General features: G+C 41.8%; 5 protein-coding genes, 1 long non-coding RNA gene and 1 pseudogene across 13 annotated transcripts in view; 5 read left to right on the top strand and 2 right to left on the bottom strand.

The window, feature by feature from the left end:
- Nucleotides 1-17,513: 17,513 nt before the first annotated feature.
- Nucleotides 17,514-21,792, top strand: LOC137152032 (probable G-protein coupled receptor 174; annotated as a pseudogene).
- Nucleotides 21,793-60,825: 39,033 nt separating this feature from the next.
- Nucleotides 60,826-80,609, top strand: SLC22A16 (solute carrier family 22 member 16). 2 transcript variants are annotated; one of them, XM_067546594.1, is made up of 7 exons: nucleotides 60,826-61,279; nucleotides 63,783-63,900; nucleotides 65,313-65,862; nucleotides 68,395-68,522; nucleotides 68,917-69,026; nucleotides 69,505-69,604; nucleotides 72,089-72,207. In XM_067546594.1, exons 1-7 carry the CDS (start codon nucleotides 60,879-60,881, stop codon nucleotides 72,110-72,112), a joined length of 1,431 nt encoding a protein of 476 aa, XP_067402695.1. In that variant the 5' UTR covers nucleotides 60,826-60,878; the 3' UTR covers nucleotides 72,113-72,207. The 2 variants fall into 2 exon arrangements, with proteins under 2 accessions (XP_067402695.1, XP_067402694.1); XM_067546593.1 differs by lacking the exon at nucleotides 72,089-72,207 and adding an exon at nucleotides 75,029-80,609 and having other exon boundaries at nucleotides 60,832-61,279.
- An 11,810-nt stretch (nucleotides 80,610-92,419) lies between these two features.
- On the top strand, nucleotides 92,420-105,142 carry DDO (D-aspartate oxidase). 2 transcript variants are annotated; one of them, XM_067546772.1, is made up of 5 exons: nucleotides 92,420-92,640; nucleotides 96,365-96,539; nucleotides 98,815-98,923; nucleotides 100,261-100,437; nucleotides 103,929-105,142. In XM_067546772.1, the coding sequence occupies exons 2-5, from the start codon at nucleotides 96,368-96,370 to the stop codon at nucleotides 104,494-104,496; spliced, it is 1,026 nt and encodes a 341-aa protein (XP_067402873.1). In that variant the 5' UTR covers nucleotides 92,420-92,640; nucleotides 96,365-96,367; the 3' UTR covers nucleotides 104,497-105,142. The 2 variants fall into 2 exon arrangements, with proteins under 2 accessions (XP_067402873.1, XP_067402872.1); XM_067546771.1 differs by lacking the exon at nucleotides 92,420-92,640 and adding an exon at nucleotides 92,736-92,787.
- A 23,551-nt stretch (nucleotides 105,143-128,693) lies between these two features.
- Nucleotides 128,694-203,097, top strand: METTL24 (methyltransferase like 24). 4 transcript variants are annotated; one of them, XM_067546590.1, is made up of 6 exons: nucleotides 128,694-129,528; nucleotides 159,977-160,075; nucleotides 163,088-163,227; nucleotides 168,497-168,725; nucleotides 196,726-196,854; nucleotides 202,887-203,097. In XM_067546590.1, the coding sequence occupies exons 1-6, from the start codon at nucleotides 129,175-129,177 to the stop codon at nucleotides 202,911-202,913; spliced, it is 978 nt and encodes a 325-aa protein (XP_067402691.1). In that variant the 5' UTR covers nucleotides 128,694-129,174; the 3' UTR covers nucleotides 202,914-203,097. The 4 variants fall into 4 exon arrangements, with proteins under 4 accessions (XP_067402691.1, XP_067402690.1, XP_067402692.1 ...); XM_067546589.1 differs by lacking the exon at nucleotides 202,887-203,097 and having other exon boundaries at nucleotides 196,726-198,330; XM_067546591.1 differs by lacking the exons at nucleotides 128,694-129,528; nucleotides 163,088-163,227; nucleotides 202,887-203,097 and having other exon boundaries at nucleotides 159,975-160,075; nucleotides 196,726-198,330.
- A 3,114-nt stretch (nucleotides 203,098-206,211) lies between these two features.
- On the bottom strand, nucleotides 206,212-262,539 carry CDC40 (cell division cycle 40). Its single transcript, XM_067546585.1, has 16 exons — nucleotides 262,446-262,539; nucleotides 260,525-260,772; nucleotides 247,347-247,433; nucleotides 243,274-243,403; nucleotides 237,005-237,088; nucleotides 231,279-231,418; nucleotides 228,693-228,789; nucleotides 226,119-226,258; nucleotides 221,411-221,485; nucleotides 220,361-220,406; nucleotides 218,081-218,182; nucleotides 214,274-214,389; nucleotides 213,943-214,076; nucleotides 209,763-209,839; nucleotides 208,093-208,237; nucleotides 206,212-206,703 (listed from the first exon to the last, which is right to left on the bottom strand). Exons 2-16 carry the CDS (start codon nucleotides 260,714-260,716, stop codon nucleotides 206,526-206,528), a joined length of 1,743 nt encoding a protein of 580 aa, XP_067402686.1. The 5' UTR covers nucleotides 260,717-260,772; nucleotides 262,446-262,539; the 3' UTR covers nucleotides 206,212-206,525.
- On the top strand, nucleotides 262,376-465,762 carry WASF1 (WASP family member 1). Of its 3 annotated transcripts, none has more exons than XM_067546587.1 (11): nucleotides 262,376-262,822; nucleotides 273,589-273,633; nucleotides 376,804-376,854; nucleotides 393,259-393,417; nucleotides 425,481-425,615; nucleotides 455,774-455,927; nucleotides 457,420-457,537; nucleotides 458,332-458,501; nucleotides 459,782-459,961; nucleotides 461,152-461,762; nucleotides 464,891-465,762. In XM_067546587.1, the coding sequence occupies exons 4-11, from the start codon at nucleotides 393,285-393,287 to the stop codon at nucleotides 465,046-465,048; spliced, it is 1,659 nt and encodes a 552-aa protein (XP_067402688.1). In that variant the 5' UTR covers nucleotides 262,376-262,822; nucleotides 273,589-273,633; nucleotides 376,804-376,854; nucleotides 393,259-393,284; the 3' UTR covers nucleotides 465,049-465,762. The 3 variants fall into 3 exon arrangements, 2 of the variants coding, with proteins under 2 accessions (XP_067402688.1, XP_067402687.1); XM_067546586.1 differs by having other exon boundaries at nucleotides 458,329-458,501; XR_010919425.1 differs by lacking the exons at nucleotides 376,804-376,854; nucleotides 393,259-393,417; nucleotides 425,481-425,615; ... (4 more) ...; nucleotides 461,152-461,762; nucleotides 464,891-465,762 and adding exons at nucleotides 274,018-274,083; nucleotides 275,991-276,512.
- A 53,205-nt stretch (nucleotides 465,763-518,967) lies between these two features.
- Nucleotides 518,968-524,852, bottom strand: part of LOC137152078 (uncharacterized) — a 12,966-nt gene continuing 7,081 nt past the window's right edge. The window contains exons 3-4 of the long non-coding RNA XR_010919424.1: nucleotides 522,180-522,603; nucleotides 518,968-519,380 (exon numbers count right to left, since the gene is read on the bottom strand). This is a non-coding gene — a long non-coding RNA (uncharacterized lncRNA). The remainder of the gene's footprint in view (nucleotides 519,381-522,179; nucleotides 522,604-524,852) is intronic.

The raw sequence follows: 524,852 nt of genomic DNA, 5'->3' as shown, positions 1-524,852 counted from the left end.
AGATGATTTACAATGGAAGCAAACAAGTCCTTCTGTGAGCCACGATACCTCAGAGAGCAGCCGCTGTTTTCCCAGTGACTCAACCTGTAGCCCAGTGCTCCTGAATGCTAAAAATTCCTGTTGGGTGAACATCCCTGTGCCGTGAGCACCACATGAAGCAGGAAGTGGCAAGTCAGCGAGCCAGGTCAGCACCCACTGATCCCTCTGGAACCAGCACATGGTGCCCATTCTCCCTGTGGATAACAGTTTCTATTGCCAGATAATGTAGGTAGGCCTACTTCAGTGCTGAAGATTCCAGGCCCAAACTAGAGTAGGGCGGAGAAAGATATATCCATTTTGTGGAAGACTTTGATGTTTTGGTTTCATTCTGTTTCACATAAAACCAAAAATTGTGAAATTCTCCATGAAAACTAATAGAGCCCTAGCTCTGGGGCAGTCCACCTGGCAGGATGCCTCTGAGCTTCAGACCCTGGAAACTCTGACCCAAACTATGAGGTAGCCTCCTGGTGGGATGCCCCAGATCTGTGGATCCTGGAAACTCTAGGGTCCCTGACTTCAAGGCAGTCCATGTGGTGGACTGCCATGGACCTTGGAAACCCTGGTAGCCTGAAACCCCAGTCTGCTGAGGAGTCTGATAGGTAAGCTGGCAAAAAACCTGCCTGGGTTCCAGAGGAACTTTTTGGAGAGATGGTTCAATTTCAACAATGTTTTGATTTCAACCAATCGGTAAATTCAGAAGAAAAAATGTTTTTCCATCCAGCGGTAGTTCAAGATGATGCATAATGTGGAGTAGTTACAGCTGCAAATAACATGATTTGTTTTTATCTTTTTACTTAAAAAAAACCTAGGGAATTACATACAAAAATGTCTGTGCATGATAGTCTTTAATTACAAGATTACATATTCTTTTTTCCGTGGGATCCCTGCCCCTACCTGCATAGGAATAGTTTTTTTGGGACTGCTGAGAGGGATCTGATTCTGGTAGCTGACAGGATATGGAATTCTTTATAAAGTTGGAAATATTTTTCCTTTAGAAGATGGAATCCTAGTTTCAAGCGTGTGGCAAAGCATTTCCTAGCTCACTTTAAGCATGGCAACCATTATCAGCCTATCACTGAAGTAAGGGAGGACTATGTTTTTATTTTCCTCAGTGACTGCTGCTGTAACCATTAGTATCTTTGTGACAGCATATTTAAAGGAAGGAAGTAGCAGTGGAACTCTTCCTGGATTATTTTGCACCTGTTTATCTTCATAAGAATAAACTGAAAGAGATCAGTTCCATCACTGAGTAGCCCATGAATGTGACCTCATGATTTGATCTAAATACTGTATCTTTACTGTTTCCCCATCCCCCATTCTACTGTAAATTATAAAGGATACTAAGGATCCAAACCTGCAACCCAGTAAAATATCCTTCAGTGGGTTCATATAGTAGTAGTGTAGCATTATCTTGTACTATCTTCCGTGGGATTACTTGTGTGAGTATGAATCACAGAATTACTTTGTGGACTCATCCTAGCATTTTCATTTTTGATTTTTAGCCATCATTTTTAAAAAGTCTTTAAAGATTAAAAGCTGATCAGATAGGTATTTGCATATTTTGTTTATCCTGGGCTCCTTTGAAGGATTCTGTAAAATAAAAAAAATATACTTCCAAGAAGGGCATCCATGAAATAATTCACAATTTAATAAGACATGTTGAATAAAAGCATGCTTTTGCCATTCTCTGTTGTTGTGCTGGCAACTGCTGACATTAAATCACAGGAGCTAATATGTTCCAAAACTTATTTTGCAACAATAGCTTTGGATTCAGTTGTTTATTTTTTATGTAGCAAACAGATCAACATACAAAGTACTTTTAATAACTTAATTTATTCCATTGGTTTAGATAAAAACACAAAACATTTTTATGCAGAGAACAATTTAAGAAATGTTTCATGACACAAAATAATGCCATATGCGTCCTTTTCCAAACCCTATTTTAAGTTCATTCACTTGTATCTTTCATATTGACAATGCTTCTTTTCCTTAATATAATTTTAAAAGGATTTCCAAGGCTGCTTAAAATTGGGAGTTTTGGGGTCTAATAAAACCTTTGGCATCATAGTTTTCATAGCTTTCAACCATGTGAAACCTGTCAGTTCTTGATCCTGTTTTCCACTCAAAGAAACTCTGGGCTTGGCAATTCATGTTAAGGTGCTGTTTTAACATTATTTTGTATTTATTTAATAAACAGAATATATATTCCAATGATAATTCTTTTTAGTCAGTACAGACACAGACCACATATGCACAATCTGACCACAGAATGTCTGATTTTTTTTTTTTTTTACATTTCCATATCATGGGACAAAATCGTCCTTGGGACAAAATCGTTCTTTGATTTCAGTGGAATTAGATTAGGGTAAATTTGGCCACAAGTGTCTTCACAATGACTGTTCCATCTCACATTAAGATAGAGATACATTGTGCAGTGAGAGTCATACCAATGCACTGGCAGCTCGGACTTGCAGCCTCTTTTCATATGAACAGTATCATGAAATGCAATGAGGCCAAGCTGCATGATCAAGCCCTAGGTATCTTTATTTGAATGTTCTTACATGTTTTTAAGATGACCGATTAAAAGTGCATTTATTTCAATTTATAAACACTTAAACCCAGAGACTTTTATATTAGATGTGTGGAGCCATATACATTTGCTTACATCTAGAGCTCCACATCCTGGAGTTTTATTTTAAAGCATTAGTAGAAAGTCACAAGGGGTGAAATTCATCCCTCAGCAGAAGGTCAGCCGAAGATTTATACACCATTTATTTCCTCAAAATAGGTTTAAATGAGATTTAAGGGGTGCCTATCTGTGTACACACTCTCTCAAGAGGGGTACATTTGATCCATCTTGTACATGCACAGACAGCAGTTCTTAAACACTTAGCTCTGAAAAAAATTGAGCATGAGGACTATGGAAAATTTGACATTTAAAAACAATTATTTGAACTCTGACTGAGATAAAAGCATCTATAAATCTAATGTATAAACAATATCATTTGGTCATGTTTGGATAACTCAGAAATGATCAAATGAAATGTTACCACACTTCTCTGAAAATGTCACTTTTAAGACATTTAAAGAAGGACAAATAAAAGGAATTTTTATAGAAAGGTAAAGGTAATTTTTATAGAAAATTATAAATACCTGAATATAGGCTTATAATAAAAGTGCTATTTGTACCATACTGTCATTATTATAATTATATAAGAGAGTAAGTTTCTGGGATGTATGTAGTTGTGTATCCAAAACATATACTAGTTTGGAACAATGACTTATCTGCAGTTTCTTTTGAAAATCTGGCCAATTATTTTTAGTCAAAGCTTGACATAAACGAATGGTTGGAAGAATCTTAAAATACAGAGTTTGCTTCCTTTCAAGATGTTTTTCTTTATTTTCTTTTATATGTGTATTTTTCCCTCTGTTTTCCAAGAGATGGATTTTAATAAAACTCTCAAGGGGATTCATTCCATGATATTTTAAAATATCCGATCTGACCACCCTGATGTTAAAGTTGACATTTCTGAGAGTTTTCTTTATGGGACAAATTAATCCATTAGATATGGCCTTGTGTCATCATGAATCATCATGTTCCATCAGAACGTTATCATTGCAATGTTCCCAAGCTGAGAATATTTTTGCAAGCTCTGGAAGTGTTTTCAAATCTTGGGGAAATGGAATCACCCTGTTAAATATGAGAAACAAACCTAGCCCTGCAAGGAATATCTGAAAAGCTCCAAAGTGACTTAGGCTCCAAATTGCCAATGTTGCTTTGGAAAATGGGACTTAGGATTCTAAGTCTTATTAAATATCAGTGGGACTCAAGCACCTAAGTCACTCAGTTGGTTCTGAAAAATTTTTCCTGGTCTAATTTGGAAAAAGTTTCTTCTGGATCACAGGGAATAGTAAAGCCAAGACTCAGATAACCTTTCGGGGGAAAAAGAGCTTCAGAATTTAAGTATTTGATCTTATACTTAAAACAATATAAATTTGTGCCCACATGTAAAAATGTCTATGGATGCTTTATGATTCAAACAATTAAAAGCAGCCTCAAATAAGTATCAATTTTGATATGAAAGGTAAAACAGTTGTAGCATTTTGAGTATAACTAGAAACATTTGCACTTGAAAGGGCAAGTCATGTCTGACCAACCTGATTGCCTTCTATGAAGAAGTGACTGGCTCTGTGAATGTGGGGAAAGCGGTGGACGTGATATACCTTGACTTCAGCAAAGCTTTTGATAAGGTCTCCCACAATATTCTTATCAGAAAGTTAAAAAAGTATAGGTTGGATGTATGAACTATAAGGTGGATAAAAAGCTGGCTAGGTCATCGGGCTCAACGGGTAGTGATCTACGGCTCTATGTCTAGTTGGCAGCCAATAACAAGCAGAGCGCCCCAAGGGTCGGTGCTGGGGCCCATTTTGTTCAACATCTTCATCAATGATCTGGAGGATGGGGTAGATTGCACTCTCAGCAAGTTTGCAGATGCCACTAAACTGAGGGGAGTGGTAGATATGCTGGAGGTCACGGAAAGGCTACAGTGTGACCTAGACAAATTAGAGGATTGGGCCAAAAGAAATCTGATGAGGTTCAACACGGACAACTGCAGAGTCCTTAATGCACTTAGGATGGGAAAATCCCATGCACTGCTGCAGACTTGGAACCAAATGGCTAGGCAGCAGTTTGGCAGAAAAGGACCTGGGGCTTATAGTGGAGAAGAAGCTGGATATGAGTCAATTGTGTGACCTTGTTTCCAAGAAGGCTAATGGCATAGTGGCCTGCAGTAGTAGGAGTATTGCCAGGAGATCAAGGGAAGTGATTATTCCCCCTATTTGGCACTCATGAGGCCACATTTGGAGTACTGTGTCCAGTTTTGCCGCCCCCCTCCTCCCTCCCTGCTACAGAAAGGATGTGGACAAATTGGAAATTGTCCAGCGGAGGGCAACAAAAATGATTATGGGGCAGGAGCACATGACTTATGAGGAGAGGCTGAGGGAACTAGGCTTATTTAGGCTGCAGAAGAGAAGAATGATGGAGGATTGGATAGCAGCCTTCAACTACCAGAAGGGGAGTTCCAAAGAGGATGGAGCTAGGCTGTTCTCAGTGTTGGCAGATGTGACAGAACTAGGAGCAATGGTCTCAAGTTGCAGTGGGGGAAGTCTAGGTTGGATATTAGGAAAAACTTTTTTACTAAGAGGGTGGTGAAGCACTGGAGTAGATTACATAGGGAGTTGGTGGAATCTCCATCCTTAAAAGTTTTTAAGGTGCAGTTTGACACAGTCCTGGCTGGGATGGTTTAGTTGGGCTTGCTCCTGCTTTGAGCAGGGAGTTGGACTAGATAACCTCCTGAGGTCCCTTCCAAACCTAATCTTCTATGATTCTATGAAATCTTATTCAGCACTATTCCAAACCAATTAACAACAGCAATGAAGTAAAGTAGTAAATGAACAACCCAGTTTAGCAATGGTTGCTCTAGATATGAATAAGCTCAGTAAACTTTGGGGACCAGATTTTGATCTTGGTTGCACCAGTGTAAATCCATGTAATTCCACTGACTTCAATGCAATGACTCCAATTTAAAATAAAAATAAAAATGGAGGCACTCAGATACTATGTTAATGGGGGTCTACGATGGGGTGTGCACTCCACACAGGCTCTGAAGGGCTTAATGTGGCCTGATAGGCCAATTATGTTATGGTATCTGGGTACACCTGGAGGGGGAACAAGATTTAACAGAACATGAAGCCCAGTTGGGCAGGAGCAGGCTGGTTAATATAAAGCCAGGAAGTTGCGAGTGCAAGGAGGCTCCAGGGAGAGAGGCTGTAGTCAGTCTGCGAGGGTAGAGAGGTGGGGAAACTGAAAACCCAAGAGAGAGAATAGGCTTTGGGATCCTAGCCTGGGAAGATGGGTCAACTCCAGAGGAACTGTGGAGAAAGAAAGCCTCAGAGGGCTGAGCAGGAAGAAGCCCAGGGAAACAGCAATGAGGAGTAGTACTGTGCAGACTGTGGCTGCTTATTATAGGGTCCCTGGGTTGGAACCCAGTGTAAAGGGCTGGCCTGGGCTCCCCTTCCAACCACTGGGACGTGGTACAGGATTGTGAGAAACTGGTCCGGCAAGACTTTGATACCCCAGAAGGAGGGGGGGAGACTACATATTTACCTGGCCAGAGGGCTGAGTCATGAAGAAGGACCACCCTGAGTTGAGGGGCTGGGGTGAGCAAATAACGGAAGGGGTGCCAGACCAGAAGAGAGCTGATTCCCCAAACACAGCTTTGAGGAGGTGCCCAACAGTCAGTGAAGCCTGTGACAGGACTATCTAAGGTACTTAGATGGATAGCATTACATTGGATAACTGAGATTAGAATTGGCCTTTGATACTTAATATTTCATAGTGTGGTTGATTTTTACAAGTGTGCATGTTCCTTAAATGTCAGGACAATCTCTATTTTAATTTCACTGCACATCTGAGCATCACAGGCTACAGGCTACACAGCATGTTTCTGAAGTTCTGGTCTCATTCCAAACCCTGTAATTTAGAAGGGTAAAAAGATCCTGCTTTTTCACTTGTCTTAGACTGTGTTTCACTGTAGGTTTTTTTTTAAGATACTTATTAAAAATAGATTTCTCTTTATCTATTGCCATTTGCTCAAGAAGTCTGGGGGAAAGGGTAAGAAGTCTTTTATTTTGGGAGAAGGAAATTGTGTTATACAGGTTTAGTGAAGAAGTGGAATACTTAATAAACATTTCAATACTTTGTGCTGAAAGCCTCTGTATTTACTTTTTCTAATCTCCAGTGTAACCAGGCAAACAGTTTTAATTCTGCATTTCCTATGAGATGGACCAAGATCTTCCTATGAAAATATTACGTTGTTAAGAAATGGGTATAACTGACAAAGGATGCACAGAGCTGCATTAACTCTTTATCCTAAACAAAGTTGCCATGTATGCGGTCATTTTGTTATTAAAATCAACTACTGCATGTACTGTTTTTAAATAGGTTCTTCAAATGTGGAAACAAACTTTCATTTAAGCAATTTACAGGAATGTTGTCTTTTGATAGCAAAACACTGCTTATTTATGGCACGACATGAATCATACACCATAATAATACGATATTGATTGCAGTTTTCAATACTTGCTTTCCATAGATGTAAAAATAGCTTATTGTCAGCTCTTTTTCTGCTTTTAGTCATGCTACAAAATGAATTCCCCACATTGCATTATGTGATTCAGAAGTTAGAGAGAAGTCACTTCGCTGCTGTATTAAGTGGAAACACTTTAACAACTTCACCTGATCTGATCAGAGAAAGTCAAAGTGAAGTACCTCTGACTATTGTGCAGTTTAAACATTGCTTAGACAGCTTGCTTCAACATCAAAAGGGCACTTCTAAGTTGTTTCCTTGAATACTCGTCTCCATTTGGAGTGAAGTATCTGTCCTGTCTCTGATCCTATTTTTAAGTCTGAAGACGGTTTCATTGAGTGTGTCAGTTAAATTACATCATTCACCTATGTCCTAGCATAAGAAACTTAGTCCTTATAGAGTATTATAACAGGAATTGCTCACTGCTCTTTCAAATATAAAGGAGAAGTATTTCTTACATGTAAGGAGCAAAAGAATACTTAATTTAACACATAGGGTCCCTAACAAAGGGAGTTTTGAGAGAAAAGTAGATGAAGAATCTTTTTGCTCCGTAATAAGGGAGGAAAATTAAATTCCCTCAGCCAGGGACTTTTGGCTCTGTGGGGAGGGAAGATTGGCACTGGAATGCTTTTATTCTACTTAACTAATCTCAAACATTCCCAGTTAATTCAGGCAGGCTTATTGATTTTATTTTGTTGTTTGGATTGAAACCTTCACAAAAAAGCTCCTTTTATGAAACTTTTTTTAGATCAGGCACATTTTTATCCTTATGAGTTTTCTTTGGAATGTTCCCCAAGGAGTTAAAATGCCTAAAGTACCAAACCAAAGGCTTCTTGGATTGCAGAGAGGGAAAGGAAAATGCCTGGAGCTAGTTAAAGTCTTTCTCTTGAGCGGTTATTAAAGTAGACAGACAGGAAGAGAAGCTTTCACTGCATCAGTGGAACTGGAAGAAGAGCTGTGGGGGTGTTTTCTTCTACTTTTACCAGAGGAGCAGGAGTAGCTCTCCAATCCATTTTCTCTTCTTTTTGCCCTTGTTCCTGAATTAGATGGAGAACAGTCAATGAAGTTGATTTAATGCAGCTATGCTTGGGAGAGAATAAAGGGGAAGTGGTTTGAAGGCACCCCGATGGATAGGAAGAGTGTCTCTGAAGTTGGTGGTCCAGCACCTGAAGGATAGCTCTACTCTTTCCATTAACCAATTAATAATCTTCTGTGCTGCTAAGTTTGAAATTGTTTCAAGGGCTGGTCAACTATCCTGAACATTTAGCAGATTAGACCACTGTGGTCTTGGAAATGGGGACAGCAGATAGCTGTCCCCCACATAGTTACACAGTTAAATTATTTGGTCACCCTCAGGACTTTTTGGCCAACACGCCTTGGTCTCCTCCCTCTTCTGGAATTTCCAAGGGATGACAATGCAACTAATTTATGAGTATATTTTGTTGTATGTTTTGTTACTGCTTTGATTTGTTGGATTCTTTCCTTTTGCTTTGTGTTTTGAATAATTAGTAAAATATATGAATACACAAAAGGGAAGATGTAGGGAGTGACTCTGGGAGAGGGCATAGCTGGCTGTACTACACCAGAATAATTACTTTGGAAGGATGTCCATAGCCATAATTTTCTGTCTTGCTTTTTTGCCTGAAACATAATCTGATATATGTCAAATAGATGGAAGTAAACCACATAGCTCAATTGTTTTGCTTCCTTCAATACACAATACCTCTTCCATTCTCTCTACGTAGACTGAAGTTGCTTAGCTTGTCTATGAGGGACCGAAAAAAATGCATTAAAAAGGGTGTGATTTGTAAAGCACTCTAACTGCACATAAAAACCCTGCTGGCGCACTCTAAAAGTTACCTTGTTCATGTTAACATATTTCTGTTTTGTTAATGTAAACTAGCTACCTTATTTAGATCATGCCAGCAGGGTCTACATGGTGCAGTTAGAGCATATAGACAAGATGCTCTGGATCTGATTCTACTCTCATGTCAGAATATATTAGGAATAACTCTGCTGAAGTCCAGAGGGATGATAATATTTTAGATGTGCAGTTGAGAAATCTCCAGGAAAAGTTAGGCATACATGTGAATGCGCTAAATCCCTCTTCACTTGCAATAGGTGCTTAAATCACATTTGTCAAAATACTGTTTTTTATAAATTGATTCCTTAATTTCCCCTTGTTTGTGCACTTTAAATACCCTTTGAAAATTTAGCCTTCAGTTTGGTATCCTCCCTGCTCTGTTACAAATTGAAGCAATGTGCAGAGTACCTAAAAGGTACTCAAAACAGATAATCTACAATCTCTACAAAGTTAGTTTTGAATTCTTTTGGCTAACAGCAACATCTGCCCAAGTAATTACCATTTTCCACTCCGAATGTCAAGTGCGATGGAATGTAAAAAGAATGCTAAATAAACTGCTAATCCTAAAAACTTGGCAAGAACATTCTGAAACTACCTGCCTTACTGTTGTCTTTTAGCACATAGCAGACATTAATTATCACATCCAGTAGCAGATAAATTAAGCCAAGTGAAACCCAAAACAGCGCAATCCCCCCCCCCCCCCCCAACTAAAACCTTGTATAAGCAAGGTCATTTTCTCATTACAACATCACAGACCCAAGTGTACCAGAGGGAATGCAAAATAAACCTTTATTGTCATGATGTTGGCAACAGAATTCTGAGGATACTGACTTTGCTAATTTTTGGTGAATAATAATACTTTGCACTTTCTTAGCTACTTTCATCTGAGAATCTTCCAGCACTTCACAAACATTAAGGGATAAATTATGCCATCTCTGTATGGTAGCAAAAGCAACCAGAGGAGTAGTTCTAAATGACATTGAGCTAAAACATTGGTGGTAGCCATTGAAAAGTAGCTATAAAGAGTGGAACGAAGGAAGCCATTGGCAATGAACAACAAGTTTTTTGGTCCTACAAAAGCCAGAATCTAGGCTATATTCTTGAGTGCCATCTACTCTGAACTTATCTATCACTATTTTCATGTATAGAGCGCTCTTGTAACATCTTTCTTCCAATAAAAGAAATCAAGTAATTAAAATTAACTATATAGTCTTTGAAATAGCTAGATAACTTTATACTGTTCTTCCACTATATGTGGTTTTATTTTGATTCTCTTCCTAGTCTCCTGAGGGCAAATGGCAAGACTTCTGTGCTGCAGAGTTCTCTGGCAACCACTGCCAGCTCCTGAGGGTCATAGTCTCCCCTGCACTGAATCCAGGTGGAGGAATCCACTTGAGTCATTCCTTGAGGGCAACTATTCCGTGGTTTTTAGGGAATAATGGTTGTGGCAATACAACTGACCTTGTATAGACATGTCAGTGCACATTGTCCCAGAAGGTGCTATTGTAGAATTTTAGCCCAGAGTTGTTTTCCAGTAGTTTAGGGAGTAAGCATTAAATGTTATGTTGCAAGTAGACCCACTGTCAGAAGAATATTTGAATATCTGAACTGGTGATGTTTGAAATTTTAGCTGTACAAAACACTTTTTTCCTTTGTTCTTCACAGCCTTAATGTGATAGGTAGAGGTGAAATATAATAATCTGAGGACATATAATTGTTAGTCCCCATTTAGACTATATTGTAGAACTGTTTCTGTCATTGTTTGCAGACTTCTGCAAAATTATTTATTTTTTTGCAGTAAGCATAATATAGCACCATATGATGGACATTGATTTCTTTCATGTTCTCTCACAACATATACATTGAATTTAACATCTTTGTAGGGGGGAAATACCAAAGAAACCCACCACAGTAGCATTTAACTTCAAAAAGTTGAACAACACAAAAATGAGGAGGCTAGTTAAACAGAAACAGTCACAAGAGTGTAATAGCTGCAAGGTGCATGGAAACTTTTTAAAAACACCACAATAGAGGCTATGTATACCCCAAATTAAAAAAAATAAAAAAGTAAGAGAACCAAAAAAAGTTACTGTGGCTAAAAAACAGAGTACAAAAGACAGTTGGAGACAAAACTTTTAAAAATTGGAAGCCAAATCCTGCTGAAGAAAATAAAAAGGAGCATAAACTCTGGCAAGTCAAGAATAAAAGTATAATTAGGTAGGCCAAAAAAATGTGAAGAGTGACTAGCAAAAGATACACAAACTAACAGCAAAAAACTTTAAGTATGTCAAAAGCAGGAAGCCTGCCAAGCAATTGGTGAGGCCACAGGATGATGGAGGTGCTAAAGGAGCACTCACGGAAGAAAAGGCCATTAGCGAGAAGCTAAATGAATTCTTGGGTCTTCATTGGTCTTTGGAAATGCATTGGTTTCATTTTTGCAGAGGATGTGAGGGAGATTCCCACACCTGAGCCATTCTTGCTAGGTGACAAATCTGAGGAACTGTCCCAGATTGAGGTGTCAATTAGGGATGTAAAAGTTAGTTTAATTATAAATCTGTTTAAACATTGTAAAAATAGAACATTTAAATGGTTGAATGCTGGTGATGGGGGAGCTGTGCTGGGCTCGGCTCCTCATTGCCGAGTGAGAGCTGCCTAGCTGTGGCCCTCTCCCACTCCCGCCATGGTAGCTAGGCAGCTCTCACTTGGGGCTGCAGCCCTGAGCCGGGCTCTGCGCTTCCCTACCAGCAAGAGCTACCCAACTGTGGCTCCCCTCCCCCTCCCCCCCCCCCCATTTAAACAGCTGATTGCCATTTAAACGGTTAACCTTTTACATCCCTAGTGTCAATAGAGGATGTTTTGGAACACACTGATAAAATTAAATAGTAATAAGTCACCAGGGCCAGATCATATTCACCCAAGAGTTCTGAACAGACTCAGATATGAAACTGCAGAGCTACTAACTGCGGTATGTTACATATTGCTTAAATCAGCCTCTGTACCACATGACTGGTAGATAGCTAATGTAATACTGATTTTTAAAAAGGCTCTAGAGGCGCTCCTGGCAATTACTGGCCAGTAAGCCTAACTTCAGTAAAAGGCACATTGACTGAAACTATAGTAAAGAACAAAATTATCAGACAAATGCATTAATATGATGTAAGGGAATAGTCACAAAATGGCTTTTGTAAAAAGAAATCATGTCTCACTAATCTATTAGAATCCTTTTATGGGGGTCAATAAATATGTGGACAGTGGTGACCCAGTTGATATAGTGTACCTGGACTTTCAGAAAGTCTTTAAGAAGGTCCAACACCAAAGGCTTTTAAGCAAAGCAGGCAGTCATGAGATAAGAAAGAAGGTCCTCTCCTGAATCAGTAACTGGTTAAAAGACAGGAAACAAAGGGTAGGAATAAATGGTCAGTTTTCACAGTGGAGAGAGGTAAAGAGTGGTGTCCCCCAGGGATCTGTACTGGGATCAATGCTTTTCAACATATTCATAAAAGTTTGGGGAGAAAGGTGTAAAGAGTTAAGTGGCAAAGTTTGCAGACAATACAAACTTATTCAAGGTAGTTAATTCCAAAGCTGACTGCAAAGAGTTACAAAACGACCTCACAAAACTGGGTGACTGGGCAACAGAATGGCAGATGAAATTCAATGTTGATAAATGCAAAGTAATGCACCTTGAAAAACATAATCTCAATGGTATGTACAAAATGATGGGGTCTAAATTTGCTGTTACCACTAAAGAAAGAAATCTTGGAGTCGTGAATAGTTTTCTAAAAACATATGTTCAATGTATAGTGGCAGTCAAAAAAGCTAAGAGAATGTTAGGAACCATAATGTCACTATATAAATCCAAGGTATGACCACACCTTAAATACTGCGTGCAGTTCTGGTCGCCCCATCTCAAAAAAGGCATATTAGAATTGGAAAAAATACAGAGAAGGGCAACAAAAATGATTAGGGGTAGGGAACAACTTCCATATAAAGAGAGATTAAAAAGACTGGGACTGTTAGAAAAGAGATGACTAAGGGGGGGGGGGATATGACAGAGGTCTATAAAATCATGAATGTGTGGAGAAAGTGAATAGGTGAATAAATAAGTAAATAACACTTAACATAAGAACCAGGAGTCATCCAATGAAATTAACAGACAGCAGGTTTAAAACAAACAAAGGAAGTACTTCTTCACACAATGCACAGTCAACTTGTGGCATTTGTTGCCATTGGATGTTGTGAAGGCCAAAAGTATAACTGGGTTCAAAAAAGAATTAGGCTTGGTCTACACTTACCTTGGCGATTCGGCGGCAGTCAACGGGAGTCACGCAAAGAACTTGTGTAACTCCCATTGACTTCTGTGCTTCTCTTCTGCACGCCGTCTTCACTGTACTGCGCTGACAGGAACCGAATTCCCGTTGACACAGCACTACGCCACTTGAGGAGGTGGTTTTAGTACGTTGACTTCTGGATCGATTGAGCAGGTCTTCACTGATTGCTCAGTCGATAAGTCAATCTGACGACAGCGACTTTGCCGCCCTCAGTGTAGACATAGCCATTGATGGACCTACCTTCTCTGAATTTATCTGAGGCTATCAGTTAAGATAGTCAGGGACACAACCCCATGCTCTGGGTGTCCCTAAACCTCTGACTGCCAGAAAATGGGACTGGACAACAGGCGGTGGATCACTCGATCAGTTGCCCTGTTTTGTTCATTCCCTGTGAAGCACCTGGCACTGGACACTGTCAGAAGACAGGATATTAGGTTAGGTGGACCATTGGCCTGACCCAGTATGGCCATTCTTACGTTATGTATTGCTTGCCATTCTTTGCAGATGGCTATTCTGTTTCTTGCTTTACTTGATATGTTTGGTGCATATCTTCCATTATTTCTAATAGTTTCAGTTTTTGTAGCTGTTTCTTTGCTTGTTTTGTTGCTGCAGCAAATAGCAGCATCACAACTAAGTTCCAACTCTGACTGTCACAGTATGGACACTCTGTCTTTATCATCTGTGATGTCTAAAACTATATGTTCTCTAATACGTTTGTCTGTAGTGTGCCAAATTTGCATGATATGTCTAATTGGCATGACCTTGTTACATATTAGTCTACTACTTCTATTTCACTTTCATTATATACATTGAAAATATACGTCTAATATTGCATTTCTTTTAAGCACAAAGAATTTTTCTAAAGCATTTCAGATTAGTTACACTTTTGCCTTTCTTCATCTACTAGCTGTAAATGCTGACAAACTAGGAAGCAATCCTTACCCATTGCTTTATTCAGTGCATTATTCTTACAACTACTTCCTAGTTTATCCATGAGTCCCTGAAGTTCCAGTTTTCAGATATCTCCATGCATTTGCATCATAGCAGGAGTGGGATGTTAGTCACAGTCATTCCCAACATGACTCATTGCTACAACAGAGAATAAAAGGAATAAAATTAATAGATGTTAAGGCCAGAAGGGACCGTTACATTATCTAGTCTGACTTTCTATATAACAGAATTTCTATATATAGAATTTAATTCAGTTACTCCTTTATTGAGCTCAATAACTTGTGTGTGAATACAGCACATGTGACCAGGAACCTCTTGATGGCCACTGGCAGAGGGCATAGAGGGTGTGAAGAGTTGATCCAGGAATCCCCTGGATCAGTTATATTTGTAATAATTCACTAAAGTGTGGCATGGGAGGTCTCCACTGAAAACCAGTAACACACCGGTCATCAAAACCATTGCAAAATGTAGGTAAGGATAATATTTAAGGAGTTGTGCTTATAATGGAAATTATGTTCTTAAGGTCTGTGACAAACATGCTTCTTTCAGACAGGCAGGATACACTTATCTATCTGTCCAGTTATATGAAAATTGAGTATCATAAACTTCACAATGGATACCGATTTGCATGCTACGCACCTTCAGCTAATCAAGATTAAGAAATTAACAAAAGATCATAAAATCTACAGGAAGGAATACACACCAGGAGAGTTTCTGGTTTATGAATAAAGATCAAGATACCTATGGGATTGCAAAAGGACATCCTACTATCTCTCACCTAACAAGTAAGGTGTCCGTGGGCTTGCTTCACGAACAGAAGATCATAGCTAAGCCTGGCTGTAATACACTGCAAGTATTTGGGATGAATGTTTGCTTTTATGAGATTATTATGTCCTATTAGTTAAATTTAGCCTCTAGTATGTTGTGTTATGATTTTATTTTATATGTAACCCTTTGTTTCCAATATTTCTGCTTACTAGCATTTGAATCTCTATTCTTTGTTAAATCAACTTGTACTTGTTTTCTCTCTAAACAAATCTAAGTGCTGTGTGTTAAGTGGAACTGTGTTCTGTGGGATAACTGTGAAGCTGAGGGGTGTACTTTTCCTTTGGAACAGTGGATCTGGGAATGCTGTGGGGGTCCAGTGGATCAGGGAGTGGGGACTATGCCTGGAGGACTCAGGAGTTGGAGTGTGCTTGTCGATAACCTGTAAAAAGAGAGTGGGGCCTGCAGAGGCCTGGAAGGCAACGCTTGCATTGCCAGAGGCTGAAAGTGCTGGGCAGCAGACCCACAGCAGGCACAGACAATGCTTCCTCACACTAAGGGCAGATGGTAGTGAGGCACCTCACACCCCTGGGTACCACTAGGAAGCATCACACCATATTTTCTGGAAGGGTGTCCAGTCTTGATTTGAAGACTTCAAGAAATGAAGAATCCATCACTTCCCTCGGTAGGTTGTTCCAATGGTTAATCATTCACTGTTAAAAATGTATGTCTTGTTTCTAATTTGAATTTGTCTGACTTTAACCTTTCTTTGCTAGATTAAAGAGCATTTTAGTACACAGAATGTTCCTCCGCAAAGATACTTATATACCATAATTAAGTCACCTCTCGCTTTTCCTTTTGATAAGATCATCAGTTAAGCTCCAAGTCTCGCTATCAATTTTTTTTTACAAATACCTTTCTTCTGACACCAAGTTAAGGGTTTATGTAAAAATGCACAGAGAAAACCATTTGTAGGGCACAACAAGAAGTTTTATTGGTCCTACAAAACCGAGAGACTATGCTACATATTCTTGAAGACCATCTACTGACACTGCAGCTATTAACCAACTATATATGTTGAGACAGAAAACACTTTTGTAACAGTAGCAATTGCTTTATTTACACTAGAGCTTTCACTACTAGTTGTAGGAATGGTGGGGAATCTATGTTGAAAAACCCTAGAGTAGACAAGATTTAAGAGAATACTGCACATAAATGCTTCCACTGATCCCTGCTTCTCCTGACAAAGGTTTCTGATATTGTTCTGTCATCAGAGATTGTTGGGTGATATGAAAGCCTGTCGGAGGCAGGGAATAAACATATTAAAAGAACAACACTAGAGATAAACATAAAAGTTTTAGGGTTTTAATATGCCATGTTTGATATTTGCTGTATTTTGGGGCAATTTTTGGTTCTTCTTCGAGTGCTTGCTCATGTCCATTCCACTATAGATGTGTGCATGCCTCCGTGCATGGCTACCGGAACATTTTTCCCCTTAGCAGATCCTGTAGGGCGAGCTCTGGCACCCCCTGGAGTCCCACGCGCATGCCGCGGTATATGAGGCGCTGCTGGCCTTATGCCCCCTCAGTTCCTTCTTTCTGCCCGTTACGGTTACTGGAACTGCCTGCGCTTGCATTGTAAGCGCTTAATTCCCTGTGTTTTAAACTTTAAACAGGATTTTTTGTGTTAATTAGTTAGTTAGATTAATAACTGTTGTAGTGGTAGTTAGAGACTTTGAGATAGTCTAGTTCAGACTTTACCGGGAGCGGGTATGCTCTGGTGTTATGGCTTCAAGCCACGTGCTTTTGGCGGGAACGCTTTCCCGCTAACTGACCCCCACTGCCTGAAGCGTGGGGGGAAGCCCTTCGTGAGAAGAGAGAGGCTTTCAGACCCCCAGAAAATCCACCTGAAAGCCTGGCTCATGGATCCCCCGAGCCGGCTCTGAGTCATCCCGCTTCGCTGCGATATCCAGCGTGCAGAGGGCATCGTCAGCACTGACCTGACTTGGCACCGCAAAGATGGAGCGTGGATACTCCCCGCACTATCGGAGCAGGCAGGGTGGAGCACCTACTGGCACCGTCGACTTCGGTGGCCGAAGGGCGGCAAGAGCCTTGTTGGCCTTTCATACGCCACCACCGCCCATGCCTTTATGAGAGAGAAGGGGCTGGCATTAAGGGGAAGCCTGCGTTGGGACCCCCGGAATGGCTCAGGAGATCCCTGGTATGGGGAGGAAGATCTCCTGCAGACCAGTTTCCTAGGGTAGAGCAGGAACACTCCCCTAGAAGTCATCTGAGGCCAGGCAGAGTGGGTGGCTGGAGCTTGACTCAGCACTGAGACGCACAGAGCGCAAAAAGTCCTCAATGCAGGGATGATGTTCGGGTCAGCCCAGTTTGCCGGAGCGTTGTCTGTATGCCTGCTATGGCAAAAGCACCCACGACAAACCTGGTAGTCAAGGTCATCATCGCCGAGGGGTCGCTCTCTGGAGTGACGGTACCGCACAGTAGGTTTTTGGGCACCCCAGCAGTGGTCTGTCAACGGTGCCTCAGTGTCCCCTTGGGGATGAAGTACCTGGGGTAGCAACCATAAATGAAAGGTGCCAAAGCCCCAGCAGATGGCCTCAGAGGCAATGGTCACCCCAACGCCCTAGCCTATACCCTCCTTCAGGCTTGGGTGAGCCAGAAGGCCTTCGGACCACTGGATCCTTGAGATAGTTCGGTGAGCTAGGGCCCCTGGTTGTCTCCTTCCCCTGGCCCCTCAATGCCTCCCCTTTCCTCTCCCTCCCTCTCAGTGGCAATTCCACATCCAAAAGGTTGAGGCCACCTCATCCAGGAGCAGCGGAAGAGGTCCCGCAGGTGATGGCGGAAGAGGTCCTACTCGAAGTACTTCCTTGTCCCCGGGGGAGGGGGGAAAGAAAGGTCTGTCACCATCCTCAAACACCCTATGTCATCTCACAAATACCGAACAAGGGGCTCAAATCTCGCATGGTGCCCACAGCTCCAGTAGTGGAAAGAGGAACCCGGTATGCCACCCTGGATGTCAGGGACGCACATCCTCAAAGGTTCTTTCCCTTCATAGGGGTTGACTCCCTCTAATGCTTACGGCTTACTCCATGATCTGCTACTTGGCCGACAGTGTTTACTGAAGGCCTGGCTTGGTAGCTGTGGGCTTGATGGTTCATGATCTGCCCAGGCAGATCCAGATCCCAAGCCCAGAGCAGGGTGAGCCAGTCAGGCGTTTCTTGCGGCTGGTGGGTCCTACTGGTAAATGCACAGAGTTCATGTTAACTCAGGTCCAGCCTATGGAATGCATCAGCATGACTGGTTGCTTCCTGGACCAGACCTTCTTGCCCCAGCTGTGCTGTGGGACAGAGTCCCTCAGGATGGACCACATGCATACAGTCCAAACAGGCAGCTCCTGCACTGGGAGGATACAATCCCCTCTCCTCCACCCTTTCCCCCCCAAAAAACCCAAAAACACACCCAATAGCAGCAAGCCCTAGCCTTCCGAGACTGGTGAATGACTCCTCGGGATGTGCGAAGGGACGTTCCGTTCATGGAACACGCTCCTTCAGTTACTTTGATAGTGGCCGCTCGAGCAGAGGGTAATGGGCTATATCAGGGCTCCTCGGCTCACAAGGCATCTGGCCAAGGGAGGAGAGGTGTCGGGGCACTGCTGCGAAGACACATGAAATGCTCGCAGCGCTTGCAGAATGTCCTTCCGCTTTATCGAGGGCAGGGAGGTACAGGTGCTGAGAGACAGTATAGTGACCATGTACTACGTCGACAGGCGGCAGGAGCCCATTTGTCAGCTTTATGAAGGGAACCTATCGGTCCTTAGAACCTGGCGGTGATAACCTCCCAGGGGTGAGGAACGGCGAGGCGGATTGCATCAAAGGGTCGCTCTTCCTCACCATGAGGGGTCGCGGCACCCATTAATGGCATCTATGACCATCTGGAGGGGGGTTTTCCCCAAAGGGAATCCGTCTGTATTGGACTGCAGCACAAGGTGTCCGCAGTGCTGCTCTGTCCATGGTCAAGGGACAGGGGCGCTCGCCAACGCCATTTGTCTGTAGCGATCAAAGCCCTTCATATTCACTTTCCCGCCTTCCCTCTCCTGCATACAGTCCTGCTCAAAACAAGGAGGGGCTAAACAGATGCCATCTCGATTGTTCCGACTTGGCCACGCCAGCACGGGTTCAGCATGCTGCTGGATTTCTCAATTGCCTGCCTTGGGAGCCTCCGAGCCAGCGTGATCCCAGCTACAAGGATCACGGTCACCTGTGGTACCCAGAGCTGGACCCTCGACACCTCAGGGAGTGATGGATCGGTGGCTGAGAGGTGATGAGTGAGTCGCTCAAAACAAGCCCAGTGAGTACCGATGGATAGCAGGAAGCCCTCCATGCAGGTCATGTACCGGATTAAATGGAAATGCCTGTTGCCTGCCGGGAGCAGTCCCGAGATACTCTGCCTGGCCTCTCGCCAGAGTAGTACAAAGGGCCTACCTTCAATCAAATGTCCACGTTACCGTAAGCCCCGCCCTATCTGCCTCTATCACCGGAAGTCCCACACCATCCAGTCACCTGACATCCGGTCCCTTCTTGGGTTATGACTTCCTGGTCAAGATGGGGCACCTGACCGGAAGCGGATGATGCAACCGCCCTCCAAGAACACCCCCCTGACCACTCCGCACCAATGGGAGAGGGTTTCGCTGCAGGGGACCACCCCGAGAGCGGGATTGGACCCCAGATGGTCACATGACCAGAAGCGGTCGGTGTGACCCCTCCGCCAATTGGCGGGTGTTTCACGCCAAAAGCTGGGATTGGCCCAGCAAGGGTTAGGGTATGGGGAGGAGCGGGGCACCCCCACCCCCAAGCAGAGCAGGCTTAGGCCATCCCAGAAGGGAAAGGTGCACCAATGGGGATGTTCGGGCGGCGCAGCCCCCCGGAAGTTTTGGGGCCTTTTAAAGCATCTCGTTTTCGAGACCGAGTGGTTCACAGCTCGTGGAAAAATGCCAAGAGGGGAACATGGACACCTTCACCACCCCCATGAGGCCTTTGAAATTTGTTTTGGCTCCTAAGTTCTTGGTGCAGAAAGCGTTACATTAGCGACAGTTCCAAGGAGGGACACTCCTTTGGCCCAGCCTTTGTTCAACACACCAGAGCCCGAAACCCAAGCACCCGACGAGCCTGACGGCTTTGTGCTGTCCGTGCCCATGGAGGAGGGCGGGTCGCGGGAGTCGCCAGTGGGACAGGCCAAAGGAAGAAACAGGTCGCAGGTAAAGGAACGAGTACGATTCCAAAATCAGAATAAAAGACATAGAAACTGAAACCTCAACGTAAAAGTTAAGGCTGAAGGAAATGTCATATGCAGTTTGTACCTCGGGACAACCTGGTCAGCAAGAAGATTCAGAGGAATAATCTTTTCAAGCCTTGTAAGCAACAATCTTACATAGTTAAATTAACACAACGTAGACAAAAAAAGACATCCTGTGAAGACCAAAATAATGCTGGACAGGAAAGCAAGGGGATGCAAAGGAACAAGACAAATAAATGTTAAATTTGCATCTTTTCCAATATTTTTTAATTATTATCTTTCTAAGAAATGTGAAGGTAGCTGGAAATTCCATTGATAACCTAAACGTCTAATTAGAGTTTGCATCTGTGCTAAATGAAAATACACAACAACTGACAACTCAATCTGTTACAACAATATTGACGTTAAGTGTAATTGCATAGTAACATTCATTTTGATTCTGGTCCCTGGATTAATAGGGAATGTTTTAGCTCTGTGGGTCTTTTATGGCTACATGAAAGAAACTAAAAGGGCTGTGATATTTATGATCAATCTAGCCACTGCTGATTTAGCACAAGTTTTATCTGTACCTCTAAGGATTTTCTATTACATGTCTAGAACATGGCCCTTTGGAGGAGGCGTCTGCATATTTTCTCTCTATCTTAAGTATGTAAATATGTATGCAAGCATCTACTTCTTGGTTTGCATCAGCGTAAGACGATTTTTGTTTCTTATGTACCCCTTCAAGTTCAGTGATTGCAAATGCATATATGATGTGTACATCAGTATCGCTGGGTGGATTGTAGTCTGCATTGGCTGTTTGCCTTTTCCTTTTCTAAGATTTAACTATAGTGAGATGAATATCAGTAATAAGTGCTTTGCAGACCTCCCCATAAATGATATTAAACTTTCCAACTCCATTGTGATGATGACCATAGGTGAGCTGATTGGGTTTGTAACCCCTCTGCTGATAATTCTGTATTGCTCTTGGAAGACTATCCTATCATTAAAAGAAAAGAATTCCATTTCCCATGACTTTGGAGAGAAAAAAAGGCTTTAAAGATGATCCTCACCTGTGCTGTGGTATTTCTGATTTGCTTTGCACTTTATCATATCAGTTTTCCTTTAGATTTCCTTGTTAAATCATATCAGATAAAAAACCCACATGCCCAAAATGTGATTTCAATATTTCATGCAGTGGCTTTGTGTCTTGCCAGTTTGAATTCCTGTGTAGACCCGGTCATATACTACTTTACTACAGATGAATTCAGAAGACAACTTTCAAGACAAGATTTGCAAGACAGTATTCAGTTACACAACAGAAGTTATGCGAAAAAGCATTCCAGAACTGTGTAATAAGGTAAAGTGGTAGGATATTATTTAGCTGAGGTTAGTCCTGCTTTGAGCAAGGGGTTGGACTAGATGACCTCCTGAGGGCCTTTCCAACTCTATGATTCTATGATATTAACATTGCACTTTCTGAAATGATTGAAAGAACGTAAATGTTCAACATCATATTCATGTGGCCCAGCTTATTGGGGAAAATTCTGAGGTCCTTATCAGGCAAACTTCTGTTGATTTCAATGATCATTTGACTGATTAAAAAACTGACAAAGGACTTGAGGCTTTCATCTTTTTCTTGCAAAATTGTTGTGAATATTGAATTTAAACAACGTATTATGTGTATTATAAAAATAATTGATATGGTGTCCAATCCTGAACTGGCCAAGCCAGAATAAAATAGCTTTGTTTATGTGAAACTGATGAGTTTAAGGTTGGGATTTCACTTGTTGACTAGAGGTCAGGCCAGAGTACTAATTCTGCATCCAGCTATTGCTGTGTGTAGGACAGGGAGTGTAAAGGATGTGACCTACCACTACCCTCTTGTATCAGCTTTCAGCCACGTGATGTGCAATGTATCAGATGAAATGTGTGTAGTAAAAACCTGTGGGGAAAAAAAAAGTGTTTTTAAAAAAAAAAAACAGGAATGTTTGAGGCAAGGGTCTGACTTACCAACACCCACCCCACAGAATTCCAAGAAGCCAGCCAAGGGCTAGAGTTATCGGGTAATAGGTCTGGGGGGGTCTCACTTACAGTAAGGATCAGGCTTGTTAGCTGTAAATAAAAGTATTGAAAAGGGGCTTTGTGACTATCTGTGTTTCTGTAAGACGCCTGTGTGGGCCTAATATATATATATATATATATATATATATATATATATGATAAATGTTTCAAGGTGGCTGCAGGTCTTTTAAATAAAAAACGTTTTTGTGAGAACCCAGCTACTGTGTCTTTGTGTATTTACAGCAAAAAGCTGAAGTGTGTTAGTAGAAGAAAAACAAACAAACAAACAAACAAACCCAGGAATGCTTGAGACATGGGCCTGACTCAGCAAACCTTTGTTTACACCAGGGGTTAGAATTATCAGGTTACAGGTTTGCAGGGCCTTACTTACAGTAAACAGGGGTGGGGGAGGGATGGGGGTAACTGAATGCTATTGGACAGTTTTAAAATAAAGCCTCAGGAATTGGTGGGTCATGACAGTTTTAAAATAGTATATTAACAACAACCAAAATAAAAATCACACACCTTTCATATTTTTAAAAAGCATTTGTTGTAATAACAACCAATGTTGTTTGTAGAGTGTGTGCTGTGGTTGTGGTAAATTTTTATTTTAAGCATTAAAAAAACCCCAAACCATTCATTGATATTTGCAAAGGGATATTATCTATTTTCCCATCACTGGCAGGCCTTTATTTTAAACAATGTTAGTGAAAAATGTATAGGTGTTAGGGTGACTGGTAATCCTTTAAGCAACAAACATTGGAAAGGTATAACTGTATGCATTATGTAGTTATTAATATTCATTTTATAGGTGTTATGTAACCAAATAAGGGTCTATGGGGTGCTGTTGGAAATGTATACATTTACATACTGTTATGGATAAAAGAATTATAAAGTAACCCCATGTGGAAACATGAAGTTTGTCACAAAGACAGTTTGAGCATGCAGCTGAAGGCTAAAAGGCAGTTAGAATGTGCTAACTGATAAGCATGGTCAGCTAGGCGTGGACAAAAAGTTTTCTCTGAAGCTAAAATCAAGATAGCAAACTAACCCTACTGTCTCTTTTCTTTTGACTGAAGTTGTATTTTTCCATTTTAATAATGAGCTAGTCTGTATTTTCTTCTGCACCCACCACTCTCCTTGCATACTCCCGGTGTGGAGGTGGAAAGAGCAGGCAATCCACCACAGGGGTAGCATGTTTGATTATTTTTAACATATATTATATAATGTTACTTTTTTTGTTCATGTTATTCTTATTAAGAATGATAAGTGTTTTTATTGCAGTGTGATTTATTGATTATGGAATCCAACCCTTCAAGCAGCCTTTCATCAGGGCAAGGTAAAGCCCCCTATTTAACTATATAGTTGGGGTTTAATAGTTTGCAGGGTGTCATACTAACTCAAATTATGCTTGTCTTTCAAACGCATATATGATGTGTACATCAGTATTGCTGGATGGATATGATATATGATAAATGATAAATGTTTGAAGGTGGCTGCAGGTCTTTTAAATTAAAAAAAAGCTAAAGCTCCAGGGACTGACCGTGGCTTCCCTGAAGGCCCACCTAGCAGCCATATCAGCCTTCTATCAATCGCTGGAAGGGGAATTGCGGTCCTCCCGTCAGATGGCAGTGCGATCCCTGAAGGGGGTGGGAGGCTCTATCTGTAGGCCCGCAACCCAGTGCCTCCCTGGGATCTTGACCTGGTCCTTCCAGCCCACGGGCCCCCTTTCCCCCCCCTCTGTCCACCCTTCTTCCCCCCCGAAACCCACAGCATCATGCCCTCTACTCTGGCCTTCCGGGAAGGTGGCCTTCCTGGGGATATTTACGTTGGCAAAGAAGGTCTCCAGGATCAGAGCTCTGACCTCAGAGCTCCTTCCTCATACTGTAATCTATAAGATAAGGTTCAGTTGAGACCGCACCGGGCCCTCCGGCCCAAGGTGGTTGCCCAGTCTCATTGGACCAATCATATATTCTCCCCAGGTTTCCCCGAACCACAGGGAGGAGAAAGCAGCACTTGCTAAAACACGAATGGGGCCCTGGCTTCTACATCAGATGTACGAGGCCATTCAGAGAGTGATGCAGCTCTTCCTCGCAGCATCTGGCCAGATGAAAGGTTCTGGTCTCCGCCCAGCGCAATTTCCTTGGGAATAATTTCCTGTATTGCGTTCGGCCACAAGCAGGTGAAGGACGCCACAGCTCACCCAACAGAGCTCAAGCTCCATCTACAGCCACCCTAGTGGAAGTGCTAGGGCAGGGCATCTGCAAAGCAGCTGCCGGCTGGCGGTGCATACATTCACATCCCACCACGCCTCTGTCTAAGGCACGGGAAGGAGTGGGCTTCAGCAGGCCTGGGCTGCAGGCAGCTCACCGCTAACTCCGGCCCACCTCCAAGGTACTGCTTGTTAGTCACCTATAGTGGAATGGACATGAGCAAGCACTCAAAGAAGAAAACAAGGTTACTTACCAGTAACATTCCACAACCCACCCCCCGTCCTCGCCACCAGAGTTGGAGGAAAGAAGGGACTGAGAGGGTGTAGGGCTGGCAGCGCCTCATATACCACAGCATGTACACAGGACTCCAGGGGGCACCAGAACCGGCGCTATGGGATCTGCTAAGGGGAAAAAAGTGCACGGAGGCGTGCACACACCTATAGTGGAATGGACATGAGCAACATATCTCAAAGAACATCAGTTATTGGTAAGTAACCTTGTTTTTTTCTTTGGATTAGATCTCTGAGAATGCCAAAAATAACTTATTACTTACATAAAGCAATCCTGGAGACATCACAGGAGCAAACCATCCCGATGTGCAGAAAGCATAGCAAATATGGTAGGCGCCCAGCTTGGCTTAACAAAGAAGTCTTTGGCGAACTTAAACATAAAAAAGAAGCTTACAAGAAGTGGAAGCTTGGTCAGATGACTAGGGAGGATTATAAAAATACTGCTCGAACATGCAGGAATGAAATCAGGAAGGCCAAAGCACAATTGGAGTTGCAGCTAGCAAGGGACGTGAAGGGAACAAGAAGGGTTTCTACAGGTATGTTGCCAACAAGAGGAAGATTAGGGAAAGTGTGGGCCCCTTAGAGAATGAGGGAGGCAACCTAGTGACAGAGGATGTGGAGAAAGCTGAGATACTCAATGCCTTTTTTGCTTCTGTCTTCACAGACAAGATCAGCTTCCAGACTGCTTCACTGGGTGGCACAGAATGGGAAGGAAGCAAACATCCCGCAGTGCTAAAGGGACAGGTCCAAGACTATTTAGAAGGATTGGACATATACAAGTCCATGGGGCCAGATGCAATACACCCGAGGGTGCTGAGGGAGTTGGCTGAGGTGATTTCAGAGCCATTGGCTATTATCTTTGAAAGTTCGTGGCAACAGGGGGAGGTCCCTGATGACTGGAAAAAAGCAAATATAGTGCCCGTCTTCAAAAAAGGGAGGAAAGAGGATCCAGGGAACTACAGACCGGTCAGCCTCATTTCAATCCCTGGAAAAATCATGGAACAGGTCCTTAAGGAATCCATTTTAAGACACTTGGAAGAGAGGAAGGTGATCAGGAACAGTCAACATGGATTCATCAAGGGAAAGTCATGCATGACCAACCTGATTGCTTTCTATGATGAGGTGACTGGCTCTGTGCATGTAGGAAGGCGGTAGATGTGATATACCTTGACTTTAGCAAAGCTTTTGATACTGTCTCTCACAGTATTCTTATCAGCAAGTTAAAGAAGTATGGGTTGGATGAATGGACTATAAAATGGACAGAGAACTGGCTAGAGCATAGGGCTCAACGAGTAGTGATCAATGGCCCCATGTCTAGCTGGCAACCAGTCACAAGCGGAGTGCCCCATGTGTCGGTCCTGGGGCCGGTTTTGTTCAACATCTTCATTAATGATCTGGAAGATGGGGTAGATTGCACCCTCAGCAAGTTTGCAGATGACACTAAGCTGGGGGAGTGGTAGATACCCTGGAAGGTAGGGATAGGATACAGAAGGACCTAAACAAACTGGAGGATTGGGCCAAAAGAAATCTAATGAGGTTCAACAAAGAAAAGTGCAGAGTCCTCCACTTGGGAAGGAAGAATCCCATGCACAGCTATAGACTGGGGACCGAAGAGCTGGGCAGCAGCTCTGCAGAAAATGACCTGGGGGTAACAGTGGATAAAAAGCTGGATATGAGTCAGCAGTGTGCCCTGGTTGTCAAGAAGGCTAATAGCATATTGGGCTGCATTAGGAGGAGCATTGCCAGCAGGTCACGGGAAGTGATTATTCCTCTCTATTCAGTATTGGTAAGGCCGCATTTAGAGTATTGTGTCCAGTTTTGGGACCCCCCCCCCCACTACAAAAAGGATGTAGACAAGTTGGAGAGAGTCCAGCAGAGGGCAACAAAAAAAGATTAGGGGGCTGGAGCACAGGACTTATGAGGAGAGGTTAAGGAAACTAGGCTTGTTTAGTTTGCAAAAGAGAAGAATGAGGGGAGATTTGATAGCAGCCTTTAACTACCTGAAAGGGGGTTCCAGGGAGGATGGGGCTAGGCTGTTCTCGGTGGTGGCAGATGACAGAACAAGGAGCAACGATCTCAAGTTGCAGTTGGGGAGGTCTAGGTTGGACATTAGGAAAAAGTTTTTCACTAGAAGGGTGGTGAAGCACTGGAATGGGTTACCTAGGGAGGTGATGGAATCTCCATCTTTAGAGGTTTTTAAGCTGAGGCTTGACAAAGCCCTGGCTGGGATGATATAGCTGAGGTTAGTCCTGCTTTGAGCAAGGGGTTGGACTAGATGACCTCTGAGGGCCCTTCCAACTCTAATATTCTATGATTCTATGATTAAAGTATCCAGTCTCCACTGCAGATAATCCTTTCCTAGAGTGCAGTCTCAAATGAGCACAGTAACAACACCAAAGTCAGTATTTGACAAAAAGTATTATCCAGATAAGGATTGTTACACATTGTGTCCTATGTTAATGAGATCTCCAAAGGCACTGAGCATTCAGTAGTGATATGCGTAACTCTTGTTTTTTTTCTTCACACACATTTTACATCAGAATGGTTTTTATTTTATATCAAGGAACCAACAACAACAGAACAAATGACACTCGATGAGAGAGTACCACTTGTATGTATCCTCTTTACAAATGGAAGCTAAACCTTACCCTTTAGGAGATCTTGAAAAGTTAAAGGTGAAATACTCAAATAAAAGGCATTAATTCATAACCATTACCAAGTAGTAGTAAAGTCCATTTATTCATCTCTGACGTCTGGTGATATCAGCAAATTTTTTTGGAAACCTTCTCAATCTATCACGAACTTTGCACACTCAACAGCTGACCTCCCAGTGATCTGCCACACACCATCTCTTCATCTCCTTGGTGGTCATCCCCTACTACAATGACCCACCACCATTCTTTCCATGACAACTTCCTTGAGGATATTTCCATCTCTACACCTGATGTGACCAAAGTACATAAGCTTGTGCTTGTTGATTTTTAAAAACAAAAGTTTGCTTCTCTCCAATAATATTTTTAACATAAGCATTTATCTTTTCCATCCAGGAAACAGGGAAGAGTCTTTGCCACTATCACCTCTCAAAGGCTTCAGTTTTCCCTTTGTTAGCAGCATTAGTTTTCTGGGATTCAGACTTTCATAAGAAACATCATGGCTGAGTGAGCCATCCCTAGTCTTCTTCCAATTTCTTTGGAGCTGCCTCCTTAGCTGGATATATATGATCCCAGATAATTAAATTAATCTACTTCCTCTACAACGTGACTGCTAATTGTGTTCTGACACTGGCAGATTAGGTGCTGGGACTCACTGAACACTGACAAACGCATAGCTGGAAACCAGTCTGGCTAACCTTTGTGTTAGTACTGTTCAAATAAATAATAGTTATAAGAATGTGTTTAGATTTTATGGCATTCTTGTAGGATGCTGCATGTATTAATCCTACTTGTATCACATGTTATAAGGAAATATTTAAATGTTTGCTCTATAACTATAAAAATGTTTGCTAAGACAGTAAATCCCCCACAGTCGGGGAGAAGCATTACCAAGTGTGAAATACTAGTTCACCACAAGAAGTTTTATCACCTCCCCAACAAAAGAAGATGGACAGACATCAGACAAGCAATTATGGACAGCAGACTTTGTTGATTGCTTCCCGCACATCCCTGAAGGAGGGTATGGTAAGTGCTCAAGGTTTCATCCCATCACAGCTTGAATGCTGGGGGAAGGGAATAAAAATGCCCATTGAAGAGAAATTGTTATTCCTGTGCTGCTTGAACTCTGAGGGGTGAGGATTTCTATGCATAAGCAAGGAGTCCTCAGCTGTTTAGCTTGGATTAGCCCTAAGGGACTTATAAAGTGTGTATACTATAGCAGCTAGTATCATCTTTTGGAACCTAAGACTGTACCTTATTGGTGTGTATATCTTTACCTGCTTTAACCTTGTAAATAACTCTCATATTTCTTTTTCCTAGTTAATAAACCTTTAGTTAGTTTATTACAGGATTGGCGACAAGTATGGTCCTTGGTTTGAGATCTGAAGTACAGTTGACCTGGGGTAAGTGACTGGTCCTTTGGGACTGGGAGTAATCTGAACATTGATGCGATTTTTGGAGTAAGCGACCACTTACCACAAAGTTCAGCTTGCCTGACTGGCAAGATAGGCTGGAATGACTAAAGGCACTATCTGTGACTCCATGGTAAGACTATATTAGTGCTTTAGGTCTTCACACCTGTTACTGGGGTGGTGAAATCTAATTATAGAACAGTTTGGAGTTTTTGCCCTGCTTCTTGACAGTCTGCCCTGAGGTTGGCACTCACAGTCGTGAGCCACTCCAGAGAGCGTGATAGTGGTATTGGCTAGCATCCTGTTGTTATTGTACAATGTACATGCATTTAGTTTTCACCACGTTCAGGGATAGTCCATATTCCTCACTGACTGTTTTTACAGACTCCTACATTCATTGCATTGCATTGATGGTTGCAACAAAGAGCATCATATCATAAGCATATCTAAGTCAGTTAAAAAGTGTTCACCAATGGAAATCCCAACTCCTTCCACTTTATCCAACTGCCCAGGCTTGTCTCTTAATAAATTCTGCATACACATTGAAAAGACTTGGGGACAGAATGCACCATTGTCTCACACTCTGCCCAATGGAAAACCATTTGCTGTCTCCTGCTGCTCTTTGGACCATGGACTCCTATTGATATTATAGAGTTGCAATGAGTTCTATGAAATGCTCTGGAATCCTCTCATCTGCCAGTATCCTCCAGATTGGCTTTGGTTCATCTCCAAGTGGTTCAGTGTGACCCACTCCAAGGGCATAGTCTCCATCGGCTGCAGGGGGGGCCCAGTCTTCCATCCTGAAGTTCCTTCTGCTGGTGCAGACTGGGCAGTTGTCGCACCACTCCTGCACGGCTCAGGCCATCCTCACCTAATAAAACCTCATTCATCTCAGTCTTCTTGAGGCCAAAGTGGCCCAAAGCATCATGGTAGGCTTGGAGTACCATATTGGCTGCTCTCTGGGTAATATCTTCGTTTGTCCTGGAGTTTGCTTTCTCCCTCTGTGTCTCAGGGGATGATTTGCTGACTGGGAAGCTTCGGTACACTTCCAGCCAGGCCCCAAATGCCAGATGTGGGTAACCCAATCCCAGCATGGGGAGGGCTATCTTGCCCTGGCTTTCAGGTGTTTGAAACCCCACTGACTCCACAACCTTCTCCTTAAAGTTCTCAAAGTCTATACTGGAGCACTGGACCGGTAGGGAGTGCAAAGGCTGCTGAGCAACAGCGTTATGGGTGCCTTCTGCCAATCATCACGCTAGGTCGTATTCTAGGTCCTGGGCCAAGGAGGGCCTCATCTTTTTGATGGAATGAAGGATCACTTGGAAGTTATTGTTGAAGTCCATGAGCGGCTCAGTTTTTGAGCCTGAGCCCAGACCTCTTTTGGATTCTAGCCCTGCCTGGAAAGCTGTGAAGTTGGTCTGGCCATCCCCTGTAAACCGAGGTAACCATAGGATCTCCATGAGGTATGTCATAGTCATTGGGGCAGGGCAGCTCCCAGGAGGAGGGCAGGTTTGCTGGAGATTCGTTGATTGCCTGTACTATTTAAAATGTCCCTGACCCTCCAGCTACCTGTGCCTCAGACACTGTACCTAGGGATCCCAGTCTAAACTCCCTGAATCCTGTTTCTGTGATGCCATTTGTCAGGTGGGGGTGTGATGCTGTATAAAAATGACTAGTTACAGTAATAGTCACCATTGTTACAAAGTTGCAATAAATCTTGTACTAAGTATGTCATGTAAGGTGTCAATGGAAACATGATTTGCTCAGTACGATTATCCTGTTTATATGCATGTATCATCTTCGTGTCTGAAGTTATGAATATTGGGTATGTACTTGTATCTCAAACATGTGTTGTATTCCTGGGTGACTCCCCCAGGTAGAGTTACATGGAGGCTAGACACGTATGCACAGGCTAGCAAAGCTGTCCGGGCACTCGGATTTAACTGATGGCACCTTCCCATGTTTGCAGGGAGTTCTAGGAGGCAGGGCCGTTTTAAGACCTTTGTAGGCCCAAGGCACACTTGCCTTTGTAGGCCCCCGGACCGAAATAACTCATTTGATTTTAAGCTATTAATAAATAGCTTTTTAAATAAAATAAATTATATATGAAAATTTTTTTCATAGGCCCTGAAAGTTTCACAGGCCCTAGGCACTGTGCCTATTGCGCCTAATGGATAATACAGGCCTGCTAGGAGGAAAACTCTGTTACTCTTTGAGGCAGAATTCCTCTTGGAGCTCCCCCAGAGAAATGGGCAGCTTCATGCATCCCTGAATGCGGGGGAGGGGAGGGTCATCATGGCTAATGACAAATAACTGTAAGCCCTCCCAATTCAGTAGAAGCAGAGAGAAGGAACACGGAAGGTCCTGCCCTTGGTTGCAGGCAAAGAGGTCTGATACTGATGTTAGGTCTTGCTTGCCCTTGGATTAGAACTGTAGACAGGAGTGTTATCCCTGTTGGAAAAAGATTTAACTAATATTTACCTTACTTGTAGAAAAACATCTAATTCAAGATAGGGACTGTTAGAGTCCTTGTTGCGAAAACTCTCTCAACAAGTCTGTCAGTACATCTTTCCATGGTAGACGAGACAGTGGGTGCATCCAAAGGGGGTACTGAACTTTATGATCAAGAAATTTCTTGACATAAATGGTAGAGCATATATTTGGGACAATGTTTTATTTTTTTTCTTTGGTTTCTTTGGTTTAATGGAAAATTTCTGAAATTATTATATAACCTTTTTCTACCCATGTTTTCCGAGAACAATAAAATGGTGAAGGGGGGTGGGGTTGAATTGTGATTTGACTTTTTCTTTTTCTGGTACTTTCCAAATCCATAGCTGCTGGAACTAAGGGTGCTGCAGCACCCTCTGGCTTGAAGTGGTCTCTTCCTATACAGGATTTACAGTTTGGTTCAATGGCTCTCAGCACCCCCCTATAAAAATTGTTCCAGCACCACTGTCCAGATTCTACATCCTTGGACAACAGGGCTGCTAGAGATATCACACTGAGAACAAACATTGGATTATAAAGATCTCCATGAATGCAGTTTTGCTAGTTATCAGGTCATTCAAAATTGATTATTTTGGCCTATGCTGGATTAAAATATAGACTAAATTCAACTGAAGTCGAAGCAATGCTATAATGACAGTACTGACAATACTCATGCAGATATGGAAAGTATTAGAGCTCTTTCTGATTGTTTAAGCATAATGCTTTAGTAGTATACTGCCAAGATGAAAGACAACAGAGGTAAATTTAGAGTATTAGATTTAAGAAATGGAGCAGATTATGAGACTCCTACTGAAAATAATCCTATTAACACTGGAAAATATCCAGGACAAAACACTGTTTTATCTTCCTTTAAATGAAAATAGAATATTTAGTATCTTTATGAAATATATTAATACCAAGAATATTTTAGGATATTTTTTCATTCCATGGGAATCTTATTAAGCATTATAAATAGTTCCTTTAATTCAGTTTAGCAAAAAGAATGGGTTATTGGCATTTGTTTTTGAATGCATCAATCTTCTTTCAGAAGAAACTGTTCTTTATATTCTGAGCTATTGAACAGGTGACTCAAGTTTAGAGATGTAAACTATTCACTCTTTAAAAAAAATTCTATATTAGTAGTACAGAAATTATAACTTCTTTTTAAATTGTGGATTGTTTTGAAATGACAAGAGAATATCTAGTTTGACTCTGATGACATCAAAGAGTCCTTGGCTGCTCAACTACCAATAAAGTAAATAAACAAAGACTATTTTGTTGAAAGTTCTTCATGTTCAGAAAGAGATATCACTGCCAACTTAATGTAATGTAAATAGTTTTCTGCTATATAATCAGTATGGGTTTCCACTAGGGAACTCTCCCCACCCTTGGTTTTGGCATGTTTATTTTCCTTTTTTTGTGAAAGCATTGTACATTACAAACATTACAAACAACTGTGATTTTGGGTTTGTTATTTAATGGTCGTTTTACATTTTCTAATTACTTTAAAAGCTGTCATGCTTTTCTTTGTTTTTAAGCTCTCACCTCCTTGTCTCTCTAGTACCTTTTGTATTTTAACTTTCTTACTAACCTGAGAAAGTGATAGCATAGAAGATGAAGTTTCTTTTTGTCCTGTAAGAAATTTTTAATTGTTGTTCCATCTTCTGGCAGCTATAATATTATTTCAGAAAATAAACTTTTTTGTGAAAAAAATTCAAAATGTCCTGATTTTTTCCATTACAAAAATCATGCCTTTCCCCTCCTCCTCCATCCCCCCTTCTTTTCCAGTGACAAAATGGAAAAAGGGAAAGGAAAGGAGGGAAAAATGAAGAAAAAAATTAAAACCATTTTTGGTTTTTGAATTTTTAATTTTCGGATGGAAAAATAAAAAACTCTGAAATTTTGTTTCTGAAAAAGGCCATTTTTCACTGAAAAAGAATGAAAAATTTCAATCATCTTGAATTAAAATGTACAAAGTAAGTCAGTCAATTAATGATAATGTAATGATAATTGTAAAAAGTAACCTATTTGTGGCCAAGATGGCCTCTTTTTAATTTTTTAGCTCTTTTTTCTGTGAGTGATTTAGATTAAACCTTTAAGATCAAGGTCTGTCCCTCTACAGCATAATTTCTCAGCCTGTAGTATGTGTACCCTCGGGGTACATGAGACACAGGCAGTGGGTACCTGGAGAAAAACAGAGTGAAGGGGAGGCAGGCGGAAGCCACCAGCTCTTGGGGGAAGCGGGCAGCAGCGCCCCGCTTCCCGCCGGGTCCCAGCTCCCACGTGGGAGCCCAGCGGCAGCCTCCTGAGTCTCGCGAGCTGGTTCCACAGCTCAGTGGCAGACACCTGCGCCTCAGCTCCGAGCCAAGGGACAGCCTCCAGCACCAACTTGAAGACGGGAAGCAGCTGCCTGCCCACATCCCTGGGTCCCAGCTGGCGCAGAAGCCTCCTCTGCTCCAGCCTGGATTGGGTGGCAGTCACCCTCCTCCCGGGCTGGCAGCCAGGCGGCCGTCTGCAACTTGCCCAGGTGGCAGCCCCCCTCCCTGGCTCAAAGCCCAGTACCCAGAAAACTTGTCAATTTCACTGGTCTAGCTGAACAGTGAAATTGACAACTATGACAGTCCCAGATTTTACCAGTTACCCTCTTTTCCTCTCACTCTCTCTCTCGCCCTCCTTCCCTGTCTCTCTCTCACCCCTTCCTCCTCTCAAAACTATGGCAAAAAATCTGGTGCAGCGCTTTATATTCCCCAGCATTGGCATGCCGCTCAAAGCCTCCTAGCTTTGGCCAACATCACCTCTAGCCCAGGTACATACTTGTGTTGTGCACCCTTGGTGTAAAAGTGGCAACCCTACCCACACTAGATCTAACATCTGTCATATCACAGCCTTATATACTCAGCCCTTCTTCCAACATATGGCTCACGTTAGTCTGTAAATATAAAATCCCGTGGAAAATTGAGTGTTGCGGTTCTTAAATTTTCAGAAGTTAGAGGGTACTTGCTACTTAAAAGGTTGAGAAACACTGCTCTACAGGGATGTAACTTTTTGTAAGAGGGAGGATTTTCTCCAATACCTTTGGTTCAAGACCATGGTGATGGATTGCAAATTCCTTCCTCTCTCCCACTACTTGCCATTTTCCCTGCATCTTAGTTTACACAAGTAGGTTAATTTAGCAGGTGGTTGCTGTCTCTCTATCATAACAGTTATTGGCCACTGCTGCATTCAGGATGCCAGACTAGATAGGGGACAGAAAAAAAATCGCATGCCTCTGAGGCTGTGTCTTCAAATAGTGCATCATATGTGCCTGAACTGTATCATGTGTGTCAAATTTAGGTTGTAAGCTCCTTGGAGACAAGGATGTCCTTCCTCCTTCTTGTGTCTTGTGCAGTGCCTAGAGCATCGTTGGTGCTTACTAATGAGAACAGTCTGTACAGGGCCAAGCACACCTGATGTGGCTCAGTAAATACAAATTAATGTCTTGTGGCAAGGCAGCAGATAGATCCTGGGTTATTCTGGGGAAGAGGGGAAGCAGCTATGGGGATAGACAAAGGCACTGAGCAAAAGCAGGAATTAATTATGTATTATGTCAAGGCCTATGCACAAGTTTATAGGATGGGAATGTCCCTGCTCCCACTGTAGCAGGGGATCCAAGGGAGCCCTTCATGGAGGGGAGGTGTGGACTGTGGGGTGCCCATCCCCGTGCTATCTGCTCAGGACAACGGGGCCAGCTTGAGACTGAAGGAAGCTGGAAGGCAGCGACGGCCCCGGTGTGGGCGGCGGGGCGCAGAGGGGGTGTCGCGGTGGGCTGGCCGGCTCAGAGTGCGGCGGGGCGGGGGCCAGGGGAGGAGGGGTTAGCGGCGGCCAGGCTCGGGTGGGCGGAGGAGCAGCTGGGCTGGGGCCGGGAGGATAATTAGCGACGCTCTGAGTCTCCCCGCGCCCCGCCATGGCTCCGCGCTGGGAGCGTCTCTTCGACTCCGTGGGACACTTCGGCAGGTAGCGGGGCGCCGGGCACTGCAGCGCGGGGCGGGCTTTTCCCAAGGGAAACGGAGCCTTCCTGCGGGCGGGCGGGCGGGGGCTCTGGGTGCCCGACCCGCGGCCACGGAGCGGAGCCTCCAGCTGGTCCAGCGGGCCCCCATGGGGGACCGTCCCACTTCAGCCTACCAAGTCCCACCCACCCACCGGCCCTACCTCTGCAGCAGGTCAGGTGCTGCCTCCTAAGCCCGCCAGCCCGGCTGGCTCGGGGCCGGTGCTGCGCGAGTGGCGGGAGACCCCAAGGAGCAGGCACGTGCCGGCGGCCCGGCCAAGGGGCGACTTGTCTGGCAGCGCCCGTGCGTGGCGTCGCAGGCAGGGGCTACCCTGGTGCCCAGGACGCTGGGGGAGGAATAGTTGGTTCTGTGTTGAATTCCCCCCTCAAAAAACGCACATGACACGCACCGTACGGCCCCCAGCCGCGGCCACAGGACAGCAGCAGTGTCCTCTCCGTGTGCGCGCGAGCTAAGAAGCCGGGCCTCACTCCCCAAGTATTTGCTGATGTTGCCGCTGCTGCTGCTCTGTTTGGGACAGTTGCTAGCGGGAGCCAGCAGCCCGGCGCCCTCCCAAGTCCTGGCATGTGTCTAGTCAGCGCGCGGAGCCGGGTCCACCCCGCAGCACCTCCCCTTTAAAGCAGTTCCCGGCTCGTTAGAGACAGTTTGCAAAACTATTCACTTTACAGCGCTTGCAGATAATGGGATAAGAATTTAGTAATGAGGCAGCCTGCAAACTCAGGCCGGATCTTGGACTCATGTCACTGGTTTCTAGTTCCTTTAGCAGTTGACAGGAGTTACATTAGCTCAGGACCTCACAGGTTAAGCCCCAAATTACAAAAACTTAATCCTATGTGTTCAGTTTGAGCTATACAAGTTTTCAAAGGGTTACAGCTGGAGAAACAAAGTCGTGGCTTATTATGTGAGCATTTAAAAATAATCCCATATATCTAAGTAACCTTTTCAAGTGGTTTCTCTTATTGTTTTTAGGATTGACATCATTACCTAACAAGATTTTTTTTCTTTATCAAAAATGATCTCTAGCTATTATAAAATGGCTGCTTCAATGGTGTGTGTTTAATTAGTTTTGATTAGGCATAAGAATACAGTTGGCAATCCTTGTTAGCAAATCAAATTCTTTCCTAGGGCAACCTATTTTTATTAAGTGATATAAATCATGTTGTGCTATATATGGTTTAAATAGTTCTTGCACAGTTAGATTCTGAGCAATCCAAACATGGCTCAGTATTTTGGAACTGGTTTGATTATTTTAAGATCCAGCTCATACAGGAAAGAATGGCCAGCTGTTATATTTAAAAAAAAAAATCCCTTTTAGTTAAAAACATTCAATTTGCATTGTTAATACTAATCACTTCTTTAATTTGGATCCCTTTCAAAATCTACTTTGGTGTCTATCGCCATTCAAATTTTGGTTCTGTCATATACATACAAAATTTTGATATAAAAATAAACAGTAATTTCAAGCTGTGATGTTTAGCATTTCATTTAAAATATTTCAGCAGTTTCTCAATATTTCATATCTTTTATTTATTCCCCTGTTTGGTGAAGTCACCCCAGTTTTTATAAATGTACATTAATTCACAGCTTTGCGTCCCTGTAAAGTCAGATCATGGCCTTGTCTAAAGCCATTTCAAAACAAAATATGTCATTAAGGTTGCAAAAAGATAATTTGTAATAACAATATTAGTAAATTGTAGTAGTTAGAATTTTAAAAAAGTTTGAAAGGAAATACAGAGCTAATGTTAAAGAAAAAATTACATCTTCCCTGCTGCATGTATGAATTATAGCAGCATGGTCTGTTGTTATCAGAAGGACTGTGTCCATCTGTGTTTGATTTGTGCTTAGCACAACGGTGCTGTGATCCTGACTGGGGCCTTCTGGTACTAACTGCAATAAAAATAAATAATAACTTGCATTCTCCCCTTCTGGTGTGTATCAGTAATAGGAGAATCTGAGACCTGTACTGTGAATGTGAGTATATTATGGCCAGGGACAGGCAAAGGGAAGGTTGTCTGGCTGATAAATCCAGGGAGGTTGGTTAAAAAGCTGCTCTCTGACCTGTATTTTGAGTGTGAATTCTCTGATGTTATTGGGAAGATAAAGGGAGAAGAGCATGGTATGTAGCCCATCACATAATGCTAAATTGGGCCGTAGTTTAGTCTGGAATAAATAATAGAGAGTAATATTTGAGATACCCTATACCAAGAGGATGGATGTGGGTCAGGATTCCAGGCCCTAACTTGAGCCACTAGTGGAGGTGGGTTGCAGTTTACAAGTAGGTGTGTGGAGCTTTCCGGAGGGTGTTAGGAGTGGATGGGTGGGTCTTGATTTCTACTTTAATTAAAGTAGACGAGGAAAAATGCCAGGGGAAAGGGGTCAGGATTTACCTATGTCAATTTCTTGGTGAAATATTGTTACGCTTTCTGATGTATAGGGTTTTTTTGAACTGTAATGATCTAAATTTCTGTCTTTCAAATACTTGATTTTAAACCTGACTCCAAATTTTCTAGTTTACATTTTTGTGTTTAATAAGTGAAATGCTCTAATAGTATTCTTATCAATTAATAGTATAGTTGCTACCTTAACTTTGTTTTAACAAAATTTTTGGTTGGTTTATTTGCTTCACTTTAAAAAAATCTTTTTACACAGCTGGTGTGTGAAAACTTATGGTATGGTAAGTGGAGTTGCTACAATTTGTAGCAAAGAAACAGCCAATTCAAGGACTCCAGTATTTATAAGTTCAGCAGGAGACTGCTCAGCTTTTAAAAACTGCTTTGGATTCCTTTGCTTCCAGAGATTCCTGCTTTGGAGCTTTTACCATATCCAGACCCCCAGCTCCATCCTAGTCCATCTAAGTTTTATATGTGCTCATTGTCCTAGGAGGAGTATTTGAGTACCATATGCCAGGCCTTCCCTCTCTTTTCTACTTATTAAGGCCTTATCTGTGTCCAGCCCATCCATTCGGAGCCAGATTTTCCCTCTCCTTTTCACTCAGAGCTCTTTCAGACTCCTCTTCTCATATATAGCTTTATATTCCCTCTCCTATGTCTTAGCACACATCTCTTGTTGTGGCCACACCCTGCATAACTTACTATATGTTCATGGGATCTCATGGAATTCCCTAGGTGCACAAAAGATGTATCAAATAACAAAAAAAAAACAACCAAAAAATCCAACTCTCTCAAAAGCACTCAGACACTATTTCTTACTAGGGAAAAAATGTACTGAATGTATCTTTGGTTTTCCAACCTCTCCTATCTCAAAAATTCTCTGAAAGATTACTTCCAAACCTCCTCAAAATGCACAATTCTGGCAGAGATATATACACATGTATAAGAAATTTAAGAAATTACTGTGGAGGGACAGATCGTCCTAAGCCACTTTCTAACAGAGAGTTAGGCATAACCATAACAATGCAGAGACTACAGTCTTTCCCTAGTCTGTATAATAAGATTCCAGGATTGTCACTTCATGTGTATCACTCTGAAGCCTAGAATGTCCATTGAGTCAGTTTGAATCAATGGAAGCAGCTATAAGCATTATTCAGAGCTCTTTTTATTTAGAATATCATTAGGTTGGATCATCACTGGGTTCACAGCTTTTATGTTCTCAGCCATTTTGATGTTATGAATTACACCCGCACAACAGCACCGGCTTTCAGCCATGCCAAAAGTCCTAGACCATTGAGACAACAGAGGTAACTCAACCAATCACCCCCTTTACTGTACATCTAATATGCATGCATACATTTAATTGGTTGTATAAGGGAGAGTGCACAGATGGTGGATTACTTGGCCCAACTATCACAGTTCTTCAAAACCATCTATACAACAAGCAAACACAATAACCCTAAACACACACAGCTTCTTCTCATGATGCGCTTCCTCTCATTCACTACCTGCACAAATCAACACAGATTTCCCAGCATAACCTCCCAAGAAATAAATCAATGCAATCACCCACTCAACACAACCAGCATACACAACTATCCCAAACATATGCAGTCCCTCTCAGCAGCATACACCCCTCATTCACCACCCGTATAAATCAACACAGCTCTCCCAGCACATCACCCATTCTCCTGCCCTCACTCATATTTACCATAAAACCATAACCATGGGCCATCACTAGTTCAATTATTACTGGGATTTGCGGTCTGTTACCATCCATTTTTTAAGTTCTCAGCCATTTTTGGCTTTTTTTTTTTTTTACCAACGTGACTTTACAAATTACACCTGTGCACAGGCTTTCAGCTTCTAGTATTCTAAAATCACTAAACACAGTTTGTACTTGCAAACACAGTAGACCAATAGGTTTTTGTCTAACCTTTGATTACAGTTACCTGAACAGTAGCAAAGTACTTTGCACTTGAGATTGGTCTTGAAGTGTCAGTACTCGAGACTTTAAGGCCAGAAGGGGCACATTATGATCATCTAGTCCAGTGTTTCTCAAATGTGGCCACCAGAGGCTTTTCTTGCAGCCACAGCCTCCTGGGTGGTGATTGGGGGTGTGTGCCTCTGTCTGGTATATAAGAGATCATTTATAATATTTAATATCATTACTGCCAAATTACAATGGGTTTGGATAAAAAGGAAAAGAAAAGGAGAGCAATTTAATTGATGATCCAGTGATCAGAGAGCTGGTACAGTGACTGTTGGCCAGCACTCTATCACAATTGCTGAAGTTATTGAACCCACAAATTAAATAAGCAGCATGATAGCCATTGAGAAGTCATGCAAGCTTTGCATTTGCATAGATCCAAGCAATTGAAATGGAGCACTAAAAAGAGCTCACTACAAATGCCTACAATTGAACAAATATTATCTGACTTGGCAACAGCAAAAATATTCTCAGTTCTTGATGCCAAAGATGATGAATGTTGGCAAATGCTACTGGGAAAGGAAAGCAGTTACCTTACCACATTCCAGACACCAGCAGGTAGTTAGAGATAGTTGAGAATGCCATTTGAGATCAAACTTGCAGTGGAATCTTATCAACACTACCAGTAAGACATACCAACAAGAGTTGCAGGAATTACCTTCATAACTGATGACATTTTGGTATATGAACATGGAGACAGCATGATGGAAGCTGTTGCAAATCATGAGTGCAATCTTATATGTCTTCCAGAAAGAGCCAGGGAAGTAAATCTAAAACTGAATAAAAACAAGATGAAATTGTGATTGACTGCTGTATCATACTGAAAAACTTGCTGACCTCCCCAGGGCTCCAGCCTGACCCCAAAAATATAAAAGCCGTAAGGCAAGTGCACACACCTAAAGATATTAAATTAGTTGAAAGACTATTGTGCTTTGTAAACTACTTGGCAAAATTTCTTTCAAGCTTCTCAGATGTGTTTGAACCTCTGAACTAAACATAGTTGTAGCCTGGACATGATTACTTCAGCATGATGCAGCCATTGCATGTATCAAAGAGCTGGTGACCAGCTATCCCATCCTGAAATAGTAGTGTGAATGAAGAGGCAACCATACAATGTAACAACAGAGATGTGGGGCTTCAGGTATCACTCATGCCAAAGGGACAGCCAGTAGCTTTCGCATTGAGATCACTATCACAAATAGAGCCAAAGACATGCCCAAATTGAAAAGGAATGCTTTGTATTATTGTTCTCATGTGAAACGCTGGTCCATTATGCTCAAGGATGGGACATTATTTAAATAGAAATTAACCATAAACCACTAGAGAGCATTTTTAAAGAGCTACTGTTAGCAGCCCCCAAATGCCTTCAGTGCATGCTACTGAAACTGCAATGCTACAACTTAGACGTACACTTCAAGAAAGGGGCTGATTTCTACATAGCTGACTTCTTATCTTGACCAGCCTTACAAGTATGAAAATACAACTGAACAAGTATATGAGATCCTCAACTGCAGCATAACCTGGCTATGCTCTACCTTCACCAGCACATGGGATTGGTGCTCCGCGAGCCAGAGTTGTGGATGGTGCTGTCAGCGTACGTCGATGACGTGCTCCTTGTGGTCCAGGACCACCAGGCAACCTGGTGCGGGTGGAGGCCTGCCAAGCTCTCTACTCAGCAGTTTCCTCCACCTGGGTCAACTGGGTCAGGAGCTCTGGCCTGATGGTCAGGGCTGAGTGGCAGGCGAGCTCCTTCCCACCTGCGCTTCAAGCCATCCGGTGGAGTGTGGGTTCGCTGCTCTACCTGAGTGTGTACCTTTCCTCCACCCATCCTTTCCCCCGGAGAACTGGCAGGATTTGGAGGGCAGGGTGTTTGAGCGGCTGCAGAGGTGGACAGGACTGCTCTGCTGACTCTCCCTGCGCGGGAGGGCACCAGTGCTTAACCAGCTGCTCCTGTCCATGCTCTGGCACCGGCTCAACACCCTGGTCCTGACCCCGAGTTTCCTGGTCTACCTCCAGAAGCTAATTATGGCCAGGACTGCACTAGGTCTCTGCGAGGGTCCTGACCCTTCCCCTGGAGGAAGGGGCAGGGCCAATGTTGCATCCGCAGCCAGGTCCATGCCTTCCACCTCCAGGCCCTGCAGAGACTCCTTTATAGTGCAGGTAGTCTGGCGTGGCATGCACTGGTGCATACCTTCCTCCGCCACCTCTTAGGGCTCCGATTATGACTGGCAACTCTTTTTTATCTCCACCCGGGAGGTCTTCCACAAGATCTCTCCAAGCTGCTGGTCTTCTATCAGGACCTCCTCTGGACCTTGAGGCTGGTCTCAGCAACCGGGTCTATGGCGGCCACCAAGAGGGCCGATCTCCTGGTGGAGCCCCTGCTACACAATCCCCAACTTGGTGTGAAGGTGGCAGAGACCCCCCCGGTGCGCCAGAGGCTGGTCCTGGCAGGAGTCACCAAGATCAGAGACCTCCTGGACTACGACAGGGAGGATTGGGTGGATCCTCCAAGCGCTGGGTTGGCACATGGGTCTCTCTACCCTTTGAATCCCCCAGCGTGTACTTCAGTAGGTGAGGGCAGCCTTATTGCCCGCCACTTGGGACTACCTCGAGCAGGTCTTGCAGGAGGATGCTCCCCGCCCATCCCTCACTCTGGGCCCTCCGGATCCTTTCATCAGGCTCCTTGCTCTGCAAGCACCCCCAGCTGCCCTATCCATACACCCTGAGCCGGCTGCTTAGTTCGCTTCTGAATTGCACCATAGGCGCATTTGTACACGCTCATGCTCTACGCTCTCCATTTCCTCACCCTTATGTCTTGCCCTAATACCAAGTGGCAGGACCTTTTGCCATCTGTCTAGGGTGAAGCACCCTGGTGGGCCAGTCTGTATTCCACCTTAATTCCACAGCCTCCCGGGGATCTTAGCTGGTAGCTCCTTCGTGGAGCTGTGAGCACAGGTGTGTACCTGGCACAGTTTGCCCCTCGTCCCGATATCTGTCCCTTTTGCGGTGTGAGGGAGACCCTGGCGCAAGTATATCTGGAGTGCACGAGGTTGCAGCAGCCCCTATTCCGCCTTCTCTAGAACCTTCTTCTGAGGTTCTGGCTGCACTTCTCCCCACACCTTCTGATCTATGCACACCCCATCCATGGCCCCACAAAGTTGCTGGACCTCCTCGTCAACCTCCTCCTCGCTTTGGCCAAGGTGGCCATCTACAACACCAGGGAGAGGATGTTGACTGAGGAGGTGCTCTGCGAATGTGGGACCTATTTCTGTTCCTCCTCTGATCACATATCTGGGCAGAGTTCCTCTGGGCCATGTCCGCTGACTCCTTAGCTAGTTTTGAGGAGCAGTGGGTGTTGTCTGGGTTCTCTGCTCAGTGTCCCTTTCAGGTTCCCTCCATTTAGCCCTTTGATCTTCACGCCTGTTCCTGTTTTCTCATTTGTTGTCCCCTGAAATTAGTTGAGTCCTGGGCCCAATAGTTCCTCCCCTTAGGCTGGGGGAGGGGCTTTTTTGCACCCGCCCATGTCCCGGAACCCAAATAATACCAACACACATCTTTTCCCTTTCTTCCACTTCTTATGGGAGTAAGGAAAGACAGTTGGCACAAGAGCTGGCTCAGCCAGAGGAATTGTCAGCTGCTTAGTTATAACCAGAATAAAGGATTTTTTTTGTGCCACCAGGTAGATAAGCTGATCCCATAAGTTGTTTTAGTAAATATTTATATAAGCTGTATGGTGGGATAAACAATAGTATTATTTCAGATCATGCCCCTATGGGGGGGGGGGGGAGCACTGTACAATCCACTTACAAAAGAAAAAAAACAAGGAAAGAACTCGCTATTAAATGATACCTTAGTGCAGAAAACAAAGGTAGTGTCATTGATTAAAAGAGGTATTCTGGAATATGTAAAATGAGATGATACAGTACAATCTTGAAATGGAAAACAGGCTATAATTTAAAGGGGATATATTTGAATATCTAGAAATTTAAAGAAAAAATTGTGAATTGGTTTCCTTGAAAGAGAAGAAACCAAAAGAATATCTGCTCTACATATGAGCACAAAAAGCCAAGAGCCATACTGAATATTAATAAACGTACGAGGAAAACTCAGTTTTCTGATGACTGAAGAGCCAAAGTTACAATAAAGCTAATCAAAAGATTCTGCTTTGGAAAGGTCAATAAACCTGATAAGATTTTGTCTTATCCTATTAGGCGAGTTCATGGGAAAGCTGTCTGTCTAATTAAAAACCAAAGAAGGTATAACAAAAAAAATCCAACAGCTATTATATCAGCTTTCAGGATTTGAATACTAATTTATATACATCACAATGTGTAAATCCCTCAGAACAACTAGAAAAAATAAAAATACCTTTCTTATCAGAAGAAGATACAGTTAGTTTAGACAAACCAATGTCTACAGTTGAAACGAAAAGTTCAGAATGAGATTGCTAATCAAAACAACAAACAAACTTCGTAGTCTTCATAATTTCTTTTGTGCCTTTTGTGCCTATATTTCCAGATATATAGCTTTTCAATAGAAAAAAATAAGTAACTCAAGACATGTATTAAAGATTACATAGCTTGAAAAAAGTTAATAAAATAAGCCATAAAGATAAATAGAAAAGAGCATTTCACTAACCAAATGGAAAAGGAAGAATGAAATTAAATAATATTGTACACAAAAAGGCGGGCCTAATGCCTGTAATTTGATGGACACTCTCTTATATTCTGTTAGACTCCTTTCAATTTATGGGTCATGAAATTACTGCCTCATATGCTGTGCAGTAGAAACTACACTGTAAAGTGAGGAATTGGAATCTGTTCCAAAATTCAAACATATTGATAGACAGTAGTGTTGTTAAAAATATTATTAGTATTGAGTTTTTCCTACAAGAAATAATTTTAGGAATAGATAATACAAAAGTAGCAAATGCTGAAACGTCATGAAACGGTCATGAAAATGTTGTTTTAGTGTGTAGTGGATGTTGGAAATGGAGCATTGGTCCTATTCATTTAAAAACAAATGGAAGAATTTAAAGTTGTACCGTTTCCTTTATTAAATTACATGATAAATATCCTCAAGACATGTTATCTAGAAGAGAGAGAGAAGTGCACAAACTAACAATTTAAGATTAAAAGAGTCAGATTCCAGCTGTTCTTTTGTGAAATATTAGACTCTTTTGTGGTTGCCTGTATATTAGTGGTGTAAGATATAAAATTATTTCAAGTTTATCAAGTGCATGTCAACTACTAATGTGTGCCATTGAATATTTGGCTTTTGGTTTTATGTTTGATATTTTTCCCTTTTTTTATTTTGTTTTTAGCTCTAACAACTACAGAGCAGATATGTTGTAAATAGCCTTGGCAGGATTCGATTTATATCCTTAGTCATCTGTAAATGTCACTTTCACCTGACACACAGAAATTGACAAAAAATCCATTGATAACAGTGGGCAAGTGCAGCCTCCCCTCGTATAGCACCCCCAGGGATTTAATATCCCTGGCTGCACAGGGAGCCCTCTGCAGCAGGGCCCCCACATTGGGGGGGGGAAAGGGTACCCTTTACTGGGGCCCAGAGGCCCTGGGGGGCCCGGCCCAGCCTGCAACCCCCATTACCATAAGGAAAAAATTTTTCATGGCTCATGAGATTGTACGTATGGGATGAGGATTGTGGTATGTGTGTGGGAAGGGACCCATGTTACAAGTTGGTACTGGGCCCGAAAAAATTATGATTGGACCCTGCTCTGCAGTCCGGCTGTCCCAGCCCTCATTCACTCACTGGCCAGGAGTGTAAGGCCTGTCTCTGGGCATAAGCTATTCAGCAGTGGTGTGGCCAGTAGTATGGCTTGCAGCCGGGCCCAGGGATCTCTGCACCACCAGGCCAGTACTTCAGCCTACCCTACACCTTCCCACCCCATGGCCACTTTGAGAGCCCCCTCTTGTCCCACTGTCAGCACTTCCCTTAGCCTAAGCCTATTTCCCCCCCCCCCACACCCTTATTTTCCCATAACTTTGAAAATTCAAATAGATAAAATTAAGAAAAGATCCTTAAACCCATAATTCTGCACACCTGAGAAAATTAAAATAGAAAAATGCCTAACAATAAAAATTGGTTTCTGTTAAAACAACAAAATAAAATTATAACCAAGTTATAAAGCAATAAAAGGTGAAGTTCACAGTCATTATACATTGAGAGAGAACATATTTAAGATGATTTTAAATATGCTTTTAACAGTATGTTTATATGATATATTGAGAAGACTTCATTAAAAAGCTACCTTAATAAATCATATTAATCTGTTCATGTGCCTTACCAAGGGGTATGGCAGAGAAGTTATGTCTTGTGTGCAACTAGGGCTCTGTAACAGAACAGCTGAAAGACATAAACATGCTTATCAGTTAGATTATCATGTTGCAGGACAGCACTGAGAGCAAAGGCATATTCAGACTTGAGTCTGTTCTGGTGACATGTAACAGCTCAGCATAAGCAGTGTTGCTCATTTTTAAGAAATTGCAGAGTAATCCTGGTTAGTGTTGTGTATGTGTAAGAGAGACAGAGAGTAATCATGTTTATGGGGAAAACAGAAGATGCAAGTAATTTACAGAGCTGAAAAAGACCCATTTGAATTAGCACAAAACTTGTACTGCTGGGGTGGGGAATGGATAGGAAAACGAGAAGCCAATACATATGCATTAAAAAAAATAACAAAATGTATAAATAGTTGTAATAGGCAGGGCCTTTCTTGGGGGTTGCACTCAGGCAGCTTCAGAGCCCTTTCCCTCTTTCAAAGGCCTTTTTGGGTTTTGGTAAGTCTTTGTGGGTGGTGGAGGCTTGTCAGCTCTCCCTCTCAGGTCCTCTGTAATAAGAGCCATCTCCTTCCAAGGCTCAGCAGCTGTCCTCCTGGTTGCTGTCCCTTCCTGTGACCAGATCTCCTTTTCAAGCTTTCTTCATCCAGCTGGAGCCTGCTCTGCAGGTGTTTATTTGGTAGGGACTGAGCCCAGAGGAGCTCATTAGCCTTCTCCTGATTGGAAGGGAGGTATGCCCCATCACAGTCAGCCTGCCAAAGGGAAGCTAAAGCTGTGTACTGGCTGGTCATGGAAGTGTGTGTGGTGGTGTTTCAACAAGTTTCCTATGTGTAAGCTTGCTGATAATTGCTTGCTGGTGTTTTTCCTTAATAAAGATTTGTTACCTAGATCTGATAGAAAAGGTGATTTTCAGTCCTACAGACAGAAAAGCAATCTGCATAATTTGGGTGGTCTAGTACAAAGAACTGTGTCATCAGTTCTAAAACTGAATTGATATATGTGTACAAGGTAAAGATTGCTTCATGCAGTTTATGCACAAACTGGAAAATGTATAACATAATTAAAGGCAAGGTTATCCATTAACTTTAATAAAGGAAAGGTTGTCCAGTAACAAAACTGAGGATTACTGTGTAACTCTCATGAGACACCAATCAGTGACCACAAGTGCAGGTTCATCATTCTCTGTAGCATCTGGATAATTGGCATGAATCTGCTGAAGAATGTGCAAACTAGCATTGACAGTAAATATGTATGATTGTTCAAATAAGAGGAGGTGTCTGAAGGAAGGAATCTATTGTGCCTGTTGCTGTGTCATCTTAAAATATGGTGCTGTGCAGCCACTACCTTCTAGTCAACCACCAATAGTCTTGAATGCTGCCATATCTTAATGCAGGCCATCAAACAGAATCCCAAGGGTCTTGGCATGCCCAAATACTGAAATCCTCTCTCAGGCAAAGCTCCTGTTTGACTTCACTGACCAGTGAATCATAGAAGTATAGGACTGGAAGGGACCTCAATAGGTCATCTAGCCCAGTCCCCTGCACTCAAGGCAGGACTAAGTAATAACTAGACCATAACTGACAGGTGTTTGTCTAATCTGTTCTTAAAAACCTTCAAAGATGGAGATTTCACACCCTCCCTAGGCAGTTTGTTCCAGTGTTTAGCTACCCTGACAGTTAGGAAGTTTTAGCGAATGTCCAACCTAAACCGCCCTTGCTGCAATTTAAGTCTATTGCTTCTTGTCCTATCCTCAGAGGTTAAAGAGAACAATTTTTCACCCTCCTCCTTGTAACAACCTTTTATGTACTTGAAAACTCTTTTCATGTCCCCCCTCAGTCTTCTCTTCTCCAGACTAAACAAACCCAGTTTTTTCAATCTTTCCTGCTCGGTCATGTTTTGTACATCTTTAATCATGTTGCTCTCTTCTGGATTTTCTCCAGTTTGTGCACATCTTTCCTGAAATTTGGCACCCAGAATTGGACACAGTAATCCAGTTGAGGCCTTATCAGTGCTAATTAACTTTTCTGTTTCAAAGGCTGGCTAGTCCATTGTGAGGACTGAAAGCTGACTTGGTGTCAGGTGCTGCCTAGCGCATTGACAACATGGTGTCACAGTTCAGAGCAACTGCACCTGTATTTCCACTTTGTGGTCTAGCAAAGGCACCCACTTTAGGCTCCCAGCTCCTCATCCGTCACCTCTCTTGGATGGAGACCTGCATCTTTCTCCCTCGTGACAGGGTTTTTCCAGGATGCACAGTTCCCTGTCTATGTTGTGAGTTCCCCAGCAGGTCAGACTGCCTAAGCAAGCCTGCCTTGCTTTCTCCTCAGAGGCTATAAACAGTGTGATTGCCCATAGTTACAAGTTTCCACACACCTCTTTCTAAGCAAGCATGTTTGTTCTTAAGGTGAAAGCATTACAGAGCAAATATTTTAAAAACAATAAAAGAACCTACATGAATACTACTAAACTTAACCATGATCACTCCCAGCTCCAGAAGAGGCTCTGGTAGGGGATTAGTCCTTCAAAATCTTTCCAGGAAGGATTGGGTCCCCCTTGGACAGAATGTTCTGTCTGTTTTCTTGATCAGAAGGAAGGCCCTGAGTCAGGTCAAAGTCAGGCTGTTTATCAAAAGTCCTTTCTTTGTCTGTTGATCTCTGGAGAATCCAGTTTGAACTAGTATATGTGAGCCACTGTGGAGGTGTTACAACCTGAATAAATTTGTCTAATCATGCTCCATTGTTTTTAAGTCCTAGAGGGCTTTGGTCATCCTTTCCCCATGGAATTACATAGCATACCTGGCCCACAATGATACATAAACTTAATACAATATAATCGCCTAATGGTGATACAGGAAATTGCCATATCTGTGACACATATTATGGTGGATCATTGTGAGTGAGAACTTCAGTTATTTTTAATGAATTCTGTTAGCAAGTTAATGATCACAGGTTGACTGACTTCTTGTTTGCTTTTTATTATGGCAATATATATGCCAGGTTGTTTCATGAGCTGTGAGTACAGCTTCAGTATCTGACCCTTCACCCAGTCTTGATCAGTTTATATTTATTAAGTTTATCTGCAACCCACTTCATCAAAACACAAGATTTTCAACCAAGGACATACCCAGCATTAACTTTCTTGGTGTTACACAGTGTCCCAAATGAACTGTGTCTTAAATCACCTTTTGACAGAACACTCTAATCAGTAGGACTATTGACACAGAGACAAGTACATAGTGTATAAGGTTAGACAACTAGCACTTCAATTTACCAATACAAAGCAAAGATCTTCATTAATATAGACCTGTATAGAAGGCCCTTTTAAGGGTTTCTGGTGAGCTCTAACTAATTTTCAGCTTTCTCAGGTTAAAAAAAAGTAGTAGTCAGTAGTTCTGGAGCGAGGCTGTTTTGTTTGTGCCAGGACATTTCCTGATTAAATATTTTAAAATCTAATGTTAATTATTACTAGTATTAAACAAATGTTTATGTAAAACATTAATTTTTGGTTTAAGTGTTCATGGTCCTATTAGCTTAAAATTTCACCTCTCTTGTAGAAAGAGTCAGAACTTTTTTACAGGAATTCAATTTTTTTCAGTGGATTTCACCTTGCAGGGCAGAAAGCCCCCATTAGGTTGAATTTTAAGACTACAGGATTGCACACAACAACTTGTGTTAATAATATTAAAAGGGAAAATGGCAGGTCAGTGGCCTTACCTTTATAATAGAAATAGGATTGGTCATGTCTGGTCATTAGCTAGCATGAGAGACCAGTTATGAAAACTATACTGTGCATTCCTTTTAGAGTAGTATTGGCTTCTAACAGTATTTTTATGGGTGGGCAGTAGAAAGATATGAAGATGGGTAAAAAATCAGAATGGATAGATGCATTAACCGAGTAAGTTTCATGCTTTTCACTAACAGGGAATTCTCAAGTTCCAGAGGGGTAGCCATGTTAGTCTGTTTTCAGCAAAACAACGAGAGTTCTTAAAGACTAACACATTTATTTAGGCATAAGCTTTCATGGGCAGAAACCCACTTCGTCAGATGCAATCAGTTGAATTCTCAACCATTCCATTGAATTTTTCCAGGTGCATGGCACTAGATGGCAAATACATCCAGCTTTTTGAAGAAATATTAAAATAAATTCAATTAAATACTTTGTGGTGCCAAAAGCAAAGGGGGTACCACCAAGAATAAATTATTTATGTGTATTACGGTCCAACCCAGAGAGTCTAACAGCACCAGGGCCTCATTGTGCTAGATGCTCTACAAACATATAGTCAAAGATACCCTCTACCCGTTTACCATCTGATTTAAGAGACTCTACCAGCAATCCTTTAACAAACAGGCCAAGGAGATGAGGATTGAGGATGAGGGAAGCGGTGATAGAAACAGGCTAGCTTCTGTCTGGCCAAGTTGCACATGGTTGCAGAACCTGAATGGAGTGAATTTACTTTTTGTGGTGCTCCGTCGATACTGATGCTATATCCTCCAATTTCTTCCAGTTTTTCCTGAAAATTTATTACACGAAAGACCCATAATATGATGATCTTCCTTGAGTTTAAGAACGTTTCACAGATATGCTTGTGACTCTGGCAGACCAGGTGCCAGCTCATGTCAAGGCACTTAGACCTCACTGAACACTGACAAATGCATAACGGAAACCAGTTTGGCTCACCTGTGTGTTCTTAAAGCAGATGTTAAGTTTATAAGAATGTGTTTAGACTTGATGAAATGCTTGTAGGATGCTGCTTGTATTGATCTCAGTTATAATGTCTGTAGCCCATGGTATAACATTACATTGAATGTTTGCATTGTAAACCTCTGTAACTCACTAAACAGGAAAGAAGCATTAATTAATGTAAAGTGCTGGACCTGCACTCAGAAAGGCCCATTGAAAACAAATGAGCCATTGTGAAACATCAAAGGACAAAGACTTTGTTTGCACACATGAAGAGGAGACATGTGCAAACTCTCGTCTCATCAGTTTGAACTCTGGGGGAAACAGAATAAAAATCCCTGACCAACGGGAACTGTATCACTGTGTTACTTAGACTTTGGAGAAGTCAATATTTATAAGCATAAGCAAGGGATCCCCAAGTTGCTTGGCTTGGGTTAGCTCTAGAGGACATAAAAAGCTTGCATATTGCAGCAATTTATATTACCTTTTGGAACCTAAGACTAACTCATTTGTATGTGTATGTTTATCTGCTTTAATCTTATAAATAATTCTCTCATCTTTTTTCTTAGTTAATAAATCTTTAGCTAGCTTATTGTAGCATTGGTTACAAGCATTGTCTGTGGTGTGAGGTCTAAGGTGCAATTGACCGGTCCTTTGGCACTGGGAGTAACCTGAATATTGTTGTGATATTTGTTGTAAGGGACCATCTATCACAAAGGCACATTTGCTTGGATGGCAAGATAGATTGGAATACCCAAAGGAACTGCCTGTGTCTCCATGGTTAGGCTGCTATAGAGTTTGAGGAGTTCATACTTGTTACTTGGTTGGTGAAATCTAGGTATAGAACTCACAACCAATTTGGGGTTTGTGCCCTACTTCTTGATAATTTGCCCTGAAGTTGGTGTTCATGCTCTGGAGCTACTTTGGATAGTTTGGCAGTGCTCATAATTCTGTGGGTTTAATTCTGCTCTTAGATTTTATGCTGGTGTGACACAATTGATTTAAATTGAGTTATCCCAACTATACATTAGTGTTCTGAGTGTAGAACTGAGGTCTTTCCCTTCATAATGGCTGTGGATGAACAACCCAATTTTAACGTGGGGTGTGCACATAGGACTCCTGTTGACCTCAATGGAATCTGTACATGTGCATCAATGGACAGAATTTGGATCACAACTCTTCTTCTCCACCTGGAGAGTGGAGTTATAAACTGTAAAAATAATTAAATAAGTGATCTACTCTTAGGCCAATGCAATTCTGTGCACAGATTGTCATTGTTTTTCCTCTCACCGGACCTCGGAATGTCATTTTTAGGACTTTCCTGATCACTATAGGCTTTGAGTCAGGCTACACCTGCGCTAGAGGAGTTAGCATGTTTAAATTGGTTGTCAAACAAAGCAGCACTCTTCCACAGCAAACCAGTGTTGAAAATAATTGTTCTACTGATGGAGTGAACCAAGTTCACCTTGACGTGTAGCATAGTTTGCTACTGTTTTAAAACCAGACTGAGGAGGGAAGGAAGTCTGCCATTTATGACACTCAGTGTCAAATAAAGGAGTGTCTATTTGTAGGTTTGAGGCAACTCCCAAATCTATATTTCTGTACCATAATAAATAGGCTGCTGCTAAGTTTCTCATTCAAACTCTTTTCGTCACCAAAACAAGAAACTTAGAAAGTTTAGTATTTACAATTTTTTGGTTTATAGTTGGCAGAATGTACATTTTTCACTACCTTAAAAAAGGGGGTTAACAACAGTCACTGGAAACTAGTTATTACAAGAGTAGTAAAGAACTGTTGTACTCTTTCTTTTCCCTTTGAAGCTACTCAGTCAAATGTTCACTGCACTGTGTTTTCAAAAAATGAGCAATGGAGTGATGGAAAAGACAAGCAGTAAAAGTAACTTTAGTTCTCATAAAACCTGTGGCGTACTATGAGCCTCTTGCTAATGACCAGGCAGCCTTGCAGCTCTCTGCCATGGAGCTGCAGAGACGAGGTTGGTGAGGTAATATCTTTTATTGGACCCCTTTCTGTTAGTGAAGGAGACAAGCTTTCAATTTACACAGAACTTGAAGAAGAGCTGTGTAACTTGAAAGCTTGTGTCTCTCACCAACAGAAGTTGGTCCAAGAAAAGATATTGCCTAACCCATCTTGTCTCTCTAATATCCTGGGACCAACATGGCTACAGTGGAGCTTGTAAATAATAACTTTGACTAAAAGGGTTTAATAAAGAACATCGGATACAGGTAAAGAGTAACAAAAAAAACTACGTTTTATTTTTTAACAGGTTTGCAAAGCTGGGCACAACTCCAGAACAAAAATCTATTCTGTAAGGAGCGCACCCCCCTTTCTTTGTTTAACAGTTTATATTCCCTATCCCGGCCGAGAAAATCCCTCCCTTTGTTCCCCATTGGCTGGGTAATAAAAGGTTTACAACTTTCGCGACCGCCTATTACATACATTTTCTTCCACATACAACATATATAGATCCATGTTCATGCTAATAAGCGAATTTTCTATGCAAGGCGTGTGCTAATATTCTATTACCTTATTACGCATGCGCCTTTTAAAGTTACCTCTTGCCTTCTGTCTAATGGTTTTCTTCAAGCTGACATTCTTCCACTTATCAGATAAGAAAACTTTCCCTCCCTTTCACCCCTGTCTGATGAAATTCCTGAAGCCAGAATTTATGACTAGATAAGTGCTTCTTCCTTCAGCAGAGGGTGAGAGAAAAACTCCCTTTCCTTATCAGAGGGCGAAAGAAAGACAGACTCCCTTTCTTTAGCAGAGGGTTTACCCATTGTTTTCCTAAACTAATTTCCTAATATTGGAACCATGAATTCCTTTTCTATTACTACAACTATTTTATTTCTTTTAGACTCTTATCTCTTTCAAGCTGGAGAGATTTTTTTTTTATTTATAGCCTTTTGGTGGTGAGCAGCAGATTTAATCCTGGAGGGAAAAAAGCCATTAAAAAAAAAATTCACAAAATATGCGATATTATCATACCATTAGTATCTGACAATATGTTTTGTCTAAGCCATAGATTGCTGTAGCTCCCTGGACTTCAGTGGAAATACACATAGTTACAGTAGCTGAGGCTCTGGCCCCTTACCTTTACATCTAACATGTTTGTTCTTTCCAGATACTGAAATTACAAGGTTGAGAGTGGCTTTTATTGCAAATGTGGACATAAAACACAAGTACAGTGAGGGACTCTGAAAAGGTTACAAAAAGCAAAACTCCTTTTTTCTCTAAACTGAAGAAGGATATTTAAGAGAAATTTAACAGAAATATTTTAGAAAAGGTAGACCAAGGATATTTTCATGCAGTATCTTGATCAAGGATTTATGATGACATTTTATGCTGATTTTACTTTGGGCATTCATTAAAGACCTGCATTTTGTATCTTTATAACATAATGTAAGCAAGCTGCCCCAACCTTTTACATTTGACATGTACAACAAGACTGATAGAGCCTACTTCCCAAATAATTGTCCCCCACTGCAAATCATTGAGGTAAAAAGAAATACTGCAAATAGCCAGAGAATGTAATACCTTCTGGGACTGTATCACATCCCTGCATTTATCTTTGCTTGCCAGCCCTAAAATAATATGTAAACACTTCATGAAAGGATTCAAAGTAGCTAAAAGTATGGATGCAATTAATTAAGTTAATTCCTTCCTACTTTTTTCCTCCTATAATTGTAGTTAATGTATATTTAAAACTGAAGGTCATTAATAAAAAGAAATTAAAATGTGCAAAATTCCTACTATAAGGTTAGATATCCAGATTTAAAACAAGTGCTAAATTAAAGTTTTTTTTATCGGACATATCTATTTTTCCTAGCTTTTAGAGAGAGAGAGAGAGAGAGTTTGTGTGTGTAAGTAGTACAGTAAATGTTATATTCCAGGGCAAATAAAAAAAGTTAAAGTTTAAAAATATTGAAAACCCAAACCAAAGGAACATAAAGTGTTTTGGAAATTCATGGTTAAGTTCATCTGTGAAAAATTATTTCAAATTAATTTTTAATTTTTTGAAAGTTAATAATTGAAACAATGAGTGTGCCTAATAAAATGTGTGTATGTGTTTTACTAAGTAATCTATCCTGTCTTTGTATATAAATCACTTAGCCAAAAAAATATAATTTATTCTGAAGGAAGAGGATCAATTATGAATAACTAAGTGGCAGACTTTGGCTGGAGTAGCCTTCTTTGATCTGTGAAAATCATGTTTTTAATGCTATGTTAGTGTCATTTTTAAGTTGTAATACATATGATAGTATATATAACGAGTACACTTATAAAGTTTGTGGACAACACCAAGCTGGGAGGGGTTGCAAGCTCTTTGGAAGACAGTATTAGAATTCAAAATTAACTTGATAAACTGGAGAAGTGGTGTGAATTAAATAGGATGCAATTCAATAAGAATAAATGCAAAGTACTACACTTAGGAAGGAATAATCACCAGCTACCTACCAAAGATGACTGCGGAAGATAATGTGGAGGCATACCTTCTGACTTTTGAGAGGACTGCACTCCATGAGGCCTGGCTCCAGGACCAGTGGGCCAGCATTCTCACCACTTTTCTGTGTGGGGAAGCCCAGAAGGCCTACCATGACATGTCCAATGAGGCTGCAGCCAACTACGCACAGCTGAAAGCACAGATCCTGGCCCGATCAGGAGTAACAGTGGCCATGCGAGCCCAGAGATATCATGAGTGGAGGTACCAAGAAAGCAAGACCCCAAGGTCCCAGTTGTTCGACCTTGCCCGCCTTGCATGGAAGTGTCTGCAGCCTGAGGTCCATAGTCCAGAAGAGATCCTGGAAACCCTGGTCATCGACCGATACATGAAGGGACTACCACCATACCTCTGCATGGGTAGGCCAGAATGACTCCTCCTCCTACGATGAGGTAGTCACACTGGTAGAAAGACGGCTGGCAGCCAGGGGGCTTTCCCAACTACCCAGGGAAGACTCACTCCGAGTCAAGCCACCAGCCTTGGTCCCTGGAGTTTGAGCAACTGAGGTCCTGGAAGGATTAGGGGAAAGAAGCCGAGGGCCAGCCAGAGGCCACGAAGGGATGCGGTGACCTAGGCAAAACGAACTACAGGGTCAAACCCCCTATCCCAAAGAATAGAGAGCTGCCTAGGGCCGCGTACTGGTGTTAAGCATGCAGGGAGTTGGGGCATATAGCAGTCCAGTGCCCTAACACCGAGGAGCCCATGCAATGTAATGGAGCAAGAGGCAAGGGTCTGTGAGAACCAGAGACTGGACAAGGAACCAGCAGGGCGTGGCCATCTTAGAGAGGCTGTATTACCCTCCCCCACCACTAGAGGGTGGAAGAACACTAAAAGGTGAAGCAGTTCCCTGACTAACTGCTAGAAGGAAGTGCTGCATCCGCTGAGGTAGAAGAAGAGCTTTGTCACAATTATATATACTTCCATATAGTCTGACCTCTTTGCTAAGACTGCCAAAAAAGTTGGGAAAATGTTGGTATTATATTCTGGGCACTTGTCCATCAGGAAATAGAGTGGGGCCACCAATTCTTACAATAAAGGCCTCTAAACTGGTGGCTCTCAACCCTTCCAGACTACTGTATCCCTTTCAGGAGTCTGATTTATCTTATGTACCCCCAAGTTTCACCTCACTTAAAAACTACGTGCTTACAAAATCAAACATAAAAATATAAAAGTGTCACAGCACATTATTACTGAAAAATTGCTTACCTTCTCATTTTTACCATATAATTATAAAATAAATCATTTAGAATATAAATATTGTACTTACATTTCAGTGTATACTGTGTAGAGCGGATAAAGTAATTGTCTATATGAAATTTTAGTTTGTACTGACTTTGCTAGTGCTTTTTATGTAGCCTGTTGTAAAATTAGGCAAATATCTAGATGAGTTGATGATGTACCTCCTGGAAGACCCCTGCATACTCCAGGTGTATGTGTACCCCTGGTTGAGAACCAATGGTCTTAAACAACCATCGGATTATAAAAATGTAGATTCACTACCCAAATGTTAAAGTCTCTGTATGCCAACTTTACCAATCACCTGATCCATTCATATCCTGACAATACAGACTTCACATTTGGGTTCTGCAAAATAGATGATGATAATAATAATAATAAAAGGATATGATAGCAGAGTTGTGTTTATTAAAACTGAAGTGGCTTGGCTAATATGTTGTAAGTAGAAAGGGAGTTTTTACAAGAACAAGTTGTACTAATTTAAACTCTTGAAAGATTGAGGGAATGAAACACGACACAAATTTCTATTTAAAGTAAATTCTTTATTGCTTTTTACAGAGATAGATACTGGTCTACAGCATAAAAAGAATTATGTGGGAAAGGTTAAGGGACTCAAATTTATACAGCTTAAAGAAATAAGCAGAGGGGGAGACATGATAGTGCCATACACAAAAATCGTAAAAGAGAGGGAAGATTTATTGAAGGTTGCCCAAGGATGTATTACAAGAAGTTAATGGCCTTGGACTAAAAAAGGGGACATCTAGATTAGATATAATGAAAAACTTTCTAACAGAGCAAGTTGACGTTGGAACAGTTTGTCAAGAAAGGTCATTGAAGCACCATCACTGGAAATATTCAGAAAGAGTTTAGATAACACTCTCAAAGGAATAGTTAGGGCAGAGATGAGTTATTGCTGGGATGATGTGGTGATGGGGGTTTTACAAAAATCAGTGCATGCATTGGGTCACCCTCTTCTGTTTTGCTAAGTGGAAGGGTAGAGCAGCCAACACTCCTATAAAGTGTCATTTTCTTTCAAGTCTCACCTCACCTTTCCAATGAGAAAGAGAGGGAGTATCTTTTTCTTGCTCACTCACATTGGGCAGGGGAGAAACTTTGAACCTAGTATTTCCTACACAGGAAAATCCATTTAGCTGAACCCAAACTGAGGGTACTCCTCTGATCAGTTCACTCTGCCTGAGCTGAGGAAGAACAACTGGAGCACCTTACATCATGGTTCCTCACAGACTTGGCACACGCTGGCAGAAACAGGGTATTCTGGAAAAACATATTCCTGCAGCCTGCTCCCAGACCTGCCATTGTTGCATAGCTGGTATATGTCTAACCTTCACCAGACACAGGAGTTTTGATTTGTTGACTTATAAGATGCCTTCTAGTAGTAACTTCTGTAATTTTATATGCCTCAATATTAATCCAAGCATAACAATGTTATCTTCTCCTGTTGTTTGTAAAGTTAGAGTTGCCATGTCACATGGCCACAACCGCAATAAAATAAAAAAGAAGGAATTCAAACTAATGTTACTACCTATGTTTGTCTTTAATTCTTTGAGGTGCCAATTGGGGATAGAGAGACTTAGAAAGAGAATGCCAGAATGGAGAAGATAGCTTTAAGCAGCCTTTACTCATGCCTAAGCCTGAGGCAAGCTAAAAGTTGATGTGGCTTACCAGCATGAGCTAGAACAGATTTAAGATTGCTTTAAATTATTGCTAGCAACCCATGTCCACAAGGTGTCATTATAGCAGCTGTGGATTGCTGGGTTTAGGGGAGCTGTAACCATGTTCCTTTTCTCCTGGTCATGCCACCTATATGGGAGCCAGGAGGGATGCTGTGTAGAGCCAGCATTTGAGCTGCTTTGCATTGTTAGAATGGACCAGAGAATTTAACCCTCTGACTGCTTAGGGGATGTTAAAAGGAGTCAGTTTGTACGGCGTAGAACTGTCTTAAGGGGAGGAGAGACAAAAATACTATACAGAGCTGAATGGCAATACTATAAATGCAAGGTGCAATAACACACATTTTACTAGTGGACAAATAAAGAGTGACAGGATAAAAGAAAAAATTGATCTAAGTTATTAGGAAACCCCTTTTTATTTGAAAGGATAATTGGACAGTAGAGCAGTTTGTCTAGCAAACTGGCACTTAGATCCTTTGGTGAAGGATACTTTAGAAATAGCTTATGGTGATACCTTAGAAAAGCTTAAGATAGATACTGTAATGACAATGTAATTGGCACTTATTACAGGAATTCAAGACAAGGCTAGATAAATTTATGCAAGGAGTACAATAAGCATCCCATTTCAAACAGGGATTGGTCTATCTACAGTTTTTTACACAAGACATTTAGGAGCAATTATTGCAATTATTGGGCAAAGTCACTTGGTTTTCAGGTTTCATTTCCTGTAACAACAGCTGAGGCATATTGCAATAATATATAGAAGCATTGTTTCTCATTTCTTACTGTCAAGGCCCTGAATACTGTGTGGTAAGGTGGATTTGTAATCTATGCCAAAGCCGGTGCAGCTGGCTGGAAATTCTGTGGCAGCCTTGGGTAAATAAAAAATGAAGGCCAAACCAAAGCTATTTGTCTTCCTGAGTCTGCAGATAGTCTGAAACAATAGCTCTGAGAGAAGTGTCCCCTTTTTTCTCAGTGTGTTCTAAACCCTGAAACCTAAAATGCACATTTAAAATGTCAACATCATTAACTATTTCATTGCTGGTCTTTTTAGCAAAATCATCCTGCTAATAATATGCATATCCCACAATCACAAACTGACCTAGGCCAAGTACTAAAAATTTTTGTTGGTGTAGTGCTAGTGGTTGGGGGGGTGGGGTGATATTTTGCAACCTTTGTACACCATCAAAAGTCCTTGTGCAGATGCAGTTATACCAGCATAAAAGTGCTTTTGCTGGTATAGCTTTTTTTTTTTTTTTTTTTTTTTTGTTGTGGAACTGATATGCTATCCTGGGAAAGCACCTTTTTTGCTGATATAAGATGCATCTACCCTAAGAGGGTTTTGTTTTTGTAGGTATAGTGTAGTGTAGAATAAGCCTTAGTGGATGCCTGTGAAAACCTCCAGCTTCTCCCCCCAACAACTTCTACAGTGCAGATATGGATTTATTGTCAAATCAAATGATTATGGTGCACTGAAATATGAAACTGTAGGGTTGAGTAAAATTAAATGTGTTTAATATCATAATAAATAACAAAGAATCTGAATACTGTAATGACCCTATGATTCATTTTTACATTTTATTCAAGAAAAGCCTCCTTGTAATACCTGAAACTGTCAGAATTTCAGAATTTCCAGTCAAGCTACACTTAGTGTGGAAGAAACCAGTGGTCTTACTTAGGAATATGCAGTCTCCAAGTTAAGCTTTCAAAAGTTAGGAAATGCTGGAATATAGGTTACCTGTTCAACCTTAATTCACCATCCCATTTGTGTGCATGCATTATGATATAGTCCTTAATTACGTGATCACATACTTTTAAAAAACAAACTTAAAACCTGACCCAGTTCAAAATTTGGTATAGAAAATACTACATTATCGCTAAATTCTCTCTTTAGTTACACACATGCAACCCTGTGGAAGTCAATACAGTTACACGGGAGTGGATGACAACAAAATGTGACCCATTGTGTTTTGAGGTGTGTGTCTCTGTCCTGCAGATCCTGGCATTGCAACATGGATTTCTCCTTGGCTTCTTTTTCAGGCCAGTTTACTTAACCTAAGGATTTGTTGTTTGTCATCTAATCTACTGCCTCTGCGCCGCAATTTTTCTTTTAAAATCGCCTTCTATGTGTCCATCCAGGCACACAGCCATCAGTATGTAGTTATTTTTTGACAGAAGAGAGTGTACTCTAATGTTTCCGGGGAACTGAGAACACAATTGTGTGTCACTCTGTGATGATTGCTCTCTTGCAGTATTTAATTAATTTAGAAGAACCACTATAGAAAAACCCACTAGATAGCTAATTATGACTTCTTTTACAACTTTAAAAAATTACTAGATTGATATTAGCACTTAGCAAGTAAATAATTTTGGTGGTCCTTTTCTTTTGCTTATGGAAATCTCTTAGGTATTTTTTCCCCATAAACTTTTTTTTTCTCATTACAGATTTCAAGCATGTGTCTATTTTGCATCTGTCTTTCAAGCTATCTCATGTGGCATCCATTACTTGGCTTCCGTATTCATGGCTGTTACTCCTAAATTTGTATGCAGTGCCCCTGGAAATGTGACCAGTGTTCTGTTCAGCAATTCCTCTAGTTCAAGAATAGAGACTGCTTGGACACTGTGGATGTTAACAGAAAATTACATTGTGGTCCAGCTGGAAAACGGAGAAATTTGGGAACTTGATCAGTGCAGCAGGTCCAAGCGGGAAGGCAGTTTGTATCTTGCATATGAATATAGTGGCAATAAGTCTGTTTTTTCTTGTTCTGATGGCTACATCTATGATCACACAAAATGGAAGAGCACCATTGTTACAGAATGGGATTTGGTCTGTCACCGGGAATGGCTTGCAAAATTAACTCAGCCCACATTCATGCTTGGAGTCCTGCTTGGAGCAGTGATTTTTGGTGATATGGCTGACAGGTATAGTGCCATCCTCTTACTACTTAGCTTCAGAGTGCAATAACTCTGTATGTGCCTAATTGGCTTTGCTCTTCTATTAGGTATTAATTTAAAAGAGGTTTCATCTCATGCAGTTTTATTAATAAATGTGTTCTTCAACAGAACTTATATTTATTTTTCTCTGGTACAGACTGTGTTTTTTCTATCAAAAAACTTTAAAAATTGTTGATAGAAAATTTATTTAAAATTTTTTGCCTTCTTTATATCAAATGTAGGCCCTGATCCTGCAAGGTCCTCCATGTGGGTGGAACCTTGTGTCAAAGCAGAGCTTTTTGCAGGATCAGGGACATAGTGGGGTTTCCCTGGTAATAATTTCCTTTCCCTCTCCCCGTTCTCCTCATCTTATAATAAAAAAGAGAAATGTTTATGATGGATATGATGAATAGTTAAAGCTATGCTATAAGGTTAAAAATAATGTATTTTAAAAAATCAAATTATCTGACTTCTGTCACTGCTACTTTATGGGACTGATGCAAAGACTTTGGGATTAGAATCAGGTCCTGTAGTACTAAAACTAAAAATCTTCTGCACTTTTCACCATTATTGGTTTGCTTATTTCAGTTGTAAACACATCATGTGAATGCATAAAGAAGAGCTTATTTTTTCAGTTGGATTTTATAAAAGTATGGAATTGGTTCTGTTAATTTAAGGCTTTGTAAAACTTTCTTTAATGCAAACCTGAATTTAGAGCCTAAATTGACCTGACAATGTCTCTCTAAATCAGTCATAATATTTTTAGTTAATATACAGACACAGATAATGACACTATAGTCACATAATTCTCAGTTGGATTAGTTCAAGATCTAGACATCCATTTAAGAGAATAAACATATTGTATTCTATGGAGTTACAATGAAAAATTTTACAGCTGAAAGTTATTACTATCTGACAGCTTTTGACTGGTGGGAAATAAATTAGTAGTTTCAGTCCAGTTTCCAGTGAACAGTTGTTCCCCACACAAGAATGACCACATCTGGCACTAATTAGCATCTCTGCTAGGAATCTTGGCAGAGATTAAGGATTGAACGGGCATAAAGAAAACTACCTCCTCCGTTCTTTTAGGTGAGGGTTGAAGGACATTGGCATGGCATTGTACGGAAATTTGCAGCACGGCTGTCTGGGCTATATTTGTTCTGTAAGACTTCACGTTCCAGTATTGTTTTAATGTGATATTAAATTCATGTATAAAGAACAAAAATCAACCCCAAACCCAAATCTTCAAAAGCTGCTGCTGTTGAAGATGGAACTAATACATCTCTAAGTTTACATTATAAGAGAATAAAAATGAAACGGCCTGTTCTTTGTCTAGTCAACACCTGAAACATACTTTGTATTAATGAACATTGTTAAACAAAATAGAACGGAGATAATCCATAAATAGATTATCTTTCTGTTAGTTTGTTTTCTCTTCAGTTGAATTTATTGGTATTAACTTCTTTTGATTTTTTGTTTATATACAGCATGTTGTTGTAGAGAGTATATGCAAACCAGACAAACAAATTTAGGATTCACAGCTTTGTTTTAAATCCTCTTGTTTCAGAATGAGGAATGACACATAATTTAAGACCTGGCTTGTGATACTTTTAATGAGAAGCTAAAGTTTTACCTAATTTCCCTGCTAATAATGTACTTGCTGTATGTGTGAATTTGTGTGTGCACTTGTGAAATCAGAGAACTCTGAGGAAGTATCTGATTGTCATTTATTAGATGATATAACTTAATTTAATTGGGAGGAAATAAGGTACAGAAAGCATTCACTGGAACCCAAGTTCTATTTTGAGATGGCAAGAGATAGCATGTGTTATTGCATGCTAATCTGTGCTGAAACTTGTTAAGTAGCTGTTACTTAAAATAAGAAGTCTAAGAAAGAGAGAAATAGGGTGGAGTGAATCTGTGTAAAATGGCAGATTACAGATACAGAAGTTAAATTTAAAGCTCAATATGAACATACATAGTGCCCTTTTCTATGGAGACCTTCCTTCCAGCCAAGTAGAGTTGGGTGGGACTCCGTTTCAACAATACTATTAAATTGGTCACAGTGATAGGTACAGAAAAATAAAAGCGTTTCCCTCACCTAGAGAGCAATATATCAGAGCTAAGAATCAAACCAGGGGTACTGTGATAGTGCTGAGCACTAAATACAGCTCTAGTGTACTTTTCAGATTTATTTTAATTCTTATTCATAAGATTTTCCAAGTTGCACTTGCTTTTTGGTACAATATTTAGAGTATTTATCATATGCCACCCCCATTGTTCACTCTGTGTGTTTTTTCTACCCCTTCCCTCACCTCAGGTCTATCTTATCTATTTCCATTATAAGTTTTTTGGGCAGGGATTCTCTACATCTCTGTTTGTGTAGTGCCTGTCACAATGGGGCCGTGTTCTTGGTTGGCTCTCAGGCACTCTCGTAATAAACATGTTTAATAATAGGAAATAATTATGATGTTTTTGTTGTAATATGCAGAGTGGGAAGACGGTATATAATGTGGTTCACAAGCACTGGTCAGTTTTTATTTGGCATTGCAGTGGCATTCACATTTGACTACTACAGCTTTATGGTCATACGATTTCTCCTTGCTATGGTAAGTATAGATGCTTATCCTAGTTCTTCCTAAATGCAATTTCCTAATCCTCCTCATGAAAGCCCTCTATAATTCTTCTCTATTCCTTCCCTTCTCCAGTTTTTAAAAGCCCCATTTGTTGAAAAATGAAATAAGTGGTTTAAAATAGTTTAGAAGTCAGAAAGAAACATTCTCCCAAGTGTAAAGCACCAAAGATTATTCTCTGTACTTGCTGCTGACAGAGCATAAAACAAGAGGGGTCCTTGACTCTGGCATTCACTTCTCTCCTTCACCTGCCAGAGCACAGATTTATTCACGACCAGCAATGCTGCAAAGCCTATCTTTTCTCATGGGCATTAAGGGCTTGTTCCAGTGTCCAGGGGGTCAACAGGAGTCTTTCTAGTGACTTCACTGGGCATTGGATGAGGTTTGAGGGAGGATGAGGGAGTTCATAGGTGGAAGTGCTAGAGATGAAGGCTCTGATCAAACAAGCAGACCCAGTGCAGGCACTGAGCCCCACTGGAGTCAGTGAAACTGCAGAGGCCTAAGTATCTGGCCACAGGGATCCTCTTCCAGGACTGGGTCTTAAAAACCCTAATCTTACACCACTGAAATCAATGGGTGCATTCCCATCAAAGTCACTGTGTGCAGGATCAGATCCTAAAGGATGATTTAGATGGTGAAGTATAATGTATATATATATTTTTAATTTTGAATGACAATTTATTAATTGGAGTCTTTATAACTGGAGATTTGATTAATCAAAATATTATATTGGAGCATCTTTAGATTTTTTTAAATTGTGTGTTTTGAGGTGTCTAGAGCACTAGATACATGCCAGAGAAATAGTACATTCAATAAAGAAATACTTTAAATGCAGAACATGCCAGTAATTACAGCTTGTTAGTATGGTTAGATAACTTATGGGAGCCTATAAAAGTGTAAGGAAGATTCTCTTTCAACTTTGTAAAATATGATTAAACAGGATAATATACCGGGGGTGGAAAATCATTATTTTGAAATACCCATTTCTGTAGTATACACATTTTATTAATAACATGCTTAAAAATGAGGCCAAGATTTTCAGAATAGTAATTGGTTTTGGGTAGTTCCATTTTTCAGGTCTCCAACTTGTGACACCTTTCAGGGGCCTGATTTTTAAAGGCTTTTTAAAAAGGTATTTCTAGTTAGGCACCCACAAACGGAGATATCCAAAATCACTAGCCGCTGAAAATCACGACCTGATACAACTGACTTCAGACCTGTAAAGTATGTGCTTACTCTGAGTGCATTGCATTCCAATACAGGGCAAGTTAGTGGGTTCTCAAAACTTCCAACATACACAAACCTGGAACTATTGGCCATCTGTTTTTGGTGGTGTTGTCACACAAAAGGAATAGACTTAAGCCTTTCTCTGTTTTTTTTCCCCTCAGGTTTCAAGTGGCTATCTGGTTGTGGTTTTTGTTTATGTGACAGAATATGTTGGCATTAAAGCTCGAACATGGGCATCCATGCATGTCCATGCTTTTTTTGCTGTGGGAGTTATGGCTGTGGCACTGGTGGGATTTTTGGTGAGAACCTGGTGGATCTATCAGATATTTCTTTCCGTAACAACTCTTCCCTTTGTCTTGTGCTGCTGGATGCTCCCAGAGACGCCTTTCTGGCTTCTGTCAGAAGGAAGATATGAAGAAGCACAAAAAGTAATTAATTTAATGGCGAGATGGAATAAAGTAAGCACTCCTTGTAAAATTTCTGAACTGTGTTCAGTCCAACAAGATGATCTAGTCAGTAGCAGAACGCGTGATAATGACATTTCTACAACGAAGAAGCACAGCATCTTAGATCTATTTTATAATTGGCACATTGCAAGAAGAACCATTACAGTCTGGCTGATTTGGTTCACTGGGAGTTTAGGATATTATGTATTCTCCCTGAGTTCCGTCAATCTAGGAGGCAATGAATATTTAAATCTATTTCTCATAGGTAAATATCTTATGTATTTTATTCTGCTTATGACAGAACTAGAACTTATAAATCATAAATGCCTAGAGATCTGACAGTCAATTTTCTGACCCCCCAATTGCCCCTACCATCACCAACCCCATTAAAAAATGCAGATTTTATTCTTGTCAACTTGAAATCGTTATTTACAAAAAAACCAAAAACCAAGCTTTGAGCATATTAAGGTATTATACCATCCTTGACTTTTCCTTCCAATTATTGTGTTTGTAAAACCACATTTTTCTATCTTTAAAATTGTTTCTCTCTGCTCTGTTCTGTGAAAAACCCACACAAACAACAGAGAAAATTGACTTAGCAGTACAGGGGAAACTGAAGTTGATGAAATACTGTCAAAATAAACGAACTGAGAAAAATAGAGATTTTTTTCTAATTTCTTAGTCAGAGAAATATTAGATTATACTGGTAACACTATTAATTTTAAAACAATGAGAGTTCTGTGGCACCTCAAAGACTAAAATTTATTTGGGAATAAGCTTTCATGGGCAAAAAACCACAAAAGCTTATGCTCAAATAAATTTGTTAGTCTTTAAGGTGCCACAGAACTCTCATTAGTTTGCTGAAACAGACTAACAAGGCTACCCCTCTGGAACTATTAATTCAATAATTTTTAAATTTGTTAGAAGTATTTTTTTAAATCTAAGGGGATATGTTTCTTTAATTTAGCCTCTAATCTAATGTGATTGCAAATTTTCTCTTGGCATACACATCATTTATACAAGATAAAATTGGTCAGCTCATACAGGGCCTGATCTAAAGTCTATTTAAGGTCATTGAGAAGATTCCCATTTAGTTCAGTGGCCTTTGGATCAGGCACGTAGGCTCCAGTCCAGCAAAGAACTTAAGCACGTGCCTACCTTTAAGCACCTGAATTGTCCCAATAAAGTCAATGTGACTATTTATGTGCACATAAGCACTTTGCAGGATTGGAGCACTAGTGAATTAATTTTAAAATGCCATGTATTATAGCATGTTAGTAACTTGACTATTGTGTTGAGAACAGTATGGTAATGTTGCTAATAGAACTAAGTTGTTATGATACAATACTGTAAAATCATGGTATTAGCAAATTTCAAAACTATTTTCTTTGTCTTCTGTGACTTAGCAATCACTAATGTAGACTATAGAGTCTAGTCCCCCTACACACAGTGCAGACTCAAGAAATTCCTTCCCTCCATCAACTTCAGATTCAGTCTCCCCTATGTGTTTAATCAAGGAATGCAATTTGTGCTCTTGCACTTTGAGGACTCGCTTCTGCGCTAGTCATTGTTTTTGTTCTGAGCATATTAGCCAGCACTCTTTGCAAACCAAGGGTTTAAACATGTTCAATATAGCTGAGATTCAATACAGTTTGGCTGGATCCAAATCATGTTTAAACTGTGTGGAAACTGTGTTCTAAACAAGCATTCTAGACTTAAAAGGAATAATTAGTTCCTTTTTAGCTCAAGAAGTGCTCCTCTGGAGGGAGGCAGTAGAAGGAAAAAGGGTGGGAAAATGTAGAGTACAAAAAGCTGTGATTGTAAATGGACTGCTATCTTTCTAATTAGCAAAGAGGGACAGAGTAAACCCTGCTGTCTACACCTGTGAGCTAGGTGAGTGACAGAAAACAATTCACTGGAAAGGCCATTGTTTTCCTTTTGTAATTAAGTTTGTTTTGGTGCTATGGTCTACAATTGTAAGAAGCATTTGTGGCTTTAACTCTTTAGCACATGGGCAGTTGGCAAATCCAGATCACAGGTGTCCATATGAAATACATTATTGTTTACAGTGGAGACTCTTAAATTATTGATGCAGAAAGACTAAAAAAATTGGAACATTTTCAATGATAAATGTCAACCTGGTGAAAGCAGAGCCTTGGCCTTCTGCTTTCTATAATCTTACTGACTGCTTAGGGTATGTCTCCACTGTAATTAGACACCCGGGGCTGGCCTATGCCAGCTGACTGACTTGCAGGGCTCCAACTAAAGGGCTGTTTAATTACAGTGTAGACATTTGGGCTTGGATTACAGCCCAATCTCTGGGACCCTCCCACAGCTCAGGGTCCCAGACCCCAGCCCAAGTCCAAACATCTATACCACAGTTAAACAGCCCCTTAGCCTGAGCCCTGTGAGCCCAAGTCAGCTGGCATAGGCCAGCCTCAGATTTTTTTTTGCAGTGCAGGCATACCCATACAGGCCTATCGCCCCATCATAAGTGGAGGTGCAGTTGCCTTGTGCCTTATAGTCTGGTTTCCTGGTGCGTTTCTTATTCACCACCACCACATCTATGCCAGTGTAAGCCCTCCACTGACATTTTTGCCACCAGTGGCTTTAGCCCAAAATGTTGGTGAAATACCTTTCATATAACACCTATATCTCTGTGAGATGACTACTTTAAAAAAAAACAATTTGATCTTTAGATTAAATAAATGCTCATAGAAAGCAAATTAGAATTATTTATAAGGATATTTGCAGTCATATTATCATGACTTAACACCAGATGAATTCATAATGACAGGTGCTGTAGAGCTTCCTGCATATGTCGTTGCTTGCATTGGGATGGACAAACTGGGAAGAAGAAACACATTGACTCCATTTCTTATATCAAGTGCATTGATCTGTGCTTTGATTATGCTGATCCCTCAGGTTAGTCACTTATGATTTAAAATGTATCTCTATTAGTACTTTACTGTGTGGAATGTGAGATATATTAATGCAACATCTCTTTCTTAGGTTTGAGATTAATTAAATATACTTCAGAAATTAAGATGAGTTCTTTAGAATAGATTTTCCATATTTCTGTTAAGAGTTCCACACTACCATTTCTGTCTCTTAATTAAACAAAGGTTTGGAAATAAACTGCTTAGTAAACAAAATCAAATATAGCCATTACTTATTGGTGGAACGAATCAGGAAAGTATGGAATTAGTATTGCTCACTGTTTACAGAAGGATCACAGTTTATGATCCAAGTTTTGCAAAATAAAGGACTGGAATTAAATTTGAAATGGTGAAGTTTATATCTGTACTTTCTTTTATAGGATTTCAGTATATTAACTATCTTAGCAAATATGGCTGGAAAGTTTGCAATAGGTGTTGCATTTGGCCTCATTTATCTTTACACAGCAGAACTGTATCCAACAGTTGTACGGTAAGAATTTTAAAATAGTTTGCCATATGTTTTTAATTATTTTTCTATTCTTCCTTTCATTTGTTATGCTTTTGGGGCCAAATCCTGCACCCATTGAAGTCCATGGCAATGCTCCAAGTGACTTTACTAGAGTAGGATCAATCCCTTTTTTGTTTGTTTTTTTGGCTCTGCAGTAAACGTATTGCATTTATTTTCTGTTCCCTTATACACAGACTAGTCCCCTGAGGTACTGGAAAAATGCTCAGTGCTATCTTAACATTCAGTTCCCTCTTTCTGAATATTCATGGTCATTAAAACTATGATTTATACTGAATGCTCAGTATACTTTTTATTCTATATAGAGAAGCAACCAAAGTTCACTACAAGATAAATTTAGCTTAGCATACCAATATTTTTATAAGCATCTGTGCATTTCTAATTAATTGCTTTATCTGCTTTCACTCTCACTGGGCTGTGTGTCCTTTTGTCTTATGTCTAGGTCACTTGCTGTAGGAAGTGGGAGCATGATGTGCCGTATAGGGAGTATAGTTGCTCCTTTTTGTGTTTACCTGACAAGTGTTTGGATCTTCATGCCACAGGTAGATGTTTATTTTGATAGTCAAACATTTGTTATCCATCTTACTGAGATTTAAAGTTGAAGTGCAGATATGTTTAAAAGGAAAATGAATTAAATATTCTCATTCTTAATTTAAATTTTCATAGTTTAACTATATATTGTTAAGAATATGAATCTGAACTCAAGTGAGCCTCTGAAATCTTCTGAACAGTTGATATTACAGACACTTTAAAGAAGACAGACATATCTTGTATGCATTGAATACGGGTATAAAATTGTAAAATCTTTTGTACAAAGATGCACTGTATCATTCATGTAATTTGGAAGAAGTGTCTCATTCCTAAATTGAAAAAGTGTTGTGTTTAGTTAAGATCTTGACTAAGTAAACTTCTTTTCTAGTTGCCATCAATCTCCTTTTGGAGAAGCAGAATAGCCTAACACAGATGATGGGGAAGGGAGCAAAAGTTAAATTCTGCTGATGAAGACAGGGTCCTCCATCTCTATCAGTCGGTTGAAGAATAGATACCGTTTTAGATCACATGAGATGAACTGGAGCCCCTCTCTATGGAGGACAAACCTATCATATCTAAGGTCTCATGGACCACCAGCCTAACTATGATCAAAGCATCCTGCTGATATGGAGTGATAAAAAGAATGACAGAAGCCGCCAAATAGTGGGGCAGTGGGATGTTGTGATGGTGGCATAGAAGGTTATGCTCTTACTATCCTGGTGTAGAACAGCTCAAGAGGTGACTACAGAAGAAAATGATGCTCTGATGATGCTCACTAGAACTCAGGCTTGGTCTACACTTACCTCGGCGATTCGGCAGCAGTCGACAGGAGTTACTCAAAGTACGCAAAGAACTTGTGTCATTCCTGTCAACTTCTGTGCTTCTCTTCTGCGCGCCGTCTTCACTGCACTGTGCCGACGGGAATCGCGTTCCCGTCAGTGCAGCACTACGCCCCTTGAGGAGGTGGTTTTAGTATGTTGACTTCTGGATCGATTTAGCAGGTCTTCACTGACCGCTCAGTCAATCCAGATAAGTCAATCTGATGGCGGCAAGCCTCAGTCAACAAAATCTTGGATTTCAGAGACATATTCTTTTTGTATGTGGCTTCAACTTAATTCCACTGTGTGATCCAACAGTCATCTGGAACTTCAACTGTCCCATGAAAATAGAGATGGGGCAGTTTCTTTGTAGAAAAAATTGGGCACTTCCTCAGCATTACATGGATTTTTTAGTTCATTTTGTCCAAACTATTTTAAACTTTATAGTTATATTCAGTGCACACAAGTTATCCCCTATTCTTTATGAAGTCTGTTATGTGTTCTGTTCAGAAATTCTAAAATTGCTTAATCTTGTTTTTTCAGAAGGGTAAATTTAGGTTAATATACATAAATGGTTACAAAACTTATATTGAGGAGTTAAACTGTTAGTGAGCTTATTTTACCTATTTTATTTTTTTAAATTACTTTTACTTTGAAAAAACTTTAAAATTCACCTTTAATGTCACAGGTTGTATGTGAATTACAGATGTTAAGAAGGTGAACATATATTGGGCTGAATTTTCAACCCAGCTGCTCTTTCTGTGTTTTTGTTTTTAACACACAGTTGGGTTTTCCTACAAAGGTAGAATTGTATCCATTTGATTTTTACAAATATAAAATATTCATATGTGAATGCTAGAGACTGGTTTGAGAGACTGTCTGAAAACTCAGCCCATTATGTAAGAAACCTAGCTCCAGTTTTTTTTTAATGCATTTGTGATGATGGGGAAGCAGAGTGTAGGAATAAATAAACAAAGTTCCTAGAAAGCACTGTTATCACACCAAATAAATGAATCTAGAGAAAACATGAAAAACTAGATGTGAAGAGCACAGTAATCCTAGGAGAACAGTCTCCTTTGACTCTTCGTCACTTTTGAGTTTTGCTTTTCACTAGCAGTGATAAGGTTTATCTGTTCAAAACTCCTGCAGTTAAAACACAGCTGGGGGAAAGTTTAAACATCTGAGGACAGTGTAAGTGGCACTGCAAATATTTCAAATATGGACAGCTTTCAGTACATTAAAAACACTTGTATACAGTATGTGAAACTTTGTAATAGTAGTGACTGTAAATGAGTCTTTTCCTAATGAGCTCTGACCTTGGGCATTTGTAAGTTTATTAAAAACTGCCTTGGGCTGAAGCTTATCATGCAAGATCTCAGATAACATACACATTTTTGGGTAAAATTTGAACAAAGCAGATTGATTGTTTTAAAATAAACTGACATACATAATGTTGATATACTGTTTATGCCACGCATCCTATATTCCATTCCAAATTATTTTGAACAAATAAGTTACTTAAATAATAAGCAGGTCTACAGCTTGGTACTTAGCAAATATAATATTCAAATATAAATTAATCCAATATTAATTAATTAATGTAATTAATTAACTCGTTTAATATTAATTTATTAATCCAATATCATCCAATTTACTTTTCTATTTTATCCTTTCTAGGAAATACTTCAAATTACTTTGTAGAGAGAGGTAGAGGAAGAGAATCCTTTACAGCTCTGGGTAAAGCAGCTGTCATATCAATAGGGGAAACTGACACATGAGGATGAAATAGAGTAAACAGTTGAAGGTAAAAGATAGTAAAGATGAAGTGAGTATGCTTGTAGAGTAGTTACAGTTAGGAAGAGATTAAATAGATGTGCTTAATGGGGGAAGGTGGTGAGTATGATTCAGAATGAATTGGATGATATCTGGAACAGGAACGGTGGGATTTCCAAAAGCACTCAGCACTGGCCTATTCCTATTCTTACTGGAATCACCTGGGGCCTGATTCGCATTTACACGAAGGCTCTTTTACATCACATTGGTAGCGTAAAGATACTTTAAAGTGGGAGTAAGTTTTATACTTACTTTCAACCTCTTTGCACTGTGTAAAGAAGCCTTAGTATAGATGAGAATCAGGAATTTTACCATTGACATCAATATGATCAGGAAAAGGCCAAACCTGAGCACTTTTGGAAATTCCACCTAAGAGTTTTAAAGCAAGATCTGAACAGAGGCAGTGTGTGGAGATTTCTAGACAATCAGTGTGGCGGCACAGGTTAGAGTGACTCTTAACTGTGGAGAGTTGACTACAGGATAAATGAATAATTTCCAGCTGCAAAAGCATCCATTGGATGCTTTTACAGATTAAGTGTTATTTTCCTCACAACTGCAGTACAATGCTAACATGATGATGGCAGAAAAATGAAGGAGCTGACAGGGGTTTTCAAGGAAAATACCGACAAATATTAAAGATGGGATCCAGTAGTTAGTGTATACTATTAATCCTCCCCTTGAAATAATCACTTCACTGATATTTCTCCTATAACTGTATACTTGCCTACAGAGACCTCCACCAGTCCGGCATTCATTCCTACTGTAGTAGTAATATGAACCCTCTTTTGTAACTCTTCATGGTAGGAATGTAACTTTTATTTTCATTATAGTTTGTAGCATTCAACAGTATTTTGCTTAATTTTTTACTCTTTTAGCTTCGGCATTCAATTTGAGTGTAAGAGGAAGAGTGTTTGAAACAGATGTGATTCTGCTTCTCACAGAGGATGGCTTGAGACAATTGGTGGTTCTGGACCTGCGGGTTCATAGACAGCTTAGTGTTTCTAATTGAAAATAACTCCGGTCATACAGCTGAGTTCAAATTTGAAAGCTCCTTTCTGACTTCCAAAAAGCTATTCTCATTTAGAATAGGTGATGGTTGGCAAATGCCAGTATGCCCAGGCTGTGTTATGACAGATGTAGGCACAGTGATTTCAAATGTTCTCTCACTCATGTTCAGAGGGAAAGTATTAAACAAAATGGATCAGAGGTTGGGATCAGCACAGGGTAAGTTGAGGATATCACAGTATCAAAATGCACAGAATAACAGTTGTAAAACAGAAAAAGTAACTTACCAGAAATGGTTTATTAAAGACATGTATTTACAGAGAAGTAGAGTAGGAGCATATGGGACATAATGGGATAAGATTGAAGATTAATGTGTTAATGCCTGTACGATGTTTTGAAGATGTTAAGTGCTAAGTATTATTGTTGTTATTGAACAAAGACATAAAAATGAAAGAAAAGAGGAAATGAGGAAGAATAAAAAAAAGTATTGATTGTCCAGAGCAGGGGTTTTCAACATTTGGTCCATGGACCAGTGGGGGTCCGCAGACTATATCTTAAGGGATCTGTGAAAGGTGACCATGAAAATTAAATTTCAGATCCCAGAAAAGGCATTTTGTTTTTCTGATCAGTCAAAAGTATGCGAATATCCCACCTACAGGTCAAAACCTGGAAGTGTTATTGTTACTTTAGAAGCCCATAGTTCAGCGCCCTTTCTCATACTGCATCAAATGCTGTGCCTAGCACATGCAACATTTTTAGTTGAATTCTGTTCAGTGAGTTTTCAATCTGACTTCTATGGTAGGGGTCTGTGGACCACAGATTGAATTTCCAAAGGTGCTTGCATCTCCTTTCAAAATTTCATAGGAGTTTGCAAATGAAAAAAGGTTGAAAATTACTGGTCCAGAACAACAAATGTGAAGGGAAATCATCTATTGTTCTTTGGGATGGTGTCTTCCTATGTGTGTGCACCTAGCACAGTGGATCCCAATCCTGATTGGGGTCTTTGGCCACCACCGTAATAAAATAAAATGATAATGATAATAATAATTAATAATGCATACTGAAATCACAGTGAGCATATCCAGAACATAGACACAATGCATGGGTCAGTTAGAAGCTGGGCCCCTGTCAGCTTTCTCTCTCTGATTCAGGATATCATTTCTATTCAGAACAGTTCTTAAGTATGAACTTAAGCATCTAGGGATGGATTAAAACATGTGTTTAAGTGCATTCTTTAATCAGGACCTCTGTGATCACAGTTGAGAGATCCTGACCTGCAGCTTGCATTGGAGAAAGAGGTGCTCAAATACTATGATGATGGGTATAGTTGGTAGACAAAGAACAAAGTCTACAGCTTCCTTTTCCGCCACTATGTGACATATGGAAGTTGTAGTCCAGTAAAAGTAAATGTAAAAATGAATTTAAGCAATCTTACAGTAACTTTTAAAATACATACCTGCTAAAGAGTTCAATTAATTTGTATGCATTCTATTCACTTGTGCAAAGTAGTTCCTGCTTACACTGGAGCTATATTTAGCTCATTGTGTAAAACATTTTACTTGGACTATGTTAACTTTGCTGAACAATCTGTTACTAATTTTTGTATTTTTGTTTTATTTTAGCAATTACAGCAAGGAACATTTAAGACTTTTGATCTTTGATTTTTATTGAAGTTCACAGTGCTCCCAAATTTTAAAAGTATCTTCTCAAACAAGATCAATGTTTTCCATGAACCCAAAGACATGTTTATCCCTTACATTAATTGTTTATTTCTTCTAGTTGGTTGTTGGAATCATGGCCTTTCTGAGTGGAATGTTAACGTTAATGCTCCCAGAAACTCTTGGAAAACCATTGACTAATACTTTGGCGGAAGCTGCAGAACTGGGAACAAACAAGGACAGCTGTTCGGAAAAATCACCCCCAGCACAGAGTGGTGCAGTGTTAGAAAAGATAGAGATGCTTAGCCAAGAGTCACACAGCACTGCTGAATAAAGCAACATCAAGATTGCTGTCACCAGTTTTAATCCGCATTAATTCTATAAAACCATTTTATTAGAGCATCCTGACTATATTTTAATGCACACATTTGTATACAATTTTACCTTTTCAATAGGACGACTATAAAAAGATCTGGTAGAAAATTTGAAAGATTTTTAGAGCCACTCTCAAACTTAATCATACTTTAAACATTTTTTTCATTTGCTTTGACTGTGTGGAGTGATTATAGTTCATTTGGAAGCTATATGGTTTTCCCAGATTCACAGAATATTTCTATTCACTGCTTTAGATTTTCTGCAGCTGTTCTTGTAATCTCATCATGAAATCCCCTGCCAATAACTGTCATATTACAATGGACAGGCACAAGCTTGTGACTTGTTAACATGGTAAGCTCAAGCACATGGTATTAATTCATCAGAAAAGGCTCCTAATTACTCACAGTTGCATCAAATCTTAGCAATAATGTGAAAGGTTAAACAGAAATAAAGATTTATGTTTTCCAAACTTTCTTCTGGAGAGACTGCCATTGCTAAAAATGAAAATATTCTATGCAACAGCTTCTGACAAAAAAAAATTCTCAATTTGCCAGACTGTCCAAATACTATTCATTTTGTTTAATGTCAATTGTATGTTTTGTTATTGATTTAGAACAGGGGTGGCCAAATCTACTGACCCTCCCGAGATCCCTGTCTCCACTGGGCAGAATCCTCTAGCCCCACCACCCTGCTGTAGGGCAGAAGTTCCATGTTCCCAACCCCAGTCTGGCAGGCGGAGAATGGAGGTGGCAGAGGGGCCTCCGCGAGCTGCACTTTAACTGTAAAAGAGCCGCATGCAGCTCACGAGCCACAGTTTGGCCATCCCTGATTTTGAGAGAAAACTGCTTTGGGACTTGGTTACAATCTCAGTAAAGTGTATGTATACAGATAAAACCTGGTATTTCTGAAAACCTTATTCATTCCAGATTGTTATGTTAAATTGTCTTTTCCCGTTCATTCCAGTTCAGACCTATCATCAGTTTCTTTATATCCTCCAAGGGTCAAACCAACCCCTCTGCAAAGGCCTTTTGCAGACTCACTATACAGGGCTTAGGCCCTTAGCCTCAGATCCTCAGAAGTATTTAGGAGCCTGATTTCAATAGGAGTTAGGCACCTAAATACTTTTAAGCTGGTCCTTAGTGAATAACTAATATATAGCTGCTAGCATCAAACCATTTTTCTCATGGACCAGCTATCTGTAGCTCCATTTTTTTTAACATTATACAGAACCAACTGCCAAAAAATTGGAGTTTTGTTAGAAGAAACTTATCAACCATTAGAAATGGATGGAACAGTCACTAATTCCTGCAGATGCCTGTAAAACATCTAGAGCTGGTGCTAGCCTATTGGGGGCCTTAAGTAGAAATATTCCCCCTCCCCCATACTAAAACAGGCAAGTTCTTATAATAAAAAGCAAATAGGGGGCCCCCTTGAGCTGCTCTGGGATCTAAGCAATTGCTTAGTTTGCTCATGCCTAGCACCAGCTCTGAAAACATCCCTTTTGTTGTATCACTCATGCTGATCCACATGAGTGATGGGGACTGAGAAAACACTAACATCCTTTCACTCTCTCTGCTATTTTTATAATTTTCTGTCCCAGCCCTCCCTTTTTAGTCTACCTGTAGAGCTAGCAGTTTGTTCCATACCATAATGACATCTTACATATCTGTGCGGCCTTCTGTATTGTGCATACAGATTCTACGTGCTGTACAGGTAATGGTTTAGACTCTGCTGTCAGTCACATCTGTACAGCTCCTTTGTCTTCGGTGAATTCTGAAAGCGTATGATTCAATACTTCCATGCCTCTCTAACAGGAAACAAAGCATCTCTCGTCGGTAACAGCACTATCCTGGAGTTCAAAGTAATATTTTGCATTCAAACTAAGGACCAAATCATGTCGTGTATGGGGAAAAACATGCCTAGAAGTCTGGAAAAATCAGCAAGTCAAAACTTAGGGAGTTTCTATGAGATAATCCTGTATGAAATAGAAAGGGGCCTTTGTGCTCCTCCCATCACACAGATGTCCTGATATACACAGGGAAATCCCACAGAATTCAGGGCATGCAGCTAGGACTGGTGCTTTTGTTAAGAGACCTAGGCACTAGTTCAGCAAAACACACACAGGTTTCCTCGTAACCACGAGAGTAATCCTATCCCCACTCTGCAGAACACTTAATTACATGCTTTCCTGAACAGGAATGAGATTATTCACACGCTCACAGTAATACGTTTTCCTGAATTGGGGCTCTAGTGCTTTTGTACTGCTCCCTGGCCATACAGCTTCCTCAGCAGCTGTGCTCAACACCAGCAGCTCTCTCCAAGCTCCCTTTTACCTGGTGTTTTATAGTGCAGGAGGGAAACAGCATAAAATAATGCTAACAAGGAAGTCATATTTTCTGATATTACAAATGCCAGGGCCACTGTTAATTAAATAGTTTGGGCTGTTACACATTTCCAGATGCTGTCTTGGGACATATGGTCCATTGTATAATAACATCTTGAGGACTAAGGGTATGCCTATACTGATTCCGCTGCTTTGGGCTCCACTGATCGATGCAGCGGGATTGATTGAGCGGCCAGTGGAGACCTGCTCAGTTGATCCCGGAAGTGCTCTCTGTTCAAAGCAGTAACTCCACCCCCCAGAAAAGAGTAACGCTGCGTCGACCGGAGGGCATTTCCCATCAGCACAGCACAGTGAAGATGCCATGGTAAGGGAGCATAAGTAAGTCAACGGGAGATACACATTCTACAGTACGTAGCTTGCATATCTCCCGTCGACCCAGTGTGGCAGTGTAGACCACACCTAAGAGTACTAAAGTTACTCCTTAACATTTACCATATATGGAGCATTGCGATGTACTTCTAACAAGCTACTAGAGGAAAACTAAAATGAATTCCGGTACTGACATAGGTGACTACAAGAAAAATCAATGTAGGTCTGCTCTGATCAGTCAGTGAATGTCATAAGTTCCATTGACTTCGGTAATTCAGGACCAGACCCTTGTTCAGGATGTGTAAAATAAAGAAGGAAATAAAACTCAGTACTTAATACCTGAAAATGTTTAAACATTTCCCTTTATATTAACTGGAAAGCTGGATAAATACTTAGGAGCTGCAATTTTAATGCTAATTCCAACAGAAAATGCATCCGGGCGTCAAGGTACTGGTACCATTTTCAAGACAGGAAGGTTAGAACTTCAGTAAAGAGCTCAGACAATAGAATGATATTTCTATATGTCTTTTTAGGTAAGAAATTTAAGCATTTCATGGATGTAAATAAACCAGAACAACCTTGGAAAAATACAAGGACTCAGTAGGAGAAATCAATAGGAGTTGTGCATGGACATCTCCTGGGATGACAGGACCCCAGAAATTGTCTTAAAAGAACTATAGAAATCTCTGCCTGCAACTGTGATCTTTCTATCTTGACAGTCTGACAGTGTGGTTGCTTTCTGCTTCATTATTTCATATATATATATATATATAAAGTCCAATACACCTTAACAACATAATCAATTATTAGTGAGTTAGAGCCAACTCCTGATCCTATTGAAGCAAATGGGAGTTTCATCTTTGATTCAAAAGGAACCAGGCTTTTGTCCCAAAGTAATGTGGTCACATTTTTACTGGGGGGAAAAAACTGGTTACCTAGCCAAAGGTCCCAGGCATCATGTTGGATTATGGAGAAGAGTTGGCTTTCTAAGCTAAATTATACAGCTTGAGACTTGTGAATGCAATTGGGCACCCTTTTCTTTCAACTGAAGAAACACGTCAATTGTTTAGTAAAATATTAACATTTTTTTAAATAGGGAAACCACAGTGTTTATGTATCTTCCTGTTTGTAGAATTTCAGAAAGTGTTTGCTTTTAGGAAGGATTGTACTATTGACAAAAGTATGTTTGACACTAGTATTACATTATAAATATTACACAGCATAAATGCAGAGGGAGAAAGTTTCTCTCAAAGATTTTTTCAAATGATCTGGACCTTTAAAGAGATCTTTGATTCTGAAAATAATTATTTCTAATCTTTTGGGGCATAGTTTCCTCTCAATGCTCATAAAAAAATCCTATTAACAGTGTCTCTTATTTTCTCCTTAACCTCTATAGTGCATACATTTGGCTCAATTATATCTTATTGCAAATTTATTCTACTAATTATTGGTTCCAACTGTTCCTGATGTTTTATAAGCTATTTTCTTTTAATTGTGGTTTTCATGAGTGCTGGTCATTTTGCCTGTAAAATGTTTACATCCTAAAATTGACACCATGTTGTATAAGACAACATTGAGTTATCAGACTACTAGTACTTGCTAAACAGTACTAAATAGATGAATGGTTGCAATGATTAATGTTTGTTATTTCTAACTGAAGAAAAATAATAAGATAATATGCTTGCTATTTTAAATCAAATGCATTTTTCTAAACAGAGCTTTAATATGTATTTTCTAATTTAATGTCTGACTTTAATGTCTTTTAATACATTTGGGTAGTTTAAATCAACTATGGGGAAAAATAGCTATGCAAGCTATGGGCCAAATCCAGTGGGCTGTGCATTGAATGTGGCAACAGTGGAAGGAATCTTCCCTCTAGGAGGTTGTGTAGCTGGTTCATGAATGCTGAAGAAGGCCCACATTCCCAATTCTGGGGCGCAAGGGATTGGAAGATTCTCCGGCCTCCTCTTGCTGTTCCCGCCATTTATGTCCACGCATCCCCTGTATTCTGTCATGCAGGGACCCTCCACAGGGTTTGGCTCTGCACCACGTATGGGCTATTCACCCATTTTTATAGCCTTCCAAAATCCAGCCTCACCTTGTACAGCAGTTCCATACCATTAGAGAGTCCTTTGTGGATACTGGATTTGTCCTGTGTGAATGTGTCAAATGTACTTCTAATATAGTTGCCTAGATCTCATAACAAATATAAAGGATAGAAAAGATTAAAAGACTAGTTATGAATTTAAACAATAACAAGGTTATCTGTGATATCAAGAGAAATTTCTGTTGTACACGATAAAACAACATCCATATTGTTGAATCGCTTATGAAACAAGGTTAGGGGAAATCCATATATGGTAGTTATTCTAGTAGTTGGTTTGTAATACCAGATTCTATATATCGGGCAATTTATCTGTTTTGGTAATATGTGTGGAATGTATGTACCATTCTAACTGACCCTGTCTACTGTGTTGAATACAGCATACATGAATTTAATATAATGTGTTATCAGGGCAATGGAACTTTGTTTTTCCAAATATGTATTTATCATCTCAAAATATGTATAACAATAAAGTGGAATATACATTTAATTTTTATCACCATGGCTTCAGAGGGAGTCCTGCATTTTTATTTTTCCCTTATATATTCATTCATATGCATTGGTGTTATAAACTCACTCGAGGCACTATACTAACAACTAGAAGTTCACAGAATTATTTCCTTCAGGGAACTGTACTGTATTAAGATGTTTGTGTGCTTTGGGTTGACAGTTACCACTTGTGTCTCTCTGTCATTTGTGTTTGCAGTTCCTTCTGTCTGCTGGGGGTTATAGAATATAATAAGATTCCAGGATTGCCACTCTGAAGCCTATTATATCTGTAGAGTTCTAGACCATTGTGATATCAGAGGTAACTCAACAAATCACCACCCTTACTCTTCAGCTAATTTGCATGCAATAGTTTCATTGATTTTATGAGGGAGACTGCACAGATGGTGGATTATTTGGTCCAACTGCCACACCCATGTGCCCAACTGTCATGCACACAAATCCACACAACTCTTCTAGCACAGCCCCCCTTACACACAAATCAACCATCTACACAACATCACAACCAGCACAGACAATAACCCCAAACACACACAGCCAGCACACACCCCTCTTTCACTACCTGCACAAATCAACACCAATCTCCCAGCACAAGCCCTTGACACATATCAACACAACCACTTACACAACAACATAACCAGTACACAAATGGGATTCACAGTCTTACTGTCACATTTTTAAGCTTGTTGGCCATTTTTAGCTTTTTTACAAAAAACTTTATGAATTACACCCATATGACCATGTGGGCTTTCAGCTACTAATAGAATGTGATCCTTTGTGCCCAGACTTGATATACACTTGCCATTGTAGAAGTCTCTGAGCCAAATTCAGTAGTGACAAAAACGGCTGTATTTGTAGTATGATGGGTTTGAGTTGGCCAGAAAGCATCAGTTTGGCATTCAGTGGGTGTGGAAAATGTGTCACTTACACACACAGGGGGGTATATGGTAGCAGGAAAACAGGAGGGTGTAAGGTAAAGCAACCTGTAGACCTACCTTTCTTGCTGTCCCTCTTTAGTCCCGCACTATTTGTTACATTTATTTTCCACTGAATGCCAAATTGGTGTATGTTATTCTACTTTCCACTGACATATACTTTGTCCTTACTGTTTTATCTTTACTTGCCAGATGCCAGGTAGGGGTGGTTAGGTTCAACACTGAAGTAAAATGAAAGGTACTGGTAGGAAAAATGTATGTAGAAAACAAAAACTATTTAGTGGAGCAAATATCCGCAAGCTTGTTCAGAGACCTGTTTGTTAAAGATTAGGGGCTAGATTCTCCTCTCACACCAGTTTTACACACACAATTCCATTGAGCTCAGTGACATAACTGCTGAATTACATCAGTGTAAATAAGAGGGGAATCAAGTCTAAGGAATGTACCTCAGTTAGAAAAGTGCCCATTGAAAGACACCTGGGACATTGGCAAATCCAGAGTAACAGAAAGTGACCTGGACTGCCAGTGCTTAAAGCATGTCGTGTTGCAGACCTGAGTAATAAAATTTCAAAAAAGCTAGCCAAGTGTCTGAAGGAGATGCATTTTTAGTATTGCCTGGGGGAAAACTCCCTCTGATTGGCTGCTTTCCCCTTTTGCCCATCTCCTGGCAAAAAGCAGCCAATTAGGGCTTCTGCAGGAAACAGGCAGAGCTCTCCCTCCCCAGTCAGGAGTTGACAACGTTCTCACAGGCGGGGAAATTGGACGAGTGAGCAGAAAGAGCCCACCAGCTCAGAGCCACTCCACTCCCTCTTCTCCCTGCCCCTCCTGTGAGCAGGGGAGACAGGATGGCTTGCTGCTCCTCCCCACTCACTGCAACACAGCCTGGGAAGAGGGGACCCTGCTGCATCCCCACCAGGCCTGGCACAAGAGATGAAGAACCTCAGATGTGACCAGCCAAGGCATGAAGGGTCAGATCAGGGTTGGAGCAGTGGTAATTGGGTCTAGTGGTCAGTGTGGTGACAGCTAGGGTGAAGAACAAGAGCCAGAGTCAGGAGGCGGTTCAGAACAAAACAAAAGTGGGGCTGGGAGATAGGCTGGAGCAAGAGCAGGGCTGGAGCAGGATTGGAAACAAGGCTAGAGCAAGGGCAGGGCTTGAGCAGGCCAAGGCCTATGACGTCTGTCACCACTATGAGTTCTAAGCCATGTAATGACATTGGGCAGACTGAGCTGCTGTTGCTCATGTGAGGTTTTTATATACCTGCCCTGAAAGTCACCAGACCAGATCCTGGCTTGTGGATTGGCTGGAGCCTAGCAGAGGAATGACTCATCACTGCATGTGGCTTAATCAAACTCTAATTTAGGGATGACTCATTACTTCACATCAAAAGTTGCATGAGGAGCAGAGGTGAGGCTGTGGGTTGGGATAGAATTTATGAGGGATTGGAGGGGGCAGAATAGATGTGGAGACAGAATTGATGTCGAGCTAGAGGGGACTCTGGGGAGCGGACTGATTGGGCTTTGGGGGCAGAATTAATTACTGGACAAGGGATGGGGATAATGATAATCCCCATGCACCTTTTTCAGGCCACTTTATGCATGCATACTGCATCATAGAACAGACATGATCAACAGTGGAAGACACAGGATCTGTGGAACTGGTATGTGTAGCTAATTCTTGACAAATAGTGCAGAAGTCTTTTATGAATGACTGGCATTAGAAGAACCTTTATGTTCAAGAAAACATGTTACACTTCTATTCATTAGTATAGTTTAGTCTAATCACAAAGGTTTCTGAATATAAATGACCCTTTCAAAGAAATTCTACATATACTTTAAAGTGCATAGATTGTATGATTGTCGGAAATAATGTGGAAGGATTAATTTATCCCCAAACAACATATTGTTTAGCTGCATTACCTTCTTCTATACAGTCTTTAATGCTCAGATGTTTGTTGCAGATAAATAGGATCCACCCATAGGAGTCTGGTTGTTAGTGCTACCCTCTGATATGTTTTGTGGCAGATGAACTGACTGTCATGGTTGTTTGCAGTGTTGTTGTAGCCATGTTGGTCCCAGGATATCGGAGAGACAAGGTGGGTGAGGTAAAATCTTTTATTTAGAAGTTGGTCCAGTAATAGATATTACCTCACCCATCTTGTGTCTCTAACTGTAAGAGGACAGAACTGACTACCATAGCTTTAGGGAAATTTTATGACATTCTATCACTACTGTTGATTAGAAAGAAAAGTAGTTTCAGTTATACTGACCGTTATGTTTAAGAAGCTAAGAATCACCAGAGCTCTGTGTTAAATACAATCATAAGTCATCTTAACATATAAGGCAATATTCCTAATATCTCACCCTGTGTTGAGGGTAGTCTCCCAAAACTGAATAAATGCCATCTGCAAGTGAACAGTAAAATGAGCAGCATGGGAATCTTATGTTCTAAAAATAACTTGCCACTGATGTTGACTTTCTTGATCTTGGAGCTTGACTCCATTCTCTTCCTGGGGATTAGGAACAAGTTAGCAGACGTTCATATATTCAGTGGTAACAAAAGAACACAGGGAAGAGGAGGATCACAAAGTTGAACAGCACCTGTCTGAAGCACTGTCCCAGTTGAGTTAAAGGTCACTGTGGTGCTCAAACATCAACACTCAAATATTGTTCAGAAACATAATCTCAGCCACAAACGCTATCAGTACTGCCATTGAGTCATTTTCCCACCTAATGCCTGGCTATTTACCCTAAATGATCCAAAAATGACTTGCATTTAGTCAATGAAGCAAGAGCCACTATTAATGATCCTGGCAGGAAGTTTTAAGCATTCATAGATTCTAGTGCCAGAAGGGACAATTGTGATAATTTAGTCTGAGTTCCTGTATAGTACTGTCTATAGAACTTCCCAAAAATAATCCTACAATAGATCTTTTCGAAAAAAAATCCAATCTTGTTTTAAAAGTGGTCAGCGATGGATAATCCTCCACAACCTTGGTCAATTGTTCCAATGGTTAATTGCTCTCATGGTTAAAAATTTAGAGTAGTGCTGGCATCTGGCTGCTCATAATTGGTGGCCAGTCTTTCTGCCTCCACAGCCCAACCCTGGGGGAACCTCTCACCCTTCGCTTCACACACATTATGAAGAATACAGCATGCAGATATCACTGATGGGATATTCTTTTTACTCATGTCCAGCCTAGTAAGGAGACTTCTCCATCTGGCCTTTAAACGCCCAAATGTACATTCCACAACCATTCTGCAAGTGCTTAGCCTGTTATTAAAACACTCCTTGTTGCTGTCAAGGTGCCCAGTGTACGGCTTCATTAGCCAAGGGAGCAAGGGGTAAGCAGAATCCCCCAGGATCACTATGGGCATTTCCACACCCCCCACGTGAATTTTTTGCTCGGGGAAAAAAGTGCCCTCCTGCATATTAGAGAACAGCCCCGAATTACGAAATACACGCACATCATGCACCTTCTCAGACCACCCCACATAGATGTCGGTGAAATGACCCCTGTGATCCACAAGGCCCTGCAGGACTATGGAAAAGTACCCCTTGTGGTTTATGTACTCAGTTGCTAGGTGGGCAGGCACTTAAGATAGGGATGTGTGTCCCATCAATGACACCCCCCCTCCCCCCGCAGTCTGGGAACTCCATTGTGGCAAACCCCTCCACTATGTCCTGCACATTTCCCAAAGTCACTATCCTTCATAGCAGAAGTCTATTTGATGGCCCTGCACACTTGAATCACAGCGGTGCCCACTGTAGATTTACCGACTCTGAATTGATTCCCAACTGAACGGTAACAGTCGGGGGTTGCCAGCTTCCACAGAGTGATGGCGACTCTCCTCTCCACCATCACAGCTTGTCTCAAGCAAGTATTCATGTGCTTCAGGGACGGGGCCAGTTCCAAGCACAGTTTGAGGAAAGTTGCCTTTCACATTCGAAAGTTTTGCAGCCACTGGTCATCATCCGACAGCTGCATAACGATGTGGTCCCACCAGTCTGTGCTTGTTTCCCGGGACCAGAACCAGCACTCCATGGAGTGCAGATGATGTGTTAGAGCTTGCAGCAATCATGAATTGTTCTTGGCTTGTAGCAGTGCAGCCTCGGTGGCATCGCTGTTGCCTGTGCTTCAGCTTCTTGCTCTACTTTGAAAATACTCGGTGATAAGCCACAATGTATTTGTGACGCTCACAATAATAGTGCAGAGTTGAGCTGGCTCCATGTGTCCACAGCAATGGCGAGCGCGCAGAGTAAAAAAAAACGGTGCGAAAATTGGTTTCCTGTTTGTTTGGGGGAAGAAGGGAGGGGAAGCAGCGTTGCATCATGGGACAATGACACTCGTCCCAACAAATAACGTGGCTAACGTGGCTAGTTGCACAGTGCACTGCTCTGAAAGTCGAAATAAGCATGGTGAGTGTGGACGCACGAGATCTGCGCAAACAGCGTAGTGTGTACACGCTGCTACGACTTCTAAAAATTGGCTGCTGAAAAGCGACTTTAAGTAAGTCGACTTCACTCGGCAGTGTAGACATATCTCAAGAGGGTCATTAAACTTAGAGGGATAATCTGTCTGTTTAAATGATTCTATCACCTATCCCCATAGCATCTGACACTATTTCCTGGGAAAAAACATGCTCTATGTCAGATGGTCAGTGTTGCTGGTATTAGTGAGTTTTATATGAATCTTGAGATATTCGGTGTTTTTCTTATAGCCTCAGCTTCTGGAGTTATGTTACTGTGTCAGAAGCTCAGCTTTAATTTTTTTTAAATAAGTTTCTAGCCCTCACATTTGCAGAGGAAAGCTAGAAAATATGAACGCTAAAGGCTCAAAAACGAGAAGTCAAATATAAAGACTTTTAAATGGTAGGATTTTAAAGTAAAATTCCATGATTTGGGGGTACCTGGCTCCTGATTTTTTTAATGCTGTGGTTGACAATGCTAGTGGGCTCAAGTTTTTTAAATGATCTACTTTAAACTTTCTTGTTTGTAGTGTCATTGTAACCGCGTTGGTCCTAGAATATGAGAGAGACAACGTGGGTGAGGTAATATCTTTTATTGGACCTGCTTCTCTTAGTGAAAGGTACAAGCTTTTGAACTATACAGATCCCCTCTTCAGATCTGGAGAAGGAAACTGAGTGTCTGAGCTCAATACAAATTGGGACAGATTGTTAAGCAAATAGAATAACGCATGTTGGAGGCAGTCACTTGAAATGATGAGGGCAATTGGGAATTAGATTGTTAGGCATTAAGGCTTTGAAGTGAGCAATTAAGGGTAGCAGGTAATGTGGTATGTTGCAAATTGTAATGAGCCATAAAACCAGTGTCCCTGTTAAATCCCTGGCTTTTGTTGGGTAGCAGAATTATAAATTTAAGTTTGGTGATGTATTTTGGGTGGATTTCCGAGAATTGTGCATTATCTTGTATGTATCTGAGGCAGGCATCTAGGCATTGGTTGTGGAGTTGTTGAAGCTAGTTCCACTTTTTGTTTTACGTTGGATGGCCATCATCAGCTTTTTCTGATAGTTGTTTTGGGTTTCTTGCATGATTTGAATATAGATTTCCTGATTTTTTTCTTTGATGGATGAGTGGTGGAGGTTGAAGTTATGGTGGAAATCTATAAGACAGTTTAGGTAGTCTCTCCAGATGATGAAAATATCATTAATATAAATCAGGTATATAGTTGATTTTGTGGTGCATTTTTCCAGAAATTCAGTTTTTCTGAGGTCCTCCTGCATCTTCTTATATACCAATATCTCACACCACAATGGCATTGCTGCCTGTCTCAAATACATGCAAGATAACACTCAACACTCAGAATCTACCCAAAACACATTGTCAAACTCATCTATTTCATCCTCACCCACAAAAACTTTACATTTAATAACAAACACTTTCTCCAAACAATGGGAACAGCCATGGGCCCTGGGATGGCTTGCCAATATGCCAATCTCTTCATGGCCATCTCGAGGAAGAATTTCTGGAAAAATGTACCACAAAATCAACTATATACCTGATTTATATTAATGATATTTTCACCATCTGGAGAGACGACCTAAACTGTCATAGATTTCCACCATAACTTCAACCTCCACCACTCATCCATCAAAGTCTCTCTAGAACACTCCCACAAGAGCATCAACTTCCTGGACACCATGATCTGCTTAAATGGAACCCTACAAACAACTCATAGACGGAGTTTGAATATTTAATTTGGGAGGGGCAAGCGGTAGGGAGGTTAGGGCATCCCATGGGGGAAGCATCCACGGGCGGACAGGTCTGCGAGCTCGTTTCCCGCTCTCCCTCACTCTCCCGTGGGCCGGTGGGTGTGGCAGCAGTGGCGTACCAAAGAGGCCATCTGCCCTTGGGTGCTGGCTTTGGGGGGGGGCTCCAGCTAGGCCCTCATTGGAGTAACCGCCCCCCCCCAACAATCCCGGCAGCCGCGCTGACCTGGCCTGCAGCTCTTGTCCCTAATCAAGCCCAATGCGGGGCTGGAGAGGCAGAGGGGCCAGGTTGGTGCAGTGGGGAGGTCAGTGGGGGAAGGGTGGTTCCTCCGAGCAGGATCCAGACGGCATCCCCCCGAGGCCAGCGCTGGGGGCATCGCCCCTCAATCGGTATGCCACTGCGCCTTGGGCTGGGGAGTGCACGCTTGCATCTGGGCAAGGGGCTCTGCCAGCTGGGGGAGCAATGGCATACCGAGGGAGGGGACCATGCCCCTGGGCACTGTCTGGGTGGGGCACTGGCTGGGCCCTCCCCAGAGGAACTGCCTCCCAGCGGCTGCTCCGACCTGGCCCCTTCGCCTTCAGCCCCGCATTGGGCTCAGCTAGGGAGCTGTGGACCAGGTCGGTGTGCGGGGATGTCAGTGGGAGGCAGCTCCTCAGAGGACAGCCTGGCCAACACCCCCCCTCAGGCCAGCACCCAGAGGTATGGCCCCTTCCCTCGGTATGCCACTGTGGCTGAGATGCCGGGGGGGAGGGGGAGTAGCACCAGGTGGCATGGAGGACGGGTTTAAAAAATCATCAAATTTGGGCATTGCCCCCCTATGCCCTCCCAAACTTTGCCCATGCAAACAACTATATACAAGACAATCATCACACTTACTCCATAGATCCAGCAACTATCCCAGACACACAAATAAACCTGTTATTTATAGCCAGGTACTCAGATACCACAGACTCCACAGATATGCTCTGAGGAGAAAGTCTGGGATATGCACCTTAAGACGCTCAAAATTGTCTTCACCAAATAAGGACACTCCACCAGAGAAATAGATCACATCATGGAAAGGGTCACCCAAATACCCCAAGAAAACCTGCTTCAATACAGAAATAAAGCCCCCTCTGACCACAAACCCCTAGTTGTCACCTACGACCCCACACTAGAGCCCATAAACAATTACAACCCCTATTTTATGGGGACTACGCACACAAAGAAATCTTTCCTGAACCCATTCTTCTGGCCTTCAAACAACCCTCCAAACTCTCCAAGCTCATCATCAGAAGCAAGCTTCCCACTGTTACCAGATTTGCCCATTACTTTGGGGTGTGCTCATTTATTAAGGTTACTTTCCTGGGGAGGAGGAGTTGTAATCCTATCAATCTACTGCTTGTGTCACTTGTGTTTTCATATGGAGCTTTATTTCTCCCTTCTGCACGTCCCCTCCCAATGGAGCTACCCTGCAGGACCTAAGTATCCCAGGGCTGGGTTCCTCCAGCCCCAGACCATATAAGTACCCATATATACACACACACATTCACAGATTAACAGAGTGCGTCTGAGTGGACCGGGTCAATCAGCATTCTCAAGCTGACCCCTTATATGTCCCTGGACTCAGCAGGTTGGGTCAAACAGCACTTCCAAGTGCCACCCTTATATGCCACAGGTTCAGCATGTCTCTATTCGCACTTTCACATTACAATTATTCTGGTAGTAACCCCCTTGATGAGAAAACCGCACAGGATTGTTGGGCGCTAAAGGGATCTTTAGCTTAGGTAAGAGGAGTGTTGCTGCAGAGCAAATGGGAAAGCCAAGAACACGCAAGAGTAAACAAAGTTCAGAGAGAGTCTGGCAACCAGCTAGAAGTTATTTGATTGCCAGCTATATAAAACTTATGATATTCATAGTAATAGCCATACAAAGAGAGAAAAATTACAAGTACAGTTACAATATTACAAGGTTTCAATTGGGGTATTGGGAAGGTGGGAGGTCTAGGCCAAGTTTGGTTACAAAAGTCAGGTTTAGAAAGTTATACCTGGAGCAAAAGAGAGAGAGATCAAATTAGGTCTGAGGGGGAAAAGTGGGCTTACCCAGAAAGAAAGAGAGAGAGAGTGAGTTGGGGTCTCACCACTCACAGTGTGAACCAATTGAAGGTTCCCAGCAGACAGGCTGTTCGGCTTAGGGTCTGGAGTGCTTGAGGCAGGCAAAGCCCCCAACACGATCAGTCAGGAAAAGGAGAAGTCCCAGTGGAGCTGATGCAGCTTTTGGATCCAGGCATTAGAACAGAGTTTAGAACTTGGGTAGGGGTTTTTGTAGGGAAAAAACTATGGTGCAAGGGAACACACTAGGTTTGTTTATGGATAAATGATGGCTATGTCTTCATTGACGGCAGCAAATTCGCCACCATCAGAGCGACTTCTTTGGATCGACTGAGCGATCAGTGAAGACCCACTCAGTTGATCCAGAAATCGACATATTAAGACCACCTCCTCAAGTAACATGGCGCTGCGTCAATGGGAATGCTGTTCCCATCAGCGCAGTGCAGTAAAGATGGCGCGCAGAAGAGAAGAAGAGAAGTCAATGGAAGTTATGCAAGTTTTTTGCGTAGCTTGCAAAACTCCAGTCAATTGCCACCGAATCTCGGAGGTAAGTGAAGACAAGCTCTAATACTCAAGGGAGTCTATCAGAGTTGCTTTGTTTAGGATGAACAATAGGAACTGATCATTCCTGGCTATGGGCAGTGTTCCTTTGAGGGAGCTCACAATGCAATAAGGCAGATTCAGTATTTGGATGCCAGTAGAGGGTTCATTACTAGAATTGGTCTGATAACTGCTGAGCTGGGGGTGTGCAGGCGTGGGTTCATTAACATTGGGAGCAGAGATCCCCCATCATGCAGTGCTTCCTTGCTTCTCTGGTCCCAGAGTTCAGTGCGGTCTGTGCCTTGGACTCTCTGTTCTCCATTCTGTATGCTAATGGAGATGCCTCTTCATCACATCTTCGATGCAAATGAGGCTAGAGAATTGCCTTAATCCTGTCACCTTTGTCTGGAGGGTTTTAGGTGTGTCTCCCACTGACTTTTCATTGCTTTTGTAAGTCTTTCTTCTGATCAGACCTGTTTCAAGTAGAGGGTGGGGGAGAGGGAGTCCTTCGTGAGTCAGATAGGCTGGGTTACTGCGCCCCGGTTCCCCAAGAACACAGAGCTGACAAGTAACACCACAGACATACCAACTTAAAGTGACACCAGACCCTGCCAAAGCAACAGATTCAAAACCTGCAGACAAATCTCCACTGCCATGATGGTCAATACCCCACACAATACAACTTTCAAGATCCATGGATACTACACATGCTTGTCACAACAAATGACAAACGTCCCAATAACTACTATCTGGGTGAGACCAGACAGTCACTAGACTCTGTAATGAACACACACAGAAAAATTATAAAAGACAAAAATACCATATCATCCCTGGGCAAACACTTTTCATAAAGCAATATCTTTATAAAGCATAGCTGATATTCCACTACTTGTCCTCAAAGGAACCTGCACAACACTTTCAAAAGGCAAGCCCGGGAACTTAAATTCATAACTCTGCTAGATACCAAAAGCCTTGGACTTAACAGGGACATTGGTTTTATGGCTCATTACAATTTGCAGCATACCACCCTGCCTGCTGCCCTTAATTGCCCACTGCAAACCCTTTATGAATAATGATCTAACCCCCCAATTGCCCATTTCATTTCAAGTTACTGCTTCCGATATGCTTCACCCCTTCTGCTTAGCAATCTGTCCCAATCTGTGACTAGCCCAGACACTCTGCTTCCTTCCTCAGACCTGAGAAGAGCTCTGTGTAGCTGGAAAGCTTGTACCTTTCACCAACAGAAATTGGTCCAATAAAAGATATTACCGCACCTATCTTGTCTCTCTTAAACTTCTTTTTCCAGTGAATATGCAAGAAAAAATACATGGATAACATAAGTAAGATTTTCTATTTACAGATATATAAATGACTACAGCAAGACTAAATTTTTTAAATATTATGTATGCCCGTGAACACAAACATCTCATAGTATAAAAGATGGCATAGGTTTTTCCTTTAAAACAAGAAGAGATCATTCCAATCACTACCACAAGAGGGTAGAAGGCGATTTAGGATTTTATATAGTTTTGTTTTTTCATTTGTGGTGGTGTTTATGGCAGTAAAGCTTTCAGTTTGTCCCTTCTGTTTTTACTTAATATCATTTCCCATTTATCTCTGATAATAAAACCAATGCATTGTATAAAACGTTTACTAAATCAGTAGCAAAGAACAGCATTCCAAATTGGAACCTCAAGATATTGTTACATAGTTTGAAATTATTTTAATTGTCTTGCTAATATCTCCATTTTATATTGTGCTAGCAGGTTTTAGCAAATCAAGCTCATTGTCAAAAGAAATTGTTGATTTAATAACGGGTTAACTGCAATTTAATGAGGACCTGTTCCTGATCTGTACTATAAAACTGAGTTTAAAAGGCTGACAGATAATCTTGTATTATTTGGTTAATGATTAGCATTGTTGCCTAAGTACTGTGGCAGCCATGATGGATACGCTAAGGCTGTAATGAATTGCTCATGTCTAGGGAGAAGGCAAGTTAATTCTAGGGGAGCTACACTGGGTGCCTAAAGAGTATCTCCCCTTAAATGCATTGAGGAATTCAGCTGCAGGAAAAATGAACATGGAACAAAAAATGACAAAGCTCGCTCAGTGCTAATGAATAGGCTGTAGGACTTTCCTCTCACTGTGTCAGCTCTGGGGACAGCTTTTGAAAAGGCACAAACAATTGTTTAATTTGTGAAGTGAAGCAGCGAGCATACAGGAGAAAAGGCCAATAAGGGGTGAGTTTCATGTGGTGTCATAACTGCTCCTCCCATTGAGTTAATGTTTTCCTTTCTATCTTATTAATGCTTCTGTGCACTTCTAAGCAATCCCTGCCCTGGGAGAGCAACTCTTGCCAGAGAGAATCTGGATTCTTTACACATAAGGTATTTCCCTCCCCTTCCCCACTTTTTTAAAAAAAGATCATAGATATATTTAGCTATATATATAAAGAAGCTGTTCGCTCACAGAGACCATTCCTTTGGAATAGCAGGATGTGGTCCCTTGTAGGCAACATATCGGATGTTAAACTGATGCAATACTAGATTTCATTCCACAAGATACTTACAGATGCTTAAAGCAACAGCTACACTAATTCATATGGGGGCTGTGTTTAGATCTGGGCTAGAGGCTGCCCCGCTGTGAGCTGAGCTGTCCTGTCACATCTGTTTACAGCAAGTGCCATTAGCCACAGTGCTTAATGCAGAAAGTAAAACCATAGGACTTGTGCTCAGAGGTATGGGAAACTTAAACTCTTTAAAATGATTATCTCAACCGTATGAAGAGAGAATATGTCTGGCAATGTCTAAGTCTTGGTCAATGGGAAGTTCAGACGTTTGCTTTTTCTTACTAGTATTACTGCAAGCTGTTTAGTGCTGCTAGCTGCTTGGGCAGCATGTGCTGCAGAACTCAGAATTCTCCTGCATGTTAAAGTGTGTATGTTTCATTCTTGTTCATGTTTTATTTTAGAGGAGCCTGAGCTTTTCTCACTGAAGTAATTAAGTTGTGTGGATTTTAGCCCTAACTTTGTACCAAGTTTGTTTTGTACGCGTTGGCAGATTGACTCCTGACTTTCATAAACTGCAGTGGCAAGTGCTACAGAAATGCTTGTTAATGAATACATTAAATTAATCAATCAACCCTCTGAGCTTGCTTCACCTGCACTGGTGGAGGAGCATGGGTGTGTGGGTGCATATACAAATCTTCATTAGCAGGGACAGCTGCAATCTCAAGGGGCATTCCTTACCAGGCAGGGCAGATAGAGTTTGCACTATTGCCCTCCCTTCAGTTTCTATCAGTGGAGGGCAGCTTTAAAGCACAATTCATGGGAGCTCTGCTAGTGGAGACTGCCCTGCAAGGGGCTGAAAGCTTTTGCAAGCTGGCATAGGTGCTGGAACTAGGGGTTCTGAGAGTGCTGCCACATCTCCTAGCTTGAAGTAGTAATAACAACCCAAATACATGGTTTCCCCCTTCAACATCCCCACTATAAAAATTGTTCCAGCACCACTGCAAGCTAGGGTCTATTTAGGTAAAACAAGCTTCTGAGAGATAAAACCCTGTCTGGAGAGAATGATTTATGGTCAAACCTGAGCCTTTCCTGACATGGCTCTCTCATCGTTCTGTCTTGGCTACGAGGAGGTAAATTCAAAAATTTAGTCTCTGCTATGGCTCATTAGTATCAATGAGTGTCAGACAGGACAATAGAGGAGGAATCAGGGTTAGTTCTCTGGCTGGTGGATGATGGGTGCATACAATGGAAAAGCAGGATCCTGTAAGATCACATGTTTTGCTGAGACCCAAGATGCTCTTTGAATCTGCTGATAGCAGGACAAGGTTTTCACTAGAGTTGGAATTTCTTTTCATTAAAAGTTTAATTTAAAAAATGGCTTCCCAATATTAAAAAGGCCTTTTTTCCCAGAACCAATTCCTTCTTGCAAAATTTTTTTTTAACATTAGCAAAATCTTCTGGGTTTTGCAGGTAGTTTTTTTAACCAACATTTTTAAATGAAATAATTTTTTAAGTAGTTATTGAAATGCTTCATTTGACAACGCCCGTGTTCTTACTGAAAACTGGGATTTTAGTCAATGGAAACTCAGAAAATTACTTTGATAACATTTCAGTAAAAAATGTCGCAGAAAGTGGGTTCCTTTCAAACCCCAGAAAATGACAACAAATATGAAATTTTGTAATTTTTCACTAAATCGTTTCCCTCTTTTGCAAACTTTTCTCATTCCTACAGATCCAGGGACCTAGCAGCTTCTATGTGAAGATGGGCCTGAGCTGCAAAGCTTATGTCCATCTCAGAATTTTTCCAAATTTAGGATTGGAGTGATTATTCAGATCTAGGCTTCTGGTTTGGTTCCATCTACTGCTAGAACTGGAGTCTTTAAGCGTACTCTTCACCACCTTATCTCTGGCTGACTTGTAAAAGTAGGGTGGGGAATTAAAACCAACAAAAGGAAGTATTTTTTCACACAACACACAGTCAACCTGTGGAACTCTTTGCCAGAGGATGTTGTGAAGGCCAAGATTATAACAGAGTTTAAAAAAGAACTAGATAAGTTCATGAAGGATAGGTCCATCAATGGCTATTAGTCAAGATAGGTAGGGATTGCTGTTTGCCAGGGGCTGGGAATGGCTAACAAGATGGATCATTTGATGATTAGCTATTCTATTCATTCCCTCTAAAGCACCTGGCACTGGCCACTGTTGGAAGACAGGTTACTGGGCTAGATGGGCCATTGGTCTGACCCAATATGTTTCTTCTTATGTTCTTATAAAATAAAGAAAGTAGCCAAAGCAAGTCCCAGAGAAGGGCTGCAAGGATTACAACTGTTACTCAGAGAGGATGCAATGAAGGGGTAAATGTTTCTTCTCTTGCAAACCTGCACAGCAGCCAGGCATAGTCTAGAGGGGAGCAGGGAAGAGATGTGCCAGAGCCGGCCTCCTGCCCCAGCAGGCCAAGCAGAGCAAGCCCTGCAGGGCAGCTTGACATGTGCAGAAATTGGGGGGGTGGCACATAACCATGTGTGACACCCCCATATGCTGCACCTCAGTTTGGGGGGGCAATGGCTTCTGCATGCACCCACCCAAACTATTCCAGTGGCACCAGGTCCTCTTGGCTTGATGGATTTACTATTCTTTGGTTTATGCCGAGTCGTGAACACCTGCAATTCTTATTGAGGTCAGTTGGGAGCAATGGGTGCTCAGGATTGTACCCTCATGCACAGAGGAGGACCCATTAATCTGTGAACTAGAGCACAGAATTTTCATGCATACCCTAGTTGAAGGGAGACACTGGACTGGAGCCATTGTTGTCACTCTAACCCTAGGGACAGAAATGTATTCTTATAGATTTCAAAGCACAAAAGGCCTTCTCTCTCTACCCTTCAAGGCATAATTAAGACAACAGGGACCATCTATCTGCAAACAATTTTTAGACATAAGTATAGAAGCAGTTACTCTATACCCTGCAAAACTATGCATTGCAGTTAATGTAAAGTATTTATTTTCTGGGACAAAAATCAGCAGGTAAACTAGTCTCTGAGACAAAGAATTAACTAGAACAAATCCTAGACAAAGACATTTTCCAGCTTATATCTGAACCCCTACTCTAAGTAACTGCTTATCTATATGGCATTTTGTTTTCATTGTTCAGTCCTTAAGTTGCTTTATCTCTATAAGATGCTGATGACTGAAAATATTTTGATTCCATTTTCCATAATCCTGCAAAGGCCTATGCACAGGAATAAGCTTTATTTGCCCACATAATCAATCCTGTGGTCTTTAGTGGAACTACTCACATATATAAAGGTTTACGGGATCCAGCCCTATTGTATTTTCTGTCTCTTGTTTACAGTAGACCGCAGAACTAACAAGAAAGGATTTTTTTAAAATTTACATTGGATGTGGCGCCTTAAATAACCTGTTGGAAATCCTTTCTCCCCTCCTCCTCTTCATAGCATATGGATAAGCGAAGGATCGCAGTTGTTGGTGCTGGGCTGATTGGCCTCTCCACAGCAGTGTACATTTCAGAATCCATCCCCAAATGCTCTGTGACTGTAATTTCAGACAAATTTACTCCCAACACAACGAGTGATGTAGCAGCTGGAATGCTTATTCCACATACTTATCAAGGTAAGTGAAATTTCTGCTCTGCTCATAACTCAAACGTCAGAACAATGTGGATTAAAGTTTCTGCTATATGACTTTTTTCAGGTTTAAATTTTGTTCTTCATAGATGATACCAAAGATAAATTATTCCACCTAATGATACTATTACAATCTGATTAATTTAGAATATATGTCTGCAGTCTTTATTTTCTGAACAGTCATAAATTATGTTGAGTAGAAACCCCCAGTGTTTTGATGCTTAGTGACCTGCTCTTGTTCCATTTTCAGTCCTAAGGTGTTTGGAGACATTGTGTGTGTGTGTGTGTGTGTGTGTGTGTGTGTTAACCAAAAAGTGACGTGTGAGGTCTGTACCAAGAGTCTGTAGGCTACGGGTTGTCATAAGCATTGCGAAATGTATATATGGATAATATTTAAGCAGTTATGTATTTATACTAAAAATTATATTCTCAAGGTCTTTGAGTTAAGGCAGTTCACCAGGAAGTGACATGCCCTAGAAATGTTCCTTTCAGGCAGGAGACACCTTTCTCCCTTTCCAGTCATTTGTGTAGTGTATGCCTCACCATGTAACCCTATTTGCATACTGAGAAACACATAAAAGAGACTGCAAAATCTACAAGAGAGGAAATTCACAGGAGGGAACAAACAGCAAAGGTGTCCTGTTTATGACTAATGACAAAGGATTGTTAGGGTATATCTGCGGGTACAAGGAAACTCACAAGATCCTTCATCTAGGAGACAAGCAGACAGCTTTCCTGTCTCATGAGAGGAGGGTCAAGGCCAAGCCTGGCTGTAAAATGCTATAGGGATTTTGGGTGAGCGGTATTCTGCAAGACATGAGAGTATCTTGTTACTTGTTACATGCATTCTTGAGTCTAGGCTCGAGAATGCATGTTATGATTTTGTTTTATATATAATCCTTTGTTTCCAATACTTCTACCTGCTACTACTTTAATCTCTGTGCTTTGTTAAATAAACTGATACTTGATTTCACTATAATCATATCTGTGCTATGTGTTAAATGCTGTGAGTTAAATGGAATGGTGATCTGATGTGGAATTTGTAAGCGGAGGTGTACCGTTTCTTTGGAAGCAGCGAATCTCTGAATAGTGGGAGTGTCCAGGGGAGCAGGGGCTGGGCCTTCCCGGGATGGTCAGAGAGCTTTAGGATTGGAGTGTGCCTATCACTAACCTGTAGGTCTGGCATGCATGGTAGGCCTAGAAGGGAGGACTTGTGTTGCCTGTGGCTGGTGGAGTTGTGGAGCTGACCCCCGGGAGGCACAAGGTTTCCTCACGCTAAGGGCAGGTGATAGCGAGGTGCCTCACGACCCTGGGTACAGCCGGGAAGTGTCACAGTGTGCAGACATTATTGTTAATGAAAGGATCCCTGTTTCAATCATTACTATGGTATGATGTTTGCTTGAAAGAATAGATACTCCATAGAATACACAGGCCTGCATTGGGAAAGGGTTATAAGGGAATTTAGGAGAGATTGTGTCTTGGGGGAGAGAGGAGGGGAGGAAGAAAAAGAAAAAAGGCAGGAAACACTAAATTAAAAGCTCCTCCAGCAATTTTAACCTGACTGCTTGGCACATCTTGTATATTTCATGATATACATTTTGTGACATGACCAGTACTGTATTGACCTACACGTTTAACCAGAAAAGCAGCAATAGAAGATACTGCCTGTGGAAGGGGGACTGAATTCATGTTCTAGGAAATACAACTTTTGCATGTCCTTACTTTTAAAATTTAATCTTAAACTGTCCATCTTTAGGCCCTGATGACTTCAGTAGGGCAGGAGTATGTGCTAGTGCATCCCAGTGCAGGACTGGGGCCTTGATATTGCAGTAGGATATATTATCTATGAATTTATAATTCAATCAACAGGGTATGCATTGATTTTTGAACCGTGGTTCAGTCTCGTAGTGTGTAACAAGGATTATGAAGGGCCCAATACTGCAAGCTGCTGGGCGCTGTCATCTCCCTTTGAAAATGCATGCAGTTCTTGGGAGTTGACGGTAACTAGCACCTTATAGGAAGTATGCATTACCTTATAACACTGGACCTTATGAATACCAAAATACAGTTTAATCCCCATGTATGTTGTGTGTTCAGTACAGTGTAGATTTACCTGGTCATGTACAAAGTTTTACCAATGTAGAAAATGTACTATTCCTATTTTCTCTGATGCCTGTCTTTCTTGGCTGATGCTGGTTTGGGAGTTATTTCCTGTATCTTCTCCGTCCATTTAAGTTTTTTGCTTTATTTCATATGTACAGGCACACCAATTCACCAGCAAAAGCAGTGGTTTAGGGAGACCTTCGACTATCTTTTTGCAATCAATAATTCATCGGAGGCTTCAGATGCTGGCATCCATTTGGTGTCTGGGTAAGAAAGGAGCTCAAAATAGGTGTTTAGAATTGTTATGCTATATACTGTAATAGGCAGGGTGACAATCCATCTGGTACTCAAGGGACATTCTTTCTCTGGAGTTTCTCTTGAGACCCCTATTCAAAAGGAGCTACAGTGTTAAGCATTTGATCAGATGAAGTGAGTTTTCAAGCAAAAATAATTCAAAATCTCACACAAAGAAAACATTCAGGGCTGGTGTCACTTAAATATAAGTTGTAGCCCATATTTTCCCTACATTCATCCTTCTTTAGTTGCTTGAAATGTAGGTGATCACCCTAGTAATGGGAGATGGAACGTTGTAGGATCTTTCAGGTATGATAACTAAATATAAAACACAATATGTTTGCTGCCACCATACACATTAAGATCTGCCTACTCAGTGAGTGAAGGTGAGGCTGCAGTTTGTGGCTTTGTTGGCTTGGCACCTGGAAGAAAGTGTGATCAGGATTACACGTGACACTGCCAGAAGCTGCAGACAGAAAGCTTTGTAACCTTTAGAAAGCCTGAGTTAATAGCTAATCAGCAGAAGAGGTGGAGTTAGTACTTTCCTAGCTAGGATAAGTGTGTTGTGTAGAGAGCTGGTAAAAGTTTGGATTTTAAAGGTGAGGGGAGAAAAAGTGTTAGCTGTAGCTGTTCAATGGTGCAGGAATCCCAGGGTTTAAACTCTTAAAGGGAGTAAGGTTTGTACCTTACCTGGAGATGGGCTCAAACAGTGGAGTTGTGATGCAGATCTGGATTTGAGCCAATCTCTAAATTTAACTTGGTGTTGAATTTAGTTTGTGGATTCCTGGGGATTAACCTAGAATCTCTGCAACAAGATTCAAGGCTGGAGAGTAAATGGAGTGCAGAAAGGATATGGTTTTAATGGCCCAGGCTCTCATTCTTCAGCACAAATTTAGTTCTAAATGAAAACAGTGAAAATAAGAGGACACAGAACACATTGAACTGTTATTTCCCCCATCCTTCCACTCACTGCATGTAATGTATTTAACTCTGTGTTATCCCATTATTCCCTGCATCCCCCACATTTAGTGATTTTTAATCTGGCTCCATTACCACAAGCCTCACTCTGCTTTATCTGCCCTCACTCGTAGGTCCAAGTCCTACCAAGACTCCTCTAAATCTTATGGCCAATTAAATAGTCATCATCTATGAGGTCTTTTACTTTGTTACTTTCTATCTATCTAAACTCTAGAGATCCTGCTGACCAATGGAAGATGATTCATAATATTTTTAAACTAAGGTCAAAATAAATTGTGTCATATCAGCATGAGCGTGTCTAAGTCTAGGCTCTTCTCTTCCATATCCTTTAGCTGGCAGATCTTTAAAACCATTCGTGATGAAGTGTTACCATTCTGGTCTGATGTTGTCCTGGGATTTCGTTCAATGACTAACGAGGAGCTGAAGAAATTTCCACAGCACAAATCTGGTCAGGCTTTTACTACGCTGAAATGTGACTGCCCGTCCTATCTGCTGTGGTTGGAGAAAAGGTTTGTTTTGATGGGGGTGGCTGCTATTTCCTGAAAGCAATGAATTGGGATTTTTTCCCCTTGATTGAATGGATTTAAAAATCTTTCCTTCCTTCCTGGGACAAACAGAGCCTGCCTGGTCTGTCTCCTGTGACTGAGTTACCCCTGGGTTACACATATCCTCTTTTCCAAGGTCACATGAGCAAGTCACATGTCAGTGCATATTTTGTTGAGTCATGGGAGCAACCATTACCCATATTCTGGTTTATATGTCCACAGGAAGGCCCATTGGGTGGGGACAGGCTTCTTCTATGGCCTATTGTGCAAACTAAGTGTCCTTTAATGGGCCATTAACTTGCATAGTCCATTCACAATGTGCTGTTTGGCTTCAATGTAGATTTTACTTGGTGAGTGTTACTCAGGAATACAGCATATACGTAGAATGCCATTATATAGTCAATATCTATAACTTCAGATATAAAAATGATATGATATATGCATATAAACAGGATAATCATACTCAGCAAATCATAACTTACCTTACATGACATACTTTATACGAGATTCATTGCACTTATATAACAGTGGTAGCAACAATGATATGAATGGTCATTTTAATCATACAACATCACAATGTTAAATAACGTAGGGCCAAGAACCGATCCCTGCAGGACCCCACCGATCCGTTCAATGACGATTCCCCATTTACAATTAGATTTTGACACCTATCAGTTAGCCAGATTTTAATCCATTTAATATGTGCCATGTTAATTTTGTATAATTCTAGTTTTTTAATCAAAATGTCATGTAACACCAGGACAAACACCTTATAGAAGTCTAAGTATATTAAGTCAGCACTATTACCTTTACCAACCAAACTTGTAATCTCATCAAAAAAGATATCAAGTTAGTCTGACAGGATCTGTTTTCTATAAACCCATGCTGATTTGCATTAATTACGTTACCCTTCTTTAGTTCATTATTAATTGGGTCTGGTAACAGCCATTCTGTTATCTTGTCCAGGATCAATGTCAGGTTTACAACCTATAAGTACCCAGATCATCCCATTTGCCCTTTTTAAAAATTGCACAACATTAGCTTTCTTCCAGTCTTCTGGAACTGCTCCAGTGTGCCAAGACTTATTGAAAATCAGCGTTAATGGTCTGGCAAGCTCCTCACGCAGTTCTTTAAAACTCTTAGATGCAAGCCATCAGGGACTGCTGATTTTAAAATATCTAACTTCAGTAACTTCTATTTAACATCTTCCAAAGATATTAGTGGAGTGGAAATAGTGTTATCATCATATGATGAGACTACATCCTCAAATATAGAACAAAAATATTTATTGAATATTTCTGCCTTTTCTGCATTATTATTGATAAGTCTGCCACATGTCAAAGAGTATTTGGATGTTCCTCATTTGTCAGTGTGTAACTTTCAAAATACATCCCATCAGCTCTTAAAAATGGTAAAAGATGCTAGTCCTCTGTGAGTCATTCACCACAAATCAAAGGTGATGTTTCAAAGCCTCTAGGTCTCACTGGTTTTGAGCTATGAAAAGACAAAAACTGTCAGAAGAATTTGAAAATCTGGGAAAATGTCTCATGTTCTGAACCTTTGTATTTCGGAATTGGCTGTGCCAATTCATCTCTAATTTGGTCAAAAATCTCTCTTCTGGCCAACTTATCTCACAAACCAGCCTGGAAAGGGGTAAAAAGAAATCCGGGTATGACCTTTCTGTATTATCATCTTGTAGAAAACCTTACAGAAATACTAGTATGTGGAAAATGCTTGTACAAATGAAGGCTTTAAAATCCATGCATGTGCCGAAAAAAGTCCTACATTTGATTATATTTTTTTCTTTTTGAAGACCAGCTCTCCTCAAGCCACATCAATTTCAAAGAATTTTAGCAGAGTCAGAAAGCAGATCCTATCATGTGTATGTATAATCCATTTAAATGCATTTAAAAAGAGCAAATAATGTTTGTCATTTCACAGACATAGTGATTAGATACAAGGTGATTTGATGTTAGGTAGTAAAATGTGTATCTACATCTTGGAACAAATTTCCAAATAATCTGATTGGTTGATTATGTCCCATGCCATTATACTATGTGAAATAACACTTCTTGTTTTTAGCAGCAAGCATAAGTGGGAGTATACTCTTGTGCTGCCGGTGCCATCTGACTTCTGTACAATCTCACAGGAACACACGCCTTGTTGTGTTTCATTGCTTAACTGATACTGAAAATTGTACTGAGGAACAACTGAATTGCTGAATCTATTTAGTACCTGTTAGGCTGCTTTGCCACAAAGGCTTCTGCTGCTTCCTTATTCCTATATCAGACTCTTCTCATTTCCGAAAGGATACAGTCTAACAAGATGATCAAGATTTTTTCTCCTCTGTGGGTACCAGGAAAGAGAGCATAGTAAATAAGTAACTATTTTGCAAAGTTATCTGAACAATATTTATGGTACCTTGCCTTGGCAGCACAAAAGCATGTTTCATACCCTCTTTCTAGGTTAGCTTTAATGTCACAGTTCAAGAACGTTCTTCCACTACCTTGTCTGAAGTCAGTAGAATTTTTAGTAATTTTGTACTAACATGTTTTTGAAAAAAGATGAAGAATCTCAACTGTTACAGGTGAACTCCTACTTCCGAGAGTTAATCTGTACCTATGAGAGAGATTAGGAGCTGGTCCTGCAGGGAGAACCCTAAATTTAAGCCATGCTCAAAATGAAGTTTAGGTTGAGATTTAAGTTAACAATAAATGCAAACTCCAGGAAGAGGATGAGTTTTTGTTGAGAGAATGATGTGTGTGCATAACATGCAGTCTAAGAGATCTGTTTATATATATATATTAAGCCATGTCATCCCATTCTACATTAAATAGCTACTTTAAAGGAGCCAGAGTGAATTGATGCTAACACCTGCTGTATCTCACTCTCTATAAATGAGGCTGATTCCTTTCTTCCTTATGAATTTATAAAATAGTGTCATATTTGATAGCATCCCTGATATACAGAGTGACATCAGGGATGAATTTGGATTTAAGTAGCAGGCACCTTAGAAATGTATGTACTAAAGTCCTATTAATATAAAAAATACGTGTATGATGTAAAAGTGACATTTTGCCCATCCTTAGGTGGTAGAAACTGCCCAGTTTTGGAGTCGTCATAAGAGTGAATTCATGAGATCTCTCTGGTTTTTTGGTTTGTTTTTTTTTTGCCATACCATGTCTGTAATATTTATACACCTGATATATTTTGCCCTGTCCAATCTTACAAACAAATAAATAGCCTTTTGTTTGCAATGTCTTAATTCCAACAGCTTAATCAGACAAGTCATAAACAGAAGCCCTGTGCTACCTAACTTTAACTTTTCTTCAACCTGTAATTTTCTATTCTTCTGTGTGTTAAAGATTCTCTTATTTACTTGACTTGCATAAAAAATATCAAGACAATTTATTAATAGTTAATTGTCATGATTTACCTCCAGTGTTTCTTTTTAGGTTGAAAGAAAATGGCAGCCAGGTGTATGTTAGACGAATAGAAGATCTATGGGAACTGCATAGCAAATATGATATTGTTGTCAACTGTTCAGGCATTGGATCCAGAGAACTCGTGAGTGACTTGGAGATATACCCTGTCAGAGGTCAAGTACTCAAGGTTCATGCTTCTTGGGTGAATCATTTCATCCGGGATGGGGACGGATTAACCTACATCTATCCAGGAATACACAATGTAACATTAGGTGGGACAAGGCAGAAGGACAACTGGAGCTTGTCCCCAGATCCTAACAGTAGCAAAGACATATATGACAGATGTTGTGCTCTTGAACCCTCACTTCAAAGAGCCCAGGACATAAAGGTGAGGGTGGGTCTGAGGCCATCCAGGTTAGCTGTGAGATTGCAGAAAGAGATACTGGTCCATGATGGGAAACAACTACCCGTGGTCCACAATTATGGACATGGTTCAGGTGGCTTTTCAGTGCACAGGGGTACTGCCAAAGAAGCTGCTCGACTAGTGGGAGAATGCATTGCTGCTCTGGAAGGCTCCTCTTCAAAGGCAAAGTTATAATCAAAGGTTCCTCCTTTCCAGTTAGTGGTAGGTTATAATAAAGCTACTAGTAATACCTTTGGAATGTTATTCTATAAGCAATGGAAGAAACTGTGTGCCACATTCTGCACTATAACCAAGTGATTGTTTTTGTTTTGTTTTCCCACAGGGGATAGGTTTTTTTGATCTTTTATCTTTCTCTAGTGAGAGTTCATTCAGGAGCATAGTGATTGTCTGGTTTCACCCACATAGCTGTTGATAGGGCATTTTATGCACTGGATGAGATACAGGATATGTAGTGCTAGATTTGTGTAAGACCCAAGGATCTTGAAAGGTGAGCTGTGTGGGGTATTGACTCAGCAGAGACACTGGTATGACCACAATTGTCTGTTTACAACAATCTGTAACCCATCAAACGTCCTTTGTCCTATGTGTTTATGAGCCATTTCATGTTGAATGGTCCCTAGCAATATGCGTTAACTCCTGTGCTTAACAATCCACCTTGTATTTACATGTGACATTCTGATTACCTTTCACAGACCTGAAGAAAAACTCTGTAGCTTGAAAGTTCTCTTACACCAACAGATGTTGGTCCAATAAAAGATATTATCTCACCCACTTTGTCTCTCTCATATCCTGGGACCAAAATGGCTGCAGCAACACTGCAAACAACAATGGATAATTTCATATGGTCAGTTGACAGATACTTTCTCTGATGGGGTGTATAGATCCTATCCAGAAATTGGCCAAAGCACAACAACCCTTCACCGTGCAATATACATATAGTAAACCCTTGCTATAATGAACCTCTGAAGATCCAAGCCATTTGTTTGGTATAGCCAAGTGTTCATTATAGCGAGGCCTGGAGGGGGGTGGGGAGAAGACAGCTCCTCCAGCCCTGGGGCCATGACTGGGGCAGGGTGCTTCTCTGGCCCCGATGCCACAGCAGGAGCTGACAGTGTTCCTCCGGCCCTGGGACCATGGCCAGGACAGAGAGCTCCTCTGGCTCTGGGGCCATGACAGGAGCTGATAGCACTTCTCTGATAGCAGGGAAAGACCCCTCTTCTGGCCCCACTCTGCCCCCCACCAGAGGAGATCACTCTTCCAGCCGCAGCTGCAGAGCTGGAGGAGCACTCTGCACCGGTCCCGACCCAGGGTCAGAGGAGATCTTGGCCACAACCTTGGGGCCGAAGGAGCTTTCAGCCTCCCATACAGTGAGTGGGGCCAGAGGTGGGACCCAGGGACTATATACTCTTTGGATGCAACTGAAAAATGATATTAAATTTGTCTTTTATAGATTTATAGCTATGATATATAGCTGCAATAGCTTTGATTCTCGTTATAGGAAGGACACTTATGTACCTACTGTCTTTCTCAATGCAAGCTATGACAAATCATCATAGCAACAATAATACCAACTGTAGAAAATGAACAGCTACATAAACTCTTGGATCAACCTATTGGTCTGGAGTGTCTATTCTGTTCCAGTTATTTTACCTTGCTCTCATAGGGCAAAACAGCTATACAGCTGGCAGATCTAGCCTCAAGAATTGCCCTATTATAGGGGAATTCATAAGTGTCATATAGCTGCCATAGTGGTTCCTACACCACTCCACCTACTGGTCCCTGGCATAAGAGTGTGCCCAGTGAAAAAGTGGATGTGGCTAGGGCACCTGTATGCCCCAATGTTGCCCAGCTGACACTCTATGGCTCTTCGGTCCATAGGCAGACAAGCACAAGTGAAAGCAGCTTTGAGGCTCACCTCATCAATGGCCATTAGGTACCTAAAATACCTTTGAGGATCTGGGCCATAGTTTCATTGATTTTAAGGCTAAAAGGGACCATTAGATTATGTAGTCTGACCTCCTTTATATCACAGGCCATTACATTTCAGCCAGCTACCCCTGTATTGAGCCCATTGACTTTAGTCAGACTCAAGCATTTCGGTCCTCAGGAGGCTAACCTGTTGTGTGCCACAGACAAACAACATGAGCGACCAAGGCACCACCAGTGCCCAAGGACCCAGCAATGGCAAGAAATTGATTAGATGAGATATGCCCAGTTTGAATGTGTCAAGTTTGCAGATCATTTCTAACTCAGCAGTTTCTCTTTGAAGTTTGTTTTTGGAGGGTTTTTTTGGAGAAGTACTGCGACTTTCAGGTCAGTGACAGTGTGCCCTGGGAGATTAAAGTGTTCTCCCACTGGTTTATGGATGTTGTTATTTTTTAAGTCTGATTTGTGTCCATTTATCCTTTTGCATAGTGATAGTCCAGTCTGGCCAATGTATATTACAGAGGGGCATTGCTGGCACATGATGGCATATATAACATTAGTGGATGTACAGGTGAATGAGCCCCTTATGGTGTGATTGATGTGGTTAGGACCAGTGATGTTGTCACTAGAGTCGATGTGTGGGCAGAGCTGACAACAGGGTTTGTTGCAGGGATAGGTTTCTGGGTTGGACTTTTTGTAGGGTGTATGGTTGTTGGTGAGTATTTGCTTCAGGTTGGGGGGCTGTCTGTAAGCTAGGATGGGTCTGTCACCCACTGCCTGAGCGAGAGGCGGATCATCTGCTAGGATAGGTTGTAGATCTTTAATGATGTGTTGGAGAGATTTTAGTTGGGGACTGTAAGTGATGACCAGTGGGGTTCTGTTGTTTTCTTTGTTGGGTCTGTCCTGTAGTAGATGACTTCTGGGTACCCATCTGGCTCTGTCAATTTGTTTCTTTACTTCTCCAGGTGGGTATTGTAGTTTTAGGAATGTTTCATAGAGATCCTGTAGGTGTTTGTCTCTGTCTGAGGGATCGGAGCAAATCCGGTTGTATATTAAGGCTTGGCTGTAGACAATGGATCGTGTAATGTGTCTAGGGTGAAAGCTGGAGGCATGATGATACGTATTGCGGTCAGTTGGTTTTCGGTATAGGGTAGTATTAATGTGACCATCCTTTATTTTTATTGTAGTGTCCAGGAAGTGGATTTCTTGTGTGGACTGGTCCAGGCTGAGGTTGATGGTGGGATGGAAATTATTAAAATTTGTTAGTATTTAAAGTGCCACAGAACTCTCGTTGTTTTTGCTGTATACAGACTAACACGGCTACCCCTCTGGAACTGTTACACATGGACCAGTGCATGGATTCAAGCACAGCAGCCTCATGAGCATCCAGGAGAGGGAGGATGATTGGGGATGTCATCATTTTTATAGACACAATTCATCTCCAGCTTTCCTGTTTTAGGAAGTGGAGTCATTTCTGTGTCATTTCTATGACCTAGATAGCCAGTGAATGTTTCCAGTTTCATTCACTGTTGTATATGATGTTGTGTCCCTGAGGAAGGAGATTCATGTTCACTTCCTATCCGCTCTTCTGCAGAATAGCTTTGCACCCTGCTGTTTGCTCTCCTGTTTGATCTTGCCTATACCTGTTTCAGAATACTGTTCATTTGTTAGCTTTTCTAGTCTCTACCTAAAATAGCAACCTTTCGCCAATATCATTCTCTTGCTTGTTTGAAATCCTTGTGAATGCTAATTAGGCTTCAGCAGAGACCTGTCTTCAGCATATGATCCGAGGCAATTTATCATTATGTCTCTCTGGACAGAAGTTAAAAGGGCCATAGAAATGTAGGACAGGAAGGGACCTCGGCAGGTCATCTAGCGCAGTGTTTCTCAACCTTTTTGATACCAGGGACCGGCTTCCTATATTGTGTCAGGGAGATCTCAGGCTCCTATACTGTGTCAGGGAGATATCAAGGACCGGTGCCGGTCCATGGATCAGTCACTGAGGAACACTGATCTAGCACAGTTTCCTGCCGTGAGGCAGGACTAAGTATTATCCTTGAATGTGTCCATTTTATCCGTACTTTCTAATCTATGTCAAATATAAATTCCTGGCAGATGGTGCCCAATCTGTCACACTCATAATGTGCTTCAAAGGCATAAATGTGGAATGGAAAAGAAATAATTATATTTCAGACATTTTTATCAATCCGTATAATTACAGGAAGCAGATGGCCTGTATGTTTGATTTTATAACCTGAGCAAAAAGTAACCATTTTATATAACTGGGTTTTTTTATTTACAACCAAAAGCAATAAAGATATATTGTCTCACTGTAATCTGCTGCCTGCAGTTTAGTAAATTTGTCAAATTTCTGACAAGTATGTGGAAATTAGCATTCCACCATCCAATATATTTTTTTCAGTTGAACACTACTGAATATGGAATAAACAGATGTCTAAGGAATTGGTTATAGAATAAGTATAATAATGAAAGAGAATACCCTGGCCTGAATGTTTTGGATCATCTGACACAGCATATAACATTTTTCTACAGTGATATCTCAGGGAAACACTGTGAAAGGCTGATTATTTCTTTTGCTCTGGCACATTTCTCATTTTCCACCAGAGGGAGCTGTTGGATCAATCAGGTACTGAAAACCAAGAACTTAGCACAAGGAATAAAATATGTGGAACTGAGTGGTGAGCATAGATGGAAATGCGGGCTGTTTTCCATGCTGTAGGGCTCCAATATATCTAAAAAACACAGATGGATTGTAGGGTTTGGGTGCTGTAGTTAAGTTTAAGAAATTACAACATTCAGCTACTGCTGTACCAAGTTTCTGGAAACATCATTAAAACCATCTGATAAAATGGGGCTTGCGAGAGGAGACATATACAAAAATAGGATGTTAATAATACATTTTAAACTAAGGGCTAGACTGTGACATTGCTACTAGTCCTGATTAAAGGATTACTCATAGGTGCATTATCCTAGGAGGAGCCTGGGAAGAAATTGTGTCTTGGAGAGACATATTCCTCCCTTGCTTGCCCACTTGCTTCTGTTGTGGGAAGAGTACACAGCTACAGCTCTTTACAGGGTACAGCAGAGGTCAGCAACCTTTTGGAAGGGGGGTGCCAACTCTTCCCCCCACTCCTCTCCCATGGGCCCTGTGCCCTGGCCAGGGTGTTAGGTGGCGGTGGTGGGGGAGGAGCGGGCTGTGGGATAGTTTCTTGCCCCCCTCCTGCTGTGGCAGTGGTGTACCGGGGGGGGGGGGGTGAGGAAGAGGGGACACCAGCCTGGCTCTCCTCTGAGGAGCTGGCCCCCGCTGACATCTCTGGTGGCCGCCCCTCTCCCACGTGGGCCCAGCAGTGCCCTGGCCAGGTGCGGGGGGAGTGGCCACCGCATGGCTCCTGGCCAGGGCCAGTGGTGCACTGACCCAGCCCCTCAGTCTTCTGTCCTCCTGGCCCCCGCCTGCCACGTGGGAGAGGGGTGGGGCTAGAAGGGAGGAGCGGCCGCTTTGTGGCCCTGCTTTGAGGCCAGGAGCAGTGCAGCATGCCACTCAAAATGGTCACATGTGCCACAGGTTGCTGACCCCTGGGATACAGCATACCCTGCCCTCCCACTGGTACCTATTAACTCTTCTGACTAAAGGACTCCACATCTACCCTACCCATTTATTCACAGCCAGGTGTAACGACCCCACAGACCCTATTATCTCCCCCATGCAGCCTGCAGATAGTGTGGGGATTTATGATTCTAATTCCCCTGACTGGTTGCGAAGTGACTTATTCAGCTGACCTAGCTACTGCCTCTTAAAGAGGTGCATTAACTATAGCAATGGAAAGACCTCTTCCATCACTGTAGGAATTGTCTGCGCTAGGGTGCTGCACTTGCGTGCTGCAGTGTCATAGCTGTGCCACTGTAGCATCTATAATGTAGACAAGTCCTCAGAGGCTTATTTAAACACTATCAGTATTTTTAGGGCTGGCTAAAAAGGGTCTTTCTTTTTTGTTTTAACCCCTTCTTTGGTGAGAAATTTCCAAAAATGTTTGTTTTTTCATCAGAAAACAAAACCAAAAACTTTTGGTCTAAATTTTGCTACTGAAAAAAGAGAGAGAAAGTCAGAAAAACCTAATATTTTTTAATTAAACAAATGTTGCCATGAAAATGAAAATTTTGTTTGAAAAGGTATTTTCCATTAAACAATAAGTGTTAACAGAAAATTTTTGACCAGCTTTTGTATTTTCCAGTATCACTTCATTCTTAGGCCTTGATCCTGCACCATTAAAGTCAATGAGAGCTTTGTCATTGGCTTCAATGAGCATAGGATCAAGCCTTTAACACACATTAATTTGTATCTATGTTGTTGTCCATTAACTGTTTGTTAGTTGGAGAATATGCCTCCGATACCTATAACATCCATCACATTCCATGCTTCTGTCACTATCACATTTTGCTATTCTGTTTTTAACTACTGCTAAGGGGGGCATGGATCAGCATTCATGTTGCACTCCCTGGCAGTACCCGGCATGGGCCAAGGAAACTAACGCTCCAACTAGGGGACTAAATTTGGTTATGAATCCTGGTCATGTGTCAGCTGTGGCACATTGCGCATAAGCTAAGAAGTCTACAGCAAAATATTGATTAATTGGCAGAAATACAAGTCTTTAATTTAAAACTTCCTTAAGTTTATATGAGTTAGAGGGGGATACATAGTTAAAAGTCTTCTCTTCCACAGAGAAATTGAACAATGAAATAGCCTCTCCCACTTTCTGAAGGACCCTCACCTTTTTGTGGTCTGCTACTGTACAGGTATACTAGGAAGCTCAAGATAAGTAACGCACTCTTTTCACATAGTTGTATTGCCAGATGTTGATGTTCCTGGAGCACAAAAAAAGGAATACATCAGTGATAATGAGATACAACAAACAGAGTTTGACTCACATCATTATATATCCTTCTGTGATGAGAGGTGACTCTTTGAATTAGATCGTTTCAGTTTAAGCAAATGAGATTCAGCCCCCTCGGTTCAAAACTCGCAGGGAAGACTTCCATCTAGATAGAAAGAGGAGAAAGGATCTTTTGCTTCACTCAAACAATGTGGTACGCACAGTATTTCCAATAACCTCAATAGCATTTCTATACTGACTGCTATAAGCGCACCTGCAGATTTCAGATTTCCTCTACACTGTAAAGACAGAATTTTCAGAAGTGCTTATGTGACTTAGGAGCACACGTCAATATGAAATTCAAAGGGACTTGTGCCCCTACATCACTTATCAGTGCTTTTGAAAGTCCTTCCCATCTTGCTCCATGTTCTGCACGTGTCCGAGCATTGTTGGCATTCCAGTAACAATCACATGGAGATTTGGAATACAGTAATTGCCTCAAACAGAAGGATATAGCTTTTTCTAGCATTTAATGGACTTCTCAAGTGAAAGGCAATAAAAAGTATGTGAAGAGATATTTTCACTCCCTTTTTTTTCCATTCTCTTGCATCTATTACATAATTATACACTAAAGTGTTTCAGTCTGTTTTAAGAACTTATTGCAGGGTGTATTATGTGAAGTAAAAGACAGAGAGAGCACTTTAGCACAAAGAATGAGCTAAATCCTCACTTTTTAAGGGCCTTTGGCATTTAGCAGTTATTTTTTTTTCCTTTTCACCCATATTAAGTCTGAGGGAAAAAATGAAAAATTATATATAGCAAATGTTGCCTCTTCCAGAAAACACCTTGCTCTAAAAGGATCTCCAGTCAGCCCCTCATCCACCTAGATTAGCACCTGGCAATCTGGCCTCCGTGAAGGATAGTGTGAATATGTGCTACCCTGGGTACAAAAGAAGAACCAAACTGTGATTCTAAGGGTCACTGCTTCCCCATTGCTCTATGGGAGAAGTAAGCTACACCAGCCCTTTCCCTGGTGCAGCTTACTCCACCTTCTGCGCCAGCTCAGTTGCACTGGCTGGCATGTTGTGAGGAGGAAAGCAAAGACTCTGCTCACTTCCTACCCCTGCCCACCTATACAGGAAGGGTAGCAGCATTCTGGCAGTGACACCTTTCCCCAAGGTCTGTCAATGTTGGTAGCCTGTGCAGGAATATAAGGGGCTCTTTTCTCCCCCTTTCTCCTCTATATGGGTATACAGCTGGGTTTATGTCTGAGCCCCTGATTACTTTGCTTCCCAAAGGATTTCTCCATTAGACAATTTTATTTATAACTCAGATCTTTCTTTGCCATCTTTCCACAGCAGGAAAACAACATATTTCTGATTAGACTTGAAGAATTCTAGAATAATAATCAACCACTAAAGAAGCAGCTTGCAAAACAGGAAGAAATTTTACAAGCAGTAACAAATAGTAGCACATATGGTTCTTATTTATATATTTTGCTAACTATTGTCAATATCTGTCAGCATTATTTTCCACAGAAAAACCCCTGATCTTCATCAAATGTAATTCAATCGCAGCAGCATTCTTACTAGAACTTTTTAAAGGAATTAATTTGGCAGGCCTCTGCTTGTGGGATCCATGACTGATGGTGAGTAGAAGCCAGCCTGTGGGGAAACTGGGCTTTCTATGGAAGGTAATGTAAAGAAGTGTCACCTGCAGTATGAACTTAGGCATTTGTAAGTAGGGTCTGAATGAGGGCTCCCCAGATTTCTAGTGGTGAACTAAGGGAAAAGCCTTCAGGAGCAGACTGTATTTGCATAGACACACCTACTCTGCCTGGTGTTCAGCAAACAGCTGCTTTGCCAAAGTGATCAATTTTGGCTGGTTTTGGGTTACAAGTCACTTTAATATACTGAATGCAGGAGTAATTAAATGTCTTTATCCTTATTGTCTGAGTAAAGGCCAGCAGAACTGTACTTAGCTTGTCCTGATTGGGGGGGGGGGGGGAGGGAGGGGTCACTCTAAACTGAACTTCACTTGCTAAGCGGGGCCATAGAGCTGCCAAATCTCTGTGAAAGTCAGAGTGGGGGTTCCTTGTGCTTACCTAATGGTGTAAATTCTGCTTCAAGAGTCCTAAACACAATTTGATTTTTCAATCTCCTAGGTTTAAAGCCAGAACTGACTAGACTCCATCAATAAGAGCAGGGTTAAGTGGTGGAACCTCAGAATGTAGCATGACAGAAGTGGCAGCTGCAGTGATAACAGCAGGAGAGGTAGCAGTGCTAGCTGAGTGGTAGCAGTGAGTGGTAGATAGCAGCCAGTGGTGGCAGAGACAACAGTGGCAGTGGTAGAGAGCAGAGGCAGCAGCAAACAGTAACGGAGATAACAGCAGCAGTAAGCCAGCTGCAGCAGTGACAGTGGCAACAGCAGCAGCAGCAAAAGCTTTGCTTGGCTGCCCCCATTTTTCAGGAGTGGCAGGCGAACCCACATGAACTCACCTCTGAACTCTGGGTCTTCGCTGACCCAGAACAACCAAGTGTGAGTGGGGTGCAGCAGAGGGAAAGGAGAGTGGCATGTTAAAGGAACATTTGTTAGACTTTCACACTGCTAGGTGAAAAACTGAGGCAAAGGATACTCCCCATGACCTGCGGGGTGGATGTTTGCTTATGGTTACTTGCTTTTGAATTGTGGTTGTGATGTTTTCCCAAATTAGTGCTGGTTCCCTTTCCTTTTTAATAAACATTTTATTTTGTTAAACATAGACTCAGTGTTTGAGAGTGGGAAAATATTGCCTCTGAGAAGTGCTCAGGGTGGTGTTTAATTGTCCCAGTTTAGTGGGTAGGGACTTGAAATGGTTCTGGTTTGTATTGTTAAGAGGAATCCCTAGCTATTGAACCTGGATCTTGCAGATGCTCACACCACCGAAGGGTTACACATTGCAATGCTGAGCATCATGACACCTAACTTTTAGGTAGCTAGAAAATCATGAGACAACCCTGCGATCTACAAAGCCTGAGTTAGGTGTCCCTATCCATTGAACGGGGAGAGGTAGGCCCCTTAGACTGCAATCCACAAAGCCAGCCCATTAGGCTTAGGTGAGCCACCTAAGCTACACGGCTAGATGCTGACCAGAGGGATGCATGCTATCTCTCAGACATACGCAACTAAGTCTGGGCTGCATGGAGATGCCTAGCTCTCCTAGTGATCCACAAACTGGGGAAGATAGGCATTTTGGCACCCAAGTTGCATGTGAGATCGGTGGAGTAGGACCTGTCTTGTAATCTTAGGCAGGAGACCCCCTAGAATGAGGCAGCAATGGACATGCTCAGAGGCAGAAATTTAGGCACATATAGGGTTAGGCAGCAGCTAGGTGGGGGTTTTAAAAGTGCTGGTGGAGGAGCTCACTGGAACATTAATGTTGATTTTCAATAAGTCTTGGAACATGGGGGAAGTTCTGGAAAACTGGAAGAAAGTTAATATTGTGCCAATATTTACAAAGGGTAAATGGGATGATCCAGATAATTATAAGCCTGTCAATTTGACATTTATCCCAGGCAAGATAATGGAGAGGCTCTTACAGAACTCGATTAATGAAGAATTAAAAGAATATATAAATTTATAAAGGTAATAGTGGTGATGTAATATACTTAGACTTCTGTAAGGCATTTGACTTGGTACCGTAAGATATTTTGCTTAGAAAACTAGACCAATACAAAATTAACATTACATGGATTAAAAACTGCTAACTCATGGGTCTTGAAATGTAATCATAAAAGGGAAATCATCATCGAGCTAGTGTATTTTTAGTGGAATCCTGCAGGCATCAGTTCTTGACTCTGTGCTAATTAACATTTTGATCAGTGACATGGAAGAAAACATAAAATCACTGATAAAGTTTGCAGATGATACAAAGATTGAGGGAGTGGTAAATAATGAAGAGGGCAGGTCACTATAGCATGAACTGGATTGCTTGATAAACTAGGCACAAGCAAACAATGTTCACTTTAATATGGTCAGGAACAAAGAACGTGGGGCTGTATTTACAAGATGGAGGACTCTAGCGTAGGAAGCAGTGACCCTGAAAAAGGTTTAGAGCTGATGGTGGACAATCAACTGAACATGAATACTTACATGGGGAACAAATATTTGATAATGGGCTCTTCAATCTAGCAGAGAAAGGTATAACATGATATAATGGCTGGAAATTGAAGCTAGACAAATTCAGACTAGAAACAAGACATAAATTTTTAACAGTGAGGGCAATTAGTCACTGGAACAATTTATCAAAGGGTGCGATGGATGCTCCACCACTGGCAACTTTTAAATCAATATTGGATTTTTAAGATATGCTCTAGTTTAAAAGGAATTATCTTAGGGAACTGCTATGGCCTGTGCTATAAAGGAGGTTAGACTAGATGATCACAATGGTCCCTTCTGGCAGTGGAATATATGGGTTTTGTGGATCACAGTGGTGCCTAAAAATGGGATATAGATGCCTAAATTCCTTTGTGAATCAAAACCTACCTGGTTCCTTTTTATCTTTAGGATTTAAGCTGTGGAGATTGTCACTTCAGTCCACAAAACCAAAAAGTTCTGTAGCCTGAGGCTGCTATACATTGCACCAAGGGCCAAACTAGCCTCTAACTGACTCCAGGATAGGGGAGCCAAAGAAGTGGCAGAAAGCCAGTTTTGCATGCACTTCTTCTGGTCCTGTGCTGACCACAATTTAGCCAGACCAGAGAATTTGGGCCTGTACCTCTGAGGGCAAAGCAATTTCTCTCCAACTTTGTTTGTGGGACCAGGATTTGTCGAGAAGATCTTTGAAAGCAAAAAATGTAAACAATATTTATTCTGGGATATGTGGCTGAGTATGTAGCCGTATTTAAATGAAATGGCCTTTTTTGTCACAGACACATTTAATGACACTTTATTTAGTATCTTATAAATATGGAATAAATTACATCTCCAAAGAAACTTGTGGAAGACTTTTATGAGATATGGATTCATATTTTTAAATTGGTCCATGTTCTATTATATTTTACTTCACCTTTAGACACCCCTCTCTCCACAGAGTCCCTTCATTAATGTTACTTGCCAAATGGTCAGACATGAAGGATAGAACCAGCTGCACCCAGCTCTCACTTTATCCCATTCAGTGTAATGAGGCATAAATTGTACAGACACAAGCCAGTATATCACATCATATTGCAAGGCATGCTGTGATCTCCTTTAGAAAAAGTACACTGAGCATCAGTTACTCGTCTGATCTTGTTTTTGAAACTGCTTATCCCAGCATGCCTTATTACACTTCTCATTAAGGTTCTGCTCTCCTATGGTCTGGCCTACACTACAGAGTTTGGTCAACGCAAGGCAGCTTATGTCTCCCTAACTATGGAAGTGTATATGCTTAAATTTCACTCCTGCTGATGTAATTGCCCCCTACATGACTTAATAACTCCAAGTCCTCAAGCGGCGTACAGTAAAGGTTCATGCAGTGTCAGCGTAGACACTGGGTTGCTTATGTCAACTGTTACTGGCTTTCAGGAGCTGTCCCACAATGCCCCACACTGACAGTACAATCGATACAAGCACTCCTGATGAGGATGCGCTCTGCTGACATAAGGAGCAAAGTGTAGACATGCACAAGTGGTGTAATTCTGTGGCGATTGTATGCCAATGTATGTTTGGTCAACTTAATTTTGTAGTATAAACATGGCCTATGACTCCATATCCCATCTCCCCTTGGACTGATTTTCCTCTAAGAACATCCAGATGAAGGCAGCAGTCTAGACTCAAGTTGTTACATCTGTTAGATTACTCCGGAGTGATTATCATCCATTGTAGAAATACTTTGGCACATGTACTGTACTATGTAAACACATTAAATATGTGTAATAAAAAGTATGAAGTACCTTGTTAGAAAAAACAGTTACAACTTAGACAGTAGCTTCTTTGCAAAGTTCAGTGTTTTGACCATTTTAAGCATTATAGACTAAGCAGTTGCCAAATTTCATTTTAAAATTAGATATTTGTTTTTAGTTTTAAAAGTGCAAAAATGCTTGTGAAATCAGCCATAACAATTTTTTTTCATTAACTGTACTCTGTATGAGAAACTGTTTCCAGCCTGAGGCTATATATATTAAGTTAATATTTAAGTTACTGAAAATAGGAGTTTGTTTTGGGAACTTAGGAAAATTCAACCATTGCAGTATTGCCATCTAGTTCTGTAATACAGACATAAAAGGAAATACTTGTTAATAATATAATTTATTGTGAAATATTTGTATGATTGTAAGTTTGTGTGTGACTTACATGTGAAACTTCATAACTTAATTTTTGTACTGTAAATTGGAATCATATTTAGAAAAATAGTCACTGTCTTATTTAGAATCTTATGCCCCACAACTAGAACTTTTTTCCTTAATATGATCAGATATATGTCTGTTTTTCTAAAGAAGATGCTACCTGTGTTGGGTAATGAGATGCTTTAGAGGAAGGCAGGTGATAAAATTATTTCTGTTCATTGCCAGGAGTGAAATAAAGGAGTTGGAGGCAATACTTTTATTGTGGATGCTAAAATGATGATGAGTTACATTTATTTATTTAACACGCAAGGATAGTGAGAAGCCATGGGTCACGAAGTGTATTGTTTCCCTTTCTGTTATTATGCCAGTTAACACTTTTTGTGTATGTGCATTAATTCAGATGTAAATCTTGGTCTAGAATCCACTTTTCAGATTGTTAATTACCAAAATCTTTTCTCTTCCATGAATTTCAGAATGAACAATTTAGCTTGTGATAAATCATAAATAAGTTTTTGATATTCTATATTGAGAGGGGTATGAAAACTTCTGTCTGTATCTCTCATATGAAGCTACTGAACATCAGGATCAATCTGATGTTAAGCTCCTGAAATATCGTACTAGAGCAAGAAGTGCTAATGGGAGACTGCATAAAAAAATCTTAGTCATTATCTTCAAATTTACCAGTGACTGAACTGAGAAGTGATTTTAATGATCCATGCAGCTAAGCTTTAGCCTTACCAGCCCCAAAGCCTCATATTTCTCAACACTGGTGTATGAATAATAGACTGAAGTAGACACTTTACCTCAAGGTTGCTAGAATCTTAAAGATCATGGAAATTTATTCTCTTTGTGTTTTAAATGGGATTTAAATCATAATATAGGGTAGTGGTTACACTTCATTTGCAGGTCCAGGGTCATGTTCAGAGCTCAATAGGATCTGTCACTTCCTGCATAGATGAGTACACATTTACAATAAAGACAGAGGTCTTCACCTTATTTTGCATCTTTTGAACTGTAATTTTTGGGCTGCCCTGTTCTGCAGTGGCCTAGTACACTAAATATGGGAGGTGGGGAGGTGAAAGTCAGGAGACCTGGATTCTATTCCCAGCTCTCCCACTGACTTTCTGCATGATCCAGGGCAAGTCACTTAGGCCAATACTTATATGATTAAAATAAGGCACCTCATGTAGATTTAGATACATACATAAGTGGCCTGATTTTTTATAGCAATAACAAGTAGCCAGAACTCCCATTGAGATTAGGAGGGAGTTTGAAGTGAGGCTTAAGACTGAGCTGAGTTTTTCAAAGTGTTAATGAATGACCTTGGAGAGTTGGTGCAATTAACCTCATTACATCTATGAACACCACTACACTTGAAGTATAGAACATAGAGATACGGATACATACTGTTAAAAATTCAGGAGGACTGGAAAAGTTTGGAGCGCTGGTTGTATAAGTGTGAGTTGATGTCTGACTACAAGATCATTAATGAGGGAAAATCCTAAATAAACCTCCAAGGCTTCTGAACCAGCCCTATGCTTTATAAGAGACCAGCCTTTCTTTCTCTTTCCCAAGAGGCCTTAATTTCCTACCTGATACCACCGGGCCTCTAACCCGCTTCTTCAGCAGCACGCACCCTACAAAAATACTCTTTGTTCTCAGTTCCCACCTTACTTATGCCTTTGTACTTTAGACTTGAGTATCCACTATGTTAACAAATCTGGCTATTTCTCTGCTTGCAGTTCATATCAAATTATCCATTATTCTGAAGCTTTCCTCTTAGTTGTACCTCACTGTGAATACTATGAGTGCTCAATGGGATATATATAATCATATCAGCTATTCAAGGTGATAGGAACCTGCAGTTAGACTCTGGGTGGGAAAGATTACTGGGAATTGGTGAAGTAGGATCTTGTAGTGGCAGCAGGGAAGGTACTGGGAACTGGATCAAAGTTCATGGGGGAGGAGCAAGGAAGGAAGAATAGGGGGATAAAGTAAGAGGGAGCACCACTCCAACTTCTCTGCTAACAGTAGAGGGAAAGTGCCTCCTTGTCCCCCTGATTTGAGTAAGCAGTACTTCCCCCCAGACTCTCCCTGGCTGGTGCAGTGAAAGCTCTTTATCCTGTTTCCATCTACTTGAACCATTAGATAAAGGAGAGGTGGAAGTGAAGGGGAGATTTGCCCAAACTGATCAAATCCCTATAAAAAGTTTTAGTTTGGACAAAAGAGGACAGTCGATAGATGTTATTTTGTCCCAACCAGTTGTCCCATTGCTAAAGACAGTGCATCCTGGGGAAGGCTGGTGGTGTTATAAAAAAAAACAAACCACTGTCTTCAAATGCAATCCAGCACCCTTCCATACACAATCCCATCCTGCAAGCACAGCAACTTTCTGTGTACATCTACGTTACACTTTCTACACAGGGTTGTCCCCCTCCTTGCTGAGGGGCCTGCCCCAGGTGGTGCTGCAAGGCCGCTGATGGCAAGTATGGGTTTATTCTATTTCCTGTGCCACACTCCAATGTGCAGAAAGGTTTCCATGTCCAAGAGAAGTAATGTCACAAGTTCAATTCTCACAGGGTAGGCTGGGAAATCAACAGTGTCATGGAGCTGTGGCAATATTCTGCTGCCTAGGAATCCTTGGAGCAGCCACGAGGGATAGATCCTGCTCCTAGGAGGTGTTGCTCTTGCCCAATCTACATGGGCTTCTTTGGCCCTGTAAAGGGAGGGGGATGTGGGACTGAGGAACTGGGCACCCCATCGTGATACTGCTCAAGCTTCTTTCTACAGCCAGTGAATCCTTGAAGAAATATGAAAATGGAATCTCCTATTTTACCCAGGATTAGCAATAGTGTTTCTATTTTACCAGCTTTTGTGCTAAAACATCAAGAAAAATAAACCCTTTGTAATATGCCAAGACGTTTGATTAACAAATGCACAGCTCAATAATTAATCCTCAATAATAATTAATGTTGTTATAAAAAGGACAGTGATCAATTGTTCTCCATGTCCATGTGAAGGTAGGACAAGAAGTAATCAGATTAATATGCAGCAGGAAAGATTTAGGTCAGATATTAGGAAAACTTTTTAATTATTAGGAGAGTTAACCACTAGAATAGGCTTCCAATGGAGGATGTGGAATTCCTGTAATTGGAGATTTTTAAGAACAGGTTAGAAAAACACCTGTCAGGGATGGTTTAGGTATACTCGGTGCTGCCTCAGCACAGGAGGACTGGACTAAATGACTTTTCAAGATCCCTTCCAGCCCTACCTTTCTATGATTCTATGCTCACTCAATAATTTTAAAACATGTCTAGAAAATACTAGTAAAACTCTGTAAGAAATTAAGGTGTACAGATGAATGGTTTACCTTGTTTGCAAGCAGTTACAGCAAGCGATCAGATCCACCTCCTCTGGACTCTATCTGCCCTTTGCTAAAACATATTACAGCCATCAGTGTGTCATAGCTACTCTGCTCCATGAAAAGAGAACTTGACATACAAAACTGAGGGGATTTAGTGCAAATAAGGTTAATGTATTTTGATAGCTGAAAAATAAACTGGATAAACAAGTGTTAAGAAAGATCTACAGATTTTCTAGCTAGTCTTTAACCTCTGTATCTATCTCGTCCTTCTTTCTATCCAACTTTGCTACTAAATGGAGCAGAATGAAAACTATAGTACATATGTTAAAATGAGGAATACTCAAAAGAAGAACACCCTGAAAAACTGTGAATCAACAATGGGCCTCTTCTCCATTTTACATCAGTGGGTGGCATTACTTCTCTTATATACCAGTGTTAGTGAAATTATATTTAGGTTCTTTTCCTGTCCATCTTCTTAATAGGATGAATTGTATTTATATTGAGTTGCACAACATTTCTGGGGTTTCCTTTTTTCATTCTGGTCTTTATGCTGTTTTGTCTGAAGACAACTTCACTTGACAAAAGAGGTATAACAACTTGAGGGAACTACTTTAGCAGAAGATAAATGGAAGCAAATAAGGTAGCAGCTAGCAAAATGTTTTTCATTTGGTACATCTTACAAGCTTCTCCGTAAAAGCTATTTAGTTCTCTATCTGTTTAATCAAATTACTTTTGTTTGCGCCAATTTGATTTTTCAAAGGGTTGCACAACTTGAAGAGATCTGCACCTCCCTGACTGACTGTAGGAAAGGCAGGAAGAAGATGAACCACTCCACACATCCTTCAAAGAAACAACAGCTGGGGGAGAAAGTGATAGTGCTGGAATCCATTGATACTCCAAGAAGGAAAGAGCCTTTGAGAGCACTGCTGACATTCAGCAGTTAGGTCAAAAGCCTCCCTCCAACTCTAACACCAGGTTATCTTAAAGAGTCTGGATGAGATCCAGTCTTGGGTTTATGGCTATCAGAGCCCAGTAGGCTTCATAGCCATATTGGCTGGGAGCTCATTTGTAGGGACTTTCCTTTGTCCTATTTTCCCCTTAGTAATCTTCAAAAATCCCCAGCACAAGAGTTTGCTTGTTTTTGACGTATTAGTTTTCCACACAAGACCAAACTTTCTCCTGATCAGGTTAGTTATCCCCAGAGCAGTGTCTATTCTGCCTCAGCCTGCCTGGCTTGAGAAGCCATAGATACCTTAGATTGGATAGAGCTCTCTGCCTTTTCATTTTGATTGGCATTAGCCCAATGGGAAACAAAAGATAAATTGGTATCAATGTTACTGTTGTCAGTATGGTTTAAGATTGCATCAGATTGGCTCTCCCAGACTATTCCTTGAATTAGGATGTGGTTTGTTAAAATTTGGCATGTTTATAATGGAAAATCTCACTAGTTTGAGGAGAGATTCTGTTACATAACACAGTACTGTGTGGTATCCAATTTATATGTTACATAGAATATTTTGAAGCAGTGAACTCCTTCTCAAGATTAACCTTATTCATTATTAGAGGATGGATTTAGAATTTAGCTGAGCATATAACCACAGATAGTTTACAAATATTTGCAGATATGAATGGGGTTTACTTTTTTAAAAATCTTCTAGGAGATTTATATAGTTGCAGAAAATTATTCCTGGTACATGGGCTCATTGGTGCCAGTGGAGGTCTCTAACACATTCAAGGGTAGCATTTAGCTCCTGTTAGCATTATGAGCTAGATTCTCTGCTGCATCCAGTTTCTTTTAAGATCAGCAGAAAAGGGGAAGCCTTATTCTCTGCCAGTCATGAGCAAAAGTCACAGCATCCTGGAGATCCTCCAGCTTGCACCTTCTGGCAATGGTCTCCACAGGACCATCCACCAGCTGAGGACAGCCCGAGTGCACTGTGCTCTGGTCATTCCTCCTTCCTGCTTTGACACATTGCCTTAGAAGTTTTAGACTCTAGTTTCTTTTTAACCATCACTTCTCACACATATAATTCCTTTGCAATACTTAATTTGTAACGAAAGAGGTGCTGGGGCTCAAGCTAGGCAGCCAGAGAGTGGCAGCTGCTGGCTGGGAGCCCAGCAGTGCTGGGGCTTTGAACTGCCAAGCCTAGAGGTGCCGAGGTTGGGAGCCCAGCGGTGCTGGGGCTTTGAACTGGCAAGCCTGGAGATGCCAGGGCTCAGCCCCAGCAAGACCCAGCACAAATGAAGCACTGTTTCCTTGTTAAAGTGGAGAGAGGGCCAACAAGGAAGAGAAGTGAGAGAGAAGAGAGTGTTTAAGGGCTGTGTATGAATTCCCATTATATTCCACCTTAGTCCAGGTAGGTTTTCTGCTTGTCCCTGTTTGATATATCTATCCTTATTTTGAATCCCCCTTTGTGAGGGAAGGAGATTATACCCAAGGAAAATGGGAGAGGTGAATTTTAGTGTATGAGAAATACAATTATTTTACTGGAAAAAACATCAGCCCAGTGTTAGTTTTTCACTTTTTTCTTTTCTGCCTCACACTTAATCTACTTTCAAAATGAAGTTAATTGAAGATGAGCTGCCTGGTATTGTTATTGTAGTACAAAGTCAATGTTTATGTTTTATGGCTGAGTGATGATAGAAAGAATAGCTGGATATGAGAAATTAAGCTTTCTATTTAACTTGTGTGCTGATAAAGAAATAACAAATCTGCACTGATAAAGTCAGGAGCTACATTGTTTTGAAATAACATCCACTCAGTCAAACCTCCCTTACCTATTTTAATATCCATATTTTGGTATTTTAGGGAACCTTCCATTTCTAATGACTAAAACATTACAAGATTATAAAAATAGATTTGTGGGTTTTATTTGCTGTCTGTTTTTTGCACTTTAGGGCTCATGTTTTCAAGACTTTTCTCCACAACAAGGGCTACAAACTTTTTATTTGAATGAAAGCAGATTCTCACATTTACAAAACCACCTGATCCAGGAACTGGGACTTTAAGAAAAATATCAACAGTGTAAGACTGTGATAAAACCCTGAGAATCAGCAACACTGCAGGACCAGTTATCCACTCACATTTCATATTGTATTCAGTCCAGTTTTTTAAACCTAGTTTCTGCATGCAGATGCCTTATTTATACACTCAACATGAGAGAGGAATATCTAGCAAACAGCTGTGATCCTTAAAGCAAGTGTCTCTGTCCTCGTGAATGTGATCAGTATTTTCAAGATCTGGGCCCCTCTAACAAGAATCCTATCAGATGCAGGTAGCCAGTGATTTAAAACGAACATCTGACTAAAAAAAAAAAGTTGGCAATTGTAAATTGGTAGAATGACCCTATATGGCCATTAAATGTTCCTCCCTCAGGTTTTATTCTTGAGACAGAGGCCCATATGGAAATTTTCACCAGAAATAGTTTTCCAAATAAGACAGGCTGCTCTCTCTCTTCTTCTAACTTATCTTCTTTCATCCAGCTGCTTCCACTCCCCTCCTGCTCCTGACAGGGGTTGAACTCTTTGCCTCCTACACACTCCTCTTCTTGAGGCAGCTCCCTCCCAACCGCCTCCCTCAGCAGAGGCCAGCTCCAATTCTTCTCTTTGCTGTGAACAGAAGAGATGCAGCTGAAGAGGCCAAAGCTTGAGGCAGTTGCTGCTGCTGAGAGACGCAAAGCAGCCTGGGAAGAGCAGCAGGGAGAGAAATAGCTCAGTTTAGGAAAGCTACCTCCTGTCACAATACAATCCACAATTGTTGGAAGACTGCAGCTATGATCCAGTCACATGAAAAAAGAGAAAACAGAACCAGAAACTTCCCAGTTTAGGGCACAGCATAGTCCTATGATCATGTGACACTCTAGCCCAGAGATAGTCAATTTTTTTTCTTGTCAAGGTCAAAATTTCTTAGTCAAGGTATAGTCAAGGTCCAGAATCCAGAGAAACATTTTTCACACCGCAAGGGCCCTTGTTCAACAAACACATACAATGCTGTGTGTTAGTAATATATTCCATTGCTTATATTTTTAGCGCATTAAATGAAAAATCAAATCAAATCACTGTATAACCTAAAAACAACCTCCAAGAAAGATGTAATAAATTACCTCTGAGACTTTGAGAAAGTACATAGACAAAATGTCAAATAGATGCAAATATTAGCATTAAAACACTTTCAGGCAACTGTTTCAAGTTTTGAATTTGTTTTGAGTTAAGAGTATTAATTTTGATTTTGTCAAATAAAATTATTGTAGGCATAGATTAGATAGACAGACATATATAAAACCTACAAGCTTTTGTGACTTAATATTTGTATCAGAGTTTGAAAGAAAATACTTTGTACACATGAACTCTCTCTTAGCTTTATGATTCAAGCCTTTCCAATAACAAACATATACCCACACACACGTGTATTAAGCAAAAGAATCATGAATAATTACTGTGAAATACCTGTTAAAACTGTAGCATCACTGCTGAAAATTTAATTTTATAGAGCAATACAAATTTAAAATAAAATATCCTGAATAATGTATAATTATAATACTGTTGGAAAAGTGACAGGTCCTCCCTGGACAAGTGTCTTGAAGTTTGGAATGAGTTCAGTCAAGGCAAGATGGAGGCAATTGCTCAGATGATTATCAATCAAAATGGAGCGATTACACAATTTAATGTTATTCATTACTGAGAATGTTGACTCACACACATATATCGAGTCAGACATAGTCAAGATGTTAAATGCTACCTTTCTCAAGTGTGGATACTTAGGCTTACACTAGTACTTATGCTGGCAAAACGTTTGTCGCTCAGGGGTGAAAAAAACACCCCCAAGTGACTAAGCTTTGCCGGCATAAGTGCTAGTGTGGACAGGGCTATGTAGGCAGGACACTCTCCTGTCAACATAACATGGCTACATGCTCTTACAGCAGCACAGTAAGTAAGCTGTGCTGCTGTAAGTTTTAAGTGTAGACTAGCCCTTAGAGTCCAGCACAAGGGTTGTCCAGAAAGTTTCAGATGTAATTTCAGTGTGACACACCTTAAGCACTTCATCCACTTGAAAATCAGTAAGCTTCAGATGTACTTTTTTGCTTCAACATCTGGAGAGGATGCTTTTGCTTGATCGCACCAAGTGCCATTTGCTTGTGCCACAAATGGGTTCCTAACAAACAGGAAAATGTCTTCACCACTTTTAAATTTTTGGAACCGCTGCTGGAAGTTTTGAAGAAGCCTGTCCAGAGATGCCATTTGATTCATGTCTGCAGTGCCTTAGCAGTGTCAGGAAATGCAGCATCTCACGAGTTTCCAAATCACTTTTGAAGACTGTTTCTTTTGAAATGAAGCAACACTACTGTGGAGATTCACTACATTGCAATTTCCCCCCTGTAGCTTTAAATTAAAATCATTTCAGTGGCCTGCCAAATCAACAAGGAAGGCCAGGATGTTTATGCTTGCAGCATCCCTCAAAAAGGTATGTAGCTCTTCTGTCTTTTTCCCTGGAATTTTATGTAAATATTCTTCCACATGAACTCAAATTTCCAACATCCTTCTTAGTACTTGCCCTCTGCTCAGTCAGTGGATATCATTATGAACCTACAGGTCACCATAATTGGCAGATACTTCTGAAAGAAAGTTTTTGAACTGTCTGTGTTGAGTGCTGATTTGGACGGAAAGATGTTGACAAGTTTAATCACCAATGACATTACATTAGCATACTCATTGCTAAACTTTGCACAAAGTGTGGTTTGGTGGATTACACAGTGATAGGAAATCAAATTGGGGTTCAGGTCTTACAAGCTCTTGGTGAGTACTGATCATGGCAGGAACATCATCTGTTGTAATTGACACAATCTGAGTCACGGCAAAACCTTCATCAGACAAAAGTTTGAACAGAATTAACAATCTCGCAACAAGTGAGGATTTGTTTATGTGGTATAAAGGACAAGTTCTCCACAAATTTCTCTCCATCAAAAAATATGGACATACAGTGCTAACTGAGCTATGTCCCTGATATCACAGGATTTGTTCACTGCCACAGAAAATGTTTCCATTTTCAGTTTCTCACACAACTGCTTGAAAACATCTTGTGCCATCATCTCAGCCTGCCTAACAGCTGTGTGTCTGAGTACGGCTCTTGTTTGAAAGTGTCAATGTCTTTCTTCTCTGCAAAAAGGATTTCAGCTGTAATAACCATACACTGCTTAATGTCTGCATCGGTATGTAAAAAGTTTCCTGTGTTTTACCTTTACCCACACATACCTCATGAAGCTTCAGATGCCTTTTCCTGAGTGGAAGTAGCCTTTGAAATAATATTTGTGCTCTGAAAATATCCATCTTTTAATGAATTGATCCTGTCTGATCTTAAACCAGAGCCCAGTGAATACTTGTTGTCAAAATCCATGTGCTTCGTTTTGTAGTGCTGTTCCTACTTTCAACAACAGCCACGGTCTCTGAACAAATTAAACATACTGGTCAAGACTTTGGATGTTGTGGCAAAATAAAACAGTAAGCATTGGTCCACTCTTCTTTAAACAAACAGTTTTTGGTGCCAACTTTCCTTTTTTTTTGCTGCCATGTTTAAAGAGTGCTATTAATTGTCGAAAGCTCCGGAGGCAAGACTACAGCTTTCAACAGTGTAAATGAGCCTATGAGCGTACAGTGGAAAATGTAATTTTTCAAAAAACAAACACATACTCTCGGTTTTTTTTATTGGTGGAAACTGTGATAGCTCAAATTAAGCAAATAAGGAATTAAGGAGAACCAGTCAATTATTAATTTGCAATACAATGTATTGGAGAGTGCATTGTGAGAGAATGAGAGGGTAAAAATAATTTTAAAAAAGATAATCAGTAAATAAAAAGATTTTGCAGTCAAAAGTGTTCAAAAGCATCTGGCATTGGCCTGTGGTCCGCCTATTGACCACCCCTTTAAAAAAACACCTGTGGGGGCAGTGGGTCTCAAAGAGCCCAAGCCTGACTGTCTACACTGCTGTTTTTAGACCTGCAGTCTGAGCCCTGGGAGCCCAAGTGAATTGACCAGAGCTCTGAGACCTAGTGCTGTGGCTTTTTTTTATTTCAGTGTAGATGTTTAGTTTCCTGTGTTCCCTTTAAGATCCCGATGGGCCATAAGTCCCCAGCCTTGCCTTATAAACCCTGTTCATGTGAGTAATCTCTTCCCATCTAGCAAGGACACCTCTCCCATTAAACAATATGGTTAGCAAGCAACCTGAATCTGCTGCCAGGTGTTTGGGGCTCTCCCTAAGTTGAAAACCCCTGCTATATCTCAACCACAGGTGTAAACAACAACCAAGCTATTCACAAATGTATGTAAAATGGAATACAATTGAGGCAATTAAAAAAATCTTCCTCAGAATTTACTTTCTGAGACAGACTTAATACAAAATGTACATCTTTTTCATTTGTTCTTCATACTTGGTTTACACAATACCATTCTTTTCCATCTGGATTGGCTTTGCCCTTTCCGCAAGACAAAAGGGGTTTGTTTAATTTCACTAGCAACAGTTTTGCTCAGATAGCTTTGCTGGTAATAAGTGTAAATTAATACCCATGGTAAGCGCACTTTCATTTCAGCAGTTAACCCCTTTGCATGACTGATGCTGGATCGTGCATCTTTGAATTTTAAATTTGAAAAATCAATCATAACACGCTAGTTTTGAAAACTTTCTTTCCATCCGACTGTCTTCTTGGCTGAGTACAAGGCTCCAACGGAACAATCACGCTTCCTCAAGCCCTTGACAATACACATTTTACTTTCACTTTAAACAGTATTGCGACTAAATATTAAGTACAATTACTCTTGGTTGACAAGATAACCAAAGTGAGGGTCTAATGATAAAATAATGGGGGGGGGGGGGGCAGAACCTTGTCACACTGTTCCTTTGCCCCGTGAGCCGCTTCTTGGCGAGCTCAGCGTGAGGCTTGCTACCGCCACAAGGCAACACCGAACTATTTGGGTGTTGACTGAAGTGTATTGTCCGGGCTACCCAAGGAGGGGCGCGCGCTAAGCGCAGCAAACCCGGCCCGCGGGCAGGCTGCTGGAACCTGCTCTTCAGCCAGGTCATACCCGCCCCCAGCAACCGAGTGTCAGGCTGGGTGTGGGTGGGTTGTGCCCGGCCCGGCCCCACCCCATTGCACAGCCCGTGCTGGCGGGAGGGGGCGGCTCTGCTTCGGGGGAGCGTCCCACTCCCAGCCTTGTCAGTGAGCGCCCCGGCTCTCGCACTGGCCCTTCGGGCAGACGCCCGGCCGGTGGACATCCAGCCCTCGGGCTGTGCCGGCTGCAGCAGGCTCCCGCTGCCAGGGGCCGGCCCGCCCAGTGAGCAGGGGATGAGCCCCGACGCCACGGCGGCTGCAGCGGGGCGATGCTGCCCAAGGAGAAGCCGCTGTGGAAGGGCTTCGCGTTCCGCCTCTGCCTGCTCTCGGCCGCGCTCTTCCTCTGCCTGCAGCTGGGGCTGAGGCGCTCCTGGGCCCCCGAGGAGAAGGCGGGAGCAGCTGCGGCCGGGGCGCTGCCCGCCCGGGACACCGCGCGGCGGCTGGGGCCGGCCCGCGGCAGCCGCAAGAGCGGGGCGGAGGCGTCCCTGGGGCCGGCGGGGACCGGGCGGCCGGAGGCGGCGCCCGCCAGCAGGAGGCGGGTGACCTACCTGAGGAGCAGCCGCAGGGGGAGCTCGGAGCCCGCCTGCTGCCCCCTGCAGCCCCCGGGCAGCAGCCGCAGGAAGGTAGGGCCCCGTGGGGGGTGCCTGGGCAGCCGGGCACCATGTCGTGACGGGAAACCCTCCCTCCCCCTTGATGAAGCGCTATAAACTCCAAGTAGTTTAGGCCCGCGCCTACAAAGGCTGGCGTCGGGGGGGCGGGACTCGTGTCGGACTGGGTACCTCGTAGGTGCGATGCGGGGGTGCTCTCCGCCTCCCCCGTCTCTCGTGGTGCTGAGCCCAGCGGCGCCCCTACAGGAGGAACAGCCCCCTCGGGCAGAGCCGTGCCCTGGATCGGGCCCTGAGCTGGCGGGGGATGTTTGTGTGACAGTCCCGCCAAAATGATCCCCACGTGTGGATCTGCTTGTAGCCAGCAGCCAGGGTGTGGGATGGGCTGGGCCTGCCCAAGCTGGGCCTGGAGGCCAGGTCCAGCCAGGACAGCGGTATGGATCTTCAAGCCCCCACCGTTCAGGGCTTTAGCGATACAACCTGCAAGCCCTAGGCCCCTAAGAACCAGAACTGGAGAACCAAATCCAAACCCTCCTGGGCTTTGGAGGGAAAGTTTGGATCCAGATCTCACCTCTGGTTATGTTGCTAAAATAGCCTCGCAGACATTCTGGCTGGGGCTCTCAAGTCTGGAGAGCGGGGTGGGTTTCAGAGGGGCCTCCTGAACGCATCTACACAGCACTCTTGTCCACCACATCCAGGAAGGAAGAAAGTGAAAAAGGCATGTTTTCTTGCAACATAGTGACTGTGTGACATTCTGATATGTTGTGATGGTTGGCATCATGTTTCAGCATCAGTATGCAATGTTGCTAGCTCTTGCAATTTTATTGTCAAGTGTTGTAATATTTGGTGTGTTTTCTTAAATCCCCAGCTCCTGGAGTCATCTCATTAGGGGAGATCCGGAGATTCATAGCTTGCTTTTTTTTTTTTTTTTTTTTTTTATTAAAGATATTATATTTTTGCTTAGTGTTTGTAGGTAAAAACTTGAAAACATGACACAGGTGCAGCTTAAAGGCTCAAAAGTCAGTAGACAAATAAAAAAAGCCTTACACTTATAATTTTTAAGCCAGCCTCATTATTTTTGGGGGGCCTGACTCATGACTTTTGAATATGTGGGGTTGGCACTGTATCAGTGCCAGTGTTGAGTCGCAATGACAGTTCATCCCACAAGCACTTTAGGATACAGTCCTATTATTTTGTGTTGCTCTAAGTCCATTTAAAACTGAAGTGACTGCAGTTCACGGTCCATGTCTGCACTAAGGAGCTGAACTGTTCCCAGATGAATTGATGCAATAGAATTGATTTAAGCATAAATAGTTTTGGATGTCCACGCTAGGCATACAGATACATATTCTAAAATCTTGTGGTTTCCACATGCATCAGCACAAGCGCTGTTCTAAACCATTACAGTTGCACTGCTCTTCCGGTACCTACCTAACAATTTCTGGTATGTTTCCCAGACATAGTCGATTCTGGAAGATTCTGAAAGACCCCTCGTGCATTGTGACACAGTAAAGGGAGGCCTATTAGAACTGTTTGTGCTGTTACGTTAGTGGTATTTTTCCACACTGTCACCGAGCCACTAAAATGACCTCATGAGCATTCACCTAAAGTACAGTATGCTTCATTTATTGGGATGCTCTTCATCATGCTGCTCCCTCAACTGGGACTGCTCCCAGGAAATCAAGTTAACTAATGAGAGAGAATGGTAAAGACAGGCTCAGTCAGGAAAATAGTAACAAAAAATCACATAGGTCTCGTCACACTCGCAAGTTGTACTGCTTTAGCTATGCTGGCAAAATTAAGATGGTATCACCTCCATAGCGTCAACACAAATATACCAGTATAAACATTTTTGTACGGGCATATTTTGCAGTGGTGTTGTAGCTATGTTGGTCCTATATTGGCAGCCTAAGGAAGGGCTCTGTTAATCTCAAAAACTTGTCCCTTCCACCAAGTGCAGCTGATCCAGTAAAAGATATTACCTCACCCACCTTGTTTCTCATATACTATCATAGATTATTTCTATATGTGAAGGGAAATAAGCACTATTGGGATAAGGCATCTTTGTACTGGTATAACACACAAGCTGTGTCTTCACTAGGAAGAAAGGTGTGTTTTTAACTCAGGCAGTTTGTCGTCTTTACTTGATTTAATAGGTTGAGTTAAAGACTATAGGGGAGCTTAGTCTTTAACCTGACCTGCTAACACATGTGAATACAATGCAGTTTGTAATTTCCACTAGAATTTTACATCGAGATAGTAAACTTGAGGTAGCTAGTTCGAATTAAGAACACAACTTTAGTCCCTAGTGAAGGCAAGGCCTAGGGACTTGCATCAGTATAACTATTTTGGTTAAAAAAATCACAACCCTAACTGAACTAGTTATACCTATTATATTTATATGTACAAAATTTGTAGGTAGACACGGTCTTAAAGGGGACACATAGTCACTGCCTATTGAATAAGTAGTACTTAAGCAGATATTAAATAGCTCTGAAACTCTAGGTGCTGGTCATTTTTAATATAGAAGTTGCTAAATAACGATTTTAAAGAAAAAATAAAGTAGAAATGGAGTGACTATCATTTTTATTTTTCACCATGTTACATTTTATTTCATTTAAAGTCTTTTCAGACTGTTTTAAGATAAAACAAGGCCTCTTACCTTAATCAAAACAGACTCTTCATTCATACCCCCTGGCTTCTATCTGCTCTCTTGGACGGGAAGGGCAAGGAAACAATGCAGAGGAACTAGCTCTCTATACAGATCTTCCAGGATCCACCAGGATGGAACTGGATTTCATTGTGGATCTTACAAGCCCACATGCCTTGTGTTCTCTGTATGTCTACAACCCCTTTCTTATCCTTAGCAAGGTTAAGATCTTTTACAATATAGTGTACTGTACAGAGGTATTGGGTAACTTTTCCCCTACTTGCAGATATTTATTTTGGCAGGGATTACAATATATGACCTGCAAACAATGCAGTAAAAGATTACTGAATAGAATTTTTCCATAGGTATAGGGTAATAGCCTACTCTGCTAGCTATTAAACAATTTACATAGGCAGAAACACTACAGAATAGATGATCAGTTCTTTTAAAGGTCATGTTCACAAACAGTTGCCTTTTTTTTGTGCTTGATAATAATGCAATCTTGTTTGTGAACAAACTCAGAGGGCACTTGTCTAGGATTTTAACTAGAAACAAACAAAACAAAAATCCCCAAAGAAGATGAGAAGGTCCAAGATGCATCCATCCACATGTCTCCTACCCTTTCAATTCCAGGAATTTGATTGCATATGTTTTGTGATTAGTGGCACACAACAGTAAGATTGACGAGAGTGACACTAAAGACAGTGTGAAAAGTTTATATCATAAATACATTGGGATTAGATTTTTATCAGTAAATGTTGATTTCACTGTACATATACATACCAATGAAAAAATATTTCCATTGATGATAATTGAAATTTACAGACAGGCAAAATAAGAAAAATTCTGCTTGAGAACTTATTAAAGTTTGAGTAAAGAATATTTACTTTGTATATTTTGATATGTGATGTTGATAGTTTGTGATAGTTGATAGTTTCAATTATTATAAAGCTTTAACTTTTTGAATCTCAGTGTCTACTGTCATTAACTAATTATTGTCTGACCTCCCCCAATATCCTGCAAATGTAGAAATTTAAATGGATGAAAATTTAGAAAAGCTTAACATTGATTTTTATCCATCAAAATTATACAATAATTAAAACTAAATTCTTCCAAGCCTAACCACAAAAGAGTACATGTGTATGTCCATTCCTCAGAGTGTAAGGTGCATGTAAAATTGGTAAAATACCAACTGAAAGGAAGATTGCCCTACCGTGTGACATATCTGGTCAACTCCAGAGCTACCGATGCAATTGCTCATGGTGTCTGCCAAGGAGCCAGATGTTGCTGCAATGTGTTCCCCAGCTTGGCATTTAGAGACTGTAATTGTCATCCAAAGAATAGGAGGAGTGGTATGATGTGCTATGATGTAACAAACAGAAGTTGGGGACCCCATCAGTGCATTTTTCCACATAAAACTATTTGTTTTGATTAAAATAATATAAATAAAGTTCCCAAATATGTTTTAAAATGTTGCCAAACAATGACAAATTAACGTGGTACAGATTAAAGAAAAAACATATTTTATTTTCATACATATACACCTTTGCTCTTCAGTGAGTGTTGGCAAGACATACACACCCACACATTACTCACCCTCTTAACTCCAGCTTTGGGAGGCAAGATTTTAAATCCAATAAATCATTAAAAATTACCCTCACTATGTTAATAAGGCAAAGGAGATCAATATAATAGAAACTAAAAATTAGATTTTGTTGGATGGGTCCATCTGTATTTTGGCTAGGATTAAAGATGTCTGTAGATAATGTTCTGAGCTGTACAGTATCCTTATATAAAACAAAGCACAATTTTTGTAAAATCGGTTTATTTTTAGAAGGGCATTAAATTTAAGTTAATTTAAGTTGTGCTTTTTTTTGGTAGGAGAAAGTTGGTTTTCATGATTGTTGTCTATTGGATTACTTAGTTTTCTTTATGGAGCTACTAGTAGAAAGTCATTAGTTTCTATAAATTAATAAGGGAGATGATCTAATTTAAAAAAAATCTAAACTCAAATGTGCATGCTTGATTACAACATTAGATGGTGAAATGGTCTCTTCAAAATGATAGGAAACAGCTAATTCATAGGTTAACAGTTCATCAATTAAAAGCAATGATGTGCCAGGCTAAGCTTAAAATGACTTTCCTCATTCTTTTTAATTATATGACACTACTAACAAGTTTCTGTTTAAAAAAGATGCTTCTAGCCTTGGATTTTTTTTTTCTTTTTAGAATATATGTCAAGAGTGTTTAGAGTATATGGCTAGGCATCCTTTTTAGCATTTTTATACATCTGCTATGCACACATTTTTGATGTTAGAATTTTTCATTGTTGATTTATGTGTATATTGTTTTTAAATTGTTTTCAGTTTTTTTAAACTTATGATATTAGTTGTACAAGTCACTTCTCTCTGTGCCTCAATTTCCCCATCTCTAAAATGGGGATAATGATACTGACCTCCTTTGTAAAACACTTTGAGATCTACTGATGAAAAGTACTATACAAGAGCTGGGTGGTATTATTATTTATTACATATTATTGGGCTGCTCCTGCTTCTGCTCAAGCCAGTGCTAAAACTCTTATAGGAATTTTGATCCTCCTGAAGTCAGTTAATCTGTTGGTCTAGCCATTTATAATACACTCAATACTGTAATGTAAAGCACTTTAAGATCGGGCTGTCACTTTCTATACTGATTTATTAGTAATTGTTTTTTCCCAGTCTATACATTGTAATGTGAAAGCTATTGAGATTTGAGAGTTGCAAAGGATGATCATAATAGTTTACATTTATATAGTTTTTTTTTTTTAAATATGGAAAGATCCCAAAAGACTATAAACTGATACACAAGTCATACGCAGAATTTATTCCAACTACTTATGGGTATCTGATGTCAAAAGTTCAATAATGCACAGATTCTTACACAACTGTTTGTATGTCTGTACTAGAAACTCTGCAGTGGCACAGCTGCTGTGCTTCAGTGTAGCCACTGTCTGCAGTGATGGGAGGAATTCTCCTTTAGTCAGCCTTGTGCTGGCAACCCCAGGGATTAGGTCAGTTTAACTATGTCACTCAGAGGTGCAGATTTGTCACATCCTGAGTAACAGCTGGATAGACCTAACTTTTTAGTGTAGACTTGGCCTAAGAGTGAAGAATATACTGTAACCATTTAAAAGTAGAGGCACAGTCTAGGTAGTCAGAATATAATTACCCAAATTGAAATTTTGTTAGGACACTGAGCAAAAATCCATACTGTTGTAAAAAGTGCTATGATGTCTTCAATGACCACAAATGGTCATGACTTCAGTTTAACACCTCAGTGGGAAGAACATCACTGACACCATTTCCTTCAGCTCTTGGGGTCTGTTGTGTTAAATTCAAGGGTCAAAAGAGTTAAAGGTGTTAGACTCTTTTATTGACTAAAATAACAGTGATACAAAGAGGGCTGTTTTTTCTCTGTAGTTTTTTTTTTGTTTTTGTTTTTGTTTTTTTACAAAGACCATAGTTTACTTGATTTTTTTGGCAAACACTCCTAAGTGTTGATTTTAAAGTTGAAAGCTTATAAATGCAAGAAAGAACAAGAAATTAAACAAGTATTTATATTGAAACTGAAATTGAGTGATTATGGTAAACAAATAATTAAAACTTTTGAAGTCTCTCTCTTCCTGGAGAAAAATATTAGTGTCTCTCTCTTATTTGCAGAATAACCTTTCTTTGATCAAAAGGAAAGGATTAATTTTACTTTCAATCTTGATGTGTAAAGGGTATTCACATCTCCCGTTGCTAACAACAGAGGAAAGAGGTTAGACAAGGTGGGGGAAATAAGGCTTTTGTTCACGTCTTTGGAACAATGGTTGACTGATTAGCCACAAATGGATTCTTTGGCTGGCTGGTCAACTGTTGCTTGGATCCTGGTTCACTTTCTGGACAGGGATATCATGTGGTTGGGTCATTGCTCCTTAGACAGGGCAGGGTTATGGACATCTCATCTCTCTGTGCTAATGTAGCGTGTTTGATTACAGGGTTTGATGAAAAGCCAAGAAAGAGAGAGAGAGATGATAGGAGAAAACAAATAGTGGGGCAGAAAGTAACACAACAGGGAAGGGGAGGCAAAACTGGATCTTATGTGTCTCTGTGGTGCTGACAATTAGTTTTCTCCACTGATGGGCTGAGGACAGGATGTCATGATGATTTTCAGAACTTAAAATTGGAAAACAAAGCTCTTTGAACAGGAGCAAGGCTAGTTGGTTTTCTCCAGGTAGAAAGTCTTTCAGTCTGGTCTGTTCCTTCTATCTTGCGATCAGGAAGGAGTTTCCCCCCGAGTCAGAATGGAATAGACCTTGGGGTTTTTTTGCCTTCTTCTGCAGCATGGGGCACTTGCAGTAAACTTGTGTAATTGGTGGAGTCTCTGTAACTTGAAGTCTTTAAACCATGAATTGAGGACTTCAGTAACTCAGCCAAAGGTTAGGGGTCTATTACAGGAGTGGGTGGGTGAGTTTCTGTGGCCTGCAATGTCAGGGGATCAGACAAGATGAGCCTTAATGAGCTGGGATGCAAAGTGGGATGGAGATGAGACAGAGTGAGAGCAAGATGAATTTATTTTTAAAATATCTCTTTAAGAAACCCCAAAAGGGGAAAAGTGGGTGACATAGTTTATCCCCCTCCTTATTTTGTCTACCAATTAGGTCTGATATTTGTCACACCAATTTTGGTTAATTAAATTCTGGTTCCACATCTTCTGTTTGCATGATTTCAGCAGTCTTTGAGTCCTATTAGCAGGTCCTGTTTGTTTGGACTAATCCAGCTTCTTTGTATGGTTCTTTTGCACTTATTTATAATATTGATTTATTGAAAACAACTCAATTTATTTTTGGGTTACTTTTTAAGTAGTCAGAAATACGGGTTATTGTAACATTTTATGAACTTTCACTTGCTATTCACATTTTAAGTTAAAATTAGGTTAAAATTTATAGGCTTAATATACATGTCTTCAGTCCAAGTACTGATCTAACTCAAACTTGCTTAGCATGTAAGATGTGCATAAGGATTACATAACAAAGTAGTATGGCTTCAGGGCATTGGTATCAGGCAGAAAAGAATCAAGGTTACTGTGAGATCATTTACCTTGTAACTTAGCAAGTGACATCACTGTCAGAAACAATGTTACATGCACACTTTATAGTCTATTAAACAAATGTTAGTTGCAGTTAAAATATAATGAAAGGACAGTATTTTTCTTGCATAGTTACTCTGAAAAGAATTCATATGCTTCTGTATTTTTTACTGACACAGCTGCATCAATTTGGTGGTACATTTGGCTGGTGCTCCTGGGAATTGATTGTTTGCTGTTGAAAACAACTATTAATAAAAGTACATTCTAGCATGTTTTTATTAGCTGGAAAAGATTCTTCTTCATACATTTTTGGGAAGCAGCTGGGGAATGTTATCTTTCAGAAAATCATTAAGGCTTTATGTGATTTAATTATATCCAATAATATAGTATATAGATTTATTCCAAATATGTACTCCAGATTTCTTTTCAACATGCACAAGTTGGGGAATAAACTGAACTAGATAGCCATGGTATGATGAAAATCATATATCAAGGTATATCCCTTTTATAAGGGATATAAACCATCATGCTTCAAGGCAGAAGCCAAACAGTGAATGATGGAGTTGCAGCACACAACCCAAGAAACTGTGCTGGGGCAGATTTGTGGGGGTGGGGAGAGGGAACAATGCTCCCTTTCTCCCATCTGCAGAATGGTTTTGCAGCCCGTGGTTGAACTAACCCTGTGTGCCCTTCAGGCATTCGCACTGTAGGGGAGGACCAGAGGATTCCGTCTGAAGTGGATTCTTTGCTCCCACCTCTTCTTTGCCTTTACAAAAGCCCCTGCAGAGTAGGTCTATGGAAAGCAGGGTTCTACATGTGGATTCCCTGCACAGCAGATCTGCACCACTTCTGCAGCCAGGGGACCCTCAGAGGCAGGATTTTCCTCATATGAATAGTTACCTATATTAGTTTTCAGTTGCCACCAATCTATTGTGTAATAAAAGTGACACACACAAGTGTGATAAAAGACTGGTCTTTTTTTCTGGCCCCAGTACTGGGTCCATATTTACATTTATTTACTTCTGACAGATGGTACAAGTCAGCATCCACTATCTCCAGTGACCGCACACCACCAGCAGGTCGCATTAACAGCTTGCAAACAGCTTCACTGAAATCAGAATCCCTCCTCTCCTGAATTTTACACTCCTACTCACAAACTGTCTTTGCATACCTTGTTAGGAGGGAGTAGGAGGGAAAGAGAGGATTTTGGCCATGTTGACACTAGGCTTCTGCCAGCATAGCTCTGTTGATTAGAGATGTGATCCCTGGTTGACAGAACTATGCCAATAAAAGCCCCAAATGTAAAGGCAAAGATACAGACAAAAGCAGAGTTTTGCAGGTATAGCTTATTTCACTCAAAGGAGCTGGAATTACCTTCATCAGCAAAAGCCCAGTTTTGCCAATATAAACTGCATCCATAATAGAAATGATTTGCTGGTGTAGCGTACCAACATAGCTGTACTGGCAAAGCATCTTAGTGTAGACATAGCCTGTATGACACCCCAGATCTCACAGAGTCTTTAGTCTTATCCTTTATCTCTGCAGTGCTCCTAAGCACTTTCTCTTTCTTAATATCTTGTCACGTGCAGAGCAGGATTTAACTTTCAAGCTGCAGCTAAGGCTTTTTCATTGAAGCTTGATCTGTTTTTTACCATCAACATTTACTCACCCAACCATTCACTTGTCAGCATTTATGTATGTATTTAAAATAACATGAAAACCATGGTAGTCGATGGAGTTTGTGAAAAATGTCCAGATTTATGTTCAAATCTTGAAATCTGGAGAGCCAGATTAAATGACCTGTGCACGTGAGTGCTCTGCTGGAATCTGGTGGTGGTGGAGGTGGACAGACTCTTCTCAAAGGCAGCTCCACAGCATTACTGCAGCTTCAAGATTGCGTAGCCTCAGCAGGAAATAGTTCCCTTAACTAGAGCAGGGTCTGGCTAATGGATCCGTGTAGTTACTAATCCACCAACTATACCGCATATCCAAATGCCCTTTTGTGCTAGATTGCAGAGCCCCATGGAGCTGTGTGCTGTGGCCCGTGTGGTCTCCTTGCATTCTAACCTCCCTCCACAGTGGAACCCCACTGGTTCTGTTCCATGGACATTGTGTACCTACAGACAGTGGAGAGGAGCAAGTGGAGAGGAGCAAGAAGTGATTATTCCCCTCTATTCGGCATTGGTGAGGTCGCATTTAGAATATTGTGTCCAGTTTTGGGCCCCCCACTACAAAAAGGATGTGGACAAGTTGGAGAGAGTGCAGCGGAGGGCAACCAAAATGATTAGGGGGCTGGAGCACAGGACTTATGAGGAGAGGCTGAGGGAACTGGGCTTGTTTAGTCTGCAAAAGAGAAGAGTGCAGCCTTTAACTACCTGAAAGGGGGTTCCAGGGAGGATGGGGCTAGGCTGTTCTCGGTGGTGGCAGATGACAGTACAAGGAGAAACGGTCTCAAGTTGCAGGGTGGGAGGTCTAGGTTGGACATTAGGAAAAAGTTTTTTACTAGGAGGGTGGTGAAGCACTGGAATGGGTTACTAGGGAGGTGGTGGAATCTCCATCCTTAGAGGTTTTTAAGCTGAGGCTTGACAAAGCCCTGGTTGGGATGATATAGCTGAGGTTAGTCCTGCTTTGAGCAGGGGGTTGGACTAGATGACCTCCTGAGGTCCCTTCCAACTCTAATATTCTATGATTCTAAGATTTGTCCTGAAGAAATAATGAACCTTTAACATAAAATGAATGCAGAGTTTGAGAGGTAAGATATTTCCTTTATCCACAAAATGGGTATTGCTTTGGCAATGGCAGGCCAAGCTTCCCTACGCAACTTCACCTCAACCTTGCTTAGAGAGCGATCATGTTTGTGAGTGAGGGGACAGTTCAGCCCTCAAGCTTATTCAGGGCACACTCCAACTCCCACTGAAGTCAAACATCCTCATTGGAAGTTGGATCAACCTCCAGATCCTTGACCTTTTTCTGTTGAGTCTGCCACAAAAAGCTGAAGTTGTGATGTGGACGTGGGGCAACAACTCCTTTTCACAAACACTATCCAACAACCATTGCATGGTAATGACTACCTGTCACTAATGGCCTTGTTTGGATTTCAAGTGTTGAGATATGGGTGAGATAGTATCTCTGTCCCATTACTAATTTTTCAGACCTTGTACAGTCCCTTGCTTATAACTTATTCTGCAAGTTGCTTGGAATTCCATTCATACTGGATAGCCATTCAGCTTTCCACACCAGTATATGGTGAGAGTGAGTCATTTAATCAGCTATCAGTAAAACACTTGAGTAGATACGCTCGATTTTGCATCCACTTATTATAAATACATCATCAAGAATCCTCCCAGTGAGTTGAAATCTAAAGCAAAACCAATGATAAAGTGTAGTAGAACAATTTAAAAAGAAGAAAGTTTGATTTATAATTTCAAGACAGTGTTATAGGTTGTCCTAGAATCTGTAAATCATTCACTCTGACATTATTTATGGTGGTCTCTTTATATAGAATATGATAGGATGACTTGCTGATCTTTTTCTGAGTAAGAGAATTTATTAGAATAATAGAAGCCATGTGTACAAATGAGCTGAAGGCCCTGGGTAACAGATGAATAAAATTTGTAATTTTGAATCCACCCTTATGGCCGTGATTCAATCGTATTTATACTAGAAACAGTTGAAAGGTTTCCAGCTGCATTCAAAGTACCTTATAGCATAATCAGTTGTAGGCTGCATTATCATGCATTCTTAGGCAATAAACCTACTACAGCATACATTGTACTAACAAGAAGCATTTGGATCTTTCACCATACATATGTGCCCCAGGCATATTGTTTTCCCATATTGAGGAATCTCCCTTTAAGAGAGCAGCTGCTCCCCAGGAGCCAGGTAGCATGGTTCCACTGGCAGGAAATGGAGAGGGGAATAGGGACCCTTAGAGCCAATGCAGTAGTACAAGGTCTGTGTATGGATGACTCTCTGTCTCAGGTGGATCCCCTTAGCTGTTTATTACTTTTGATTTCTAGACTCATGCCATAATAAAGGAGTGTCTATCCTGTGTCCTATGTGTTCCTTGATACATTTTATAAAATAGACTACTCCTATCGTCTCCCACGTCAAATAATTAGCACATAACCCAGCAGCTGTTAACCTGCATACAAACTTAGTCTGTCCCACCAGAGTCCCCCCAATTGTTTTTTGAGTGCATTCCAAAGTAGGTGTGTGCATGGCACAGTTGCCAGAATTTTTTCCGCTAGTGCTATCCATCGGATCAGCTCTAGCGCCCTCTGATGCTGTGCACTTGTAGCACTGGTATCAAGGGTCCTGTCGACCCCATTCCCTTTCAGTTCCTTCTTACCACCCATGGCTCCTCTTTGCTCAGGCAGTCCTTCTAGTTGTTTTTCTCTAGTTCTTAGTGTAAATTAGTTATTGTAGTTTGGTAGCTAGGAATTAGTTTTAGTAATTTTAGAAGTTTTTAGCACTTAGGTAGTTTCAGACACCTCTGCCTTCACTTCCCCGGTGTCAGGACATGCATCAGTCACCGGGTTTCAAGCCCTGTGCCTCCTGTGGTAAATCTGTGCCGTTGAGTGATCCACACTCAAGCTGTCTCCAGTGCTTGGGGGAATCTCATAGGAAGAACCGCTGCCAAATTTGCAGGGACTTCAGACCCAGAACCAAAAAGGACTGAACAGCAAGACTGAAGGTTTTCCTCATGGAGGCAGCCTTAAAATCTTCCTAAGACTCAGCACCAAGCACCTCAGCCTCGGTGCAAAGCGCTCCTCCCATGATTCGGGATTCTTGGCACTGATTGTCTTCCTCGGTGCCTAAGTAGAAGCACTTAAACATCAAGAGAAGAGCCGGTCCCCGGTGCCAAAGGTGAAAGGAGACCGAGGAGAGTGAGACACATGTTGGGCTGCTCTTCTCCCCTGTCAACGCAGCATCAGATGCTTGCAGCTCTGGTGCCGCCGCATGCTCCACTGACACAAACACAGCAGCTGCCTCCTAAGGGCAGACAGCATACCAGCCATTTTGTGCTACCGTCGATCTCTGAGGCATTCACAGTGGCTAGGGACCTTCTCACCCTACCAGTACCAGCTTCCCCAGAAGGTCAAGACTCAGCACCACCAGTGCCACAGAGTGGCAGGGAGTTGTCGTCAGGACTTCATTTGGTGCCACTGTCTAGGAGAAAACCCCCGTTGACAGCCTCAAGATCTCCACCTCGGCACTGATTTCCAGTACTGAGGGGTATGGCATCACTCTGGTCTCCTTACCGTAGCTCGTTCTCCTTGTCGGACTCGGAGGTGGGATCTTACTCCTCTTGTCACCATATCCAACTGTGCTGCTCCCTGGGCCATTCCTATTCCACCATGGCCCCAAGTACGGCGGTACTTCTGAATGTTTGGCCACCAGGTCCCTGGGGACCAGCAGTGGCTGTTTTCAAACCCTTGGGGGTTTCTCCCACCACAGGGCATCCCCTTGAGGCGCTTATACTCCATTGTCTTGGAGGCTAAGGCACCTCTGGTGCCACGTCAAGAGACCCCAGATCCAGACTCTGGTATTGAGCATGGCATTGAGACTCAGGAGGAAGCCCTGCAGGCTCCTGTGGACATTGAAGAACTAACTGAGGCTCCTCAGCCCATTATAACCTCCTCATCCTCCTCTCTGGACGAGGCGGTAATGGTACCAAGGGTCTCCCTGCCACAAGATGACCACAAGGCATACCAGAACTTGTTAAGGTGGGTAGCTTTGAACTTGGGGGGTCCAAGCAGAAGTGGTTAAAGAGACAACACACAGTCTTAGACATTTTGTCATTGGTGGGCCCCTCTAGAGTGGCTCTGCCACTTAACAAAGCCATTATGGATCTGGTCAATGTCCTGTGGCAAACCACTGCCTCCCTCACTCCTACAGCAAAGTGTACAGAGTGCAAGTACTTTGTACCATCTAAAGGGTACAAATTTCTTCTCTTGCACACCCCCCCAGAATCCCTGGTTATAGTGGCTGCCAATGAGAGGGGTCACCAGGGACAGGTGGGTGCTGAAATTGGACCTGTTCAGCCAGAAAGCATATTCCAGGGGGGGGCCTACAGCTCCACATAGCGAACTAGCAAGCCTTGCTGGGTTGCTATGACAGCTTAACCTTGTTGTCCCTAGTATCTGATGCATCAGCTTTCGGCTGGGTAGCCTGCTTAGAGTCCCTCAGAATTCAGGGCCTTTGGTCCCAAGAAAAGCTCTTCCTCCACTTTAGTGTCAGGGAGCTCAGAGCGGTTTGTCTAGCCAGCCAGGCATTTTTACCCCACATTATGGGCAAGGCTGTTTCAATTTTCATGGACAATATGACAGCCACTTTCTACATAAACAGACAAGGCAGTACACATTCTTCTCCCCTGTGTCAGGAAGCAATCTGTCTATTGGAGTTCTGAATTGTTCATTCCATCAATGTAGAGGCATCCTACCTCCCAGGAACCAGAGCCAGCTGGCAGATCACCTCAGCAGGCCTTTCTCATCTCCCCACGAGTGGTCTCTCTGACCAGACATCATAAGGGTCATCTTCCAATGGTGGAGGACTCCCCTTATAGACCTATTTGCCACCTGCAATAACAAGAAATGCCATCAGTTCTGCTTCCTGCGAGGTCACAGCCTGGTGTCCCTCACCAACGTGTTCCTGTTGCCATGGACAAAGCACCTGTATTACACATTTTCTCCTATCCTACTGATTCACAAGGTTCTGATGAAAATCAAGCAAGCCCAAGTGCAGGTCATTCTCAGCTGCAGTGTGGCCCAGGCTGTAATGGTTCACCATCCTTTTAGGCGTGTCAGTGGAGGCACCCATGGCTTCTGCTGCACCCAGACCTCAGCGCTTTTCATCTGATGGCTTGGAAGCTCCATGGCTGAATCTGGAGGAGCAAGCTTGCTTAGATCAGGTCTGGGAGATCCTCCTGTGCAGTAGAAAGCCCTCCACCAGGGCCACCTATCTTGCAAAATAGAAGCGGATCTGATGTTCCCGACGGCAAATTCCACCTTTGCAGCCCTCTTTGCAGCTCATTTTGGAGTACCTCCTGCTGCTGAAACAACAGGGTCTAGCCCTCTTTGGTCAAGGTTCACCTAGTGACCATCTCTGTCTTCCATCCCAAGGTTGACAACCGATCTGTTTTTTCACATGAGATGATGATCACTTTTCTCAAAGGTCTGGAGAGGGTGTATCCCCACGTTAGAGATCACATCACCCCCTGAGACCTGAACCTTGTCCTATCAGGACTTAGGGGCCCCTGTTTGAATCATAGAATCATAGAGTTGGAAGGGACCTCAGGAGTCATCTAGTCCAACCCCCTGCTCAAAGCAGGACTAACCTCAGCTAAATAATCCCAGCCAGGGTTTTGTCAAGCCGCAGCTTAAAAACCTCTAAAGATGGAGACTCCACCACCTTCCCAGGTAACCCATTCCAGTGCTTCACCACGCTCCTAGTGAAAAACTTTTTCCTACTATCCAACCTAGACCTCCCTCACTGCAACTTGAGATCGCTGCTCCTTGTTCTGTCATCTGCCACCACTGAGAACAGCCTAGCTCCATCCTCCCTGGAACCCCCTTTCACGTAGTTAAAGGCTGCTATCAAATCCCCCCTCATTCTTCTCTTCTGCAGACTAAACAAGCTTAGTTCCCTCAGCCTCTCCTCATAAGTCTTGTGCTCCAGCCCCCTAATTATTTGTGTTGCCCTCCGCTAGACTCTCTCCAACTTGTCCACATCCTTTTTGTAGTGGGGGGCCCGAACGTGGACACAATACTCTAAATGCAGCCTTACCAATGCCGAAAAGAGGGGAATAATCACTTCCTGTGACCTGCTGGCAATGCTCCTCCTAATGCAGCCCAATATGCTATTACCCTTCTTGACAACCAGGGCACACTGCTGATTCATATCCAGCTTCTTATCCACTGTTACCCCCAAGTCCTTTTCTTCAAAACTGCTGCCTAACTCGTCGGTCCCCAGTCTGTAGCTGTGTATGGGATTCTTCCGTCCTAAGTGCAGGACTCTGCACTTGTTCTTGTTGAACCTCATCAGATTTCTTTTGGCCCAATCCTCCAGTTTGTTTAGGTCCTTCTGTATCCTGTCCCTACCTTCCAGGGTATCTACCACTCCCCCCAGCTTAGTGTCATCCGCAAACCTGCTGAGGGTGCAATCTACCCCATCCTCCAGATCATTAATGAAGATGTTGAACAAAACCGGCCCCAGGACCGACCCCTGGGGCACTCCGCTTGTGACCGGCTGCCAGCTAGACATGGAGCCATTGATCACTACTTGTTGAGCCCTATGCTCTAGCCAGTTCTCTATCCATTTTATAGTCCATTCATCCAACCCATACTTCTTTAACTTGCTGATAAGAATACTGTGAGAGACTGTATCAAAAGCTTTGCTAAACTCAAGGTATATCACGTCCACCGCTTTCCCCACATCCACAGAGCCCGTCACCTCTTCATAGAAAGCAATCAGGTTGGTCAGGCATGACTTTCCCTTGGTTAATTCATGTTGACTGTTCCTGATCACCTTCCTCTCCTCCAAGTGCCTTAAAATGGATTCCTTGAGGACCTGCTCCATGGTTTTTCCAGGGATTGAGGTGAGGTTGCCCAGTCTGTAGTTCCCTGGATCCTCTTTCCTCCCTTTCTTGAAGATGGGCACTATATTTGCTTTTTTCCAGTCATCAGGGACCTCCCCCAATTGCCACGAGCTTCCAAAGATAATAGCCAATGGCTCTGAAATCACATCAGCCAACTCCCTCAGTACCCTCGGGTGCATTGCATCTGGCCCCATGGACTTGTGTATGTCCAATCTTTCTAAATAGTCTTGGACCCGTTCCTTCAGCACTGCAGGATGTTCACCTTCTTCCCATTCTGTGCCGCCCAGTGCAGTAGTCTGGGAGCTGACCTTGTCTGTGAAGACAGAGGCAAAAAAGGCATTGAGTACCTCAGCTTTCTCCACATCCTCTGTCACTAGGTTGCCTCCCCCATTCTGTAAAGGGCCCACACTTTCCCTAATCTTCCTCTTGTTGGTAACATACCTGTTTGAGCCACTAACAATGTGCTTGTTGTTGCATCTTTCCTGGAAAGTGGCCTTCCCAGTGGCCATCACTTCAGCCAGAAGAGTCTTAGAGATTTGGGCCCTCACATTGGAGTCCCCATATATGGTCTTCTTCAAGGACAAAGTCCAGTTATGACCACACCTGTTGCTCCTCCCAAAGGTGGTCTCACAATTCCATTGCAGACAAGCAATTCTTCTGCTGATATTATACCCTAAATCACATGTAACTAGAGAGGAACAGCACCTTCAATCTTTGGATGTTAGGCAGGTCCCATCTTTCTACATACAAAGGACCAGACCATTCTGCAGATCTACTCAGCTGTTCAGAGTGATAGCAGAAAGAATGAAGGGTCTCCCCATCTCTGCACAGAGAATCATAGAATCATAGAATCATAGAATATTAGAGTTGGAAGGGACCTCAGGAGGTCATCTAGTCCAACCCCCTGCTCAAAGCAGGACTAACCTCAGCTATATCATCCCAACCAGGGCTTTGTCAAGCCTCAGCTTAAAAACCTGTAAGGATGGAGATTCCACCACCTCCCTAGGTAACCCATTCCAATGCTTCACCACCCTCCTAGTAAAAAACTTTTTCCTAATGTCCAACCTAGACCTCCCCCCTGCAACTTGAGACCGTTGCTCCTTGTTCTGTCATCTGCCACCACCGAGAACAGCCTAGCCCCATCCTCCCTAGAACCCCCTTTCAGGTAGTTAAAAGCCGCTATCAAATCCCCCCTCACTCTTCTCTTTTGCAGACTAAACAAGCCCAGTTCCCTCAGCCTCTCCTCATAAGTCCTGTGCTCCAGCCCCTAATCATTTTGGTTGCCCTCCGCTGCACTCTCTCCAAATTGTCCACATCTTTTTTGTAGTGGGGGGCCCAAAACTGGACACAGTATTCTAAATGCGGCCTCACCAATGCCGAATAGAGGGGAATAATCACTTCCCGTGACCTGCTGGCAATGCCCCTCCTAATGCAGCCCAATATTCCATTAGCCTTCTTGACAACCAGGGCACACTGCTGACTCATATCCAGCTTTTTATCCACCGTTACCCCCAGGTCCTTTTCTGCAGAATCTCATCTTGAATTACTTCTTGCATCTGGATGTGTTACGAAGTTGTGGGCATCTCACCCCAGCTACTCTGATAGCTCATTCCACAAGGTCTCAAGCATCCTCTGCCGCTTTCCTAAAGCAATTCCCAATTCAGAACATCTGTAGGGCAGCAACTTGGTCATTGATGCACATGTTCGCAATGCACTATGCCATTACCCAGCAGGCTAGAGACGATGCTGGCTTTGGCCATGCAGTCCTGCAGTCAGCCTGACTTTGAATTCCAAAACCACCTCCTGTACAACTGCTTGTGAGTCACCTATGTTAGAATGAATGCATGCAAGCATTCAAAGAAGAGAAAATGGTTACTAACCTTCCTGTAACTGGTGTTCCTCGAGATGTGTTTCCCATGTCCATTCCAAAACCCCACTCAGTCCCTTCTTACTGGAGGTGGTTGGTAAGAAGAAACTGAAAGGGAACAGGGCCAGCAGGGACCTTTATACTGGTGCTATGAGTGTGTGGAACTAGAGGGTGCTGGAGCTGACCTGACGGATACTACTAAGGAAAAAAATTTCGACAACTGTGCTCGGGGCACACGCATGCCTACATTGGAATGGACATGTGCAACACTAACAACAAGTTTAGTAACCATTTTTAACCAGAGGAAACAAATGCTGTCAGGTCATTGCTGCCAGGTCCAGCTCTAGGCTGAGTGAGCAGGGTTGTTGCCTTGGGTGTTGATAGCCAGGTGGTGCTGGACCACTATGCCACTTACCCTTTTTTTTTTTTTCCTTCTCTGCTCTGATTGACAGACTGTCCATTTCTGCTCCTCTGATGAATGGTTGGCCAGCCCTCTTCTCCCCCCTTTTGCATGGCTGCTGGGGGGTAGGGGAGGTGGGTGTAGCACGAAAAACATTTTCTGCTCTGGCAAAATGGCTAGTGCTTCTCCTTCTTACAGCATACTTTGAAGGTTGATAGACAAGAACTGTTTTGGACTGGGGTGCAATGAGTTCCAAATCTGAGGGGCCCTCACTGAGAATACCCTGCTAGGTGGGCCCTTTCTCTTAAATGAGTGACTAGGTCTCGAGCCGTTTAGGGCTTTTAGGTCAAATCCAACATCTTAAATTTTAGCTTGTACTTCCGATCCAAAAGGACTGGTGTCATGTACTCCTGGAAAGATTTGCCCCATAATAAATTAAATGCACCTGTTTCCATTTATTGATAGATTTAAGATGTAGCCCCATGTAGAGGAAATTGCTGTAGTTATTCTGGAGGTGACAAAGGCATGGATGACCTTTAGATCTGGGTTGATCTTGGAGGAATTACAGCTTCAAGGAAATGAAATCCCCTGCCCACTGTGTGGAGAGGTGGGAGGGGAAACCTTAACTGCCCTATGGAGCAGTTCAGGAAAAGCTCTGCAAGGAGTCACTCTTCAGATTTAGGCTCCTTCTAAAAGTTATTTCTACAGTAGCAGATGCTCTCTACTCCTGTTGTCAGTTTTGGAAAGATTCTCTGTTATTCTTATGACAGAGGTCAACAAGGGGAAAATCATGATTCCTTTTGCTGCAAAAACCTCCACAACAAAGTGGGTAGGAGTGGGAAGAAAAAGATTGACTAAACAGAAAGGGATAAAATTCTTAGGGAAATACGTGCTATTTAGAAAAATCTCTGGTGTTAGAACCAATGGAGATTAAAACTATTCAAGATACATAGCAGTACCATAACCTTCCTTTTCCTAAGTTACTAGCCTTTGTGGCTATGGAGAAAAGCTTGAAAATGTGACCAAAATACACTCTAAAGTTTCTCAACCTGGGGGTTTAGAGGGGTCGCAAGTGCAGAGCTGGTATTGGGGGTGGCAAGAAAGGCAATTGCCTGGAGCCACAGGGGCGCCATGACACTAAGTTACATGCCTCAGCCCCGTGGGGGTGGGACTCAGGCTTCAGGGGTACAGTAGTTTGGAAAGGTTAAGAACCACTGCTCTAAACTAAAGGTTCAAAAACAGAAGGCAAATTAAAAACACACAAAATGTTTTTTGTTTAAAACATCCCATGATTTTAAACCCAAACCTCAGGATTTGGGGAAAGGGGAGGATGAGTCGAGAGCAGTTACATTTTTTGTGGGGGAGGAAGGCAAGACTGCAGGGAGTCTGCAGAGGGCCTGCGTTTTCTGTATGCCAGAGGGCACAACTCCAAGGGTGTTCCTTCCATATTGCCAGCAAGAAATTGAGGGTGGGAGCTCATGGATCCACAATTCCATGTATCTACTAACCATTCCACCACTGCGAAGAGACCTATGGGTAGTAGCTGCATGGGCTAAAACAGCTCTATGAACTGAGTGGGCAGGTTCTGTCCTGACTCTTGGGGGCTTCCATTGCATACCATCCAGATAGTCAGGGTGTTCTGAGGAGAGGATTTCCCCTTAATATTTGTACACTGCTTGCAGATCTAAAGCCCCATACAGGTGTTCAATACCATTATTCATGCACAATTATTATTTTAAGACTTGTTTTCAAGTATCCTTAACTTGCTGCATACTATAAGTCTGATCCAAAGCCCTTAGAGGTCAGTGGACAGATTCCCACTGACTTCAGTGGGCTTTGGATCCAGCTCTATATTTGTTGTTCATTAGTAGAGTTCCTGATTTTATGCAAAATTCAATTTACCTGGTTACTTAACTATTTGTTCATTTACCAGTATTTGGTGTGCAGTATGGTTTGAATAGCATGAAATCCACCTAAGGAAATCTCAAATGTTTTTCTGTCAGATGTTGGTTAGACAGTTTAGTATAACATCACAAATTCCCTACCAAAGAATTTCATTTAAAAAACCAAACAAATCAACAGTTAAGGTTTCAGCTTGACATCAATGGCTTTGTTTCTGCTCAGATTTAGCCAGGAGTTTGAAAACGGTGGCCATCCATCAGTGTACCTGCTTTTGTGCTGAGCCCTAAGTGTAGACAAAGACATGAAGGGGTGTGGAATAACTGATCTAATGGTGTTTTGAACTTCAGTTATTTTCTAAGAAAAGGTGCATTCTCATTGATTGATATAACCATTGTTTCCATGCTGGGTAGAGTCATAAATATTCATAATTTGAGAACTGAGCCAATCAGAGCTCAGATACGGTGAAAACTGTAAAATAGAATGAGACAACTTAGGTGGGCTCAGGGGATGATCTTGATAGGATACATGATGGTGCCTCCTGGAGTCAGAGGTCGAGCCCCTACACATTCAGTAGCATAGCTACGGAGTCCCCACAGGATCAAACCCTTAATATAGTACATGACCCACCATATTTATAAAGCTTGACCTCAAAAGTTAGATGTTTCCCCCCTTATTCTTTCTTTATATAGACAAGCAGCCTTTAACTCAAAGTTTTTGATAGAGGCTCATGGATTCAGCATATTTATTTTTTATTTAAATCTTTTAAGAGATCATAATAAGCTTAGGCCTTAACTTATTTTTATTAAATTCAAATTTCATTTTAAACAGGTGTATTTTTAGAACAAAAAACTTACTGTAATTTAAATAACACAATTAGAACTGATTTTATGTCGTTATTTAGTTATTTTGTTTGTTTGTAATATCATTGATTTTTATCCACCCTGTTTTCCAAAGACAGCTGGATATACTTATTTGAAGTCTCAATTTCAAAAGTCTGCGGAAGTTTCCTTACTGCCAAATTCTAGCTTTTTTAGCATCCAAATGGTTTTCAGTGTTTTTAATTGCAGTGGTTTTATTTTCAAGCTCTTCATATTCAGTGTAGTATATTTGTGGCTCTGTATAAGTAATAATAAATTAGCTGCAGTGCTCTACAAACTCATCAAAGACTACAAAATAAAATTAAAAAACTGGCAACTGTACAGGGAACACATGCTTTCTGACCCAGAGGCATAAACACAAACCCTGGATTTTTATTCATTAGCAGCTGTCTTCTTCATTTTTGGAAGGTTTTCTAGATGGCTGTCAAAAATCTTTTGTTTTAAGTTTGTCTTTGAAATATAGACTTTTATTTTAAGCATCTTTGACTTCTAGCATGCTCATTATGTAAAATGCTTGACGGGTTAAAAAACGAAAAATTGAAAGTAATAGTTAGAGACACTGGACTTGAATTTAAATGTTTGTGTGATACACCAGCTTAGTGTATTTGATCATATCTCATCCTAGGGATTAGTTTCAGTGATTATGGATGAAATTCTGGGGTCATTAAATTAGTGGAGTTTACTTTTTGTTAACACACTACTTTCTTGCTTATGGCAGAGGCTTTGGGTGTGGAAAGTCCCAGCTTTGATGAGTGCATCAGTCTGTATGTATGCAGCTGGATTTCATTAAACATTGTCTTTTGGACACTCACTGCTGAGAAGTCAGAAGTGAAGGAAGGGTAGAAAATAAGCACAGACATTAACAAAAAGAAAGTGGAAGTAGACCTCTCATAGTTTGTAATCTTTCAGCAATTATTATGCATGTACAGACCCGCTGTTTTGCTGTGTATTGACCAAGATACGATCTCTTTCAGTTTTAATTTCCATATTGTAGCCTGCAGCTCATCTGATTAGAATTAAACCACTAATTATTTTTTTCAGTTTGATTTATGCCTCCATTTTCAGGAAGTGTTACTTATGTTTTAACAAAATCAATTCACTTACAGTGCAAGACTGCCTGGGGAAGCAAGTGCTTCTTAACTGTTCTTGTGGGTGATGCTCTGAGCTGTATTAATTGGCTCTGGAAGCAGTCATATCCTGCCCTTTCCAAGCAGAAGGAGGTTTGCGGCAATGCAGAACCTTGGAGGTGGTGGCTGCATGGAGAACAAGGAGTAATAGGAGGGAGTTAGATGAATCTTAGAAGTTCTCTCTCAAACAAATCAAGACATATATCTACATAAATCACCTTTGGTTATTAAAATTCTTCTCTTAGACAACACATGTTCAAAACTTCTATTGAAATATACAACAAACTCTTATTGCCAGGGGAATTTTAATCCCTGCATCTCTTTCTGTATGCAAGTTTGAGTATTGCAAATAGACATATTACATAAGAGAACTTGATTGTGTACATATTTTATCACTGGCTGATTTTGGCACAAGGCTTTGTTTTTCAGCCTGAAGTTTCATGATCAAGTTTTATGCTAACACACTATGTTTTTATAACAGTGTAGTCTTCCTGTGGGATGGATTCCGTATGCGGTCTTTTCATTTTACTGCATGAAACTAATACCTCTAAAGAATGAAGCTATTATTCAGGGTTTTGATACAAAGAAGACAGTATGTGTGTGCATACTGCCATCAAAGATTTTAGAAACATCCTGTCTCAGATTATCTCTTAAAAGGCTAGAAATGGGCAAACAGAATTTTCAGTGTTAGGTAAAAATAATTAATTATGGGCCTGACCCAGCAAGCAGAACTCCCTCTTTAATCAATAGGAATGCTATGCTCAGGGTTTGTAGAATTAGGCTGAGGGTTTGTAGAATTGGGCCCCAAGTGTGTTATCCTGGGTTTGACAGTGACCAATGCCTGATGTTTCAGAACACGGCAACACTTTCGCTCTCCCTACTATCCTTCCCACCTTCTGATGATGCACCTAACCAGTTGTGTAATGCTGTACATGGGTAAAAAAAATTGTATGTAAAAAAGCCAAGCCTTGAAAGCAAACAGTTCAGCCATATAAAGATGTGCTACCTATAAAACCAGGCACATTAGAAAGTCTTAGCTATTTAAGTAGTTCACTCAAAGCATATATGGAACTGTAAAAATCAGTCCTATTTGCTTTTGAAACATCTGATTTAAATGAAAGCTCACTGAAGTTGTAGATGTCCCAGCTCTGTAATTTTGCTACTTCTATGTAAGCAGCGTGGTAAGTCTTTACGGATATACCTAATGTGAACTTGTAATAGTGATGATGATTAGTTTGGGGAAAACTAACATGGCACACATTAAATGGATTAAAAGCTGCCTATCTGACAGATCTCAATATGTAAATGGAGAATCATCATTGAATGGGTGGGTTTCTAGTGGGGTCCTGCAGGGATTGGTTCTTGGCCCTGTGCTAGCATTTTTATTAATGACTTGGAAGAAGACATAAAATCATCACTGTTAAAGTTTGCAGATGACCCAAAAATTGGGAGAGTGGTAAATAATGAAGAGGACAGGTAAGTGATACAGAGCGATCTGGATTGGCTGGTAAACTGGGCTCAAGCAAATGTGTTTTAATATGGTAAATGGAAATGTATACATCTAGGCACAAAGAATGTAGGCCATATTTACAAGATGGGGTACAGTATCCTGGGAAGCAGGGACTCTGAAAAAATGTGGGGGTTGTGGTTGCTAATCAGCTGAATATGAGTTCCCAGTGTGACACTGGTCAAAAGGGCCAATGCAATCCTTGGATACATAAACAGTGGGATCTTGAGTAGGACTAGAGAGGTTATTTTACCTCTGGTACTGGTGTGACCCCTGTTGGACTACTGTGTTCAGTTCTAGTGCCCACAATTCAAGAAGGACGTTGATAAATTGGAGAGGGTTCTGATAAGAGCCATGAGAATAATTAAAGAATAGAAAATATGCCTTATAGTGGTAGACTCAAGGAGCTCAATCTGTTTAATGTAACAAAGAGAAGGTTAAGTGATGACTTGGTTACTGTCTGTAGGTACGTACATGGGAACAAATATTTAATAATGGGCTCTTGAATCTCGCAGAGAAAGGTATAATACAATCCAATGGCCGGAAGTTGAAGCTAGACAAATTCAGACTGGAAATAAGATACACATTTTTAACAGGGAGAGTAATTAATCATTGGAACAATTTACCAAGGGTCACGGTGGATTCTCCATCACTGACAATTTTTAAATCAAGACTGGATGTTTTTCTAAAAGATCTGCTATAGGAATTATTTGGGGAAGTTCTATGGCCTGTGTTACAAAGAAGGTCACATGAGATGATCAGAGTGGTCCCTTCTGGCCTTGGAATCTGTGAATTAATTCCAGGAATACTTTGTCAAGGTTGAGATATGTTTATTCTATTCTTCTATTGTATTCTCTTATGTCTTCTATAGACAGCTCCACTTGAGGGATGGGGTGGTGGATTTGTGTTGCTTAATCCATGTATTCTCCTCCTGGAGAATCATTAAGATCATTATAGATCATTAAGTATTATTTATCCTTGTTGAATAATTTTTTTATCTTTTATACCACCTTCCCTCTGTAAAATCCAATTAAACATTAATTGAATCTCACAGTCGTGTCAAGTGAGCACAACACTTTCAGTGGCAGCATGGTGTATGTTATGTGGTAGATACAGTCTCATTAAATTGATAAAACTCAGTAAAACTGCACCTGAATGACTGCTGATTACAAGCAATATCCTTCCAAATCAGACGGAATGAAACTAGAAATATTCTGAATAAATCAGAGGGTGAGGGTGGGGAAATAATTTGTTTCTCTGGCTTACAAATATTTATAGATATTGATGGTATTTCTTAACACACAAGTGCTGCATTCTTCTTAGCTCCTGGCTCAAATGTAAAACGTTTTTATTACTTAGAGGATTAGATATTTTTCTCTCAATTAAGATGCCTCTGCATAAACTGATGGAGTCTTTCATTTCTTTCTTGGAAGCAGTAGACGTTTTGGCAGCAAATGGTGATTTTTGAAAGCTTTTGCTCATAAGCATTGCTGATATTAAGCATTATGTCATGAGAATGCCAAACAAAAAAACAATTTAAAAGTGAAAAAAGTGCTTATTAAGATCAAACACATGGGATCATGGAAAACTTCCTGACTAAGTCCCTTTAAAAATTCAAATACTAAAAACAATGAAAGCAAACATTTTTGAGATGTAGCCAGGAAACAGATCATGAGTATGTCTCATACTAAAGTTAGTTTAGACTAAAATTTTATTGAAAGGTCCTGGATGTGGGCAGTGCTTTACTCTGTTATGTTTAGTTGAGATTGCTTTAAAAAAAAAAAGTTCAGCTCTGAAGGTACATACATACATTAAGCATTGCACATCTGGTTCAAGTTTTGCTCACCTTTTCTATCCTAGGAAAAGCTAATTCCTTGGTGATTTTGACTGCCTGGCAGTTTGAATTACCTCACTGCAACCTGGATTGTTGCTCCATGAAGAGGTCTGTGATTTACAATTTGTGTGTTTAAGGCTATGAAAGTTGCAAACCTCCTAGGTCTGTGGTTTTGCACCTGCCCTTTAGCCTAGTCTTAATATAGCTGACTTAAATTTTCTATTATGGCTTCAGAATGACAAATGATAACGTGTATGCTGCAGATTATTAATAGATTATCAGATGATTATCATAGTTGGCTATTAATGGAGAAAATGTAGAAGTATGTGGTCTCCAGGGGAAAATCATCATGAATTAAATTAGTGTCACATTAGTACCAAGGAGAAGTTGGCCATATGTGTGAAATGTCTGAAACTTCATCCCCCTCCCAGATCTTCAACTGAGCCTTCATGTTATTTCAAATAACCAAGAATAATGTTATAAGACTTTCTTTGTTTTAAGGTTACTCCATCCACTGAATCTCTATAGTGCATCCGGGCTCCCATTGCAGTGAGTCCTATTTAGAAAATATTCTCAGAATAACATTTCTCTTGCTCTACATTACAATTCTTGGATTGCAAGAGTCAACTTAACGGCATATTGGGCTGTATTAATAAGAACATTGCCAGCAGATCAAGGGAAGCAATTATTCCCCTCTATTCGGCACTGGTGAGGCCCATCTGGAGTATTGTATCCAGTTTTGGACTTCTCACTACAGGAAGGATGTGGACAAATTGGAGACAGTCCAGCGGAGAGCAACAGAATTGATAAGTTGTGTGTCCCAGCCCCCTAATGAAGAGAGGCTGAGGAAACTGGGCTTATTTAGTCTACAGAAGAGAAGAGTGAAGGGGGGATTTGATAGCAGTCTTCAACTAGCTGAAGAGAGGTTCCAAAGAGGATGGAGCTAGGCTGTTCTCCATGGTGGCAGATGACAGAACAAGAAGCAATGGTCTATAGTTGCAGTGGGGGTGATCTAGGTTGGATATTAGGAAAACCTTTTTCACTAAGAGGATGGTGAAGTACTGGAATGGGTTATTTAGGGAGGTGGTAGAATCTCCATCTTTAGAGGTTTTTAAGGTGAGGCTTGACAAAGCCCTGGTTGGGATGATTTATTTGGGGTTGGTCCTGCTTTGAGCAGGGGGTTGGACTAGATGACCTCCTGAAGTCCCTTCCAACCCTAATCTTATATGATTCTGTGACTTCACATCAGCCCGCTCAAGTTACAGGTGGTCCACAATGTATGCCTATGCTTCCTTCCACAGATAATGAACAAGGCAGTACACGTGGTGACCGACAAGACTGGTCATTTATGTATGTTCTACATAAATCACCAAGGTGGAGTCTGATCCCATTCCCTATGTACGGAAGCCATGAGTCTGTGGAATGGGTGCATAAATCACAATATAACCATCTCAGCCTCATACCTCCCAGGCTGTCCGAACACTATAGTGAACATACTGATCAGACAGTTCTTTCATGACCACAAATGGGAAACGGACGACACAGTCCTACAGTCAATATTCCAGCAATGAGGATTCCCATCCATAGACCTATTTGCAACAGCAAAAAATCAGAATTGCCCACAATTTTGCTCGAGAACGGGACTGGGATCCTGTTTCTCAGGGGACACCTTTTTCCTCAAATGGGAAGCAACATTACTATACACGTTCCCACCTATATACCTGAAAGTCCATGATCCCACTCCAAAATGGGACTTAAACTTGATACTAAAAGCTCTCATGGGACCCTGTTCGAACCATTGGCTACATGCTCATTAATGCGCCTATCAATGAAAGTAGAGTTCTTGGTTGCTATCAGCAAGACGAGTAGGTGAAATATGAGCTGTCATGGCTCACCCTCCATATACCATATTCTTTAGGGATAAAATCAAACTGAGACCTTACCTTACATTTGTACCAAATGTAACATCATCCTTTCACATAAATCAATTGATCCATCTCCCTACATTTTATCCCAAACCACATGGGAGCTAACAGGAGGCTAGGTGGCATACATAAGATGTCAGAAGAGCAATGACATTCTACCATGAGAGAACTAAGCCTTTCTGTAAATCCTCAAGACTATTAATCCTTACGATGGAAGGACCCAAAGGCTCCACTGTATCCACACAGAGATTCTTCAAATGGATCTCTAGCTGCATCCACTTATGCTATAAAACCACAGTTGGGGATCAGAACCCACTCCACTAGGTCAATGGCTACTTCAGTCGCTTTCCTGAATAATGTGCCACTTACGGACATTTGTAGAACTGCAACCTGGACCTCTGAACTTATATTTATAAAACATTATACAATCATGCAGAGCTCAGGAACTGACAGACTGGTAGGCTTTACAGTGTTAACATCAAACACTCGAACCACTGCAAAGTGCCCCCCATACACAATAGGGCACTACTCTACAGTCACCTGAAGTGGAGCAACCACAGAGGCAGCACTTAAAGAAGAAGAGAAGGTCACTCACCCTGTATAGTAACTCAGGTTCTTTGAAATGTGTGTCCCTGTGGGTGCTCCACTACCCCTCTCCACCGCTCCGCTTCAGAGTTTGCATTAGAGACTCTGTGGTAGAGAAGGAACTGAGGGGGTCAGGTCGTGTGTGTGGTAATTGAGGCGCCAGTGGCACAGTGAGACAAACACTGCACATGTGCAACCTGGATGGACACTGTTGCTAAAAATCTCCAATTGACGGGAGGCACTGACACTTGAAGTGGAGCACCCATAGGTACATACATCTCGAAGAACCTCAGTTATTGCACAGAGTGAGTAACCTTCTTTTTTCCCTCCCTAGCTGTCCACTTAACTTTCTGACATTAGCAGTTTGAACATCACACTTTAAAATCAGAGTATCAATGGTCTGTGACACTAGTGGGTTTCTTGATATTTTGGCTTCTGTGACATGCAGAGTGGGACACATAAGTCTTTGTCTAATAGCAGAAAGTGAAAGGAAGCCAAAAAAAATGTAGAGAGGGAAAATGTAAGGCTACTCTTTGGCTGTTGCTGCAAAAATTTCTAAAATGTTCTTTTCAGCATCTCTTTACAGTTAAAATAAAAAACAAAAAACCAAGAACAAAAATCTCCTTCAGGTCACTTGGGTCATATTTGCTCATAGACTTACGTAGACAGCAAAAATATAAACTTGTAATACCAGTTCAAGGCAAAAACTCCATCTGGTCTGGAGTTCCTGTCTGATAATCTTTGTCTGTGAGCTTTGCCCTTTCTTTCCTCCTTCTGTTTTTGCCCCTCCACTATCTGAGATGAGATGACTTAAACTTTCTTTATAGCCTGTCAATGTTGCTGTGTCAGTCAGCTTGATGGAAGGCCCTTTCTTTTTCCTATGATTTCAGCTCTGTCTGTATTCAGTCTAGTCCAATTAGTTTTTCTTTATTGTTTTGAGACCTTTTAATTGAAACGAGACCATGTTGGGATCACAGACAATTTTTTTGTTTTTTGTTTTGTTTTGTTTGTTTATTCGATGCCAAAACAATGTTATGAAAAGGTCCTGGTTGTCTTCCTGGAAATTCAGTTAATTACAAATGACCGAGGGACGCTAGACACCACCTAACCTATTATAGGACTAATGAACTGTCGCAATCCAAAGAATAATCTTTTTGGTGGGGCTCACTCATAGGGATTTGGTCTTAATTTTAATAAGAGCTCTGTGTATACTTTTATGTGTGTTTGAGGGAAGGAGCTGGATGTTGAAAATTTCTAAAATGACAAAGTGATGTTGTATTTAGGGAAGGTATTGCTGCTGGGAGTGCAGCATCCTGTTGGTATGTAAATATATTTTTGAAAGACCTTTCCTGTCCTACTTTATGTGGGAAGTGTTTGAAAAACTGACAGAATCTCCAAGGTGTTGAGCTGATGGGCCTCTCACAGAGTATAAAAAGCATCCACTGAAACTAGTTCCCTGTGGAGATGAAAATGAGAAGTTACATGGCAACAATACTGCCATTTTTCAGGAAAACAAAGAATTCTGATAATTCTTTTCAGGTTAACATGAAAGAATAAAGGATCTTTTCTAAAAATACAGAATTCCATATTGAATTATAAAGCTTGACTTTAAAAAAAGAAAAGTTACTGATTGCCAAGGTGTATCGTTGATAATTACTGTTTGCAATATAAGTTCCCCATAGTACCAGAAACTGAAATGGTACATTCAATTACATTATATTTTCTAGTGAACTATTGTAGGATTTTTAGCCATTCACATTGATTTTCTACGTATCAGTAACAAATTTTAGAAAACTTTTTTATATTTAAAATTAAATCTCATTTAATTTAGACTCATAGACTTTAAGGTCAGCAGGGACCATTAAGATCATCTAGTCTGAGCTCCTGCACAACACAGGCCACAGAACCTCACCCATCCACTCCTGTAATAGACCCCTAACATATGACTGAGTTACTGAAGTCCTCAAATAATGGTTTAAAGGCTTCAAAGTACAGAGAATCCACCAGCAATATATTGTGCCCCTGTATTTTGTGCTTTTATTGAGAGATGCCATTCCTTTAAGTGTTTTTTCTATATTTACAGACTGTACGATGGCATGTAGACCTGCAGCCTTGGGCAAGTCCAACTGCTTCACTGAATTATGAGGCCTTGAGGTTCCTGAAGTATATCACCACTTCTCAGGTTGGTTTTCGTTTAAAAAAAATTTGCAAAACACAATCAAGATTCTTCAACAACAGTTACAATGACTGCCACTCCCCATCGAGTTGGAGGTTGCATCTTGTTTAGATTATATATTTTGTTTTTGAAACTGTGCAACTTAATAATGATCAACTTAAATATAATGATCAAAAGAGATGCTAGAAAGGGACTCCTTTCCTTTGAACATTTATTTATAAAATCTGTCATTGCTACCTGTGCCTCTTCTCAGAAGTACAATACATCTGAAATTTCAGAAATGGTTCTGGTCCTCTGTCCATCAATCAATCTCTCTCTCTCTCTCAGATACATGGTGGAGGGAAGAGGGTGGTTCCCAAAAGTATTGTGGAAGGTACTGGAGGACCTTTAAATAATCATTTTTAGCCAGGCACATTTTCTTGAAAAATATGTATTCTAGATACTCAGCCAGTTTAGGGGAGGCAGCAGGTCATTATATGTTAAACAGGTTTCCCCAGGAATGTCAATAGAGATATGTCTCTCTGTGGCAAGATATTTTTATGTTCACCCAAAGAATTGGTGAGGGGAGAGAGGTCAATTTTCTGAGGTGCTGAACATCTAGAACTCTAATTGCAATCAAAGGGAGTTGTAGGTGCTCAGCACATCTGAACATCTTTCTAAAGATGTAACTTTGTACAATGACATTTAGATGTGTCTTTCACCTAAGAAAGAAAGGAAAGGGCCACTAGATGGCCATAGTTTAGAACAAGGTGGGTATTTTAATATCCATATCTACCAACAGGTAGTCCCTGAAAACCTTGACTTGCAACTTGTCCATGCTGTGTCTTGCATCTAGGAATAACAAAGAACGTTATCAGATGGGTGTTTGTATCATTCCCATAAGAAATTCTTTCTTTATACAGTGTGTCTGAGGAGGACAGCAAAGAATCTGTCTTTGAATGTATCGAGAAACATAGCACTATCCCTGTCTGTTGGTAATTGTGAGGGTAACACAGTGCCTGCTTCTCTGCAGGCCTATGAGTGCCCTAGCTAAATGTTTAGAAGTGCTTGAATCATTCTTACAGTGACATCTGTGCCCCAAACACTCACTAGGATAAATTGTACTGAGAAAGCTGGAGTGAAGATGATGATTCAAATGAAGACAGTAAGATCTAAATGAACTCAAATTACTTATACTTCTTGTTGTCAAGTAAAGATGCTTAGGCTGAAGCAGGCTTACAGAACGGTGACTTAATAAATAGTGACAGACTCTGCAAGTTGGGTCAAAACCTACAAGAGCATCAATTAGTAAAGAGTTTATAGTTTTTGACATCGCAATCAAGAGGTTTAGTTCCTCGAGTGATGACTGACCCCTGGGGCAGCATAAATGAAATCAAGAAACCCTCATTGCTAATTTGACAGATATTACTGAATTAATAACTGACAGTGATTGCCCTATAAAAGGCTAAAAGAAATTAAACATATTTACAGAATTGGGAATCAGGTCTTGTTTTTCTTGTGGATCGAGCAAATTTCAGTGGAATGAAAGACCAGTGCCACCAAAGGGAGAAGATACCATATCCCTTGGACCCAGCAAGTTGTGGACCTGGGAATACTAAGATTAGATTATCATGAGAACCTTTGTATGTTTCATTCTTATTATTTGTATTAAAGTAACACCTAGTGGCCTCAATCAACATTGGAGCCCATTGTGCTAGGCTCTGTATAAACAGATAGTAAGAGATAGTCCGTATCTGAAGAGCTTACAATCTATTTAGATAAGACAGCAAGGGTGGTGTGGAGAGGGGAAACAGGCCCAGAGAGGTGGAGAGAGTTGCAGAAGGTTACACAACAGGTGAATGGCTGAACTGGGAATGCAACCCGGGGCTCTTGGCTCCTCGCTCCCCATCTAGTATCCTCTCCTCTTGTTCATGCTGCCAAGAGCCATTAAAAGCTTTCGAAATTCTGAGCATTGTAATTGCTTATGAATATCATGACTCAATTAACTGATAGCATTACGAAGTTTATTTATTTTGCTGCGAGTTAATTTCCTGTGGAGTGCATATTTTTTTTTTATATTGTAAAATGAGCACCAATATATTATGTGCTTGTTATTACAATGCCATTTATTCGCTGATTTTTATCTGACTGAATGGAAGGTGGCGGGGGGAGAAGAGAAGTCCAAATTCTTGTTTACAGCTTAGTGAATCTTGGAGATAGCATGAAGAAAAGTTATTTAAGTTTTTGTGAATTTGACATGAATATTATGGGCTAAAGAGGGAAAAAAACCACAGCATGCAGCCCTCCAAATGGTAATTCTCCAGATGATAATATTTTAAAGCTTAAGCCTAATTAAAAATGACTGTTTTGTTTATTTATTATAGAGGATATGGACAGTGACTGCTATAGCTCAGGCTGAATTGTAACTTCCATTCTAGCCCCATTGTTTAGTTTCATCAGTCCCATTCTAGCTCCTTTATTTATTTGTTCTGTTTCATCAGTTCCAGATGTGCTTTCCTAGCATTGGTCGAGACTGGATGAGAGTGAGCTGTCTGAGGTTCTACCTAGACAAAACAGAAGACATCAACTTTATATTTGCCTGTAAATTGCCTAGTACACATAGGCATTGTATAAATGAGATAGTGATCACAGACCTGTAGTTTAGATAATCAAGTGTTATGAGATTTTTTTCTAACGTGATACAAAATACAGAATTCAATCCAAGGTTTGAAAGGAAAAATAAATTAACTTTTATGCTGAGGTGAACTGTGTTCAGGAAAATGGAGTCAATATATAACACTGAAGCTCAGTTATTTGCCTTTAATATTTGTGGTGTTCTTAGGAGGGATTTTTCTGATCCATCACATCCAGCGAAAAAAACAACCAATCTTCATAGCCATGGACCAGATTGTGACTCAGACTATAATTAAAACATTTTCAGTTTTTCCTCCCCTTTATCCTTTCCCCACAAAGTAAACTAAGTAAATTAAATAGATTAGTTTTCTGCAGTTAAAACAAAACCTCATCTGATTTCAACAGATTACATGTGAACATATGAATGTGAACAGCCTGACAGATAACTCTGAAACCATAAAGAAGCCATGGTCAATCTGTCTTGATGACAGGTTCAGTTTAGTTCATCGAATCAAAAGCAAGCAATGCCGTCTCTATTCACTGGGGTAAGTACTCTCTTTGGAGAAAAAGCAAAGCATTTTAGCATGAATGCACTTAAAGGCCCTTTCTTAAAGCAAAGTGTAACAGGATTATCTAACAAAAATGTGGGTTTTATTCAGTTGCCTTTAGTACTTGTTGACAAGTAGTGGTTCCTTATTATAGAATGTGTTCTTAGAAAAAAAACCTTTCTTTCTGTGAGGCCCTTGCTTTTCTTCTCACATATTCAACATGACAATTATGCACATGGTGAAAAGTAATGAATTAGTAGTTTCAGAGTGATGGATCCATTAGAGGAAGATGGAAGTTAATGAGGTGAACTGGAAAGCATAAAGCTTCCTTTTCTGAGCAGGAATTTCTTGCATAATTATCAGTTACTTCAAAGGAATTATTTGTAAAACATCATTCACCCCTCCCCAACCAAAAATCAGATTTTCCAGTGTGAGAAATCATTGCTATGTGCTCAGGAGTGACAGAGCACTTTTGCTGAGGTGATAAATAAAAAACACAATTGTGGCCTTCTTATAAAATGTTTTAACCAGTTTAGTGTTCACAAAATGTTCCATATTAACAGCACTTGAGACTGAAGTTATCAGTTCACCTAGCAGATACTTCACAGACAACAGAACTACAAACTCCACCTGCTACGCCCTTCTCTTCTGGGGATAAATGGGAGATTTTAATCTACAGAGCCCATTCAGTTCTTCCTCTTTTCTGATTACACTGCCACCAATGGTGCTGCTAGGTTTCATTATGAGGACACCCAATAAGAACTGGACTAACAATCAGTTTATTTCACATAGATCACCAAACAACTATCATTTAATAAAACTTTGTCTACACTGTCCTAGGCCACTTTTAAAACAGTGACATAGTGAGAGAATCCATCTCCCATTGCCAATCCCCTGAGCCAACACCATTTATTTCTATGACTTTGGTAGTATGGATTTAATGAGGAAAAAAAAGAACACATTTCCTTCAAGGTTGGAATAACTGAGTAATGTGTTTGTGTTTCAGTGATTATGACAGAGCCTATCGGGGTTGGTCCAAAGCCCATTGAAGTCAAAGGGAGTCTTTCCATTGACTTCAGTAGGCTTTGGATCTGGCCCATATTGAGTTTCAAACACCAGACTCCTGAGGAAATGAGTCTCTGTGACTAAACACAGTTGAGTGAGAGTTTTCTCACTTGGGAAAATTACAGATGAGTTCTGAGTTTTTACCTAGAGAAAGAGCTCCTCCTGCCTACTGTTTGCTTCTTATTTTCTGAAGTATTTACACAGCACATTTCAAATGAACATTATGAAATTTTTATACCAGAACAAAATTTAGGTAAGTCTGAGTTTTTCACAAGTTTTTTTTCCTTCACCATGCAGATTTCTTGCTAGGCTAGCTTCATAAGATCATGCATATTTTTATATATTTGTATAGAGAGAATGCATACACCCAAGCAAAATACATCTCATAAAGCAGTTTGGTTTTTTTTTCCAAAAGAAAGTACTTTGGGTTACAGAGAAGCCGTCTTTAATTCCTTCAGACTCCATTTATAGTCTTTCAGACTCATTACCACTTAATTCTTTTGTCAGACGTCCTTTGATTTATTATAGGAAAAAAAGTAATTTTGTTCTGAGTAAGGCAAAAATCTCCTTTAAATGTTCCTCTCCTCTAATGCATTTTCTCAAGATCACATGAAGAACAGCTGCTTCAAATGAAGAACATCCTCCACGGAGGGGGAGAATGTCACACAAATGCAGAAGTTCAGTTTGAGTGTAAAAGGGACATCCCTGCATTAAATCTGTATTTTTTAAAAAATTGAAGAAAACGTTCTTCATATGTGAGTGTTATGCCAAAAGGAGAGACATGTTGTATGTCAGTGTGAATGAGCAGAGCCTAAAACTTCTGGAGGCCCTTTGATATTAGTTTTAACTGTTTCAGCTAGTGGGATGCATGCTGCCTTTTTTGCTTTGGGGACAGGATTTCCCAGTGTGATATGGAATTGTAATTTTGTATTAATGAACTGAAGAGTTGTCAGTGCCAAATGTATTTATATTAAACTAACTCTGTTAAAAACACAATAGGCATTCAAACTGGGAATAATATGGGATTTCAAAAATTTACCAGTTGAGGTTTCAAGTGTCTCTTTGAAACACTTGTGTAAAACCCTACATTATAAGAGATAGATGATGTAAAAACTACCTTAAAATCAATCCAAAATGTGTCCCAGACCCAAGGCAGGTCTGGAAATTGTCCTCCCACTCCTTGCACCTCCCGGGTGTGGCCTAGGTTATCTCCTTCTGTGGAAAATCTCACACAAGGGGAAGACAGGACCTTTAAAACTGTAAGTTTTTCACAGCTGCTCCTCTGTCACTATCTCCTTGATACCTGCAATACATGAGTAGGCCAGGGATCTGCACTTGGAATTGGGTTGTGTGGCAAAGGTGGCTTTATGTCTGTTCTCTGTATTCTGTGGTTGTGCAGAGGCCTGCCTGGCTCCTAGAACAAGTCAGAAAACAACCCATCAGCTCTAACTTTTGTTTTGTTTCTCATGACCCTCTATGAACCCTGAGAAGTAGAGAATACCCATAGTCTCCTTTCTTTTTCTGACTTGAGCTATTTATACAGAAGATCTGTCTTTTGAAGCATCATTTGTTTACTATTTTTCCCCTACTGCATTATCACTTACCCTCACCTTTAGTGCTGCCATGTTTGAACGTTGCAGAAGGAAAAGCAGATCTGTTTTTTCAATGTCACCTTACTTTTTTCATTTTGTGTTTGTTGTTGATGTCTTGAATGGCTAAGACATTTCAACTTCCCATCTTTCACATCTACTTTTTCTGTTTTTCATTCTCTTGGCCTCATCCTGTAGTCCTTATGCAGGCAAAAGTCCTTTTGAAGGCTGTGCAAATATTTCCTGCATCTGATGTACAGCATCTGGTTCTCTGAAATGTACCATTTGAAAGTACTGAAAAAGATTGTCAGAGGTAAATGTCTTCCTCAATCACTAAGCCTCTTACATGCTCATCAGCTCTCGTACTAGCCCCTAGTTATGAATGATTAAATTTTGCTCATTGTCATCTTCACATACGTTAGCTAACTTCTTACTCCTAAGTGACTGCACTGGCCTTCCTTCATCCATGATCCCCCTGAACAATGCCATATGAGAACCATAGTTAGATATTTCCCATTGATTCTGCTAACCTCAGTATACTGCATTAAACATTTTGAAAGAAATCTTCTGTTTTTTCCTCCTACGTAATTACACAGAAGTGGAAACCAATAAAACTGAATCCTCTTTACAAATAAACAAGTAATTTTACACACCTTGTTTCCTCTCTTTGACCATTGCACTCTCTGAAAGGAGAAGAGTATTTTATAGGAATTCCAGTATAACAGGTGAATGGCTTTCTTCCAAAACTGTTAACAAAAGATATTGGTCACATTTCACATTATCAAATATAGTAGCATCTCTGCAGTAGTATTGGTTTAGTGCTGTATTACAATTTACTGGGTAAGGGCCAACATTTTATTTTTGGATATCCACTGAAGTCAATGGAGTGATCCCAGATTTACAATGTATAAATGAGTGTGTATCTAAATGTATATGTGAATATGTTGCTGTATAATGGCTGGTCCACAAAGGATAAAAAGCCTATTACTACTAAGAGTTAATGGGAATTTTCCGTTGGTTCAAATGTCAGAAGCTCTAGTTTCTGGAACTAAAGCTAGATTCTATTTCCAGTGTCACATGGGTGTTTTAGTTACACCTTATGGCTTCATTACAAATTGATGTCTGACTGTCCTCTGCCTGATTTGAACCACTGTGAATCTCAGATGCTGGGACAAGCTTTGTCTAGCTTGGAGAAGAGGGTGTAGAAAGCATCTAATATTCTGGCGAAAGCATCTAATGTGAATTTTAATACATCATTCTACAGTGGAGGGCATGGAGTGTGGAAGTGCTCCACTACCCTGAGTAATTTTGGCTGAGGTATACCCAGTACTGGCCTTGGGGTCATTGGATGTGGGATGGAGAGGGATATGACACAGGCTCCTTCAATGGCACTGCAACACTATGACCCCCCAACTCAATACTTCTGATGGGCAAGAACGGAGACCGTGGCTGCCCTCTGTTTGGTAGAGGGACTGGGGGTGCACTTCCTTCCCTTTCTTAAGCATCTTGCAGTGCTAACAACAGTCCATATCTCAGTGTGTGTGAATATCACCCTCTAGTGACTAGCCCACAGGGGATAATAGCCCTACAACACCAGTGTAATGGGGGTATGTTTTGTTTTTTTGGTTATTTTGGAGTTAAAGGTCCTTGAGTCCTGTCCCTGCCAACGGCCATGGTAGCTGATGGTCACAGCCCTTTTAAGGATTAATTAAACGAATACCGTTAAGGTTCCATGAAACTAACAGCAGATTCTAGAAACAATGGGAAATATGTCTAATTTATAAATTAATTTTACACACATTTTAAAACTCGTTTGTCATTCTAACACTACCTGGGTTATCAGAGAGCACTATAAGGGCATGTGCACTGTGGGGTTAAACGAATGTAGAGTAATCTTGTCAGAAGAAGGCAGATTGAAAATGGAGGAATATGTGTATATTCCCAAATGTTTTCATTGATGACAGAACTGATTTCTTAATACTTAATTTACTGTCTTGAAATGCAGAGCCATGTTCTGCATTGCTCTGTAAGGAAAAAAGGAGGTGGGCTCTAAGGAGACTGGCTCTCTGGGAATGTTATTAAAGTTGTGCACCTGGGTAAAAAACATTTGCTTCTTGTCTCTGAGGAAGCTCTTTTCTCTAATCATGTGCAACATGTTGATCTATACTCAGTTATTCTGATTAATTTAGCTCATGCAATCCCCCTGAAATATTTTTGATCTATAAATAAATAGGATTATAGCAATTTAAAGAAAAAAAAACCTTTAAAAATATGCTAAAGGTCACTTACCATATTGCACTGGGGAAGAAAGATATTTCTTTAAATTTCCTTTTGGTGTTAGGTTAATAGTATTGATTCTTAATCTTCAGCAGGAGTGATAGTGCTCCATTTGTTAATTTTTTTTTATTTCTAGTGATGCAGTCAGAAACAGGGTCCCACTGTGCTGTATATTCATACAGCAAGTTTACTGTCTAAAATGTAGTACCTCTACTTCGCTTCAAAAACCAATATGTATATGTATCCTCCTTGAGTATCCTTAAAGTCTGGGACTATTCTACAGTGGAATAACATTTCTTTTTATAGTAATAATAATGTCTTGTTTGTTTTTGTAGACTGGGCAGTGATGATAACCAGTTTGAGATCAGCATGGCCAACAGTGGATGTGAGGTGCATCGATTTGATCTTAGTATCAAATCAGCACATGTTCAGGAGAGACAACACCTCTGGTACCATCGCCTGTTTATTGACTGGAGAGATCCCAATCCGGCAATTGCTGTTCATAAACTACGTAGCAATACAAAAAAGCTTGGCACCATCTTGAATGAATTTGGACACCAGAAGGTGAGAATTAAAGTTCTGTATATATAATGCAAAGATAAAGAGCAGAGAGAACTCTAAAAGCTCCCTTCCTGCTAGACCTAGGGGCTTGAGAAATTTTCTCCTATTTCCAAAATCCTCCTCCAATAGATAAGCCCTCTCCACAAAAAGTTGTATTACATTCTATTGTGAGGGTGCTTTTTCAGTTCACAGGCAACAAACACCTTGATTTTAAATAACTAGCCATGCATTTCAATATTCAGTCCTTCTCTCTCCCTTTAGACTCACTTAACAGTGGTTAGCTGATGACTTTGACTGTGTTTTCTTAATCCTTAATTCAGAAATCCTTAATTTCTTAATAATTTGTGTTTGAAAGGTAAATCCTTAATTCAGCATCATTTATAAGATCACAAGAACATTTACAACTATAATTAGAACAGAAGAAATTGTAAAAGGATTGTTTATGTTCACAAGGTCATTCATTTTTAGTAGAGACATTAGTAACAAAAACATTGTGGTTTGAAATTGGCAGTAATCTGTTTTCTTGGGCTTGCCTGATCTCCTTTTAGGGAATTGTAAAGATACCAGAGTTCTTCAGGTCTTCAATAACTTTTGCCAAAGTTCATTTCACAAAGTTCCTGACATGAAGACTTTGTATACTTTCAAATGAATATTGCCCTTAGAGAATGTACTGGCAAGAATGAAAATGTTAATATACCTTGGTGCCCACAGCTACTTTGCTTGTCTTTGGTTTTTAAGAAATGGACAGACCTAGCTGCAGAGGTGGTTTCCTGAAGGACTTTTAGAGCAAGCAGTAACATGTAGGTTTGTCATTGTAAAGTCTGAGGTATCTCTTCCTTTTTTTTCTTTTTCCCTTTGGTATCTGATTATGACTCAGCTATTCTGACAGAACCATTTTGAAGTTAAAAGTAAAAAGTGGAGTATTTTTTCTATCACTTAGTCATATTGTTCCTATTTTAGACTTATGCTTTAATGAAAGAGTATCTGAACAGAGAGATGATTTTTCTTTGATATTTGTGCTGTGAAGAATTATACATTCTAAAAAGAGAAAAGCCCATAAAACTTGTTAGACTCTAAATCTATTGGGGAATAATCATCTGGATAATGTAGTAATTTAGAATGATGATAAGATTCTGAATGAATTGGAAGATTGGACTGACTTACTTCTGTGTATATTGGGTGAAAGTCACCCTTGAATTGAGGATCCATGGAAAAGGCCCAGCACAGGAGAACCCGAGCAGTTCTACTATGCCAGTGGGGGGCAACCTGGGAGCATAGCTCAGCATGTAGGGGAAGTATGGGAGCGTGGCTACTGGGTCTGTAGTTATGTGGATCTATTGGCCACATACACATATCACATGGGATTTGGTCAGGGATCTCTGCATACATGATGTGCAAAGTACCATTTTCCACACACTGACCTCTATGTAAGTCCCCATATGAAACCATATGTTGGCTGAAGTGGGAATTGAATTGTATCCAATGAGAATAAAACCATTATACACTTTTTAGTGTTCTACCATTTCCCATTTACTGAATATTTGAATGAAATATACAATTCAATTTACATAACTTTTTCTGTATTACAGAGACAAGGTAGATGAGATAATATTTTACTGAATCAACTTCTGTTGGTAAGAGACAAGTTGGTCCAATAAAAGATATTCCTCACCCGTCTTGTCTCTCTAATATCCTGGGACCAGCATGGCTACAACAACTCTGTATTAGAAGGGCAGTCTAAGAAGATTACTGCTGCCCTGCATCTCTGGATTGTATGCTGCATAAAGACTCAAACAAGCTGCTGTTCATTAAGAGTACATCAAAATAAATATATTGACTTTCAGGTTTTCATTTTCCTATTAAACGTGAGTGGAATATTTTCCTTGACTGTACAAATAAGCTAATGCGAAACATTTTCATGAAGTACTTTCCAAAACATTTTTCTATTAGCCATTTAATATATTCTCCTCTTTCCATTATTTTAATTTTAAAAATTCCTCCTCTTTCCTTAGAAATTGTTGTTGCCCCTGCTTCAAGTCAGGAGTTTCAATCAACTCCATTTGAAGCTAAAGCCAAATTTTGTCCACACATTAACCACACTGGTGCTTTAAAACCATCTGCAATCCTCCCCTTATAATATGAGTGGCTCTTTCGTAATGTTCTGCCTCTGCTGGACCATCAGGGCTTACTAATAGGTACATGAGGAACAGATGTGACATGGCCAAGTGTTGGACAAACTGGGAAACATAAAAGGAATGTGTGCAACATCTGTATGTCCTCTCATGCAAAGTTTTGGTATCCTAGTGTACTCTTGTTTCATTTCCTCTATGTAAATGTTACCGTGCCCGGATGCATGTAGTGTGTGTGTTTCCTATTGAATTTTTTGGCAATCAATGACTTGTGTTTCTGTAAAACAAGCCAATAGCAAGTTAAGAGTAGTGAGTCATGAACCGCAATTTGCAACAGTGATCTTTCACTCTACATAAATCCCTTTTGGCTAATTAAGGCCAAAGCATTTTGGGAATAGGGTAAAATAAAAAAATAATTAAGATGTTTTTTTAACTGAAGCTCAATAAAATTATATAGTACATTCTTTGGGGAGAATTTTTATCCTTCTAGATAAGCCATAATAAATTTCAGAGGGATTTATAGTTCCTATGGTGGCATTAGTCTCATCACATGCAAACATTTACTCCACCCATTGTCACATACCCATTTTTTATTTAAAACATGCTGCTTTTTCTCTACTAATATGTAGGTACCAGCAATTTGTGGCTACTTGGACAACTAACTCACCCCCATTTCAAGAGGCAAGGAAGTTATTAGAAAAATCAATAACAAATGTAACTTTATCTAAAAGTTTGTTCTGGCCATACTACTTAGTGAAATGCCACAAGGAACACTCCTGACAGGTATATCAGTGAATGTAAAGATGGCGGTACTTAGGGTATTTGTTTTTGATTGTATTAATGAAATATTTAAAAGATTTAGGGCCTAATCCAAAAGCCATTCAAGTCACTGGGAGTCTTTCCATTGACTTCAGTGGACTTTGGATCAGGCCTATCCAGGAGAGGATAGATAATGATAGCTGTAGTTCTTTTCAGGGTTGTGGCAGCAAGAAAGCAGTGCAATTTTGGGCCCCTTGTATAGAAACATCTTAGAACTAGAAGGGGCTAGTTTCTCTCTGTAGGACTCTGGTGAGAGCACACCTGTGCTTCCGCATTCAGCACTGGGACTGTTTTCCCAGAAAGATAGACAAATTTAGGAGGCGTTCAGACAAAATCTGCCAAAAAATTTCTGAGATCAAAAGGATGGATTTGAGAAAAAATTAAAAGAACTAAATATGTGTGATTTGGCTATGTGACATAACAGTCTACAACTCTCTGAAGAATAAAAATAACCTGGAGGGAGAAGAATTAGCAAGGGTTGTACTTGTATGTAATTAAGGCAAAAAATTTAGAGTATTAGGAGAAACTTTCTGAGAGAGAAATCTATTAGGACTTTGATCACATCCTTTGGAAATTATTCCCACACCTATCTCTTTGTATTCAAATCTAGACTGGACAATTCATTAGTACCTGTACTGAGTGGAATAATGCTACAGTAGTAGGGGAATGGATTAGATGACAAAATAAATCTTTTTCATCTCTTCTCTGACGCCATGATGTACATTTACTGAGTATGTGCTAATGCACTATTGATGGGCACTTAAATTCAGGAAACCTCTATTTGTTCTGCTGTCTGGAAATCACTGACAAGCTACGTCCTTCTCTCTCTCTCTGTATAGTCCCAATTCAGATTTTTGAAATATACTCCAGCACTTTCTTGTACATGCTCCAGAACTTTCTTCTACACACTACTCTCACCTGACTCTAGCAGGAGTAACATGAGTGTAAATACTAGAGGACTGGGACTCTCAGCATGTTAGAGATGGATGAACACAGAACTTCTGTTACTGACCACAGACTTGATAAATTCTAGTGTTCTTTTAGACTGGTCACAGAGAAGTAGCTCATTTTGTTGCTCAAGGGCTATCTACTAAACCTAAACTCAGGCTTTATTTTAGTAGATAGCTGGTTCAAAATTCGAACCAAACCATTCACCCCCTCCTAGTAAATATGTGTGTATTAACTTTGTATATAGCTTTTGCATCTTCTTCAAATGACGAATGTTTATTCTTCGCAAACTAGGCTTTAGTATGCAGTGTAAAGAACAGGAAATCTTAAGAGAAATTCAAGCTCCCATGCCACCCCAGAAATCCCAAACCCACCATTACATATTTTTTGTGTTTTAAAGATTGTGCCAAAAAGCAAAAATAAGACTCTGACAGAAGGGCCTTGAGCAGCAGAAGCAAATTAATTCATGCTGGCTTGAAAGTATATGCATGAATAAGTCATGCGCGTTCACACATGCAAACTGTTAGTTCAGCAGTAGTTTTCCTTCCCCTGGAGCTCAGCAGTTCAGATCTATCATGGTGTCCTACTATGCCCAGGCCCATGAGCCAGGGGTTGCATTCCTGGGAGAGGTAGGTCAGCAGCCCAGAATCTTGTAAACAATTACGATGATCTCTTGGAAAGTCAAACAAACAAGAAACTAAGACAGCAAATTGAATTTCCACTTAACAGCAAAGCACTATGGAGTATAATTTTTTGACTGCAACAAGGAATTGCTTTCACTTGTATTAATATTAAAATAATGATTAAAACAAAAAAGAAATTATGGAAGAGATTTAGGAGATCTGTGAACCAAAACTGACGAGGCCAAAACAGGGCTATGAGGATTACTGTCACTTGATCCCAGCAAGACTTGTGCAGGACTTGCAGGAGGAGGGGGAAGGCATAGTGGAGAGAATCCAGAGAAGCAGAAGGGCATGACCCTGTGAGACTTTACCCCCCCAGCAGCTCCTCCGGAGCAATAAAGCAGAAGTTTGCAGTTCTTGTGAGTGGCGTAAAGGTCCCAGTGTGGGGTACTCCATTTGTGGAAGAGGCACCAGAGTGTGGTGTTGTGCAGCTCCCACTCATGGTTCAGGTAGAGTATCCTGCTGAGTGTGTCTGCCAGGGAATTTTGGGTGGAAGCACGACTTGATGTTTGATGCACCAGTTCCAAAGGTTGATTAAATCTGAACAGAGGTAGGGATACTTGGCACCACCCTGTTTGTACCACCGCTGTAGTGTTGTCAGAGAGTAATTGAATGTGCTTGACCCATGTGAGGGGAAGAAACAACTGGCAGGCAAGATGGACTGGCCTCAGTTCCAGGATGTTTATATGCATCCTGGCTTCCTGAGGCGTCCGGATGCCCTGTGCATTGTGGTAGTCTAGGTGAGCTCCCCAACCCAGAAGGAAGGCGTGCATTGTGAGTGTGGCTTGTGGCATAGGAGGTTTGAGGGGGGTACCAACCACGGCCTGGGAAGGTTTGGTCCACCATGTGAAAGATATCAGTACTTGCCAAGGGATCAGGACTTTGCTGTCCTGGTGATTGTGGTCTGGTCTATAGACAGAGAGGAACCGGAACTAGAGGCAATGCATGTAAAGATGGGCATGTGATGTCACGGAGTTACTGTCATATGTTTGACAAGGGAGAGACAGCAGCGGATGGTGGTACAGGGGTTGTGGCATAGGCCTGCAGTATGGTTTGTGATGGTGGCAAAGCAGTCTGCTGGAAGGAAGTCAATTGTCTGGGTAAGTATGAGCACTGATTTGTCCTTATTGATACAGATCCCGAGAGAGGCAAGAAAAGCACAGAGAGTGACGATGGCAGAGAGAAGGCGTTGACGGGAGAGCATTACAAGGAGCCAGTCCAGGTAGGGGAACACAGAATAGTCGAGATGGTGCATCTGTGCCACTGTGATGGTGAAGACTTTGGTAAATACTCATGGAGCCATCGCTATGCTGAAAGGCAGGTCTCGGAATTGGTAGTGGCTGTGTCCTACTCAGAATTGGAGAAAATTTCGATGAGCTGGGTGAATATCAATGTGGAAATAGGTATCTTTCATGTTGAGAGACTCGAACCAGCCCCTTAGAGAGAGGGAGAAGATAATTGATGCGAGTGTCACCATATGGAATTTGACTTTCTGGATAAAGGTGTTGAGCATTTGAAGATCTAGAATGGGGCGGTGCCCTTCACCGTTCTTTGGGATAAGGGGAGTAGAACCCCTGTCCCTTGTAGTGAGGTGGGACCGGCTATATGGGACCTTTGAGGAGAAGAGCATAGGCTTCTAGTTGGAGGAGGCCCTGATAGGAAGGGTCCCGGGGGACAGTTGTGTGTGCGGTGCAATGATGTGGAAACAACAGGAATTCTATGGTGTATCCAGGGTGGGTGATGTCCAGTACCCAACTGTCCATGGTGATCTTGCTCCAGTTGTGGGTGAATAGGGCAGGACAGCCCTCCAAAGAAAATAGGGGCACTGCGGGATGGGTGGGGAGGGTTTAGGGTTCTCAACATGTATATCAAAACTGTTGCTTGGATGGTTGGTGGAAGAAGGTTGAGGAGGTGGTCGTGGCGGAGGTGGAGTAGTGCTGCTGGTGATGTGACACCTCCTGCTGGCACTGATAGTAAGCCGGATAGGGGGCCTGTGGTTGGGGCCTTTTGCTGTCTGCCTCTTAGAGCTGGGGTATAAATGCCAAGAGACCTTAGCATCGCATGGGAGTGCAAGGAATTTTGTCGGTATTATCATTGAAGAGCTTTTGGACATCAAAGGGTAGGTCTTCTATGGTGGTCTGGATCTCCTGGGGGAATCTGGAGGACTGTAGCCATGAGTTTCTATGCAGCACAACCCCTGGGGCCAGTGAGCAAGAGGCAGTGTCAGCCGCATCCATGGGGGCCTGGAGGCCCACTTTGGCCATCCGCCAGCTTGGTCTAATTATTAAAGTCATATTTAGCCAGGAGAGCCAGATAGTTGGCAATCCTGAACTGGAGCCTCGCAGAGGAATAAGCTTCCTGGCCCAGCAGGTCCATCTTTTTTGCTGTTCAGTCTGGAGGAGTGGATTTTGGGGGCCTTGGTGGGCTTGTTCCACCAAGGAAACACGAGGGAATTGGGAGGTGAGTGGGTAAAGAGGAACTCCACCCCCTTAGCAGGGACATAGTATTTTCTCCCTGCCTGCTTGGAAGTGGGGACACAGGAAGCAAGGGTATGCCACACCATTTGTGCTGGTTGCAGGATGGCATCATTGATGGGGAGAACTGCCCAAGAGGGTCCCTGGGGTTAGAGGATATTCAGGAGCTGGTGTTGCGTTTCTTGGACCACCTCCAATGGGATTCCCAGATCCGCCGCCACCTGTTGTAATAGTTCTTGATAATGGTAGTGGTTGTCCAGCAGGGATAGTGAGGCAGGAATGAGGGCCTCATCTGTGGATGAAGAGGCCATCATGGGAATGGTGGTACTGGTTCCACCTCTTCTTCCCCCTCCTCATAAACAGATGGTGCTAGAGGGCGAATGGGGTATGGTTGGTAAGAGCCCACCGATAGGGATCCCACAGTGGCCAGTAGTAAGGATCTTTGAGCATGGGTGGGCCTTTTGGATAACAGTACCATGGTTCTGCAGCAGGGTCATAGACCAAGGGATATGGTGGTCTGCATCACAAGTCCAGACTCTGGCAGGGGGCAGGTGAGAATGAGGATTCTGGCTCTGAGAAATCCTCAGACTTGGAGGATATTTCCGGCAACGGGTGCCAACAGTGTCAGAGGGCTGAGGCTCAGCAAGGAGATGTGCTGCTTTGGGGGCAGCAGTAGTGGTTCATTCTCTGGAGATGGCAGGGCAGTGGTGTGTGGGAGAAGGAGCTCCCTTCTGGGAACAGCAGTTCTGGGCAGCCAGGAGTGCGTAGAATCTCATGAGACAAACCTGAGGGTCCAGGCGGCATCAAGGGTGTGAGTGGGAGACACATTGATGAAGGAGCCGGTGCACTTAGCGGGGTAGGCGCTGGTACTGACAGGTCTGGCTTCTGTTTCTCCTTACTCTCCAGCTGGGGACTGATCTGATGGTCAGATTAACATGTGGCTCCTCACCTGACCTGGCATGGCTCAGGGAGGAAATACTGTGGTTTTGAGCAGTCCTGGATGGGGATCTACTCTTACGCCCATGTCCATGTTGCTTTTCTTCTTGGTGGGTCTTGGCTGACGGTCTCGTTACCATTGGATCAGGTGCCTGGGAGGTGCTTGAAGGAGCACTGGCTGCTAGTGACGGGCGGTGTACTGCCGATTTCACCAATCCCAGATCCAAACGTGCCCATGGGGGCATGGCTTCCCTCCATCAAGAGCTTCCGGAGAGGAAGTTCTCAAGCCTACCACGTTCAAGGCCGGAACAACTTACAGATAGTATAGCTGGTGGCGATGTGTGCCTCACTGAGGTAGTACAGGCAGTGCTAGTGCTGATCACTCATCGAAAACGAGGATGGGCAAGAGGCACAGTGCTTGAAGCCAGGAACTTGGGACATAGCCCCCCCTAGAGGGACGGGTTCCCCCAAACAGGGCAAAAAACTACACTATCTACTTGTAACAGTGGTTCCCTACCTTTTTGAGTGAAAGCCTCACTAGTTAACACTAGGTAAAACACATGCTCCCCCCGATGCTGCCTCCTCTTCACCAGCCATAAACACACACAACCCCATAAACACACAATCATAATAATAATATTAAATTACATCATAATAATAAATTACTCTTACCTGAGTAAGAAGCTAATATAAGCGGAGGAATGGTCCTGCTATTGTGGGGAACTTTCCTGGCTGATGCACTACCCTGGTGGAATTGGCTAGATAAAGGATCTGAGTCCTCACTCCCACTCCCTTTACCCAGAGGCCAGCCTGACCTCAAGGGCTCCCCTTCCACTCTATGTACGGAGAATCCCCGTAACCTGACAATGCTGGACCCAGGATTCCTAGGAGGCTTGACCCTCAATCTTGTCGTGATCGCTTAGCACAGGGGCTAGGGTTTTCCTGCCCCAGGTGCTCTCTCTGCACTGGACACTTCCCTGACCCACTGATCATTGCATACAGTTCAAAGCAAATACCATTTATTAAACAGCAATCAATTTAAAAAAAATAAAGAAAAGATAGAAAAGGTTAAAGGCGTGGAGCTAGGAGGGTTAATTGACCTCAAATTACTGAAGCCTCATGGATCCCCTCTAATCTTTGGTGTCCCCCCCAAGGGGATCCTGCCCCACCCAGGTTGGGAACCGTTGAGCTATATAACACTAAGAACAACTACGTGCAAGAGAAAAGGGGTGGGAAATCACTCTCTCAGCAGAGCTAAGAGCCCAAAGGAACAGGGGTTCCGACTCCAGCCATGTCGTGGTAAGAGGGAATTGGAAAGGCATTGACCTGCATTGTCTATTATACCCTTCGCTGAGAGCATGAGGGGGATGCACAACAGATGTGCGGGTCAACAGCCACTGCTGTGACCCAAGGTGCCTAGGCTAGCCTGCACTGAAAATGCCAAGGTCAGGGCGGACTGCAAAAAGGAGAGTAGATTCTGCCAAATCTGGTGGCTCACACTGTAGTTAAATTCACCAGCCAATCACAAACTGTGCTCCTGTTCCCCCATACTGGTTATTAAGAAGCCCAAAAGAGAAATCACACAGCCCGCCTTTACGGCATTTCAGTCTCTGGTTCCCAATCAGCAACTAGGTCCAGTAAAGTGATGAGTTATTTAAAACTCTATTCCTTTTACAAAATGTTCTGCTGATGCCTAAATGACCAGCCACCTTACCAGATTAATATTAGTTTGGCTCTTACCCAAAATACCACACTGCCAGCCAAGTCTTTAGTGTCTAAAAGGTTTATGATTAAAAAAACAAACGAGTAGAGAGATGTTAAATGGTCATATATATGACTTCAAAGTCCATTCTCTCAACGGGTTCATTGTACAGCTGATTGCCCTTGATGGGCCATCAAGCAGGCTGATTAGCGCTGATGTAAATCTGTCATCCAGATGCACAGCACAGGTTTGAAATACAACTACATCACACATATTTATAACGCAAGATACAACGATATACCTACATATAAACAAAAGCATATTTAGCAAATCATAACTTTTCTACTGATATCTTACATGGGATATCTTGTAAATTCGTTGCAATTTTGTAATATCGGTATCAATAATATGGTCACCCCTATTCCATGCAGCAGTGTAACTATTACGAAAACCTTCTGGCTCCAGTGCATGGCGTGCATGAACATCCACATATAGGGACCATCACTCAAAGAAGAATGTTTGGTTGTCAGTTTCCTGTCTTTATGTTCTCTTGAGACACTAACTGTACTCCAGCTAAATTCTGCAGTGTGAACTACTGTAGCTCTTGCAAACCTATTTTTCACACGTCTGATTTCCATGCTGGTTGTTGCTGTAATGGAGCTCACCAGCGAAAACTACATCATAGCAAGCCAGCTAAAAAATGTAAAGCTAATGTTTTTTTAAAGTCACCACCTTAACCTGGTAATCCCAAAGTAGAAGTAGTAATAGTGGGGGTGGTGTGTGTGAGTGGTTCAACAACAAGCAGCTGTCTCCAGCTCTATAATTTGATTTATGAGTGCATGCAAGACTTGCTGCCCAGGACACACATTCAGTTCCTTTGAGGTTATACTTGTGCGTGCTGGGCCAAGTTCATCCTTGCTGTAACTTTCAAGAAGCCAGTGAAGTTACATCCGGATGTATTCTGAGCACTGACTATTTCCATGTGTGAGCTTCCCCTATGCTTTTGCATCATCTAGCTGGTGAATACTACTCCAGTTACTGCAAATTCAGTGGAAATCAACTTGATGCAGATGTTTCCAGTTGCAGTTTGAAATGATATATTCTACGGCCTCTCATCACTTGCCTTCAGTAAACTACAAATTCTTGATTCATTTTTTTAATGAATGAATGAATTTAGCCTTCATGCAATCAAGGCATCAGCTGCACTGGCTAGAGTCAGACTGATGCAGTGCAAGCCCAGCTTCCCCAATACAAGTCTGCCAAGGCAGCACCGTGCTCACTGGTAATACCCCTAGAAACCTGCTGCTGAGCACCTCTTTAAACAGAGACTACTGCTTTGCACATTGTTTTGTTTGTACCTGGGTCTAATGTGAGATCATTAAACCCCTGCGCTGAGCTCATGGCCCTTGCCGCGAAAGGCTCCTGAACTGATCCATTGTTTACCTCTTCTCCCATTGTCCCTATCAAATGTTTCTTTAAAGGAGATTCTCTCAGCCGCTTTTGTCTTTCTCTGATTTTTAAAAACTCCGTTCTGTTTAGGTGCCTGGTTGAATACGGATGGTGCTATCAACAATAGCTCACCTACCGGGCAACCAACTGGAAGCACTGCTTGGTATACAGCTATCTTGCAGTCAGTGAGTTAATGGTCTAATGTTAATGGCTACGGTAACATAGGTCAGATATTTCACAGCCAAAACCTGTGCTCTTCCCAAGGACATGAAAATACAAAATGTCTTTACAATGGGGAGAATGTAGGCACCAGTTTTAAAGGTGACTGGCAAAAGATTTTTTTTTTTAAATTGGTTTATGCACTTTTTAGCTTCCATATGTTATATAAAGTATATGGTGTATAAAGAAGGTTTGTTTATTTTTTTAAGGTTTTTAATACATGGTTTTTACTTTATAAATATCAGGCATATAAAGTCTGTCTTCCCTAGTTTTGCTGGAGAACCAGTGGGATGTATGTTGTGAGCATTTTACACCAATTAATTGAAAGGGAAAGGGTGTTGAATCTCTGTATTCAGTGTGTTAGTAAAATTAAAACAATTTTCCAAATAAACAAATCTACATTCCCTACCCCAGTTGCTCTCCTTCTGTGCAGTTACTGACTGACATTAATAAATACTTTATGATTGTCCACTAATCCATGATGGAAGGGAGGTGGAAGAAAGGGAGGTTCTGCAAAAATAGCTGTACCCCTTTAAAAAAATTCTTCCTTTGTTACCAAACTTTCCCAATTGTTGTCAAAGAACCTCCAGCCTACCCCCTTCTACAGTCTGCGAAATCTTTCCATTGAGAGTTTGACTACTGTTGGTCTGTACAGCGGTTAGAACTCTTCCCCAGTCACCCTTTGGTTCTGATGGCAATTCAAAGTATTCAAATAATTTCTCTCAAAGGAAAACTGGGTCTAAAATATACAGATCAAACAGCCCTTTCCCCACCAAGTTGCAATATTACAGTCTTCGTGGGACAAGAGCAGAAGAACAGGGAAAGATTCTTCAAGAAATTCTTTGTTGTGTGCCTCAAATGTACATTGTACATGCTGCCTTTCTTTTGCTGCCATTGCAAATGAACAGTAAGACCCCCTAGGTAAAATTGCTGGTGACAGCAGTGACAGCCTGGAAGCATATAAGCAAGTCAGACAGAAAGTGGAAAGAAATTAACATAGCCTCACAAAGGGAATTTGTTTGTTTGTTTGTTAAGTACTGTATTGATTGACCTCATCTATATGTATACCAGATCCTCCATTGGATGAAATGAGGACTGCTGATCTACATCATAGACCCTATTCCACTAACAACTAAAGGAGATTCCCTTAAAGAGATGATGGCCTATGTTTTAGGAACAATAGGATCAGAGTTCTCTCTTTGGAGTCACTGTGAAGTTCAAGTAGCCATGGTGTGGTGCATAATTGAAGGACAACTGATGTCCAAGTAGCTGCAGATTTTATTTCGCATATATAGCAATTGTTACATTAATGTCCGCTCACATCTGCTAGATTACTTTAATACTTTTAGAAGGCTTTTATTTTCAGTGAATCACTTTGATCGAGACAACCACATTTGAAGAACTGATTTGGGGCTATTTTAGCAACTAGCACCAAGTAAATTTTGAAGATGAAAGGGAATTTGACTGAATTTGGTAAAGATGCATAGAGAGGCCCTACGTAGGCAGTGTGCTGTTTTCCTCAGTATAATTTACACTGTATTCATCCTCAGATTCCTGGTTTACTGTTGGTTTAGCAAACACAAGAAGAGCTTTATTTCAGTGAAAGTTTTTGTTAACTATTTGCTTTACTCTGGAAATATCCTACTCTGAATGCTCTTCTCTACATTGTTTTATTACTTTCTAATGCATTTTTTTTCTGAAGTGTTGTTGCAGCTGTGTTGGTCCCTAGGTATTAGACACACAAGGTGGGTGAGGTAGTATAGTTTATTAGATCTCACCCACCTTGTCTTTTTAAAGCAGTGGCCGCCCTTAACTTCCATCTCTAGTAAGAGAGAACATGACATTCATCCTCTTCAGTTCTGTTAGCGTACAACCCATTCTTACAGCCTTTGCTTGATGCTGCAGTGCAGCAGCATAAATAAGCTACAAATGTTTGTTCCTCTTTAATGAGGAGAACTGAGGGTCCAGTGAACAGAGTTTGTTCTCTTGAATAAACATCCGTTCCCAGAGGCATCCAGCAGTGTCTGGGAGATAACGTCAAAAGAGCAAACAGTAGGATTTATTTCCCTGCTCAGAGGTCAGACAACAGAATGTTCTCTCATTTGTTTAAATTAGTGAGTAAGGGCTAAATTCAGTGCCTAAATCTTGCTATCCTGCCACCTAGTGGAATTCACAGCCATGAGGTTGTATTGCAGAGGGAGAGTCAGAGGTCTGAGAAAGGAATTCACAGCAGGCAGCAAGCTTAGCTATCCAGGAGCAAAATGCTGTGGAAGGGGCAGGGTTGAGTGCCCAGATCTGACAGACCATAGGGAGATGCCTCCCTCTCCTCAGGAGTTTCAGCTGTGAGTCCTTCATTAACACCTAAACTCTGGCAGCCCTTTCTCAATGGAGGGAGAAAGAGCCCATTATAGCAAGTAGCTCAGCTGTTAGGGTACTCTCCTGGGATATGGGAAAGCTGTTGTCAGATCCTTGCTCTGCTTGATTTGGAGCAGAAATTTGAACCATGGGTCCCGCATTCCAGGTGAGTACTAACCACCAGGCTAATATGTACTATGAAGTGGGGCTTTTGCGATTTCTCCTGTTGAAGTTGTTCTACTCTGTATCCACCCATGAATTAAATATTCATTGAATGCACAAGCAAGACACTGACTCTGTAGCCTGCTGGCTAGGGCACTCACCTAGGATGTGCGAGAGAGAGGTTCAATTTCAAATCAGGCTGAGTAAGGGGTTCTCCCACAGCCTAGGTAGAGACTCTAACCACTGATACACTGAGTGATTCTCTTTATTTCCATCACTCGCTTCCCAATACATACTATAGGATTCAGGCTTCTAAAGCTCTTTCTAAAGAAAATTCTTCTACTCCCTCGTTTAACCAACAGTTTGAAGAACCAGAGAGACCCCTAAGAGGTGAAAGCCATTTTATGTATCTGTTATTCCAACATGTTGAACATAAAATGTTGTACCTTGGGCTCTTGAGAAAGGATCAAACAGACAAGCCACCGTCAGCACTAGTAAACTCTCAGCCTCTCTCTATAGAAACAAAGCCATGCCATAAATCTAAGTCCTCACCTCAGCTCCTACAAAACCCTAATCTCTCCCGAAATAAATATCCACCTCCTGCTCCTCAACCTTTTCCAAATGTCTGTCCACATAGACTGGCTTGCAACATCCCCTAAATGTTAACACTTGTGGGCTACTTTGGACCAAAGGAAAGTGAGAAATCTAAACGCGGGGGGGTCTCCCGGAGAATACTGTGTCAGTAGCTCCTTCTCTTGGATAATTATTACCATAGCACATAGGAGCCCTGTCATGAACCAGGAGCATTTTGTGCTACAGGCTGTGCAAACATAGAACAAAAAGACATTCCAGCATGAGTGCCTCCATTGATCCCAACTCTGGTAGTGTGGCACTTGGGACGAAATGGCCAGTACAGATTCTAGAGCACAAGTACCTTATGCTCACAAAGAGATACATGGCTTAGCAAGTGAGCTGCCATTTTCTGCCCCAGCTGCAGTTTCCAAATTGATTTAAGGTGTAGTCCCATGCAGAGCACATTGCAGGAGTCCAGTTGTGAGGTGACAAAGGCTTGGGTGGTGGTAGGGAGGCCTACATTTGAAAGAAAGGGTCACAGCCTCCTGCCCAGCTGTGGATGGCCCCTGCAGCAGTATGATTATCCAACAGCAGCTGGAAGTCTAAAAAGATTATTTTGTCTTGTGGTAATTCAAACTGATGTCTGAAAAGTTTCTCACTGGCTTAAAGAACACCTCCTTTCACCCACCCTTCCCACTCAGTTAACTTGGATGATTGAATAGGGGTTTTTTCTTATTCTCTGAATGCTTCAAAAAGAAATTGCTTTCAGATTAAGACCAGGCAGGAGACATTTTAGCCTAAGAGAAAACTTTTGGAGAAATTACTGAAGAAAAAGAGTTTAAAATCAGAATACCATCTCAGCTGTATGCATCACCAGTCTGTTGCGTGTGCATACATATGTGAGGGTGAGATGTATTTTATGCTACCATAGTTTTTCCCTGTTGCTTAAGTGACAAATATATATATAGTTTTCATAGGAATCTTAAACACTTAGCTATAATTGACACTATTAACGGATTCTTCCTCTCTTCTAGTCTGTAGACTTTCCTGCAAGGCTAGGCCCTATGGGGGACATTAATGCGCTGGATAAACTGTTACATTATTGATGGTTGAGTATCAGGGAAGGTTAAGTACTTTTTTTGAGTCCACATTGATGCACTTTCAGTGTATGGGTATTAGTTTGTGTAGTTAATATGTAAAGACTGTTAAAGTACTATTCCCTTTTATACAATACTTTCACAATAAGATATAAATTAAAACAAAAACATAAAACATTCAGTCAGTTCCTCAAAAATGGCGGAATTGCAAAAAGAAGAAAACAAAATTAGTTTGCGGCACCCACTTACCACAGAACCATGTCTCGATGTCTAATAGATGAAATCTAGACTAGAAGTGGTCAGACTAGGGTGATCACACATTACTGGGTGAAGGCCATGTAAGTACCTGGAAATAGAAACTAGTTTAACAAGTTTTAATATCTCAATCTATGATAATTAAGAACAAGTTTATTCTGATACGACAGGAACTAAGAATTAATTATTTGGATATGACGTTATCTATATAGAGCCATTAGAAGCATCTTTAGAGGTTTTTAAGATGTGGCTTGACAAAACCCTCGCTGGGATTATTTAGCTGAGGTTAGTCCTGCTCTGAGCAGGGGGTTGGACTAGATGACCGCCTGAGGTCCCTTCCAACTCTATGATTTTATGATCATCTGGGGGACAAAAAGGAACTTTAGTTCTGGTCCAAGCTGAATAAGAAACACAGGCCTGAGTAGCACTGGTAATTTATCATTGCTCCTGAGCCCTGCACCCTTACCATCCTGGTCATGGCCCCAGGAGCATGCATGCAATTGCAGAGCAGATCATTTTCCTTTTCTCACTATTCAGAAATGACATCCATTCTCTTTGGATTGAAGGGATACGAATTCCTGAGCTGCTGCATCTATACTTTGCCCTAAGGATGACCACTATCATCAGTTACAAGCCTGGGTAGGGGAGAGACAAGAAACATGGCAAGGAAATAAAGGGAGTTCTAAACAAATAGGCTGTTGGTGGCATGGACAGAAAGCAAGTTGAAGGGGAAAGAGAGAAAACATACTGAAAGACTGCAGTAAAGGAGTCAGTAAGACAAAGAAAAAGCAAGGTGAAGAAAAAAATTTAAAAAACACAAGGTAGCTTATTACCCAGAAAGTTACTGCCAAAATATGGATTGCATTCACATAGGACTATCTAGATGCTTATCGACTGAGGGCATCTTAGAGTAAGGGTGGGGCAACAAAAGGCATATACAAGAGAGTAGAGAGTATCTCATCATGCAGTTAATATGAAAATTATAACTTGTTAATCATGGCTTTGGAGGTCAAGAGAGGATCAGGGTCTTATCTGCTTTCTAGACAAATCCTTAATGAAGAAGGTTCAGGGACGTTTGAGAATGAGCATGTCCCCATAGTTTTGAACTCACAACAAATATCCTATTCCCCTCTTCGTTCCACATTGAAACACTGATCCTTGAGAAAGGCAGGGATGGTAGCTAACTAACCTGCAATGAGTTTGCCATTTCTCTCTTTTGGGGCTGCTGATCCCTGTGCTGAGTAAGTGCTGGAAACAATACAGCCAACTTGCTTCATCCAGCAACCCACTCTCAATTGATTCTTTTCATCAAGAAGTGCTAAATGGTGCCCAGAAGGTACCAAACATCCTAAACTTCCCATTAACCCTGATATTTCTAAAATGCTCAAGGCAAACTGAACTCTTGTGTCTGTAGTGGGAAGGGACACAAGGTCACAGCAAGTCATTACTTTTACAAACCATAATTAAGTCAGTGTATCGTGTGTGAAACATTAGACCCCTAATATCCTCTCTCCACATTCTTTCTTCAGGTGGTTCACACTGGGTGGGAGGAAGAGAGCCACTTTTTCCATGACTGGTAGAATACTGGATGCACTGTATAGAAATTGGGTAGCATCCCTTTAAATAATGGGGCACCCTCTCATGGGCCTCCCTGTCTTTTATTACTGTAGCTAGCAGAAACCTGCCCGAGCAGCAGCATACTTGTATAGCTGCCCAGAGTTAATAGACAGTTATTTGGAGCCCAACTGTCTGCCATTTCCACATCTTTTTAAGGTTGTGTTGAGAGGAGGACACAAGAGGGTGGTACATCTTCAGAAGGATTAAATATTTAGAAAAAACATACAAACTTAGTTTTTAACAGATACATATGTGATTAATCCAATTCATCTCTACTTTCTCAGTCTAATCTTTGGTGTTACTTGGAACAGCTGTAGCTAAAATGTATTTAGACAAGGGCATGATGTTTAAGTTGGTGTTCCTTTAATCATGTTGCATTATAAACAGCCACCTTTTTGATTCCAGGAGCTGGCTTGCTGCCTTCCTAAAAAGTGTCAGGGAGGTCTCAGGGACTGGGGCTGGTCCATGGAGCAGTTGTTGAGAAACTCAGCTTCATAGATGCTGGAACTAGGGGTGCTAAAGGTGCACCCTCTGGCTTGGAGGAGTAATAACAACCCAAATATAGTGTTTCCACCTCCAGCATCCCCACTATAAAAATTGTTCCAGCACCCCGGCACTGCTTTAAAGCACAGAAGAGATAAACTGGGGGCATCCAGCAGTTTACAATCCATTTACTTCCTGTTATTTAATTTCTTAGCACCAATTTTTAATACTTGAAATCAACTGTGGCAGGTTTCTTTTAAAAAAGGAAGCCGCTTAGCAGTTTCAGGGACCATACAGTATCTTGTCAGATATCACATCCTCAGTGCAGCTAAAATGCCCTCTCAAAAGGAACATTGTATGGGGGAAAATTCCAAGGAATGACAGCCAAGTTCTTACAGTATGAAAGGCTGATGGTGCTATACTTCCCCCACTAAGCAGGGGCTTCTCTGCCTGAAATAGTGCACTCAGTGAAGAACAGTGGCAGCTCTTTGCCGTAGTTAGGAATCTGAGATGGAGTTAAAAATCTTTCCTCTGCAGCTCCCCATACTTGGTTTTCAAGTGGCTTTTTGTAATCCAGCACTTGAATAAAGTCTCTTTGGTCTTTAATTTTCTCCAGTGTCAGTATTTTTCTTTTCTTCAGCAAGTCAATGAGTATGAGTATGAGAAGCCTGGTTGCCAAACTTGTTGGCAGGCTGCGTAGGGGTTAGGTGTTGCATTGCTCAGTGTTACAATGCCTAAGTACCTTCATGCATTTAGCCCTTGGTACGTAACAGCAAGTATCAGAGTTGCACATGAGCAGCTGGTAAATGAACAGATGTGTATATTTTTCTAGGTCTCTGCCTGAGCAATGCAAAGCACTGAAGAGTAGAATGTTAAACTAAGAGATTTAGGCTTGGGTATATGTCACATCGCTGGTAGCATCATATTTCTTTTCTGATCCTTCCAGTATGTGCTTAATAGAAATCATTATTGTGGCTTGGCAACCAACTTTTCTGCAGGGTAAAATGAATTAGCAGCCACATTTCAAGTCAGCTTTGTGAAAGCAGAAGCCTGGTGTTCGGCCAATGCAGCCACAGAGCTATTAATATTGTTTAGGCGATAACTATAAATATATTATGACGGAGTGATCTCAAACTACATCATGGTGGGGCAAGAATGGTGGGAAGGAGAGAGAATGAAGTCAAGCAGCAATTTTCTGAAAAGTTTTCAAAACAGTTAACTTCTCCATGTTTGAAAGTTGCAGCACTCCCATGAAGATAAAGTCAGCAGTGTCTAAGGCACTGCACTGCAATCCTGTACTGATCATACTTGTTTAGACTGTAAATTATCTACACTATATCAAGGTGAATTTTTAAAAAAATATATTTTGCAAAAGCAGCAGCTGTTTGAATTTATAAAGAAGACCTAATGTGTTCATCCCTTTGCTACTTTTCAACTGAAATTTCATAATGAGTTAAGGAAATACAATTTATATTTATAGTGCTGTTCAACACAACACAGTCTAAAATGCTTCATAACTGATAAATAAACTATTACATACAAAAAGCTACATTAAGGTACAAAATCAAGCACTGAAAGTTAAGAAATGCCAGAGCTGAGGTTGCCTATGCAACCTTAATTTGGCCTGCTTGTGCCTATGCATTATGATATAGTCTTTAATTACATGATCGCACGCTATTTTTTCCACAGGACCCCCTGTCTCATTCAGAGCACAGGATGGACAATACTCACTTAATAAGCAGCTATTCAATATTTTGTTTTCTCATTGTTCAGTGTGTGGCCATAGGCTTTATTTACTGCACAAAATTCAAACTCTGCTCTGGAGACATAATTATTAGTTTCCTGATGGGCTTTTCTATGGCACTTGGCACTGTAGTATCTGAGTGCTTCACAAACATTTTATTAATTTATTTTCACAACACTGTTGTGAGGTGAGGGGGTATTATCATTCCAATTTTACAAGTAGGAAACAGAAATTAAGGTCAAAAGTATCCACTAATTTTGGGTGTCAAATCTGAGTCACCAAGGACCTCATATTTCATAAGTAACATTATCTAGTACTTCATGTGTTCAAAGCACACAGTTCCCACTCCCCTTAGCTGCAGCTGGGAGTGCTCAGCACTTCTGCAAATCAGATCCCAGGGCCTCAAGTCAAGCACCTTGAAAATGAGGATTACACAATTAGTGACCACCTGTGGAAAGTTTGGTGTAAGTATCCTGCCTAGCATCATATAGGAACTCTGTCAGAGGCAGGGATAGAATCCAGTTATTCAGAGCATCATTCAGCTGTCTCCAATCCGCTTGCCCAAATGAATCACAAACACAAATTCCTTACAGCACCTCAGTGCTCCTTGGAGGTCTCCCCTCCAAGTACCTGGACCAACTGGACATGGCTTGAGAGTACTGAATGGGTCAGAACAGAACACATGTAAAAAGCAGGATTCCATCTACTACAGTCAAAGAACCCAAGCACTCCCCAAATGGTTGGGCAGCTTGCACCATATGCACAGAGAGGCTGTACTTCTTTTGTTCTGTCATAACCCTTTGTAGGAGTGTGTATTTGTTTGTAGATTAGAAATTTATATAAAATATTAAATCACCAAAAATAAGACAATATTATCTGACTGACATTACGCCCACAAATAGGAAAATGCATACACGTAGGAAACATAACATTTCAGTCTCATTTTCCCCAATAGCAAGCATTGCAGTAGCATGGTCATGCCTCATGAGCTGCAATATCTAGGCAAAAATAGGAGATGAAACGACAAAGTTAGTCTGAAAACAATACTAGAAAATGTTTTTCAGAACTTAACTCCCTGTTTATAACAACCTTGAGGGCATGAAACAAATGTAGTTCCCTGCTAAAGTATTTTTCTCCATCACATGCACTTACTGACTTATTGTAAGCTTATTAGCACTGGGGTGCTGGCATCACTCATTTTAAAACTGACTGAACCACCTAGTTTAAAAACTGAAACAAACAATTGCATGGGATATGTAACAGGTAAGAAAAAAGAAGTAAAGTGTCATGCTTAATTGCCTGGGTGCTTTTTGTTTCAAGTCCTTATGGGTGAAATCCTGCCCCTGTTACAGCCAATGCCGGGTTTAAAAACCGTGCTTCATACCAGCGATCCTTCCTCAGTAAACAATGAGCACCAATGCTGTTTTTACTGTTTTGGTGAGACCCGCGCTGTTTCCTGGTGCTCCATCTGCCGATCCTTCCCATCGCGAACTCATGAGGCTAGAGAACGTAGACTACGTAAACACCTCATGGAGGCAGCAATGCATCCACGTGCACACTCTGAGGTGGCACCAATGGATCCTCCACAAGGCACAGCCGCAACGATAGTGAGTGCGTCCCCTGCTAGGGTGATGCCGGCAGTACCGACGGCACTGATTAAACCCATCATGTTCATAAGAAGCACAGCCATGGGCACAAGGGCAGATTCCCCAAGAGGAACTGCCTCCAAGCATAGTGTTACCTCCCTGAGCCAAAACAAGCCGGGTGAGAAGTCGTACGCCAACATAGCAGCAGCTGCTCTGAAGAAATCTAAAGTGGAGTGGAAGACCAAACATCATGACAGACCAGAGTCCTCTGCCACCTCAACCACCAGTGCACCACTCGAATCTTTGGCTCCATCCACGCCACCTGATCTATCTGGCTTATTATCCCCATTACCGAGCACATTCCTGGTACCATGCACACCTGGCCAAATATTGCCCGATGCCCACAGCAGAACTGCTTCTGCCTCTTGAGGGCTCCCCGCCACAGCATGGATCACCCGGTATCATTCAGCCTCCATTTCCGGTGGACAAACCACTGCTGCTATATCGACCATCTACCAGATGGCCTGAAGAGTCATCACAGACCATACCTGCACCACTGGCTCCACCCGCTCCAACGGCACCGCCCTCTCTGAAACAGCAATCAGATTGAGATTGGTCCTCGGAACCGGGCCCAGCTTTCTCACCTGCATGCTCACATAGCCTACGTATGAACCACCAGCGGAGTAGTGGTTCCGATACCCGCATGGCCCACAGGCACTAATGGACCAGTATGCTTGGTCCTATTGGCATCGTTGGGATCCCATCATGGCCACAGAGCACCGCCACCTCCCCATCACAGACCTTCATCAGAGTACACTGCCATTCTCTTAGCTTATGAGGAACCCACATGGCACTATTATGCCCCAGCACTGTCGGTATCACTGATCCCAACCGGAACATCATCATCCCCAGATGAGGTGCTCATCCCTCTCTCACTTTTCCCACCAGACAATCACGGTCAGTATCAGGACCTGCTGCGCCATATGGAAACGACCCTCAACCAGTCAGCAGAGGATGTAAAAGACCCCCCAGGACAAGTTCCCGGACATCCTACAGCCAGCGGATCCCTTATGCATTGTGCTTCCAGTCGATAACACACTCCTTCAACCAGCCCAAGTGATCTGGCATGCCCTGGGATCCTGCACCCCAACATCTAAGCATGCAGAGAGGCACTACTTTGTTCCAGACAAGGGCACCAACTTTCTTTTCATGCACCCACCACTCAACTCACTAGTGGTGCAAGTGGCAATGCAACGTGCCAGATAACACCACCACTCCTCCAGATTGAATAGCCAAGAAGCTTGACCTGATTGGGCAAAAGGTTTACTCTTCAGCAGGCCTGTAATTCCGCATTGCCAACTACCAAGCCATACTGGCAAAGAATTACTTTAGGTCATACTCGAAACTGGTGGAATTCCAAGCCTCCCTTCTGGAGAACAAACAAATAGAATTCAAGTCCCTCATTGAAGAGGACAAGCTAGTGGCTAAGGTCTCCCTCCAAGCAGCAGTTGATGCCGCAGACACAACAGCACGCTCCCTAGCCTTTGTGGAGATGCTTCGAAGGGACTCCTGGATACAAACATCTGGTTTCCCTAAGGAGGTCCAAGCCACTTTAGAGGACCTCCCTTTTGACAACCAAAAATTGTTTGCATTCACTCAAAGACTCTTGGGCCACACTCCAGTCATTGGACCTATATACTCTGATCCCTGCCTGTTACCAGAACCATCTGTCTTTCTGACCCTGATATCCCACCCGGCCCATCTATCAACCTTACCCTCCACGTCAACAAGAAGAATCCCGCTGCTGCCAGTGTTCTCAACGACCCAGATTTTGTTGCCTCCACCTCTGTTGCCTCCACCTTCCATCAGCCACCCTCAAAACAACCCTTTTAATGCTCCGTAGAGAACTGCAAACCCTGTCCCACCCCTACCCTGGTTTCCCCAATTGTTTTTGGGGGCCATCTTGCTCTCTTCGCTCACAATTGGAGCAAGATTACCACTGATCGATGGGTACTAGACGTCATACACCAGGAATACCTCAGAGTTTCTTGCCTTCCCCCCTCGCCATCCTCTCCTGAATAGTCTTGCAGACCCAGCTCAAATAGACCGCCTACAGAAGGAAACATGCACCCTCTTCAAAAAGGGTGCCATAGAATGGGTCCCATGCCACTATCAGGGTCTTCGCCATGGTTGCGGTATATATGACACGCCTGGGCCACTCCGTTTTCATACCTGGACAACTGGTTCCTATTGGCGTCATCCTGCGACCGCCTCCTCATCACTATCCATATGCTGCATGACCTCCTAAACAGTCTGGACATCTGCATCAATGAAGAAAAGTCCACCCTTGTACCAACTAGAGTGTTCATCTTTATAGGAGCACATTTGGACTCCTGTGCAGGAAGGGCCATCCTTCCAATGGACTGCTTTGCCCTCTCACCTCCCTCATACAAGGCTGCAAGGCTGTCCCCACGCATCCCTCTGTCACTGCTTTTCACACCAGGGACACATGATGGCATGCACCTCCATCACGCCTTATGCCCGCTTTCACATGATGTGCCTGCAACCGTGGCTCCGCTTGACCCACAGAAGGACCACCCCAACAAATGGGTCCTCCTTCCATCCCTCAGTGGCAGCTTCCCTCTCATGAAGGTGTGGCCCATCCAAGATCATGGAAAGCACCCCCTTCAATCTCCCTATGTCTCACACCACCTTTACCATGGATGCTTCAATTATAGGCTGGGGTGCCCACATACAGGGCCACACTGCCCAAGGCCAATAGTCTCCCAGAGAAGCAAGGATGCACATCAACATCCTAGAACTACGAGCGGTCAAGCATGCCTGTCAAGTGCTTCTCCCTCTCATCCACTCCAAACATGTACAACATCTCTCGGACAACATGACAGTGGTTGTATACATAAACAAACAAGGCGGAGCCAGATCATCAACCCTTTGCCAGGAGGCAATCAGAGTGTGGAACTAGTGCCTATGATATGACGTCATACTGCATGCAACCCACTTACCAGGTACAGACATCTTGGCAGACACTCTGTCATTTCTTTCATTGCAACCACAAGTGGGAGCTCCATGACCCCACTCTTTGCTCCATCTTCCATCAGTGGGGCTCACAATGATGGGACCTGTTCGCAACAGCCACCAACCACATGCTTCCCCTCTTCTGTTACAGAGCTGTCCTTGGGGAAGGCTCACAAAGGGATGCTTTTCTCCTCCCATGCACACCGGGACTATGTTACATCTTCCTGCCCATTCCACTTCTCCCACAAGTACTCCAGAGGCAAGACCGAGCAGACCTCGTACTCATACCCCCTTTCTGGCCATGCCAATATGGATTTACAGATCTTCTTCACTTTTCAACTGGCCCTCCAATCTGTCTTTCTCCTCTCATGAACCTCTTTACAAAACAACAGGGCCAAATCCGCCACCTCAACCTGCACCCTCTGCATTTCATGGCCTGATATTTGGATGGGGCTTATAGATAGATAATGCTTGCTTCACGCTGGTGCAAGACATACTCACACATAGCTGATGCCCAGCTACCAGGGCATGCTACCAAGCCAAATGGAGATGCTTTTCAGAATGGGCATCCAACAACCATCACTCCATAGACGCTGTAACCATAACAGCCATCCTGGACTATCTACTTAATCTTCGCTTCTCAGGCCTTGCCCACTCCTCCATTTGAGTCCACCTGGTGGCAGTCAGTGCCTTCCTTCCACTTGTAGACGGCTTCTCTGCCTTTTGCCATCCAATCACTGCTTGATTCCTCTGTGGTCTCCTTAACACCTTCCTTTTGGTTAGGAAACCTACCCTCCCCACCTGCCCCTTAGAACCTCAACCTCATCCTTTCAGCCCTCACTAAACCACCCTTTGATCCCCTGGCCACTTTTTCGATGTCTATTGTGTGCTGGCCTTTTATCTCCAAAGCACCTACTCTTTCTGAGGCTCACCCAGATGCTTTCTCACAATAGCGGAACATCATCGAGGCTGTGCCCTCTCTTCCCAGCACCTCTCCAAATGGATCTCCCACTGCATCACAGAGTGTTACTCCCTATCCTGAGTCTCTCCGCCACGTGGCATCATTGCTCACTCCACAAGACCACAAGCCACCACGTCTGCCCTCCTCGCAGATGTCCCATGGCAAGACATTTGTAAAGCAGCAATGTGATCCTCTATCCACATGTTACCATTCATTACACCATAGCCAACTCAGCAGCAGCAGATGCAGCAGTTGGCCGTGCAGTCCTGTAAACTCTAACCTCTACTGAGCCCTCAAGCCCACCTCCACACTGATTACTGCTTGTTACTCTACCCACATATGGAATCCGCAGAAGGACCAGCACTCAAAGAAGAAAGGGAGGTTACTTATTGTAACCGACGGTTCTTTGAGATGTGTGGTTCCCTATTTGGATTCCAATCCCACCCCCATCCCCTCTGCTGCGGGCATGGTGTCTGTTAGTAAGAGGGAACTGAGGGGGCATTGACCCATGCAGTCTCATAAGACCTTGGACACACCACATGGACCATGCATAATGCATACACGGGTCGACGGAGACTACTTCAAACACTTCCAGCATGTGCACCACATATGGAATCCAGATAGGGACCACACATCTTAAAGAACCATCTTTTACAGTAAGTAACCTCTTTTTCTTCCTTAGCCAAAACTTTTTTTGGATAGACAAATCCACAACTGTCGTTTTAGTCCACAACTGTCTTTTTAGTAAAGACATTTAACTTCTGACAAAACTTAAAAAAAAAACTACTCAAAGCCTCCTTTACACAAAATGAAAAGCTTTTAAAGTTACTCCTGAAAAGCAATTTAGATGCTTTTGGTGATGCTAGGAAGCCTACAGTAAACATATACTAGTAATTAATACATTTCAATAAAAATCCAGACAGCATCATCTTCAGAGAGACTATACCTACTCTGTCATGCACTGAAGAGAGGTTTGACTTTTGTGGTGTTGATAGGTCTCAAGGGTTTGTTTCAGCAATGTAACCTGCTGTAATCTGTAAGCATATTGTACATTCAGGCACATGGGAACAGTCTTTAGGATGAAGACAAAATTCCTGCCATAATGGAGCAAGTAATAGTAGCAGCATAAGAGATTAGAGGATTAATTGTAGTCAACTTCTACAATGCATGACCTCACTTTCATTCCTATCCTTTATACTGATGATTCTGATGAATATTGAGTTGTCAAGTTCCAAATATATTAGTTTGCTTTAACTCAATCGTCCCCATTAATATGTGGAATATATAGGAAAAAGCACTTGAAAAATCCAGTATTTAAGGTGGTAACATCAAGGTATTGTACTTGAAATGATTTGGGAGCCCCTGGATACTTTCTGTCCCAGTTTCTTTTTGTCAAGCCATATATTTTTGGCCTCATTCAGCAGAGCCCATTGTCTGATAGCCTTTGGTAAGTGAAAAGATGAGGCGAAGCAGCAATCAAAAGTCCAGTACATAAAGCAGCATTTCCTTTCCCTCAGTTTGCACACACGCCCATTCTCTTTTAGACACTGAAGGCCAAGTTATTTACAACCTTGGCACTGCTCTCCAGACTTTATTTATATTTGTGAGTGAATTTAGTGCTTATGAAAGATAGGGACAAACAGCTGTTGAATACTTTATTGAAGGCTTCCTTGGCTTCAGCCAAGACACAGCAACAGCTATAAGTACTCCCTCACACCGTTTTGACAGCGTGGCTCACTCCTGACCTGACTCCCTCCTATTCTAGGCTGGGGCCTCTCTTGAGCAGACCATCAGTTCTGCCACAGAAAGAAAGCTCTTTCTGCCCAACACAGCATAGCTCATTGAATTCTAAATATGTGAATGGCCCTAAATCCCAGAGGAAAGCAAACGTGTGTTGCAATGAGGGGTTTGGAAAGGCACTCTGAATAACAGGCACTTGGTGTAAGCTGGAAAACTTGTCTCTCTCGCCAGCAGAAGTTGGTCCAATAAAGGATATTGCCTCACTCACCTTGTCTCTACAACAATGTTGCATAGATTATCCGTGATCGTTTTTAGGTTTGGGAAACAGTCCCATAAAAAGACCAATAACCAATTTCACTGTTACAAATAGACAAGGGCAGCAGAGGGTATGCAGCTGTTGTCTTCTCATATACTTACGAGTGGAAGGTCTTTGGGGCAGGAACCACCTTTTAACTTTGTGCATATATAGCCCTAACACAGTATTCCTGTTTGGCCCCCCCGGTGCTATTGCTGTATAAACAAACAACTTTTCATCACTTCTGTTACAATGGCTCACTGGATTTTGTAATGCTAAAGAAAGTAATGGACAAGTAGCACTTCCTTAAACCAAGGCACAGCAAAGGCTAAAGAAAAGTATGATTAGAGTATCTTTTCATCTCAGTGTGTGTTTCTCACCCCTCTAACTTTGAGATACTCACAGGATTTGTAAAGGAGTAAAATATAGTGGTTTAAGGACCACATCAGTACCCTCATTAGAAGCCCCAGACTACAAAGCCTTTAAAACAGGGAATTGAGGGTGGGGTGTGTGTGCGTATGCACGCACAGGTGGTGTTGGGGGGAGTTATGAACAAGCAATTGTGAAACTTCAAAAAACTGGTTCAGTTATCCCCAGGAGGTTCTGGGATGTCTAAATAAAAACAGCACACAAGAGCAATTAAGTAAAATTGAATTAACCATCCAAAGTGCCAAGCTTTTCAATTTATCAGCAATTGCGAAATCTGTCTTTTTCATAAAGTAATTAGCTTTTTGTTACAGATTGATGTGCTCAAGGCAGATATGGAAAGTGCTGAGTGGAAGATTTTGGAAAATCTGATTCTGGAAGACATTGTTGAACAGATAGGACAATTGGTCTTTGAAGTCCACATTCATTGGCCCGGATTTGAGGTCAGTGGCAATGACAGCATGGTGGTCCGATACTGGTACAGTCTTCTCAAAGAACTAGAACTGAAGGACTTCAGGCTTTTTCACACTTACAAAGACTTATCCAAACCACAGATGTTTCTGAAAAAGGAAGCCTTCAATGCAAGTAGCTGCTACACACTAAGCTGGGTGAACACAAGATGGAAATAGCATAAAGGAATTGATGACATGTAATCATCCCACTCAACAGCATTAGTGAAAAGGACATTGGAGCAGCTGTCAAAAGTTACTGAACTTGCATACAGAGGCCCTGCTATCAAAATCAACTGTTTTTCTGTTTCTCAGCACTATCACAAAAGCTGGATGTTCCCATCATGCATTGCTTTGAGTAGTAGAAAAATCTTGCATTGAAATTGTTTTGTACAGTGCAGCTTGCATAGGTTACATTGATAGACTTTATTAGAAACAAAGACATTTGCAAAATGTTTGTCTAAAGTGGTTAACAGTTCTCCAGACATGGCTGTGGATTGACCCTAAAGGTCAGCAGAAAACTGTCCCTGAAAACTCCTCCAAGCATGCTGGGATTAGCTCTAGTACAGTGAACACCAAGATATGCTGCTTAAAAAATAATTGATCCAAATAATTTACTTTCTCAGGGATGACCAAGTGATGCATTTTCCTTAAATGATTATGCTTAAACTAGCACCTTTTATCATTTTAAAAACACTCCAGCAACAATGATGGCAGATTGTCCCTTGTAAGTAATTGTTGATTGGAAGAGAATAGTCAACTGGAAATCTAGTCAATTAAAAAAAAAAGGTGTCATGTATTTTCAGATACCCCTGAATATATGCGCATACCAACTTCTCCTCTACATGCATTCTTCCCTCTGATCAGTCCCCCTTCCAAAGGCTCCCAAGCTCAAATCACTCAACTGGCCCCACCAGGCCTCCTTCAGAAGCTGGCAGTCCTCACTTCCTTCAGCTGGCAGGCTCAAGCAAGACATTTTAAACTGCCTAAAGAAGACATTTCCCCTTCAGTTTACCAAAAACATAGTAAAGGAGTGCAGGGTTTATGTGAATATTTCCAGAACTCTGGCCCATCCAATATTGCCCATACTTCTGGGAATCTGAGGGGAGTAAAGAGCTTTTTGTAATGTTTCACCATTAAACTTTGTATTAAATAAAACGCACACACTGTCTCCCTTGCTTTGGAACGTCCCTTTCCTTTTCCATTCTTTATCTTCCTTTGCTTTCCCATCTGCTGTGAGTCATGGTGTTTCTCCCTTCCCACTCATTTTTCAGTCTGTCCTCAATTCATTTTACTATGTTTAATAAGTCTTTCCCCAATCATTTGTTTCCTGTTTTGTTCCTTTAATTCACTCTCCTTCCTCTTCCATGCTCTCTCCTCTTATTAGCTTAGCATTTCTCTTGCTGCTCCTTTGTCCACACCTATCTCCACAAACTCCCTACTGTGCTGCTACATCACACACATTGCCATACAGACCAACCTTCAAGTGTATGTATGTACCATTTTCCTAACACCTGTGTAGCATACCAACTGGGTGCCCTGCTATACAATTTCCCCATTAGTATCTCACACAAATACATCAGTCAGTTCTCCCCCCATCCCAGGATACAGGGTCCTCTTACCAGCAGAAACTTCTCCAGTCATCTGTCTTCTCCCTATAAGATGGTAGCAGCAGCTTTCTCAACCCCAATGTGAGGACTCCTCCTCCTCCTGCTTTCTTTCACCTGCTGCTGCTGCTTAGCACAACCTCTCTTGGTGCCTCCCCCAGCAACCTCCAAGCCACCCATTCAGAAAATAGGAATTACCATGGTGGAGCAGACTAGTGAGCCATCTACTCTTTAGCAGGTGCCAGTACTAGATGCTTCAGTGGAAGATGCAAAATATCCTGAAGTTGACAATTATGGAATAATCTGCCTCCCCACTCCAAAGAATTTTCTTCATACTCCCCTCAGTGAAGGCAGTTTTATGCCCTGATACAATAGGGCTTCTCTCACTTCCAAACATTTAAAAAGAGGTTCTTACTATTTATGTGGCTAATGTTCAATTCTTTTTTGACTCCTCTTAAGTTCTTGGCCACATTGTTATCCTGCAGCAGTGAATTCCACAAGGGACTGGGGCTTCCAGACAGATCAATATACAGACCCCTCGTTTATAGATAAGCATTAATTTTCCATTTCTGTACTAACTTGGTTCCAGATAGCTGAGCTCTGAAGTCATGCCAAACCAATCCCTGGAATTAATGCACTCTGAATAAATGCTGTAATTGTCTCCCAAGAATTACAACACTGAAGAAACCCTGCAGCTAAAGCACTGCACTGGTTGATTCCCAACATCTAACTCTATTTAGATTTTCCATGGAGAGAACTTTCCATGGTGCCAATCCACATGGGCTGCTAATGAAGCAAATTAGCGTTCCACTCAAGAGGCTATGATCCTATGGAATGATCTTTGAATGAAAGTGAAGAGGGAATTCCTTCTTTACTACAAGCACATTAGATGCAAGCTCTTATGTAGTGAACAATAAGATCTTTTAGGAGATACAGAGCCATAAGAGTCTGTATTAAAAAAAAAGTCTAAGGAAGTCTGACTTCCTCAACTGTTACCTGGATCTAACTTAAATGGGATCACGAACAACCCCAAGAATGTCTGAGCCATCATTTTTCAGAAGTCAGACTTCTGAAATCTGGGAGTGATTATGAAATTGTTTTAGAAATAATGCCACATCTTTTCCAGTGGGATAATCTTTGAATAACTAAACTGGTAGTCTATTGTAACTAGTTCCAGATGAGTAGCGTAAGAAAACACGAGCTAGCGGTTCAATGTGTGGATTATATAATTTAAATTTTTTTTAAGTTGAGGATTCTGAAGGAGATGCATATGTGTATTATAGTTTATGGCTCTGAAACCATGTAGAAATGTAATTATAGAAATGGAGTTTGTTCCATCATGCATCTCTTGACGTTATGGTAGGCTTGTGACTTTAGAATACTCAGAGCTCATCATTTGTCTCAAGATTCCCAAATGAAATCAGGAGTGAGCAGGGGAGGGGCAAAAGTTTCTGGTTTTGTACCACCTGCAGGAAAATATTGCAGTACCTACAAGTAATTTCAAAAGAACTCCTACCTTAGATTAATTAGAAAACTCTTCAGCTTTAGAGTCCCTGGCTTTGGCTGTAACAGGTCCTCCTTAATGTGTCCTCCTTAACATTTGGGCCCCCTTACTTCTGGTCCCCTCATTTTTGTCAGAGTCTATTCTCGTTTAAAGAGCCCAATCTCAGGTTGACGGAGGGGATGAAATTCCCAGTTGTTCCATCTTCCCACTATTGAGGAATCCTAACAAAGTTTAATTTAAAATTGCTTCTCTTATCACATATCAAATATTAATATGGGACAAGTAATGCCACATATGCATAATGTACTTCATCTGAATCTGCCATTAGAATCGGAGAGAATGACCATACAATGGAGCGGAACCTGTTATTTGTAGAAAACATCCATCTTGCTTCCCTACTTATTCCTTGTCTAGTCCACTTACCTTTGCTGAAACAAAAGCATCTGAATTATTTGGCTGCTTTATAGGTACATAAAGACAAAGTAGATCATATTGATAATCTTTCAATAGCAAAGGAGCTCATCCAAAAGTGTAATTCAAGGCTTGCTGCTTTTGGAAATGGATAGCTAGAATGTCAGCTTGTTAATGTCAACCATTTACAGCACATTTGCTTTGCATTAGTAACCGTATTGATAAAAATTTATTAAATGCCACCCTGAGTGACTGGCTACACTGATTATATTTTAATTTACAGTAGTTTTAAAAGCAGTTAATTCTACATACAGCTGGTGCCTTGTAGAGATGTAGTGATGAACAGTGTGGCACTCTATGTCAAACAATCTCACTTTTCAGACACTATCCCTTCAAGGGCGAAGGGCACAGGATGGGTTGTCACTATAGCAAACTGGTTTTAGGATGAGCATATTGAAAGGAATGGTCCCATTTTTAGAATGCAGACTTGTTTTATTTGCAGGTTTTTTAAACCTGATCAGGAATGACAGCAGCAACTCTGGTGCCCTGTCCCTCTCCACACTTAATTTGTGCTTCCACCTCTGGGGACTTTGATCAAGTCTATGAATCATGATATCTACACTAGCAGGACAGGCCTCAGTATTTGAAAGATCAAAGGAAGTGCAAGAGAAACATATGCTGGTCCTTTGTGCGATCACTTAAAATAATTATTCTTGGCAGATGCAAACAAGGCTGTTGCAGGAGTCCCTAGGATAAAACACATGGAAGGAATTATTCTCTTGGATGAATTATTTGACAGCGGAGTCCAGATGTTTTATTATTCAAATTGTGGGTTCGCTCTCTGGAATAAGTCTTTTCAGAGATCATCTGTTCTAGTTCACTTGATCGGATAGCCAAGCTGTAGAATGATAAAATACAAGCCCATTTGTACAGAGAAGGTCTCAAGCCTAAATAAGAACTGGAATGTTTCTTCAATTTAACTAGATTAACCAACGTAAGTAATTATATTTTCAACATTTCCTGAAGGGAGGGAGCGTGGTGGTGTACTCATGTGCACACACACCCCGCCCCTTCAGAAACAGTGGGGGAAAAAAGTGCCTCTGGTGGTGATCTCCTCCATTGTATATTTAATATAAGATTCATTTCTAAATAAAAAAAATCACTGGATCGCAATGTAACCCAAAGACTCTTAAATTAAGCCTCCATTTACAACAGGCCTGTAAAGCACAGGGTGTACATACAATGGTAGTAAAACTTTAAAAAGTTTTCAGCTCTGAGTGTCCATCTTTTGATCATAAGGTATTTCAGAGCCCTAAAAGAAAAGGATTAAAGTCTTTTTCTAAACAGGAGATTAATGGAAGGTCCATTTAATGGACAAAAGTCCAATCTAAGAAATCAGGTTTAGAATACCTGTGCTTTGGACCTCTCTGGGAACGGAGCTAGCATGTAACAAGTCTCAAATTGGTTAGTTATTTTTTGAATATTTTTCTGGACCGGGAAGGCCTTTTTCATTCTTTTCCTCCTTTGAAAGATTAATTTCAATGAAGTAGAGTATACAGTCTTTGGCGTTTGAAGGAAATGACAGACGACAAACTTTCAAATTAAAACCCTCTTAATCCAGTCTAATCCATATCATGCAGAAAAATGCATAACAAGATAAAGTGCCGTGACATTCCAATAAATCTCAACCTTGTTTGTTAACTAACTGATAAACTCCTTTGGAGGGGCACAGTGTGAACTAATGGCAGTGGTTACTGTTGCACATGCTCTACCACCTTGCCAGAGCCTGCTTCAGAGCTAACAGGACAGGTTGTTTTGACTTGGGTCTGCTGTGAGATCTGGAACATTGGAACCAATAGACCATTAATTACCTTTTGGACAATAGATGCAAAGTCACAAACCCTTCTAAAATAGAGGAACCACCTTTGGGTGAGACATGACCAGACAGAGCCCTAATGTGCAAAAATGCAAATGAAAAATGGAAAGCATTAGGAGTTAGGTAATTCCAAAGTACTTTTTTTTCTTAAAAAGAACATATGAACTCTACTAATTGGAATTCTTCAACTCCCACTCCTACCCCTCCCCCAACCCATATTTTTAACTTCAACCTGATTTACCTTTTGGAAGGGGAGCCAAAGCCAAGCCCACTTTGGAAGAAAGATGTGACTTCAGAGGTGTAGGTACTTACCATTCTTTATGGAGATGATGATGATGAGGGCTTCATATGAGCCCAGTTTTGCTCGTAGAACTGTGGCCCTGAGAAAGTCTTAATCCACAATCAAAATTGAAGCCACTTCTGGATTTTATTTATTTAGGGAAAGTACGATTTGTCAGTACACTTACCTTTTCAAGGAGATAAAGGAGACAAAGAAGACCTAGCTGAAAATGGTCTGACATAAAGCTCACCACCATTTTGGAATCATTTGAGGGTTCTTTTACCTTCCTATTTTTGTGTTTTTCCATAAAAACCATCTTGGATTTTGACTAAAACCCTTCCCCCACAGGTGAACAATGTGAAGTCGGTATGCTGACTACAGTCAGAGACTGGTGAATGGAGGGAGAAGTGTCACATGGGGATCCAGAGGCTGAAAACCTCAGTTAAACAGCTAATCTGCCTGAGGATGAGCAAGAGCTACCTAAGAAAGGTATAAGCTAAGGTGTGAGTTTAAAATCATTACAATTATACCAACATAACTCACCATGAAGACTCTTAAAAATGCACTCATATCATTTATGTTCCTTTGGAAGCACATAGTGAGTTATACTGGTATAACTATAAAGTATAATTCTACTGTTACAACTGGCAAAGTTTCTCAAGTAGACAAGCCCTAAACCAGCACTCCAGCCTGAGGTTGTCCAGGTTACAGAAACATGTCTGCTTAGCTACTAACCATCTTTAAGCTTCGTAAGTCTACACATTGAAATTGCTCCCCATAAGGCTTATATTATACCCTAGCTCTCCAGGCCATTGGGGGAGGGGGGGAATCAAGCTTGATCAATCCTCTCACTCTTTTTTACTAATGATACTGAACTAGGTATGAATCACCGCTTCACATTCTAGTTCTTATTTGGACCACTAAAGTCAAATACATCTGTGATAACATTAACTTTTAGCACTCCCTCAATGGCCTATTGTACGGTAATTAACAGGTAGCCTCAAACAGGCTCAATAATTAATACCAAACACTAACATTACTTTACCATGTTATAACAATGTAATAAATGGGTTTATGGTCAAATTTTCAATAGCACTTAAGCGTTTGAGGCCCTTAAGTCCATCAAACCTAGGTTTCTAAGTGTCCAAGGCTCCTAAGTCATGTAGGCACTCTTGAAAATTTCACCCCTCAACAACAAGAGAGGTGTTCTTGGACTGCTGCAAGAGAGTCACAGAACTTCCAAATTGACTGGAGAGATTCATATTAATTTTGCTATAGGGCAACAGCCCTCTAATTTACATTTTATAAAATACTTTTGTTAAGCCATCTTAGAGTAGTAAGCCCTAAACGTTATTCAGAGGAACAACTTACATATTAAAGAAGTTTGCTGGTATGTTGATACTAGTCTATTTAAAGCAGCCTTCCATAATTATGTTTACCCTTCCTCCCCCCGTATCAGAGGTGAGGTTTTTGGCCAACAAAAATGAGGCTTTTCTTATGATTATCTGGGAGAGATGGTGAAAAGATTGTGTGCCTGGGCTGGCAGGTCTTCAGAATGAGTTTGCAAGGCTGATTTGAAGGCACAGTATTATAAACTAGTATTCTAAACAGCCACATGGAGTTGATAGTTGACTCATGTTATAAATCAGTTTGTCTGGAGATACATTTTCATTGCATTGCACAAAAATATTGTAAGGCGTAAGCAGCTGCATCTGACTGAAAACTATTACTAAGTTTGTACAAGACAGATGCCAAGGCCAGCTACTTCAATGGAGGCAGCCCCTTCACCAGCAAGTTGTGTGGGGAGATGTGGTGGTGGGAAACATCCCACACAAAAAGGCAAAATCCAAGAGAAAGTTGTCACCAGGTTAAAGGGATGCTTGAGCCTCCAGGGCAGAGCTCAGAAGGAGTGATTTGGGTAGCTCACTTATGTACAAAATCCTCACTATAGTATTCAAAAAGCATCTGAATTGTAGGCAATATGTTACTCATATTTCCTTAAAATTACAGTAGATCAAGGGCAATGATTATGGAGCTGTCATATCAACTTCACAGGCCAGGTTGTAAATATTTATGCCAGCCAATATGGAGACTTACTTGACCTGGTCCTTCACAAAAGAACTACTTTCAGCTTGAAAAACGTTGCATGCTTAGGCTTATGCCAATGGAGAATTTGTTCGAAAAATCTGAAGCATGCTGTTTTCTAGTTAAGGGTCTCAATTCCCACCTTCCAAAATCACACCACACCAGTTTTTTCCCCACCAACTTCAGGCAAAAGGCCTAGGAGTTGTCTTACTCATTTATCGCTTTGAGAATTACTTCACGAGGCTAGCCTTTTTTTTTTTTTTGGAGTCCATAAATCTTTATAAAATTGATGGGGAGAAAAATCTTACAAATTAAAAGCCTTTGCAGGTTCCCATGCAGGCTTTAAAAATTCCACAAAGGATTAACTCAGTGAGCAAACAACAGAGGGGGACAAAGGATCTGATTTAGAAGGCAGGTTCTGGTTGAGTTCTGATGCAGGTTTTTACAGAAGTCTTTTTGTTAGACATTGAATTCATCAACTCCTGTGGAGTGTGTAAGATCTGTATTTTACTCACGAAAGTTTATTTATCAACTCAAAAATGGAAAATGGTCTGCCAGAATTTAGTGGCTTCACTGGAGCATTTCTGCACCAGTGGTATGCACAAGTGGTGGGTGAATCTTGTGACTGAACAAGATGTTCTTACATATCTATACAGTGAAATAGTTCAAGAAAATATGCTGTAGTTAGTTTCCATGTATCAATGATTTTAAGTGCTTTCTAAACAATAAGGAAAAGCCAAGACAAAAATCTAATTAGGATACGTTAAAGATCTGCTACTTTTGCCAAAAATCCTTATGGAATGTTATATCTGGCCTGCCTGAGACCTGGTCTACACTTACCTTCAAATTCAGCAGGAGGCGACAGGAGTTACACAAGCTATGCAGAGTAGGATAATGAGTATTTGACTTGGATAGGCTAGAAGCAAGGATTAAACTAAAAGCAGATTTTTATACAAAAGATTTATTAAAAATAAGTTCTTAAAAAAAAGAGATTGTGACATTTATATACAGTAGCTTAGCACGGAAACAATATGGTGCATATAATGCAAGAACAGGGAGTAGTAAAGTGAACCCTGTACAAGTGTAGGATTAAGAAACAGTGAATGTTGTTTTCTTTGAAATAGGCCCTCATAAAGCATGATAATTAACAGCAGATGGAACTTACCTTGTTTTTTTTTTTGATTTTTTAAAATTATTATTATTATTATAAAGGAAACTTTTAAATCAAGATGGTTACACAGCGGAACCTCCATCATCAGTGTCATGTGAATGTTCAAGTCAAGATACAAATGTAAGAACATAGATGGAGGGTTTAGTGAACACATTCTGCAGGGTATTCTCAGTTTGTTCATTGGGTAGTATATGCTAAAACCTTTGATCAGCTGTTTGTACGCTGGTTGTGTACTCTAAGAAGTCAGAAGAAACTTAGGTGCCATAGACTACTGCCAAAAAGTCTATTAAAGGGGCATCTTCAAGATCTACTGCAGTAAAGATTAAAGAGGTTCTTCTTCGGAGCTGTGCCATTCCAGAACGCAACAAAACTGCTGGTTTTCTACTTCCACACTATATACTTGTGTGATATCCAGAATCACAAACTAGAAAATATATATTTATTTTAAAAAGTTTATCAAACAGAAAATAAGTTATCAAATTAATATTTGCTTCTGACCACTTCACATGACTGTTCTCAGCTTCTCACAGATTTTGAAGTCATACATACAACTGTAGTCTTTCAGCTAAGTCTTCTGCCTGAGAGGTTTCCCATTTCCAAGAGTGTACAGTGTACTTTAATAGTGGAGAACCTGAAAACAGCTGGAAGTTCAAAATCAAACCATCTTCAGCAGAGTTCATGTTTACAAATCTCAGATTTTCACAAATAAGTCTTATAAAATTTTAGTTCCTTTAGTCCCACAGTTTAATAAGACCATCCCAGCCACACGTGATGACCTTGGATGTTTCATGTGGATGCCACACTGCACCTATACAAACTTTGTCATGTGCTTTTAACCTACTATAGAGTTTTGTCGTCTTCCAGTCCCAGATGTTGAGTTTTCCATCTGCATCACCTGATATCACATAGCTGTATTAAAAAAAATTAAAAACTGAATTAAAAACTCACAGAACTTTTATTATTTTTCATTTTTGGAAGATTTTAACATTTGCTTTATAATAATGTTTTAAATTAATGCAAAAAACAGATTAAAGATAATTTTATACTGGGGAATGGAAAAAATTTAGTAATCCAATACGCCTTCCATTCAAGAGAGTCTGTTTCAACAGACAGTAAGAATTCCAAAGAATTAGCATGCATGATGTGTTCTAAAGAGCCCAAGCTCTTGCTATGCAGTGATTCATTAGCATCATCTGTGAGGTAAATATGCTAAGCAATGCGATTATACCATGTATTATGTTGCTTGAGTAATATAGCCTACTGAGACGATAAGTAAAAATTCCCCTCCTCCCCCCAAAATAAATAATTTGCAGAGATTTTTCTTCAATTTTTAAGGGATTTTTTAAACACTTTTGCTATGCATTATGCTAATCATGCACATAATTTCTTTGTTATCTACAGCAAATGAAATGGGCATAACTGTCTTAAAATGACAAATGTGACACCTCTCAGGAAAGCTGCAGATGGGAGTTAGCTGTACTACTTCATTAGGCAAATTGGAAGAATCTGGCTTCAATCTAGATTCAAGGTTTTGCTTTAAATTTGAACCTGAGATACGTGTAGAGCCCTGCAAATCTGCAGATGTCTGCTTTATATCGGATTGGCTGTGGATACAAATTTTGTATCTGTGCAGAGCTCTAAGTATGTGTGTGCAGGAAGGTTTCTTGTGACTACTGCAGACTGTGTGTATAGGAAGCCAGTTGCTGCTCCCATAATCATGGCTGCCTAGCTCCAGTGCAAGTTAGAAGAGGACGCACCCTGCTCTAACACTGCTGATGTTATAAAGTCCCTTACAACAGCAGAGGATCAGGTGCATTGGAGCTCAGGTCTGAAAGTCCCTTAGAGCCCCCAGCCTGCCCTCAATATGCTTCCTCCTCTCCCTTTCACTTTGAGGCGGGGGTGGGGGAGGTTGTGACTGGTGTAGCAGGCACTTTAGCTGCCCCATAAATTGAGATTTATCCTACCTAAGGAAGGCATCTGGCTGATTTAGGGTCATAAGAGCACAAAATGGCCTTTGTAGAATGGCGAATTTAGGCCAAAGTGTTCATTGTGAGTACTTCAACTAAATGTTCATTTCTTATACTACTAGGCTAAATGTTAGTACTGAACCTATTTAAGTTAACAAATGGCAAAGGGCAAATTCCCCTTTTTACATCTGCTGTTTGGCTACAGATCATTTTCTGCAATTTTGGGTTAGAAGGACAGCAGCACATCAATATGTTAACAAAGGGTTTAAAAACAAGTTCAGCAGGGTCTCATGACAACTTTAAGACAGAAGTTTGTTTTCATGGAACTTACCTCATGTCAGGTGAAAAATCAACTTGACAAGCATAACCTGCCACCATGTGACCCTTGAAGATTTTCTTTTTGTTTAATCTGAATCTGTTCTGAGCTCCAAAAATCAAAATCTGATTATCCATTGATTGACAAGCCAGCCATTTTCCTGTATGTGCAACAAAGTTCAGGCAGATGTCAATCTTATTCTGAATGAGACTACTGGACCTGAAGAAACAGACTTGACTGAAAGATTTCTAGAACTTTCACTGTCAGTTCTGGTTTTACAGTATTGTGTTAATAAAGCATTTAGTTAAATAAATATGCATGGCTTCTACTGTGTACTGCAGAGATGAGAGCTAGATCCTAGAATGGCCTATTAGCAGCGCACACTCAAAGAAAAGGTATGGACTTGCTCACATCACTCATGTAGAAATATTTCTGGTGTTGCAGACACAAAATTTCATCATACAAAAACAGAAACCTAATTCTGTAATTCTTCCTAAGCCATTTGTGACTAAGTACAGTAATCGGTCATACCCATGGAAAATTTTCGTTGAGATTACTTCTGCGTCTTACAACTAAAAGGCAGAATCCAATACTGGAAATAGTTTGAAAGCCTGTGCATGTATACTCAATTGCCTATAGCAAGTCTCGCTGTTATGACCACATGACACTGTTCACACTTTAACCCACGATGACTTGCTGTCACATTTTAAAATATAGAAGAGGCTTAAATAAAGAACAGACTAGGAGAGCAGATATCCTACTTGTTCAATCAAATAATTGAAACCAAGAGATTAATTAATGAGATGATCCGCATCTTGTGAATTTCTCATTTTAAATTGTGGAACAACAAAGTTACCAGCGGTTTTCTCTTTGCTTGGGCTTTTTTTAAGAGAGCAATTTTACTTAAGTATAAAGCAGGTCTAAAATGTGTTTAAAGATTTTAACCATGTAAATAAATTCCTAAATGTCTAATTTTCAAACCACCTTTTTTAAAAAAAAAAAAAAGGTTCAGAGATAACCAGTAGAAGTGTTTGGAAGGGAAAAGGAAGGGATGCTCTCTAAACCAATCATGTCTCCATCCTTCCTGCTTTGGTGGTGGGTAGGGAGGAGAGAGCAACTTCTGTATGGAAATCCAATGCAGACGCTCCCAGATGAGCAAAGGGACATGCTGAAGAGAGCAGCTGCTCCTTGACCCTTTTCTGCTGGATATATTCCCTCCAACCCAAGCTGTGACTGCACAGCTCATTTTGAAAGACTTTCTCAAGGCTCCCAGGAAAAGAGTGGGCATGCCATAGGGACACTAATCTTCTCTTCTGCTCCCTTTTAGGCTTTATTGCCGTTTTTAGCTTTGTTTGCTCCTGTACGTGTGGAAGTTTTAAACTGACAGAGTTCATTAAAAAAAAATAAGTAGGACCTCTCACTACAGAGAAAGTGAACTAAGACCGTGTCCACATGGGAACTTTTTTTGGTATAACCCAAGGTGTTAATTTAAACTGATATAACCAGTTTGATTACTTTTACTCTGGTATAAGAGTATCTTTTTCCAGTTTTGCTTATGTCATTTGGAAAGGGATTTAAGCTAACCACAAAAATGATACAACAAATATCCATATGAGAGGGTTTATACTGGTATAACTGGTGAAACTTTCCTGCCTAGACAAGGCCAAAGTAAAGAATTAACTTACCATTTGGAGACAAGGTCACTGCAGGCATTGAGTGCATACTTGGCTCTGCTATGTACTTGAAATCTACAGGAATGTCCCTGCAAAGGAAGAAATGTATATGGATGAAGAATTGGAAATATTCAAAAGGCTACCTAAAGTCAGCTGATTTAACCAACCCCTGTAAAACACAGAATGAGAGGTGGTGTCCAGATGACCTAATGCAGATTCCCCCACATTAGTCCTGTCCACACTAATATTCAAACAGCTTTCAGTCACATTTGAGGGAGGCTGTGTGGCAGGGGCAGCAGTGTTTGAAAGTCAGTGCCAGACTCTACTCCATTCCTAGTATAGAGAGCCAGCATATGATAGATTGCATGTGTGAACCTGCTGCCTTTCCAAAGAGGAGTCTTCACTCTGCTAGGAAGAACTCTTTTGTAGTCTGTAAAGTTTAAAACATAAAGCCACCTTAATGCAGGCTCATCTGCTGGAATTTATTCCAGACAGCTCTGCTTTCTGTTAAAATGTACCAGATATAGTCAGGACTGCTGCAGGATATGCTGCCATAAACTATTAGGCAGAATAAAAGAAATTTATGTTTCAAACTTGTTTCAAGCCAAATTATGAAATAGGAAGTAATACAAAATCAGCTTTTTAAAGGTCACAAAAAGATGCTGCCATGGTTGGCTGACCTAAAAACCAATTTAATCTCAATGGCTGTTCTAACTTGAAATTCTACACCGAGGTCCGGTACATTTTCCTCAAAACATTATTTTATGAGCTGAAAATTATAAGCGGTAAGAGTTTCTAACCCTAACTGGCAAAAATTAGAGTATTACACTTGGGTTTCTTTCCTCCTGACCAAACCTAGCAACAATGTTCTCCTTTTCTTAAAAAAAAAAAAATTGTTTTTTGTGCCAAAACAGGAAATAAAAGTTAGGGTCCCTTCAAAAGTCAAGAGAAAGTGTTTGGAACTGCCTGAAATATGAAAACTCTTAAAGGACTTCAATATCCTTATTGGAGCTTGGGGGACTACGGAAACAGACCTCTGCGGGGAAGTCACCTGAAGCCTATGGAGTGCACCAGCCTCATCAACCTAGCAGAAGACGAAACCAGCATTAGATACCACTGTGGAGTACTGGTTCACAAGTGACTTGGAGGTAGGAAAATTTTGAGCTGAGTGTCATTAGCATACTGATAGCACAGAAGCCCAAACCATTTCACTGTTTTCCCAAGTAGCACCATGAAAACATTTAGGAGGAGTGAGAATAAAACCCTGCATTTTCCCAAATCCAGGGTCTTACACAGACCACCTCAATTTAAATATCACTGCCATATGGATGCAATAAGTAGAAAGCAGGAAAGCAAACTTCAGAATATCCCTAGTTAAGATTCCACTGAGCAAATACAGTTTATCTAAAAAAACATTTATTGTTCTATATTCCTACTGTTACAGTTCTACAAAGGAAGGACATTGCAATCTGGTATATATGCAAGCAGAATCTGTACACAGCACTAACATCCATGAAATGGAGATTCAATTCTCATGGGAGAAGTTGTTCCCAGCAAAGTCTGACCATGTCTGACCACTCCCAGCATTGGCCAAGTGAAAATGCTTACCACAAGAGGTTTGATTACAAAACATCCTACAGCATTCCTCTAGACAAATAAGAACACTAAAGCAGCAATTAAAAGCCATATTTAATTACTAGTTTTTAAGAGCATGTGCAGGTCATATTTACTTTTAAAGCTTTTCTGTTTCTTGTTAAAATCTTCAGGCTTATTATTATTATTATTAATAATGTAAAGTAAAGGAAGAGCTATTTGTATATTTAAACATATCAAAAAGCGAAAATCAACTGAGCTATATATAATGCCTGTTAGTTTTTTAACAGAAGAGAAGGATTTGTTCACAACATGACTGGCGACAACTTGACATATAAAATTCTTCAAGCTCCAAAAGCTGCAGTGCTGAACATGTTCATTAGCTTTAAAGTAAATGTAATTAATTTGGATCTTGAAATTTGTCTACAGACAGATTAGCACACTTCATGAAACGTTCTGCATAACAGTCCACAGCAGAGTGGCAAGAGCGTGCTAGATTAGCTTTATAAATCAATCAGTTATTCCATAATTCAAATTTTGGTTAAGATCTATTCTATAGTTCATAATATTTGAATGAGACAAGACTATCCCTGTGACTTCTAATATAATTTGAGGATATCTACGTTTGGGCCAATCAGGCTGTGGCTAGATTCTTTGAGGTAGGGAAGAGGAATGGGAAGGTGACATTCCACCATGTAGCTATATATTTTACCCATTAGCAGGAACCACAAGGAAGAGCTTTCAGTCTCAAAGAGGCAGCAGTTCAGTGCAAGAGAGCCACTGATCCATCAACCAAACAGACGAAATCCCTGTTAGTAGTCATCACATCCAAGGGCTTTTCCTACTCCTTCAGGGGTTTGCTGAAACTGCTTTAAGCTTTCCCACCAGCACCCAGTCAGACCAACAGTACTTCCAGATGAGGAATTTCAGACACAGTTCCCTTCCAGAACCAGTCAAAACACTTACTGGGTCAGCCAGAGAATGATCTGGGCACTTCCTCTCACCCCTAGGGCCAAGTGTACTGCCTCCACATAAGTCCCTAACTGATATCCAGGGAACAAAATCCAGAATGATGAACAGAGATTACCATGTAGCAGCACATGGCAGTAGTGCTAGCCTAGACTACTGCACAAGTTTAAAATTAATCCCAATATACACTTCATTTACTTTTTTTTTTAAAATGCATTCAATTGAATAGTACAATATGGACATCAGTTGAGCACTGCTGTGACCTAGATTCCTCCATACATGAAGGGCAATGTAGAACTACTGTAGATTCTAAAGATAGCCTGCTGGATATTATGAAAGGGCCAGAATGAATCATTTTCTTTAATCATGAAATGCTTTTTGTAAGTTTCAGTAACTGAACAGAACCTCTCTCCCCCAACTCACAACAGAACTGAAGAGTAGTTCAAATAATCTTTCTAAATAAGTCTTTTCTTGGATGGAATCTCATACACAATACAACCACTATAATTAAAAATATATATATATATTTTCCTTGTGGTTCTCAATGCAACTCTAAAAGAAGATGGCTGAAAAGCGAGAAGGAAACTATTCGGTTTGTTAGTTATCTCTATGGTACTTTAAAGTAGTATGGCACCGGCCATTCTTTATACATGTAATTGAAGTGCTGATACACCTCCTGTGGGATAACAGAGGAGAGAAACCATTAACCGAATGTTGTCTGCCATAAGCAGATATGGCTGTGCCCATTGTTTCCACGTAGTGTGTCCATGGCAACACTTTTATTTTAGAAGTAAAATTAAAATAATCTGATTGGTGTTCGTCTAGTGCTAGGAGTAGGAAGCAAATCATCTGTGTGTGTTATACAGGAGCAGGAAGAACACATACTGTAAGACTATCCATCTTAGAAAAAGATTCTAGCAACAATTTTTCTATTACTGCAGGTGCTATTGTAGATTGATTTTTATCTAAACCAAACAAGATATTTTATTTAATTTGGGGGGTAGTATATTGAATAAATGTGACCTGATGCTCAAGAGCATTCATACCAATGAAGTCCTCTGTAAACTATGAAATTCTCTGCTTTGCTTTAGGATAGAGATAATGAAATTTTTACAGGTTTTAAAAAGCAGCCCTCAGATAATAAGTACTGCAACACAGAACAGATGTACGCCAGTAAAAAGTTAAGTGTTAGACATTTTTAAAATCTTTACTTCATAGGGATTTTAAAGATACAATTAATTGTATTACATCTAGTTTCTGGAAGGGATGTTTCATTTGACTGAACAAATATTAAGAACTGGCTCACAGACTGGCCAGTGGACTGCAGAACATACGGGTTTGGTGTGGAGTATTTATGATTGCTCAACAGCTCTGCAAAGTAGATAGACTAGAAACTAGTAACAGTGATTTTTTTCTGGCACTAGTTCCTTTTAAATATTTCAATTACTGTAGAGAAAAATATACATGGATTTGTGGAAGTTAAATTAATTTAACTTTTTGTTTGGCTAGCCAGAAGTTACTGCACCAAAAAACTTCAAAGTAACCGCATCAATTTGATTTAAAAATTGTTAACTATTTTCCAGTTTGCTCTGTACTAATTTGAAATCAAACTTTGAGGTTTGAAACTTACCATTCCCAGACTCTTAAACTCTTGTCATCAGATGTACTCACAAATCGTCTATTCTCATCCACAAACACAATGGTGTTGACAGCTCCCAAATGCCTATCGTACTCCTGCACAATCTCCCCACTTCGAATGTCCCACTGCAAGTTAAACAACCAGAGTAAGAGCCACTTCAATTCAAATACATTCCTGAACTTGAAACTATAAAGCTTCTGATATTCAGTAAGACTTTCATGACAGAAAGCAAGCACTCCAGCAACAGCTTTTGGGGGAGTGTTCATTCAAAAATACAGCAGAGAAAAGTTCAGGAAACATTTTATTAAATTCTGAGCCTTACCTGTACAATTTTCTTATCTGACATTCCTGCCACAAAAAGATTTTGTTTATCTTCATCAGGATTGAATTTGACACAGTATGGAACCTTTCTGTTTGTGAACCTTGAAACACATTGCCCTGTAAACAGACAAACCATTCAAATTAGATCAGTTCTAAAGTTTCACAAGCGTAGTTTTATGAATGATCCAAGTAATAAGCTACCATAAAGTATCCATCGTCATATCTAAAGATGTTTAGCATAGTTTAGATCAGGAGAAAATGAGAACATAGGCTTTCAACTCCCTGAAAGGATGAGAGATTGGGAATGATTCTGGGGACAACTTGGATCTTGTTTATATACATTATATTTTATATAAGACCTTTTTCTCCATAAAGTTTCCCACCATTGCTACCACTTTCACAGGTCATCTCTGGTTCAATTCATGCAGCTGGTCACACCCTGGACCCAATCTTTAGTCTAGATATCAATACTGATGAAATCACAATCCAGCCACTGTCTTGGACAGATCCTTCACCTCCATTAAGGCAGTGGTCAGAGCACTCAAGCTCTTAGGCAACACAACAGATCAATGATCCTGATTTGACCATGAATACTCACTGACACCATCAAATTCCAAAGCCTGCTAAAAGACACCAGCACCCCACTAACAGGATGTGTCATCTAGAACCTGGTGACTCATCACCTTCACTGCTAGACCCATCACTTGTGGAGTTTCATAAAGATCAATTCTCTCTCCATTCCTTTTCAAGATCTATATACAACCACTAGGTGAACTGGTCAGACAACATGAACTCAAAGTGCCAGCGATATGCAGATGACACACAGTTCTACCTATCCTTCACCACATACGATCACACCACCATGGCCCAATGTTTGGACAAGATCAACTGCTTGAAGCTGAACCCAAGCAAGACAGAAGCTATGCTTGGAGTCAGAAGAAAACATTTTGAAGAGTTTGCAGCCACAGTGTAGTCTCCTTTGACTGAAAGCATACAGCCACAATTGGTCAATTCAGCAGTCAAATCAGGAGCACTCACTGATGCTAAGTACTCACATAGAAAACATTACTCAAAGATGCGGCTATCATCTGTGGTTGGCTAGGAGACTCCACCACATCATGGCAAATGATGACGTGGCCTCTTGCTATCACCACCTCTTGGATGGAGTACAGAAATATGACACTGGGCATAAAGCCGTCAGTGCTTAGGAAACTCCAATCAGTAGAGAATGCTGAAGCACATCTTCTCAGCAAACACAGGTTACAGCAAACACCCCAACCCTGTCCTCTTCTCCTTACACTGGCTTCCCATAGAATATTTAATCCAATTCAAGGTCTCAGTCCTTATTTTGAGAGCACTCAATGGCCTGGGCCAAAGGAATCTAAAAGATGAACTGAAGCTCCAGGTTGAAGACTGTGGTTGACAACTACACTACTCTGGCACAACAGAACTTTCTATAATAAGGGTAAAATTCATTTAGGTGGGAGACAGAACTTTCTCCAGGGGCCAGCTGGACTGTGGAATGACATCAGCAAGGACCTAAACATAAAAAATGTCACCACCTTTTGCTCTTACTGTGAGATGCATTTCTTTGACCTTGCCTTCTCTAATGGATGGGTGTGTGTGTGTGTGTGTGTGTGTGTGTGTGTGTGTGTGTGTGTGTGTGTGTGTGTGTGTGTGTGTGTGTGTGTGTGTGTGTGTGTGTGTGTGTGTGTGTGTGTGTGTGTGTGTGTGTGTGTGTGTGTGAGAGAAATAAAAATATCCCAGAACAAAAAACACTTCATTGCACAAATGTCTCCCCCAGGGAGAGAACAACCACATAATAGGTGTTAGTTATGTTGCTTAATGCATTGCTGGAAGGTTTTCAGATACTAGTGAGAAGTGTGGTATAAAAACCTATACAGAATAGAACTGACCAGGACAGATCCATTGCTGGTGGCAACAGTGGAAGAACTAGTAAAACTAGTCACTGCCTGTCGGTTTTTTAACCCAATGTCATCTAGACCTGCTCTGATGACAAGAGTGGTTAAAATGCTGTCAGCCATGTGCATCTTTTTTATATTACTATTTTCATTGTTGCTACCACAAGCTAATTTTAAGGAAAACAATCAGACTTAGCCTTGTAAGCTAAGTGTCAGGAGATTTTGATGCCTCTGAACAAAGATGCACTCCTACACAGCTCTTGTAATAGTTTCTAGCCTTGATATTGTATGTATTTTAGGATGGCACAGTTCGGCTCCTGTATCTATCATCAATTAATAAGCATGAGGAGAAAAAAAACCCAGTTTTGACTTTGAAAGACCAGGCTGAATTTGCAGGCTAAGAGTTCGAAAAAATATTTTTTCCCTTGTAAACTAAGCAAGGAGGTTACACACATCTCGGAGATACAAACCTGGAAGGCCAACAATACCACTGTAACAAAGCCAGTTTTAAAGGGAAGAACTAAACTGAATTCATGCAGAACACATGACTTACTGGAGTTCAAGCACCAGCAACAGTGATCCTCACCTACTTATAAAGATCTGGCAGAGGCAACTCCAGCCAATCTGCCACTGTAGACGAAACAACGTGCCCCCCTTTCCTATCCCCTAGAACAGAAGTTCTCAACAGAAGTGATGGTTCCATCGTTATGGAAGAAGTGGGTGCCATGCATTCTGGGTTTGGCCCAACTCCATCTGTTATGACGGAGGAATGGCAGGGCCAAATTTGAGTGAGTGGCGTTGTGACTTGGTGCATGGGGTCACAGTGTCACTTAGTTTTGGTCCATCCGCCCCCAGGAAGATGCCTAGTTTGCCTATAGCTAGAGTGGCCCTTGAGCTCTGATATGCAAGATATTATTAAAAATAACAGTACTGACAGTTCTGTGTAACAAAGACTCTTCTCTGGAGTTGCCCCATCCTGAATATTTTCACTCTGTTAATAGCTGTTTTCCTACATTGAAAAAAATCTAGATAAAAGGACCTTGAACATGACTATTAATAAAGTGGCCTGCACACTCAGTGCAAAGTGAAAGATGACTGGCTGTTTATATATACAACTGACGCTAAAATCAGTCACCACACCAGTTAAAATAAAACAAACTTCATATATTTTGGCAAATACACAAAAGTAAGGAAGTCTGCAGTTAAGTATTGAATATCTGCTAAAATACCACAGAGGCACAATGGGAGTAGTAGTGCAGAAAGTGATATTTAGTATTTAATAGGATTTAAAATACCGGTTTTTTATTGTACATTTGGCCGAGACACTCAGCATTAGGTGAATGTAATTATTTGTTAAAGTTCTTTGCGATGAAAATCCAAATCTTGTGAAATAAATTTAGTTATAATTACCGTTATTTCTTTCCCCAACCCTTTTGGGACAATTCTATTTTTTTAATCTGGAAGAATTATTATGGAATAAATCCTTTACCAAATTACAATACAAAAATTCAATTAAAAATTTACTTTTACTACTTAATTTTGGTCTTATAAGTGAAGGGGTACCAAATAATTCTCTCATTTGGTAAAAGTTTGGTTTCATTTTTAGACTTTCTAGGTAAATTTTCAGTTCAAAGTAATTAAAAAAAAGTGTAAACCCTTGTTAAGGATTTTTAACTTACACATCAAGACACCCTTACCTTTAGCTTTACAGTGACAACAAACACATTTAGGAAAAGAGAAAATTGCTCTCCGTTTTATTTGAGACAGCAATGTTGCAATATAAGAGCATATAATAATGAAAGAAACAGCATGGCTATTAAAACAGTAGGTATTTACTATTAGTTACAATGAGTATCACTCTTGAACATGTACACATTTAAGCTTACCTGTTTCAGTGTCCCAGAGTTTAAGATACCGGTCATAAGCTGCACTAAGAAATTGAGTTCCAGCATTGTTAAAGCAGATGTCTCGAACTGCTTTACTGTGTCCTACAAGATAAAAAAAAAAGTGTGGTAGAGAGAAGAATTAACTCTTTACCCTTAATGCTAGGAATTAGGATTTTCTGGAATATGTTACTACATATAGAATGTAGAGAAACCATAATACTAAATGGTTACAGCTTTTAATTACACTCTCTGGCAACACAGAAAATTACTTACTAGAACTTATCTAAGAATTTCTTGCGAATTTAGTTCCAGCAGACCAACTCAACTGGAAAAGTAACAGTACCTTCAAAGGGCTGCTAGAAGATTTGAAAATAAAGCCATTAGGAATTACATCTGCAAAGAGACTGACCACAATGCTGCAGAAAATTCTAAAATTTCTCCAGATTAAACACAGCATACCTTTAAAAATAAACATCTAGTTGTGGAATAAGACTGACCACAGTAGGCCTACCTACACTAGAAAAATCTTCCATTGCTGCACCACCATAGTTGTAGCCCTACAAGTTGTCAGTCATGCACAGAGGGCTCATACAACAACTAGCATTTTTATTACTGTATTGCCTAAACCTGCACTTAACAAGGTTAAGTGACACAGTGGCAAAACATCAGCTACCTCTAGTCGTGATAATGCAATAGCAGGGAATTTCCCAAATCAGTCTAGTGCAGACACAGCCAGATAGAAATTACTTTGGAACTGTATTGACAGTAGGTTTTTTGTAACAAGTGTAATCATCGTAACTCTTAACTAACCTAGTGATCTAAACTGCATGAAGATGGATAAGTGCCAAGATGGCAACAGAAAGATTAGATAACTAGTTTTGTTGATATTCATTTTAAAAATTTGCTGCTCTCCCCCAAAGCAATTTAAATTAAAATATTCATTTTGTTTGCATATTCTACACCAAATGTGATGCAGCTGATCTCTCCACTGCACTGAAATGACATGTACTGAACATCCATTTACAAATATGATGCACAAGTAGAACCTCAAAGTCCACCATTGCTTCAAAGATTCTCCCAGACATAGTTATAACAATGCATTGCATGTGAAAGTATCACAACAGACATTAACATCCAAGACAAAGAAGCAAGGGTGAATCAAGGACTTAACACTAAAGAGGAATTCTATGAAGATGATGCCAACTCCTGAGCACAGCAAAATTCTGGGATGGCTGCAATATTAAGTGGGTAAATAATTTTGGCATGCTTAAATTAAATCCCCTGTGGAACATGGGAAATATTTAGTTCAGGAAGATGTAAGGATATTGCTCAGGTAGAATCATCCCCCACACCTTGCAGTATGATCCTGACTGGCCGTTGTAACACACACACGCGCATGCACACAGACACTCATATAAATACAGCAGGTGAATCTGGCTCATGACAGGAAAGTTCTGAAACCACAGTTCAAAGAGGAGAGTCTCTTCAGAGGGTTCCTTTTCTGAAGCACTGGTTTAGGCAATCTGCTTAGTGCCTTGGGTACCAGGAACATTGGTAAATGACTGTAGATCAGGGAACAACAGATAATTCTAGAACTGTTTCCACTTCAAAAGAAAAACTGCTGCGGCAAACACTGCTAGAAAGCTCACATTTATCTCTCTCAACTCTGTAAAAGTTCTCAATTATAAGGAAAAAATTCGATTGATTCAATTTTTATATTTAAAGGGAGGCCTGATCAGTTTTTGTGAGAAGTTTTTCTCTGTTCCTTTTGAATCAGAAATACAGTTCTGGTCTAGCCCAGAAGATAAGGCCTAGTTAAATGATGACATGACAACAGTTAATTTTAGCACACGCAGGTGTGTGCTAGACACCTCACAGTATAAGTAGACACCACGTCTACTTTGAACATCCCATCTAAATTTCAGACATGATATATAACAAAAAGTAGAGATCTATTTGATTCATTTCTGATAATGACCCATAACTGATTGCTGCAGAGTACTAATGTCTTGTTTTGCTAGTATAGAAGTCTTAAGTGTCAACACTAAATCATGTGGATTTTAAAACAAAGTAAGTTCACAACTTCAGTCATTTCAGCTGTCATGCCAACAACACCATATTGAAAAGCTGATATTTTCCTCAGATGCCTACATGTCCTGTGTGGCACTGACGCTCTTGCTCATAAATTACAAAGTAATTAAATCTACTTTTGGAAGGGACCAGGAAGGAAGGAAGTTGCTCTAATGTATATTAAAGAGTTCAGTAAAAAAGAAAGGTTACCAATAAATGTTCGTAAGCATCTTCGTTCACCGTATACCTCCCATAGCTTGGGGAAAAAAAAAAAAAAAAAAAAAGACATGTTAAACTTATTTAATCAGAATGTGGTGCAGCAATTAACTACAGACGTACATGATACTATAGGAGATTTCTAACTACTTATAACCAGCCAATCTTGAAATTCAGAAATAACATGAACATTTGCCACAGAATTTCTGCAACCATTTCAACAGTATGCAAAGGCTGAACTATAATGAAATTTCGTTCAGCAATAAGAAATTAAATACAATGCTCCAGTTTCATAAACTCAAAGCAGGAAAATTTCAGCAAAACACATTTTGCTGTTGGGGTGGTTGGTACAACTGGCCCTGGGAAGTGCCTGAGCAGCAGGCCCAGTCCCACAGCAGTGAGCCCCCACCACCAGCTCCCCTCCCCAGAGTTCCCCAGAGCAGCAGCGCCCCAGGAGCAGCTAACATTTAGTCAGGGGTATTTATAGTAAAAGTCATGGATAGGCACAGGCTGTGACTTTCTGTCCTGTCCATGACTTACTAAAAATATCCAAACACACGAAACCAGAGTGACTGCCCCAAAGGCTTTCAATCGAAACAAAGGAGATGAGAAATGAGGGAGAAGAATACAAAACCTAGTACATGCAGTGTGGTGACAGGCACCTATTTAACACATACAGGGCCAAGTTAGGGTAAAAAACCTTAATTTTTGCACTTCCTGACTTTATTTTAACTGTGATCTTTATATTTCATTAAAATCGTTTTTGCATTACTTATTTTTACATTTAAAGGGATAGATATGTCCACAATTATCAACGTAACTATTTGTTTCTATGCTGAAGAAAGAAACTAATTCAAACTGGTTTTGGGAAAAAAAACTGTAAGGTAGGATGACCATTTATATGACAATTTTTAGTCTGATACAAATTTAAACAGAGGACTCAAACCCTTAAAAAGTAGGTGTTCTAATAGAAGTTAGACTCAGTATTTAAATGCTATGAATACAACATTTGTATGAAGTAATGGTATATCAGAAACAACTCACTTTAATTTTACAGTCCATGGAGCAAGATAGCAGTATGTGGCCAGAGAGTGGAAACAACCTGACTGCACTAACACCCTGTAAATAAGAACATAAATGATTAAGAAACAGCAAATTGAGTATGTGGATTTTTTCCCTCGTTCAATTCCCCTCTTTCCTAAAATGTTTAGATAAAATCCTAACACACATCAGAAAGGTTGAAAGATTGTACAGGCTCCTCTTCAATGTCATGCTCCTTTTAACACAGCAATGCATTTTAAACAATTGCTATCGCTGAATCACTAGGAGGCAATCCTGAGTCACTGCAACAGTTGGGTGCATGGCTCCTTCTCCACCCACACAGACACCCACCCACACCATTACCATGGCAGCCCGTGGCAAAAAAATACAAATTGTGGGTTTGGAACGTTAGCTTTGACAAAAGAACGACACAGAGCTCTCCCCCTGCCAGTCTGACCTCTTCATAATACTCCCAGTTCTGCACAATCGTGATCACAATCCTCCTTATACTACAATCCTGTGACCAGTACTGGGGCCTCTCTAAGCAGCCTCTTGGGGTCACTTCTAACTCAGGACTCCTGCATGAGAACAACTTAAGCCAAGCAGGCACTGACCCTGCAAACACTAAAGGCCAATTGTAACTTTACTCAGGTAAGCAATCCCCATGGGCTGCCATGCAGATTTTTAAAGATGTTAAAACAACAACAGAAGACTTTCAAATAGACAATACTTCAAAATCTTTTTACTTAAAGCACCCTGATTTCAGGACTCTGGTTTCCGACAAACAGCTTATACTATTACAAACACCTAAGCTGGGCAAGGGGGTTCATAAAAATGCTGCATTACACACGAAGTTCAAAACATCAGCTAATACAAGGAAACAAAATCTTGAACTCAGAATGGGAGAAGTAAGTGAAGGAGACAATGATTCAGATAGGAATAGTATTTTAAGCACACTTTAAAACTATTACATGCAAACACAGGTAATTGTTCACATAAGAACTATTTGCATGTGCACTTTTCTGATAAGTAAGCAACAGCTGCGCTCAGAATACACACAATGTATGAGACAAGCCCATCTTTTGTTGAGTATTAAGGATATTCAATGTTATAAAAGATTTGCTGGGGATTTTAAGAGGTACTATGGAAATCCATGCATGGCAAATAGCGGGGTGAAAAGAAGATTTCCTCAAAAAAAGATTAACCACTGAACAGGACTTTAGTAGTGCAGTTCTACAGAGAGCAGTAATGGTGAAAGTGCTAGTGTAGACAGAATACAGACATTTTTACTTCCAACTATCTTCTCTAAACAGGATTAGCAACTTGGTGAAAAGAACTTCTGCAGGTGGTCTATACAAGCTCTCCCATTACTGCCACCACAAATGGAAAGCGCTGGTACAGGAAACCACCACAAGGAATGAAAATCCTAGCCCCACTGAAGTCAAAGGGAGATTTAGCAATGACTTCCATGGGGCCAGGATTTTCAAGCACGGTATCTTAAGTTCAAGAACATGCAAAAAGCCACAACAGCTCCAAAAGGAAGTAGAAACTGCCCAAATCATCTCAATGGGGGTGGTAAAATCCCAAACCTAAAGATTAAAATTGTAATGTCAACATTTCACTGCTGCCCCTTTCAGCAGAAACACACAACTCGTGCTTATCTCCCATGAGGACAAAGCCCCAAATAGCCCCAGCTGCCATACTACCCCGTTGGCTCTTTCCCTCCACTCCACCAATAACTTAGTTATGCATTGTCAGTATAAAAAATTTGGCATAATATTGAAATGGTGGGACCTAGGTACAAAAAGTATCAAAACATGCAGAGGCTTCTCTACTCCATTTGTTTCTTCATTTTCACGGATCATTCATTTGCACTGTTCATTTTTCAAACATAAGTGATTCTACAGCATAATTTCCAGCCTGCTGCACCAACTGCTAGACTTCAAGACCATAGTCCCAGATTTCAGGTCCAGCTGGCCGCAGAATACACCAGGCCTTCATAATATTCTCTTATTAATGCAGCTATGCAATACATTTAACACAAGGTCATGTTTAAACACATTTTACATGATTAGGATAGTACCTCATAGACTTTAAGGTCAGAAGGGTCCATTATAATCATCTAGTCTGACCTTCTGCACAACCAGGTCACTGAACCTCACCATCCACTCCTGTAATAGACCCTAACCTATAACTGAGTTATTAAAGTCCTCAAATAATGGTTTAAAGACTTCAAGGTACAGATAATCCACCAGCAAGTGACCCATGTCACATGCTGCAAAGGAAGGCGAAAAACCACTAGGTCCTCTGCCAATCTGTCTTGGGGGAAAATTCCTTCCAGACCTCAATATGGCGATCAGCTAAACCCTGAGCATGTGGGCAAGATTCACCAGCCAGACACCCAGAAAGAATTATCTGTAGTAATTCAGAACCCACCCCATCTAACATCCTATCACAGGCCATTGGGCATATTTACTGCTAGTAGTCAAAGATCAGTTAATTGCCAAATTAGGCTGTCCCATCATACCATCCCCTCCATAAACAGTGACCATGCATAAATGGGAACATATACTTTCTGATGCAGCTGGTTCATTTTACTGGATGAGATCCAAAACAGTGGATAGCAGCCAGTAGATTAAATGTCTAGGGATTAAATATTAGGAGAGTCTGCCTTGAGTTGAAAGTTCTGCTTAAGGAATGTGCCTTGAATTTTATTCTAAACTTAATCAGAGTTGGGCTCAAATGCATTATCAGCAAAATCAAATTGCAGTGGTATGGGCCCAACACTGAAAAACATCTGCCTCAGATTCAACAATTTTGGTCTAGTAACAGCTAACTAAAAGGGCTCCTTCAGAGTGTAGCTGGGGTGCTACACATGGCAGAGGCAGCCTCTGACTGACATTTTAAGCTTTATTTAAACAGTAACCAGCATGCTGAATTTCACCCAGAAAAGACAGCAGCAGCCAATTTACAGGTCAGGACACAAGTGCACCATGCCCTCAGTCCATTCTACCTAAAGTGCAGGCTGCATTTGCTTGCCTTATCTGGATCTGCTGATTGGTCTCCCAGGCCAGTTCCAGATTAGACACTACTCTAGTCCAACCGATTGGTAATAAACACATTTAGCTAGAATGAAATTTACATCTAGAAGGGATGGACAGGCACAAAACCCTAACCAGCTAGAGGTGAAGGAGTTGCTGGCCACTCATTTGGGTACATGGAGAACAGGTTCTTACTAGACTGAGATTTCAAGACACTCTGTTTGTAGTAAAAATAAACCCGAATTCAGGGAGCAGTTAACTAATTCTTTAAAATGTTTTTCCCTCCCCCTTCCAGCTTCAACTCAGCTTTAAGTGGACTGAGCTCAAGTGAGCTTGCTTTCATCCAGGACTCCATCTCTAAGAGCTACTGGCAAAGTAGGGAAGTTATTCTGTTATTGATATTTAATGTCACTGACTTTGTGCAATCATACATAAAGTCTAAATAACCGTTACTAGATGGCTGCAGACTTCATTTTTTGTAGGCCAAGCTCGCTGCACACACCAGGGGCTCCCCCTGCATCCCTCCCACAAGCTCCCTGGGTGATACCCTCTGTTTCTTTCAGGGACTCCCCTGCAATCCCACAACACCTCCCCACATGCCAAGGTTCTGTGTGTCTGCCCATGTCCTCCTCCCTCCATACCACTGTCTTCCACTCATGTCATGGGCAGTGTTAGTCCCCTATTCTTCCCTTCCCTACATACTCCCCCCACGCTCAGGGGCTTTGTGTGTCCCCATTTTCCCAGGTCCCTTTCTCCCACCCCTTGCCATGGGCTGTGTATGCATGCCCTAATTCCCCCCCCAGCATTATTTGTCTTCTTCCTGCCCTGGTGATAAATCATGCAGGGTGTCAACATACTAAACTCTATTGGGAGGACAGGCACAGATGAGATAGCAGTCTTATGCTAGAAGGCATTAATGGATGCCATCAAACAGTTCTTTGATCTATAGACAATTACAAGAGGCGCCTGAAGCTGTGGCTCTGCTAACCAGATGCCTGGGGTCCGCTTTTTCCCCTTCCAGTTTTCATCAAAATCAATAGGTTCTACCCACTGATTCCTAGAACACTTCCTGAAATTTGGAACTGATTGGATATGGTATTCAAAAGACAAATTTTTCATGGCCATGAATTTGGTAGAGCCTTTACTATAGCAAGGAGACTCAGTGGAGGACCTCTGAATGAGAAACTGGAGTCAACAGCTACATTGTGGGAAATCCTGTGATATTTCTGTTAATACCATGAAACTGTTTTTGATAGAGAATTATGTCACAAACCTTTCAGAATAAGGGCAAAATTTTCACGATCCTCCAGAATTAAACTTAATTTACTTCATACACTAGTTTATGGGTGAAATCCTAGTCCCTTTGAAGTCAGTGAGAGTTTTGCCATTAACTTCCAGGTGGCCAGGATTTCACTACACATGTGCAAAACCTGCATTTGTGCATGGAAACCGGTAAATGAATGAATACACATTTGAGCATGAAAATAGCCCATTTGTGCATGCACCATTTTGGAAACTCAAGAAAATTGGTCTTGAATGAGCCTGGTTCCATTGCTTTATAAACAAGGATCTCAAAAGCTACTAGCTACTTAGCCCCAAAGACAAAATTTACATTATAAAAAAGAAAAACCTCATTTGCAAAAACAAACAAACAAACAAACAATCTTTACCTTTGTATGTCCAGACCATGCATGGATTTGTTTCTTTGGAAGATAGCATTTCTCAGGGGGCACTGTAGAACGGAGGTTAACGCCAACATCTTGAGGAACATGAAGATAGGATCTTCCCTGGTAGTCATACATTTCTTTGACTAAAAGCAAAAGCAGAATACCGTGAAATCCAGGGAACCTGTATTTACAAAGGTTACAGACTTGGGAATATCCAACCAACACATACAATCAAGATTAATAATTAGGTATACAAAAAAAGCCGCCCTGCTCTGAAAAAAGTGATAAAAAATTGCTCTTTGGGTTTCTACATTTGTTGTGTCCCAGCTACTTGATATTAGGTGTGCCCAGTTTACAAGAAAGAAATAGTTTTTCTGATTGCCAATCCTGCAAACGCTGCTTGGGATCTGAACATAAAGCTTTTTTGCCCTGGCTCATTTATCAACAACTGATAAATGTTCCACAGACCAAATGGGGCTCTCACTTAGGTCTCAATCCAACTCCAATTGAAATCAATAGGAGTGCTTCCAACTGCTTCAACAGGAGTTGAAGTCAGACCCCTGCACTATCACACTGCCTTCAGTGGGGCTGCACAGATGTAACTGATGGCTACTCGGGGGCAATCTGTATTTCCAACCAGCCCTATGAATGGAATAAAGTTCATCAACAGAATTGTTAACGAGTCAGATAAAGATTCAATTCCCCCCTTGAAGAACTGTTGGTCAGCATGGCTAACAGTAGTAAAGCTAGTTCACTGCCCCACACCACCATTAACCAGATAGGATCAAAAACACAGGGGAAGTGAGTCATCTGAGTAAGAAATTTATGTTTAAGGCAGTGATGTTTCACAGCGTACCCAGCACTTTGACATTAGCTATTAAGGAGATGAACCTGTGTGATGGAAGGGTAAGAGAGACTCAAATTCTAGATAGTCTCATAGCAACATTTTTGAGGCAGCATTAAGTTGTTTGAGTGACCTTAACTGTGTACTTGTACATAACTGAATATTTTAGGCATTTTCATAAAATGGAACATTAATTTGGAATGTCCATGAAGTTTGTGTTTTGAGAACAATGAAGTGTTGTCCCTTAAGGGTTTTACAGCTGACTTTTTTAGATTTATTCAACCTTAAACTCCAGGTGAAGTCTTTTTGCATGGGAATAAATTTTCAATAATTTAATAAAAGATACACAGCTAGAGAACAGAAGCATTGATGACTTACTGGTCACAAGCTCGTTTTTTCAGAAATCCCACATTTATAACAAGCAGTTCTAATATTTATTCTCTGCTGAACTTTCCTCTGGGAAATATGGGGGGAGGGGAGGGAAAATCACTAGATAGACCTTATATTTTGTATTCTTCCTTTGTTGAATAAGTGTTAGCTATTGACATACCAGGGTCATGACAAATACAGCAAATTTTTAATGCGATACAACTCTTTCCTTTTCCTATTGTATGTCTGTGAGAAAAGAATTTCCAGTTATGTGTTTGCCTGTTAGTGGAAATTAGCACCAATGAAGGAAGACCCCAGTTTACACATTTCTGTCTTGAATGGTATTAATGAAGGCCCAATCCTGCAACTTTGAGCATGCAAAACTGTCATTGAAATTATTGGGTATTTTGCCTGATTGGGGCTTTGGGATTAGGCTCTAAGTAATTACTTTTATTTAAAGATACAAGCTTTCCATTTGCAGCAACTCTACTTAGCTACACAATTATGCACAACATGACGGCAAAAAAATTGGCATAAAATAGATTAAGAACAAAATTTAGGCACCTGTCTAATGTTTAATATATAATTTGTTACAGCATGAACTGTAATCCAAAGTATTGCTTGCAGATACAAGATCGAGTCATAAAACTGAACTTACATCAATTTGTTAGTTAAGTACTAGATCTGCAACCAGGCAGAATCCAAAACTCTAAAGATTTCATTTGTTCAAATAGGGAATGGCAGTTTGAGGGTGACTTCCAGAGTTTTTTAACCACTATGTAAACAGGTGGCATTGCCATAGTGCTCCTAGGAATACAAACTGGCATTAGTCCAAATTTGCCCCCTTACTGAGGTTCTCTTTTTCAGTTAATTTAAATATATTTCAGTTCAGCTTGGTCATGAATGTGGCTGTTCCCTGCAGGAACTCTCCCTGCTCCTCATTCCTCTATCTTAGGCTAGATCTATACTAGGGATGCTTTACCAGTATAGAATAGCTCCTAGTGTGTATGCAGCTATACTGGCACAACTGCACTTTATACAGGTATTAAATGAATGTCCCCCTGCCTCTCCTATGAGAGAAATAGCTTATACCTGTAAAAATACAATTTTGCTGGTATATCTGCATCCACACTAGGGGCTTCTGTCAGCACAGATATGTTGGTCAGAGATCACACCTCTTCAAAAGTCTGTAGTTTACACATAGCCTAAGACAGAATCTAATTCCTTTTATAGTTCTATATTGGACCTAAGGGATTCACTTGGCATAGCTACTAGAGTGAGTCAGCAGTATAGCTGACATGAAGTCACATGGTATTATCCTTGATGAATGTAGCAGAAAATAAAGCAGACTAAAATGGCATTACCATGTAAGATAGTCTTCTCCTCTCCAGGTTTATCATCTTCATGTTTGCCTTTCTTTTGCCTCTTTGCAGTTATTTCATCCAACTCTTTCTGCTCTTCCTAGAAAAACAAAATATGGCCTTGACTTTTTAAAAGTTACCCTGAAGCTGAAGACAAAAATCCAAAACTAAAGCATTGTTTACTTACTAGAATTAATATACTTGTTAAATGTGAATATTAGAAATATTTTCCATATAGGAAAAAAGCCAATTAAAAACAGTAGAATTTTAACCAAAGCCAGAGCAGTTGAGAAAGCTATATACGCTCTAGAAATAATTTTAAAACTATTACTTCTTCTCAGACTTATAGGCTATAGCTAGAGTGTCAGTGATTAAAGTGAGGTAAGCCTTGTCGTTTTTCCCACTGAAGTTTATCTGTTGATCATTCTTCTCACCTAGCTGCTTCTGTTATCACACAGCAGCTACCTTTCAAGTCAACAAAGTAAAATACAGTAGAACCTCAAAGATATGAACACCAGAGTTACGAACTGACTGGTCAACCGAATACCCTGAGGAACCAGAAGTAAACAATCAAGCGGGGGGGGGGAAGCAAATACTGTGCCTGTATTGCAAAGTCGGCATGCAGAACAGAAACAGTCTGGGGTCTGTGCTGTTCCTGTAAGCCAAGGGTGCTGTTTCACCCCCTCCAACCCTACCTCACCAGGCAGGGGAAGCTGTTTTCACCCCCCACCGGCTCCCCTGCTGATGCAAGGAACTGAAGGTTGCAGCCAAAGCGGGGCCTGGAGCAGGAGTCAACTGCACTCTGGAGAAGTTTTAAAGGGCCACATCCTGTGCACCGATATGGCTCCAGCTTTGCCTATGGCTGCACTCCTGGATCCTGCCAGCACCTCTGGGAGTGCAAGGGGCAGGGAGGGAGGGGCGCTGGCAGCCAACAGGCACCAACCCCCTGCCCTGTGCTGCCTCTGGACTGTGGCAAACAGTAGACTGAGCAGGGCGAGCCCTGGGGAGAGGCAGCTGAGGGCTGGGGCTCCTAGTGCCAAGGGTGTGGGGCGTGGCGTGGCGGGGCAGGGCCCCCCACCCCCAAGTTCAGCCCAAAGGCAAGAAATAGGAATAGGGTAGGCAGCTGCTTGCAAACCAGGCTGTGCTGCCAAGTGCCACCTTTGCAGAGATCTCTCCCAGCCTCAGCTAGAAGACACTTGTCACGCTGGTTAGATTTGGGGGGGGGGAGCGGCATTTAACATATGGTTTAACATCAATATGTCAAAATCATAATAATTCATGTGAGATATGCCAGGTCAGGTACTGTTAGAAAGGTTGTAATATGCTAAGTAAGATGATAATACTTATGTTCATGTGTGATATGTGAAATGGAAGTTATAGATATATTTGATATATCTGTATTTCAAATTGTGCTGTCTGGGTAACGACTCAGACAGGATGGATGCAGAACAATAGCCTGCTTAATGGCCCATTAAGACATTCCCAGGTGCAACAGGCCCAGGGGGAGAAGCCAGGGATATACCTGATAAGTCACCAGGACTTGCCCATGTGACTCTGGACTCCATCTTAGTTCCTGTAAAATTCCACAAGACAGCATGGCCAGAGCCAGGGGATATATAAGGCAGAAGCCTGGGGAATCCATTTTGTCTTCAGCCAGGATTCAGCTTCAGGTACCAACTTACCTCTGGATCTGCTCATCTACAACTGAACTGAAGCTGTGGAACAAAGGACTGAGACCCACCCAGAGATTGGGTGCACACCAGAGGAAATATACAAGCCTGCAACTCCACAATTCTTCTAGAAACCTGATGTATATGGACTTTCAATCATTTGTATGTATCTGATTGCTCTAATCCTTTAACATTTCTCTTATGGTTTCTTTCTTTCTTTTTGCAATAAACCTTTAGTTTAGTTACTGAAGGATTGGCTGGCAGTGTGATATTTTGGGTAAGATCCAAACTTATATTGATCTGATACTGTGGCTGACCCTTTGGGGTCAGAGGGAACCTTTTTAGTAAAGAGCATAGAGTTTAAATAACTGGCTTCTTTACTGGACCCAGTGGCTAACTGGGAGCCAGAAACTGAAATGCAGTAAAAGGGCTGTGTGTATTGGTATACTGGCTTCTGGGGGGATTCAGAAGCATAGTTTGTGGCTGGTTGGGAGGCCTGACTTCAGCATCACCCACCAGTGTTGGGAGAATCTGCTCTCCTTTTACAGCCTGCCATGACCTTAGCATTTTCAGGGGGCTACCCTGGGCACAGGACCGGTCACAACACTGACTGGAGGGTACTGTGCCATAATATTTTGTTCAGAGTTATGAACATTTCAGAGTTACGAACAACCTCCATTCCCCAGGTGTTCATATCTTTGAGGTTCTACTGCTCAAAATCTCTTCTAAAGCCATCATCCACATTTTCAAACAGAGCACCAAAAGCACTATGTTCAAGGGCATCACTGCCACAGTGCATTTGGTCTCCACTGGCCTATTTTGGTGGAGTCACAAGATTTTTTCCATACCTAGGTCTCTGCTATGGTATCCCACTGAGTTGCTAACAATTCCTACCCAATATACTTCAAAAAATGCTCACTTCTGAGGGTTTGGCTACTTCTTTTTCATCCACATATTTTGCCCATGGTCCTAGGAAGCCATCAATATTAGATGCATCATTCTCTTTGAATTTCTTCCTTTTTTCTGTTTTCTTTTGTCCTGTTTCAAACACTGTTAAACCTGCAGGAAGAAACACAACACTATACACACTGACGTTTATGCAACATTTAAGTTCAAGAACACAAGTCACTGTATTTTCAGTATAGAAACACAAGGTAATATCAAAATGGAAGACACCTTCAGGGTCACAATGCTGCTTATCTACTTATGAATGTAGCTAACTCAATCCAAAGTAACATGATGGGTAGGCTGTAAAATTCTAGTAGGGTGATCAGATAGCAAGTGTGAAAAATTGGGACAGGGGATGAGGGGTAATAGTCACCTAGATAAAAAACAGGCCTAAATATGAGGACATCCGGTCACCCTAGATTCTAGGTATGACAGATGGTTGTTATAAGTTATAATCATTATGCATGTTCATTTTAATCATTCATGCGTGAGTCAAAATATATGTGAAGTCCACAAAAATGTATTTATCATTACAGCCACATGAACAAGACATTTTAAATTGTTTCACACTTTGCATTCTTTAAAGTTTGAAAAACACTTGAGTCCTGACATTTTCACGTCCCTTAAAACAAAGCTTCCATCTTCCATCAGCAGGTTTCCCCCCTCCCAAGATCAATCGCTAGAGAAATAATTAGAATCCCCAATTATCTGCCTGCCCTCCCTTCCTCTCAAGCATTTTTCAAGTTTCAGCCTACCTACCACCTATGCACTAACCTACCACAAGAGCTATGCTCTTTACATTTACAAAGTAAAGTTTGTTTTCAGAATTTCATCATTGCAACAAACATTAAAAGAAACATTGAGGGAAATGAAAGTGATAGTGAGTTTTAGACACTAAAGTTTGATTATGCATTAAGTTTTACAAAACCTTTCATATAATGATATATATTAGTGATTTTTAAAATCATTTATACACTCCGAAATAAAACATCGTTCTACTGCAAATGAATCAGAAAGTGACACGTATTATAAACAAAAGGGAAAAGGCCAGTGTATTGTCAAAGCAAACAAACACCTGGTAAAAATAAAATTAGTTTTCAGAAATTTTAAATTAACTACAAATATTATTAACAGGTTAAGTTTTAATTTTAAATAGGACTTTTATCTTGACTGGGTCTCTCCAATGGAATTGTTATGTGAAAGGAAATATAACATACTGAACTTCACTATTAAAAGAAGAAAGTGAAATTAAAGTCTTGTAAACATTATTTGAAAATAATGTAATGAACAAGGTACAGCAGTATGTATTAAACAAATATAGGAATAAATCTCAGGCCATATGGAGATGTTACTACTTGTGAGAAGCTTACATGAGCATAATTTCAAATGTAAAGAAACCACTTTACCAGAACTAAAGACATTTAATATGTTACAACAAAGTATTAATTATAGGTTGTTTTGCCTCTGGCAGTTAATCCTCAAATACCTGTATGCCTCTGCCACTGCGCTACCTTTTAGTGGTTTTTCCTTTTGAAGGAGGAAAAAAAACCAACCCAGTTCCATTCTCCTAACTATTGATAACACAAGATTGCAAACAGAAGTGTTAACTGTTGTATATACTAGTTTGCCTTGATTAGTTAATCACGTATCACTGAGTAGTATGATACAGCTGATTAGCCAACTTTAAGCAGCTATTGCAATGCAGGAAAAGTACAATTTTAGCTCAGAGCATGACAGAATAAGTATGACACCACAGCTCAATTCAACTCCAAACATACAAAACTTTTAAGTCCATTCGTATATGATAAAAATGTCCTATTCTAATGTCAAATCATAATCTGAAGTCAGAAAAAAATCAGACTCAAGACTATAAGGTCAGAAGGGACCATTATGATAATCTAGTCTGACCTGCACAACATAGGTCACAGAACCTCACCCACCCACTCCTGTAATAGACCCCTAATCTATGACTGAGTTATTGAAGTCCTCGTATAGTGATTTAGAGACTTCAAGGTACAGAGAATCCACCAGCAAGTGACCCGTGCCCCATGCTACAGAGGAAGGCGAAAAAATCCAGGGGCCTATGCCAATCTGCCCTGGGGGAAAATTCCTTCCCGACCCCAAATATGGCGATTACTTAAACCATGAGCATGTGGGCAAGACTCACCAGCCAGACACTCAGAAAGAATTCTCTGTAATAACTCAGAACTCACCCCATCTAACTTCCCATCACAGGCCATTGGGCATATTTACCACTAGTAGTCAAAGATCAGTCAATTGCCAAATTAGGCTGTCCCCTCATACCATCCCCTCCATACATTTATCAAGCTTAATCTTGAAGTCAGCTAGATTTCTTGCCCCCACTGCTCCCGTTGGTAGGTTGTTCCAGAACTTTACTCCTCTGATGATTAGAAACCTTTGTCTAATTTCAAGTCTAAACTTCCTGATGGCCAGTTTATATCCATTTGTTCTGTGTTCATATTAGTGCTGAACTTAAATAACTCCTCTCCCTCCCTGGTATTTATCCCTCTGATGTATTTATAGAGAACAATCATATGTCCCCTCAGCCTTCTTTTGATTAGGCTAAACAAGCCAAGCTCTTTGAGTCTCCTCTCATAAGGCAGGTTTTCCATTCTGCGGATCATCCTAGTAGCTCTTTTCTGCACCGGTTCCGGTTTGAATTAATCTTTCTTACACATGGAAGACCAGACCTGCACACAGTATTCCAGATGAGGTCTGACCAATGCCTTTTGTAATGGTACTAACACCTCCCCATCTCTACTGGAAATACCTCGCCTAATGCATCCTAGGACAACATTAACTTTTTTCATGGCCACATCACATTGGCGGCTCATAGTCACCCTGTGATCAACAAATACACCCAGGTCCTTCTCCTCCTCTGTCACTTCCAACTGATGCGTCCCCAGCTATAGCAAAAGTTCTTGTTATTAGTCCCTAAGGGCATGACCTTGCACTTTCCACTATTAAATTTCATCCTATTTCTATTACTCCAGTTTACAAGGTCATCCAGATCCTGTTGTATGATATCCTGGTCTTTCTCTGTATTTGCAACGCCTCCCAACTTCGTATCATCCACAGACTTTATTAGCACACTCCCACTTTTTGTGCCAAGGTCAGTAATAAAAAGGTTAAATAAGATCGGTCCCAAGACCAATCCCTGAGGAACTCCACTAGTGACCTATCTCCAGCCTGACAGTTCACCTTTCAGTAGGACTCCTTGTAGTCTCCTCTTTAACCAGTTCTTTATCCACCTTTCAATTTTCATATTAATCCGCATCTTTTCCAATTTAACTAGTAGTTCCCCATGTAGAACCATATCAAATGCCTTACTGAAATCTAGGTAAATTAGATACACTGCATTCCCTTTGTGTAAAAAATCTGTTATCTTCTCAAAAGAGGAGATCGGGTTAGTCTGGCATGATCTACCTTTTGTAAAGCCATGTTGTATTTTGTCCCAATTACTGTTAACCTCAATGTCTTTAACTACTTTCTCTTTCAACATTTTTTCCAAGACCTTGCATAGTACTGAGGTCAAACTAACAGGCCTGTAATTACCCGGATTGCTTTTTTCCCCTTTCTTAAAAATAGGAACGATGTTAGCAATTCTCCAGTCATATGGTACAACCCGAGTTTGCAGATTCATTAAAAATATCCTTGGACAGAGATTATTCGGGCCCCCTGATTTAGTCCCATTAAGCAGTTCGAGTTTGTCTTCTACCTCAGATGTGGTAATTTCTACCTCCATATCCTCAAATCCATTAGTCCCCCCTGCCACTGTCCCTAAGTTCTTCATTAGCCTCATTAAAAACTGAGGCAAAGTATTTGTTTAGATATTGGGCCATGCCTAGATTATCCTTAACCTCCACCCCATTGTCACGGTTTAGCAGTCCCACTTCTTTCTTTGTTTTCTTCCTGCTTATATAGCTATAGAACCTTTTACTATTGGTTTTAATTCCCTTTGCAAGGTCCAACTCTACTTGGCTATTGGCATTTTTCACTTTGTCTGTACATGTTCTAACTTCCAAAAGGTATCTTTCCTTGCTGATTCCTCCCATCTTCTACTCCTTGTAGGCTTTCTGCTTTCTCTTAATCACCTGTCTGAGATACTGGCTCGACAACCCTTGCCTATGAATTTTTCCCCTTCCTTGGGATGCAGACTTCAGATAGTTCCTGCAACTTTGACTTGAAGTAATTCCAAGCCTCCTCCACCTTTAGATCCATGGGTTCTTCAGGCAAGTCCACTTCCCTAACTAATTCCCTTATTTTTTTTTTTAAAGTTAACCCTTTTGAAATCAACAACCCTCGTCATAGATCTATTTTTGTTTATCTTTCTATTTAGTTTGATCTGAATTAGCTCATGGTAACTCGAAGCAAGTTTGTCCCTTACAACCAGTTCTTCTACGAGATTCTCACTACTCATCAATACCAAATCTAAAATGGCATCCCCTCTTGTTGGTTCAGCAACTATTTGATGAAGGAATCTGTCAGATACCATATCCAGGAAAATATGAGCCATATTATTATTACTAGCACTAATCTTCCAGTCTAGATCTGGAAAAATAAAATCTCCCATAATCACACAGTACCCAGTAGTATTTACTTCATTAGAAAACATTAAGGAGGTCTCTATCCACATCCAAATCAGATCCTGGTGGTCTGTAGAATACCCCAAGCACTATCCCAGGGGAAGCTCTAGCAGTTTTCTTCCCCAATCTGATTTTTGCCCAGACAGACTCTGTCTCATCCATTGCATCGCTTCTAATTTCTTTACAGTCTACTTCATCATTGATATACGATGCTACTTCACCACATTTGCCTTTATTTCTGTCTTTCCTAAACAGCACATACCCATCAATACTAACAGACTATTACACAAGATTCACATTCCAGAAAAACAAAAAACAAACAAAAATAAAAAAACCCAAGGCAGCTGCACCACATCCATTTGGTCTTCTGTCTTCAGTCTCCAGCCTACCTCTGGATCAACTTATCTACAACTGAACTGAAGCTGTGAAACAAAAGGTCTGAGACCCAGCCAGGTACTGGATGTATACCAGAGGGACTATACAAGCCTGCAAACTCCACAATTCTATTAGAAACCTGATATATATGGACTTTCAAATCATTTGTATGTATCTGATTGATTTAATCCTTTAACATTTCTCTTACAGTTTGTTTCTCTCTTTTTATAATAAACCTTTAGTTTTAGTTACTAAAGGATTGGCTGGCAGTGTGGTATTCTGGGTAAGATCTAAACTTATATTGATCTGGTACTGTGACTAACCCTTTGGGGTCAGGAAAACCTTTTTGGTAAAGAGCATAGAGTTTTAAATAACTGGTCTCTTTACTGGACCTAGTGGCTGACGGAGCCAGAGACTGAAATGCAGTAAAGGGGGCTGTGTATATTATTTTGGCTTCTTGATAACCAGTGTGGGGAATCAGAAGCACTGTTTGTGGCTGGTTGGGAAGTCTGACTTCAGTGTCACCCACCAGTGCTGGGAGAATCTGCTCTCCTTTTACAGCCTGCCGTGACCTTGGCATTTCCCGGTGGCTACCTTAGGCACGGATGGGTGACATTCACTATAGCCTATTACTTGTTTTCTATAAAACTGAAACACAACAGAACAGATTGCAATTAAAACCATTTTGTTTTATACCCAATTTGACATTACTTACCTTGATTCTTTTCGGCTTCTTCTACAGAACCAATGTATTTAGTAGCAACGTCAAGATTATCTAGAGAAGGATCTAACGCATAACCTATAACAAAGGCAAAAATACCAGTAGTTAGTTGAAGCTTTTGTTCTGCATACATTTTAAGTTCTCTTCTCATTGAATGATATTCCTCCTGGTTCTCAGAGGACCTTTACCCCCCAATATATCTTCCTCAAAGTCCTATATGTAAGACATCTTCCTAAGCTGAGAAAGACTGGATGACATGCTTTAAAGTCCATCAACTTTTCTCCCAACCTAGCCACGGAGTTACTGCAGAGCATTGCCTGGTGCTTGTTTCTCATTAGTGTCTGAATGCACTGCTTCTAGAGCACGCAAAACCCTTACAAGTTGAAGCAGTCACTGGTCAAGTTATTGAACTTGGTCATGTATTAAAGTACGGAGTGCCAACTATAGGAGCATCTCTTAAACTGAAATGTTATAGCAATATATTAATTTAAATGTTTTAATGTACTTATACACAACTCATGTTCCAAGAAATGCAACATGATAGCATATATTGTATTAAATAACTGCAAAGGTGGTGGGAAGAACACAACAAGTAGATGGCACAACCTTTAATATTAAAGTAAAAATAATTAAATCTAGTTTCTATGGAACAGGTGCACAGAATATTTACTAATCACTAATGCCATTATTTTGAGAAAGAGTGCACCCTGGTGGACATATAATGAATTTTTAATTAAATATTTGAATAGGAGTGTCCTATGAAGACTCAAATAAGAGCTCAGAATTCAGATAATTAAATCAAGCTAGTGAAGATAATCAACAAAATCCCCTGAGAAATGCTAGATCAACCACCACCACCACATGACTAGACATTTTGCAGATCCACACAGAGAACCGTGACACTGGAAGAGTCTCTCCATAGATATCCCTGCACCAGGACAACTATTTCTCTCCCCCCTTCTCCTGGGGAAAGTGCACTGGATCAGCAACACTCTGTCTGCTTTTTTTTAAAATGCTGAAAGGGTCAATTGTTCTTAAGAGCAAAGCAAAACAGCAGACCTGCCTTTGGAATCAAGACTTGTGCTTGGTGCTTTAACTCTGATCAGACCTCACAGAGCACTGAGTGACCCCCTCTATACCACCAGATGTTCTACCTACCTAATATAGGAAAGTGAAATATAAATATATCCCTTTGTGATAAAATATGGAAGTCCAACATGCCTTTGTAATAATTTAGTAAAAATTATTCCAAGTTGTTCAACAGATTATCTAAACGTTATACTACCATTTGTTCAACTCGATCAAGCTGAACAGACACTGCCAATTAGATTTACAGGACAACTGCTTGCTCTTACTGAGCCAGTCGTCTGGTGGGCTCCACTAAGCGATAAGGTTTTTGCTATTAAAGCAAAGATACTACTTTGGATATATGTCAAAATCAATGCAGTGATTTATTTGTCCTCAAGCTGCATTAACACCATCTCTGGGACTCATTTGTTCAGTAGTGGGAAGGAGGGATGATGAAAGGAGCCACTGGGCCAAATTCAGACTTCAATATGAGCTGTGCCTACTTTCAAGCAAGGTGGAATTTGGTCCAGTATCTTTTCTTATAGAAAAGATTTTCTAATTTATGATGGGAAGTCTGACTGAGACTTGCAAATGCAGCTGCAAAGGAAAGCATCATTTTCTCCTATTGTGTTAGCATGCTAGGCATTTATATGACCTGCTCTGACTCACAGCTCTAATTCAATTGCAAGTAAAATTAGAGACATCAAGATTTTACGTTGACATTGATCAGAAAGGCATAATTCCACCCAGCAGTGCATCTGAAAAAAGCTGGGGGGTAAATAATCACAAACAAGCATAATGCACATAACAGAACAATTAAAGATAAAAAAGTCTCTTTAAAGATGCACCCATAGTAGATTACTTCACTCTTGCAAAATGAAACTCCAAGGATGTGTCCACTGAAAATATAGACAACCCCAATGGAACAGGCAATTGAAAGACCAGCCAAAATGAACTGTACCTTGACAGTGACACTTGAATGCAGGGATAATATACTTCCAATAAGTATTATGTGCACATACAGACAAACACTCACTTTCTCATACTCTTGAGCCCTGTAAAAATGACTGCCCAAATCTTACTCCTGTTTCGATGCTGGATCTGAGCAACAGTGCTTAGCAAACATATGTAGAAATCTTGCTTCTCCTGCTTCAGAGGTTAGATGCTCAGCACTTTCTGAAAAACAAGCCACTTTAAGGCACCTCAAGTTGGCCACCCAAAAGTCTGAGGCACCCAAAATCACTAGTCACCTTTGAAAATGTAGGCATCCAGCCACATGTCTGAATCACTTAGTTTCATAAGCCACTTAAACCTGTTTCTCTGAAACAACAGAACCTATTTAGTGTCAAAGAGAACAAAAAGCTAAGTGGAATTCGTAATTGACTTTAATGTCAAGTTAGTGAAGAAAAGCCTTGCTAGGATGGCTATAAGGGTGAGGTGAAAATGTTGAAAAGATGACCTATGAAGTGAGCCTGCTCCCACATACTGGCTACATTGGAGATTTTACATCTTGGCAGCATGCAAGCAGTATGTCCCCAAGTATATCTTCCAAGAATGGGGACAGAAAGAATAGTGCTGACAGAAAAGTACTTATCTTAAGAAAAGTAGAATGAAAAAATGTTGAGCCCTGTACCCGGGAGGGGTGGTCCCCCTCTGAGGAGGACCCAGAGAGGGAACCAGACCCACCCTGGCTGACAGAAGCCTGCCCCAGGGAAACACCTGACCAGAAGCCAGGGGGCGGGACTAGGCCTTTAAAGGCCCCAGTGGCCCCACCTGACCGGAAGCAGGGGGGTGGAGCTAGGCCTTTAAGAATCAGGGCAGCGAGCTCAGTTGGGGAGAGGCAGCCGAAGGGGAAGGACGCGTCTCCTCTGGAGCTCCTAGCCAAGGCCGGGCTAGGGAGCCGGGCCGAGAGGGAGTGGCCGGCCTTAAACCCAGCCTGGGGATCGACCGAGGCCTTCCCCCAGGTACCCTACGGCCGGGGAGTTGGAGGGACCACTAGAGACCCCCACGGCCTGGGAGCCGGAAGAAGGCCCGTCGGGGCTCCCCGAGGACTATGAGCCTGAGGAGAACCCCCCGGAAACACCCGGGGCCTGGGAGCCAGAGGCGGATCTGCCAGAACAGTGCCGAGCCTGGGACCCCGAGGACCTACCGGCCCTGCCCGAGGCCTGGGGACCACAGGACCTGGAGGAACTACCCTTCGAGGATGAGCCCATGGAACTCCCGGAGCTGCCGCCCGTGGACAAGGAGGGCCTAGCAGGTCTACCAAACCTCAGCGACCCAGAGGAGGCAGGTACCGGGGGTTTCGGGGAGGAAGAAGCCCAGGGATCGCCACACGTTAGTGGCTGAGTCAGGGGCAACCTGGGCGGCGTGTTGCGGCTGGAGCCCCGCCAACCTAGTGGCAAACACTGTTGCCACTGCCAGGGCCCTGGGCTGGGACGCAGTGGAGACGGGCGGGCCTGCGTCCCCCTCCCGCCTTCCCTATCCTCCGTGAGGAAGCCTTCCCCGCCGTGCCGTTCCCGAGAGCGGCTTGCTCACCTGCCAGCCCTGCCTGAGGGCCGGGCTGTAAGACTGCTTGCCTCGCCAGCCCTGCCTGAGGGCCGGGCCGTAAGACTGCTCCCGGTGGGAGGTAGCCAGGAGGGGTGGTCCCCCTCTGAGGAGGACCCAGAGAGGGGAAAACCCGGACGCTGCTCCCTGGTTCCAGGGGCACGTCCACAAGCCCCAAAACTATTTGTTTGCCAAGCAATACATTAAATAGGTTTTTAGATGACTGTGTATTGTTTTATGTAGGATTCTTCAAAATTCAAGATTGTAATCCTAAGTATAGTAAATAAATTAGGTGGAAGGCACAGAAACCCCTCCTCAATTGCCATCCATCTCTTTACTTTCTTTTACAAAATTATTTCACCTATAAGGCCATCTATCTTACAACACACTTAATTTGCATTTCTAGAGACAAGTCACTAGTTAAATAAATGCCAAATGAACAAAATGGGGGCTAACAGCCTAACAGCTGAGGTAGGAGGCCTTTGAAATCTGCAACTTTGAAGCAGGGTTACTTTACAGCTTCTTTCAGTATGCTGAAGTGGAGTCAATCAGCAACACTGCTTACCGCCTACATTTATATAGAGACTGCTTTACACGTGCTCTGCTACTAATCAAATTTTCCAGGAGAAATTTTTATCTTCTCTTCCCAAAACTGAAAAGCAAAATTTCAAGATAAAGTTTTCTATTGACAATTGTACAATGAGATTCTAGCAATATATTTCAAGTAATTCATAACGAACTCTACTATGCTGAGACATCACAATTCTCATTTACTATCCCTCCTAACTCAACTTTCTAATGCTTCAGTGCCAGTTCTTCTGGTTTACTGAGTCTAACACAGCTTTTTTGCTTCTCCACTTTCATCATTTCCAGAAGACCTATATTTATAGAACCAACCCCAGAAGAATTCAAAGATGCAAACAAGGTTGCCACTCCTAAAAATGTCTACACTGCAATACAAGACCTACAGCACTCCCATGGCTGTCCCTGGTCAGTTACCTTGGGCTAGCAGGGCTAGGGCTAGAAGGCTATAAAACTGCAGTGCAGATAACCAGCCTGAGCCCTGAGTGTCTGCAAGTGGGAAGGGCCTTAGAACCCAGGCTCCAGCCTACGCCCAAAACATCCACACTTCAATTTTACAGCCCTGCAGCCTGAGCCCAATGAACCTGAGTCAGCTGACACGGCCTGCAGTTTTTTTTAATCACAGCGTAGACATACCCAATGAATTTCACACTTATAAAATACTACTAATGGTAGTTGGTGCTTATGGAAAATGGGGAAAAAAAAAGAGAAACGGAAGAAGAAAATTTGAAGCTATACACATTAAATAGTAATTTATGACTGTTTCAAGTGTCAAATTTTAAGTAATTCTTCTCACAATTCTCTGGGTAAACATGGCTTGTACTGACTATAGTTTTCATAATTTAAAACTTGACACCTCCATCCTGAAATTGATAGCACACGAGCAGATTGCTACCTGGCCACAGCGCCTCACTGAAGTCAATGGAGCTCAGCATGTAGGCAAACTATTGTGCCATGCAATCAATTGCAGGATCATGGTCTTAACAACAGGGTTTAATTTAAAAGGGAATCTGCAAATATATATCTTAAAACAGTGCTGGAGTATTTTAAGATATTTAATCATGTGTGTGGAAGTTTCAGAACCTGACTAGTGGATAATTTATGCTCTTCAAATTCTCATACTTTGTCAGAAAGATGCATGCCAAATTAAACTTTATATTTTAAAAACTGGTAACATTTGTTTAGAATTGTTAAAACCTTAAGTGAAAAATAAAAGTATGTATGCTGAAATGTACAAGAAAACTTGTTAAAATGTCATGTAAATACTCAGCACCTTCTTTGCACCTGAAAAAACTCAGAAATCCACTTGCTTTTGCATACTGTACATTTTCTAAGGAACTATTTCAAGATGAAGAACAGGATCAAAACATGCTTTTATGCCTTTTCACAGTGTAGCTATTTGAAATCTAAAAAAAGGTCCTTTGAGATGAAGTAACCAGTTACTATGGCAATTGCCCATATGGATCTCTGCAGTTAAGGAGAAAAGTGCCTTTAACAAGGGCTCAAAGCTTCTAACATCCTCTACTGCGGCCATACACCCTCACACTGCAATGGCAGAAAACTTTTTAAAAGGGTATTGGCCCCAGCCACCCATCCATTTTCTTCTATTAATTCAGAAATCATGAACAAAACAGTGAAGAAGTGGGAAGGTGGGTGGGATATGTGGATCCATATGTGCAACCATCATGAACAACCAACCAGTTGCCATGGTAAGTGGCTTTTTTTTTTTTTAAACTATCAGCTACATTTTGATAGTCATGAAAAAACCTTCCCAGATGCATAAAAGGCTTATAATTTTTTGTCAATTTGTTAAAATGTGAAATTGTCATTTCTATTTTCTACATAGCCACAACTAATGGAGGTTTTAATTAAAATGGTTCAGTAGGCAGTCTTGTATTCTATTGAAGTTTCAGAGGGAATTACTAAACAAGGTTTCCAAAGTATATGCTATGTGGATGTTCATTTAATATTATTTTGTAAGTCTATTACAGGTCCAGCCACACGTGACACTTTAAGCCAGAGGTTAACACCAGCCTAAAGGGTTAAGTATAAATAGTTGTAGGTCTTACCATAAGTTGCAAATGTTCTTCTCTGTTGTTCAAACATGAAATCATTGATGTGTGCTGGTTCTGCATATCCAGAAAGCATATTCCGAGGTGCAGCCATCTGCTGAGTCCTAAATGGGTTTTCTGGCCCAAACTGCATCAACAAAATTAAAAGAAAGCATTTAAAGGTTGTACACTATTCTATCAGAAAATGGTTTCTTGCTAAGTAATCTGTAATCATCTACAACATTCTATAGGGCAGGACTGTGACTTTCAAGAAGGGCAATACATAGTGGCTTTACCTTACTTTCCCTTTATGGCTACTGTAACTAAATATAGGTCAGAGTAATATTGGTACATTATATTAAATACCAATTGAATAAGAATTTCTTAGTGCATCAAGTAATTTTAATAGGGAAGATTCTTTACCTACAGCACTGATGCCAAGGACAATTCAATAACCACATGTGAAACCTCCCATTAAATGGGTAAATAAAGCAAACATACAGAAAAAAATAAGCAAAGGGGGAGGATGGAAGCTAAAACCATAAGGTATCCTTTCTGAAAGTCAAGCCCTAGAGAACTGTCGTAGCAATATAGAAAGTGCCTTGTAAAATTATTTTTTTTTTTTTAAGTGATAAAAAGTAATATTTCAGCAGGATCATCTGCACAACTACAGACAATTCATAGACAAATTAACATTTGTTTCTAAAAAAGATGCAATACTATACAATTTTATATTTGTGTATTGGTTAAATGAAGGATATCATGCTTTACAGAGAGTTTGCACAGGAAAGTTCACAGAACTGGATATAGTGCCTAGTTAGAGCAAAGTGATGAGTTGGGCTGAAAGAGCTGAAATGCAAGAGAAGTTTCTTTAGATCTGCATGACAGATCTTGACTTGGATATTCTGCCCTATCTGAATGGATTTCCATGGAAGTCTATGGGCTCTCAATGTATGGAGAGCAGAATATTCAAATTGAGCTCCACTGTATTGATCAGAAAGGAGGAGAATTTTGCCACCCTCAGAGTAAAAATAACCACCAACATCGATAAGCAGTGAAACATGAATGTTTGCATGGTAGTACATGTATATATAACCGCTGAAGACTGCAGCCATTTGAAGTTTACGATCACACATTTGAGCAGGTCTGACATTCCAACCAGCAAAAGGCAATGGTACACAGAGGACAGAAGCATGTATATGCACACACAAGGTCTATGTTATCAATAAACAAATACCTAAGGAAGCCCATTCTTGACTGGTCAAACAGAATGAAGCACAGGCAAGGCTCATCTAAATACTTATGTATGAGTAAAGGTTAAGTATTCCTCTCCCCATAAATGGCAAGAGCACTAGTTCTGAAACAGTCCACAGCTGTCTCCCAGACCTGTAACATATCACGCTCATAGCACATGGATATTCCTTTCACATTATTCACTCCTCCCCTATTCCCAAGGAGAAATTAGAAACTGAATCTTTTATCTGTATGTACCAAAGTAAGTCTCTCAAGCATCTTAATGTAAAATTGACCACCACAAGTGATGTTACTAGTTTATTATCTTACTAGTTGATTAAACTAGAAACTCTATGGTTGTAACGTTTAAGATACTACACTATCATATCTTACAGAAGCTGCACATTCATGTCTCAGAACAACTGATAAATCTTTTTGATTCTGCTTCATTTTATCTTCGAGAACACAGACTATATTACTTGATGGCTATGTACACCAAAATTGGCTCAAGCTTTACAAAGAATAACTTCCAGTTCTGCGCAGCTGTGATTTCAGGACTATGACAGCTGCACATATTAAAGCTAAGTATATTACATTTTATACGTGTTGCTTATTCCCCAAGGTGCTTTTCTGTGCTGAATACCAATTTCAAGATTAAATGGTTTTTAAATGTCATAAATTTGACACATTTTAGAGTGCAGATAATAGAATTAACCAACCCTCCTCTTCATGGAGAGAAGTTTTTTATTCTCTCCCCGTTACTTAAATTTCTTCTGTTTTTTTTTCCCCATGAGTTTCAAAAGGAGAGAGAATCATTTAATCCATTAGGTGTTATTTGTATACTCAATTCTTAGTCAAACACCATTAAAAGCTTTTAGTGTAGAATTCAAATACAGATCAGCAGAACCGCTTCTCATTCTGTACTTGCTTGCCCATAATGGATCAGGCCATGAATCCACTTTGTATGTTATATTGTCTCCAGCAATAGCTAATACCTGATGCTTCAATGCAAAGCAAAAAAATCCATAAGCCATCAGGCAATTCCACAATAATTACACATGAAGAGAAAAAAAATTCTCTCTTACCCTTGGCAATGAGATTTTAAGCACTGAAGCATAAGATTTGATTACCCTTGTCTTATCTTGAATATTATTAGTCATAAAATTATCCTGTCCTTTGAAGTGGAAAGAATGTAGCCATAATATTTTGATCAGATTCAGAGATGACTTTCACGTATACAGCACCAAACGTACTCAACAGGATTTATGCATGCTAAATGCTTCCCAGGATCAGCCTCTGAGGCTTTATCTCCTGTGGTAGTGGATTCACCAAGTTGACAATAAGCTGTGTAAAGAACTTTACTGGTTCTCAGTTTACTTCCCTATGATAAGATGACGAGCTTATGAAACAGAAGTTAAACAATGAATAATTAATTTTCATTGTCATATTCCATTTTACATTTCCTGTATTCTTAACATTCTTGTTACGGAGACCTATAGCTCTGACCGGTTGTATAATTACAGCGAAGATAAGAAAACTGTGTAGACAGAAATGTATTGCTCCAGTCTCAGAGACTACAATAGCAGTGAACCCTCCGCCTTAATTTTCTTTTCCAAGATGATAAAGCAGTAAAGTTTTCCTGAAGTCACCAGGGACAAGGTAGAGAAAGTATTTAATTCATAGATGCAAATCAAAGTGCAACACATTAAAATATTCTCAGACTAAGTGTAAGGATGACTGCTATGCTCGCTGGCTGAAGTCAAAGCTTTGAACCTGTCCCACATTGGGTTTTCTAAATCAATCATCTATGCAAACCAACAACCATCAATTCAGACAGTACTGTTGTCTATTTGAGCCATTTAAAGTGGAGATTGCCAGCTTTTGTTTAAAATAGTGTCTAGCTCACATGGCTGCACAATAAGTTTTCCAAATGTAAAACTGCAAAATTAATGCAGAGTCGCCTTCTCAATTGGCAGACAGCCTTTGTCTAAATGAGACATTAACTCTGACACTGTATCATAACACTAAGATTTTTCAAATAATTTATAAATAATTTATACATAAATTTAAGATTTAAACATCTATTTGAATCCTTCAGGCAAATAGTTTGTAGGCTACTGAAAAACAGTTAAGATAGAAAATATGTTAAAGTTATTCTGAGGAAGGTTAATTTCAGCCAAAAAGAATTTTGTACACTCACACTACATTCATTTAGAAAAAAAATTATTGAAAACACTTGTGATAAATATCATGAAATGAATACTATTTATATTGGTAATACTGGGTTTTAGTTTTATACCAAACTATACCCATTTTCTCTAACTATAGATTATTCAACTTCTTGTAACTATCACTATTGCTCTGATTAATATTATAAGTGGACATCAAAAGAACTGACAATACACAGGACACTTCAGGATGTTCAGCCAGATAATCTTCTGTGCTGACTTTCTTAACAGCACAATGCTCCAAATTATTTGATTTCCAACTTTTCTAGCTCTATATTATGGGTAGAGAAGAGCTTTTAAGATTCTTCTCTCAGAATAGCTTTAAAATAGTTCAAAGTTACATTACAAATGTATGTGACATCCTCAGGGTACTGGTTTGTGGTATTTTTCAGTTCGCCCAAATTCTTTTCTTTACTTTAAAGTCCAGAAGCTTGAGGCATCCCCTGAATCTAGGGAAAACTTGAGGAACCCTATACATTTATATTTGAAGAGGATAGGCATTGTGATGTCTGAATTTCACATTAGAACAACTATAACATGACATATTCCTTTTAAACCACAAGCATTTCTCAGTGGAATGACAATTTATTTGGCAGAATAAAATTTCTGGTTTAAAAAAAGTTATCTTACCTCTGGTGCAAACATGGTGTCATAAGTGGGATTGTACTGAACTTCCTTGACAGCAGGGTCGAGGTGGATTCCTGTCTCCACATCTTCCTGAAACACAACAAAAGTGCTACTGAAACGTAACCAAAACACCTCTCATATATAACTAATCTAAGATACTGGACACAAATTCGGCAGTTTGGGGCAAAGTGTGTGTGTGTGTGTGTATATATATATTTAAAAAAAAACAAAAAAACACTAAATCAGGAGAAGCTTGGCCAGAACTCTTATTTATCAGTTAGATTAAGAACAAAAGTGTGACAAGTTTTCAATGAAGGCTCAAATTTACCTCTAAAATTTTAAGCGCAATTTACAAAAACAAACGAACCCCCCCGCCCCACCCCATTTTCAAATATTTGCCCCATATACCCATTAGCCTATCAGAGAAAATGCAAAGTATCATGGGAAAAACAAAAGAGCAGTAGCTTGCAAAGTTCTTTAGAAGGTATTTCTGTAGATGCAGGGTTAAAAGGAATTCCCCTCCATTTCCTAATTCCCTTTCACATACACAATTTACAAAAATAGAACCCTATGCCAACTTTCTTCCCCTCCCTGATGCAGATGTCTTTGTAAAGATGTCATTGTATGACAGGGTCCCCTCAAGGTGCAACCTGAAAAACTGGGGGAACGCTGTTTCTTCACTCTCCAGCCTGGGTTGTCTGTCACAATGCCTTGCTAGTGACAAGCAGCAAGCCCCTCCAGGCGCTGTTATTACCTAGCCCAGCTAGATCGCATGAATGTTAATGTGGGTTGCCTCTCATTTTGCGAGGCTGTCAGCAAGCTACACTTTCACAGCCATCTACAGGCAGAGACACACTCAGCTTAGATATATGACACCAGCCAATTATCTCCTCCTCCCCGCGACACACACACGCAGTTTGTCAGAACTGCAGCAAAAGGAATCTATCCCCAAAATTATATTAAGTCCACTCCCCCCTTGTTGTGGGGAAGACATGCAACAAAGTTGAGGAACTGCATCTGAGGAAGTGGGCTGAAGCCCACGAAAGCTTATGCCTGCTGAAATTAAATTAGTTAGTCTTTAAAGTGCTACAGAACTCTTGTTGTTTTTGTCTTACAGATGACCCTTCATGTGGCCAAGCCAGGATGTCCGGAGCCCCCTTCTATCATCTGTTTCAGCTTGCTAGCACAGTCCATGCATGTGATGTGCTGGCAGCTTCCTATTGGTCAAGCAACCCCATTGCAAACATGTATCCACATGTATCCACAGTGAAGCCTCCTAGTAAGCAATCCCTGGTAGTGGAATCTTTCTTTGATGGGCCATTAGCACATTTGCCTTCATTGTTGTACCTGAAAAGCTGGTTTAGGTGGTTCCTATGGTCTAATTACCCATTTACAACAACATTTATAACTTCACATACTACAGTAGCACATCCAATCCAACAGGATATTAATGTTTAGCAGATCAGGACTTTTAAAATAATGCCACATAAGGCACACTTTGTATAGAACATATCATAATTATATGACATTAGTGAATGTGGGGTTTTGGGGGTATTGTTTTCAGACACAGGGTGTCAGAGTCAGGTACCAAGGATCTCTGTTAGTCATTGTCTTCCCCTCAATCCATTTTTACCTCACAGCAGCCAAGGTTTTAAGAAGTGACCAGTGATTTTGGTGTACAGCTTGATATACTTTAACATGGCCCAATTTTCATAGAGTGCTGAGCACCCATCCTCTGAAAATCTGACACCTCAGCCAGGAACCTATATATTGAGGTCCTAAAATCATTTATCATTTTTGTAAATCTTGGCTTCTATCCTCAACTGCACTTTGCACCATCCCTCTAAAATCAGTCAATATTGCTCTTGATCCAGCCAGGTGGCTGGCTAAAAAGAGACTTTTTTTCACTGCCCAACAGGGATGAAGTTATTTTATTTTATATAAGTTCTTATACCATCCTCGTCACTGTCATACCTGAGCACCTTCCAGTAATGCATTAAGCAACACGCCTAGCATATTTCACGTGGCTCATTCTTCATCCTTTCCCCAGAGGAAATGTGTGTATGCAGTGTAGTGTTTTGTTAGGTTTAATTTGTATGCTTACATTAAAAATGTATAGCAATATCTACATATATGAGAAGGGAAGGCAGAGAACTGTGTGTTGCACTGGGGTAGAAGGTGGTGAAGTTTATGATAGTCCTTGATCCCTATGATTTCATTCCACAATCTGGGACCAGCCCCCAAGAAAACTCCATTTTCTTGCACAGACAAGCTTTCCCTTATGCTCCACTGTGCCTGAGAAATGAAGTAATTAATCATGCTCCACATCCTTGGCACTTAGATGATCTTATGTATTCTGGACTCAGGCCATTGCAAACCTGAAGATAAGGACCAAGACCTCAGCCACTTGTGGTAGCCCATGTAGCTGAGGAGATACGCTGTTACGTTTTATACTAGCTAAAGTTTTCTAAGGACTGATGGCTTCGTGCCCAGGTGTACTGCATTGATGTATTCTAGCTAGAACGTGACAAAGGCATGTATACGCAAGGCCAGATATCAACCATGAGGATGGGAGTCTCCTTGTCAACAAGAGATGGTAGAAAGCATTACTTGTTGGATGCCGCTATGCTTCAACCAAAGGAGGATGCACGATAGCTGTAAGCTTCTGTTGAGCTAGGTACAAAATCAAGTACTGAACTCCACTATCCCTGTACGATAAGGATTATGTTATCAATGGACTGCTGAACCAGCCTTTCCTATTAACATTCTTGGCAAGGCCATACCCACAGCCTCCCAAATGGCAAGCCAGTAACTAAAATGTCTAGGAAGCTTATTCATCCAGTGATTTTGATTACTCTGGAGCTCATTCAGGAGTTGGACAATGGGAAGATGCAAGTCAGACACCAGATGAAACACACACATCACTGAACATTCTTCTGCTGCTACTGACGCATATTCTCTCCCACTCTGAAGGCCTGCTAAAATATGGCTACTCCCCTGGGAAATCTACATAGGGATAGTTCTCATGTGTTGAAGGCAGAAAAATATAAATATACTTTTATATACATACCTCCCCCACTTACTTCCTTTAGTTGGGCCAAAAATGAATGTAACATCTATCTTCTCCCCAAACTATAGCAGATTTTTTCCAGTTTAGTTGAGGTCAGTTGGTATCAACCTCACAGCCTTCATACACACCTCTGACTAGAAGCCTGCTCATCCTCCCTCTATTTAAATAGATCACCACAGATTCTGAAAGCCTGTAATTTTTTCACCATAATATCCTGGAACCAGGTCTAGCATGCTCATCTTTAGGACATCTGTGTGGTAGGTGAGCACCCTGGATAGAGCTGCTGTTCAAAGGAAGCATCTTAGACAACAGGCTGACAAAAATGGTAATCACCAGCCATGGAAAGCACTTTCTGCCAAAAGAAAGAAAATAAAAAAACCTCTCTGTGGGTTATTCCAATATGAAGCTTCAGAGTACAACTTTCCACATTTCTACTTTATCCTTTTAACAATTTACCTTTATCTGTCAAAATTAGATAAACTGCCTGGGCTTGGGATCTATATAATCTAAGACCAATTCATTCCTATGCATCATAATAGGTCAAATTCAGTCCTGGCATAAAGAGTGAGAGAAGCAGGTGCCATTATTTTCTTCAGTGAGAATTGCATCTGCTTATATAAGCTGAATATCATCTGGTAAGTATAACTTATCTTTCGGATTCTTGAGCTAAAGGATAAGAAAGTCAAAGTGACAACATAGCTTACTCTACACTTCTAATGCTTTTCATTATGCTTACTTTTTAAGAAAATCAGAAATGAAGTGTTTACTGACAAGTCCTCTACATTCCTGTGGTCCTATGATAACCGAGATCTCTCAAGTTTTACACTTTTGAAAAGACCTGTATATTACCAGCAAAAGTTAGACTGCCCTTAAGAGCTCTACTTAAGTTTTGCAAAATGTCTTATACTTTTTGAATACTTTTTCACTTTTGCCTGATTTGGCTTTATTTTCCTTTATCAAACTGAAATTACGTAGTTTAGCCTTTATAAATGGCAAGTTATTTAACGTGAACTACAAATAGTGTTACTATGGGTGGCATATTGTATTCACACCTGAAATGTGGTCTCTTATCTGACCAAGATGGTGCACTTGGATCAGCTTACTCATCGGCTTGGATGAAGGCACACTGCCAGCAACTCAATCCAAACTGAGATTAGATGGAAGGTCTGGAGAACCAGCCTAAAGAAAGATTTGACAGCAGATCCATCAACTGGGGAGAAGGGTATGTGGGACAGGGGATATACCCATCTTGGCTTTTTTTTTTTTTTTTTTTAAAAGCATGAAACACTGCAACTGTGATCCAGAATCTGCATTGGCATAGTTTATAGGTGCAGTTTAAGATACTGTTTTAAAGCTCTAAAGCCTTAAATGGCCCTGACTGCCTTCAAGATAATTTCTTCACTCTACTTCGTGATTTTATTCTGGGAGAGTGTACACAAGTGGACTTACACCAGTGAACTATAGCAGAATAATTATTCTGGTACAGCTATGCTGGGAAATTTCCCTATGTACTCAAGCCATAAGTGCACATACACCTACAGTGTGTAATTGGTGCAATTATAAGAACAGAAAGAAAAAGCCTACACTGGAATTTTAATTTTCCTTTCTTAAAAAAAAAAAAAAAACCTACCTAATATGAAGTAAGCAAGATTTGCTATTTCAAGCTACAGAAGAACAAGATAGCACATTATATATTTACTTAAAACTGTTAGCTATTCACCAGCATGTAATGCCCACAGGAACTTCTCTTGCTAATTGAACAGCAGGTTCACAATAATGTATTTGCTTACATATTTAAGACTTAAAGGATTGAAAACCTAGTTTTCTAATTCACATGGGGGAGGGGGAAATCAGCATCTGTTTATAAAAGCAATTTAAATAACCTTCTTATAGAATAACTAGGACAATAAAAAATCCAAATTTCCTCATTTTAGAGCATATAGCTAAGACTGTTTAGAAAAAGGTTTACAAGGGACAGAACCAACAATTCAGGAAAGTACTTCTACTGTACTGCCTAATATTGGAATTGTAATACCAAATAGAAAGATTGTCTTTCATTAGACCTGTCTGCTAGAAATAATTCATTCACAATGATTCCATGGCTCCTACTTGAGCAGGCAGTGTTGCAGTCTCAGCCTGACTAACCTCATTCCTCTCATCACAGGACCTTCCCAATTCACTGGCCTAGAATGACTACAGCTACCAGTACATTTGCGAGCGTGAATTTCATATCCCATGCTCTTGACTAGGAACAATATAATGGACATTAATCCATTCATTCAGCCCCACAAAAAGATACAAACAAAGCAACTTCAATAGGACTGTACTAAAACAATTCCCTGAATGGTATTACTTGCACATGAAGATTAGGATTTTTCTCCTACAGCTCTGTGATTTAACGAAGTTTCTTACAACCTTCTCAAATCACACCAAACTAGATATGTTGATAGACCAGCAATCACACTACAAGCATTCCATCTCATTATTTCTTAGATGATGATTAGGATCATTTGTTATTTCTAAGGAAACGTCAACAAACTGATCAGACAAGACTTTTACAGTTGTCTGTGACATTTGCAAACTTATAATTACTTGATATTAAGCTGCAAATTGCTTGTTATTCTTGAAATTATAAGAGTCAAAGAAGCCTAGCCTTATAAAATGACAAGAATCCTTCAGTTCTATTATTTTTATCCCCTTTCTTCTACCTGTTAAGTTGTTCTCTCAGCTGTAGAATGGCATCCAGTGGTTCCCAACCTTTTCGAGTGGAAGCCCCACTAGTTAACACTAAGTAAAACACGTGCCCCACAATCCTCTCCCCACCAGCCATAAACACATAACCCCTATAAACACAATGATAACAACACTAAATTACACAATAATAATAAAATACTCTTACTTGAGTAAAAAGCTAAGTCTACCCTGGCGTAGTCACCACTGCACACCACGTGTGGCCCCGCCTTTTTCCGTTCCTCATGGACTGAGGTTAATGGACATGGGCTTTGGTGGCTTGGCCGGGGCTGCTGCAGGCCCCCACTGATGCAGGGCTGCTCCTTTCTGGCCAGGTGCCGAGCCAGTGCAGGGATGGGGGCGGTTGCTCCTCTGCTCTGGCCAGAGTGGAATATGCGGCTGCTGCTCCACTCTGGCACCGTGGCGCGGAGCTCAGGGGGATAAATGACCTCAATATTACTGAAGCCTCAGGAACCTCCTGTAATCTTTGGTGCCCCCCCAAAAGAGTCATCCGTCCCCATGTTGGGAACCATTGCAATAGATGACATTGTGGTATGGAAGACGATCTTCAGTAGGATGATTATAACAATTCTGGTTCCATTTTACTGTTTGCTGAAGAGTGCTGAGTCATTTGGAAGTCATATATTCCTACACCATGTACGTTCTTTGTATGTGAAAACTGCCGGTCTTTGAAACTGAAGCACATGTTACATTCATTACAGTTCCACATTGCAAGATCTCCAGCATTACTCACCAGTCCATCATGCAAACTATACTTTTGTGCACCAAGTGATAACCAGCCAGTACATTGTTGAAGTGTGCCTGGTTTTCTCTCCATTAGTCCATTTCACTGTTAAGCTATCTATAAAGTAATTTGAAAATGTGTCCATAACTCCTCTTTGTTTCCTTCTAGTGGTCTACTGCAAGCAACATCTATTCTAGATCACATTAGCACATGCACTCTTGGTACAGTAGAACATATGCTCTCAGTACAGTATATTCTGAAATGTACAACATGCAAATCTTGTGTAGACTCTACCCTACACAAAGCAAACTTATAACATTTGGCATTTTGTCAACATATCATGCTTTTAATCTTCACAACACCACTGAGCAAGCAAAAGGGGCATTAAGGGTTACGCAAACTAAGACCACCAACAATTCTCCATCTGTCAGCCACTCTAGACTATGTTCTATGTACAGGATGACTCCTATATAAGTGCCATCTTCCATCATAGAGAAGAGACGTGTCTGGTGAGGCTAGAGCTTCTTCATTCCAGGAGGCTCTAATGGCTGCAGTACACCTTGCTGTCATTAGGGTGACTCCTTCCAGCCCCATCTGAAGTGCTTGCAGCATATGGGCTAAAGATAGCAAAAGAAGTGGGTGCAGGGAAGGGATTCCAGACCTTTGAGATGTTAAATCACATCAGTCTCCCAGAAGCCCCATATACACACCACAGTCCCTTGCTGCTTCTACTCCTGCTTTACTAGCAATGTTATAGCTACACATCAAAAAACACAAACATTACAAACCATGAAAACAATTTGACTATAACTATACATTTATAAAATGCAAATAAGGTACTGTAACTGCTTAATTAAACATCACCCCGACAAAAGAAAGTCTCGAAGAAACTGTCTGTTGGATCTTCCATTCTCTGATGGGTATGAGAGACAGTGACAGAAAAAAAAATCCTCAAAATTAAAACACATAGCCCATGCCCACAAGCATTATTTAGACTTCACTCCCACCAAAATAAGCGAACTTCAGTAAGAACTGCAGGATTGGGCTCATAAATTGACTAAAGAACAGTATCAGATGATAATATTCCACTGGTTTATATTAAGACTTCACAACCTTTTGATCCCATAGAATGTTATAAAAATTCATCTTTAAAATGCCCAGTACAATAATTTGAGCCAAGTTCTGTCATCAGATATTAATGCATGGCTTCCAGCAAATTTGATGAGAGTGATGTATGCACATCTGAAAGCCGAATTTGGCCTGTAAGCAACACCATAATAAGTTCTGGTGTAAACTGTGGGTTGTCTCTATGTTAAAAAAACTGAAGTAAATAGGTCATCTTTCAAACTTCAGACAGACATAAAACTAAAAAAACCCAACTTTTTACACTTTTGCTGCATGGTTTGGTCAATAAAACACAATGTTTTCAGACCCTAGAATAGTTCAACACTTACTAGGCAAGCAACTAACAAGGACAGCCTACTTTGTACAGGATTTATAATTGGCTTTAGTTATCCATTAAAATTAAGATGCAATAAATGGATCAGATGGATCACAAACATAACAGTCCTAAGTGATGTATGCAAGAATTAAGTGATATTCTTGTTCAATGAATTTAAACATTTCCTGCTGAAATTTATATGGTATTTACAGTGAAGTCCAATGCAATAAGGATTCAACCTTGCAGGTTCTGAAGAACAATATAGCAAAACACAACCCCTTGAACAATCCTACTGACTTCATTGGGACTACTCATGTGCTGAATTTTAAGCACATGCCTAAATGCTTTGGTGAATTAGGCTAGCATTCCTTCTCTGCACCTTGCAGTCTCCACAGCCCACAGGTTAGTCTATGTTCCATAAACTCAGATAATTTTTTTAAAAATACAACATTTAAAACTAAGTAAAGTCCTCCTTACATAAGCAATCCCTTAAAATGACTATCCAAGCTTATCACAGTTCCACAAGATCTGTTTAGCAGTTTTCTAGCTCAATAGAGAGAAATGGGAGGGAAGGATATTGAAAGTAAAAGCAGAACACATATGGTCAAAACTCAACCTCAGAAACTAATTTATTCCAGATGGCCAAGGATCAAATTTTAAACACAGAATAGATGAAAATGACTGACATTCATCAGTCAACTGTATATATTCTAAATGGGTTCAGTTTCTACAATATTATTTTAATGCCTATGTGCATCCAAGTCTCATGTTCTTATTTTGAAGCAGTGGTCTCTGCGCACCTGAATAATTCCAAAAGACTGACTGATGGCACCAGAAAAACAGATCTTAAATTCCTGAAATGAAACTATGTGGAATCCTTCAGCTGGTATTCAGTTCTTCCTGATACTAATGTTGGACTAACAAACAGCATGGACTTAGGAGCATAGGTACTACCATACTGAAACAAACCCAAAGTATATCTAGTCCAGTATCCTGCCTCCCTCTGACTGTAGTTAGCATTAGTTTCTTCATAGAAAGATGTGGGATAATATGGTCCCTACAGCAAACCTCACTGTAATCTCCACTAATTAGAGGTTGTCTTAAAAACTGAAGCATGAGGTTTACTATCCCTTGGTCACAACGACTTCGTGGGCCATTGAGGTCCAACTACATGGTGTATGCAAAATATTTCCTTTTATCAGTTTGAATACTCTGAAGAAGCCATGTGTTAAAGATATTTGAAACCAATACAAGACATGAATGTTTGCAAGAGACTTGGGATATTCCATCTATGGCTCGTATTCTGTGACAACAGTCTGGATCACCAAAAAGAAATTACTTAGTGAAGCTGAGGAACTTGTGAATAAAAATGTGTCAACTGACTAGAGCAACAACTTTCACTAAGCGTCTACTATAAAGACCCTGACTACGTCGGCCTCAATCTTCATGCTAATAGGATACATTATGATCAGTTTCCTCGACACCTACTGTTAGGGCTCCTCCCACCCTATCCCCTCTCAGTTCACAGACAAACTTCACTAGAAAGCAACAGTCCAGAGTCCAATCTACAGGCACTCCGTGATGAGTTTATTGGGGGTTACACTGATAAGCTTAAAAGCATAACCATATCCCTCCTTCCCCTTCTTAATAGCCTTAATTATACCTGTAGCTCCCTCCCCCCGACCACCTGTTTAGGATGTCTGGGGGCTTAGCACAACCCCTTTTGTACCCCATGGGAGGGGCAGGAAGGAGTGTCACATCTTGGCCATGGTCAGTCTATGGCCCTATATTTCTATTTCTTTTTAACACCGCCCTTGCTTTCCCAGCTGGTTGCTTGGTCTAGCTTTAGTGTCGGTCTTAAAAAGGAGTCAGAGTTTTCCCTCATTTATGCATTCATATATCACACCTTCACTACACCTTAAAACATTACAACTACATCTCTTATTTTTCCACAGTAATAAAAAACCCATCTAATTGCAGACAGGCAAAAGGAACACACTAAGGCCTTATCTACACTAGGAAGTTTTGTGGACAAAAGCTTTTTTTTAATCACCGGTTTAACTACCATTGACAAAACTTTCAACTGTAGGCAGGGCTTATGTCTTTGTGTTTTGCTAACATATGTATCTCAAAGACTTTAGCTTTCAGGCAGGCACACAGGCCCCCAAAACAGGCCCAGAATACCATCTCAGGCAAGTATGCAGGCCTAAATACTTACACAAACTTAAATTATACACTTATACCCTAACACCTACTAGCCTGAGGACTAAGTCTTTAACCCAGATGAAAACTACATAAGCCACTATACCTCCTTTCTCCCAAAGTCATACTTTATTTTAATTACCATAGCTCTTCTCCCCACCAATAGATCAATTCATTCACACACATTTAAAAAAAAAAAATCAGTGCCAACACTCTTCAATTCTGAAATATGCATCCTCCCCAGTTAACTTCTGGGCACCCACCAATGAATGAATTCTAGATTCCTGTCTCCCAATAAATAAGTTGTGGGCTTTCCCTCTCCCCAAATAAATTAAATCTGTCCGCACTTGAACAATAACTGAAAAATAGGGCCCTTATATGCAAAAAAGACATATTTGCTACGTTAAACATTTTGATGACCATTTCATACTCCTATATGAAAATGTATAAAACACTTTAATAGCCCACTTTACGGTATATTTTATTTCTGAATTTTTCAAGAGGTCACTCCTACCATTTTTCCTTTTAAATAACAATCTTCAATAAGCTTTAAGACTTAGATGGATATGTTTTATACACTGGTACTTAAATTACAATTTCAGTTCTATTTACTAAGAGTAACTTAAAGCACAGAAGTCAGCAGTATGTGGAAGAGCTACTAAAAATAAACTAAAGGATGAATTATTTCAAATAATAGTTACAATTCATTAGTGTGATTGGCCCTATGAAAATGTCAATTTGAAATCAAAAGGGACTATGTAGATTTATGATGCAGTTCAAAAGCAAAGACCTTGCTCTCTTTCAAATCAGCTAAGAGCTACTTATTTTGGAGTAACATCTTTCAGCTGTACTTGTGATAAAAGTATACAAAAAGGAGTGTATAATTAGTGCACTAGGTGTCTGATAATTACAAACATCAAAAAAGCTAGAACTAGCAACTAAATTTTCCTATTGTAGATAGTTAAGAATATATTCAACTTTTAATACATATGCATGTTTGAAGTCTCTGCCACTGCATAAAGATTAAAAAGCTAAACTAATCAAGAAGCAACAACAGTTATTAAACTAGAAGCCAGACACTAAACTACTCAAGCCTTATATTTTTTATTCTTTAGTCCCAATGAACTAGTGGCTTATTATTAAATAAGTGGTGCATGGCTCCAGTTCAGATCACAGGACAGCAGTACTCCCACCAGGTGCCACCCTTCCCTTTCACAGAGCCAGATCTCCCATCCAAGTTCACCTTTGCAATTCATGGCCAGTATGTTACTGCAGCCACTGCCTACACCAGCTAGGACAACTGTAGTGTAGGGTCAAGCCAGTAGTTTCTTGACTTTCTTCCTCAGTCAACTTGCTGCTCCTTCAACACAGTAATGCCAGAATCATTGTACCATACACTCAAGCCTCATTTTTTTTAATCTTGCAAATAAAATTGCTCAGATTTGGTTAGAACTGTCTGCCTCCATGGGATAAGAGTATGTGCTAAAGGAGACAATGCCAAGTCTTCTCTGCTTGAGGTTAGGCCAGGGTCAATCCTTGATGTACTGCAGGTTTTGGAAGCACTTTCGGCATCAATTTGTGCTTAAGACCTACATCCTTCCCAGATGATGAAAGCATGCAGGAAAGAACTGGGTACATTGTTAGTACAAATTACCAATACCTCCTTGAAAGAGGATAAGGTGCCTGTTTCAGTGAAAAAAGCACAAGTACATCCTGCACTCAAGAAATCTTTCCAGTATAGAAAGTTAGAAACATATCTTAAGAACCATAAAGGTGAACCAATGCAGTCTTGTCTTTCTCAGCTTGCAAAATGAAATCATGCCTCTGCTGCTCATAGCTTTGCCAAGAAGTACTAGAGTGCAATTTATAAAGCACTGGTCCATCTTCCCTGTTGCTATTCACTGCAGGGTAATCAGCAGTTAAGAGTGTCAAGAATTATGTCAATTTCATCCTACGGCTACCTGGGAAAGCTATGGGTAAAACAAATACTAAAGATAATAGAAATACATATACACCAAAAACAAACAAAACAGTGTAAAGGATAGAACAGCAGGGACCTGTATCAAATTAAAATTTTGGAGTCAATCCTCTAAATTAGGGCTTGAAACAATTATATATCTAATAGGCAAGGAGATGCCTACAATTTGAAGTGTGTAAACAAAATGTGTGTGTGGGGGGAAAGGGGGAGGGAAGGAGGAGGAGGAGAGAAGAGGACAGCATCCCATAGGTCTTAGTGTAACACTCTGGCATTAATGATCCACAGCCACGACATTGCTGAACAGATCAATCGTAGATGGAAGACTGAGTCCGGGCGTCGGGGAGGTGGGGGGGAAATCAGGAACAGCATATCACATTAATCCCTCCCAGACATCCTTTCCCCGCCTGGCTGCGGAGAGCGAGGATAACACCAGAGTATCTATCACACTTCGGCCACGCGGATTCTCCTCTCCCCGCCGTCCCCCAGTATTCCCTACGCACATTTCACACTGTAGTAGGCACCTTCTCCCCTTGCAGAGGAGAGAGCGCTAATTGTTTCCAGACCTGCTCTGGCGGTTCCAAGACTTAACTCGCTGGAGCAGCCGAAGACAGCGGAGAGAAAGAGCCAACCCTCCGGACCTGCAATGCAAGGGGCAGCAGGCCAGGCACCCAGCTATTCCGGGGCTCCGCACCCTCTGCCGGCTTCGCCACTAGCCGGGCAGCGCCGCGGCCTTCGCAGCAGCCCGAGCCCAGGGCAGGCAGCCCGAGTCTCCGCCCCAATCCCCCAGCCCGCGCAGCTGAGGGCGCCCAGACAGCAGGAGCCGCCTCTGAAGCGACCACGCGAGACACACGGGAAGGGGCAATCCTGCCCCGTGCCTGGCGCAGGCCCAGCAGCGCTACGCAGGGCCCGGGGGCAGAGTGGAAGCGGACCCCGCGCCCCAGCCCAGGCCGGAGGGAAGGGAAGGGAAGGGGATCCCCCCGTCCTCCCCCAGCCGGGCGCCAGGGGCGGCACCTACCTTCACAGCCACCTCCGGGGCCGAGTCCACCGCCAAGGCCTGCGGAGCAAGGGACGGCTCAGCGAGGTGCAGCACCGAGTCCCGGCTGGCGACCAGCGTCGAGCGGCGGGGGCTTCTCTCGGCCTCCGAGCCAGAATCCGAGCCAGAATCCGAGCCGCCGTAAGAGGCGAGCGCGGCGATAGCGGCCGACATTTTAACGAGGAGGCACCGCACCACCACGGGACAGGAGTACCCGGAACAACCGGGTCCTGTCAGTTATATAACAATCGTCTCAGACCTTTATTTGTTTTTGCGACTGACCGAAAATGACTCAGATAAGATTTTTAAAATTAAAAAAATTATTATTATTATTGATATTTTCTGGGTCTCTAACGAAACATTATCCGGGGAAGCAGAATTCCGCTCCCATGGTTATGAAAGGGGGTTTAATCTTTCAGGATCCACATCAAGGACTACAACTCCCAGCGTGCAACGCGCCACAGGCGGGCAGGTCGGATTTGAAGCTTCTGGCAGGGTCAAAGCAAGATTTTGTTTCTGAAAAGGAAAATGCTGTCTTTCCCACTTTCAGCAGAATGACGTAATCGCTCCCTCCCTGCCAAATAAATATATAAATAAATGCCTCCAACAAAGCTCTCCATAACAACCGAAAGAGAATGAGACCAAGACCAATGAGCCCAGGGGGACATGTTACTGCCACTCATCCAAGAAGAGCAATGGGTGGTGATAGATATAAGCATAAATTTCTCAAACACATACTGATTTTCCAATCGCTCTATTTTTATGTTATCCAAATTTCCTATCTAGACCTACAGCTCACATTTGTGCTGAAACTATTGTTTTAAAAAATGAAACTTGTATGAGGGGTTTGGATATTTTGCAAAATATTTTCATTTACCTATAAATTATATACAAAAAATCTCCACAATATGAACTGTACACTTCTTCCCCTCTTTCCAGTGCAGCCAGGAAAATGGACAACACAATTTTTTTAATTTTAACATCCAGCCACTGGATTGCATTCAATCTGGCACAGAAAGGTGCAACAGGAGCCAACAGCTGGAAGTTGAAGGTCGACAAATTCAGACTGGAAATAAGGTGTTCAGTTTTAATGGTGAGAGTAATTAATCATTGGAACCAATGGTTATGGCGGAGTCTCCGTCACTGACCATTTTAAAATCAAGGTTAGATGTTTTTCTAAAAAATCTAGGAATTATTTCAGGGAAGTTCTATGGCCTGTGTTACAGGTCAGACTAGATGATCACAGTGGGCCCTTCTGGTCTTGGAATCTATGAATCATCTGGGGTTGGGTCCTTCTGCAGCCATCTGCTGTCTTCTTCTGTCCAAGGCAGCACTAAAGTCACCTGCTTATCATCTTCTTTGATGCAATCCATCCATCACTTCCTTGGCTTCAGTATGAACAGTATGCAATGGACAATAAAGTGTGTACTATGACATCTTCTTATACACATGGCTTTCACAGTAGTTTGAATTAACCTTCACAATCCCCTCTCCCCTGGTGATAACTTTAACAGACCTAGTTCATACATGGAGAAACTGAGGCATACATCTGTTCAGGGCCCTACTCCATGTAGTGCCCCAAGGGCCAGGAACACAAAACCTACATCTGCGCCCTAATAACCACTGGGACGTGCTGCTAAGGAGGATGAACCCCCCACTCTCTTTGAAGAGGCCAACAGCCCCACCTACTCCCATTCTAGCCTCCCCTCACCTATTCCGATTGGTTGTCAGGAGCCGGCTTTAGATACGTCACAATACCCTCAGCCTCTCCCTCTAGTTTAAGTAAGCGAGAGGGTGAACTGGACTGTACCACCTGCCATCGAGAAGGGGGTGTGTGTGTGGAAAGTGGGGTCCCTGATCCTCAACGCCACGCGTGTGGAGCGGGGAGGCACCCAGCTAGTACCTGTAGAGGCGACGACGGCCGGTCAGGTGTTGAGGAAACAGCCCCCGCGCGCCAGGAGAGGGTGGCCGGGCGAGAAGCCCCTCCCCCCACGCGCACACACACGCGCCACTCTGTGTCTATTGTGAAGCCTTTGGGGAGCTCCGACTCCGAGCCGCCCCCCACCCCCAGCTCGCGCCGGGTTCGAGTCCTCTCCCCCCTTCCGCCCCCAGAACGAGTCTCTCCAGCAGCGAGAGGAAGGGGTTGGAAGGAACCGTTTGAACTTCGGATTCGACCAGCCCAGAGGGCAGCGCGAGCCCCGGGGGCGCTGAGAGGGCGGGGCTGAGCGGCGGCGGCGGCGGCATGAAGGCGTGAGAGGAGCAGCGCAAGGAGCGGAGAGAGTAAGTGCCCCGCAGCCTGCGACCCCTTTGGCGTAACTCGCGCCCACCGAGGGGAGGCCGGCCCCCTCGTCCACTCACCCGCGGGGAGAGGGACTGCCCCTTCAATGGGGGGAGCCCGCCCATGCGCGCCCTGAGGAGAGTGCCCCCCCCTCCCTTCCATCCCCACCCACAGTGACACCTTCGCACCCCCCCTCTCCGCGGCATTGTCCCCCCATCTGCTGTGGGGTGGAGGGAAGAGTGGGGCTGGGCCAAATGTGGGCCCCCTCTCCCGGTCTGCACTTGGGGGGGGAGGGACTGCCGATCCTCCACGCTCCTGCTGCTGTTGCAGGGACAGGTGTGTAAATAATTCCTCTCCCCCGGCCGCTGCAAGCGGGGTGTGTGTGTGGGGGTGGGGGGGTGCACTTTTACTAGCGGAGTTTGCTTCCACCCCCAGGTACAGTACCCAGTGCGGAGCCTCATGCGGGGCGGGACCTATTTATTGTTGGGGTCAGTAATGGGGGGGGGGGGCTTCGTTGGCTGTCGTAAGGCGATAGCTTCTGTGTGATCTGAAGGGGGGTGGGGTTACCCTGACCCAACCACCTCTGCTTAATTTATGTAATGGGGACTGTAGAGGCCAGAGGTGGGGATGGATGACAGAACTAGATGCGATTTGCCTTTTGAAGAGAGGCAGATTCGATCATATTCACTGGAAATAGCTGCCCAATGAAAGATTGCTACCATTGTTCAGCTGTCGTGGAGATCTCGGTGGCTTGCAAGCAAAAGACGTTCAAACTGCAATCCTAAAAACATGTAGTGTCCACCTCATCCAACCACCAAAACATCCATCCCTGGATGCCGATTTAGTTTGTGGGTAGAATAATTATAAAGCATAATAGCCCAAAGCAATCTCTACTTGTATCTTAAGCATGTACAAAGTCCTTCTGGATCATTACACTTCATGTATCTATGATTTTGTTTAATTTAGTTTTGTGTTTGGAATCAGACATAAATCCAGTAATTAGATGTTTTAGTTTGATTTGCAACATTGGATTGTCAGTCATTCAGATTTTTTAGCAAATGTTTCCGTTTTAAAGGAAACTGATTGATTGAATTCCTTTGAAGATATCAACAGAATAAAGCATAGCAAGTAGAAAATGTAGATAGTGGAGCTTTTATAGTTATTAAACAAAGTGTTGTCTTTAGATTTATTTTGGTGATCAATGCCATAAAGAAATGGTACACTCTAGACCAAGGTAGCAAAACTAACATTGATGTGAAAATAACTTTACAAGAGTTGTTTTAGGGAAAAGGTAATATTTCCAGCATTTTGGACTTTTCTTTTTTTGTATGTTTTTGATGTTTGAAGTGTAGTGAAATGTTTAACTTTAATTTCAGATGGATTTATAAATGGACTCTATCAGTGGTGCAATAGCAACACACTATATGATTTACCTTACTTACAGGGTGACTCACATCAGGTGTGTATGTGATTTATTGATTTTGAGAATGCAGCTGTCATTGATTCACACACTGCCAGCAATTGTTAGCTGATTCTATAAAAGTACATCTCTTATTTTCCTGGCATGCTTTTACAGGGTGTTGTCTGAAGTTGCATGGTGTAGTTGTTGAAAGGTAAAGTATTTCAAAATCTGTTTGCGAAACCAATCTTTGTTGCAACTTTGCTATTTAAATATTGTATTTCAAGTATCATGGTGCAAATGTTTCAATTTATGTAAATGCAATACTTTATTATTGCTGAATCTTTAGATTTAATACACACAGTTTGATTGCTTTCATACTATAATAGTGGAAATTACGGCTTTTGGTTAAACTGCATTGTGTTCAGATATTATAGCGTACTCATCAGTAAAATGTTATCATTTAAGGGATTGGGATGGGTTCATAGTACAGCCTTTAGAATAATTTGCTAGTGTAAATTAGCTGTTGTCCATCTGTTACCATCAGTGAGGTGGTGTTTTTCAACACACGCTTCAGAATTCAAACAATGGGTAGGTGTACGCTTGTGGTGGTTTGTAAAATACAGACATTGCATGCCCAGCTAATGTGTGTATAAATAGTGTGATAGACGGTGAGGCACTGCTTAGGCGAGTAGACACACACCAGAACCCTAGGGTATGTACCCTACAATGCTCTCTATACACCCAAGTTATGCCTTCCACATCTACACTGCTGTTTTTAGCAGCATAGTGCCCACTACCTTCCTGCCTCCAGAGCCTTTCCCCACCTCAGTGAAAGGTAGCAGGCAGGAGGCAGTGGGGAGTTGGTGAGAAAAGGCTCCAGCAGCCCCATGGAAGAGTTGAACATCTAGTGACACTTCAGATGTTCTTTTTTGACTTAACAGTTTTAGTAACTGCAGTTCTATTACAAAAATGGTAGGAAAAATTATATGGATGAATAAACATACAAATCATCTATCTGAAGATCTAGTTTTGATTAAATAAAAGGTTACAAATAAATTCTACCCAGGCTTCTTATAGAACCTTGTAGAAATGTAAGGTTGGAAGGAACCTTGAGGTCATCTACTCCAGCCTCCTGCTTTGAGGGAGGACCAAGAATAGCTAGATGATCCCTGACAGATATTTGTCCAACCTGTTCTTAAAAACTCCAGTGACAGGGATTCCACAACTTCCCTTGGAAACCTATTCCAGTGCTAATTATCCTTATAATTAGAATTTTTCCCCCAATATCTAACCTAAATCTCCCTGCAGACTAAGCTGATTACTTCTTGTCCTACTTTCAGGGGACATGGAGAACCGTTGATCATTGTCCTCTTTAGAACAACCTTTAACATATCTGAAGACTTTTCTGATCACCCCTCACTCTTCTTTACTCAAGACTAAACGTGCCCAGCTTTTCTTTGAGTGTCCTGTGCATATTCCTACTCTTGAGATATGCTGAATGGTGCAGCTGGGACAGTGGAAACTTCTGGTAGCAGTACCTGTTAAAGTGCTCATGCACTCCTCTGCCCTCAGCAATTGACATGTTCTGAGGGCATGGCTATGAAAGTGGTTGTGGTGCCCATTGCTGTTTCCGTTCCTTCCAACTGCAGCAATGAAAGGACGTGCATCTCTTGGATCTATAGCTACATAAGTGCCTTTTTATCTTTTAGACTAGTTATTGTTAATACATTTTATAGTTAGTTTTTTAGAGCAGTTTAGATTAGGATTTTAGCTTTAAGTAGGAATGCTTACTGGTGCAGACATGGTGGATCCCAGCATGAGGAAGTGTGGGTTTAAGAGGTGTGTATCATGCCCAGCTGTCTTTCTGGCATCCAATGTGTACGTTCAAGGCCTGAAATGCCTCGGTGGGGATCACTTTCCAGCACACTGTGCTATCTACTGCATATTTATTACTTGAGCCCAGAAGGAGAGGCAGAACAGACTTCAGACCCTTCTGTTAGTGGAGACTTTGTCCATCAAGTATCTGGGATTCGATAATTATGAGGGATCTGAAAAAAAGCATAGAAGACTTGAATCGGCTCTGAGCACATCTGGATCCAAGAAAGTGTCAGTAATGAAAGCTTTGGTCTCAGCACTGAGTTCTGTTTCCAAGTCGACTGAGCTTCCAGTAGCCACGTCCCCTGATAGGCTCCAAAACTATTACTACCCCCATTGGACCCACAGCATATGTGATTTCATAAGCCAGGCTCAATGTTAACTATTAAGGAGCTTCAAACTTATCATGGACAGATGCTAAGAATATTTACTGTTCCAAGAAAAATTCATCTGTCTGTAACATGGTGGCTGAAACTACAGAATGTCCTCAAAGGAGATTTGTTTAGAGTTACCACAGATGTGTCCATTTAAGGTTGGGGAGCACATCTCTGTAACCTTATCATTTGAGCTTTTTGGAGCTGCAGAGAATCCCTATTGCACATAAACATATTAGAAGTGAGAGCAATCCATCTGGCTCTCAAAGCATTTTTTCTGAGGTGCAGAATACAGCAGTTAAAGCGGCTATGGACACGTCAGCAGTGTATTATTTGAATAAACGGAGGCTCTCGATCGTTTCAGCTGTGCTGCAACAAGACAATAAAACTTTGCTTCTGGTGTATCCTATATAACATTTACCTTGCAGATGTATGAGTGGCCTCTAAAGACGCAATGATTCAGAACAATTTCAATTTGTTGGTTTCTGGACATAGATTCATCACCAGACCCAATACGAAATGCTCCTATTTTTGCTTAAGAGCAGGATCAGACTGTCAATCATTGATGAATGAATTCCTCCTTCATTGGGGAAGGGGCCTGATGTATGCATTTCTCTCATCTCTCTGATCCTAAAGATGCTAAAGAAAATAAGATGGGATTTGATAAGGATTGATTTTAGTTGCTCCTGCATGGCTGAGGCAACAATGTTTCTCTGAGTTCATTTGCTTATTCAATGGCAAATACAAGATGCTCCCAATAACAGACACACTGTCCCAGCAGTAGGGGAAGATCTTCCTCCCAGATCCACAATTGTTACATCTGGCTGCTTCGGGCAATAGGCCTTTGACAGATTTAGAAAAATCATGCTTTTTTGAGGTGCAGCAAGTTCTAATTCATTCTAGGAAAATTATCTAATGGAAAAAGTTACAGTTTTAAGTGGAAAACATTTGTTATATGGGTGTTTGATAAGAATGTTGACCCAGTTTCAGCTCCTTTGCAACTCATTTTAGAAACTTGAAACCCACTGCTTTTTAATGTAGCATCTCTCTCCTCCATTAAAGTCCACTTAGTAGCTATAGTAGCATTCCATACTCACATTACTGGAAAATCATATTTTTCACACATTTTGGTGAAAATCTTAAAAAAACCCCGAAAACTTGTTGAACTTGTATCTGCCCATATGGGACCTTGTCTCTATGTGGAATTTGACCTTAGTTTTAACACAGCTCATGTCCCCCCTGATTTGAACCTCTTTGTTTCATCTTTCTATAGGACCGCTTTTGTAATAGCCATTACTTCTGCTAAAAGAGTTAATGAGCTACATGATTTGATGGCACGAGCCTTCTCATACTACTTTTTATAAGCACAGGGTGGTTCTTAGACTGCACCCCAAATTCCTTCCTAATATAATTTCTGAGTTTCATGTAAATCAGAGGATAAATTTACCAGTATTCTTTTCAAAACTTTAGACACATAAAGGGGAATAAAGGTTACATTCCTTAGATGCAAAGAGAGCACTCGCATATTGCTTGGCTAGAACTAAAACTTCAGTTCCTCTCCTAAGTTATTTGTCTCATATGCACTAACTCTAAGGTCAGGCCATTTCAGCACAGTCCCTCTCTAGATAGTTTAGACAGTCTATTGAATAGTGTTATAAAGGAGCTTCACTCTATGCTCCTATTCCTCTTAAAGCCCATTCTAAAAGAGTGGTTTCTACATCTATAGCTTGTGGTAAACATATTCCCCTTATTGAATTATACAAAGCTGCTACATGGAGTTCGAGTCGCACTTTTATGAAGAATTATGCACTGGATCTGACTGTTAGATCAAATGCACAGTTTGGCAGAGCCGTGCTCCAGTCATTATTTAATTAGGACTTTGCCTCCCCTCTCTCTTCCTCCTTATTACTGTACTGATTGCCAAACTCTCCCAAGAGTGAGAATTTGCAAAGGAAGAGGAAGAAATGAAGGTTATTTAATTGTAACCATAGTTCTTCAAGGTGGACTCTGCATAATCAGTCTCTGCCCACCTTCCCTGCTCCTGCAGTCCTAATTTCGGTATTACTTGGTATTCCTCTTTAGCAGTGGAAGGAACTGAGGTGGCAACAGGCTGTGACAGTGTAGCTTGCCCCTTGGTGGCTGTATTGTTTACTGGTCAATCCTCCTCATCATGTGTCGTGGTCCTTTTAAGAGTTTGGGAAGCCTGAAGAGACAGAGGGAGAGAGAGGAAAGGGTTCCCGGATAGAAGTACCATTTAGAAGGAATCCTGTTACTTTGTCTTTAAGGCCTGGGACCTGGAGCCTTCAGAGACGGTGGGGTAGCCAATGAAGAACGAGCTGGAAGAACAGGCCACACTATAAGTGCTGCCTCATCCTCCTTCATAGGAGGGTAGATAACTCCTGTAGGGCCCTGACTTAGCAAGGAGAAGATAGCAGCAGGGGAAGATCTGCCTGCTGAACTCTACCAGCCTGAGGGTGAGGGGACAGATAAGGAAAAGGGCCTGCTAGAGGAGAAGCTGCCTGAAGCTCTATAGCTGGCCTAAAGTAGAGTTCCTACTCCAAGGAGGAGAACTGGGAGGGTCTTATCTTAAGGAGAGGGACAGCCTCTCCGAAGGCCAGCCCTTCTCCCAGAGCTCTTACGTAGGCCCAGAGTGAGCAGCTAAATAAGTGAGTTACCCTCTGCAGAATAAGTGATAAATCAGTCCCTACAGAGAGAGGTTGAACTAATCTGGTCTGGGTAGTTGTCTGAAAAGCTCCAAGGGGTGCTGAGTGCAACATGCCTGCAGGTCACAACAAGCCACGAGGGCATGCTAGAGATGCACACCCTATGACATGGGCGCCATGCTCCCTTTTATAGCCAGGCCCTTAGAATGTGCTCTAGCGCAGAGACTGTATGACTGCTTTAAGAGGCCCTGCTACCAGAAATTCCATCATCTAACCTGGACTGGTGAACCCATCCCGAGTGTGTGAATATACAGAGTCCATCTTGAAGAACTCTGGTTACAAGTAACAAACATTCATTTTTTCTAACCTTTGCTCATAGGTCATGTTTTCTAAATCTTTTATAATTTTTGTTGCTTTCCGCTGGACTTTAAAAATGATGTGGACAAATTTGAGAAAGTATGGTGCCTAGAATTTAACACAATACTCCAGCTGAGGCCTCACCAGTGCCAAATAGAATGGGACAGTTACCTTCCATGTGTTACATATGACACCCCTGTTAATACACCCCAGAATATTAGTCTTGTCCACCCTGTTATTGTTGATTTATGTTCAATTTGTGGTCCGCTATAACCCCCAGATCCTTTTCAGCAGTTTTGCTGCCTGGCCAGTTGTTATTACGCATTTTGTAATTGTGCACTTGATTTTTTTCCTTAATGCAATACTTTGCACTTGTCTGTCCTGAATTTTGTCTTGTTGGTTTCAGACTAACTTTTCAGGTTGTCAAAGTTGTTTTTAATTCTAATCTTGTTCTCCATAGCGCTAGCAATCCCTCTAGCTTGGTGTCATCCACAAATTTTATAAGCATACTCCTATTGAAGTCATAATGAAAATATTGAATAGTGCTGGACCCAGGACAGACGCCACTAGATACATCCCCCAAATTTGACAGCAAACCATTGATAACTACTCTGAGTACAGTCTTTCAACCAGTTGTGCACCCACCTGAGAAAATTTACTCTAGACCACATTTCCCTAGTTTGTTTGTGGAAATGTCGTGTGGGACTGTCTCAGAAGTCTTATTCAAATTAAAATATACAGCATCCATCTACAGCTTTCCCCTATCCACTAGGCCAGTAACCCTGTCAAAGAAGGAAATTAAATTAGTTTGGCATGATTTGTTCTTGATAAATCCATGTTGGCTATGACTTATCACTATTATTCTCTAGGTGCTTACAAATTTATTGTTTAATAGTTTGTTCCAGTATCGTTCCAGGTTTTGAAGTTAAACTGACTGGTTTATAATTCCCATGGTCTCTCTGTTCCCCTTTTTAAATGTTTAAATGTTTGCCCTTCTCTAGTCCTCTGAGGCTTTTCTCATTCTCCATGAGTTCTCAAAGGTAAATTACTAATGGTTCAGAGATTGCTTTAGGTAGTTCCTTAAGTACCCTAGGGTGAATTTAATCAGACTCTGATGATTTGAATATATCTAACTTAGTTACATATTCTTTAACTTGTTCTTTCTCTTCTTTGGTTTGTGTTCCTTCCCCTTTATTATTAATATTAATTTTAAATACTTGGTTGCAATTTACCTTTTTTGTAATGACTGAAGCTAAATGGGCATTAAATGCCTCAGTCTTTTTGATGTAGTCTGATACTAACTTTCCTTCCTTGCTAAATTTCCTTCATCTTTCTCTTGCTCCTAACATATTTAAAAAAACCCTTCTTATTGCCTTTTATGGCCCTTGCAAGCTGTAACTCGTTTTGTGCCTTAGCCTTTCTGATTTTGTCCCTACGTGCTTGTGCTATTCTTTTGTACTTCTTAGCAATTTGTCCATGTTTCTACTTTTTGTAGGATTCCTTTTTGATTTTCAGATAATTAAAGAGCTCCTAGTAGAGCCATATTGACCTCTTACTATTCTTCTTATCTGTCCTGTGCATCAGGATAGTTTGCTGTTATCATTCATTTATAGAGAGCAGTTGCTGAGTCTTAAGATGCTAACAGAATATTTGTGAATTCAGAAATATGCATGTTTGAAGATAGTCAACAAAAGAGCTTTTTAAAATGCTGAGATACATTTAAATAAAACCACAAAATTTTCAACTAAGACTCAAAAATGTACCTAATTCTTCTTCGTTTGATGACTAAGCCTATTATGAGGAGGGCAGCGTTGTCTAATGGATAAAACACTGGGCTGGGACTCAGGAGACCTGGATTCTATTCCCCACTCTTCCGCTGACCTGCTGCGTGACCTTAAGCAAGTTATTTCACCTCTCCATGTGTGTTTCTTCATTTATAAAATGGGAATGATTACCTTCTTGGAAAAGCACTTTGAGACTGACAGATGAAAAGCTTTTGTAAGAGAGAGGTATCATTATCATAATTGCTGTCTGGGGTGACAAATAGGTGTGCCACTCTCCCTGCTTAAAGAAATTTAAAAAATGCTTGCATATAGCGGGGGATGGGGGAAGGGGAAGAGCTGTACTGTATGTAATGATGATATATTGTCAAACAGTTATATTTCAAATACATTAAATAGTAACTTGCTATGTCTGTTTTACTTTTGTTTTCTCCCTTTCTTGCTTCACTCCAGTGTCTTTGTTCTTTCTGTAATAGATCTTTCCTTTGTTTTCAGTGTATGTTTGCTTCCTGGGTGTGTGGTTTTTGTTTGTTTGTTTGGTCTCCATCCATCCTTTACAGCTCTTTCTCTCCCTCCTTTCTTCCCACTTGGTATGCTTTACTTCCTCCTATATTTTCTGCTGCTTCTATTTCCCCATATAGTCGTCATATTTTGCTTCTCTTTTTTTTCTAACTTTCCTATCAATCTGTCACCCATCCACTCATGCAGGTTCTCACCCCCATCTACTCCCTTTTAGCCACAGCTTGAAAAATGTACCAGGTGCTTAACAGCTCAAGGAGTAGACTAAAATATGGGTCACTGTTGTCCATGGGCAATGCCCTGGTGTACTTCACCAATGATTCCAGGAAAATAAATAAACTGACAGTTTGAGACTGTACAACTCTCTATATAATGTCATCTCCTCTATTTAAGCTTGTGTTTGCCATCTTTATGTGAAGTTCCAGAATTTAGAACTTTGACTCATGATCAATGTGGGGCTGCATTGTCCATGGGCAATGCCCAGATGAGAATCAGAGCCTTGTTTTACTCTCCACTCCTATATTCCTTGGCTGCTGGGAAAGTGCAGAGTGATGAAAGCCTTACCAGGCTGCTGTCTTGGATCTTGCTTGGAGCTTCATGTTTTGTAATATCCTGGTAATACTTGTCTAATAAATGTCAAGCCTTTTCTACTTGTTGTTACTGCAGGAAGAAAGAAGCATTTTTGTAAACCCCCACCCCTTGCTTCTTCCACCACTCCAGAACTTCCTGCCTGCTGCAAAGGTGGTGATAGGTCTTTCTCAGCTTTTGGTTTTGGATTGAGCTCTTGAGGGAGGGACCTGTTATTTGTCTGACACAGATCACACACTGTACAACATTGTTTACATTTAGAGTGCTAAGTAAAATAAATAGAAAATTAATAATTATATGTGACACTGCTGAAGAACAGAACATTTTGGGAAGTTGTATATTTCTCAAAATGGAAGTTCTTCTGCATAGGTCCTCATCATTAGAGACCACAACCCTTTCACTGCATCCAGCTGGGACTGCTGTAAGGGCTTGATCCCGTGAGTTGCTAAGCAACTCACAGGATCATGATCTCAAGTTCTAGATTTTGGAACATCTCCTAAAGGTGTCAGTCTGCTTCAGAAATGTGCCTGTATCTGAGATCTGTTTGATCTTTTGTTAAACATTGTGCCTTTGGCCTCGTGGAGAGGGCTGATGCCAAGTTTCAGAGTGTGGTATCTCAACCTCTGACTGAAATAGCCGATACTCTGGATAGTGGGAAGGAGGAGTGCATGGTGCTTGCTTTTTGCCTCTAGTGGGGATCCATGTTGACAAGTATTCAAAGAAGAAAGTTACTTACCCAACAATAATTGTCACTTTTTGAGATGTAGTCAGTGTGGATCCTACAATCCATCCTCCATCCCTGCTTTTCTGGATCCTCAGCTACACAGGCTTTGTATTGTAAGGAAACTGAGGATGGGGTCATGATCTTTTATGGGAGCGTGAAGAGGCAATAGGCTGTGCTTGACAGACAGTGCTATTCAAAAGATTCTTATCTTGTGTGCATGAGGTGCTGTTAGTCAAAATGTTCCTGATTTGTTTTACCTGATTACTGGGTGAATTGACTGAGACTGATACCCAGTAAGGTGCAACCAAACAGCTTTTATTTTGGGACGTGTCGGAAAACACTATTCCCACTTAACACAGATATAATAAACACTGGTGTCGAGACAGGATGGGGGAGTGAACCGCAGGCCCAATAACTTAGAACACAACCCCTTTGGTCCCCTCAGTCTGCGATAATAATTGCAGTTTCTTTTTTCTCCCTCTCAGGGAGTTCTGGTCACGATCCCCTTCACTGGAACTGGGTCTCTCCAGGTAAATCTGCTTTTCCTCCTAGACCCATCTGCTTTGTCTGCTTCTCCTCCTAGACCCATCTGCTTCTCGTCCTTGGTCCGTAGCTGTGCAAAATACCGATACCTAGCCACGCTACCACTCAGATGGGCAACCCCTTGCCCTGGCACTCACTGCCTTAAATAACTTCCCAGGGGCTGATCATAGCCAATACACTGCTGGGATTTTCCTGCCTTTCGCTGTCCCAGGCAGACTTCACCTGCTGGCAGCCTGCCAAATGTTAGCATCCTGCCTGTCTGAGGCCAATTCCAAAATGGATTCTAAATCCAAGATGGAGTTTTCCCTTATTTATCCTATTTATAACTGAAAGAGGGGCACATAAACATAACTATTATTTCCACCTAACAGTGCTGGCACACTTATAGTGGGATCCATGCTGACTACAATATCTTGAAGAATCACAGTTACTGTGGGGTAAATAACCATTCTTTAATTCAAGTGATATAAAATCTATAAGTAAAAAGATGTTCATACATAGTAATATAAAATCTCAATAATTAAGTATTGGCAAAATCTTTCAGTAAGAAAAAAGACAAGCATTTTTTAAAAAAATGTACTGAGAGTTGTGCTGGTTCACTGCAAAATGTTAGACAAATTTGAGGGTGCTGAGAACGGTAAAGGGGAACAGAGCATCAGAGTGTAATGAAGATCATTCAGAGAAGACATTAACACTTCTAGCTATTTCAGGTGTTTAACTTTTTGAAGAGCAAATTTCAAATCTGAGCGTATTGCAGTGAATGTTAATTATTTGCAAAATTATGCAAACATCACAAGTGAAGATGGGACTCTTTAAGTGAATTATGTGCAAACAAATTGAAAAAGTCTAAAATGGTGATCTGTACATCAGATGAGGTTAACTTTAGGTGGTAAAGCAAGAACAACTACTATTATGTTTAGAATGTAAGGAACCTGGTGCTGTGGTGTGTGTGTGTATCTTTATCCAATGTTAATAAAAGTTGGTTTGATTAGTAACCTTCAATATGTAAATTTTGCATAATTGTATGCAAGTATATTATTAATAATTCCGTATTTGTGTAGTTTAGAAGTATTCTATTTTAGAAAGTTTTCCATAAGTGATGACTATCCTGAAGATGGAAATACTTTGCTGTTAAGCAAAACATATTAGTAATGTGTCTAAATTTGTTTTTACGTGGATTGGACGGTTCAGGGGTTGGTAGTTGTCTAATTTGAATCTACTCCGGTTGATAGTGCTTGAAAGTTTAAAATATGAGCTCTTTTTCATGGTCTCAATATAGTTCCCAATGGACAAGTCTTCATGTTATAAAAATCTCCATCACAACTGGCACTAATTGACACCATTTGTCTTAGCAGAGAGGCCAAAAAGTGAATGAATATAGAGATGAAGAAGATTCTCAAACTCTTTTTTTTTGTGACGGCAATCAAGTGTAAATTTTTCTTGAACTAAGAGTCTCAAAAAATAATTATACATACTCTTAAAGTGTTAAGAGTTTTCTCTTATTTTAATCTTGTTTTGCATTTGTGCTTAGTTCTCTTTTTAAAGAGAGGTTGATTCTCATTAGTTGGTAACCATTATATTTAGTTACAAGACAACATTTTAACTTAAACTTTACACTAAATTTGGTATTTCTTTTTGCTATCCAGGATGATACACTATATCTATACATATTTATTTAATTATACAGTTTAGCATACATTTATTCAGATTCTTAATTTTTACATGTTTTGTTAAAAATGGCCAATGACATTTCTTATTTACTAGGAGATTAATTTTTTTACTCATGATTTGTGTTGAGCTGCATTTGGATGAAAATTGAATTCCAGTTTAAACCGGCATTTTAAAATGGTTAGCTAAATACATGACCTTATGTGCTAGCTATATCTGAGGTGGGGAGGGAAGTAAGTTTATCAAAACATATCTTGTATTTAAAACTGATTTATTTTAAAAAAAGAAGTATTATCTGTAGTTAGTGATTTGAACTGATTGTTTCTGGGCACCATATCCATCAAGATTTTATAACTAGTAGGTCTCTTCTTCTCTCACCTAATTTTTTGTTCATAGATTGGAAGAGAAAGATAAGTTTTCTCAAATTGGAATAAATAGTCATTGAACTGATCTAGTTGGTTTCAGGTGCTTTGCCAGTGGCTTCCAGTAGTTTGCTGCCAAAGTTTTAAAAAAAGTCAAACATGGCCTGCTTGAATCTTGTTTTATTTAAGTGATTATTTAAGATTATAATAAGTTTAGGCCTTAGCATAAGTTGTCATAGTTTCATATTTAGTTTTAAATAATTATTTTAAAAAATATTTAATTTAAATTAAAAATAAAATTTTATCTACCCTAGACCCCCAAGCCATGTCCCAGGACATTGTTTGGATTTGCTACCAAAGCATTCTTCTCCTCAATTTCTGAAAGAGGAGGTTGGATTTCTAATCAGAGCTTTGAACCTGGATCTCACTTGGGACACCTCCTGTCATTCTTTCGTATCTACTGCTGGCCAGTTGGTTTGAAGTTCTCACTAGTGCCTGGCAAATTTTCAAGTATAGACATTTTGTATGTTCAGTGTCTAATTTCTTTCTCCAACTGAATTAAATTAAAATATCAATGTAAAACCTCTTGGAAAATGTATAATAAAGTACTCAGTAAATATAAAATATACTTCTTTTTGATCAAAATTATTAGGGTATTGATCACATACTTATATTTTGTAACTGATTTTTATCTTTGAATTTGAAATAACAAAGGACTATTAGAACCATAGTTATATGAAATGGAAAGCTTTCTACCAATTTGTAAAACTAAAGGATAAATTTATTTGACCTAAATAATTTGCTACTGATAAGTAACATGCAAAACCACATGGACATAGGGCCTAAGTTGGGTCCATTTAAATTTATTAAAATATGTTGCTCAAAGACACTGGAGTCCCTCCTGAAGCTTTAGGGTGTTCTGGGATTTTTTGGCATGGTCATTTCCCCTGTCCAGTATGTTAAAATTTTAAGCAGGCTTGGCAGTGGGATTCCTTAAGAAAACGAAAACAACCAAAACCAAAAAACTGCTCTTCAGGAACAAAGGTAGGAGAGAGACATTCAATTTCCAAATAGTTTAAAAACAACCAGAGTCCTGTAGCACCTTAAAGACTAACACATTTCTGTTAAACTAAAATAGAATCTTTTAAACTATCTGGCAGGTCTTAAATACAATATTCATGGAACCATTTCTCAGGTCCGGAAACTATTCCTTTTAAGTGTTCAGTACTTGCAAGCATTTGCAACAAGTAGCACAAAATAAAGTTTTGAGTTTGACACTAGGTGAAAAGCAAGAATTTTTTTTATAAAACTCCAAAGAGTGGTGATTTTTTTATATAAATCAAGATGCCTGTTACTTATAGTGGTAAGATTGTGGAACTCCAGATTAATTGTGCTTTAGAATGAGTTAAAACAGTGAGAATAACTTAATGTTAACTTTATACTTCCTAAATTTTGCCAAACTTTTGTGTCACTTCAGGGAGTGTTCAATAAGGATAAAAAGAAGTATGTTGTCCAGATATGATATCACTAATGTGGAAACTAGTCACTTAATGGTCAGTGAATTTCCTGGGCCAGTGGTTCAATGCATAATGCAAATAGAAGCAGAAAAAGTCAGAGTGGCAAGGTGGGTTGTATTAATTTAGATGGAATATATGGTTCAAAGGTGTTATCATAACCCAGTCACTGTCTAACAGTGTTAAACAAGGTCCAGGATTTGGTATACAAAAACCTCAGCCTACTTAGTACGAAGGCAAATACATCATTAAAGATCCTTTTAACTTTTTTATTAAAGATACAGAGAAGAAGGAAAAACAAATTAAAGCATTTGAAAAGTAAAGTATTAACTAATTTTCATTTTAATATTTTGTTCCATTTTCTCCCCTTAGCTAGAGAGAGTCTTAGAAGGGGGGAAAAAAACCTATTTCACAGTCTCTCAAATGGTAAATAAATGTCCTTTTGGGGAAAAGAGAAGTTTAATTGGGATGGCCTGGAGGAGCTGCTGCTGCTTCTGTTAAACTTCAATCCCATTTCATCTCAGGTGGTGGTTGGGATTCAGCTGGAGCTGGTCATCTGGATCCCTCTCTCTGGCCCAGTCTGGTCGAGACTTCCTTTAGGATTAGGATGACGAAGGCCGTGTGTCCCAGGATGGTGACTTGCTCCAGTAGTTCTGACTGTTCTTTATTATTCATCCCTTAAAGTCTCTTTCTTTAAGGACCCAAAAAGGGGAGTGATGGATGGAATAACCTATTCCCTTATTATTTGCCCACCAATTAAGCCTAATATCTGTTCCACCAATTTTGTTTTATTAATTTCTGGTTCCACATCTTTTGTTTTTATCAAACATGAGTTTAGCATAGTCCTTGAATCATATCAGAGTGGCCTTTTTTGGTTTATTTTGACTAATTCAGTCTCTCTGTCTGACTCTCTTGCACCTGTTTATGGTATTCATCATTGAAAACAATTTGTTCTACTTTCCATCAACATTTATTATTCTAGGTTGTTGTAACATCTTATAAACTTTTACATTTTACATTAAAATACTGTTTATAATTAAGCTCACAATTAGGATAAATTTGTTGGCCCAATTATCACAACAGGTGTATAAGCTGAAAAGAAAAATGGCTTTGTTTTAAAAATGGAGGGGGAGACAGGAATCCTTTCACACAAATATAACCTAAGTGTGTCTATAGGGATTTCCTAGCAAAACTAAATCTTTTGGGAAATTGAAATGAAACACTTGTTTTTAATTCCTTTTCCCCAAATGTTTCAATACCAAGCACAGCAAAATTATTAAGCACTTTAAACAAATGTCTATATCTTTGCGGTAGAAAAAACAAACAAAAAAAGCTTTAACTTTCCAGTTAATTGATGTCTGGTGTCTCCTGCAATACAAGACTGCCCTTTCAAGTTTTTTTGTCTTGCTATGGTTTGGTACTCTGAAGGTTGTGAGCTTCTGCCTCACTGAATTATGCCTTGGATAGTCTTATATACCTTAAATGTATTAAACACCTAAAAATAGCTCTGGGTAGCTCGAAAGTTTGTCTCTTTCACTGTCAGAAGTTGGTCCAATAAAAGATATCTCACCCACCTTGTCGCTCTTAAACACAGCTTTATAGGTTCTAAGGTGTTGACAACTTAAACATCAGAAGGCTATTCAAGTGCTCATCTGCCGAATATTTTATATAGGGGTAATTCCAGTGATCACACTGTGTAAGTGAACCTAAACAATGACAATCATAGCCTGGTTTGACAGGGAAATGAGAATCATTGGAGTCCGGATTCATCAACATTTTAGGCCCCTCTAAAGACTTCTCTCCCTATCATACCTGATCTAGGATGGATTTTGTTTCTCTGCCATTGTCCTCCACCCTGTCCCTAATCCTGAATCCGTAATACTACTTCTAAATGAGGCTGCCCAGCCCTCAGCCAGCCAGTTTTCAGCTCATATTCACTACTCCCTCTTTCAATAGGGTCCAGATCCCAAGGATCTTGCCTTAATAGGTACCTGCTGTTTAGATTATAATGTTCAATCATTTTCAAGGGGTCAAGTGGTTGTATCCTGAATTAGCGCATTAACTTCAATTAAGGATTCTCATTAGGATCCTATCTCAGTACTTTAGACACTTTTGACAGTGTTTTTTAATCTGAGCTCCTGTGGTAGAGGAAATGCCTAATTGGAGTCTCATCAGATATTTAAGTCACTACATACACATCAATAGCTACTTGTGTTTAATGACTTCATTGAGCTTCACTGACTTTTGATATGGCTGCAGTGATTGAATGGGATCCCTCACTATTTATCAGGTACCTTGCCATCTCTCTAATTCCTCTCTACCACTGAAGAGATTTCAACAGCAGCAAAGTTAGAGTGGAAGGAAAGTAAGATCTGGAGACTCTTCCCACATTTCTGCACTACAGCATCAAAGCTCTAGATATGTCCTTTATCTTGCCAGTAATTTAATAAGTTGTTTTTTTTGTTTTTAAAAATGTCTGTGCGCTAGGATTGAGAGCCAGGGAAGGGAATATTGAGTAGGTAGGAGAAAAGCACAATTAACAAATTTCCTCAAGACAAAAAACAAAAATTAGTACATTTTTCATGTGACGCTATCACAGTGCTTTACGAAGATGGGTAAAATATCTTTACAGATGGGGAAATTGAGATACAGAATTGACTTGCTCAGGGTCATATGAAAATCAGTTGCAGAGCATCTGTTCATACTACACTTATCACTGTGTAAATCTGAGGCCATGTCTACAACACAAAATTTTGTTGATGCAAGTTACATCAGGATACAGCCACTACTGTTAGTAGATCACTTATACACATGCATACTTGGCTCCTTGCATCAGCTGTGCACATACTTACTAGGAGTGCTTGTGTTGATGTGCAGTGTATTCCCGTATGCAACCTGCCACTGTTCAGTACACTGTTTTTTGGGCAGTTTTGGCAATGCATGGTGGGACGGAATCGAGTCACACGGGAGTGACTGGGAGCCAGGGATTAACTTCTCATACTGCAGTGCTCTCCATCTCATAATATCATATCTAGCCCATAATTTTCATGCCTATTTTCAGTTTCCCACCAAGCTGCATGGTAGTTGTCACTGTCCGCCATCTCTGATAGAAGCATGGAGCCTGCACAACTCTGCACTATTTTTATGAGTGTTGCAAGCACTGGAGTCATGATCCTCTGGTATTTGCATTGCTACAAGAAGAACTGCAGGGAACATGACAACTTCGAGTTGGTCAGTTTGCTGTGAGACATAATGAGAGAGAATTCAAGATGGTTGGTGGCATTCACGGAGAGCTGCAGATGGTGGAGTGCTGCTTCTGGGCCCAAGAAACATGCACTGACTGGTGGGATCACATCATAATGCAGGTTTGGGATGATGAGCAGTGGCTGCAGATCTTTTAGATGTGCAAGGCTACATTCCTTGATCTGTGTACCACCCTCCCCACAGCCATCCAACACAGGGACACCAAAATGAGAACTGCACTGACAGTGGAGAAGTGAGTGGCGATCACACTTTGGAAACTTGCAACACTGGATTGCTACCAGTCAGTGGGAAGTTATTCTGGAGTGGGAAAATCAACTGGGGGCCATAGTCATGCAACTGTGTAGGGCCATTAATAGGTTCCTGCTATGCAGCACTGTGACTCTCTGCAATATCCAGGACCTAGTGGATGGCTTTGCAGCTGTGGGGTTCCAGAGCTGCGGTGAAGCAATAGACGGGGCACACATCTTTATTTTGGCCCCAGAGCAACTGGCCACAGAATACATCAACAGAAAGGGCTACTTTTTCCATGGTTATGCAAGCGCTGGTGGATCACTGGAGATGCTTCACTGACATCAACCTTGGCTGATCAGGGAAGGTGCATGATAGTTGCATCTTTAAGAACACAGGACTGTTCAGAAACCTATAAGCAGGGACCTTCTTTCCTGTCTGATGGATTACCATTGATGATGGTGAAATACCAATAGTGATCTTGGCGGATCCAGCCTACCTCTTACTCCCCTGGCTCATGAAGCTGTACAATGGTCAGTTTAACGGTGTGATGTTGGAGGGTTTGGGGGGGCTCTTGAGGTGTATTCAGGAGCTCTGATTACTCCCTTCTACACCAATCTCGCGTTGGGGGTGTCATGCTGGCTGGATGGTGGGGGTGGGGGTGGGGGGGGAACATTTATTATATTGTTTAACATCAATACATCAGAATCATAATAATTCATGTGAGATATGCCATGTCAGGTACTATTAGAAAGGCTATAATGTGCTAAGTAAGATGATGATGTTTATGTTCATGTGTTATGTGTGTAATGGAAGTTATGGGTATGTTTGATATATCTGTATTTCAGATTGTGCTGTGTCTGGGCGACACCCCAGACAGGATGGCTGCAGCACTAGCCTGCTTAATGGCCCATTAAGAAATTCACAGGTACAAGGGGCCCAGGGGGGAGAAGCCAAGGATATAGCTGATGAGTCACCAGGACTTATTCATGTGACTCTGGACTCCATTTTATTCCTGTAAAATTCCACAAGCAGCATGGCCAAGGCCAAAGGACAAAAAAGGCAGCTGCACAACATCCATTCAGTTACTGGATATATACCAGAGGGGGACAATACAAGCCTGCAAACTCCACAATTCTATTAGAAACCTGATATATATGGACTTTCAAATCAACTGTATTTGTCTGATTGCTTTAATCCTTTAACATTTCTCTTATAGTTTGTTTCTTTCCTTTTATAATAAACCTTTAGTTTTATTTACTAAAGGATTGTCTGGCAGTGTGGTATTTTGAGTAAGATCCAAACTTATATTGATCTAGTACTGTGGCTGACCCTTTGGGGTCAGGAGAAACCCTTTTGGTAAAGAGCATAGAGTTTTAAATAACTGATCTCTTTCCTGGATCTAGTGGCCGACTGGGAGCCAGAGACTGCAGTAAAGGGGGCTGTGTATATTTTTATTTTGGCTTCTTGATAACCAGTGTGGGGAATCAGAAGCACTGTTTGTGGCTGGTTGGGAAGTCTGACTTCAGTGTCACCCACCAGTGCTGGGAGAATCTGCTCTCCTTTTACAGCCTGCCATGACCTTGACATTTTCAGGTGGCTACCCTAGGCATGGATGGGTCACAGACAGCACCAAGGAAAGAATCAGCTACAGGCTCAGCAGGTGCAGAATGACAGTTGAATGTGCTTTTGATAGATTGACAGGGTGCTGACATTGTATACTCACCAGATTGGATCTCAGTGTGAAAAATATCCCAATGGTTATAGCTGTCTATATAATATTTGTGAAACAAAGAGGGAAAAATTGCCACAGGGATGAAGGGTGGAGTGGAATGGCTGTTTTCTGAGTTTGAACAGCCAGAAGCAGGGACTACCAGATGACCTCAACGAGGAGTAATGTGGCTTAGGGACTCTTTGAAAGAGTACCTTAACAGTGAGCCACAGTAATGTTCTGTGATGTAATGTGCTCAATCTGGCACTGCAGTTTGGAGGACTGTTAGGATCTGTGTGGTGCTTGCTACATGTCCATGCATATATCACTGACAGTGCAGCAAATAATGTTTGGGTGCTTGCTGAACATTTATGATGATTGCATTGTTTGGCCACTGATCCTATGGGTTATGAGTGTACAAGACCACTACTTTCACTGCCAGCAGGCATTATACATGTGTTGTAAACTAATAAAGATTAATAACTTTCAAAACAAGAGTTTAATTCAATTATGAAAATAGCTTTAAAAAAACCTTAAGAACTTCAAAGTAAAAGATTTTAACTTAAAAAAATTTAGGAACCTTACTAAATAAACAAGATGATGGAACACTGATGTCCATTGTAGCGACACTTATATCAACCATGGTTTTCACAGGTCAGTGTATATGAAGCTGTGGTTGTCAATATTTTCCCCAGTGTAGAGTGGTAATGGTAGGCGTGTGGCCTTTGAGGCCATTGGAATGCTGAAGGAGAGTGTAGGGAGGCATTATGCTGCAGTTCTCCACTAAATGCAATGGCAGTCAATCCTGGGATTATTGAACCTGGAGGTCCACAAGATTCTGCAGCTTCTTAATTTGCTGATGGAGAAACTCCCTTATGTCCTGACGTATCTCCCTCTCCTTTTCCTGCGTCTTTCTCCTGTCCACCCTACTGCAGACTGTATGGAGGAGGATATTCACCTTCCAGGTCCTCTGTTCAAGGTCTGATGCAGCACTGGCTTGCAGGATCTCACAAAAGATATCCTTCTGTGCCCTCTTTCCCCTCCCCCCCCGTCCTTATCTGGATTAGTCATTCTGCTGGTGTGGGGAGGGTATTCCTAAAGACTACAGTGGCCCCATCTCTAAATAAACCACATGAAGGTACCATTGTCAGCATATTAGGAATGGAAAGCAAAACTTAAGATTCAGAACTCCCCCCTTCCCTTCCTCTCCTAAATTGTTAAACAAGATATGCTTATTGGCACTTTTGCTTTGGAGTGCTTGTTCACAGTGCCTCTCACAGCACCAGCCATGAGGAGTACGACCCAGCAGGGGTGAGGGAAATGAGAAGGGAATTGCTTAGTTGCATGAAACTATAAGTATAGGGCACTGGCACTGAATACTGGATGTATTTTCCACAGATGGTGGTGGTTTTAGATGATATTTCACGTCTGAGGGTAACAAAGGCAGAGAGAAGCACAGCTGCTACTGGCATCCTAAAGCCATCCGGTCCTGTAAGCCACCACCCTGATTATGGCAATGCTGCTTTCCAAAGTTATTGCCAAATGGCATGGGAAAGTGTTTTACAGCAGAGGAAGAAGTAAGCCATCCCTTATGAAGAGGATTACAGTTTACGTCCATGAAAGTTTCATAGAGCTCTCAGGAGGATTCAAGAGACCTCCCTGTGTATGTAAACAAACTGCTCTGCATGGCTCCCTTTGCCTAGCTCTAGAGGGGAGTGAAAAGCAGGTAACAACTCTACCTCTGTTGGTAGTATTGCTACCTCTTGTAGTATGAGTAAATTAATGAAAATTTGATAGCTTTGGGGGTGATATCACTGTAAAGGGAATTTTTATTTAAACACTTACTTGAGGTTTCTTCCCCTGCTTTGGGCTTGCCCATGCTAAACCACAGGGACTTACTGGACTGTGGTGGTGTCAAAAACAAGTCCTGGCTCATGGCAGAGCTGGCCCCTCCCAGTTACCTGTCCCACATCCTCCACCTTTTCCTCCTCCTCCTTCTCACAGTTCATGGCAGGCACCTGTAACTCGAGCTCCTTGGAGGTATCCATAGTGGTATGAGGGGTGATGGTGGGATTTCCACCAAGCATAGCACACAGCTCTTTGTAAAAGCAGCACGTCTGCAGTTCAGCGCTGGATAAGTTATTGCCCTCCCTGACCTGGTATGCCTGCCGCAGTTCCTTGGCTTTTATGTGGCATGCTGCAAGTTCCTATCATACCCCTTCTCTTGCATCCCCTAAGCAATCTGCTTGTAGATGTCGATGTTTCTATGTCTGGTTCAGAGCAATGTCTCTACAACCTCTTCTCACAGGCCCGGGAGATGCAATATCTCCTGTCTACTCCAGCCTGGAGCACGTAGAGCAGGGCTCGACAAACCCCGGGCGCCAAGTCGTCATGGCACCTAGAAATTTAAGTCTGGCACCTAGTTTTTTTCCAGGGGGAGCAGCTGCCACCCTCTGGCCAGGGCACCCCGGCACTGGGCCCATGTTGTGGGAGAGGAGTGGGGGGAGGGGGTGGGGCCGGGATGTGAGAGCGGCTGCTTGGCTCTGGCCAGAGCCTCCCGCCACTGGGCCCACGTTGTGGGAGAGGGACGGGGGAAGGGACGAGGCCGGGAGGGGAGAGCGGCTGCTGTGCTCCAGCCAGGGCGCCCCACCACTGGGCCGACGTTGTCTGGCTCCTTAATTTTTGGGCTGGCTCCTAGCTCAAATTTGTCAAGCCCTGATGTAGAGGCATGATCAGCTGGGCAGTTGTGTTGGCTCCTAGCTCAAATTTGATCAGCTGGGCAGTTGTGCACAGCAATGGATGTGCTCATCAAGTTGGACAACCAGGAAAAGGCATTTAAAAAATTTGCAGGGTTTTAAAGGGAAGGGGCAGATTCCTATTTATAGTGACACCTGGGCAGTGGAGTTGACAATTGTGACCAGAGCGGTCTATGGTGGGCATTGTGGGACAGCTACTGGAGGACTTTTAGGGTCTGCATCAGTAACAGTGTTTATACTTGTGCTGTGTTGATCTCTGTATATCAGCTGTGGCTCAATGCCATTTGGGGAGTTGGTATTACGATGGCAGCATAACAGGGTACTTACATCGGTGGGAGACAAATTTAAGTGTCTATACGTGCACAAATAGGTTGATGGAAGGTGGCTTATGGCAACCTTACTTTGTAGTATAGACCAGACCTGGCTCCCTCTAACATCTAATAATAAGGGTGTTTCTCCCTCTCTCTTCTTTTCTTTCTCCATTAGCTGTTTTTTGTTCTCCCTAACATTAGGCAAGCTAGGTAAAATAAGTGAGTTTTTTCAATATCATCCAGAAGGCAGTAAAATTTATAGTCAGGAGTCTTATGCTCCATCCATTAGATCACACATTGCAAGTTACATGAACTGCTGCACCATTCCCTCCAAAGAGGACTTTCAGCGTTCTGTGTGTGGCAGGGTGTGCATGTCAGTTGGTGGTGCCTACATGGGTCACCATAGCCTTTCTGTTCCCTGCTCCAGAGCTGACCCTTGGAGGAGGCCCACCAAACAGATAGTGACAAGTTATTTTTTTTTGGGAGGGGTGGAGGGTGTTGAACGCCTGATGATGATTGCCTTTAGAAAGGCATTCAGTCTGGTGCAGTTGAGCCTAGTTAGACTCAGGTTCAAAAAGGGACTGGGCTATTCTCATGGGAGGGAAAAACTGGTACTGATGTTCAGAAGTCAGGGCAAGGAACTCTAGAAAGGTAAGACCTTCCCTGTTTTTAATTTATTTTATTGCATATTGTTTGGGCTTTACACAGTAAGCTACATGAAGGGAATCTGGTCAGACTTCACTGGATTGTTTTGGTTAGACTGAGTAACAACCATGAAAATTAGCTGGAAACTAAAGAGAGAGGTGTATTGTGTGATTTTGTTTGGGTTTTGTTTTGTTCTTTTAACCTGGGCATCCAGTGAACTTCCTCTGCAGGTACTAAGTTTCAACGCTGAATACTAGTTTCAGTTTAATGTGGAACCTACCGTGATAGACATTCTTTTTTCCCATTGGAACTATATCTTTTCAACTGCTTAATGTGGCTTAGGAAGAAGGGGTCATAAGTTAAAAGGAGAAATCTGTGACCCTGCAAGTGCTCTGCTTAATAACAGTATGGTAATAGTAACTTTTCTGCATTGCTTTCTTACAATAGTTTGTGCACTTGAGCATAAACTCATAGACTCTCAGGTCAGAAGGGTCCAATATGATCATCTCCTCCTGCACAACGCAGGCCACAGAACCTCACCCATCCACTCCTATGATAGACCCTTGACCTATTTAATGAGTCATTAAAGCCTTCAAATTATGGTTTAAAAACTTTAAGGCACAGAGAATCCACCAGCAAGCGACCCGTGCCCCATGCTACAGAGGAAGGCGAAAAACCCGAGGGCCTATGCCAATCTGCTTTGGGGGGAAAATTCCTTCCCGACCCCAAATATGGCGATTAGTTAAGCCCTGAGCATGTGGGCAAGACTCACCAGCCAAACACCCAGAAAGAATTCTCTGTAATAACTCAGAACCCAACCCATCTAACATCCCAACACAGGCCATTGGGCATATTTACCACTAGTAGTCAAAGATCAGTCAATTGCCAAATTAGGCTGTTCTATTACCATCCCCTCCATAAATTTATCAAGCTCAGTTTTAAAGCCAGCTAGGTTTTTTGCCCCCACTGTACCCCTTGGAAGGCTATTCCAGAACTTCATTCCTCTGATGGTTAGAAACCTGCGTCTAATTTCAAGTCTAAACTGCCTGATGACCAGTTTATATCCATTAGTTCTTGTGCCCACATTGCAGCTGAACTTAAATAATTCCTCTCCCTCCTGGTATTTATCCCTCTGATGTATTTATAGAGAGCAATCATATCTTCCCTCAGCCTTCTTTTGGTTAGGCTAAACAAGCCAAGCTCTTTGAATCTCCTCTCATAAGGCAGGTTTTCCATTTCGCGGATCATCCTAGTAGGTCTTCTCTGCACCTGTTCCAGTTTGAGCCCATCTTTCTTAAACAAGGGGGACCAGAGCTGCACACAGTATTCCAGATGAGATCTTTCCAGTGCCTTGTATAACGGTTCTAACACCTCCTTATCCCTACTGGAAATATCTCATCTGATGCATCCAAGGACTGCATTAGCTTTTTTCACAGCCACATCACATTGGTGGCTCAGACATCCTGTGATCAACCAATACACCCAGGTCCTTCTCCTCCTCTGTCACTTCCAACTGATGCGTCCCCAGCTATAGCAAAAGTTCTTGTTATTAGTCCCTAAGGGCATGACCTTGTACTTTTCACTATTAAATTTCATCCTATTTCTATTACTTGAGTTTACAAGGTCATTCAGATCTTCCTGTATGATATCCCGATCCTTCTCTGTATTGGCAATACCTCCCAACTTTGTCATCCACAAACTTTATTAGCACATTGCCACTTTTTGTGCCAAGGTCAATAATAAAAAGGTTAAATAAGATCCGTCCCAAGGCTGATCCCTGAGGAACTCCGCTAGTGATCTCCCTCCAGCCTGACAGTTCTCCTTTCAGTAGGACTCCTTGTAGTCTCCCCTTTAACCAGTTTCTTATTCACCTTTCAATTTTCATGTTAATCCCCATCTTTTACAATTTAACTAATAATTCTCCATGTGGAACCATATCAAATGCCTTACTGAAATCTAGGTAAATTAGATCCACTGCATTCCTTTTGTCTAAAATGTCTATTATATTCTCAAAAAAGGAGATCAGGTTGGTCTGGCATGATCTACCTTTTGTAAAGCCATGTTATATTTTATCCCAATTACCGTTAACCTCGATGTCCTTAACTACTTTCTTTTTCAAAATTTTTTCCAAGACCTTGTGTACTACTGAGGTCAAACTAACAGGCCTGTAGTTACCTGGATCCTTTTTTTCCCTTTCTTAATAATAGGAACTATGTTAGCAATTCTCCAGTCATACGGTACAGCCCCTGAGTTTACAGCATATTTGTTCAAGTATATCTGTTCAAAAACTTTAATTATTTTTTCATAACTTTTTGGCCAGCAGCAGAACCTGAAAGAGAATTTACCCATGTTCTTCTGCTCACTTATATAATTTGCAAAGGCAATCCTTTATAAATTTGCTACTACTTTCAGTTGCATAATTTTTGCAGGGATCTTAAGACTTGATTAGAATGGTATTAAACTTTTGACTTTAGACTTTGATTTTGTTTTGAAAAGAAAGTTTTAAAATGTTTTTTTTACAAAACCTAATACGAATAGCAGTGTTCTAGGAAACTGTCTTTTAAAAAACATCTTTAACATTTTATTTTTTAATCTAAACATTCCCCTCTCCTGGAACCCTAAAAAACCAGCATGGTGCAAGTGTACAGAAACAGGCTGTGAAAGTGAGTAGAAACCAAAGTGAAACTGAGTAGTCTAGCTGTATTGTCTAAGCTGAGTGAATGGCAAAGAGCAGACAACAAGCATGATGAAGAGAGTACCATGGTTTAAAAATTATGTTTAATTAAATTAGCACTATTAATGGACCTTCTTTCACCTTGATGTTGCCCCTTGATTATCTGTTCCCTGAGTTAGTGCGGAGACACAGGGTGTGTCTACACAGCAGTTAAACAAACATAGCTAACCCAAGTCAGGTGGTTTGAGGTGTGGGGCTGTAAAATTGCTGTGTAGACATTTGGGTTTAGGCTGGACCCAGGCTTTAAGACACCCCTTCCTCTTTACAGGTTCCCAGGGTCCAGGCTCCGGCTCAAATCCGAATATCTATGTTGCAATTGTTAGCCCTGCAGTTTGAGCCCTATGAGCCCAAGTCAACTGACTCAGGCCAGCTGCAGCCATGCTGTCCCGTGTCTTTTTTTTTTTTTCTAGTGTAGATATACCCATAGTGGTGGATTTTTGTTTTTAATGGTAATTGCCTATAGGTTGGTGTTATCAGAGTAAATAGGTAGTTCAGACCTGTAGTAACATTAGCACAGTAAATTACTACATTTTTACCCTCTTCCTTCACTCATGCTACGAGAGAGAGCCAGGAATACTTGGCATTATGGATCCACTCAACATGAAGCAAGGAAGCAGAAGAACTGAGATTTCCTCTTTACAAGATCCCATTTATTCCTTTCCTTCAAGTTATTTTGCTTCCTTTGTCATTGAAACATGGAGTCCTCATCTTGGTCTCCCTGTTCTGGCTTTTTCTTTTTTATCCTAGACTTCTTAAAGAAGATGGAGAAATAAAGGACATCATACCTTTTGCCAATGCATCCAAAAGGGGGAATCCCAAGCAGAGAGAGAAACTGGAAGTTTCCAACTCTACATGAGTTTCCTACTGATAGTGGGTGCTCTCATGAGGGGAGAAACCCAGGAAGCCAGCTCCAGAGCTGTTCTCTTTGATTTTTGATATTGAGAATCCAGACATCATTCTTTCTTTACCAGGGCCATGGGATTCTTGCGTAATCAGACACCTTTCAATTTCCTGTCCTGCCTGTAGACAGCAGAGACTCTTTTCTCTTGGATCCTTCCTGCCTGCATCCCAGCTCAGTACAGACCAATCTGATTCCCCTCCCCCATATCTCTGTGATAACAACATCCCATTTTTACAGGCCTTTCTCAACTTTTGCAGTTTGCACACTTGTACCTGGCATTCACAGAAGTTGCTTCCTCTCCAATAGGACCTTTCCCCTCAAAACCTGTATGCACCATTATGGATGCAAGCTTCATGGGCTGGGGAGCCCACCTGGTTCCTCAATGAGTCCAGGGTCTTTGGACCTCATAGGAATGGAAGTTTAATATCATTGTCCTCAAATTTTGAGCTATTCCTTTAATCCTCCAGATGTGGGGACTCTCTAATTCTCACGTGTCATGTGCTCATTAGATGTAGCAACAAGTCATTAGATACTAATGTGAATAGCCAGGAGTGCAACTAGAACAATCTGTCATTCTGAAGCTTATGGTGATGCCGTCCCTTTTACACCCTGTGGGCAACCTATCTTACCTTAATCAGCCATGAGTAGCTGGCTCTAGGGGTCAGGAGTCCAAACCCATTTTTTTCTCAAGGTGTGATAAAGCTGGCAGCTCCACAATAAGCTGATTTGCCATAGACAGGTCTCTCAAGTGCCATTATTTTTTCACTGGAATACTGAACCCAGATGAACTTGTGAGACTTTGGAGCAAGGCATTGGTGTACTGTTTTTCTTCCTCAATCTTCTGCTTTTGTGGGCAATAAGGAAGTTTTGGTCAGGGTGGCAGTTTGTGGCTCTACCTTGTTCTCTTCCCAAAATTCTTGATCTCCTCTCCTGGGGTCTGGTGTTGCACTGCCAGCATCACCTCTGCAAGTTAATAAATAGGAATTGAAGTGTAACCATTTCCGAGACCGAGAAATCTCTGTGGAAGTTGTGTGGCTGTTTGGATTTTCAAGAGCAGAAAAGCTTCCAACATTTTAACATATTCTCTTATTTATGGCATCTTTAGGGCATCTTTACTTAAATTGATTATGATGTGAAATATCAATCTCATTCCTATTCTCTACAGAATATTCTGCACTTTTTACTGACAGGGTTTAAGAAGGGATTTGAGGTCAGCACCCTCACTCAGTTCATTCCTCAACCATCTCTGCAGTCCATTTACTTCTTTGGACAGAAAACAGCATTCATTGGACCTTAAACAAATTCTGTGTGCTATTGTTGTTTTTATAAATAAGAATTTATTATAGAAAAATTTATATAAGCCAGCAGAGAGATTGTATTAAATAATAGATAAGTGTTTTAGAAACAACACTACTTAGAAGTTGTAGATAACACAGCAAGTTATAAAGTGCATTTTTAAAATTAAGGAATAGAAACGAGGGGTGGTAGGGGTAACATGTTTTGAACATTAATGTATAAAAATATAAAATTAATGCATTTAAAAATTATTAATAATATGTGTAATGATTAAAACAACTTGTAGAACCCTAGAAGATAGTAAAGAAGGCCAAACTTGCTATATAGATTCCAAATTTCTATTTTCACTCATTTAACTTTTAGAATGAAATCTCTCATGTTTGACTTGGCAAAAACTATTCTGCAGTAAATTGCATAAAAATCTGTTTAGGAGAGAAATGAGATGGGTTTTTTTCAGGTATGCTGAGAACTTGAAATGGCTTTCTAAATTTAAACTTGGCATGGGCTGCACAAACATTCTGACCATGCTCACATCAAAATCAGTGGCAGAATTACCATTGCCTTCAGGATATGGCCCATAGGTCTGAATGGAGAATTTGTGCATTTATTATTGCAGTTTATTTTTATTAAAATTAAGAAAGATGTCCAGAACTTTAAAAACCTGTGATGTGTAGGGATAGTTCCCAGATGAGTGCACTAACTCCTGCAGAATCTGAGCTTTAAATATTTTTAAACTCAAGTTTCTGGCCCTTTTATTCTGACTTATATAAGCAGACGCACAATGCTGTCTTCTGAATGTGAAGACAGACTGCATTTGTTGCTGCTCATAGCTTTCTCAAGCTGTTATAGTGAAAGCCGACTAAAGTTTTTTCTACTACTGTTCAGAACCCTGGGCAGCCAAGATATTAACAAGAACCAGGTCAGTTTCGCATTGCTATATCTTGGCAAAGCCAACAGACCTGCTAGTACTGGAATTATTTACTCAGGAAGAAGATGCAAAATAAGACTGCAAGAGTCAGGGTGGATTATGAGAGAGAACACAGTGCACAGTTCCATAGGTTCTTTAGGGTTACCAGGAGCACTTTCTTAATATTGTACTACTAAATTGAAGGGAAGTTCGGAATGATTTATCTGCTTCAGATAATCACTCTCTGGATACTACTAAATCACCCCTGCTACATGTGATTTATCCCTGGGCCTCATAAAAATTGGTTTTCAGGAATATGTTTGCATCTGGAATGGACCAGATTGCACAAACTAAACAGGTATTCTTGAAATTGATTCAGAGGAGTATCCCAGGCATCCTCCTCCCTCTCCAAACCCATTTGAAATGTGTTGCAATATGTCTATATTTGCTTTTATTTTTTAGGGGTAATGTATAAATCCAACAAAGATTAGCTTAATAAATATTTATTTGTCTGTGGTGCGGCCATCTTCCTTAGCTAGAGTTATTAGAAAATGTTGGTCTTTCTGCTAACACTCAGATTTTCCATTTAAAGAGGAGCTGATCGCAGAACTAAAAATTGATGGTAACTTAAGTACAAGTGATCATGATTTGATCACATTTATAATGTGCAAGCAGAATAAAGCCCAAACCAGGGACATATATACGTGGTGCTTTAAAAGGTCCTGTTTCAGCTTTGTGAAAACAATGATCCAGGTCAGCTGGGAGGAAGAACTTAATCAGAAAAATATGAATGATAGTTGGGAATTGTTTAAGAACACTTTACTAGAATTCCCAAAAGCCACAGTTGAGGAAGAAGGCTGTATTGGTTTAAAAGCTGGCCTGATTTAAAGGCGCAGTGAAGGCAGCTATAAAAAAAATTAATAAGTGTGTATATGTAACAAATGGAAGAAAGGGGAACTTGATAGCAATAATATAAATTAGAAGCTAGGAACTGTAGAAAATTGAAAAAGTGAAGTAAAGGGACATAAGGAGAAATATATGGCCAGCAGAGTTAACGACAATAAAAAGGAGTTTCTTAAGTATATTAGGAACCAGAAGAGTCCTAAAATAGTAATGGTCCATTACTAGATGGAAATGGTAGAATTATCAATAATAATATGGAAAAGGCAGATGTATTCAATAAATATTTGTTCTCTATTTGGGGAAAAATAGAGATGACATCATCATATGATAACACACTTTCCATTCCACTAGTATCTCAGGAGGATGTTAAACAACAGCTACTAAAGTTAAGCATTTTTAAATGAGCAGATCCAAATAACTCACATCCAAGAATTTTAAAAAAGCTGACTGAGGATCCTGGTGGGCTGTTAATGTCGATTTTTGTTTTCAGTAATGTTGGAATACCAGGGAAATTCCAGCAGACAGGAAGAAAGCTCATGTTGTGCCTCCAAAAAAAGAGTAAATGGGATGACCCAGGTAATTATATGCCTGAATGTCTGACATCAATCCCAGACAAGATAATGGAGTGTCTAGTATGAGTCTTGATTAATTAATGCTAATCAACATGGATTTATGGAAGATAGATTGGGTCAAACTAACCTGATATCTTTTTTCTGATGAAATTACAAGTTTGGTTAATGAAGGTAGTAGTGTTGATGTAACATATTTAAACTTCTGTAAAGCATTTGACTTGGTACCTAATGTCATTTTGATTTTAAAAAAATGGAATTATATAAAATTAACATAGCACACATTAAATGGATTAACACGTGGCTCACTAATCCATCTCAAAATGCAATTGTGAATGGGGAATCCTCATCAAATGGCTGTGTTTCTAGTGGGGTCCTGTGGGGATTGGTTCTTGGCCCTATACTTTTTAACATTTTTATTAGTGATGTGGATGAAAATATAAAATCATTACTGATAAAGTTTGCAGATGACAAAAAAATTGGGAATATGATAAATAATGAAGATGGGTCATTGATCTCTTGGTAAACTGAGCGCAAGCTACTAATGTGCGTTTTACTACAGCTAAATGTAAATGCATATATCTAGGATCAAAGAATGTAGGCCATATTTATTGGATGGGGGACTCCACCCAGTGAAGCAATGACTCTGAAAAAATTTGGGGATTATAGTGGATGATTAGCTGAACAGTGTCCCGGTGTGACACTGGCCAAAAGGGCTAATGCATAAACTGGGGAATCTATGCTTATCCAGGTCTAGTCCCAAACTTCAAGAAAGATGTTGATAAATTGGATCAAGTTTAGAGATGAGTCCTGAGAGGGATTAAAGGTTTAGAAAACTTGCTTTATAGTGATAGAGAAGAGCTCCTTGAGTCTATTTGGCTTAACACAGAGAAGGCTAAGGAGTGACTTGAATACAGTCTGTAAGCACCTACATGGGAACAAATATTTGATAATAGGCTGTTCAATCAAGCAGAGAAAGGTATAACACAAGCCAATGGCTGGAAGCTGAAGCTAGAGAAATTCAGACTAGAAAGAAGGTGTACATTTTTAACAGTAAGGGTAATTAACCATTGGAACCATTTACCAAGGGTCCTGGTGGATTCCTCATCACTGGCAATTTTTAAATCAAGATTGGATATTTTTCAAAAAATATTCTCTGGGAATTGTTTTGAAGAAGTTCTATGGCCTGTGTTACACAGGAGGTCAGACTAGATGATCACAGTGGTCCTTTCTGGCTTTGGAATCTCTTAATCAATTAAAAAAAAGACTCCCAGTCCTTCATACTTTTCTCTGAAGTCAGAGACCGTTGGTGCATAGGATTTCTCACAGTATGAGGGAGACAATTTTTGAGAGCCTCTTGTTAAAATATTGGCAGTGTATGCCTGCAGCATTGAGTGTTGGGTGAAAAAAACAAAGGAGGCTCTGAGCTGCAAGGGCAGCTCCTTTCCTCACTCCTGTGTCTGATTGGCTGCTGTGAGAATTGTGGAAGGGCATGTATGTATAGTAGCTAGAGAAGAGGCAAATAATGGAGGGAGGGGTAATGTGGGGGGGAAAGAGGGAATGTTACCACATTCTTGCTCCCGTTACAAAAGAGCCCCTTATATAGGGGAGGCTGAAACCAGAGTGTGGCTAGTGGCTATGTTAAGCTACGTGCCTCTTTTCACCTGTTTCTTTTTATTTTCTCTTTGTACAGTTCCCCACGTTATACCTTTTTTTTTGTCCTTTTAACTTCCTGCATGGATTTGTATGATAGGTGGTGGGGGTAGAGGAAAACTACTAGCATACCTTTCAATAGGCCAGGACTGGCTAAGAAAAGAACAGGCTTTGTAAATTTATCGCAGGAAACTGCTCTCCTGGTCAACGTTCCAAGAATGCGTGGATGAAGCAGGTCAGTGACCTGCTTTCTGACTTGCTATTTTTTCAGCTTTAGGCAGATGACTCCTAGCTCTGACCCCTAGTGTCTACCTTTAGACTTGTGTGAAGGTCATCTTGATGGATGAGTGAGGATGGATGCATTTGAGAGAGAGAGTTAGAATACTCAGTGTAGGCAAAAAGAGGTCAGTCATCTGAAGGAGAAAGGGCCAAGCAGTGTTGGAAGGAGAGCTATGGGAGAAGGAGTAGAAAGTCTTAAAATTATGTTGCTCCCCTATCTTCAAATTGGCCCATAGTTTTTATTTGAATTCTGGTGAGATTGGAGTGGTTTTTTTCTTGTTTTTTCTATTGCTTTCAAAGAATGCCTATAGAACTGTCCATTATCCCATTACTAAGGCCCTGATCTCACTGAAGTTGGTAGTGAAACTTTTTTATTTCAATGGTGCAGTAAGTATCACACCTTAATAGAATTGTACTTGGCAACATTTGTAAAGGTACTGGAAGAGAACTATGTACTGGAAGAGAGGAGGAAAAGAGAAAGCAAAACCATGGAAGTGAACTAAGAAGAAAATATGATGGGGAGCTGGAAGAGAGGGAAGGAAAGAAGGAAGGTAGTGGAGAGAGAACTTAGAGTAAGGGAATGGGGAGAAGGGAAGGGATTTAGATGAGGAAAAAGGTGAAGGAACTGAGGAGGAGAACTTTCATAGAGAGGCAAAGGAAGAGGGCTGGGTTTGCCAGGGCCAGGGGCCATTGCCCCTCCCCCCCACTTTTTAACGTGGGTGTAGTAGCCTCAGGCAAGCGCAGAGAGGGGTGGCAGCAGGGGCTGCACTTTGTGATGGAGGAGCTGAAATGTGATTAGTTCCGAACGCCACAAAGTGCAACCTCTGCTAGCAGTGCCAGCCTCTTCCCTTTAGCTCCCTCTCGCCATGGGGTCCTGCCCCCTGCTCTTCCTCTCCCCTCCCCCCCAAAGCCCTGCTCCCTGGCCATGTCTGGCCAGAAGCCGTAGCTGAGCTGTGGTAAGAGCTGCCCAGGAAGCCAGGGCTGTTGTGGGGAGCCCCAGATCTTCCACCTGCCCTGGGCGATACTTCCCATGGGGCTGGGACATGGGCTGGGGGCTTTTCTCAGGGCAGATGGAGGATATGGGGCTCCCCACAGTGGTCCAGGCTTCCTGGGCAACTCTTACCATGGTGTAGCTCTGGTTTCCAGTCTGGCCAGGATGCGGGGCTCTGGGGGAGAGGGGTGGGGGCGGAGCCAGAGTTCTGGTGCCAGTGGTCCCTTCACGTCTACACAGCCTCTGGTGTTCCTGTGGCTGGGTGTGTTTATGGGGAGAAGTGGGAGAAAGGCAATGAGCAGAAGAAAGCAGACATGAAAAGCAAAATATCAAATATACATAAAGATAAAAAAGAACAGACAGCAAACGAGAGAGAATGGATTAAGAACAGGTGAGATGTGGCAACGCCAAGGATGTGGAGGGCCTAGGTGCAGATCCATCACAATTTGGAGCGTCATGCCAGAAAGGCTGTGAAGTACTGCCCTGCATAAACTGATGTAAGGAAAAAAACATACTGAGAACTGTTTGCAATATTGAGCCATTTCTTTACAGACTTGTATAACAAAAATATGAAGGCAAAGAGTAAACATACAAGCTACAGTTCAACTCTCAGAAGAACACAATACGGATTGTGGAGATATGAAGATACTAAATTCAAACTTCAGTTAAAATTCTTTAAAAACCATATTTGTAACAGCTAGACTCTTCCGTAGTGATAGAGGGTGTCAAATGCCTTATGGTATAAACCATTTTCTCTAGGAAGTAGCAATGCAAGGTTTTGTGCAGTCAGTCATGCAAGTGTGGGTGTGAGATGTCATAGCTTTGGTGCATTATGGTACACTTGACTGAACAAGTTAAGAATCTGCACAAGGTTGCTCCCAGTAACATCTAATTGTGGGAATATTCATAATTAAGTCTCAGCAATTCTAACTGCAGTTCAAGGCTGATATCATCTTGTACAAAATTTGTATATTGTTGAGACACTGAACTTGTGACAGGGACCGTGTCTTCTTCTGTGACTTAGATAGTACTGTTGTCCTTAATGTATTATTTTATTTGTAATCAGAAAGCATTTTTAAAATGTTTTTCACGATCGTCATACGCTTGGGCATTCTCGGAAAATGTGCTGGGGAGAGAGATCTCCAGTAAGTATCCTTCCTTCCTTTTTGGAACAGCCTACTGTTACACAGTAGCAGGAGTCAAAGATTAATTAGAAAATAATGTATCAATCTAGGTTTAGTATTGATGGAAATTAATTGGAGAAGAATAGAAATGAATGTTTTATTTTGGAATGTTAGTTCTAGGAGATGAGGGGGGAGTTGGCATTTTTCCTCAGTTTTTCACTCTGTCTCTCTAAGCTGTTTTGATAGGCTACCCTGGAGCAATCTATATGCTTAGGTTATGCATTTAGAAAGAGGGAGACATTTCCCTACAGGAAGCATTTCCAGGAGGGTGGAGATTGGGGAGACCATCAGAATTTTTTCTGTACCTCAGTTGGAAGTATTGCTAAAATTGCTTATTGTGGATAGTTCAAATTGCCATAAGAGATCAAAGATTTTGATTTTTTCCCCTCCTAGAAGTATAGTTTTTTTTCCCTAGAAGGGTATATCTTCTTGTTCCCCAAAGTTGTGCTCTTCTCCTGAAAAAGAATTCTGGCAAATAAATGTTGCTCCAAACTGAGGAGAAGCTCTTTCATGAGCTTCCTTAAATATCCTCCAAAACTCCAAGTGCTACCTTCTAGACTGAGAACCTTTATTTTTATTTATAAAGCCCAGGGATTGTGGGAATCTGGAGTAAAGTAGGTTACAGGTATGAAGGCTCTTAATGAAATGAGACATCATGCTGAGCCTGCTTGTAGCTCTTGTGGTGGATGCGGAGAGATTGTTCTGAAATAAAACACAGTTTGCTGCCTGGTAGCCCAATAATACAGCTAAATGTCAAGCAGCAATAAACCACCCCATAACAAGAAAGTGAACCTGACGTCTTTTTTTTAATTTTCCAGAAGAATGATAATGCATAACTTTATTTTTTTTTAAATCTAGTTTAAGTGAAAAAAGGGCCCTATTCTTGACACTATGCTCATAAGGTAACCCTGTCTCTGTCTGTTATAGCATCCAGCTTTGATTGTATTCAGTGAACAGACCATTCCTTGGTGCAGCCCATGTCTTCAGATGAAATTAATGTTTCTACCTCAAGAGGAAGTTAGAACTTTCCTCTCCCCTCCTCCCCCTACCCCCTCTCCCAAGGAGATCCTTTGAAAGTTCTTAACTGATTATCATATCACTAGGAAAGTGGACAGAATGCATTCCTTTACAGCTGTCTCAGTCTAATCCCCCCTCTAAAACTCCTAGCAGCTGTGGGGTCATTAAATTTACTCCTTTTTACCCTGGTAGGCCCAGAACATTGGCCTGATCTCCATAAAGAAATACTTTTTCTCTCCTGCGGGCTCTAACTAGCTACATTGGTTGCAGTTCTAAGGAATAGCCCCCATCTCTCTTCCACTATCTATGGAAGTCCAAACAAGGCCCAGGAAGTATAATGAAGAATCTGAGTGAAAGTTTGGCCCTGAGTATCTTACTGAAGCCCAGGTCCAAAACAGATGCATAGATTCCTAACTTTACAAAATCAGAAGAAAAATGTCTAAATTTACAAGAAAATATATAAGGGGGAAGGTCATGAGGAGAATTTTTCAATAAGCTTCACTCAAAAAAATGATAGTTGCCTTTCCTTTTCCCTTCAGAGCAAGACCTCAGCTCTTTGAAATAGTGGTCCATAATGAACTTGGACAGGTGGATGGAATAAATTATTCAGGAAGAATATGCAGTAGAACCAAATAGTTTTCAAAACACTTGTCAAACCTCCGGAAAGAAATTAAAATAGGGGAAACAATTTTTCCTGTACAGAGTGTAGAAATTATTAAATAGCTCTATAGGAGAGGGGTTTTGTGGTTTGTCCAGTATTGTTTACAGGATCTGGTGCCTGTAGGGCAGAATTGGACCTCAAACTGCTTTGTTAAAAATACTCTTGAGTGTTTTAATCCTGTCAGTCCTCTTGCCCAGTACAGCCTGAGCGGATAGAGGTTTGCCTCTGGAGCATTACAGTTGAGAAAAGCTACTTCTGACACACCAGATTAGACACAAGGAACAAAAAAAGTTAAATCTTCAGAACTGCCAATGTGAAGATGAATTCATCTTCTTATCTGGCTGAGGCCTGGTCTACACTAAACTGTTTTGTCGAAAAAGTCAGCTTTTTCCGACAAAACAGTGCTGGTGTACACCCTGTAACTACCCCTCTCTCCCCTACAAAACTGCAGTTTTTTCGACAAAATAAAGCTTCCTTGACAAGAGGCATAGAGCTTTTTTCACCCAACTTCAATCAAAAAAGGGTTTGGTTATGTCGCAGTAAACAGCCTCCGGAAGTGGCCCACAGTGCCCATCCTGACTACTTTGGCCATCAGTTTGAACTCTGCTGCTTTGGAGCCACCTGCTTCTCCCCCTTTAAAGTCCCAAGAATTTTTGAAATTCCACTTCCTGCTTGGTTAGTGTGGAGAGCTTGCATCTCATCTTCCCAGCTGACCATGGCTGCTCCACACACCAAACTCTCTCTCACTTGGAGCACACCGGAGCTGCTGGACCTGTTTGGCATTTGGGGAAAGTTGTCTGTGCAGTCCCAGCTCTGCTCCAGCCGAAGGAACTTTGATACCTTTGGCCAGATTTCTTGTGCCATGGCAGAGAAGGGCTATGAGCGGGACACACTGCAGTGCTGAGCAAAAATCAAGGAGTTGTGGCAGAGCTACCAGAAGGCCAGGGAGGCAAACCGTTACTCTGGTGCAGAGCCAAAGAGCTGTTGCTTCTACAAAGGGCTGGATGCCATCCTCAGAGGCAACCCCACATCCACCCCCAAGACACCTATGGATATTTCTGCAGCCCCAGGGCCACCAGACACCAGAATCAACACCAATGAAGAAGTTGTCGACAAGGAGGTGGAGTTGGAGGACAACCCGGAGCCAGGGACAGGTTCATTTTGTGAGGTTGGGAGTCAGGAGCTGTTCTCGACCCTAGAAGGTGCAGCCAGCCTCAGTCCCACAGCTCTGGCATTCAACATGCAGGAGAGGGGAACTCTGGTAAGCGTTTGGAAGCTGATGCTGGTTGTATACAGGAGGCATGGGGGTCTTTAGCTTTGCTAAAACATAAAGGTAGTTGAAGGGATAGAAATGCACAAGGGTAGCTGTGTTTACATATGCGTTCCCATACCCTTGTGCAGCTAGTCAGTGTGGCTGAGAAGTATATTAATGCATGCTGAGATTTTGCGGGTATTCTCTGGTGAGATCGCTAGGAAACTTTCCTGTAGTTACTATCCAATTCTTTGCCTCAGATTCCTCGACAGAGTGGCTCTGTTCCTTCCCCCATTGTAGGACACTTTCCCACACCAATCGGCAATCACTTATGTGGGGACCAAAGCAGTGCACAGGCGTGCAGCAGAGGGACCTTGTTTGAAACTGCTCACATGGAGGAAATGCATCCTAGCATCCTTGTTAACTCTCAGAAGCAAGATATGGGCTTCTATGGACCCCTCCTGTGGACAGTGGTGACACAATTTGAAATTTTTCCCTATGTACCTGCATTTATGCACCAAACAACCAACCACCCACCCACCCACCCAGAACCTCGACCCAGTTAGGTGATCCACCACTCACCCCCTCCTGCCCCTGGCAAAACTTGCCATTCCCAGGCTGATCACGGAGCTGCTCTGCCTAGGGAACAGTGAGAAAGAGGTGTGTTTAACAGTAATGCATCTATAATGTTAGGGCACTCACAATAATGCTTCTGTTCATTGTTTCTTGTTCTACAGATGTGACCTTCATAGCTAAAATCTCTACACCAACGGACCACCTCTGGTGATCAGGAAGCAATCCCGGAGAAGCAAGGAGGAGATGATCCAGGAACTCCTCCAGTCCTCTGAGGTGGCCAAAAGAGAAGGAAGGGCATGGAGGCAATCACTGTCTGAAAGTCAGAAGATGGAGAGAGAGGAAAGGAAGGAAAACCAGGAACGGGTCATAGCAGATCATAACCTTGATCATGCACTCATGGATGAGCAGACGGAGCTGCTAAAGACAATAGTGTCATTGCAGACAGAGTTCATGCATGCTTGGCCTCCCTTGCAGCCATTACAGAACAGCTTTCCCTGCACTCCCCAAACTCCCCCCACACATTCTTACCAAACTCCCGGTCCACCTTGTTACCCATTACACTCCACCCCTTCAAACAGCTATGAGAATGACAGCTGGACTTACAACCAACTGTCATAGCTCTCTCTGCCTCCCACAGCTTTCTCCCCTCCAGTTTGTTTTGTGTTGTGAACTGTTTTGCATTTAATAAAGGCAATAAGTACTCGTTATTTCTGTGTTGCAAATGGTACTTTCACCTGCCACTGATACACAACTCAAGCTGGATAGCGATAGTAAAAAGGCACAGCGCTGTTCACAAAAACACTTTATGGGCTCTCATTCTCAAAATGGGCTCTCAATCCCCCTCTGATTCATATGGCCCCCCATTGTGCCCCTCTAGCATCTGGCTGTTCATATGCAGATGCAAGGCAATCTGCCTCTGTGGTCCACCCAGGGGCAAACCTTTTGCCCTTAGCTTCACATAAATTATGGAGTACACAGCAGGCAGCTATAACCATGGGAATATTGTCCTCATTTAGGTCCAGCCTGCCATAAAGGCACTTTCAGCATGCTTTTAATCTGTTAAAAAGCCCCATTCAACAGTCATTCGGCATCTGCTCAGTCTGTTATTGAAGTGCTTGTTTCTGCTATGCAGGTTGCCTATGTAAGACTTAATGAGCCATGACATTAGTGGGTAGGCTGGGTCTCCCAGGATCATTATGGGCATCTCAGCATCCCCCATTGTAATCTTTTGGTCTGGAAAGAAAGTCCCTGCTTTTAGCTTCCTGAATAGGACAGTGTTCCTGAAGATACGAGCATCATGCACCTTTCCTGACCAACCCGTGTTGCTGTCAAATGCCCATGGTGATCCACAAGCGCCTGCAGTACCATAGAGAAGCACCCCTTTCTGTTGATGTACTCCATCGCAAGATGGTCTGGGGCCAAAATTGGGATACACGTGCCATCTATTGCCCTGCCACAGTTAGGGAGTCCCATTGCTGCAAAGCCATCCACTATTTCAGGAACTTTGCCCTTCTCGCTGTCCTTTGCAGAATAATTCAATTAATGGCCCCACACTTGCAATAACACAGCTCCAACAGTGGACTTCCAGACTCCAAACTGATTAGCAACCGACTGATAGCAGTCTGGAATTGCCCATTTCTAAACAGCGATCGCCATACACTTCTCCACCAAGAGGGCAGCTCTCATTCTGGTGTCCTTGCACCAAAAGGCAGCAGCGAGCTTTGCACAGAGTTCTATGGAAGTGACTGTGCATTCAAAAGTTCTGCAGCCACAGCTCAACATCTCAGACCTGCATAACGATATGATCCCATCTCTCAGTGCTTGTCTCACATGCCCAAAAACGATGGTTCACAGTGTGCAGATTCTCCGTGAATGAAAACAGTAATGTGGTGCCGTTTGTTTTCATGTCACACATCGTCAGGCATCTTGGATTCCTGCTCCAGTTTGGAGCTCATGATACATTACATGACCAGCTGTGATGTGTTCAGAATGCAGACCGCAACAGTGGAGAGCCGTGCAGGATCCATCCTTTCAGATAGAGATGGTGGGCATGTAGGAAACAGGAGGCCATTTAAAAATGGCGCGAAACGCAGCTGGGAACACAATGAATGATGGGATGGAAATAAATGCATCATGGGATGTTGAGCCATCTCATCGCACTCCTCTCCCACTTCCCACAATTCCTAGCAGCAGAAGATGGCGAATTGCACAGTGGAATAGCTGCCCATAGTGCACTGCTCTCACTGTCGATACTAGAGCACCAAGTGTGGATGTGCTTTGGTGGCACAATGAGCGCTGTGTGGATGGGCATGAGTGCTGTAATTACAGTGCTTTTTGATCACCAATGTAAGTAGAGTTAACAAACCTTTCTAGTGTAGACAAGGCCTCAGAAACACAAGGAACGGGAGAGGATGGACTGGAATGACCTTTTTGCTGCAGAGAGGAGGTAGAGACATCTTGTACAATTTTCAAAGGAAGCTAAAAGAAATTAACAGATGTGGCCATTTTTCTTTATCGTATTACCTTCAAATTTCCCCGGTATGAATATAGGGCATAATCATACCCATCACAGATGCCGTGAATGTCTTCCAGCAGATTGACTTGTTTGTCATTTTGATTTATTGGAAATAAATTTATTTTAAGTTTAGTTATTGGCATTTCAGAAAGCATACTAAGCATATTCTGCATTTCCTTAGCTTCAGTAAGGTACAACACCATGATGCAATGCTTCAGATGTTTTCAAGTCCACATGTCTGATAGGCATATCACTGATATACAGCCATAAGTGGTTCAGTTAGATTTTCAATTTGTTTGACCTGCTACGGCTGCCAGAAATTCATTATTACAGCTGTAGTGTGGTATCTAAGACTGATTTATTGTACTGTGTAAGTCAAAGATTTGAACTCAAGGAATAGGTTTACTTTGCAAGAAATGAGAAAAATAACTATAATGTATAGAGGCTAAAATTTTTTTATGAAAAAATGCATTGCTAAACAAAATAGGTCTGTTTCCTCCTTTATTTACCTGCCATAATCTGAGTTCAGAGTTCTCTGTTCCCCCTAGAAGGGTTCGTGATACCTGTTAACACTTAAGGTGTTTGTACAAAAGGTGTTGTACAATTCTTTTCACTGTTTGAAAGTTTGTGCTGTCATCAATTGATTAGGAGAAACACAGAGAACCAAATTTTCTGCTGGCATAACTTAATCAAATGATCCTAGCAGAGAATTTGGAGTAGAACCGCTACAGTCTGAACTCTTGTCCTAGTAGGCTTTTAAAAGAGTCTTTTAGTTTACCTATAAATTGTATTTATTTGCAATGCAGATATACATGCATGTCTTCTATGATTTGAGATTTCAGGATTTTTTAATGAAGCATTTCAGCTCCTCTTTAATGGATCAATGACTGTACATCAAGTATTGTAATTGTTTTCTTGAGAGGTAGTAACTGGAGGGTGGCAAATGTGATTTGTCTAAATTGTGGGGGGAAAATATCAGATTTGACTTTGTTGATTAGAGCAGCTTATTGTCATTAGTTACTGAATGCCTCAAATAAATAGCATCATTTTTCTTTCTCCAATAGCAGGGGTTTTCAACCTTTTTTTAGAAACTGTACCCCTATGGTCTCAAGGTTTCACCTGAAGTACCCTGTTATGGTTTTCACTCTGTCTGATGTTACCATGGTTGCAATAAAAGGCATAATGGCCTTGTATAATGTATAATACATTCAAGACCATTTTCTATTTTTTTATTTACTTTTGCACTTCTGAATTTTCTTGCGAAGGGCCATCCCTGGGGGGTGTGGGGCCCGGGGCAAAGCACACTGTGTGGGCCCTTCGCCTGGCTCCAGTGGCATACCCTCGGTCTCTGGCACCCAGGGACCAAGCCTGCATTTGGACACACCCCTCCCCAGGCTTCATGCCCCCCTCCCCCCTCCGTGCAGGGCAGGAGGGGTCCCCAGCTCTCACAAGATGGCACTGACCCCAGCTGCTGGGGAGTTGTTGGATGGGGGAGTCTTCATCTGCTGGGAGGGGGGGAACATGCCGCTTACCTCCTCCTGTGCAGGGCGGCAGAGCCGCCTCTGGTTGGGCTCCGCAGGGCCCCCCTCCCCTGCACTTACTTACCCACCACCCCACCCTCCACACTTACCGGCTGCGCTGCCTGCACTTTACCCACTGCCCCCCAACGCTTACCCGCTGGTTACCCACCGTCCTCTGCCCCTGCGCTTACCCGCTGTTCCCCCCGGCTCTGGCTGGGCTCCGCCATCCCCGCACTTACCCACTCACCCCCCTGCACTTCCCTGCTGCCTCTGCACTTACCCGCTGCCCCTGCCCTTTGCACTTACCTGCTGCACGGCACCCAGCTGTCCTGCTTTAGCCCTGCAGCACAGCGCTGGCTTGTACAAGGCAGCCTCAACTGCTGGCCTAGGGGGCACCCGGCTGGCCCTTCATGATGTGCAGCGGAGATGGGGGCAGGGAAGGAGGATGCAGGAGACTCCCAGCTGTGTGTCATGACCCAGCAACCCCTGCAGGCCGGTGCCCGGGGGCCCCCTCAGTAGGCGACTGCCTGCCTCCTGCCCAGTCTGATGTGCAGCCGAGAGGCAGGCTGCAGCCTCCCGATCCTGTTGAGTACCTTTTGCGGTATTCTGAAGTATCCCCAGGGGTACGCATACCCTGGTTGAAAACCTCTGTTCTATAGCATTCCCCACGTAAAACCCAATTCCATTGTCCTAAAATCTTTCTCAAAACCTAGTCTGAATATTGCAGTTCTCTCCGATATTTACAGCAAAACAGTGATGGAAAAATCTCTGTGAATAAAGAGAATTAGGCTGGGATCAGTTTATGATTTTTAACTTTATTTGTAATTGTTTTATATTACAGTTCTAAATCAATATTTTTAAAAAACCCTACATAATTGAAAATATCTATTTCACAGAAACAAAGAGGGCTGGAAAAATGGATGAATCACAGATACCAAATATAAAAGCTTTTGTAACAAGGACGTTAGAGACACTTTAAAGGCTTTAAACCACTCCTCCTGGGAATCCATCTGCATTTGGAAACTTTCCAGTTTTCTGTGAATGGATCACTTCTTTCTTTTCCTCTTAAAAAAAAAAACCTTTCGATCCTGAGGTATCAGCTTCCTCCTGGGTAAAAGATGCTTAAAAGCGGAGGTTATAATTAGAATTTTGAAGGTTCAATTTAATATACAAATACAAATTACATTGGTACCAGAAAATATCCACCAATTTTCCTTCCTTGCTGGTACTTTGAAGGCTATTTGTCCCTTGAAGGAATAAAAAAATTAACAAACTGTATAGTTCTGGAGAGTTTTAGTTGTCTAATGCATTTCCCATAGTTTCTATTTCACACTAAAAAGTGGCATGAAATCAGTAAGATTTGAAAGATTTGAATTGACATAATGCTGAAAAATAAAGCTTAAAAACAAACTGTTTCCCTTAGTTTGCATTGAAAAATTGTTCTGATTTAAAAAAAAATTAATATCAAAACAAAAACAATAAAGATTTGAACTGGAGTTTTCAATAATGAGTACAGTTTTAAAAGAATTACTAATAGAATGAAGACTGGATGGCTGGTGAGGTTTTGGTAATAGAGTAATTCACAGCAATCATTCACATCTAGGTCACTGGTTCAAATATGTCCCATCTTGATAGTGAGGTGACCAAATGTTATTGCTAATTTGTTTGTTTAGTGTGTTGTGTGAAATGATTCGGTAGCCTCAGCGTCATTCCTAATGGACAACAGTTGACGTCATAATTGGTACTAAACAGCATTCTTGTTGACAATTTTAGCAGAGAGGTTAAAAAAAACAGTAAGTGGGTTTGAATTACATTTTTCCCTACATGTGTCCCTTTCCAGGTCAGGGATGAGATACATTATTGAGAAGGCTTACATTGGTACCAGCTGTGCTGTATCTGCCCTATATAGCCACAGAACACTTCGGTTTCCAGAATGTTAATTCCAGCAACTTTACAAATACTACATGTACTCAAAAGAAAAAGGGAAGACTGGAATTACGGAATTAATGCTACAATCCTAGTGCAAATGATTACAATAAAAAGCCTAGCTTCTCTTGCTATAATGTGTTTCAGAGCAACTAAATTATTGCAGTGATATTGGTTTGATTAATAGACAATTTCATATTGGAATATTTTTATATGAATAAAATAGTTCCAAAATGCAGCCTTTTCTCTAATTTACTTTTTTCAGTTAAATATTTTTTGCAGATAAAATCTAAACAAGGAAAATCTTTGAGTGAATTTTAAACATTAAAGAGAGTGGTTTGTGTGCATGTGGATTCATTTGTATTTTGTATATCCTACATTTTGTAGCTAATAAAATGTTAAAAGAAACAATTTGATTTACAAGAGTGTTAAGGCTTAGCTTAGTTTAGCAGAATGATCAAATTTTGGGAGCTACTCAGTTTCAGCATAGGTGAATTTAAGTGTCTGTCAAAATGTAACAAATGTGGATTAACGAATAAATGCAATATTCCTTATTAAAAATGCTGTGCAGTCTTCTAGCATGTGGGAATCATGATTAATAGCAAATAATTTGAATGGATTGGTTTGGAGTACAGATTAGGTTGGTGACTAATGATACTCATATCAAGAATGCAGGTGGATGTTCAAAACTTGCTAAAATTAAAATTTACACTCATTTAACTTTCATGTGGTTTTTTTTCCTTACCACTTTTAAAAAAATCTATTTTAGTTTTTGTAGTCATTGTAATACCAATGAAGAATGCAGATTGACATCCCTGAAAATGGAGGGTCTTACTTTTCCCTGATACAGGTACAGCACAAGTAGCAGCAGTACAAGCTCCTGCCCATATTCCAAGTTCTGTCATTGTAACTTAATTCTGACCTGAAAGAATTGCCTAAAAGGAGTGGGAGTCCTTTCCTTCCCAAAGCTGAGAGGCTATTTTCCACACAATGACATTTTACTGTGAATTCAAGTTGGATGTCAGATAAAGCTGTTCTCCCTCAAAAACTGAAAAATTATCTTTCTAAATCTGCAATACATGTTAGAGAGTAGTCACCAGCCTATTGATATTCTTCTTTGAGTGACTGTACATGTGCATTCCACTCTTGGTGTGCATGCCCCCCATCCACAGCTGTCAGAAATTTTTTCCTCAGTGGTACCCATCAGGGCAGCTCGAGTGCCTTCTGCTGCCATACGCCGCTGGCATCAGTAGAAAGGGCCCAGTTGATCCTGAGTCCCCTCCATTCCTTCTTATCGTCCATGATGGTCACCGGAACTGCTCTTCTTGCTTTTGCAAATACTCTGTGGACTATGTTTTCTTGTATTTATTGTAAATAGTTTAGTCTTTGTTTAGTTAGTTAGGTCTTTACCCCTGTCTGAGGGTTTAGGTCAATTCCCAGTGTCACAGGTTGCCTTGATCACTGGACTTCAGGCCCTGCATGTCCTGCAGTAAGGCTATGCCTGTGAACAACTCTCACTTAAGCTGCTTGAAGTGCCTTGGAGAAGCTCATATTGGGGAGCATTGTCAAATCTGCAGAAACTTTAAGCCTCACATGAAGAAAGATCATAGAACAGTGGGTGGCCAAACTTACTGACCCTCCCTCCTACCCCGAGGCCCTCTTACCCACTGGGCAGAATCCGTTAATCCCACCACCCTGCCGCAGGGCAGAAGCTCCGAGCTCCCCACCACAGTCTTGTAGCCAGTGAATGGGGGGAAGGGGGTTGTTAAGGAGCTGTATGAGCCACACTTTAACTGTAAAAGTCATATGCGGCTCACGAACCATGCTTTGGTCACCCCTGTCAGAGAATCATAGGACTGGAAGGGAATTCTCATTCAGTTCCCTACATTCAAGGCAGGACTTAGTATTAGCTAGACCATCCTTGACACATGTTTGTCTAACCTGCTCTTAAAAATCTCTAATGACAGAGATTCCACAACCTACCTGGGCAATTTATTCCAGCGCTTAACTACCCTGACAGTTAGGAAGTTTTTCCTAATGTCCAGCCTAAACCGCCCTTGCTGCAATTTAAGCCCATTGCTTCTTGTCTTATCCTCAGAGGTTAAGGAGAACAATTTTTCTCCCTCCTCCTTGTAACAACCTTTTATGTACTTGAAAATTGTTATCATGTCCCCCCTCAGTCTTCTCTTCTCCAGACTAAACAAACCTAATTTTTTCAATCTTCCCTCATAGGTCATGTTTTCCAGACCTTTAATAATTTTGTTGCTCTTTTCTGAACTTTCTCCAATTTCTCCATATATTTCCTGAAATGTGGCACCCACAGAACTGGACACAATGCTCCAGTTGAGGCCTAATCAGCGCAGAGTAGAGCGGAAGAATTATTTTCTGCGTCTTGCTTACAACACTCCTCCTAATACATCCCAGAATGATGTTTGTTTTTTTTGCAACAGTATTACATTGTTGTCTCATATTTAGCTTGTGATCCACTCTGATCCCTTTCTGTAGTACTCTTTCCTAGGGAGTCATCTCCCATTTTGTACGTGTGTGCAACTGATTGCTCCTTCCTAAGTGGAGTACTTTGCATTTGTCCTTATTGAATTTCATCCTATTTGTGTCAGACGATTTCTCCAGTTTGTCCAGATCATTTTGAATTTTAATCCTATCCTCCAAAGCACTTGCTGCCCCTCCCAACTTGATATCATCTGCAAACTTTGTAAGAGTATGCTCGCTCTATGCCATTTATCTAAATCATTGATGAAGCTATTGAACAGAATCAGACCCAGAACTGATCTCTGCGGTGCCTCAATCAATATGCCCTTTCAGCTTGACTGTGAGCCACTGGGAAGAGTTTTCTAACCAGTTATATACCCACCTTATCGTAGCTCCATCTAGGTAGTGTTTCCCTAGTTTGTTTATGATAGGGAAGCCAGCATAAAGTTTCTATCATGGAGGTGGCTTTGAGACCTCTATCTGAGCCAGGTCAGTCAGACCTGGCACCAAGTGCCTCGGTGTCAGTAAGGAGAGTGCCTCCTTCTGCGCCTGAGTCCTGACACCATTCACCATCCCAGTGCCTAAGGAGAAGCAAGAAGGGAGAGATCCCCGGCACCAAGGTCTGCTGGGAATAGGGATAAGAGTAGAATGCGGTCCAAGTCTAAGCACTCTTCTGCTTCAGTACTGCAGAATATGTCACTATTGACTCTGGCACCTAGGCAGGTTCTATTGAGTCTGGAGCCAAAAGGAGATTCTTCCACATCCATAGCATCTCACCATACTGACACTGTCTCAGTACCGACCATGCTGGAGGCATTTGCAGCTGCCAAGGGGACCTCCTGACCCTGTTGGTGCTGGTATCACCAGCAGTATGAGAGTTGATGCTATCGATACTGGTGGATGCAGGAGAACCAGCAGGATCACTACAATGCTTGGTACTGTGCAAATCTCATGTACCCCTGACAGCTCACCCTTCACTAACATCAAACAGAAAATCTGCGATGCTCTCTTCTGTGCAGGCTTCATCTCAGCACCAGTCGCCAGCACCATCTGGAACAGCACCTCCATGGTCAGTGGAAAGAGTTGTCATCTTCCAGATTGGAGGTAGAGTCCTAGATTTACTGTCTTTGGAGCTGCTCTTGCTACTCCACCTTTCCAGACATTTCCACCTTTCCATGAATTCTGTCACAGGAATGCCATTGAGTAGTTTGGTCAAGAGGTTACAGGGGACCTATGCCAGTCCAGCGTCCATTTTGGAATCCATGGGTTTATCCCGTTTCCAGATCGTATTTCAGGCACCTCTATTCATTAGCATCAGAAAAGCATGCAGAACCTACCCACTAGGCAGCGCCCATTCCTGATTACGGTACCAATTCCAGTACTGATCTCCAAGAGCTGGCTCAACAGGACCCTACAGATCAAGAAGAGGAGGAAAAACATTTGCAGCCAGTGCTGGCCACTGCCGCTGCCACCTCCCCTGAAGAAGCTTTCTCAGAGGGGACATGTTGCCTCCACCAGATGAGTAAAAGGCAAACCAAGAATTGTTAAAGAGGGTTGCCTTAACTCTGGGCATACAGGTGGAGGAAGTAAAACTATCCTCTTACCATCTGGCTGATATTTTAGCCACTGCAGATCCTTCCAGAGAGGCCTTGCCTCTCAGTGAAGCTATTATGGACCCACTTAAGGGGCTGTTGCAGTCCCCTGCATCCCTTCCCCTCCACTTCAAAAAGGGCTGAGTGCAATTGTTATGTTATCTGCCCACTGTTATGAGTTCCTTTACTCCCAACTCCTGGATTCCTGGTAGTATTGTCTGCCATTTGGGGGGAAGACAGGGGCATCAGGGCACAACCCCAAAATCAAAAGACTCAAAAAAGTTAGACCTGTTCAGTAGAAAAGTTTATTTCACCATGCTGAAATTTAAAGACATTCTCCCAGAAGATGCTAGGCAGGAATTTTCCTCGCGTGGATGAGGGAAAATCAGTGGTGAGGGCCTTGCTGCAAGCTACTCTGGGTGTGGCTGACTTGGCTGCCATGTCCATGGCTTCAGTCTTGGCCAAGCATAGGAGCACCTGGTTTCAATCCTCTGGACTCCTACTGGAGGTCTAACAGACTGGGAAGGACCTATCCTTTGAGGCATCTTCTCTTTTCAGAGCAGACTGTATCTAAGCTTTGTGGGTTAAAGGACTCAACGGCAACCCTAGAGTCCCATGGGTTGTACACTCCAGCCCCTTCCAGGAAGCAGTTCCAGCCTCAGCAACTCCTCTGGTATTCTGCTCCAGCCAGCTGACAGGAGCTGCAGAAAAAGAAGGGTAGAAGTTAGAGGATCACCTCTGTTTACCTCTGCATCAGTGCCTGTCCCACTTAGATATCCAGGGGATTCTAAGCAGGCATTTTGGTGGTCTGCTCAAGGATGCCATACCAGTTCCCAGGATGCCAGACCCTGTTTTTTCTTTGTTTGCAAACCGCCTTTCCCATCTCCACAGCACTTGTTCCCGTATCACCATGGACCATTGGGTGTTGAGCATTGTAAGAGTGAGATACATCCTTCAGGTTATTTCTATCCTTCCTTCTCACCCTCCCTCCTTGTCCCTTTTCAGGGACCCTGTCATGAAGAACTTCTGATCCAGGAGATTCAATCTCTTTTTCAGGTGGGAGATGTAGAGGGGGTTCTGCAGAATTTAAGAGGGAGGGGTTTCTCCTCCTGTTATTTCCTAATCCCAAAAGCCAAGGGAGGGCTCAGATCTATTTTTGACCTGCATCAGCTCAGCAACTATCTAAACAAAAAAAATTGTTTTGTATGGTCACCCTGGTATCCATTATTCCCTCTCTGGTTCTTGGACACTGGTATGTCATCCTCAATTTAAGAGAAATGTACTTTCATGTATTGACATACCAAGGCAAAGAAAGTTCCTCAGATTTATGGTGAAGCACTCGCATTACCATTCATGGTGCTTCCATTTGGCCAGTCTGCATCTTCTCAGGAGTTCACAAAATGTATGGCTGCGGTAGCAACGTTTCTCAAGAGATTAGTAGTGCAGATCTACCTTTACCTGGATGACTGGCTGATTAGAGGCTGGTCTAAAGCTCAGGTTCTATCGAGTGCTCAACTCATTCAGTCAGCCTTCGAAGCCTTAGGCCTGCTGATCAATGCAGACAAGTTTATCCTTGCCTCAGTACAGAGGATAGAGTTTATAGGGGCTGTGTTGTACTTTACCCAGGTGAGAGCATTTCTCCCAGAGTTGAGATACCAATCTATCTGATCTCTCATGACATACCTCAAGATTCATCCAGTTACAACAGCCAAAACTGTATGAGGCTTCTACAGCACAGAGCCTCATGCCCATATGTACTACAACACGTGAGGCTGCCCCTCAGGCCCCTCCAGATGTGGCTGGTCTCTGTGTACTCGCCAAGCCATTCTTCACCTGGACTCTGTGCGCTGAATTGGTGGTTGGACCCTCTCAGTGTTCTCTTCTTCTGTCCTCAACTGTCAATGTTTCTTGCCAGACGTGTAGACTGTAGGGTGAGAAGCTCACCTGGGTCCCCTCCTAATTCAGGATCTTTTTCCAGTAGCCACAAATGGTCTCTTCACCCAGATGCATTTTTCCAGCAATGAGGGATTCCCCAAAGAAGCCAATTTGTGAACAAGGACAACAGAAAATGTCACCAGTTCTACTCTGTGCAAGGCCAGAGTCTGGGCTCCATCACAGACTTCTTGTTACCCTGGACGGTAAAGCTTTATTATACTTTTCCCCCAATCCCACTTCTACACAGAGTGCTGGTAAAGACCAAGCAGGACCATGCTGGAATTATATTAATAGCCCCAGCATGGCCTGCAAACACTGGTTCTCCACTCTACTGAACCTCTCAGTGGCAACTCCAGTCTCACTCCTTTTGCACCTGGATTTGATCTCTCAGGACTATGGTTGACTGCTCCACCCAAACCTGCAGTACCTTCATTTAATGGCCTTAAATCCCAAAAAGCATTCTTGCTCAAATTGAGTTAGCCAAATCTTACTAAGTAGCAGAAAGCCTTACGCCAGGGCCACCTACCTGTCAAAATGAAGGCAATTCTCTATCTGAGCCTGTAAAACTGAAGTTTCACCAATGCATTCATCCTTTCAACAAATACATCACTATCTGCTACACCTGAACAGCAGGCATAGCAATTTCCTCTATCAGGGTTCATCTGGCAGCAATATCAGTTTTCCACCCTCTCGTGGATAATCATTCTGTTTTTTCTAATGACATGTCCATCAGAATCTTTAAAGGCCTGGAAAGATTGTACCCTCAATTAAGAGAGCCTGTTCCCCCTTGGGACTTGAACTTGGTTTTGTCTTAGCTTATGGGACCACTATTTGAGCCATTAGCAATGTGCTCCTTTTCATAGAAGATGGTTTTCCTAATTACCATCACTTCTGCCAGAAGGGTCTCTGAGCTACATGTGCCCTCACAGCCGATCCACAGTACACAGTCTTTTTTTAAAGATAGTATATTTACACCCTCATCTGAGTTTTCTCAGTTTCAGATTTTCATAACAATCGATTTACTTGCCTGTGTTTTTTCCCAAAGTAAGGACAAGCAATGGCTGCACAATGAACATTAGACAAGCACTGGCATTCTACATAGGACTAAACCGTTTTGGCAGTCCACTGAATTGTTTGTGGCTATAGCGAATAGAATGAAAGGTCTTCCAATCTCCTTACAGAGAATTTCATCTTGGATAACTTCTTGTATCCACACTTGTTATGATCTGGCAAGCATTTCACCACCAGACAAGCTGACTGCTCACGTCACAAAATCGCTCACATCCTCAATGGCATTCTTAGCACAGATCCCTTCCCTCAACATTTGTAAAGCAGTAACCTGGTCACTGGTGCACACTTTCTTCTCCCATTACCCCATCACCAGTCCTCAAGAGATGCTGCCAAATTTGGTCACGTTCTACTGCAGTCTCTGTGTACATGAACTGCGATCCTTCTGCCCATTTAACTGCTTGTGAGTCGCCAAGAGTGGAACGCACATGTGCAATTGTCACTGTCTGGAATGGTTTATGACCATGAGTGCTAGCCTCAGGGCAGACTGTCAAGAATCAGGGCAGGGATTCCAAACTGATTGTATGTTCTATAATTAGATATCTCTAACCCAGTAACAAGTGTGAGCTCCTAAATCACTGTAACAGTCTTACCATGGAGTCACAGACAGTCCCCTTGGGCATTCCAGTCTATTTTGCCATCCAGGTGAGCTGGACGTAGTGATAGATGGTTGCTATATACCAAAGATCACCAAATATTCAGGTTACTCTGCCTCCCAAAGGACCAGTTACTTACACCAGGTCAATTTGTACCTTAGATCTCACACCAAAGACAAAGCTGATAGCTAATCCTATAGTAAACTATCTAAGGATTTATTAACTAAGAAAAGAAGTGAGAGAGTTATTACCAGGTTAAAGCAGGCAAGCACATATGGGCAGGAGACAAACCCTCCTGAGTTCAGTTTCACAACAAACATTTTTTTTACAGATACAAAAGAAAAACTTCAATACCTTATTGCACGTGATAAAGAAATTATCGTGAGATTAATGCATACAAGCATTTCATGAAGTCTAAACACACTGTGTTAACCATAGTAATACACAAGTGAAACAGACTGGTTTCCAGCAATGTATTTGTCAGTTCTCGGCTGAGGCCTGAAGCCTTCGCAAGAGCTGGCACCTGGTCTGCCAGCGTGTCAGCAATCACTCAAAGAAAAAAAAATGGTTATTAATCTTTTGTAACTGTTGTTCTTTGAAATGTGTTGTACATGTCCATTCCTCAACCCACCCTTCTACTCCTCTGCACTGGAGTTTCCAGAAAGAAGGAACTCTGGGTTGGCTGGGTCCTTTATATTGCGCCAGCAGTGTGCAGCAGCAGAAAGCATTCAAGCCGCGCTGACGGGTATCACTAAGGGGAAAAACTTTTGGTGACTGTATGCAGAGCACATGTACTCTGAGAGTGAGATGCGCAACACATCTCAAAGTTAGTAAATTTTTTTTCTCTGCACTATCTTGCATGATATCTAGCTTCAATTTCCAGTTTCTAACTTCTATCTTCGAGTGATTGCTCATATCCATTCCATTATAGGTGTGTGCGCGCCCCGTGCACAGATCCCCGGAACTTTTTCCCTTAGCTAGCCCCGTAGGGTCAGCTCCGGCGCCCCCTGGAGTGCCACGCTCATGCCGCGGTATATAGGGCGCTGCTGACCCTGCGGCCCCTCAGTTCCTTCTTTCCGCCAGTGACGGTCAACGGAATGCCTGCCTCTTGCATTCAAACGCAAGTAGCATTCCTCACAGTTAGCCCTTTTGTTAGAGTTTTTTGTTTTAGAGATAAGATAGTTAGTAGAGTAGTTGATAGTGCCCTTAGGGGCTAGAACGGAGCCATGCCTGGCTCCACAGGCTTTAAAGCCTGCACTCAATGTGCAAAGTCCTTCCCTGTTAGTGACCCCCATGACCGTTGCCTTCGATGTCTGGGGGAATTACACAGGAAGGAAAAATGCAAAATCTGTAGGTCCTTTAAGCCCAGGACCCAGAAGGAGAGGGACGCCCGCTTGAAGGCGATCCTAATGGAATCCGCGCTCCGGCCGGACTCCGAACCGTCGCGCTCCCCGGCGGCACCGAGTGTCTCATCGGTGCGGAGTGCTCCGCCGGCACCGGCATCAACGGCACCGGCATCGGCGGCACCGAGCGTATCGGCACCGACGAAGAAAAAGCGGCGTGAGGCCGCTCACATGGACTCCCCTCTGTTACCGGGAAAGCAGGGGGTCCAACGGGAGATGCCCCAGCCACGTGCCGTGGAGAGGACTCCGGCACCGGCATCTCCTCGCAGAGAGCCTCCCCCTGACTCCTGGGGGTAGGGGAGCGCCTCTGCAAGGGCCGTCGACACCGGAGGCTTTCGCTGCGGCTCGCGCCCTCATGGGCCTGACTACGCCTCCGTCCCCCCCTCGGCCGAGGGTTCCGGGACCGGTGTCTCGGGGCAAACCCGCATTGGGTTACCCCGGTGGGTGGCGGAGACAGGAATCGAGGTCTCCCCCCAGATGGCCAGGGAGGGTCGAGAGAGCGAGCTCCCCTCCCAGCTCCGACTCACAGTCGTCGAGCTCCCCGGCACCGCGGCACCGAGGGCGGTCCAGGGAAAAACGCTCGAGGCGAAGGAGATACAGTTCCGCCTCGAGTGGGGACAGGAGCATGGACTTGGGCACCCCGGTGCGGAGTCCCGCCGCTCAGCATTCCCCCGCACCGACAGCCTCGGCACCGACAGTCTCGGCACCGAGCGCCACGGCACCGATGTCGCGTTCCAGGTCTACGTCGCCGTCGGCACCGCTCCCGATCGAGATCGGGAAAGAAAACTCAAAAGTCGTCTAGAGGGAGGGGCCATGACAGCTACAGCTCTTCCAGCAGCCCCTCCCCTCGCAGGCACCGCAGACGTCGGCACCGAAGGTCCTCCTCATCGAGGAGCCGCTCCCCTTCCAGAGCTCAAAAGCACCGGCGAAGTGACTCGAGCTCAAAGAGAGGAAGGATGGAGCTGAGCCAGCAGGTGCCTGCACCAACACCTGCCTGGCCCCAGGGCCCCTGGCAATGGCCATACTGGGGGCCGTGGGGTACCCAGATGGGGCCGGGGACCACCTCTATACATACCTCGGTGGCCCCACCAATGGGCCCCACTACAGACCCACAGGAGGGTCACCCCTCTGAGGGGGAATCTGACCCAGAGGAAGGGCCATCCACAGGACCCATTCCACAGTCCTCCTCCTCTTCTCCAGACGAGGCGACGGCCAGGGATACTAGAGCCCCCCCTTTGATTTTAAAGGCCACCAGGACCTCTTGAGGAGGGTAGCAGACAATCTGGGTCTGGAAATTAAAGAGATGTCAGAGGAGGAGGATCCCCTATTTGGGGTCTCTGACACAGCAGGCCCTTCACGCTTGGCACTGCCGGTCCACGAGAGGGTTATGAAACTCGCGAAGACCCTCTGGCAAACCCCCTCCTCACTAGCTCCCACCTCAAAAGGGGCTGAGAGAAAGTACTATGTGCCAAAGGAGGGGTTTGAATTTTTGTACACCCATCCCGCTCCAGGTTCACTTATAGTAGATGCGGTGAACCAGCGGGACCGTCAAGGGGTCAGGGTAACACCCCTAAGGACAAGGACAGCAAAAAGCTGGACCTGTTTGGGCGCAAAATGTACTCTACTGCGGCCCTACAACTGAGGGTAGCTAATCACCAGGCCCTCATGGGAAAGTACAATTTAAACTTGTGGTCCTCTTTACAGAGGTTCTCTGCGGGGCTGCCCCCCGACCAGGCCACAGATTTCGCCACGGTGACACAGGAAGGAGTGGCGGTGGCTAGGGCGGCTCTACAGTCCGCCAGTGACGCTGCGGATACAGCCAGCAGGGCGATCGCTTCGGCCATTGCCATGCGCCGCTGCTCCTGGCTCCAAGCCTCAGGGTTGACCCAGGAGGTCCAACAAGCTATACAGGACCTCCCCTTTGACTATGCCGGCCTCTTTTCGGAGAGGACTGATGAAAAGCTTCATGCTTTAAAAGACTCTCGAGCCACCCTGAGATCCCTGGGGTTATACACGCCTCAGGCCTCGAGGCGCCAGAATAGGCCTCAGGTGCAGAGGCAACAGCAACCTCCGCTGAGGCTACCTCCTAGGCCTACCCAACCCAGGAGGGGTAGGGAGAGGTACCGGGCGCCTAACCGCCGTGACAGAGGGCCATATCAAGGGTCACAGCAAGGCCCTAATAAAGGCGGGGCACCCCATAAGAAGTTTTGACGGGGTGCACGAGGGCGGCACTTATTCCCCCCCCTTGGATCAACCCAGACCCTTCCTATACAGGCTCCGGCCTTACATAGCCGAGTGGGAAGCGATTACTACCGACCAATGGGTCCTCGGCATAGTTCGCAGGGGCCATGCACTGCAACTTACGGCTTCCCCCCCACAATTTCCCCCAACCCAGTCCCTCTTCAGGGACCCATCTCACGAGCAACTTCTCATACAAGAGGTCAATTCCCTCCTCGTGCTGGGCGCAATAGAGGAGGTTCCTATACAGGAACAGGGGAGGGGATTCTATTCTCGGTACTTTCTGATCCCCAAGGCCAAGGGAGGTCTAAGACCTATCTTGGATCTGCGTCGCCTAAACAAGTTTATCAGGCGTTCCAGGTTCCATATGGTCTCCCTAGCTTCCATTATTCCCACCCTAGATCCAGGGGACTGGTATGCCGCCCTCGACTTGAAGGATGCATACTTCCATATAACAATCCTTCAAGACCACAGAAAATTTTTAAGGTTCATGGTAGCTGGTTTTCACTACCAGTTCTCTGCCCTGCCATTTGGCCTCTCATCTGCACCGAGAGTGTTCACAAAATGCATGGCAGTGGTAGCGGCCCACCTGCGCCGCAGAGGGGTCCAGATCTTCCCCTACCTGGACGATTGGCTGATCCGGGGCAAGTCCAGGGCCCATGTCAAGGACAGCCTAGCCCTTACTTGCGCCACGTGCACCAGACTGGGGTTGCTCATCAACGAGCAGAAGTCTACTCTCACCCCGGTGCAGCGCATAGAGTTTATAGGGGCCATATTAGACGCACGAGAGGCCAGAGCCTTCCTCCCTCAAACCAGGTTCGAGACCATGACCGCCATAATCACCGATCTTCGCAGGTCCCCCACGACGACAGCCAGGCATTGCCTTCAGCTGTTGGGACACATGGCGGCATGTACATATGTGGTGAGGCTAGCTCGCCTCAAGCTAAGGCCTCTCCAGGGGTGGCTGGCCTCAGTCTATGTACCGGCCAGACACAGACTGAACAAGGTGGTAACGGTTCCCGCCCAGGTATTGTCCTCCCTAGATCGGTGGAAGGACCCAAGGGAGGTGCTGAAAGGTGTTCCGTTCAGGGACCTAGCTCCCTCAGTCACGTTAATAACGGACGCCTCGGACAGCGGGTGGGGAGCCCACATCAGCAAAGACCTGAGCACCCAGGGGCTGTGGTCAATACAAGAGAAAGCTCTCCACATAAATGTCAGGGAGCTCAGAGCAGTCCGCTTGGCCTGCAAGGTGTTCATCAACTTCCTCAAAGACAGGACAGTTCAGGTCCTCACGGACAACACGGCGGCCATGTTTTACATCAACAGGCAAGGGGGAGCACGCTCATCGACTCTTTGCCAAGAAGCTATTCAACTTTGGGATTTTGCCGTGAGGCATGGTTTTCACATTTCTGCCTCTCACCTCCCGGGGGTCAGGAACGACGAGGCAGATCGCCTCAGCAGGTCGTTCTTACCCCGACACGACTGGTCACTGCACCCGGAGGTAGTGGCTTTCATCTTCCGGAAGTGGGGGGTTCCCCAACTGGACCTGTTCGCGTCGTCCTGGAACAGGAAGTGCCCGAGGTTTTGCTCGCTCCGAGGTCGCGAGCCGGGCTCCCTTTCCGACGCGTTCCTTTTAGAATGGACGGGGGCCCTCCTATATGCGTTCCCCCCCATTCCGCTCTTGCCCAAGGTCCTCTTGAAAATCAAGAGGGACAGAGCGGATATGATACTGATTGCGCCAGCGTGGCCACGACAGCATTGGTACAGTATGCTGCTCGACCTGTCTGTCGACACGCCACTTCCACTTCCGAGGCGCTTCGACCTGCTCTCTCAAGACCAGGGTCGCCTGCTGCACCCGGACCTGGACTCCCTCCACCTGACGGCATGGAGACTCTCTGGCTGACGGAGGGGAGAGAGCCTGCTCGGCGCAGGTCCAACATATCCTGTTGGGCAGCAGGAAACCTTCCACACAGGTCGTGTACCGGGCCAAGTGGAAGCGTTTCACTTGTTGGGCGGAATCCCAGGGTGTCCTACCGTCCACCTCGCCCATACAGGCGATATTGGAGTATCTACTCCACCTGAAGCTCCAGGGCCTAGCACTGGCGTCACTGAAAGTGCACCTGGCAGCTATTTCGGCCTTCCACATGCCAATGGAAGGGCGGTCACTATTCTCCCACCCCATGTCAGTCAGGTTCCTCAAAGGGGTGGAGAGGCTTTATCCCCAGGTCCGCGACCCGGTGCCTCCCTGGGATTTAAACCTGGTCCTTACCATGTTGACAGGACCCCCCTTCGAGCCTCTGGCTACATGCCCGCTGCTCGTCCTGTCTTGGAAGGTAGTCTTCCTGGTGGCCATTACATCGGCTAGGAGGGTCTCTGAGCTTAAAGCTTTAACATCAGAGCCCCCCTACACGGTCTTCTATAAAGATAAGGTCCAACTGAGACCACACCCAGCCTTCTTACCCAAGGTGGTGTCTCAGTTCCATTATAACCAAAATATCTTCCTCCCCGTGTTTTTTCCAAAACCACACGGTTCGGAGGAGGAGCGGAGATGGCACCTGCTGGATGTCAGACGAGCCCTGGCCTTCTACATCGAGCGGACCAGACCATTCCGGAAGTCGACGCAGCTGTTCGTGGCAGTAGCGGACCGGATGAAGGGTTCACCTGTCTCCACCCAGCGCATCTCCGCCTGGATCACCGCCTGCATCAGGACCTGCTACGAGCGGGCGAAGGTGCCGCTTCCAGGAGCTGTGACAGCGCACTCAACCAGAGCCCAGGCCTCATCTGCGGCCTTCCTGGGAGGAGTGCCCCTGCAGGACATCTGCAAAGCAGCCACCTGGTCGTCGGTCCACACCTTCACGTCCCACTACGCCATCGTACAGCAGGCGAGAGAGGACGCAGGATTCGGCAGAGCAGTACTGGCAAGAGTAGCTCACTGCTGACTCCTACCCACCTCCAAGGTATGGCTATTTAATCACCTATAATGGAATGGATATGGGCAATCACTCGAAGATAGAAAACAGGGTTACTTACCAGTAACTGTTGTTCTTCGAGATGTGTTGCTCATATCCATTCCAAACCCACCTCCGTCCCCGCTGTCGGAGTCGGCAGAAAGAAGGGACTGAGGGGCCGCAGGGTCAGCAGCGCCCTATATACCGCGGCATGAGCGCGGCACTCCAGGGGGCGCCGGAGCTGACCCTACGGGGCTAGCTAAGGGAAAAAAGTTCCGGGGATCTGTGCACGGGGCGCGCACACACCTATAATGGAATGGATATGAGCAACACATCTCGAAGAACAACAGTTACTGGTAAGTAACCCTGTTTTTCTGTAGTATGGAGATACAGTGTGCTTAGAGTAAATGGAAAGAAGGAAGTGTCCCCTGCCCTCAGATTAGGAAGCGTTTTTGATTGGCTTGGAAGGGTGTTTGTTTACATCTAGCTCTATACTCAGCTAGAAATATGGTGTCTATAATGTGGAGCCTTGGGAAGGAATTGTGGATTCCCAGTGCACCAAACAGGGATTTAACTCAGAAAATTGCCCCTGCCCAGGGAGTTATCTGTTTTTGTTCTCCCACTCCTCCCCTCCCCCATCTGTGTATGGTAATATCTGTTTATATCGCTCCATCTCTTTTTTTCCATCATTTTTCTGCCATGAGCCAGATAATTTAGACAGGACTGGCCTCCCTGAAGGGCTGAAGATCCAAAGAATTAGTAACACTGATAACAGGCCACTACAGATTGGATTTGTGTGCCTCTTGGTTTCTGCCCAAGGACAAACAAAAGTGTATTAATTTACATACAATTAATATACCTGTTGAAGCCCCTATTCCTTCCTAAGCATTATAGCTCTGAAAATGCCCTTTTCAAAACTGCAATTTTCAGTCATAAGAGCAGCAGGGGGAATAATGCATTCAAATATATCAAACCATATTTGATTTGTTGCTTAGCAGCCAAAGCAAATTATGGAAATTGAAATCTCAGACACAGATTGAACATTGCTCTAGTGTAGGGGGTTCATTTCTATTTGCATTCCTTTTTGTTTTATTAAATAATATAATTTCAGTTCTAAGGTGATTTCACCCCCATCCTCTGTTACATTTAGGCAAAATCATAGGAATATAATTAGGAATTATATCAGAAATATCCTGCATAAAATGGAAGTGTGATGTTATAAAGCTGTGCCTTTGAAATCTCAACAGATAAGCACTTTAATTAGGTACATCAATGAGAGTCCAACAAATCCCCAGTATGGTTGTAAAGGGAATTCCCTTGATTCTGATTTGATTTAATTTACAAGTTATTTTACCATATAATTTCAAGTGTATAAAAATTAAATACACCAACCTTTTTTTGAAGTTATAGGCAATTGAATTTTACATTGTACAGTTGAAAAATCAGTTTTTTATTTTATTTTTTTGTCAGTTGGACTTAATCTAGTTCTCTATCTAGTTAGCTGGATGCAAAATATTCAAATTAGACCAGCAAATGTAAACAAAAGCATTAAGCATACCCAATGCTTCTCTCTATCTTTCCCTCAGTTACCTTCATTTCTTATTTACAGTCACAAGGGAGAGCTACAGTGGATCTGTTTTATAGACAGGCTCATAATTATGTTTTTTTTTGGCAATTAAATAAAAACAAAAATATTATTACATTAAAAAGGGCTGTCCTATATTATAGCTTTAGCCAATAGCAAAATGTTAGTAGTTAGGTTTGTAAAACTGTTTATCACTATAACCTTTTGTTTTCAGATACTCAGAATTGTATGGGGAAAAAATTCCTTTTGGTCTCAGAATTTCTTGGTCTTAGCCCATGTGTGATTTTAAAAGAGGAACAGAGGTAGGAACCTTAATTCAGCCAAATCTTTGTGTTTGGTATGGATTGTCTATCCATTTTCAAATAATTTAAAAACCTTTATTCCTAGTTACAGCAAAACCAGATGTAACTAAAACTTGAAACATTGCACGTAAATAGTTCTGAAGAAGATCTAGAGTCATTGATATGGTTGGTTGATAAGCTCAAAATAAGTTTTGAGAGAGCGAAATCACTTCTGAACATAGTCCGTAGGCATCTGCTAAGATGTGTAGCAAAGCTTAATGGATTCTTTGTGACATCACATATGCGGCAGGGAGAATCCCTGAACTGTCCATTTTCTTTCTTTAGAGGAAGAGATGCAACAGATGCAACTCTGACTGTGAATGCAGGGGTGACTTTATTGTTTTTATTCTCTGTCTTTCTCCCTGAGGCTTATTGTCTATAAATCTCTCCTTTTTTAAAGACAGTTCTCACACCTCTTTAAAATATCTTTCCTGGTTGAAATGAGTAATCCTATTAAATGTGGGTAACATCACTTTGAGTGTGGATTTTAATGCATATGTTAACACTGTGAACTGATATTAAATATGTATGAAAGTATTGTTAAAAGAACAGGATATTTATTATCCAAACTCTTACAATAAAAACCCAGTATATAAATTTAGAAATGAGAAATGTTGAAAATGTGAATGTCCTTGACACCAAACTTAATAAGCAATTATGCAAAATAAATGAAATCAAACATTCAGATTTCATTGTAACTGGCTTACAATGCCAATTCACAATGTTCCTGCAGACTATTCATGGCTTCTTTTATCTAAAGATCTCTGAGCACCTCACAAACATTACAAATTAAACCTAATAAAACACTTGTAAGTTAGGGGAAGTATTTATCCCCATTTTACAGATGGGGAGCTAAGGCACACAGACGGTTAGAGAGCCAGGATAAGAACCCAGGTCTCTTCACTTCTAGGATCCTAATCACAAGACTATTCTTCTTTCTTTTTATTTTCTGTTAAGGAGAAATTGATCACAGTTCCCTCTTTCAGTAGCTGCAAGTTTCTAGGCTATGGAATAGTGCTGGCCTGAACATTTGTTCTGTGGACAAGATGTTCTCATAGTAGTGGTGAAAACTGAACACCCAGTTAGTTGGATTCAGGAAGGGAGTACTTATCTGCTGGGACTTCTGACAGGATCACATTTCATGGACATAGTCTCTCAAATACAGTCTCAGTTTCTGTGGCAGGAGGAATTATTGTAAAGGGATCAGGAGACACCCCTGGCTGTCCCATTAGATGTAAAATCATCCTTGAAGTTATAGCTGACCAGGGAACATCCCAAGAGCATCTTATGGGAATGAAAGGTTAAGTTTATAACTGATACTAGCCTAAAGGTGTGGAGTCTACATTTAAGCAATGGGATCACTCAACAGAAATGGTTAAGAACATAATAATGGCCTCACTGGGTCAGACCAATGGTCCATCTAATCCATATCCTGTCTTTCGACAGTGGCCAATGCCAGATGCTTCAGTGGAAATAAACAGAACAGACAATCATTGAGTGATCCATCCCTTGTTGTCTACTCCCAGCTTCTGGCAAACAGAGACTAGGGACACTCAAAGCATGGGGTCACATCCCTGACCATCTTGGTTAATAGCCATTAATGGACCTACCCTCCATAAACTTATCTAAGTTCTTGTTTGAACCCTATTTATACTTTTGGCTTTCACAACATCCCCTGGCAGTGAGTTTCACAGGTTGACTTTGTGTTGTGTGAAGAAGATACTTCCTTTTGTTTGTTTTAAACTTGCTGCCTATTCATTTCATTGGGTGACCCCGATTCTTGTGTTATGTGAAGGAGTAAATTACACTTTCACTTTCTCCACACTAGTCAAGATTTTGTAAACCTCTATTATATCCCCTCTTAGTAGTCTCTTTTCCGAGATGAAAGGTGCCAGTCTTTTAAATCTCTCCTCGTACAGGAAGCTGTTCCATTCCCCTAATCATTTTTGTTGCCCTACTTTGTACCTTTTTCCAATTCTAATATACCTTTTTTGAGATGGGGTGATCAGAACTGAATGCAGTGTTCAAGGTGTGCATGTATTATGGTTTTATATAGAGGCATTATGATATTTTCTGTCTTATTATCTATCCCTTTTCTAATGGTTCCTAAAGTTCTGTTAACTTTTTTAACTTTCACTGCACATTCAGCTGATATTTTCAGAAAATTATCCACAATTACGCCAAGGTCTCTTTGTTGAATGGTAACAGCTAATTTAGACCCCATCATTTTGTAAGTATAGTTGGGATTATGATTTCCAATGTGCATTACTTTGCATTTATCAACACGGAATTTCATCTGCTATTTTTTTGCCCAGACTGCTAATTTCATGAGATCCTTTTCTAACTCTTCACAGTCTGCTTTGTACTTAACTATCTTGAGTAATTTTGTATCATCTACAAAGTTTGCCACCTCAGTGTTTACCCCTTTTTCCAAGGTCATTTTTTAATATGTTGACTCACTGGTCCCACTACCGATTCCTGGAGGTCACCACTATTTACCTCTCTCCACTGTGAAAACTAATCCTTTTTTCCTATCTTTTAACCAGTTACTTTCCATGAGAGGACCTTCCTTTTTATCCCATGACTGCTTACTTTGCTTAAGAGCCTTTGGCGACAGACCTTGTCAAAGGCTTTCTGAAAGTCCAAATACACTGTATCACTCTTGTCCACTTTTGTTGACCCCCTCAAAAAACTCTAATAGATTGAGGTATCATTTCCCCCTTCAAAAGCCATTTTGACTCTTCCCAACAAATCCTGTTCATCTATGTGTCTGATAATTCTGTTCTTTACTATAGTTTCAACTAATTTGCCTGATACTGAAGTTAGGCTTACTGGCCTATAATTGCCAGTATTGCCTTTTAAAAATGGGTGTCTCATTAGCTATTCTCCAGTCATCTAGTACAGAAGGCTGATTTAAATGGTAGGTTACATATCACACTTAGTAGGTCTGCAATTTCATATTTGAGTTCCTTCAGAACTCTTGAGTGAATCTAATTTGGATTGTTTAATTTTATCAGTTTGTTCCAAAATCTCCTCTGTTACTTTCCTTTTTATTAGTATTTCTGGGGTTTGGTTTTGGTTGGTTGATTTTGTTTGTTTTTGTTTTGGTCGGTCAGGCCACTGGGCCTTGCCTGGTACCAGAGGATTGTATTCCAAGTCCCCAGGTTTCAAGCCTTGTTCTGGTTGCTGAAAGTCCAATACTGTAGGTGACCCTTGTCACGCTGGCTGGATAAGGGGGGCGTTTGATATATGGTTTAACATCAGTATGTCAAAATCATAATAATTCATATGAGATATGACATGTCAGGTACTGTTAGAAAGGCTATAATGTGCTAAGTAAGATGATAATGTTTATGTTCATGTATTATATGTGAAATGTAAGTTATGGATATATTCGAGATATCTGTATTTCAAATAGTGCTGGCTGGGACGCACCCCAGACAGGATGGCTGCAGAACAATAGCCTGCTTAATGGCCAATTAAGACATTCCCAGGTGCAAGGGGTTCCAGGGGAAGAAGCCAGCATCACCTAATGTGTCACCAGAACTTGCCCATGTGACTCTGGACTCCATTTTGGTTCCTGTGAAATTCCATAGGCAGTATACCTGATGAAGCACCAGGACTTGCCCATGTGACTCTGGACTCCATTTTAATTCCTGTAAAACTCTACAAACAGCATGACAAGGGCCAGGAGGTATATAAGGCAGAGGCCTGGGGAATCCATTTTGTCTTTTTTCCGATCCAGCTACAGACACATACCTACCTCTGGATCAATTCATTTTGCAACTGAACCGAAGGACTAAGACTCATCCAGGTACTAGATGTATGCCAGAAGAACCGTACAAGCCTGCAAACTCCACAATTCTCCCAGAAACTGGATGTATATGGACTTTCAATCATTTGTATGTATCTGATTTGCTTTGACCCTTTAACATTTCTCTCATGGTTTATTTCTTTCTTTTTACAATAAACATTTAGTTTTAGTTACTAATGGATTGACTGGCAGCGTCGTATTTTGGGTAAGATCCAAACTTATATTGATCTGGTACTGTGGCTGACCCTTTGGGGTCAGAGGGAACCTTTTTAGTAAAGAGCATAGAGTTTAAATAACTAGTCTCTTTACTGGACCTAGTGGCTTATTGGGAGCCGGAAACTGGAATGCAGTAAAGGGGTTTGTGTGTATTGGTATACTGGTTTCTTGATAACCGATGTGGGGGAATCAGAAGCACAGTTTGTGGCTGGTTGGGAAGTTTGGCTTCAGTGCCACCCACCAGTGCTGGGAGAATCTGCTCTCCGTTTTAGTCTGACCTGACCTTGGCATTATCAGGTGGCTGCCCTAGGCACAGAAGGGTCACAACCCTCATTCACTCTGCTTAAAATATTAGGGTGAGGACCACATAAGGGACAGGTGATTGATCTGCTGGGGCTCCAAGATCAGGACAATAAGCTACAGGAAGAATGCCTTTCATATATTCTTTTGGAGGCTGCATCTACACCCGTTTGGTTGTCCAAGGAGCTCATCAATGATTCCTTCCCAGAGTGCTCCCACAGCTTTACCAGCAGATAGGAGCTGCAGAAGATCTGGGACCGTCATCTTCAAGGACAATCACTTTGTCCTACCCTGCCTCAGAAGAATAAGAAGTTGGTATAGGCTCTTCAAAGTTCAGAGTGTGGGATTCCTCCATTGAAGATTGCTCTTGTATTGATGATCGAGCACTCCCTTCAGCTCGTCACTCCCCAGTACCAACTTATACTGACTGTCATAGACTTGAGCTGTTGACTCTGGTGCCTTCCCAGGGACTATTGAGACTGGCTACTTCCTCATCTGCAACACTAGGTCAGACATCTCTGATCATGGTGGGATAACTGCCTTTATCAATATAGACAATGCCAGAGGCCTAAGCAGTGGTGAGAGAGACCTATTATGCCTTTTTTGCCACCATTGCTGTTGATTCAGAGTGAAGACCCTCCTTGAGCACCATTGCAGGTATCATGCTCATCGGCTTCAGAACATTCTACTGTGGGCCCATCAACTATAGGCCCAGTAGTGCTTTCTTCAGCCTTCTCCAGTCTTGTACCAGCTTCATCTTGTCATATAGTACCAAGAGTTAAAAAGCCATCCATGTTTCTTCTGGTATCGCACTCCTGACATTGTTCCTGAGGAGTGCGACTGGGATCTATCAGTATTGCCCCACCGGGGCTCTCAGAATATTCCACTTCTTCAGCAGAATCTGAGATGGGCTCTCGGTCTCACACAATTGAGATTCCTGGGCTTTCTCCAGGTTTATTGTCGTACTCATAGAAGGAGATGAGAAAAGTAGAGCCAGAGATTGGGAGACTTGGTCCAGATACAGCTGGGGCCTATGATGTACCAGCCTCCTCATTGGCCATATTGGATGCCTCCAGCATCCAGATTAACATCTCTGCTCCCTCACAGGAGCAGATCACTCAGGAGAAATACTTCTCCTGCAAGTACTGAAAGGCCTCTGATGATGTGTACTGATCAACCTACAGATTCAGCAATACTAGATTTACCTCAGCTAACCCCAGCACCACAGGAGCAACCTTGGGAGGTGTCTATCTTGACTCCCTTTAATGCATCATTCTCATCACCAAGGGAGACCCTGGTACCAGAGAGATCCTCCTAGGTACCAGATGACTTTAAAGTACAGCAAAAGCTCCTCAGAAGAATGACTGCTTCACTTGTTATACAAGTATAGCTAGTGCAGGAAAATAGCCACAAACCAATTGATATTTTGCTCCTGACTTTGGCAGGAAATTAGCCTTACCAATACATGAGGCCATCATACAGCCTATCATGCCTATGTGGCAAACTGCTTAGTCAATTTCACCAGTGCCCAAATGAACAGGACATTAATACTAGTTTCCATCCCAGGATCCTGAGCAGTTTTATTCACACTCTACAGTGGTCTCACTAATAGTGGCAGTTGTGAATGAGAGGTATCTTCAAGTTTGTGCTAAGGCTACCCCCAAAGAAAAAGATGCAAAAAAACCTTGATCTCTTTGAGAGAAAAATTTATTCCTTGGAAGTTTACAGCTCCACATTGCTGGTCATGAGGACTTCATGTCCAGATATAATTATTCAAATTGGGAGGCAATCTCTTAATTTGTAGATAAATTGCCAGAAAACTCTAGGGAACAGTTATAGTCCCTTATTGCAGAAGGTCATTTGGTCTCTCGTTCAGCTCTGCAGGCTTCCTTGGATGTTGCAGATTCTGGGGCCAGCACTGTGGTGAAGGCAGTGAATATGCACCATTCCTCCTAGTTGCAGTCATCAGGTATTCCTGCAGAGATACAACAGATGACTGAGTACCTCCCTTTCAAGGGCTGTGCCTTATTCTCATCCAAAACAGGTGAAGCTTTACACACCCTAAAGGACTCTAAAGCAGTCCTAAAGTCCTTAGGTCTGTACATGCTGCTACAAAGAGGACTAAATATTCTTCTCAGTACCAGCTGAAGCAGCAATATTTCTCCTTCTGGCAGCCTGATCATTCAAAGAGGAGGCAAAGTTCTCAGAGAAAGAGGCCTTCATCCCCAACCTTCTTGTTCTCAACATCCAGGCAACCACTGGGCTCAAAGTAGCCTGTTTGACTCCTACATCAAGGATAGCATATCATCAACTGGATCTTACTGGCCCTTCCTCTCCTTTATGGGACAGGTTATCCCATTTCCTGCTTGTGTGGCAGGCCATCATCTCAGGCAAATGGGTGCTAAACATGGTGAAATTGGGATAAACCCTGCAGTTTATTTTTATCTTCCCTTCCCATCCCTCTTCCCAGTCCATCCCCAGGGACCACTCTCACAAGCCTGTACGAAGGCAAGAAATGCAGACTCTACATTCTTTGGGTGCTATAGAAGTAGTGCCTCAGGGGATAGGGTGTCGTCTTCCTGATAGCTTCAAATACCGAAAGCCAGAGGTGGTCTCAGACCCATTCTGAACTTTCAGAAGCTAACAAAATGCATCAAGAAGTTGAAGTTCCATATGGTGTCTGTTTCTACTATTATCCCTTCCCTAGATCTGGGAGACTGGTAAACTGCCTCAGCGGAGGTTTCTGAGGTTTGTGGTAGAAGATCATTACCAATTCACTTTTCTGCACTTCAGTCTGTCATTGACACAGACAGTTCTCACTAAATGCATAGCAAAGATAGCACCCTGCCTCCACCAGAGAAATGTCCACATGTGTCCTTACCTGGACAATTGGTTGATTTGGCATTGCTCCATATGTCAAGTAGAGGACATTATCCCTCACACTCTGTTCAGCATCCTAGGACTGAAAATAAGCAAAGAAATTCACATTATCACCTCTACAAAAGAAAAAAATAGAGCTCATTGGAACAGTCCTGGACTCCACTGATGTCAAGACTTTTCTGTCTTCTCCCAGCTTCCAGACTATATGGAACCTTTGTGCATTGCTCAAGGATCAGTCACAAACCACAACGAGGAATTTTCTCAGGCTTTTAGGTCATATGACTGCATATACATATGTGCCCCTCATGCCAGGCCCCACCTCAAAGCAAAGTAGGCAAGGCTTAGGTCAATCTATTGTTTTCAGATTCACCATCTGGACGAGCTGGTGTGTGTCTCTCCACCTCTCCTTTATGTGACTTTGGTAATGGCTGCTTTAGTCATGAAGTGGGGAGCATATCTGAGTGATCTTCTGGCTCAAAGTTTGTGGACTACCCTGAGGCCAGGTTATGCACATTTGAGTTTCATGCAGTATTCCGTGCGTATCAGCAATTCTTTCCTCATGTGTGGGGCAAAACTGTGAAGATGCTCACGGACAACATCACAGTGGTGTTTTATGTGAACAAACAAGGTGGTGCCTGGTCAGACAACCTATGCGGGGAGGTGATCAAGCTGTGGAATTTCTGCATACGGAGATCAGTCACTCTTAGTCAGCTGTTTGTTTCTGGTGAAGAACATATGAGAGGTGAACCAGTTACCTCATTGTGACACTCAAAATGTTTTACCAGCTGTGGTGGTGTTTGTTATGCTGCCAACAGCTTAACTCCTCCTGAGAAACTGACAGCACGCTCAACTAGAGTGCATTCAGCCTCTGCAGAGTGGGACGTGTCCCTACTGTGGACATCGGCAGGGCAGCTATGTGGTCCTCTGTCCACACATTTGCTAGACACTATGAGCTTATTGCTGCATCAAGGGAAGTAAAAAATGTAAGGAAAGAGTCCTGGTGTACCTCTTCCAATAAGACTCCAAGCTCCACCTCCTGCATAATAGTATGGGAGTCATCTACAATGTAATGGACGTATGCAAACACATAAAGAAGGGAAAAAAGTTACTCCCCTTCTCTTAACTGTTGGTCTTCAAGATGTGTTGTATATGTCAATTACACAACCCACCCTTTTTCCCCCATTGCATCAGAGTGTGCTGTCAGCATTCTGGTGTGAAGGAACTGAAGGTGGGGTGGGTGAGTGAGGTGGTGCGTAGGATGCTTTGCCACTCAAAGCCATATCCAATACAGAAAATGTGTGCATGACAGATTTATTTCATTAATAAAATTTTGGTTTTAATAGCATGTTTTGATGTGGTATTTCTTAATTGTACCCATATGCCTTGCAGATCCAAATAACTATTTTTTTCTACTGTTTACGCTTGAGTTGTCTTGAAACTGTTTAAAATAAATCACTTTCATGCTATTCCTCTGTGTACATTCACCACTGTGTTTCTCAAAAGCAAAATGAATGTTATGAAGCTGCTGGATGTAACTTTAAGGCATACACTGGACAACTATATGAATGCTATTTTGATGAAGTTCCGTTCTATGTTTGTTTGGCACACACTAGGTCAATAGTAGTCAATGAGCATTGTGTTAGCCATTATGATGTCATTAGAAATCTCTTAATATTGTAGTAAATGAAGCAGTTCATTATATTCCAGTTTTAGTAGAAGTTTATGGAAATGGGGTCTATGCAAGCACATCATATTGAGATATAATGTGCTGAATATTTTGAGACTTGTTTCACCTTCTTTTAGTCATTTAGATAACTGTGTGCTGTGAATATTCTGCTACAAATAAGTAATCAAGTACTGATGTCCTCAGCCACAAACAGTTTTTTTTATGGTATTTTCTCTGCTGCGCTGTTGCTAAATATTTCTTTGAGATCACAATTTGTATAGGAAATACATAAACTATTCTTTAATCCAGTCTGTCTGACTATACTGTACTGTCAGCAAAATCTACATTTACTATTCAGTTGCTAATAGTTTTCATTCCAAATTGTGTGTAAACTGGAATTAACTTAATGGGTTTATATTCTGCAAAATGGGTCTTTTGAAATGGTGCCTTCTGGCTGCTGCTATGTTTCTGTTGTAACTAATAACAGATCATGTGTATTCAGAAGGATTCAAATAGCAAGTTTGAATAGCAATTTGAACTTTGTAAATACATTTATAACTTGTCATACCAATAAAGATTGTTAGCTTAAATCCCCTATACATATATACCTAGATATTAAAGGAATCCTGACCGAAAAACAAACATGGTTTTAAAAAAAGGGGACAGAAGAAGACGCTCCAGTCGCTGCAAGATCAGTGATGGTATAACTTTTTTCACGTCTAGTCTGTTAAAATTTGTCAACTTACAACATATAAGTAAAATTTTGAAGCTGGCAGTAATAAATAAACTTTCCTTTTCTATGATGAAGACCTACCACTTAGTGATTTTTTTTTGGGTTAATTTTTTTTTAATTCTAGAAGTGTATTGCAAATTCTGGCATGATATTATTTTGTTGAAAAGGGGTTGGTTTTTAAAAAAGTTTGATTAATGTATAATTCAAAGGCGAAGAGCTAAGATTTTTTTTCAAAGAAATGGCACTCCAAGACAAACACAACAGAAAACAGTTAATCCATACTCTCAAACATTATATACAGGTATACTCCCCACTACAGTCACCTCTTTTTAGATTTAAAAAAAATAAGTTTCTAACATATAAAGCACAAGATGGAGTACTAGCTGATGTTTGCTACAAGTTACCAAATCACATTAGAGAACAAGATGACTGTCTCCTTAAGCACCTATCTATAATATGTAGGGAAAAAAGTGCATTTTCCTGGGGTCTTTGGTGTGAGTGACATATGCTAGTGGTCTCCTGCTGTCAGTACTAAAATGTCCTCTGAGTTTCTAAAAATTTTGGATGACAATTTCTTAACTCAAAGTGTTGCATCCAACATAGGGAAATTCTATATTAGACCTTACATTGACTGATAAAGAGGAACTGATTACAGAACTAAAAACTAGCAGTGTCTTAGATACCAAGTGATTATGACTTGATTAAATTTGTTATGTGCAAACAGAATAAAATCCAAGTGGGGAAGCGGGGAGAGAGAGTGTGTGTGTAAGAGTTTTAAAACAGCTCTCAGAACTATTAGTGTTTTTTTGGGTTTTTTTTAAATACATCTTGGAACATTGGGGAAGTTTCAGAGCACTGAAAGAAAGCTAATGTGCCAATAATTAAAAATGGGTACATAGGTTAATGGAAAATAGATCTTGTGAAACTACTTCATACCTTCTTTTTTATGAGACTACAAATTTGGTTCATAAATGTAATAGGATTGATGTAATATACTTAGATTTCTGTAAGGCACTTGACTTGGTACTGCAGAATACTTTGATTAAGAAACTAAAACGGTACAAAATTAATATGGCACACATTAAATAAAGACTGGATAACTGAAGGCATCAAAATGCATTTGTAGACAGGGAATCATTGTCGAGCAAATATGTTTCTAGTTGGGTCATGTAGGGATTGGTTCTTGGCCCTACACTTTTAAACATTTTTGTCAATGACCTGGAAGAAAATATAAAATCATTGCTGATAAAGTTTGCAGATGGCCATAAAAAATAGGGAAAATGGTTCATAATGAAGAGGACAGGTCACGGGCACAAGCAATCTGAATAACGTAGTAAGCTGGGTTCAAGTGAACAATATGCACTTTAATACAACTGAATGTAAATTCATACATCTGAGAACAACCAATATAGGCCATACTTACAGGATGGGGGACTCTATCTTGGAAAGCCGTGACTCTGAAAAGAACTTGGGCATTATGATGAGAAATCAGCTGAACATGACCTCCCAGCATGATGCTCTGGGTAGAAGGGCTAATGAGATACTTGGATGTATAAATGGGAATATCGAATAGGAATAGCAAGATTATATTATCTCTGTATTTGGCACTAGTGTGACAGCTGCTGGCATACAATGTCCAGTTCTTGTATCCACAATTCCAGAAGGATATTGATCAATTGTTTGCAGTGTTATTCTAGCCATGTTGGTTCCAGAATATTAGAGAGACAAGGTGGGTGAGGTCATATCTTTTATTGGAACAACATCTGTTGGTGAAAGAGACAAGCTTTCAAGCTACACAGAGCTCGTCAGGTCTGGGAAAGGTGGAACAGATTGTTTAGCATTAGTAGTTAACACATATTCTAAGATACCATTCAAGGTGGAGAGGCCATTTAACACCCCAGCAGTCACAGGACAAAAAAGGGGAGTTAGTGGGTTACAGATTGTAATAAACCCTAAATCCAATATCCTTATTAAGAACATGATTTTTAGTATGTCACAAAGTTATGGATTTCACCTCCCAGCCTCATCTTTTGATTGTGGTGTGCAGGTTTCCTTAGAGGATGAGGACTGAGAGGTCAGATAGGAGAGATCATTTTGTGAAAAGAGTTTGCACACTGGTGAAATGGTGTTTTTATCAGTTTTCTCTGTGAATTTATTTGAGAGAGTAGTGACTGTCTTTCCCAAATCTCTTTTTCTGGCCTTCAAGCAACTTTGCAACCTCTCCAGACCCATCAGAAGTAAGCTTCCAGCAGACCAGGACCCAACAACTCAAAGTGGCCCCAGACCCTGCCAAAACAATAGATACAGAACCTGCTGACATCCCCACTGTTATGATGATCAATACTCCCCACAGCACACCTTTCAAACTCCTACACATGCCTGTCACTACATGTGGTGTACTTCATCCGGTACACTAAATCCCACAATAACAACTATGTGGATGAAACCAGACAATCACTATGTTCTTTTCCATATCTGAAGAAGAACTCTGTAGCTCTAAAGCGTGTCTCTTTCACCAACAGTAGTTGATCAAATAAAAGATATTACCTCACCCATCTGGTCTCATTGATCAATTGGAGAGGATGCATAGAAGAGCCATGAGAATGAGCTCCTTGAGTCTTTCACTACCTGTTTTCCCAGCCTTTAATCAATCTGTTTATTTTAACAAATTGAAGATTAAGGGGGGATTTGATGATAGAATATAAGAAGCTATATGGGGAACAGAAATTTGATAATAGAGGGCTGTTAACCTAGCAAACAAAGATTGTAACAAGATCCAGTGGCTGAAAGTCAAAGCTAGACTAATTAAGACTAGAAATAAGGCATAGATTTTTAACCGTGAGGTTATTTAGCCATTTGGTGCACTCTCCAGCAGCAGATCGATGTTTTTGTAAAATATATGCTCTAGTTCAAACAGGGAAGGACCTATGGCCTGCATTATACAGGAGGTCAGACCAGATGATCACAATGGTTCCATTTGGCCTTATAATCTATAAATATGGTTTAGGGAAGTGCAGGTTGAATCATAGGGAAAGAGCACTTCTTGCCTTGGTTTTGAAGGCCAATATATGGGGTAGGCTCTGGGAAAGACCTAAAAGAAGGTCCTTGTGCTTATGGCCAACCACCTAGGTGCAGTAGCAGATGTGTAGGGTGAGGGGAGAGCTGTCACAGTCTCAACTGTCTCCTGACATCATTTGAAGCAACCAACTCTGAACTGTTTTTATCTGGGAGTTTTACTAAGATTACTGTTTCGCTGGCATTTATGTTCTTACGTTTTCCATATCCTACTTCTCTGTACCCTATATCCAATTCATCATGTTTCACACCCTCCTTCTCACCCTGACAGGCCTGTTCTTCTCCTCTTTCTTCTTATAACATATTGCCTCTTTTCCTGCAATACCTCTCACTCCTCCAGCCTCAAGAAATATCACTTACAACTTTATTAATACATTAATACAAACACACCCTTAAATAGAACCATTATGAATACATTCATAATTAACTGAAGCTATCACCTTATCTTTTATTGTAATCTTTATTTTCTTCTTCCTCCTTTTCATTTCATTGTCTTTGCTTGTCGCATTATGTTTATATGTTATATTATATGCTATGTGGGACAAGCATCTGGCATCTTTTTTTGCCCATAAAGCATCTTTACACTATAGATGCAAGATGAAAAATTGTGGTAGTGCTTATTAGTGCTATAGGAAAAGGTTAGAAGGGGGATGCACTTTTTTTTGATTGAAGGAAAAACAATACCTTACTTTGGACCCCATTTACAAAGTAAAAGCTTTTTGCATTAAAATATGAAAGTAGATACAGTCTTTTGCTCAGTCACTGATTCTAAGATATAATAAATTTGTTAAACTACAGTTGCAATACAGCTGTAAGAAAATGGTGTGAATAAAACATGTTACTGCAAGCTGCTGGTGTATAAATGTATACTTTTTTTAAAGAATGGAATGTTTTTTATAGCATATAAAAGCAATTGATATTTTAGTATGTAGAACACATTATCTAAAGCTAACATGAGTTGTGCAAGTGATAAGTGCAAGAAAATGCTCTCTTTTTAACTGCTACTGTGACTCTCGTGTCTCTGAGTAATCTGGATCAATATTCAAAACCAAAAAGCCTCCTAAATCTCTAACAATTAATTAATCCCTTATGTGGGAGGGAGCGGAAGGAGGGAGGTGAGGGATGCAAGCTGGGGTGATCAGACAGTCCTTACAGCATGACATGATCTGAACTCTAAAAACAGGGACACCTTGCTGAAAACACCCTGCTTCTAGCCCCTTCTCAACTAAGGATCTGTTAATTTAAGAACCTCATCTGATTACAACTGCCCAAATCTCTGAAGTATACAGAGCTCAAACCACATAGAGTTTTATAGGTTAAAGCAAACACTTGAAATTGGATCAGGGAAGAAACTAAAAGCCAGTGTAGGAACGGAAAGGAGACTAGAAGATGTGCTGCAATTGGATCACAAGGCTATCAGTAAGTATTCATAGATACTTCCCCATCAGAAGCTCACTCTTGTGGTTTATTCTTTTGTTGTATAAGGATGCAGAATTTCTAATCTTGTCTTTTGGCCTAGTGTGTACTGTTCATGCACATTGATGAGTCACCAGAATATACTTACTCTGTCTGTACAACCGATGAAGTACAATTGTTTGGAGGACGTCAAGAGAGATCAGTGTGTTGGACTTAGTAGAGTACATAAAACTATTTCAGATCTCATCCTGAACTTGAATGTATGGCAAGTGTATTCACACCTTTGAATTCCAATGATCAAAGTTGTCATCTTTTAAATATGAGGCAAAGAAACTTTGTCCAGAATATTTCAACCAAGCTGTTAATGCATCAAAAAGGGCTCAACATTATTCCTTACATTTTAGTCCTGTTTCTTTGCTACATCAAATAATTCAACTATGTCTATCTTACAGCACTTTGGCAAAGATCCTTCTCAGGATCTCTTGCAGGAAAGGTTTAATGATCTTGGTTGGTTAAAGCACATCTGATTTCTTTTTCTGATGAAGGGAGCCATTACTGTCTCAAATTCATAGTTTTTCATTAACTTCTAGAAACATTTTTCTCCTTTATAAATTCCAAGTTTGTCTTTATCATAGACTTTCTGTAGAAAGTGGTAGAGAGACAATGATCATCTCTAGCTGTTTAAAGAAGTCTAGGTTATCAAGATGTTATCTAACTTCCACCACCTTACATGCAACCACTGAATTTGGCCCACTGACTCATGCCAGGTCCTTCCCTACCTTGTTTCCTTTTTTAAATAAGTAGTTTCCTATATATCTCAAAATACTTCCTGCAGGTAACAAAGGCATTGAATTTTACTCCATCATCAATATTCCTCATCTCTGTTGTGGTAGAGATTCCCCCCCATAGACAGGATTTTAAATGCTTTGTTAATCTACCTGTTCAAAATAAAACGTAGTGAAACCTCATGCTGTTTTTCTCTTTCAGTACACAACACACTAGTACATCATGTTTCTTAAAACTGTCATAAGTTGTGTTCTTTTGTATCTGACTTTATCTTATAATTGAATCTAGAATTTATGGAAAATGCTAGAAGTGATAACATCGGAAGCTGAAGTTCTCTTCTCATAACAAGTGTAGTTCATACAACAATAGTGCACATCTTATCTACTCTGCTCTGTCTTTGCACCTCAGTCATAACGTATAGGGATTTCCTTTAGGAGTAAGAGTAATTTGTCTCTATGCCAATTCAGTTCTTAACGTCCCCGCTAATTAATAAACTGGCTTGACGTTACCAATGCCTGTCACATAAGCCTCTGACTAAACATTACAAAAATGGTACATTTTGATGACTTAGCAACCTGTGCTCAATTTTTAATTACTCGTTGGTTTATTTTGAGTTGGTGATTACATATAAACTTATCTCCAGCTTCCTTTGCCTCCACTCCCCCCCCCCCTTTTTTTAATGGGATGGCTTCTTGAGTTCGCGTTAAAGCTTGTTAATTAGTTATCCTCTAGAATGGTAGGTAATTTCAAGTTGTATCTGTCCCATGAGAAATGTAGTTTAGTTTCAAGTTAGCAGTACCACATGTAGTAATCTTCATGATTTTACCAGTAAGTATGGCTTAGACATCTAGTTGCAACAGGTGGCTAGATTTACTTGTCCTGTCTGAATTAATAAGGACTTAATATTGGTGAGTATAGTCATGAAATAATTAAAAACTAAACTTAAAAAGTCGTCTTTGCAGACAACTTGCTTATGCTATTTCAGGACAATTACTGTGAAAATGACTGACTTCTAAACTCCTGAAAAATTGGGTTTCTGTATGAAACATTAATTAGCCATATTACCTACTCTAAAAATAGTACATAGCTCTATCTGCCCATTGTATGCATTGACAAGCAGGATGGTAGAGGCTGATAGAATACATTTTAAACATTCAGGAGTTCAATAGAGTACTGTTAGGTTGTTTAATCACAAAAACTACATTTTTTCCTACAACATGCAAGGAGTTTACTATCAGAATGAATCTTTTTATTGACACTTTTGATCTTAGAACTTTTTCCAAGCAGTATTTGAAGTAATAAAATTAAGGATGAATACTTTATAAATGAAAAGTATTTAAACTATTTCATGTAATAATACGGAAATTTGCACTATGCACAATGTTTTGCAACCTGTGGGTTGCTAGACTAGTTCAAGGATCTACAGGGCATAGAAAAATCAATTTAGATGAAGAAAGTTGCAGATCCTCTCATGCATGCACAGCAAACAAGGGTGCTGGCCACAGGAAAAGCAGCAGGTGTCTGCTCAAAAGCCATCACTTTCCCTTCCAACTTCTGTTGTCAATCTTAACGTAGCTGACTGCAGGAGCTGCTCAGAAGATAGACTGCACACCCAAGCTTCTAGTTTTTTTCCCATAGCACTCAGCTCTGCTTGAGGTAGTGCATTCTGCATACCCAGCAACTGGTAACTTTCTGATGAGTGGAAGGAAGGGACTGAGAATATGATCTGCCAAAGCAGAGTTTAGATGCAGGGAAGTAGTGAGTAGTCAGCAAAAAGCACGTGTGCTCTACTGGGGTGGAGAGTTTGTATTTTGGGATCTCGGTGGCGGGAAGGAATAACCGGACAAGAGAGTACCCAAGCAAAAATTTATTTAAGGTTGAGATAGAAATTGAGATAAAAATTGAGATAAAAAATATTACTATTATCCAAGCTGTTAGAAATATAAAGAGGACACTGTCTACAAGAAGAATAGGAACAAGCATTCTACACAAGGGGAAAGTGCCCATAGGCGTTAGTATTATCCGAGCAGCAACAGCACTTAATTAAGAAAGCAAGAAGTAAGCCCACCAGGAGAACCTATTGCGATGGTTATCTGAAGGCCCATTAGTGTTGAGATTACAGACCGGGGGGTCCCACACTTATGCCCCGACCTACTCAAGCAGGGAAAAAGGCACTTACCAATACAAGGGCGAGGAGACCCATTCTTCGCCCTATGAAGTGAGTTGCAACCAGGGAACTGACTTGCCTGGGGCATCCGCTTGTGCCTCGACAGATTCACGGAGAGTTTTAGGCAGGGAGGGGTCCCGGGGCCTTTAATATACCCCAATTCCTTAAGCCTTACGTTAAGTTTCACCTGGTAGCAGGTGATGCGTATCTCAATCCACATGGGGATTGGGTTTTAACACTTGTTTTTTATTAGTTTATTGGCCATTAGCTAGGGTTTTTTTGCAATAAGATGATGTTAGTTGTTTATTACTTAAACTGCTGACTTTATTGCTGAAGCTGCTAATTTTTTACTAAGGCTGCTAATTTTCTGCTGACCCCATGGTCGGCTGGCTTTTATGTTTGTTTTAAGGGTATTTTCAGGCCTATGGATAGTTTTTTTTTAACCCCTAGGGACTTTTTAGAGGATATCTTCATGCCTGGCCCCTGAGAGGCCCAACTTTTGCTTATAAGCCTGCTGCTGATTCTAGGGCCCGGCCTTGCCATACTAAGCTGTTTTTGCGTTACAATATTCTTGCGTGCCCTACAGCATGTAAAATCATAAAAGAGTAAAAGAAAACAAAAAAATACACAAGGGAAAATAGAGGAAGGGAGAAATGAGAAAAGTGACCAAAAATTCTCCTACTGCTGCTCTAGGGTTCCCACTCAGCCATCATAGTAAGGGACAAAGTTTGGAGTTGTGATCTCTTGGGGGCCCCTAACCCAAACGGACTCCTCCATTAATTTGTTTTTTCCTTTTTTAAATGATGCCCATGTTGGGTAACTACAGACCTTTGATACTTCTTTGCTATGAGAAGATCAGGAGGGAAACTAAGGATAACCCATAGCATACTTAATCTCCTAACACAATGCAATGTGGTAAACATCTTATAATTCATATAGTGGATTTTAAAAATGTAATGTGCCATGTACATTTTATTTCAGATGTTTGTGTTTTGTCTGGTCAAATCTATTAAAATATATAAAGTACTACTTTGTTAAAGACTGATGCTTAGGTTGATTTTTATTGTAGCAGTGAGTGCCTGAATTAATTGTTAACTTTAAAATCTGTTTGTCTGGTGTGAAGGTGAGCATCTTCATACTTATCTTACTGCAAGTCTATTACTGTAACTTAATTTTTTAAGGTAATGATTGTTAGGGCAGTTTTATAAGTGCATATTTTAGTTCATTTACAAATATTTTTGATATTCCTTCTTAGTTTTTTCTACATTTCCTTTGGCTTTTAAAGATTATGATGGAGCTACTTTTGCATAATTTCAATCTGCTTGCCTAATGTGATTAAAATTAATTTATGAAAAATACATCTCATTACACTAAGAGAGCTCTGTGTACAAATCTGTGGTTTACAGAGTTGTCATTTTTTGCAATTCCTTCTACATACCAATTTTGCTATGTGGTGGCAGTACAATCCCCAAATCTAACCTCCAGAACATTCTGCAACATGTACTAGTGTTTTAGAAAGATTTGAGCTAAAACATGCATGTTGATGACAAAGGAAAATAAGTAGGATGTAACACTGACTGAGAAACTGGTGCGTGCTTTCTCCTATTTAGGGAAAGAAACTATTAGGGCAGGCAAGGCCGGATTTATACCTTATGGGACTCTGGGCACAGCATCTTCAGTGCCCCTCCGCCCGCACCTACAGCTGAGCTTGGTGTTTTCTGCACGAGGGAAGGGGGGGCAATCGGGGAGAGAGGGGCTGGCTGGGCCACCTCCTTGCAGGGGGTGGGTGTGTGGGGGAGAGGGGCTGAGGTCACCAGCTCCGGGCCGGAGGAATATGCTAAGCCCTGGGCTCCAGCTTCCAGCCTGGCCAGGGGACGGGGCCTCAAGGGGAAGAGGAGGCACAGAGGGCAGGGCCAGAATTCCAGTGCTTGTGCAGGGTCCCCCTGTGACATTCCCCTCTGCAATCTGGACCGGTATATCGCTGTCACCCCAGTGCCCCCACAGCTGAGACCCATCTTGCACTTGCCCTGCTGTGGGAATTACCTACTCCTGCCTCAGCCCACGCACAGTCTCTTGCAAACAAGCAGTTCCTGTCTAGTGAATGAGTGCTTCTGGCCAGACACTCATGGGATTATGCAATGGTATGACAGTCCCAGATGCAACCCTAGTAACTGCCGTCTTACAGAGTTCAATGCTGCCCACTGGACTCTGCAAGCTCATTGGTTAGTCAATTTATCAAAGAAATTGATATGCACCAGCTCTGTCACTCCAAATGAAGTCTCTACACACACCCAAACCACATGCACTGCTTTAGATAAAACAAACAATTAAGTTTATTAGGTACAGAAAGATTTTAAATGATTATAAACCAGAATAATATGTCACATTTGATCAGAAGAAATAAAAGCAAATCACAGTCTAAATTAAGCTTAACCCTTTCAGTAGCCTTACAGTCTTAGATGGTTCTTACCACAGGCTGGTTGGTCGGTCCCCAACCAGGCTCCCCCGCCCCATGGGCAGTCTTGATGTTGTCTTGTAGATGGATTGCAAGAGAGCTCAAGAGACCAAGATGTCTCCCCTTTTAACATGTTTCTGTACCCATCTGTGGGACCTCAACCACACACACACACACACACACCCCCCCCCCCCCCCCCCCCCCGCCATCAGGGTCAGGTAACAAAAGTATCCGTACATGGTTTTCTCCACATCCTGCATCAATGAGCATCCCCTTATCAGATACTTATGCTAGTCCATTGTTCCTGTACACATGCCTCAGTGAGGCATGAACTCTCACTCTGCTTTGTGTTTGCCTGGATCTATTCAAGTCATGTGAGACACACATTTGGGAATATTACATAGCAGAGCTTCATAACCATGCATGTGACATACTATCATAACAATAATGTTCAGCATGTCATGAGCATTTCAAAAACACCTTACATGACATATTTTGTATTAAATAATACACAATTGCACTATACGGGTGAACATGAATGATACACAATCATACCGTAAGGGTGTACATGTGGTGCATTGTGTCACATCCCCAAATTGGCTGGGGCCCCTGGGCATGGGCCCCATTGAGCCATGCATAATCCACCACTATTTAGATGTCCCTAGAATGCCAGCACCCCTAGGCACAAGCCTACTATGCCTAATTGGAAATCCGGCCCTGAGAGCAAGGAAATGTTGATAACTCTTACTATTTCCTCCAGGCCTTTCCAGTTTAGGGTTGCTAGCAGAACAGTAAGGGTATGTTAGTTTTGCCTTTGATTTGCAGGTAATATTGCTTGCTTTTAAAATTGTTTGTCAACATATCTATTCTTCAGTGTTGGTTTGGCTGTATGTTTTTTTAATAATAATATGACTGGGTAACATCACTTAAGGAAAGGCCCTTTAATAATGAGACATTCTTTTCCATCGTATGACCCATTGTGCAACATAAAAGAGTTTATGGAAACCCATCACAATAGCTGCAGAACTCCCTTCTCGTGTATCCATAGAGAAAGTTAGGGTGGTTGTAATTCTCCAGGGCCAGTTTGCAATCGCTTAGGCTTAGAAACCCATATTCTAGAAAAAACTCTGTCAGGCGGAGGCTGGGTAAAAGAACGACTTGCAGAAACCAAACTGAATAACCATTAATGTCAGTAGTTCATTGCATATTTATTTTTTGTTCTGTTTCATTTGATGATAAATCTGAACTAATGTTAAACTGTACATCTTGGCTCAATTCATCTGTGCTGCCTGCTGCAGGTGTCCACCTCACGTAGGATTGTGGGAAGGGTTTGGTTAGAACTCTGAACTTCGCTGAAATCAGGGTAGGTTCTGATTCTGTGCTAACTGTAAATATCATCCCATATTTCCAAATGTTTGTAGATCTGACCTGATGCTGTCTTCATAGTCTTACATTCTGAGTTTTCATCAATGAATGTGATGTTTTCTTGGGTTGTTTAAAACCAGAAACAACAAAAAATACCCTTTTTAGCATGCTAACATGAAGGTTTGTGTGTCCACTCTAAATTCCAACAGAAATTGAAAGATGTCATTTGGTTATGAGAGTAGAACATGTTTTTATGTAATATATGCATAAATATATGTATATCTAGGAGACTACTTTGTCAAATAAATTATTAATAGGGAAAGATTTTCAATGAATGCATATTAGGCATTCAGTTTGCGAAAACGGTAGTCTTTGGTCACAGTGGAGCACTATCACTGTGATCCACTGATGAGCTCCCACTCAGGTAAACTTTTTAATCTGCTTCATTTCTCTGCATAAAAAAACTGTGCTAACAGTCTTTTTTAAAGAAATAGATTGTGTGGATGACTTCTTACTTGCACCCTGCTCAAAAGTAAAATCATCAGTTTTGCATCTGACTTTATAAACTTTGGTTTGATTTTGAGTATTTCAAAACTGAGATATGTACCATTGGGCACTAAACAAAACAATATATTGAACCAAACATCAGTATTGATGGCAGTCTTGAACATAGTAACAGTGTAAATATCTTAGACGTTTCCTCATTAATAATGCACTAACAGCTGAGGAGAAAAAATTACATATCCTAAATGTTCATGTGTGTGCTAACTGAAGTGTGTGTGTGTGTGTGTGCGCGCGAACCGAATTGAGCAGTAGTAGTCTCCACCCTATGATATAAGTCTGAGTAGAGCTGGTAGAAAACAACACTTTTTTCCAGTGGAAAAATTCTCAAATGAAAAGCTTTCATTCAAAAATATTTATGAAAAATTTCAAAATAAAATAAAATTTTTGTTTTGTCTAAATTACAAATTTTTCTTTTCCCCTTTCTCCCTCTTCCCCCCCTTTTTTTTGCCACCGACCATAATAGAATGAATGTCTAGTGTTTTTTCCTGTTTCTTGAAAATGAAAACATTTCATTTCAAAATTTTGTCAAACTTTTAAAAAAAATAATTGTTCTCTCTTCAAGTGATTGCTCATATGCATTCCAATTAGGTGTGTGCGCGCCCCGTGCACAGATTCCCGGAACCTTTTTCCTTAGCACACCCACAGGGCCGGGTACGGCGCCCCCTGGAGTGCCGTGCTCATGTCGCGGTATATAGGGCACCGCTGGCCCCGCGGGTCCCCAGTTCCTTCTTTCCGCCTCTGACGGTTGCTGGAACTTCTGCCCCTTGCTAGTGCAAGTCGCAGTCCTTAGCTTACCTACCATTCTAGTCGAATTAGTACTTTTTGTTATTCAAAAAGAAACATCTATAGTAGTTATCTGCCCTTACAGGGCCCCTGTGGAGTCATGCCTGGCTCCACAGGCTTCAAAAGCTGCACTCTATGCTCTAAGCAATTTCCCGTGAGTGACCCTCATGACCGCTGCCTCCGTTGCCTCGGGGAGCAGCACCGTAAAGATAAGTGCAGAATCTGCAAATCGTTCAAACCTCGCACCCAGAAAGAACGGGACGCGAGGCTGAAGGCTTTACTGATGGAGTCCGCGCTGCGCCCGGCCTCCGAGCCATCGAGGTCCCCCGCACCGAGCGTCTCTTCGGTGCAGAGCGCACCACCGGCACCGCTGAAGATCTCGGTGCCGGGTAAAAAGAAGTCAAAGCGGCCAGAGATCCCGTTGACGGACTCCTCCCTGCCTCCTCCTAAGGAGACACCCCAGCCACGTGCCGTGGAGGCTCCTCCGGCACCGGTGTCTCCTCGTAGGGAGCCTCCCCCGACTCGGATGAGTGGGGGTGCGCCCCTACAAGGGCCGTCGACGCCGGAGGCGTTTGATGCGGCAAGGGCCCTCATGGCCTTGCCTACGCCTCCGTCCCCCCCTCGGCCGAGGGACCAGGGACTTGCGTCTCGGGGCAAACCCGCGCTGGGTGGCCCCGGTGGGTGGAGGAAACACCGCTCCCGATCCTCACCCAGACGGTCAAAGAGGGTGGAGAGTCGCTCCCCTCCGAGCTCCGACTCTCGGTCGTCGAGCGCCTCGGCACCGCGGCACCGTGGGCGGTCAAGAGGGCCCAAGAACCGACGCAGCAGCTCTAGCGCCGGTTCCGGCACCGACCACAGCTCGGGCTCGGGCACCCCGGTGCGGGAGGTACCCCGGCACCGTGCTGACTCTCAGGCAGGTAACGCCGCTCGTCAGGCACCGAAGGCCATGTCGACATCGGGGGCAGCGGCACCTGAGGCAGCAGTGCCGCTGATGGCACCGGCACCGACCCTAGCAGTGCAGATGATGCCGGCACCGCTTTCCGCGGCGCAGACCATTCCGGCACCGCTCCCCTCGGCACCGCCGATACCGGCACCGCTCCCCTCGGCACCGCCGATGCCGGCACCGCTTCACTCAGCACCGCCGATACCGGCACCGCTTCCTTCGGCGCCACTGATGCAGGCACCGCTCCCTGCGGCACCGCCGATGCCGGCACCGCTTCCTTCGGTACCACAGATACCGGCACCGCTACCCTCGGCACCGCTGATACCGACATCGTGTCCCTCGGCGCCGATGATTCCCGCCTTCCACATGTTTGCTCCGGGCGCGATACCCGCCGGTGCAGCGTTGACGGGAAAGCCGCGCTCCCGATCACCTTCCCGGGCGTCCGGCCGCAGGCATCGTCGCTCCCGCTCCAGAGGTGGCAAGCGGCACTACAAGAGGTCATCTCATAGACGCAGGAGATCCAGCTCCTCTAGCTGGTCCTCCTCTAGATGCTGTCATAGGCGTAGACATATTTCCACCTCGTCTTCCTCTCGAAGCCGTTCCCCGCCTAAGGCCCGTAAGAGGCATTCAGCGGGTTCAGGCCACAGGGACAAGCAGGGGGAGGCCCTGCAGTATCCCACGCCAGGCTGGGCCCAAGGACCTTGGCAAGGGCCATACTGGGGTCCATGGGGCTCCCGCCCTGTTCACGGGGGAGAATCGCTACACTCTGGGGCGGTTCAGCCACCTCCGTCTCAACCAGCTCCGCATGTTCCTTCAGAAGCGGAGTCTGACCCCGAGGAGGGCCCATCTACAGGGCCTACCCCCTTGTCCTCTTCTTCGTCCCCAGATGAAGGGACCTCAAGGGATCACAAAGCGCCCCTTTTTGATTTTAGGGCGCATCAAGACCTCCTTAAGAGAGTGGCCAATAACCTAGGCCTAGCCCTTAGGGAGATGTCAGAGGAGGACGACCCCCTCTTTGGGCCTTCAGGGTCATCGGGTCCTTCTAGAGTGGCACTGCCAATTCATGAGAGTCTCATGAAAATAGTGAGATCTGTCTGGCAGACGCCTTCCTCCGTTCCCCCTACATCTAAGGGTACGGAGAGAAAATATTACGTCCCCAAGGAACATTTTGAGTTCCTTTATACCCACCCTGCTCTGGGTACTCTTGTGGTCGATGCGGCCAACCAAAGGGACCGGCAGGGGGGCAGGGAAATACTCCCAAGGACAAAGAAGGGAAGAAATTAGACCTCTTTGGACGTAGGGTTTACTCCACCGCTGCCTTACAGCTAAGGGTGGCTAACCACCAGGCGCTTCTGGGAAAGTATAACCAGAACTTGTGGGCCTCCCTGCACCGCTTAGTAGTGGCGCTTCCCCCAGACCAGGCTACAGACCTTGCCACGGTGGCTCAGGAGGGGGAGGTAGTGGCCCGAGCGGCCTTACAGTCGGCCAGTGATGCCGCAGACACTGCGGGCAGAGCGATGGCTTCGGCCGTAGTTATGCGCCGCTGCTCCTGGTTGCAGCCTTCGGGTCTCTCTAATGAGGTCCAGCAAACTATACAGGACCTGCCATTTGAAGGATCAGGCCTCTTTTCGGAGAGGACTGACGATAAATTACATGCCCTAAAAGATTCCAGGGCAACCCTTAGATCACTGGGGCTTTATACCCCCCAGACAACGGGCAGGCAGTTTCGGGGTCAGCCGCAGCGCCGCCCGCCCCCCCCACCCAGACCACCGCCCAGGCCTTCCCAGCCAAGGAGGGGCCGGGAGCGTTTCAGAGGCCCCAATCGCCGGGACCGGCGGGGCTCTTCGGTGCGGGCGCAACAGGGTGGAAAAACCGGATCTGGAAACGGTAATAAACGCTTTTGACAGCGATTTTGAGGCTGGCACTCTTCCTTCTATCGGGGAGGGGGACCGGCCCTTTGATAATCGGCTTCGGCCATATTATCCGGCCTGGGAAGCAATCACTACTGACCGATGGGTCCTAGGAGTGATTCTTAATGGCTATGCTCTCCAGCTCACGGCCTTTCCCCCTAACACTCCTCCGGCCCTGTCTCCCATAGGGGTTCCGGATCACGAGGAGCGGCTAGTGCAGGAGGCTCACTCCCTATTGCGCTTAGGCGCGGTAGAGGAGGTGCCCCCGGGTGAAAAGGGAAAAGGTTTTTACTCCAGATATTTCTTAATTCCAAAGGCCAAGGGTGGGCTGAGACCTATACTGGACCTCCGTCGCCTGAATAAGTTTATAAGGCGAATTAAATTCCGTATGCTCTCACTGGCGTCCATAATTCCCGCCTTAGATCCCGGGGACTGGTACGCAGCCCTAGATCTAAAGGATGCATACTTTCATATATCTATCTTCTCAGGTCATAGGAAATTCCTAAGGTTTTGTATTAAGGGAGATCATTATCAATTTACGGCTCTCCCATTCGGCCTATCTTCGGCTCCCAGGGTCTTTACCAAATGCATGGCGGTGGTGGCTGCCCACCTCCGCCGTAAAGGGGTACAAATTTTTCCCTACCTGGACGACTGGCTCATCAAGGGCAGGTCCAGGACACACGTCCAGAACAGCCTTGAACTGACTTGCGCCACATGCACCAGACTTGGATTGCTCATTAATGAGCAGAAGTCCACTCTCACCCCGGTGCAGCGCATAGAATTTATCGGAGCCACCTTAGACGCTCGATGTGCAAGAGCCTTCCTCCCACAGCCCCGTTTCCAAGCTATGGGTTCCATCATTGCGGACCTCTGTAGGTCTCCCACGACGACGGCCAGACATTGCCTCCAGCTGTTGGGCCATATGGCAGCTTCCACTTATGTGGTTAAGCTAGCTCGTCTTAAACTAAGACCCATGCAAGCTTGGCTGGCTTCAGTCTATACTCCTTCCAGGCATGTACTGACCAAGGTGGTCACGGTTCCCCCACAGGTGCTGTCCTCCCTGGAGTGGTGGAGGTCTCCGAGGGAGGTGCTCAAGGGAGTCCCGTTCACAGACCTGACTCCGTCACTGGTCCTTATCACGGATGCCTCGGATGTGGGATGGGGAGCCCACATCAGCAAAGACCTAGGTACCCAGGGGTTGTGGTCTCCAGCGGAGAGAGCTCTACATATCAATGTCCGAGAGCTAAGAGCGGTCCGGCTGGCTTGCAGGACTTTCCTCCAGTTCCTCAAGGGCAAAGTAGTGCAAGTCCTCACAGACAACACCGCAGCCATGTTCTACATGAACAGGCAGGGAGGGGCACGTTCCTTGACCTTATGCCAAGAGGCTGTACGCCTATGGGACTTTGCAGTGAGGCACGACTTTCATCTAGTCGCCTCACACCTTCCGGGGAGCAGGAACGACGAGGCGGATCGCCTCAGCAGATCGTTCTTACCACGACACGAATGGTCACTGCATCAGGACGTAGTGACTTCAATCTTCCAACAGTGGGGTACTCCCCAACTGGACCTGTTCGCTTCATCCGCGAACAGGAAATGCCCGAGGTTCTGCTCTCTCCGGGGGCGAGAGCAGGGTTCCTTATCAGATGCCTTTCTGATTCAATGGGTAGGGGGTCTGATGTATGCATTTCCCCCCATTCCGCTTCTCCCTCAAGTCCTGCTCAAAATCAAGAGGGACAAAGCGAACGTCATTCTCATTGCCCCGGCGTGGCCAAGACAGTACTGGTACAGTACTCTGATCGACCTCTCTATCGCTCCTCCGATCCCACTTCCCAGGAGGTACGACCTGCTCTCCCAGGACCAAGGGCGCTTGTTGCACCCGGACCTGGACCCCCTCCACCTGACAGCCTGGAGGCTCTCTGGCTGACAGAGGGAGAAAGAGCATGCTCCCTACAGGTCCAGCATATTTTACTAGGTAGTAGAAAACCCTCCACGCAAATTACATACAAGGCTAAGTGGAGGCGATTTATTGGTTGGGCGAGAGACAAAGGATTCTTCCCAGATAGTTCGCCCATACAGATGGTCTTAGAGTACCTTTTACACCTTAAAACCCAGGGCCTAGCCCTGGCCTCCCTCAAGGTACATCTGGCAGCCATCTCGGCTTTCCATCAGCCATGGGAAGGGCGCTCTCTTTTTTCCCACCCCATGTCAGTCAGATTCCTTAAGGGTATCGAAAGAGTATTCCCGCAAGTGAGGGATCCCACTCCTCCTTGGGATTTAAACCTAGTACTCTCCATGCTAACAGGTCCCCCCTTTGAGCCTATGGCTACATGCTCTCTATTGGTCCTTTCCTGGAAGGTATCCTTCCTGGTGGCCATTACTTCGGCCAGGAGGGTTTCTGAATTGAGGGCATTGACATCGAAGCCCCCGTACATGGTCTTCTTTAAAGACAAGGTCAGATTACGACCTCACCCAGCTTTCCTACCCAAGGTGGTATCACAATTCCATTGTAATCAGGAAATCTTCCTCCCTGTGTTCTTCCCGAAGCCCCATGGGTCGGCAAATGAGCGCAGGTGGCATTCCCTAGATGTCAGACGGGCCCTAGCACACTACTTAGAGAGAACCAGGTCCTTCCGGAAGTCCACACAACTATTTGTAGCGGTAGCAGACCGTATGAAAGGCTCTCCCGTATCCACCCAAAGAATTTCTTCATGGATTGTAGCCTGTATTAAGACTTGCTACGACAGGGCAGGGATGCCCCTCCCCGGCCCGGTGATGGCACATTCGACCAGAGCTCAAGCATCCTCCGCGGCCTTTCTAGAGAGTGTACCTCTGCAAGACATATGCAGAGCGGCGACCTGGTCGTCGGTACATACCTTTACGACCCATTATGCCATTGTCGAACAGGCGAGGGATGATGCAGCAGTGGGCAGGGCTGTGCTGAATAGAGCTGCTCGCCAGTGACTCCTACCCGCCGCCTACAGTATTGCTAAATTAGTCACCTAATTGGAATGCATATGAGCAATCACTCGAAGAGAGAAAACAGGGTTACTTACCAGTAACTGTTGTTCTTCGAGATGTGTTGCTCATATCCATTCCAAACCCACCCCCGTCCCCACTGTCGGAGTTGGCAGAAAGAAGGGACTGGGGACCCGCGGGGCCGGCGGTGCCCTATATACCGCGACATGAGCGCGGCACTCCAGGGGGCGCCGTACCCGGCCCTGCGGGTGTGCTAAGGAAAAAGGTTCCGGGAATCTGTGCACGGGGCGCGCACACACCTAATTGGAATGGATATGAGCAACACATCTCGAAGAACAACAGTTACTGGTAAGTAACCCTGTTTTTTCATGCAAAAATCTTTGTTCTTGATGTAACCCTGTATTTCAATGTGAAAATTTTTCAGCTGAAAAATTTCAACTGGATCTATTGCTGAGTGATGGACTTTTGGAAGGGCTGGAAAACTTCCAGCTGGGACATTGTAAATCCATGGTACATCCACATCTTGAATACTGCGTGCAGATCTGGTCTCCCCATCTCAAAAAAGATATATTGGAATTGGAAAAGGTACAGGAAAGGGCAACAAAAATTATTAGGGGTATGGGAAAGCTTTCATATGAGGAGAGATTAATAATACTGGGACTTTTCAGATTGGAAGAGAGACGACTAAGGAGGATATGATAGAGGTCTATAAAATCATGACTTGTGTGGAGAAAGTAAATAAGGAAGTGTTATTTACTACTCATAACAAAGGAACTAGGGGTCACCAAATTAAATTAATAGGCAGCAGGTTTAAAACGAATAAAAGGAAATATTTCTTCACACATCGCACAGTCAACCTGTGGAACTCTTTGCCAGAGAATGTTGTGAAGGCCAAGATTATGGGGATCAAAAAAGAACCAGATAATTTCATGGAAGATAGGTCCATCGATGGCTATTAGTCAGGATAGGCGGAGATTGCTGTTTGCCAGAAGCTGGGAATGGGCGATAGGATGGATCACTTGATGATTACCTATTCTGTTCATTCCCTCTGAAGTACCAGGCATTAGCCATTGTCAGAAGACAGGATACTGGGCTAGATGGACCATTGGTCTGAGCCAGAATGGCTGTTCTTATGTTCTTATGATATCTTTGGTCTTCTGTGGGTGTAAAATGTTAAACTAAAATAACAATCAACTCTATACTGAAATGTAGTAGGCTTATATTTTCTCCTTCACCAGTAGCCTCCCCTTCATGTTTCCCAGTTCCTTCCTCCCTCTCCAATTTTCTCTCCCAATACTCCTTTCTATCTTTTCCTCCTTCTCCCCCACCGACATCTTTCCTGATTTTGCTCTTCTCTTTTCTCTTCCATTTTTGACTGCCATTCCCTTTCCAGAAGGATACATGCTGGGCCATGGGCCAGGCAATGGCTTGTGGAGAATCTGTAGTTGTCTGTGCTAATGGGAGGGCAAAGAAGCAGCAATGGGCAGGCAAGTGAGGGAGCACAAAGAAAAGTCAAACAGGTGACTTGAAAGGAGTCGCTGGTTGCTCTCTCCTCTTCAGCTTCTGCCTAGCTATGGAGTGTGGCAGTTTTCACATCCCCAATGCTTTTCTTTCTGCCAGCAGCTGCTGGTCTGCCCATCCCTCCTTGAATCTCAAGGAGACTGAGTAGAGTCACGGGATGGTGAAAGGGGGCAACCCCTTGGAGTTCAGCAGCTTTTTACCACTAGTGGTCTTTTGCAGCTGGATGAGCCATTTCCTCCCTGGAGTAGTTTTACATGCACTAGAAAGGCTTGGTCAACAGTCTCGGAACCACTGCAGCATAAATTCCGTGGATAGATTAGTAGTATATACCAAAGCAGCTGATATATGGTGAACTGCCTCATGAAAAATAGACACACGGTTGCCAAAGGAAACCTCTGAAATATTCTATTAAAAAGGAACTTATAGCTGTATAATATGGGAAACATTAGGTATCATTCAAATTAATTAGTGATGAACAGTAAAACAATGCAGAAAAGCTGTATGAAACTAACTATCATTGTGACTGTGAAATAAAGTGGAAACAACGTCTTGACAGCATTTATTGTATTGGCCTCACCAGAAGCAACAATACATCTGCATGGGGCATGATAGAATGTATAAATTACGAAAAGCCATGATCAGTCTCAAAGACATAAAACCTGCAACTACAGAGGGAATTACATTCAAAATTTCTTAAGCAAAGTAGTACAATTATTTTCAAAGATGCTGAGCAGATGCAGCTCCCATTAACTTTAGTGGGAGTTTTGAGTGCTCAACGACTATGAAAATTAGCCCATAACATGCTCATATTGCCCAGCTGTGCATCTGATATTCCACCATTGATTGTTTGAGCAATCTATCATAAAACTTTCACCAAACTTAGGGTAAAGAACTTTTCCTAGACATTCAGTAGCCACCCTTTTAATTTTTCTCTCCTCTTCCTCAATAAGCTACTTCTCTTCACTCTCAGGGCCCTTTCAGGCCTATTTCAATCCTACCTATTGTCTCATTTGCTATTATGATAACAAATCCCACCTCTGATTGGCCTATGAGGTCAGCCTCCATTGCCCACTTGTTAAACTTTCAAACATGTACCTTTGCTGTTCCTCAAGCTTGGGAGGTACTCTTTGTAAATATCTATAAAGCTACCTAATTATCCTCCTTTAATATTCTTTTTCTGTGTTACAGATAAAAATGTTGACAACAGTTGAGCCATTGGTGTGCTGAGTCCACTGCCTATCATTCTGACCAATATTGTCTTATTGTTTCCTTGTACTTTCCTATTGGTCTATCTGTATCCATCTCTTGTCTCTTGCTTTATACTTAGTAAGTTTTTTGGGGCAGAGGACTGTCTTTTTATTTTGTGTTTGTACAGCATCTAGCACATTGGGTTCTCAGTCCATGACTAGGACTCCTAAGCACTGTCATATAAATAGTGAAGAGCTCCTTTATCCCATTTTGTGAACTCTTACATCAAAATTCAAGTGCTAATCAAACAATTCCTCCGTACTCTCAGACATCAGCATGTAAAAGTCTTCAGTGGATCTGCATCGTAGGTGGGTTGCCAAGAGTGTTCTTTGACCCTTAAATAGCCAGGATTGAGGATTTGTTAACCTGATGACAATTACTGAACAAGTAGCCCTTGATTTTCCACACTGAAGTATGTGACAGGTAGTATTCATGGTGAATGTACTACCTTCTCATATCTTATTCACTGGTCCCGTTAAGCAACCTGCACCTACAACATCTGAGGCTTACTACATGGTATCTAAGTAGTTCTTAAAACTAGGCTGCCCCCAAGAGTTGGATGACTTTCTTCTCAAATCCAGAAAACCTTTCCACCAGCCAAGCTTATATGGAAGATGTAGAATTGATGGTGCATGAGAAGGAAGATAAATGCACTGGACTCATCGTAGAAGAAATTTTGAACCTTCATAAGTTCTGGACCTTCACTGCAGCCCTTATAACCATGGGTCTTATTCTTTCACTTCTAGTCATCTGCTTCATACATGTAACTCCCATTTTCTAAAAGCAGCATTGTCTTAAATGTCTCCAATCCAATGCCCAGTGGAATAGTGGAGTTTCAATCTTGTACTACAAGCACTTACTAAATCATCTTTTGAGCCAGTGAGGAAAGGTATAATTGCTCATTCCATCAGGGGAATATCTTCTTCATGGGCAGAGAAATATAGAGCCTCTTTTCAAGATTTTCCAGACAGTTATTTGGGCATTCATATGCTCAGTCATGAAACACTACAACATCGATGTGTTTGATACTGCCTTCAGAAGTATGCTCCTTCAGTCTTCCCTTGTACAAATTTCATTCTGTTTGTCCTGAAACTATGTTTCCATTTGGGATGTTTTCATGTCTCCTTCCTAATAGATGGAGGATGTTCTTTTCTGCTTGCTGCTGCTCAATGTCAAGACTGATGGAGCAGTGGATTACTGTGACAGAGAATGAGAAAATTGGAAATTTCCTACCTGTAATTTCATCTTTGTCCTCTCTATCATCACCCTCCGTGATTTATTATCTTAGGTATTCTGTGTTTGGTGTTGTAAATGTTTGGCTGCACAGATATGGCAGTTGATCCTTCTTTGCAGATTTTCTGATCAGAGAGAAGAGATGACAAATCTGCATTTTATTTTCATTCTTTTTTTCCTTGGGGTGGGAAATGTTCACCATGAGGTCTCTTCTAATTTTTGTTGTTTTTTGTAATTTTGCTGGTATGGTCTGGGAAGCAATTCAGATTGCACTGGGAGCAGAAGACAAGAGGAACCTTGACAAGAGGAACCTCTTGCCTTCTCCCAGAATTTGGAAAAGTTGCCAAACCGAGCCATTTTAAGCCTTCTGGAGCAGCGGATTCCTATTTGGAGAAAACAAAATTATAGGTTAAAAATAGATGTCATTATTAATGAACACTACCTTCTTAGATGAGTTGGGACAAATACTGCTTTTAAAATAAGTTAAGAATGTTTGAAAATGCAGGATTGAGCAAGGGCAATAGAAATTTTTCAGCTATTGATAGGTGCATACTTAAAGATGGATGTGGCACATGGATAGTGAAGTGACCAACTATTTGATCACAATAATTTACGAGTTGAACTACTGAAACAAGAGGTGACTTAGTTGTGATGCTTAATGGTTCTGGAGCAAAGGGTAGTAGTGCCTGTAAATGCAGCAAGCAACTGAGTTCCCGACTAAGGAGATGACAAACTCCAGAGGCATTGCCAGTGGAACTTGTTAGCTGCATACGCAAAATAGTGTAGTTTAAGAGACTTGTATACTCCACGGGTAAAGCCTGGGAAATTTGTAAGCTTGTTAGCTCTAGTTATTTCTTCTTCTCTTGCCTTAAAAGAACAGGAAGATTAAACTAAAAAAATCTAACAGTAGTGCCTCTTTAAAGTTACAAAATTAAACACTCCAAAGTCAGGAAATGTCAAATGATAAGATTTTTCTTGGAATATTAACTTGGCTACATTTCACATATTTAAGTATTGTCAATTCCTCTTTTCATTGCTAAATATAGACTTTCATGTATTATGAATTATTAATGTACTTCATAAGCTGTGTGCAACATGGACAGTTGATAAGAAATAATTTTATTTGTATGGTAAAATTTAAGTTAAAAAGAATAAGTACATCTTAACTAAATGAGCATTGCAATAATGGTACATAAAATGAAAATTAGAAAAGAGCAAATAGCATTGTGAAAAGAACAGAATTGAGGAGTACTGAATGTGCTGTTGCACTGCAAGTACAAGTTGTATAGAACATGCTGTTAATGGTAATGTAACAATATGCAAATGTGTACTTTTTCCAGCTGTTCTTTTGCAATGCAGAAAACAATAAAATAGCAAAAAATACTGAACAGATCAGTATGAATGTTAACATAAAGTATTTAGTCTGAAGAGCATTTTATTTATTTGTATAAAAAGCATCTTTTTTCCTTTCATGATGAAATAACTAATTTCTTTAAAGGAAATTGCTTTTCCATGCCTCCATAATTCCTACCACTGGGGCTGATCTCCCTAGTGTGAGATAGGCCAGAACTCCCTCTGCTCTTAGATTTTGGCCCCTGTAGCACTGATAGGTAGGCATGAGTCCCTCATCTGTGTTCCATTCTAACTGCCACTGCTACTGCTCTCTTTGCATGCCAGAACTTCTGCTCCCGCTGCACATTCTTTTAGGACACTCTTTACTTTAGAGAGATTCTGCCAGTGAGCAACAATCAGTTCAGGTGATGTACCTGGAAGATGGAAGGGGCTGAAGTTCCTAACAGTGAAAGCAGTGTGTTTAGTCCCTTCTCTTTATTTTTACAGGCATATCCCAGAAAACATTGCCACGGCAGCATACGTGAACAAATATGGAATAATTCACTAGGAAGCAATGACAGAGACGTTTTTTGCATCTAATATGGCAGTCAAATTGATCTATTAACACAATTTGTTGCAGTTAATGGGGTTATTTCCCTGTCTTAATGGAAATGCTTCCTAAAAGAGAAGCATTGGCCAGACATTCGCGGACATGCTTGCTAAAAGAGTGTGTAAAATTTTCATTCCTGTTGATTTATTTTTTCCCAAAAGGTAGCCTGGACTTTTCCTGGAAATGTAATAAAATGAGAAAGAACTGGTCCAAAACACACATTATTTTCTGTTAGTAAATTTGTTTAATTAGCATGTTGTATATGTTAGTCTTACAGCTTTGGGCGTAGACATTATGGAGAAAAATTCTGTAAATGGATTGTTAGTGCTTGGCAGCCCCAGGTGGACAGATTTGAAACTGTTTCCAGCATTCTACAGAGAAGAACAGCACCTTACTGAGACAGATTCATAAGAAAAGAAAGCATTCAGGTTGAGAAAATTTGTTTCCTTCACCAGTTTGTGTGTTATTTTTCCCAGCATTCACTTATTCTGCCTCAGACTGAAATGTCTGTCCTGTGTACAGAATTTGTGGCAACTGCTCTGAAGAACAGATGCAGTATTATAGGTGGCACTGGTATCACCACTTAGTAATTAAGGTTGCCAACACTTCCTATTTTAAAACCTTTTTTCAGTTGCTTATGATTTTTGCAAATTTGAACCATTTGGGCTGAAATTTTCCATGATGGCTGTCTGCATCAGGCTGAGCATTTTTGAAAAATTTCAGCCAAAACAGGTGAGCCATTTCTGAGAACAAGACGAGGGAACATACCTTGTTTTGCCTATGTTAAAAGAAATGGTGTCATTTTTTTTCTTTGATCATCTCTCATGCCCCCATGCTTTGGATCTTGGACTTGAAATTTGGTGAGGGTTTGGCTTTTGTCAAGAATGTGTCTTTTGCTGTCTCCATGAAAATTTTCCTAAATTTGGTTGTTACAAATCTTTGAAAAATCACTAATTGCCCATGCTCAGGAGAGAATTGATAAAGCATAACATAAATTCCCTGAAGATTCTGGCCATAATGAGCATGCTCCAGCCTGCGGTTTAGCAGGACTTTCCCTGCAGTTCTAGCTCTGGACTTCTCTGGGCCATGTTGAATCCTGGTCCAGGCACCAAAATTAAGAGCAGGTAGACTCTCTCTCTTGTGCAATTTGGGCTTGATCCTCCTCTCACTGAAGTAAATGTTAAAACTTCCATTAACTTGGTGCAGGATCAGGCATATATCTAGAATATGGCTAGCAAATAACAGGAGAGATGGAGAGAGGACAAGGTAACCATGTGAATTTACTACAGATACAATTTTCCTTTCTCCCTCTTCCCTCCTATTATTTGTCACTCTTGCTTGTTGAGTCTTGTCTTAAATTAGGTGAGTTCCTATCAGTGAATGTCAATGGGATCTAAGAGCCTTAGTGATTTAGGCAATTTTAAATATTTTATCCAGTAATCTTCAGGGCAGGAAATGTCTTACTGTGTGTTTGTACATTGCCCTGCACAATGGGACCCTGCTCCTAAATGCAGTGCTATCTTACAAATAAATTAATAATGAAATAATACCTCACAATTTTCATTCCTTCTCTCTAGTTCTTGATTTCATACTGCTCCTATTTGTAAACCACCTGAAAAGGTTAGGGTGGAAATTTCTCCCAGGTTTTTTTATGTGTAATTCTGTCTAATTTTTAAGATCAGGAACTTGAGAAAATAAGTGGACTGGCAGAATTTTTAATGAAATGACATGGCTGTATCCTCCTATGCTAATTATAGATTAGTACACAATGACTTGCAGCAGATTTTTTCTACTGTGACTGGGAATTTCTCTAGGACCGACAGGAAACTTTTGACCCATGGAATAGGCTATTTTTTTTTTCAGACAGGGTATATGGAAACCTTAGTGTATAATTAAATGCTAATAGTTATAGCTCAACCTTCTAATTTCAGTGGGCAAACTCTAAGAAGTTTGCAATCTGAATTATGTAAACATCATAGTTGAGCACAGCCTACATATCTGTACAATGGAGACCTTTCAGATTTTTGAACGTGTCTGCATTGTTTGGGATGTCACAATAAAATTATGAATGTAGCAAATAAACTCCTAAAATACATAACATTCTTTTGTACAAAAGCTTTCCTTGGCTCCCTAATTATCTTTTTATATCACATTCCATATTCCATTAATGCATTGAGAAGTCTCATATAGTGCCTGGGAATACACATTTCCCTCATGCTCATTCTTTGCAGCCCCTTGAAACAATCTGTTTTAATACAAAAAGGATATAGAATATTTTCAGTAACATAAGAACAAGACAATTACTCTGTGCAATAGTTTACCACTGCCTAGCCAAAGAAGATCATTTTAAATGTGATTGTCTATCCAAATAGAATAGCTGAATGCATTGTTTATCTTCCATTTGTTCCAGCAGCAATTTCAACTTGCATACCTCAGAAAGTTGCTGGAGTTTTTATGCTCATGTTTGTTTGGTTTTTTTGTGCTTCTATCTATCCCTACCCATTGTCCACTCTTTTCATCCTGCCACCATGTAAATGGGCAAGAGTCTGGTTACATGACCTATTCATGTTAAGAGATACTGATTTTTATGAGAGAGATTTGTAGTCCTGAAGTTTTCCTCATACAGGTTATGTACACATTTATGTCATGAATATTAATCACTAGTTTTATATCTGCTAACCGTATTGATTTTCTTTTTCCAGTATCACACTCTGATTTGAAGTATATTCATTTGTCTTAACACCCCCCTCAATACACACACTAATATTACTTGCATCAGTGCTTAGTGTTTTGAACTGGCACCACCTGAAACAAGTAGGTACTTCTCTAGAAAGATTAATTTAGAGAGGGACTGTCAGACAACTAAGCCCTCTTACCCCCAGCCCTTTTCACCATTCAGATGGTATTAGAAAATCTCCTTTCTCTACCTGTATCTTCGAGGATTGTAAAGGGCTTCATGCTACACAACAGAAACACCACTTTTATTAAAATTCTTAAGATGCTGTTACAATAGTCACAGAATAGCAATTGAGTGATAGAATTGTTCATTAGAATGTCAGAGTGAGAACTATGGGACTTATTGCCATGACAATAGTGCCAGACTATATTAGTGTTCTGCTTCCAAAACAAGTGAATTTCAACTTAATCGGATATGTATAATCATATTTGACAATAGTATCTCCACCTTTTAGATTACCAAAGTGGATAAACTGCATCATGGAAGTGAGGACTAAGACAAAACAATTTTTTTATATAGTTGCTTTAAAACCATTCACTTAAAAGTAGTAAAGGGCATCTCACCACACTCTGACAACTAATAATTGAATGTAGTGTACCATTAAAATACTGTGTACCAGTAGCAGAATCTTGAAAGCAGAGAGTCTTGTCAACAGTAGACTTCTCATTAATATGAATCAGGAAACACTGATCATAAGAGGAGATTACTCATCATGTTGTCCTTCTTACCAAACAGGTCTGGGATTTTAGACTGTGGGAAAGTTTGCCATTATCTCTTCTATGGGAATGTAGTAGATGATTTAATGGTTTAGGACAGATAGTAGATGATTTAATGAAGTGTGCATCTCAAATGGTCTATAGTTTTTTCAAAAAGGTATATTCATTTTTTTTTAAGTTTATATAATGCTTTTTAAAAGGTGCAAGATAAGTACCCTATGAAAAATAAATTCTGATCATTTAAGGAACACATACAGCAATGGGACTGCAAGCTGCACACCTTGTCTTGTCCAAATGTCTCACCCCAACCTTGGAGGAATGACAAGGTAATTCAGTCTTGGAACCAGATCTTGAGCTGCTGTAAATCAGCGTAGCTCCATTGATTTAAATTAAGTTATACTGATTTACACTATCTGGGGATCTGGCCCTACATGCCCATTCAGTACTTGGCTTTTCTGCTGAGTCATCCACCCAAGGGTGTCAATTGTGCTGGGTTTTTATCAGGTATCAACCAGTCCATTAGAAATTAGATTGAGAACAGAAACTTAGTTCATACTGCTCACCAAATCGTTTTCAGACAGTAATTATTTTTAGTCTCTTCCTCCCTGGTCTGGATTTTAACTGATAATTTAGAGTTGAAAGATCCTATATTTATTTATCAGTCCTTTTAGCCAACTAGCAATCTGACTTCAAAGGTTAGTTCAATTTGGGGTAAAGATTGAGACACTCTGCTACCAGAATTAATGAAGTTACTTAGACTCAGATGCAAATAATACAAAACCAAAAACCTGAAAATATTTTAACATAAATCATCTGCCCTATGTAAATAAGGAATGGCAGACTGTCAATTAATTAACAGCTGGGCAGTTACTTGGAATCAGTACAAGTCCCAGAATGACTGATATGCAGTGAAGATAGATGAGTGAGTCTGAAATAGGCTGACCAGGATTTTCAGCAGAAAATTAAGATGCATTTCTTAGAGCCAGAGTATTCCGCAATGGGGCAGCAAAACTCCAAGTTTCCCTGGATTTCTTTAATCAGGTGAGCAGTGTTTGCTCTGCAGATCTAGCCAGGGATTCCAGTCCATAAATCTGCAGATACATTATGCCTCTGCATTATCTACAGCCTCCCTCTACTCTTTCAGGATCCTTTTCAACATAGCTCTTATGAGAGTAAGATTTTGGGAGCCACTTATGGTGGATTCCTGCAGTGCATGTGGTACCCTACCTGCATCACTATTTCAGCTGAACTGTCTGAGAGCTGAAAAAAGAAAGTGGCTTATTTTAAAAATTGCAGTTCCCACCTACTGTTCTGTGTGGGAGAGAGAGGCGGCCTGGAAGCATATTGGAGCAAGTGGGTAGGAAGATGGAGCCTCTCCAGAAGTAAGTGGCATATTACACACACACCCCTTCATGGTGGCCCTCAGACCTCTAGTTTTATTGGGAGAGTAGTCTCTGGAAACTAACTGTAAAATGTTGGCTAGTATCAAATTAAGACAGTGGGTAAAAATATGAATGAAGGCAGAGTCCTTGAGTGGTTTTGTTATATTGCTACCATTAGCTGTAGTGAAGAAACCATGATGTAAGCCAAACATTAGCCAGATATACCATCTTCTTTCAGATCTTCTCAGCAGTGTTCCTTTTGTGTGAAATGGTTTACTTCAAGAACAGTCATTACCTGCTATTTACGCTGCTGCAATTCCAGTTTAGCGGCTGTGGTTGGTATGCTGATAGCAGTCTCAGAAACTATGCTAGAAGTAAAAACCTCCTCGCCCTGCCTGCAGGCTCAAGCTAACAAACAGTCTGCTATTAAACAGTGTTGTGCAATCATTTGTTGTTTATCCACGTTGCAGTGGTAAAATATACAACTTTTCTCTCTGGCAGGATGCCTTCCTTTGATCAATAAGAAATAATAATTTTGAGGCACAGCAGTAATGGAAAAGAATTTTATCCCTAACAGGGAATAGCATGGTTCAATAAGCTGTAATAGCCTTTTGGAAGCCAATATCCTCTACACTAACCTATGGCTGCAAATCCAAGACAATCCTTTATGCTGCTTTTCAGTTTATAGATTGGGGTTGTTGAATTATTATATGGATAGTAACGTCTGCTTTATTGGAAAACCTTGTATAAGAAAAGTTGCCTTTTCCTAATCACCTACTCAGTTCTTGCCTGGTGACTTTCAGTAGTGTTGGTAAAATAGTAACACTGCTGGTGCTTCATACTATTAGCATGACACAGATATATGCTTTTAACTTGTTACAGTTCTATAGCAAAGCAGGAGGAATTCTTCCCTTATTGCTTTTTTTTCCCTTTTAAGTTCAAACTCTGCTATGCTGTACTCTGAAGAAACACTGGACAGTATTTGATTAGTATGGTGGTACTGAAGATACCTCATTTCATCATAGCTGTAGTATCAGATTACCTACTTTTTTTGCTTCCCAATTTACTTACATAACATAGATCATTTCAACATCGATAAAAGTTACCCAGACATCAGGGAGAGTCATAGGAATTGCCATGCTGGGTCAGATCCTTGATCCATTTAGTATGGTGTCCAGTCTCTGACAGTGGCCAGTACCACCTGCTTCAGAAATAGGCCCAAGAAACCTGGCACTTGGTTATTACAAAATAACATGGCCACAAGGAGAATTTTTTCCTAACCTATTAGTTCATGGTTGGCTTATTCCCCTAGAATATGAGAATTTATGTTCCTTATGGGACTCTTTGGATTTGTTTGTTTTTGTTTAATTTGTGCTATTATAACTAAACAGAAGTTGTGAGCTTGATACAGGAATTGCTAGGTGAATTTCTGTGGCTTTTGTGTATGCAGGAGATCAGACTAGATGATCTAATGCTTCCTTCTGGACTTAAAATCTATGAATTCTGGATGTTCTTGTTTTCCATATAAATGTCCAGTCCTTTTTTGAATTCTCCTGAGCTCTAAAGTCATGGATTGTGAGACCATAGAAGAGTGGTAGTTTTGTGTGTGTGAGAAAAATCGAGAGAAACAATACTAAACTTGTTCTGGCACAGTACAAGTTTTAGTTCTGGAAATTAATACTTTGGACTCTTTTTTGCATCCTTTCCTTGGATGGTAGTGATAATGACAAACAGAAAAATACTTGCTTGTTTGAGGAGTATTCGACATCAGCAACAGAGTGGCATTCTCTGCCACTATTACTACTCCATGTCTCTTGACCACTGTTGAGAGTCTTTACTCACCACATCATTGTCATTATGCATCTCACTGTCTGTTTTATTTTCCAATACTGATAGACTTCTGGAAACTTGCAGACAGCTCTACTACTTTAACAGTCCTCAGTGGCTGCTAGAGCATTTGTTGTAGTGGTCAGCTGTATTTTGTTTGCAGGTTGCACCAGCTAGAGTTTCTATTGTTTAGACTGAACTGTTTACTTTCTTGCCTGACAATTTTTTTCCAGTGACAGTCATTGTTTAAGTTTTAGTTTCAAATTTTACAGGACAAAGCAGCTGATCCTTTACATTTTCTACTTCAGCACATTCAGTGGAGCAAGTAGGGATTTCATTTTCAGCTTGAATTTCTTGTCCTATTACGAAGGTGGAAATTAGAAACTGTCAGAGGTTTCTTTTTAGATTAGAAGACACCATTCTTTTTTGGGTGCTGGTGATTCACATGGTGACAATTGTAGCAGTACAAAGCTGTTTGCTGTTATCCCCTTATCCTCGACCAGCTCCTACGGAGGAATGTTATTTTGGTTCATCTAATTTTTGCAGGCTTTAGTCACAGAAATACAGTTTAGAAGATCATCCTGTCTTTGCTGCATAAGTGCTCCTACTGAGCTTGTGAGATTTTGATGGATATGCTTGCCACTATTACATCCCTTCACATCTCCATGAGACATTACAATACAGCTTTTATGTGCACTGAGAAAATAAAACCTTCTCATGTTGGCTTTGCTTGTCTCCCTGGCATGAAGTAATTGAATTACCCCACCTCTTTGAGACTTTGGTTTTTTACTATTTATGTTGAAATTGAAACTTTTTAAAAACTGAGCACTTTAGAAAACCAAATGTTGTCTTATTTGTTGGTTTTTATTACCTTAAATTGTGTAAAAATAACCATAAAAAATAGATATTCCTTTCCCCATCTCACCAAAATACAGAGCCAGAGTAAACCAGCCTTCCTGGAGAGATATAATTATTTCCCCCCCTGTCGGGTGCCGGTTCTTTAGGCAACTGCTCAGACAGTCTGAACTCCTCCTCTCTCTCTTTCTCTCTCTCCATCCTGTTTCTCTCTGTCTCTTAAGTTTTACATTATTATTTCTATCATTTACATTATAGTAGCACCCAAAGGTCAAAATCAGGATTGGGGCTCCATTTGCCACCATTGTGGCTTCTGTGCACACTCCCATTCTAAAGTCCCCCATTTTCCCCTCATGGCAGGGACTCTGTGTGTGTGTCCCCATTCTCTACTTTTTCCCCCTACCCTATACCAGGTTCCCCCTGTCTTCCACCATGCCAGAGGCTCTATTGTGTTTCTCCTCCCCAGGGGTTCCCTGTGACCCACCCATCTCTTGTGTTCACCATACCAGGTTTCCCAATCTCCCACCTCCATGTCTGGGATTATGTGTACACCCCCACTTTAATGGGAGCCATCAACCAGTTGTTCAGTCTGTACACAACTGCAGAGGTGCTTGCAGCTGTGGCTGTGCTTACAGAATGTCAGGGGTTCCATGTGCCCTCCCCAATTTTCCCCTTTCAGTTTTCTGATTTTCTACAAAATCAATATGGTTTTGTCCATTGATGCCGAGAACTTTCCCTGAACTTTTGGAATTGATTGGATATGTCACTCAAAAAGTTATTACACTACATACATACAGACAAACAAAGAAATGCTCTCATGTTGAATGTAATGCATTTACTAACTTGGCCAATTATCTAATCTGACCTCCTGTATAATACCGTTATAGACATTCACTCAGTAATTCCTGCATCAAGACCAAAATTAGGGTGAGGTATACTGCTAAGGGCCAGACTAAGTGAGGCTGGGCTTCTGAAGGGTTGCAGCAGTAGAAGGACAAGATGAAGGAGAACCAACAACTCCATAGCGAATCTATAAAAGTGAAGGAGGGAGATCCAGATTCCAAATGTCAGAGTTTGAGTGAATGATGATGTTGGAAAGCTTTTAATTAAAGGCTTCTCTCAGCTGCTGCTGCTGTTCTCAATATTGAGGAGACAGGGAAGGGATGTGCCTTCTAGGTCTAGTGGATAGACTGACTTAACTCCAGAATCCTCAGCTATTGTGCTGGCTGCCTGAGTGAGAGTACTTATGGTGGTAAGCACTTTGAGCTTGATCCAATACCCAATGAAATACTTGAAAAAGCTTCCATTATTTTCCATGGAAATTGAAATAGGGCTTGTTAATTTTTTATAGGATTGGACCTTCTATTGTCAGGGCCTGTAACTCTGCCCCATTTAGGCAAACTTTTACTCAGTAGCACAAACCCACAATATTTTAAAGTGCTTTTGTTTTCAGAACACCTCTTGTAGCAACTTCCCCTCTCTGGAGTTTCAGAGAAATGTACATTTAAAAATTTGCCTCAGATCCCATGGAGACAAGCTTTCTCATCAAGTTTTAAGCACTCCATGATTTTGTTTCCATTTGAAATTCTATAGAATCATAGTAGATTAGGGTCAGAAGGGACCTCAGGAGGTCATCTAGTCCAACCCCCTGCTCAAAGCAGGACCAACCCCAACTAAATCATCCCAGCCAGGGCTTTGTCAAGCCAGGCCTTAAAAATCTCTAAGGATGGAGATTCCACCACTCCTTAGGTAACCCATTCCAGTGCTTCATTACCCTCCTAGTGAAAAAGCTTTTCCTGTTATCCAACGTAGACCTCACCCACTGCAACTTGAGATCATTGCTCCTAGTTCTGTCATCTACTACCACTGAGAGCAGCCTAGCTCCATCCTCCCTTCAACTTTCAGGTAGTTGAAGGCCGCTATCAAATCCCCTCTCTTCTCTTCTGCAGACTAAACAAGCCTAATTCCCTCAGTCTCTCCTCATAAGTCATGTGCTCCAGCCTCCTAATAATTTTTTTTGCCCTCCTCTGGACTCTCTCCAATTTGTCCATGTCTTTTCAGTAGTGGGGGGCCCAAAACTGGACACAGCACTCCAAATGTGGCCTCATCAGTGCCGAATAGAGGGGAATAATCACTTCCCTTGATCTGCTAGCAATGCTCTTACTAATGCAACCCAATATGATGTTAGCCTTCTTGGCAATAAGGGCACACTGTTGACTCATATCCAGCTTCTTGTCCACTGTAACCCATAGGTCCTTTTCTGCAGATCTGCTGCCTAGCCAGTCGGCCCCCAGTTTGTAGCAGTGCATGGGATTCTTCCATCCTAAGAGCAGGACTCTGCACTTGTCCTTGTTGAATCTCATCAGATTTTTTGTGGTCCAATCCTCCAATATATCTAGGTCACTCTGTATCCTATCCCTATCCTCCAGGGTATCTACCACTCCCCTCAGCTTAGTGTCATCTGTAAACTTGCTGAGGATGCAATCCACCCCATCCTCCAGATCATTAATGAAGATGTTGAAAAAACTGGCCCCAGCACCGACTCTTGCACTTGTTACCAGCTGCCAGCTAGGCATTGAGCCGTTGATCACTACCTGTTGAGCCCGATGATCTAGCCAGCTTTCTATCCATCCATTCATCCAACCCATAATTCTTTAACTTGCTTATATGGATACTGTGGGAGACCATATCAAAAGCCTTGCTAAAGTCAAGGTACATCATGTCCCCTGCTTTCCCCACATCCACACAGCCAGTCATCTCATCATAGAAGGCAATCAGGTTGGTCAGACATGACTTGCGCTTGGGGAATCCATGCTGATTGTTCCTGATCACCTTCCTCTCTTCCAAGTGCCTCAAAATGGATTCCTTAAGGACCTGCTCCATGATTTTTCTATAGTATAGTGTAGCATAGTATAGTATAGCATAGTATAGTATAGAAAAATACTATTAATACTATAAGAATGGTAATTTTTGTGGTATTTTGGTAGCTCCTGGCTGAAATCAGGAAGTACAAGAATGTAAAAATGTTGGGCATGATTCTGACATTCTTGTTGAACAGCATTTTGAGGCTTTGCTTATTTGGGGCTATGCACATAAGTAAGTGCTACTAACTGGACATGACAGAAACAGACTCTTATACAAATTAGTTAAGATTTTGAACTTAGAGAAAAGTACAAGTTCCTCTTCGAGTGATTGCTCATGTCCATTCCAATATAGGTGAGTGCACACCACCGTGCACGGGCTCCCGGAACTCTTTTCCCCTTAGCAAACCCCATAGGGTCAGCTCTGGTGTCCCCTAGAGTCCTGCGCACATGCCGCGGTATATGAGGCATTGCCGACCCTACGGCCCTTCAGTTCCTTCTTTCCGTCTGTGACGGTTCCTGGAACAACTCTTGCTCTTCGCAAGTACCATTCCCCTTTGTTGAACTTTGTTGTTGTTACCTTAGTTAGTTAAATAGTGTTAAGTAGAATTAGTTTAGAGATAGATTAGAAGCCCTCAAAGGCTTAGGATGGCCGGGCCATGCCCAGGTCACCTGGCTTTAAGCCGTGCATCTCCTGTGGGAAGGCTTTTCCGCTTAGTGACCCCCACGATTGCTGTCTTAAGTGCTTGGGGTAACAGCAGAGGACGTAAAAGTGTAAAATTTGCAAGGATTTTAAGCCAAGGACCCAGAAAGACCGGGACATTAGGCTAAAAGCCATACTGATGGAAGCAGCGCTCCACCCGGCCTCCGAGCCGCCCTGATCCACCCCAGCGCCGAGCGTTTCCTCGGTGCAGAGTGCACCACCAGCACCGGCGTCTACTGGCGCCGAAGAAGAAGTGGCAGCGCACGGAGTGCAGACACTCCCGTGCACCACTGGTACGGGCGGGGTCGAGTGTGGAGGTGCAACAGCCATGGCCCATCAAGTTTTCTCCGGTGCCAGCATCTCCGAGCAGGGAACCTCCCATGACTCCTGGGAGTGGGGGAGTGCCTGCCGATGCCGTCGACACCGGAAGCTTGTCAGGTGGCAAGAGCCCTGATGGCCTTTCCCACACCTCTGCCCTCCCCGCTGCCGAGGGAGAGAGGGCTGGTGTTCCCGGGCAAGTCCGCGTTGGGTCCCCCCGTAGGGCGGTCAAGACCCCCAGAAGGGGTGGAAAAGTCTCCTGCTGGATGGCCATGGAGGGTAGAGCATGGAGGCTCCGCTGCCAGCAGCTCCGAGTCCAGCTCATCAAGCCAATCCTCCCATCGGCACCGAAGTCGGTCCCTGACACTGGAGACAGCGCAGAAAAGGCAGCGTCGCTCAAGGGCCACCTTGTGGCGCAGGGACAGTTCACATTCCCAGTCCCCAGTACAAAGCCGGTCGCCCGCAACTAGGCGCAGGACCTGGTCACCGGTGGGGAGCCTGGCACCGAAGAGCTCACCTGCCCCGACGTGACGCAGATCCCGGTCGATGGAGTCAGGTTCAGCATCGTGAGGCTCATGGCGGCACTGCTCCCGTTCCCTGGGGACAAACGGCACGGAAAGTTGTCAGTGCCGAGACGGCGAGTGTCGACATCGAACTCCTCTGAGCGCGCCTCCGCTCGCCGGCATCAATCGTGGAGGTGGAGGCGGTCATCATCGTCTGCCACATCGGAGACGTCGAGAGGACGGTCCCCGGCATGGAGTGGCATCAAGGGCCGGAGGCGAGCCTGGCACCACCGCCCCAGTGGCTCGGGATCCCAAAGCAGCAGGGACACTCGGGGAACCAGCCGACGTCCCCATGAGGCTCCTCAGCCAGAACCAATGCCAGCCCCTGGTTGGGCCCAGGGTCAATGGCAATGGCCTAATTGGGGCCCATGGGGCGTTCAGATGGGGCAGGGGACACTGTCTGTCCCATCATCAGGGGTCCAGTTGGTGCCCCCCGCACTGGACAAATCCCGTAAAGGCCATTCCTCAGATGAGGAATTGGACCCAGGGGAGGGACCCTCCACGGGTGCACCCCATCGCCAGGACGAGCGGCCGCAGTCCTCCTCCTCCTCCCCAGACGAAGCAGCCTCCAGGGACCACATGGCACCATTGAGGGACTTCAGGGTGCACCAGGAGCTGCTTAAGAGGGTGGCCTCTACCTTAAACCTAGAGGCCAAAGAATTAGTGGAGGAAGAGGATATCCTCTTCAATGTGCTGGGGGCAGAGGACCCATCAAGGGTTGCTCTGCCCATCCATGACAGGGTTCTTAAACCTGGCCAAGACCCTGTGGCAAACCCCTACCTCGATCGCTCTACCTCTAAGGGGGCTGAGAAAAAATACTGTGTCCCGGCTGAAGGGTTTGAGTTCCTATTCACCCATCCGGCCCCGGGAACCCTGGTGGTGGATGCGGCCAACCAGCGGGACAGGCAGGGGTATCAGGGGTCCACTCCCAAAAACAAGGACAAAAAGAAACTGGACTTGTTTGGGAGAAAAGTTTATTGAACTGCAGCACTGCAGTTCTGAATCGCCAACCACCAGGCCCTGCTGGGCAGGTACAACTTTAATTGATGGGGCTCCCTCAGGCAGTTCGCTGAGGCTTTGTCCCAAGACCAGACCGCAGACTTTGTCACGGTCCTCGATGAGGGGATCACAGTGGCTAGTACAGCATTGCAAACCTCCAGTGATGCAGCAGACTCAGCGAACAGGGCTATGGCCTCTGCCATCACCATGAGGCAGTGCTCGTGGCTGCAGTCCTCAGGGCTCTCCCAGGAGGTGTAGCAGTCCACTTAGGACCTCCCCTTTGACAGGTCGGGCCTGTTTTCTGATAAAACTGAATCAAAGCTGCACGGCCTTAAAGACTCAAGGGCCACGCTTCTCTTCCTGGGGTTGTATACGTCTCATGCTTCTAGGCGGCAGTCGTGGCCCCAGGTACAGCAGCAACCAAGGCTCCTGCCTAGGCCCTTTCAGCTCCATGGGGCAGGGACAGAAATAGGAGGTTTGAAAGGCGAAATCGGCCCCCTAGCTCGTCCCCAGCCTCCCAGCAGGGGCCCCCTAAGGGATCGGGCAATAAGAAGGGGCAATTTTGATGGTGTGCCCGGGGGTGGCACTCCTACCGTCTCCCTCGATCCACCACACCCCTTCCTGGGCAAATGAAGGCCCTTCTACGCTGAATAGGGAAGCATCACATCGGACCGTTGGGTCCTCGGGATAGTTCTCCGGGGCTATGCCCTGCAATTAACATCACTCCCACCCAACAACCCTCCCCCTCCGTCCTTCTTCACGGATCCCTCTCATGAGCAACTTCTCTTGCAGGAGGTAGTCACCCTCTTCAACATGGGGATGGTGGAAATGGTCCCCCAAAACGAGAAAGGGAAGGGATTCTATTCCAGGTACTTCGTCATCCCCAAGGCAAAGAGGGGTCTGAGACCCATATTAGACCTGCGTCATCTAAACAAATACATCAAACAACTCAGGTGTCACATGGTCTCCCTAGCCTCCATTATTCCTATTCTGGATCCAGGAGACTGGTATGCCGCCCTCGACCTCAAGGATGCATACTGTAATGTGTCCATCCTCCCCAGCCACAGGTGTTTCCTCCGCTTCACAGTGGCTGGTTCCCATTACCAATTTACGGCCCTTTGGCCTCTCATTGGCCCCCAGGATGTTCACCAAATGCACGGCGGTAGTGGCTGCCCACCTAAGGCGCAGGGGTGTGCAGATCTTCCCTTACCTGGACAACTGGTTAATCAGGGGCAGATCCAAGTCCCACATGCAGGACAGTGTGTCCCTCACCTGCGCCACGTGCAGCAGGCTGGGACTGCTCATAAATGAGCAGAAGTCGACACTAACCCCGGTGCAGTGCATAGAATTCCTTGGGGCCACCCTGGACGCTTCCCAGGCCAGAAACTTCCTCCTGCAACCTCGGTTCGAGGCTATGGCTTCAATTATCGCCCAGCTACACCGGTGCCCCTTGACAACAGCCAGGCACTGCCTAAAGATGTTAGGCCACATGGCTGCCTGCACGTACGTAGTGAGGCTATCTCGCCTGAGGCTCAGGCCGCTCCAAGTGGTTGGCCTTGGCATAAATGCCGAGCAGACACCCCTTGAACAGGATGGTCACGGTTCCCCAGTCAGTCCTGGCCTCCCTAAACTGGTGGCGGACTCCCGTGGCAGTGATGAGACGTGTCCCTTTCAGAGACCTGGCCCTGTCGGTCACCCTGATCTCCGATGCCTCGGATGTGGGGTGGGGAGCCCACATCAGCGCCAACCTGGGCACTCAGGCGCTCTGGACCGGGGTGGGGAGAGGCGCCTGCACATCAGTGTAAAAGAGCTCAGGGCTATCAGACTAGTGTGCAAGGTGTTCCTCAGATTCCTGAAGGGCAGGGTGGTTCAGGTGCTGACGGATAACACTGCAGCCATGTTTTATATAAACAGACAGGAGGAGTGCGCTCCTTGGTCCTCTGCCAGGAGGCCATCTGCCTGTGGGACTTTGCAGTGAGACACAACTTTCACTTGTCTGCCTCTCACCTTCCGGGGGTGAGGAACGACGAGGCGGATCACCTCAGCAGGTCGTTTCTACCCCTCCACGACTGGTCGTTGCACCTGGAGGTTGTGACTTTGCTCTTCCGCAAGTGAGGTGTTCCCTAACTAGATTTGTTCTAATCATCCTGGAACAAGAAGTGCCCGAAGTTCTGCTCGCTTCGGGGTCGCGAGCAGGACTCAATATCCGACACATTCCTTATCGAATGGACGGGGACCCTAAGGTACGTGTTCCCACCCATTCCACTCCTGCCGAAAGTTCTCTTGTAAATAAAGAGGGACAGGGCAGACGTGATGCTCATCGTCCCGGCCTACCTGAGACAGCATTGGTTCAGTATGCTGATGGACCTGTCAATTGCCCCGCCTATGGAGCTCCCAAGATGGCACGACCTTCTCTCCCAGGACCGTGGTCGCCTGCTACACCCAGACCTGGACTCCCTGCACCTCACGGCCTGGAGGCTCTGTGGCTGATGGAAGGAGAAGGAGCCTGCTCGGTGCGGGTCCAACAAGTTCTGCTGGGCAGCAGAAAACCTTCAACACAGGTCATGTATCAGACTAAGTGGAAGCGGTTTACCTGCCAGGCAGAGTCCCGGGGTATTCCACTCAGCCTCTCGCCTGTACAGGCAATCCTGGAGTACCTGCTCCAGCTAAAGCTCCAGGGTCTGGTGCTAGCCTCGTTGAAGGTTCACCTGGTGGCCATTTCGGCTTTCCATCAGCCGCTACAGGGGAGATCCCTGTTCTCCCAACCACATGTTGGTCAGGTTCCTCAGTGGGGTGGAGAGGCTCTATTCACAGATCCGTGACCCGGTGCCTCCCTGGGATCTCAACCTGATCCTCTCTAGACTCATGGGGCTCCCCTTTGAGCCCATGGCTTCATGCCCTCTCCTCATTCTTTCATGGAAGGTAGCCTTCCTGGTGGCCATTACCTCAGCTAGGAGGGTCTCTGAGATTAGAGCATTGACCTTGGAGCCCCCTTATATGGTATTCTACAAGGATAAAATGAAGTTGAGGCCACATCCAGCCTTCCTGCTCAAGGTGGTTTCCCAATTTCATTATAACCAAGTTATTTTTCTCCCCGTGTTTTTTCCCAAACCACACGGTTCGGAGGAGGAGCGGAGATGGCATTCATTAGACATGAGACGAGCCCTGGCCTTATACATAGAGGACAAAACCGTACCGGAAATTGACGCAGCTCTTTGTCACAGTGGGGGACCGGATGAAAGGATCAGCTGTCTCAACCCAGTGCATCTCCACATGGATCACCTCCTGCGTCAAGTGCTGCTATGAGCAGGCGAATGTGCCACTTCCGGGTGTCATCACAGGGCACTCAACCAGGGCTCAGGCCTTCTCTGCGGCCTTCCTGGAAAGGGTGCCCCTGTAGGATATCTGCAGAGCTGCTACTTGGTCATCAGTGCACACCTTCACGTCCACTATGCCATCATTCAGCAGCAAGAGAGGACGCGGGATTTGGCAGAGCTGTACTGAAGTCAGCTCACCAGTAACGACTTCCCACCTCCAAGGTATTGCTTTTTAATCACCTATATTGGAATGGACATGGGCAATCACTCGAAGAGGAAAACAAGGTTATTTACCAGTAACTGTTGTTCTTCGAGACGTGTTGCTCATGTCCATTCCACAGCCCACCCTCCGTCCCCATTGTCAGAGTTGGCAGAAAGAAGGGACTGAGGGGCCGTCGGGCCGGCAGTGCCTCATATACCGTGGCATGTGTGTGGGACTCCAGGGGGCACCAGAGCCGACCCTACGGGGTCTGCTAAGGGGAAAAAGGTTCCTATATTGGAATGGACATAAGCAACACATGTCGAAGAGCAACAGTTACTGGTAAGTAACCTTGTTTTTCCTTCAAGAACTGGGTGAGGTTGCTTATTTTATCTGTAACATTTTGTCCATCCCTAATATGGCTATTTCACAAATGTATTTTTAGACACTGAGAGTAAATGATGGGTAGAAATAATTTTAGTATTTAAACCTAAGAAAAATTAGGAAAATTATATCTTGTTAGATACTTAAGTTCTTATGAAATTATTAAGGGATGTGCATTATATCTGGAAGATGAACTATTTTTATAGTGTGTTTTTACTTAGACTGGGTAAATTCAGTGCTTTGGCAGATTGTAAAAAGCTAGAAATTATGTACCATTAATATTAAAAGGTAAAAAAAGCTTTTACACAAAAAGCACTGCAACCTACATAAATTAACGGAGAATGGCATTTCTTTGTTAGAGGTCAAAAAGAACATTTTTATTTATCTTTATCAAAGCATGCTTATAGAGATGCAACTGTTGGTGCCACATTGCTCATTTCAATTGGTTTATGCTTGAGAAGTAATGATATAAATAGTTTCTTTGGTTTCTTGTAAAAAAAAGTCCATTCTAGTGAACCTATATAACATGAAACAACAGTGTAAATTACCTGCTAAAAACTTTGGGCCCAGTCCCACAAATCCACTCTTGTAAGGAGTTCCATTAACTTTAGTATGACTACTCATAGGTACAAAGATGTGTGTGTGTGTGTGTCCCTAAGAACCTGATCATGGAGGGACATAAACAAATCAGAAACATAGGCAGAAAATAACAAAATGAGATTTGACTTGCAAAACTGCAAAGTAATATATCTGGGAGGAAAAAAGAATCCTGAAGAGACAGTAGAACCTGTATTGGGCCGTGATTCAGCAAGGTATTTAAGCACATGTCTAACTTTAAGCCTAAGTAATCCCCTTGAAGTCAGTGGGATCACTCGCATGCTTAAAGTTAGGCCTGTTTTTAAAAATCTTGCTGAATCAGCACCTAAATGCTCCAGTGCACTTTCAATACATAGTGAATAACAAATAAGACATGAGTTTGGAATTTTTAATGGATTTGGGGCTTCAGATGCACAGGCATCATGTCACAAAGCAAGAAAGTAATAGTCTCGCCCTATGGTCCTGATACAGCAATACATGTGTAGATGCATTGCTAAACTGGTCCCTATATGCCACATGTACAATTGCGCTTGGTGTCTGGACTTAATTTCTGGGCATCATATGACTAGAAAAGTATCGATAAATTAAGGGGAGTTCAAAGAAAAGCAACAGAGAGGATCAGAGATGGTGGAAGTGATTTATGAGGAAAAATTGCAAGAAACTAAATATCTATAACTTGGTTAGGTGGCTGATAAAGGGAGGACTATAACAAGCCTACACATATGTGAAGATAGTAAACAATAAGAAAGAAGAAGAATCATGTGTGAAACATGGAAATACCAAGCAATGAAGCCCAGAAAGAGTTGAAACTGAGAGAGAGAGAGAGAGAGAGAGAGAGAGAGAAAATTTAGGCTGAATAATAGGAAAGCTTTCCTACTAGTGAGATATACTAAGATTGTAATAATTTGGGTGCTGGAAGCCCCATCACTTATGACATTGAAAACTAGACAGGACAAAATAATAGAAAATATATTGTCAAGAACAATCCTATGCTGCCAAGGAAATGGGTTGGATAATCTAACAGGTTTCTTCCATCTCTAACTTCTATGAGATATTCACTCTTTACTCAATCAAATTCCTTATTGACTTCACTGGGGCATTTTGCCTTAGCAAGGACTGAAGGATCAGTGATCAATTCCTATTCTTAAACAGTTTAAATCACCTATGTTTCAGAGCTCTGGAATATTTAATAACATCTCTGCTTGAAAGTAAACAATCTTTTCTATCAATTTAGATAACTTTTTTCAACAGAACACTATTTAAACGGACACTTTAAATAACACTAAAATGTGAGTCATCATTATACAGAAAGAAGGCTTCAGGAGACAAGGCAGCACGTTATTTATGGATATTGGCAGGCTTGTGCAACAAGCCTGTTTTCTGAGGAATTTTGTTGTTCGCAAGGGAAGAAATCCATATAGAAAGGAGCTCAGATAGTGATAATGAGGTGATCATTACTGAATGTCTGACTCAGTATGTGACATATCTTAACTCTTCTTTAAAGCTGAAAAAAATTAGCAGTAATCATCAAATTAAAATCCTGCAAATATCTAGCAAATTCAAATTGTCTGTTTTGGGACCTCAGTATAAAACTTACGTTGGAAAGCTAAGGCTGTTATTTAGAATTTTGACTTATTTTAATATTGTAGAGAAAAATTGATCACCTTTTTCAAATGTCAGGTTAAGCTACATCATTTATGTTTTTGCATAAGAAACTTAAAACTATCCAGTCACAAAAAGCTTTAATAAAGCTTGGAGCCAAAGGAATAATTTTATGACACTGTCTATTGTTTAGTCAAATGTGTCTGATGGAATGGTTGTAATGATTAAAATAATTGTATGTCACTTGTGGATTAATATACAGCAACTGCATAATTAGCTCCTATGTTGTGTCAGGTTTCCTAGTTACAGATCTTCGGACACGGGACCTCCATTCTATTGTAGGTGTCTGACATTATTTATTATTTCATTAGCATCCAATTTCCTTCTTGGATTCAACAGTAAGGTCAGTGCAATGAGCTGCACAGACTGAGTGTCTTATTCCCCCTCCCTTCTCTTCTCTCCACCCCAAGCACAGCAACTCATTTCTGGCATGTCATAATTTAATATTTAGCAATTATAGCTTAGAACCAAAGGAATAATTATTTCTTAATCATTCTGCCTTTAGGGGGTTCCTTTCACGATTCTGAGGAAAAAAGGAAGTCTTTGGTCACTGGGGGTGAGTGCTTCTATGTTTTCTTTGTAAAGATAGCTCTGTTGTTAAAGCAAGACACTATGTGTTGAATTCTAATTCCTTTGTGCAAGAGCCAGCCCGTTTCAAAGCAATCCACTGACTGGAGGTGTTCGGTATGATTAATAGTGCTACAGTTCTGTGATTGACTAGGTTGACTGTGCTTTCTGTGTGTGTAGAATTCTAAAAGTTGATACACCGCTGATGAGTAACAGTGAAGTTTAATGCTGTAGCGGAGGTGGGAACTGAATATCTTGTCTATGCCAAGCAGGTTTTGTCTAGGGTTACATTACATTTCTTAGCTGCTGTGAAGTTCAGGTACCTTTTCTTTAAATATTTATTGTTTACTGCAACATAATGCTACCTATTTTAGAGCAGTCTTGTGTCTCTGTGATAATTATTTTAGAAACAAGTTGTAAAATGGGCATGTGCATTTGAGAGGTATGCTATCTTTAAGTGGTAGATGAATATCTATGGAATTTAACTGTTGTGTGTTTTAATTTATAGAATTTAATTATTTGACAAGGAGATCATGTAATTTCTTCAATTATAATATATTACGATAGATTTAATAAAACCTCAGAAGTTATGCTTTATTTCAGGCTTTAGAGATTTTGGATTTAAATTAACACTGGATTAGTTATGTGTCTCTGTCAAGAGTACAAAGAGCTTTTGTTGTGATCTATCATAGGGCTTTTGTGTGATATACTGTATGCAGAAGCTGTTAACAGAAAGAATAGATTAATGCTGTGAGAAAAAAAATGTCATCAGATAAATACTAGGTCTCAAAAAGCAATTTCAATGGCATAGTAAGTTATATATCATTAATACATTTTTAGCCTTTTGGGAATAGAGAAGAACTTGTAATCAAAAATTAATTTATTCATTCTTGGCTGTATTTAAATTAGAACCCAGGGTACTTCCAAAATGTTTTGAAATCAGATTATTTGAATGGGGCTTTCTGGAAGAAAAATAATGGGCCCTGGATAACCTGAAGAATTAAGTAGTGTTACCAGAAAACTCTGCAACTGTCCTCTTTGAAGTCTATGTATATATGTTATGTATAGTAATTTTAAATGATATATCTAATTAAAAGATATAATTATATATATAATTTCATCATCTTGTACATTTAATGTATCAAGCACCAGCAAAGAAATTCCTTCAGCATATATGAAACAGAGAGAAGTTAATATTAAAAATATCTAGAATCATTATTATAACAAAATATGAATATCAGTTAACTAGTGCAATGTAACATTTGCTAGTCTTTTGAGTATCCTGTTGTTTGAATACATTTTAGTCACTTTTGGTTTAAATCAAGAATTCTGTTTGTTGTAATTTTGGTGGGGTTTTTTACCTTTAGGAAAATATTTTTACATACTATTTCACTGAAAAATTGCTATATATATTTTTTTAATTTCAAAATTTGCTTAAAATATTTAATTGAAAGCAAATACATTTTAAAAATCCAGGTATTCCACTCTATTGACTTCTGATATTCAACACAACATGTAACTTAGCTTATTGAAAAAACAATGAGGGGTGGTCATGTGTGTGTTGATTCAGGGGATGGAGGAGATGTCAAAGGGCCAGATATGCTACAGGCTTAGTGCCTACTGTCTTCAGTAGTTCTGCTACTGAGTGCTTCACCTTGTGAAAGGTCTTTGTAGGAATAGGCTGGCTCCTAAAATAGTTTATTTTCTAAGATAAAAATAAATGAATTATAACTATCAACAAGCTAGACACCAAGTAAATCTGTACATTTTTGTTAATTAAATATGGGTAATTTTGGTGGGAGCTGATAATAGTTCTTTTTTTTTTTTTGTTTCTGCACTGAAATAATGTATTCATCTTTAATATCACAAATAGCATTTTTACATTGTAGATAACATAAAAGTAGGTGCAGACCGCAACTTGAATAAGATATTATTAAAAACAATTATTGAATAACAGATGGAGGGAAACTCATTTAATGCCTGTTTAAGATACAGAAATGAAAAGAGAGGAAAAACCTCTATAATTATGTTTTCTTTAAAAAAAAACAAAAAAACTTAACCATATTTAGACTTACAGGTCAGAAAATAATCTGAGTGAGAGGAAGAATGAGTACAGTTTCAAAGTTGTGAGCAAATTGTCCCCATCTGAATTAAACTTCAGCAACAAATAACATTCCCACTTAACAAAACTGTGGATTTTGGCAAAGTGTGGATGCTATTTATCTCAGCTAAAGCATTTGCAGGTGTAATTAAAAAATATATTGGAGGCCTTTGTGCTAAAAGCTCCATCCTAATAACAAGGGTAAGAAGGAAATTCAGCATATGTCTCAGTATTTACTGTTTACGAAGGACCAGTGTGAAGTCCTTTCTCCTGCAGAATCCTTCACGCTGTAGAAGCCCATCATAGCCCTGAAATGGGGTGTACAGGTGAAGTAGATGCAAAGTTGGCTTTCCACATGTCTTGCCCACTGGGAGATTGTGCTCAATACAAGTTCCTAATAGGTCTGTACAGAAGGGTGAAATTTAAGTTATACTTAAGGAGAAGCCCTTTCTTCCCACCTGTATAAGCACAAATCCAGGGATCTGAAACTCCCCAAGTTCCCATAGGTGGCATGGAGGGGAAACAGCTTCTATTCAAGCCCATACACTTGCATGCAGAGGAATTTAAAGTGTATATCTCCTAATAATACGTTGAAGTAATACGTAGTTATAGGAGATGAGCCCAGGACTGGTTTGTTAGAGATGATATTTTAATTTTTAAACATACTTAACATGCTACTAAATTACACACACCCCATTTGAGAAGAACTGTACAGTGCAGGTCTCTCCAAAGTGTAAATATTATATAATTTCAGTGATAGCTTGCTAGTAAGCACCGTAGTTAGGCATTTACTCATTTGCCTTCTCTCCTGAAATCTTGTTGCTACCACTGAGGAGCTGCATTGGCAGGATATCAGGATATTGGCCCTAAATTTGAGGTTTAATGTCAACATTACAGAATAAATCTTTGATTGCTGAGTTTCTTGTAATGTCATGAATGTTACTTCAGTATTTGTATAGTAGAATATTTTGAAAGTTAAATTAATCACTAAAACTTGCAATTTTTGGTGAAATTTTATATTTCTTTTACTAAACCATGGGTGGTGATTTGGGGGGTGGGGGGTGTTGGCGCAGCGGCATGGATTCCGAAATATTCCACTTCCCTGTTTTCATAGAAGAGACTTTGGGTTTCATATACTAGCAACTTTCAAACTATCCCAAAGTGCTTTATAAAGCAGTCAGTAGGGTACTGGTAGAGCGTGACTGTGTAGGCAGACACAATGACTGTTATGTACTCTTGCTATTTTTAAAAAAAAAAAACTGTATTAAATTTGACTGTCACAAACTTTGAAATGTAACATTCTGTTAGTAGTCAGAGAATGATTGATTGAAAATTGGGGATGTACAAGGCGTGACTGAACTGTATATTTTAAATTTAAAACATAACTAGCTAGAATCCTGGCAATATTAAGGCACAAAAAATACATTAAAGAAAATTTTATATTTTTTCTCTTATAGGCGATTTAAATACACTGAGGCAAGAACATTCAGTGCTATATTTTCAGCACACTATATAGGGATAGAGATACATGACTTTCATTAACATTAAGGAAATACTGTGAAGGTTGATAGTCCTCAAATGTAACTTAATCAGAAGTAACTTTTTGAAAGTCCTCTTGATCTGGAAGATTCTATGAGCCTTTCAAGAATAAGATTGAAATATAGATTAAATACCAATTAGTTTTCTGGGAAGCAAGTCAGCAGCAAAGGTGGAACATTTGGGTTTTTTTTGTTTTTTCCCCCTCAATTATATGTAAATTTGCCATACTTTAAATCTTGCTGTCTGACTGTCCCTGATAGGAAATGTGACATATTATCCTGACAATTGGGATTTAAACTTGTCACAAGATTGCAGCAATTTAACATTTTCCCACACTCCCTGCACTTCTGAAATAATCCTGTAGGGCAGTTCTGCAAGGGAAAATAATTCCTGTGCCTGTGCTCAGAATAGGCAAGCCATTTGTCCAGTTTTAAGCTAGACAGTCCTGTTTTCTAAAGTTTGTCCCATGTTCAGTATTGAGACAAAAGCAGATGTGGTTTTGTCTGGTATCAGACGGTGGATGCCATTTTGAAGAGCGCACCACCCTGCCCCCTCCGGCGTGACATCACACTCATGACGTGTGCAAGGTCACACAGAGGGCAGGGCAGGGTGCTATTCAAAATGGTGTCCACCATGTGTGCTGTGACCTTGCACCGTGCAAATCTTTATATTTCTTTTACTAAACTATGGAGGGGGGAAGAGGGAGGTCCTAAAAATCCACCTCCCTGTTCTCATAGAAGAGACTTTGGTTTCATATGTTAGCAACTTTCAGACTATCCCAAAGTGCTTAATAAAGTAGTGAGTTGAAGTGCTCCCCAAAGTCCTCAGCATTAGGAGTAGAATGAAACTGACATAATCCTTGTTATTTAACAGTGCTCCTCCTACTGGGGATGTAGTGTATGTACAGGGGCATAAGTACCACATGCAGGTTCCTCTGCAGCTGCCAGAGGCATTTGAAAAAGGTAAGAATGAAGAAGAAAAGTGTCCTCTAAAAGCTATCAGCAGCTAAGAGGATGCATCTGTGCCTGCATGTAACATAGTGCAGTGGTTCTCAACCTTTCCAGACTATTGTACCTCTTTCAGGAGTCTGATTTGTCTTACATACCCCAGGTTTCACCTCACTTAAAAACTACTTGCTTACAAAATCAGACATAAAAATACAAAAGTGTCACAGCACACTACTGAAAAATTGCTCAGTTTTAGCATATAATTATAAAATAAATCAATTGGATTAAAATATTGTACTTACATTTCAGCATACAGTTTATAGAGCAGTATAAAGTCATTGTCTGTATGAAATTTTAGTTTGTACTGACTTCACTAGTGCTTTTTATGTAGCCTATTTTAAAACTCGGCAAATATGTAGATGAGTTGATGTACCCCTGGAAGACCTGTGTGTACCCCCAGGGGTACACGTACCCCTGGTTGAGAACCACGGACATAATGGATTAAGTAACTATCTCACTTATCAAAGATAGTTCATTCAAATCTCATTAACTTTTAATAATGTGTTCACTGTTTTTCACCAATGCCATTATACACTGGAGTAGGAATTAAACAAGGAAAAAATCAGATCCAAAGCATTTTCACTGCTTAAAATAATTGGTGACATCTGTCAGAATTGAATGGCTATTTTAATGAAAGTATAGCATTTAAAGACTATTAACTCAATACATAAAGAATCAGATTGTGGCTAGCCCTCATGCAAGATTAAGGTGGCAGAGGAGCTTTTTCAATGAGCCTTCCTTCTCCATGCATCCTGTACAAGGAGCAGTCACAATCCCAGTCCCTGTATTTGAGGAATCTCAGGGACTGCTCCCTTTGGGGTACACGGTACTCCAAATGGGATGGAGAAGAGGTAAAGCCTGGTCCCACTCCCTTTGCACACTGGCATTGGTGAGAGACCTGTCCACCAGATCTCTATAAGGAACATGGGATTGGCCAGTTCCACATAATCCTCAATGTAGATCAGTACCTCCCCTGCCTCATCCACAGCCTCAGAGATGTGAGGCTTTGTCTGGGCCGACAAGGAAAAGAAAATCCTTCGCTTCCTTGTGGGCATTCTGCCTCCTCATTGGCTTGAGTAAGGGAAGGGAGCCTCTTGACTTCTGCATACCCAAGGGGAGGGACTTATAAGGTCTTCCCCCTGCCAGAAAGAAAAACACCCAAAGGGTTCAGAGTAGGACTGGGTTTTGGGGCCTTGTTTTAGACATCATGCCTAATCATCGTTTTGAGGTTGCAAAGTAATTTTTCCCTGTCTGCCAGACTGTCCTTGGAAGAGTGGATTTTTTCGCCTTTTGCTCAGTTGCCTCAGCAGGTAGGCAGGGTAGTCTGTAAAATTCATTTTGTTGCTTTTTGGCAGGTTCCCAGTGCAGATAACCATTCAGTAGGGGGTTCAGTTCCCTTGTTAACTGGAACTGGGGGCAGATCGGAAGAAGGCATCTCTGAAAGATTGTGGGGAATGGGGTTGGAGCTGCTAATGACTTCTAGAGCAGAGACAACCCCCTCCTCTCCACCCCTTAACCCTTGTATGAGGGGAGGGCGATGGGGGCCAGCAACAGTGCTGGAACCAGGTTAACAGGGTGGGGGGCTGATGGCAGCTTCTCACCCAGTGAAACAGAGGAGTGGGAGACAGATGGTATGGATTACAAAGGAGGGATGACCTGCAGTGGATGAGTTATTACTGGATAGTTCCCAGATGTATTACTTAATAAAGTTGTGGCCTTGTTAAACTTCATTCCTGGTGTCTTGTCTTGTCTTCCTTTGGAGTCCAGGGCAATACCTGAAAGGCAAAATTTGACCCCAAGCAGACACTCTCAACTAAGGCTTGGTTTGTAGGCTATGCAGTTTAGGTTATCTGTAATTCTGAACAAAATGTTGTGGTTCTTTCAAAAATTTGCAACTGAACGTTAACTTAACACAGCTTTGAAACACTGCTATGCAGATGAAAAATGCTGCTTTCTCTTTATTTTTTTAGTAGTTTATGTTTAACACTGTACTGTACTGGTATTTGCTTTTCCCCTCCCCCCCTCTCTCTGTGACTGCCTGATTGCATACTTCTTCTTGGAGTCCTTGCTCATGTCCATTCCACTATAGGTGTGTGCATGCCTCCATGCACGGTTACCCAGAACTTTTTTCCCCTTAGCAGATCCCATAGGCCCGGCTTCGGCACCCCCTGGAGCCCCATGCATATGCTGCGGTATATGAAGTGCTGCCGGCCCTACACTCCTTCAGTTCCTTCTTTCTACCCGTGACGGTTGCTGGATAGCCTTACTCACAGCAAGTACTATTCCCCTTGTTTAAGAGACTTGTTTGGTATTCTAAGTTTAGTTTTAAGTAGTTAAGTAGTTGTTAAGTGTAGTTAGAGATAAGGCAGTCCCACACGGTCATCGGGCTTCAAGCCGTGTGCCTCCTGCGGGAAGGCCTTCCTGCACAGCGACCCCCACGACTGCTGCCTTAAGTGCCTCGGGGAAGCCCACAGAAAGGACAAGTGCAAGATCTGCAGGGCTTTCAAACCGAGGATTCAAAAGGACTGAGAAATCTGGTTGAAAGCCCTGTTGATGGAGGCAGCGCTCTGCCTGGCATCCAAGCCAACCTGCTCCGCATCGGTACCGAGCATGACTTCGGTATAAAGCTCACCGTCAGCACCGCCTTCCACTCAGCACTGCGCAACATCATCGGCACAGAGGAGAAATAAGCAACATGTGGAGCGCGGACACTCCCCTGTGCCGTCAGTGCGGGCAGGGTCAAGTACGGAGATGCCCCGGACCTGGCTTACCGAGACTTCTCCGGTGCCTGCATCTCCAGTCAGGGAGCCTCCGCCGACTCCTGAGAGTGGGAGAGTGCCCCTGCCGACGCCATCGACACCGGAGGCTTTTCAGGCGGCAAGAGCCTTGTTGGCCTTGCCTATGCTGCCTCCGCCCCTCCTCCGCTGAGGGAGAAGGGGCCGGTGTCATGGGGGAAATCCGCGTTGGGTCCCTCTGAATGGCGGTGGAGATCCCCATTACGGGGAGGAAGATCTCCCTCTGGACAGTCTCCGAGGGTAGAGCAGAGCCACTCCCCTAGTAGTCACTCCAGGTCAGCATCATGGAGCCGACCTGCCCCGGCACGGGATGTGGAGTCTCCCTCTCGGTGCCGACATCGCTTCCCGGCACTGTACGCAGTGCATGCCAGGAGGTGACACTGTTCAAGGTCTGCCAGGCAGTGCTCGGACAGCTCCCGTTCCAGATCCTTGGCACCGAGGAGTTCACCCGCACCCAGACAGCACAGAACCCGGTTGCCACCGGAGGACCTGGCACCAATGAGTTCACCCACACCGAGGCGGCACAGAACCCGGTCGTCGGAGGAAAACCCAGCACCGCAGAGTTTGCAGCACAGAACCCGGTCACCGGAGTCTAGCTCGGTACCGAGGAGTTCAGGACAGTGCTGACCTCGGTCACCGAAGGTGTCTGCAGGGCAAGAGACAGCAGAAATCATTGGTAACGAGACGACACTCTGGTACCTCTAGTTCTCGTGGCAACCGAGCCAGTCCTCATCGTCCTCCAGGTTGGAGGCATCAAGAGGGCGGTCCCTGGCACGGAAGGATGCCCGGGACCGAGGACGAACATGGCACCGCCGGTCCAGGTCTGACTCTGACAATGCTTCGGGGTCTCCCGGGAGGACAGTTGTCGAGCGAGTCGACGCCTCCACAAAGCGTCAGAGCCTGTGGCGCAGTTAGCCCTGGGTTGGGCCCAGGGACAATAGCCCCAACAATGGCCTTATTTGACCCCATGTGGTATCCAGGTGGGGCTGGGGCCCCAATCCATTAAATCATCAGGGGTGCAGTCCGTGCCCCCGGCACAGGACAGGGCCCAGCGGCACCACTCCTCGGACTAGGAGTCAGACCCCCTGGAGGGAACCTCAGCAGGTACAATCCTTCGCCAGGAGGGGGCATACCCGCAGGCTGCACCTCTGCACCTCTGCAGTCCTCTTCCTCCTCACATGACAAGGCAGTCTCCCGGGATCACTCTGCACCACGGGAGGAGCTGCTCAAGAGGGTGGCCTCCAACCTGGGACTGGAGGTGGAGGAGCTAAAAGAGGCCGCAGATAGCCTCTTTAATGTGCTGGTGATGGCTGCCCCAGTGCGAGTGGCCCTCCCAGTCCACGAAGGGATCCGTAAGATTATGAAGGCCCTGTGGCAAACCCCTTCCTTGGTCGCCCCTACGTCAAAGGTGGCCAAGAAGAAATATTATGTCCTGGCCAAGGGGTTTGAGTATTTGTTCACACACCGCCCTGGGAAACCTAGTAGTAGATGCTGCTAACCAGTGAGACACAAGGTCAGCCAGGGTCAACTCCCAAGAACAAAGACAATAAGAAGCTGGACTTGTTTGGGAGAAAGGTTTAATCCACGGCAAACCTGCAGTTTAGGATTACCAACCATCAGGCCCTCCTGGGCAGATATAATTTTAACCTGTGGAACTCCCTCAGGTGGGTCGTCGAGGCCCTGCCCCAGGACCAGGCTGCAGACTTTAATACTATTGTGGAGGAGGGAACTGCGGTAGCTAGAGCAGTGCTCCAGACATCCTGTGACGCTGCTGACTCGGCAGGCAGGGCCATAGCCTCCGCTATCTGTATGAGAAGGTGCTCGTGGCTGCAGTCCTCGGGCCTGTCCCAGGAGGTGCAACAGTCTATCCAGGACCTCCCCTTTGATGGGTCAGCCCTATTCTCGGACTAGACTGATGCGAAGTTGCACGGTCTGAAGGACTCCAGGGCCATGCTTCGCTCCCTGGGCCTGTACACGCCCCAGTTTTCCAGGCATCAATCACAGCCCCATGCGCAGCAGCAACCAGGGCCTCAGCCCAGGGCTTTCCAATCCTATAGGCATAAGGATAGAAATTAGGGAGTTTTGAAAAAGAAATCAGCCTCCTAGCTCGTCCTCAGCTCCCCAGCAAGGGCCCCCAGGAGGTTGGGCAATCAAAGGAGACAATTTTGACAGTGAACCCGAGGGTGGTGCCCTGACTGCTCTCCTGGATCTGTCCCGCCCCTTCCTAAATAGATTAAGGCCCTTCTACCCCAAATGGGCAAAAATCACTTTGGACTTTTGGGTCCTTGGTATAGTCTCGGGGGGCTGTGCCCTGCAGTTTACATCTACCCCCAACAACCCTCCCTCTCCGTCCCTCTTCAGGGACCTCTCTCACGAGCAACTCCTCTTATAGGAGGTGGATACCCACCTCAGTCTGGGAGTGGTGGAAATGGTCCCTCAAGGCAAAAGGGGGAAAGGGTTCTATTCGAGATACTTCCTCATCCCCAAAGCAAAGGGGGGGTCTGAGACCCATATTAAACCTGCGTCGTCTAAACAAATATGTCAAATGGTTCAGATTTCACATGGTCTCCCTAACCTCCATAATCCCTTCCCTGGATGCAGGAGACTGGTATGCTGCCCTCGATCTCAAGGACGCATACTTTCATGTGTCTATCCTCCCCAGCCACAGGCACTTTCTTCATTTCACGGTGGCTGGCTCCCACTACCAGTTTACAGCCCTGCCCTTTGGCCTATCTTCAGCTCCCAGGGTGTTTACGAAGTGCATGGCGGTAGTGGCTGCCCACCTGAGATGAAAAGGTGTGCAAATTTTTCCTTACCTGGACGATTGGCTGATCAGAGCCAGGTGCAGGTCCCAAGTGCAGGACAGTGTGACCCTCACTTGCTCTCTGTGCCGCAGGTTGGGGCTACTTGTAAATGAACAGAAGTCCACATTGACCCCAGTGCAACGCATAGAATTCATTGGGGCTACCCTGGATGCTTCCCAGGCCAGAGCCTTCCTGCCTCAGCCACATTTTGAGGCAATGGTCTCTATCGTTTCCCAGCTGCACTGATACCCCATGATAACAGCCAGGCACTGCCTACAGCTGTTAGGCCACGTGGCGGCCTGCATGTATGTAGTGAGACTAGCTTGCCTGAGGCTCAGACCGCTTCACCATGGTTGGCCTCGGTATATGTTCCGAGCAGACACCCATTGGACCAGGTGGTCACAGTTCCCCTGCCCGTCTTAGCCTCCCTAAACTGGTGGTGGACTCCTATGGCAGTGATGAAGGGCATTCCGTTCAGGGAACTGGTTCCGTCAGTCACCCTAATTTCCAACACTTCAGACGTAGGATGGGGAGCCCACATTAGTGCCAACCTAGGCACTCAGGGGCTCTGGTCGGGGAGGAGAGGCGCCTGCACATCAATGTGAAGGAGCTGAGGGCCATTCGCCTAGTATGCAAGGTGTTACTCCGATTCCTGACAGGCAGAGTGGTGCAGGTGCTTACGGACAACACCGCAACCATGTTTTACATAAACAGGCTGGGGTGGGCGGGGGCGCTCCTCAGCCCTCTACAAGGAAGCTATCCATTGGGACCTTGCTGTGAGGCACAATTTCCACCTGACAGCCTCTCACCTCCCGAGAGTGAGGAATGATGAGGTGTATCGCCTAAGCAAGTCATTTGTACCCCACCACGACTGGTTGCTACACCCAGAGGTGGTGGCCATGATCTTCTGGAAGTGGGGAGTTCCCTAACTGGACCTGTTCGCATCGGCCCGGAACACAAAGTGTCCGAGGTTCTGCTCACTCCGGGGTTCTGAGACCGGGTCGATTTCCGACATGTTTCTCATTGACTGGATGGGGACCCTCATGTACGCGTTCCCGCCCATTCCGCTCCTGCTCAAGGTCCTGCTGAAAATAAAGAGAGACAGAGTGGAAGTTATACTCATCGCTCCAGCCTGGTCAAGATAGCACTGATTCAGTATGCTGCTGGATCTTTTGATCGCCCCACCTCTGGAGGTCCTGAGGCTGCACGACCTTCTATCCAAGACCACAGTTGCCTGTTGCACCTGGACCTGGACTCCCTGCATCTCATGGCCTGGAGGCTCAGTGGCTGATGGAGGGAGAGAGAGCCTGCTTGGTGCAGGTCCAACAAGTCCTGCTTGGCAGCAGGAAGCCTTCTACACTGGTCGTGTATCGGGTTAAGTGGAGACAGTTTACCTGTTGGGTGGAGTCCCGGGATATTCCGCCTAGCCTCTCGCCTATACAGGCGATCCTGGAGTAACTGCTTCAGCTAAAGCTCCAGGGTCTAGTGCTGGCCTCGCTGAAGGTTCACCTGGCAGCCATTTCGGCCTTCTATCAGCCACTAGAGGGAGATCGCTGTTCTCCCATCCCATGTTGGTCAGGTTCCTCAAGGGGGTGGAGTGCAGTGGAGCCCCCTTATACAGTATTCTATAAGGATAAGGTACAGTTGAGGCCGCATCCAGCCTTCCTGCCCAAGGTGGTTTCCCAATTTCATTGTAATCAAGATATTTTTCTCCCCGTGTTTTTTCCCAAACCGCATGGTTCAGAGGAGGAGAGGAGATGGCATTCTCTAGACGTGAGATGAGCCCTGGCCTTCTACACTGAGCGTACAAAACCATTCTGGAAATCGACGCAGCTCTTCATCGCAGTGGCTGACTAGATGAAGGGCTCACCTGTCTCTACCCAGCGCATCTCCTTGTGGATTACATCATGCATCAATTTCTGCTACGAGCAAGCAAGAGTGCCGCTTCTAGGAACCATCACAGCACAGTCAATCAGAGCTCAAGCCTCATCTACAGCCTTCCTGGAGAGAGTGCCCCTGCAGGACATCTGCAAAGCCACCACCTAGTTGTCGGTGCATACCTTCACGTCCCACTACACCATCGTCCAGCAGGCGAGGGAGGACGTGGGATTCGACAGAGCGGGCTGAGGGCAGCTCACTGGTAACTCCAACCCACCTCCAAAGGTATTGCTTGTTAATCATCTATATTGGAATTGACATGAGCAAGCACTCGAAGAATACAAGGTTATTTACCAGTAACTGATGTTCTTTGAGATGTGTTGCTCATGTCCGTTCCACAGCCCACCCTCCGTCCCTGCTGCCGGAGTTGACAGAAAGAAGGAACTGAGGGGGTATAGGGCCGGCCACGCCTCATATACCATAGCATGTGTGCGGGGGGGCCGGAGCCGGCTCTACAGGATATGCTAAGGGGAAAAAAGTTCTGGGTAACCGTGCACGGAGGCGTGCACACACCTATAGTGGAATGAACATGAGCAACACATCTCGAAGAACAACATTTACTGGTAAGTAACCTTGTTTTCTGTTTCCAAAATGAGGTGTGTGGTTGACTGGTCAGTTCGTAACTCTGGTATTCGTAACTCCGAGGTTCTACTGTATTTACAGTTACCTAAGACGAAAATGTGGGGCCCAATCCTGCAAGTCCTCCATGTTTATCATTCCCAATGAAATTCTGCAAGGAGAGTACTTGCAAGTTTAGATCCTTCATTGTCAGGTCTGAGAGAATTGCCCTGAATGCATTAGTTTTGTACAATAACTATTTTATATTAAAAAACCCAACAGAATAATTCACTCTAACACTGGATCCCCTTCTCCCCCACACCAAAATAAATAAATAAATCAGTTTGATAGGTATTCTGTTCATGGAGATATTTATAACCAAATTGTAGAGAAACTTTTCCTCTTTATTTTTGCTTCATACTTTGCTTCAACAATACATAATAAATAATAAATTAGGTTTGATTTTCATATATTTTTATTCACATAGATCTTTCTAAGAATGAAGACACTGTGTTTGTACCTAATTCAATTTTTAGTTCTTTTTCTTCATACCTATTTTATGTACAGAGACATATGACAACCCTGCATCCAGTGCCCAAAGCAAATCCTTCCTTATACACAGCAACCCAAGAGTTTAACAATAATGAGTTAGAACCCCAAAATTAATGAGATTGGCTTACAAAATCATGATTTTTAAACAAACAAATAAATTTGGGATTCTTTTAACTTGTCTTTTTGAGAACTTGGGATGCAATCATTTAATACTTACAAGCTTTTCTCCACAACCATGAGGTATAGGAACTTAATTTTTATTTTTAAATGACAGCTGAGATCCTCACACAATCACATAAATCTATAAAGTACAGTTTAAGAAAAATACCAAATATCTTGAGACTTGTGCTAAAAATGACAAGAGTTGGCAACAGTGAGTTACTAACAACCTCCATTCCTGAGGTGTTCCTAACTCTGAGGTTCTACTGTATAGTATCAGTGTTTCACATCACCTGTTAAAAGTATAAGTTAGAAAATGGCGTGTGTGTTGTTTTGGGAGCTAGTTCAAAGTCCATTGAAGTCAATGGAAAAATTGACTTTGGATCAGGCTCTGAGAAGGAGGAGCTCCTCTTCATTGTGCAGTCACAGAGCTTGATCCTGCATTCCTTATGAATGCAAAACATCAGTGGGCATTTTGGGTGTCCAACAAATATAAGATCAATCCCCAATTAAAAAAAATGTTTTAAAAATTATTTTGTGAGTGTTCTTTTTAAATTCCTTTTGCACAGAGTCAATGTCTCACGTTTCATCCAATATCACCTCTGCTTTGTAAAGTGAATTTTATCATGTAAACATTTTAGACAGTTCAGTTCCACTAAATACACTGACAAGTGCTGTTATTTAAAACTTTTAAACTAACTGCTAAAGATTACATAACATAATTTTTAATTGAGTTTTATTATTGTTATTGTTACACATTTATAAGTAATCCATCATCTGAGGGTTGAAGTTTGCAATTTTTACCTATTTAATTTAATCACATTGTTTCATCACTGATGTAGAATCAGTGGAAAAAATAAAACCATATAGGATTCAGTCAGACCTCAACTGGACAATTATATAGAAAGACAGAGAAAATGTCCACTTGTTATCAGCAAAATTATCCAGTTGATTAACAGATTAACAGATTTTTTTGCCTCCTTTATAACTGTGAACAGTGAGAACTGTCAGCTTTTTTTATATAGGTTTGTACTTGTTATGCTTTTAGAAGTTTGAAAATGAAGTTTCTTTCCATACTGATTTTTACCTTTATTTAAGTAATTGATTTTCCCCCCTTATGTTTTTAATAGAGCAGTAGAATCTGCTTCCATTTGTGCACACGATTGCATCATTGATGAAGTAATCAAAAAAGTAATTAATATTTAACTGCTTCTGTTGAAAATTACTCATATATTGGATGTTTTCTTTATATGTACAACAAACTGACACCTATGTTTTCTATTATGGAGCCATAATAATGAATCCATAGTTAATTTCAAATGTGTTGTATTCACTAGATCTCAAATAGGATTCTTGCATGGGTTTTATTGAGTTATATTGGGTTAATAACAGAAATTATATTTGCTATAGAAAACATAAACTTCTGGAAACTATGCAAAAACTCCACAAATGTATTTTCATGAGTAGTTCTGTAAAAATAACAAATGCTGTAGGCACAGCTTGCTGATTTGGAAACTCCTTCCTCATAAGTGCTCCAGGTCCAGAAAGTTACAAACATTTCAGGTGCTCCTGGTGTGTTTGTAAGATTGCAGAGACACCTGGATAATTTACAGATTTCAGGGGACCAGCAAGAACACTGGGGCAGGATTCCTGCAGATTGACAAGTACTACAGGAAGAGCGAGCAAGCTAGGCTAAGGCCAAAATTCCTGCTTATATGCTCCAGAGATGTCCCAGGTCCACCTGCTTTTCTTCTCCAAATTGTTGTGATTCCAGCTACATCAAGCTTTAATTCATTAAAGAAGAAGAAGAAGGGGAGAGGGGAACCCTCAAGAAATTCCCAAACAACAATAGAGTTATAGTTTTAATTTAAAACAACATTATGAGACTGTTGTAGACATAATGCAAAACCCATTAAAATGACAAATTACTGATTTAGGATTTAAAATACAATGCTTAATTTTTTTAATTTAACTCCAAATTTCCCACCCGAGTCCACAATTTAGAAGTTTGTAATTTAAATTCAAAACACCTAAATATCAGAAAATCTAGAAATACTCATTTAAGGTTCCAGTATTAGCTTTAACACTGCCCTTCTACCCTCTACTGCTGGTACACCATCTAGCTTTCAGCTATAAGCCAAAAACTTCCACTCTGCCAGAGAAAGCTCTATATACTTGCCTGTAAACTGACCATGGAAGAAGTCTCCTCTGCTGCAAAAGACAGTTAATTTACTATTTTATGTCTCCATTGGTTGGAACAGCCTGAGGATACTCTATCACAAACTGAGTGGGAAATATCTGTTTTTACCAGACACATTTTAAGCCAAGCTAAGTGTGTCACCAGTAACCTTGCATGATGGCTAGGAGATCTTGTAATCTCTTGTTGTTTTCTCTGAGTTAGGTATGATACAGAAATTAGAATTAAGACTTCAAGAGGAGAAGGATACCTGCTAGCAAAACAAAGTTCTCCTACCAACTGATCTTTGGAGTATGCCTCTCACACCTGCCTTCCAAACCGGCTGATATGAGCAATGTGCCTGTCTCAACAGGAAGGGAGTTTGATTTGAAACAAAGGAGTATGATTTCCTCCCCAGAATCAAGAGGATTTGCCCATGGGATTTTGTCTGGGACTGAGTAAAGAAATAATTCACTGAGATCATTACAATACAAAGGAGGGTTTTCCATCTTTTTCAGAAAAACATGAATAATAACAAAATGTTTGTAGTGTCATTGACACAATAGTCAGATAAAAGTTCACAAGGTTGAAAATCAAACATATAGGTTCATGTAGCCAAGCTTTCAGGCCAAAGATACCCCTTTTTCACCTAAACGTGCAGGAATTTTAATCTTGCCAGTATTAATGACTTGACTGGATGTAATGATCTGAACCAAAATAGTTAAGGAAAGCTATAATAATGCTTCTGTTTAATTTCTTCACAGGTGGGCTAGCCCTCTGATATCTCAAAATGCCACTAGTGAAAAGAAACATAGACCCCAGGCACCTATGTCACACAGCACTACCCAGAGCCATCAAGAATGAACTGGAATGTGTCACCAATATCTCCTTGGCAAATATAATTAGACAACTGAGTAGTCTAAGTAAGTACGTTATGCTATTAACATTACAATTTATTTAAACTAAAATGTCATGTGCTTACAGTTTTTATAAATGAAACAGAACCACGTTTTCAAATTTAAAATGAAACAAAGCCTTTTTTCCCTATCAACCTTGTATTACACAAAATGCTCTGAACCTTATGTTTTCTTTTGTGATCTTGTAAATTAATTTAGTGCTCATGAAAGATTTGACTAACAGTTCTGGAGACTTTAGCCTCCACAAAATAGGTAGATAACAGGCAAAAATACTCTTGGCTTTTCCAAATTACACTGTCACTGTTGTTGCCTTACTATTATTGACTGAGTGAACAGTAAAGTTACCATCAGAAGGGAATAGCACAGTTAGCATGCTTAAAAATATAGCTGCCATATGTTGAACTGTTTTTTCTGCCTCTACCATCCCAACCACCTTTCATCACTCCCTCCCTCTTACTGATTTCTACTTCAGTCTTGTTCTTCCCCTCCTGCTGGGAATTTTGTCCCTTCAAGGGACGAAAACTTCTGGAAACTTGATATAAAGATTAAAGAAGGCATAGGACTTATCATGGACTCTAATGGGTCATATCTGCTCCTATTGTAGTCTCTGAGTATTTTATCATTGACTTCAGTCAGAGCAAGATTAGGCTAAAAAGGGATCTTTTCCAGTAACAACCCTCAAAGGTGTTCAGCTATATGGCGCTACAGTTAGTCAACGTAACAGTGAGACATGGTCTTCTAGCCATTTAAATCAGTATTGGCTAAACCAAATGCAATTTTTGAGTAAGTAACAGGACATAATTGAACTTATGTTAAAGTGTAAGTATGATATGGCCTTACTGTATGGTTTGTTAGGCTGAGGCTGACAGTAAGTGCCATCAATCACCTAATTATAACAATATTTCACAATAACATACACTCTGGATTATATTATGATCATTAAGAAAATTTAAGGGAAAAAGGAATTCAGGAGAGCTGGCAGTTCTCAAAGAGATAATATATTAAAGGCACGACAGCAAACTATCCTGTTGTGAAGCAAAAATAGAAAAAATACTAAGAGGCCAATATGACCTCATTAGGAGCTTTTCAATAAACTGAAATTCAAAAAGGAATCATACAAAAAGTGAAAAGATGAACAAATTGTTACAGTTGAGTACAAAAGAATAGCTCAATCATGTAGGAACAAAATGAGAAAAACTAAGACACAAAATGAGTTACACCTAGCAAAGGACATAACAGGCAATAAGAAGAGGTTCTATAAATAAATTAGGAACAAGAGAAAGACAAAGAGAGGTGTTGGCTCACTACTTAGAAAGGAAGGAGAGCTAATCATGGTTGACATCAAGAAGGCTGAGGTGCTCAATGCCTGTTGTGCTTCAGAATTCATTTAAAATGTTAATTCTGACCAAATACTTAACACAGTTAATATTAACATCAAGGGGGATGGAACAGTAGTCAAAATAGGAAAATAACAGATTAAAGAATATTAAAATATGTTAGATATATTCAAGTTGGTAGGGCCTGATGAAGTTCATCCTAGGGTACTTAAGGAACTAGCCAAAGCAATCTTGGAACTATTAGTGATTATCTTGGAGAACTCTCAGAGGATGAGAGGTCTCAGGGGACTGAAGAAGGGCAAATGTAGAAACTATCTTTAAAAAGGACAAGAAAGAGGACCTGGGGAATTACAGACCAGTCACCCTAACTTCGATACCTGGAAAGATACTGCAACAAATCATTAAACAATCAGTTTATAAGCACCTAGAGGATAATAGGGTTATGAGAAATAGCCAACATGAATTTGTCAAGAACAAATCATGCCAAACCAGCCTAATTTCCTTCTTCGATAAGGTTATTGGCCTAGTGGATGGGGGAAAGCAGTATATGTGACGTATCTTCTTTTTAATAAGGCTTTTGACACAGTACCACATGACATTCTCACAAGAAAACTAGGAATATGTGGTCTAGATTAAATTACTATAAGGTGAGTACATAATATTGAAAAATCATATTCAGAGTAGTTATCGATGATTTGCTATTAAAATAGGAGAACACATCTAGTGGGGTGCCCAAGGGGTCTGTCTTGGGTCCAGAGCTGTTCATTATTTTCATTAATGGCTTGGATAATGGAGTGGAGAGTACACTGGTAAAATTTGCATGTGACATCAAACTGGAAGGGGTTGCAAGCACTTTGGAAGACAGGATTATAATTCCCCAAAACTATTTTGACAAATTGGAGAATTGGTCTGAAATCTGCAAGATTAGATTCAAGAAAGACAAGTGCAAAGTACTGCACCTTGGAAGGAAAAATCAAATGCATAACTACAAAATGGGGAATAAGTGGCTAGGCAGTAGCACTGCTGAAAAGGATCTTGGGGTTATAGTGGATTACAAACTGAATATGAGCCAACAGTTTGATGCAGCTCTGATAAAGGCTAATGTCATTCTGGGTTGTATTAACAGGAGTGTCATATGTAAGACATGGAAGATAATAGTCCCACTGCTTGGTGAGGCTTCAGCAGGAGTAGTGTGCCTAGTTCTGGGCACCATATTTTAATAAAGACATGGATAAATTGGAGAAGGTCTAGAGGAGAGCAAAATGATAAACAAAAATGATAAAACCGTTTAGAAAACCTGACCTATGAGGAAAGGTAAAAAAAAAAGGGGCATATTTAGTCCTGAAAAAAGATGACTGAGGGGGGAGACCTGATAACAATCTTCAAATAAGGGCTGTTATATGGAGGACGGTGATCAATTGTTCTCTTTGTCCACAGAAGGTAGGACAAGAATTAATTGGCTTAATCTGCAGCATGGGAGATTTAGGTAAGGTATTAAGGAAATCTTTCTAACTATACAGACAGTTAAGTTCTGAAATAAGCTTCAACGGAAGGTTATGGAATCACCATCAGATTAGACAAACACTCGTCAGGGCTTCCTGTATCAGTGCAAGGGGATGGAATACATGAATTATTGAGGTCACTTCTATCCCTACATGTCTATGATTAAGAAACAAGTTTGTTGTTTTGTAAAGTATGTTTAATTTCTAAAATGTAATTATAATACAACTGCTTAGAATGGCTTCTTTGTAGTGTAATTAAAGGCAGAGGAATAAATAGAACTGAAATGTAATAAGCAATGAAGATTTTTTTCTCTCTCTCTCAACTATTTTTTCTATATTTATTTCAAATGAGTGAATACTTCACAAGATTTAGAACCCTACAGGAGCCCTTCTGAAAAGGCTGTCTTTTCCCTGGAGCCATAGCAACTTTAAAGGGCTGTCAGGTGAACCAGTGTGGAGCTAGATTGAACTGCCAGTATTGTGAGTGCTTTTTAACCACTAGGACTAGCATTTTCCAGACTGCCAGCCCAGTGAATACTAAAAACGGCATACATATATGTTCATAGCCTCAAAAGGATAAAGGGCTTTCAGCCAGCAGGATCATTGAACCTGAGGTACATTTTAATTTCATTGAAAAATTAAATTCTGTAGAAAATGTATCTGTTTTTTCCACTATTCTTATTTGGCCTTTGGTTGCACAGTGATATGACAGACAATAATAGAGCTGATGATTTCTATCCAGTCTTATTGTGGCTTTTAAAAAGTAAAATGTTTACTATTTATACTCCTTTTTCTCCCTTCTTGAGGAGGATTCCTGACAACCAGTTTCATTCTACCAGGAAGCAAGGAGGCAAAGACTAGGGAAAGTCCAAGGATATATAAAGCAATCTCCACTTCCTCACCTTAGATCTTTCAGTGTGCTTTGCCATCTCTTCTGGAAGTATGGAGCCTCAGCTCTTTGAATGCAGCTCTTTTACCTCTAGGGCTTCCTCAAGTAGATTAGAAGAGAAGAGCAAGGACAACTTCAAGAAAAAGGAGACGAAGAAGAGAGATAAGAACAGGAAGGACCAACGAAGAAGGCCTTAGACTGACTGTGCATGTTCCCAGTGCCAAAAAGAGTCTCAAAGAGCATCCACCAGACATTCCTATCCTGGTTGTGCTGGTTCACGTGGCAGGTAAACTATCATAGAGAACTCTTTAGGGGACCCTGCAGGCTCCTGTTCTTCAGAAGGAACATGGCTTTGCTTTTCAGACTCCTTACTCTTTCTAGCTGCATGGATTTTATCCCACCCATTTGGTTTCTGGTGGGTTGAATTCAAGTGCTCTGTCTGAGTTCAGTGCTGCTTCTACTTCAGATTCCATTCAGTCATTATGGCCTAACTCCAGTGGCCACTTCAGTTTCTTCTGCTTTCTCATGTTTCCCACTGGCAATTGTAATACCCCTGCTTGAAGCTCTTTTTCTCTTCAGTCTTCGTCCCCTCCTTGGTAGTTGGATGCAGAGCTCTGTTATCTCACAACACAATGGCTCAACCCTTATCTAGGACTTCCCTTTTTGCTGTCCGTTGGATGGTTGATATGTTGACTGCCAGCCTATGTACCTTTTTTTTTTCCTAGTGAGAACCTCCCAGGACCACTACTTTCTCCTCAGGATGAAGAATGGGAACCCCCTTAAGAAATCCAAAGGAAAGCATATCATGGACACTTCATGTGCCAAGGTCCCAGTGAACTTGGGGGCAGTGAGTGTCTCCCACATTTCCTGTCCTCTAAAATTCCTGTGTCTTGACCTTAGCTGGCAGGTCTGTATTGAAAGTGGACCTCCGTAGCCATAAGTGCTGATGCTATCCTGCAGCATAACATGCATACTGCTATATCCTGTCTGCTTTCTGAAGTGTCTCAGCAACCATGAGTACAATGCTCTGGTCTGGTCTTTCCTTGGCGATTAAAACATGAGTGTATGATGCAGCACAACAGTCATTTTTCAAAGCCGGGTATGTTAGCTACCTGTAGCTCCTCAGATGCTCATACTCTGTTTCTTCCATCCCAGCAACTGACTTTAAGTGTCTTCCCTCACCAGTTGTGATGTAGGAGCCAGAATTCCAGTACTTTTTGATCAATAGGAATTTCTGTTTGTTTCTCAGTCACTGGATGCCTAGTCCCCTAATCAGTGTTGGACTGTACCTCTGATTTTCTGCTTTGATCCAAGTTGTTCATGCTATCTATTGGTTCAGTAAGAGCTTCTCTTTGTCTCTTGGTCACTGGTAGGGGGGTTCATCTTCTCTCCTCTGACCATCATTGGCAGCCAGCAGCTCAGATTTGCTGCCTTGAACAGGAGCTCATGTCCCTTGGTTAATTAGGAGCTTTTGTATTTCTTTCAGGCCACTGGGTGATTAATCACTTCCCTTCCCTGTTTCTCATTGGCAGGTTTCCCTGAAATTTTCTTTTGTGCCTTTCTTTTCTACATTCCTTACCCTTTGTGCAGAATGCTCTCTTGAGTGCTCTTATGCTTGATCTTCCACAACATTCCCGTTTAGCTACCAAGACTGTGGCCTGGTCTACACTGGTGGCTTAATTCGAATTAAAGTCCCTTAATTCGAATTAATTACTCCCGCGTCTACACTTGTGCATTGTTAATTCGAATTAAGGAGCCTTTAAAATCAAATTAATAAAACTACCTCTGCAAGTGGATTAGCGCCTGAAGCACATCAGTTAATTCGCATTAGTGTGAGTGTGGACGCAATGGGACTTAATTCGAATTAATTGGCCTCCAGACTGTATCCCATGATGCCCCATTTCAGTACCCTCCCCCAAAGCAGCCCTGGGAAGATTTAAATTTTCATTTCCTGCGGTGAATGGTTTTAAAATCCAAGATGCAATCACACACACAACAAGCCCTTTGCAGTTTGTATCTTTAAGGGTTTGAAAGATTTCACCACCCACCCACCTCCCCACGTGGTGAATGCGTTTTAACTGCCCTGCAAGCCCTTTGCAGTTTGTCCCTTTAGGATTTGTCCCTTTGAAAGTTTAGCCCTTTAAAGTTTGTCCCTTTGAAAGATTTCACCACCCACCCACCTCCCCGCATGGTGAACGCATTTTAACTGCCCAGCAAGCCCTTTGCAGTTTGTCCCTTTAAGATTTGTCCCTTTGAAAGTTTAGCCCTTTAAAGTTTGTCCCTTTGAAAGATTTCACCACCCCCACCCCGGACGGCGTTTTAAATGCCAGCAGTGAGGAAATTCTTTGCTACATTGTTTCACTGGCCAATCATGGAAATTGATACTGTCTTAAGAGTTTATTCACAGTGCTACATATGGATACATTATATCATGCTTTCCATCAGTGAAATGGAAACATTTCTATCACTGTATTAATATATTAACTGACTCCCTTCTTATTTATCTTACATTCTATAGACACCTGTAGAATCAAAATCAAAGACAAGCAATATACAGAAAGTTGTAGGGGGAGCATAAAAGGCAAACAGCATACAGGTGGGGGGCTTCGTTTGGTGAAGGGAAAAATCAAAGACAAGCAATATACAGGGGGTGGTGGGGGGAATATAAAAGGCAAACAGCATACAATTTCTAAAGTAATCCAGGATAAGCTGCGATGTATTTGTCACGGTCAAAATGAGAGCATAGTTCAGCTGGCTCCATGTGCCTGCAGCAATGGCGATCAGGCGAGTAAAAAAGCAGCATGAAAATCCTTTTCCTGTTTGTTTGGGGGTGGGGGAAGAGGGTGGGGGAAGCAGTGCTGCATCCTGGGATGATGACACTCATCACAACAGCCTCTATGGTTAGTTGCACTGTGGGAATAGCTTCCCACATTGCACTGCTTTCTAATTCAAATTAAGGCTGGCCAGTGTGAACACAAGAAACCAGCACAAACACTGTAGTGTGGACAGTCTGCAGCACTTTCTATAAATCGCTTTCTGTAATTTGAATTAAGCTAATTCAAATTAGTGCTGCAGTGTAGACATAGCCTGTAAGTCTCTCTTATTGTGCCATCATGAAAATTTCTCAAAATTCCTTAACACCACTCTGGTACCCTTTCAAAGTCTCTCCCTCCATCCTTAGTGAAGAACTCCCTTGGGGTATTAGTTTGCCTGCAGAACCTATGCCAAGGTTCCTTGCTTATGATTTTGGACCATGGCTCCCTTGGCTAGGATGCCTTCAGCTGACATTGGGGGAAGGAATTTGGTTATTGCCATTGCTTCCTTTGATTCCATGGATACTATGCAAATTCCAAGTGGACAGGGTAGTTTCTATCCTTTTTGCTCCCAGATGGGCTCAGATGCACTGGCTTCCAAGCTCCTTGACTCTCTTATGCATATATGGGCCTTTCAGTCTGTCCTGATATTCTTCTCCAGAGGCTAGTCCTCTTCCTCAATCCCATCCCACTAAGCCTCCTGGCCTGGAAGATGAGCAAAGCTGTTACAGAAGAAAGCTTCTCCTCTGAGGCTGTAAATGTATTGCCTAAGTAACCACAAACCCTCACCCAAGACACTTAATGAAGATTATGGATGACCTTTTCTGTTGGGGGTGTGGGCAGAGGTATCACACCAGTTGTTTGATACAACAAGTTTTTTAAGTTAGATTTAGCCATATTCATTTCCTGCTTTTGAATTCAGGTTTTATCCATTGCTGTGTTCTAAGGTTTGATGGCTCCAAGTTTTTCAAGTCCTTAAAGAGACCACTTTTCAGAACGTCATCTTTCAATAGTACCTGCCTTCTATTAATCAGTCTATGAGTGCATGAAAACCCTCCTTGCGTCTGTTGGTGAAAGTAGCTCTTTTAATCATTATAACCCCAGTTCACCATGTTAAAGAATTAAGCTCTCTTGTTATATATCTCCTGTTTTATTGAGTTCCCCTAACAGACTGGTTTTGTAGTTGCCTTTGGAGTTCCTCCCTGTATGTCTTTATACTTCCATGTAAATGAGACCATGGTCCTGTTGACCCTCTACCCATATCTTTCCTCGGCTCTTGAGAACACTTGAGAACACTGCTCTTGAGACTAAACTCTGGATGCAGAGAGAGCCAGTAAGTTTTATCTTTACTTTGTAAACCTTGGGAGCCAGGATTGTCTCTTTTCTGTATTTTTATAGAGCCTAGCACAATGGGGCCTTGATCCCAACTGAGGCCTTTGGGCACTATCATAATATAAATTTCTATTTCATCCACAGCCCTTCAGAAGGATGAAGAGAATGTATGTTCTTTTCAAAGACCTATAGTAAGGTTCACTGGTTTCTGTGGCACTATATTATTATACACATGTATAAATATAATTACACAGTGATGGAGTCTGATATTTTCTCTAATGCAGTTTTGTTTATTTACAAAGAACGTACAAGGGTCTGGTTCTCTGAACGAAGAAGGAATCAAATAGCAGGAAGCAGCTTCTTTTGTTCACAGGACCAAGAGCACTCTTTTCAGCTTGCTCTCCTGACCCAAAAACCTCTCCTCAGATTTCTTCCGGGGTCAGCCACTAGATTATATGCCAACCACAGCCAGCGTCTTTTACAGCAGTGCCCAGGTAATCAACTCTGCTGCAGCCTTTCTCCAGAGAATTGACTTTCTGAGTTGCAGACATAAGATTTAACCTCCATCGGTTATAGTTGAGCTTTTTGCTGGGATTTAAACCATTCTGCACTAAAACGACTTTTACTTTTTAACAGCAGAAATTTGCAAATTGGAATTAGTTGTCCCCTTTCTGATTAACACTTAGTCACCTTTGTATGTGAGCTTGTCAGCTATCTGCCCTCAAATACAGGATTTAGCCTCCTATTGCTGTTACTTTCAAGACCAGGCTTTCTTAATATATCATCTATAATTGCACAGACAAGAAGCTCTCTGATGAAATTCAAGGTTTCAGTACTTTAAATGAAACTGATGTGTATTGTGTGTTGGTTAGATAATTTATGTATAGCTTTGGTCTGAGTGCATATAGATATTACATAGGTAGCAAAGAGACATGAAGCTAAATGAAGATACAAGAGATGTTTGAAGACATAACATAAGAGCAAATCTATTGTCCTTTTGTTTTTTTAAGAAAGCATTTTTACTGAAAAAATTTGAAGTAAGAAAGAAAACAGTAATAAACAATTGAGAAATTAGGATGTATGTAATATATATATATCTACTATAGGACAATATAAAAAGAAACCAGGAAACAGGGCTAGAACTCTAGCACATCAGTCACTGAAGTAATGTTAGTAATGGTAATGGCAAACAGCAAACAAAACAAAAAGCTCAGAACAAATTTGTGCAGAACATTATTACAAATGTTTAGTACACAAAATCCTGCCATGTACCAGACCACAAGTCAGTTTATGTCTCTGGCTGATAATACTCCTGTCATAAAAATTGACACAGAAATTGTCATTTTGATATTTCCAAAAATAATTTGGCTGATGTCCCATCAGCTGTAGGATCAATGGGTACCAGACTATAGATCTTCCTTTCTTTCTCACATATTGTCATCTGGAAGGTAATGTCCATGATATATGTTGTGGCATAGCAGTAAGTCATTGAACAGCCAGTGGAGGCTTTTTGGTGATCCACTTCTATTTTGTGTGTATATACATAGAGAACACAATTGCCCATTGAAACTCTGTTGACAAATGTGCCTATTTTATGTCTTTTTTATCTCTTCTGTTTAAAGGAAGACTGTAAAACCCATTTAGCTCTTAAAATATTTTCCTTAAAGAAAGATAAATGCCATCCTGCATCAATGTAAAATAAAATTAGAAAAAACAATTATTATTTTACTTTGCACTACACTGTTTGGATCCTTAGTAGCTTATGAAGCGTTCATCTAAGATGGTTACATTAGCTTAGATGCTTCGTTGGATAGTGAGCCTTAAGTAAGTGACTGGGACTCAGGAACTTTTGAGTTCAAATCCCAGCTCTTCCACTAACTCACTCTGTGGCTGTGGGCAAGCTAGTCTTGTGGTATCTATTTCCTCATCTGTAAGTACATACTTTCCTATCTCTCAGTGTGTTGTGGGGATCCATTTGTTAATGTTTATCATAAAATTACTATATGTTAGTAGTCTGAATATACTTGTGCATGGGTACATTTTCATTGCATGACTACATTGGAGGCTTTGACTACATTAGCTTCTTTGGATTCCATGGGACTAAAGGTGGCTCCACCAGTAGAGTGTGCTATGTAGTTTCCATTCAAAGAGTACCTCCTGTTGATGTAGTTATGTGCTGGAAGATCCTGCTGCTGTATGGGATATGTTGAAAGAGTCTCAGCTTTACGCCTTCCTTCATAACACTGCTTACACTCAGAATAGATTCCCATTTCTAAGCATAAAGCTGTCTTCTTCTTTTTCTTCATGACCCTCTTTAATGTCACCTTTTTCATAAAATCTTTCTCTGTTGATTCTTATAGACTGTGCAACTATTTCTTTTTGCTTCTGTATCATATTTGTTTGAAAAAAACTGTAAGCTCCTTGAGGCAGGACTTTGTCTAAGTGTTCTTGTAAACCATTGTATACACTCATTGGCTGGGAAGGAGGTGTCCAAATATTATTATTAGTCCTGGTCTGGTCTGTGATATTGGTTACTGGATTTGTCAAAGTATTTTGGCTGTCCATGTTGGGGAATTATGAGGATATGAATTGACCCAGAAGACACCCCATCTTAGGAGGTACTCTCCTGAATCCTTGTGTACGATGTTCAAATCAAAGATCCTTACATTTTCTCTTAATTATGATGTTGAGCTGACAATCTTATAGTTAGCATGTTCTGATCTATGCTATTTACTCTGGTCATTGTATCTCAGTACAGGTACTGTATCTTACAGTGCATAGATGATCCCCGGAAGAATGATATTTAGTAATCTGTTTGGGAACTGTAGGCTACGTTTCTACTTGATTGTGGGCCTCGAGTCAGTGAGGTATTGGGGAAATAGGTTTAGGTTGCATTGAGACTGACCATGGTCCTTGGCATACAATTTGAATGAAATTAGCTGATCAATTAAAAAGATGCCTTAGTTTTGACATCTTAGAGTCTAAGCACCAACCTTTTGGGTTTTTTCCCTCCACTATGGAAGTCTGTACAACAGATCTTATTTATAAGACCACTAGGCTATTTGGAGTCTTTATGCTGTGAAAACTAGGTTTTGATGGTAGTAGCCCCTGTGGCCCTCATTTAACACCTTCAGTGTTTAGCAAGTGCTTTAACTTTTAAATGACCTTTTTTAGCAGATCATTCTTCTGTCAGATTGGTTGGAGAACTAATAGGTTTTAGTGTGTTTGTCTTTTGCTGTTGGGTAAAAATGATCCTTATTTGCATTTTTTTTTTTAAGGGAAATAGATTTTGTTAATCTAGAATTAGTTCCTAGATGTTAGAGGCTTACCTGAATTAGCTTGCACACTTTAAGAACTTTTCTTTAGATTTTAGGGTCTTTGTTTTATTTTATCATTTGGAACCATACAATTTCTTTGGGTTGTTTTCTTGTGATTCAAGAACATTCTCTAGTTCAGGGATTATAGAAATGGTTTCCTCATGGATAAATACCATAATGCATAGGATGAGAGGAAAGGAATTACAAGGTGAAGTTATTTACCAGTGTTCTATTTGTCATAGTTGTCATCTTCCCTCATAAAATTTCCACTCCCCTCTGTGGTTAATTTGGGTGGATGGTTTTAATTGGTTAGCTTGGAACATTTCTTGGCCTCTGGAAGAAATGGAAGTGGGAGGGCAGAAATATCTATCTATATGTTTACTTTGAGTGACAATCCTTTCTCCCTGGTTTATGGAGACATTTCACTCTGTGTGTGGATGTTTAATGGGGAAAGATGTAACTGTGACATATAGAATTACCAGTAAGTAATGTGTTTTTTCCTGCCTATTTCTTGCTCTCTCGCTTTCTCTCTTCCTTGGCTTCTATAACTTGATAAAAGGATCTGTTGTTTGGCATCTCTTCTTACGACCTTAGGAACAGCAGTTCTATGGACACCAGCAGCTGTCATTTCAGCTTCCTAAGTACTCTTCTCTGTATTTCTTGCTTTCTGATTGAATCTATACAAGAAAATTGCATACCCATTTTCCGGCAATGGTTCAGTTGTATTAACATTACCAGTGGTGCAAGGTCACCATTGGCCAGGCTCAGGCATTTTCAGCATGCATGAAACACAGCTGCTACCCCTTGTGTAGCTGCACCTTTGTTAGAAAGTATGTATCCAATTTTCCTGTGTAGATGCAGCTTCTGTGTTTCTTACACAACTGCCAGCCGGGCTTACTTTTTTTTTTTTAAACTAAGCTGCCCCTTGTATATAGTGACCATATGCCACATGAGAAATCCAACTCTCTTCTTCCTTTTGATCTGATCCCTTTGCCAATTAAATAGGGCTTTAAAAGGTCTACAAGGCAGCACTGCTGAATTCTGCCCCAAGTTAGGTTAGACAGATGATCCATTATGGTAGCAAGAGTGACACTATCAAGTTAAAAATAAAATTTTTAGAGTATGTTTTTAACATAACATTTTTATTGTTAATACCTCAGAAACCTGAAACTGAACTCCGCTTTAAAATCAAGTTTAACTATTAATTTTTAAACTTTTCATATGCTGATTAATGCTATTATTTATGTAAACAACTGTTTAAAGATCCTGGTACTTGCTGAACACATGCTGTAGCACAATTATGTCATTGTATGCATTGCTATGCACTGGATGCCTAAATGCGCTGTGTTTTCAGAGATGTGAATGCAAGTGTTTAGATGTATTATAGTATTTTTTGTAGTGACTGTTGTAGTTAAAAATGAAGAAAGTTTCCATTATAACTTCCTGTTTTCATATACTCATAACTTTGAAATATTCTCTTCTGAGGTAGAAGCCTTCAGTGTTTCTTCCCAATTGTGAGTTTTGTGGGAAATTTGAGGAAAATCCTTTAAGATGAAAAAATACTTTCTGCATTTAAGAAATTTGTTTTCACTATGATCCGTAAGGATTTATTGAACCATAATGGTATTCTGAGCTATATCGCTAAGGTTTTAAAATGGACTCAACCTAGCCCTAGCTATGTGTCCACAATTAATAAAAACATTTAAAACCTATCTATTTTGATTACAGAGCCTGATATCTAAATTTTGTTCATTTTGCCTGCAGTTAATTGTAACTGCAAAATTGGAGTCTGGTCCATAATATACTTTGTTCAATCTTCAAGGTTAATGGTGACCAGATACTCAACACAACTAATATTAACAACAAGGGGGAAGGACACAAGCCAAAATAGGGAAAGAAGGGGTTAAAGAATGTTCAGGTACATTAGATGCATTCAAGTTGGTAAGGCCTGAGGAAGTTCAATCTAGGTTATTTAAGTGTGCTAATTGAAGCAATCTTGGAACCACTAGCAGTTATCTCAAGAATTCATAAAGAACTCGTGAGGACCTAGAGGACTGGAGAAGGGCAAACATAGTACCTATCTTTAAAAAAGGGAACAAAGAAGACCTGGGGAATTATAGACCAGTCAGCCTAACTTGGATACCTGGAAAAATACCGGAACAAATTATTAAACATTTGTAAGTACCAAGAGGATAATAGGGTAATAAGTAATAGTCAACATGGATTTGTCAAGAACAAATCATGCCAAACCAACCGAGGCCAGGTCTACACTTACCTTGAAATTCAGCGGCAGTTGACAGGAGTTATGCAAGCTACGCAGAAAGTGGAAGTGGACAAGTAGAAGTTGACTACTTGTCAAGAAAGACAAGTGCAAAGCTCTGCACTTAAGAAACAAAAATCAAATGCACAACTAGAAAATGGGGAATAACCAGGTGGGCAGTAGTACTAATAAAAGGTTGTGGGGGCTATAGTGGATCACAACTTAAATGTGATTCAACAATGTGATGCAGTTGCAAAAAAGGCTACTCTCATTCTAGGGTAGATTAACAGAAGTGTCATATGTAAGACATTGGAGGTAACTGGCCCATTCTACTCAGCATTGTGTCAGGCCTCATCTGGAGTGCTGTGTCCAGTTTTGGGCATCACATTTTAGGAAAGATGTGGACAATTTGGAGAGAGTCTAGAGAGAGTAACAAAAATAATAGATGATTTAGAAAACCTGACCTGTAAGGAAAGGTTAAAAAAAAATTAAGCATGTTTAGTCTTGTAAAAAGAAGGTTTGAGAGGGAACCTGATAACTGTCTTCAAATAAGTTAAAGGCTGTTAAAAAGAGGATGGTGATCAATTATTCTCCATGTCCACTGAAGGTAGGGCAAGAATAAATTGGCTTAATCTGCAGCAAGGGAGATTTAGGTTAGATATTAAGAAGAAGTTTTTAACTATAAGAATAGTTAAATTTTGAAATAGGCTTCCAAGGGAGGTTGTGGAATCTCCATCATTAGAAGTTTTTAAGAACAGGTTGGACAAACACCTGTCAGGGATGGTCTTGAGGTCCCTTCCAGCCCTACATTTCTATGATTGTCTACTATAGACATTGTATTGTACAACATGCACTAATTTACTCTTGTTTGATCATCACTTTAGACTACTATGTATATTTATATAGGATTAAAATTCAAAATGATCTGGACAAACTGGAGAAATGGTCTGAAGTAAATAAGATGAAATTTAATAAGGACAAATGCAAAGTACTCCACTTAGGAAGAGGCAATCATTTGCATACATACAAAATGGGAAATGACTGCCTAGGAAGGAGTACTTGTGGAAAGGGATCGGGGTGGAGGGTCGTAATGGATCACAAGTTAAATATGAGTCCACTGTGTAACGCTGTTGCAAACAAAGCAAACATCATTCTGGAATGTATTAGCAGGAATATTTTAAACAAAACACAAGAAGTAATTCTTCCGCTCTACTCTGCACTAATTAGGCATCAACTGGAGTATTGTGTCCAGTACCGGGTGCCACATTTCAGGAAAGAAATGGACTAATTGGAGAAAGTCAAGAGAAGAGCAATAAAAATTATTAAAGATCTAGAAAACATAATTTATGAGGGAAAATTGAAAAAATTGGGTTTGTATAGTCTGGAGAAGAAAAGATTGAGGGGGGACATGATAACAGTTTTCAAGTACATAAAAAGTTGTTACAAGGAAGAGGGAGAAAAATTGTTCTCCTCTGAGTATAGACAAGAGGCAATGGGCTTAAATTGCAGCAAGGGTACTTTAGGTTGGACATTAGGAAAAACTTCCTAACTGTCAGGGTAGTTAAGCATTGGAATAAATTGCCTAAGGAGGTTGTGGAATCTCCATCACTGGAGATTTTTAAGAGAAGGTTGGACAGACACCTGCCAAGGATGGTCTAGATAATGCTTGGTCCTGCCTTCAGTGGAGGGGGCCTGGATTAGAAGACCTCTCGAGTTCCCTTCCAGGCCTACGATTCTATGATTCTTTGATTCTATTTTAAGATTTATTATAATTTCTTCCAGGTTTTACTATAATCATTGTTTCCTTTCCTTCCATCCACTGTATTATCATTTTTGAAAGTAACATAAATGTAATTAATAATCCTGTGACAAACTGCTTCTAATTGAATAAATCAGACATTCACACACAAAGCTTCAGGGATTAAGGTGAAACACCTATATACTTCCCTTCTATCTGAGACAGTAAATAAAAAAAATAGATTGAATGAAATCAGGACAGACATCTGCATAAGCCGTTGCCAGTCTTCATTCCTAAAAAGTTTGTCGAGAGGCTTTTAATAGATTTCAGTTTTTAAAAAATTGTCAAAGAAACTGAAAATACATATTATTTTAAAAGCTCCACCTGTGGGGTGGGGCTGCACTGCAGTGTAAGAGAGAATCTGTTTAACAGAAACCCCACTTGAGACATATTTTTTAAAACTGTAAAATTTCTGTAGGCAGTTTTCTTGGAATTGTAAAATATAGGGTTATAGGAAGTGCCACACTGAATCACATCAGCCGTCCATCTAATACAGTATCATATTTCTGACACTGGTCAATATCAGATGTTTCAGAGGAAGATGTAAGAAACCCCATATTGGACAATTATGGGAAAACCTGTTCAAGTTGCTTTCTAACCTTAGGTCATTATTGGTTGTTTTATACTCTGAAGCATGAGAAATTATATCCTTTATATGCAAAACTCAACTCACCCTTAATTATGGAATTGCAAGCAGCAGGTCCATAACTTAATCCTAGCCAATGTGATTATGCATATTCTTGCTAGCCATATAATGTCTAGTTCTTGTTAACAGCTCAGCCATTTCTTTCTTTTTTAAGTTCCTTCAGAATTTTTGGATGAATACCATCCAGTCCTGGTGAGTTCTTGTTCTTTAATTCCTCCATCTGTTCTACCCACCCCCTCTTTTGACAAACTGCACTCTGACACCGCCACATCTTTATTACATCACCATCCTCTGTGGTGATGACTGATGCAAAGAAATCATTTAGCTTGTAAGCAATTTCCTTATCTACTCAATTGTTCCCTGGTAGTCCAGAAGATCCACCAGTTCTGCCAGAGGGTGGCTTCCTCCTTCTGATATCGTTAAATAATTTTTTATTTGTTCTTAGGTTTTTGGTTAATTGCTCTTTTAAAATACCTTTTAGTACTCCTAATTTCTGTCTTCGATTTCATGTCCCATAATTTATGTTTCTTTCTGTAGGGTTCACCTGTGTTGGATTTTTATTTTGATAGATATGGGTTTTGCTCAAGTAACCTTTTGTACCTTGCTATGTAGATGCTAGTAGATGACAGAACAAGGAGCAATGGTCTCAAGTTGCAATGGGGGAGGTCTAGGTTAGATATTAGGAAAAAAAATTTCACTAGGAGGGTGATGAAGCACTGGAATGGTTACCTAGGGAGGTGGTGGAATCTCCATCCTTAGAGGTTTTTAAGCTGCGGCTTGACAGAGCCCTGGCTGGGATGATTTAGCTGAGAATAGTCCTGCTTTGGGCAGGGGGTTGGACTAGATGACCTCCTGAGGTCCCTTCCAACTCTAATATTCTATGATTTAACTTTATTATGTTTTCCTTGCCTTCCTGGTTCCCTTTGTATTTATGGGTCTGCATGCCTTCTGAGACTGCTGTTTAAATAGCCTCTACATGCTGAATCTAAGGTTTTAAGATTATAAGAACTACGGAACTGATCCAAAACCCCATGGGAATCTTTTCAGTGACTTCAGAGGGCTTTGGATCAAGCCCTTAGTCCCTTTTGGGAACTGAGACAGAGCAAAAAAAGGCCCCCAAATAAGCAAAACCTAATAACTAGCAGTCTGGAGCAGCTCTTTCTACAGAAGCTGACTGCATATGTCCTCTGAAGGATTTCAAGTGATCCTGGTGTACAGATGTTGTCTGAAATCATCACTTTTAACAATTAACAATGAATTTTTTAACAATCAATTATGTTAACGTAAGTTTGAAGGCTTGTTTACATGGAAGCTTAGTGCCTGGAAAGATGTGGTGTGAATCTACCCCACAGTGGCTTGTCATGCGCTAAAAGTGATCGTGTAGACCTGCTACCATGCACTAAAAAGCTCCTTAGTGCACTTTGAAGTTCTGTTTCATACAGCAATATGTCAAAGCATGCTACAGAACTTTTAGTGCATGACAGCAAGATCCACATGACCACTTAGTGCACGGCAAGCTAGTGCAGGGTAGATTCAAACTCCAGTTTATCATGCACTAAATCTCCGTATAGGCAAGCCATGAGACTCTCCATGATAGAATGACTTTGGTGGAGAGCATATTTTTGTTTTTAAAAGTGTCCCTTGAAGGGATAAGGATCCTAAAGTGAGGATATTTTTAGGGGAAAAAATATACAAATTAGCAAAGAAGGAGAGCTTGGGAGCGTATAGGTGTCCAGCACCAAAAATGTTGAAGTTTTACCAAATGCTAGTGTGAATAATTTTGTTTAGTGAATCCTCCAGAATCAATAGAAAATTATGAGGTTATTACTCCTTAAGGAAATAACAGGCGAGCCAGTTATGGACATTGTGTTATAATGTATGCCTTATTGACTTAACAATTTGTGGCTCATTTTGAGAAACATTATTCTGAAATCCTGACTGTGACATTGTCAGCTTGAAATCTAGTCAGTTTCAAAAAATGAATTAAAAGCAGTCTCAGGTACTACACCTGCCACTGAGTTGTCCTGCAAAAGCTGTTTTACAGTTACACATTCCTATTTTTTAAAAAATAACTCCCTTGTAGCTGTGTAAAAGACCCACATGGAAGGGAGAAACTCACTGACTGAATATCCAGGGGAAATAGTGAAATTGACTAAACCCGAAGTATCCATGAAAAAGAAAAGAAAAGAAATGAAAATATTTTTGTCTAATCTTTGTTTTAGGAATCACAAATGTTATTTGTAACAATATTATGCAACACTTTCAGACAAAATTGTGATTTTTAAGTTGACCTGCAAAAAAAATTCTATGATAACATGCAAAGAAAGAATTTACCCAGACTGGATGGACAAGACAAACAGAGACAAAAAAGGTTTTCTTGGTACTGAAAAATTGCCTTAGAAGTCTGCATTAAAGAAAAGATCTGTTCTCAGTTTAGTTGGGAATTATGCCTGATGAAGTAAATTACCTTTCTGGAACTGCAATGATAGTTGATACATTTTTGGACCAGAACCAATATACATTGAGGATGTGGAGCTAATAAAATAGGGTGGGTGGAGAACTTCGAGACATAAGACTTTGTTAAGAAAAGTACCTAATGTTTTAAGAACTTCTATCACCTTATGTGGCTAATTCTATTCAAAAATAATTTTTCTTCTGTACTTTTTTCTGAGTTGAAACTTTATTTGTTGATAAGTTCATAAGTGCATGTGAGGTAGCAAATTATAATTAGCAGTTGCTTTTGGCCTGCATAGTGATGGTTTCCTTCCCAGACTGGTTTGCCACCCTCCAAACCTTCAGACCGATTTCTAGTGATTTGGCCACAAAAAGACATTTTTATTTTGATATATTTAGAAAAGCTATTGACAAAAATTAAACTATACCGTGTATGTGCCTTTGTCGAGTAACATTGCTATGGCCTTTCTTTTGTTCTTACATCTACACTTCACAGCTTTGTTTGGTCTTTATTATGTCCTTCGTGAAATTAGATTTGTAAGCAATTTGAGGCAGGGACAATTCATACATACTGTAAAGTGTGTGATATGGTTATGGTCACTGTAAGATAATAAGTTGAAAATAAGTACATATAGCTGGAATTTGACCTATTTGAATAAAGATTGTGACAGCTTGCCAATGGTTTGTGCTGTAGAGTAACAGTGCTTTAACTATATTCAACTATAACCATACGTATGGTCTCCTAGGTTTAAGATTATGCTGCAACTGAAAAATGTCATGTCTACATTATATCTATGATATGACTACAGTAGAATTTTATCAAGATGATATGCCAAAACTGCTAATTTTATTGAAACTGTGTGTACTTTTTGCTGATTTGCATCTAGTATGGTACCATTCTGAAGAGTATTTTTGTCTTGAGACATTAATAATAATTATGAAGCTTTCATATATTAGGAACTTCCTGGATATCCTACTTCCATTTTTTCCATCTGTAGCAGATAGAAATAAACCTCTTGCTGGTCTGGAATTTTTCAACTTTGAGGACTGAGTCCTGGGAATATTTTGTTCATTTTAGATATTAATTTTTTACATTTTTTCGGTCAGGACATCTCTTCAAAGGGGGCAGTGCCTCAGCAGCTTTTACGCCATTCCCATTGACCAATCCACAAGGGGCTCAAAGCAGTAAAGAATCTAGATTGCTCATGGCTTCAAATCACTAGTCCCTGTTATTGCACCTGGCATGTTTAGTCTGCTAGTAGGAGGTCCTGGTCTGCTAATGTGTCTGTAGGACTGGCAACAAATCTCCATTATTGTGCTCAATAGCACATTTGATCTGCAGCTTTTAGCCCCATGTATTATATTGTCCCACAGGAACCCCTAGTTGATGGAGAATGAAGTGATTTAGGCTGCCATATTGGCCCAATGAATTCTGTCTTCTGAAGCAAAGCACATAAGGTGGTTAGAAGCTTTTTTGTAGTGGGCTCAGAAACTTCTGTTTCTCTTGCCTAAAACGGTTAACAAGTCCGTGGGAGTGAGATCTGCTGTGATACTGTTTAGGTCTCTTGTAGGCCACTGTGGCAGAGTCACTTTGCTCCTCTTGTGTAGAGGATGGATAAGAACTATCAAGAGGCAGCATTTTAAATACAAAAAGTTTGTTAGCTAGTTAAATGAAGCTCAAGGATTCTCATATTCCATCCTGATTGACAGTTTATTCTGGTAAAGGTGACAATATCAAACAGCATGGTTGTCTTCCTTATCGTTTCTTGTTCTGTGTTCTTCCCCCACCGGTCCTCTCATAGTTAGAACATTGAAGAAGGTGGTCAAAGTGTAAGCATGAGTAATTGTGGTTGCACTACATTCGTTCTCTTGTCATGGATACCTCAACCTCATGTCAAAGTCTCTAGTCCTCACTCCTTTAAGATGACCTCCTCTTTCAATGATTGGTACCCTTTTACCTATAATCCAGCAATGCTCTTCAAAAGGGTGTATGAAAGAGTACCAACGGTCTCCACCTAGTGGCCTTGTAAAAGAGTCCAGTGTGTGCCCCTAGCTGGTGTGGAAAAGGTGTAGGACTATATCTATACCCAGCCATGCCCCCATTGAGGCAATGTCAGTATTGGTAGTGCTATGGCTTCCCAACATCTTGTACTCAAGCACCAGGATTCTGGCTGTACCCATAAAAGAGCATCTGTAATCTGACTTGAAGAGTTCAACACCTTATCCAGCATGAAGGATGTACATAAATTAAATATTAAGAAAAGGGATATGCTGGATTTAAAAATAAAAAAAACCCAAACCTGTGTGCTCAAGAAGTAAAAAAGTGCTTGGTGCCAACAGGTATTGCATCCTGATTATTAGTTACATAAAATTCAGCTATACTTTGTCAACTTTTATATAAATGAAATAAATAGCAGAATTCAGAATTGATCATTGACACACTCAAACTGATTCTCTTTTTCCATTATTTACTTATTGTGACATTTAAAATATCATAAGCTTGATCAAGGGTGTGATTGGAATTAGTATAGTACTTCATTGTGTGGCGGAGTCAGAGAGCTGGAAGACAGCTGCAACATAAATTAAGGTTTGAATTTACAGTATGTAGCTTATTTGTGTTAGATCTGTGTGACCAAGATTAAATTTTAGTTCAGAATAGGGATGTAAAAATTCATTTAATTAACTATCCATTTAAACTTCTAAAAATAGAATGTTTAAATGGGTAAACGTTAACTTACCCCGTAGTTGCAGTAGATTGGGGGGGGTTGCATCAAGCGGTGATGAGCTTCTCCTCTGGCTGGCTCAGCCCCACTGAATTGCCACAGAGTTTCCAGCTCTGCCAGCCGAGTGTTGGCAGCATCAGCAGTCTAGCTCTGGCAGAGGCTGATGGAGGGGACAGGAGGTGGAGGCGGCCTAACCACAAGGGCTTGGATGTGGAGCTAACAGCTGCTGCCAGAGCCTAGGGAAGCAGCCGTATGGCCCCTTCAGCATCAGCAGTCTATCTCTGCCTGAGGCTGCTGTGGGGGGGTGGGAGGTGGACTCAGAGGCAGCCTGTCCATGAGGGCCTGCACGCGCAGTTGCAGAGCCGCAACGGGGCAGCTCTTGCTCAGCGGGGAGCCACAGTTGGGCAGTTGTCACTCAATGTGGACACTCCCCCAAGGGCAATGTGTAAACTAATTACTAAATGGTAAGACTGCTGCTTACCGTTTAAACGGTTAGCCACTTACATCCCTAGTTCAGACCTGGTTCAGAATGTGATTGGTGAGCATAATAAAATGAATAAATAGTGCCTGTCCCATGCCTAAATTCAAAATGAGTTTTCTTCTTTCCTGGTTTACTAAAGTGAAAGTTATATTGCCCCTGCTTTTCGATGTTTACAAGCCTATGAAAGAATCATGGAACGTTTCTTAAGAACTTAATTTAAGAAACTCATAAAAAGTATCCTGCTACTTTTTGCAGAAAAAAAGCACACTAGACATTTTTAAAAGGCTTCATCAACTGCAAAAACCATGGGTTGAGTGATAAGCGATGAAAGCAGTTACCAAGTAACTTGAAGATCAGTGAATATTGCCATTTTCAGAGGTACTCAAATTACTGCCAAACCACTCATTAGCTATGATCAAGATGTGCTTGAAAATCACAAATTTTTTTCCTAATCTCTACTTCATATCTCCTTTACATTTTAATGAGTAAACGACAACCAATCACAAGAGCATAGTTCATCCTTTTTGCTTGCATGTTTGTTAAAATCCAGGAAATTATTATTATTATTTTAGCATAGCCATGGAGATATTGCCTCCAAATTCTGTTAATCTCCCAAACAATTTTCTGTACAAATGAAGTAAACAACTATCCAGATGCTAAGAAAAGACAGTTGTTTGTGTGACTTATGCACAAATAAAGTTATATATATATATGAGGTGATATCACTGGAACGAATCACTGCACAGGATAATTGTCTCACCTTGCTACAGAAATGGTATGAAGAAGAGATGTCAGTGACTGAAAATAGACATTAGGTAAAAGCTTTTCAAAGTGAGAGACATTTATCCTGCAATAATGTTTTGTTCCAATTAGCATTGAGGTAGGATTAACATACACCAACATGACACTGACATTTCTTAATAAATAACCCCAATACTGATCGCTCTGCATGATTTGCAGTAAAATTCACTACTTCACTATATTGGCAGTCTCTCTGGGAAGCTGTGATATTATATAGACATTCAGGCTAGATGATCACAGTGGTCCCTTCTGGCTTTATTATCAATGAATTTATAATCCATGGAAGTACAGTTTTTGGTACTTACATAAAGGATAATATAATTGGATAGCCCAGTGGTTCAGAAGTAGGTCAGGTAGTTAAAATAAACTCAGCCCTAGGCCCTCTAAATAGCCTTGTACGTTGAGATATACAAATCTGCCTAAATCATTTCAGCCTAAATGAATTTTTATAGCAGTGTTCAGCAGTAGCACTATAGGAAAGGTAAACAGTGTTTCTTTTCTGAATTTCTATGCTGTCTTGCAGATATATGTAACTACTATAAAATGGGTTTTAAAAGATTGCTGTTGCAATCTATTTGAAGCATTCCTTGATTTGTAACTGGTGTTTTTAATCTGGAAGAGATGCAGAATTTGCTGAATGATTTGTACCTTTTGTAGTGTGTGAGTGGCTTCTTGCCCCCCTGTTCTGCCTATTTAAAACAAAAAGATTACCCTAGTTTGGATTCACAATAAAGAAGGTTTGGTGCTAATTCTCCGTTGTTCTGCATTAGTTCTTAGGATTCCTTGTATCTCATAGGCTTTCTTTCTGAGCCAGAGATAGAGTTTGAGATATCTACTTTGTCTCTGCAAACAAATGCCAGTCAGTTTTCCATATCTTCTTTTACTCCTCTGATATGAGATATTATAAACAGAAATGGTCTGGAGGTCTTTCACATGCTTGACTCACATGTGAAAGTATCTGCTAAGTATACGATCACATTGACAAATCATGATGATATTGAAAACATTATTAGTGTCTGTCATGTTCTCCCAAGCCACTTATAAGAAATTGCCTGAGGAGTTAGGATATTGGTTTAAAACTTAAACACAGAATAATACTGTCACACTTCTTGATGTCTTATGATTTTTTCTGTGTTTCTTACAATTAAAAAGTTAACATTTAATTTGACTAGCTTTAATCTATAATGCCAAGGAACCTCAGAGCTATGCAGGACTTCACGCAAATCACCCTGAGTTGCACAGGTATGTCCAAACTATGAGTAATCATAGTGGCCTTAGGAGCAGGTAACTCATTCAGTCATAATGATAGGAGAGCTTGGGCCTACCAAGATATTGTAGTTATAACAATGCGAAAACTAGGCTCCTGGTGTTATTGTTTCACTCAGGCAGTTTGTATCTGCTTTGGTAAATGTGGTAGAGGGAGAAATTTTTTTTCCCCAAATTCAGCACCACTAAAAGAATGATCACCACCACATGGAATATAATATTATTTATAATATATGGCCAGACATACTTTAGACAACTGTCTTGAGTTGATAATTTAAAGAGATATTAACAGCAAAAATGTGTAGTGAATATACTCAATATATTTTTGCATTTATGTTCCAGATCACGTAGTTCATGTACGATTTTTCAGGTCCCTGGTTTTCTTTCCCCGCTGCTGAGCCAAACCTCCACTAGCAGTTCTCCTTCAAGTGATTGCACATGTGCTTTCCATTTGTGGTGTGCATGTGCCTGGCACACAGTCATTGGAAATTTTTCTTTCAGTGGTACCCGTCGAGGCGGTTTGAGCACTCTCTGCCATTGCACACCACTGGGTGCCAGTATAAAGACCTAGCTGACCCGAAGCCCACTAAGTTCTTCTTAGCGCCCATAACAGTCATTGGAATTTCTTGGCTTGCCTTAGGCAGTGCTCTGTGTGCTCACTGTAAATTTATTGTAAATAGTTTTCCGTCTTTATTGTTGATTAGTATTTAGTTAATATTATAGAAAGAATTAGTTTCTTTTTTGTTCCCCATTTTGAGGTTTCCATTTCTCAGTATCGACGGATGCCTGGGTCACCCGACTTCAAATCCCACATCTCTTGCAATAGGCCAATGCCTGTGAGCAACTCACACTCAAGCTGCTTGAAGTGTTTAGAGGAAGCTCATATTCAGGATTGTTGCCAAATTTGCAAAGACCTTAAACCTTGGACAAAGAAGGACAGAGAAGCCAGGCTAAAGTTTTTGCTTATGGAGGTGGCCCTGAGACCTGGTTGGAATTTGAAGCTAGAGAAATTGAATGAAAACGAAGTGTAAATTTTAACAGTGAAGGTAATTAATCATCAGAACAACTTACAAAGGGTTGTGGTAAATCCTCCATCACTAGCAAAATAATTATTTTGGGGGTTGGTATTATACCGGAAGTCAGACTAGAGAATCAGTGGTTCCTACTGGAATCTCTGACTCTATATCACTAGTTACTTTTAAAATTTAGACACGGTCCACAGAGTGGAATCCTGATTTGACAGATCTGAGTTGAGCTGTGTGCTCCTCAGATGCAGCCATGGATTGAGCTCTTGTCTTCAGAAATGAGGAAATCTGGACCTTGCAAAAAGATGGAACAGAGAAGGCCTTCTGCAGATGACCTGTTTTATTTACATCCTCTGAACTCCTGCCCTCTTTCTTTGTCTCAGAGGCTTCCACCAAATCTGGTAATCATCTGTCAGGTTCAGCCAAATGGTGAATTTAAAATTCCCTCACCGTAAGGTCCATCCTTCAGTGAAGTGTACAGAGATATATAGACACTTAAATTGATTAAAGACTGTGATGTTCACCCTTTGTTTTATGTTTATGAGGCTTCACAGAGGCTTAGGGGATCTGCCTGCACGTTGTAAAGTGAAGGATGGAAGCTCAAATCCAATTCAGGTCCTGAGTAAATTCAGAACCTGAGTTAATGAAGGTTTTTATTATCAGTTGACTTCACTATAAGTGGGTCATCCCAGTCCTCTGAGGGACAAGAAAAAACATAGATGAAAGAAGAGCTGTAAAATTGACCGCTAGCCTTTCATGTTTTAGACAGTAAATAGGTTTACTTCACAGTGATGAAGAGTGAGAAACATGTGTCTTTATGTTTGTTTAAATTTCCAAAACTCTGGGGATGGCAAAGTGAGCAGTGTTACTTTATTCCATTGATAGCAAGTAAATATATATATTTTAGGATTTATTTTCAGTATCTGGACAGGAACTATATTTTATAAAGCTGTGTCACAGCACATATAGCCAGTTGAGAAAGAAAGCAGTTCATGTCACTCTCAAGTGATTTCATTTGGGTATCACACAGAAGGGCATTGACTGACACCAGAGGGAACCACATCCACATTTCCTTCTCTGACTGGGTGGTCACCATGAATAGCCCTTTGAAGGTAGAGAAAGAATAAAGGGAAGGAGGAAGGAGGTGATTCTGAATAATGCATTTGTCCCTTATGAATAAAGACTAACTTGTAAAATTTCAGAGAAAATCCTGTTCTGTATTAGTGAAAACAAATGCTAATATGATGAACACAAAAGATGCAGCTAGTAATACAGGATTGAAGTATTTTTTTATTTGCGTATGAATGATGATTCACTAGAAAATGGCAAATGTACTATATGTATCCAATTAATTAGGCACTTTTTGGAAGTAATTTAAAATAAGCTTCTTATAGCTGTTGAAATAATGTCTTTGGAGAAATTTATGTTCTCATCTCATTTAGTAGGCATATCTGATTATTGGTCCATCTAATCTGGTATTCTGTGGCCTAGACCAGGGCACTGTTACTAATACAGTCCTATTTTGCTGGCATTCTTTTTCTTGTACTGTGTGAAACATCAGTACACATTGTTTGAACAAGCACATTGTTCCCAATATGATGCGTATTTCCTACAGTATTAATAACATATTGGCAAGATGCATATGTGTGATAGAGTGAAGTTTAATTCCTTCTTATTCTACTACATTTACTACAAATAAAGGGACACAGTATCGGGCCCATTAAAAGTCAATGAGAGTTTTGTCATTGATAAAAAATTAGCACTATACAAATATCAATAAAGCACGTATTAAATGGATTAAGAGCTGGCTAATTGACAAATCTCAAAAAGTAATAGTCAGTGGGGAATCATCATCAAATGGAATGTTTGTCGTGGGATTCTTTGAGCATTGGTACTAGACTTAACATTCAACATTTTCATCATTGATTAGGAAGTATATATAAAATCACTGCCAATTAAATTTGTGAATGACAAAGATTGGCAGAATTGGGGACAGGGCAGTCATATAGAGCGATCTGGATCACTTGGTAAACTGGGCCATTCAAACAAAATATGTATCAATATAGCCAAATACAAAGTTATACATCTAGGAACAAAGAATGCAGAACATACTTACACACTGAGGGGTTGTATCCTGGAAAGTAATGATTCAGAAAAGGATATAGGGGTCATAGTGGACAAGCAACCGAACATGAGCACCCAATGTGATGATGTGGCAAAAAGGGCTCATGTGATCCTTGGATATATAAACGGAATAGGAGTAGGGAAGTGATTTACCTCTGGATACGGCATTGGTCAGACTGATACTAGAAAACTGCACACAGTCCTAGTGTCCATGTTTTTAAAAGAATGTTGAAAAATTGGAAAGGATGCAGAGAAGCACCACAAAAATAATTTGAGAACTGGAGAAAATGATTTACAGTGAGAGATTTAGAGAGTTCCATCTGTTTAGCTTTTCAAAAAGAAGATTGAGAGGTGACTTGATTATAGTGTACAGGTACCTTCAGAGGGAGAAAATACTAGGTGTTAAAGGGCGCTTTAATCTAGGAGAGAAAGGCAGAACAAGAACCAATGGTTGGAAGCTGAAGCCAGACAAATTCAAATTAGAAATTAGACACCAATTTTTAGCACTGCGGGTGATTAACCATTGGAACAAAAAACCAAACTAACCACAAAAAAAAAAAAAAAAACCCACACACCACACCAAGGGAAGTGGTAGATGCTCCATCTTTTGATGTTTTCTGATCAAAACTGGTTACCTTTCTGGAAGATATGCTGTGACCCGTCTGTGCCTAGGGTAGCCACCTGAAAATGCCAAGGGCAGGGCAGGCTGTTACAGGAGAGCAGATTCTCCCAGTACTGGTGGGTGACACTGAAGTCAGACTTCCCAACCAGTCACAAACAGTGCTTCTGATTTCCCACACTGGTTATCAAGAAGCCAAAACAAAATATACACAGCCCCCTTTACTGTATTCCAGTCTCTGGCTACCAATCGGCCACTAGGTCTAGTAAAGAGATCAGTTATTTAAAACTCTATGCTCTTTACCCAAAAGGTTTCTCCTGACCCCAAAGGGGTACCCCACAGTACCAGATCAATATAAGTTTGGATCTTACCCAAAATACCACGCTGCCAGCCAATCCTTTAGTAACTAAAACTAAAGGTTTATTATAAGAAGAAAGAAACAAACTATAAGAGAAATGTTAAAGGATTAAAGCAATCAGACAAATACAGTTGATTTGAAAGTCCATATATATCAGGTTTCTAATAGAATTGTGGAGTTTGCAGGCTTGTATGGTCCCTCTGGTATATATCCAGTACCTGGATGGATCTCAGTCCTTTGTTTCACAGCTTCAGTTCAATTGTAGATGAGTTGATCCAGAGGTAGGCGGTAGGCTGAAGACAACTGAAGACAAAATGGATGTTGTGCCGCTGCCTTTTATGTCCTTTGGCCTTTGCCGTTCTTCTTAAGGAAATTTACAGGAATAATATGGAGTCCAGGATCACATGAGTGACTGGTGACTCATGAGGTATATTCCTGGCTTCTCCCCCTGGCCCATCATACCTGTGAGTTTCCTTAATGGGCCATTAAGCAGGCACTTGTGCTGCAGCCATCCTGTCTGGGGTGTCGCCCAGACACAGCACAATTTGAAATACAGATATATCAACCATATCCATAACTTCTATTACACATATAACACATGAACATAAACATTATCATCTTATTTAGCACATTATAGCCTTTTTAACAGTACCCAATATGGCATATCTCACATGAATTATTATGTTTCTGATGTATTGATGTTAAATAGTATAATAAATGTGCCCCCCCAATCCAGCCAGCGTCACATATGCTTTAGCCAAATGCAAGTTATTGGACTCAATGGAGAGGTAACTGGGTGAAATATAATGGCCTGTTATATACAGGAGGTCAGACTAAATGATTTATTGGTTCCTTCTGGTCTTAAACTGTATGAATCTGTTATTTCAATGGTCCCCTTCATATTTTTAATTACAGATTTATTTTGTTTAGCTGAATCTCTGTTCCATTGTTATCTGTATTTTTCATTCATTCAGAGATGAAGATTTATTCAGAGATAACTATATAGATAATTGTCCAAGTAGATATTATACTGCAAATGTTATACAAGTACTTATTCTAACAGGAGTAATTTACTTCCTTGAATGTTGAGGAAATTCTTTAAGGGTGTTTTGTTTTGTTTTGTTTTTCTCTTTTGTTTGGAAAAGGCATTTTAGTTAAATTAATCTAAAAGTAGAAAAAGAGAATGAAGTTAGGCAGGTATGTATGAGATATTGTGCACAGCATCCGATACATTTATGAATTAATCTCCAATATTAAACATGCCAGAGTGTTCTTTTAAAGTATTTCTCTGATGAGAACTAATGTTTATAAACTAAGACAAATGATCTTGTTATATGACTGTGTGCAGTATTATAAAAAGAATGTGATAGAGATTATTTGCAGTTTGGCCTCATTAATGAGGTAGATGAATTGTAAACCTATTCAAATTATGCAGATAAAACAAACTGTAGAATTAAAATATACCTACCAAAAGGAAGCTCCGAAGAAAGAGTCTGAATACATGGAAACATTTGGGTTTCAGAGCTTTGTACTTTTTATTCTAGACATGAAGTTTTATGCTTGAGGTATCTTTAAACATTTTAATTTGTATGCCTATGAATATTCCATGAGCCGTACTTAACCAATTGAAGCAAATACTTAAATAGTATGTCAGAATATGCTATCTGGAATAAATGGAATCAGTTTATAATACATACGTATTACAATTTGTTTTAATTACTCATTTGTTCTTTATTGATCAACATTGATCAAATCAAATTGATTTGTTCTTTATTGATTACCCTCCTACAAATACATATGATAGAAACAAATGCTTAAGAGTTTAAAGACATTCAACTAAAATCAAAATTTAGATGAAATTAGTCGCTAAATAGAGCAGAGAAATGGTTTACTCTAGATACCTAAATTCCAATCAGTAGTTGGTTGCTAGTAAAATACAGTAAGTTTGGTTGGATTCTAATGTCTACTGGACAAAAAGGGCTACATTTTTATAAGCAGTGTCTAATATTGCATCTGCCAAAACTTTGATGTACACGAGAATCTAGAGAAATATAGCCCAAACAAATCTATTATAAGATGGGTGCACAACTAGTTGGAAAAGATTACTCAGAGAGTAGTTATCAGTGGTTCACAATCAAGCTAGAAGGGCATATTGAGTGTGATTCCACAGAGATTTGTTCTGAGTTCTGTCCTGTTCAGTATCCTCATAAATGACTTGGATAATGGCATAGAGAATAGTACACTTCTATAAATTGTGCAGATGATACCAAACTGGGAGGGGTTGTAAGCATTTTGAGAACAGGTTTAGACTTCAAAATGATCTTGACAAACTGGAGAAATAGTCTGAATTAAATAGGTTGAAATTCAATAAGGACAAATGCAAATTACTCCACTTAGAAAGGAATAATCAACTGCACAAATACAAAATGGGAAATGACAATCGAGGAAGGAGTACTGAAGACAAGGATCTGGGGTTTATAGTGGATCACAAACTAAATATGAGTCAAGAATGAAATACTGTTGTAAAAAAAGCAAACATCATTCTGGGATATATTAGTAGGAGTGTTGTAAGCAAGACAAGAGAAGTAATTCTTCCACTCTGCTCAGCACTGAGGAGGCCTCAACTGGAATATTATATCCAGTTCTGAGTGCCATGCTTTAGGAAAGATATAGACAAATTGAAGAAAGTCCAGAGGAGAGCAACAAAAATGATTAAGGGTCTAGAAAACATGACCTACAAGAAAAGACTGAAAAAACTGTTTAATCTGGAGAAGAGAATACTGAGGAGGGACATGATAACAATCTTCAAGTATATAAAAGGTTGTTATAAAAAGGAGGGTGATAATTTGTTCTCTTTAACCACTGTGGACAGGTCAAGAAGTAATGGGCTTAAATTGCAGCAAGGGAGATTTAGGTTAGACATTACGAAAAACTTCCTAATTTTCAGCGTAGTTAAGCACTGGAACAAATTTCCTGGGGAAATTGTGGAATCTCCATTGTTGGAGGTTTTTAAAAATAGAGTAGACCAGTGTTTCTCAATTAAATTTGGCCACGAAACCCTTTTGAACTCCATAAATAATTGCGGAACCCCTCAAACTCTTAACACCAAACGTCAGCATCTTCCCTTTTTCGGCGACACAGCAAACAGCTGATCGGCGGCGGCGGCAAACAGCTGATCGGCAGTGGCAGCGAACAGCTGCTCTCAGCGGCGTGGAGAACAGCTGCTCTCGGCAGCGGAGAACAGCTGATCAGCGGCACGGAGAACAGCTGCTCGCGGAACCCTAACAGGTTCCGCGGAACACCAGTTGAGAAACACTGGAGTAGACAAACACCTCTCAGAAATGGTCTAGATAATATTTAGTCGTGCCTCAGTGCAGAGACTGGACTAGATGACCTATCAAGGTTCTTTTTAGTCCTACGTTTACATGAAGATCAAATTATTAGACGCTATATGACTTATGCTTGCAAAGACATCTTAAAAGAACAAACTTTTTGTATGAAATACATGCATACAATAGTTTTAGAGGTTGTGGTCTTTAGAAAATGTGGCCCCAAGTATCCCAATACAGGTATATTTGTAGTAGTATTGGCAGACTTTGTTCAGGACAGGTTTAAGATATAAAAGATGTTGCAGATTAGGATGGAGGTGTATTAGCAGAACTATGTGGAGAATTTTATACTACATCTTTCCACATGATATCTGGCTATAGGTTGTGTTATTAGGGCAAGGTCCATTGCCCACGGAAGTCCATAGAAGGACTCAGTGTGGGTCGTTTTCTAAAATTTTGAACACTCAAAGGAGGAAAATTATTATTTTAATTGTATCTATGAATAATCTGATTCAAATCCCAGTGTAACTAAATACCTGAGTTTCTGTTTACTAAGGCCTGTCAGTTTATATAACTGACAAGTTTACTTTAGTATATTTTAATTACACTTGAAAAGATTACTTAATCCAGTTATGGCACCAGATCCTCAGATAGTATACATAAGCCTAGCTCCACTGATGTCACTATAGGTACCTCAGTTTACATCAGTTTAGGATCTGTTCATTAGTATATTGGATGTACTAATTTTATTTTTAGTAAATACATTGTCAGTAAAATAAAATCTCTTTTATTTCTCTATTTCCTTTCATCTAACATTCTTAATGAACTCACTAATGACACATTTTTGTTAAGATTGGCACTTTTAACACCTGTTAGCTATTAAAAATAATCTTTTTAACACAACAGTAATTACAAAGACATTCTTTTTAAAAAGCATTCATTTGGATCACATATTGTACTCTTGAATTTTTATTTTCCAACTTTTTCTATTGTAGGTAAATATGCTGAAGATATATTTGGTGAGCTTTTCAATGAAGCACACAGTTTCTCCTTCAGGGTTAACTCCTTACAAGAACGTGTGGACCGTTTATCTGTCAGTGTTACGCAACTTGACCCAAAGGAAGAAGAACGTAAGTTTACTTCCACACATGACTGTGATTCTTATATTGAAAAATATTTTCTTTGTGCTGTAAATACAATTGATTTGTAAAATGGAAAGAAGGATAGTTTTTCAGGCACAGGATTGAGAATTGAGTGACAGGTTCTCTTTCTAGTTCTGCAACAGGCTTCCTATGTGATCTTGAGCAAGTCATTCAGCCCAAAATTGTCATACCTGGGTGCTGAACACCTACAGCTTCCGCTGAGTTAGATGGAAGTTGCTAGAGAAGTGTGACATGGCATTATAATTTATTATTTTTTAGTTTTTATTAATTAAGCCAAATTTTGGGAGTAAACATGTACTCAGTTTTCACCCTTATTCCTATAAATTCCCATTGAGATGTATAAGCACTTGCATCAGTAAGATATTCAGTAATTGACTCATTGTCATTCTTTATTAAAACGTGTACAACTTTGGGTTCATGGTGAAGTTTGAACTGTAGCCCTGTTTGTCATTTTTTTTTTACACATCTGTCCCATGACAAGCCTAATGCTGTTCAGTTCTCCCCATTAATTCTTCTCTTACCCATCCTGTCCACCATCTGCTGAACAACTCATTCTTTAGCTGTGGAACTTTGACATCAGAAAATCAAGGATTAGCCTTTGCCACCTCCTCCCCCACCTTTTCCGTCGTTCATGATTTTTTCTTCTCCTCTTTGAGATTGTGGAAAAATTGACAAATCAGCACTGTCCCCTTCTTTTCCTGTCCCCCTTCACCCTTTTCTCCACTTTCTCTTTCATGCATAATGCACACCGTAATTTTATTAAAGTGTCTTATATTTGTTAAGTCTTTGTTATATTTTGTTAAAAACCAAATATTTTATCCATATTTATTTAGAAATTCTTTCTTTTTAAGTGAATTTCGTATTCATGAAAGGTTCTGGTTAGTACTCATGAAAGGTTCTTGAGATTAAAATCCTCTGCTTTTCCCTACAGTTGGGTTTCAGGATTTATTCATGAGATTTGGAAGCTGTCTAACAAATCAAAATAACTGAACTTTTTTAAGAGAGCAGATCATGTAACCTGTGACGGTACATGGAACTCTATAGTTCCCAATTACCAGTTTCTTTTTGACCACACAAAAAACATCTAACAGCTAAGCAACATGGTGGTAAAAACACCTGTCCCCTGTCTATACTTACATCATCCACCATTTTACCATTAGTGGAGATATGAAGTTTGGTAGTGTAGGTGCAATGCAGAAATAAATAAATTACAAGCGAGCTGAAGACTTGAAAAAAAATTGAGAGAAGCAATCATTAGACATGTTTCTCTGGAACACAGTTTGACCTAAGTTGCAACTTTCAATAAATAAGGCATAAATCACCTGCTTAAAGAATTGTTATCAGAATGTGTATAAGAACATGTGACATATTATTTGGGTGACTGACTGATTCAACATACAGTTTCAGAGCTAACTGTTGAAGGAGTTCTGACCTTAAAGTCTATGAGTTTGGGAGGAACCCACGGCATTACTTTATTAGTATGAAAACTGGTGAAAATTAGATCAGTTAGAATGACAAATAACTCATTATAGGGGCTCATTATCCAGATTCGCAGCCCATATAAATCAGTGTAGCTGTTAACTTCAGTGAAGTATACTGATTTACAACAGCTGAGATTCTGTTCCTCTAAAATTAATGCTGAGCCTCAAGAAAACAAGTAGCTCAAAAAACATCACTTGGGTGACTTACGCAGAGGACTAGCAGATAGCATTTATGTGCAACTTAAGTGTTATATAGACATTGTGTTGGTCCTCAACATAGAGCTGAATTGCAGCCCAGCTGAGCAAGATCACACAAACCTTGCACTGTATAGACCTAGTGTAATTTTCACGTTTCCTGTAAACCTAAGTAGGGAAGCTATTGGCTGTAGACAGAAACAGATGTAATATATCTAAGAATCCCAAATCAGACCACTCCAATTTTTGGAATGTAATCTCAGACAGAGATTAAAATTCCAATTTCCAATAAAAAGATGTTCCAGTTCTGGATAATTAGGTGTGGTAAAAGCTCCATTCATGGAGATAGAAAATGTCAACTACACAAAAGTGAGGATTCTTCTTGCATCCTATAGGAACTGTGCATTTATATAACTTCACTTTCCAAGACCAGAATGAGTAGAAGGAAATTTTGCATTCTTATTGTTGTGCTTTCTTCAGTTCTGGTAGAAAATATTATAGCTATTCTGTTCAGAAATGAAAAACATGTTTCTTTTGAGACAGTTGCATCATTGATGGATCATACCATTAAGCTGAGACATTTTGTGATCAAGATTCTCTTTGTGAGACAAGCAATTGCTAAAATTGATAGACTGGACACAGTCTGCTCAGTCTTTTGACTCATTGTAAAACAACAGAGTCTGAACGTTTGGTTGGTCTGTTTTATAAAACTAGGTAAAAATGCACCAGCTCTCCAAAACCTAACATGCATACCAGGCTCATACTGTGGAACCTAGACTTGTGGGAAACTATCAAGTTCTTCAGCTACATGTCTGTTTGGGTTTTTAACAACCTGTCAGTCGTTGTCTGAAATATTCCACCCTATTAGCAACCATTTATTCTTCTGGGGAATGTTAAGTGTGCTCTCCTGATTCTAGACAGGTGACTTGTAACTAACCTGGATATAGGGAAGATGGAAGTAACCTTGGAGAGAGAATGTAGGGTGAAGGCTGAGCAGTCCTAAGGAAGGAATCCTAGGAGAAGCCAAACCCAGGCAGAAGGGTCTGAAGTTAATTTTATGATGTTAATTTCAGTGTTAATAAAAACTAAACCTAGGAAGGGTGAGCTGTTGACTCTATAACATGAGTAGTATTTGTTTTAGAACAGATTTTTAAAAGCACCTGCTCACAGTATTACTGCCAATTTTCCATACACTCATGACTTTCCTCAGGGAGATCTCACATTCTCCAAATCTCTTGACAACTGAGAGTAAATCGAACATACCTCTCCTTTTTCAAGCAAAGGACTATGCTTAGAACAATTAAATAATGAGAGTAATTTTATAACAAATGTGATACTGAGGGAGTGCTAATATCATTTTCATATTTAGCCTCAGGAATCTAATTATTGGTTTAAAATCTAAGTCTAATCTAATTTGGGGAATTTATGTCTGTGTTGATGTAGCAAGCATTCACGTTTCAGAAAAATACACAGGGACCATTTTGCTTGATGGAGTTAAAGTTCTGAGGATATTACAGAGTAGTGAGATGGGTATTCATACTTTCTTGCACAAATGGCTTTTGACAGGTTCAATTACAGGTTTACATACTAGGCATTAATGGTCATTGGCTGTCGGAAAAGCAGGAGAGAAATTGTTAAAATAATATTTAGCCCAAAATGAACTACAAATGCTTTTGACAATACTGCATATATTCTGGCATATGTTTGCTAACCCACAATGATAAATAGAAGAATGTTGCGGTTAAAAAAAACAGGGTTGAGATGTGATGCCAGCCCACCACTTTCATGACAATGCAGCATGACCCAAGTGGATTGGTTCCTCATTCTCTGGGCTAGCATTGCCTACCAGTACTTTACAGGAAAGATTGGGAGTACTTCCTGTCTTCCTTAAGTAAGCCTGTCTTATTGATCCAGGATTGTCATTTAACAAGTTTCTTGACGTAGCTATATCCAGCACTCCTTGCATAGAAGAACAGGCTTTCCCAATGTGAATCCTCTGACGGGAATGAAGTGAGGAAATGGGGGAATCTACAGTACCTCTATCCCCAAAATGAGGGATGGGGAAAACCATTTGTTCTTTACCAGGCTTCTCTGGCTTTGAATTTCTTGTTCTCAACTGGGCTAAAATAATATCATTGTTTTTAATGGAGGGAAATGGTTTATGATTTAAATAATAAAACCCAGAAAAGTTTGGTAAATTAGTTTCATAAGTTATAGGAGCATAAGGGTAGAGGAGGGCTTATGGAGCCTCCTGTCTTAAGATTCAAGAAAATCACAGTCCTTGTGCTCAACTACAAAGAATGTATGTGTTAGAGGTACTAGCCACTCCAAAAGGGATAGGAAGGAGGCATGACTATGGCCCCACCCTCTGGCCAGCCATGTAGCAGAGCATGTGCTGTACCTCTGAAAGTGTGTTGGAGCAACAGCATTGCCCCTATGCACCATGGAGCTCACAGAGGCTTTATATCAACATCTGATTTTTTTTTTCTTCTGTTAGAAATTTTTAACATACAAAACAGTGATTTACAGAAGCCCTGAAAAACTTCACTTCCTTCAGTTAGCCTTGACTTGTATGGCAAGGAGGTCCTCTATATCAGGATACAGATCAGATGGCTCTCTTTTGATAAGTTACTGGTATTCTCTTGCAGCAAACAATAGCAGAGAGATCTTTTTAAATGTACTCCTCTGTGTCCATACAGCAACAAAGAAAAGAAGAAAAAGTTCTTAGGGACTCAGCATAAATGAACAGTGAGAATCAAGTACATTTGATACAGAAGATACAGATGCCTGACATGAACTTTGATTTAGGGCTGATAGAAGAAACTGAAGTTTTGAAAGGACTTTGCATTTCCCTTATAATTTTGTATAATTAAAATCTTCCAATGCAAAAGAAAACAAATCAAATCAGGAGAGTGACTGGATTGTGCTTTGTAGGTGCTGCCCTGTAGTATAGTACCATATAGTTCCAACAGGACCTCTAGGAAGTATTATACCTCAGGGGTGAAATAAGAAACACAGAGAATTACCGACTTTAGAGAAGAAAAAATGAGGAAAGGAAAGAACAGGAATCATGTTGTGTTGTGACAGGCATTTATACATAGACTTTATAAAACGAATCAGAATATTGCATCAATTGTTTTAAAAACTTGATTTTGTCTGAATCAAATTTACTAAGTTTGTTAGAAGTTATTAATTTCACAAAATCAGTGATTACACATTGAAATCAAATAACCAGAAATGGGTTTTAATGTTATCAGAGCTATCATTTGAATGATTTCTGCCTTATGTATTTGATTAATGGATTGTAAAAAGGAAATCGGAATGGTTTCCAATACTGAAATACTTCTCTGTTTAAATTAATGAATGCATAAAATCTGAAAAATTGTAGCTTAGAGAGGGCGTGTCCATATGTTTTGAAATATATGGTATCTGCCACTCATTTTCTTCTCATCACAAAGTCTTCTATATGACTTTGTTTTCCCCTTAGCAATGATGCTATTCTTGTACATCAAGGAAGAATAATTGTTTGTTTTCAATTAAGTGAAATGAATATGTAGAATGAATATGTTTCTTTATACCTGACAATAGATGTGTTAATGAAATTAATTCTTTAGCGAAAAATAATAGAAGCATTCAGCCTGTTTTGGCTGTGGCTAGCATGCTGTTACACTCCAGCTATGAAATTATTTCATGAGAAATCAGTGCTGTAAGTATTATCGTAAGTTAGCTGAAGAAATTCCTAATGAATTATCTGAAATCTTTTCTTTTAATAATTTATTTTAAAAACATAAATGTAGCATGATAAAGTATAAAATTATTTCTTGTAGTAAAATGAGTTTAAATCCACTGTACAAGAGATGTGGTTTCTTTGCAGCCATGTTTTATTTAATTTCCTTATTTAACATACATTGATTTCTGGGGAGAGGGGGAGTGTGAGAATGTGTGTTAGACACACATACTACAGTAATTGAAAGGCTAGTGAGTTAGCTGATAGTGTTCATTTCTGAAAGGAGTTGTGTCCAAACTATAAAGTAAAGAATATGTGATCCATTCATATTGTTGCTCTTGTAAAGAAAATTTGTCAGTTCTACCCGCAGTTCTATGAATTTCTTAGTGCCATTAATCCTGAAGTTCTAGTACAGATAAATAATTTAAGATCTATGTAGGTGGAAATTTTACAGTGCTTTTGTTAAGAATGATCATCCTAGCTTTCATGCCTCTATCATGCAGTACTGATATCAAGGGTAACAAGTCGTTAACAAATAGCAGTTGTATCACTCCCTAAAAATATGTGGTATCCTGGAAGAAGGAAAATTTGTAAACTAACAGATGATCTTTCTATTTTGATATTTTAATATAAAAGAATTCCTTATAGTGATATTTTTAATTTTAACAATTTGGAAGCCATAATTCTTTGATTTTCTAGCACACCTATAATAAATGCTGTGGTAAAGTGAAAATTCTTCGAGTGCTGGACCCTATGTGGACTCCATACGTGGGTGCGCACGTGTGCCATGTGCCGGAGCCAGAACTGTTTGTAGTAGTTTCCGTCGACCCGCGTGCCCGTGCGTGATCCATGTGGTTGCGTCCAAGGTCTTATGAGGGCATGCGGATTGATGCCCCCTCAGTTGCTTCTTACTGCTGCATGGCCAGAAAAAGAACACTCTTTCTCTCGCTTTGAAATCTGCATAGATAAACAAAAAAAAACAAAAAAACCCCAAAAAGTTCATTCATGAAAAGTTCATATACAGTGTATATAGTTCAATAGTCTTTGTTAGTTAGAAAGTTCTTAGTATAGTTGGTCGATGATGTCAGACTAGAGTTGGGAATCCCACCCGTTCCAGGGGACTGTACTCCAACAGGTCAGGTTTAAGAACTGTGTCTCTTGCCTGCACTCCTTCTCAATCAGTGACGAATTTCAATGCTGCCTCTAGTGTTTGGGTGAGGCTCGCATCATCATGAGGTGTTCAATCTTCCACTCTTTCCCTACGTGAACCCGCAAGGCCAGGTAATTGAGATTGCGAAAATACCTCATGGAAGAGGCAATGCGTCTGCGTGCACTCTCTGCAGAGGCACTGACGGACCCACAGAAGCGCCCGGCTGCACCGACGGTGCATTCCTCCCCTCTTTGTATGGCACCAGTGGAACCAACGGCTTCAAAATAAACCCATAAGAGCCATAGGAAACATGGGCACGGGCACAGATGGGGCTTGCCGAGTTGAACAGCCCCCAAGCGCAGCATTCCCTCTCTGAGCTGTAATAAGGCAAGTGAGACGTCGCACGCTGACCCCGAGGCATCTGTCCCAAAGAGATCTAAGGCAGCCAGGAAAACCAAGCACTCAGACAAGCCACAGTCAGCAACTGCAACCAGCATGCCTCCGGTTCCTCCAGCACCATCTACTCTGCTGGGCCAATCAGGCCAATTCTGGCTGGCACCGAACACGCCCCCGATGTCCTGCATGCCAGGCACACTGTCACTGCTGACACTGACAGCAGAACTATTGTGACTGATGGAAGGCTCCCTGATTGGAGGATCAGGGACTGAATAACCTTCTTCCCTGGCAGATGCATTGCTACTCTTCCAGGCACCACCCTAACCAAGATCTAGGTCTCCGAATGGTCTTCAGACCTGGGACCATTGTTCTTGCCGGCACACATCCCACAGTACCATCAACAGGCATACCAATTGTGCAGGGCCCCAGCTGAGCAAGGTCTCCACTACTTGAGTGGGACACCATCACACCAGGACCATCAGACCTGGCTCTATTGGCACCCACTGGGACCCGCACCATGGCAGAGGAGCACCACCACCTCCGTATCAGTCTTCCAAATTTGCTCCGTCAGTTTATGAGGATGTGCACGGGACCGAGATGCCCATGGTACTGATGGATCTGATGGAACCAGTGGGACTGCTGGGACCGACCAAAGCATAGTCATTGCCTGACGAGGTTCTCATCCCTCCCGCCCTCTGGCCATCTGATGACCAAGGACAATATCAGGATCTGCTACAATGGATGGCTAGGGCCCTCAACCTCCCACCAGAGTCTGTAAACGATCTCCCGGATGAATTCCTGGATATTCTACAACCTGCGGGACCATCATGAATTGCACTTCTGATCCATAAGGCTATCCTAAAATATGCTCAGACAATCAGGCACGCACCGGCATCATGTACTCCAACACCAAAGCGCGTGGAGAGATGCTATTTTGTCCCTGCCACAGACACGGATTTCCTGTTTACTCATCCACAACGCAACTCAGTGGTAACAGCGCCTATGAATAGAACCAGACAGCAATACCTCAGGTCCACTCCCCTGGACCGGGCAGCAAAAAAATATGAACCTCATTGGCTGAAAAGTATATTCTTCTGCAGGCTTACAGTTCCGTATAGCCAGTTATCAGACCACCTTGGCCAAGTACAACTTTAGCTCTTATACACTGTTGGCGGAGTTCCAGGCCTCCTTACGGAGGACAAACAAACACAGTTCCAAAACCTCATCAGTGAGGGACAACTGGTAGCTAAGGTTGTGTTCCAAGCAGCTGTGGATGCAGTGGATGCAGCTCCAGTGTCCTTGCCTCTGGGGTTGTTCTCAAGAGAGACTCCTGGCTCCAAGTCTTGGGATTCCCACCAGAGGTTCAAACGACCTTAGAAGACCTTCCATTTGATAATCAGAAGCTTTTCAGTGACAAGACTGATGAGAGCCTACATTCCATCAAGGACTTCCGGGCAACCCTGAGATCCCTGAGCCAAATTGATCCGGCCTCCACCCACTACCAAACAGGCCATCATTCAGATTATGTTTTCCCACCTAGCTACCAACCAACCTTACCCACCATACCAGCAAGATCCAACCATGCTGCCGACAATGGTTGCAAAGACCTAGATTCTCCTCTGCCTCCTCCTCTACCGCATCCACCTCACATTAGCACCCCTCCAGATGCCCTTTTTGACTCCTATATCGAGAACCGCACACCCAGCACCACCACTCGTCTAGTTTCCCCCAATCCTCTTTGGGGGCCATCTTTCCCTGTTCGCCACCAACTGGGGCAAGATTACCATGGATCACTGGGTACTCAACATCGTACACAGTGGATAGCTTATAGAGTCCAAAACATTTCCATCACGCTGCCCCCCCCACTCACAGAACAAGGACATCTCATGTGAACTGGACCTCCTTCAACAGGAGGCCCACAGCACTCCTGGACAAAGGGGAAATAGAGCCAGTCATATGCAGATATCAGGGTCATGGTTTCTATTCCCCCTATTTCCTCATACCAAAAAATAGGGGAGATGTTCACCCCATTCTGGATCTATGGAAGTTGAACAGCTTTATCCGGAAATTCCAAATTTTGCGTGATCACTCTTGCCCCAATCATTCCCTCCCTCTTTCCCAGAGCATGCTTTGCGGCTATCAATATGAAGGACGCCTACTTCCACATAGACATCCACCCTGCCCACCACAAATTTCTCCACTTTCATGGTGGGACACTCACATTACCAATTCCGGGTACTTCCTTTCAGAATTGCCATTGCCCCTCGTGTTTTCACAAAAGTTTTTTCTGTGGTGGCAGCGCAAATCTGACGCTGGAAGCATTCACTTTTTCCCTACTTAAACGACTAGCTCTTGGTAGCAACTTTGCGCAATCACTTCCTTATCACTATCTGCACATTGTGGAAACTCCTTGCCAGCCTCGGCATATGTGTAAACGAAGCGAAGTCCACCCTGGTACCAACCCAATCCCTTATCTTTATCAGCACTTACCTGGACTCACAGATTGCCAGGGCATTCCTACCAAAGAACCAATTCACCATGCTCAAGGCCCTCATCATGAGACTATGGACCCATCCACAGACACGCCTCCACCATTGCCTTTCGCTCTTCAGGTACATAGTGGAGTGCAAGGCGGTCACACCATATGCCCACCTACACATGAGATGTCTGCAGTTATGGCTTCGCTTAGTGTATGACCCAAAAAGGGACTGTCTCAACAAATGGGTCCACCTCCCATACACAATCTTGGCTTCCTTCTCCAGGTGGTGCGACCCATCCCAGGTCATGCTGGACACGTCTTTCAACCCATCCACCCCACCCCACCCCACACTCTGACCACAGACGCCTCTCCCTTGTAGGCTGGGGCGCCCACATACAAGGCCATACAGCACAGAGCCTATGGTACCACAGTGAGGCATGGATGCACATCAACATCCTGGAACTCCGTGAAATCCAATGCTTCTGATTTTCGTACAATCACGACACACACAACTCTCAGACAACATGACCACTATCATGTCCATCAAGAAACAGGGAGGTGCCAAGTCTTCCACACTCTGTTGAAAAGCAGTGCGCTTGTGGAATTGGTGCATAAGCCACCACTTTGTATTTCATGCAACATACCTACCAGGGACAGACAATGACCTTGCTGATCCTCTCAGCCACTCCTTTTCACCACACCCACAAGCGGTAATGACGCAATCCCACTCCGGTACATCTTCAGACTTTGGGACACACCGCAATGGGATCTCTTCGCAATGAGCACCAACCACAAGCTTCCCCTTTTCTGTTCTAAGGGCGCCATCGGGCAGGGCTTTCAGGGAGATGCTCTCTTTTTTCACTGGACAATAGACCTGCATTATGCTTTTCTTCCCATCCCACTTTTCCCACAAATACTCCACAAGGTGAAGCTGGACCAAGCAACCCTCATACTCATAGCCCCTTTCTGGCCCTGCCAATACTGGTTCACCTCTTTGCTTCTCAATCTGTCTACCAATATGCTTTCCTCCCCTCCCCAATCTCCTCCCCCAACAACAAGGCCAGGTCTGCCATCCCAATCAGGACTCGCTTCACCTCACAGTCTGGTATTCAGATGGGGCACAAGATTAGAACGAAGCTGCTGTACACCAGTAAGGGTTGTACTCACCCAGTCGACATCCCTCCACCTGGGCATATTACCAAGTCAAATGCTGCCACTTCACGAGTGGGCTGCATGCAACCATTACACCTTGGACACAGTATCCTTTCTGACAATCCTGGACTACCTACTTACCCTTCGCCATCCCAGCCTCGCCCACTCCTCAGTACAGGTACATCTGGTGGCATCAGTGTGTTCCTTCCACCGATGGATGGTGTTTTGGTCTTTGCCTACCAAGCCACAGCTCACTTCCTCTGTGACCTCCTCAATACCTTTCCCTCAACAAAGAAATCTAGTCCCCCATGGGACCTTAACCTTGTCCTTTCAGCACTTACCAAGCAACCCTTTGAGCCTCTAGCCACGTGTTCACTCACCCATCTATCAATGAAGGTGATTTTATTAATAGCCATTACATCCGCCAGACGAGTCAGTTAATTGGCTGCCATGATGGCAGACCCACTATTCACGATATTTTACAGGGATAAGGTCTCCCTATGGCTCCACACCAAGTTCCTTCCCAAGGTGGCTTCACCATTACACCTCAATCAAGTCATCCCATCTTCCAACCTTCTACGCTAAGCCGCATAGTTCCACCAGGGCACATACCCTACATTCGCTCGACATCCATTATGCGGTGTCCTTCTACCTCTAATGCACCTGTGCTTTCTGAGCCTCGCCAGACTCTTTATCACGATAGCAGAACATGGCAGAGGCCATGCTCTTGTCTTCCCAGCACATCTCAAAAATGATCTCCCGCTGCATCACAGAGTGTTACTCCCTTTCATGAGCCTCTTCACCTCCGTGCATCACTGTCCATTCCACGCGGTCACAGGTTACCATGTCAATCCTACTCACAGATGTCCCTTGGCAGGAGATCTATTAAGCAGCAACGTGGTCTTCCATTCATACATTCATCGCTCATTATGCCCTCTCCCACTCATCAGTGACAGATGCAGCAGTGGGCTGAGCAGTACTACAAACTCTTACTTCCACTGAGCCCTCGCTTCGCCTTCAAACTGAATACTGCTCACTATGCTACCTACGTATGGAATCTACAGAGACCAGCACTCAGAGAAGAAGAGCAGGTTACTTACTGTAACTGATGGTTTTTTGAGAGGCATGGTCTCTATCTGGATTCCAATCCCACCCAATCCCCCTCTGCTGCAGGCTCATGACCTGCCAGTAAGAGGGAACTGAGGGGGCGTTGACCCGCACACCCTCATAAGACCTAGTACACAACCACGTGGACCACACGAGGTGCATGTCGATGGAGACTACTACAAACAGTTCCAGCTCCGGCACATGGCATGTATGCGCACCCACGTTTGGACTCCAGATAGGGATCATACCTCTCGAAGGACCACCAGTTACACTAAATAACCTCCTCTTCCATGGCAGCAGAGAAATAAGTGGAAAAATTCAAAACCTAATGTTATTGAATTAAATATTTAAATGAATAAAAATCATTAGTTTAATTTTTAATTCAATAAAAACTACTCTTTCGAATGTTTAAGTGTATCTGTAGGTTTTTAGTGTTATAGAAACATCACTTTGCCACAGAATTTAGTTACTGCACAGGAAAAATTAGTAGCTGAGAAGTGTTATGTAGGCTTAATATCACAGGAGCTGGGCAGTAGAGGCTTTTGCCATCGATGACAAAGGTGGCATCAGGCAGGGGAAACCTAGAATGGTTGGCAGCTATGAGGTGAGGCAATTGTGATGTTACTTGAGGGAATAGCAGCTGGGATGAAAAACTGGGTTTAGATCATGGGAAAGGAAAGAGAAACTGGAAGCTAGTGCTTTATTTATTGTAAGGCAAGGAGCAGCATCTGGAAAAGGGATTGGGACATTAGATAGAACAGATTATCCTTCGAGATTTTTGTTACATCTGCCAGGGGAAATTTTTTTCAGTATTGCTTGTTGTCGCACTAAAATCCATGTGACTTCTCTTCTCCATCATGTATGTGTGCTGGCATCTCTGACCCCTTTCCTCTGTGGAGTAGTCCATTTGGATCTTCCATTTCCTGCCTTTTCTGCCTCTCTTCAGCTCTCTAAGATCTAGTGGCTTATGCTCCATACCCCCTCAAGTCTCTTTATTCAGGGCTTATGATTTTTCTCTGCAGTTGGTCCTTTGTGAATGTTAGTGTTATGGATGCAGTGTGTAAAATGCCATTTCTGTACATACATGTATTTTTTTGTGAGCACTATTAAATTATTGTAAAAGCTGCAGATGCTGAATTTTAGTTCAAAGTCAATCTATTTGATGCTGCCTACTGCTGAGTACAGGGCATTCTGATACTGCACAAAATAAATTCTTCAAGTATAAGCCCTTAAGGTTGCTCCACCTTAGGATGTGCACACACCCGTGTGCTCTTGACTGGAGACTGCAAAGTAGTATTTGCAGGCCTGCACAGAACAGCACCTCATGCTCTGAACAAGAGGCTATAGGGAGGCATGAGCCTGCCGCCACTCAGTTCCTTCTCTACTGCCTGTGGCTGGAGATGAAGAGTTCTACAGCCCTTTATATTCAGCTTCCTGCCTTACCTTATCAATTATTTTACTTTTCTGTTTTAGTAATTATTTGTTTGATGATATCTTTATTTCACTTTATTTTGTTTATTTATTTTCCTCTTTTTGGATCTTTGTGTTAGAGTATAATTGGTATGCTCAAGGCCACAGGTTCTTTCCCCACAACAATGGACACCACAGCTGCTTGTGACAACCCTGCCACATGCAAGGTCTATGTGGGCTTTAAGGGCAGATTCAAGAAGGACAGGGAGGCTAGACTGAAGTTAATATTGATGGAGCATGCCCTAGCTCCTGAGGGGTCCACTTCCTCCCCACCCCTGTTCATCAGCCTCTACATTACACACAGCCTTGGTCAATGTTGCTTCTTCATCTGCAGCCCTGGACAATAAGACCTCAAAAAAGAGGAAGAATTCCTCTCCCAGCAAGGAAATGAAGGGGGGGGGAACATCACCACATATGACCCAGTCTTGAAAGACCTCTCCTCCCTCTAAGGGTGCAACAGAGTCTTGGACTGAGTGTGATACTGAGGCATTGGTGCTGAGGAAGAAGCCCCACTCTGATGTGCCTACCTGAAGAGCAACTGCCACGGCAGCACCACCATGATATTACAGTCATCTCGGTATCGCAACAGCCTCCATCTCACCACCTAGTACTGATTTGAGCTTCAGGTGAACGCTATCCAAGCCATCCACCACCTTCCAGGTTCTTTTCTTCAGAGGATCTTCTTATCCCTGAACCTGAATCACCAATTATAGGAGGATCTACCACCATCACCTCCATGATATCCCTACAAAAGTAGCATGCCAGGACTGACTTATACTGCCATCTTTCAGTACAGATTAGAATACCAGAGGGCTCCCCCTGCTTTAGTTCAGAGGAGGAAGCCTCTGAACTACCCTACCCCTTTGCATGAAGACAAGCCTGGGGAACCTACCAGACATCATAGGCCCAGAGATTATGATTATCATTGTGGTCCTTTATCTTATCTGTCTCCCTAGTGGGATTATTGAGACCCATGTGGCCACTACAGTGGCTAATTTTGTTGGATGCCTAGGAGAAAGCACCAGTACCATACCAACCACCAGCTTCTACAGAATGTCCTGTAGTACATCACACTTCAGTATGCCACATCTCTACAGTAATGGAAGATGTACAAGGGGAACAGGAGACTCAGACAGAGAAGATCTTACCTCCATCTGGAAAGTCCTCTTCATCTCTAGACGAGGTGATAATACCACCATCACTCTCTTATGCAGATGATTTCAAGCCATTCCAGGAATCTCGAAAAGGCTAATGAACTCTTGTCAAATCCCACTAGAGGAGGTGCAAGAGCCCAAACATTCCTTCATGGACATCCTGACATCCCTAGGTAAACATTGCCCTACCTATTAACACGGTATTATTATGTCCCACATGTGCCCTGTGGCAAATACCTGCCACAATTCTACTGACCTGTAAGTGGACAGATAAGAAACCCTGATTCCCACACAAAGGAGTGGAGTACTTCTTCTCCCATCTTAACCCCAATTCCTTTATGGTGGAGGCTACCAATGAGAGGAATAGTTAAACACAATATAGGGCCTCTCCATTGGATAAGGAAGCTAAATGGCTGGACTTGATGGGAAGGAAGAGCTATTCATCAACAACTCTCCAATTTCACATTACCAACTGCTAGGCCTTGATGGTGAAATATGATTTCAATACGTACTCTAAGTTTACACATTTTATTGAGCATTTGCCACACAAGATCAAAAAGATCAATTCCAGTTTATCATCACTGAAGGACAGTCGGTAGCAAAAATCTCTCTGCAAGCCACCTTAGATGCAGCTCGTACAGCTTCCAAGTCGATGGCCATGGTGATGGTCATGAGAAGAGCATCCTGATTCCAATCCTGAGGACTTCCAAGAGAAGTTCAAAATATGGCAGTAGACCTTCTGTTTAAAGGACCTAAGCTCTTTCGCAGGCATACAGACTCCTTTCTCAACATACTCAAGGACTCCAGGGCAGTGTTGTGATCACTGGGGATTTATGTGCCTGCAACAAGAAGACAGTTTAGTAGATCTCAAACTGCTCAGAAATCGAGACAATTCCACTACCATCAGCACACTTTCCCTATGCCTCACGAACATTGAGGAGAAAGGTCAGACCTCAGAAATGGGAGACTCCCATCCTTACTTCTACCCAATTGACCCCTCTCTATAAGAAACATTTTTGATGCCTTCATTGGCGGCATCAAGTATTACATTTCGCTGATTCACCAGTTGTGTGACTGCCCCTCCTTTGGAAACCGACTCTTTTACTACCTATCTGCCTTACTTAAGGAGTACCTTACTTCGGACAAGTGGATAGGTCATCGAAGTGGGCTATGCTATCCACTTCCACTCTATTCCTTCTTCTGACCCCTGTTCTCCATCCCTTTTCAGAGACCCCTCTCATGAGAAACTCTTAAAACAAGAGGTCCACTCTCTCCTTCTGGGAGCTATAGACCCAGTCCCACAAGACTTCATTGGAAGAGGATTCTATTCCAATTACTTCCTTGTTCACAAGAAAGGCTGAGATGGATTCCAACCCTCAACCTCAGGAACTTAAACTATGTCCTAGCACAATTCTTCAGAATGGTGACATTAACCACCATAATTCCATCCTTAGATCCAAGAGATTGGTTTGCTGTCCTCGACCTTCAAGATGCCTACTTCCATGTAGCCAACAACCCATCACACAAATGTTTCCTGGGAGCCATGGCAAGGGCAGATCACTATCAATATCAAGTTCTCCCCTTTGGACTCTCCACATACCCAAGGGTATTCACAAAGATTTTCTCAGTGGTAGCAGCTTGTCTGTGTCAGTGGGGAATATTAGCATTCCCATATCTGGATGACTAGCTTCTGAGGGGCTGGTCTCCTCAAGAGGCCCAGGAGGCAACATCCAAGGCATTAACATTATTCTAGTAATTAGGCCCCTGCATCAACTAGAAAAAATGCATATTATCTCCAATTTAAAGAATTGACTTTCTAGAAGCTACTCTAGACTCCACAACAGCAAGAGCCTATCTACCCAAAGAGAGATTCTCCGCTCTATCCAATCTAATCTCAACATTATAGTGTAGCTCACAAACAACAGCGAGGACCTGCCTACAAGTTTTGGACCTCATATTGGCCTCCACATATGTGATTTCCCATGCAAGGATTCACCTCAGATGCCTCCAGACATGGATAAGAGCAGTGGAATAGACACAGCCTCTCCAAATGTATCACAGTGCTTTGGAAGGTGTTGGACTCTCTTACATGGTGGTAGGATCCACACCCATTCTTGCATCCAGCATCTTTAAAAACCCTCACCACAGATGTGTCTCTGTTAGAATGGGGAATTCATCTACATGGAGACACAGCACAAAGCAAATGGTCAGCACAGAAATCCAGAGGCAACATATGTGGGGGGGAGGGCGGGGAGCTGCAGGGTCACATGCCCCTCTTCCCCCCAGATTTGCTGCTTGGCTTGTACTGATCATGCTTAGCAACACTGCTGAAGCCTGTTGCCCTCATTCTGCCGTGCCCCCCCCACTATAGCAGGCACAGGTCGTCTCTGCAAGATTCAGTGCTCCATATCAACATCCTGGAGCTAAGAGTAGTCAGATATGTATGCCAATACTTCTTTCATGTCATGTGAGGTCACTAAGTCAGAGTAATGCTAGACAACAGAGCAGCAGTGTACTATATCAATTCGATAAGGTGGAGCAAGATCCCAGTCCTTATGCTCAGAGTCACTAAGGCTGTGGAACTGGCTATCAGATAGAAATATTAGCAGTCTATCTACCAGACCTCCAGAATACAATCACGGACTCCCTGAGCAGACTCTACTGGCAAGATCATGAATAGGAGCTCAAGGGTTCTGCCTTTCACAGCATCTGCCAGACCTGTGGCATACCAGGGGTTGACCGCTTTGCTACCCCAACCAATGTGAAATGTTGCCTGTTGTCACAGCCAAGGCTCTCTAGGAGATGCCCTGGTAACACCATAGCCTAGGACCTTCCTTTGTGCCTACCCACCTATACCATAAATCCTCAAGATCTTTCTCAAACTGTGTTGAGAAAGAGTGATAGCTATCAGACTGAGCTTGGCCAAGACAGGTGTGGTTCTTAAACCTCATCCACCTCTCAAAGGTAACACCACTCAGACTTCCTATCACAAAGGATCTGTTGGCACAGAACTCAGGGTTCCTTATTCATCTCAACCCATCCTCTGAGATTCAGGGAGGATGGCTCCTAACTGACTCTCAAGTATGGAATTGACCTTTTTGGGTAGAGTTCAGTCAATCCTCCTATCCTGTAGAAAGCCCAAGACTTACCCCCAAAAGTGGAAGTGTTTTTGATACTGGTACTCCTTCCCATCTTCCCAAGTTTCAGAAGTTCAGCTTTCCAGGATCTTGGACTACCTATTAAAGATATAAGATGTCTCAATGAGCTCTATCAGAGTACATCTGGCTGCCATCACAGCCTTTCACTCACTCATCCTAGGCTTCTCAGTCTTTGCCCATCCTACAGAAGCTAGATTTTTAAGGGCTTGTTTCTGTCTGTTTGACAACTGGCCCCCCCAATAGGACCTCAATATGGTTTTGAATGCCCTAAAGAAAACCCCCTTCAAACCGATGGTGACCTGTTCCCTCCTCCACCTCGCCTTCAAAATTTTGTTTCTAATCAGCAAGGTGAATGGGAGAGCTAGGAATGCTTATGGTGGACCCACCAGACACAACTTTCTACAAAAACAAGGCTATATTACGTCTCCATCCTCACTTTTTCCCAAAGGTTTCTTTGGAGTATAACATTAACCAGGAAATTCTCCTATCCATTTTCTATCCAAAACCTCATGCCTCCTGAAAAGAATCAAGCCTTCATTCTTTGGATGTCAATAAGGCCCTTGCCTGCTATCTGGACAGGACTAAACCATTCAGCGCCTCTGCTAAACTATTTGTACAATTGCAGATAGGATGAAGGGCCAACCGATTTCCACACAAAGACTGTCTCAGTGGATTTTGGGTTGCATCAGGACACCTTATGAGAGTGCAGGGATAAACCCCCATGGACTGACAGTACATTCTACTAGAGCTCTATCCACATGTATAGCTCTGCTTGAAAGATGTTCCCATAGCAGAGATATGTAGGTCTGATACTTGATCTTCTATCCATACCTTTGCCAAACACTATGCCTTTTTACTTGCTTCCAGAGATGATACTGCAGATGATACTGGGTGATGCAGTCCTTTTAACTGCCCTGGATTTACCTCCTCACCACCCATCTCCTCATTGAGTTACTATGTGTGAGACTCCTATGATGAAGCACCCATTGGGATGTGTACTCAAAGAAGGAGGAGATGTTACTTACTGTATAGTAACTTAAGATCTTCAAGATGTTTTGTTCCTATGTGTGTTCCACTTCCCACCCTTTGTCCCTCTGCTGTGGAGTTAGGCTTAAAGGTAAAGAAGGAACAGAATGGCGTTGGGCTCATGCCTTCCTATATGCCCTCGTTCAGAGCAAAAGGCACTATTCTTCACAGACATGGGTCTGCAAATACCACTTTGCAGTCTCTGGTCAAGAGCACATGGGCATGCACACATCCTACAGTGGAGCACCCATCTCAAAGAATTCAAGTTATTATAAGGAAAGTAACTTCTCCTTGACAACTGAGTAGAATGGGGGAAATGATGGGTTGAGGAGCCATATAAAATAGTAGTTATCTTCCATTGCCTTCTTTCAATTTGAAGGGCCTTTATATAAAGGATAAATAGGGAGACTCAAATCAGCATGCTTAGCCCATTGTGGAGCTTAAGGAAAACAGTCGTAAATCTATTTACAAGAGACAGGTCATTTATTTTCTCTGGAGTCACAAAACAGGAGTAGGTGAATTGTGCATGATGGTTTAGTGAATTTCAAAACAAGGAACACAAGGTAGTTGGGGCCTGACCTCCACATGCAGTATGCTAAAATGTATCAGGCCATAATTGATGCAGACAGAATTTTGGGCATCAAACCTAAGTAAAGAACAATACATTAGAGCTAGAATTGTAGAATGCAATCATTTCTCTATCAAAGATTGCCTCTGTGGATCCTCATTTATTTTAAGCACATATTCCTATGTGCTGCAAATCCTAGAACAATTTAAAGTGGTAACCATTGGGACTGAGTGCATGTCCCTCACACAGAGTCAGACACTGGGGGTGAGGGCCATGTCCCCAACCATTCTCAGTGCATTTTGTACAGTCATCCTTCCCTGTGATGCAATTTATTAATGGTTTAGTGGCTAATCAGTTTTAAATTAGGAAAACCCACCCACCATTTGATAAAGTTAGTTTATTTAATGAGAGATCTGTGCTTTGTATAGTTGGTTTTCTATCTATAAAAAGAGGAATCTGGACAAAATGTCAGATTTGAAGTAGTGCATTTTCTTGTCAGAATATCTGTGATAACCCAACCGACACATTTGTTTCCTGAAATGCCTGGGTGAGAAGGAAATTCCCTAAAGTGTTGTTCAATGTTTCATGGGACATAGTTCTACACCTACATCCTAAATTTAAAGTGATTTCTTAATTCTGTCTCACTCAGTACATCAACTTCCCAGTCTTCTCGCAAAGCCTCTTAACTTACATGTGGAAGTTAAGCTACATAAATGTAATGTCCAAGGAGTAACTGAGCTATTATTTTCATTAAAACAAAGCCTTTTAGAAAATGTGAGGTTGCTCATTGTATTTGGGGACAAGTCTAGGGGAAAGTAATTTCTGCTACAAGGGGAAAGTAATCTGTTTAGCAACTATCACATCCATTATGATCAGACAGGAATTCTGGTGGCAAATTGGCCACTTTACTAAATGTAAGGTAGTTTCTAAGCATGCTTAAAGAATATAATCTTTTCTGAAATCTGTAAAACTCCTACCTGGAGCTCAGATCTCAACAATTACTCTCTCAGTTTGGGAGCTGAGTCATATGATTGTTTCTGGAGAGGAAATTTTTAATAAGGAAAGGTGGTTACTTACTGGTAACTAGAGTTTTCTAAATATCCATCTTCCTTCCCTGCTTCTCACAAACCTTTCGATAGGATTTTAAACAGAAGAAGGGAACTGATGGCATTTGAGTCCATGGACTCTTTATATAACATTTCTCACAAAATATTCAGATCCTCAAGGGATCATACTTGTGATACCCAAGAGCTTATGGTTTTAAATGGTGCTGGGAATGCAATGCTGAAGTAAGAGTTCACAGAACTGTAGATCTGCACAGACACATATATATATATATTTGCCAGTTCCAAGTGAATAGCCTCTTTTCTGTAACATTTTTAGTGTAGAATCTTTTCATTAGCTATGCATTGAAAAGACTGTAAACATTCTACTGCCTAACAAATTTCTTTTAATATTTCATTGAAATGTAAATTATTTCTATCAGAATAGGTAGTTTCTGTCAGCACACTGATATGCTACAAAGCTCATCTTTTGCTATAAACTGCAGGTCATACTTTAATGATACTAAGGGAAAAGAAATCTAAGGAGAGCTTACCAGGTGGTAAACTATTATTACCAATTTATAGTACTGATGGGTTTTTATTTCATTTTGTAGGGCAACTTCAAACAAAGCCCAATTACTATATGTTGCAGAACTGCTATTTAAATACTTGCTTTTTCTATTTTTTCCCTTGAGTTAAAAAAATAAATGGGCAGAAATCTCTCTTTCAGAACATCACATACAATATGTTGATAATGCCTGTCAAAAAGAGGAGTTCCTCTTCAAGTGATTGCTCATGTCCATTCTAATATAGGTGAGTGCACGCCACCATGCATGGGCTCCTGGAACTTTTTTCCCCTTAGAAGACCCCGTAGGGTTGGCTCTGGTGCCCCCTGGAGTCCTGCGCACATGCCGTGGTATATGAGGCACTGCCGACCCTACGGCCCCTCAGTTCCTTCTTTCCGTCCGTGACGGTTCCTGGAATGACTCTTGCTCTTAACAAGTACCATTGCCCTTTGTTGAACTTCATTGTTGTTACCTTAGTTAGTTAAGTAGTATTAAGTACTGTTAAGTAGAGTTAGTTTAGAGAGAGATTAGAAGCCCTCAAGGGCTTAGGGTGGCTGGGCCATGCCCGGGTCACCTGGCTTTAAACCGTGCGCCTCCTGTGGGAAGGCTTTCCCGCTTAGTGACCCCCACGATCGCTGCCTTAAGTGCTTGGGGGAACAGCACAGGAAGGAAAAGTGTAAAATTTGCAAGGCTTTTAAGCCAAGGACCCAGAAAGACCAGGACATTAGGCTAAAAGCCATACTGATGGAAGCAGCGCTCCGAGCCGCCCCAATCCACCTCAGCGCCAAGGGTCTCCTCAGTACAGAGCGCTCCACCAGCACTGGCATCGACTTGGCGCAGAGAGGCATCTCCGGTGCTGAAGAAGAAGCAGCAGCAGCGCACGGAGTGTGGACACTCCCCTGTGCCACCGGTATGGGCGGGTTCGAGTGCGGAGATGCACAAGCCATGGCCCGTCAAGTCTTCTCTGGTACCTACATCTCTGAGCAGGGAGCCTCCCTAGACTCCTGGGAGTGCAGGAGTGCCCCTGCCGATGCCATTGACACCGGAAGCTTGTCAGGCGGCAAGAGCCCTGATGGTCTTGCCCACGCCTCCGCCCCACCCCACCCCCTGCGTTGGGTCCCCCCAAAGGGCAGTCGAGATCCCCGGCAGGGGTGGAAAAGTCTCCCGCCAGATGGCAATCGAGGGTAGAGTGTGGAAGCTCCCCTGCCAGCAGCTCCGAGTCCAGCTCATCAAGCCAACCCTCCCCTCGGCACCGAAGTCGGTCCCCGACCCCGGAGACAGTGCAGACAAGGCGACGCTGCTCGAGGGCTGCCTCGTGGTGCAGGGACAGTTCGCGTTCTCAGTCTCCGGTACCAAGCCGGTCGCCCGCAACTAGGCGGTGCAGGACCCGGTCACCGGCAGGGAGCCTGGCACCGAAGGGCTCGCCTGCACCGACACGACACAGATCCTGGTCGATGGAGTTAGGTTTGGCACCACTCCCATTCCCCAGTGGCAAACAGTACCGAAAGTCATCGGTGCCGAGATGGCAGGTGTCAACATCAAACTCCTCTGAGCGCACCTCCACTTGCTGGCACTGATCGTGGAGGCGGAGGCTATCCTCGTCATCCGCCATATCAGAGGCATCGAGAGGATGGTCCCCGGCACGGAGCGGCACCAAGGGCCGGAGCCCTGTGCCACCGCTCCAGTGGTTCAGGATCCCGAAGGAGCAGGGACATGCGGGGAACCAGCCGATGCCCCCATGAGGCTACTCAGCCTGTACCGATGCCAGCCCCTGGTTGGGCCCAGGGTCAATGGCAATGGCCTTATTGGGGCCCATGGGAAAGGAGATACTGTCTATCCCATTATCAGGGGTCTAGTCGGTGCCCCCCGCACTAAACAAATCCCATAAAGGCCATTCCTCAGATGAGGAATTGGACCCAGGGGAGGGATCCTCCACTGGTGCACCTCGTCGCCAGGAGGACGAGCGGCTGCAGTCCTCTTCCTCCTCCCCTGATGAAGCAGCCTCCAGGGACCACATGGCGCCACGGAGGGACTTCAGGGCGCACCAGGAGCTGCTTAAGAAGGTGGCCTCTAACGTAAACCTAGAGGTCAAAGAATTAGTGGAGGAAGAAGATACCCTCTTCAATGTGCTGGGGGCAGAGGGCCCATCAAAGGTAGCTCTGCCCATCCATGACAGGGTCCTTAAACTCGCCAAGGCCCTGTGGCAAACCCCTACCTCAGTCGCTCCTACATCTAAGGGGGTCGAAAAATACTATGTCCCAGCTGAAGGGTTTGAGTTCCTATTCACCCATCCAGCCCTGGGAACCCTGGTGGTGGATGCGTCCCATCAGCGGGACAGGCAGGGGTATCAGGGGTCCACTCCCAAAAACAAGGACAAGAAGAAACTGGACTTGTTTGGGAGAAAATTTTATTCAACTGCGGCACTACAGTTCTGAATTGCCAACCACCAGGCCCTGCTGGGCAGATATAACTTTAATTTATGGGATTCCCTCAGGCAATTGGCTGAGGCTTTGCCTCAAGACCAGGCCGCAGACTTTGTCACGGTCCTCGATGAGGGGATCACAATGGCTAACGCGACACTGCAAACCTCCAGTGATGCGGCAGACTCGGCAAGCAGGGCTATGGCCTCTGCCATCGCCATGAGGCGGTACTCATGGCTGCAGTCCTCGGGGCTCTCCCAGGAAGTGCAGCAGTCCATTCAAGATCTCCCCTTTGCAGGTCAGGCCTGTTTTCTGATTAAACTGATGCGAAGCTGCACGGCCTTAAAGACTCAAGGGCCACGCTTCGCTCCCTGGGTTTGTATACGCCCCAGGCTTCTAGGCAGCAGTCGCGGCCCCAGAAACAGCAGCAACCGAGGCCCCCGCCTAGGCCCTTTCAGCCCCATAGGGGCAGGGACAGAAATAGGAGGTTTGGAAGGTGAAATCAGCCCCCTAGCTCGTCCCCAGTCTCTCAGCAGGGGCCCCCTAAGGGATCGGGCAATAAGAATGGGCAATTTTGATGGTGTGCCCGAGGGTGGCACCCCTACTGTCTCCCTCGATCCTCCCCGCCCCTTCCTGGACAGATTAAGGCCCTTCTATGCCGAATGGGCGAGCATCACATCGAACCGTTGGGTCCTCGGGATAGTTCTCCGGGGCTATGCCCTGCAATTAACATCACTCCCCCCCAACAACCCTCCCCCTCCGTCCCTCTTCAGGGAACCCTTTCACGAGCAACTCCTTTTGCAGGAGGTAGTTACCCTCCTTGACATGGGGGTGGTGGAAATGGTCCCCCAAAACAAGAAGGGAAAGGGATTGTATTCCAGGTACTTCCTTATCCCCAAGGCAAATGGGGTTCTGAGACCCATATTAGACCTGTGTCGTCTAAACAAATACATCAAACGACTAGGGTTTCACATGGTCTCCCTAGCCTCCATTAACTCCTACTCTGGATCCAGGAGACTGGTATGCTGCTCTCGACCTCAAGGACGCATACTTTCATGTTTCCATCCTCCCCACCCACAGGTTTTTCCTCTGCTTCACGGTGGCTGGTTCCCATTACCAATTTACGGCCCTGCCCTTTGGCCTCTCGTCAGCCCCCAGGGTGTTCACCAAATGCATGGCGGTAGTGGCTGCACAGCTAAGGCGCAGGGGTGTGCAGATCTTCCCTTACCTGGACGACTGATTAATCAGAGGCAGGTCCAGGTCCCACGTGCAGGACAGCGTGTCCCTCATCTGCACCAGGTGCAGCAGGCTGGGACTGCTCATAAACGAGCAGAAGTCAACACTAACCCCAGTGCAGCGCATAGAATTCATTGGGGTGACCTTGGACACTTCCCGGCCAGAGCCTTCCTCCTGCAACCTCAGTTTGAGGCTATGGCGGCAATTATCGCCCAGCTGCACCAGTGCCCTACGACAACAGCCAGGCACTGCCTACAGCTGTTAGGCCGCATGGCTGCCTGCACGTACATAGTGAGGCTATCTTGCCTGAGGCTCAGGCCACTCCAGGTGTGACTGGCCTCAGCATACATGCCGAGCAGACACCCCTTGAACAGGGTGGTCACGGTTCCCCAGTCAGTCCTGGCCTCCCTAAACTGGTGGCAGACTCCCATGGCAGTGATGAGAGGTGTCCCTTTCAGAGACCTGGCCCTGTCGGTCACCCTGATCTCCGATGCCTCGGATGTGGGGTGGGGAGCCCACATCAGCGCCAACCTGGGCACTCAGGGGCTCTGGATGGGGGAAGAGAGGCGCCTGCACATCAATGTAAAAGAACTCAGGGCTATCAGACTAGTGTGCCAGGTATTCCTCAGATTCCCGAAGGGCAGGGTGGTTCAGATGCTAACGGACAACACTGTAGCCATGTTTTATATAAACAGACGGGGGGGAGCACGCTCCTCGGCCCTCTGCCAGGAGGCCATCCGCCTGTGAGACTTTGCAGTGAGACACGACTTTCACTTGTCTGCCTCTCACCTTCTGGGGGTGAGGAACGACGAGGCGGATCGTCTCAGCAGGTCGTTTCTACCCCGCTACGACTGGTCATTGCAACCAGAGATTGTGACTTTGCTCTTCCGCAAGTGGAGTGTTCCCAACTGGACTTGTTCACGTTGTCCTGGAACAAGAAGTGCCCGAGGTTCTGCTCGCTCCAGGGTTGCAAGCCGGGCTTGATATCCGTTCCTCATCGAATGGACGGGAACCCTCATGTACGCGTTCCCACCCATTCCTCTCCTGCCCAAAGTTCTCTTGAAAATCAAGAGGGACAGGGCAGACATGATACTCATCGCCCCAGCCTGGCCAAGACAGCATTGGTTCAGTATTCTGGTAGACCTGTCGATCGCCCCTCCCATGGAGCTCCCGAGACAGCACGACCTTCTCTCCCAGGACTGTGGTCACCTGCTACACCCGGACCTGGACTCCCTGCACCTCACGGCCTGGAGAGTCTGTGGCTGATAGAGGGAGAAAGAGCCTGCTCGACGCAGGTCCAACAAGTTCTGCTGGGCAGCAGAAAACCTTCAACACAGGTCATGTATTGGGCTAAGTGAAGCGGTTTACCTGCCAGGCAGAGTCCTGGGGTATTCCACCCAGCCTCTCGCCTGTACAGGCAATCCTGGAGTACCTGCTCCAGCTAAAGCTCCAGGGTCTGGCGCTAGCCTCGTTGAAGGTTCATCTGGCAGCCATTTCAGCCTTCCATCAGCCGCTACAGGGGAGATCCCTGTTCTCCCACCCCGTGTCAGTCAGGTTCCTAAAGGGGGTGGAGAGGCTCTATCTGCAGGTCCGTGACCCGGTGCCTCCCTGGGATCTCAACCTGGTCCTTTCTAGACTCAAGGGGTCCCCCTTTGAGACCATATATTCATGCTCTCTGCTCATCCTTTCATGGAAGGTAGCCTTCCTGGTGGCCATTACCTCGGCTAGGAGGGTCTCCGAGATTAGAGCCTTGACCTCGGAGCTCCCTTATATGGTACGCTACAAGGATAAAATGAAGTTGAGGCCACATCCAGCCTTCCTGCTCAAGGTGGTTTCCCAATTTCATTATAACCAAGATATTTTTCTCCCCGTGTTTTTTCCCAAACCACACAGTTCGGAGGTGGAGCGGAGATGGCATTCGCTAGATGTGAGACAAGTCCTGGCCTACTACATCGAGAGGACAAAGCTGTTCCGGAAATCGACACGGCTCTTCGTCGCAGTGGCGGACCAGATAAAAGGATCACCTGTCTTCACCCAGCACATCTTCGCGTAGATCACCTCCTGCGTCAAGTGCTGCTATGAGCAGGCGAATGTGCCACTCTGGGTGTCATCACAGCACACTCAACCAGGGCTCAGGCCTCCTCTGCGACCTTCCTGGAAAGGGTGTCTCTGTAGGACATCTGCCGAGCTGCCACCTGGTTGTCGGTGCACACCTTCACGTCCCACTATGCCATCATTCAGCAGGTGAGAGAGGACGTGGGATTCGGCAGAGCCGTGCTGAAGGCAGCTCACTGGTAACACCTACCCACCTCCAAGGTATTGCTTTTTAATCACCTATATTGAAATGGACATGAGCAATCACTCGAAGAGGAAAACAAGGTTACTTACCAGTAACTGTTGTTCTTCGAGATGTGTTGCTCATGTCCATTCCGCAGCCCACCCTCCGTCCCCGCTGTCAGAATTGCAAGAAAGAAGGGACGGAGAGGCAGTGCCTCATATACCGCGGCATGTGCGCGGGACTCTAGGGGGCACCAGAGCCGACCCTACGGGGTCTGCTAAGGGGAAAAAAGTTCCAGGAGCCCGTGCACGGTGGCGTGCACTCACCTATATTGGAATGGACATGAGCAACACATCTCGAAGAACAACAGTTACTGGTAAGTAACTTGTTTTATTTTAAATTACTTGGAAACTCTGTACTGGCAGGAAGTTAGATTCACTGATGTAGTGGGTCTTTTCATAGAATCTTAGGAATAAAGATGGAAAGGACAAGCTTTCACTTACTGTGTTAATACATATCCTCAAATGAGCAAGTATATTTAATGTGAAATGGGAGACATTTAAACTTTGAAGAAACAGTATATAGGGTCTTATTGTTTGGATACTGCAATTAAGATATGCACTGGCATTTCCACATGTACAGTGAATTTGTGCTTCATGAGAAATTTATCCAGAAGACATTTTGGATATTGGACTATATGTATTTATAGCGTAACAAGAGGCTTGTTATGACTTTCAAAGGCTAACTATTTCACAATGTGATATTTCTACAAAGTCTTTGTTTGTGACCTTCCATTTCCTTTAATGATGTCATCAAAACATGGTCAAATGTTTTGAACCAAAAGGCTGCTTTTTCATGACAGGATCAAAGAATGTTGAAGAAGGAAATGCTAGTAGCAGTTTTGAATTCCAGAATATATAAATAATCGCAGAGATTATATAACTTCTTAACTGTAGAGGCAAGATCATCTGTTGAGTTTTTTTAACTGAATGCCATGGGGAGTGCTCTTCCCCCTTTGTGAAGCTTGTGTAGTTGCTGTACTAAGTGGGGAGGGGAAGCTTATATCCAGAAGAGGGAGACTGATGATTTGGACTTTTAGGCCTAGAAAGATGGGAGGCAAGGTCATTCTAAAAATTTAACAAGGCAATTGATGATAGAAAAGAGAGCCAATAGAACAGTGCATGTCTCAATAATTTGGCAATATTTTAGGAGATGTGTTACGTATTTTTATGAAAGTCATATATCAAAAGCAAGACAAATTTTGTATGCATTTTCTATGAACAAAAAGTGTTCCAAATTAACCCCTTCACTACTGCCAGAGGGTACATGTATTCCAACAGATTTTGACTAATATTTTTATTGCAATATGTTTCAAACAAATGCCTACAGGAGTTTAAAGACTAAAGGGTTACTGTGCAGCACCAAACACATACAGCTGATGTACATATCTTGCACACAACTTAAAAGCAGAACAGTTAATCTTATGAAATAATTCAAGGCCTGATTTTAGATGAAGTTAATCCGAGTTTCTATTTGAGTGCAGTTTTTAGCAAGCAAATAAATTACTTGCAATTCATGACAGGTAAAGAAATGTGCATGTGTTTGAGTGCAAAATTATGTCTGCAAAAATGGGAATCCTCTCTAAAACTCAAGCCATAAACTCAAAAATTGTTATGAAATTCAAGGATTCTGTTGATGCCATAGTCAATTGCATTACTCCCATCTACCTGGGATTTTCTGTTGGTAATAGTATTATTCATGAAACCTTGAAAAGACTTCTGAGCAGCTAACTAAAGAAGATTTGTAAGGTATAAAATGCCCCATAACTAAATAGATCCTAAGATGGGAGAGAAACCCCACAATAACATCAGAAATAAAATCTCAAAAGACAAACTGAAAAGTCAGCAGAAACCATCTCAAGCCTCACAAAGAATATAAGTAAGTGGGGAGAGCATTCCAAAGTTGCAGCCCTTTGTGGTGAAAGTCTGCCTTCTGCCCACTTGTGATTAGAAAATGGAACTACCAGCTGTGAATTGGGAAGGAAGTAAGACAGCAGACAGAGTCTTGGCTTTTGTATGCTAATACTCTACAAAAATCAGCCTGAACAAAACCCTTAGAATTTAATCATATGCAATCTTTTAATAATTAGTTTAAAGGACTGTCATGACACTTCTGAATACATGAGACTGAGGGACCTCATTCAGAAAAAAATAAATTTATAGTGTGGATGAGGGGAGAGGAGACCCAAATCTGTTTTTGTAAAGGTTAACAGGATTGAAAGTTCTGTTAAAAAACATCTCTATTACTTACATTAAAGTTGCCTTGTTTCAGTATAAAATTATTTTGAAGGGAAAAGACACCACATCTTGCTGGTATAAGTTGTGCTCCTTTTATTTGTCAACTCTGAAAAATTAACATTAGGTATAAATAAACAAACAAACAGACAAATAAAAAAAGGCCACATGGGCAACTGGACTTCATGGGAGGAGTGTTTGGGAATGAGGAAAAGAGAAAGATGCGATATTGAACTATTCCATGAATCTGCAGTGCAAATGTCATCTGCTGCCATCATTTTTTTCAGTTAACCTTGACGATCATAATAAAAATTCTTGTAGCACAGCCTGCCTGATGTTCTTTAAAGCATAAAGGTTCTATAATCATCTAAAGTGTCACATTGACCTTAATTTTAATTATTGTCGAAGGATTTATTAAACATATTTGCTAGTTATAAATCAGTGTTTAAACTTCACTGTTACAATGTGCTCTTGCCAATTCTCTTTATCTGAACCTTGCATACTGATCATTAAATGATTTTTAAAAGTTTGTTGGTAATTATGAGCAATTAAGTTAAATTGAAAAGTCACATCCTAATTCAGAAATCTGTTTAGAAAGACATTTTACTGGTTTTGTGGATTGGAAGAGAATGAACTACCTACTAAGTCCCATTGACTTGACTGGAACATGCTTAAGTGCTTTGCTAACTGGGTCCTCAGTGGGATTTCAGTGGCAGTGCTGCATATGCAAGGAGTGCAAATTTGGGCCTATTAATGTTAAGGAGAGCTAAAGGTAAGAGCCCCCATGTCAAGATGAGCCAGCTCTTAGTACTGATAGGATCATGAAATGGAGTGGGTTAACTTTAGCAGGTACCTCTGAAATCTAGAATCACATTTTTGTGGCTGTGGTGGTTGAGCTGGGATAAAATTAACTTGTCTGGGAAAACAGAAATCTGTTACCAGCCTGAGTCCAAGTGACAAAAGTTTCCTGTGATAGGTCACTGATAATGCAACAGAACATACTATGCATGTTTAAGACACTAAAAGCTATATGACCTTATATACCATTGCAAAATTGGGATGCTACTCTGACAAATAAATCATTATTAATAGCAATGCTTACCACTTATAAAATGCTTTACAAGTTCAAAGTGATTTACCAGCATTGATATATTGAATCAGATAGATGCAACAAAATCAAGTGTTTTTGGCCACTCTTTTTTTTATTTTGATGTTCCCCTTTCAGTGTCACTGCAGGATATTACAATGAGAAAAGCTTTCCGGAGTTCCACAATTCAAGATCAGCAGCTGTTTGACCGCAAGACTTTGCCTATTCCTTTGCAGGAGACTTATGACACTTGTGAACAACCTCCCCCACTTAACATACTCACCCCTTACAGGTCAGTGGAAAAAATCCTTTTTTCAATTCATCTTCAGTAACTTGTAGCTGTATTCTGATACCCTTACTCTTGTTGAGTTGTACCATGGTCTTGGAGTAGTCCCATTCATAACAATGAGACTACTTGAGGAGTAAGGATGAGAGAATCTGGCCATCAACGTTAATACCACTGTGAATTTTATGCTCAGTTAACACTGGTAAGAAAAGCCATTCTAAAGCTCTGTATTTGTTAAATACTGTGTTTCTACTGAATAAGAAAAGGAAAATTAAAGCATAAGTTCCTTTTAAGATGCATTTTGTTTCTGCAAAGGATTATTGTATATTATATACAGGTTTTTTTACTTGAATCTTACATGGTGTGACCGTTTTCACAATAGCACCTATGAGAAAAAGAAAGAAATAATTCCAAAAGGATTGGGCATTGTTGCCATGTTCAACAGTTTCTGGCAGAGCACAGTCAAAAACATATTTCATCGTAAAACTCGATTGGAAGGAAATTATTCTCTTCCTATGACATTGACATTCCAGGCAAATTTGGTGCTGAAGAGCACATAAAAAGAATGGAAAAGACATTGGTTTTTAGTCTTTTATAGGTTTCTATTTATTGGATAATAATAATATACCATAAAACAGTTAGTAAGAAGCTCATTTTTAAAAACAGGTGGTTACATTGTTGTGGTTAGTACAAAAAATTACCTGAGGGGTTTTTGCTTTCCTAAAATTATGTTGAATGCCTATTTATAGGAAAAACTGGTCCCTCAAATTGTACTTACTGTTTTGGGAAATAAGTTGTTTTAAAATGTGACTGTAATCTAAGAAGAATGGATTCATTTATTCTGGACACTATTGTTATCCCATAACTAGCATTAAAACTTGTTTCTAAAATGAGGACCTGAATGCAAGGAAAAGATGGGGGAGGAACATGTTAGAGACACCAACATGAGAGTATTAGTACTGGAAAAAACAACTAATTGAAATAGTAAAAGCTGAGCATACAGAGAAAGGGAGATCAGAAAATATTGCTCCCACAATGTGCTCCTCAGAGGTAAGGTGTCTAGATTTGATACATACAAGTTTTAATATAAAAAGCATGAGAATTAGTCTATCATAGATTCCTATCCTCAGTAGAGCTATTTGCAGATCTTATTAGCCTAAAGTGGCTCCTAAAATATTGTAGCAAACTACAAGAAGAAGAAGTAGTGACTTCACTGAGGTAGCTTTTACACTGCAAAGCACACATCTTTTCTTCTTTCAGTTCTGTTTTTTGTGGGTCTCCAAATCAATTTGGCTATCCATGTTAGACAGGCTTATTTATTTATCTTTAACGTGTACTGATCTTTAGTATAATTTTAAATCTAATTTTTGTGCTTCAGGTAAACTTATATATTGTAATAATTTTTTGATAATGCACTGAGGCATAAACATTGCCTCGGCTTTTAGTCTTGTGTGCTACCAAATAAACAGTATATTCTATCTTGATAATTTTACCTCAGAGATGATGGAAAAGAAGGTTTGAAGTTTTACACCAATCCTTCATATTTCTTTGATCTATGGAAAGAAAAGATGTTGCAGGACACTGAGGACAAGAGAAAGGAAAAGAGAAAACAGAAGGTATTATGTTGTAAGATAAATAGCTGTGGGTTATGTTTGCTTGCACATATGATACTTCAGTGGTTCTACAATTTTAAAAGTTCAGTTCTTTATAGACAAATATAGTATTTTCAAGCATATTGAAACTAGATCAGTGTTATTCAATTCAATCAATTTTTCCTTGCAATAAGACACCATTAAAAGGGCCCGGAGCTTTTCTGCTGTTTCACCGTAGTTAACAGATTTATGAAATGTTATGAATCCCTCATAGCAGTAAAAGCACTGTTACAAGAACTATAACAAGAATCCAAAAATCTTTCTGGTGTCTTCTTTTAAAATTCCCAACAGTTTTACAGAGAAGGATGCTTGGAACCTTTTTGAGAAATGTTTATTATAAATTAGGGTTAATATGGTAGAACGGGAAAATTTTAATTATAAAGAAAGGATAGAAAACTGAAGGTAGACACCGCTACATGTTTGTTTTGCCATTTACATCCTACATATTTCATAGCATAAGTATGGTATCTCATAGGATGCAAATGTGAGAGGCAGATTCAGAATCTCATTTAAGACATATTTCAAGTCAGTTTTTTAGATTTTGAATGAACTTAGTACCATCATTAGGCTATTCTTTAGCTAAGTATCATGTAAACTGAAGTGTCTCCCTCTATTAGGCCTTCATTTCATGTTCTGATTTGAGTAATGTTTTTTCTTGCACTGGAATCAAGATCTCTCTGTTTTGTAACTGATTTTAAAAGCATCCCCCTTTAAAAAGACTCTCAGTTGTCATTTTTGTTTTCACAACTCTTCAGCAGAAGAATCTAGATCGTCCTCATGAACCGGAAAAAGTGCCCAGGGCGCCTCATGATAGACGGCGAGAGTGGCAGAAGTTAGCCCAAGGTCCAGAGCTTGCTGAGGATGACGCTAATCTCTTACATAAGCACATTGAAGTTGCCAATGGCCCAGCCTTGCATTTTGACTCAAGGTTTCTTTGTTTCTTTACTTCCTTTATTTAGAGACATTCATTTTACTCTTGGCCAAATATATTTATGATGTAAATGACTATGTATGTGCTGCAGTACTGAAAATGTATTGGTGATAAGAGCATTACCTCTACCAAAAGACCATTTTGAAGTTCTTTTGCCTAGGTATTTTTAAATGGTTTATTATTACTGTATCATTTTACAGAATAATTTATATTTCTGAAATTCATTGTCTTTGGGGATGTGGAGTGTGTATCATTGTTACTCATTTAAGAATCTAATATCACTGGTGCAGGCTTACACACAGATAATTCACTGTATTTCAGTTATGACATACAGTAACCCCTGTTATTCTAGTTTTCTGATTTACTTGAGCAGAAACTGCCAGTATTATGTGGTAGTTTTATGATGGGAACAAATTATCCACTTGGAACTTGAATGAGACCTCAGAACTTATTTTACTGTTGATTGAATCTAAAATTTGATTGAAGTTTCTGCAAACCTTAACATGGTACATTCTCTTTTCATAATATACTTTTGCAGGTGCCGGACAGTAGTATTTCAGGTGACATATCTGTGGTGCTTGTGCAAAACCAGACACATGTAATCAACTTAGGAACTGTACTAGGAAAGAGAGATAACTTTCAAATAACATTAATCTTTAAAATTAAAAAGAAATAGTTTTGGAGAAGGGTATTGGGCGGAGGGATTGCTTATTTTTTGTTCAGGGATTGCTTCATTTTACTGCTACTATATTACAGTACACTTTGTTATTTTGTTAAAGTATATTAGCTTGCAACATTATATTTGGGAGATCAATTGAACTCCACTTGTAAGTGGTGTGTCCACAAGACAATCAAATACAGTAATGCCTTGACAAATATTTTATAAAACTGTTAGAAGTACTACAATATATGATGTATTGATATAAAATTTAGAAAAATAGTAAAATAATATTTGCATATGAAAAGATTCAGTAAAGTCTGAATAATAAACAGTAACATCACACATACATACTGTAGCAATTGTATGGTTTACCAATCAAAAACTGTTTAACCTTTGAGTTGCTAGAAGCAGTAGAGCAGAACAGGAAAAGAAAAAAAGTAGATTAGAAACCACAGTTTGATTGGCATGTCTTGTGCAGGGAGGAAATTTAATTCAGAGGTCAAACTAAAGTATAATACAGTAGCTGAGATGGGTAATTAATGATTTTTACTAATACTTATGTCTGTGATCATCAGGAAGACAATTTTTAAGTGTAAAATTGCCTTTTTTTTCTTAGACCTCAGCCATATGTGGATCATATGGACGGATCCTATTCCCTTTCGGCATTACCCTATAGTCAGATGACTGAACTTCTGAACAGAGTTGAGGAGCGAGTATTAGTTAGACCACATGAGCCACCACCCCCTCCACCAATGCATGGAGCAGGAGATGTGAAACCTATACCTCCTTGTATTAGGTAAGGATTCAAGTTTGGAATAACTTTTCAATAATAAACTGATGTATATCTCTGAGAATGGTCTGGATAAGCAGGACTTTGCTTTGAAGAAGTGAGCAATATCATTATTGTACTTGATTTCAGCCCAGAGACCAACATAGACAATAATTTACAAAATAGTTATCATTTCTCTTTTAGTTTATTTTTCTGCTTCTTTATGTCCTTCTAACACAGGATGGAATATTGGGGGTTGCTGTCTAAACCAGTCATCCTGACAGTATTTTTCCACCCAACTTCATATCCAAGCAAAGTCATACTTTATGGATTAGATTTTTATAGGGCTTCTGTAATACACAGAAGTCCTGGAATACACAAGAGTTGATCTAGATTATGTTGTTACATCTGCAAAATAGTTTAATCTCTGTCCAAATGAAAGTATTTCCACTGTGCAAGAGATATACACAGAAATATACCTCTTTTATTGAGCTAACTTTTTCTTGTTATGCGCGTTATATTTTCCTACCTGAGTGTTGTGACTGAGAAATTCCTCTAGTAGTTTATACTTAAAAAAATAACATTTACAGTCATCTCTTGTTTCTTTGAGGACCAAAAAGGTCACCGAACTAGACAAGAGTGTCTAATATATAGATATACTCCACTATAGCTAAGCATGACTGATATTGTACAGTGGGTACCACTGGACCTATCAATTAACTTAAACCCATACCTCAGTTTCAAAATAATTTCTTTTAGGTAATCATTCTGTAAAAATAGTCCCTTTAGAAAAAAGGGAATTAATCAAGACTATCACATACTACCAGTTTGTCCTAATACTTTGAATAAATCTCTAGATTTACTCCTGTGTGTAGGGAAAATCTTACTTAATGTAGGAAAGCCTTAGATAAGAGAAATAAACTCAGTTATTTGCCTGTGTACATGAGTAGGCTAGCAGGAAAAAGGCTGATGTACGTTCCACACAAATTAAGAATTAAGAACTAGGCTGTGCATTTAGATTGATTTTATCCTTTGGGTAAATCTGATTTCATGGGGATCTACAGTTGTCACACAAACAGCACATTTAGTTTTTTTATAAATGCTTAATGCTTAATGCTCTTAAATATTAACAAGCAGAAAAAGTGTAAATATAATTATATTTGCAAGATTTTCCACTTTGTGGTTTTAATGACTTGCCCTCCTATTGTGTATTTCAGCTCCACTACAGGTTTGATAGAAAATCGTCCTCAGTCACCAGCAACAGGCAGGACACCTGTGTTTGTGAGCCCCACACCTCCCCCTCCTCCTCCTCCTCTTCCATCTGCTCTGTCAACTTCTTCATTGAGAGCTGCAATGACTTCCACCCCTCCCCCACCCATACCTCCACCACCACCGCCTCCAGCAGCTGTTTTGCAAGCACCAGCAGTGCCACCTCCACCTGCTCCTCTCCAGATTGCTCCTGGAGTTCTGCATCCAGCTCCTCCTCCAATTGCACCACCTCTAGCACAGCCCTCTCCTCCAGTCACTAGAGCTGCCCAAGTATGTGAAACTGTACCAGTTCAGCCAGTTCCACAAGGTGAAGTGCAAGGACTTCCTCCTCCCCCACCACCTCCTCCATTGCCCCCCCCTGGCATTCGTCCATCATCACCTGTCACAGTTGCAGCTCTCTCTCACCCTCCCACAACCATTGTACCTGGCCCTCATGCTCCACTAATGCCTCCATCTCCACCATCCCAAGTGATTCCTGCTCCTGAAGCCAAACGTCACCCATCAACTCTACCTGTAATCAGCGATGCCAGAAGCGTTCTACTGGAAGCAATACGAAAAGGTAACATTTGGCCACTAAAAGAACAGCAGAAGTTGGGCTCAGCAATTTAATAAACCTAATATACTTTTAACAGATGGAATATTTTACGCCTCTAGAAAAAACGATTTGACAATTTTAAACTGGTATTGCTTTGTATTCTGTACAATATGCAGCTTGCCAAGTGGAAAGATTTTGTTCAACTCATAATTGCACCTATCAGGACTGTAGTTTAGAATGCAAAAACCAGTTCTCCATCAAAGGGAGCTAAAGAAACATACATGTTTATAGATGATCTATAGAGATTATCTTTTCATTTCTAATTATCTGAAGAGTGTCTCTTGATACATTTGTTCCCAATTGTGTGGAAAGCAAAAAAGGTGTCAAAAACATTTTTCACAGAAGCTATTAGCTAAGAGCAGAACAGACAGATTGGCATATGGATTTTGATCCTGTTTTAATGTAAGCATCCCTCACACACATTACTGCATTGCAATACAATAACAATGTAAGGACAGTATTCAGCAGCTTTTTAAAAAGATTAAAACAGTAAGGGTTGTTTGTTTGTTTTTAACCCTGAACTGCCTACTGGAACAGCAGGATCAGTCTGGATATCACAATGGGTCCCAAAACCATCTTGGCATATAAGGCAGTATAGAGCAAAACGGATGGGGGAACCTTTGGAGCAGCACCTTACTGGTGCTTTCCTATCTTGCACATACTTCACATCAGAACATGTGCACTGGGGGTCTAATCAGGAACCCTTAGGACTAGGGGGTGCTGGTGCATGGTTATAGGATTCCTTCTAATACTGTCCTGAACACTAGTTGGAATCCTTCTCTGATGCTTTTAGGTACTCTGGGGGGAGGCTTCCATGCATCCTCAGCAGCATACAGAGCAGAATTTGCACTTGGACAAATATAATGTGTTTTTTAGTGAAGAAAGCAGGGTATTGAGAGAGGAGAGACTCTTGGGATGCATCCCCTGCTTCAAATCAGTTATCTAGGGAAAGTCACTTGTCTTAACCTCTTTGTACCTCAGTTTACTCAACTACCAGGACCCTGAACGGTATAAATCAAAGGTTTCTGAAGGAACTTCAGAATGAAGTGATTGAGATATTTCTAAAAAATGCAATTTTTCTGTGAAGTAAGAAAATGGGTAAGAATGATCCTGGGATTTAGACTAGTTAGCCTTGCTTCAGTATCAGTAAATTGATTGAAATGATAACTAAAAGCAAAATTTTAGAACATCTACATATAATAACCAGTATGAATTATCTAAAAGGAAATAATTCCTCTCTAATCTGTTAAAATTATATGAACATATCAGCAAAAAAAGCATAAAAGGAGAGGCCACTGGCATAATTATTTGTGTTTCTAAAAGCTTTTGACAAAATCCTTAAGAAGACGCTGTTATGTAAACTAAGTAATTAAAGTAGAGTCACAGATTAAAACCTGGCTAAGAGACAGGAAATGGAATAAAAATAGATTTTTAAACTTTTGCCCTGCTGAAGATTGATCAAGTGCCCAAAGGTTTCCTATTAGGATCTTTATTGTTTATTACTATGGAGACCAGTCACCATTCCATAGTTAAGGATGAGTTCCATTTTGCGCTTATTTAAGTATGAAAAGCAGCGTCTTATTTAAGTATGAAAAATAGTGTATCATCCCCAGATTTACAGCATTTACTCTTGAGCACTGAATGAATTTTCTGTGATTAATCAGTTGTGTTGCATTAAAATCAAATTTAAAATGAGTTGTTTAAAACGTGTAATATTTGTCAGTCTTTTCTTGTCCCAAATTATCTTAACAATAGACTATGTAAACACGTCAAATTTCTTTAGTTAAAATTCATTGAAATTGTGTGCATATGCTCTATACTTGGGAGCAATTAGTTTGTAATTAAGTAAAGTTTATTAATGATTGTTATGATTAATTTATAAATTATAGACAATGTCAGGTCACCAGATCAGGTAACTTAAATGAGGCCTTTGTGACACCAGACTCTACCAATCACCACTCTTTCTCAGTCTAGCAATGTTGCATGCAAAAATTCTGTTGATTGTAAGGACTCAATGGCATGAGGAAAACTGGACATATGTGTCAAGAATTCTTATTGGTAAGAAGTTACTTGGCCCAGCTGTCACCACTTTTTAAAAGGGTCCATGGCCACATTCTACCTTGGACATCAGGGTTAGAAAGGCTCCCCATGACATTGCTGCCTCCACTGCACTGCACACCAGGGCAACCTTGCTGGGTGAACTGAGGTTGGAACATAGGTCAAGTGCAGACATATTAGAATTCAGACTGAGCTCCCTTCATCCCTCCTTTCACAGAGAGTTGTCTCTGTAACACACCCTTCTATATCATTAATCACTTGCAATTGCCAGATTCACCAGTAGACTTCAACTGTTTTGCCCTGCACTTTTGCACTGCTGAATCTGGCCTTAAAAGTGTTGTAGTTGTTGTATTTTGTTTTGTTTTAAGATTCATACTCTACACCTTCAAATCATTAGAAATATCACATAGCGTTTTCTTTGGGAATCCTGTTCACATACGAACATTTTTAGTATTTTATTTTTTAAACAAGGACATTCCCAAACAAAACACTATATTAAGAGGGAGTTGAGGTTGAGAATATGAAACTTGAGGTAAAAAACACAGCAGGGATGTTTTAATTATTCCAAAACCTAGTATTCCAAACCAGGAAATTCAGAGTTAAGATTACATATATAAAAATCCAAATATGTTAAGGTAATCAAGCAACCTTAAGTGAAACCATGAAGTGAAAAAAAGTATGAAAAAAATCTGTATTTAAAAATAATTTTAATCTAATCTGGGAACACAGATACTGAAAGGTTTTGATCATAATCATATAGTTATTGTATGGTGTCACTGCAGAGTTAAAGTTTTTAGGGTTTTTTTCCCTGAAACATCTGCTATCAGCTACTATCAGAGGCAGTATATTGCCCTAGGTTGACTTCTAATCTAATACAGCAATTCCTATCCTTAAAATGGATATAATATTAGTTACCTATCTGACAGGCAGTGTTCTCAGTCAATTTGTTTTTGTTTGTTAAGCAATTTGAGAGCTCTGGGTAAAGGTATTGTGCATAAGAACAAAGAATGATTATTATTATGTTTGTGTTTTAGGTATTCAGCTACGCAAAGTTGAAGAGCAGCGTGAACAAGAAGCTAAACATGAGCGCATTGAGAATGATGTTGCCACGATACTGTCTCGTCGCATTGCTGTGGAATACAGTGATTCGGAAGATGATTCAGAGTTTGATGAAGTCGATTGGTTGGAGTAAAATAGATACATTGATATACACTGAATGCTAATGTCCATTGTGGTGATTGTTCTTTGAAAACATTTGATGGTCATTTCTAGTGTTTTTTGTATTTTTTTCTTTACACATCATTAATCCATATTTTTGTATTTTTCAGTTTACAAGAAAACTACTAGCATATCTTTGAAACTAAATGTTTTACAGTGGCTTTTCATTTCTTTTCTTTTCTTTTTTTTGAAAGAACATATTTTGTTCCATTAGACCACTAAGTATTAAGCATGGACAGCTGTTGGTAGAGTAGCAGTTTCAATTTTTTGCATATCTTAACTGTGCACTTTGTGAATTTTAAGTTAATGAAGGCAACTGAGATCGAAATTCCGAGGGCAGCTGTATGTACTAATGAGCCTTATTCCATTTTTGATAACTGTTTTTAAAAACCTAGCTATCAAGATATACATCTGTAAACTAAGAAGGTACATATAGTTAGCAGCACTGAACACAAAGGAAAAAAGGATCTTTGGGGGCTTTTATTGCTTTATTGTTGTTTTTTAAATAATTATGGCCTTATTTGAATGTTTAGAGGTTTCCCCTCCCTCCCAGGTACATAATGTATGGTACTATTTTGCTTGCATACAAAAGTTTAAATTTTTTTCTGTGTGAAATCTTCTGACAAACATACCGTGTAACTTATGTAACTGTTAAAAATAAGTTTGGTTTAATAAATGGTAAATGTTCTTAGCTGTTGTTTTTTTATAAAGTCACCCTTTTTTCTGGAAATACTTAGGAGCCTAAGGGTATGATTTTAAGATTTTTAGCCTAAATCACTTAGTCATTTTTGATTAATTATAGTTAAGTTTCTAAATGACTTAGGTACTTTTGAAAATTTTACCCATGGTACATATGGCGGGAGGGATAATTAGAATGAATATGCTCCATGAGACAGAAACCTGTGAAACAATGCTGAAAGAGAACTAGATGATATTGCAAAATCATGTCTCATGTTGTCTAATTTATACTGTATGTCAGCCACACCCATACACACAAAAAGCTAATGCAATTTTGGACTGAATTCAGAATTCTTCTTCGAGTAGATGCAGACATGTATTCCACATAGGTGTGTGCCCGCCCAGTGCACCGGACCCAGAAAATTTTGCCTAGTAGTATCCATAGAGGGGCAGCACTCGCATCTTGTGGCCTTATCCCCCGTCTATATGAGGCAGTTCCTTATGGCCTATGGCTGGAGTCCGAGCTCTATATGGTTTGAAACATTGCAACCTCTCTATTTATTAGTGAATTTTTCTAGTTGTATATAGTTAATTAGTACCCTTAATATATAGTGTTAGTTAGCTTTAAGTATTTCTCTGGTGATGCCCCCACCAGGGTTTTAACATTATTGTCCGTTGTGGGGGGAAGCTTTCCCCTGACACAGTGCTTGCTTTGCTTAGGCAAAGCCCACTTCAAGGAGCAACATTTGATTTGCAAATCATTTATGAAATGGTTTCAGGTTACAAGAGATCTTTGTCTAAAGCAGCACTTGCTTGAACTGGCCATGCTGTCTGCTTCAGCACTGAGGTCTACATTGGATCGGAGGTTGCCTTCACATTCTCAGAGTGCTGACATTTCAAATCCTTCAGCAAGTGCTTCTCTGAAGAGACTGAGAAGTCGCTGCCAGTCGAGTGTGCCAAGAACAATGTTACATAAGACTGATCGTGGCCACTCCAGGTCATGTAGGGACTTGTCTGCCTCCTCCAGAAGAATCATGGACCGGCATGGTGTGAATGTCAGTGCACAGGATGGAGTAGGTCCCATTAACCATTACCGCTCAGGGAAATCAGAGACCTCATACCGTTGACTCTCGTTCCAGCCCTGGGGCATCCATTGAGTCCAGTATCAACAAGGGCGATACTGGCACCAGCTGTTTTCATGCTGGTGGTGTATCAATTATCCACGGACACCATCTTCCTTTCTGTCCTGAACTCTCCCTTGGTCCAGGGTCATTTATAGCTCCATTGCCTGGGCAAGTGAACCTGTAGGGCCATCAGCACTGAATCCCGATGTTTTCCTTCCACAGTCAGTTGAAGTGGGGCCAGAGCCGAGCTCTACGCCGTCATCTCCTTGGCACAGGAACTTCTTCAGCACCCCTGCTTTTGGTTACCGTGGTGGACTCAATGCCCTCCACTTTGGTACTTAGTCACCTTGGTACCGCTGCTGCCTTCGAGGTCAACTCCACTTCCAGCATCAGAAATAGTGGAAGCAGACTCAGTGCTGGTGATACTGTTTCCACCACCAGAGCCAGTTCCCTCTTCATTTTGGGCTATGGACAAGTCAGATCGGTTTCTCGGACCCTCAGGGCTGGCTCCAACTTTATCCCCTGAAGCCCGGGACTCCTCGACATCCAGGTTGGGATCTTCCTGTTCTCCATCCCTGACCCACATCGAGGGCCTCTCCTGGAGCACTATGAGTACCAGAAATGGCACTCATCTTGCAGTTGGTGCAGAGGCCCCCAATACCCTAGCCATACCAGTGGTCTCTATGAAATTCGTGCTGCAGCATACTCAGTTACAGACGTCCCACTCCTTAAGTCGCCCTAAGCCCACCGAGCAGGCCTGTGGTGGCGACCCTTGATCCACCACAAGCCTACGCACTGTAAATTTTCCCCTCATGGAGCCTCCAGAGTCATCCTGTTTAGGTCCATCAGTCCTGGAAAAGGATCTGGCTCTGACACAGTTAACTGCTTCGTCTTCATCCCCAGATGATTCTGTGGTACCTGGCTCTTCTTCAGTACCAGAGGATTTGAAAGCATACCAGGACCTTTTGCAGCATGTGGCTGCTCCCCTGTTTAGTCAAGTGGAGTTCCTGCAGGTGAATACCCATAAGTTGTTGGATATTCTGCAGCCGTCTGTGTCAAGAGAGTGCACCTCCCTATTAATGATGCATTTCTAGAGCCTGCTATGGTTCTCTGAAGTGCATGGAGAAATGCTACTTTATGCCAGTGCAGGGATTTGAGGGTTGTTACTCCCATCCAGCCCCAAACTCCCTGGCCGTAATTGCGGTCAATGATAAAGCACAGCAGGGCAGATTTAAGTTCACTCCCAAGGACAAGGATGGACTCAAAGGTTAGGAAGATTTACACTTCCTCTTCCTTACAGATGGGCGTTGCTAACCAGCAGGCATTGCAGTCCATATAAAACTTCATGAACTGGATGATTCTGTCTAAATTTGTGGACCAGCTGCCTGGAGCCTCAAGGGAGGAATATCGGGCATTTGTTGCTGAAGGCTGCTTGGTGGCTAAGAATTTGTTGCAGTCCATGCTAGATGTTGCGGATTCTTGAGCCAGAGTCATGGCCTTAGCGGTGACCATGAGAAGGGCATCCTGGCTGCAGAATTCAGGCATTGCTCCCATTGTGCAACAGGCCATACAGGATTTGCCCTTTGACAGCCGAATCCTTTTTTTTGGACAAGATGGACAACATTCTGCACTCCTTCAAGGATTCTAGGGCTATGCTATGGTCCTTGGAGGTGTGTATGCTGGCAGTGCAGAGGTGCCACTACAGTGGTCAACAGCAGCAGCAGCATCCGCAGTGCACATTTTGGGCAGCTTCTCCTTCCTCCAAGACAGCAGAACTATCCCAGAGGGGCATAGGTCCCAGAGGAAGAGGCATTCGGGTCCTGGGTTTGGACAGTTGACACGTCTTCCCTGGCACCCCCCAAGCATCCAATTAGACTCCTTGGACCAAAGCAGTGTTCCAGTCATCACTCCCTTCTTCCCATCCCCTCCATATGGGGAGAGGCTGACTTGCTTTCACAATGCTTGGGGCTCAATCATCACCACCAACAGTTGGGTCCTAAACACCATCAAATAGGGGCATGCCATCCAGCCTCCTCCCTATTCCTCTGCAGGGACCCCTCACACAAAATACCAGTCCTTGAGTAGGTCCACTCTCTACTGGCTTTGGGAGTGGTGGAGGAGGTTCCACCAGAACACTGGGGCAGGGCTTCTATTATCGGTACTTTCTGATGCCCAAATCCAAGGGAGGGGTAAGACCCATTCTTGAGCTTCATGGTCTCAATAAATATAACAGATACATGAGGTTCCACATGGTCACTCTATCAACTGTCTTCCCTGTGTTGTTTCAGAACAACTGGTTTGCTTCTCAAGACTTTCAGGACAGCTACTTTTATGTGGCAATTTGGCCAACCCAAAGAAAATTATTTCGGTTTGTCATAATGGAGTGCCACTTTCAGTGTACAGTGCTTCCCTTTGGTCTCTCTTCTGCCCCTTGGATTTTTTTTTACCAAATTCACAGTTGTGGTGACTGCGTACATAAGGAAGAAAGGAATCCATATCTTCCCATACCTGGATGACTGGTTACTGAGGAGCAGGTTCAGAGATAAAGTCCTTTCCCATGTTGACATTATACTGCACTTGCTTAACCAGCTGGGTCTGATCTTAAACACCAGAAAATCAACTTTGGTTCCCACTCAGAAAATCGAGTCTATCGGGGTGCTAATAGACTCTACGACTTCAAGAGCATTTTTGTGGACAGACCATTTTCAGGCGATTTGCCACCTTTGCCTCAGTCTGCCTCAGCCTTCCACAACAGTTTGGATGTACCTGAGGCTTTTTGGCCACATGTTCACTTGCACGCAGGTGGTCCAGGTTGCAAGGTTGTCTCTTCGCCCCTTCAAATGTGGCTCAGGACAGTTTACTTTCTGACTCTTCACTCCTTGGACAGATTGGTCCATCTCCCTCCACTGATCTGCGATTCCTTGGAGTGGTGGATGCTTCCAGGGAATGTTTGTCAGGCCGTTTCCTCATCTGGCCCTTACCAATCAGGTCTGTTGTCATTGATGCCTCCCTCATGGGCTGGGGAGCACATCTGGGGTCGCTGAAAGTTCAAGATCTGTGGTCGGAGCTGGAGTCCTCACTGCATATCAATGTTCTGGAGGTTCGGGCCATCTACAATGCAGATCATCCTTTTTCTAAACCATATGAGGGGCTCAATGGTTCACACACTTACCTACAATACCACCACAATGTATTATGTGAACATGCAAGGGGAAGCCAACGCCAGGGTGCTCTGCCAAGAGGCAGTCAAATGGTGGAAGTTCTGCATTGAATAGAATGTCACTCTGATATCCGATCACTTGCCCGGAGTCCAGAATCATCTCATGGACCATCTCAGCAGGAATTTTTCCCTGAACCATGAGAGGTCTCTGAAGACGAGTGGTCTCTGAAGACAAGTGTCCTCTGGGTCATCATTGCAGCTTGGGACATTCCAATGATTGACCTGTTTGCCATGAGGAACAGCCGGAAATGCCATCTGTTATGCTCTCGAGGGATCCTCAGTCCAGGCTCCCTGTCTGATGCTTTGCATCTCCGCTGGCAGTCAGCTGTCCTGTACGCTTTTCCCTGAGCCCAGTTATCCCACAGGTCATCCTCAAGCTGAAGGTGGATTGGGCCAAGCTCATTCTCATTGCCCTAATGTGGGCAGATCAGACAGTGCTCGTTCTCTGAACTTTTCATGCCATCAAAACAGCCTCTCATGCCCCTTCCTTTCCATTCCAACCTACTCACACAGAATCACAGTCACACCCTGCATACTGCACTCAATTGTCTGCATCTGGCAGCAAGGCTCTTTCGTGGCTAAATGAGGAGGAAGAGCGGTGTTCGGTGATTGTTCAACAGATCTTACTCAACAGTAGAAGGCCCTCTACCAGAATGGCTTATTTGGCACAATGGAAGTGGTTTTCAATGTCATTGGCCTGCAGAATTCAACTGACACTGGCTTCTATCTAGGAGTACCTGCTGCACCTTCAGTCATCAGGACTTGCGCTTAGCTCATTGAGAGGGCATCTGGCAGGGATATCAGCATTTCATCTCCGCATTCAGGGAAGATCAGTTTTCTCCAATATCATTGTGGCAAGATTCTTAAGAGGGCTGCTTCATCTCTGTCCTCCTGTCCGAGAACTGGTTCCTCTATGGGACCTTAACATAGAATCACAGAACCATAGAAGATTAGGGTTGGAAGGGAATTCAGGAGGTCATCGAGTCCAACCCCAATTAAATCATGGTCCTAGCAGTTTTAATGGGACCTCCATTGGAGTCCCTGGCATCTTGTCACATTTCAGTTTTGTGTCAGAAAACTGTGTTCCTGGTAGTGATAACATCCACAAGGGAGTCTGTGAGTTGCAGAGCCTTCTTATACACAGTTCTCTAAAGATGAAGTGACTTTACAACTACACCCAACATTTTTGTCCAAAGTGGTTTCTCAGTTTCATTTGAACCAGGCAGCATATTTACCTGTATTCTTTCCTAAGCTGCATTCATCTCTGGAGGAGCAGCGTCTACACACATTAGATGTCAGCTATGTCTAGCCTTCTGTCTGGACGGGACTCAACTGTTTTGCGCTTCATCTTGCCTATTTGTGTCATATGCAGCTTGTGTGAAGGTGCAAGCAGTCTCTTCACAGATGAACTCTAAATAGATAACATCCTGTATCAAGACTGCATATGACATAGCTTTGTCTATGCCTCCTCAGCAGATGCAAGCTCATTCTACAAAAGCAGAAAGCAACAGCAGTAGCGTTCCTCAGTGATGTCTCAATAATAAACATTTGCAGGGCTTCTGCCTAATTGTTCATACGTACATTTACAAATCAATATGCCATTACTGCATGTTCCAGAGCAGATACAAGTTTTGGTAGGGTCATCCAATGCATGGCTGCATCTACTCGAAGAAGAAACAATTACTTACTGTAACTGTGGTTCTTTGAGATGTGATACAGATGTGCATTGGACGGCTCATCCTCCGTCCCCTCTGCATTGGAACGTAGTCTCTGTGCATTTGGTCTGAAGGAACTGAGGGGATTTGGGGTGGTGCTGCCTCAGATGACCAGGGAAGGGGTTATGGCCATGAGGCATGCTCGCCGTCCCTCTACAGCTATTGCTAGGTAAACTTTTCCTGCTCTGGTGTGCTGGGTGCACACACACCTAGTGAAATACATGTCTGCATCACATCTTAAAGAACCACAATTACAGTAAGTAACTGTTTCTTACATTACAGAACAAGGAGATAATCTCCCTTTATGTAGGAGTATGTGGAATATTGTGTTCTTTTCTAACTATCATACCCTTACAGTACATCTTAATAATTGTCAGAGAAAAGATATGGAAAAGGTATTGGCAAGCTCCATGCTATGAATATTGCACATAATTTTAACCTCTATTAATATATCTTTTTGACTTGGCCCTATTTGAAGAAGGCTGAGTGATATCACAGCACACAGTATACCCCACAGCTAGATGGTAGGGATAGTTTATAATACTGAAAGAATTTCTGAATTTCTCAGGGGCAGACTGTAGTACACATGGTTGCAGCCACCCTACAGTTAGGAGCCAGGATTCTGCAGTCAGGGCACTTGACTTCTCCAGGAAACTAAACTTCATGCAAATATCCTGGAGAGGGGGGCAGTGGAATTCCATAAAGCAGTTCTGATTCAAATGGACAACCAGACATCCTGTATTCTACATGAAAAAGGAACTCGTCATCTGTGCCATTTACATGGCATGGAAGGAGGTCTTACATGCAGCCAGACACAACGAAAAGGGTAATACATTCTCATCAGTACCTGCTTGAACAAGTGGTGGTGCATGGAGTTTTGCATAGGACACATTTTTTCCCCCACACTTCTCAATATGTTCTCTATAGAATAGCCAACTAACTACAGAGAAATCATTTTTAAAAAAATTAGGGAGCCAGTGTCAGTAAATGTGGGGTACTCAGTGGTGAAAAAGATTCTGTATTGCCAACTGGTCCTTGAGACTAGAGTCCACTCATCATTATTTTGTAAAATAACAAAAACTACATACACTTGTTCTGCAAAGCTCATATACAGGAACAATTCAGAGGCTGCTTTCAGATGCTAGCATAAAGCTGACAGCATATACCTTAGGTGGCAGGCTGCCTGAGGAATAAGAAATGCAATCAGATGTAATCATTATGGACATATCTTAATTTGTCTCCCTAGGTCCATTCTGCTTTAGTCACCTTTCCTGAGATAAGTAAGTACAAGAGAAAATTAACTGAGCTGGGTTTCATAGATTGCATTTATCAGTACACTCTGAAGAAAAATACCTGTAAAGCTGGTACAGACAAACCCTAAAGGGAGGAAAATGTGAGCAGTATTATGAAAAGCAGTGGAACCCACTACCATGTGAGGGAGGGTAATTATATGCCATGTTTAGGCCTGGAATAAAGAGGACCAGCTCCTGAAGTCAATATTTCAGGTCTGAGTTTGGACCAGACCATCTTAGTAAAAATCACAAAAAAGTTTGGCATAACGCCGAAGAAATCAGTATGGAACATTAAAAGAAAGCACAGTTCTGAATACAACTGCTCTGTCTGTAATTTATAGATTGAGTGAGATAGATGAGCCTTAACTGTTTATTTAGTGAGAGTCTGAACTTGCTCTCTTAGTGGAAAAAATAATGTGTGTCAAGTGTCCCAGATATACGAGAGGAAGCTGCTGGCAGATAGATAAAAATTAAAAAATGTGGTTTTCAGTCATTCCTGAGAAGTCAAAATCTTGATTTCTCTGATGTGGGCATCTGAGAAGTATGGCTGGACCCTGCCAGATCAAAGATACTGGATGAAATAAGACTTGAGAGCATAAACTGTCTTTACTGTCTTGTGTCCATTATCTATCTGCCAGCATGTCCTGATGATTAATAACATTGCACACTTCCAAACTGGAGGCCAAGGTAGTTTAAGTATTAATATAACTTGACATAATCACACCAAGTAATGATCCTTGACTGTGTAAAGTCAAAAGTTAAATTCAGCTGAAGATTTCAGAGACAATGCACCTGGCTTTCTGCCATAGATATAGCTCTTTGCCATAGCAACAAGCCTGCAGCTAGCTACAATGCTAATTTTTCAATAATTATTAGATGTGATTATTGAATTTAAAGCTTTGAGTTCATATATCCACTCACATATAAGTACTTGTAATCTGACTGATTTGTCTTTGGGGACCTCTCATTCTTCGAAGGACTGATGAGCTGTTTATGCTAGTGACGAGATGTATAATAGATGATAGATTGATTTGCATTGTAATGTACTAAGCTATTCCTGGCTTCTGTTTCCTTCAGTACATTTACAGTAGTTTGTTAAACTCAAAGACCCAGAGATTCTGCCATGGAAAATAACATGGCAATATGTGGTTTTTAATATCTAGTAAAAGCAGCCTTTGTTAAACTTCAGAGACAAACCACCTTGCTGAATTGCAAAGAGATTGTTAAAATGGCTCTTTCTCCCCTATCAGAGAGAGAAAGAAAAGGCGTGAAAACACACAAAGCAATAGAAGGGAAAAGTAAATGATATCGGGGCAGAAACACACTAGACGGAAAGTGAGACAAAGTAGTGGAAAGAGATTTGTTTAATTAAAAGATAAAGAAGTCATAGTGAAACCACCATAGTGGCTAGAGCATCAAACAACAGGTAGCTGCAAAGAGGCCAGCTAAGGAATTAAAAAAAAAGGATGGGAAAAAGGAAGACATCAACCATGATTTTAGGGGCAGTGTTACACATTTTTACACTGCGAATTACAAGAGTAGCTGATGTTCCATAGAATCAAAATATTAGAGTTGGATGGGACCTCAGGACGTCATCTAGTCCAAACCCCTGCTCAAAGCAGGACCAACCTCAGCTAAATCATCCCAGCCAGGGCTTTGTCAAGCTGCAGCTTAAAAACCGCTAAGAATGGAGATTCCACCACCTCCCTGGGTAACCCATTCCAGTGCTTCATCACCCTCCTAGTGAAAAATTTTTCCTAATGTCCAACCTAGACCTCCCCCACCGCAACTTGAGACCACTGCTCCTTGTTCTTTCATCTGCCAACACTGAGAATAGCTACTTTGGACCCCCTCTTCAGGTAGTTGAAGGCCGCCATCAGATTCCCCCTCACTCTTCCCTTCTGCAGACTAAATATGCCAAGTTCCCTCAGCCTCTCCTCATAAGTCATGTGCCCCAGCCGCCTAATCATTTTTGTTGCCCTCCGCTGGACTCTCTTCAATTTGTCCACATCTTTTCTGTAGTTGTGGGCCCAAAACTGAACACAATACTCCAAATGTGGCCTCACCAGTACCAAAATAAAGGGGAATAATCACTTCCCTCAATCTACTGGCAATGATCCGACTAATGCAGCCCAATAGACTGTTTAGCCTTTTTGGCAATAAGGACACACTGTTGACTAATATCCACACTGTTGACTAATTCTTGTCCACTGTAACCCTCAGGTCCTTTTCTGCAGAACTGCTGCATAGCCAGTCAGTCCCCAATCTGTAGCAGTGTATGTGAGGCTTCCATCCTAAGTGCAGGACTCTGCACTTGTCTTTGATGAACCTCATCAGATTTCTTTTGGCCCAGTTTTCCCATTTGTCTAGGTCACTCTGTATCCTATCCTTACCCTCCAGCATACCTACCACTCCCCCCAGCTTAGAGGCCTCTGCAAACTTACTGAGGGTGCAATCTACCCCATCCTCCAGATAATTAGGTCACACGACGTGTGGCAGATCCAGAAATAGAACCGAGGCTTCCTGACTTCCATGGCTGTGTTTTAACCGCAAGATGACCCTACTTCTCATGGTTTACTTGTGACACTATTCACAAATGTATATGACCGCCAACTTTAGAGGAAATAAAATCTCTATGGAATAGTTGTATGCTTCCTCCCTCATTGTGGAAGATAACTGTGATTCTCCTTTTACAGTTAAATGAGCCACTTAGCTACAAGCCTAACTGTAAAAAGGAGTAAAATATTTCATAAATTATATACACACATACCAAGCCCTAATGTATTTTTCTAGCCCTTATTCTTTATTTTAAGTGTCGCCTATATGCTACATAAATTTCATTAGATGGATTTGTGTGGTCACTGACTTGCTTCATGCAGTATTTTATTCACAGCAGGAAATGATTTGCCACGCCAGTGAAAATGAGCATTCCCTAGCAGTTTGTCAGCATAAAGAATTATATTATCAGTGAAATAATAACTAGCTGTTCTGAAGGAGTTTTTGATTCATGGTAATTACTGATTGTCTGCAGATTACTTTATGGCTTTAATTCTTTGGACTCACACTGTTAGCTTGGTAAACTAAAATAATCAAAAGTGAACATATAAACATCTTATTTATACAGTATGTTTAGAACAAAAGACTAGAATTCTGTATGGGCTGAATTTCTTGATTACATTTCCATCTACTGGATGGTTTAGAAGGGAGAAATGTGGGAGTGGTTTGTGATTATATGTATTTTTGTCCAACTAGTTTGTATTGTTTTATACTTCTACTGTATATTATATTTATATTTTGTAAATTGCAATTACTTGTAGTCTAATGACATTACTTTAAAAAACTTTATTGCATATATCTATACGTACACCCCTTCAGGACTAGTGACAATCTAGCCAACAGTACGCTGGCCTACATTCACTCTAGCCTACGGTATTCCTGGAGCAGAGGCCCTATAGAATGCTTCTATACCATCCAACCCCATCCAGATTTAAGTGGTGAACAGGTCTTGGCCAGGCCCTTGACACAGGGGTGAATTTCGCCTACATTTATCTGCAAAGGAGACTCTGCCATTTATTGCTTCTTTATAGTATATAAAAAAGGGATGACTTTTCTCCTGCATTTGCTACATTAGACATTAAGTTCTTGTGTACCCTGTTTTTGGGAAGACTCTGTGGAGGACTGGAGAAGCACAGTACTATGACATCAGACATGACATATAAGTAAAAATTGATTAAGTGAAATGGGAAGAGATTTTTAATTAAACTGCTTAAAAGTCTGGGGTTTTTTGTTGTGGTGGTTTTTTTTGCCAGCACCCATTTAACATAAATGAACCACAAAATCTGGACTTTGTTTTTAGCTTAACAAATGTCAGGAATGTCAAAAAAGAAAAAACACCTCCATCCTGCTCCTATGCTTTTCAGATTTTGTAAACATTATAAAGTGGGGGTAGGGCAGGTATCAAATCAGTCCCCCCCTCTCCTTTAGTAGATTTTACTTTCATCCCTGTTGGACATGTCCATTCATTTTTGCTCAAAATGACATGGACATCATAGCACCCTATTAAATATGGTAAGAAACTCTTGCAAACTTTCATTTTAAAGGTTTTAATTAGTAAGTTTGTATTATTGTAGTTTGGGTTTTTTTTTTTACATATTAAAAATTGGTAGCAAAATATAAGTGCCTTTAATGGAAATCTGGCTCAAGGTTCATAATCCAAAGATAGAGCAGAACATTTTCTGCACATTTCTTATCCAGTCCAGAATTTCCAAATGGCTTTTCGCTTCTTATTTTATTTTCTCCAACAAAGCTTCATCAGCCTTATAATCCCTGGAGAAGAGATAGGCCTTTTGATAGTATATGTTATTCTTAGTATTTCCAAGAATGAAATCCTAGCCTCTGTTCTCTCTCTGTAACAGAGGATTTTTAAAGGGCATTGAAGTCTTTGCTCCACTGGGGCCTTGGGCCCTGTTGGGGAAGGGAGTTAAAATGTGTTGCTTCCTTACTGAATTTATCCCTCTCCGCCTGTGGTTTTTAATATATGACGTCTCCCTGACAATGTTATTTATTTATTTACCCTCCTTGCCCCTTTTCCAGACCCTGGAATATAGCCTCAACCTTTCCCCAAAACCCTGTCAGATAATTGGCTTTTGTAACATTCCTGGAAGGTCCAGTCCTGGATATTTTGAAATGGGGGGGGGAAAGGGAGGGTAAGCTCCAGGGCCCTGGGGCCCTTCCAAACATTACCCTGCTGGCAGCCTGCTCCCTCTTTAATAACAGGTATCCAGCTTGAGTGCCTCCCTGTATATTATGGGAAGAGAAGCTGTCTGTACTGGAGGAAGGTCCCAGGCCTTCCAGGCTACTATTCCCTTTGGAAGCATAACTATAGAAAGCCACAGCTGTGTCCTAAAACAGTTGCAAGCACAGTTCTGGCAGAACCACACTTAAGAATAATTTCCCAACATTGTTGTAGCTAGCGTGGTTGCGGCACAGTTTTAGCATCCACTGTAGAGAGGGCTCTAGTCACTTACTGAAAACTAAGCTAGCAGGACCACACAACAGAGGACTAAATTCTGCCCTCAGTTTCCTCTCTTCTTTTGGTGCTCCATGTCTAACTTTCCAGCCAGCTATGCTCTTTCATACCTGCTCTGTCCCAATCCTTCTCCACTTTGCCCTGTAATCCTTGTCTCAGCCTCCATTTATCCTCCCCACACACTGATTCTCTAGTTCCCTTTCCTTCTCACTCCCTCTCCATTTACATCCTCTTTTTTTCCATTCTCCACACCTGTTCCCATCCCCACCTTCATTTCTTGTCCCTCATTGTCTAACTCCCTTGAGCCTTTCCTCTACCAACTCCTTCTGGTATAATAACTCTAGTCACAATTATGCTCAGACTGTTGAAAATTAAGTCCTGTGTATCTCACATTGGACACCCAACATTAGTGGTCACTTTTGAGAATATGGGACTAGAACATTCAACAGAAGCACACTGCACAACACGGAATGCTACTGTGTGTTGGAATGTAGTGATGAGCTCAAACCATTGTCCAAATCCAAACATCCACAAACTTTTGGGAAGTTCAGATCTGAATGTGTATGTCAACTTCCAATCTTGGGCCACTCTCTCTAGTCTAAAAGCATTAATTATTTCATAAATGCATTATAGGACTATAAGGCATTCAAATACCATGAGGAGAAGGCCATACAAGTATGTTAGAAAGCTGTAGAAATAGCTCCAATGCCAGCATAATGAGAAGTTACTTTCAATGTACAGTAACTGGAGGTCTTTGAGCTGTGTTGTCCATATGCGCATTCCACTGATGGTGTGAAAGCAACTTGTGCCAGAAATTGAAGCCTTTTGGCCAGCAGTATCCGTATGGTACCCATGTGCTCTAAGGTCCTCCTGTGCTGCATCAAGGACATATAAGGGCAGAGTACACCAACCTGCCATTTGGTTTCCTCTTCATGGCTGAACTCCAGGAGAATGGACTCTGAGGTAGAGGGGAAGGAAGGGCACATGGGTCATGGAATGTGCATATGGACAACACATCTTGAAGACCTTCAGTGACTGTACATAGTAAGTAATTCTCATTTCCCTTCAAGTGTTTATCCATATGCACATTCCACTGATGGTTGATACCTGAGCAGCAGCCGTATGAATGATGTGGAAGCTTGGAGTGCTTGTCTGCTTGTGGTATATAAGAGTCTAGTTTCATGTGGGCTCCAATACTGTGGTCTAACGTCAGTTGTTGGGTTTAGTGTGTGGGTGGCTGAGTGGTGCTGGTGGCCTGTGATATACAGGAGATAAGAACAGATCATCAGGTGGTCCCATCTGGCCTTAAATGCTATGGGTATAGTGTGTTTTAAAACTTGCAGCAGTGAGTCTGAAAGCCTGGCTCTACAGATTCAGGCTCATGCCAGGGCGCTTAAAACAGCTGTGTAGACATCTGGGCTTGGGCTGGAGCTTGGGTTCTGAAGCCTGGTGATTGGGGTGACTTCAGAGCCAAAGCTGCAGCTTGAGCCGCAATGTCTACACTACTGCTTTTAGCTCTATAGTCTGTAGACCCGGGCGCTCAGCCTCGCAGCTGTGCCTTATAAAATGCAGTGCAGATACACCCTATGCTTGACTGTAGGACCAATTTGCCAAATGTGGCACCAGACCTGGAGGCTTCTGTTAAAGCGTAATGTTTTGTGAATGTGTGGATTGATCTCCGGCGGCTGCTCTGCAAACGTCCGGTACTGGTACATTTCTTAGGGATGCTGCTCTTACAGCCGGGGCCCTGCGGAAATTGACTTGTGAGTACAGATGGTGGATCTACTTTAGCCACCTCATAGCAGTTTTTGATATGGTCAGAAATCCAGTTTGATAGTCTTTTTGATGATATGGCAGAACCCTTCATTCTCTCTGCAATAGATACAAATAGCCTTGTTGTGGTTCTGAATGGCTTTGCTTTGTTCAGGTAATATGCCACAGTTCTCTTGACATCCAGTGTATGCAATGTTACCTCAGTTCTGGATGGATGAGGTTTGGGAAAGCAGGGTACATGTACTGATTTAGGTGTAACTGTGACTATATTAGGGAGGGACTTGGGGTATGTTTTCGTAGACACTTTATCAGGATAGAATTTTGTGTACAGTGGGCTGGACATAAGTGCTTATGTGTCTCACCCATCTGGCAGAAGTTATAGCAATTAAGAATGCTGTTTTCATTGACAGATATAACAGAGAACAAGTTGCCATAGGTGCAAAGGATGGACCTATGGGGGCTTAGAGCACTAGATTTAGATCCCATGAGAGGGAAACATTCTCTGATCAGTGGAAATACTTTGATGACACTTTTTAAGAGCTTAACCACAGTGTGGTTCTCTATTTGTGAGTGATGGACCAAGATTACCACCAGTGCACTTTGACCAAGTTGAGGGATAGGTTTCTCTGCTTTAGTTTGAGCAAGCAGTCAAGAATTTGAGGACTAAAGGAATGACATGGGATAACTGACTTCCTCTTACATCAATAGGAGAAGCTTGTCCATTTTGTCAGGTAAATCTGTCTTGTCAACTCTTTCCTGCTGCTTATTAGGACTTCTCACTGGAGAGGAGCAGATTTGCTTCAGTGCTGACTTCCATCTAGTTACCATGCTGTGAGATGTAGGGATGCCAGGTTCAAATATAGGATCTTGTTCTGTGAGAGTAGGTCCAGGAACAGACGTAGCATTTTGGTTTGGGAAACCGACACATCCAAGAGGTTTGAGAAACAAAACTGTCAGGGCCATGCTGAGGCTATGAAAATGAGCTTGGGCATGTCCTGTTTGAGTTAGCAGACTCTCTGGAAATAGAAAGAGAATCAGAGGGTAAACATACATTAGGGCTCCTGACCATGGTATCAGGAGAACATTTGTTAAGGATGTTGGGTTCACTTCTCCCCACAAGCAGAACCTTTGACATTTGTTGCTGATCTGAGTGGCAAACAGGTCCATCTCTGGGATGCCCCAATCCTTGAAGATATCCCAGAACACTGATTTTGATCTCCCATTTGTGGTTGATGGAGATGTGTCCACTGAGATTGCCCACTGGGTATTCTGCCATCCAGGTAAGTGTTTTGCTGTTAGGCAAATGTGATGTTTGATGGCTTTCTGGCAGAGTTAGGGAAATCAGTCACTACTTTGTTTGAAATTATAAAACACTGTGGTTGTGTTGTGATTTGGACTGACTGTCCAATTCTAAAGCGGAGAAAGGATTCACAGACCTTCTATACTGCTCTATGCTCTAGACCATTGATGTGCATTTGTGTCTCTCTTGGTAACAATAGGTTCTATATCTTCAGATTCTTCTTGTGAGCGCCCCACCCCATCAGGGGTGCATCCATGATGATGGTCTTAGACAGTAGGGCACTTGAAAGGGAACTCCCTTGCAAGTAATTTGTGTGTTCTTCCATCATTTTAGTAATGTCTGGACTAATGGTAGGACAAAGAGTGACCTAATCCAAGTGATGTTTGGATGATGAATAAACCAGCTTTCAAGCAACTTGCAGGCAATGGAGGTGAAGTCTGGTAAGTGACATCCCAAAAGTGCAAGAGGCCATATGGCCTAGCAGAATAAGGCGTGATAGTGTACAAACTCACCTCAAGTTGGAGAATTAGTGTTGACAGGTTTTCAAATTTGTCCTGGAAGAGGTAGGCCATTGATATGGAGGAGTCCAGGATTGCTCCAATGAATTCATACCTTTGGTGTTAGAGTTGGCTTTTGTTTGTTGACTTTTAGGGCTAACCTATGGCACAGGCTGAGCATGATATGGATGATCTTGGAGGTACACTGAGGAGCTCTTCCCTATACCAATCAATAATCCAGATAAGGGTACATGCTGATCTGTTTTATCAAGTATGCTGCTATGACAGACAGAACTTTGGTGAATACATCAGTGCCACGGACAGTCTGACACATAGTACTCAATATTGATAATAGTCATGACCCACCATGAATCTTAAGTATTTCCTGTGGATTGGGATAATGAAAATGTGGAAATACACAACCTGAAGGTCAAGAGGTGAAAATCCTGACTCCAATGTCAGAATTATCAATGTGAGGGTGACCATCTTGAACTTCAATTTCCAGCTGAAGGTGCTGAGTTTCCACAGGTCCAGGACAGGTCATCAGCCTCCCTTTTCTTCGGAATAAGGAAACAGTTGATGTATAAACTTCTTCCTTAATGTTGTGGAGCAACCTTCTCTATTGCACTGAAAAACAGGAGTGATAGGACCATCTTACATAAGAGATCCTCATGAGAAGGGTCCCTGAAGAGGGACGGGGAAGAAAGGTTAGGTGTAGGCACTGAAGAAAGCTGGATGGAAAAGCTAGATGTTATTGTCTTTATTGTCCATTGATTGGTGGGGATTCAAAACTAAGTGTGCCTTAAGTGGGGTAGGTGATTTTTGAAGGGGGATCCTGAGGCTCTGGAGTCAGTGGAAGTGGTACGTAACTCCCAACTATCCCATCAAAATGGGAGTTTCTGAGACTTGGAGGGTTGAGTGTTGTGCGATGGAGCACTAGGTTGTCTCCTTCTGTGGAAATGCTGTTATTTTCTGATTAGGCCTGATGACCTTTGGTAGTAGAGGGGGCAGAACTGGTCTTTATGAGTCTCTTCTTATGACCTGGTATACATACTCTGAGGAACTGTAAGGTGGCTCACAAGTCCTTCAAAGTGTGGAGTGCCTTGTCCATCTTGGAGCTCAATAGTTCTGCTCCTTCAAAGGGTAGATCCCTCCACTGTTGATTGGAGTTCTCTAGCAAAGCCCAATCCCTGAAGCCATCATGCCCAATGCATGATAACTGCCATTGCCACTGACCTGGCAGCCATGTGCACTGCATTAAGTGCTGCCTGCAGGCTTGTTCCAGCCACTAGCTGGTCTTCAGTGACTAGTGAGACAAATTCCTTCTGAGCCACAGTTGCAGGCTATCCACAAAGGAGAAGAGATGTTCATATATTTGGAAGTCACACCTGGCCAATGTCTTAATAATTGGCCACCTGGAACTGAAGACTCTCTGATGAGTAGGCTTTGTAGCCATTTTGGTTCTCTCCCCTTTGGTGTGGACCTGAATTGTTTTTCCTTTTCTTTCACCACCATGATGATGGGGAGGGGAGGAGGAGACAGGGTAAATATTGGAAAAACTCTGCTCTTTTGAAGTGCACCTGATATTTCCTATCTACCTTGCGAGAGTTAGGTCTGCCCCAAACTTTTGACAGGGTCCATAATAGCCTGAACAGGTAGGACAAGCTTTCCTGCTAAAGAAGCCTGTAAAACATCTACCAGTTTGTGTGTTGGCTCCTGAACCTCCTCAATAAGAATCTGAAGGGCTTCTCCTATCCTCTTAAGTAGGTCCTGAAACCCCTTTTAGTCATCCAATTGTGGGTCTGTAGGTGATACTATTGTCTCATCAGGAGATAAGATGGACAGGTTCACAGCTGCTAGCACAGATGCCCTGGTTCCTCTCTTCCACTTCCCCCTCTTCCTCCCATATCTGATGTTGAATTAGAAGGAACTGTTGGAAGGTTTGTATGGCTGGTAATTCACATATTCCAATGCCGGAAGGGACCACTGTGATAATTTAGTTTGACCTCGTGTAGGACACAGACCATAGAACTTTCCTCAAATAATTCCTAGATCGTATCTTTTAGAAAAACATCCACTTTTGATTTAAAAACTGCCAATGATGGAGCATCCACCACAAACCTTGGTAAATTGTTCCAATGTTTAATTACTCTCTCTGTTAAAAATTTATTCCTTATTTCTAGTCTGAATTTATTTAGCTTCACCTTCCAGCTATTGGATCACGTTATACATTTCTCTGCTAAATTGAAGAGCCTTTTATTAAATATTTGTTCCCCATGTAAATACTTATAGACTGTAATCAAGTCACCTCTTAAACTTCTCTTTGTTAAGATAAATAGATTGAGAGCCTTGAGTTTTCACTAAAAGGCAAGTTTTCTAATCCTTTAATCATTTCCATGGATTGTCTTTGAACCATCTCCAACTTTTCAACATTCCCTTTGAATTGTGGATACCAGAGCTGGACACAATATTCCATCATTAGTTGCACCAGTGCCAAATAGGGAGGTAATGTTATCTCCCGACTCTTATTCAAGATTCCCGATTAGGCATCCAAGGATTGCATTAACCCTTTTGGCCACAGCATCGTATTGGGAGCTCATGTTCAGCTGATTATCCACCATGACCTCCAAATTTTTGTCAGTCATTGCTTCCCAGAGTAGAATTCCCCATCCTGTAAGTATGGCCTTCATTCTCTGTTCCTAAACACATACATTTACATTTCTCCATGTGGTGGGGCAGCTGCCCCACATTAGCCTGGAAAGAGTTAATAAAGCCCTAGGGAGGCTGCGCTAGGAGCAGCCAATCAGGGTCAAGGAGGCCCTATATAGGCAGCCAGCAGAGAGCAGAAAAGAGTAGTCATTCCAGGAACTCAGGAAGGGAAGGCTGGCAGCCCTGCAGACTGAGGAAGGTCAGCACCGTGGACAGAGCAGTGGCTAGCTTCAGAAAAGGAGCAGCTGAGACCCTTAGGTAAGGGCTGGACAGTGGACTGGAGCTGCCACTGAAGGAAGTGGCTAGACTGGGACTGCAGAGTCCCCTGGAAGAGGGGGGAGCACAGATTGTGGCACGGTAGGAGGGCTGTCATGAAGCAGATGCTGTGGGCTTTGGAGAGATGTGTCCCCCCAAAGCGGAGACATAATGGTGGGTGAGACACAACCACGTGAGGCACTGGGACCTGTAGAGCTGATTCCCCAGACTTAATCAGCAGGAGATGCAAGAGTGGTAGGTGTAATCATGTTACACTCCACATTAAAATTTATATTGTTTCTTTTTGGCTAGTTTACCATGCGATCCAGATCACTCTGGATCAGTGACCTGTCCTCTTCATTATGTACCACTCCCACAAGGATTGCGTCAACTGCAAACTTTGTCAGTGATGATTCTGTTTTCTTCAGATCATTAATCAAAATGTTAAATAGTGTAGGGCCAATAATTGATCCCTGTGGGACCCCATTAGAAACCCACCAATTCAATTTTGATTCCCTGTTTACAATGACATATTGAGACTTAGTTAGCCAGCTTTTACTCCATGTAATGTGTGCCATGTTAATTTTACTACTTTATTTTTTTTTAATCAAAACATGTGGTACCAAGTCAAATGCCCTACAGAAATGTAAGTATATTACATCAAGACTATTACCTTTATCAACCAAACCTGTAATTTCTTCAAATCAAGGTATGAGTATGTTCGACAGGATCTATTTTCCCTAAATCCATGTTGACTGGCATTAATTATATTACCCTCCTTTAATTCTTTATTAATCAAGTCTCCTACTGGCCATTCCATTATCTTGCCCAGGATAGATGGGCTGACAGACCTATAATTATCCCGGTCATCCTGATTACCCTTTCATGAGAGGCAGGATTTGAATCTAAGGGAACTAACTGGTTGATGCCATCTGGCAGGGAAGTCACTAAAACCTAACAGAAGGGTTGCGACAGGCAATCTATAAAACTGAGAGACTCCTAAACTTTCTAAATGCAAAAGTACTGGCGGTCTCATGCACCATCAGACACTATGTCTCTGAGCCCGAAGGCAACGGGAGAACTGATTAGCGGCTGACAGGCTTCACCCTTATTTGCTCTCCATTAAGACCTTACAGCGCATGCGTGCTGTACAGATTCTGCTGCCCAAGAGACTCTGATCTCTGGCACCTGAGACCTACGTGCAACAAGCACTTTAAGGACAAAACTTAAGGAAAAGTCTTAAAATGGATTCTGACAGGTGCTGAGCATACTGACCACTCAGTGAATCCAGAGGGAGCAGAAGGCAATCAGTATGTTACAGGATCAATCCTTAAGTGAGGCTGAATAAAATACCCCACAGATACTCACTCTGGGTATGAGAGAAATACACACGTTTTCACCTCAGCTGTGCTACCTAGCAATACAGGTATACCAAGCTGTCTATAGGCAGCAGTAACCACTAGGGATGGGAAAGAATCTAGTAGATTTGAGATTCTGCCTCACATTTAAGCCCACGCACCCTCAAGGGAGATTGAATTCAAACAAAAGCCACCCCCCACACTGAATACCTCACAGACAAGCCAGTGTTCTGCATTGGGGCTGTGGGAGCACTCCCCACAAGAGAAGGCACAAAGAACACCTACCTTTGGAGGTCTTACTGAGATTAGACAGTATCTATTGAATGAATACAGCGTAAATAACACTTCCCTCCTCCCCCATCCCACTCCTTTTCTCAATTTACATGCCAGATGCTGACATCTCATTCTGTCGCCTTTGCACTGCTGTGGATTCTCCTGGTCTCTGGTTCAATGTCTCTGACTTGTTTCTATGCCACCTGCACCCTGTGCAGACATTGGGGTATTCCTGGGTGAGCTGGGGTGGAGCCAGAGCACCTCATGCTCAGGATATCCCTAGCTGGTTGAGTAGTTTCTACATTGCTCTGAATTATGCTGGCCTGGATCAGTGGAGCAGAAAGGTAACCCTAAAACACGTTTCTCCTGCCCCAGATACTGCACTGAGTGCAGCTCATCCAAACCTGGGGACCTGACCCTCTGTATTTACGTCTCCTACATGCCTCTCTTCTCTATTTTTCAATTGGCTTTTTCCCACTTTTCCACTTTTGCTTCCTTTTTCATAAATGTTAGAATTAGGATCAAACCACCTGACCCACAATATATGAGCAAGTCATAATCAGGCTGAGTGAGTTTCCCCTTCCCTAGTAATGCCATCAAAATATTCAGGGTCTCTCCTCCCACCTTCTGAGAAAGTAAATACCACCTACGTTTAGTAGACCTGATTGCTATGTTAGCAATATGCCAATAGTGCACCAAATTTATTCCACAGCAGGCCCATATTCTTTAAAACATGCATGAGAAGAGTATACTGCTGACAGCCTTTGCATTTCATCCCTGAGTCCAAAAGTATGCTCACTCTGCATGTGGCTCCCTACTATACTGGTGCTAGGCAGATGGGAGGCCCCCTGCTGTTTGGTTTGCTCACGAAATCAGTTTGATTTTTAGAATCAAGTCAAATGCACGATCCTTCTTCCAGGAAATGAACACATGCATCTCCTTCCTTGCATAAAAGCTTCCCAGCACCTTAAGAAACCAAACACAGGGATCTACCAGAGAGATTTTATGATCATTTATATTCAGATATTGAAAAACACACTTAGAGACAGTAAAGAGCCTGCAGGAAGATTTCCCATCAGAAACACTGCCGGATAGTTTATTTTCTTGAGAGTGATCAGATCTAACCAATGTAATCAGCTCTGATACACACTTGTTGCCATATCCTGATTTGGAAGCATTTTATATATATATATGAGAGACAGACTGTGAAAGCATTGTAAGTATCAGTAGCAATTACACTCCTGGCACCAGCCAAGCTGCCTGTGCCCAGTCAGGGGAGTCAGCACAAAGGAATGCAAGGAATGTTGCTGCCGCTGTTGCTTGTCCTTCCTTGGGGTTTTCTGCCTGCAGGAAGGGAGACACTTTCAGTTACAGTCATCCATGGCTAGCAGGAGGCAATGAATCTGCGTATCTCACAGCCACTCTGGGTGTGCTTCTGTCTCAGCCTCAGTTATGCACTTTTCCCACTGTGCTGGCCCTTTACAGGCCTCCACTAGAGAAGGTTATAATGATCTTGCCCCACTGTACCATCCCCTGATCAACAGCTTCCACCCACAGGCCTCGGCTCTGGGCTGCGTCTGTGCCATCCTGCTTTTTGAATTGCAGTGAGCAAAAGTGGCCAGGCAGTTATGGTGAGAACACAGACTTCTGCTCTGTGACAATCAGGTGAGGTACTTTCAATTTGAGATGAGCCTGGACTGGAATCCATAACCCAAGCAAACTCCTGCCCCATTGCTGAATTCTGGAGAAGTCCAGATCCGTATTTCAGGATTGGAGTCTCCAAAACAGGCTTGGACTGGAATCTAGACTCCATTCTTCCCAAAGCACACAAGTAAACATTGGTGAAGTTCTAAGCTGTATCCAAAGTCCAGGGCTCAGACCCATCTGCACTTACACTGTCACCTGATTTGTTGGAAACATTGGTTGAGGTTAACAGAGGAACTTGTCTCTCAAACTCAACAACACAAGGGAGCAACATACTAGTGTTACAGTTACACTGATTTTTGTGCTGGCGGTATGCTAATAGGGCACTGAATTTATTCTGCAGATGACCCATATTCTTTAAAATAAGCATGTTTGTCCAGATAAGTGAAGCGTGTGTACTGCTGACAACCTTTGCATTTCATCCTTGAGTCCAAAAATATGCTCACTCTACACGTGACCCACATACAATAGTGGCAATAGGCAGATGGGATCTCTCTTGCTGGTGGCTTGCTTTCATGATGAGTTTTAGGAGCAAGTCTCTGTCCCATTAAAGTCAATGATGTCAGGAGGACCAGGATTTGACCCTTTGTGCACTATGTGGACAATGCATCCATTTATATTTTGCCTCTCCAACTTCAACCAACTATAGCTAGGCAAGTAAATAAAAATAGCACCATCCCCTCATCTTATACAGCCCTTTTCATCAGTAGATCTCACAGTGCTTTACAAAGAAGGTCAGTTTCATTATTCCCATGTTACAGAAGGGAAACTGAGGCACAAAGCAGTGAAGTGACTCGCCCAAGGTCATCACCTAGCGGGCCAGAGGAAAAAAACTCAGGTTTCCTGAGTCTTAGTCCATCGCTTTATCCGCTAGGCCACACAGCTTTCCTAATCAGTAATAAGTAAATAATTATAGTAATACTATTGGACTTTTTTCTTTAATGTTTTAAAGTGGGTCTTTTGCTACAGCTGAGTAATGTGGAAGGACTATGGGCCTCCGACTGCAATCTCTTATTTGAGTAATCTTTAATCACTAATGGGGCCACTATCTAGCTAGGTATATGAGACCTCCCTTTCCTCGCTGCCTCATAAATGTTAATGGATATTTCCTCATAACACCTCTGTGAGGTGGAGATATTTTAACATTCCCTTTTTGCAGAAGAGGGACTGACATATAGACAAAGATTTCCCCAGGTTCACAAAGGTAGTCTATGGCAGAATCCACTGTCCTGCACCTTAATGACAAGGCCATCCTTGTTCACCACGACTCATGTGAGTAAAAGTTTGCAGTGCGCTATTCTGAAATCCAAAGTAGTTGTAGTCAATAATGGGGAATTCATCCCTGGTTTAACTCCATTACCTTCAGTGAAGTTGTAACAAGGATGAATTTACTATTGCATTTAGGGATGGAAATACCTGTTGCATTCACTGAGTCTATCCTTCAATATGTGCAGGACATAAAACTCCAACAGAGAGCAAATGATACCTTACATTATGATAGTAAAAGTTCCAGTTGTTGGATCTCCTCTATTATTTTCCTGCATTCTAAACATTAGAATGAAAGACAAATAAATAATTGATAGATGATGATTTTACACCTTGCTATGTGAAGACTATTTCTTGATATATCCATTTCCTGTTTGTTTGTTTTTTTGCCTACACAGGAAAATGTTATGTGACTATTTAGGCTCTATGAAGGGGCAGTGGATTAACAGATTTCAGATCTGATATATATATTTATAATTTCTATGCTGTTGGTTCACTGAGGCAGTAAATGGGGATTTTGCTTTATCTCCCTGGTGCTTGCCAGTGGGTGCTAAAAGTAATGTACTTGATGCCATATCTGAGTCAGAACGAAGTTGTTTTACATGCATGCTTATTAATCCTGTCAAAAGCCAAACAAAAAGAAAGGTTTCTTAGTAGGATTGAGCACAATTTGCTAAAATGAAAATGTACATCAACAGGTGGCAGCATTTCTCTGCTTCTTAAAAGCCTGTGAGGATGCTGAAGCTTGGAAACAGTTCTGGAACTTTCAGGGAGTAAGTTACAAACTGTAGAAGACTTCCCAGCATGCTTCATCCCAAAACCTGCTATTTTCCCTTGTAAAGCAGCTTCTCCTACTTATTTTTTGTTGCCAAGGCCTGAGTTTGGCTTCATGTGTCCTCTCCTTGTTAACTATTCTTTGTTTTGACTTTCTAAGTTGTGCTAAAGAAACAAATCTGAGCAGGAAAAGAGAGCAAATGAGAAGGATGAAAAATTAAAAACAGCCGGGACACTATCAAACTGTTCAAGTTAAATGTCCAGACTTTAATTGAAGAAACTCATTTCTGAACTTGTCAACGGTGGCCTGTGGTGTTATGGCTGCCAGTCTCCTGGGTTCACTTTCACTGGGAGACAGTATCAACTCCACCATTTCTTCTGGTTGTTTCCTGCACCCAGCTACTGCAATCTTAATCTACCCTGGGGTATGGGGTAGTCAGCTCATTCCTCACCCATGTCCCAATTCTGCCAATACTCTGGGTAAGCAGATCAACTGCAGCAGCCAGTTCAGAAGAAACACAGATATAATACTGAAAATCAGTTCCATATTGGGACACAACACAACCCAGTCTGCTTCACTATTTCTCCTCATAGTCTTGTATTCACATGAACAAGGAGAGGAACAGGAGCTAAAGAGAACCCAGTAGGGCTATCACAAGAAAGAACATTCGGAGCAGGTGACTACTCACCCAAAACCACCCCTCAGGTCATATCAGAAAGAAACAGGTGTGCGCAGGAAATTATATTTGACATCTTCTGGAGGGGCACCTTAAACACACAGTCAGAATTTGTAGCACATCACGGACACACACTTGTCCTTGACGCTGCAACTGTCTGTCCCCAGTCTCTTCCCAGGGAGAGGTGAGGGTGCTCCCTGCTTCTCGGAGGGCAAATGGACCCCGAAGACACACTTAGTTGCTTCTAGCCCCCCACCCTGCTTCAGCTCCTCCTCCCCCAGGATCCTTGCCCCAGGGACTGTTCCCCCTCAACTGCTTCCACAGTCACTGCCCCCTCCCATAGGGCACAACCCTATGCCCTCATCTCTCCCTTCCCTCTGCTCCCCCATCACCACTGGGGACCCTATGTTTCCCCCCTCCTATCCTGACTGATCCCTTCCTTCCTGCCCCACCCCCAGAGGCCATGGGGACACAGCATGGCCAGCTGTAGCCCTCCAAAAGCTTTGCTTCCTGTGTGGTACCCTGGCTGTGGGGCCAGACTAGATGACCCTTGTGGTCCCTGCTAACCCTATGATTCTATCGTTCCTCCAGTAATGGTTCCATTGTCACTCTACTAGTTTTACCCATCCGGAGCCACAAGGGTTCAATTGGTAGGAAGTGCCTGAAGCTGCACCGGCATCTCCAATACCTCAGTGAGTGGAAGTGACCAAACACTCAAGCAAGGAAAAGCTTGCATTTGTCCGTTCAAAGCCAGCACCCACCCCTGGGAACCAAAAGCTCAGTCCAAACCCAAGAGACCTATGGTAAAATTTTCAAAAGCGCCTCAATGATTTAGGAGTCCAAGTTCCATCGACTTTTGAGGAAACATAGGCTTCTAAGTGCCTGGGTCATTTTTGAAAATGAGACTTTGGTGCTTTTGAAAATGCTACACCTAACATGCAAAACAGCATGAAGACTTTTCAAGAGGAAATCTTAACTCTGGCACTGAATGGAGACTGAGAATATACCAACTGTCTGCCACCCAGAATATGTCCAGCATTTTTGGACACTGGTGGAGACAAGAAACCACTTCTTTGCTTCCTGCACCACCTTGACATTAGAATTTCAAAAGCTCTTTATGGAGCAGGTGTTCACATACAGACCAAGACTTTCACTACTGTGCACTATCTTCCCTCCTACTGCAGCTTTGGCAGGCCCTCTGCATACCCAGGTGACCTGTGTGGAGAAAGCAAGGAAAAGGGTGATTGAGTGCCACTGAAGTGATAGTAATGGACAAATTATTATTGTAATGCCCTATTAGTAAATTCAGGGAGAGTCCTGTAGTCAAGGCAGTGCTCTTCCCCATGAACATCTGAAGCCAGTGCATTTTCATTGGCCTTTGCAGGCAGAACATAAAATAGGTCCTTCCCACCAACAGATGTGTGCACCAACATCAAAATGGAGGAGTTGAGTGTTGGTCCATGATGGATAAACCTCCTCCAGTCCCCTGCCAAAATACAAGATTTAGAGTATCTTGTGTCAGTAGCCACCCGGGAAAGTCCCATGGTTTTCATGGAGGTCATGAATTCCAGAGCAAATCCGAAAGATTATTCATCCACACAGCCACAAGCCTCACAGACTAGTTGGTATCAAAAACCCCCAGCCAGAGCATTGATGAAGTCGACAGGAACCAAGGTGCAATCCATTCTATCTTCATCCTGGGACTTGCACGTTCAAAGGACACACTCGGTCAAATCTAGTTTTGCATTGGAGACCTCCTGAATTTGAAGTCAGATGCAATCAATACAGCTACACCGTTTCCTCAGCCATCTTACAACTGATGTTGGACAAAATGTTCAACTGGACACTACTGGGCTAATAATGGCCTAGCAGCAGCATCCAGACAGATCTCTTATGTCAAAAATCAGAGACTGATCCATGATCAAATCAAGGATAGCAGCAACTTTTTTAGCTGTTGATCTTGTGTTTAACAGCATCAGAAGGTAGGTCTTTGCCTGACAGCACCAACAGATCTTACACAGTACTTTTGGCTGCCTGGCACTTCACACATGTATCCAATCCCTGAATTTTCCCATCTACATCTAACTATAGAAGAGTTTCACTGCATTCCTCTCATTCTATCCCAGCCCACAACTGCCTTCGCAGATTCAGTACAGGTTGCATCTCAGTTGCATGTCATGATGCATATGTAAGTTGTGCTTTACTGAGAGCATCACCATTCTTTTATTCTATATCCTAAAAGCTTTTACAAAATGATCTACTGAAAATTACATTGTCCCAAGGGACAGATGCTTTAAAATAAAATATCATAATTCATATAAATGTAAAGTGGTTAATCTCCTTTTATGCTTCTTATAGACGAGCACTTATAATGGCAGCCAGGGCATTTGAAAGCTCTGCATACATGGACAGACACTAGATATGCCAGATCCAATTACCTACTGCTAAACTAACACTCCTCCTCATCTACTACAGCAAAGCTGGGAACAGAATCTATCCAATAATATGCAGATAGTTTTACCTATGGAAGGGATTTAGAAATTTCCTTACTGATAATTTTAGTGCTCATGGAAGTGAAACCTTTACTTTCCTGGACAATACTGGTTATGGCGTGGAAAGGCTCTGTGCAAACTGTCTACGCTCATTTCAGCACATAGATCAGCTAGTGCTACGGTTTGTCCATTTTTCCAGCCCCGTTGTAATTCTCACACGAGCAGTGTCCTGTGAAAAAAGAGTTGCAGGATCAAATCAAGTTTCACCCAGCCACTTTGGTCCCTGCAATTACCCACAAAGCTTTGTACATCAGCACCTGACCTGACTCATCATGGGACTGGCTGGTGAAAGCCAAGATGGAAAGTCAGTAAAAAACCTTAAGATTTTGATTCATAAAACCTGTATTAATAGTTCTTAGGGATATAATCATTTTAACTTAAAGTTTTCTGCTGGCACCGATTTTTTGGGGGGAAGAGGATATAAAACAGATGAGCATTAAAATGCTTAATCATAAGTAATTAAATATTAAATTAGAATACAAAAAACAAATTATGCAATAGCTATTAACAGAGAAAAACAAATGTAACAGTCTTTTTTTGTCAATACATTTCTACTCAGGAGTTAAGAATTACTTCCTGGCTGTCATCTCATCACCATAGTATCTGAGCATACCTCAAGCCTATCACAAACATCAGTGAATTTATCCCAAAACCTCTGTAAGGGAAAGTAGTAGTATTAGCCCCATTTTACGAATGAGGAAATTCACTCTTTGTAAAAGGCCAGCACAAGGCATATACACAACTTAATCCCTGTTTTCAGGAAAAAGAGTGGTTCATAAGCCTCGTGATGGCCCTCTGCACAGAGGTGAATTTCACTCTGAGAGATTAAGTGACTTGCCCAAGGTCCCACAACCAGGGCCAGATTAACGCAGGGGGCTTTAGGGGCTGCAGCTCAGGGCCTTGGGCTAAGGGGGGCCCTGACAGGACCCACAGGCAGGGAGGGGTCCATCTAACCCAGTATCCTGTCTTCCGACAGTGGCCAATGTCAGGTGCTTCAGAGGGAATGAACAGAACATAATCATCAAGTGATCCATCCCATCTCCCATGTCTGGCAAATAGCAATGCCTGCCCATTTGGCTAATAGCCATTGATGGACTTATCTTCTATGAACATATCTACTTCTTTTTAGAACTCTGTTTAGTCTTGGCCTTCAGAACATCCCCTGGCAAAGTGCTCCATTGGTTGAGTGTATATTGTGTGAAGAAATACTTCTTTTTGTTCATTTAAAACCTGCTGACCTTTCATTTTGTGACCCCTAGTTTTTGTGTTATGAGAGAGTAAATAATGCTTCCTTATTTACTTTCTACACACCAGTCATGACTTTATAGACCTCTTAATCATCCCTTTTCCAAGCTGAAAATCCCAGTCTTATTAATCTTTCCTCATATAGAAGCTTTTCCATACCCCTAATCATTTTAGTTGCTCTTTTCTTTACCTTTTCCAGTTCCAATATATGTTTTTTGAAATGGGGCAACCAGATCTGCATGCAATTTTCAAGATGTGGGCGTACCATGGATTTATAAAGAAGCAATATGATATTTTCTGTCTTATTTGCGATCCCTTTCCTAATGATTCCCAACATTCTATTAGCTTTTTTGGCTGCTGCTGCACATTGAGTGGATATTTTCAGAGAACTATCCACAGTGACTCCAAGATCTTTCTGAAGTGGTAACAGCTAACTTAGACCTCATCATTTTGTATGTATAGTTGGGATTATGTTTTCGAATGTGCATTACTTGGCATTTATCAATACTGAATTTCATCTGCCATTTTGTTACCCAGTCACCCAGTTTTCTGAGATCCTTTTGTAACTCTTCACAGGCTGCTTTGGACTGAACTATCTTGAGTAGTTTTGTACCATCTGCAAATTTTGCCACCTCACTGTTCACCTGCTTTTTCCAGATCATTTATGAATATGTTGGACAGTACTGGTCCCAGTACAGACCCCTGCGGGACACCACTATTTACCTCTCTTCATTCTGAAAACTGAGCATTTATTCCTACCCTTTGTTTCCTATCTTTTAATCAGTTACCGATTCAGAAGAGGAACTTCGCTCTTATCCCATGACCACTTATTTTGCTTCAGAGCCTTTAGTGAGGGACCTTGTCAAAGGCTTTCTCAAAATCTAAGTATGCTATATTCACTGGTCTCCCTTTCCACATGCTTGTTGACTCCCTCAAAGAATTCTAGTATAAGTTTGGCTAAGTGTATGGTCCCTCTCTTATTCCCATTAACATACTAAGATGTAGGTATTAGCTAGCAGGGTGAAAAGATTTTTTTAAAATCAGATTTTTTTTTTTTTAAATTGAAAGTGGATTTTTTAAATTGTTTAAATTATAACCAATTTTTATTTTTAAAAATAAACATGTTTAAACTGAAAACTGAATTTAATACAAAATAGGTTAAGGCCTAAAATTATGATCTTTTAAAACATTTAAATAAAAATGCTGAATCCGTCAGCCTCAACCAAAAACTTTGCCTTAAAAGGCTACTTTTCTATAAAAAGGAAGAATCAGGGTAAAAACCATCTAACTTTTGAGGTCAATTTTTATAAATATGGCACAACAGCTAATGTAGTGTATTAAGGGCTTGATCCTGTGGGGACCCAGAGGCTGGGCTACTGGATGTGAGAGACCAGCAAAGTCATCCCAGCTGTTGAGACCCAACCTCTGACCCCAAGCAACACCATCATGTATCATCAGGATCATCCACTGAGCCTACCTGAGTGGTCTCATATTCCTTTTTCATAGCTTCTCCCTACCTGAGCTCTGATTGGCTCAGTTTTCAAATTATTAATATTTCTGACTCCACCCACCCTAGAAACTTACTCTGCAGCTCCTGGAAGAATACTGATCTGCCCAGTAACTTCTAGTCCTTGCTTCTTGGCACTTCAAGTGAATGGCCTTCCTGTGACTCCTTGCATGTGTACACAGAAAAGATATAAACAAACAGAAATCCATTATTTTCTCAACTGCCTCTCTCTCAGTCTCTAAACAGATGACATACCACAGTGCAAAAGGAATGTGGGTTACATGAGCAGAAGTCTTGGATGATTGTTAATTCTTTTGTTTTTTCTGGGGGCAATTATATAACAAGTGAGAAGAAGCGGAGTTTGCAACCAGAAAGGAGAAACACTGGTGTCAAAGCAGGACAACATAGGAAGAAGGGACAATATTCTTCAGAGTGAAGCCTTTAGTGTTGATGTCAACACCTGGGAACTGGAGGGCAAAAAAGAGTCCCTGCCATGGCTGCAGCTCAGAAAAAAAGACCCTATTTGGGAATATTTTCAATAAATTCCTGTACCTCTGAGTAAAAAGGAACATGTGCCAAATTTTAAAAAAATGCAAGTCCTGGTTGTCAGAATGAAAGAATATTATGAAAAATCCTCAGAAGGTGATGACTTTGAAGATGATGATGTGGACATATCTGAGCAAATATGGATCGACTGCTTTGTAAACTTATTTTTGCACCATTCATATTGACTGCCTACCATGTCTAACTATGTTAGTAAATAATGACTTGTCATAAATTTGTGTTTTGAGTGGATTACTTATGAATTTAAAAATGTTTGTGTTCAAAGTATAGTTGGTAGGTTAGATTGTTGTGGAAATATTTATCAATCACATTTTTATTGCTACTGCTGGACTTTTGAAATGATATTTTATTGCTCAATACAATCAAACATCTTATATGAAGATTTCCTGTTTAATAAATACCTAATAAAACTTTAATTTTAACATTTAATTTTTTTTTCAAGCTGTTCGATACGTTGCTAGAGATAAGGGTTTAAATAGATTTAGATATTCCTTGTTTGCAGTGTTGTAGCCATGTTGGTCCCAGGATATTAAAGAGACAAGATGGGTGAGATAATATCTTTTATTGGACCAGCTTCTGTTGGTGAAAGAAACACGTATTCGAGCTATACCGTACTCAGTGATCTGAAGCAGAGTTCTGTGTAGTTCTAGAGTCTCTCTTTCACCGACAGAAGCTGCTCCAATAAAATATATTACCTCATCCCCCTTGTTTTAGATATTCCTTATGATTTTCCCTATAAAACAGGGTTTAAAATAAATTATATAATTTAAACAGTGGTACCAACAGCTGCAGGAGGAGGAATCTTTGTTAATCTCATTTTTTAAAAACAGTGCACGGAGTAATAGTGAGACTTTTTTTAAAAAACGTTTTGTTTCAGGATCCAGTTTAGATATAAGGGGTATGGACATCCATCATCTGCACTGTCAGAGTCCTCTACTGGTATCACCAGCAGAGCTGCAACTAAACATACATCTGATAGTAAATTACCTGTATTTAAGAAAACAAAACAAAAAAGACTCTCTCTGTCATTGAGTAAAACAATGGATGAGTTCGTAATCAGCACCAGCAAATTCCAGCAAAACTCCATAGATGAAAAGATTGTTGCATAAATGAACAGAACAACTTCTCTTTCGTCTTGTTCAGAACAAACATCTCATTGACCCAGTTCAATTATTACGACTAGGCTACCCTCCATTTGGCAAAACAGACATTGCTGAAAGGTTGCTGGATATAGTGTATGAGAGAGAAATTGAACACTGCAAAAACATTGATGGGAAATTCCTGAATCTGAGTCTTGATGGGTGGAGCAATGTAGATGGTGATCCAGTAATATGTGCTTGTGTGACAACAGAAGATGGGCGTGTCTATCTTATAGAAACAATTGATACATCAGGAAATGCCCTGATATAACAGAATTAAGCAGAATATGTAAAAGTAGTAACAATTAAAACTATAAGAAAATAAACAAATTCAAGTGAAAAAGAAAAGGGCATAGCTTTATCACAGATAAGGCTGCAAATGTAGCAAAGAAAGATAATGAAGGGAACATGAAACTTATAACAATTGATGCAAATTGATGCTCATTTGATATATCTTTTAGCCAAAGACTTAAATATAACTTCAGGAGTTAGTGAACAGGAGCAGCAAACGGGAGTTTTGAGGGAGTTCTCCAGCTGGAGGAGGAGTAACAACAGGACCTTTGGGGGTGAGTTTGTCATCTGTCTGTTGCGTGTGTGTTTGCATACTGTCTGCCTCTTGACTGAAGTTTATGTTGTGGTCTTTTGGGGGGTTGTGTGCTGAGCCGAGGGATCTGCTAGGCAAAGGTAAGAGCTAGGCAAAGGTAAGAGCTAGGCAAAGGTAAGAGCGTCCTAATGAGGCCCCACTGTTGCAGGTGCAAGGGCTGGACAGCCGCACTGACCCCAGCTCAGGCCTGCTGGCGGCCGAGGGGGAGCAAGCATCCTCCCAGCTCCTCTGCCCCCGCGCTGGGCGCAATGAGGGAGCCGTGGGGACCAGAGCCCGTCATGCCCTCCCACCGCATCTGCCCCACTCTCAGCTGCACCCGCAGCGGGGGAGGGGAGGGAAGTGGGGGAGAGCAGGAAACGGGCCTGCAGAAACCCTCTCCCCCACAGGGCACTGCCGCCAGGGCGGAAGCACAAAAGAAAGTATTGGCCCCCAGGCGCTGGAGACCCATGGTATGCCACTGAGGGTATGTCTACACTGCAATGTAAGCCCAGGGTTAGTATGACTCCAATCAGCTGACCCTGGGTTAGAGAACCCAGGGCTTGAGTATCTACACTGCTTGTTCTTGTAAGATTTTTCTAACCAACCAATGTTCGAATCTGGGGCTCCAGTGTCCACACAATAGCACAAAGACCCGAGTAAAACCAGCCATATTCCAGACTCCCTAGAACTCTCCCGACATGTGGCCACTCTAGCCCTTTCGCCATGGTGCGCTGTGGAGAAAGGTGATTGTCCATTCTGCACATTACAGGAAGTTTGACCAGCCTGCCAACTAGTCCTTTTGGTCTGTGCACTCTCAGCTACCAGAGCCAGCAACACGGAAGAGTCACCTTGTCAAGAGCTTCTGTTACTTTTGCTTTCACTCCTGTCAGGAAACAGGCAGCGTTTCTGTGAGATGCTGGTGGACATTTCACCAGCATTTTCTGTCCCACCAAAGGAACCTGACAGAGCTTATGAGAGAGCAGGAGGAGAACCACCCATGCACGGCACTCTTGAACAAGCGGATGCTGCTTATTACATTCAGTATAGCCGCTGATGATCCCTACATAGACTGGCGCTTCTGGTACAGGGCCACAAGCACAGACTGGCGGGATCACATCATCATGCAGACCTGGGATGACCAGCAACAGCCCCAGAACTTTCACATGAAGAAAACTATGTTTCTGGAGCTTTGTGAGCGGTTTGCCCCGACCCTCTAGCATAAGATACACACATGGGGCTATCCAGGCCGGTCCAGAAAGGAGTTGCTATAACTGCCTGGAAGCTGACTACCTGAGGCTGCTACTCATCCATTGCAAAGCAGTCTGATGCTGGAAAGTCAGTTGTGGATAAAGTGGTGGAGAGGGTTTCTGAGGCAATCAGGCATATGGTTTGCCCCAAGGTGGCAGACATAAAAGACATTCATGAGGTAACTGCTGGCTTTGAGAGGATGGGGTTTCCAAACTGTGCTGGGGCCATTGATGGGACTCCTGTGCCCATAGTTTGCCCTCTTCAAGGAGCACAAGTACATAAGCCACAAAGGGTACTATACTACTCCATGGTTATGCAGGCTCTCGTGGATCACAGGGTCTGATTTAGGAGCATCAACGTGGGCTGCACTGGGAAAGTTCACGCTGCCAGGATTTTTCATCGATTAGGAGTCCACTTTCATGGATAACCTGGGACACTATTCCCACCAAATGACATTTTCACTGTTCTTCTGTGGCACCCTGTGTACCCCCTTTTGCCTTGGCTGATGAAACCTTACCCTGATTCCAGAGCCCTGTGAAAAAGACGGCTTAATTACACTCTCAGCAAGTGTAGAGTGGTGGTTGTATGTGTTTTTAGCAGACAAATGCTATTGGAGAGGTCTACAGACTCATCTGGATGCTAGTGTCATCAGTGTTGGCTGCATTACTGTGGCTTGCTGCACTCTTCACAATCTCTGTGAAGCCAGAGAGGAGCCATTTCCCCCTGAATGGACCTATGACAGTGAGGGGATGTTGAATCCATATACTCAGCCACAAAGTGCACCTAGCACGTCTGGAGCTGGATGGATCTTGGCAACAGAAGTCAGCGATGCTTTGTGTTCCCACCTTATGGATTTGCATGGCCCAATGGAAGAGGGGGAATAGTACCTTTATGAATGCGCTTGTGGTGGTGGTGGGGGGTCTCACGGCTTGTGGGGCATTTCAGTGCCATACAATGTACTTATGAATGACGACCACTTATGAAATAGTGGCAGGGTGGTTATTCACAGTATGGATTGATGTAAGGAAGTGACTGAAGCATGAATTGCTATAGATTACTATTGAGGGATAGTCACTGCATACAAATTTCTATTTGTCCCTGGTTTACCTTTATTATTTTGAATACATATCATATGATGTGAAGCACTGACAGCAATAAGCAAGATGAAATACATGTTTATAAATAAAGATTTTTATTAGAAAAGTACAACATTCGCCCACTGGCAGGCAGGCAGGCCAGTACCACACCAAAACAGACCCTCAGGGGGAAAAAAAACTCCCCCCAAGAAAAACTAAGTGCATGAACAACCGCAAACAGTGAAACCATGCACAAGACAGAAACCCCCTACCATGGTATGTCCCCTGGACCATCCATTCTCCTTTCTATTCTTTCTCCGCTTGCTGTGCGCTTGGTGCTGGAGGGGGGTGGCTGGAGGCATCCACAGGAGAGAGGGTCAATATGGAGGGCTGCATGGGGTATGGTTGCCCTGTCCAGCCACTCAGAGGGCCTGACTGTATGTGGCCATGGAGTTTTTCCAAGCTGCTTGTGAACTACAGCACATGGTAGTGCGCAGGGGATCCTGTCTATGTTGGGGGGAGGGGAGATGCAGAGGGAGCCGCTATTCTTGCAGTCATTAGTGGTATGAGCCACTCAAACAGCTTTTTCTGCTGAGCTCTGTCCTCCTCCCTTAGCCTCCGTTCCCGTCCCAGGAACTGCAAAGCAAGTGCCTGCTCCTGCACTGAAACCATGCCCTCAAGCTGTGCAACCAGCCTCAGCCTTTCCTCTTGCCTCTCGTCAAGCCTTTCCTCTAGCCGCAAGTCCCTCTGTCTTTGGCCCTGAACCTGCTTTTTGGCCCTGTTCAGAACCTCAGCCATAAGTTCATCACAGAAATGTTTCCTCTTGGAACGGTCTGTGAAGTTACATTGAACCGGCTCGTACTGCACTGTGGGTAAGCTGTGGAGGTACTGCAGCCAGTAGAGGTTGAGGGACCTGGACTATGATAAGATACAGAGGGTTCAGAGCAGGAGCACAGAAATAAAATGATAATTTTATAAACTGAGCTTCAGTATATTGTGAGAAGGATGCTTCAAACCACAGAAGCTCCCTGGATACAGCCTAGTTGATCATAGCGAAAGTATTGCAGATACAATGGTAAGTAAGATGATCTTTTGATTTTAGAAAGTTTTACAACTACTTGGGTTTGGAGCACAAAAGCTTTTTCTATCATTTCAGGCCTTCCATATTTTGAAGGACATAACAGTTCTTGTGGTGCCCAATTGCCAAAGGGAGAGGTTTTTCCAAACTGCTGGTGGGAAACTTGCTGTTTATGCAACTGAATTTGAATGTATGGTGACGTAACAGGACATCTATGAGTGGTGTGGGCTGGTCAGCTACCACGTTGACCCTATAAAATACACCCTTCCCTGAAATGTGACGGCCTATCTGGCGTTCCTGCTTGAGGAAAAGTTTGCAGCTATCAGCCCCTGGGATTGGGTCAGAATTAATGAGAAAAATCAACAGGATGCTGCATGAGCTTCCACATGGCTTACCCTGATATTGCTGCATGCAGACACTTTCCGCTTTCCATTTCTGGTACATTTCTGACTAACAGTTTTGTCACTGCGTGAACTACCTCTAACTGAAATAGACTGGATGTGTGAATGGAGCATATTGTCCCCATGCAGTTCACTGAGTCCAGGTGACTCAACAGATTATTGAGTGGTTAAGAAGCGGCATACTTAGAACCATGGCACTGTAAGGTTATTATTTTCAAGAAACAAGAATGGCCCTAGCACAGATCTGTGCCTTTCCAGTAAAAATACACTTTAAAGATATCCTCATTGTTTGCATTTCCCAGTCACCATTTTGAACTGCATGTGGTGAGTGGAGGAAGGGGGACACCAACATCCTGGAGTACAATCCACCATTCGTGGATACACACCACTAGCCAGACCGTCTCATAACTTTTGCATTGGTTCATAAAGTGGAAATCCCTCCCATTACTGCATTAACAAACATTAAAATGGAGCTAGAAAGTTACCAGGCTCAGGGGCTGCTTCTGTCCTTTCCATGTCTGTTGCAGGCTCCACTGCTGGATGTTCCTTGGGGAGGCATCAAACAGCTTCTTCGAGTATGGGCCCAGAATGTGCTCCTGCTTCCTCTGCTCCAAGGCCTGCTCTGGGACCGATTTCAGCAACAGAGCGACTTCATGATCCTCACTTAGTGCCTGCTGCTGTCTCCCATCAGTCCCCATGCTGGATTTTGGGCCAGCAGGGCACCATGCCATCTGAACAGGTCATCATGCTGGGCACAGGATCCAGCATCCAGTCAAACTCCTCATAAAACAGGCATGATGTCAGCATGGTTGCCCAAGGTGTGGTTCTGGGTCCCTGCACTCACTCTTGAGCCACCAATCTGCTCCCAGCCCTGGTCATCAGTCTGGCAAATTTACAAAGCTGCCAGATTCTTTGTTATTTTGCTGGTTGGTCTGGTCATTTCTAGTTCTCTATACTCAAGTCCACAGTCCTGCTGGCCTCATCAGAGATTCTCCAAAATCAGGTTGTGCTCCCATGACCAAGCAGCAGCGTGCTTTGCAAAAGGCTTGTTCAGTTCATTCTCCACTGCAAACACAGAAGTTTCTTTGGTAGTACGTTTGCAGCTTGGTGATCAAAAGACAATGGAAGGATTGACTGACTCACCGAGCTGCTGCCGTACGCCAAGGGGTGTTGCTTCCATTTTCACTGGAGTTGATTAGAGATTCTAGGATAGAGAGGACAAAGGGAGTTGGCCAAGGTGATTCTGGGGATACTTTTGGCAGACTCTCAGGACTCAAGCTGTGGGGGAGGGAAGTCTGCATTGACACTGCAAAGCAATAGGGCTTGAATCCTAGGCTACAGATTGACTTGGGTTTGAAGCCTCTAGACACACAGGGTCCTAGGAGCCTAGGTCTGGGCCCATGATGTCTGAGAGATGTGTGTGTAGATGGAAGGGGAAGGGGGTTTGGATTCAAGCCTGAGTCTGAGTCCAGGCTTACATGGCAAGGAAGACATGCCTTAAGCAATCAGAGGAGCTAGAGAATGGGAGCAGCAAATGGGGGTTTTGTGAGGGAATAGAGAGGGAAATGTACCTAATAAACTTTCTCTAGATGTAGGTCAATACCCACCCCATTCCCACAAAGAACAAACCCATACAAAGAACAAACTCTGCAACAGTAAAAATAATAAAAGGTAAAAGTCCCGCAGCAGGGTGGGAGCTCTCACACTGAGGATATCCCTCTAGAGGGAACACAATGTATTAGGAAGAGGTAATAGTAATGGGCGGGATTTGGTTATTAGAAATATAGCTAGATGGGTTTGTGAAGAACCGCATAGTGAATTGCCTGCTCAGTGCTAGAGTTGCGGATCTCGGGACATCTAGATAGTCTTATGTGCAATGCCGGAGGAGCTGGTGGTCAGGGTTAGGCTGATAAGAAAGAGATTAAAGTACAGGACCTCCATGGTAGCATTCTCTGAAACGTTTCCAGTTCCACACGCAGGGCCAGTTAGACAGGCAGAACTCCAGGGTCTCAATGTGTGTATGAGATGATGGCATTTGGAGGAGGGATTTAGGTTTATTAGGAACTGGGGAACCTATTCATAAAAGAGGAGCATATACAAAAAGGACTGGCTTTGCCTAAACCCACATGGAACCAGACTGTAAAATTAAAAAGGTAATAGAGGAGTTTTTAAAACAAAAAGCTGGAAGAAATCCAACAGGTACAAAGAAGCACACGGTTCAGATGGAGACATCCCTTAGGGGAGGATTTATTGAAGGGGACACTAGATATCCTAATAGAGCAGAAAGGATAGAAGTTGATAAAAACGCAGGGAGGAAGTGAAGAGAAACAGTCAAATGAAAAAAGTCCCATTCAATTACATCGCATGAAGGCAGACAACTACATATTGCCAAATCTTATAAGTACTTGTCGACAATGCAAGAAATCTAAATATTAAACTGGGTGAACTTGAGTGCCTGGTACTAAATGAGGATATAGATATAATAGGCATCACAGAAACTTGGTAGAATGACAATAATCAATGTGACATGTTAATACCAGGGTACAAAATATACAGGAATGACAGAGTAGGACAGTAGGTCATGCTGGTGGAGGCGTGGCACTACATGTGGAAGAAAGCAGACTGTCAAATATAGTAAAAATCTTAAATGAATCAAACAGTGCTATAGAATCTCCATGGAGAGAAATTCCATGCTTGAGTAATAAAAGTATGGCAGTAGGAATAGACTACTGATCACCTGGCCAGGATGGTGACAGTGACTGTGAATGCTCAGGGAGATTAGAGAGGCTACAAAAAACAGAAAATCCAATAATTATGGGGAGAGTTGAAATCTCCCATTTTGACTGTGAACATGTCACCTCAGGACAGGATGCAGAGATAAAATTTCTAGACACCATTAATAACCGCTTATTGAAGCAGCTAGTCCTTGAACCTACAAGGGGTGAGACAATTCTTTATTTAGTCTTAAGTGGCTCTCAGGATCTGACCAAAGAGGTGAATATAGCTGAACCGCTTAGTAATTGTGACTGTAATGTAATTAAATTTGAAATCCTTGGGGGGGGAGGGGGAGTGGAAGAGGGGAAACAAAAAAACCCCAAAGAAACCCACCACGGTAGCATTTAAACTTCAAGAAGGGGAACTACACAAAAATAAGGAGGTTAGTTAAACGGAAATTAAAAGAAACAGTCACAAGAGTGAAATGCCTGCAAGCTGCATGGAAACTTTTTAAAAACACCCTAACAGTCTCAAACTATATGTATACCCCAAATAAAAAAAAAACGCCACAGAGTAAAAGGACCAAAAAATGCCAGCCTGGCTAAAAAGAGTAAAATAAGAGGTTAGAGAGACAAAGACATATCCTTTAGATATTAGAAGTCAAAACCTATCGAGGAAGATAGAAAGATGCATGAACTCTGGCAAGTTAAGTGTAAAAGTATAATTAATGAGGCCAAAAAGAATTTGAAGAGCAAACTAGCAAAAGACACAAAAAACAAACAGAAAAAATATTTTAAGTACATCAGAAGCAGGAAGCCTGCCAAACAATCAGTGGAACTGACCAAGGTGCTAAAGGAGCATTCAAGGAAGAAAAGGCTGTTATGGGGAAGCTAAATGAATTCTTTGCATCAGTCTTCACTGCAAAGGATGTGAGGGAGATTCTCACACCTGAACCATTTTTAGGTGACAAATTGAGGAACTGTCCAAGATGGAGGTGTCAGGAGGGGTGGTTTTGGAACAAATTGATAAGTTATACAGTAATAACTCACCAGAACCAGATGTATTCATCCAAGACCTCTGAAGGAACTCCTATGAAATGACAAGACTACTAACTGTGGTAAGTAACCTATTACTCAAATCAGCCTCTGTACCAAATGACTAGTGCATAGCTAGTGTGACATTGATTTTTAACAAAGGATCCAGGGGTGATCCTGGCAATTACAGGCTGGTAAGCCTAACTTCAGTATCAGGCAAATTGGTTGCAATTATAATAAAGAACAGAATTATCAGACACATAGATGAACATGGTATGTTGGGAAAAAGTCAACAGACTTTTGTAAAGGGAAATCATGCCTCATCAGTCTATTAGTTGACCCACTCAGTGAATTCTAACATGTGCACAAGGGTAATCCAGTGGATACAGTTGTACTTGGACTTTCAGAAAGCCTTTGACAATGCCCCTCACCAAAGGCTCTTAAGTAAAGTGAAGAGTCATGGGATAAGAAGAAAAGTCTGAAAACATCTGCTCAATATGCAGCAGCAGTAAAAAAAATCTAACAATGTTAGGCACTATTAGGAAAGGGCTAGATAATAGGACAGAAAATATCATAATGACACTATATGATACCATGATACACCCACACCTTGAATACTGTGTGAAGTTCTGGTCCCCCATCTCACAAAAAACATATTAGAATTTTAAAAAGTACAGAGAAAGGCAACAAAAATGGGGTATGGAACAGCTTCTGTAAGAGGAGAGATTAAAAGGATTGGGTTTGTTCATCTTGGAAAAGAGATGACAGGTATCTATCAAATCCACATTAACTACTGCATGAGTCCTGCAGTGTGTCTGTTCAACTTGTTGCTGTGTTATAAATTCCTATCAGGGCATATTAGGAATGTGGATAGGAGTGTGGATAAAGTGACTAAGGAAGTGTTATTTACTCCTTCACATAACACACAAATCAGGGGTCATCTAATGTAATGTATAGGCAGCAGGATTTCAAAACAAACATAATGAAGTACTTCCTCACACAACACACAGTCAATCTGGGGAACTCATTACCAAGGGATGTTGTGAAGGCCAAAAGTATAACTCGGTTCAAAACAGAATTAGCTAAGTTCATGGAGCATAGGTCCATCAATGCCTATTAGTCAACATGGTCAGGGATGCAACCCCATGCTCTGGATGTCCCTAAGCCTTTGACTGCTAGAAGCGAGAACTGGGTAACAGGATAGATCACTTGATAAATTGCCCTGTTCTGTTCGCCCTCTCTGAAGCATCTGGCACTGGCCACTGTCTGAAGATAGGATACTGGACTAGATGGACCATTGGTTTAACTCAGGATGGCTATTCTTATGTTCTTAATGAAGGAGAACATTGTTGCTGAAATTGCAAAATACAATTACTTTGTTTCAACTTCACTAAAGCGAACCGGACGATCCAAACAAATTTTCCCCCAAGATTTATGATGGAATTCAGTGGCCAAGTGTTTTGAACTTTTATTAAAATTTGATGATAATTTGTGAAGAAATTCATGTCAATTTGTGTAGTCGTATTCTAATGACAATTTGTGAAGAAAATCTTGATAAAACAGAACTATCACAGCCAAAGTATGCAACGTTGGGCTAGAGAGATATGTAGAAGATGTGCTGCATATAACTGAAACCAATTTCCATAGCCATGGACAAACTTCAGAAAGATTGCTGCTGTTGAAATTTGGAAAGAACTTCAAGAGACATTGAAGAAAAAAGTACTCAACAACAAAATTAAACTGCAGGCAGTGAAGAAGCAGATGGATCAATATACTTACTTCACCTCATTTTCTTGCCAATATTCTTAACCCAACATACCGGGGTAGATTCCTAGTTCATCAAAAAGATACTGCTACTATGACATGAGCAGCTTCTAATGATCCATTAATCATGTCATCTATAATAAATCTCAGGGCTGCGGGTGAACCATTCAAGCAGTATGTTTGTTGATGTTTAAAGATGTACAATAAATAATCTGAAAATACTATGCTATATAATTACATACATAAATATATAGTGTGTTCTCTTAGGTAGCAAAAAGATGTATCAAATCTAGTTTAAAGGATCTATTTAATTGTTTATCAACATGTTTTAATGATTATAACAAACAATAAGAATGCACCTTTCTTTAAAAAAAACAACTGACATTCAAATGAAAAAGTTGATTGAAAAATAATTTAAATCAAGGTTTACCAGTTGGTGATTTAAATCACCTTGATTTAACTCAATCCACCCTGCTAGCTAATGTGTAAGTGTGTCACTCCCCACTCTACAGGATGGAATGACAGAACTCTAAGTGTTACATTACTCACCAGTAGCTCACCCACATTGGATATTAACCTTGACACTAAAGAAGATTCTTCAAGTTCAACAGATAGGGCAGGCAGGCAGAAGACATTTAGTGCCAGGGATCTTAAACTCCATCCCTCTTTTGACTGTGAAGTCCTCTTTCAACGTACAGAAGAGCTGATGACAGTGAAGTCTCTGAAGAGATGGTATTTACAGCCTTATGTAAACAACTTATGTATTATTCCTTAACATTAATATATTTATGTGTGCGCTCATATAAAACTACTGTATTTATATCTTTCCAACCATGTGCTTGTTGCTTTATAATATGATAGAGCCAAGATTTTCAATAACTATTGTTCCGTGGTTTGTATTAGTGTAACACCTAGAGACCATGTCCCCATTGTGCTGGGTCCTGTACAGTCATGTAACAGAGATAATCCTGACCGGAACAGGGTGGTGCTTCGAGTTTGGAGCCCAAAGTCCATATTTCCCTCCAAAATAAATGGCCTGATTTTCAAAGTTGCTGAGCATCCAGCAGCTCCCATAGACTTCAGTGAAACTTGATTCCTAAGTCACTTAAGCGCTTGTGAAAATCCCTCCCTGACATGCCTAGAGTTAGGCTCCTGTTTTTGAAAATGTTGGCCCCAAGTTATTTTACATGTTACTTTCACTTGAGTTAATCACTGAGAGATAGCAAAGCATAAATTGTTTTCAATTAAATTAAAAAAACACAAGAAAAATCTAACTGCATTCTGGTAAAGGATTTTTGAATAGTATTATCCTTCATAGACACTGGCCATTGGAAGAAAACATATCTGCTTTATTAACTCCTTGAGAATGAATGGATCATTACACCAACATCTCCTAAGAACATTATTCAAGTTAAAATAATGAGCATCATTACAGCAAACACTGGGGCTTTATCCATTAGTCAGTTGGCTATAATATCAGTCCTCTAACTGGCATTCAGAGCACCTAGATAATGTCAGGGCTATATAGACAGAGTCATTCACATCAGTGTTAGGAAGGAAAATGGGAAGAGGCAGGGAAAGAGTTCCACAGAAAGACCTCTTATATATCAGGATTGTAAAAGCTCAGCTGGGCAACAATTATATTGGAAGAATTACGAGGTCTCTTCAGCTACCTAAGCAAATCCAAGTTCTAGCATTATTTCCAGTCCTTATTCACTCACTAGGTTCCTATAATGCAATCCAGGGGTCGAGAGAAAAGGCACACGCAAGTAATGTTGTAGGGCAACAAATGTAATTGCCAAGGACCTGTGGTTCAACCAGGAAACACATTCTCTAGTAGCATCATTTCCTTCAAACAGATGGTCAATAGGTCTTGGTTTCTATGACAGGAATAGAGACAAGTTGATGATTACCTTAAATAAATATTTTATATGGCTCATGTGTCAGACCCTAATAATGGATTTTTTAAAAAAATATTGTGTTGGGGTGTTTTGTCTTGTCTGTCTTGATTTTTGACCTCCCCTTGCCCATCTCCCGTATGTGTTTGATGAATTACTGCTGTCCACTCTCCAAATTATACTGGGTAAGGAACTTGCACCCCCACATCTTCCCTTTTCCTGCCCAGCAATTAAATCACTCTTCCCCCCCGACTCTCAGTTCAGCCTCTTCTCTGCTCCTCCTGGTGTTCTGCAGCCTCCTCTATCAGTCTGGGGGGTGGGAAATGCAGTGGTATCCCCTCTCCCCATGCCAGTCTGGGGGCAGCTTCAGAGGCTCTTCACCCACCACTGTCCCTTCCCAAGCTAGGTGCTGCAGGGAGGGGTGGGAAGCAGACACACCATCCCATCCCTTTCACACAAAAGGGGAGGAGAGGAGAGAGCCACCCTTACTTAGCTGCTGGGCTCTTTAGCTCCCTCCTCCCCTCTTTGAGGATGACTTCAGGTTGTCTTGGGCAGGGGGAGAAAGGAGAGCTCTGCCTGTAGCTGCTCTAGATTGGTTATTGTGCCATTGGAGGCAGACAGCCAGTCAGAGGGCTCCAATTCACGAAGAGGCTGGAGCATCTGCAGTCACCATGTCTGGGTCCAGCCCCAAGCAAAATTATGTCACTCTTGGGGGGAAGAGGGAGGGAAATCACAAGGGCTGACAATATTTATGTCTATTCATCACTTATCTAACTGGATCAAGGTCAAGAAAAACAGGAATTTGTTTCCCCCAAAATTAAAATGTTTATTCAGATAAATTCACACAAAAGCTATTTTGCAAGGTTTCTAATGCTAATAATGGATATTAATAGAAAAGCAAGTTAAGAAAATTGATATGATAAAAAGGGTCATCAAGAAAGATTAGCAATATATGTTACATGTGTTATCTTTATAAATCATTGATAAAACTGGTTTACTGCAAAATTTTATATTTCACTTCCTCCACCACAGGAATTTGAGGGTAAAACACAGTTTCTGTGGTAGTGCAGTGTTAAGCAGAAGAATAATGTATTCAGCTAAAGCTGCAGTGGTTCAATACCGACATATCAAAATTTATCCCTGTCCAGAAAGTCAGTACAAGGACACTTCAGTCCCATGTAAGCCCTATTTTGAGGGCTGAAGTGGCACACAGGCCTGGAGTGCTGACAGAAGTCACATTTTGGGGTGATAGCCAGACAATGAGAGGTTATGTCTCAGATTCATAGACTTTAAGGTCAGAAGGGCCCATCATGCTCTAGTCTGACCTCCTACACATTGCAGGCCACAGAACCTCACCCACCCACTCCTGAAAGACACCTAACCTCTGGTTGAGTTACTGAAGTCCTCAAATTATAGTTTAAGGACTTCAAGTTACAGAGAATTCACCATTTACATTAAACCTAAAAGTGACTAATGCCCCACGCTGCAGAGGAAGGTGAACAACCCCTGCCTCCCACCTGGTCTCTGCCAATCTGACCCCAAATATGGCAATCAGTTAGACCATGAGCATGTGGACAAGACCCACTAGGAAGTTACCTGGGAAAGAATTGGTTATCCTGTAACCCTGAGTTCCTTAAAATGCTCTGCTGCTATAGGTTCCTCTTTGGATGCTCCCAGTCAACATACAAGCATGCACTGAGTGGGTCTATATGGTAAGCAGCCCTGGTTCAGCAACACTGACTCCAGCAGCCTGCTTGTTACACCACAGCCACACTCTGGTTTCTACCAGCCTTAGTGACTACTAGCCAAGTGACTCCAACATATCTCCAGTCCTAAATTTCACCTAAATTCCACCTAAATGGATGGTCAGCTGTGTCTAAGAACAAACACCCCAGAAACTCCATATTCACCAGTGTCATGTATTATGATATGTTCTGTACAAAGTGTGTCTTCTGTGATATTATTTTAAAGTCTTGAACTGCTAAACATTAATATTCTGTTAGATTGTATGTGCTAACATAGTATGTGAAGTTACAAAATATTGTTGTAAATGCTACTAGAACATGTGTGAGGTGGGAACCACCTAAACCAGCTTTTCAGGTACAACAATGAAGTGGCCAGACATGCTAATGGCCCATCAAGGAAAGATTTCACTACCAAGGATTGCTTACAGCGAGACTTCACTGTAGGATGCATATTTGCAATGGGGTTGCTTGACCAATAGGAAGCAGCCACCACATCACATACGTGGACTGTTCTAGCAAGCTGAAAGACTATAAAAGAGGGTGCATGACATCACTTGGCTCCACTCCCATTCAACTGAACACCTGAAGGGTCGTCTGGAAGACAAAAGGACTTTGAAAGGGGGTAGGGGAGTGAAGCGTAAGATGTTGTTAATTCAAGAGTTTGTTGGTGTGTAGAATTTACATTGTGACCTTATGTTTATTTCATGTTAACTTCTTTTAATCTCTTCACATTTGCCACTTAATCACTTAAAATCTATTTTTCTGTAGTTAATAAACTGGTTTAATGTTTTATCTTAACCAGTGTGTCTGAGTGAAGTGTTTAGACAAACTGCTCAGTAACAAAAGCTGTTGTGTGTCTTTTCCACTTTGAGGGAAGGGCAGACTGGATAATAATTTCCACTGGTCAGACATTTTGATGAGGGTAGCTGTTGTGGTCCTGGGCTGAGGAGTCACTTGGAGCATCTCTAGTGTTGGTTCATGAGTGGCTGAAAAGCATTCATTGAACTAAACTGGGTGTGTTCCCTGCCTGTGGAGGGTTGTGTAAGTGCAAAACCTGCCAGCAGTTTGTGGTCTGTCTCATCATCACAGGGTAAGAGGAAGCCCAAGCTGGTCAGACAGATGGCTCAGTGGTATCCAAGCTAGGAGTTCTGCATACTGACACTTCAGCATCACACACAAAGCCCAAAGTGTTGATTCCTTTGTCTTTTTAGATGAAAGATCAGCTGGTGTTCTTTGCCCCCCTTTTATTGTCCAATGAGTCTTTGAAAGGGTCTCCCTAGCTAACGTTGGTGCTGAGTAAAGGAGCCATGAGGTCTGGAAAATAAGGCTCCCTGCTGGTTCCTCCCCTGCTGGTGGTGTTACTATGCAAATTATCTCTTCCTCCTGCAAGCTTGGATACAAATAAACAGCCAACTGAACTTGAGCCACACCTGGTTTGAGGCATCAGCATCTTTCCTTGGTCTAGAGAAAATCTGTTTATCAACTCCCCTAGCGTGCCTGCTTTAAACACCTGTTAGTTACATACTTTAGAGCCTGATATTAGGAAGTATTGTTACATATATTTTACACTGATATTGACCAGTACGTTGTTAGTTTTCAAGTGATAGCTCACAAGGCATATTTTGTACAAAAATCATTGCAAGTGTGTAGAGGGTGTGAATACAGGGGGGGGCCTAGCTCACAACAGGATTACAGTACAAGGTGGCTTGGCTTCAGACAAGGACCCCCCCTTTGGAGAGAAGTGTAGCTAGCAAGACAAGTAACCCTCAGCTCCCTTTAAATTAAAATAATCAGTCCGTGTCTGCCTTCTTTGGAGAATTTTAATGTCAGCTGCAGATAGCTGTACCTTTATCAGCAAATGAATATTGAGATAGCAGTTCTCGTGATTTCATCAACTTGTTTAAGCACAGATTCTTCTTTTATAGACTACAATAAAAGAATCTGGTTATATGAGCAATCTTCTTTCGGTGATTGTCTGCATGTTAGACTTTTGCCTTCCCTGCTGACTCTGCACATATTAATACATCACATTCCTTTTCTAAACATTAACATTTTTAATAGTACTGAAAGGAAATCCTTAGAACACCACCCCCTCCTCTTCTCCTCAGGGAAAATTAACATCAAGAGCCTCTCATAAAATAATAGACATGCTCATTACCAAGCACGGTTGCTTCAAATGTCTTTAATTCAGAGGAGAGTAAACAGCCAGAGAAAATATCCACAAAACAGGTTGTCTTACTGTATCAGTTGCTAAGGAAGTATAGTATCATTTTTACATCTAACTCTTGATTGCATTTATTGTGGAAGTTATATAGCAAGACTCCTGCTCACAGATAATACAGAAGACAAGTGTAAGCACTATAGAGATGGAAAACATAGGAATAGCTATTGGAGTGAATTGTGATCTCTGTGCACTGAAACTCTGCCGTTTCAGATTAAGACAATACTCTTTTTCTGTCCTATACTGTTGGGTAGTGCAGAATTAAACAGAAGTCGTGTTTTACCCTCAGATTCCTGTGGTGGATGAAGTGAATATAATTTTTTCAGAAATTTAGCTTTATCAATATAATGAATAAATATAGCTTTGGTATTGTAGATAAATTATGGATAGAGCAGTTGACCATTGTTATTTATATATTGAGAAAGCAAAAGATCAGGACTGCCAGCTGCCTTGTCATTGCTGTTTTCTAGCCAATTACACTTGTGTTCAGACAACTAGAAGTTCACTTCCTGAAGATGGAGATAGTGAGTCATGCTGTATAGATATGAACATACAGTAAGAACAGCCAGAATGAGAGAGCATTGAATAAAGTAGTGTGTCCTTTCTCCAGCTGTAGTCACTACTGCTAAATTTAAGGCACTCAGCTTTGCCCCTTTACCAAGCAGTAGCTAAATTTGCAGGTCAGCTTCTGGTTTGGAGCAGAAGTCAGTGACCATGTCTACACTGATGGCAGCAAAGTCGGTGCTGTCAGATGGATCTTTCTGGATCGATTGAGTGGTCAGTGAAGACTCGCTCAAATCAGGAAGTCGACCTAGTAAAACCACCTTCTCAAGTGGCGCAGTGCAGTGACGACACCGTGCAGAACGAAAGTATGCAGTTAACTAGAGTTACACAAGCTATTCTGCATAGCTTACGTAACTGCCGTTGACTGCCGCTGAATTGCCAGGTAAGTGTAGACCAAGCCTTAGTGTTATTTCTATATTTACAAAACAGGCAAGTCCTGTTTACTCAAGCAGAGGTGATAAGAAACAATACACAGGGCAAAAACTTTATCTTCTTGCAGAAACCTCAGGTCAGATAATGTCCTGTCCCCAGAAGCAGCTAACTCGTGTCTTTCTCCTCCCTCCTTCCCTCCAACCCCCTGGCTCACACAAGTTTTGCTGCTTAAACTCCAGCTCTTTTCTCCTCCTTCATCCCCTGCACTTTTTGCCTTGCAAACCTCTGGTCCAAGTCTGCTCCTAGAGACCACATGAGAGGCAGAGAGCCGGAGCATCTCCTTTCTTTTTGTGTAGCTCCACTGCAATACAAAGGAACCTCAGAGCTTCAAGTACCAGAGAAAGCAGTGGGCTTTAACCCACACCCTGAATGACTGAGTTTGGGTACCGCATGACATCATTACCTCTATGAAAAGTTTAATCCTGAGTGTTTACGTGTCCATGACCAATAATGGGCACTCCATTCAGCATCTTTTGTGATAACAGCAAAACACCATAAAGGGGGTAGATGACGACCTAATCCTACATGGCTTTATATGGGCTCTGCCAGGAATGGAGAATCTTGAAGCCCAGATAGGATCTGCCCTAGATGCATTATTTTGGTTAATTTTTTGTTTGTTTCAGCTTCACTCTGATGCATCCTTGTACACCAAGCGTTTGCTTTTCAACAAATAAAGTTTAAATCATTCAAGCTCGGGAGTATAATGATCTGAACAAGTCTGCCTCCCTCTGGGTTTTCTACCAGGTTCTATATTGAAAGTCTTAACTGCTAGATAAGGGACTGCTTTCTTCACCTGTCACTTTGTCAGAGAAGACTATTGATTGTGCCTGATGTGATCTGTCCCTTATGAACTCATGCTGCGTCTCACTCAGTCAGCTTGTTTTCAACTGCTTTATTACCTATTGATTCCCTTCTTATTTTTCCATATTTACCTGTTACGGAAGTTAGCTGGCCTGGTCGGTAGTTTGAGTCACTCTAAGATTTGCTTTTCTACATTTTTCTTTGGGGGTGGGGGGGGTGGGGGGAAGGGGAGAAAGGGGAGCAGCTCTTTCAAGATTTGGCAATTGAGGATAGATTTTAGGACCCTTTGATATCAGGCAGGTGCTGCCTATATTTTATATAGGCAAGTACAATACAGAGATATACATGGCTTAATTCTGCTCTCATGTTTTGATGCAAACCAATTGAAGTTAGTGGGGTTTGGATCAATGGAACAGTAGAATTTGATCCATTTTATTCATCCAAATACTCAAAGTTATGCTACTTTTTATTTCAAGTTGGCCAACTCAAATTGAACATTTCCATTCCTAAATACCTCCTTTTTCCTCTCATTCTTATTAAAATCCCAAGAAAGAATTTAATAGGGGAATTTTTTTTCCAGATTGACATTGATTTTTATTTTGACAGGTGCCACTCAAGATAATACAGGTAACACACATGCATCAGGTATGAGTGTTTTCAAAAGCTTTTCCTTTTTTGCCAGCTATTTCTGTCATCATAAAATTTTGATTACTAAAGTCTTGACTATAAGCCCCTTACTCATATTGTGTGAGTGTAGTTGCTCACCAATTCGTTTCATTTGCTTCAGTAGAACTACTCACCAATCTGAGGAAGGGGATTGCAAGCTGGTCCTAAATCCAATACCCCTGGACTCCAGTGGTTTGTAAATTAACTGGCGGGGGATATAGGAGGTGGGGAAAAAAATAGCAACTCTAGCTTGGAATATATTTTTCAGACATCATTTTATGACCATGAGAGCTTTTTAAACTAATTTAATTTAGATGATGGTTTGCTCCTTAATGTCTATTGCCTAGAGGAACAGAGACAACAGAGTTAATGATTCTAAGCCTATAGCAAAGGTGCTGCCTGTTCATCAGCCTTTAAATGACTTCAAGTAACTGCTCTAAACAACCTCAAGATTAGCTGGATAGAATCACTACTGGAACCAGAACAGAGAACCTTGGATGATTTGTAGTATTCAGAACTGCCAATAAGTGTACACAGAAGGTAATCCAATAAGAGAAAACTGACATAATGTATTCACACCCCATTGTAATCATCTTTGTACAAAATATGCCTCAAGAGGTATCATTTGAAAATAAACAGTGGTCAGGAATATGAAGAAATGTGTAGTAACACTATACGCAAAGTTTTGAACATAAACTGAAATTATGACTGAAGTGTATTTACCAGACAAGTCTGGGGAGTGGGTTAGTCAGTTTATCAAAGACAAACAAACAACAAGCTGACACCTCTAGCCAGCTGTCAAAGTTGAAGGGCAACCACTTACCAACTGGCCATTCTTCGGCAAGGAAGAGGGGGCAGGAACAAACAGACCTGCATCTTAGCAAACAGCATCAAATCTTTCACCAAAAGATTACTTGACTCCAACATCACAGCAGAATGAACTTTGTTTAGGGGTAATCCAAAAGAAAAATGAATTTCAAGAGGGCGACTGGACTATAAAACGAAGGGCAAACATCCCAATGTCTCTTCCCCCATCAACCTCTCTTTCACCTCAGATGACAAAAGAAACAGCTTTTGGACTTTGGGAGTAGGTCCCAGCCTGAGGGTTTGGTCAGCAGTGTTACTAGGAACACATGGAAGAGACTTCACCTTGAACCACATCTAGTTTAAGTTTTAGTACAAGGAAGTGTTTTTGCTTTGTGTCTCTTTTAACCATCTCTGACTTTAATCACCAATACTTCTAGTCACTTAAAACCTCTCTTTGTAGTTAAATAAACTCATTTGTTTTATCATTGTTTTATTCTTTAAAAAAACCAAATGTGCCTTTATGAACTGTGTAGGTAAACATTTAGGCAGTGGCGTATGGAAGGAGGAGTGGGGGAGGGCAGTGCAGGCTTTAACATCCCTAGCAGCTGCGCAGACCACAGCACAGGCCTGCTGGCGGCTGAGGGTTCCCACTGCAGGGGGAGCAAATGTGCCCAGCTCAGGGAGTCGGGGGAGGGGGGCTGGGAGGACAAGGAGGGAGCTGTGGGGGCCAGGCAGCCAAAGGTGAGGCTCTGGGGCAGAGCCTGTCACACCCATGTCACTTCCACTGCCCCCACAGCAGGGGGCGGAGATCAGGAAACAGGACCGCAAACACCCCCCCCCCACTCCCCCACAATTGGGTCGCTGCTGACGGGGGGGGGGGGGGGGGGGAGTGCTGCAAATGGCCCTCGGGTGCCAGAGACCCACAGTATGCCACTGCATTTAGGATGGCAAACTGTTGTGTATTGATCCTCTTTGGGGGGTGGGGGGGAGAGAAGGGGAAGGCAACCAATCTAATATACCTGAACTGTCCAGGAGAGGGCTGAACCGTGACGAACAGACTTTTTTTGGGGAAAATTCAGGACAAGTAGTAACCAAGGCAGATGGAAACCAGCGTGTGCCAAGTGACAAGCTGCTGGAGCAGGGCTGTAGCTGTACACAGACACTCAGGCTGTGACCTGCATGCTGGCAAGCTGTTTATGAGCAGCCCAGGGGGATGCTACAGCAGCAAAGTATTGTGAGGCACCCCACATTGCAGGGCAGGAGTGACAGTCTCACACTGGTCTGGATTGCACCCTGGAATGTAAAAATAAAATACCGTTTAAAGATATATGCACACAGTTGTGCAGGACCTAGAGCGTGAGAAAGAGTTACTGTCACCTCTTGGGAAACTGTTTCTAAATAGCGTATTTTTCCAATCTGCTTGGATAGATGCAGTTCTGGGGTCTAGACAGCATATCGATTGGCGAACAAGTTGTCAATCTTAAAAGTCAGCATTTGCCAACAGACATTTCTTGTTGAAGCATAAGGTGGAAAACTGTAGGCCTCAGACACCACTGCATGGTAAATATTGGTGCATGGCAATTTTGTTTTTTAATTGGCAAATATGATTGATTGCTACAAGCAGCTGATTTGAAGAAAATTAAAATACAAGGTTCTGTGTAGGTTATGAGTAACATTTACGTGAATCTGCCGAGCGGATTGCCTCTCTCAGGGATTGGCAAACATTTTGGCCTGAGGGCCAATATCTGTGTATAGAAATTGTATGGTGGACCATGTAGAGGGGTAGGGGGACAGGGCAGAGCTGTTCAGGGGGAATGGCCACGCACAGCACTGCTTGGGGCCAGGAGTGGCTCCATTAAGGCATCGCTGGGCCCACGTGGTGAGGGGGTGGAGGAGGGAGGAAGAGGTGAGGCCAGGAGGAAGACGTGGCCGCCACACTCCATCCAGGGTGCCGCTGGGCCCATGTGGTGGTGGTGTGGGGGGGGGGGAGGGGGAGGGAGGGAGGTGTGGGGCTGGGAGGGGAGTGGCTGCCACTGCACCACACAGTTTCTTCCACAACCTTTCCACGGACCTCCAGTTGAGATGGAGAGCTGGATGAAGCGCTCAGATGTGCCATAGTTTGCTGACCCCGGCCTATCTGAAGTAATCATTTTCTGCAGCTATTATCTATACATTATTTATTAGTATATTATTTATACTACTACAGTATCTGAAGCGCTTACCCTACCCAGTTGTGGATTGGGGCCCTAGGCACTGTGCAAACACAAAACAAAGGGAGTCCTTGCCCCAAAGACCTAAGAATCTAAGTTGAGCAATCTAAATTAATCATTTCAAATAAAAAAAACCCCAAATCTATAACACTATTGTAGTTTTGTTCATCTCTCCTAAAGGGTCGGACCCTCAGCTGGTGTCAAATCAATGCAGCTACACTGATTTATACTAGCGGAGGCAAAGATTCTGTTTTCAAGCAAATGACTGAAAACCCAAGTTAGTAATGAAAATCACCAGAGGAGAAATATAAAACATATCTGATATATTAGCAGAACAGTCTCCACAACAAAACATTTTCAAATATTTTTCTGAGGAATTAGAGGATCTTTATGGGGTCACAGCATAATGAGTCTGCAGAAAGACAGAAAATGTATTTGAGGAATGAAGTGTACAAGTAGCTCTTGAGAAATGCTGCACGACAGAAAATTGCATTGAGTAATAATTCTCCTGTCTCCTCTTGCAGAGGTGAACTGAGGAAACAAAATACTTTTACCACAGTGCAATGAGGATTTTGCAGCAGATCAATATAACATGGACTAGAATGGTCAAGAAGTCATTGCTACATATTTATGCGAGATCAGAAGTTTTAAAGAAAAGCCCTTTAAGAATAAGTTTAAAAAAAACAAACAAACAAAAAAAAAACAGAAAAGGCAACTAACTGTATGGAAACAAACAAGGGTGATATCAGGACAAAACAAGTTGTGAGTTCCACACCAAGGCATTTGGGAGCTGAGATGGAGAGAACCATGTAAAAGCCTGGCTGGCAGTGTTTAAAAGTTGTTTTTGTTACCTCTAAGGGATATGTTTAAAGAGATAAACATGCATTTTTCAGCCTGGATGGCTTTGTCAGACTAAAAGCCTGCAAACAACAACAACAAAAAATCAGATATAAAGTCTACATAAGAGAGATCATGACTCACTCTTTAATAGTCTGCATCTCAACTGACATAAAAGAGGGAGCTGCCTCATAATAGCCCTTGCAATAGGCAGAGGCTTCTCTACACTTAAGAGCAGCACACAGAACCCAGAATGACATTTGATTGGGAGAGACAAGAAATCATTCTCTCAGATAGTCTATATGGATGTGTTTGTTGCACAGCTGATGAGTCTTGACAATGACAGCAGAACTTTAGAAGGTGGTTCCAATTAAAGTCTCCCCCACCCCCACCCTCTTGCCCTGATCCTCTATAGAATAGAGAGACTGTACAGCCAAGAGGTTTTTTAAAGGGAAGGATTAATAAAGTTGTGTCACAACAGCAAGGCCCTTATCTGCAGCAATCAGTCTGAACTATCCTTTCACTTCTGGGGCCTCTATAGGCTACAGATTTTCACTGGCTCTGTAAACATGTCCACACATGGCTAGAACATGGTTATGAAGTAGGGTTGCTCCGGCATATTTGCTGTATTCAACAACTAGCAACACTGAGAGTCAGTTCTCCCCAGGGATCTGTGAGAAGGGATCCCAAAATGCATTACGCCACGTGTTACTCTGCAGGCAAGCCCTTCAAGTACTCTAATCACCCTTTTGCCTTCCCAGAGAGCAGTTCTGGCCCCAAGCCAATCAGAGAATGGAAGGGCTGGTTTAAGTTTTCTAGTACTTGCTAGAGCTCTCTACAGCAAATGACTCCGTATCCACCCCAGCCACAGAACTGAACCTTTGTGCTAGTTACTTGCTCGAGATGGAGAAGGTGCTTGTATGTACCTGATATGAAACCAGTCTGAAGCCCCTGCTCTTGGGCTATCACCTCAGCAAGCCATCCAGGCAACCATATCACCAGCATATCTACCAAGTTTAGCTGCCATTGGTCCCAGCTATGTGAAAGTAGGGGAATGGCACCACTACTGTGGAGAACTTTCCTGGCTCCTATACTAGCCCAGTGGTATTGGATAGTAAAAGGATCTGAGTCCCTGTCCCAACACCCTTTACCGGATGCCTGCCTGACCTTGAGAATTCTCTTCCACTCACCCATGGGGCAGAGTCCTCAAAACCCTAATAAGGCTGGGCCCAGGATCCCAGGGGGGACTTAGCCCGCAGTTTCATCCTGGGTCATTCAGGATAGCAGCTAGGGTGTCCCCAGTCCAGGGTACTCAATCCTCACCAGCAACTTCCCGGACACAGTGATCACTATACTGGGCTTAAACCACATACAGTGTATTAACTATAAATAAATAAATAAGGGAAATCTGAAAGAGTTTGAAGTTCCAGGGAGCCTGCACAATGGGCACGGGGACACTATAAACAGTCTTTGGGACTCAAGAAAATTCACAAGCTACACATCCCAGGCCTTCTTTCCACCACCTGGGTGTGCTGTAGGGATACTGCAGATAAGATGCCTGCTCTGATGGTAGCTACATACCCTCAAACTATAGGTGGCAGGAACCTTCTCCACATTGGATTCACATCCTCCTGCCCCTCTCCTCCCCTCCCCCAGTCTGGCCTTCAAGACCCTCTGTGTGGCAACATCTCCCTCTGTTGGGCCCTCTTCTCAGGGTTCCTACCTCCTTCTCCCCAGCCGCTCACTGCTCTTGGCTCCAGTTTTACTCATGGCACGGCTGGTCTTCCACCAGCCCAACTCTGGCCCCACAGCTTCCCACCGTAGCTCAATTCTGGCTTGCCATTAGCTCCTTGCTCTCTCTCCCCACCTCAGCTCTGCAGTCTGCTCTACTCTGTCACTAGCAGTCCCAGTTCACATGGAGAATGGGCCCACTGGGCTCTGGCCTCCCTCATTGGCCTGCCTGCCCACCCTGTCAGTCTCAGGATCCTGGCTCCTCTTTGGACCTTCCCCTTTCTCCTGCTCTTGGGAGACAGCCAACCAAAAAACCTCACTAGGTTTCAGTAAGGGGCCAACGGCCCCCTTAAATAGGAGTGTAAGCAGTTCTAAAGCAGATGGATCTAATGTTGAGATGACGAGCTGTAACTACTGTCCAACATTCAGCATGGCAATGTCTGCACTAGACCAGCTTATAACACTTAGGGCAGTTACCTTGGTTCACCTGCAATATAATTCTTTGTTTTTGTCAAAACCCCGATTTCAAATGAAGATAATGGAAAATGAAAAATGTGCGCCAGGTTAAAATGCAAAATACAATTCCCATGTGGTGCGGTCTCCACTGAGTAGCACTTTTACAAGGATGAAAGGAATAAAATACCTTGAAAGTATAAAGCCAAGGACAGCAAAGATTTCCAGGGAGAATTAGGAGACAAAAAAGTTGCAACATAGCAGAGCAAATCATTTTTGCTTGCATCTCTGCAGATTTGCCCAAGTGTTAGTTTTCTTATCTACTGTCCATAGATCAGTAAGACACAATGATGACTTGCAAGATGAAAGAAAATCTGGAACAGCTTTCCTCCCAGCATCTAGAGAGTTGGTGTTCCAGCTAGTGTCAAACATGAAAATCCTGGAGAAAGCAGCAATGAACACTCTCTGGAAAGAAAAATCATGGGATGAAGTGTTGCATGACAAACTGCATCAATTGTTGATGAAAGAAAAAAGGATATTTGCATTCATGGTGCAGACGGCATTTGCAGAATGAGAGATACATACACATGCAGGAGAACTTGAGGAGTGGGAAGCTAAGGAAGGAGAGAAATTGGAGCAACAGGCATGTGTCTACTTTCAAGAAAAACTATTAAATACACCATCTCTGATTTCCAGCCAGAGACCTTGTGCACCAAAACCTTCAAAACACCCAACTAAGGTCTTTTCCAGTTTCTCCACAGCATCCAAACAAACAATCAAATACAGACTCATTTGCTGCCTGCTGCAGCAGGCTTCTAAAGCACACACTTTCCGGATGGATGATGGGAGGTAGCATGATGTTATTCAGGGACAGACTCCCAGTATAAACAAGCCTTGAAATTTCTAGTCATATGCAATGTTCACCACTAAGAGTTTGTTCCCTTTAAGTTGTGCATGAGTGGTGAGGACCGCTATCTCCTAATGAAATTAAGAAAACCAACTGGCGGTGAGGGAAGGTGGGCACAATAAACCAACTCAAGTTATGCTGAGCAAGTTAAAAATGACAAAAACCTGTTTGAAGAAGTCACCATTAATAGCCATGGACAGCCACACTCAGAAGCCGATTGAGACTTGTGTGTAAAGCCTCTAATTCGTTTGTTGTGCTAACGGCTGTATGATAATCGATGGTGCACACTGGCCAAGTTCATGGGAATTATAAACAGTTTAGTCCATGGACTCTTCATAGTCAGTCAAACTGCTAGCAAAATAATGACACAGAATATCCATTACTGGATTGGCTTGCTGAATACTGGCTTCCACTGAAGTATGCCACCTCTGGGAAGCTGCCAGAACAGAACATTTCTTCCATTCTGGTCAGGAGATAATATTCCCCATTGCTTTCACAACACAGCACGCAGCAATCGTTTTGGAGGATTAACGAACATCCTTTTGTTTGCATTTGAGAAGATATCTCCTTTTGAAGGAGGGATTAGAACAGCTCAGAAATATTCAGCACAGAAACCATATAATGCAATATGACTTAAGTGCTAGGCACGTTTCCAGTATAACGGTACCACCAGGGACATGCCCACACTGAACATGTGAGCCAGGAGCAACAGTCTATATTACTCAGTATCTACAAACTTATAATAATTCCCTTGTCCACAGAAACTGATGCTTATCTATGGGCAGACAGGTGCTATGTTGTTGAGACAGTCTCCACGCACAAGGAAAGCAGAAAGATGTGTTGGTCAGTTGGAGGTTATTTACCTTCTGGTTGAACAGGCATGAAAGCAGTACAGCTAGAGAACAATATTCTGCACCACCAAGCTGTCCCCATCTTGAAAAATGGCCGTTTTGCCCTATGGGACTGATGGATTCCTTGATTTATCAAAAAAAATCCAAATTCATATTTTGAGGGAAGAAGAGTCTTGGCAAACAATCCTCTGCTCCTATTAGCAGAGGAGGCAGTATGGGATCACTGAAAAGATAGAGTTATGCAGCTTGGTAAGCCAATATGGTAGATAAAGGGCTGGGCAGAAAGAGTTCTACCATGTGCACCTGAGCTGTAATAGTTCAGCATGTGCAAGTGGTTATATATAGGATGGAGCTATCTGCAATGTAGGAGATAGTTCGCTCCTCCAAGTCAAGTTTATAGCACACTGGAATAGCAGTGCTGGGGAGCTTATACTGCTGGGGCCTGCTTTAGGACTAGACAGCTCTCTGTATTAAGAGCTGCAAATTCAGTACCTTTCCTAAATCACCTTAAAAATGGAGAGAGACAGCTGATTGTATAGTAATTCTCTCCCACTCTTAATGCAGTGGTGGGTTTCAGAGTCTGTGGTGTCAGACAAGGTATTTGCATAATTAAGCATGACAGAATTGTGATGCTTTGTAGGCAGCACAATTTTTCAAGAAGTAATCTTCCAGCAAATGGCATTTACAATTTTTTGACAGAAGAGTGACTTTAATGAGGATAGCTAATTTTTCAAAATTATTTTCCAATGAAAATAATTCAATTAGCTGTTGTCATTAGGAATAGTCAGATACTGTGTGTTTATTGTGTCTCCCAATAAAATAATATTATGAGATTAATTATCTGCATTGCACTGTCACTGTCACCCCTCCCACTACCACAATGATCTCGAGGCCCAGCAGAGCAGGTTGGGGTATGGAGGAAAAAAAGGAGGAGATCTAGAGCTCATCTTTGCATTCTTCCCATCCCAGGGGTGCTGTGTCCACACCTAGTCCTTTGGTATTATTCCGGCTGCTCAGAACCCCAAAAGACTGACACCACAGCTAGGGATTAGCTGAATGTAGTGATGCCCTGGCCACCTTCTTTCCTCTGTCTAAGCCCCTCCCC

This window comes from Emydura macquarii, unplaced genomic scaffold (assembly GCF_026122565.2).
Source record: "Emydura macquarii macquarii isolate MOO-44397 ecotype Brisbane River unplaced genomic scaffold, CSIRO-AGI_Emac_v2 contig_1146, whole genome shotgun sequence".
NCBI lineage: Eukaryota > Metazoa > Chordata > Testudines > Chelidae > Emydura > Emydura macquarii.
This window is presented reverse-complemented; position numbering and strand designations above follow the sequence as displayed.

Excerpts from the sequence above, each read along its gene's own strand:
- SLC22A16 (XM_067546593.1), top strand. The coding sequence starts at position 60,879 with ATGGCTGTTACTCCTAAATTTGTATGCAGTGCCCCTGGAAATGTGACC. Across the intron at positions 68,523-68,916 it reads TGATTATGCTGATCCCTCAG|GATTTCAGTATATTAACTAT; the intron begins GTTAGTCACTTA and ends TTTCTTTTATAG. Across the intron at positions 69,605-75,028 it reads TTTGGATCTTCATGCCACAG|TTGGTTGTTGGAATCATGGC; the intron begins GTAGATGTTTAT and ends TATTTCTTCTAG.
- METTL24 (XM_067546589.1), top strand. The coding sequence starts at position 129,175 with ATGCTGCCCAAGGAGAAGCCGCTGTGGAAGGGCTTCGCGTTCCGCCTC. Across the intron at positions 129,529-159,976 it reads CGGGCAGCAGCCGCAGGAAG|ACTGTACGATGGCATGTAGA; the intron begins GTAGGGCCCCGT and ends CTATATTTACAG. Across the intron at positions 163,228-168,496 it reads TGCCGTCTCTATTCACTGGG|ACTGGGCAGTGATGATAACC; the intron begins GTAAGTACTCTC and ends TTGTTTTTGTAG.
- WASF1 (XM_067546586.1), top strand. The coding sequence starts at position 393,285 with ATGCCACTAGTGAAAAGAAACATAGACCCCAGGCACCTATGTCACACA. Across the intron at positions 457,538-458,328 it reads AGGAAAAGAGAAAACAGAAG|CAGAAGAATCTAGATCGTCC; the intron begins GTATTATGTTGT and ends ACAACTCTTCAG. Across the intron at positions 459,962-461,151 it reads CCTATACCTCCTTGTATTAG|CTCCACTACAGGTTTGATAG; the intron begins GTAAGGATTCAA and ends TGTGTATTTCAG.
- CDC40 (XM_067546585.1), bottom strand. The coding sequence starts at position 260,716 with ATGTCGGCCGCTATCGCCGCGCTCGCCTCTTACGGCGGCTCGGATTCT. Across the intron at positions 228,790-231,278 it reads AAGTAGCCAAACCCTCAGAA|GAAGAGCAGAAAGAGTTGGA; the intron begins GTGAGCATTTTT and ends TTGTTTTTCTAG. Across the intron at positions 209,840-213,942 it reads AGTTTAAGAGTCTGGGAATG|GGACATTCCTGTAGATTTCA; the intron begins GTAAGTTTCAAA and ends CTTCCTTTGCAG.
- DDO (XM_067546772.1), top strand. The coding sequence starts at position 96,368 with ATGGATAAGCGAAGGATCGCAGTTGTTGGTGCTGGGCTGATTGGCCTC. Across the intron at positions 96,540-98,814 it reads TATTCCACATACTTATCAAG|GCACACCAATTCACCAGCAA; the intron begins GTAAGTGAAATT and ends TCATATGTACAG. Across the intron at positions 100,438-103,928 it reads CTGCTGTGGTTGGAGAAAAG|GTTGAAAGAAAATGGCAGCC; the intron begins GTTTGTTTTGAT and ends GTTTCTTTTTAG.